The sequence below is a fragment of the Pogona vitticeps genome, chromosome 3, assembly GCF_051106095.1.
Source record: "Pogona vitticeps strain Pit_001003342236 chromosome 3, PviZW2.1, whole genome shotgun sequence".
NCBI lineage: Eukaryota > Metazoa > Chordata > Lepidosauria > Squamata > Agamidae > Pogona > Pogona vitticeps.
Genome location: NC_135785.1, coordinates 234335173 through 234911888, shown reverse-complemented (window position 1 = coordinate 234911888; position 576716 = coordinate 234335173). Strand labels below are relative to the sequence as shown.

Genomic DNA, 576716 nt, shown 5'->3' with positions numbered 1-576716 from the left:
GGTATTAGAGATGGGACCATTCAGGGGCTTTCATTATGGGCATTCAGGACTCATGAAAAGTGAACAATTCTTACCCTGCTCTCCTTGCTTCCTTTACTGTTGTGTGTGGATGCTTTTGGTGCATGGCCAAAAGCTTTAAATATAGGATGACTACATTTATTCCAGCTATGTGACAAAGTGTGTGTGTGTGTGTGTGTGTGTGTGTGTGTGTGTGTGTGTGTGTGTGTGTGTGTGTGTGTGTGTGTGTGTGTGTGTGTGTGTGTTGTTTTATTTTGTTTTGTTTTTAATTGCAAGGAAAGGCACCCTTGGCTGCAGAAAAAGAATGGTCCAGCAGTTACTAAACAGTGCCTGGGGTAGTAGCACACAGCCTAGAACCCTCGGGGGTCCCAAGTGCAAAGCTGATATGCATCTCTTTGCTCCAGCCATGGGAAAGGATGGCTCTGGTTTGCAACACTAGATGGCAGAGGTGGGATCCTTTTCTGCTCTGAGCGCTGTCCTATAAGGCAGTGCTTGTTTAAGTACAGTCGCATTTAGTTGGAGCTGCAGGAGACAGAGAGGGAGAGGGAGATTTTGTCAGGCAGAGACGATCATCCTAGCTGCCCCCCCTTCTCTTCCTCCCAATTATCTGAAGGCGACAGTGTGAGCTTATTCAGGAATCTGGCCATCTGAGGTCAGCTTCTTTCTTGCCGTGGATTGTCAAAGCCTGCGGAAGAGTGACGGGAGAGACTGAAAGGAGCAAAGAAGGAGCACATCTTTAAAAGAAAATAAAAGAGAGAGTGAGCACAAGGGAGAAGAGGAGGCTGATCGACTAAGGCAGAAACATGAGGACCTACTGGCTGCACAGCATCTGGGTGCTGGGATTCTTCTTGGCTCTCTTCTCCTTGCAAGGTAAGCGAGAATTTCTGGCTCCTTCCTTGCTTTGGTGTGTAGATGATGGACAGAGACCGAGACCAAGATGTGCTGTCCTCGTACAGAGCCCTGTCTGTTCCCTTTGGTTCTCCAACCTTGTTCTCTTTTTTTAGCAAGCAGAGTCCAGAAGAAGAGTGTTGGCTGCTACAGTTAGAGGGCACCTCATGTGCCTGACTTGCTTCTGTATGGACTTTGTGAGGGAGGGGGGGAGATGAAGAGGAGGAAGAGGATTTGCAACGGGAGGGGTCGGGTGGAGGGGCACACCTCTGTACCACCTCCAACCACATCCCGTGTCACTCAAGAAGCTGCGATATACAGGCACAGCTGTTTCTGTTATCTCTCACCTTCCAGGGCATCTTGGACATGGGAAAGGAAAGGGCTCAGGAAGCTTGTCACGACTAAGTTTTGGAACAGAGTGTGAAAGATGATTCTTAAAAATGAAAGGGGGGAGGCAGGCAAACTGCCTGGAGGACAAAATGGCTTTGGAATAGCTGGGAGATGGAGATGCTCTGGCTGTTGGTGGGAAGCAAGAAATGGGCTGCCAGCTCATGTACTTCTAATGTTGGGGATGGACATGGAAGGCTGTGTTCCAGATGGTTACAGGTTACAATTGTGCAAATGCCTGGTGCAAGCAGGGGTTTGTAGGGATGGTCCAGTGGATACAAACTCACACACAAACTCTTGCTCCCTTTCCCCCTCTCTCACACCTCTGTTTCATGCACTACCACACAATGATTTATGTGCACAAAGATTCTTACACAGACTCATGGATAGCATACTCTATGTATGCGCTGCTCTCTCTATATATATCCTGAGGCTACCTTCTCCAACATGCAAGATCCCTCCATTGCACATCTTACACACATACATCCCTCATGTGCACTTTCTCTGACTCTCCCTCCTTCCCTCCTGCTAAACACACACGCTCACTTCCTTAATAACAGTACCATTGATTGCATAGACACACAGAGAGCCTCTGCTGCGTACATACAGTATGTCTTGCTGTAAATTTGAGGTAGCTCCCCCCTCCACATAAAGCATCTCTCTCCTTAAAAAAATCTCATTGCTCTATTTCTTGAGTGCCTGGCACAGTACCCACTTTTTAATTTACTGTAACACATCCGTAAGCACATTCTTCGAACATAGCTGTCACGTTCCCCTAGCTGTCACTCTCAGGTTCCCTACACAGGCTACACTGGTAACATGTTATGACCGTGGTCCTCTCCAGAGATGGATTACAGTCTTCCTTGTATTTAGAAGAGCACATTTTTCTCAGTCACGATGCCTCGATGCCTGTCCTTCTCCTAGCAGCTTATATATTATACTTTCTCCTCAGCCTCCTCAATGTATTATGCACATGCACCTTCTTCTTTGGGGAATGTACATTTTCTCCCTGGGAATAACATGTCTACTCTCTGCTTTCCAGAAGCAGGCACCATCTTCTAATGTCCTCTTTTTTATTGTTGTTTTGTATCCCTCCTCCTCCTCCCCCTCTTTTTTTTTTTTGGCTGGGCTAGTAAACCATTATTGCCTCCAGCCAATGCTCCCACACAACTCTACTGTCAGCTGGATTTATAGTCACTTTCAACAGTAACATTCATTTGGTTTGGTGTGAGCTTCCCTCTACCTCTGGCGCAGACCCATTGAGAATAACGCACAGTGGCAAAACACAGGCTCCCGGAGCTTCCTCTCTCCTTTCACGGATGCCTATTTCCCAGCCGAAAAGCTACAGCTAGGATACAGTGCTTTCCATTGACAAGCTGCCGAGAGCTGCGATTGGAGGATCCTGGCATTTGCAATGTTCTGAACGGCTTTAACTATTTACAATGTCCCTGGCCCTTTGGCTCTTGTTTCGAACCAGGTGGAGGAGGCTTGAGGGTTGCTGTTGTTCCTCCTCCTCTTTTACTGCTCATGTGGGGGTAACAACAAGGAAATACATACCGACTGTATCTTTCTCTAGAATCTCCAAATAATTCACAATTAGATCAAAGGGGATTTATTTTGTTCATTGATTTTTAAAGTACCAGCGCCGAATTTCTGAATTATGTGTGTGTGATTTGGAGGAGTGGATCAAAGCCCATGGAAGACTGTGCTGTCATTGTAAGGTTTCAGCCAAAGTTAGCCAATGCTAAAATCCAAATGTCTTTGATTTTGTAAGATTCCTTCTCCTTTAAACACTGTGTGAACTAGGATGCCTCCTGTGCATATGCAAAATGGGGAATTTTGGGCAGCTGTCAAAAAGGAAACAAGCAAAGCATGAATGAAGGAGGTTCCTGTTAAGTCTGGAAGCGTTAGCTGTGTGCGACTCCCATTCTAGCAGTTGGTTACAGTCTCTTTTAAATGAATCTCTTACAATATGGCTGTTTCCTTTTGCCTTTCGGCATCCTTTGCCAGGGACTGTTAGGCAGTGGAGCATGCCATTTACTGTAGTTTCAAAACCCCTCTTATATACTTTTAAAGGCTAGTGTGTCTTTGGTGTAATGGGAGAAGGAGGAATGCTTAGGTTGTTTAGAGGTGGGTGACTTACCTGCCTGTTGCTTCCAGTTCCTACAGGAAAGAGAAGGGGGAGGGAAAGACCAAAGGAGAAGGAAAAACTGAGGTGGGCTTAGGTTTGTGAGTATAGCCAAGCTGTTGTTGAATGAAATGCAGACAAGAGAGAGAAGAGAGTATGGTTGGGAGCCACAAGGATGGGAGAGCAAATAAGAGAGTGCATGAGAGCAGAGTCTCAGCATGCTATTTAAATCAGTGACACGGCTTAGTCCTCTTCTGCTTGGCAAGGAGAAAGCAATGGTTGCTACGTCTCAGTCATCCTGGTAGATAGCAATCTCCCTGAGGTTGCTTGGCTATGTTTCAAGTTTCTCTTCACCTTGTCGACTGGACTGAAAAACCAGGACCTTGGACAAGGCTTCAGATTGGGTGTTATTAAATGCCTTCCTACTCACACCGAATCTCTGGTTTAAATGTATCTTCCATCCCCTTTGGGGATACATGGATTAGGCTCCAGTTCACACCCTCCAGTGTTGTCAACGTGCAACCCAAACAATAAACCTTTGCAAAGAAACTTTCTCCAGCCTCAACACTCTCTGTTTACCTTTCTTACAGAAACAAACAAGCATTGCAGCTTCCATGAATCTCATTGCCTTGTTTGGCTGGAAGTCTGGATGTTTGGCTCTTTTGGAACATGACCTCCCTAGAGATCTGCTTGCACATTCCTTGCCAGGTCCTGCTGATTTCAGCTGCTCAGTTTTTGGGCCATGAGTTGAATGTACTTTGCAAATGCCCATGTAACATGAAGATGTGGTCATTTCTTTGGAGTATTTAGGCAATATCCACAGGCATGAGAAATGTTGGGATCTCACACTTTTGTATCTTTTTTTGTGTGTGTTACATGGTATGCAGTTGTGCAAAGACTGTACCTTGCAATGGTGAAAAGTCCTTTGTTTTACAGATGATGCATGCCTGGATGGAGATGTATGAGCAGACTATAGAATATTTCATGTACACATACCACACATACTACAGAATGGACACACATAGCGGAAAACTAGACAGTGCGCCTGATTGAACAGTGGAAACAGTGTTTGCAAATTCACTGTGTATCAGATAAGAAATAAACGCAACCCGCCACTCAGTCTTTGGATACACTTTTTCTTCTTGTAGCTTTCAGGTGCTGTCTTGGCTAATGAGATCAGGGAGCTCACCTCAGGCTGGGAGACTGATGAGAGAGTGTCTCTCTTTATTGCCTTCTGTTCTCTTAAGTGATGGAGATGTTCAAAGGCCTAGGTCAAGCCAAGTTTACTTACAAGCTCTGGAGAAGGGAAAAGGCAGAATAGGCTTTAGACTTTAATCTGAAAACCCATGAGCTTTCCTGTAGAATCCAAATGGACTGGTCTTTGGCTCCAAAGCCTTCAGATTCAATATATCACCCAAACAGTCTTCAAATTCTCCAAGTCACAAAGCTCCACTTTCAATCATTTGAACAGGGTTTTTTTATGTCAGTTATGACCCTTCCATTTGTCTTGTCCAATCGCTACACATTATTCTGGGAAAGATAATGGTCTAGGTGGTTTGTCAAGGCTTGAAATCAACATTCAACGGCACTTCCTCATTTTCCAAGGGACTTGCTCAAAAGAAACATCGTAAAGCAGCCTCCCTCAACTTCCTGCCCTCTAGATGTTAACACATCAACTCCCATCATTCTTGTCATTGACCAAGCTTGCTGCAACATCTGGGGTTGGCCATTCAGAAATCTGGATGGTGTCAGGTTTTGCATGGCTTACGTTTCATACAACTAACATGGGCTCCATGTACCCCAGAAAACACAAGTTTATGAGTATTAGTGTAAACAGATCCTGAAGAAAGAGGCACGTCACAATCACTTATTGAACAATACAGAAGGATCCACAAAAAGTTTAAAAAATGTTTGGGAAAGAACTGAGGGAGGGCTTCCTTCAGGACCTCTTCCTGCCATGGCATTATGAATAAACCTACACCTGCTCTGAACATAATATTAGAGCTGAAATCCTGTTCACCAACACAGTACCCCAACTGCAATGGATGTCTCACAACATGTTGCTCCACCCATCTCTGGGTCCTATTGTCCAATAGATGTGGTAACTACCTTTCAATATGCAAGTGCCATAGGAAGCTCACCAAAGATTGCCTGATGCTCTGTCTCCTGCAATGCCTTGCAGTTGTGACCAACTACTCCCTTATCACATCAATGTCAAAGTCAATTTCCTCACTTGTCTGAGGTAAGGGTAGAGATGGGGACACCTAGATATATCAACACCAGGGTCCATCCTACTGCTATGCTAGGTGCTAAGAATGTAATGATTGCTCATAAATATTCATATTTTATGACACATCAACACAGCTGCAAGATTTTTAGCTATTTCTAAGAATGAAATTTCCAACCTTTCTTTTTCAGCACCAGCATTCACAATAAACTGTGGATTGTTGTGGTTGTTGTTTTAACATGAAACACGTTTTGAATTACAAAGCACGCATTTCACACAACATACAAACTTTTATGGGCAAAATATAAGGTCTTCTGTACAAAAGTGCTGAGATGCAAAAAATGCACAAAAACGTCCATCTTCCTTTCCAGCAGAGAGAAAACATCTGTAATGGTTTGTTCTCACCATAGCTAGCATCGCTGCATCACACTGCAGTGAGAGACAGTCTTGGAGACCTCTTACACTTTTCAAGATGCTTGGGCCAGTAGCTTGTTGACCTTTTGCTAAATGGAAAACTCCATCCAGTGTAATAATGTGAGATTGTGCCATTTTAATGAAGGAGAACACTGCCCAAGCAGGGATATCTATGAACAAACATTCACACCATTTGCAAATAGCAGCTCTTGTACAAGTGACTCCAGCATTACTGTGGTGGAAGGCCCTTCTGCTCAATAGAAACTCAAAGGAATATTTGCCGTGGAGTTTTGCTGCATTTCTGTAAAATATTCATTACCAGAAAATGGAGTCAGTGCTATGCTCTTGCGCTAGTAGCATTAGATGAGTGGTTTGCACCTTTGTATGGGACGTGGTGGCACTGTGGGCTAAACCGCAGAAGCCTGTGCTGCAGGGTCAGAAGACCAGGCAGTCGTAAGATCGAATCCACGCAACGGAGTGAGGGCCCAATGCTTGTCCCAGCTCCCGCAAACCTAGCGGTTCGAAAGCATGCAAATGCAAGTAGATCAATAGGGACCACCTTGGTGGGAAGGTAACAGCATTCTGTGTCTAAGTCGCACTGGCCATGTGACCACGGAAGATTGTCTTTGGACAAAACGCTGGCTCTATGGCTTGGAAACGGGGATGAGCACCGCCCCCTAGAGTCGAACATGACTGGACAAAAAAATTCGTCAAGGGGAACCTTTACCTTTACCTTTACCTTTACCTTTACCTTTACCTTGCACCCTTGTGATCCATCAGCCTACCCTTATGTGTTTTTAGTGTGCTTATTGCTTACCTTCATGAATAGAAAAGGGACTGGTATTATGACAAAACACTTGTGCAAATTGCAGAACCTCAATAGAAATCACTTGTTGTCTTGCGTTCTTACTGGAGGCAAGAACTCTCTCAAAGGGTTGTGGAATCCTTGACATTTTGTCCTAACCAAAACATGAGACAATGGAAATACTTTTGTTCCACTAGAAGGGTAGAGGATGATTCATGAGAAAGAACACCACTTACCCAATGAGAAGCTAGGAAAATATGGGAGGAATGTTGCTGAAGATATAGTTTCTAAAGAGAGAAATGAAGAGAAAGAGGACAGTGGTTTGATGATCAGGCAGAGAGAAGTGGCATGGTGGGTTGATGGCTAAGTTTGATGACTATGTAAGAAATCATGCTGCTCATTATGCACATAATGCAGAAGACAGTGTAGTATACATGACAAGATGAGCAAACCCAAAATGAAACCAGCAAGCCAATAAGCCCCCAACAACACACAGTTCTGTGATGAAGTCCTAGGTGTATTGACAAGACCTCAGAAAAGGAATGACTTTGAATTAATGGAGATAAAAAATGAAAATAAGCTTTTGCTTAATAGCTAATGTTCACGATCCTCTCTGCTTCTAGCAGCTATATCCTATTCATTTCACTTGACATATGGGGACCTCTCTTTTGACTGTTATAAACATGTTTGGTTTTTTTTCCTAAGACTGTCACTGTATGTAGAACACTGTTTAGTCCTTTACATCCCATCACAATGACAGCGTTTTCAGGAGTTATGCAAATGTACTGTATTTTGGAAATGGTTCTACATTGTCTTCTGTGCATGACACCAGCACTTGCACATCTAGATACACACATAGAAAACTGTGGGTCCAGTTTAAAAATTGTGTCTGCCAAGTGCAAATGTGTCATGAGAACTTTTTCTAAAGGCAATTTGTAAGAAGCTCTTTCAGGAGTATTGCATGAAAATGGAAGTGCAGAAGAAGATATCTGAGCAGTTGATATGATCATATCTGCCATTTCTGTTTTCTGAACAGCCAGCTGGAATGTACCATATGATATAGTCCTTCTTGCCTGTAATCATCCTTTTAGCATGCAAGGAGTTCAATCATTATAAATGCCACAAGAAGAACCGGAGTTACACTAGAGTTTCCTACAGAAAATGCATGTTGTGCCAACACCTCTCCATCACAGGCAGTGTACATTTGTCAGAGAACTGGCATTTGTAGGGGGGACCCCCTACGTCTTTTCCTTGGGGACACATTGTGTATGTGTGAAATATAATTTCTCAGAGAAAATGTTGTCCACGAAGCATCCACACAGAATCCTCTTTCTGGACTCTCTTCTCAAATTGTGTGCAGACGCTGAAGCAATTTAGAGCTGGGGGTATGAGCATTCGGTGTTCTTTGTTTGTAGGCTGCATAATAACAGTAATTATTATATTTTAATTTTCCTCCCTGAGAAGAGAAGTTGTTCTCCAACAGCATCCTGGGTGTAGCCTTATTGTTAGCAGAAGCATAGTTCCTTTCCCTTTTCCTGAAGTTTTTTGTGCCTCTAGAAGTGGTGGTGGCAGCAAAGGTATTGACATTCTGATCACCATTTTGCTTGGTGGTCTATGTTATTTCATCTATTTCTGAGTCTCCAGATATTTTTGCAGTTCAATTCCCCAGAAGCTCCTGGCATTATGAGCAGTGGCTCATACACCCGCCTTTCATTCTAAGGAGCCCAAAGAAATATTTTTCCTGCCCCTTGCATTGTAACTGACCCAGGGCCAACTGCTGGTCTTGGCCTTAACTTAAGACCTCAGGAGAAGTGCCATGTAAATGCAAAGTATCATAATTTTGGTCTACTGCAGTGTCCAACACCAAACATTTGCATCTGAACTGAAGCTGCTCAGGGTATGGGGAATACACTGAATGTACATGCAAAGCATCTACTGGAGAAAAGGTTTAAGATACTTTGAACCATGTACCTCCCCACTACCTACACATCTGGGCAGGCTCTTCCATTAGTAACAGGATCAAGTTAACAGGTCAACACCTGGAATGGCAAATTATGCCTAAGTGCCTCCTTTTCCTTTTACAGGAAACAAATATATATATAGGTTCTTTATGCTGTGCAGCCAGGGTAGAAGCACTCTGACAGCTGAAGTGCTCTCCTTGTTATCGTTTCATCCAGGAAGAGGGGGAGAAAACTATCAGACACCACACGACCTATCTTGTCCAGCTTTGATAATAAGGAGAATACAGTGAGGTCAGGAGAAAAACACTCAGATTAAGCAGTCTAGCCAAAACCCACTCCTTTTCAAATTGAAGGTGCAGGAAGAGCAGGGTGGCAATAGGGACTGTCAGTGTTCAAATCCTTCTTCAAAACTCACATTCTTTTTCTTGGAAAAGCCATTTAACATAGCTCTACGTGTAATCTAACTGTGTAGTCTTTCTTTAACTCTAACTCCCCTTCTTCTGCCTTGACTTTAGGTCAGTTTTTAGAATATGAGCTCCCTGGGCAAAGGAATGTGTCCTGTCACATTTCCCGTGCCATTCATATTACCATTGGGCCATTAATATGTAATAAGAACAATGCATGAAAGGTAGGGCAAAAGCAGGTATGCTCTTGAATAGAAATGGGCATGAAGCAAAAATCCCCACAAACCAGATGATTTTGTGGCTTGTTTCAGGGTGCTTTATGGAAATGTGTCTGCCCAGAACAAAATGAAACACCAAATTATTATTGGCATTCGTGATTCATACGCTGGGACTTCCAGGAGTGGCAGAATCGTCCTCATGCACGTTAGAGACACCAAACACACAATGAGACTTCAGCAGACTCTCCTCCCCATCCCCATCCATGTTTGGTGAAGATTGGATTCAGGATGCCCAAGTTATAACCCCCCAAAGCAGGTCCCCCCCAGGAAAGTGGTGTTTAGCCTACAGTATATTCTAGTGGGTCTTGTCTTCTCATGTTGTGCCCAAAGTATAACAGTTTCAGTTTCAACATTCTTGTTCTAGATGTTGTTCAGATTTGATCTATGAACCACTTGTTCTTTCTCTGGCAGTCCATGGTATTCACAAAATCCTTGTCCAATATCAGATTTCAAATGGACTTTTTTCCTGTCAGGTTTCTTCACTGACCAGTGACATTGGTACATATCGGCTAAAATCCTGTTGATTATTGTAGTAGGCCCAATAACTCAATGGGGATTTAGTGAGACAACTCTGCTGTAAGTTCCATGTATTCAAACGGACGCACCCTAACTGTGACTAACGATGCTAAAGTAAGTTACAGTTAATGTATTCTCGAAGGCTTTCACAGCCAGGATCTGATGGTTGTTGTGGTTTTTTTTGGCTGTTTGGCCATGTTCTTAAGGTTTTTCTTCCTGACATTTTGCCAGTCTCTGTAGCCAGCATCTTCAGAGGATAGGAGTCAGAACTCTGTCTGTGCTCTGTCAGGAGATGGGTGATTAAGGTGATCAGCGTATTACTGCAGTGTCTCTCATGTTTTTTTGATTCTGGTGTAAATGCTGCATGTTGTGGTTCCACTATATACCTGCAGTTGTGGCCAGGTATATATTGGAACCACAAAATGCAGCATTCACACCAGAATCAAAGAACATGAGAGACACTGCAGACTAAAACAACTGGAAAAATTGACAGTAGCTGAACATGCCCTAAAACAAGCTGGACATGAAATTCTATTTCAAAATACTGAAGGACTGGACAACACCAGCAATCATTATGTTCGACTGCACAGGGAAGCCATTGAAATCCACAAACACCAGCAGAGCTGCAACAAAAAAGAAGAAAGTTTAAATCTCAACAAAGCCTGACTCCCAGCACTGAAAAATTCAGCCTACAAAAGATCAATGAACTCTACCCAGCCACAAGGACCAGTGATCACTGCACACAAAAGACCAGTTAATGACACCCATCAATCATAGTGACAGATCATATCTCCCCCTTATCACAACAATACACCCACAACAAAAACATGCTGATCGCCATAATCACTCATCTCCTGAAAAGGACAAAATACACAACAATCCAACAAATGGTAACAGAGCACAGACAGAGTTCTGACTCCTGTCCTCTGAAGATGCTGGCCACAGAGACTGTTGAAACGTTAGGAAAAACAACCTTAAGAACATGGCTAAACAGCCCGGGAAACCCACAACAACCATAAGTTACAGTTATTTTACACAGGTACAGTAGGCTCATTTGAATCTATGGAACGTACAGAAGAGTTGTCTCACCAAATCCGTCTTGATTCAATTGGTCTGCTATACTGTGGTTTACTACACTAAGCAACAGTATTTTGGCCAGTAATTAGGAGAAAAATAGTGTAGGTGATTGGTTGCTAGGTTTTAAAAACTGTTCATGGCATATAAACAAGATGTTCCTGTGCTCTGCAAGTTGAGTAATGGCAACTGGACTTCTTATTAGATTGAAATATTTTGCTACTCATCCTAGTAGCTTCTTCAGTCTGAGGAGAGTTGGTAGAAGATCCCTGATATATCCTCCACATTGGATTAGGACCACACTCACCAGAAATACCACTATTAACAACTGTTAAAAACCCATGACAATGGGTGGAGAAGGACTGCAAAACTGAGATTTTCAGTCATCCCCTATCCTTTCTAACAAGCCTATTCAGACCAAGGGAAAATGAAACCAGTTGTGGAGGATGCATCAAGGATCTCCTATTGACTCTCCTCAGACTGAAGAAGCTACTTGGATGAGTAGCGAAGTATTACAGCCTAATAAGGAAGAAGTCCAGTTGCCATGATCCAACTTCCAGATAACCTCACCTGGATGACTGAGAATCTTCACAGATACGTTCCTGTACTGTTGCTGTTCTGCACAAAGGGTCTTCTCCTCCTGCTTTCTAGCATTAGGTCTGTCAGGATAGAACAAATGCAAATACAGATTATTTTAGATATGTATCTACTAAAATGTAAGGTGGTTGTATTGTAGCGAAGGGCAAATCTAGAGAACATAAGCTATTTTTAGTGAACTTTTAAATTTATTTTCTGTGATAAAGGATGTGTTCTCTGGATATTCTGACTAAGGAAACCAATTGGTGGGAGTATGAACATGGCCATCACAGGTTCCATCCAAGTGCAGAGATGATGACAATGAATCCAATGACCTTGGGAGGTGGTGAGCACTCCAACCCTGCAGGCATTCATTCAAGAGAAAATTGGACAATCATCTGTCAGATCTGCTTTGATTTGTATCCTTGCGTTAAGCAAGGGGTTGGACTTGATGACCTTATAAGCTCCATCAAACCCAATGGCCTTGACTAACGAGCACAAATTTGTGCACATTCAAATCTGCATTGAGATTGAAAACCTATTGTAAATTGCAAACAGACATATTATATCCCACCACCACAATCTCTATACCTAAATGCATCCTAATGAATTTGCTGGGTGAGATCTAAGAAAACCCAACACCCTACATGCAGAAAAGGTGTTTGGCAAAGCAAGGATGTGAATATTACCTTTTGGTGCCTTTTGTTTTATTTCTCTGACTGTTTATTTAAACTTTTATTGTTCTAAGTCTGTTCATTTTATCATGCTGTAAACCACCCAGAAGAGTGCATTGTGCTAATGGGGTGATATACAAAACAAACAGACAGACAAACAAACACATCTTATTCTATCCCCTTCTGTTCTCAGCATAGGACAGTGTTGATTCCCTCCTGGAGTACAAACACTGATGGAAATGCCCATTGCAGAACAAGATTTATATGGACATGAGGGATTCTTTTCAGAAGAAGCATTTGAGAGAGATGTGTTTGAAGGGGGAATGGTCTTCACTCAGCAGTGACAGACAAGAAAAAAAAGAGACTAATTTATTTATTTATTGCACTTATATAGTGTATATATCATCTAGTGGCGAACCACTATTCTGGATAGTTTACAATAAAAACTTCCACCCTCCCATCATATACAAAACAGACAAATAAAATGATAATAAAAGAACTCACCAGAGGCGACAGACGAAGAATTCAACAAATAGAATGAATATTTGCATGTACATTTGAGCTTGTACATGCTCCTTAGGGAACTCTAGAAACATAAGACACAAACTTGCAGTTATCCACAATCAAAGGTTTTTTAGCACAAAACATATACTTTAGAATCAAGGTCTACCATTTACTTAAATTTATTCCTCATATATCTGCAGTATAGAAATGACTATAACCAGCTTACAGCCTTGAAAGAAAATAATCATGCAGTAATATAACTAGTTCCAAAAGCAGAAAAAGCTATTAAGGTTAGAAAAGCTATCGGACAGCACGCACATACAGGGACACACACAAACACACACACACACACACACAGAGAGAGAGAGAGAGAGAGAGAGAGAGATATTCTTTTATAGCCTCCATTAATGCTTTAAAGTGTCAGTGCTGGGCTGCTCAAAACACTCTGCATACAAAAAAGTGGCTTTTTAACTATTAATAGCACAAAAATATTTGGATGACTTTTAAAGAAGAAGAATGCTTGCAAAGTTTTCACTGGGTTTAAAAATCCCCTCCCTCACGAACTCTACCAAAAAGTATGGGTGCCTACATTTCTGTGGCTAATATCCTGTTGGCTGCAACCACCTGAAGAGAGTGCTTAGTGTGCTGTGCGGGCAGATTGGTGTGCTCTTTTTTACGGCAACCACACAACAAGTGAACCAAATTTCCCCCAGGGAAGCTCAGTCCACACATTTCTGAGCTCTTGTCAGCAGCTTCTACTTTTTTTGGTGCAGATTCGGGCACTCTAGTTTTGTCTTTTCCCAGTGCATGAAATCACTGGGAATGGACTAAAATTGAGGCTTGCAGTTGTCAAAGCTGCCAGTGCTCCTTCCAGTTTGAATTTCTGTTATCTAAACAAATTAAACACTTCCTTTGCTCCTCTGCAAAGGGGCAGGGAAAGAGAAATTGTGTGTGTTTGTGTGCGCACGCACAATGCACACGAGCTAGACCATAACTAATGCACTGATTATATATTTTTTTCCCTTTGCCTTTGTGTGAAGTGCCAATCGAAACCGTAGCTATGGGCAATTTCTCAATTGACACTACATGCAAAGCAAAGAAAATATATGTTTAAAACTTAATCTGAGTGAGTCTCAGTGATGGTCCAGCATTTATTTTTTCTCCTTCTGTCACCCTCTTAATTTTGATACAGATATTTTTCCAGAAGACATTCAGAGTGCAGGTGAATGTGTCTAGGGGATACACACACCAGCAGCATAACAAACACCTTGCAACTTAGGAAAGCAAAGAAAGGCATGTGTTTTTTTTTCTCCTCTTTTTTTCATGGGGGATTTGCTAGGTGCAAAAGTGAGGCAGAAAAGGCAAGCATAGCTGGAAGGTAAAAGTAAAGGTTCCCCTTGACATTTAGTCCAGTCGTGTCCAACTCTATGGTGTGGTGCTCATCCCCGTTTCCAAACTGTAGAGCCAGCGTTTGTCCGTAGACAGTTTCTGTGGTCACATGGCCAGTGCGACTAGACACGGAATGCCGTGACCTTCCCACCGTGGTGGTACCTATTTATCTACTTGCTTTTGCATGCTTTTGAACTGCTAGGTTGGCAGGAGCTGGGACAAGCAAAGTGCAAATACGGACATATGTGTGGATCTTCAATTAGTGTTGAGAGTCTCTTTTATTTTTACATACACAGAGAAATCCTCTTGGAGGGGCCTCTTTTTTAGATGCACACACACACTTTACTTTTTCATCTACTTTGCACCCTCCAAGCAATCCCCACTCTTCTTCTGTATATGTGTGTGTGTGTGTGTGTGTGTATTTGTGTAGATAATACAAGGTGCAAAAGGCAGAGATCCCTTTCTTTTGTCTCCACTTTGCTTTTGTGTAAAGTTTCAATGTTTGGGGTGGTGGTGGGAGATTAGACACATACACACACTCCTCCTTGTCTTCCTCCTTCCTATTGGCCTCCTGCTCTGTCTTTCCCTCCTCTCCATCTCCAAACTCAGTATCACCAAAGAGGAGTACAAAGGGCAGATGGGTGTCTGTCTACATTTGGCTTGCAATTGGTTGCTTTTCTCTCCTTGCATCATCACAAGCAACTTGCCTCTCTTTCTCCACCTCTGCTACCTGTTCTTCCCAGACATTCTTAAACCCATTCTCCCAGACTCTGGCTTTGCACAAACTTGCCACTTTAGGATAACTGAAACAGGATGTCTATACGCTATTTGGACATGAGAATTGCACCCAATGGCATATTGCTGGCTACCCACAACCTTTACTGGACCTGTTTAGACCACACCAGGCAACACCAAAAGGGCCAGAATGGACATGCAGGTGAAATCCTCTGCCCAAGAAGCTGTTCTGCTTTGTGAAGAGGAGCAGAATAGTACCATCTGTCATATGCACACATTTAGTTAGGCATCCTTCAGTCTCGAAAGACTATGGTAATGTGCTCTGTATGAGGCACACATTTAAGCATTTGTTTACATTTTTTTTTCATTTGTCAGCAGTGCATGAAGTCATTAGACAAATAGATGGATGATTGGATCTGGATAGAGTCACACTTCCAAGTGACCCACTGAACTAATGTCAGTCAATATACTGAGATCTGAATCCACCCCATGGTGTGCAATAGTGAAGACTGTGTGCGGTTTGTTAGCTCTTGTGCTTTTGGATGGAAAAAAATATAGCATCTCTGTTATACCTTGGAAGATTGGTCCAACAGTGAGACCCCAGGTATTAATATGGGATCATGTGTGCATCCCTAAGTGAGACTCTTGCTAGAGAAGCTGTTGTTTTCCTTGTGCTTCTCTGGTCTTTCTTTTCCCTGACTTTCAAGAAAAAAAGATTCACTGAAATTGACAATTTCTTTAATAGGGTATTGGGACATTCTTTTCCATCTGCTTATTAATTTGTAGATACATGTCATATATCTGATGGAGCATCTTATCCATGAACCTCCTGCATAGTACATCCATGTTTAATTCCACAAGGTTGTGGCATATGAATAAGACATTGGTTCAACTCAGATTTCTATTTAATCTTCAGCTTCAAAGTGCATGAGAAGTTATTATCAATATTATTATTTTCATTATAATTTTGGACTACAGCTCCCTGAAAACTCCAGCCAGCGTGGCCAGAAACTGTGCTGGCTAGGGTATTGCAGGAATTGCCAGCCAGAAAAGTAACTTTCCTTATGTCTGCTTTGAAGCAGGACTGCCTAGCCTTTATTTAATTTGTAGAGCTTTGGTTTTTGTTTGCTTTCTTCCCCTCAGAGGAAATGTGAGGTGAATCCAAATGCTCCACATTTGTGACAGCTCTGGAAATGCTGGAGCGTGTTTGTGTGTTTGTGTGCTCACTCTTGTACTCTGGAAGCTGGAATTACCCTCTAGCTTGGAGAACAAGCTGCTGTTGTTTACTCCATTTGGTTGAGGGCATTTTGATTCCAGAAAGATGTAAACAAAATTAGAGGGAATTCAGAGAAGAGCAACAAAAGCAATCTAGGGGCTGGTGGGACTAATTTATAAGGAAGGCTTAGAAACGAACTCGGGTATGTAGAGCTTGGGCAAGCAACTGAGAAGATGAAATGTAATAATGATCTGTGTGCATTTGAGTGGTGTGTTTGCACTGGGGAGAGAAATGTTTGCTTAGGGTGACCTAGGAGGACATCCAAGGCATGGGGATGATTTTTTTTCAGAAAGGAAAATATTGGACTGAATGCATTACCTGCTAGCAAAGCACATTTCTAATAGTTAGAGTTTTGAGATTTATCTTACCCACTTCCTCTTTTCTACCTACCAACCTATTTTTCCTTAGGGTTGTGTGTAAGTCCCATCACTTCTGGTATTTAGAATTTAAACTGAGTAAAATCCCCAGAGAATACGCGGTGGAGAAAAAATCTGTAGAAGCCCTCTGAGAATGGTTTAGCTGTCCTATGTGCCTTGTTTTAATGTCCTTGTTAATTTTGGCACATTCAGTGAACTAGAGCTTATTTTCACACTCTGGAAACTAACCACATTCTTATCTCTTGAGTGCCCTGCTAATACTTGCCTCATTATTCCTCTGGGTGAGAGACACAGAAACAAGGCTGAGGAGACCCATGGGAATGCTTCTGCCATGCAGGAACTGAAATGAGCGTCTGCTTACTGATTCTAATATTTTCTCTCATCTACTGGAAGCTACAGATGACTTCAAGGAGGCCACCAGCATTTAAGCCTAGCTCTTGTTCCGTCTGCCCATGTGATATTAATTTTAAAATATAAAAGTAATTCATCTATATCAGTGGTTCTCAACCTTGTGTAACTCAAATGTTCTTGGACTGAAGCCTTCACCACTATCTGTACTGGCTGGGGTTTCTGGGAGTTGCAGTTCAAGAACACCTGTGTTACGCAGGGTTTTGTTGACCTTTCCACAAGGCAGAGTGATGCAGCTGCCTCAGGAGATGGATGCTAAAAGAAGTTATATGGTGCTGGAGGATAGAAGTGGGTACCACATGTGCTGCTCCACTCACACTAAGCTAGTCAACTGCCATTGAGTTCAGTGGAGGACAATGGCTGTTAAAATCCAAACCGAGTGCCAGTCTTGTCTGCTTTTTAATGTGGTGCCATATTCACGTTCGGCTGGGAAAATGGGAAATCATATTCCTTGGGAAAACAATAGTTGCCCATAGTTAACCAACCTTGGAGGATGGCTGAAAGATTTTCTGAATTTGGATTCTGAAGTCTATACTGTTCCCAGAGGTTTGGTCCCTCCAAAGTCTGAAGCCTTTGGAGGAGGGATAGTGCAAAAATGTAGTAAGTTCCAAACAAAGAGCTTTGTCCTGATGTGTAACCTAAAGCTAATGTTAGGACAGAATGGAGAAAACAAATGGTTTCTCATAGGGAAATATGTCAGATAAGGGTATGTTTTTTCTCTCTCTCTCTGTTTGATCTATATGCAGACCATGTCATTCAGAAAGCTGAATTAGATTCATATGATGGAAGAATGGAAAATGGTGGGAGAAATATCAGTAGTTTATGATATGCAGATGACACCATTTTACTGGCAGAAAGCAGCAACCACTTCAAATGACTCCTGGTAGAGTGAAAAGGAAGTGTAAAAGCACTGCAGCTGAATATTAACAAGATAAAAATCATGACTACACTAGAGCTACATAGCTTAGTGCAAAGTACTACACTTAGCAACACTTCAGCCAATAACTTACAGAATTCAAGGAAACTCACAAATATACAGCCAATATTAACTTCTGGAGTGGTATGATTCAAGACATACTCATCACAAACAAGAATGAGGAATTTTAGGGCATGTTTTTCCTCCTCATCCTGTAAAGTAAAATATTTTTTGGTGCTCACAATTTCATGTTGTGTAGAATATGCATTTGCACACAACTGTGACAGCAGATCCTTTGTTTCGTGGACTGTTTCAGATATGAAGCATTAGATGGGTTACTGGCAACTTTTTTTCAATATTCATTTTACCCTTTTGTGTTTGTTCAATGTGTTTGTGTCCACTTTTTTTTTTAAAGACAAAAGATATTAGTTTTGCAGAGGCTGCATCAGAGATATTTTCCATACATTTCATTAACCTGGATGGGGGGGCGCTCCTTGTTTTGGCCTTGCACTGGAGGAATCCTGTGAAACTTGGAAGCTCTTGGTCTAAGTGCCTTGTCTTGTTCAGACAGCCTGGATCAATGAAAATAGGAAATTTGGTGAGTGCCTGCACAGAGTGTCCATTTATAGTTCCCATCAACTGGAATTAGTTATTTGGACTGCTGGATTGAGAGATGAAATATATTGGTGGGTGAAGGAGCAATGAGTATAGAGGGGAAGGGAATAAATTGAGGATACATAAGGCATTTGCTGGAAATGAAAGGACGGCCTTGGAACCTGGTGTTATTGGGGATGTGCACTGTCTTTGGATAAATGTGCAAAACAACAACAACAATGAAGTAATTTAGTTAGATTTTGCAGTGGTAGCAGAGTGGAGCTGGCAGCTGCTGTTTACCTTTGAGGCAGAACAATGTCCCAGTGGATATTCTGTCACATGGTTGGCATTTCTGGGGTTCAAAGGGTGATGTCTGTTAATTTGAAATGAAGATGCAAGCAACGGAAACTAAAATCTAATAGTTTCTCGTGCAGAGGGAAAGATGATCAAAAGCTAAACCTGCCACTGACGCCAAAGAGGTACTTTTAGAATAATAGAATAATGAAGTTGGAAGGGGCCTATAGGCCATGAAGTCCCACCTCCTGCTCAATGCAAGAATCCAGATCAAAGGATATCTGCTAGCCGGTTGTTTCAATTTATCTTGAATGCCTCAAGTGTACCAGCTCTTGGGAGTTGGTACACTTAGGAAGTTTTTCCTGATATTCAGCTGAAATCTGGCTTCCTAAAACTTGAGCCCATTGTTGTTTGCCCTGCACTCTGGGTTGACTGAGAACAAGTGCTGCCCCTCCTCTGTATGACAGCCTTTCAAGTATTTGAAAAGTGTTATCATATCCCTCCTCAGTCTTCTTTTCTCAAGGCTAAGCATGGCAGTTCTTTCAGTCTTACCTCATAGCTCTTGGTTTCCAGCTCCCTGGTCATACTAGTTGCCCTCCTCTGAAATTCTTCCAATTTGTCAGCATCTTTCTTGAAGTGCAGTGTCCAGAGCTGGACACAGTACTCACAATGAGGTCTGGTAGGCATCCTTCAGTCTTGAGAGGCTATGGTAACGTACTCTGTATGGAGGTCTTGGAACAGTGTCTTTTGTGGCTGAGAAGGCCAATTCTAGAGTGACAATCTCTTCCACATTGAAGACAAATACAGTCCATCCCCTGTCCAGCTCCCTGGTTTTGCTTGTTTCGGGACTGCCTCTTTGCCTCGGCCTACTGTACAAGAGTCTCTTCAAATTGGGAGAGGCCATGATGAGGTCTAACCAGTGCTGAATAGAGTCAGTATCCAATTGCTAGCATGTTTTTAAAAAATCATACTTGTGGCCTTGGAGTTATGTTTTCTCCTGTATTTGACTTTAAAGAGTTTCCTGTCTTCCAGAAACATGAGATAAATATCTACACTTTCACCCATTATTTTAATATCTGTTCATAAATGGACATGTCATGTCACCTTGCCTTCAGTGAAGACTCTGTGAAAGTCCTTTCACAAAAGCTGAGGATTACACCTTTGTGCAGGAAGCTGGTACTTAAATGTTATCTAATCTGGTCATGGTAATAAAAATCTCTCTCGCTTTTCTTAATGTTTGACACCAAGACCATAACTTGACTGGGAGGATGCCTGGTCAAAATGTTCTTCTAGAAAGCACAATAGAGGTGCCCCCAGAGTCACAAATAGCAGTTGTGGGTCTGAATGCTGTTAATGGCCTGTACCTGCCTGCTGCAGCATTTTCTTGAAAATATCAGGAATGCCACATTTGGTCAGAGTTAGTTACTAAGGCTCACACTTGAAAGCCATTGACTGTGTTGAAAGTTATCTCATAGCCAGTTACTCAGTCTGTAGTAGAGGTGATGAAAGTTTGACACTCCAGGTGGTTCAGATGACAATCCCCACAGTCCTTTATCCTTGGCAATATGGGGCAGGGGTTTTGGAAGTTGAAGTCCAAAACATTTCACCTTGAGGCCCTAGATGTTCTTGGACTGCAACTTCCAGAAGCTTTCACTGCTATCTGTGCTGGCCAGGACTTCTGAGAGCTGTAGTCCAAGAACATTCGGGGACCCACAGTTGGGAGCCACTAGTCTAGAGCAGTGGTTCTTAACCTTGGGTTACTCAGGTGTTTTTGGACTGCAACTCCCAGAAGCCTTCACCACCAGCTGTGCTGGCTGGGGTTTCTGGGAGTTGCAGTTCAAAAATACGTGAGTAACCCAAGGTTAAGAACCACTGGTCTAGAGGTCCCATTAACCTGGTTGTTATGCCAAGATGTGGAGCATATCCTTCATATTTCTGCTGTTGATCATAATTCTATAGGCAGAGAGAGAGAGAGGAACACTCAGAACTTAGGCTCTCTGGAAGGAAAGTTAAGAAGAGGCAACATTTTTTAAAAAAGTAAGCAAGGGAAGAAACCATGCAAATTCGAGCACATTTGAGTTGGAGAGATTATCCAGGGGCAATAAATATGCAGTGCCAGTTTTACAGCTGCTTTTCTGGTAGAACTTCACTTTAAATTAACTGTGCCATATATGGCCAGAGTAGGCACTTGCATTCACGGTATAAAATTTTGATCATTCACATTTTAAAAATGTATCGGAATGTCTCATTTATACTCCCTCTCTGAAAATTTCATGAGTTGCACATTCCCCGGTGTCAGATGTTCAATAAACCTAAATAATGCAGCTATTTACATTCGGAAGCCTTTCTTTGCAATGCCATGGACTAAACAAATCATATATGTTTGTTGGTCTTAATCAAATGCAAAGGTTGGATGAGAAATGGGATGAACCCCAAACAAATAAATGGTTTGAGAGACGGAGTGCAGAGGACATTTTTTGCTGGGTGTCTGTCGTCCTGGCATTTGGGGAGGTGAGTTTATGCTCTTATAGGTGTTGAAGCCACTTGGCATTGCAGTAGATTCAAGTGTGCTATGGCAGAGCTCAATATAAGATTGCCAAAGGGCCCAGGAACCTTTGCTGTTCAGAAGAGAAATTCCCTTCTGTATTACAAATTGAGTGGCATTTCTCCCAAAACATTTTCTGTGACCCAGCATATAAAATGAGATTGTGTGGGATTCTGCATATGAGCTGCCTGCATTCAGGACACCAGCTACCACAAACTCATCATTTCCTATCTTCACAAACCAAAGGTGCTTTTATACTGAACGCTTTGCACTTCCCGAAACATTCTTTGCTGTGACTTCCATGACTTACCCAACTGATACCTTTTTAGAGAGGGTTTCCTCTGTTTGGATCATTTTGTTGTTTGTTCCCTCCTTCAAGTGTTCTATAAAGTGCCAGGATACCAAATGTGATGTAGTGGATAAAGTGATGGTTTAGGACCCAGGAGGATTGGGTTTGAATCCCTGCTCAGCCATGGAAACTCACTGGTGGGAGAGGACTGTAAAACCACTCCCTAAACATTTCATTTAATATCCAATCTGGTGTAGAGGATAAAGTGATGGACTAGAACCAGGAAGCCTGGATTGAATACCTGCTCAGCCATGGAAACTCGTGGGGCAGAGGTTTGGAACTGGTAAGACTACTCCTTAAACAGTTCACTACTAGAGTTGCTATAAGTCAGTTCTGACTGGATGGCACATAGCATCCAGTAATAGTCCTATCTCCAAATTTAAGACTTCTTTTGATTTCCTATTTTCCAAATTATTGTTGATTTTTTTTTTTATTTTGGTGGGAGGCATTGCATTTCTAAGGAGTTCTCCAACGGCTGGTTCTGCAAACTCTGAAAAACAGGTGACATGTTCTTTTCACCAAAACCCTGACCAAGAAAGCTTGTAACTGTTGTGTTTGTTTTGACCTGAGCCTTTCCCAAATTACTTCAAATTATGGCATTTTCCTTTCATAGCCCAGTAGTCTCAATTTGGGCCAAGGACTGGACTGATGGACAGCATGCATGACATCCACATAGGCGTAGAAAGGGTGCCACTGTAATGGGAATCAGAGCAGGGATTTGTTGGGAAGGAGCTGCCCTTGGCATTCAGAACAGAACATCTGGTGAACTGAACGAAGGAGGCAAGACTAGATTTTTTATGAGCTTCAGAAGAATCCTTGCCTACTTGGCAGGAGTTCCTGCAAAGGGACAGGCTATGTGAGCGACAAAAAGGAAAAAGACTTCACCCAGGACCTGTCTTCCAGCTGTGCACAGCTATGATAATAAAAATTAACTTCATTGTTTTTCTTTGCCATCCAGTGCCCCAGCTTAATGGTTCTGAAAACTGCTCTGTTAATTTTTTTTCCCCTTTGATGGAGCCATCTGACAGGAGATCTGGGCTCCCACTCCTTATCATTGCTAGTTTCAGACCTTCAGGCAATGTGTTGTGGCTTCCAAAGAATAGGCAGGATTGTGACAAAGTGTGTGGCAGAAGTCCCAGTTTGTCAATTCAAATGGCACTCACCTTATGGAATTGTGTGAGAGCTCTAATTGTTGGAGAGGGGAAGGAAAGCAAGTGCATGGACGTGTGCCTCTGGCTGTGAGCCCCCTTGGAGGGCAAACTTGGAAATCTGCAAGAAATCTGCTTCATTGTATATACCAGAAGAGACTGAACATTGAGTTTTTATCTGTTTTCCTTGCACCATCTCTCTTTTTCTAATGAATGCTGTCAAACACATTGACAAATTAAGACTTCACCCTGTGGTACAGACTTGAGAATGAATGAAAATGTGAAGAAAGCAGAAGGCTATTTGGAGTAGTTCCTTCTACCAAAAGAAAAACTTGCTATGTTTATTGTTGTAATCTTTGAAAGGTCATCATCAGTATAGAACACATTGTTGAAGCCATTTTACAAAATGGACAATTTGCATCAAACCACATAGAAAGCTTGGACAATCAATTTATTTATTTATTTATTTTAACCAGAAGAGATTTGTGGGGCAGTAGTATCATATTTCCTGAGATTTTAAGCTCCAAACCTGAGATGAGGGTAACTCTTGGGTGTCACAGGAGCATGCCCAGTTCCCCTCTACACGTTTGTGACATTGATGCCAGCAGTGTGGAGCAAGAAGGCCACGAGTTACAATGCTGGTTTTCCACTCCTTAACTTGCTTCCATAGCACATATTCTATTTCCCTTATCTCTTCCTCTTGCTTTTGGCTTTTTTGGTGCATTAGTGTTGTGCAAGTTGAACAGACATGCTTTACAACAGCATCCCCAGCTTTTTTTACATGAGAATATGGAGGTGAGCACCCACCTCATTCCAGACCATGAAACTATCTCCTTTCTTGTTTTCAGAATTCCTTCTCCCACCCAGAGATCAGAGAAGCATCACAGTTCCCCAAGACTTCCACTGGTCTCCTGGGAGCAAAAAAAGGGCAGTGTGAGTTCTAGTAGCACCTCCATGGGGAGAGTGTTCCACAAATAGGACTCCATAACAAAGAAGGATTTCCTCTTTGTTGTCACACTGTGATCTAGAAATATCTTGAGACTGTCCTCTCCAGTCATCTTAAGCTATAAAAAGGTCACTGTACGGAGGAGGCAATCCTGCAGATATTTATGCCTTAAGTCATTTATGGCTTAAAATATATATGCTACCAGAACCTACGAATTGGACTGAGAAGGGAATAGGCAGCCAAAACTACTTCTTTCGAATTTATACTTTGCCTAGATTTAAAAAAGGAAAAAAAGTTTAGCATCTTTTAAAAAGGAACCTTCACTCATTCTTATGACCAGTGCCAAAAGAAGTTGTACAAGCAATTTTAATGCATTAATATTTCATGAAACATTCCATCCTGCCAACCCCAGCACCCTTCTCCCTTCTTTAGGGTGATTCTTGAGGACTTCTTCCTTGGCTCATGAATGCCCCCTGGCATCCCGGCCTCTGCCACCTGGGATCACTTAAACACCACAGGGCTGCAGGAAAAACCAGTGTCTGCAATTTAAAACACAAACTCTCAGGTGGAAGCCCTCTGCACACTCACCTGGGGGCACAGTGATCAGTGCAAGGGTTACCTCTGAGGAAATGTGCTTAAGACTGGGCTTGCATGAAATGAAAGGATGCAAGTCAGTGTGGGGTTGTTTTGGAAGGAAGAAGGAAACCTAGTGATCTGGCAGCAAAAAAGGGACAGTGCAAGTTCTAGTAACACCTCCACTTTCCACTCCAGTCTCTCCAGGTGTCAAAAGAGGGATGGGGGAGTGCATTGAAGGGAAAAGTTGTTAATTAAAATAAACCAATGTTCTAAACTAAATTTTAATTGGATATTCAATATCCCCACCTTGAATATTACGATACCAAGACATTAAACCTGTACACATTATCCTGTAAGCATACGTGCTCTGCAGTAAAAGTGTCAGCCGGTCTAATGGCATAGCACTAAAATCCCTTTTCAACATGTCTTCAGTATTGTTTGGAGCTCTCACAGAGGCAGTATTTTGCAGCCACAGAAATTTTAGATACAAAAATTACTACAGGAGGAAAAGGATTCTTCAGTTAGACAGTGAATGCTGTCAAGCAGCATTTGTCCCACAGAACATTCTTTCTTGACTGGCTGATTGATTGATTGATTGATTGATTGATAGATTGATAGATTGATTGATTTTATATCCCACCTCTCTCCCAAACCTGAGGCTCATCATCCAGTCCATTTTGAACATTAGAAATAACTAGTTTCCTTGGATTTATTGGGAAGGAGAAACCAGGTGGGATACTATCAGAATACTGATGCCACCAAATGCTTCCCCTGCCCCACCAAACGATATCTGAATCCAGCAGTATGGACTCAGGCAAAAGCACTTCTATACGCCAAACATCCAAGCCATGGCCAGATTTTGGCACATACTAGAAGTATGCTGATTTGTAATTTTGCACCAAAAATCCCAGCATTCCCTGGGCAGCACAGCATCTGACTGGCTGTTGCACAAAGCACTTCTGATCAATATGTTTTATCACATCGATATGTCTAATTCTCCTTCAGTGTTTCTCTGCACAGTTTTAGAACCGGTTCCTAAACTGATTGCCAAAGCACCAAAGCTTAACTAAAGAATGAAGGTCTAGTTGTTCTAATCATGTGCCAAAAAGGAGACCCTCTCATTTTTCTGAGTATTAAAATAAGCAACATCTGATCATGTGCAAAGGTGGTAGCATCTAGCAAGTGTGTGCTGGTATAGTAAAAAAAAATGATATCACATCTTGGTTTTAGCTCTGAAAGCATTTAAAAAGTTGATGGGTGGAAGCTAGATTTTCTGTGCATACAGAAAACTTAAAGTCACTGTTTTGTTTGTGATATGCTGTCCAATCACATCCAATTAAATTGCCTCTGACAGGGTTTTCAAGGTTACTGAGATGTTTAAAGAGTAGTTTTACCATTTGCCACACTGAGTGAGTGTCCATGACTGAGAAAGGAGTCAAACCCAGATCTCTTAAGTTCTTACTCTATCCACTATATCAGTGGTTGCCAACCTTAGGCCTCCAGATGTTCTTGGACTTCAACTCCCAGAAATCCTGGCCAGCAGAGGTGGCAGTGAAGGCTTCTGGGAGTTGTAGTCCAAGCACATCTGGAGGCCCAAGATTGGGGACCACTGCACTACATTCTCACAAGACCAATCATTCTAAGCATGGGTGATATCACTTACACAAGAGTGGGCAGAACTCATGTGCCTCAGATAGCTATGCAGAAGATGGTATTTAAAAACAAGAGGTGCCAGCCTAGTATTGGCTTTCCTTCTGTTACCCTAATGAGTAGACTAGGATGACGTTAAAAGAGCAATCTGGCCCACCCCTTACGGAATCTTTGAGACATCAAGGTCTAAGTTCAGTTTCCAATTCCATTGAGTCAAGTCACTTTTGAGGATAAACCCTCTCAATCAATTCCTGAATTGTTGAGTCAATATTTATGTAAATTCTACTGAATATGTCGTTCTATGCTAGCAACTAAATTTGGGTTTAGAAATCCAGGCATCAGATCAACATTCCTGTTTTCTCTTACAGCAGCTTGATCACCCATTAAGACATCAGTATATATGAACATGTGTACTCTTTCCAAGGACATATGCCATATTTTAATGAACACTGCAGCTGTGAATCGATCTGTTGCACTCCTAAAACAAAACAGAACAAAACAAAACAAAATAAAGAACTCTTTTAGAAATTATTCTCCCATAAAGCCATTGTATGTTCATGAATCAATCAATTATGTTTCCAAAAAACTACAAGTAAAGCAAACAAGCCCACTGCCATCCACCCCTCTATTGTAGTTTTCAAATAACAGTTTTAAAAATCTGAGATTGGAAGGGTTTTTTCCCACTTCTCAGAGGATGCTGCTCATGTATCACTTAGCTCAGAGCAGGCTATCCAGTGCGGCGCTAGCTGGAAGCATATTTCTTCATCTCTAGCTAACCTTTGCTCTTGCAGAGGAAGTTGTATAATTTTATGTACTGGGCGTAAGAAGGCTGCATAATTAGGAAGCATGAATAAACCAACGACGTATCTGGTAGATGGTCTTCACTCAGTATAACTATCAGTCTAAAGGGATTTTCTTCAACAATCTTTTTTCCTGTGGTAAGTGGGCACATTGCTGTTCCTAGACAATGAATATTTAAACGATACAGGACATCTGTTTGCAAGTGAAGTGAAAGTGCTACTTAAAAGATACAGATTTATGGCATGTCACATTCGAAAATAATTTTCAGCACTGACAAGTACTGTCCTTTCTATCTGGGCCACTTCAGGTGACATTTTAACACGCTAAATGTGTTAATATATTCTAGCAAAAGGGAATGGAAAGGCCTTTCCTATTGCAGAGTCTGTCTGAATTGTAGCAGCCTGGAGAGAGCAGATTTGAAAAATATTATATCCTATTTTTACACGGATGGCATCTTATGAAGCCTTTTAACATGAGCAGGAGGGTCTTCATTTTCAATTAAATAAACCTCCAGATCCCTGCCATTTAAATGGGTTGTTGATAAATAGATTCTCTTCTTAGTCATCTCTCACTCTTACATGGTTGAGAAATGCTCTTTTGTGTAAATTATCCTGCAGCTCTTTAGTTGTGCCTTCCTTTCTTCTTCTTTTTTCTTTTTATGTATTTCAGTCAGCTGTCAATGCCATGCCTGAATAATCAAAACTATGATTTAGAGGAACTTTAGGCAGAGACAATGGGTAACAAAAGCTATCTTGAAGCTTCAGGCCTCATCCCATTTGGAGCGTATTGACTCTGTTGTTGTTTTTAAAGACACTTAAATCATTATGCAGGCCAGGGTCCAAAAATTTGTGCATTGAGTTCAGCACGCCCAAGCTTAGAGTGCCTAGAGTGTTCGCAATGAACAGATAGGAGGGGTATAAATGGAATAAACAAACAAACAAACAAACAAACAAGCTTTTTAATCTATGGGGGCTTTCCAAGAGCAGTCTGGCAGCTGCTCAAAGAAAATAGTGTCTAAAAAATCCCAGTGGATCTGCCCAAGTTCTTGGGGACACCTTGAGTAGAACTTTGAATCCAAGCCACATTGTGTCCTACCACCACCCTTCAGAATGTCAGATGTACTTGTGTTAGATTTCTCTTGAAAGTTGTTCAGCATGAATCCTGGTTTCAGTCTCTTTGTGGACATTTCCAGTGACACCACCAGTTACTGCCCAAAGGTGTCTGGGGGAGAACAACAACAAAAAAAAGCCCAAATGGTTCTAGAAATCTCCTGCTTGAAGTTCTGTTACAATTCCATACTGAATGGCATCTTTGCTATCCATGAGTCATCTGGGAAGGGGATAAGATGCATCATGTTGCATAGGGTTGTACAGTTCCTGTGCAGAATGGCCTCTTGCCTGTACCAGATTCACTAGCATCTTTCCCTAAAAGCACCCACCTGCACTACCTGTTTCCCTCAAGCTATGTTCTTCCAGGTTGCCATGCCGAGGGAGGCTAGGAGGTTATTAACCAGAAATAGGGCTCCAGTTATGGCCCCATCATTTTGGAATGAAGTCCCATTGAAGCTATGCCTGGCCTCTTCCCTTACAGCCTTTAATAGGATGCTTGAAACAAGGGTGCTTACCAATGCCTTTGAGAGCATCCTCTCTTAACATAGTATGGACTGACTATCCTGTTTGCCATTGTTTGATTTTCTGCTAATTTATTTTGATGGCTTTATTTGATTATACCTGGTGTTTGTCTCTTATTATATCAAGATTTATTTTTATTTTATATTCACTTCACTCTGAAGTTAAACCACACAGAATAGTGTTTACCACTAATGGATGTGGTATACAAGTTTAATAAATAAAATAAAATAGTAAGGGCAGTACACTGTGCAGAACTTGGCAGTTTCTTAATCAGGACAACAAACAGTTGATAATACAAAATACTGTAAATTAAGAGAAAATTGTACAGGATTTTTCACACAAAGCTGGAAAATCTTCTGATGCAATGGGAAGTCCTGCTGGGGAGCCTCAATGAGATGAGACTGAATGAAAATTTTTTGCAAGTGGTCCGTTTCCTACAAGATATCATGGCTTGGGCGGACATGCTACCAGAGAGATGAGTTGGTTTGTACATATGAGATGACAGCTGAAAAGTTAAATGGCTAGGGCTCCTTGACCCAGCGAATAAAAACAGAATGTGTTGGCAGTGCCTCAAAAAGAGATGTTCCACTACTGCCTTTACCACCTGCTCATGCTACTCCATCATGGCTGCCACTCCTCATTCCCACCACCATTCTGCTGCCCACATTGTCACAACTTCCTCACTGCTGTTCCCTCTTTCCTGATCAGAGCAGGCTCAGAATGCCTTTATTGCACATTGTTTTTTGAGAACTGCTGGTTCTTCCAAATGTATTAAGGGAGAGATGCCAAGGAAGATCTTCCAGGATATTGTGTAAAAAAAAATGGCTGGCTTTGATGACCCTCAGTTCACCTAAGAGGAAGACTAGCTGCAAGAACGCAGTACAGATAGAAGCAAGAAAAGTGGGAGAAAAATGTAGCCATGCAGGGACAGATGAAAGAAAGCCCCAAATGGGCCTAAGGCCAAAGACTGGGATTTGTATCATCATGGTTCAGATGCTGCAGCCAGGTTGGCAGGAGGCTAGAGGGAATGCATTCTGTTCTGTAGCCAAATGAGGCTAGAGCTGAGGAGCTCTGGCACCTGGTGGAACGTGCCAAACTATAGAGGGTGAACACTTATTGTGCACTTACATTGTAAGCTGATGCTGAAATTGGTACAAAAGGCAGAGGGTGACCTCATGGACATCAGAGAAAATGTAATTGTGGGTTATTGCTGCTGTTGAAAACAAACATGTCTTATTAGAAAGGGATTTGTTTTTAAAAAATGTTGGCAGTTTTTGTCCTTCTCATTTTTCATCTCTCACCCTCCCCCCCTCGTCTTTTTCCAATTTATGCTTTATCTCATAGAACATAAATATGTCATTGGTCCTTTATACAAAAGAGCACCTATTGAGCCCATGTTGGCATGATAGAGTTCTACTGATTTTAAGGGAGATTTTATTTATTTAATCTAACAATTAGAGATAGGGGTATTCGTATCCGTATACAAATATCAATATCCTCACACAGGTGGTGTTGACGAGCTTCCAGCCCCATGGGGCCAGATGGTCCACTCGCCGTTCCACCACAGACACAGACCGCATGATTCTACCAATTGATCCACAGCACACTATCTGCTTGCCACTCATTGACCTTGCAGGGGGCTATCTGGGGCCTACCTCCTGCCCCAGTGCTTCCTGGGAGGCTTAGGGTATTTTGGGAAGTGTAAATTTGCTACCCATTGAGCTATATATAGGAAACTCTCAAAGAACTACACTTCTCACAGTACCCTAAGCCTTCAAGGTATCGTTGGGGGAGGATGTAGGTCCCAGGCAGCCAACTGACCTACTTAGCTGGGCAGCTGCAGAAGGGAGGGAGAAGCCTGGAGCACGGAAGGTAGGTGCTGGACCCCATGAAGGGGGGCACAAGTGGGAAGCCTATGAAATGGAGATTTCGGTATAGCTCATCCACACAGAAAGCCTCCTTTCATTTAGAGATGGGCCTGAACTAAACAAACCACAAAAGAGTTCGCTTTTTGAAAAGAAAATTGGCATGGTTTGTTTATCATGGACACTGATGAACCATGGACTGTCATGAACTCCCCCTGTGCCAGTTTGTGCCCATCTTTAATTATAACACACAAAACAACAACAACAACAACAACAACAACAACAACAACAACAACAACAACAACAACAACAACAACATATAACAGTGTTCAAACAAAATACCCATATTGCAATGTTAAATGCCAACACTTGAAATTTTTACTTTTTGGAGAACATCTCCTGGAATCTCCCAGCCTACCCATGCCATTATGGGTTCTCGTAGTTGTCATCCAAAAGAATAACTTTTCATATCTTCCCTACAGTTCCTTAACACCAAAGTATTTCTGCATTAAAATAAAAATTTCCTGTGGCTCATCATATGGGCAAGGAAGGACACTCCGCCTCTACAGTTTGAGTGAGGTGCCATGCCTCACAGTGCCCTGTCACTGGTAAAAATATTCCTTCACATACTTGACAGCTATCCTATGAAAGAACCTGTGGTAGAGTTGCTCCTGTGTCTTGTTGGCTAACAGTGGCCAGGATACAAAGTGGTAATGTAACCAGTGCAGTCAGAGTTTAGATGTTCAGTCCCCCATTATGCCTTCCAGGAGAAAGGCCAGCCTTTGTACAGTAGTCTTGAGCAAACTTCATGGTCCCAGAGTGTCTCCATAAGGATGGAAGAGACAAACCATGTGTGGTTTGCTGGGAAGTGATTGCTATAGGTTGGAATCAACTTGGAAGTACAAAATTATTGTTGCTGATGTCATAGGTGCATGCCAGCCCTTGCCCAATAGGCTTGCAACAATTGTACAGGGAGCTTCTCTGGGGAATGGCGCCATGTTGTTAGCAGAATGGCATGCCTGCAATGTTCTGGACCCATTAGATATCAGATGATGGACTGTTAGATTGCAGCCTAAGTGTATTTAAGCATTAGTGATTTCTTTTAATTATTGCCTATGTTTGGAAAAACTTCAGTTTCCTTTGTGGAAGTTGCACTGCATATCTGCACACAACACAGAGTTACACGACGGAATCTGCTGCTGCAAGATGAAGAGGCATCTATCAATGTAAAAAAAGATTAGGGAAATTCATAGATGAAATAACTCCATGGCTATGAATTATAATGCTATATATTAATTCCAGTATGCTTCTGAATACCGATTGCTAGGAATATGAATGTGAAGTTGGTATTGTCTCACCTATAGACATCTTGTAGGTCTTTAGGTGGCTACTATGGAGGGACGTGGTGGCACTGTGGGCTAAACCGCAGAAGCCTGTGCCTCAGGGTCAGAAGACCAGCAGTCGTAAGAGCGAATCCATGCGACGGAGTGAGTTCCCATTGCTTTGTCCCAGCTCCTCGCCAACCTAGCAGTTCAAAAGCATGCAAATGTGAGTAGATAAATAGGTACCACAGTGGGAAGGTAAAAGGGTGTTCCCTAGTCACGCTGGCCACATGGCAACGGAAACTGTTTTGGACAAGCGCTGGCTCTACGGCTTGAAAATGGGATGAGCACCGCCCCCTAGAGTCGGACAAGACTGGACAAAAAATGTCAAGGGGAACCTTTACTTTTACCTATGGAGACAAAATGCTGGCATATGTCAAAGGAAAAGATGGTGCTCCTTCTCCATTCCACATACAGAAACAGAGTAGACTGACAGTTAAGCTTTGACACTGGTCATACCTTGAAAATATTATTTTTCCTTTTGGCCACACTGGATTCTGAGAGTTGAGCTCCAAAACAGTAACATTTCAAAATTTGGACTCAGGGAATTCTTATTTTTTCCTACTTTCTAGATAAGAAGATGAAACTGAAGGTGAGCAATACTGAAGGAGTGAGATGTTTAGGGGTGGAGAATGGCAATGTTGGTGGTGGCAGCACCTGCATACTGCTTGGAGCCAATCAGGGAGTGAAAGACCAGCATCAGAGCTCATGCGCCTTCTTTGTGCAGAATAGAGATGCAACATTTCCCGATATTTTGAAGCCATACAATATGGCTTGGGGGGGGGAGGTGGCTTACAATAATAAAACAAACAGCATTAAAAGTTAAACATATGATAAATTATTAAAACAATAAAAACATCTACCCCTTACATGTTCTCCCTCTGTCACATCACAAAGGCTCACTCTCTGGTATCACATTTTGATCAAGAATCTCAGGGAATAGATGTTGTTGATCTGACCACTGAAAACACTAGCAATGGGCTAGGCTCCTCCTTTATAGATGATGAAATAGGCCAGTTTTTGGGAGGTGGGGGAGAGAAAGGCTGTGTGGCATGCATATCCCTTCTCTCAAATAAAAAAAAATACTTGTTTGGACTACAACTCCCAGAAGCCTTCATTTCTGGGCAATGGCAGCTGATGGCTCCCATATTGTGAGGGCAATGAATTTGCTCTGGATTTTAATTTGAACCCTATGGGATATATTTTTATACTGTTTTGTTTTATTTTGTAAGCCGCCCCGAGTAGACATGGTCTAGAGGGGCGGGGTAAAAATCAAATAAATAAATCAAATAAATAAATCTCTCCAAGCTGGTGAAACACTCCATAGTTTTAGTACCATGGACAGCTCTGATACATTGGAGTGGATTCACTGCCCTCATGAAATCAGTCACCAGCCATGACTGAATATGGAGAGATTAAAAAATTTAATTTGACAGTCTCTTTATAGACCTTTGAGCCAGCAAAGCTCTTATGTTGGTCAGCATGGGAAAACTGAAGAAGATGTAAACACTGCATCAGTCTGTATGCTTTTTCTTCATTCATAAGGGAAAAATATTTTAGTGTTTCAGATTTAAATGTCTGCTGCTAGGCTCAAGACATTGCATTCAAATCTTCATGATATAGCCTCTATTTAAAAAAAAAAGAGTAAAAGAAATGACATTACTGCTGTTCCTAGCAATACAAAAACCTTGTCAAGGCTAACAAGAGCATGAACTCATAGTCCAACTTTCACTTTCATGAGGAAAAAAAGAGAATGTTTCCTTGAATGCTAAGAGACAAATTGACAGTGAATGCTTAATGGGGAAAAAAGCCCAACAACCCTCAGCTCTGAAAGGGCATGTATTTGTTCACTCTGTAGTGGTAGCTGAAATGCCATCAGCTATATGAGTCACTGCAATACATGCTGTCTTTGGACCAATGTGGAATAGTAGACCAAATCAATAGTATTTGTAGAATTTTGGGGTGACTATACGGTGGAGTAAAAAGCTACCAGTTGCGCATAAGGCAAAACAACACCTCCACAGGTCCTTTGTGCTCCATCCAGCCCTTTCAAGTTAATACAATTCTAACAAAGATGTGCTGTGATCAAAACTAGAGAAGAGCAAATAAAAAAGACCCAGCTGCTTGTGCTGAGTGACAGCTGAATCCACCAATAAAACCTAAGAGCTCTCTTGGTTACTCCAACCCCATACGCCTTAGGGAAGACTCAGGCTGACGGCCCCATTGTCCCCTTGCAGCCACCCCATCAGCCATTAGGTAAAAAGCTGAAGTGAAAGACTTGCAGTGCCATTGCTAGCTAGGACGCATATTCCAGAATTTTCTTTTTGCTTTCTTGCCTACCTGGATCAGTTTGCTAAGCAGTTTATAACTAGGATGGAGTACGGTATGTGTGTGGCTGTGGATGAATGCCTATGTTCTTTTTGCATCAGTTTTATTTCGGCAGGCATGTTGGGGGTCTGATGTTCGGCCTTCAGGAGAACAGCGTTTTTCCCAGAAATCTGGAAACACACAAGTGTCATCACAGACCCAAACAAAGACTGTATTGGAATGTCGCCAAGCGAGCACAAGATGAGCTGGCCAGCCATCTATGTGCATTTATTCAGACAGCGACTGGGTCACGAGGCCACTGCACATCCATAATAAAAATAAAGTGGAGGAGGGACACCCTACCAATCTCAGATTTTGGACTCTCAGGTGACAGGCATGTCTCTCGAACTTGGATATCAAGGAATGTTATGTATGCATGAGGCACTGTTGATCCAATGTGTTGTAGTAATGCATAGGAATTGGTGAGACATAGATTCACATGGCCACTTAGCCTTCCACCTCCAGTCTAAATCACTTCTTCTGAACCTCATCTCCCCCCTCAGGATTGTAATAAGAAGAGTCAAACAGGATCACACCAAAAGCCTATTTGTTTTATGTTTCTGTGCACATACTAGCCAACTAGTTACTCCCAGGAAGTCCATATGTATGACATGAGTACAACAAAACTCTTTCATGTTTCCCGGTAGGTGATAGGCAGGCGAGTGGCCATCCAGACTGGCTCCAACTCTGTAAATTGTCCAGTCTCTCTCATCCAAATTGACTGCCATGCAATCCCCTGTGGTAGTGAGTCCCACACTTTAATTGAGAGTTGTGTACAAATGCCATCTTGAAATTTTCCACATGATTTGTAGTCTCAGAAATGGCAGAATGTTCACATCACTAAATTTCTCCAAGGGGAAGAGAAATGCTCCAACAGTTTTGGAAATATGAGGTTTATCAGCAGCAGTGATTGTATCACATTTTTCCTCTCTTTTTCTCCTAAAGTGATTGTTGGTTTTCAAAACAACAGCAACCGTGTTGGCAGCCTGCTCACACTTTGCAAGTTCCGAAATCCTTTATTTTATATGTCACTCGAAGGCATTGTGGTGATGACAGCTGGGTGGCTCCAAAGAGTCGGGTAGTGTGGGGGCCCACAGGGGCACTTGCCCTGGGTGAAAACATTTTGGAAAGTGCAAAGCAGTGGCATAGTGTATGCGGGCTACAGGGGTGGTTGCCCTAGATATAAAATTCTTAGGGGTGCATGGCCCACCCCACCCTGTGCACTCCTGCAGTCACTCTTCATACTGCTCTTCCCCCTCCTGGCAGTCTGAGTCTGGGCTGCCAAGAGCAGTGAGTGTGCCACACTACTGCCAGTGCAAACCTTGAGTGGCTCTGTGGCTGCTTCATGGCACCACCCTGGGGTCTTCGCCTATCCCCCGCACCCTGCCCCACCTATCTGTTGCATCACTGAGCTGGCATGTGACCTGCACCCCACAATTACTGACTTGTCCAGGGGGCTGGCCTCCCATTGTACACCACTGGTTTCAGTGGATAAATTCTGGAGATTATTCTGTAAGCTATCCATTGCTTCTGGAATAAGAAAAAGTAAAATCTCAGAGTGTTTCCAAGCAAAATGTCTTCTCAGAAAAAAAAGTGTAGTTCAGAGACCAACCTGGCCAAGGTTCTCTTCGCCTGGCAGCCCTGCTGAATTCTTAGTGAAATTTCAGAGTTAGGGGTGTGCAGAAGACAACCTATTATGTACTTGAATAAAGGCCATGTATATTGAGACCAACCCATCTTGTACCCTTTGGGAGATGTTCAGATTCATTCTATCCCTAGGTCTGTGACATTATCTGCATTTCTGGATCTACCTTTAAAGAAAAAAAATTCCCATGAATTGGAGGAGGAAAATGACTCTGACCCAGGTGGAGCATGTAGAAACCTAGTTGTGTGGCCTATCCACTCAAAGCCCATACAGAAATCATTCTACCACAACCACATCCAGACTCCATCCTAATGCTGTAATAATACTTCAGTAAAGTTCAGTAAGCTAAGCTGAATGAAAGAGAAAAGAAAAGGAAGAATATTTCATAACGTAAAAATGCTATGTACACATACATATGTATGTGAGCGCACACCTACATGGGGGAAATACAAATAGCTGTGACTGGGGCTGGTATGTTACACAGCATCATAAATGTGGTATCTATCCACTCAAATCAGCTGTGATCTTACAATCACCCAGACATGCTTATTTAAAGAATAAATATTCCAGAATCAGGGAAAAAAAGTGCTTTCTAAGTTTTCTCGTCATCCTATAGCTCCCCAAAGTGGTGGAGTTGCTGCAAAGGAAAAAATATACCAGCCGTCCCCAGCATTTCAGAGATTGGAATGTCCAGGAGAGATTCTGACCATCAATGGGGGTTCAGCTGTCACTTTCCTTCTTTTAAATCAAACACAGGAACATCTCCTTGATCTTATGGGTGCTAGATGGAACATATCTTTTTACCCTTTGGGGCACAGCAACATTGTGGACTTGATGTGCCCCAAAGAGTAAAAAGAATATCCTTGGTCCACCCTATAATTTATTTGGAATTATGTAAATCCTTCTAATCAGTCCCTTTCTGCACATTTCCCCAAAGAGCAGTACAAATCCCAACTCAGAATACACACATTTTTAAAAAATGGACTTCTCTAAAATCCATATGTTTGCAAAATATGCACAAACATATTTTGCCAGTAGAGGATATACATTATAATGACTCTGTTATTAAACTGCATACACTGTGGAAAGAAGTATGTAGAAAAATAAGCACAGATTTCCATGCAGAAAGAAAGAAAAAAGTTTCACCATTCAAAACAGAACAAAGATGGGACAAGAATGCCAGTGCGATTCTGAGAAATGTAAGAAAAACAAAACTGGCACGATTTTCTGCTTTGGAGTTCTATGGAGCTTGATCTCGATTTCCAATATGTCATCTAAAACAACAAACAAGCCAACCACTGGGGTACAAACAGAGTCAAGATCTGTAAATAAAAATGGCCATGATTCAAATGTTACCCAGCTAAAACATTGAGTGTCTCTGATTTCTGCATTCTCTCCCATGGATGCTTTTTACTGACTAACAAAAACTCTGTGCTTTTCCCATCTCTTCCTCAAGGACAGTGGACTTGGCTTGTTTTTTATTTGCTTCCAACTTTAAATGCATTTTGTTCATAGGCTGGGTATTAGATATAGAACAGCATGGTAGCCACCTTTTAAGAATTCATCTCCCAGCAGCAAGAACAATTGTACCCAAATACTCCATGATGTCACTCCCATAGTCACAGCAAGATAAAATGGCCATAAATCAGACACTGCAGCATGAAATACTTTGTAAATGTAGAGCACTCTTTATGACCTCTTCAAACAGGGATTATTTCAGTAATGTGATTCCTATCTGACCCTTCTGAGATGAATTTTATCCCTATTCCGATGGCAACACAGGTTAAAATAATTTTTACTGTCATCTCCACACATATTACTAAGGAGTTCAGTCTCACACATTTTGTCCACAGTCCAAGAAACATTTATGCACACTTCACAGTAGACATGCGGATTCTTACAAAAAGAGTATTTTTTTTTAAAAAAAGAACAAATTGCTTTTTATAAATATACTGTATAGCTGTTCTCCAAAATGGCCATGTAGTTAAGAAGCAATGGTGTTATTTGCAATTTTCACTATAAGACTGGTCTTGCAAAGTACTCCATCTGTTTAATCAGAAATATATCTGGTATATTTGTTCAGAAATATATCAGGATCTAAGAAAACTCTTCATTTTAAAAGAAAAGTTAAGCCATTTAGGAATGTAAGAATCAAAAATCCAACAGGATGGCATCAATGATACAACAAGCCAACAAAATGCTCCTAAGCACACATTATTTTACGAAAATACAACCATATGTCTTGTATTTTAAAAAATTAAACCAAATGTTTATATAATTGGTATACATGTAGTGTATTAAAAATTATGAATATATAAATATAAGGTAACAACAGTACTGTCTTACTGTCTATACAGAGGGAAGATACATGTAATAATTGAGAAGAATGCCACAGCTTAATGTTGTAGTAGGTCCAAACATAGGAATAATTTTCTAGAGAGGAAGATGAATTTCCTACAAGTGTGCATCTATCTATCTATCTATCTATCTATCTATCTATCTATCTATCTATCTATCTATCTATCTATCTATCTATCTATCTATCTATCTATCTATCTATCTATCTATCTCCATCCATCCATCCATCCATCCATCCATCCATCCATCCATCCATCCATCCATCCATCCATTAGATTTATATACCACCCATCTAGAACATGTCTACTCTGGTCAGTTTACATATAATATAAAAAAATTAACTACGATAAAATCCAGATTAATCCAAGATGGGAAAGGAAAAAAAGAAAGAGGAGAAAAAATAATAATAAGAAGAAGGAGAAAAAAGAAAAAGAAGAAAAGGGGAGACAGTAAAGGTAATGGCTGTAGGGAAGGCCTGCCTATATAGCCATGTCTTCAAGTTAGTCTTGAAGGCCGTCAGCGAGGCAGCCAGGTGGATCTCAGCGGGTAAGTTGTTCCAAAGCCAAGGGGTCACTGCTAAGAAGGCCCGATTTCTGGTTTTTTCCCATGGGGCGTTAGGCCCCTCAGCCACCCAGCCTGACTGGAGTGGTTGATATGGGTAGAACTGAGTGGAAGAAGGCACTCTGCCAGGTATCGAGGTCCTAAACCGTTAAGGGCTTTATATGTAATGGTTAACACCTTGAAATCAATGTGGAAGTGGATAGGCAGCCAGTATAAGGCAGCCAGAGTGGGGAAAATATGGTGAAATCTTTTCACCCCTGTTAATAGCCTGGCCGCCATGTGCTGGACCATCTGAAGCTTCCACATCAGTCTCAAAGGAAGCCCCACATAGAGAGTGTTACAGTAGTCTATTCTTGAGACTACGAGCACATGGACTAGCATGGTGAGCGCCCTCATATCTAGATAGGGACCCAGGTGGGTGATCCGCTGAAGATGTAAGTGGTTCGTCTGCACCGAACCACAGATGCTACCTGGGTCTCCATGGTAAGCGCCAGGTCAAGATGGATCCCCAGAGTGCAAACCAAATTCTTTGTGGTGAGAATCATCCCCCAAAAGAGAGGGTGTTCCCCAAACCACTGACATTAGGGACCCCCACCTGCTGGACTTCCATCATGTCTGGGTTCAACCTTGGTCCATTCAACTGCATCCATTGCAGAACGGCCTGCAGGCATCACCCAAGAGACGGAATGGCATCCAATGCAGAAGGAGATGTAGAGCTGAGTGTCCTCAGCATATTGGTGACACGAAGCTCCACATCCCCGGATGACTCCCCCAAAGGTCTCATATAGATGTTAAACAGCATTGGGGAGATGATCGAACCCTGCGGGACCCCACAACTGAGAGACCATGGGGCTGATGCATTCTCCCCAAGCTGAACTTTCTGGGGATGGCCCTCCAAGAAGGACCGGAGCCAAGCGAGACCACAGCCACTAATTCCCAACTCGGAGAGCCTCCCCAGGATGATACCATGGTCGACGGTATCAAAGGTGGCTGAGATATCAAGGAGGACGAGCAAGGACATTTTGCCCCTCTCGGTGTCCCTAAATAGGTCATCCAGCAGGGCGACCAATTCAGTTTTGTGCTGTGGCACGGCCTGAAGCCCGACTGAAATGGATCCAGGGCATTGGTTTCATCCAAGAGAGCCTGAAGCTGGCCGGCCACCACCTTTTCAACTACCTTGCTGAGAAAAGAAGCATTGGCAATGGGCCTATTTTTGCCAATATTGTCTGCCACCAAGCTTGGGTTCTTTTTAATGGGTCTAATAAGCGTTTCCTTAAGGGCAAGAGGAAACATGCCCTCAAGAAGAGACCCATTTATTATTTCAGTGGCCCATTCAGTTATCACCAGCCTGGCAGCTTTGATTAGACAGGCCGGGCAAGGGTCAAAGGAGGAGGTGGTGGCTTGGCAGCGATCAAGGACCTGTCCACCTCTGTGGACGTCACAGGGTTGAAAGTGAGGAATTGTCAATGGATAAGGCTCGATCTGCTGTTTTCAAATAGGGTGCAAGATGGCCTCCACTTTTGATTTTTAAAATGCTGCAAATTGGTCACAAGAAATCTAGATGGAGGCCAATCGTTGTGGCCAATTCCAGATAGTTGCGAACTATACGGAAAAATTCCGCCTGCTCATTAGATGCTTCGCTTATCCAGACAGCGAAGTAGGCTTTCCTAGCAGCCTCTACCTTAGCAAGATAGAGGTTAGACACGACCTTGGCAGCTTTTAAGTTATTTTCCACCAGTTTCCGCCTCCAAACGCTCTCTAGCCTCTTTCTATTTCACTTCATAGCCCATAGCTGCTGGTTAAACTAAGGTGTTGGTTGGACTCTGAGGCGGAGAGGGCGTTTAGGAGTGGCATACCAGCCATTCACCAGGCTTCGACAGGAGCGTCAGCCAGGTCAATTGGAATGCCATGCATGGCATCCTGGAATCCAGTAGGATCCAGTAGCCTGCAAAGGTGGACCATGAAAATAGGTATCTGCTCCCCACCGGGAGGGAGGGCCATAGTGAGATTGCACTTTATCAGTTGATGGTCCGACCATGACAAGGAGACCAAACAAAGGTCAGTCACCATTGGGACACACTCTCTCTGTTCAGTGGAGAAAATCAGGTCCAAAGTGTGGCCACTTGTTGGGACATGTCCAAGGAAGCCATGGTTTCCAAGAACTCAAGAGCCGGACCGGTAACCTCCGCCTCCATATGGATGTTGAAATTGCTCAAGACGGTCAGTCTCAGGGACTGCAACAGAGCCGTGGAGACGTAGTTGGTTAGCTTCAGTAGGGAGGTGGCTGGATTGTGGGAAGCACGGTATACCAGCAAGATACCAATACCATCCCTGGCCCCAATCCACACATGGAGGGCCTCTAGGCCTGGCATCGCCATGGCAGAGAGCCTGACAACCTCAAGGGTGTCCTTATAAACAATGGCAACTCCTGCACCCAAACCCTCTGGTCTACCCTGGTGCTGGGCAGCATAATCAGGCGGACAGGCCAGAGACAGGGGTACACTTCCTTCTCTACCCATCCACGTCTCAGTTATGCAAACCAGATCTGCATCCTTTTACAGAATAAGAACTTGGATTAGCTGGGCTTTATTGGATACAGACCTGGCATTCAACAGCACCAAAGTTAGAGTAGAGGGGCGACTGAACTGGCTACCTCAAGCCTGGTAGGTGGTAACAGCACCAGAACAATGGACAACTTTCAGGGCTCTGTTCACCATTCTTCTGGAATGACTAAGAGCTGTACCAACGCCATATCTTCCCCTGCCCGTAATCACCTGTATGTTCTTGAAGCCCTCACTGGTAAGCAGGCCTTCCTCTCCATTCCTAGCACAAAACAGTAGCAGAGCACTCAATTAAGATAAGAGTAAGTACACAATAATTAAGAGTAAAGAATTAACATAAACAAAATAAATTTCACACTATTAATTGAATTAGAATCAATAAAAATAAGCAAGACATTAATACCATTCAAATAATTATTGCAACTTATGGTAGGGTAAGCTAGTTCATATAGTATTGTAATAAAGAGTGGCCAGATTGTTCTGACAAGTAAAATGGAGGTGGTGTAAGAACCATACACACCACCTTTAGTTTTGGGAAGGAAAGAAAGCATGTTCCACAAATTGTTGTTATGTTATACTTAGATATGGGGATCAATCAGGGTGGTTCGTGATTACCAACAAACCATGAACCACCCCCAAACTCTGTAAAAGCGAGCCTGTTCATGGTTCATTTTTCCGATTCGTACCTGGGGGGAGGGGAACCTAATGCCTCCACCTTCTCTGCCACCTACCTTCTTCCTTCCAACTCCCCTCCCTATGCTGGTCATACTGCCTCTTCCTCTTCCTCCTCTTCCTTCAGAAATGGTGGCTTCGGACACAGCTATCAAGGAAAGCGGCAGGAGGCATCCATTTTGCCAAATCAAAATTAAGGGCTGAATGGGAAAAGGTTTGGTGCTTCATTTCATTTTGGCAAAATGGCTTGCATGAACTGAACCACAAACTAAGCCATGAACTAGCCCAGTTCATGGGTTTGGGTTTTTGGTAGGTTTGTTGTTGTTGTTGCTGTTGTTGTCCATAGTTTTGTCCATTCCCATCTCTAGTTATACTACTATTCCTACCACACAGAGAGCTTCTGTTCAACAGAGTCATCAAAGTTCATAGAAGAGAGCAAGCAAATAGGTCTCTCGTGTCCTTAGCATCTGCCTTCTGCCATACAGCCTAGCTCTATTTTCTCGTAAAGAGTCAAGCTACTTGACTGCAGGATCTAAATGCCATTGTTTTGCTCTTTCATGTTACTAGAAAGTGTATCAAGTATAGATGTGCTTCTGTGCATAAACACATATATATACACTATCTATATTTCCAGTTTTGCGACCAGAGAGTTTCCACGTTCACCTAATTGTGTTAATAGCAAAGAGTATGGGAGAAAATCAGCTAAGCTAAGTGAAAGAACCTCAGAGCATAATCTTTTTAATTAGCATAGGTGTGCAAGCATGCTATCATATTTTGCCTTCCTTGGTTACTCAACACAGTGGTCTCACATACACTTGAATGAGATGTTGGCAGAGTAGCAGTACCAAACCAGGCCACAGGGAGGAGTGTCACGTTTTTGCATGCTTCCCTGAATTTAATTTTTTTAAAAGGTTTCTTTTAGGTATGCACATGCATAAGTAGATGAGACACCTTTCATGTAGGAAACACAAGAAAGAAAGAAAGAAAGAAAGAAAGAAAGAAAGAAAGAAAGAAAGAAAGAAAGAAAGAAAGAAAGAAAGAAAGAAAGAAAGAAAGAAAGAAAGAAAGAAAGAAAGAAAGAAAGAAAATCAATTTAGGACTATTTTGTTCCCTTATGTGGCAGCTTCCATTTACAGGGAATTTGCTTACTTATTTTACGTGGAAATGCACTAAAAAAGTGTGATCTCTGCCTGCAATCACATCTGACTCAATACTCTTTTAAAGGTCCTTTCCCCCTTCTCCTCATCCCTATTTCTGCCAGTTCCATGAGTACAGCATAAATTACCTCAGTGGTAGAGTTATGACTGTACCAGTTCAGACTCAAGATCTTCGAGAACAATACTGTACCAATAAAACTCTCCCTGGACTAAATCTGCATACATCAATGTGTACACGTAGATGCAGTAGTTGGAAAAGATTTTTACAATTTAAATAGAAGTACAATACACCTCATAGTTGAGAAGACTGTGGCCTATTCATCTCTTAGTACTGTCCTGGTACTAAGTGCTGATGGGCCTCTTCAGTGCCCCTGGCATACCTTTTGTAGGTGCTGTTGTTCTGGAAGGTTCCATTTTCATACCAGACAACCAAGAAAAAAAGTAGCTTCAGTGTTCTCCATTTCTAGGTTGCTTAAATTTGAAGCTGACTTATGATGAGCCACACAGGATTTCTAGATCTACATCTGTAAAGAAGTGGTTTACCAGTCCCTACTTCTTTTAGTACTCTGAGACCATGCAGTACACACAGCCTGAACACATAACTCCATCACTTTCATATGACTTTGACCCTTCTCCTGGGATGCATACTGGAAGTTTTAAATCCCAGCCTCTGGCTCTGCAGTGAGGCACTCAGCCCACTAAACTATATCAACTTATTCTGTTTCAGTTTACCACCTCATTTTCCTGGATTTGAACAAGAAGCCTTAATGACTCACTGCTAACACCACTGGGAAATCATGGTGCTTGAGGCAATAAGAATGTTCCATCAATGGCATTTTGAGCTGTGATGGGTCATTCATACACTGAAGTCTTGATGCAGCAGTCATTGAATGATGAATATGCATATGTGAACCAACTGGTCTGCAGCAGAAGCTGGTGATTATATGATTCTCCTAGAAAGTGATGTGTTAATTAACTGAGAAGCCAAGCAATACAATGCTGTTTTAAATCTCCTGGCGAGGAGGATACCTTTTTTTCTTTTTTAAAAAACTATTAAATTGCAGACTTTAAAAAAATGTCATAACATAGATGAGTGAAATTCCCATTTAAGGATGGAAAAATCTTGCTTTCTCTTGCTTTCAGGTTATGGGGGGGGGGGAGGAAGATTTCCATTCCAAACATCAAGAAATTGACAAATACTTGATTTTTTTTTTTAAAAAAAAAACTGAATTGTATAGGAGAGCATAATAGGTACACCTACTTCCATTATGTTGTGCCTGCTACCACCAAGGCATTAAAGAGGAAGATCTAGATCCATTTTTCCATCACAAACAAAATACAAAGTTACATATATGTCGACTTAACATGCTCAAAGAATCTACTATATTTGGGAGCTATAACTGGATTTAAGACAAGCAGCATTGGCACTAACATTACATGACACACTGGAATTCCAATCCATACTTAAAGAGTTAAGCCATCAGTTTTGGATTCTCCCACTTTCATTATTAAGTCTTACATTTTTCCCCATATTGAAAATCAGAACATTCTATAAGTTTGATAGCTTCCTGGGAGATGTACGGTAAACTAGAATTATCTTCAATCATTGTTTTTTTTCCTCCTAATTCTGCATTTTGTGTAGATTCCGGTATTGTTTTTAATCTCTTTATGCTGCTCTAAAGACTTTTAGAAGAGTCTACATTTCCACCAGCTACCAAAGCTAGCATTGTCTGCTATACCTCCCTATTGGCCATAAGCATCTTTGTGTTACCTGCTGTGGGTGTGAGGGTGTGGAGGATTACTGATATGTGACTCCTCTCTTTTTCTAAAATATGCACTGTTACTGAATTGATCTAAGATACCCTATATTAGATTGATATCACAATATTCATAAGAGGAGATCCCAAGTAATCTGTTAGAGTGTAGAGTGGTATGATGTGACTAGGGCATTTTCTCAAGAGAAAACCATAGCTGGATGTCTAGTTTCTATCATAAGCAAGCAGGTCCAAATCCACCAGACCAGAGCAGATGAGTAGTATCCAGATACAAATAAGATACAAATAAGTGGAAACACTATACCTTAAACCCAGGGACATACTGTATACAAAGTATATGATGCACCATTGAGTTACAGTTCTAGCAATCAGTTCATCTACGCAAGACAGAATTTAAATGTACAGATAATTCCCAGTGAAAACGTCATACACACAGATGTCAGAGGAATCGGGGGGGGGGTGTTCTGTGAATCAACCTCTCAAATGGTCAGTTCTGCGGGACAGAAAATGGTGTGGGAAGTACTCATGGGAAATAGTTTCCAAAGCCACTGCCAATAAATGAGATTGGGGTCACAGTCATAGCATTACTAATGCATTAGGATTTTAATTAGGCTGATAGCTGGTCAGACATTCAGCTTATACATTTAAATAGTGACAACAATGTAAGTTCAATTCAGACATTTTTAAAACGTGTGGTCTTCATGTGGACGAGCGAAGTTCTTTAGCCCTGCTCTATCCATTGCTGCTTTCTACATGGGGACATAACTGTCTGATGAGAGAGAGAGAGAGGGTGCTGTATCCATGCAGGCTCCCCTCATGAGACAGAATGTAAATAAATCTAGATTCCGTCTCATGTGAAGAGCCTACATGGATGGACAGCCTCTCCCTCTTCAAGTGAACATTTCCATGAGTTGAAACCTATAAGTAGTGGGACCAGCGCACTCCCCTTGTTTCATGCAGAGACCACACACTTTTAAGAATAACTGAGCAGGATATGAATCAGATCTAGAACTAGTAACTGGGCAACCCTAGATGTTGGGACAAGGAAGAGTGAGCTGCTTTCTCAAAGCTGAAAAATGCTGGCTTCATACCATGTGCTAAGGGACTGTGGACAATAGACATTAAGGATTGCAAACTAGTATAATAAAGGAATATCACCTGTGCGGCGCTTCCAGTGTTTCTGTTTTTCAACCTCAGCTGTGCTGGAAGTGCTTTTGAAGATGACTTTTTTTTGCCTCCCACATGCCCAGTGATGCTACAGACAGTCTTTTATGCAATTGATCGAACCTCCCATTAGCTTTGATTGGACCTGCGCCTGAAGTAAAGATTGCAAGACTGGGACCAATAACATTACTTAATATTTAACACGGGAATGTAGCATTGTTTATTAAGAAATAAAAGGCAAATCCAGGCCTCGGGCAGCTTGCAATCTAATTAGGCAGGGAAAGATGCTGGGGAGCCTTTTTCTTAATAGCATGGAACAAAATCTGTGTTTGTTTTCTGAGTTTCTGTCCTTTCTTTCTTGGTCAGGCTCTAAGGAGAAATAAATGCAGCAACCCTCACCCCCCATGCCTCCCTCCCTCTTTTCCAGGAAGAATAACCATCCATTCTGCTCCCAAACATCTCTCTCTGTTTAATTAGATTTGACTTTGGAAGCTTTTACAGGTAATTGCTGTTTGTGGGGAATTGCGTGGGTCAGACTCAGCTCCCGCTCCCTCCCAGGCTAGCATTTAAATAATGGCATTAATGGCTGGAAATCTATACAGGAGGCTCAGTTGTTACAAGAAGCCCGCACTGCTGAAGAAGGAGGCTGTGTTGCAGTTCTCCAGCATTTCCCTTTATCTGATTTCATTTTCCCTTAACATATGGTACTGCTCGTGACTGATTGACTCTTTAGAATAGGAATCGAAGAGAGGAGAACAACTGGAGTTTTCGCTCTTTGGAATACTGTTATTGAGTGTTAGTACTTGGTATCACTCCGGGCTTTTGTGCACACTTTAATTTGCAAAGGAACAGCACTGGCATGTGAGCAGGTGGATCTGCCTCCCAGTGTTTCAGCACTGTGGAATCCTATACAAGATTGCAAACATTCCATACCATTCTCATCTATCTCCCAGATCATTCCTCTATCTCACCCCCTCTCCCCTCCCCACAAAATTCAGTGCTCTCTGGCAGTTGAACATTCTCGGTAGACTGTTTGGCTGCCCTCAGTCTTCCCACAAAAAGAGAGATGGGGAGAGTGGAGAAAGAAATGCACACAGACAGACACACAAACACTAATTTTGGGGATATCATTCAGCACCTTGGACAGCTCTTGTAAGGCTTTGAAATGTGGAGTCACCAGGTACACACAGAGGTACATGTGTGCATATGTACTGCTGTAGTCATTGGCATTCCCAATTCCCAGACCCTTCTAAAGAGTCTCTCCTATGCATATACGGTGCTATACTGCCATACTAAGTCAGGCCATTGGTCAATTGAGTCCAGTACTGTTGACACTGACATGCAGTTGTTCTTCAGTTTCTAATTTGAAAATGTACTTACATTCCCCCACCCCATTTTAGAAGAGAGGCTATTGCCCTGTGTAAGGAGCATGTATGTCTCATTGGTAGAAAGGAGACAAAAATCCTGTCTAGTGGAGGTTCAAGATGTGGCAAAACAGTAAGCACTGTTATTCCCATATCTATATCACAGCTAACTGTGCTCTTAATCAGAATTCAGAAAGTTGCCATTGAGAAGTATGCACATACAAACATAATGGAGCTGTGCATTAACTGAAGGGTTAGGATGATGCACTATATTACAGAGCATCAGCTCATGCCTGCCCAACTCTAGCTCTTTTTAGGAATTCATATATATTCATTTTATTTTCTTCTTAAAAATAACTTCCCGCATTCTGCATCCAATGTAATTGTGATTAGTCAATATTCAGGGCAGGCAACAGTGCCTTTTGTGACCTTCCTAGGGCATGTGGACATCCAGTGGTCTGATCCAGCAAACGTAATTTTTATGCCTTTATGCCAACAGCTGGCAATAAAGCTGGGTGACGTGAAACCCTACATCAATCCATGACTAAGAAATCAGTGACTGTTATATTATATAATTATTGATGTAGCTGGAAATTGCCATGGGCAAAGCACAACTTCCTATTTGTTATGCTGTATTGTCTCTCTAGTATGTATCAGGTCTCTGTGTTCGCCTCTCATGTTCCCATCCCATGTTTATTTATACAGTTTGCCTTAAGCTTTCATATTTCTCCTGTGAGTCCAAGTTAGAAAAACAGCACTAGTTTCATTCCAGGGGGCCATAAAGAAAAATGAATTCTTGCAAATATCAGTGAAGGTCCAGACTGAATACAAAAGAATGTGAGAAAAGGTGAGCAGGGGAAAAGAGGTTGAAAGACATCACACTCTTTTAATCTTACTAGGGTCTGGGGAGACTGCCAGTCATTTAAAAGGAATCTACTATTTTTTTCCTTAAGAGATAGGTAGAAAGAGTGTAGAGCAGTTTTTCTGTTGCTGTTTGGATAACAGAGCACCCATCTGAGACTGCTTTCTTACATATGTCCTGATGTGATGACTGAAACTTGCAGACTCTTTGTGTTCGAAGAAGAAGAACAAAACATTTCATGGTGTCTACTCCCTTGTGTAGACTTCCTTTTTGAATGTTGTCATGCATATGACTTGCAAGAAATAAGATGAAGTCACATGTACCTCAGAACTGAAAATGGCTGTCTTTAATCAGAAGCAGTCTGCTGCTGACAACAACCTCTTTCCTCTTGCATAGGTAGAAACTGCCCAACAGGATTTTAGCCATTAGGCAGAAAGTCCTTTTGATGGAATTTCCATTAAGTGTATGTTACCTTTTACTATGTTGGTGAAATTAAAGGGAACATGGAGGGAGGGGGAGACAGAGAAAAAGCTATAATATTGTGGGACTTTAATCACAATCAATTCATAGATGTTTGACAAGTTTTGACAGGGAATGGGAGCTGGAACTTGCTCTTTATCTTTTTCTCCTCCCCATGTCCTTCAAATACAATTAATTTGTTTGCAGTAGGTGCATGTAGTGTCTCTAGAAAGCCTTCAGGTTTCCGGGCCAAAACAGAGCAGCAGAGCAGCTGCATATAGCTGTACTCACATCGCCATCTTGGAAACCCTAAATGGACTTTCATCAGTTGTTCTTTAAACAGCCATAATGTTTTGCATTTTTAAAAATTCTTTTTAAAAAAAACTCCTTTCCACCTTTTAGTTTTGCCAACATGTTGAGGCAAAGTAAGAAAATTCCTTCTTTGGAAGCTGTAAATTTTTTTTTTTTTACTCATGTAACCCCCTATCAGTACAATTCAGCAGCTGCCGGATGGGCGTTTTGCGCCCTGGAACGGCGTGGCTGGCTTTTGCCCCAACGTCCCCGGATGAAGCGAGAACGTTGGGGACACGTGGGCATGTTGGGAGGGGGAGTTCGGGAGTCCACCTGTCCAAGGCGGGTTTGGACATCTTTCTTGAAGACATTAAGGGGGGCCTGCTTTTTGAGCTCGGGGAGCTTGGTGGCGGGCATAAGACATAGCTACGCTAGTCTTTATGCTGTGGTGGGTAGTGCGGGAAAACAGGTGGTCTCGGTGAGTCCCGTTTGTAAGTCAACCTAGCCAACAGCGTGTCTGACCTCTCGGCTCTGCCGATTGTGCAATCACGGGGCCGGTGTGGGAAGACGCGTTGGGCCATTCCTGGATCAACAGTCATCAATTAAAGATGGCTTGAGGTCTAGGGGTGTTTGTTAGCGGCCGGCCAGGTTCTTGCTGTCTGTAAGACAGCGGGAGCATGGGGGCCAGGGGCTCGCCCAATGGCGATCTTTTGGGGTATTTTGATACCCCTGGTTTCCTGTTTCCGCACTACAGCAGGCCCCCTAACAGTTTTTAAGAATTTGAATTTTGGTTGAATTAATTAAATAAAGTGTGGCCCGTTTAAATCCAAGCTGTTGTCTCGCGTATTTATTCCGGGGCTGGGGGGGCAAAAGGATAAGGCAAGTTCAAAGATCTTGCAAAAAGGTCAGGCTTGTTCCTGAAAAGAACAGAGTAACCACATATTTCTCTGATGCCCAGTGGATTTTGGGCAGATAGCAGCCTCTGAAAAACAGGAAAATAGTGAAGGTGGCTGATGCATTTATATATTTTTAAAATTGTTGTTATCCCTACCTGCCCACCAAGAAACACATAGGGCAATGAACTGTAACTGAAGTCTAATAAAACAAATAAAATGAAAAGACAGACACTGGCTAACATCTTTTTAATTAGTGTAGTAAATTACACCAGAATAAGTCCAATCAGTGAGGATTTGAAAAGTCAATTCCTCCATAAATTCCATTGATTTTATTGATTCAAATGGGCCTATAACTATGATTTACTACATCAAGAATTTTAGTAATAGATAAAATGCAGTACATACAGTGAAAACAAGGGAAGGAAGGAAGGGCTAAACCCAGAGGTGGGATTCAGCAGGTTCTCACCTATTCTATAGAACCGCTTCCTAAATGTACTATTGGTTCTTAGAACCGTTTGTTGGCCTGAGATGAATGAAGGAGGAGGGGCCAGGTGACCAGCAATGAACGGGGGGAGGGGGGGCACAATTAGCTGCCTCCCTTCCCGCAACACACAGAGCCGTCTGAGGTGGGGTATGGGTGAGAGAGATAAAGCACTGGAAAGAGCAGAGGCATCACTGGGGGAAAGGGGGGGAGGATGAGTCCTTGATGTCACTGGAGGAAAGCCCATGGCCTTGAGGCAGAGGGTGTGTGTGATTGACAAGGCATGAGGGCAGGGCACAGAGGGAAAAAGTTTTGGGGTGAGACCGCTTCAATCAAACAAACAACCGTCCTCGTTTTACTATGATTTTTTTCAAGTTAAAGGTACCACATAAGACTGTTGCTCTGCCTAGAAACATTAAAATCCCAGAGACTATCCAATGCATGAACCAGTGACAGTCTCACTGATCCACGCAAGCAAGGTATGCAATAGAAAAGTCACTCACACCACAAAGAGATGAAACCTCCAAGCCTCATTTAGAGTAACAAAGAACTCTTCCTCCTGCCCCCAAACTGACAATTTCGGGAGACAAATGGCACACAGAGATGGCCCACTCTGTTAGAAGGAGGAAGACAGCTATCAATATTTTAACACTAGTAAGACTTACTATTCTTGAAGGCCATATATCCAGGGCCAAGAAAGGAAAACACATAAACATATCAATAGATAAGGGGAATGGAAACTCTTCTCTCCAGACATTCAGACACATCTTGACCACAGGTCAACATGGGGGGTGGGTGGGGGCCAGAGGGACTCCGAGGGGGAGGGACCATCATGAGAAGGCAGCATTCTCCAGAAAAGACATACATGAGAGCATACTAATCAAGCATTTGTTGATATTGGCTGTTGTGGGTTTTTCGAGCTCTTTGGCAGTGTTCTGGACTGATTGAAGTGGTGGAGTTGAGGTGGAGTGGCAACAGATTGAAAAGAGACCATACCTTCCAAGCCAGAAGGAAGCGGGGGGGGGGAGAAGAACTCCTCAACAGGTGTGCAAAGGCAGCCTCCAGGTAACAACAAGCAGGGCTATCAGTCATTTCAGGAGCAGAAAAGGGGAGGGAAGCAATTTTTACTGGTGAGCTATAGGGTGAAATAGGAGGTAAAGGGAAGGAGAGATGTGTCAGTTCTCTGTCAAACCTGGTCATAAGCACCCACTGTGAGGTGTGTGTTTGTGTGTGTGTGTTTGGCAGATGCCCACGATGAGGGTAACAGCAGTGGTATGCCCAAACAGATACACTTATCCAGATATCTTATTCATGTGAGAAGCAGTTGTGATGATAGGCAGTAGGGAGACCACTGTAGAAGAAACTCTCATCGGATCCCACTGTCCTGGGCATTTATTTATTTATTTATTTATTTATTTATTTATTTATTTATTTATTTATTTGCCATTCGGGCATAGAACCTGTTGTTAATTTATTTGAATCCCACCACTGGCTAAACCCAGTGAGTTAGAAACCTTTCAACCAAAACACAGCTTCTGGAAGATTCCAGAAGTGACAATTTACCATTTAAATAAATCACAGTCTCTAAGCCCCAAAACGATTTGCCCCAATACTGAAAGTGGTCTTCTGGTTCTGGTTGGTTGGTTGATTGGTTGATTTTGTGCATGGCTATGTATGTGTGTGATGTATTTGGTCTCTAGAGAATCTCAGAGAGAGAAAAATTTGGACCAGATAGGTGGGGTATAAATCAAATAAATAAATAAATCAAATAAATAAATAAATTGCTCCTGGATCCCCCCAATTGTTCATTCAAGTTGTTATAAAAAAAGCAATTGCTTAGTCCTCTTTTTGTGCCCTGAACTCTACTGGGGATGTCTTACACTAGATTTCTCACATTTCTCCCCGATCAGATTAAGATCAGAGGCATTGTATTAGACCCACTCCATTGCAGCACTTGTTAGAAGTTGGGGCACCTGACATTGAGGTGAACCTTATGGAGAATTTGGGTTTAAATCATATCCCAAATTGGGAATATTTGTTTCTCACCATCACCACCACCACCACATCCTAGTGCCATTGTTATTAAGAATCTTTAGGAAATTTCTCACTTAGATTAATGTTCTGCTTCATGCAAACTTCTATTGTTAGTTGTTAGTCAACTGTAAATCCTAGATGTTATTTGGGGTTCACACACTGAAAGCCATACAAATCTAACAGTTTTGATTTCTCCCAAATTCATTTAAATATATCTGAAGCAAGATTTAAATATATATATATTTCAATCTTGCTTCAGATGTATGATAAAATGTGCAAACATTGGTGAGTTCTTTTCATTAAATAAATAAAATCCTCAGTCATCTGCACTGGCTATATTTGGTAGGTATTCCTAGCACAGAAGGATCATGTTGAACCTGACTGCCATGTATCTGTTACTAATGAAAAACCTGTCAGGAAAAACAGATTACAATCCGAATTAGATGCCACAAACACTGTTGATTACACATGGCTTTAAGCCCAGAATTTTACAAGCTAAGCACACAAAGTTCTCTGACTGAAGGGACCAATCTTACAGTTTGCTATCTTCAGCATTCAAATCATTATCATCATCTCAGTTTCTTTCTACTGAATTTATGCAGAAATTTAGGAATTCTTAAGAAGTTTTTATACAAGTTCTGGAGCCAAACAAAATTCTTAACCACTCCTAATAAGGACTATGTTGCTTTTAAGCATGCATGCATTTCTTGAGTTTGCATAGCATTATGGGAGTTACTAAAACTCAGAAAGAATCAGGACTGAAATGAAATGATGAGCACCTAGCAAACACTCAATTTTTAAATATGCCTTGGTGTAAAAGGTGATATCATGCTATTATAGATGAGATTATACTAATTGGTTTCATGCAAAAGGTGTTTATAGATAATACTGAGAGAATGCAGATGTCATGAGAATGCATAATGAGATTATTTGGAATGTAATACTTTGAGAATACAGAATGAGCACTATAGCAGGGCAAAACTTCGAGAATCATGTACATGGTTAGTCTGAGTGATTGTACCTTGCACTTTAGTTACTCTTTCATAATCTTTGGAGAAACAGATAAGAATATGAGAATGTTAAGAAATCATTATCTGTCATCCGAGCCTTGCCTTCTGTAAATCTGAGGAGCATAGATCATGGTTGGATGCTTGAAATGTTTTCAGCATGACCAGCTCAAGGGTAATGCACAGGCATAAAGCCCCTAGACTCAATCCCTAGTAAATTCTAGATCTTAACAAGGAAGGTCTTTCAGCAAGGAAACAGCCTTCTGGATAAAAATTGACAGTTGTAACTGTAAGTCAGGGATGGGAACTTGCTGGACACCAATCTTCTTTAATTCCCAGCAGACCCAGGCAATACCCTCAGGGATTAGGAACAATTAGGGAGGTAGTCCTGATATACAGTGCAAATCACAAACATGACCTTGGGGGAGGGGGATCACAGGTCAGTGGAAGATCACCTATTTTGCAGAAAATTTATAGCTTCTGCCTTTAATTCAAGAGATCTTATCCTTTTTTCGGGTTTTGTACGGTAGTCCTACAAATCATTCTCAGACTTAAGGGTTGGCCTACAACAATGGAGAGTGGATAGATGCAACCTTGAAAGTAATATAAACTCATGAGGCTAATGTCAGAAATATACATACTGAACCCATGCTTTCCAGCTAGGACTTTGCTAGCTGGACAGAAAATTTTCACTCTATGTGGCAGCCAATCTGTAGCAACAAAGCCAAAGGAGGATTATAGAATTCAATGTAAAGATGATTTGTCTGAACCCAAAGAATTCTATTTCCCTAAAACAGGTAAATACTCAAAGTTGCCTAAATAAGCAAGTTGGCGTCTGACTATCCAGTGGTGAAGCCCTTCATATTTTCTCAGAAAAGTTTTATTTGTATATTATGCCAATGGATTCACCTAAATTGTATAGATCCTTCAAAAACATTGTTAATGAGAGCCTAAAATGTGAGGAAATGTTAATACTCTTACTGGAAAAAGCACAGACTTTCCTTTATCTACTCTGGATCTCTGCTCTCAGTCATGATTCTCATAAGAACTTAAATCTATTACTAAAAAGATAACCAGGTGATATAATATGATTTGTAGAACTGAATAGTTCCAGACTCAGGATCTGCAGGGATTAATAAAGTATTAGATAAAATAAGACAGACAGACAGACAGATTCTAACACAGTAACAGTGAATTAGATTATGAAATGCAGAAATGTAGATTACCTCTTGGTAGTTGGTGTCTACTCATGTATGTTAGTTGGAACTTCTTCAGCACACTGCTTAATATTCTCTTAGAATATGGCTCAACCCAGAATAATAGCTCAGAGAACCCATTATATGTGCAGTAAATTGAAATTTCCATCCCCAATATCTCCAGGAAGACCTGGGAAAGATTCTTGCCTGAAACCTCAAAGAATATATGCCTCTCCATACTGGCATGCTGATCTCAATGGTCTGACTTCATATAAGGACACTTCACAACATTGTTACTAGGCCATTTCTTCCAGAACAAGCAAGACTGTCTTGGACTATGTGGTCAGTCCAGAAAATGTGTTATGATACTAGCCAGTGCTTCTCTAATTGTTTGAGTCCTTAATATAATCTCAGGCTGCACTGAGATAGAATAATAGAATAACTGTTGAATTGGAGGGGAACCTCAAGGATCATCAAATTCAATGTTGTAGCAGGGCAGAAAATCCAAAGCTAAAGCATCTCTGAAAGATGGCCATCAGCCTGTGTTGAACCCTGTCTACCATAAAGATAGCACCTCCTTTGTTCTACAAATAGATTAGAATAGCAATAGATTTGAACCAGAATATGAACCAGAAGCCAGGTTTCTGGTTGGAGCAGAAGCATTCTGAGTGAGATCCTGACCTTGTTGCTGTTTTGGGGTAGGGTTTAGTTCTGTGGTTCAGTTCTTATAGAACATCAGTGGGAACATCTCTTGGTCACACAAAATGTTTATTCTACATCTGAGGATCTGTAGACCTCCACCATCACTAAGTGTTGGGAAGGGGACCTTGAAAGTCAAGGGATGATTAAACGGGCATTTGTCCTGATGTTTGGTCAACAGGTGATGGGCAATTTGCTCCTTTTCCCATCAACTGAACATTGTAATTGCCAGCATGAACTAGCCTGTCCCAAGAGTGTTCCTACTGCATCTTTCTGGGTTCCCATTGGGGCTACTGTTTTTTTTTATATATCTGGGTAGGATTGCTCTGTTTTATTTAATTTCCAGTACTGTATATGCAATTGCTGGAACCAAAACAAAGTGGAGCTTAATGTTTTAAATTTTCCCTCCTCTTTCAATTCCCAAGTATTGTTAAATGGATTAAGAACACAAGTTAGCTACTTCATGATATTGGGAAATTAAAATTGTCTGGTGCCTGAGGTGCATATGCCATGTTGATGCAAGAATCTCACTAGATGGCATATCAGACCTCTACACAGTCTTAAGCAACACTGTTTAGCCCACTCCACGTGCTCCAGTTGAGTAATGTAGCCTAGCCCTGAATCAGATATGATCTTTTATTTCAGGTTACTCCATTCTAGTTCCATTCGCCATCAACAGGCAGATAGCATTGCCTGTCTGTGCCTGATTTTCACTGAGACTGTTTTGTAGCCCCCACAAACTTTAGGGACTCCCTTTCCCCCTGCAGCCTTGGACTTAATTGTTCATTAAAAACAAGTTACTGTACTTATAGTTGATTCCTCTTTCTAATAGCTAAGGCATAAGCAAGTTATGCTTAGGAAGAGATAATGCCATTTCTCTGTCAGTGTGACTTGTACTGTTCAAGGATGTTTTATAATTAACAGTACTGCAGTCAAGCCTCTACTCATGACCTGAGTTTGATCCCAACAGGCTCAGATAGTCAGCTTAAGGTTGACTCAGCTTTCCATCCTTTCACGGTCAGTATCCAGTACCCAGCTTGCTGGGGAGCAAACAACAACAGATGTTGTTGGTTGGGCTTCACTATTCAGGTGTGTTTTGTATTGTAGGTAAATGGCCTGTAACATTCAGACTATTTTAAAGAAAACCTGCTGAAAACCTATTTTAGCTAGATTGACTAATGGTAAAGAACAAAGTTACTTTCAAAAAACTGCAACTCTAATGGCAACTATTATAGGGGCTCTTTGAATGACCGTGGCAATTTAATTAGTAAAGTACTATTCCAAACTCTGCCCCCCTCCTCCGTCAGATGTATTTGTACATGGACAAATTGGAGGGGATAATTGAGTTTGCTGGCCCCATCCACGCACAAGATCAAGGTGTCAATTTGGTTCCATAAACATGGACACTCCTGGCTGAACTTCAAAGAAGAGGGAATGATTGTGGCCTTGGACTCATAATTCTAATGATGTGGCATTCATTCACCTGCAGCAACATTTATCATCTAAGTTCTGCTACCCTGCTGTAAGGCTAGCGCCTCTTGGAGAAAACATGAAGCAGATTATGCCACTTAACTGAGGAACACGGCACTATGAAATAAACTTCCTGCCCACTATTTTGGAGAGGTGCTTCCCAGCTTGACAGAAGAACAATACAATTCCATTTTAATCCATTAATCAAAAGTGGCTGCAGTTTCCGTTTCAGCGAGAAAGGTGAAACAGTGATAAATATTGAGCAGGAAAAAAAAGTTAATTCATATACAGGCTCCTAGAGCCTTTTAATAAATAAGAACTAAAGTGCTCGCAGAGTGATGCATGTCCCTTGCCAGCTCTTAGATGCTGTTGCTGTGATATTGCCAAAACTGCACAGATTTGGGTTCTGGGATAAGGAGGTGATAATTTATACATCAAAGGAAAAGCTGATCACGTCTTCTGTTACGACAGACTTACTTATGCACTTTGCTTATCTTTTACTTTTTCTCTGAATGACTCTAGACTACTGCCCAGGACATGCTAGCCAGGTGCTGACCCATCTGAGACCCTGGCAATTATAAAGATATGGCAACAATATTAGTCCGTGTATCACTTTCTGTGTCTGTACTTTGGATTGCAGATGAAGGATTTCTGATGACTGTCTTTGCCATTTGACAGCTCTGTAATATAAACTGTATCCTGGACTTCTGTTTAAGGGCTAGTTCAAAATCAGGCACTTATGGATCCAGTCTCATTGATTCCTTCCTAGACAATGAAAGTGGTTTGCCATTTTTTCTCATTAATTGTGCAATTCACACTGCCCTAGTCAATGTACTCTCTCTTACTCACTCTCTCTGTGTGTATGTAGGACAGGTTTAGTCTGAATCTTGCCTTTCATATCAAGACTGGCTTTGGTGCAACAGAGCTCACTAATCAGCTTCCAGAAATAAAGTTTTATTATAACATGCATAAATATATCATGTGACAACATGTTGTATGAATGAGCAATCAGTATCTCAGGTGAACCTCAGTAGATTGAGCAAATCTAGGTATTTGGTCATGGAACACCTAACAACGTTTCCATGTCCAAAAGGGGATGTGAACCCAGGTTTCCTGCGTCTTAGTCCCCCACTCTGTCCACTTTGCTACACTAGTGTATAAATATATAAGACACATACTTGCATTCCTGTGTCTGTGGGAGTAGATCTTGATCCATAAAAGCTCACACTAAAATAAAACAGTTAGTCTTTAAATATACTACAATATTTAGTCTCCTTTTTTCTCCTTTTCTATTGCCTACCATGAATCACTACAGTTCTTGCATTACTCCCCTGCAGAAACCAACTTATTTCCAGGTGTGTTATTTGTATTTTCTCAGAACTTTGCCATTTGCCAGACTAGCTAACAGGGCTGTGTCAGTGCCCACTCCATGAATAGTCAACGGTTTCAAGAAAGGGAGAAAGATTAGCTGGCATAGCATGCCAGTCCTGTTACGAGTAAAAGTGGGGAAATTTTACCCACCAAAGAACAGAGCTGGAAATAAATGATTATCTTAGTTTGCCTATCTGTCAGAAGGCAGCCATGTCCAATTTGGGTATTCCAGCCAGCTTCCACAGTGTCTTCTTGTGTGACCTTGGGCTCTTCCACCTCCATCAATAAATTGGGATGGTAATACTTAGCCCTCTTTTGGAGAATGATTTGACACCTCTGGGTGGAAGGTGCTCAAAGAGTGCAAAGCATTATTATTATTGCGATGATCTATGAATGTTATTAATGGGCATGACATTTCCATTCTCCCATTTAAAAATCAGCTCACGCTATTTGACTCCCTGCAGCCACATGAACTTCTCAGAATGGCAGCAGGCACAAGTGCTTTCTTGTGTTGGTCTGAAAATACACCCCCCTCACATTTCTTTTCTTTTCTTTTATTCCTTTCCCTTCCCTAGACTGAACATAGATAAAAATAAAATGCATGGCCTTGATGTGTTGCCAGGATCCCTGAAGTCTGGGATTCAGTATTGAACAGTGGTCCATAAGACAGATGGAGTAGTTAGATGGGCGTTTTTAAAATGCGATTTCAGCCCCATATTTCAGTGTGAACTATTTTGGCTGAGGCTTCCATCCAGCCATGCCATTATCCAAGAAAGGTCATTTTAGGGGTGTGTAAATACTAGCTGCTTCTATTCAGTCTGTAATTTTTTGTCTGACAAACTGCAATCAGTTTGGCTTAAGCTGATTGGATCCAATTTGATTTGTTTCCAAATATTTTACACTATTTGTCCAAATATTGAAACCGAGTAAAATTAATGTTTCTGACCTAAGATTGTCTGTGTGTTTGAGAGAGAAACTCAGTGCCATCAACTACTGTTCAGTCTCCAGGGTCAGGCAAAGCTCCTCCCTCCCTCCCTCTTGACCATCACCAGGAACTGCAAAATTAACTTCTTGGCCAGCTTCCATGCAGCTGCACACATTTGTCTAAATGTTGGTCACCCATAAATCCTGTACAATGAAGGCTGTTGCTCTACTTTGTTTGCCTCCAAAGCACCAAAGCCAAATCTGATGCTTTGAAGAGGTCCGATTTGATCTGAGTACGTACCACTTCAGCTTTCCTTGCTTAACATCAGCCTGGTTAGGAAACAGACAAATACCCCTACTTTGTTTTGGTTTTGGAACAAATTGCAAATCTGATCCACATCCCTACTATTCCAACTCCCTCTTACATTTCCCTCCCACACCTCTCACACAACTGTCAACCAGCAATCTGTGCCCACTGAGCATGCTCAATTATTTTAATCATTTTCCTTTCTCAAGAGCTTTTCTTCTTGAAATTTTGTTTTAAAACATTTCTGTGAGACTTGCAGTTTCCTCAACTCTGCTGGTACCTACATCTTGCTCATAGATAACAGTGTTTGTTTATTTAGATAATTATAATGGTGTGCTGTGAAAGTCAATTGTGACTTATGGCAACCCTCTCCAGGCTTTTCTAGGTAGAGAATATTCAGGAGGGGTTTGCCATTCCCTTCTTCTGGGGCCTGCGTAGCTTATCCAAGACCACACAGGCTGGCTCCTCTTCCAGGTGGCACAGTGGGTGAATCAAATTCCCAACCTCTGGTTCCACAGTGAGACCCATAAGCCACTGAGCTATCCACCCAGATAAAGGCATAAATATTTACACCCAAACTCAGCTGCTTAAAATATTGCCAGTCTTGGGGGTTTTTAGATTCCACCACCACCCCAGCATGCATTAGGTGCATGTACAATTTGAGAAGGAAGGCAGTATTGTTGCTTTGACATGGACTACTCAAGAAAAACAGATAAATAATCTCTGTATCTTTCTGGAAAATCTTAAGAAGAAGAGTAAAAAATGTAGCAGGGGTTCAAGCCAGTCAATCTGAATTATAGGGAAGATCTGGAAATCTGAGGGGAATAACTGAAGGTGAGAAGGAAGAGGGAAAATAATACTTCCCCTCCCCCCTTGAGCATCAAAGGACAATTCAGAAATGTGGTAACCTCTGTGGCTAGCTTCATCTCACTATCCTCTTATGATTTAATCACACTATATACTGAAACTCCTTGGCCATTAAAACTGCATTTGCTGAGATTTCAGAATCTATGTAATGGAAACATAAACAGTTATTTATTCGTGTTGCTGATAAGCCTCAGAAACTCACCTTGTTTGCCACCCCAACCCCGGAATAAAGACACGAGACATTAGTTTGGGTTAATGCGGGCCACACTTTATTTAACTTAATAAACTCCGGTAACCTGCCTTTCGGCCAAACAGTATATATGGGGGGCCTGCTGTAGTGCGGAAAACCGTTAAAATGGGGGTATTATCATACCCCTTGATCAACAAAGGGCGAGTCCCCGGCCGCCAAGCTCCTTCGGTCGAACCACCGTCGGAGCCAGTCTAGCCGCTAATAAACACCCCCATACCTCAAGACATCTTTGACTGATGCCTGTCGGTCCAGGAGTGGCCCAGCGCATCCTCCCCCCACAGGCACCGTGATCGCACGATCCGCAATGCCGGAAGGTCAGATGCGCTGTTAGCTTATTTGATTTACCCATTGGGACACACCGAAATACCGGTTATTTCCGCACTACCCGCCACAGCATGCGTACTAGCCCGGCTATGTCGCATGCCCGCCACCAAGCCCTTGGAGCTCGCAAAGCAGGCCCCCTTTCACATCCTCTAGGAATAATTCCAAACCTGCCTCTGACAGGTGCACACCGTCACTGCGGAATAATTCGGGATTTGAAACATGGATTCGATGATGGTATATCACCGATCCGAGGCCGCCGCCGCAGACGCCTCTACGAACCACCTTATTCACGCCCCGCCGGGCCTTATTCACCACATCAGTCCTCCCTGAGCCTCGCCAGGCCAACCGAGGAGTGATATTAGACCACAGAATCCGCAGTGAAGGATACCTGCGTTTCAGCCAATTCAAGTCCCGAAGAATGTCTATTATCAGTGCCTTGCTGGCAAATCTAGGTAGGTCATTACCACCCAGATGCACCACCAGCACATCCGGTGGCGAAGGACCGAAGGCCGTCGTCCTGTTGAACTGTATCCACTGCATTCCGTGGGTTCCTTTCCACGTAATATGCGCCAAAGCGCCCAGTCCTAAATCCCTCCCACAAGAGGAGGTGGCAGCATAACGTTCTGCCCAATAAATGTAGCTATGGCCGACGATCCAAACATCCTACCGTCGTCCGATAACCATTGAACCTGTAAAACACAACCACACCCTACCTACTCGTTAGGTAGATTCCTAATGTATTTTTTGTAACTGGCTGACGACCAGCGACCGATGTTCCTAATTTCCTCAGGGCTGTAACCCAGAGCAGCTGCGGTTGAAGCCGCCCCAATCCAAAAGGAATGCGTGCCAAAACGTAGGCCTTGCACTCCCACTTTTTGTAACGCCCCATCTGTCATTCTCCAAAATTGGTACTTTGTTAAAGGCGACTTATCCACATGCCTAAGGAAGTACCCTTCGTCCTGCCCTCTCTTCTCCATATACACCCTTGCTGCACCACAGGACATATACTCACTATACTACATTGCCCCAACACCAGTCGCTTTCCTTTTCCCACCTGGTCAGTTTTGGAACGCCTAATAAACAATTCTAACCTATTATCCCCCAGCAAAACATCCCTTTGTTGCAGGGCCAGACCTAATTTATCTTCCTTACCTGTTGCTACCAACTCACTAACTCGAAGCGCACCAAAAAAATGCAATTAATGATGCAACTTGAAACAACGCCCTTTCATATTCATCCCGACACAAACTCACCCATTGCTCAGACAACTGTTGCAATAATGCCGGAGAAATGGGCGACCTGGAATCCGTCACCAAATCCTATGCCCTTAACCCGAACCTTTAACTGATGTTTAGTCATGGTGACTTAACAGTGAGTCTGAGCAATTATCCTACTTCTTAGCCCCTAGGTTCAATAAATGCCTACATGGCTGTAACGGGGCAGGAGCTCAATACCGCCATGCCCCAAGACCAACTGCTTCCCGTTGCCTATTTGATCAGCCTCGGATCATCCAATAGTGATTCTAAGTGACTATCCTGGATTCGAATGTCTTGTCTCTGTAAGGCTAATCGAGAGGTGTCTGCCTTCCTTCCTGCCACTAACTCACTGGTCCTGAGGGCACCGAAAATTGCTATTAAGATAGCTTGTCTTAAACAATTGCCATCATAAAATTATCTCTACAACTGTCCCGTTACTCACATATGTGCTCCATAAGAGGTAGGGAAGTAGGTGTTCTGATCAAAAACACCTTCCCCCACTCCTTAGGCCACCCCTACTAACCTTTTCTGTATCCTATAATCCCCTGAAATATCCCTATCCATTTATGTTTGCTTGAAAAGCCAGCACCAACAGCCTACCTTGAATGGTGCCTGGGGCTAACTTTTTCGTATGAAGGAATATCATAAATTGCTGCAAGTATTCTACTGGATCCAGCCAAACCTGCTCCAGTTCCAGCAACCTAGTAATCTGGAATCCTCTTCACGCCACTCCGCCAGACCCCCGAAGGAATTCTGACAGCTCCCTAACATCTGGGGCAAACATCCTAACTGCTTGATCTACTGGCGTGAGAGAGCCTCGGCCATTCCGTTATCTAAATCAGGTGCACGCCGGGCATACACTATTATAATAAATTGCAATGCTCGTGGAGTAAAAGTACTAACTAAAACCATCACACTCTCATAATCTGACAAGAAGTAGTATATAAAGCAGACAACCATTTGGTTGTCAAACCAAAAAATTAGACCATTTAATTTGATCACTCTTCTGCCCAGATCCAGAAGACCCTTCCTCGTTTACCTGAAAATCTGCTTCCAGGCTGATATTAAATCTGCAAAAGGAGGCAGTGTTAAAGTTCTCAGGGAAATGTATTCATACAAGATCTTCCTTCATAACTTTGTCACTCTGGTCCTCCGCATGGGCTGCTTAAGGCCCTGCAGCATTGCAGGGACGCCATAGGAAAGCACGGGCCGGTGCTACTACTGCATGTGAAGCTTAAATGCCCCGCTATCACCTGTAACTCTGTAAAAAGACGCTTTCTCCACATAGGAAATCCTAACGCTAACATTAAGATCGACCCCATTTTACCATGAAGCATCTGTGAAGTTTGCTGCAGCGTGTTGATATCAATCAAGAGGTGCATCTAAAAGTGTATAGTTTCCGGGGGATGGCATCATAACTGACATTCCCTCCAGATAGGACAGCTGATGCATTAATTAAAATTACCAGGTGCCTTGGTTACTATTCCTAAAGTGAAAACGCTCAATTATGCCAAGGGCTGCTCAGAATAAAAAGGGGGCCTAACTTCCTACACCTATTTATCAATTTTACAATAGCCTTCAAGCCAGCTATCGACCTGTTTCAATACTCTAAAGTAAGCACTGCACTCCCTCCATGTGAGTTATGTCCGTAACCAAGCTTCCAGCACTTCACTCTAATTGGGCTGGTTCCCCTTGCTTTCGCCTCCTCCTATTCCCTTGTTCTGACACTGGGAACGGGCTTTCATATAGATAAAATCTTAATGTTGCCCACCACAAGTGATGCATTCATGTTGAAAATTACCTGGCCTTCTGGGACAAAAAAAAAACCCGTGGAGTTGTATGCAAAACATGGCAGACGGGGCGAACTGCCTATCCTGCTCGAAGGTGGGGAGTTTGTGAGGAAACAATTTTTCTGTTTAGATGGCCGCTATCAAGTCTGTCTGCTGTATTGGGCTGAGCCAGGGTCATATGTTGTAACTACAAACCCGTCTGTGGCTCATCCCAACGCAGGTTGGGCTGAATGAAAATATTGAAGCAGCGCGAACGTTCTCCAAGGCTAAGCTTTCCCTAGTACTCCAGCATAAATAAATTCCCCCACCCAATGACTATAATTACCGAAAGGCAAAGCCGCTGAGGGAACGGTATTGTAGCCTGTCTTTGGCACTAACAGATATTGCCATCAACTATGGTAGTCCCTACATTGGATGTACCTGCAGCCAGAGGAGCTGCATATGGCGTACTCCATCCACAAAGTATTAGAATAAGGCCAAGCCACATTGGGTAACCCCATGGGAATGTGGAATGTGCAAGAAGAGAACCACAGGCCCCTGGCCAAGCCGGTGGGGTTGTTTGTGTACCGTGCGCAGCTGAAGATTCACCGTATGATGCAGCAGCTGTGCTGGAATCATCCAACCCATGTGATGTGCTAACACCCGCCTGATCTGTCATGTCGTACCCGACCTGTGGCCCAGCAGTTGCTCCAGACGTCTCCATGCCGAATACCCTTCCGCACCTTCTTACACTGGAGACCTTGGGAGTAGCTGAAGCTCTTTCTGATACAAGCCATTGCCTTACCTGGTATGGACCCCGTGATACTGCGGAGCTCGTCTGTCAGGGCAGCCTTCATCTGTTTCCTTTTGCACTTACTACCCTTTACCGCACTGTAACCTTGGATTCCACAAAGACCAATCTGCATCAACGTCAGGCAGTCGCTTCGGGTGGCTGCTCTGGCTCAAAAACAACAATTCTCACATTAGATCATTCGCTATTGCCTTGAACTCAGCCTTACAGTGTCTATATGGTCTCCCTGCCTGATCCAGCTTTACAATGACTCTTGGTGTCCCTAGCCGATCTATGTGGCTGGGCTCCACATTGTCCTGGGAGAGGCAAAGCGTGCTGCTTATATACCTCCCCATGGTGCCTAAGCACTCTCTACAAGTTAATTATGCAGGCTACACATTGTTCCCCCCCCCCAGCAAGCTGAGTACTCATATTATCGACCTCAAAGGATAGAAGGCTGAGTCACCTTGAGCCAGCTACCTGGGGTTAAATCCCAGGTCGTGAGCATGGTTTTGGTAGCAGTTTAACCACAGCGCCATGAGGAAACCTGTGTAGTCATTCTTTCAGCCTTTAATGCTGATATTTTCTCCTTTAATTCTTGCCACTCGGGCCAAGCCTGCCATGACCCTTGTCTTTTCAATTAGTGGCTTTCAACCATGTGTGACTACTGTTGATGCTAGGGAGGTCTTTTGACCTCCAATCACCATGCCTTAGCCTACAGCCTTCAGCCTTCAAAAGTTGCTATCAGGCATCTGCACAATTTTACTTGCTGCCTATGGACTAATTAATTGGACCAATATAAAGGACTGTGCCAATGTAAATTATTTCTGAGTTACTAGTTCCAAACCTATCAATTCTAAAGGAAATCAACCCTGAGTGTTCATTGGAAGGACAGATCCTGAAGCTGAGGCTGCAGTACTTTGGCCATCTGATGAGAAGAGAAGACTCCCTGGAAAAGACCCTGATGTTGGGAAAGTGTGATGGCAAGAGGAGAAAGGGACGACCGAGGATGAGATGGCTGGACAGTGTCTGCGAAGCAACCAATATGAATCTGACACAACTCTGGGAGGCAGTAGAAGATAGGAGGGCCTGGCGTGCTCTGGTCCATGAGGTCACAAAGAGTCGGACACGACTAAACGAGTGAAATCAATTACTTTACCACTCATTAATCAATCTTCAATTAATTTCTGCTGTTTAGACTAAAAACCTTAAATAAATTAATATGAGCAATACAAATAAATTATTTGCTGAATAAATTAATTAAATCAAGGCCTCAATGCTAATTGATCAATCTTCACTAATGTGCTTGGTGCAATACATACGTACTTTATTTAAAGTCTATTGTACAAACTGTACCTAATATAAATGTCGTATGAATTTATTTAATGACTTTTGTATATCCTATTTCCTATTTATACTTATTTTTTATATTTATCATTACTATAAATATAACACATACACACAGACACATACATGCACACACACATATATAATTTTCATTTATCATTAATATTATCATTATTATTACTTTTATAAATATTTAAATTATACATGTATTGAAATGGGTAATCGCCCCTCTGCTCTGCTAATCTAATGCCCTGAATCATTAGACTTTGATGGGGGGGAGAAGCCAACGGGTGTGCGCTATGGGAGCTGCAAGGTAAAAGCCTCTCCTGCTCAAATTGCTTCTTAAAAAAGAGGGGAAAGGGGTGGGGTGAAGAAAAGGAGACCTGACATGCTGTGGGTAAAAAAGACACCCAGCTCTGCACCGGAAACCTTTACCTCCTATTAAACACAAAAATTTCCATCTAAATAATCTTCCCTGTTCCCTTTTCCTCTTTCCTTTACACCTCCTTATTTCCTAGCTCCTAGCAATCGTCGTGTAGTTATTTCCTTTTGAACAACGACCTCACGTGCGGAAGCAGGGCTGGCGTGAAAAGAGAAAGAGAAAGCCGAGGCTTTCCCCCCTTTTGCTCAGTCACCAACTTTATAATAATCTATCATATATATGTAATAATTAAGAGAAACCCTGGGAGGGGGAGCCTATGCTCTCCTCCCTTCCTTCCAGACCAAGAAAAAGCTGCTCGCATTTGAGCGCGATGCGCGCGCGCGCGCGCGCGCGGGGGCCACCGGTTGCGAGCTGCCCTTGCTTCCTTTCACCTCCTGCTCTAAAAACAATCAACACTCCCAATCACAAATGATTGAACAGTCTACAAATGAGAAATGGATATTAGCACCCTCGGAGGGAGCCGAAGCTGCCCTCCCCTCCTGCACGAACAAGTGACGATCTCAGACGAACGACGTCCTCATTCCTTGCAATGCCCGAAAACGAAAGAGGCAACACGGGGGTGGAGCAGCCCCTTTCAAAGCCCGCTCTCCACCCCCCCTCTACCTCTCATCCCGCGATGTCTCGCCTCTCTTCCGGGGTGGGTGGCAAACCACGCCCGCCTGCTCAAAGTCCGCGGACTCAGCGGCGGGCTAACTCATTTTTACAATCATCATTTATTTGCTGTGCACTCACCGGCCTCACTTCTTAAAACAAAATGTGAGTTGGGGGTCATTTAATTTTTAAGGTTAATATGCTTAATATGGTTCTGAGAAATCACTGTGTGTATTTGTCTCTGACAAGACAAAGAATGGTCTGAAAATATACAATTGGTCTGAGCTAAAGAGAGCAAATGGTCTCTCTGGAATCAATTTTAATCTCAGAACACAGTGAGAGTTAATTCAGAGCAGAAGAAGTAGTCCTACAATTTACAGGAACCAAAGACCAAGACTTCTCCTAGTGAAAATGCTCCGAGTGACTGAGGCAGTTACAATTGCTGACAGCTAATACAGTAGCACAGGCAGACTGCTTCCAACCACCTCTCAGCTTCATTGCCTCTGTTTTTTTCATTGTTCCTCTCTATTGGTCTGAGAGAAAACCAAGCAATGCCATGGGGAAAGTAAATTCTAGTGCTGAGCAATTTTGGAAAGGGGCTTTCTCTGGGTGGCAATAAAAAGTGGCAGATGAACAGCTAGCTGCTGCTCTTAGAGAGAGGATTCTTGCCATCCAAATCTTCATTCACAGGCTCCTGTGTGAACTGCTCCAGTGACTTTCCTAAGGTTCTCCAATGAGTCCTGGAATGCCTTGATTCCTAAACCCAATTTGATCTGTGTTGCCTGACAATCCCCAGAGTACCATGTGAGGCAAAGTTTTTCTGTGCTAACAGTAAACAGAAGAAACCTCATTCGGGAACCATATCAGTGAAAAGAAAACTAAAAGTATCCTATAGCAATATTTCAGACTTCTTTTCTAATCAGTAAAAATAAATAAATATATATATATTTTTTTAAAAAACACCAGCTGATGGTACAAAAGCTACAAGACTTTTTGTCAAGTGTTGAGTAAATACCTTGAGATGACACATACACTTTGTCAGGAAAAACCAAAAAGGTGCTATTTCATTGTTTGAGGGTTGATTCATTTTAATTTTTACTGACATATGAACAAAATTCTATATATTATACAAAATTCTGTGTGGAAAACCATTAACCAGATCTAGGGAATTCCCACACATATAGACTTCAAATGCAGACCCAAGCCCATAATTTCAGTGGCATGGGGCCGTAGATCTTGCTTTGGTTAAATGTAAGTCATGAAATCTTTAAAGTGGTCATTCCCCATTGAATCTTTGACTTTCACCTGCTCCACTCCACTGACACTTCCAGTGACTGTTTATGGAAAACATCTAAGCTCTGCATGTCTGACTGTCCTCTTATCTAGATAGATCCACCTCGATATGCTTGGTCAGTTTTTATTTCTCTTTTCTCTTTCATTTGTTTAATTAAAAGTTCGATGTTACGGGGATGCACAAATGACAAGCACACCTGTAATTTGCATTATCACTGTACTAACATGCATGGGATTATTGCTGTATCTTTCCTGCAGGGAAATGCATTGTAACATGGTGTAATTACTGCTCCTGCCGCTACTGGGGTTGGGTGAAGGAATGGTCAACTTTATAGAATATTTCCAATTTAATCTCCTAAGGGGAGAAATTGTCCCAGCACCTCTCTAGGGTAAAAAAAACAAAACAGAGCTCAGTTCCTCAAATGACTCCCTTTGTTTTGAGATAATACAACAGAGTTTTCTGGCATCTTCAAGACAAGTGTTATTTGGCAGAAAGGTTTGAAGAGTGCTGTTTATTTCATCAAGCACACTGCAGGAAAGCTCACACAAAGATTAGTCCTTATAGAGCTACAGAACTCTTTGCCAGCTTTCTTGCTAACAGAGTAACTATTTCAGACTTTTGAATCTCTGGTTAAAATTCTCTTGGTACACAGTAGAAATAAAGAGAACAACAGAAGAGAATACTTCATATTCTCCAGATAGTTCATACCTTTCTCATTAACTGGCACTTACAGTCTCAAATAACAAACTGACTTCAACAGACAAAAGAGGTGGGGGAAAGAACATTTAGTGGAAAGGCAGGGCTCTCTTTGAAATGAGAGGTGGGAACAAACAGTTGGTTAGTGTTGGATAGACTGACAATCATCCCAGCCCGGAAAAGTCCCTCCCAGCCAAACAAATTAGAGGCAGCATGTGAGATTGTAAAAACTCCAAAAAATAACATGACTAACCGCTTCCAAAAGTATTTAAACTAGTGAAGCCTGTGGATATTTGTACTTTTGTTTGTTTTGTGTGTGTGTATGTTCTGAAAAATATGCTTTGTTCATGAAATGAAAAGGATTCAAATAGCTTATCAATGACTGATTGGAGATAACACCAAAAAAGCTGCAGGGTGAAGGGAAGCTGCATGTGGTCTTTGGGCCTAAGATTCCCAGTATCTGCCCTAAATTCCTGCATAAGATATAACAGCAAATGCCTTTTCATCCATCGGTAGAGACAATCAAGAGAAAAGGGTAAGTACAACAAGTGCAACCGACTGCCATTCCTTGTGCTGGAATGAATGCACCCATATCCACCTGTAGGAGGTGCAGTTGCTTGGAAGTGACAATGAGGGATGGGAATTCTTTTATTTATTTATTTTATTTATATCCTGCCTATCTGGTCGGTTAAGACCACTCTTCTTTAAAGAGACTGGAATTCTCAGCTGATCTGTATTTTTTCTTTTTCCTGTGAACATGCTGGCTAAGAAATCATCTCCCTCCCTTCTGAGATGCCGCTTGGAAGTTCTGCCAGTGCCTTTGTCCCATTGGAATCACATTTGTGTGCTTGCCATGTAAATGAACTCAATTTTACCTAGCACTAAACACTGCAGGGAATATAATTTATTGCATCTAATTCTAAAGGAAAGCAATTTAGGCCTTGAGTGGTGTCAGGCTGGTCCCTCCAATCAAGGGAATATGCAAGGAAATATTTTAAAGCCATAGAAAAGAAAAGGATAAGTAATGGCTAGTTGTTTACACCTCCCACCTCCAGCCAGTCCTTCCTCTTCTTGAGTCATACTGTTAACTCCAGCCATTAGAAGTTAAAATGAATTTTGTAATTTTCCAGAACTAGATGATGTGCATGCCTGCATATGAGTATCATAGAATTTGCCATCTTTTGCACATCAGACAGTTTATTTGTCTTTCAGTGACCAATACCTTTCCACTCAAAATGAAGCTAACTTGTTTGGAAGGCTGGAAGGAGATGATCAGGTGGTAAAGCTGGGGGACCCCAAATCTGCAACATTTTGAGTGCTGAGAATTTTGTCATTTGGCCTATCCATAGATAACCAGGAGCCAAGGACAATGACCTATTTATCCATGTTATTTATTTAAATGCCGAAGGAGGGTCAGAGGGAAAAGACGAGGAATAGGGCCTTCTCGGCAGTGGCCCCTCACCCTTGGAACAACTTGCCAATGGAGATCCGCCTGGCTCCCTCTCTCGTTGTTTTCAAGAATAGACTTAAAACCTGGCTATTTGGGCAGGCTTTCCCTCCTGCCATGTCTTAATTTCTTATACTTCACCATCTTTGACCTACAATGTATGTTTTTGGTTTTATTGTTTTTAAATTTGTAAACCTTTGGTCTAGAAATCAATCAATCAATCAATCAATCAATCAATCAATCAATCAATCAATCAATGGATGGATGGATGGATGGATGGATGAATAAATAAATAAATAAACTTATTTATTTATTTATTTATCCACTCCTGCTTGTTTTGAATTTAACTATCGTTACTAAAGGAAGAATCATCACTCTTAACCAATGGGAATAGCAGTAACTTCATCAGTAGAGTACATGCTTGACATGCAAAAAGTTCCAGATTCCAGGCAAACAAGGACAGCCGCTGGATTTGATTTGTCTTCCTGCACTGAGGAGGGGGTTGGATTCAATGGCCTTATAGGCCCCTTCCAATTTCATGATTCTATGATTCCATTAAATTGTTCCGGTCTGCACAGTCTGTGCAGATGAGCCATTCAGCACTGTCTAGATGTGTTGGATTATGTCTCCCAATGTCCGCAACCAGCATAGCCAATAGGTGTTCTAGTGGTGGTTGTAATCTAGCAAATGTGAATAGATGGGGAAGGCAATCTTGAGTGAGGATGACTAGTAATCTGACTCAGCTAAAGGCAGTTTCCTGGGTTCCTATCTTGCTAATATGCTTTGCATTTACAAGATTCCAGAATCTGTCCCCAGTTCGTTTGTTCGTTTAGTCGTTTAGTCGTGTCCGACTCTTCGTGACCCCATGGACCAGAGCATGCCAGGCCCTCCTATCTTCCACTGCCTCCCGGAGTTGTGTCAAATTCATATTGGTTGCTTCGATGACACTGTCCAGCCATCTCATCCTCGGTCGTCCCCTTCTCCTCTTGCCGTTGCACTTTGCCAACATCAAGGTTTTTTCCAAGGAGTCTTCTCTTCTCATGAGATGGCCAAAGTACTGGAGCCTCAGCTTCAGGATCTGTCCTTCCAGTGAGCACTCAGGGTTGATTTCCTTTAGAATTGATAGGTTTGTTCTCCTTGCAGTCCAGGGGATTCTCAAGAGCCTCCTCCAGCACCACAATTCAAAGGCATCAATTCTTCGGCAGTCTGCTTTCTGTCCCCAGTAGGTCTGATTAAATGAATCTTATGCAGATAGGTTTGGATAGACTTTGATTTCTGCTGTTGGAGAACTGGTGCAAATCAGAGTAGTAAACAGCACTGGGCTGAAAGTCACTCCTTTATATATGTTAGATTCATGAATTGCATATGCACCTGAAGCGCCTCATCTCTTCTTGATGCAAGGAAGGGGGATGTGTGTCCCCAAAACTTTGCTTTATACATATATAAGCTTATAGGTTATGTGTTAGTCTACATATAACTTCAAAACAGTAACAGAAATGCAAAATTAGGTACAGGTACTACTAATTTCCCAGCTTGAACTAAACCCCTAACTGGGTTGGTTATGTCTTAACAGTGGCTCTTTACAGTCCCAATTAAGCCCACTGATAGTTTGCTTTTAGCAGAACCCCATCATAGGCATTTGGTAGATTCTTCTGTTAAGTGCCTGATATACACAGCAATTATAAGATCCTTTCTCTCTGGCTACAAATTGAGTAATTCATCTGTTGTCCACTAGGCTTACATCAGCTCTCTTCCCTTATCAGAGATTGTAATCAATACCTTTGCAATCAATATCATCAAAAATTGGCTTGGGCTGCTGACACACTATGATTCATATATATATGAAAAGATCTTTTCATATATATATGAATCATAGTGTGTCAGCACTACACACACACACACACACACACACACACACACACATGCAACCAATAAAGGCTTCAAATATTGCTTTTTGAACCACCATTGAAGGCCTGAACACCACTATAAAATCACTATTCCCAAACTTTCTAAAAAGGGAGTTGGTTTTTTTAAATTAATGGAAGCATGTACTGAGATAAGTGAATCCTGGGCTTATTGACTACTAGGATGGACAAAGAGCAGCATGGGAAATAACAGTTGTAATAAGATATTCTTTCTTCCTCTATTTTTATTTTTATTTTTATTTTTATATTCACTGTAAACGGGAGATCAGAGAGTGAGAGATGTAAGGTGCTTGGAAGTTGAATGTGCATGCAGTCGATTCTAATTTATGGTGACTCTTTTTAGGGTTTACCATGTAGAGGATACTAAGAAGGGGTCTACCGTTCCTTTCTTCTGGGGGTGCTCTGAGACTGTGCAGCTTGCCCAAGACCAACACAGGCTGGACTTTCTCACAGGGGGGACAGTGAAGAAACAAACTCTCAACCTCTGACGCCACAGCCAGATGCCCATCCCACTGACCTATCCAGACAGTACAGTACATTCATTCCATCGTTGTATCATAAACTGATTAGTCCTCAAGGTACCAGATCACACTCTGTCATGTATAATTATGGAACCCTCAAATGACTGATGTGCGCTAAATAGTATTTACTGTGATTTTGAGATAGCTGCTCATTCTGCTAAGTGAACATGCATCTTGGGCTTTGGTGAATGTCCTGGCAAAAGGAAAGAAAGAAAGAACTGTTTATGAAACAGAAGGGATATAAATGTATGAATGTGTTGATTTAGGAGATGCCAGTGGCAGGCTGCCAGCTAATTCTTGATAGTTAACCACCAGCTCACCAACTCTAGACCTGAGAGAAAAGCATCAAAGGAGAAATATGCTTGTTTTCAACAACAACAACAAAAAGGGTAGGGAGGGGAGAGAGTTCTAACTAGAGAGAAGGTGGTCTGTATTTTCAGCTGTCTGGCCTTTCTGGGGCTTAGAAAGTCTTCTTTTAATTCCCTTACATTCCTGAAGCAAATAAATACATATTTACCAAGAAATTAAAGATTTAATGAAAAAGCGGTATATTTAAGCCAACGTGCGGGGAGCAGAGAGAAAGAGATGACTGAGTATTTATTATTTAAACGTTAGGCAAGCTTTACATATTTATTTATTCCTCTGTAATCCTCTCTGTGTTTTATAAATATTGCAAAAGATCCGTCAATAATATAACATGTTTTCACTAATCCAACGGAATAATTAGGAAGCGTTTAGGGTAATATTGTTCTGAGCAAATATTGCACAAATGTGCTGCAAGGCGTGATAGGAGCAGAGGGGAGCTCCTTTGCTTAGAGCTTCTCCTCACACCTATCGGCATCTATCAGTGTCTGTTAGCGCTGCCAAACAAGCAGGATCTGCCTCTTTCTCTTGTGTAGTGCCTCCTGAAGTTACAGCAACAGGTTAATTCCAAAGAGAGAAAACCATCACAATTACTGGACTATCATTGCAGTTTCCATACTACTGGTACTTTAGGATGCTCTCCCACTTGTTTGAAAGCTTCATTGTTGATGTCAGTTTCATTTTCCAGAGATGATGTGAACTTCACTATACTGGCCTACTCTCCAATCTCCTTTTGTCTGGGAAGATCCAACATCCTCTTATATCTGGCCATGCATACGCATGACTTCTTGAAAAACCTCCGTTCTTTAGCATACACAGCTGGATTTGCACATTCAAATTGTATGTCTCCCAGCACTGAAGTTTAGATCTTCTGGGAAGATCTTTCTTCCAGTCCCACCTCCTCACAAGCCCACCTGGTGGGGACCAGGCAGGTTCCCTAAGGCAAGCTTTTAGAAAGTCAGTGGCTGCATAGGAAGTAGTTTGAAATGAGGGGGTATAATCGCTTTTACCTTTTTACATGTTCTCAAATGTGTCTCTTGACTGTTTTCTATTACGTTAACATGGAATACCCTTAATTGTTCTTTAATATTGTATTTTGTAGCCATCAACATTACTCTTTGGAATATTTTGTGTTCCCTTTCTTGGGAGAAAAGTGATGAAATAACTAAATGAATGAATTTCTTCTCCCAGCAATTCATGGGAAGGAATAATAGCTTGTGCATTTGTGCTCCAAGGTTAATGGTGAGTGTGGAGAAGAAAGAGGCCATATTTTCTATCTGATTTGCTTTGGAACTGTAATAAGTCATACAAGAGTAATGTCACTGTAAATACATTCTTTGGATATGCAGAATCACATTTCTTTTGTTCTCTTCCAAAAGCTTTGATGGAAGGTTGGCTACTGCATATTTCACGTCAAACCTAAGGATGTGAAACATGAAGTTCAGATCTCTAGACTGTTTTCCTTTTCTCCAAATCTCTTTCTGGTCTCTGACTGGTTATTTTAAAGGGCAAAATCCATCTTGGCTGTGCATTTTTCATACATTGGCTGAAATCCTGTTGATTTTACTTACTTTGTGTAAGGGTGATGTCACAGCAAATTTTGAGAAATTAAAAAGTTCTGATTCTCCCACCACAAAAGTAGCAAGGCTCCCTTATAATCCTTAGGGAAGTCTTTGGAGGCCCTAAAACAGAGAGGAAATTACACAGTGCAAGCTGCACAAGATGATATCAGCCAGTGACTGCATTTTGTGTGCATTTTGGCACATTACTTAATCTCATGACAGTGTGGCTCAGTAATGTTTTTGCACCCATTTGAAATGGTCACATCTTTATATGTGCACAGTTGAAATGTACGCTTTAGATGTGTTTGCAGCTATCTATCAAACTGAGGATTCTGATGTGCAGATTACATCCTGCAGACACTCTGGGAAATGTGGGCTGAGACAAGCCTGTCAAATGCAGATTTGACTTTAGATTTAACAGTCACACATCCCTAGTCACACGCCTGGATGCTATGAATTAATTTATTCAGTTTATTTCAATATGGAGAATCTACTTTCAAGGTGTTATCCACTTCTCTCCTTCCAGAACTACATTAGATCTTTTCAGGACTGCAGAGCTAAAGGTACAGATGACAAGAATCACAGAGGACAAGAATCACAGCCCTGGCTCTAGCACTGATGTATTCAGAGCTTTGCCTACAGAAGAGACAACAGGCAGACACCTACTCAGAGCCTTTTTTATATATGATCCATTACTTCTATTTTTCCATAGAACAAGTTATGCACAGGGAATCTAGATACCTATTCAGGCATTATTTGTGCGCATAAGACAACAACATATAAAAGTTGGGGAGGGTCAGAAGTTGCAACAGCAATTTCTGTCCTTCCCTATGTTCATTTTGGAATGTCTTAAAATGTATTTCACTACTGTAGATGTAGAAAGGGATTCCCAGTGTGGCATAGTGGATAGACTGACAGATTAGGACTCAGGGGACCAGAGTTCAAATCCCCATTCTGCCATGGAAGTTCACTGGAAAGGCAAAACTGGTAAAACCACTCTCTAAATATCTCATTTACTTTGAAAGCCCTATTAGGACTGCTATAAGATGGCTCTGACTTAGAATCATAGAAAAGTGAAGTTGGAAGGGGGCCTCCTGCTTGATGCAGGAATATAATCAAAGCATATCTGCCAGGTGATTTTCTAAGTTTTTCTTGAATGCTTCCAGTGTTGGAGCACTCACCAACTCCCAAGGTAACTGGTTCCACTGTTGTACTGCTCTAACAGAAAGTTTTTCCTGCTATTCTGGCTTCCTTTAACTTGAGCCCATTGTTGTGTTTCCTGCCCTCTGGAATGATCAAGAAGAGATCAAGATGATAACCTCATAGGACTGACTGGTAGCATTATATGGCTTTTCCATAGTAGCTACACATGAAGAGGGCATAATTCCCAAAATGCAAGCACATATTTCTGCAAACATATGACTAATCCATAGTAGGAAGGCTACTGAAAGGGCAACATTGCTTTACCTATGAATGTACACGAGAAGGACTTAAATGGACATCTTGAGTTTTTAAGCTCTTGTTGGACAGCCTCTATGTCTACCCCTCTCTACTCTCTGCCTCTTTTCTCTGCTCTTTACTCTAGCCAGCATAGGTGGGTGTCCATGGTATGGCAATCCAACAGCCTCTGAAGTGCCGTCAGCTGCCCACCCTTGTCATGAATGTACATAAATTGTAGACTAAAATGTACATAGGAATTCAATTATCTGGGAGTTCTCCAAAACCACTGCAGTCTATCCAACATTATTTTCCAATTCCTATTAAGAATGTGGCACCCTGTAACACTCATGCATATCTACCTTATGAAAGTAACATAGAAGAATGGTATTTATCTTATCAAGAAACAAGGTCTGGATTTATTCTTTTCCTCCATGAAGAAATGGACGATCTGTTGTATGTTAAACATTGTGTCAATCCAGACGGAGGTCCGGGTTACCTGCTGTAAATGATCTTTATCAGCTTTGGCCATGATCAAACTATAAATAAGTGTTTTGAGCCTGAATTGGGGTGCCCAGACCATTTTAACAGGGGTGATTGAAATATTTTGTCATATTTTTATATGAGTATTCACAATCCACATTCCGCCTCCAGAACTAAATAAGACCGCAAATAGAAATTGTGGTCAGAAATCAGAAAATTTGCAGTCTTGTGTACTCATTCACATTTTAAAAATGCATTAGAAAAATACATTTTGAAATGCACATTTGCATTTGTATACACTTGAAAAAAATTGAACAAATGAGCTTTAGTCGATGCAAAATTAATATGAAAACTCATACATCAGAAAAATAAAGATGGAAATTGACATGGATTCCTCTGAATCAAAATAGGTTTCAGTAAGAAGACTGGGGAACCAGAACAACGTTTGAGAGATTCTCTCACTTATGAAAGTGGCTCAGGAGTGAAACATGGTGAAACTTTATTTTTTTTACTCTCATGGGCCACATATTGAAAATGTTGCCCACTATTGAGCATGCACTGTTTTTTGAATGAATGCATAAATATGAACTGGACCAGGGGCATTTCTGAATTTCGAAGGCAGTTGTGGAGCATCTGGCATTCACAAATCACAAGTAGAACTGGGGACTCATTTTAAAAAAGCATATGGTTATTACCTTAGAAAGTATTGTTCCTTAGGTTTCCTGCTCCAAGTATCTAAATCATTGAATTATTGTGGCTACAATACCATCAATTTCAGCTCCAGGGAACAGGAAATGTAGCAGGAGAGAGAAAGGATGGGGAGTCAAAATGTATGTGCTCATTGCTCTTTCAAATTTCCTTACTCACTCCCTTCCTTCTCAGTGACTGCCATAGTACATGGACAAATAATACAGGGAATGCTCCAGGACTGGGACAGTCAAATTCACATTATTTGCCAGAATGTACCCATCAATGTGAATCATCCCAGAGTTTCTTTTTCTCTGCTGCTGGGGCTTCTACCTTTTAACAACAAATTCATTCACATCAGTTCAGAATGGTGTGACCACGTGTCCCAGTGCAGAAAGCATTTGCCATTGCCAAAAACTGAACAGGAAGTAATTCTTAGACTAACAAATAAAGAGCAGAGTTTTAAAAATTGCTCTAGCTCTCTTTTTAAAGTGACTGTTTTAGTCCATTTTCCTTTAAATTGCTTCCTCTTCCCATTTAGTTTTCCTTTTTTTTTTCCAAATACAATGCAATTGCTGTAGGTCACCTAGGATACTAAAGAGGAGATGGGGGAAGAGCAAGAAGTCATCAGAGAAAACGAGGAGGAAATTGCTAATGAGCACTTCTTTGCAGCTTGTTAGCATAGCTTCACTGTAGCTGTTCACACCTTGCAAACTGGGATGGCTGCAGTAGAGCTACCATGACACCCTGCAGACAAAGCCAATTTCTAGTTTCTTCCTCTCGTCTTTGCTGACTCCTGTGTGATCTGATCGTCTGTAGGGAAACCCAATGCTCCAGATGTGATTTCACAGGAGATCCATGCACATTTTTTTCCTACGGTAATTATACCCTTAGAAAGCTGATGGGGACTTCCTCTTGGTGACTGGAAATAAAAGCAGGGGAGAAGAAAATGGTAAAAACTAAATCACAGCATCTAGTTCTGCAGACATCTGCTGCTCCATTTTTATCTTGCTTGCACCCTTTCATCTGTTGCCTCACCTTGCCATTTGCATTTCCCTATTCTAGGAAGAGCATCTTCATGGAGAAACATAAAAGGGACCCAGATAAGGACTGGGCTGAGGTTCACAAGGTGTGTTGGCCCTAATCTGAGTGCTCTTTGTTCAGGCATGGAGTGGGTCAGGGGACCTCTGCCCACCCATAATTGTTAGCAATTGTCATCCATTAGTAAAGATGAGAGAGGGACAAGGACACTCAGAATCTGGACTAACCTAAGGGAGGTAATGTGTCAGCTCTGGAAGATATAGAAGGATACCTTTGTGTGTTCAATACACTGGATTTTTTTTTCAGAGTGTGCTGCTGAGCCCAGATTAATAAAAATGTAGAGATAAGAATCAGAGTTTTATTAAAGTGTGCTCACACAGCATCAGCACCCAGCCACTCTCTGAGAATGTGAGCTGGAAGCTTGCCAGCCTCTCTTGCTTATTCCACTGTGCCTTCTGCTTATCATGCTTGATAAGAATGTTTCTCATGGAAACACAGAAAACACATCAGCAACCACAAGCTTCTGGAGCCCAAACCTATACTTCTATTCAGTGGTCCTCTGGAGGAACCGTGTATCATTCTCCCTCTTTAAATCCACCCACACCCACCCCTGAAAAATCACATAATGGCTTTCTGCAAATGGCAGCTACATGTGGCTTTTCCTGTTGTCAGGTCTAGGAATGTAAAAAACATTTGCTAAATTCTTCATTTCTGTGTATTTAACCTGCCTTGTCCTGGTCCCTCTATGAGGGATATTAAGTCTTTGGAAATGCCTCACCTCTAGGTGTCAATTAAACGAGTACTCTTTTTCCCCTCACAGCAATCTCCACAATTAGCACAAACTGCTTCTGCACAAAATGTTTGTCCTTTCTCTTTGAGAAGCAGACTGCACATGCATGCACACATATACAGAGGAAGCACAGAGGGACTGCATGATTGATAAAAAAAAAAAGACACACAACCCTCTCTGTTTCTTCAGATTATTAAAAGTCCATGTAATAAAGAATCACTCACTCTTACATGCCATTTGTGCATATTTTTGCTTACTTTGTATTAAAATAGTGTTTTCTCTTCTCGAAAGCACCACAAAATATCTGTGCCTTTATTAGATGGCTAAAAAGGTCAATTATTATGATGATTATTTTTGTTGGGCAAGGGCAATCACGTGTGAGCAAAAGACAAGCAAGGCCTTCCATCTCTAGGTCCATCCCGCAACCTTTCTCCAATGCCTTTGCAAACTCAGAAGTGGGTTTGAAGCAAGCCTCCTCTCATCTCAGCCACAATTCACTTACGTCTCTCTGTACAGATGGGTATAAACGGGACTCCTGTCTTTTTCTTGCACAGAGAACTACAGGGAGTTTTCCTGAGCCTGTGGGATAGAGTCATTGAGAAAGCTAGCCTGCGGAAGTCAAAGTCCCTTTGCTCTGAGCAGAGTCAAATCCACCAACTCCCTGCTTTTTCCACCTTCCCCATCCCTGCCACACATGCTTGTTTTCTCACATTTGTTTCTGACTTTTGTTCATTCATTGACTTTGACGCCCCTTTGTATTCAGTCATGTAAACATACTCCCTCTCTTTTTCTCCATCACTCCCTGCAGTTTCTCATTATTTTTATACACATAAACTCACTGTCTTCTCACTGCCTTTGTGCAACTTGTGCAAGGGCTAGCTCCCTTTCCTCCCTCACATTTATAAGGCAAAGGCTAAAATCCCCACACACACACATACAAGTGCCTTAAGGGATTTAATCAATCTGTATTCATTTGCTTTAGTATTGCCAACAGCTGGCAGTGAAGAATATTCTTTTGCCTTTGATAAACATAAACAGGGGAAAAGTTTAGCAATGGTGCAGGCTTCTCTCCACCTTGGTAACATGGAAAAAACAAAGCACTACTGGCCAAATAGTTTCTACGTAAAGCAAAGAGGCCTCAAGCTTTCTTGCTGCAGAAGTGGGAGAGGCACTGCTGCCTCATCATCTGTGCTGTTCTGTCTCCTTGACTTCAACATCACCTCCCTGTTTCCTTCATCAAATATTTTGTACTGTGACTTCCCACAGATCCTTCACCTCACCTTGTGGCAGCTGTGAGCGCAGCCACACAAAATGCCCAGCTCTGTGAAAACCAGTAGCCCTAGCTTTTTGAATTCTCCTCTCCCATCTTATCTCCCATCTTACACATTGGGCGCACAAGGGCGCAGACACATGATAGCAGTGGTCCCTTAAGGTAAAACGTGTATGGAGACAGGGAGCTGAGGTAGAGGGAGCAGGAAGGCAGGGAGGCCAAGAAGCAATAGTGACATTGCTCCCAGAAGGGTGAAAGGGAGAATTTGGCTCTCCTGGCACTCTGCTGCCTCTCTTTGTTTAAAAGGTGAGCTTTATGTGCCATGGGCAAAAACACAATACTCCTTGGAAATCACAAATGCTGCCTAGAATGTATACAGATTTTAATTAGAAGAACCAGTTATTGTACATTTCATACATACATGTAATATTTGTTTCCTCTTGCAATGAGAAATCAACCAGTTTCATTTTTCTCCCACATTCACCTTTTTTAAGTGAAGGTCATATTTAGACATTTCTATACTAATAGCATCTCATTACCATGTCCTCTTCATCTTTTATCTTTGATTATCATGAGCACCATTTCTGAAAAGAAATGGAAAACTATGTGAGTGCATGGCAGAATACACAATGTGCTGTTATTGGTCGTCATCAGTGCCATATCTAGGAAAAGGCAGTTCAGCAGGTAAACTCAAGTTTGGCCACTTAGGGATTCATAGGTCAAATGCAGCTCTTTGAATTGCATTTGGAATCGAAGTCTACAGGCCAATGAGAAGCTTTCAGAACAGTTAGAATATGTGCATCACAGCTGAGTCCCACTGAGACTCCTTTGTTTACTTCTGTATCAGATAAAGATTCCGAACTATCTTCAGAGGCAACCCTATTACAGAAATCTAACCAAAGTATGACTTTTGTTAATCACCATTCACACCATGAACTGTCCAGTTTGAAAACATTGTTCACCGACTCTTTCTTCAGAATAAAAAACTGTAGATAGAGTCAGTTTGTAAATTACCCATTATCTGTAGCAGTGTTCCCTTTGTCATGCACAGAGGTTGATAATATCACATGTTACTGGCTCTCAAAGAGTCATTGTTATCACTGGAAAGAGTGCCTCTGGAAGGCAGGGGTTCTAGCATATATAAATCCAACTAGTTTACATCTAAATCCCTCTCAAAATGTATATACTTTTAAATAAACGGATCCTTACATGGGTAGTTTACTTGGAAAGTGAGCCCTGTTTTGGCCTGAATGCAGAGGAGTCTTAAAATAGTACACTAAGGATTTTGTATGGATGGAAAAGCATTACCTGCCTTATATAATGCATTCAGTTTTGCTGTGCATCTGCACAGAGTCGTTAAATGTTCCATGCAGTGTTTTCAAGGTAGGATAGCATCACTTTTAATACATGCGATGAATCCTGTAGGGAATATGTTTTCTTCATCTGATTCCATTAATCTCTCATGGCACATGGGAAGGAGTGGAGGGGTGGGAAATTTCCAATAGTTAACTCAGCTCTGACCTCAAGTGAGGAAACCAAAGTCAGCCTGAATGAATTAATCCTAACAAGCAACATGAGAGATATAACCTGCTACAGACACAATCCATTATGTCACTTTACCCTTCCCTATAATCTTGAATTAACAAATGTATCATCTGCATTCTTGCCAGCATTCATGGCTGGACAGTTTCGTCAACCTTTTTCAGAGTCTAGGTTTAGCTGGGGGAGTGAATAGAGCTGGTAAAAGATGCATAACCTTTATTCATTCCTCTCTCCGATGAGTTCTCGCTGTCACACTGCCTATCACCCCTTTTCCAAAGAGGATTGGCTTCTCTTGTTCTCCTCTTCTGTCCACTCTCCTAAATTCATTTGTGCTGATGCCCATCTTTCCTTCTAGGCAGACAGGAGATGTGATTACATGAAATCTCATTTGTTTGGAGTGCTCTAACATTAGGGGCCTGGCTTGCTCTGGTCCAGGGGGTCACAAAGAGTCGGACATGACTTAATGAAACAACAACAACAACATTGGGGGGAAATTATTCCACAGCAATATTTGCAAATGCATTCATCAAGGAGCCCCAGCAATCTCTCACTCCTGGATGGCGACTGTGATCTTCAGGAAGGTTTGATTAAAAGGGCTTTCTAATGACCCCCTCCCTCCCCAGGCATCTCATATGCCCCCTGCTTTTCTCCACAAGGCTTTTTGGAACAGAAATATGCTGCTTCACTAGTTCCTAGATTTCTTGTCTATGCATCTTTGAGCTAGGGATGAAGGAGGAAATTTATTTAGTCCATATGTTGTCAGGAAAATGCCAGAACCCATTTCTTCTGCCTCAAAAAGTGAACAAGAACATCACTTTCCTTATGTATGTGTAATTCTCTGGAATTTGTGACACAGTCTGCAAAAAGTAAAAAAAAGCATCCAAAATACATCTTTCTTTCTTTCTTTCTTTCTTTCTTTCTTTCTTTCTTTCTTTCTTTCTTTCTTTCTTTCTTTATTTATTTATTTATTTATTTATTTATTTATTTATTTATTTATTTATTTATTTGCTTATCACGGTACCTAATTTTTTTTAAATTGCAGTCGTAGAATTATAGATTCTACATGGTCATCAAGTCCACCCCCCTGCTCAGTGCAGGAATCCAAATCAAAGCAGATCTGACAGATGATTGTCCAATTGTCTCATGAATGCCTCCAGCATTGGAGTGCTCACTAGCTCTATTGTCATATTACTATAACAGTTAAATGTTTTTCTGAACATTAAGCCTAAATCTGGCTTCCTGTAGTCCAAGCCCATTATTACGTGTCCTGCACTTTGGGATGAATGAGAACAGATCCTACCCCTCCGCTATATGACAACATTTCAAGTATTTGGAAAATGCTAACATATTCTTCCTTCAAGGACCATAAGGCTGCCTTGCCCACTTTCCTCCCAAAGTCTTGGGTATTGATTAAAAAAATAAAATAAGCAGTTACACAGCCTGGAAAAGTTACTGTTTTATTCTTCCCTCCAAGAATCCCCCATCCAGCATACCCATGTTGGCTGGAGGATTCTGAGACATACACAAATTTACTAGCCAAACGCTACCAATTAATATAAGATTGTCCAATAAACATGTGGAAATCTATGGATGAATCAATTCATACTTCAGTTTTCAGCACACACTTGATGCATTTAACTGTATGCAACTGAACAAAGTTACCTTCCCCCCTCTTATACATGTAAAGAAGTATCTAGTGTGGTCAGTCATGAATTTTCCACCTGGCTATTCTCCTTCTCATTCTACAAGGCATCTTGTATCTGATCTTGATTACCATTTGATATTTTGATACATTTCATTCCTCCCTGATTACCATTAGGTAATGAGGTGGAGGTGGATAAAATGGAAAGCAAATTATATATATATTACTTTGAAAAAGTCGATGTAATATCCTTTCTTTTACAGCTTGGTCACCTTACCTCACAGAAACTACAGTCAAAGTAATATTTCATCACAATGATGTCATTGGTACTATCTAGCACGTTCCTGTGGTGATCTAACAAGAATCCAAAAAGAGGTGCAAAATACAGAAGGACCCACCAGCTTAAAAATACAAACAAAACCAAAATAGAATATATTGTAAGAAGCAATCTGTATTGCAAGTCCTAAAAGGTTTAGGACCTCAATAAATGTTGGAACAACTCTCTCAGAAATCAGCTCCCCATTTCACGCACTTCTCTCAGTCTATGATCTACAAGTGGCTACGCTGAGAGAGGCCAAAAAGTGTATGACAAGGAATTGGGTCTTTTCAGTGGTGGCCCCTAGTTTTTGGAATGAGTTATTATTGAATGCATTTTGTTACATGGGATTTTGCTGTGCTTAGGTTTTGATGTGTAAACTGCCCAGAGTAGTGCTCATAGTAGTAAGGCAGTGTAATAAATAAACAAACAAACAAACAAACAAATAAACAAACAAATAAATAAATAAATAAATAAATAAATAAATAAATAAATATGCAAGTAAGCTGAATATTGAAAAATGAGCAATAACAGAAGCAGGAGCCTGAAAATCAAGGCCTGTTTGGTCTCACACAAAACTGAGCAACAGCTGTGAATTCCTTACTTTATAAATTGAGAATCTCCCAAGGCCTTTAGAAACAGCACATGTACAAGGATGCCTTATGGGCCCACAGAAAGACAGAATAGCAGCTCCTTCCTGTCTGTAAGGGCTCTGGTAGAACCACTGCCATTGTTCCTGTAAGTGTAATCATTTCCAGGACTATAAATCTCAGACTATCAATGAAGTTGAACTGAGGACATTGCAGGACTTGGCAACGGTATGGCTTCTAGTGAACCTGAGCTGAAACATGGTTGACCATGGCAATGTTGTCAGGACTTGTAAAACAACAGAGGTAGCTAAACTGACATCTTGTGCAGTGGTCTCCTGAAGACAGTATTAGTCCAATTGGGACCTTCCGGTAGGATTACTTACTATTCATAAACAATCTAAATACCCTATGTCCCAGAAGTGTCTTCTTTTGCTTCAGGACTGATGTATCCTTCCCCATAACCTTTCTGTTTCTCTTCCTCCCTCTCCATCACCCCCTCTTTTTTCAACCCATGTGCAGCACATCTTTCCTGTCTGGATGTGCTTATCTTTTTTTGCTTCAATGCACAAGCTATGGTTCACATCTTTGGTTTATCCTCTTCTCAACCAAAAGCATCCTTCAGCCAATGCCCTTGAGTCTCTCCTCCGCTGCTGCTGCCCTCCCTTGCAGCTTCAGAGACTCCTGATTTAGATTGCATGCACCATTTTCTGGAAGACTTAATGAAGCTGCCTTTCCATTTAGCCAGGTGGAGGTTCAGGGTTGCAGGCCAAAAGTCACACGATGGAGGAAGAAATAGACTTGAAAATCATCTGATGCCAAATCAAAAAGAAAGCAGATGATGTGACACAAAAGGACAATGGCTGCTGGGACTCTGATATTTAACCCTTCCACGGGCAAACAAATATAAGGTTAAAAGAACAAACACTTCACAGAGTTAGGCCCAAAAGATGAATTGTTTAAATAGGCTGCTATTGTGCCTGGCAAAGATGAAAACATAAAGCAATGTGCACTAGGGGCTCAGAAGGGTAAATCTTACTTCCTAGGAAATGACCATAATTGGGTTAATTGACAGACTGGGACCAAACAAACATTTAAACCAGGAAGTATTTATGCAAGAATGCCCAAGTATTATAGCTGAATCCAGCCCATGCCTGCAAAATTTGTTCCCCATTTATTTATAGCGTATATAATTTTTCAAAGCACTGCTAGCGTACTTCTATATGAAATACAAGGATCTTGCTAACATTTATAAACAGTTTCTATAAATTGTTCTTGCCCAGTTCAGCATGCTTCTAGGAAGCAAGTGGCTAGAGTTCCCACAAACCAAAGAGATTGTAGCTCATAGTAAATCAGAAAATGGATACAGAGACATCAAGAGCTAAGATTTAAAAGACACTGGACCCTTCGTACAACAACAGGCAATCACTTCAGCATGGTGACAGTGGGTGTTGAAAATGCTAAGCAAAATCTCATTTTCACACTCTTCCTTGGTGCTTCTTTAAATGGGGAGAGAATGAGTCATTTCATCATTTCATCACAATACTGAGAAGAGAAAGAAAGAGGGAGATACTGTAATACTAGATGACTGCTCAAAGCCTTAGTAACACTGAAGGGAGGCAAGTCAAGGCATTCCTGAAAAGTTAGAGGCAATCACAAGAGTTATTGGGAAGATATCTTTATATATGTATTATTTAATTTATTTATATCCTAGCTTTCCTCTCTCATCTCTGTTTTGTCTTCACAAAGTAATCTGTGAGACAGTTCAGGCTGGGAGAGAATGACTGACAAAAGGTCACCAAGTGACTTTTGTAGCTAAGTTGAGACTTCATTCAATACAGACACCTCAAATCCTAGCCCAATATACTTATGCCAAACCATAAAGGCTGCTCATATTCCATGGGAAGAACTGATTTGACTGATGAAAATAGAACAGGGCATCATTCTTCACATATACACATAAAGAGAGTTCTGTGCAGATCCTATCTAGACATTTCTGTACTGATAACATCTCATTACTATGTTCTCTTCTTCTCCCAATCATTTGATAATTAGGAGCACCATTTCTGAAATGAATGGAAAATTAAGTAATTGCATAGTAGGAGAACATTTCTACAGTCATCAGTGCATTTCATAGACTAGTGCCTGCACTCACATCCCTCTTGCCTTATCTCACATCTGAAATCTACCAGATTATGGAAACTACTCATCCTTATTAGTTTATCAGCACCATGCATCTGTCTCCAGTTGGGAATACGATGGCTCAAATAATTATTATTTTTTTGTTCTCTTACTGTTGGCCCATCCAAAGGGCATGGGGAAGGTCATAATACTTATGTGTAAGATTACATTTGCCAGGGAACATCCTCTGGGATCTTCAATTGCCCATAAAGGAAAACTTTCTGAACCTCTATGCTTAGAGAGTACACTTCAATTGTCTGAAAGCCATGTGCAACTCATCAGCTGCAACTCATGAGCTGCTCTTGGTTGACATAGTTATGGGTTACAAAAGCAACCACAGGCTCTCTGCCTTGGAAGGCACATTGTCACTCTTTGAGAACTAAAGCCTTCACTTAGGTTTCTAGATAAAATCTTGAAAAAATAAATAATGCATCAGAAAACACAGAATCATAAATGGCATATGTCCAACACTTTTAGAAGCAACTTTTAGAGAGATTTTGGACATGCAATTTAATCTATAGCAGTGGTTCTTAACCTTTGTTACTCGGATGTTTTTGAACTGCAACTCCCAGAAACCCCAGCCAGCATAGTTGGTGGTGAAGGCTTCTGGGAGTTGCAGTTCAAAACTCCTGAGTAACCCAAGGTTAAGAACCAGTGATCTATAGCACAGAGAAGCACAAGACGTTCGCTTCTTTAATACAACAGCCTTCCTTTTAAAAAGGACATTTGGCAACTCTAGGCCAAAATTTGTATTCAGGGAATAAATCAAGTATTCCAACATTGACATGAAACCATTACCTGAGAACCTGAAGAATGGCTGCCATTCAGATTAAACAATCCATGTCCAATGGTTGAATTGTGGGATATGGAACAAGGCAGCAATCTTTTTCCTTATGGCAACTCATAGTCTGAGCAAGGTGGGTGTATATCACTTGTTCCTCAGCCCACAAATTGCTCATGCTCTTGTCTCAAAGGAAACATTAAAGATTCATTCAAATCTTCTGTAAGATTATTATGTCTTCAGTACAGATGCGGGACTGGTTGTTGTTGGTACAGTAGTTTGTCCTTTTCTACCTCATACAGAGGATTTTAAAAAATAGAACCTCTGTCAACTGTCTCTGTGTGTGCTTATGCCTTTCTGTGTGCTTTCTAAAAGCCCAAGGTGTTTTCATGCTAACTTAAATGCCCGTTGATTTATTGTCTGAATGCTGTTTTTTCTGTTCTTGCGTATGTTTCTTTCCCTCAGCTATTCACCTCTGTAGGATGAGATCAGTAGCTTATGGACATTTCTTCTATGGTTTGGATGAATAGTGTGGACCTTCTGTCCCTTGTGTTATTATATGTAAGGAAGCGTTTCATCCTGAGGCACAATGAATTCTCAGAGGGGAGCTAAAATATGGGGTCTGTTAAGGAGAAAAATGATTGCCATATCTTATGTATGATTACAGTTACTCCTGAGAGGCTGCTCAATATTTTATTGTTTTTTTAAAAAGTTTAAAAGGGTAAAAACAACTGATAGCCCAAATGGGGTCATAAGCCACTCATATTGCATTATTAAAACACACACAAAGCTGAAATGTAACAGATTTTCTAAAATATAAGCACAGGTATAACCCTACCATTAGGCAAAATGAGGCACCCACTTCCATAGAGGCAACAGCACTCACCTGGATGCTCTGCCTGAGCTCTTTACTACTTAGGAGCCTTGTGGCGCAGTGGTTAAATCACTGTACTGCAGCTAAAACTGTGCTCACGACCTGGGGTTCAAATCCCAGGTAGACGGCTCAAGGTTGACTCAACCTTCTATCCTTCCGAGGTTGGTAAAATGAGTACCCAGCTCGCTGGGGGGGGGGGGGGGGCAATGTGTAGCCTGCATAATTAAATTGTAAACCGCCCAGAGAGTGCTTGAAGCGCTATGGGGGGTATATAAGCAGCATGCTTTGCTTTAGAAGCAGAGTTCTGCATCCCATATTGCACTCTGTTTCCCTTGATTTGGTCTGGTATTCTCAAATGTGATGGTAGCCTATACCTTATTGCCATTGCAGTGGAGGTTGGTGGCTATATTGTCAGAAGTGCAGTAACTCTGTCTAGGTTTTACTCTGAGTTGGCCTTTACATAACCATCAAGTACATAAAATGCAGCCTTAGATGGCTTCTTTAACATTTGAACTAAAGTCTGAAATGGGTTCACTGCCACACTGACTTTCGAATCCCCCACCTTCACTGTGCCAGTGTTGAAGGGAGTTTCTGCTGCCTGTCCAGTCAGCTTTTGTGCAAGGAATAGATGAAGAACACAAACTTGTTCTTTGCTTCAGTCAGCCACATACCTTCGTCTGGCTGTGTACACATGACTATAATGCTGAAGTAAATAGTGAAGGATTATTCAAACACAGGAATGAATACACACAATAATCTTTTAAAGAATCAACAGTGTCAGCTTTCCCTGGAATATTACCACAGTGTTGTTCTGCTTTCTTACAGAAATAGCAAGGAAAGGAATATCATGAAGACAGCACTTCTCCAGTTAAGATATCCTGATTTGCTTACTATTCTAATGTTACCAAAAAGTCATTAGGAATACTATCCCTCAGTATAGTTCCTTAGCATACAGACAACGAGTGGCTCATATCTGAAGCATTTATTTTTGAAAATCCTGGTTCCAAGTTATCAAAGCCTTAAATATAGCCTGATGCCTATCTAGCTTACTATATTAATACTTGCTATAATATAGGTGGGTTTCATACTTGTTTACATGAGAGGAAGCCTTATGGAACTCAGTGGGGTGTTCTTCTGAGTAGATATGCTTCCAGTTGCTCTGTAAATTACTGAAGCTGATGTTTGACAGGCTCTGACTGTTTGCTCACAGACAGGAAGTGCAGCAAGTCTTCAAGGCTTCAAGGTGTACATTAAATTCTGGCCGAACACGCTGATGCAAACAGCTTCCTTTTAAGGCAACATGGTACCCCAGAATGGATCATGATTCTTGTGGGCCTTAACTCTTACAGTATGTGTGCCACTGATGAGGAGGAAGAGAGACTACCTAATCTAAACTGCAGGTTTTCTCTGTGGTGAAGAGGAAAGAGTAAGAAATGCATTACTGTGTTGTTATTAGGTATAGAAACATTATTGCTTGGGATAAAATGGTTGTTTACCTCATTCTTAAAGTGCTAATCCAATAACTGGAATGAAAAATCAAAAATATGATTCAATATGAAACTACAACATGGTTGTTACAGAATTTGATGGGTCAGTGAGGTTTTGAAAGGACGATTGGACTTTAATGCTCTAAAATAAAAGAAGCACCAGTAAAATAAGTGATATCTAATATAGCAGGAACCATTTTTTTATTTCACAACAACCTTACAGCTTAGAGCAGGGGTCAGGGAACTTTTTTACCTTTTACCCCCCCCCCAAATATATATATTTATGTTGACATTCCGCCCCTTGGCTCTTGCCATCCACAGCTGACCCCTGCCCCTCCTCCGCTCGCCTGGGACCTGTGGCCACCGTCCAGGCAGCCAGTCTGGAGCTACCACACCGCTGGGAAAGCGTGTCCTTGGAGAGGGGAGGCAGGCATTGCAGGGCCGGCAGGTCCACCGGCCATGAGCTCAGGGGAGGCGGGGTGGGAAGGGGGCCTCCTTGACAGTGCACTGGGCAGGTGGGCACAGGCAGGAAGGAGAGCCCCAGCTAGGGCTCTGCCGGGCAAGGAGTCCAGCTGGCCTGGTCCACTGCCTCCCCCACACACACTTTGCAGGTGAGGATGACAGGCAAGTGCCCTGTGCAGTTCCTCGCCAGTGCTCGCTCTCCCTCCGACAGAATGCCCACCTACACACAGCATCGTTGGAAATTGCCTGGGGGTAAAATGCCTGCAGCGACCATCCCCATTACCCCCAGGATTTTCATTTTTACCTGATTTGGGGTAATTTACCCCTGTTCTCTGACCACTGGCTTAGAGGAAACACATTGCTTTTTTGTTACACTGACTACCAGTCTGTTTCATGTTTCCTGGGCTTGCCAGATTCAGGATGGAGAAGCCTTGGGAGACTGCTAAGCTTCCTTGATTCTCCAGAAAGGGAGACAACTCTCAGGGTAAGTGGTGTAAAAGGAGGAGAAAGTTTGATTGTTGTGATTAGAGGTGGGATATTCGTATTTGTCTCCCGGGGAGATGAACATGAATATCACCACCACAGGTGTTCGGGTCTTCTGGACCCACCCACCAGAACCAGCCAATACTCCTTGCCATGCGATACACACATGGCCGTCATCATTTGTGCCACACCAATTGCAGAAATAGCCCAGCTAGCACTTCTCTGCCTTCAGTGTGCTGCTGACCACTCAGCAGCTGAGCAGGGAGACTTGTCATCCTGCCTCCTTGCCAGAGTGATCAGCAGCACAGGGAGGAGCAGAAATGCCAGCTAGGCTACTTCTGTGATTGGTGCGGTGCAAACGACAATGGCTGCATGTGCTGCACCACAAGCTGTAAGTGGACCGGTTTGGTCTGGGGGATGGGTCCAAAGGGCTCAGCCACCTGTGATAGTAATATTTATATTTGTCTCTTCTGGGAGAGGAAAGCAAATATTGCATCTCTAGTTGTGAATGAGATGACTGTAAAGCCTAACTACCTGTCTCCACGCATTCCTAGCTGGCATCTGAATCCACTGATTCAGTCAGCACTGATTCCGTTGGAAGACATTTGTGGCCCATCTCTGGTTTCAGGTTTTGGCCCTGAAATCCCAAGAATACAAAGGTGGTGACCTGATAATTTTTTTTAAGTACAGTTCAGATTGTTGGTTGTGAACTGTAAAGCCCTGTATGACTTAGGTCTTTGTTATCTAAAGGATTGTATCTTTCCATATGAACTTGCCTTTGAGATCTTCAGCTGATATCTTTTTCTCAGACCCATCACCCTCATTTGGTGTGGACTCAATACGTGGTAAACTAATATATGAACAAATAAATGCCACATACATATTCTAGGGGAGGATTCTGAGTGTTGTAAATAGGACATATGGGAGGAGCTGCCAGCCGGTAGTAGATCACAAGTGTCTGTGCAGAGAGGAGAGGAAATGCTTTTTTATTTACTGCTAAAATTTGGTGAAATATGCAGAGGTAATTGCCCTTTTGAGGATGTCAAGTATCAGAAGAATAGGTTCATGGAGTTATACAAAGAAAGTCTAACAGTTTTTGGGTTTCCAGATCTGGAATAGACTTATTCACTTAGGTTTTTGTGGACAATTGTTATGAAAATGACATGCAAAATAGGGATGGCCTAGTTAAGAAACTTACTAAATTTCAGAAAGATGGATTTTGAGTTTTCAAGTAGCAGAGAAATGTTCAGTGTGTGTGAAGAACTCTGTAAAGTTTTAGAATGATAGGTGCAAAACTAGGGAGCTATAATGAATGAAGAATACTTCAAGACATGTATATATGTGCTAATTTCTGCTGAATTCGCACCAAAGTCACAGGAAGTACACTAGGACAGTGATGGATGTGGAGATCATATAGTGTCACATACTCACTTGAACTTCTGGGAACATGATGCAGACATCCAACGTTGCCTCACCTGATCAAAAGATGCCACTAAAACATTTTTAAAATTCCTACTTGGGGGAGAGAGGGAACAAGAGGGAAAAATACTGAACAGTGGATCAGTTCTAAAATATTACTTCAGAATCCCACACCCAAAGCATGGATATTGGAGAATCCTGGTAAAATTGTTCACTGTGATTTGATCCAGAGTGCTCACATTGAAACCCACACTCCCTCTTCTTCCCCCTCACCTCCAATGTCTTCCTTATGTTTTCCTTATACAGATAACATAAGGAGAAACAGAGTAAATTCTGGAGATACGTTGTTTATCTTTGTGTACATATCACTTATGGGTCTTCAAGAGTGGCCAGGTTCATATTTAGTATAGGTTGAAGGGCCCTCACTTCGATGTAGACACCTCCCAATGCTGTCCACAATCTGCCAGATTCTGTTCTGGATTTAGAATATGTACAAATCTGGATTGCTTCCATTTGCAGTATTGAGCAACAAGGAATCTCCAGGTTATTAACAAACCAACAAACCAAAAACTAAAAAACTGCCTGCTGCCTGAACCCCTGGAGGGCCATTTCTACCAGTTAGAAAAGATAACAATGGCTTAGATGGATCTGACTCTGTGACTGAAACCCAGCAGTAAGTCACAAATAAAGTAGTCCCATTAAATCAGTAGGAATGCAGTAAGTTAATACTTCTGTAAGTTCCATTGATTCAATGGGCCTACTGCAGTTTTGACATATTACCAGGTTTCAGCCAGTGTACGGAAGTTGCTATATCCTAAGCCCACCTACTTTGGAGCCAAGGTACTTAGTAAAACAGAATAAAACAAAATAGCTTGGTCTGTTTTAAAATGATCCCCTCAAAACTAGGTCACATTCTACCTCATTCCTTGCCTCTTCAACACTGACTGAACTTTGCTATCTCCCTCAGTTTTTGCTGTTTTTTTGAAAAAGTCATTACATTTCCCCCCTCAGTGACATTTACTGGTGGCACAAGAGTACTGGATCCCAAGAAGATAAAATGATGAAATGTGTTTGATGACTCACTTGTGATGGAAAGGCTAGGCATTGTGGTTTGGGAATGCACTTACCCCTCCACAAAAGTATGGCATTTAAGACACTTTGCATTTCAACAAAGGATTTCAGCTGAGTGTTCTTTAGGTGTACCACTCACAGTTGTGAGGCTTTGCAACTGTGCTCTTCCTCCTACTTGCCTCTGTCAAAAGATTAGCTGCCTCAAGAGGGATTCTGTTCGGTTACTCCTGGCCTCTTAGCTGTGACAGTTAAACCTAGAAAACAATAACCTGCTAGGTGTGCTACTGTACAGATTCTTGGAGGCTTTGTTGCAGAAAGGCAGCTGTACAATTTGTGCAAATCAGATCCATCAGAACAAGTGGAGCAGCAGGTGGACTATGATACACCAGAGGGCAGTGGTAGCTATACTTCCACATGTGTGCAATTTATAGGGCAAAAGTAGCGTACTAAAAAAACATCTAATGTTGCAGCTCAGCAGGATAGTGTCAGTCTTCCATCATAATCATGTCTTCAAGGGGGACTGAGAGGGACTGAAGACCAATAGGACTCCTCAGACAAATGCATGTGAAAATTAGAGAAGAAATTATCACAGAAACCGTATTAGTAAATCTGGATGTGTAGTAGAGATGGGCATGAAGTACAGTACTTGGTGCCCCTTTGTCATAAGTTGTCTGTGCAGCACCACAGCTGTCACACGTTCTCTTCCTTCTTCCCTCTCCTGATGACTCACCCACATGTGTACATGCGTGTGGGGTGTGGGCGGGGGGGTGCATGCATGTGTGCAGGTGTGTAGTCCATGTATACATGCAGGCAGGTGTGTGTGTGTGTGTGCGCGCGCGCGAGCGCACGTGTGGGGCAGAGTACAGGGGCCATGTGGCCGGGCGTACACACGCATGCATGCACACACACATTCTTGTTCCTTCAGCTCTCGGAAACTTTGAAAATATCCACTGTGGCCCTTACTGTGAAAAGTTTGGAGACCCTTGCTTTAAACATTAGACTAAGGAGCATTTTCCATGAGTCCATCCCATGGTCCTGCTGTAATATTTAATGGCCTGATAAGTCATTCAGCTCTAAATGTCAGCTTCACCTACAGAAGTGGTATTCCTACTACACGGAAATCACAGATTTGGACTACATTAGAAAATCTTGAAATAATAGGGATGGCTGAATCTGCCCATTTAGCTTTATCCTGTATTGAGGATTTTAAAAATCTCAAGTTCTTTCTGTTAAAGTTCCAGAAAAAAAAATGAGGAATTCTTCCAAAAACTAGCTGAACAACATGTTCAGCATTTTGCACTGACCAAATTGAAGAGATGCAACTAGCTATTCAGAGGTCCATGTTCTGCATGACTACCTTCCAGCTGCTAAAGATGGTAATCATCATTATCATGTGCTATCAATTCTGTTTTAGAAAGAGCCATTTCCAGGGTTTCCAGGTAGCGAGTGCTCAGAAGTGGGATTTCAAGGGGGACTGAGCAGCTTGCCCAAGGCCATACAGGCTGGCTCTACTTGCAAGAGCCACAATGGGGAACCAAACTCCCAGATCCCTAAACCACTGAGCTAGCTATCAGCTGGCAAAGATGAAAAGCTAGCCAATAAAAAGCCAGACTGATAGGAAAGGAGTGATCAAGGTGCTTTGTCTAGAAGGAGAAATCTGTCATTTTTGCTTTCTCACATGCACATTTGCTGGGTATCTACAGAATTTATTAAGAAATGAGAAATTTTTGGAGTAACTTTTCACAAACAAAGCAAAAGCAGTTCTGAACAATCAATAATTAATATATTGTTGAAGGCTTTCACGGCCGGGATCTGATTGTTGTGGGTTTTTCAGGCTCTTTGGCCGTGTTCTGAAGGTTGTTCTTCCTGATGTTTCATCAGTCTCTTTGGCCGGCATCTTCAGAGGACTGGAGTAGAAACTCTGTCCATGCTCTGTTGTTGTTTGTTGGATAGTTGAGTATTTATAGCTGTGGGAACAGCTTTTGTCCTTTTCAGGAGATAGGGTGATCAGCGTGTTTTTGTTTTGATAAAGGGGGAGACATTATCTGTCACTGTGATTGATGGGTGTCATTAGCTGGTCTTTTTTGTGCAATGATCCCTGGTCCTTATGGCCAAATATTCAATTCACCATGGAAAAAGAAATAGAGGGTCAACTCCCATTCTTAGATGGCATGGTCATACCCAAAACTGACTTCCTATTGGGACACAAGGTCTACAGAATACCCACCCACACAGACTGGTACCTACACAAAAACTCCAACCACCACCCACAACAGAAAAGAGGCAAAATCAAAACATTAGTAGACTGTGCAAATTGGAACTGTGAAGCTCACTTTCTCAGCACCGAACTCAACCATCTGAATTGGGCCCTACAGGCAAATGGCTATTCCAAGAATGAAATCAAAAGAGCCATCAAACCAAGAAAACAACACTAAACTGATGAAGAAAAACAGCCACCCACAAATAAAGTTTTTCTGCCATACATCAAAGGGGTCACGGACCACATGGGGAAACTTCTGAAAAAACACAACCTGCAAACAGTATTCAGACCCACCACAAAAATACAACAAATGTTACAGCCAGCAAAGGACAAAAGGGACCCCCTCACCACTGCAGAAGTATACCAGAACCACAAAACGCAGCATTCACACCAGAATCAAAGAACATGAGAGACACTGCAGACTAAAACAACCAGAAAAATCAGCAGTAGCTGAACATGCCCTAAAACAAGCTGGACATGAAATTCTATTTCAAAATACTGACGTACTGGACAACACCAGCAATCATTATGTTAGACTGCACAGGGAAGCCATTGAAATCCATAAACATTAACAGAACTTCAACAAAAAAGAAGAAGGCTTAAAACTAAACAAGGCCTGGCTTCCAATACTGAATAATACAGCCTGCAAAAGGTCAACGAATTCTACCCAGCCACAAGGACCAGGGATCATTGCACAAAAAAGACCAGATAACAACACCCATCAATCACAGTGACAGATAATCTCTCCCCCCTTATCACAACAAAACATGTTGTTCACCCTATCTCCTGAAAAGGATAAAAGCTGTTCCCACAGCTATAAATACTCAACTATCCAACAAACAGCAACAGAGCATGGACAGAGTTCCTATACCAGTCCTCTGAAGATGCTGGCCACAGAGACTGGTGAAACGTCAGGAAGAATAACCTTCAGAACATGGCCAAAGAGCCTGAAAAACCCACAAAAACAATCAATGATTAGCTGCTGCTTTGGAACCTAATGCAAATAGTACTATTTTCCCACTGGGGCAGTGGGTCTAGTCTTGTCCCTGCTGAGAAAAAAATCCTTTAATAGTCCAATGGCAATCGGATCCACTAACTACCTCTGACTCCTTCTGCTCTCACCAGAGGAAAGCTCTCTGTTCTTTGGGGAGTAGGGGAAAGGGAAAGAAGCTCCACTGGAGACCAAATCAAGCTTCTGAAGCAAAGTGCTTGTAAAAGCTCAACCCATTTTGGGCAAGGTGGGGAATCCTCAATTACAATTTTTTCCAAACATAAGGATGTGAATTCTCATTAAATTCTGAGTCAGGATAGGCTATCTCAATTTGCTGAAAAAGTCTATGAAGGATTGCTAAACCTCATATGAGTTCTTGCATCCAGCACGGGAAAGAAATAGTGGATACTTCTTTTGTTGTTGAGGTTGCCATGCTTTGTGCAAAATTTCTCTACATACATAAACAACACCTTTTAGGGATGTAAGAAGAAGGAAATGCAGTAAACTCCTATGTACTACAACTGCAGGAGCAGGCAACGCTCTTGTTAAAGTACTAAAAAAAATCAAAGAATCTGCAACTTTCGTTGGTCAAAGTCCTCTTCCTCAGGCCATGCACTGATATCCTGTGGATTGTGCAGAATAATTATATAAATGAGAGCCCCAATAATTCATGACAGTTGTGCCAACCTTGTTTCTTAGAGGTGAGTTTGGTTAAATGCAAGCTGCATAGTGAGAATATGGAGGAAGTTCATATTCTGCTCTCTAAAGAGTTTTCACATTGGCAAGAATAAGGTTTTGTTCAAAATTATTAATTCTTTGTCCAATATCTGATTTCTTCCACAAAGTCTGTGAATTGCTACAAATTAAGTTCACTGCTAACTTGTTTAAAATCTAGTGCTAGACTGGTTGTTTGCATATTTTTTAACCATTAGCTAGACGTTCTTTGTATGCTCTATATACAGTCATGGCCAAAAATACTGGCACCCTTCCAATTCTGTCAGAAAATGCAACCCTTCTCTCAGACAATTTTTCCAGTTGCAAATGTTTTGGCACTCGCATGTCCATTTCTTTGTTTTGTGTTGGAACAACACACACAAAAAAAAAAACAGAGAAGAAAAGTCAATTCTGATACAACGCCACACAGAAACCCAAAAATGCACAGGCCAAAATTATTGGCACCCTTAATTTAATATTTGGTAGCACCCCCTTTAGAAAAAATAACTGAAATAATTCACTTACTATAACCATGAATGAGTTTCTTACTCCTCTCTTCTGGAATTTTGGACCACTCTTCTTTTGCAAACTGCTCCAGGGCCTTCAGATTTGAAGGATGCTTTCTCCCAACTACTGTTTTGAGATCTCTCCACAGGTGTTCTATGGGATTCAGATCCGGACTCATTGCTGGCCATTTCAGAACTCTCCAGTGCTTTGTTTGTAACCATTTCCCAGTGCTTTTTGAAGTGTGTTTTGGGTCATTGTCCTGCTGGAAGACCCACAAACTCTGGTGGAGACGCAGCTTTCTGACACTGGCCACTATGTTGCACTCCAAAATTCTTCGGTAATCATCAGATTTCATGATACCGTTCACACAGTCAAGGCAGCCAGTGCCAGAAGCAGCAAAGCAACCCCAAAACATCTTTGAACCTCCACCATGTTTGACTGTAGGGACTGTGCTCTTTTATTTGAATGCCTCATTTCTTTTTCTGTAAACAATGTCATGATGTCCTTCACCAAAAAACTCTACTTTTGTCTCATCTGTCCACAGTATGTTCTCCCAGAAGGATTGTGGTTTTGTCACATAAGTTTTGGCATACTCCAGTCTTGCTTTTTTATGCCTTTGTGTCAGCAGTGGTGTCCTCCTGGATCTCCTTTTAATTCAGATGGCGACGGATAGTACGACCTGACACTATTGTGCCCTGTGTCTGCAGATCAGCTTAAATTTGTTGGGAAGTTAATCTGGGTTCTATATCCACCATTTGAACAACCCTTGTTGTAATTTTTCAGTAATTTTGCTCTTCCATCCACGTCCAGGGAGGTTAGCTACATTGCCATGAGCTGTAAACCTCTTGATGATATTGCACACAGTGGACACAGGAACATTAAGATCTCTGGGGATGGACTTGTAGCCTTGAGACCATTGATGTTTTTCCACAATTTTTATTGTCAAATCCACAGACAATTCTTTACACTTCATTCTTTTCTCCATGCTCAGTGTCACACACAACACAAAGGTTGAGTCAACTTTTCTCCAACTTAACTGGTTGTGTGATTACTATATTGCCCACACCTCTTACTTGCGACAGGTATGTCTAAATACAAATTAAAGGAGCATCACGTGCTTGAAAAGCAATTATTTCTTACAATTTAGACAGGGTGCCAATAATTTTGGCCAGTGTATTTTTGGGTTTCTGTGTGGAATTGTATCAGATATTACTTTTCTTCTCTGTTTTTTTGTGTTGTTCCAATGCAAACCAAAGAAATGAACATGTGCGTACCAAAAACATTTGCAACTACAACAATTTTCTGAGAGAAGGGTTGTAATTTTCTGACAGAATTGCAAGGGTGCCAATATTTTTGGTCATGACTGTATGTATGTGTAATTTGGTTTCAAAGGGAAAGCACAAAGAGTGCTGGGGACTTTGCCTTACTCTTGGTTCCAAGGAAAGGGTCTTGCGAGGATTTAAAATTTGCCATCCAAGTCTCAGCATGTGAAGAGAACCTAATTCATTATGAAAAAATGAATCTAGTGAATATACTTTCCATTCCTACTAATTTTTTTCCTCTAGGAAGGTAAGCATATGCATACAAAATGAACACAGATGGACAGACTGATTGATCATAAAGACACAATTGATCCATTCCATGCTAACAATAACACACTAATATATTTTCCTCCATAAATATTATAAATTCCAACATCCCCCAGTTTTAGAAAATGAAACTACAATACTGTACTTGAACAAGCAAGTTACTAGAGATAAAACTGTGGATTTTAATAAGCCAGATACTATATTTCCAGGATAAGCATCAAAGAATGCATACATTAGAGAAGCTGGAATTTTGTCAGCAAGCAACCTCAAAAGTACAGAAAGTAAAAAAAATATCACAAAGCAGGAAACATTAAGGAAGGAAAGTAAAAGATTATGGGGGAAAGATCTGTCATTCTCTTCCTCATACTAATTTCAGAAACTGGAATCATTCCAAAGTCTTTGATTATCAATTTAAAACAATTGCCAATAGCTGATAATCTGCTGTCTGAAAGCCAGAAATCAATGATTTCATAAAAAGGTCATCTCAACTCCCCAAAATTTTTAGAATTTGATTCCCAATGTTTAGGATTGACCTTTTGATCCACCCATATGCAGCCACAATGCTGTGAAATAAGGCAGATTTGAACAGCTAATCCCTGGCTTCACAGCCAGGTATTCCAACCCATTAAGTAATGCTACCTCCTATGTTCTCCTATGTTCAACAATGAAGTATCTGTTATATCTCTTGTAGATTCATTAATACATGCAAAATTTAATTCCTCCAAATGCACAAACTCGTTAAGGCTAAGACGAAGTTGCACCATTTCACAGGTGAAGAGAAAACTAATGTTCCTCATTCTCTATTGTTACAATAAGAGAAGAAAAGAACAATTTATCCTAAAATAGGTCTTCCCAAGCCTTCACAAAACCATTTTTCCAAAAGCAAAATTGACAACAAAATAAAAATAACATAAAATATATAACATAATGATATAAATCTACACAAAATAATCAGCTGAAGGGTAGGTGTAGAACCCATTGATTCAACAGTTCTACTCTTGTTAGAACTACTAATTGGATTCAAAATGCTGTGTGTGTATTTGCACATTTATACTAATTGGGTGAATAATATACTGTAATAATACAAGAACATCAGTTTGACCTTTATAAAGCAAGTGGACTCAAGATAGCATAGAACTGTTCCTACAACACTGCACAATCTCAATAAGAAAAGCCATAGCTTTATTGAGGTGTTATGCTTCCAGTCCCTGTGGACAGGAAAGAGCTCTCTAGAGCTGCCTTCTTTGTTTCCAGTGTTGTTGTTTTCAAGCGCATGGAAAGCAACAAGTGTGAAGAAGAGCTATTCTTCTGTCTGTGGTGGCTGTCCATGTGAGACATTGCTCTGTTTTTCCAGGGTGCCTACCCACATGGTGAACTGCATGAACGGCAGAGTCTCTCCCTCTTGAGCCCTTCACTTAGCAATGTAGGAACACTGCCCTCTGTCTATGATGACTATCAATCACAAGAAAATGCCTGAATAAGGCTCGTGTGTGAAGTAGACTTCATAGATACAATGCATACTCTGCCTGTGAGCCTAAAACATGAACTGAGAAGAGGTCGAAAGTCTCTGCAGCTATTACTAGAATGCAGACTGAAATTATATCCATCTCTTATATGTCTTCATTGACTTCAGTGATAGCACACTAAAGAATGAATTAGCCCTTCTGAATGTAGTCTTTGACCGTATGTTGTGAATTTCTCAATAGCCATTGTCAGTTCTTTGTCTGAGGGAATAACTTTGCTGCGTTCCCATCCTCCTTGCTCCTTCAATCAATACTGTTGCTTCAGAGAAGAGCCTTTCCTATGCAATGCTTTGCCCCTCAGGTCAAAGGGAAAATTTATCCTAGGGAAAAATTAGGTATTTTGCCCTTGTTGAAAGAATAATAGATATATAAAAGGAGAGAAAAAGATGACGTGGGAGTACATGGTGTAGAATGAATGCTACAGAGCATGGTGTTGAGTGAATATTTCTGCTAGAAAAATATAATCCTGTGTTGTGTTGGTTTTTGAACCTTTGACACGTGACTTCAAATGTCAGTAAAGCCATAAATCTTATGGATAGCCTTCCTATGAAGTCGTTTTCTCTCTACCTCAGTTCCTTCATTGTAAAATGTCACCAGTGACAAGATTGCTTGTGTGATGATAAATAAGTGATTCACAAAACTTGCTCGAGTGCTTTATAAGTACTTAAAGAAAACTATTTTGACAACTGTGAGGTTTCTATGTGACTTTCAAACCCCTCAACCAGTGTGCTAGTTTATAATGCATTTTAAATTATTGGATTCACAGATGCATGTGCATACACAGGCACATATACCACAGCATTAAAAAAAGATCTCTAATAAAGATGATCACAAATCAAAAAAGTGGTGATATGGCACAATTAATAATTTGTCAAGGTCAACAGATCATGAATCATGAATTTACAGGGTTTTTACATTGATTCATCTTAAATTTAAAGCTCTATAAAATGCCCCTAGGCACCTACAGACACCAGAATTGCGGAGCAGCTTTCCTTGACTCTTCTCTAAAAGTCCTGCATGTTTGGTGAAGATTGGGTTTTGGATGGCCAAATTATACACTCACAAATTGGGTCCCCCAGGAGAGTGGCCTTTAAGCAGCAGGTTTGTGGCAATGCTGGAATTTCCCTCTAGGTGCCTGGGGGGACTGTTTTATAGCCCGAATAATCAACAAATAAAAAATTCTTAAAAATTCATTGATTCACATTCATTGGGGATGTTGCTTCTGATGAATATGAATTGACAAAGTAGTGATTTTTAATGAATTTTGCCATCAGTTTTTTAATTCGTGACTATCTCTAGTCTCCACATTCTCTTCAGTGCTATAGTGAGGTCAAGTAACATGAGAAAGTTCTACATACAGACACATTTCTAAAATGAAAATGCAGAGTTCCCACTCATTTGAAACACTGCCGCACAGATTTGGGATGTAATTAAAAGCAAAAGCAAAGTGTGCTGCTTATATACCACCCCATAGCACTTCAAGCACTCTCTGGGAGGTTTACAAGTTAATTATGCAGGCTACACATTACACCCCCTGCAAGCTGGGTACTAATTTTACTGACCTTGGAAGGATAGAAGGCTGAGTCAACCTTGAGCCGGCTACCTGGGATTGAACCCCAGGTCGTGAGCAGTTTTGGCTGCAGTACAGCAGTTTAACCACTGCGCCACGAGGCTCTGTGTCAAAATCTATCAGGTTCAAATTTTGGTCTGAATTCACCAAATGTAGATCTACTGATCTTATACGTACTAGCATTCCAAAATCTGTCTTCAGTGTTTTACAGAATTTTTGTTTTAGCTCAATAAATATGGCTAAATTGTGAGCTATTTAAATGATCTAAAATCCTGATTCTGTCTTCTGAAGTATTAGCATTCCCTCTCAGCTTGATGTTGTCTGGAAATTTGATAAACATCTGCTCTACATTTTCATCATAGTCACCTATAAAGAGGTTGAACAACACCGGACCCAGGATAGAACCCTATGGCTCCCCATCTGTCACTTCTTATCAAAATGATAAGCAATCACTGGTGAGTAGCACTTTTTGACTGTAGCACACAATTAATTACAAATTCACCTAACAGAAGCTTCATCTAGTTCCTTAAAAAAAAACTTTGGCCACAAGAATATCATGGGAAACGTGTCAAAAGCCTTGCTGAAATCAAGATATTCTACATCCACCGCATTCTTCAGATTGACCAAGGTTGCAATTCTGTTTTTAAAAGGCAGAAGATTAGTCTGACATGACCAACTTTTGAGAAACCCACAATGGCTCTTTATAAATCACTGCATTCCAAATTTAATGTCTAATTATCTGTCCTAGAACTTTTCCTGGTAACATTGTCAAGGAATTCTCAAAGTACAGACATGGGCTCTGAGTTTATGCCTGGAAATTCCTTTTGCATCTTTGGATGCAGCTTATTTCAGAGACTTGAGTTCATTGAAGTATCTAGGTATTCCTTACCTTTAATTGGCTGCAAACCCCTGAATGCATTATTCATTCACCAGTTTGAGTGCTATTTTCCTTTGGGAAACAAAGAAAAGAAGACACAGTAGGTGTTGAGCAATTCTGCCTTCTCTCTGTCACCCATTAGCACTTCTCTACCATCTTCATGTAGCAGATCTATTATGTTTTTATTCTTCTTCTTGCTCCATGTGAAGTTGTTAATGTGTGTCATTTTTATAATCTCTTTAAATACTGAATTAATTTTGACCTTTAGCTTTTTGAATAGTATCCTTATAAATATCGGCTATTTGTTTGCACTCCTCCTTGATCATTTATGCCTCCTTCTATTTTATATATATGCCTTTTTGTAAGGATATAAACCTTCAATTATTTCATTCTTGCAAGAGAAAATAAAGGATTTCTACTACTATCTGTAGTAGGATGGTAGCTCAGTCGTTTAGGTATATCTGGCTGTGGAGCCTGCCATTGGGAGTTCAATTCCCAACAGTGCCTCCTTGACAGGAGCTGGAGTCAATGACCCATAGGGTTTCTTCCAACTTTGCAGTTTCAAGAAGATTATGATAGTTTTTGTATATTTTGCACGTTTTGGCACATTTTCACAAAAAAGTGTGTTTCTTTTATGCAGCATAAAACTCTTACAGTGGTGGACAATGGTCTCAATGGAATGTCTCAGTGTGTGAAGCCCCCCTCTTGTCAATGATGTGGCATTTATAAACTTTTTAAAATTTGCAGACAGGTCACAAAGTTAAGAAAACATCTCTCTTGTTAACACTTCTGCATTCAGAATGGATAATGCATTCCCAGACTGTTCTCCTTTTCTTCCCTCAGTCCATCCTCTCTTTCCTTTGTTGTCTGGAAAGACAAGAAGTGTCAGAACTGTAAGATGGGCACGTGACGTAGTGAAGAAGCAAAGTAGAGACATCATGGCTGCACTCTCTTTCACAGCACACATCCTCTTTCTGTGTATGAGAGCCAGGAGAAAGGTACTTCGTGCATGCCCAGGAGGCCATCATTATTTAACAAATGCAACACTCGGCTCTAGTATTGGACTCTGGCACAAGTAGAGGCTCTGATTAATTAGCTAAAGTTCTTAAAGAAGGCATGTCCCTATTTCTGTTAATTAAGCAGGACCCAAAGGATGGCAAAATTCTGACCTCTCCATTCTTTGTTCAAAGAGTGTCTTGCCTTTGAATGCCCTGGAGATAATACACCAAGTTGCAGGCCTCCCTTGCTCTCTAGGAGCTGTCTCATTGCATCACTGATCAATGTCTCTCTTTCCTACTCCTAAGCCAGGACATGACAGGAGTAAAGAGAATAGAAACCAGATGCAGTTTCCATAGCAACAACTAAAAAAGAGTGTGTGTGTGCAAAGGGGGGGGGGGAATAGAAGGATAGAAGAGTAAAAAGAGTACTGTGTCAAGAATTAGGTTTTTCTCCATATCAGTGAATATGCATTAAAGGGTGGCTTATCCTTTGCTAACATAGAATGTTTTCTGAAGTTGGTTCACCATGAGTTGCTTTATGAACCAATGGGGCAGAAACCAGAGATAGGAGTGGTGAAAAAAAAGTTTTTGTTTTGTTTTGTTTTTCAAACTACACAGACTTGGCAACAATAATATATCTACACTGAGGAACACAACAGACCTCATGGATTTCTTTAAATGTCTCCTGCAACTGTAAACATAGGTCTGGTAATTATCAAGGGCTTTGGAAGCCATAGCATTGGGCTTGATGGGTCACAAGGTCATCATGTCTTCTCAGATCTCAGTACTTCAGAACATGGATGACACTTCTGGATAATACATGAGAGCAAGAGAATTATTTGCATATAGGCTGGGAAACAAAATGTCCTTTCTAATAAGCGACAGCTTTTGTTCATTATGTTCATTAAACTTTTGTTCATTAAGCCATACTTAAGAGAAATCCCTCCCATTCTTCAAGACTATCATAAAGTCACTTTGAATTAGCTTTTTTCTTTGTTAAATGCATTATTTATTTAAAATCGATACACTAATCACTTAAAAAGATAGCATTTTTTAAAAGAAACAACCCATTAATCTTTTGAGCAAATAACATAGTTGGGGATTTTGTCATTTTCAACTTACTTCAGCCTCTGATATTGGATTTTTGACAGTCTAAACCAGTCATTTCTGTCTATTCTTGTATGAGTGTCGAGTGGTTAGGGCAGTATTTCACTTTAGGACTTGAGAGTCTGTTCCCTCCCCCTTCTCTTGCTAGTGTGGTGGCATCACTGCTGACATTCATAACAGATAACTGCTGCTTTCTTTCGGCTTGTGTTCTCTGGGCTGGAGGTAACCAAACTATCCCAGAAACAATGAAGGCACTCTGTACCCATACCACCCCAAGTCATCATTGTTTGTATTTCGTAATGTGCAGGAATTCCCCACCCAGACCCTAAGATCCTAAAAAACACACATATCACCATGAACTTAGTCAAGTATTGTTCCAGAATATCTCCAAAAAAGACACAGAATGGGTTAGGGTAGAGATTGAATGGGGTGGGGTTTAACAATGGGGTGGGGGTGGGGTTTAACAATTCACATTTCCAATTTAAATAGTTTGAAACCTGTAGCTAATTAAGCATGCAATAATCCTTAAAAGCCCCTTTAGGCAGCAGCAGCCTGGTCTCTCTCATTGACTAAGGTGGACAAAGTACTGAGATGACACTTTGCTGCATCAATGCTTCCCATGCATCTGCACGACTTCCCACTTGCTCTCTGTAAGGGTTAAGCAAGAGAGATTATGACGAAGCGCTCTGAAGGATGCTATAAGTCATACACTGCTCTTCACAGAACCAGTTGGACTCAAATGGCTGGGTCTGTAATGTCCTTCCTCATAGGCCGGCATTGCGGGTGAGGTGTCCTGGTAGACTGCCTGTGCCATCATGGCCTGGGACTGTAGCTTCAGATAAACACCTGAAATGATGTAGATGTACCTCTAAAATTGTTATGTATGAATATGACACCTGAACACAAACAGGTGGGAGTCATGATTGTCTGCAACTTGCAACTGACCATATACTTGGTGGCCATGTTTGACTCTATTGAAAGTTGCTTGTGTACTTATAAATAACATGTCTATAACTGTTCCCATAAATAACAAGTTGAAGTAAGTTCAAAAACCGCCAGTAGCATCCTTGCTAGTGCTCACCTTTAGAACACTCTTTGGACTGATTTAGTGTTTATTGCACCCATGTGCCGGCTATTGACAAATGCCTTTACTTGGAGGCAACTTCATACAAAGGCCAACCCTTTTGAAGACAAGTCTCTCCCAACATTAATTTTGTGTTTAATGCTGCACATAATTTTGCCATGCTACATCTGCTCTTCAAATACTAGCTAGAGGAGTTGCATTTTGGCAAGGGGCAAGAGCGATGGGTCCGCAAAGCAGCAGCTAAAGCCAAATTTAGATTTCTTTGAAATGGGAAGTCTTTCATACCTCTCTATGCAAAGCCATGGATTGCATATTTATTAGCTCTCATAAGAATAATATGATAACAGTGGTATGCATATATGTATGTATCGTGTATATGTACGTATATATGTATCCATTTGTTGCATGTTTATGCTGTTTTTCTCCCAGCGGTGGGACTCAAAGACTCAAAATCATTTTAAAAAGAGACAAGAATTAAAAGCAACATATAAACAGCAAATTTAAAAAGTATTAAAATCATAATATAAAACAAGCTAAGAAATATAAAAGCAGTTAAAACACATTAAAAAGGATTTATGGCAGTCAATGTAGAGCAAATAGCTATGTTAAAATGATTATTAAATACCAAAACCCTGTTGGAATAAAAATGTTTTCAATTGCTGCTGGAAAAAAAAAGAAAAGAGAGAGGGGGTCAGTCTAGCCTCATAGAGAAGGGCACTCTATAACCTGGGGGCAAACACCAAAAAAGTCTTCTCTTAGAATGAAGTTCCTTCATGGAATTGCTTCAATGACCCGATATCCTGATTGCCCTTTTCTGCACCTCTTCTACCTTTACAATATCAGTTTCTGAAATGTAATGGTCAGCATTCAAGTGTACTCACACCACAGATTTCTCTGAAGGCAGCAAGATATTAGCAGTCTGATGTTTGATCACTTAGCTAATGACCCTAGGCATGATATTTGCCTTTTGCCAGTGCTGTCATGCACTGGATCAACTTTTCACTAAGTCAGTTACCACAACTCACTTTCTGTTCCTATTTGGTCAATGCTCGATGCAACCTCCATCAGTCTATACTTTTAGGTCTTACGATAGATGTGCACTGTCTTTGGACAAATGTACAAAAGTGAACCGAATCACAAGTATCTGGCTGCTTCCAAGGGGTGAGGCAAAGAGCCCAGAGGTTTTAATGAGGCATACCAGCAGATCTCTTGTGTTGAATCCAGTATTCACATATTACAGTTAGAACTGGAAAAGGAAAAAGAACTCAGGAAGATTAAGAGAGAAAACTCTTTACCTGAGAAGACAACTGTGGCTACTTCCCATTTAAAGGCTCTCACTCACTCCCTTCATAGTGGCTGCTTTAAGAGGTAGATTGGGAAGCTCTCTTAGCAGATAAGAAAAAAGGGGGGAAACATAAATAAAACAGAGTACTCAGCTGTGTAGGCTGTTTGTGGTGTCCTTTCATCCTGCTTGTACCATTCATTCTATGACCTGGCCTTGCCATTTCCCCATTTGCAGGTGAATGCTGTCATGGGCCCACAGAAGGATCAAGTTGGGGAGTGTCCCAATGGCGCAAGTTGGATCAACTCTAATCCATATGTCCTTTATTCCAGCACAACCAAATCTGGAAGTTTCTTCTTGTCCTTAATTATTACCTAGTGCAACAAATCAGACATTGTGAAGAGTATACTCAGATTTACCCCTGTACAAGTTGCTACAGGAAATCATATTCATTTTAAATACAGAGAAGGTTGCCATTGTTGTCCCAACCACTGCCAGCAGGAAACTCAGTGGAAAATGGTCCAAATGCTGACTTTCTGAAGTGCAATTTATCTTTTCAGAATTTCTGTTTTCTACGATTTCCATGCATGCCTACTTATCCCATTATCTGTGTCAGAGGGAAAACAGAATTATCAGTCGTTATGATTTGTATCTCTGAAGATTTCTTTCTCTGTGCTTAACCAAATCCCCTCTTAAGCACTTCTCATTCAGCCTTGGCAGGTTAAAACATTTCTGTCTGCAATTTTATGCTGTTTCCCCAATGAGAAGACTTCTAGTTCAATCTTTTTACCTGTCTCTTGCAGAAGCTTTTCAAACTCTAGGAGATGATCAAACACAAATGTGTTACAGAAGGTGTCTTCTCAAAATGGCACTCATGCAATATTTTTTTTCCAAATTAAAAACATACTTTTTTTCAGCGATTCAGACTCAGCTTTTCACCTCATGCAGTACGAAGACTGATTTAACTGGTTTAATTAGTAGAATTAGGGCAGCTAGTATCGTCAGTGCAGGGACTGCAGGAATGAAAGGTCAAAGACTCAAGCTGAAAGCAAGCACTTCTTGAAATGGTCTGGCACACTCTACTCTCCTAGAAAAATTATCTCCTTAAAGATGGCCTAGGTTTTATGATATCTAAAGGCAAGCAGTCTGGTGCCCTTCTAGTTTGAAATACAAATCTCATCAGGTCCAGTGTTTGGATTACAAATCCCATCAGGCCCAGTAGGTTGCAAATATGACCTGGGATTATAGGGCTTCTAGTAAAAAAAATGCCCAGCAGACACTTGGTTGGTACAATAGGCTTTCGGTGTGCTCCATTTATTGTTAATGTGGTACAAGCAGAGCCACGTGCCATTTAAGCTACAGCTAGACAGCTCTACCTTATTTCGGCTAAATATCAGCCATCATCATCTTAAAATTGCAGAGCTTAAGGGACCCTATGGATGGTATGGATGAGTCCACAATTTATGGAATGTTTGTGGGTTGCATAAAATTTACACTGGGGACTCTAGGTTTATAGGTGGCTCTGGATATGTTTGGAGGGGAAAGGACGGGTTAAAAACTTGTGGAAAGAAAATTCATATGTGCACAAAATCAGTGTGGGTTAGGAACTGGATATATTCCAGCAATACATGCCAATTTATAAACATGTGGGAAAAGGTGCTTATTGGAAAAAAAATATGCCTCAAGGGTCCCCCCTCCTTTAAAAAACATAGTTTGGTTAGCAGAGCCAGAGGTTGGGAGTTTGATTCCCTACTATGCCTTCTCAACTTGAAAAGATTTAACTCAGTTATCCATAGTTTTCCTTCCAGTTCTGTAGTTTTAAGAATAATAATATTATAATAATTACTATTAAATGAATGAGAGCCAGATGTTGAGGTAGAAAAAGGAGGATGTCCACAGTTGTTGGCTTTATAGATGGCCATAGGCATACATTGAACCATATTAAAGCACATAGCAAAGTATTTATTATTGGGGATCTTCACTGCCAGCCTAACTCTCAAACTGAGGGCACATAGATCGATGCCTGTGACATCCTGAAGACACTCTGAGCCAATCTTTGTCCAATTACATGCCAACATTTGTGTGTTTTCCGACCTCTGTGGAAAAGCCTATTTCTAAAATTGGGATGAGAGAGTTACAAAATGCCATTAAAGTTATTTCTGGCCACATTTTTGCCCAACTCTGGCTCATTAACAGAAAAGAAGAGCAGGAGAGAATTTTGAAGAGGTTTGGCAATTACACCACTATGCCAACAAGTAAATAGAAGGCAAAAGGGGTGGAGAACAACAGACACCCCCCCAAAAAAAAACATCCTAAAGTGAAATCCTCAGCAATTGGTGTGGGTTGGATGAGTGTCTTGGTCTTCATTGTCGGATAATTTTGTCACTGTCTTCCTTTGGTGTGAGCTCAAGGACTGCCTTACAAGGCATTGGCAATTTAAATCTGCTTTACCCCATTTTTAATCGCACAACACCTTTTTTTATTATACCTTTTTGAATTCTGCGAATGCTGGTTGTATGTGGGGGTGATATGGTTCCACCTATGCATTTTGTGCTGTACCATGAGACCACTCCAGCAATGCACAGACATCCTCAGTTCAGACTGTGTTTAGCAAATTTCTCTGAAGACATGGCACATCCCTATTCATTACTCTATCCAGGTTGGATTTTGCAAGAAGAGACTATAAGAGATTCACTGCCCTTCTGCAGAAGAATGGAGTGGAAACTGTTGTGAACCCATAGCTTGGTACTTCTGCCTCTTCTAGGAACTGTTATTGTCCCCAACCTGCTAAAGTTGGCTCATTCCCCCATCAGTTAGCAGCTGCTTAGAAACATCCATATTAAATTACTGTGACATGCTGTATATGGAGCTGCCTGTGAGAAGCATCTGGAAGTTACAATTGGTGGAAAATGCAGTGGGGAGAGTTCTATCTGGGGCCCACTGCTGGGAGAATAGAACACTAATACTTTGTCAACAGCATTGGTTCTCAATTTGCTTCCAGGCACAGTTCAAAGTCCTGGTATTATCCTTTAAAGTCCCAAATAGCCTGAGACCAGAATATTTTAATACACATTTTAAATGCTTATTTTCTCTCAACAGAGATATTTATATGTATGCTTATGCCTCAAAATAGGTATTTAGTTGCATATTTTGTATGGGGGAAAGTTGTATTGAAATGCATATTTCCTTCCAAAATACATATTTAAATCCTTGTTTTGATGTGTTTAAGCCACCAAAAACTGCATCGTAACATTCTGAAAAATGTAAAATCCGTTGCGCAGTTGAGTTCCAATGTGCATGTTAGTCCAAGGCGTGCACATAGGAGTTCACAAAGATCAGATATCTTGGACATCTTTAGTTATGTTAAGACTCTTTTTTTTTTTCTTTTGAGGGTTTGGGAAGCAGGTTACTCTTTCATTTCCTGTATTCTATCTCAGCAAATGTTTTATTCTCTCCTGCTTAGTTCTTTTATTTTGCTCTGTTTTCCTAGTTTGTTTCCCCTGAGACCGAACTGCTTTGAGTGTTAAAAGAAAAGTGGATTATAAATATTTTTAAATTGGTAAAATAAATATAGGTTATATCACTGCCAGAGTATGGTTCACAATAATGATATTTAGCAAGGTTTTCTGTGGAGGAAAGGCACAATGCAAAGGGTCATGCAAAATGTTGACATGGTGCTGCTGTTATGCCACATAACGGAGGGCTGGTCTGCTAATGACAATTAGACTGGATACCCAGCCAATGATGCTGAATGTTCATTTCAGCTAGATATAAGCACATTTGCATGCGCTTTCTCTCGCACGTGGGTTTCTGTGTTGCTCCCACCTGCTCATCAACTCCTTTTCCTGCTTTTCCTCTGATTCCATTACCATGGCCCACTGATTCAGTCCAATCTGCTGAGCAAAGACAGCCATCCTTTTAAAGTTGGATGTAGATCTATCTAGAGCAAGTTGTTGTTGTTTTAACTTAAATACCACCCCAAAATGCTAAAGAACTCTTTGTGTGGTCTACAACATAATTATGCAAACAACAACTTTGCCCTGCCAGCAAACTAGGTACAGTACTTATTTTACTGACCTTGGAAGATTGAAGGGTGATCCTGTCAGGTTGAGCAGAGGCTTGACTTCAGAACTGCAGTTTAACCACTGCACCATGGGGTCCCTAATTATCTGGAATGCAACAAACAGGGGTCACTAGATCTGCCTTTTAATGTCTCCGATACCTTTTGCCTTTCACTTCATATCTAAAGGCCAAACTCTGCCCTTGAATACCTATTTAAAGTTCCATTGAAGTTGCAAGGTGCTTTGTGAACCTAGACAAGGACAGATTTTAACCCTGCCCCCTCTGATAGTTGTCTTTTGAAATGTCACACTCATGACCCAAGTAGGATAAAAGCTATCTAGCTGTACCTCACGCCCACCCTGGTGCTTTGTTCAGCCTCCCTTAGCTGACCTGAGAATATTTTACCTCAAGAAAAAACTGCTAAATAAATACAGCTGTGTTAAGAAAGCCTCTGCCTCACTGTTATTCTTAAGTGTTAAATCAATCAGATTAATTGAAACTCTCTCTGCACACTCCCCTGCCCCCAACATCTTTCCCGGCACCCACCAAAGGAGTCATTTTCTATTCACTTGCTTTCATGGGCCTTTCTCTCTCCTTCCCTCTCATCCCCTCCCTGTTTCTCTTCAGGCATTCTCAGAGGGCACCTAAAATTCCTTGGTTGTGTGGTTTTGAAGTGTGCAGTTTGGCAGGCCTTTGAGCCCAGGACTGAATTAAATTAACTCGAGGCACTCTGATTTTTGATTAAATTACTCCTCTCGAAGTTACCACAGAACATCCCACTTATTAATTTTTATTATTATTATTTTTATTGCATGAAAGAAAAAAAATGAAACATGAAAGTCACAGAAACGCTTCGGCTTCCGGTTGTTTGGTTTATCCAGCTAGATAATTATTTTGGTTTCTGCTCATATTCCTGAGGGCAGAAAGGTTTGTAGTACTCAGTCCTGTATGATCTTAAAGGCTCAGTTTCAGAGCTGGCAGGTGTACTTGCATGGGAAACAGAGTGCTGTACAAATCGTTCAGCTCTTATGTGACAACTTGTCAGCTAGTGATGCTATTACCTGTTAAGTCCTGCATTCATTTGATAACAGTATCAAATATTTTGTGGCTATGTAACCGAGAATCTCTGCTAGCCTTCCCTCCTCAGTTCAGTCTACCAGGTGGTAGGACACAACTCTGACAGCAACACGGGTGAGCTGTTAACATGTTAAGATGTTCCTTAACTCCTCAGTATTTTTTTAAGACAGCAGCAAAGCATTATTTTACACTTGAAAAACAGCATATAGAGTGGGTATTGTGTTCATTTGTGGATAGCAAAAAATTAGTCAGAATCCTACTGGCTATTTATACTAGCATGACTCCCACTGCTCACACTGCAATAGTGAATTGCTGCTAGTTAATGAAGTGATACTTGTATTCTTCATTGTGTGCAAGTTGGGTGACGGGGCATCCCAAGGAATACAATTCACACTTGCAACTTATATCACTGCAATTAATGATAGAGTAAATGACCAAAGAATTTTTTAAAAATAATAAAAATAAAACACTGAAGGTAATGTGAAGAGCTGTGGGGCTCTGGAAAAATATAGCAGAATTGCCCTCTATCATCCCTTGGGAACTCAAGGGTACTCTTTTTTTTCTTTTTAAAGGAAGGTATATGGTGAGCCAATGAAGGGCTCCAGAGATGCTGGAGGAGGGACAACTTCATTGCTTTGTTTCCTCTGCAAGTTGAGCATGACTGATCAACTGGATCACACCTGATGCAGAGAGACATAGGAAAATTGCCTTTCCATGCAGGAGACCACATCTTTGTGAATGGATGTGAATGCTGGGATAATCAGGACTCTCAGGATTTTTAAAGTCCTCACCATATTCATTTTTCACAGTGCACTAGCCGTTCTTTCAAGGAAGAATACACTGTCCCTGCAGTGCTTGGTTTAAAGATGCTACTGATTTAAGGAGATCTAATAAAGGAATGAAAAGGATCTCCCTCACCAGCAGCTCCATGTTACAAAATGCTGCAGCACTGCGTAGCACCCATAGCTGTGAAATGTTTGATCTGGCAATCCTAAAGTGTAGATGAAGGTTTTATGAGCAGGAATTTAAAACAGCATTATGCCTCTCTTCCCAACGGAGTGACAATAAACTCCTCGTGCCACATCACATCATCATATAATCTATGTACTGCCTGTATTACAGGCAACCTATTTTAGGCCTGTTTGCATGCAGTCTTTACACTTTTTCCCACCCATCTGGAACTAAATGTTATCTCAAGCAGGCAGTTTAATTCCACAAAGGCAAATGGAGAAAAGTGGAAGCTTAATTGGGAAAGACAAAGATCATAAAGATCATAAATAGACAACTTATAGAGTCCTAAGGTCAATAGGACTCAGTGGGGCTTCTCACACCGGAGGCTCAATCCAGGACTTGAATCGGGAACCTGATGGGCTGAGATGGCCAAAATACCATGAATTCCAATGGACAGTTGGTGCTTGGTTCTGAGACCTGTGTATGACATAGAGAAAAGAGGAATGTGAAGAACCAAACCCTGGACTTGGAAGACAGGTAAATAATATGTCCGACTGCCTGGTCAGTAAAACTGTAACTCTGGTCCACTTTACTCCAATCGCGGCCCCCATTTCTAGCAACAGGATTGTATTGCTGTTTGTTTAGTTATAACCCACCTTTTATTCCCAACAATGTCCCAGGCCAACATATTTTATAACACAATCAAAATGAGAGCTAGGAAAAAAAAGGTGCTTAATGAACTACAACTTCCAGAATACCCTAGGTAGCATAGCTGTGCTGATTGGTACATTGTGGTAATTAAAGTTGAGGCTTTTATCAAAACCAAACAATGTGAAACAGAATTGGGGGTGGGGGGGATATGAGAGCATTAAAAATAGTTAAGACCTGTGAATTATAGTGAAGCTGTACTGAAGGTCAGAAGGAATAAAAACATTGTCATTGTTCACTAGGAAATTAACCCCATCTGTAGATTTGCAAACAGATACTCACTGGGTTGATTCTCCTTGTTTTGTTGTTGGCAGTGGCCATTGTACAGTAGTTGATTCATCTCAGGCAGGGGAATGCTTCTTTTATAGCTTGCAAGAACACAACTAAGTACCTCCCAGCCCAATCTGTAGCGAATACTTGTCCTACAGATCAAAGCTGAACCACTGCAAGTTGTTTTGGAGGTGCCCTGCACTAATTTCCTCTTAGATTTGTTGACTATTCATGTTTCTGGATCACTTTTTAAAAAGAACAACCCACAGAATGAGAACAACCAAGTGCCATGACCTGGAATGGCGGGCACTACACAGTAATATCAATGTTGGGAATATAGTAGACATTTCATCAAGGGTTCAATGAGCTTACATAACAGATAGTCTTATACTGTGGGAAAAGACACCTTCAAGGCGACATTTCACATCAGGAAAGGAATAACCTTGCAGACAACTATGAATACTAAAGCAACAGTGTTTGGTAGAGAATCGTGAAATGGACATGCTGTGTAGCTGGTGATCACAGCTGGCAAACTAGCTTCTAGAAATATGCAAGACCCCAAAATGATTTTGTTTCAATGACATCCAAATGTACCAAGAACTAACAAGAAGAGATAAGATTAGTTTGACATATTTGGTTCTTCTTACTTCTGCCAACAGACTACAAGAGTAGTGGGGGACAGCATTTCTTTGTGGTTAACCAACAAGGAGAATAAAAGGAAAGAAAAAAAAAGTGGAAAAAGGGAATATAATGTAGAGTGAGCTATCCATTCATAGCCTGCACAGGAAATATAATATTGGGTGTTGTGGGTTTTTCAAGCTCTTTGGCCATGTTCTGAAGATTGTTCTTCCTGATATTTCACCAGTCTCTGTGGCCGGCATCTTCAGAGGACTGGAGTAGGAACTCTGTCCATGCAGGACAGAGTTCCTACTCCAGTCCTCTGAAGATGCCGGCCACAGAGACTGGTGAAACGTTAGGAAGAACAACCTTCAGAACACGGCCAAAGAGCCTGAAAAACCCACAACAACCATTAGATCCCGGCCGTGAAAGCCTTTGAGAATACAAAGAATTTTTTTTCATCGACATTCCCCTCCTGCAACCCTAATAGGGTAAAGCAAAAGTGTGAGCTGATTAATACTAATAAAGAGGGAAATATCAAAATGCAATGGCTAAAAGTGATACATCACACTCCCTTTGCCACACCTAAATGCAAAAGGGGTGCCTGAAGGGGAATATGGAAACTAAAGTGGCTTTGCTCAGAGTCCTCTTTAGGGTTTTGCATGCTGGACTGCAGAGGAGAACTCTGGGGCTTCTCTGGTGGTTCAGCTGCTTATCTCCTCCTAGACTCAGCACTTTCTTCTTATGCTACTGTTTTAAGCCCAAGAGTGGCAGAACGAACTTGTAGGATCTGTTGACATTGGTAGCCTGCTTCAGAGATTACTGGGGGTTTTCTGCCCATGAAAAAGGTGCAGATACCCTGATCTGACTTTCCTCCAAAGGCCACACATACACCCCATTTTTTTATGAGTAAGGGTTTCGGGCACAAGATAGTAGTTATCAGGTAGAAGCAGGATATTGGGCAGAATGTAAAAAAACAGATTTTCCAAATTCTGTAAGTACTATGTCACTTCATATATTTAAATATGTTTTTGCTCCCTTGTACTAATTCATTCATTTGTTTGTTCCTTCACTAACCTTTAGTGGCTGATACACTATTTGATTAGCATCTATCACAAAAACATTGATTATGGTTTGGATCTTCTTTTGAGAAGTGATGTGGGCTGACTTTCTAACAACTCATAGGTAGGACATGAGATGAACTAGTTGCACTTTGTGACTTAGCTTTTCATTCAGTATTACAAGCAAGCAGAATGTCCATAAATAACTGTAAAGCAGCTGAAGTGAACATATGTGCGTTTCTTTTTGTGGGTGTTTCTTTGCAAATGAATGTGCTTCTTTTCACAAGTGGCCAGACCCACTTGTTGACAAAATGAGGTCCACAAGGATTCTTGATATATATAGTTCCCTGTACTTTTGATCCTTCTGCCTTCCCTGGCTGTCAGGAACTCAGTCTGTCTGCTTCTACGATTATTCACTTCTCAAAAGCCTTGGTTTTCCCGGGCCTTTTTTAAACCTGCCAATTTTCCAGTCTTAATCTCATTTCAGCATCTGCATACTTATTGTGTTTCCCTGCCTCTAGCTTCAAAACTCCAAGACATCTCAAACTGTTTTGTAAACACCCTGGAACCAGTCTCTCCACAACTCCATCCATCATAGCCCCCCTGAGGTTGCCAGGTAGATCTGTAAGTGATAAGAATCTGAAGAGGGTACTCACCTGATCCACATGAGTCTATGCAATTGTCAGGAGGAAGCTGGCAGCAAATTGAGATGGAGTCTAAGGTGGTGGCAGTAGAGTTTGGGAGTTGGGCAGGAAGATGTAAAGGCAAGTGGTCACTGAATAACAGATTGAACTGCAAGAGTTCCAGGGGTTACAAACAGCTTCCATTCACAAGCTGTGTGATGCTGGCCTTCTGCTATAAAATGTAGGCTGGAAGTGCCTCCTGGTGGATAAATACTGAACCCAGTGTGCCCTCTGAGTAATAAACTTGGTACAGAATAAAACCTTTCCCTAGGAGGTATGTTGTGGTGAGTTGCTGCAGAGAAGTGAAAGGGGCATTTATCTCCATAGTGGCAGCGTTTGACTCTTTGTGAGCCATACAAATCTCCTTTAAAGCCATTGATCGCTGACTGTCAGTACAATTAGTGGAAGCAACAATGCAGAGTATGTTTATAAAAATGTGTGGTGTGTAGTGGTGATGGTATTGTATGGAGTGGAGGGGGAGGGAAAGATAAATTCTTCTCAGGCTCATCAAACCCTGCAAGAGATCTAAATGTGCTGGGACAAAAAAACATTTACTTCAAAGTACAAAACAGGAATTTTCTTTGCACTGGTAGCTGGGTTGTGATATTTATTGAAGGTGAACAATGGAGCTGCTGCAGTCAGTGAGTGTGTGGCCTAACCCTGGGAAGCCAATTTTTAAAGAGGTTTTTGCTCTTGGTCTTAACATGAGGCTCCTACCATGAAGGTCCCCAAATACGTGTGTATTCAGTCCATCATTCCGGTTTTGGAAAGCAAACTCAGTGCTTTATATGAGTATAAGGGATTTACATGAAGTTTAAATGTTTTACATTCAAAACTCATTGAAGTACAGTAGTGTCCCGCTAGACGATTACCTCACAAAACGGTTTATTTGCTAGATGATGAGTTTTTGTGATCGCTATAGCACTTCGCAAAATGGTGTTTCCTATGGGCGATTTTCGCTAGATGATGTTTCGGTCCGTGCTTCACAAGACTTTTTTTTTGGGGGGGGACCATTTTTCACAAGACGACAATTTTGACAGCTGAGTCTGTGACTCGCAAAATGGGTGTTTTCAGGACAGTTTTTCACAAGACAGCGATTTTGACAGCTGATCCGCGCTTCACAAAACGGTTTTCCTATGGGTGATTTTCACAAAACGATTATTCCTCATTGGAACGCATTAAATGGATTTCAATGCATTCCAGTGGGGAACTGCATTTTGCAAGGTGATGTTTTCTCAAAACAGCGATTTTTGTGGAATGAATTAACATCATATTGTGGGGCACCAATGTATGGTTGAAATATGGTTTAAGAAGCAATTGAAAAATTTTACAGAAACATTTTCTCCTGGAATGGTGTTTCATTACCAAACTAGAGACAATTAATTCAGGCAGAAATATATGACATATCTGGACTGGCTTAACCTTGATCTTCCTTTTGACATTACCTGTAAGGTTTTGGTAAGATTATACTTCCTGCTCACTGGACTGCTTTTTTGGGGGCCCTCTGGGAGGACAAATATGTATGCCTTTATATTTTTATTAGGGTTGATTATGATTGATGCGATCTGCCCTGCTGCCAGTTCATGTCTAGAGTGTCAAGAAAACCGGTTCTAAGAGATTGGATCAATCTGACAAGGTCAACCAGTGTTGCCAAAACATGAGAAGAGCAGATGCCTCCTGTTGGGATGTGTGAGGTGTTTGCTTCACCAAGTTGTTTTTCATATTTTAATTGGATCCACATGTTCTGAATAATATACCAAGCTGATATAATTTGCTACTGGAAATCCCTCTATTTTCAGAGTCGAGAATCATTTCATAAACAGAAAAAGTGTTTAATAATATGTGCATATTTGAAAAAAGGGTAAGAAACACTATAGATTTCTAAAATAAGTAGAGACACATTTTAGTCCATAGTAGCATGTGTCCACCCAAAAAAGGGATGATAAAATCAACCTTAGAGAATGCAGAACCAGAACAGGAGGTCATGTATTACAGGTATGCCCATCCTTTGCTTTATATATTTTGCAGCAGATGGACATTGAAAGTAGGCTTCATCCCAATCAGCAAGTTCTAGATTCTGTGTTTGGATCAGGAATTTTCATTGGATACATATTGGAACAACTCTTGTAGACTCCCATGTTTTGTGATCAGTCATTTTGTAATAAAGTGCAAAGTCCACTATCTTAATGATTGAGCTCAGAATCAGGCATAGTTTCTCTCTTTTGGAGAGAAAAATCATAATTGTGGCATCATAATATACCTTTCTCACACTTGATCGTATTTCGGACATTGGAGCCAAAATTATCTCTTAAATCCATTTTCTTCTATTTCACTTGAGAACTGGGCTTTGTATTTCTTTGTGTCTGTCTTCATTTTATAGTTAATGGCATATACAGAATCTGTAGCAGATCTGAGGTTCTGGTACCCAGCAATGTGACAGGTTCGCACCTGAATTTGGACTATTCAAACAGGTTGCTGGTGTTGTGTGCATCTTTCTAATGAATGGTTTGTGGTCCATTAGATCTCAGGGTGCTCATGTTTCTTTGTGTGACTATACAAGTGGGCATTTAACAACAGGAATAGTGATATGTAGCTACAGATGGTTAGAATTTGGATTAAACAAATGGCTTGGCTTGGTTGCTTGAGGCATCTGGAGCTATTTACTCTGCAGGCGCTGTTCTGTAGTGCATCTGCTCTCTGCTTGTGGCATCCTGTAGTCTTGGCTTCAGAAACTGAACTGTGTAAGGCTGATGGGAAATGTTCCTGAACTGCAGCTGGGGAATGGACACAATCACAGCTGGTAGACCACTGCAGGTCTATGATTCCCTGACACTTTGGATTTTCAAAACTTTCATCACTTTCCCTTCAACACACACAAAAATGTTCTCAAAGTGAATCAGAACCACAAACAAATATATATTTGAATGCAATAAAAAGTACAATAAAAGACTATAAAACAAAGAGTAGGAGAAAGAAAAGCCAGTTAAAATTCACAGTCAAGTAGGGCATCTCCTGATGTAACAAACAGGTCTACAACCTGTCTAAAGACCATAAGAAAGAAGATAGCTGAAAGTTGTTAGGAAAAATGTTCCAAAGCTTGGCTGTTGTAATCAAGAAGTCATTGCACCATAACTGGCCATACGGTAACAGATGGCAACAGAATGTGGAGCAAAGCTTTAGCTGACAAACTAAACGCATAGGCAAATTCTCAAATATCCCTGTCTCAAATAATTGCATTTTGTAACATCATTGGCATGAGGTAAGTGGATCTGATGCCCATTCACTGCAATCTCTCTGTGCAAAACTAGCATCCCTTCAGAAGCAAAGCATGTAGAAACAGCAACCAACGGTCATGCTGGTTGCTTAAAAAAGAGATGCAGATAACTCTTCTAATGCTACTAATAAATAAAATCTATGCAATCAAATACTAGCTATTGTCATTTTGTACAACACTCCTTATTTGAGTTTAAAGGACAGTGTGTGCAGTTTTGCTCAACAATAGTTCTTGACATTGTTTTCTTTTCTTGTTGAAAGTTGCACAAAATATCTCACCTTCACATATAGCAAGGAGAATAATTTTGGACTTCCTATCTTTGAATGAAAGTAGTAACAATCTTGGCAGGGTGTAGGATCTGGTGATCTCTGAGGCCCCTTAAAAATCTGTATCTTTGAATAGTACACATCATAGGTCACAACTGAGAGATCTCTCTAAACCAAATGGTTCTCTGTTAGTAGTAAGTATTTCATTGATGGAAGAAGATGCCAAATAAAAAATGGCTTTTGCTCCAGAGCATATGGTCCTTCTCTTGGCAGAGTGTTGGATATTTTTGGCTAAAAACCTCTAGCTGTACAACAGATAGTGTAGGGACCTACAGAACAGAATTGCCTTTAAGGTAAAACACCCTTTTAGCATTTTATCAACTGGAACATACAGTCTCAGTAACTCACTTTGAGACATTTGGTAAGAGAAAGAAAACTCACAGTTCTGAACAGATCAAAAACAGCATATTGTAGAAGAATGACTGGTTATAGGAATGGACTAGACAGATTCATAGCTACATGACTAACACAAACTGAATAATGACTGAATGAGACTGAGAAAAAAGACTCTTAGGTAAGGAGGCATGGCTCTCTTCAAAATTATAGGCAAGGAAGGAACACTTAGTTATTGCTGGATTGATTGACAGCCCAGAAAGGTCCCTCCTAGGGAAGCGTCTTAAAGGCAACATTTAAAGTTGAAAATAATTCCAACAATTTTAAAACAAGATACGTAAAACAATTAAAATCAAATAGCAAAGAATTAAAACATTCACACATTAAAAACATTAAAACCACTGCACTAAAACAGATCTAGGCCACAATCTTCAACCCCCAAAAGGCTATAATAAATAAATACATCTTGACCTGGCTCTGATATGATGCCAGTTGAGCCTTCAAAAGGAGGACATTCCTCATTGGCGGTGCTAAGGCCAAAAAAAGCCCTTTCCCATGTCTCCACATAAGGAACTGTTCTCAATGGTGGGACATGAACCTTGCAGGCAATAGAGAATTAGAGAGCTATGAATTGTCTCAGGGAGTGATGAAAGAACTACTTGTCCCCAGACATGAGGACTTGTGTATAGAAATACACTCCTCTACATTGCTCCTTTGGCATCCTGGTACCAAGTACCAATAGATGGCACTGTACTCTGCCTGGACTTTAACCATGTTACTCAGGCAAGGATAGATGTTCAAAGGACAGGGAGAGTGATGGGAGATAAATTACCTACCTTCCAGGTGATATTGTCTGGAGTCCTATGGGATATGCGGGAAGATGTTTGTTGCATTTCAGTGCCAGCCTCCTCCTTGCTTTCTTTTGGAAAGAGCACCGATGGCTTCAGCTGCTCCCCTAGATAATGCTGGGCTAATTCCATTTGTCATTTTTAGACAGCCCCTTTCTGCTTCAGCGTTCGGGCAGCTAAAAAGTTGTGATGTGCCAGGGCCCTTAAGGGGTAATGGCTGTCCCTGGGAACTCAGGGCAAGGATATGCATTCTAAGCCAGCATGAAACTAGATGACAGAAAGCACCGAAAGCTGACAAAAACAGCTGTGAGGGCTGGGAGCTGCCATTTCTGTATGCCAGGACAGACTGAGGCAACTAGTCTGCTTTCCTGACCACCCCAATCTTGTCTTTTTCCCCATCTTTCTATATCCTGATTTGTGCCCATAATATGTATTATTGATGCATTGTCTTTGGCTTATAGGAGAGGCAAGGAACATATGGTCCTCCAGAGAGCTTTATTTTTTTTCCCAACTAACAAGCCTCCAGAATCTTTCATCCATACTGGGTGGTGGCCACACTGACAGAAGAATTCTAGGAATTATCATCCAAATATATATCCTAGTTCTGATACTCTAGAGGTTTCAGACTATAGCTCCCATCATATTCTGTCAAGAATTATGCTGAATAGGACTAATGGATGGTGAAATACAATAACATCTGGAGGGCCACACATTCCCCCATCCCTAAACTAAGAAAACAACGATAATATATAGACAGTGTTTCTGAATAGGCTTAAATCACTCAGGGCAGGGATCTTCAGCCCTGGGTAACCGAGGTCTTCTTGGACTGCAGCTCCCAGAAACCCTGTCAAACACAGCTAATGATAAACGTTTCTTGGAACTGCAGTCCAAGAACACCTGGATTACCTAAAGTTGGGAGCCACTGGTGACTTAGAGGTATATCTTCAGAAGTTTGTGTTTGCTTTAATTTATCTTGTCCTTTCAATACCCTTCTGTCTTGTTCAGGTAATGCAGCCCCACCACTAATGCAGGATTGTTCCATAGGGGATGCATGATTATTTGTGTAGACATCTTGGATGATTTGGAGAACATCTCTAAACTAGATTTTTCTAATGAGAAGTAGAAACCCCTCCCTGAAGAACTTGTGATTTTGATGCCATTCTGTTCCATTCAAAACTGGTGATTTCTGACTTATGGCGGCCCTTTTCAGGGTTATCTAGGTACAAAGTACTTAGAAAGAATGTAACATTCCCTTCTTCTGGGGGTGTCTTGGGATGGTGCAGCTTGCCCAAGGACACATTGGTTGGAGAATTGAATTCTGTGGGGGATGCACAGTGGGGAATTGAACTTTGAGCCTTTAGCTACACAACCAAATACCTAGCCCACTGAGTTATCCAGCCAGCTGCCTAACATGACTACCTCTCTGATGGTATGTGTACATGTGTGTAAGAGAGAGAGAGAGAGAGAGAGAGAGAATGCGTTTTGCATATAGTGACTGTTTCTGTACCTAGCTTATCATCTGTCACTTCCGACTCAAAAAAGGAAGAAGCGTTGTGGTGAAAGAGGTACAGACTGGTGGAGACAGAAGAGGTATATATGCCAGCTGTCTTGAAAACAGCTTTGTTTGCTTCCAGTCTCAAAAACAATGTTGTTTCTCCGAAAGCTGAAGATGCCACGATACAGGCATCTTGCTCATTCTGTGTACATTCATCCCTTTTGTGCCACTGTCATTTCTGGTCGATAGGCTTTTTCAGGATTTTGAAGTGCTTTGTGAGTAGTGAATTGTGAGATGTGGGTGGACACCATAGGCAATAATGCCTTTGTCATTATCACCCTCAAGACTGAGGTTGGATGAGAAAACAGAATTGAGGGCCTGACAAGAACAGTACCTTCCTCATATCTTCTTTTCTTTCACCCCATTTCTCTATTCATCATTCCTCTCTCTCCATTTTATATTTTCCTGTTTACTTTTGCTCCCTCTTGCCTTCTCTTGCTTTCTCCTATATGCCATTTTCTAGATTGTCAGACCCTGTTGTTCTTTGTAAAATACCGGAGAAATTAAGATCAGATACTCACAAGTCAGGGCTCAGTTTTCTGCCTCCACCAATCCTAGCCCAAACCAAGTCCATTACATGGTAGCAAACTAGGAAAAACTCACTTGAAATAAACATTTTAATCAATGTTTTATTTCTCCCTTCCATTTTCCTTTTTTCTTGCGGGGGAGGGGTTGGGGTTGCGGGTAGTTGTTCTGTTCTCTTGCATCTCCAATTCTTTCATTGTGAAAAGTGTTTCTGTAGATCGGTCTAAGTCTCAGGTACATCCCTATGCCTCCCCCTGGCAGTTTTGCAGGTCCTAATGCATGGCCTATGTGGCTAGACAGCTCACTGAGTTGGAGTATCCAGACCTCAGCAGTTCAATTCCTCAGTGTGCCTCCTGGGAGAAGAGCCAGCCCTGTGTGGCTTGAGGTAAACCCCACAAAGAAGTAACTCACTTCTCAGAAAACCCTGAGAAGTGTTGCTACAAATCAGAAGTGGTCTGGTGTCATACAATTATTATTAACGAGCTGTTTTACCCCTACTGTGGTGAAAAAGGAATGCCATCATTATTTCCCCAGGAAAACAAGACATGCAGGGATGTGCATCTTCTTTCCAAAGAAAATAACACTCCTGAAAATATCATGGAAATACTGTTAGCTCTGTAGATGAGGCAAAGGACCCTCTATGTCTCATTTTTTATGAAAATTGCATTCCCAGAAGTGCTATTTTCCCTGGAGACCAGGCATATGGAGATGCGTGCTTGTTCACAAGAATAATGATATGTTTTGATAGTGGTACTTGACTGTGTGCTTTCATATAGTGAGGATTCAGTGCAGTATCCTAAAAGTGTAAACCAGATGATCATTTCAGTGTTTTCCTCTTTCCCTGCCCACAGTGTGGGCAGGTTTCCACATTCAGGAGCCATCAGGAATCACACCAGCTTCCCAAATAAGTATTAATTCTGAAAAGTCAGCTTTCAGATCTTTTTTGTAGGTTTGGGTCTTGGGGTCTGTGCACCTTATTTTATCAAAAACCCACCACTCCTGAAAGCTTCCAAACGCAGAAAAAAATACATTGTTTGGAGAATATTTTGTCAGGGACCTCTATGTACCTCCAGGGTGTACTGTGCCCACCTCTCATGCAGTATATTGAGCTGATGATGGGGAAACCATATGGCATCACTAATCTTAAACTTAAACAAGTTTTATCTCTTGTGTTTTTTGTTTTTGTTTGTTTCTTTATTTTATTTTGTTTTGTTTTGTTGTGGGGTTGGGTGTTTCAATTTCTTTCTCATGTGCCAGAAGTTTCCTAATTACTGTGATTTATCCATTTGAATATTTGATTCTTTACCATCCTGAGTGACAGGCTTTTCCTCTTCTTCTTTCTCAGAAATGATTAAGTTTACTTTGGTTACTGTGTGAGCAAAGAAACACATAAGCTTTCTATAAAACTGTGGAACAAAACATAAATAATAATTATATGACATCAAGTCAATTCTGACTTATGGTGACCTTTTCAGGGTTTCCTAGGTAGGAGTACATGGAAGTAATTTAGCATTCCATTCTCTAAAGCAGTGGTCCCCAACCTTGGGCCTCCGATGTTCTTGGACTTCAACTCCCAAAAATCCTGGCCAGCAGAGGTAGTGGTGAAGGCTTCTGGGAGTTGTAGTCCAAGAACATCTGGAGGCCCAAGGTTGGGGATCACTGCTCTAAAGGCTTTCAGGAACTGTGCAGCTTGCCCAAGGCTATGCAGACTGGCTTCAGTGGAAAACATGCTATACCTTTAGGTAACCGATTGTTGTTTCAGCATGACACAAGGTAGCAAGATGAAGCACCAGAGTCTAGACTTGCCCTGTGTAATATCCCTCATTAATCATCTAGTGAGGCCATATCTACAGAACTATAAAAATAACTGAAATTTACATCTAGAGTAATTATACTATCCCTTATCATTAGTGTAATATCGTTCAGTTATGCCTTTGTTATAGTAAAACAGGAGTTAATTGCAGTATATGTAACTAGCAGCTAGCTACTTGGAACCAGTTACTTCCATGCTATGCATGTTCCCCCCAAAGCCTGTGGTTTACACAGGGTCCTCATCACACTCAGTTATTTCTATTATGAATGTGCAATGTTCTTGATCTTACTAATCAGGCAATTTCGCCATGTGCCATCAAGTTGCACCTGATTTACAGTGATCCTAATAGAGTTGTCAAGTTATGTGAGATATTTAAAGAGTGTTTCACCAGTGGCATCCCACCAGTGAGCTTTCACAGTAAAACAGGGATTCAAACTCAGTTCTAGTATCTGCTCATCTATCCATTGCACCACGCAGGTTCACATCCAGGAGATAGACATGCTCATTATTGAACCAAATATATGTTTATGGATATTAGCTGTTACTATGCCTTATCTAAGGTCACGGCCACTGGTCCCATCACCTCCTGGCAAATAGAAAGGGAAGATATGGAGGCAGTGACAGTTTACTTTCTTGGGCTCCATGATCACTCCAGATGGTGACAGCAGCCACGAAATTCAAAGACGCCTGCTTCTTGGGAGGAAAGCGATGACAAACCTTGACAGCATCTTAAAAAGCAGATACATCACCTTGCTGACAAAGGTCCGCATAGTCAAACTATGGTTTTTCCAGTAGCGATGTATGGAAGTGAGAGCTGGACCATAAAGAAGACTGACTGCCGAAGAATTGATGCTTTTGAATTGTGGTACTGGAGGAGACTCTTGAGAGTCCCCTGGACTGCAAAGAGATCAAAGGTTGAAGGAAATCAACCCTGAGTGGTCACTGGAAGGACAGATCATGAGGCTGAGGCCCCAATATTTTGGCCATCTCATGAGAAGAGAAATCTCCCTGAAACAGACCCTGATGTTGGGAAAGTGTGAAGGCAAGAGGAGAAGGGGAGGACAGAGGACGAGATGGTTGGACAGTGTCATAGAAGCTATCGGCATGAATTTAACCCAACTCCAGGAGGCAGTGGAAGACAAGAGGGCCTGGTATGCTCTGGTCAATGGGGTCACGAAAAGTTGGACACAACTTAATGACTAAACAACAACAAAATGCCTTATCACTTTCTGGTATGTTAACTCTTACAGTTGCAATTACTCTAGTTACATCAAAATGTTAATTCTCAGGCCATGATATCACAATCAGTCTTCATAGTCCCTTTTCAGAGATCCCATCAACTATCACACTGTCTCCTCTGCAACATGAATTCCCTGTCTCTCCTTTTCATTACAGAGTTCTTTACTGTTGTCATAATTACTCTGATACAATCTGCCATTTAAAACCATTCTTCCACAATGGAATTCCACCCTGACTACTCCTATTCAGTTCTTATCCATCTACAAAGCTCCCATAATGAGAGGAATTTTGTAACCCTGTCCTATCCATTGATACCTCCATCATGCTGTGGGTGACAAGTCTAAAGAGCAAAGGCTCTACTCTCTGTAGAGACTCTCTTTTTGATCTGGGATCCTTGAAAGTCATGTTCTTACTCACATGAACAGTGTTTATGAATAGAAGTGAATCTCCACTTCATACTTGTCACACTCTCTGTGGGTGGGTGTGACGAAACTGAGGACAGAGTGAAGTGGGGTCAAAATGCTTTCCTCATTGCATGAGCTTTAGAGATGGATAAGAATGACTCAATAGCCTTTCTCTTGCTCTAAACCCCATTCCTATTTGACTCATCCTAGCTCACTCCCATTACAGCTTGTCAACAACAACTGCTGTTTTCACTTTCCCAAGTAATCATCATCCACAATGCACCCTCTACTAGCACATTCCATACCTGATAGTCATTCCTGACACACATCCCTGACCATACTTACCATAGTGCATCATCCATCTAGAGGTGGGTAGTTTTTTCTGTCCACATTATAGTCTGGAATTCTCTGCTATTCCTTCAATATTCACAGATGTCCTGGGGGTGAAACCCTTCATTTTAACTTGTGAGAGGTGGGATGATAGCCAAAGAATGGATACACATTTGAAGCAGATACTTTGAGTTTTTGCTATTAGCTGCTACTCTTTCTGCATGTCGCTGGGTGCAGTGCCTGCAAATCAGTTGATTTTATCTACAGGGGTTTGATTATACAATTGATTATATCAATAGGGGTTTGATTGTACAAAGTGTGTGTGTGTTTGTGTGTGTGTTTGTGTGTGTACACATAAACATAAAGTATGTATTGATTATACAAAGTATATTTGGTCATAGCATCAAAACACCTAATTGGGCATGTTACAAGCCCTGATTGCCTCTAACAGCTTCATAACCAGACGTTGTGCTTTGGTCTAATCAATAAATGGACTCAGCTACCAGTAGGTGTGTACTCTGAGAATGACATTGCGATTTGAAATGCCTCCCACTATCAGTCACTACCAGGGCCTCAACCCATACTACACATCATTTCGTTCACCATTCTCTGTAACTCCTGGTGAAATCCAGATCTGACATTCCTAAATATTTAAAGCTCCAGGTTGCTTCTGTCCTGACTGTGATGTCTGAAATGCATTACAAATTAAAAAGTCTCATAGCAGTTTTGAAAGGTACTCTGTGTCCATTTGGTGAGAGTTCAGAGGAATAGAGGCTATAAAAATATTTTCCCCTTTATATGATAGTTCCTTCTTTTTCAGAGCTCAAAACATACTTTTTTATTACAAGTAGTTCTTTTATCATATCATATAGTGATTGTGTGTACCTTGGCTCAACGATCTCTGACACTCTCTCCCTACATGTCAAGCTGGACAAACGCATTGGCAAAGCAGCTACCATGTCCTCTAGACTCACAAAGAGAGTATGGCTTAATACTACAGAGCCTGTGTCCTGAGCACATTCTTGTACTGCAGTGAGTCCTGGACCCTTTGTGCATGGCAGGAGAGGAAGCTGAACACATTCCATATGCATTGTTTCTGACACATTTTTTGTATCACCTAGCAGGACAAGGTTCCAAATAGAGTAGTCCTAGAATGAGCTGGAATTTTTAGCATGCATACATTACTGAAACAGTGACGTCTACGTTGTCTCAGGCATGTCGTGAGAATGACTGATGGGTGTATTCCAAAAGATCTGTATGGAGAATCAGTGCAGGGAAATCATCCCAGAGGGAGACCACAGCTGTGATTCAAGGATATCTGCAAGCGGGATCTGAAGGCCTTTGGAATTAACCTCAACAGATGGGAAACCCTGACATCTGAGTGTTCAGCCTGGAGGCAGGCAGTGCAGCATGGCCAATCCCAATTTGAAGAGACCTTTGTCCAGCAGGCTGAGGCAAAGAGGCAGTCCCAAAACCAGCAAAATCAGGAAACTGGACAGGGGACAGATTGTATTTGTCTTCAGTGTGGAAGAGATCATCACTCTTGAATTGGCCTCCTCAGCCACACTAGATGCTGTTCCAAGTCCTCTATTCAGAGCACGTTACCATAGTCTCTTAAGACTGAAGAATGCGTAATCTATCATTCCTAAAATCCCCCAGGTGAAACTGCTAGACTCTTGCAGTTGCAGTCTACAAAAGTACATTTTCTATGGCATTCAGTTTTTAACTTCCTAATTTCCACACCAAACCTTTCATGATCTATATTTTTAATGTCCCAGTTGTGATTCTGTATCTAACAATATCAGAATTGGTGAATGGCCACCATTTTGAATTTATCATATGTATCCAATTATTGTACCATTGCTAAATAATTTTTCTAATGTTTCTTAATAAAGCACACATGATTAAATCCAAGTTGAGCTTATTAGATGATCAGGCACTGGATGAGACATCAAATCACAAAGCTTCAAGACTCTTTTGACATTGCCCATAACCAATGACAAAACCTCATGCTGAGCATTTGCACCAAGCTGCTATACAACGGATGCCGCCTATGCCTTTCATCCATTGTTGAGTCAAACTGGAAGGCCTGGAGGATAGCTTAGTGATTAGAGAGTTCAGCATGTTGGGAATGAAAATGTAGGGCAAAGACTCAGTTCCCTAGTCACTAGTCAGTTCAGAGGATCAAAGCTGAGCAACTGAAATCTTTGAAAGGTGAACTGTTATCCAGGGAGCCAGAGCAAAAGATTTAGAAAAAGAGTAAGATAGCCTTTCTCAAACAGCAAGTTTGGTGGCTGGAGTTTCATCATCATCATCATTACCATCTTAAAATTGTGGAGCAGGAAGGAACCCTATGGATCATCTAGCCCCTGTCAAGGAAGCACACTGGGAAATGAAACTCCCAGCCTCTTGCTCTGCAGCCAGATGCCTAAACTACTGAACTATCCTGGATGTTGTATGAGTATATACTGGACATTGTACTCGTAGTCCATATGGAAAATAAAGGACTGGAAAGGGAAAATGACATTAGAAACTCAGGTGTGAAAAATGAGAAGAAGGAACAGGTTGTGATTAAATTATGAGTAGCGGCACATCTAGGATAATAGGAGAAAGTGAAGATGTTGAAAAGAACAAGTGAAGATGCTGAAAGGCTGGTGAGGGATATATGTATAATTGTGGAGGATGGGGTATGAAAGCTTAGAGCAGTGTCGCTTGCTCACTTGCTTGCTTACAGAATTAACAAGATTTCTGTCTGGTGGAATAACTGGAAAGGATCTGGCATTTACTGGGCCGCTAATTTCTCACTTCCCTCCACTCTGGCAAGGCATGTTTCTGTCATCCTGGTGCCATGAGATAACTTCAATGCCTGTGTGCATCCTTCTGTGGAAGGAAGACAGAGGGAGAGATAAAAGTGCATTGTTCAGACTGGAGAAAAGAGGACAGCCGAGCATCATTGCCTGGGCAAAAGAGCCCAAGACAGAATCATTGCACTGGTTTTGCTGTGCCAGACTCCATGTCTTATCAATTATGGAAGAACTGATGAATAACACTGCAGAGATGTGTAAATCAGAAGGCAAAGGTGTTCCAAGTGGAAAAGAGCTGAGAGACTGAAGGTCCTTGGGCAGCCCACCACCTGGGATCTATTGTTCTCGGTGTCCGATTTATCACAGCTGGCCTGAACAGCTGGCAGGAGCTGAAGCTGCAGGCAAAACACAAAGCAAGGGGTGTGTGGGTGGGTGTTGGTTTGTGTGTGCAAACAGAGAAAGAGACAAAGAAAAGGACTGAGGGGGAGAGACATACAAACATATACTATCCTAGTTTAGCTCTCTGTACATTTTAGTATTTAGTATTCTTAGGAGGTTTCTTGATTGCTATTTAATGAGCTGTATTTTTTTCTGAGACAGAAATCTGGCACTGAAAACAATATCAAATAAAACAGGTATTTATCTAGTTACTTTCACTCATTAGTAGAGATGGGGTATTAGTACAGTATTTGTATAAGAATACCCCTGCACAGGTGATGATGAGGGTATGCCCCCTGGGGCCAGACCGTCCTCTCACAATTCCACTACTGCCGCTGGCTCCACAATCCTTCCTATCACTCCAGAGCTTGCGATTGGCAAGCCACTCTTTGACCTGGCATGGAGGCTTGTTGTCCCGCCTCCTGCCAGGAGTGGCTCGCCAATCGCAATCCTTCCTATCACTTTGGAGCTCGCAATTGCCGAGCCACTCCTGGCAGGAGGCGGGACAAGCCTCCATGCCAGGTCGAAGAGTGGCTCACCAATCTACTCATTAGTTATCTTCATGTCCTGTATTGTGTGTTTATCATAGGCATCTGAATGGCACTGGAGGTAACAGGATGTCCAGTGGTTCCAAGCTTGGTTCACCAGATGTTCCTGGAATAAAACTCCTAGAACCCTTCACCACTAGCTGTGCTGGCCAAGATTTCTGGTAGCTGTAGTCCAAAAACATCTTGGGACCCAAGGTTGGAACCACTGTCTTAGAAGAACACCTTGCTGTTTAGTCTAATAACCCTAAACCCTCAGCACCATCACTTATAAAAAACATAAAAATAAAAATCAAGATACAGGCAAGAATAGAAAACACAGAATGAAAAAAGCTATATCACACACAGTTCCACACAACATAAGCCATACACTTCTGAAAGCCCTGCTGATCTAAGAGGTATTAGTGTTTCCATTGTTGGTTGGAGTGGATGAACAGATAGATATACAGTATAAGGGGAAAAGGCTATTCTTGAGATATTCTGATCTTTGAAGGTCAAGATCAGCACACCAAATGGACTTGTAAACGAAACTGCAATTCTTGCTCCATGAAATTGAGTTATATTAAAAGTTAGTAGAGGTTAGGGAACCCACGAGCTCAATAAGCAGTTCATGGTGTCAGACTGTTGGGAAGTACTTCAGAATGGGTGTCAGAAACAAAATGAAGGGAAAAGAGATGGGGTCTATGGGGAAAGCCGAGGGCTTTCAAAGCGCCTGCTCTTTGTTGATTGGATCAAGGGCTCCAAAGGGCGTTCAGGCTAACAGGGGTTGGTCTCTGTCATCCACACAACTGAGAGAGTGGAACTTTGAAAGCACAGATCTGGATCCCTTAAAGCCGGTAGAAAGGGAATAAGAGAGAAAGGGGGATGGAGGGGAAATTGTGCCATGAGGAGGAATAGTGTGTGTCTGGGGAAGAGTGAAAGAGAGAAGAGAGTTGGGACAGAAGGATAGAGGAAGGTTATAGAGTCATAGAATTGTAGAACTGGACTCCAAGGCTCCTCAAGTCTAACCTTCTACAAAAGTAGGAAATGAATGAGCATTTTTGTCTTTGGTTCTTCCCAGAACTGGATTCTGTTCCCCCACCCCTGTTGGCATTTGTTTACCATGGAGAAACTGTGCTCCCATCTCTACTCCATATGATGTCTGTGCCATTGCCTGATAGCCTTCTAGCTCTGCTTCATTCTCCTGCTTTTTGAATTTCAGGAGGTTTTCCCTGTGCACTGCTTTCTTGTCAGCATCAGCCCTTGTATCTGAATGTCGGACGTTAGCCATGCTTGACTGTCTTGACATCTGTGGATATGCCTAGAAGGAACTCAATATTCTTATTTTAGAACCTGCATGATTGTCAATTGATTTTTGTCAGTCTGCATGTTGTACATGACATATAAGTGGCTCCACAGATGTTTGTTTCAAGACAGAAATCTAAAGTTCTTTTTAAAGTAAGCTATAAACATTTGAGTTCTGAATGAAAACATTTATGCAGTGCTTGGAGTTTACAAATGTGTTATGTTCTTAATTGCGAGCCCAGGTAAAACATTTTTGTCTAAATATAGTGCAAGAGCTTGAAACAAACATAAATTTTGAAATGCATTCAGTATATTCATTTCTATTGACAGCTATGCAGGATGGTTTTCACACCCATAGAAAATCTTGACAGAGATTTAAATAACTCCAGATAATTTGCTGCATTCTCATTTAGAGATATTCATATGTTACATCCAGGGTGGAAATTATAATTATCTGTAGAAAAAACCCAATGGTTCCCCATATACAGTGGTGCCTCGCTTAGCGAGCGCACCGTACAACGACGAATCCGTATAGCGATCCCCTTTTTCGGGATCGCTATATGGAGCACCCAATCGCCGCACCTTGCTTTGCGACGATTGGGGCGTCCGGCGGCCATTTTGGAGCCGCCGATCAGCTGATCGGCGGCTCCAAAATGGGCGCCGGAGGACCCAAAATGGCCCCGCGCTGTGTTTTCGCGCCCTCGGCATTTTCGCGCCCTCCCCTCGCTTGCCAAGGGCGCGAAAACGCCGCGCGGGGCCATTTCGGGTTGCCCGCGGCAGTTTTGAAGCCGCAAAACAGCTGTTTTGCGGCTTAAAAACGGCCGCGGGCAACCCGAAATGGCCCCGCGCGGCGTTTTCGCGCCCTCCCCTCGCTTGCCAAGGGCGCGAAAACGCCGCGTGGGGCCATTTCGGGTCCGTTTTGAAGCCGCAAAACAGCTGTTTTGCGGCTTCAAAACGACCTGAAATGGCCCCCCGCGGCATTTTCGCGCCCTCGGCAAGCGAGGGGAGGGCGCGAAAATGGCTGCCCGGGGCCAGGAAACTTCTCTAAGTGGGAAGTTTAGGGCCGATTTGGAACACATTAAATGAAGTTTAATGCGTTCCAATGGCTTTTTACTTCCCGCTTAGCGAAGATTTCATATAGCGAAGGTTAATCCGGAACGGATTAACCTCGCTATACGGGGCACCACTGTATTCTGTAGGGATAAGTTGAATGCCCAACCCTTACTGAAAAATCTTGCATCTTACAAAAATAACTTTTTAATTTCCATGAAAATTCCATGCATATTTTGTCTAAGGAGGAACACCTAAACTGACCACAATATTGTGTTTGGAGTACCTTCTGTGATAACTCTAGTAATTTGGTCACTGCCTGCTATTATTTTTACATTGTTTACTACCATCTTGGCTCCACAAAGAGGTACTCTAAGGTAAATGCATAATAATGTCATCAGTCACAAAGAAACCATTTCCATTTCAATCAGAAATGCTAACTATTAAATTTAAATTTATTGCAATTTAACACCCCGTGAAAGACTCGGGGTGTTTTCTAATACAAAGAGGATAAGGTGCAACCTCTAGAAAGGTCCTTCAATCATCTTTCATACTTTTCGCAGAAAGAAAACTTAGACAGTCTTTTCATAGATGACCTTGGTGGTAGCTCTCTTTGACAAGGTGCCTTTAATAATAATAATAATAATAATAATAATAATAATAATAATAATAATAATAATAATAATAATAATAATAATAATAATAATAATAATAATAATAATAATAATAATTCCACATGCTAAGATTACTTCAGGAGAAACAGAAAACTGAAATGACCACCAACCACTTCAGCAACCACACATTCCATCAACAAAGGGTCCAAGGCAGATAGATATGCCTGTAAACTACACCTGAGCACAGTGGGCCTAGCAATTCCTCAACAATGCCAAGTTTGGCTTTCAGCCTGGAGTTGCATATATATGTGAGAAGAGTGATATGGGAAAATTCAGTCTCCTACTGCATGACCTCTGACATACAGTGATAATTATCCATGAGCTGAAATAAGCTCTGTGATTTTTTTAAAAAAAATCTGTTAGATAACTCTGTGGGGGAAATGGTTTTGCTTCACTTCCTAACCAACATTAGGAAGGATTTCTTGACAGTAAAATCTGTTCCACAAAAGAATGAACTACTTCAGCAGGAGGGCTTTCTTTCATTGAATGACCATCCAACAGGGACCTATGGCTGTGGATTTCTTGCATCAGCAGGGGTTGAATCAAATGATCTTTGGGGTCCCTTGAAAAACAATTATTTGATTCTTTGGTTGTTACAAATTTGGTCCTTACAAATTTGTGGATTTATTGTTTTTACATTAAAACAAACAAACAGCAACAATAGTGAAATACTCAGATTGGTTGGATTCATTTGGAATGAGTTGCAATTAGAATCAATTAAACCTATTGAGGAGTTGACTCACCAAATCCATGCTGATTCAATGGGCCAAATCTACTTGTGACTGGATTTTAGTTGGTGTGAAACTACAGAAAACTCATAGTCATAATCATCTGGTTCCCATAACTGGTTAGTCCTTGGATTTCAGTATACATCTAAGAACTTAACAAGGTATCACAGCTGATAGAGAACTGCAGTTGTCCTGTATCTCTTCCCTCTTTTCCCTCCTAATCTTTGGGTGAAAAATAATGTGAAATTTGACATCATTATGTTTTGTAGAGCCCTACTTTCATCTGACATGTTTGGCTGCTAGCAGTGGAAATGGGGCATCACAGTGAGATAATGTTGTATTAAACTTTCAGAGCCACTGCGGATGTGACAGGTAATGGCAAAGTAATATGCAAGTGAATTTGCTTCTTCTGTTTATATTTCTAGTATAACGTTGTGGAGAGAGAAATGTCTCCAGTGTGAGTATAAAGGAGCTGCAAAATTACTGAAACTACATATGCAAACAGCTGTGCATATAAACTGCTCAAGTATTATGTATCAAGAATTGCTCCATTTGTATGTATTATTTATTTATTACATTTTTATTCCACTTTTCGGGCAGGAGTTGGCCCCCCCCCAGCCACTCGCCCAACCCTGAATAGTCAAACTATATGGGTGCTAGCAGGCACTGTACAGAAGGATAAATGAGAGACAGGCCTTTTCCTCAGGCTTACGGACTAACAAATGTAAATACAAACACTCAAGGGAAATGAAGTGGAGCAAAGGTAGATGAAGGGAGAACAGTGTGGCACTGGCAGAATGAAAGAGTGGGTTGTAAATAGGCTAGTAGAATGAGGGGCTCATAATGCTACAGAGCTGGAATGGATCCCCAAGGATGATGTAATCTAACTCACTGCCAACCACATCCCACTTTCAGCTGGAGCCAGAATACTCTTCCCTGGTGATGTTGTTGCTGGGATGTAGTGGAAAACATACTTTCTTGCATGAGAATTCCCAGAGTCCCCCTCTCTGGGTTTGGTTGAGGATTCCGGAAGTCATTATCCAAGGAAATAACTTTTCAAAGCTCCCAGGGAGGTTGTGCAAACAATCTTTGGTCTCTCTGGATAGTGAGAAGGCCAGAGAGATCCCATCATTTTCTAAAGTTGCAGGAAACTGAAGGACAATATAGATTTCTTTCTAGCCAAATATATACATCAAACATTTGAACCCGTAGCTTCTCTTGTCCTGAGCAAATCTGTTTTACTCTACCAGTTATATGTCCTTACACTAATCAAAAAGGTAAAATGAATCTGTCTCATTGTTGGTCTAACTCTAAATCATATCCTTTTTTAAAAAGAGAGAGTTCTGGCTTAGAGGCATTTGACCACCATGAGAACGTTTAGTCTTACCCTACTGATTAAGTGTTGTTGCAATGTTTCCTGGACAAGGTGGTTTGGAGAGGAAATAAAAGGTCTGCAGCAGATCCATCTCTGACTCATGTCTTGGCCATGGTGATCACAAGACTGCTGTTGTGTTCTTTCTAGTCATGGATGTACGCAGAGCTGGAAACATTCCTTTGGGAACTATAGTCTGAGAATCCCCCCCAGGCAGCATGGCCAGTATCTATGCTAAGACAATTCTGAAATTTTAAGTTTAAAAGGTAACTGGGCTTGGCAATGAGTGACTTGCCAATGGCCCTCTAGCATTACTCATAGTTAAAACAGGTTCAAGACAGAATTAAGAGCTGGAGTTTCATTTAAAAACATATATGTTATGAAAACAGATCATCTCACCTGAAATGCACAGTTGAACATTTGAAGTTGTGAATGCTTGTGATCACACATCCTGTGAAACATGAACTTTGGGAGAGCTGCATGACTGCATCGTGGCATTTTAAAGTGGAAGTGTATAAACTAAAGCACAATGGAGTCACTTTTCCATTTCCTTTTGCACTAATTTGCATAAATAGTCCATTTACAATTTTATCTATTAGCCAGTCCTCAAATATACATTAGTATTTGAGAGTCTGGGGGCCTGCAGTTCCATACATTCTTTTCTCATACAGTGTGCAGAAACATGATGGGCAACCTGCACGGAAAATCAATTGCCAGAGCACGGACAGCTTAATCACTGTCACATCATCAGTCCATATTACACACAAGAACAATTACTTTGGAGAATGAAGACCTTCCAAACCTAACAGTGAAAACTACTGTATTTCCATCTAATTAGTTCTAATCTTACTGCACAACAAAATAAGAGAGTATATAAAGATTGAATAAAAGATCCAATGGTTTGAATATCATTGCTTGGAGAGAGAGAGAGAGAGAGAGAGAGAGAGAGAGAGAGAGAGAGAGAGAGAGAGAGAGAGTGTTTGGGTGGATGAGTGCTTAGTTGAAATTGGCCCAGAAGCCACTGGCAATGGTGCGGCTAAAAATATTGTAAATAAATAAAATAAATAAATAAATTGCTGTTATTGTAATTTAGATTAAATTTTTTTTAACTAAATGTTAGGAAGAGTAATTCAATAATGGAATCAACTGTCTCAACGTGTGTTGGTCTCTCCTTCACTGGTGATTTTTAAGTAGTGGTTGGATGGTCACTTGTCAGGGATGCTCTATGGTATGGATTTCCTGCATTGCCAAGAGCCTGGACTTGATGATCTTTGAGGTTCCTTCCAACTCCACAATTCTACGATACTGTGATTGAATGAATACTTTAGGAAATCCACTTATTCCGAAAAAAAGTCAAGGTTTCTAGCTGTGCAAAATGCCCTTTGAAAGGGCCTCTTATATTCAGCTTTCATGTGGTAAAGGCCGTGGGTCACTATGCTCTTTGCACTGAACAATCAAAAGATGCTGCCCATGGAACTCCTAGCATCAAAAGCTATCCTTTTGTGTATATCTTGGTCCCTGAATTCATTTCCCTCTTAGAGAGAATGTATTGAATTTTCTTGACACTTATGTTCATTGATTGTGATCTTGAACTGATGCAGCGGCTGAACTCCATATTCAGACTCACAGTCTGCCTTCTATTGAGTTCAATTGCAGAGCTGCAATCAACAGAGCACAGACTGGCATTCCGTCATGCTTGTTGTACCCAGATTTTCCTTTCTGGGTCTTATTGCATAGCTTTTGAATACAAAGCAAAGCTAAAAACAGCCAGCAGGATTACGTGCCATGATTAGGGTTGTTACCAATACTTGCTAAACTATACAGTATGTTCTCATTGATTCAGGCCGTCTTGACTTGATGAGACACCCCAGTGAGAGATTTTTAATCCTCCAAAGATTCCTTGCTTTGAGGCAAGAGTGAGCAAAGGAGTGCTGTTCCCCCCCCCTCCTGCCATGGTTTCATAACATGCACAAATTGGTCTTTGTATAAAACATGCCCTTTCCCTTAAGAAGTGAAACACAAGTGCACAGCATGAGACACTGAATATCTAAAAGGGCACCCACCACCCTCTGATATTTTAAATCCTTGCAAGTCTTATGCAACAAAGCAGCAACCATGATCATTCTGCACATGTTGTATTATTTGTATAGCTGTATTGTCTACATTGAGGTATGATTTGGGGCCATTGTTATCTAGCAGAAAAAAATTATTCTCATTCTTTTCTGGAGAATGCAAGGAGAATAATTTTGCAATTCCTCTTATTCCTTTTTTAGGGTAAGACATATGAAATACTTACATTTCTACATCATGCATATGTTGTTGATTTATACCACTTCAGACTGCAGTGGCTTTTATGTTTCAGTGCTCTTTCATGTCATGAAAAAGATCCTTAAAAATGCAAAACCTGCCAGGGTTAACTCATTGAATGGTGGACACTTGAATGTTCAGCGGATTGGTTTCCTTGCTTGTATGCACCAATAATATAGGTAATGTGACTGTGCTGTTAGCAAAGTATGCAACACTTGTCTCCCCTGGTTTTCATGTGTTGTGTCATCAGAGTATGATGGGTTCAGCAAAATAAAGTTACCAATGAACACAACAATGTTATACACATTTCCAGTGGGCACTGTGCAGTCATATTGGATTTTACTTTTGAGTAAATATGCTTAGAAGGAGGGGATTTCACAGACATATATAAGCAATTTGATCCTGTGTACAGTGACAATGAATACACATGCTTCATTTTAACTGGGGATCAGATATGTTAATACATTTTATTAGACACCTAAAGACCCTTTATTGGGAGAAAATTAGGATATAAGTGAAATGACAGAAGGACGGAATTAGTCAACACATGACTGGTATATAGGCATGCCAAAATACACCAAAACCATCAGTTGTATCAGTTCTGTTTCTTCACCACCCTTTTGAAAACTCATCTTTAAAAAATAATTCTATATCACTGTTCCAGGATAGTCCTGAAAAGCCTAATTTAAGGGTGAGCAAGCAGTGTCCCTCTGTTGGCCCTCCTGTGATCCTCAGTCTCATTTCTAAAGTGATGAGTTCAGATCTCCACAAAGCAATCTACCCTCTTTTTTTTCCTGCTGCCCACTAGGTGTAGGAGTAGAGGGAGAAAGGGATAAGTGGCAGAAACAGAAGACAAGTGTGACAAAATGAGAACAAGAGGCACAAAAGGAATAGCTCCTATGGTGTCTCTCATCCATAGCTTGCTTGAGCCCAGTCTACTGGCAGCATGTGGCCTCTGACAGATTACCTGTGATGGAGTGTGGCCCATCTTACAATTGGCAATCTCATGACTTCTAACATAAGAATTCATTCTAGGTTTATTCACAGACAGCAAGACTGTCAAATGTGGTTAACTTTAGACATTAAGGACTGGTGTGAAGGATGTGATAAGGCCACATGCAGGTAGATGCTGCTGCTGAGATTTGAATCACACTGCTTCTTGTTTTCAGAGTAGAATCAGGGAAGGGTTTTTTTTCCCCTGTTTTCTCTCTGCACAGGCTTTTCTACAGGAAATCCAGCAGGGAATCCTGTGGAATTCTTTGGAAATTTTGTTCACCTCCCTAAAAGAATGATCAAGCTGTGCAAGCTTCTCTCAATTCTTGAATGGAACAGCATCTGTCTTGCATAGGATTCATCTGGAACATGCTAAGTCTTAGAGAATTGATACTGTTTCTGCACAGAATTCACTGGAAAGGGCATTGAGGAGCATAGAATTTGTTGTTCTCCTATGATGAAATGCTTTTACGGCATTACGTTGTCAGTCTATGAGTTCTGCAGTGGTTGAAGGACGTTACCAACGGATTCCTTTGGAGGAAACAGTTTGCCCATGTGGAACTAATGCAGTTGAGGATCTAACTCACTATTTATCTGACTGCCCAATCTATAAAGATGAGAGAGTAGCTTTGTTTCAAGAGATAGGTCTCACATTTGATAGATCTGATGCGTATTTGGTAAGTTTTCTATTGGGGGATAAGGTGCCATACATTTCTGAAAAGGCAGCCATCTTTGCTTTTAGAGCAACAGTTTTAAGAAAGAAGTTTTGTAGTTAAAATAATTATGCTTTAATTGAAGATTGAACTGTTTCACATAATAATGTTGTTTTTAGATGGTTTTATTTGTATACTATATATGATATTTTATCCTATTTAAACTTTTTTGGTAATGGCTACAGCTATACACAAATAAACTTGCTTTACTTACTTACTTACTTACTTACTTACTTACTTACTTACTTACTTACTTACTTACTTACTTACTTACTTACTTACTTACTTGTTCTCCTACATAGATTGGAAGGGGGAAAATTAAGAAGAAAAATAACAGGAAGTTCTCATCTTAATGGAAATCTAGGTTATGTCACTGTTGTAGGGAAAGGTTGTCTAGAAGTATCAATATAGGTAGCAATATAATACTGCAGAGAATGACAATTTTTGTGAGTACATTTCACATCCATAGCTTGATGGTGACCAAATTACAGAAAAACAATTCTCACTAAATTTTGAGGAAAAACTTTCTGGTCATAATCACTGTACAACAGTGGAAGGAACTTCCTTGGAAAGCTGTAGACAGTTATTGGAAATTTGGGAAGCTTCAGTGGTGAATTCCCACACTGTCAAGAGATAGACTGGATTATCCTTGGGGTCATTTCCAGAGCTACATTTCTATGATTCTGTTATCTGTGGAATCAAAAAGCATGCCAAAATGTGCATCAAGACTGTTCCATTTCATTTTACTCATGGATTTAGATGGCTATATATAACCAATGTTACCTCACAAAAGCTGACACACATGAGTTTTTAAATTATATTCCTTAAATTCCAGTGTTCCAACTAACCTTCCAGCCTGTCGTGGAATGAATGACCATCACCAGAATTTTGATTGTGAAATGGCAAATGTTCTGGAATCTGGACTGACATTAATACTTTGGAGGCTCTGTTTTCCACTGATCAAATCTAGTTCAGGTCCCACAACTAAAAGAAAATATGGAGGAAAATACTGTAAAGCCTGATGCCAAGGGAGGCCTGGAAGGAAAAAAACAAGAAACTGGGCCTTCTCAGCTGTAGCTCCTCGCCTCTGGAACAACCATCCTCCAGAGATTCGTGCAGTCCCTTTGTGGGTATTTTTAAAAACCAGTTAAAAATGTGGATGTTTAAGCAGGCCTTCCCTCCAGTTAATATTTAACTTTCTCTCCTTTATTTACCTTTTATTATTTCCTTTCCATCTTGAAGAACTTGTTTATTGATGTATAATTTTAAAAATATTTGTATGTTGTTTTTATGTGTTTGGAAGCCGCCTAGAGTGGTCGCAAGACCAGATGGGCAGGAGATAAATAAAATAAATAAAGAAAGAAAGAAGCAAATGAATTTGGAATATGATTTTCATAAACATCCAAGCCTGGAAACAAAAGGTCTGAAAATCTCTGGCTTATCTACTCACACTGGTAGTAACTGATCCTGTTTGCTACAGAAAATTATGGAAATGGCAAAGACACAAACACAGAAAACATGGCTGTAGTCTATGAGAAACTGAGGGATATAACAAGTGATGCATTTATTTATTCATTTATTTATTTATTTATTTATTTAGTTAGTTAGTTAGTTAGTTAGTTAGTTAGTTAGTTAGTTAGTTAGTTAGTCAGTCAGTCAAATATTTTAAAGCCACCCTTATAGACACAAGAATGGAAAGCAATTATAGTAAAAGAGTAGCCTAATTAAGATAAGAAAGCTCCAGAACCTACCAGCAAAAGTACATTAATAATTCATAGATCATGTTCAGGAGGTAATGTTTAAAATTCATTCAACTTTTACATCTCAATATGTCTATTCTGATGTCACACATCCACACAGGCAACACAGGATATGCTGTTACTTGTAGATCTAGGTAAAATGTGTTTCAATAAAGAGCACATAGATGGGAACCCTTTTGATCACCCTTGACCCTGCTCAATGTCCCAGTCCATAATGGTATTTGCATTTCTGGCTCTCTATGAAGACCTAATTCTTGCAGACAGGAAAAAAACAAGACCAGGTCATAGGTTTAAGGATGCAGGCAGGACAGAAGGGTACCAGAAGCAGTTTGCAGGGCTCAATGCTATATTTTATCCCTCCCCACCACTTTTTCCCAGTTGCCAGGATAAAGCCCCACTCAGTTTCTCAAAGCAGTTACTGGGAAGGTAGTGAAGGACAGACTTTAAAAGGGCAATGCCATATTTAATTCCTTCATTAAAGGGCAATGTAGGGGCCCTTCCTTCTACACTGTCTGCCTTTCCTAATTGCTTCTACACTTCCTGTTTATTTGACCTGAATTTAGTGGTCCTGTGGCCACTAATTTCTTTCTCTTTCCCCCACTTCTAATCATGACAAAGTAAAGGAGAGGTTTAACTTGAGGGATCTCGAGGTGCACTTTTCTCTATTGACTCTCTATTTACCCTTTGCTCCACCCTATGATCACCATAGAAATGCAGAAATACCCATGATTCCATTTGTTTTTATACATTTCTCCATTGATAGCTGACATTTTTAGAATTCAGCATGCTCAAAAAAAATTCTCCCCCTTGAACCTCAAAGGTATTGTTTCGTTTTCCATTTTATTTTATGGTACATTGTCTACATGGATGTTGTGTGTATAATAAAAGTTATAGCTTTCTAGCTATTGTTGCAAATGAGATTCCAATTTTAAGAGCCAAGTCTTGCAACTTCGGATAATAACCCCCTCTAGTCCCGCGTTCTGTTTCCACAGTAACCCACCTTCCTGTGAGGAAGCCCAAAAGCAAGATATATGGACAATAGTACCTTCCCATCTTCCCAGCAGCTAGTGTCACAACCAAGATTAGGAGGAGCTGAGTGATTTGCTTAGTTTCCAATTCATCATAAACACACCACCTTTTCTACATTAACATTTTCTACAAGACATTTATACCTAGAAGTCCTTTTTTGCCAAAGTTTGTGATAATGCCTGTGAAATAAAAACTTTAAAAATGCACACAGAAATGGGCACCTTGGAAATAGAACATAGAAAGCACCTTTATTCAATGGACTTGTGGCTTGGGGAAAAATTGCACAGACTTGATGAAATGCAAACAACATGTTCATATTTTGAAAAATAGAGACAAATTTATAAGTGCTCACACAAGTTGGGGATAAAATCACCATATATACAGAATCTAGAGGGAGCAAATATTTAATTAGTAAAACTTTGTTGGAGTAGCCTTCAGAAAATGGAAATTGACCAATTTGCCTATTTTGGCCTACCCCATCACATTGGCACCCTTCCATTTTTTTTCTGGCCTATCTTAAAGGGGGAGATATGAGATCCTGAAAGTGTCAGCTTCTATAGATAACTCTTACTAGCAATGCATTTTAGCTTCACAGAAACAAGGGTTCTTGCTCTTTGAATAGCTCCATAAGGTCAGTAGATAAAGTTTTCATTCCTCCAATTCTGAGGGAGATGACTAGCTGCATGTGGTAGCTGGAAGAAGGCAGAACAGAAGAGGTAAGCCTATTCAGACACAATCTGCATGGCACAACCAAGAGGAGGTGGGCATACACTGGCACCTTCAGGGCTAGTTTCAGCTTTCTGGGCAGGGACATTGGAACAGAACTGAGTTGGAGTTTGAAAAATAAATTCTCCAAGCTTTCATACTGATTGATGTTGGAAACAGGCTGGCCCCATCCCACCTATCTTTCGTGACAGTACAGGTTGCTGTTGGGACAAAGATTTCTTTCTCCCTCACCCTCTTAGGTCAGAAAACATACACATAGTCTGCTGGATTGTGATTTCAGAGAGGTGAGTAAATTAGGGATTACAAGATATGTCAGTTAGAGGACTTTAGGAATAGCCACTGGAGATGGGTGTATTCATATACGAATACGAATATCCCTATCTCTAATAGTCACCATTGCCATGGTTAGTGTAGAGATGAAGGAATGAAGAAAGAAGTTTGGTGAGGGACCTTTTACCTCAGCCATTGTACTGAGGTGAAAGGAGCAGGATGGTTACATCCTGGCAACAGGTCCCTGGAATGAACTGTTTGGGCGGGGGTATGCCCATCTTACCATCTCAGAGCTTTTGATAACAAAGGGTCTCCCTGGTACTGGATCTCCCTGATTCTGGTATTCCTCCTTCAGAATATAAAAATGTGTAGATAAAAATGACTGTAACAGTTACTAATCCTGGCCAAACTGGGAAAGGGCAGCAGTGGACTTGTGAAGGATGAGTTTCTGGAAAGGTTTGGACAAGTTCTGTTTTGAGACTGGAGCCAAAAAGATTCTCTCAGAAAGCATGCCTTAAAGCTGTAAGATGATCAAAACTATGGCATCTGGTATTCCAGCCCCAAAGATAGATCTCCACCGCTTGTGCCAATTGTATTAATAAATAGTTAATGCTGTCTTTATGTAATCCAGTTCTTGGGTCATATATCTTTTATCCCTGCTCTGGGTAAAATCTGCCCCCATGTTGTACAGGTGAAGGCAGGAGCACATCTGATAGGTCTCTATATTTTTGTCCACCTCTTGAGATGTTTGTGTAGGTGGGTGGGTGGGTGGCAGGATTTCTTGGCAGATATTAGATGCTTTACTTACATGAGTAGATGCAAAGAGTGGCCCTCTGGCTGAAAAATCAAATTGTTTCTCATCTCCTGAAACACATTTGCATCATTCTAATTTCAGGATTTTGCTCAACCTCTCCCTAAATAAAATGAGACATCACTCTCTGCCCATGTCACTACTGCTCTTGGGAGCCACTCTATCCCGCCTCCTTACTATGAAGCCAGCTTTCTTTTAATCAGCATTGAAAACTGAAATGTCCTCTCGACCGGTCTTCAGCGTTGCGGACGGGGAATGATTTACAACCCAGCTACTGGAAAGCTCTTTAATCTTGTCTGTATGAACACTTAGCACCTACAAATCACCTGTTTCCCTTGATATACATCACCTGCTTCATGCTTTGGTGCCCTGGAGGTGAACACAGCAAAGGTACAACTTGTTTACATGAGAGGGTGTTTTATGGGAGTTGTCCTCCCACAATGCCAGCTTTCCTTGCCCTTCTTTTCTGTTTGCAACAACAGTTCTCTTTCAAAGCCAATGAATGGAGAGGATAGTGGGATACAGGTGAATATCATAAGCAATAACGGTGACCCTGTCATACCTTTCACACGTCTAAGGGACAGGAAGCAACAGAACCTATTCTTTCTCTCCGATTGAGGCAAGATTAAATGTGAGATTAGTACAGTGGGTACCTGAGTGAATCGGTATAGCATGGAAAATGGATAGCAAATGTTGTTTCAGGTGATCAAACACTATAGCTTTTGCAGATCTGTTCATCTCACTATGAGGTCAATAATGTTTAATAATACATAGTATTAACGATATAAATACTTTGCATGCATTCATGCATCTCAAATCTTCCTGTGTTGACAGACTAATCATCAGAAGATCAGCCAAGTGCTGTAAGATCTGTGTATATGTGTATTATAAGGTATTCTAGCCATTTGATCATTTTTAAAAAGAATGGAGTTTCACATCTAAGGAACCGGAGACATAAGATGCACAAATAGGTTCGTGTAGAGCTGGAATGTGTTTGTTCTCAAGAATAAGGTCCCAAAGTCTCCTCTTAATATTTCAGTGCTGAATAAATTCTAGGTATCCTTTGATTCTTGGTAGTGACAGACTTAGGCTGAGGTCATACCAGCAAAATGGTTTTGAGTTACTCCTCATGATTTTTAACCCCTTTTGGGGGGATTCAGAAAGTGCAAGGCCATTATTGATTCTTTTGTTCTCCTTCCATGCTATCTCCACATCAAATCCAGCCTGCTGGGAGACTGTTACTATACTTGTTCTGTGTTTCATTGCGCAGTACAACTGACATTGCAGTGAGTGTGTACTTCGAAACGAATTCATTTCTGCATCTGGCATGCGGTCCCACTTTCTTTACCCATTGTTGTTCGATTCCCTTAATTTTTTAAAAAAATTAATTTTCAATTGGGAATGTTGGCACATTGGTATACTTCTGTCAAATACAGAGCATCAGTCCCCCTACTGTCTTTTTGACTGCCACTTCACTGTGCTGTGGGTTCGCCTCCACATAGGGTAACAAAGCACAGAAATAGGAAGAAATGGCCTAGATCAGTACATGGCCAGCAAGGATGTTTTGCCAACACATCGAATTTAAATTTAAATTTAAATAAATAAAAATGCACACATTTTTAATGGAAGGAGCAGAGAAAGACACAAGAAAAGGAAGGGTATATGTCCTGCACAAGAGGTGTAAATGAATGCACCATAACTAATTCACCCCTCCCCCAAAAGTGGAATGGTTAAAAAAGTATGATCCACTGTCACAGGATATATGTCAAGTGTCCACAATGTGTGACTATGCAGGAAGCAGAAGACACAAGAAAGAAGGGGGGCATTTTTCTTGTGTGACAGCACCTCACTCTCAAGAAAAACAGTCTGTTCTATACCTGGCTAGTTCTTTTCTAATAAGGCACTCCAGGAAACAGGCAGCTAAGGACAATATGGTTTCTGAGGTAGACAGACAGCTGAGGATGGAGAGAGGAGAATATCCCCTGCCACCAATGCCAGTTAGAACTTTAAATAAATACATTAAGGACAGACATGCTCAAGAGATCTGAGGAACATTTATTCCAGTTTCTCAGTGCTGGACTTTGGGGAAATAGAATTGTGGCCAAAACTATGTACAGGAGCCACATAGGTTAGAAGAGATTCATACTCCTTGTAGGGACAATTCTCTGATGGGGGGGGGACATTGAAAAGGTGTGAAGTTAGGGATGTTTGGTGCACAAGTGTCCTTGGGGTACATGCATGCTGTAGGCTATATATTCGTATAACTCAGTTTTTGAATGAAGAGATGAATGCATTAGGTGGGGGGGGGGGAGAGAGATGCTTAAGAAGGAGAAAGGAGAGGAGAGGCAGAATAGTGGCAATCATAATGGATGCTCTGAGCAGCCTCTCCTCTTCCACCAGAAAATGAGATGGGATATGAAATGAAATGGGGCACAAATGAACCATTAGTAACTCAAGCCATCTGTCCTTGGTTTTTGCTTAAAGGGAGAAATCAGTGATGAACCAAGTGTTAAGGTAGTATAAATCTTAAATTGTTTTCTTGGTGTATAGGCAGAGCAACTAAAGCAAGAGCTACAGGCATGACTCATGCTAGGAAGATAATATAAGAAGGGAGCATCACAACTTAGAATGTACATGACTGTTTTACTTAGGGAAGAATAAGTGTTATCACCTGCTGTACATAAATGACCAAACTAGAGCATGTAGACCCAATGACAATCACAACCTGTTTTTGACACACAGTGCTCTTTGATGTCATGACCTGGCGCTATTCCATAGCTGGCATGTTCTCCCATTTAACATTTTAAAACCCCATTGCTGATATGCTGTGGCATGGCAGTGGCTTCCAAACTTTCTGTCTCCAGGAAACACTTCCTGGCTGCATCAGCCTGTCTGGCAAGGAGCCAGTGAGCATCTGCCACTAAACCTCTGAATAATGAATAGGCTTCTGGGGCATGTTCTAGGATACACACTAAGCTCTCCCAGGGAAGAGCTGAACTGCCTCGGTCACAATCACCCAATCAATAAAGAAAAGGAAACGTTACAGAAGCTGCCCTTCTTTCTAATACAGGGTCTCTTGGCTTTTGATTGGATGCTAGGAGCCACAATGCTGCCACTGTAATGAAAAATATGCTCATTTTCCACCAAGCAAGTCCCTAGACCTAGCTGGAAAGATAACAGGTTTGAGTACAACGACAAAACCTCAAACATTATAATTTTATTTATTTACAAGCAAAATTCCCCCAATCAGCATGGGTTTTGGCCATGCTGGCTAGGGAAATCTAAGCGATGGAGACCAAAAAAGTTTCCTAGTTCTGAGCAACAGTACATATTAAAGTAACTTTAACTGAAATCTTGCTCAGTCACCACATCAGATAAATGAATTGCCTGCAGGAGGATGTCAGTGACTGCAGTAAAGCAAGGTTTAATCATAGCCATGTTTATCAGATCATGTGCTCTTTGAAAAAAAAGCTGTTTTGTAGCACAAAACATAAAACATTCCTTTTTTTCTATGTGAAATCCAGTCTGCTGTACCACTAGCGCCTCATACGTATGTAGTGCTCTTGTTTCTTCATCTTTCGTGTGAATGTTCTAATCTGCATTTCTTTATGCTGTATCACAGCACCACTGGTATTGTACATGGAAAATAACTTTAATAGCTCCATCTCAGAGTATGGAAAGGTTATCTGGGCAGTGGCTATGCTCCTTTTTTTTTTAATCTGACAGAATCTATATTATTAAAATCCAGGATTAGAAATGGGTAACTTTGATGGCACTGGGAGTGAAATTTTGACCTCCAGTTCTCCACCCCTGTAGGTAGCAGAAGATGCAAACAATGAAATCTAACATCAAAACAGAAACTAACATGATTTTTTAGGGGGGGGTCTTGGGCTTGTGGGGAACCCATGGAAAAAAAACACAAGCCCTGGGGGTCTCCATAAGCAGGTAAAATTCCCATCCTTTTACCCTTCCCCCAAATTTATTTATTTATTTATTTATTTATTTATTTATTTATTTATTTATTTATTTATTTATTTATTTATTTATTTATTTGCTTGCTTGCTTGCTTGCTTGCTTGCTTACTTATTTACTTACTTACTTATTTACTTATTTGATATACTGCCCATCTAACTAGTGGTTATTCTGGCCAGTTTACAACAGTTGCAAGACATAAAAACAACATAAACAAACACATTAAATTTATTAAATAAGTTAAATAATTTTTTTCCTGGCTCCAGGTGGGTATGAGGGCTATGTGGGATCCTGGGAGCCTCGAAAATGGCCTTGAGGACTGCAGTTTGCCAAACCCAACCTACAACATCACATTCCATCAAACAAACTTGTTACCTCCTATTCTGATTCCTTTTCATTTATCATGCCTCTATTGTAATGATCATAACTGTGTGCTGTCAATTCAGTTCTGACTCATGGTGATTCCTTCCAGGGTTTTCTACTCACAGAATGCTCAGACGTAGTTTTCCATGTGTGCTCTGGCACTTGCCCATGGCTACATAGGCTGACTTTTCTCCAGGGAATGCACAAGGAGGGGGGGAAAAAGTTACCAAATTCTGGCTCTGCTGTCAGAGACCTAACTCTCTGAGCTGCCTCTTTCTATTAGGGCTCAGATTCAACCTAGGTGTGCGCACACACAGCACGGTGTCCCAAAAAACCCTATATTCAAATAGTTTGGAGGTGGGGTGCTTGTGCGTTTGTTTTACTCTTTAACTATAAATAGCCTAAATACTATGTATTAGGCAAATCACCCTCTCTCAGCCTCAGTCACTATTATCAGTCACCTTTTTCCCTGCACAGAAAGTGTGTTTTCACAGTGAAAAATATATCTGAAGTGTCAAAAAGCAACAAAGAATGTAGGGCATGGCTGTAGGAATGGGATTATCATGAGACAGTTTGAAAGATTCTCTCTTATTCATACACACACTCTCTGAAAGAGAGAGAGAGAGAGAACATACTCATATCTCCTATACAGACATATACTGTATTTATGTCATTTTAAAATAAGAACATACCAAATGTATTTGGCTTGTGGGAGGGAATGAAAGCTAAGCTGACAGTATAATGCAAGGCACTGCCCAGGCATCCTGCATTTCAAAGAGATGAATGATGGCATGTCATAATTCAGCAGGAACGATAAAATGTGATGGATTTCCTAACCTCTGTGTCTCTTCCAAACAAGCTTGTCCAGTCCCTTCTGATACATCTAGATTAAGTTGGCCTCTCTGATGCCAGCTGGCCCCGCAGCCAGAAGCGAGGGCTGAGAGCCACCAATCAATCAGCTGTCTCTGAGGTGTCCTGTCCTGTTTCACGATATCGGTTGAGGTTGGGTCAGATCTCCACAGTGCAGGCATGCTTGGATGGTCATTTGGGATTCTCCTGCTTCAAGGCGCAATAAGTGAATTCTGTGTGCTAACTGAGAAATACAGTTGAATATTCCGTAGTACAGACCAACTAGCAAAGACAGCCAAAATAGAAACTATGAGAACATAATTGTAAGTGCAAGTTTGACATTTTGACACAATGCATGTGGGACATGGAGATGGACAAGATTAGTCTATATTCAGCCTTTACCAGTTTTGTGCTGACTCAGTCTTAATTGCATTTTACCCAGTTTCTGTATCAGCCTCCATTGTTAAAGGACTGCGCATAAATATGCCTTCATTTTCATTTGCTATGTCTACCATACATATTCTGTATGCATTTTCCTTATGGGCTGGCAGGTAATATGCAGCTTTATGCTATGTGAGATACAATATCATTTAATAGCTCCACTGGTTAGGAAGGACAAAAAAAAGCTTTTTAGTTTGGTCAGAAACTAGGAATTTACGAATAAATCGTGACCTTACCTATGGCAACTTCACCTATTTTCAGCTGTATGTCTGTTCATCTGATTCCTCCATAACCCTGTGAGTTAAAAGAAAAAGGTGTACCAATCCCTCCTATATCTTTTTATACACAGGATACTCTAACATATGCATTTCACATCCCTCTTTCTTTAATACATACATTTTTGTATACAACTACTCCTATAGCTTCTCATTTATTTAGTTGACATTTCTATCCTGTCTTTCTCCTAAAACTAGAGCTCAATGCAGCTTACAATATTAAAATATTTAAAAATTCCAGCACAATTATATAAATTACATAAATTAAATCAGTTATCATATTGAAAGTGTAATTATAACCATTAAAACATCTCAATTTGAAAAATTAATTACAGTGAACAATGGAAAAACACAGCCTATATTAGGTATAGATATATCCAGCCTATATTGAGTAGTGTAGAAATATCCTTTTGGAAGAATAAATTAGGTCACTTCACTTTCAAATTCAGACTGGACTTGATTCTTCATATCCTTGATGGGAACACAGGTATATTTTTAATGTATTGTTTTCATTTCAGTTGTGCTTTTGAACTGATAGAAGCAGTGTAATTAGGATTAGTCAATCAGATTTGAGGCCAAGGCTTAATTATATGTAGGGTGGGGGTATGTGCAGTGAATCATTGTAAAGGCTAGTGAGAGTCATTAGAAACCAGATTTTGTTATGCATGTATCATGGTATTCAGTGTGAGCCCATTCTTTTTCCAGGTGTGACTGTCAATATGATAAGCATTCTTTTATCTGACAGTATGTACAATATTCTGCCATTGATGGGAATCAGTACACATTGGGTCTCCCCCTGCTCGTGGCTCTAGCATCCAGTTTTGGAGTATGGGAAACATTCCTTGTGGTGGTGGTGGGAAATATGTCATGGTTATATTAGATATAAAGCTTTAGAAAGACCACATTAAAAATGGCAGCTTCCAGAACCTTCCAGTTAGTATGGGAAGTAACATAGGACAATTATGTGGCTTATACTCAATAATAGTAACTTCAGAGAGTTTCAATGGGCAACTGGGAATATGTCAATATCCCTCTGTAGAAGTGTGCTTGAATTCAGTGAACACTCTTTAAAATCAATTAAGCCCCCTTGAAATACACGGAGTGCCACTGTCTTGTTGTAAATTTCCTTGAAAGAACCAATAAAAGCACTATATCAAATAAGAGAGAACAAAAGTATGTGTATCTAAGAGAAAGAAATGTAAAAGAGAACTATCACTTTGCCCAGTTCTGTTTTCCTATCTTGCTCTTGTTACTTTTGCTCAGGTAAGAGCCTGGAATTCTGCTTCTTACCTTGGATTCCATGGACTAGAAACATTAAGCACATGGCAGTGAAAGACCCAGTACCGAAACTGCCCATTTGGTCTTGGCTCTGAACAGATGAGTGGGGTCTCGTGCTTGGTCATGTTTATAGCCAGAGAGGCTCAAGTTGGGATAATGCTGCTCACAGAGATAGGATATGCACCCACTCAATTTCTGCCTAATCCTGTAAAATGCTTTGTTCTTCTTCCAGTGCTTGGGGCAGGGGGAAAAAACCCACATTCATTTGTTTTCTGTTTTGCTGTGAGAGCTACAGAGCATCTATCTATAGCTGGCTCATACCGTGTTCTTTTGATTCTGTTGTTAATTAAGATGTATCTCATGGCATGTCCCAAAGATTCAACAGCAGGAAGAAGCTTTCTGGTTCCCAGGAGTTAGTACATTTATATGACTGCTGTCAGCATGGCCAGAAGGACATTACATATTAAAAAAGACAGTTGAATTTAAGAAATTGTGTACATTTTACTAGTCTGGGAACCATCAGGTAGACATAGTAGAGATGGGAGAATTGCAAGCTTAGACAGGTATATAAAATTGAGTGGATTTTCCTCCCATAGGAATGCTGAGTCTTTAAACTGCAATCCCTGTACAATCCCTGTACAGTAGGATGGGTCAAATTCTGGCACTCCAGATGTTGTTAGTCTGCAGCATTCCTCACCATGTGCTATGCATGCTACCATTGATGGGAGTTGTAGTCCAATTTATATGACACTTAAGTTCCACTGAATTCAAATGATCCTGCCTCTAAATAGGGTACCATTTAGTGTGATTGGCCACAGCTGCATTCAGGTGTCTCTCTACCCCATTGGACAGAATTTTGGTCTCCCCCCCCCAAAAAAAAGTGGCAATCCCACTTACTCATTGCCTGTTTCTGACATGGCACTGATACATTAGGAATTTTCAGTTGTTTATTTGCTTGCTTATTCTTTCTATAATTATTTTGTACTGAGCACTATACACTCCATTATCTGGAGCCAGCTTCCAGTTTCTTTAGCTCATTTGCTCTCCTCCATTTCCAATAAGCATGTATGAATTGAAACTGATGCTAACATGATTGTATCCTAATATTGTCCTGTAGACTTCCCAGAACTGTTTCACTGCAGGAACTGAAAGCTGTACTGGATAGGTGTTTGGCTGACCCAGAACAGCTCTTTTTACAATTCACTCAGTTTGGACTTTCAACTATGAGCAGGAAATCACAGAGAAGGAAAACACCACATTAAAAATAGTCTTGGTGCAAGCACAAATTGCATTATTTCAAAATTGCTTCTCTCTCTCTCTCTCTCTCTCTCTCTCTCTCTCTCTCTCTCTCTCTCTCTCTCTCTCTCTGTTTGATAACACACATATGAGCAATGGTAACATGGTAGGGAAGACACAAACAACCTGAAGGAATTTGAAAACATGGCAAGTGTATATATCCAAATTGTTTAATTATAAACATTCCCATTGTTCACTGAAATTCTGGATGAACAGAATGCAGGACAGAGCACATATGAAGAATGGAATGGAGTGGTGTGGTATGGATTGGGGGAAAAACCCTTATCTCTACACAAGACACAGAGAAGCATTAACTTCTGTTTTTTGTTGAATTTCTCTTAAGTTCTTTCCTCTCTGTCATAATTCTGGCTGCAATAGAAACATGCTGATGTTCAATTGTTATACCAGAACTATCCTTCTGGGAAATATCGTGGTTGTATGGATGTTGCCTTTTCCCAACTCACAAGTCAGAATGCAATACCTTTTTCCCCCGATTGTGAAGTGCATTCTTCTGTCAACCCAGCAGCTGACCTGCTACAAAATCATTTACATGCTAGTCTCTTGGTAAGTGGCAGAATTATTACCGTCCTTCCCCTACCCAATGATTAGCATGTTCTTATTTGGACTGTAGAAGCCATTTAAAAATAGCAAATACCACTGACAACAACAATTCTCCATTTTAGACACACACACACACACACACACACACACACACACACACACACACACACACACACACACACACACACACACACACACACACACACACTGCACGTAGATCTTTTGCTTTTGACTTAAATACACATCTTTGGCAACTCTGCTCCCCGTCCCTAAAGCATTTAAGTACAAAACTACAAATCTTTCTCTTGAAAAAAATGAATTGAGATCAGGGAGGGAGAAAGGACTCTAACCCCACTACAGTACTGCTATCTCTCTGAATGGCCAGAGGATCCAGAAAGATGAGTCTGGTCCACCTTACAGACATCTCCCTTGTTGACTAATGCAGAGAGATTCAAAAGAACAGCAGGTATCATAAGAGCTAGGAAAAAAAGGAGGATTGCTGGGGGGAAATGTGGAAAGCAGAGAGAAAATGAGTTTTAACAATGAGAATCCATGAGTCTATTGTGCTGCCCAACAATCCAACAGCTATCCTGACAGGAAGCTATTGATGTCAGGGTTTGATATTGTAGGTTTCCATGATGCCATTGCAGTGTTAATGCCACCTTACTCTGCCCAAAAGTACCTGCAGGCTGCAGCACAATACTGATAATGCTGTTATCTCAGGGATGACTGAAGGTTTCATGACTATAACTTCATAGCTGCAGAGCTGAGCACAGCTAATGGTGTCATCACCATAACACTCCAGAGTAATTGGCACAGGAACCTGGTCATTACCCAACCAGCCTGCTGTTGCATTTACATTTCACTGCTGTGACAGAGCAGGCTGGACTGAAAAGGTGTGAGCAAGACAAAAAGGCTTTCAAAAGAGCCAAAGGGAGGGGCAAGGGCTGGACAGATAAATGTGGAGTAACAACCTTCATAGTTTTTAAAGGCAGGGATGAGCACCTGTCTTTTCAAGGGGCATATCAGTTTTTATTTGAGCTCTAGAAACCTGAACTAAATTTTGTTTAAACCTGATGTAATTAAGATTGGTGTCTGAGTGCCCAAGAGTTGGCAGTCTCTGATCAAGCAAATATACAAAGATGTAAAAAAGGAGGGGGGACTTGTGATCCTCCAAATGCTGTTCGAATGGAAGGTTCCCACTACTTTCACATTTAGTGGTGATGGCTCCTAGATCTGATGGGAGTTGTAGTGCAACGTCATCTGGAGGACCACAGACTGTCCATACTTGATCTAATGATTCGTTCTGGTTTCTACTTTCCTTTTCCTTCTGAGATGCTTACATGATTTCTCCATTACATCTATTCCACAAAAGAAAGAGATCTCTTTGGTCATTTGGTTAAATATATGGAGAGGCAGAGGGTTCATTTGAATGTTCTCACCAGTGATCTAGTTACTCCTTGGATATAAGACTTCTGTTCCGGTTGCAAATTGACCATGACCTGGAACTACTTTTCTCAATTACTATTCTCAAAATTCTTCTTGCAAACATAGCTGCTTGTAATGGTGGCCAGAGATTCTGGGAATAAAAGTCCACAAAGTCACTTTTCCAAGATCTGTATTGAAAAAAAGTGAAACTTGGTGCCTGTTCTAAGCTTTCTATTTTCATATGAGGCCTTTATGGAAAAAATTGGGTGCCCTCCCCCTCTCCCATAACAGCCCATTCTGTTTCATCATCATTCTATGCCAGGGAGCTATCTATTCCAGAAGGGACTAACCCATTTAGATAAAAATTGCAGCAACAAAGAGAGTGATATGGAGGATGATTGATTATTATGCTTGCAGATTCCCATTATATAACAGCTAGGCCTTCCATAAAATCCACATGGCTTTGCCAACGCACTTCAGATGTGCCCTGCAGCATCCTTTTCTGTCACAGGCTTGGATGTCTCTCTACCCTGAGCTCTGCCAAGGTATCTCTGTGGATTGCTGAGGGCAATCCTCTTCCATAGGCACCTACTGAGCAAAAGCAGAGCCCAGTGTACTGAACTCACGTGTTAATTTTTTTGATGTATAATGGAGCCATCTCTTGTTTCAAGATGTGTCCTTCTCAATAAATATAAACTCCATTGGGTTCTGGAAATGAAACTGTTCCTCATCATTCCCCACTGTGTCTAAATCCTTCGATGATAGCTGTTTTTCTTAACATAAAGTGGTAACAAATTACCATCCATTTAGGTTCTGGTTTAATGTCCAGTGGCACTGATAAGATGTAACAAGCTCATTTATCCCAAACATGTTCAGAGAGGAACATCTGCAGACTTTCCTCCATGTATTCCATCAAGCTGACTCATACTTCACAAAAGGAATCCCATAAATGAGCAAATGCAAAGGTATTCTTTATTAGCACTACCTTGTTTTCCCAAAAATAAGACGTAACCTGAAAATAAGCCCTAGTATGATTTTTCAGGATGCTCGTAATATAAGCCCTACGCCCCTCCCAAAAAAGCCCCAGTTAAGTGAAACCCTGCCCTCCACCATTGTGCAGCATTGTGCGGCAAACAGAAGATGATGACATGACCGTATTTGAATAAATGTAGATTGTTGTATATGAAAAAAAAAGAAGACATCCCCTGAAAATAAGCTGTAATGCATTTTTTGGAGCAAAAATTAATACAGTATAAGATCCCATCTTATTTTCAGGAAAACATTGTAGTAGCCATGCTTCCTTTAACACAGTGGGGAATCACAGAACTGCAGAACTGGAAAGAACACCAATAGTCATGAAGTCCAACCCTGAGTTATTGTTCAAAAATAGCTGGAGGACTAAAGGTTGCTCAAACTTGTTTTAGCATCTGCATGTGATGCAATATTTTAAAGTCAGAACTAGTAGAAATATCATGCAATGTGGCTTTGCCAAGACAGCCAATAGCAAATACATTGGAAATATCACATTGCTTCATATCTGCCAGTGAGAACTATTTTTTTCCATATTAAAAACCTACATATACTCATTGCAGTTCTTGGTGAATGCTATGGATCCCCTTGGAGTGTCTACACATATAACAGGTTGCATGGATTTTAAGCAGATTTATAAGGCCAGTATTCCTTGATCCTTCCCTGTGTTCAGCTGAGAAGAGGCTAGCAAGTGATACTTAATATCATTAAAAAGGGATTTTCAGGTGTGTTTGAACTGAAGCAAGAGGAAGAAGAAAACTGTAGGCTTGTTGTTCAGTAAGGCAGTTGTCTCCAACCTTGGGCCTCCAGATGTTCTTGGACTTCAGCTCCCAGAAATCCTGGCCAGCAGAGGTGGTGGTGAAGGCTTCTGGGAGTTGTAGTCCAAGAACATCCGGAGGCCCAAGGTTGGGGACCACTGCAGTAAGGAATGTAAATTTTACCAGCAGTGGTATAGTCCTGCCACCCCTCAGGGTTATAAGCAGCAGCACTTCTTCTGAAGCCAGGACCCTGCAAGGTCCCTTTTATGGGATCCGTGAGATCACTTCTCCCCTCCATTCTCTCCCATCAGAGGGTTGCCAGCTTTTCAAACCATTTGTCCTTCAAACCTGGCCTCTTTTTACATCTTACAGGAATGTGGCAGAAACTGGACACTGGGTGGCAGGTTCTCCTATCCCTCCCTATAGATTAATTTTTCCTCCCAAGTAATTGCAGCTAGATCATAATTTGGAGCATATGAACACAGGAAGAAAGAGGGTGTGTGTGTGTGTGTGTGTGTGTGTGTGGGTGGGTGGGTGGGTGTGTGTGGGTGTGTTTTCCAGGGAGGAACCCTGCACTACTGAATTGGTGACTATACTACTGGTTAAGAGGCAAAAAGAAAAGACAGAATTTTGATTCCTCTGATTTCTTCTCAGAAATTGCTGGTGATACTGCTTTAAAGCAGTAGCAACTGGCATCTAAGTATTTGCTTTCATTTTTGTTTGGACTCTAAACTCCAGAATTGTCTGTTCTGGGAATTCCACCTGCCAAACAACTAAATTGTGCTCACCCAGAGAAGGCTCGCTTGGGAGGCCTCATGGTTCAGGATAGGCCAAGCCTGGGCCTAATTTGTTGTAGGAAAAGGATAACTATAAAAGTGACTTACACTAACCATGCAGAAAGAATGTTATCTGTTATTAAGTTGCAATAGATATATAAGTTAATTATGACTTATTTATTATATAAATTAATAACCCTGAACAGTTTCATGTTGATGGTTTGATTTTCTTATATCAAGCCTTCAAAATGGAAGGAGAGGCTGCAGCACTTGCAAAATACATCCAAGATATTCCTGTATCTAAGATATACCAGATAATTGTTTTAAAGAATTAGTTTGTAATTTCCCCAAACTCCATATGCTTTGGATTTCAGTTTTCATGAGTGGGGCTTCAGAGTTGTTGTTCTTTAGTCATTAAGTCATGTACAACTCTTCGTGACCCCATGGACTAGAGCACGCCAGGCCATCCTCTCTTCCTCTGCCTCCCGGAATTGGGTCAAATTCATCTTGGTTGCTTCAATGACATTGTCCAACGATCTCATCCTCTGTCATCCCCTTCTCCTCTTGTCTTGACAGTTTCCCAACATCAAGGTCTTTTCCAAGGAGTCTTCTCTTCTCATGAGATGGCCAAAGTACTGTAGCCTCAGCTTCAGGATCTGTCCTTTCAGTGAGCACTCAGGGTTAATTTCCTTTAAAATGGATAGGTTTGTTCTCCTTGCCGTCCAAGGGACTCTCAAGAGTCTCCTCCAGCACCACAATTCAAAACCATCAATTCTTCGGCAGTCAGCCTTCTTTATGGTCCAGCTCTCACTTCCATACATCGCTACAGGAAAAACCATAGTTTGACTATGCGGACCTTTGTCAGCAAGGTGATGTCTCTGCTTTTTAAGATGCTGTCAAGGTTTGTCATCACTTTTCTCCCAAGAAGCAGGCATCTTTAATTTCATGGCTGCTGTGACCATCTGATCATGGAGCCCAAGAAAGTAAAATCTTTCATTGCGTCCATATCTTCCCTTTCTATTTGCCAGAAGGTGATGGGACCAGTGGCCACGATCTTAGTTTTTTTGATGTTAAGCTTCAGACCATTTCACCCTCTTTAACCCTCATTAAGAGGTTCTTTAATTCCTCCTCACTTTCTGCCATCAGAGAAGTATCATCTGCATATCTGAGGTTGTTAATATTTCTTCCGGCAATCTTAATTCTGGCTTGTGATTTATCCAGTGCTGCCTTTCGCATGATGTATTCTGCATATAAAGTAACTAAGCAGGGAGACAATATACAGTCTTGTCATACTCCTTTCCCAATGTTGAACCAATCAGTTGTTCCATATCCAGTTCTAACTGTTGCTTCCTGTCCTACATATAGATTTCTCAGGAAATAGATGAGGTGGTCAGGCACTCCCATTTTTTTAAGAACTTGCAATAGTTTGCTGTGGTTCACAGAGTCAAAGGCTTTTGCGTGGTCAATGAAGCAGAAGTAGATTTTTTCTGGAACTCTCTGGCTTTCTCCACAATCCAGCGCATGTTGGCAATTTGGCTTCTGGTTCCTCTGCCCCTTTGAAATCCAGCTTGTACTTCTGGGAGTTCTCGGTCCACATACTGCTGAAGCCTACCTTGTAGAATTTTGAACATAATCTTGGTAGCATGTGAAATGAATGCAATTGTACGGTAGTTGGAGCATTCTTTGGCACTGCCCTTTTTTGGGATTGGGATGTAGACTGATCTTTTCCAATCCTCTGGCCACTTCTGAGTTTTCCAAACTTGCTGGCATATTGAATGTAGCACCTTATCAGTGTCATATTTTAAGATTTTAAATAGTTTGACTGGAATGCCGTCACCTCCGCTGGCCTTATTGTTGACTTCACTCTCCAGGATGTCTGGCTCAATGTCAGCAACCACAGTATCTGGGCTGTCGTAGAATTAGTACTTCCTAATCCTTGCACCAACAAACATAGCACACGGCACCTTCCCAGTCTAATGAAAAATTGTGGAAGAAATTGTTGCCTTGCTTTCCAGACCTGGTGTGGTATTGCTAATGCACATGTGTCATGAAAATGTTCACACAACCTCTGGCAATTGTTTCCCATATAACTTTTTCCCCCTTTCTCAAAGCTGATTTGTATCATCACTACAGATGTTAGTGGATGGTCATAACAATTATAAATTACACTTCTCAAGACCATACATTTTCTCTTCACTTTCTTCCTATTTTCCCTCTGGAGTTTTTCCTCATTGTCCCCGAGCCAGCCCTCTACAATAATGTCTCATGCTAATCAATAAATGTTTTATTGAGAGTGACAGGCTACCGCTAAATGTACCACAGCACTAAGAGACTGAGATAATGCTAAATGCTCAAATATGTAGTTAGCCTGGTGCCTTCTCCCTGTTTTACTACCTTTCCTTGGCTCAGATTTCTTCCTTCCACCCAGAAGAGGTACACTTGATGACTGAAGCATCCTCAAGGGAAGCAACTGGGCGACAGGGAAATGACAACAGTTACCTTTTGACCCAGCAATAGAAAACCTCCAGTCCATTAGACTAACAGCTGTGTGAATGAATGCATACTCATATTTGAGTAAAAGCCAACATCTATAAAGTAAATGTGAGTATTCATTTCTTCTGATTAAAAATAAAATCAATCATTAGGGGTTTTATTGCAGTAAATGGACTCTAAAGCATTCACATTTAGGGAAGTTCTGATTACCTTTAAGTATGTTCAGGGGAACATGAAAAGGAAGCAAATGCTTAGTTAGGCTGTGTATTATGATTTTATTTTTCTGAGAGGGTTAAGCACCAGATTTGGAAAAGTCACAAATTCCTAAACAAATCAGTCTCATCGGTACTAGATCTAGATTGAAGCAGAAAGGGCAGACTTGGTTCTGGGATGAAGCAAAGTATATTTACAAATCAGCATCTATACAGAGCCCAAATCAGACTGAATGGGGCACAAATCAATTCACTGTCTCTGTTTTTTGAAAAATAAATTTTAAAAAAGTCTGGAATCTGGCAGGTTTACTCCTCTCCTTGGGGTCAACCACATCAACAGATTTGTGTACTTCAGTGCAAAAGCAAAACAAAACAAAAGTTATAGCCACTTTGGTTTTCTCTTGCAAGTCACTGGGAGGCTTACAAATTGAATCACCTGCGGCTCTGAAATTGGATCAGGTGGGTCACAGATCACTCCAGATAAAATCTAGATACAGCACAATGCACTGGTCTCCAGATTCGATCAGAGGACCCAAACATAGTTCTAATTCCTATCTACCTTGGGGTTCATCCAAGCATGCTGATACACTCTTCATTTTCTATAGGCCTCATTCTGGATCTAACTATTGGCACCTGTCCATATTTTTGGGAACAAGCTTCCAATAGCTGTATTCACATTGACTCTTAACAGACGCCCAGAGTTCCATGGATTCATGTGACTTATTGAGAGGGCAAGATAAAAGATTTGGTGTTGTATTCCAGGAAAATACAGTCTTCAGGTTACTGCATGCAAATCTGTTACAAGCACACAGTACAATCTAAAGTTTTACTATTGTTCAACCCTGGCAAAAGATCTTTGATTCCTAAGAGAAATAAAGTGATTTTAATTTATTGGATCATTTTGCTGCCATTATAAATCATTTATTACTGTGGCCATTTTACAAATCTTTCTGAAAAGAAAACCTCATAAAAGATAAATAAGACAAAATACTTAGCCCTATTAAGAACCTGCAGCTGATGCACTCGAAATCTTTCATACTGTCTCTCAGCTTTCTCTTATGCAAAAAAAGCACATTGATTTAAAACTGCAAGTACTTAAAACCACAGTTGTGCCATCTTATACGGTCTACAAAGTCAGCTGAAAAAGAATTGAGTAATTGTGTGTGTGAAATAGGATGCCGAAGTCCAAGTTATAATATGAATGTGCAAATATGTGACAGTATTCTATGAGCCTGAATTCTTACTATTTTGAGCTTGCAGTCCATATATTATCTAATAAATAATAGCCAGAGATGCCACTCTGAACAGGAAGCATTCAAACAGAAGTGTGCCTTTTCTTTAAAAAAACAGTTTCCGTGTAAGCCATGGAATTCACATTCAGCAAGTCCGAAATGCTGTGCTAGTTAAAAACAAACAAACATACAGTAATTAAAACTGCAGGCAAACCGGTAATGAAGCCAAAATATGTTCAATGTTCATTGCCGTCCCACCCCGGAATAAGGAGGTGAGATGCAGGCTAGGGCCACACTTTGTTGAAACATATCATAACATGAAAGGCAGGGGCCTGCAGTAGTGCGGAATCAGGTTTGGTGCCCAAGGTCTCACAAGGCCCCTCACAAGGCCCCTTCTACGGGCGAGTCCCATGCCCCATTGTCACTCTGTCTTCCAGACAACATGACCATGGCCAGCGTAATTGCAAGGCCTCCCCTGGGCCTGAAAGCCGCCTCTCTTTGGTGGCCCTCAGCTCGGGGAGGGCCCCAGCAGGTCTTTCCTCCTGGCACTGTAACCTCACGATCCTCAGTGCCTAGATGTCAGACATGCTAACCCCTACATTGAACTCCTGGGCACTCACCCATTCAATTTCCTTCCACACTACCTGTCATGTGACCTAAAACATTAACATACAACATAGCAAAGGTAAATTACCAGGAAATTCAAAACCAGTGTGGGATAGGCGAAAAATCCCTGTGGCCAATAGGCCAATCTAGGCAGCAGGTCAAAAATTCCTATCCAGCCCCCAATAGGACGACCAGTCAGACTCACGCTGGATGAAGGGAGGGAGGGAGGGACGAAAGCCTCAGAAAGAGGCTGAACACATGAGGAAGCGTCCTTTTATGGATGCTCCCCCACATCCCCTGAGTGAGCGAGCGCTTCTCATGTCTCGTGCTGTTTCCAGAGGAGGAAGGCAAAGGAGGTCCACAATGGTGATGCGCGCCAGCAGACCCGACATTTTTGAAAAAGGACTTGTAAAGTTAGAAATAGTTTACTTCCTAAAAGACTGATTCAGTACTTAATATGTGCTCATTTCTTTTCTCAAATCTGGTTTAGGGGGAGTAAATGCAGGGACCCCTCCTCAAATGGTTCCAGGAGTGGAATATTTGGGAAGACCCCACCCAATCACTTCATGAAACACCCCCCACACACTATTCTTTTCTTTTCCTTACCTACTCCTTCCTGCCCCAGAGGTGGCAGCAACACAATCATTTCCTTGGTTTTAAAGTATTTTCAAACATTTTTTGTTATTAGAAAAGGTACTTTCAATTGCAGGAAATGGGAAACCACTGTTACACAGCAGCAGCAGCAGAACTTGCCAGAACTGAAGCACCATCTTGAACATCTGTGTTTTCCAGACCCATCGGCCTCTCCTGCCTGCCCTGCACCTTTGACGTTAGAAGGTTCCATCCCTGGCCTCAGAGTTTTGGCCCTGTCCTTTCAGGAAATGATGCTGCTGGCCTGGCAACTCTACTCCCACCCTAAGCTGACTTTCTTTTTTTTTCCCATTGGAGGAGAAGATAGTGGCACCAAGCAACAGAGGGCAGGTGTGGTGGAAAGAAAATCAAGGATAAGAGCCTCCTTGTTCTGGACGGTGTGCAAGCCTGGCCTAAAACATTTTCCTGAGATGAAGGACAAATAGGGCCTCCTCCTCCTCCTCATGCCAGCTGGACTGACATTGAGTGTTACCTCCAAACTGACCATGGGAGAGTGTCCTCAACTTTACCTGAGGTGCTAGACTAGTTTGGGCCCCCCACGATAGACAGTGCTACATCGATAACCCTGTCCTCTGAGAGAGGAAAATGTGAGGGATAGTTGATTGCAGTCACTCTGCTTACTGGAATTCAAGCAGGAACACCCCAGTCCACTTTCTTTATGCCATGCAAGCAGTCAGACTTTGCTCCACAATTACTGTTAAAGGAAAGCTAAATCTCTTCAAAGTGAGGACAATCCTTCTTGCATGAGCAACCACTGTATCCCCTGTAGAGACAACCGATAAGAAGAACCCATTCCAAAATCTTTGTGGACATTACTTGACAATATAGTGGGCAGTTACAATGTGATGTGATTCTGGTATACAAAGCCAGATGCCGGTGTTAAGAAAAGGAACTTCACAAATCAAAAACAGAAATAAACAACCCATTTTCTCTGGCACTGAGCTGATCTTAGCCAGAGAACTGTGACTAGTCCCAGCTCTCACAATGAAAAAAACCAAAGAGTATACAGAAGGGACCACCCATGATTGCTTGTGTTCACTCTCTAGAAAAGAAAATAAAGTGAAAAGGGTCTGTTCTCGAATTAAGACTTGTTACAAAAAAGGTAAAGAATTGTTTCTTCATCACGACAATCAATGTAAGTTTCAAGATGGTAGTGCCAAACATTAAGTGTTTTAATGAGTGTATTGAGATTTTCAAAATCTCATTGTTTTTATTGTATACTTGTGTTTTTAAGGGCTGACAGACAAGGGATGAATACAGAAAAGAAAGAACTGAAGGTGACAAGAGAATAGGTTCTTGTGCCTTTACTAATTATGTAGAAGATGATTTTGGCAGACTCTCCTCAGGACAAGATGACTCTTAAAACAAAGAGGCTAGAAATTTCTTGAGTGTTTGTTCAAGCATTTTTAAAGTGCATATTTTTAAAAGTTAAACTGAACTCCTTTGCATATCTAGTCTGGTATTATAGTGCCACTGATTTCAATACAACATTTCCCTTATAAGCATTTATAGGGAGTGGGCAAATTTTCCATCCCGAAAGTTCTCCATGATCTCCTGGACAAATCTAATCTAATCTAATCTAATCTAATCTAATCTAATCTAATCTAATCTAGTCTAGTCTAGTCTAGTCTAGTCTAGTCTAGTCTAGTCTTAGAACTGCAGAGCTGAAAGGGACCCTATGACTCATTGAGTCCTCCCAATGAAGCTGGGTATGACTGAATGTCTACTTTAAAAAATTAAAAATGAAATAAGTTTTTCATGGTCAGGTCAAGATATCACACATGTAGAGACGTTTCCTAGAGAACAACCTCCAATTATTATACTTTTTTTATTGATAGGGAGAAGAGGTTCAGGTATTGAAAGAGCAAATGGAATGTCTTGCACATTGTGGTTTCACTTAAAGGTGATTTCAAAACTTAGGTAAATTGTTGGAAGCCAACAAGAAATAAATTTACAGTAGGAATGACCTTACACTATGTATTCTCAAATTATTAGGATCCTCTCTGTCATTTTCCCTTGCAATCTTAGCACTTTTGTGTCCTCAATTTGTTTGTGACTTATGGTGACATGATGAATTACTGATTTCTGAAAGGTCCTACTATGATCCTGCTCATATCTTGCAAACTAAAGGTTGAGTCTTCCTTTATTTAGCCACAGCTTTTTATTGTTTTAGTGACTTTTAGAATTGTTTGCAAACTTTTCCCCCTTTTTCTTGCAACACATTTAAGAAAATATAAAATGTTAGATCACCTTGGTTAGTCTGGGAAACAGAGAGCTGTTGGTAACAAAGAAGAGCCTTGTCTTGATCTCCTATGGGATGCCTTTACATTTAATGGGTATTTTGGTATTCCTACCTTGCAGGGTCATCATAAAGGTAAAAAGCATTCAATGTATTCGCGAAGGCTTTCACGGCCAGGATCTAATGGTTGTTGTGGGTTTTTCGGGCTTTTTGGCCATGTTCTGACAATATTCATGCTCACCACAAAAATACAACAAATGTTATGATCAGCAAAGGACAGAAGGGACCCCCTCACCACTGCAGGAGTATACCGGATACCTTGCAGTTATGGACAGGCATATATTGGAACCACAAAACGAAGCATCCATACCAGAATCAAAGAACATGAGAGACACTGCAGACTAAAGCAACCGGAAAAATCGGCAGTAGCTGAACATGCACTAAAACAAGCTGGACATGAAATTCTATTTCAAAATACTGAAATACTGGACAACACCAGCTATCATTACGTTAGACTGCACAGGGAAGCCACTGAAATCCACAAATATCAGCAGAACTTCAACAAAAAAGAAGAACGTTTGAAACTCAACAAAACTTGGCTCCCATCACTGAAAAATACAGTGTGCAAAAGGTCAACGAACTTTACCCAGCCACAAGGACCAGTGATCACTACACACAAAAGACCAGCTAATGACACCCATCAATCACAGTGACAGATACTCTCTCCTCCTTCTCACAACGATACACCCACAACAAAAACACACTGATCACCATAATCACCCATCTCCTGAAAAGGACCAAAGTTGATCTCACAGCCATAAATACTCAACTCCCAAACAAACTGCACCAGAGCACAGAGAGCTACTCCTGTCCTCTGAAGATGCCGGCCACAGAGACTGGTGAAACGTTAGGAAGAACAACGTTCAGAACACAGCCAAAGAGCCCGAAAAACCCACACCAATCAAAAATCTTTCAACCTTGTGGGGTTTTGGTAATTCCCTGAAGTCCTTAGCAGTTGGAGTGACTCAAGGTGCTGGGAGGGGTACCAGACAGAAAGGTTTTCCCCAGTCATCAGCAAATCTGGGCCCCTGGAACTTACCCACACAAGGAGAGTCTGGGCAGTGAGGCTTCTCTGACCTGACCATAATCTTGACAATCTCTTGTTTCATTTTGGATTGTCTCATCCTATATTTTTCAAAGTACAAACTATTCAGACATCCTTTACCATTTTTCTGTGCAGTACAACAACTACTGTTATTGTCTATGAAAAATCATATGCCAGTGCCACCTTATACTACTTCTCAGGCCCAATATCTGGTTTTCAATAATTTATCCATCCTCATTCCATTTGAATTATCAATTCTCATCCCGTGATACGAATGTTATTTCCTGAAAAGAATGGGTTAATCTGAGCCTGTCCATTCTACCCTGCTTGGAATCTAGGCTGGTAAAAAAGTCTGTCCTCTTGCCATGATTGCTCTCATTGTTGCTAACAATTGATTGGAAGGAACTTGAAGTGCCCTGATCTCCTGTCTTTTTAAGCAACCTAGATTGGGCAAAAATGGTCTGTTCAAACAGAAGATTGACCGCTGTAAAGCAAGGCAAATAGGAATCACTTTAGTCATATATAATCTGATAGTCCTTTTCAATATGATCTGATAGAAGACTAAGAATTTATTAAAAGCTAACAAGGTAACAAAAGGTTAATGGACAGCTAATAACCTCATGGCAACAATGTGCAAAATGGGGAGAACTGGTTAACAGCAGCTCCTACTATATACGTGGAGAATATTTAGAGCAAATTTTAAAAAGCCATCTTTCTTTGGGAAGAAGGGAGACTTTTTTTTACTGAGAAAATATATTCTGAGATCTCCTGCATCTATGACAGGTGGACAGCAGTCCACTTTCTCATCTTCTCTCCTACAAGTGTGTTCCAAATACATGGGGGAAAATTGTGAAAAATATTCTTGCATTTTAATAGAAATAGAATTGTTCTCAACATTAGTGCCTGCCTTCTTCCTTCTAATTAGAATTTGTGTTTTAAAAATTAGGTATAATGTTTTCTGACTTCAGAGAAATAACTACCAAGCTACCAAGTGGACACTGACAAGCCAGCTGTTAGACAAGTCATTCTTCTTGTGCACTTCTTCAAGGTTACTATTCCTTGGATATATAAAATGACATTTTATTAATACAGTTATCTCTGCATGTTCTTGCCAAAAAAATTATTCCCAGTCAATGCATTATTGGCAGGTGCGGAGGTAGAGAAGCGACAGAAAAGAACATTTTGTACTGTCTAGTGCAATTCCAGTTAAATTAAATAAGCCTATTTTTATAAACCCATATGCGCATTTAACAGAGGCACACATATTATAAATACATACATATTCGCTATCACTGAATTAAGGCCAAGGAGAATATATAGATGTATTTCCACTTCATAGGACACAAATCATGAAAGGCATAATTATACATAATTACTGAATTAATTCAGTGCTGTTATTCTATTCCCACCCACCCCAGAAAAAGATCCCTACATTACAGAGACTGCTTAAAGAATGGGCCTGGTGGCTGCAACTGTTATGCCTAGCAGACATGCACTTCGGCTTCCACATGTTTGGCATACATGTGCAGTGCCCACAGGGGCAAATGGTTGGGGACAGGGCTGACCTTCAGTGACAGAGGTAGGGCTAATCCATAGTAGAAGCTTATGGCTCTAATATCATGGGGACAGCAAATCCTCTCTGGGTTTTAGTCTGAATTTTATATACATGTTTTATCTCCTATAAAATGTACACTCCCAAAATAGGTTTGACATACTGGACTGCTGCTGCAAAGTTCCAGCTAAAACTTGGAACAAATTCTCACACACACACACACACACACACACACACACACACACACACACACACACACACACACACACACACACACACACACACACACACACACACACACACACACACACACACACACACACACACACACACACACACACACACACACACACACACACACTTTAAAGTTACCTCAGGTATTGCTGTGATGATCAGGGCCGGAGGACTTACTGAAAAAGAAGTGATGTGAAGAAATCATACAGCCTGCACTGTCCACATGTCCCCTTTGGATAATGTGTCAGGGGATTATCATAAATATTAATAAAGGTAACATGAGAATCATTTACTACAGTGATATCTAGAAAAACACCAACACACTTTTGTGCACAACCTTCCGACATTAAGAGATCAGACTGGGTGTGATTTCTTCACATCATTTCTTTTTCAGTAGGCCCTCCAGCCCTGATCATCACAGTAATACCTGATGAGGTAAACTAGAATCAAAACATCTATGGCTTTCCGTGAGTGGTGCTCCTAGTCTAGCCTTCACAGTATTTCACAGCAGCAAAAAACAAGGCTGATGAGAAGTCACACTTTTTCTGTAGCCAGAATCGTTCTTTCATTCCTAAGGACTACTAATTAAAATAGAAGAAACCACAGGCTCTTCCAGAACATTCTAGTAATGGTATTGGGTGGTAGGAAATGAGATTGAAGCAGCTGTGAGCTTCTGCAATCTTCAGATCTTTGACAATACTTCACACTGTGCTTCCTGCTGGGATAGTGGTACCTTTGACCTCCCCACAGTTGGCGTTCCTTCACCCTTCCTTATACGGTAGCTCTTGTAAGGTGGAAACTACACATGTCAACATCTGCCTCATAACAACATCTGAATTGTGCAGAGCCCTGAGCTCCTTGTTTTCTTTCTCAGTGAGGGAGACATGACCTTCATTATAATGATACAGTTGACATTTTCCCTATGACACTTATTGTAACATCATAGCTTCCTGTCAGCATCCGAGGGCTTATCAGGCAGCTTGTTCAAGCAATCTGGATTTTGTGATGAAACTGTCCAGGAGGCAGGAAGACAAGGCAAAGGAGCAGTATGTGTGCAGTCAGGTGGGTGCTTCTATCAGTTTAAAGAGATTGGGAAAGAAACATTTGAATTTTAACGACTTTTGTCTTTCTCCCTGGGCAGCTATCATTCTGCCTATGGCTGCCAAGTACTCTTTAGAATAAGAAACAAAAACAACAGCATCTGATAATGGTCTAGACCCAAAGACTTTGAAATTACTCTGATCTGAATTATTGTATTGACCCAAAAGCTTGTAATTGTCATACCCAAGTTGTCTGAAGTTAGCATGCAAGGACTGCTCACAAATGTTCTTGTCCTCAGTGAAAGATAATAATCTTGATGCACCCACAGACAAAGAAGGAAAAACTGTCAGTGACTGAGAGTGAAGATACCAAAGTTCTGTTCTGTCAGCAGCAGAACTGCAAAACAAAACAAAATAGTTCTTTTTGTAAAATATAAAATTTTGTGATTTTCACAAAAGCTCACATTCTCAAACAAGTTCCAAAGTACAGAAATGCATTCTAGACAAAGGGGGATATGAACCCATCACAATTTTCAGGGTTGAAAGTGGAAACATCCCAGCTTGTCAGAGTGACTTTTATTACTATTGCTGAAAAGATCAGATTCCTGAGCAGATCTAGTAAAAAGAAACAAGATATATGGTTAAAAGCTGAGAAAGAATTCAGTATAATTAGAGTTTACCTATCAGTAGTAGCTAGCCAATTTTTATATCACTCTTATTAAGTATTATATATAGAGGATGAAATCCTGCTACACAAATCTGCATATTGAATGTGAAACTGCAGCATTAGGGGAAATTGTGGCAGGGCAAAAGAGCTATTCGCAAAGCACCTTTGCATGCGTATCACGCAACAGAAGCCACATGGTTGAACGCAGAATTAAATTGTGCAATCCAGGTTGTTTGAATGGAAACCCCAGCACATTTCTACCATGGTAATTTTACATCACTCCAAAACATAGAGGATTTCAGCCATTGTTTCAATTACAGTTTCCAGACCTTTGGATTATTCCATGGTGTCAGCACAGGCCACAAAGAAGCATTTGGCTCACAAGGATTATGTTAAAATGAAAACAAAACAGTGGCCCAGAATAACAATTTAATAAGCATTTAATAAGCAGGGGTCTATATACTGTTCCCTTGTCTCCACTGAGAAATCACTCTGGACATTCTAAGAGTTGGGGAAGAGCACTTTTCTATCCCAAGAGGAAGTTAAAAATTAGAAGCCTTTCCAGCTTCCCTTCAACATAGGGAATTAATAATTGGATGGGTGCCTTCAATGGACCCAGGGGCCAATTTTCTGTCCCCAGCAACCCATGGGGGCTGTGTAGGCTGCTAAAAATGGTGAACTGTTCCCTCCCAAAAAAGAAAAGAAACCGGGAGTTGTCAGAAGTCCACGTCAGTAAAACACCTTTAGGGAGATCAGGGCCCACAAGCTGCACTTCTTTTTCTCCTAACATAAGAAAAGAGAGGCCCTAAAAATGTTTTTAAAATTTTTAAACATTGGTTGTTGTGGGGTTTTCGGGCTCTTTGGCCGTGTTCTGAATGTTGTTGTTGTTGTTGTTGTTGTTGTTGTTGTTGTTGTTGTTGTTGTTGTTGTTGTTGTTGTTGTTGTTGTTGTTGTTGTTGTTTGTTTGTTTGTTTGTTTGTTTGTTTGTTTGTTTGTTTGTTTATTTGTTTATTTGTTTATTTATTTATTTATTTATTTATTTATTTATTTATTTATTTATTTATTTATTTATTTATTTATTTATTTATTTATTTAATTTATACCCCGCCTATCTGGCCCATCTTCAGAGGACAGCAACCTGTGCTCTGGTGTGTCCTCTGAAGATGCCGGCCACAGAGACTGGCGAAACATTAGGAAGAACAACCTTCAGAACACGGCCAAAGAGCCCAAAAAACCCACAACGACCATTAGATCCTGGCCGTGCAAGCCTTCGCGAATACATTTTTAAACATTATTTGAACCAACTGGGAATATGCCTAAGCTTAGAGGAATGTTGGCTATTAGTCTTACAGAATCCTCAAAATATATGCTGTGTTTTAGTCTGCTCGGTTTCTTCACCAATAAGGCCAGAGCAGATAAACTCATAGGCCTCAGAAGGGGAAAAGAATGAACAAAGATTTTGGAATCACTGAAACATCACAAATGGTAAAATGCTAATGCAGGAGGTCTCCTGCTGCACTAAGCACTCTCCTGATTTCCAGCCATGTGACTGGCTTACTTTTGTTAGAGCTTAGAGGTCCTGGAGGAGTTGCTCTTAAAGTGACAGCAACATATGCTGGTAGACTTGTAACTGTGCTCACTTGTTAAACATAATGGGTGGAGTTTCTCCCTCAACACTGGAGTGATCAAATCAACTCCTGAAGCATGACATCTATTTTCTTTTGTTAATTATTGTTACTCCCAGGACTATGAATGTGACTGATATGAATAGCATCACAAATTGCATGGTCTTTTGAGAGAATTTATTATCATATATTTTGGTAGGTAGACTTTCAGGTTTGAGAATGCTTCCAAATACATGACGCCTGCATCTTTTCCGGCTTTTGACCCTTTGCGATACAATAGCTATCTTTTCACAACATAAAAACATTTCACGGTGGTAAATATTTGTAGTTGGTGTTAGAGCTTCTCTCTTCACTGTCCAGCTATTCAACACTCCAAATATTTTTGTCCTGGCAGGATATACTGTCTAAAGTACAGTATGTTATCTGTAGAAACAGAATAGTTTCCAATAGTGAAAGATGTTGCATAAGAGTGTAATGTATTGTATATCTCTACTCAATATAGCACAGATCACAACATATAGAATGCTGGATTACATTCAGATGAAGGAGGAGTGAACACTAGTTATAAGAAACATACAGTAATTTAATTCATATCCCACTTCTCTGTCCTGCCAAGTGAGATTTGCCCAAAGCCGTTAATGGTACAGAATTAAGCTAGCAATTAAATGGGAATAAAATTACTTCAAAATTTCTAATATTAAACAAAAATAACAGCAGGGTACAAAACAGCACCATAGAAGAGCCAAAGGGCAAGGAAAACATTTCAGTTCTTATTTATGTCTATGATGCAGAGCATGGATGCAGTATTTGCTTATTATGTTACTGCTGGGAACAAAAACATTCCAAAGCTTTATCCTTGTTAGATGAGAGTGTGAGTGTTCAAGTCCAACGGTTACAAAATGTTGATCAACCCAGTTCTATTTTACTACTGCATCAAATCTAGCATACTGACTAAGCTCCTGTGCCCATGTCTGGCCACTACTAGACCTGGGCTAACAATAAATAAACAAGCACTGTGTTCTCTCATCTCAAGACAGACATTTTAACAGCTGGAAAAGGAAATTAATTGAAATTTTAAATTCTTTTTGATCTTTCTCTAAATGATTAGCTTTTTGTAACTGGGAAAAGGAAGTGAGAATTTTATGGTACTTTTAATAAATTAAATTTGATAAGTCAATTGCATCCTTTCCATGATTATAGTGGTCTTGCTATGTAGTGTGTTACCTTCAAGCTTTTATGTAGAGATATTGTTATGTGTTGTCAATTTGCCGCCGATTATAGTTTCTCATGATCTGCACAGTTAAAGGCCTTGCTGGCTTTTTTTTAGAACACATAAATTAATTTCTTGAATTCTTTGATGTGCTCCAGTAACCAGCAGATATTTGCGATATGGTCTTTCCTGCCTCTTCTTATTCAGAATCTAGCTTGAACATCAGCTGTTTCTCATTCCATGTAAAGTAAAAGCCTTTGTTGCAACACCTTGAACATCACTTTGCTAGCATGGGAGATTAGAGCAATGATCCTATTTTTTATTTATTTAATTAATTATTTATTCATTCGTCTATTTATTTATTTATTCATTCATTTATTTATTTATTTATATCCCGCCTATCTGGTCGTTATGACCACTCTAGGTGGCTATAGTTACTGCACTCAATGGCATCTCCTTTCTTGGGGGATTGAATGTATATTGAACATTTCCAAGCATAGGCCATTGTTTTGTTTTCCATATTTATTGGCATATTCTTCTTAGGATTTTGACAAATTCAGTCTCTGTGGCATGGAATTGTTTTACTAGTATTCTGTCCCCTCCTGGTGATTTATTTCTTCCCAGTGCTTTCAGGGCAGTTTCAATTCACTTTCTAGAATTGTTGATTCTTCATCATAGGAGTTCTTTTTAAAGGAATCTGTCATCCTCTTCATCTGTATAGACCTTCAGTATACTGTTTCCACCTTTTTATTTTATTCTAGTGCTTCCCTGTTGGAAGCATTCCTAATCTAGGCTTAAATTTTCCTTTGATTTCTTGCATTTCTTGGATCTTCTGGAAGATATATCTTGTTTTTTTCTCTTTTGTGGTTCCCTTATGTTTCTTTACATTAGCCATTATAATAGCTATCTTTGTCTGTATGTGTCAGTCACTGAAAAGTTGCATTCTGGATTCAATTTATGACCCTATTTCTGTCACCTTTTACTTTTGTTGTTCACCTTTTCTTAACAATGTTGTGTTTCTTCCATAATATTTGTAGGTTCTATCTTTTTGTATTTTTTGCTAATAATACCTGCCTTCAATCCACATTTATTCGGGTTCATGAAGGGTTTAGTAATGCAAATCTGTTCTTTATGTGGTCTTAATATTCATCAGGAATGTTGTTTAACTATTTTTGGGACTAGGATTATTTCAATGCTCTTCTTCAGCTTTACTGTAATATTTTATATTAACAATTCATGATCAGTACCATAATCCAGCCCTGCTCTTATTTTGACAGAGAAGACACAACCTCTGAATCTCCTGCTTCCAATTATGTAGTGTATTTGATTTGTATTGGTTTTATATAGGGTAGAATCCTGGTATCTATCTCTTGAGGACTGGATATGTCACAGAGATACATTTAAAAAATGTTCCTCGGCACCAGCAGATGTTGAATTGCTGGTGTCGATTATCACTTTTAATGCACCTAGCCCCAGCCCACCTATGGAACTGTCCAGCCCCACACGAATCAGCTTGCTCTTTAAAATAGTGCGTGAACCTTCATCAGTATTAATTTTAATTTTTTTAAAAAACATCTATATTAGTTGCTCTAGTTTTCTGAAGGGCTTGCATCACCATTGTTGTCCAGTGGCTTAAGGACAGTACACAAGCCAAGTGTGGGAAAAGTACCGTGTTTTCCCAAGAATAAGACCGGGTCATATATTAATTTTTGCCCCCCCCCCCAATGCATTAGGACTTACTTTTGGGGGATGTTTTATAGTCCTGTCTTCTGGTTGTTGCACAATGGTGGAGGGCGGGGTTTCACTTAACTAGGGCTTATTTGGGGGGGGGGGGTAGAGCTTATATTACGAGCATCCCGAAAAATCATACTAGGGCTTATTTTCAGGGAACCAAGGTATGTGTTCTGCTAACAAGAGATCTGGAAAGAGCATCAAGGTTGGAGGAGTATGGAGGCAGGGGAGGTGTTTGTGACACTAAATGAAAGCCTTATGATAGCAGTGGGCAAAATGTGGCCCTCCAGATACTGTCGGGTCACAACTCCCTGCATTCCTACCCATTAAAGCTATACTGGCTGGAGCTGCTAGAAGTTGCCATACCTTGACCTCACTTGCCTTAGGAGGAAAACTACTAAAAATCCTTCATGATGCACCTGTTGCAGAATACTGTTTCCTACAGTGGATAAATACTTATGAGATGCCTATAAAAAGGTCATGAAGGAAATAAAATGTCCCCAGTGCTATCCTTTATCAACTAGTATTTAGGCTATAATCCAATGCATGCTTACCTGGCAACAATTCCTTAAAAAATCTCAGTAAGACTTGCTTCCAAGATGACAGTTATAAGATTGTGTTGCACGCAGCACACAGCCTGTAAATGTGGACATTACAGGCTATGTAATGTGCCACCTCATCGCAAGTGCCACTGGCAGATCTATCCATGAATTTGCTCACTTGTCTAAGGATGGCTGCTGGACAATCTCCTTGCTTCATTTCAGGTGACTTATCTTTGTTTGCTTGTTTGCTTTAAGTAAATATTTTCTCAATTCAAACTGGATTAGTTTGGATTCACTTATATTTACTTATTTTCTACTCTTTATTCACTGTTATTGTTTTGTTTATTCTCTTTTTTTCCTCTCATGGTTGTTTTGCTGTACACTGAGTGACTCTGAAGACAGGAATAAAAGGAATACAATTTATAAATACATAAACTACATGGAACTGTATACAATTATGGGAAAGCTTATATGTTAAATATTTCATCATTCTCTTTAAATGATTTCAGCTGTTGAATCACAGTGGCAGTAATGGTTGTGATGATGATGATGATGCCATGATAATCATCCAGGTTGTGTAGTAGCGAAATGATGATTAACAGAGTGGTGGGATATAGCTTGGCTAAATCGACTTGAGGCACGTTTGGTGGGCAACAGATGATTTGCTTGTGATTTGATCAGAGCTTAACAACAAGAATTTGACTTCAATGCAGGAGTCTTGGGCAATGGAGAGGAGAGCAGTGCTTGCCATCTAACAATCCTCTTATCGTTCCTGAACTTGGAACCTAAGGTGGCAGTGGGTCAGAAAACATTCTTTTCATTCCACCCCTTCCTGCTCTTTGGTGGGATTTGTTGGATAAGAAAAAGAGACTTCTGCAACTGCTCATCAGAGAGAAAGATTAAGCATTGTTATTAATTATTCTTGTATTACAGTTTCTGGCAGCCAATATTATTGCTATTCCAGCAGCGAGATTGCCAGCAGCACTTAATCAATGCCACTGCTGGTTCAGTGTTATCAGTCTGCAACCATGCGGTATATTATAAATTCGGACTACCCCATAATATTCGCCTTGCAAAAGTGGGGCATTAGTGTTTGCTAAGTGACAAGCCTGGCTTAGAATGCAATCATGTCTTTTACTGTAATATAGCAGGACTGATAGCACAGCCACACTTTGGACCACAAATAACAGCAAATTAGCCATTCAGCTGCAAATGGCCAAAGTGATTACATGAGACTTACTCCTGTAGGCTAGACATGCAAAAGTAGTCAGTGCATCCGCCTGAGCAGCACTGTGTGCTTTCCAGAGATTAACCTTCTTCACACTCCTTGTTTGCACAATTGTCACCAATATAAAAATAATCCATTTCCATACCTCCAAAAATGCTTTACCAACGCAAGGCTGCAGTATCACCTTCATTCTTCCTATTGAGAAGCTGAAAGATAAGGAGGCATATTCCCTCTACCCCATGACATAATGGATGTTTTATTTTCAGGCTGAGCCAAGCTACCCAAAGTTTTTCATGAATACTGATTTTAAACAGAAAGGAAAACGGAAAAATCATCTCCAGTTATTCATTTACTGTATATTACTCTGCTTTCTTGCTCTCTCTCACTGTCCCTCTTCGGCAATTTCACCTACCATCAATTATGTCATCAAAACACTGTGGATTTCCATTGGCACTGTGACATCATCCCTATTCAATATGATTTCTTATTGGCTGGACAAAAATAGGCCAAATTCAGAAGGCATTGCCCTTTCTCATAAGCTACTCTTATTTGCTCTTAATTACCGCATGCAGCTATGCTGTGTAACATCACATTTTCATTATTTTGCTAAATTCAAGGGATCTCAACCTTTGGCCTCTCAGTTATCTTGGAGTTCAAATACTAGAAGCCCTAATTAGCATGACTAGTTGGCAAGGGCATTGCAGGTCTAAGACTAAAACATCTGGAAGACTAGAGCTGTTGGCCACTACACTAGATGATCCAAAGAATGGTTCAAATTTTTCCCCATCAGAATCCAGGATAGGGTCACAGCTTCTTGTTGGGGACATAAGTGATTGCAGATCCTGCCTGCTGCTTTCTAATGAGTTCTGGACCTACTCTGAAAGTTAACATAGTTGTCCTGTGCAGAGAGAAGGTGCTTTGGGGGGTGTGTTGTACTTTGAGAACCCCAGCAGAAGCAGCAGGGTCACATCCTGGCATTACTACATATACTGTAGCCTTACAGCCTTCTTGTCTTTGTTTGTGAATTTGCTTGCCTTCTATCTCTTCAGTGTTCATAAGTCTTTGCTATGGGTCTTTGCTGTTAAAAAAAGGAAAAAGAAACAAAGTGGGCATCATGGATACAAGCCTGCCAAGCTGTTGATCAGACTCACTCTATTGTCTGAACAGCAGCTCATGGAACAAGACATCTAGAATGCTCAATATGTTGAGCAAATTGCAAATTATGGTAATACTCAATTTCTACAATGGTTTATCTGTAGCTGTTACTATTTGCCTTGCAGAACTGCCAACGTTTTAGGAAGGTTGCTCCCTCAGTCAAATAGGATTTAAAGGAAATCCATCTGGGCACAGTCAAGAACATGATCAGATGTTGACTACTCAATCCAGCAAAAGTTCAAGTTGGACTATGATTTATTGGCGAAGGACACATGTATCACACTGAAAATCCAGGGTCAGGCCTTCTCACTGTCACTTGACAGGATGAAGTGGCAGGTGCTAGGAAAATTCTTTGCCTCAAACTCTCCAACTGGCATCCAGAAGAGACAAGCCTGAGGCTAGAGAAACCAATTGCATGAAACATCTTCATGTGTTCAATGCAAAATTCTGTTGTCTATGGAAGAAATTATTTCTTGTTTTTGTTCAGAAACATAATCCAATAATGATATGAAGCCATTCTGTCACTTTTCCATTTTTCTGTTCATTTTCATTATTAAAGACTTCATGCATTTTATAATTTATTAAAATTCCTTGTTTCATTATTTGTTTGATTATATTTGATATGTTTCGTTATGTAATTTTTTTGGAGTACTCCTCCTTTAAAAAAAAATACTTTAACTCTTTACCTCATTTTTGCCCACTGATTATAGCAGCAATACTGGCAGACATAGTTCCAGTGAATCCTCTCGTTGTTTTCGTTTTATTTCTCCAATATTTCTCTGAGGATGTGTCACGCTTGGGCATTCTGGAAGTAAAAGGCTGCTGCCATTTTGGTGATGGCTAGCCTTTTCTCCCAATCAGTCTCTTAAAACAGCACAAAAACTGGGAAATTCTGGAAAAATAAAACAATGTTTTCCAGGACCATCTACCAAACCCAGCTCCTCTGCTTTCGATTCTGGAAAAAGATAAATATGGAATGCCCAAATTGATATAAAGATAGCAGATATGTGTGTGTCCCTTTGAACCTGTCCAGTACTTGGTTTAGAAGGAATGAAAGGAAATGAAACATATGGGTCCAATTTAGTTCATTTGTTTTAAAATCAACACATATTCCTATTAGAGAACCCCATACTTTGGTTCACAGTAAGTGTACCTGGAAGTTCCATTCTGTGTATAAGTTGGGACTGGTGTTCAACCTGTTTGGCTGGGTTTACAGTCTTCATACTAAATGTGGCTTTATACTACAGCTCCTAAATTGGCTTCTAATTCCATAACAGGAACTAAACAGCATTCCTAAATTGTGAGCCTTAGCTTTTAGATCCAGACTTAGGTTGAATTTCTGTTAAAATTATCTTTTTCTACATAGTAGACTTATAAAGATTCACAGAGGAGAGTAGCTTCAAGTTCCACGGAGTCCACCCCCTTATCATTAACTAAAATTGTCTCAGTAATTCACTGTGAGACATCTGTAGACAAAAGAATAGGAAATGTTTCTTTACTTACAGTTGCTTGAAATTACAAACTTGTGTATACTGCTTTCTCCACTGCAAACATGTTAGTAACCAACTGAACAGATATATAGCAGCGAACATCTGCCACCAACCAAAAGAGGGATGGAGCACAGCAGAGAGGTAGGGCTCTCTTTGAATTTCAAAATTTAGAAGGAACAATTGCATAGTGCTAGATAAACAATCACCCCAGCCCAGAAAAAAAGTCCCTCCCAGTCATTCAAACTACAGACCTCATGCAAGGTTGTAAATAAAACTTAAACGTAAGAAAATCTTCATCTTTGAGCAATTCCATGTATCAATCCTAGTTATAGTAGACATGAAATTGACTGCAGAATTTGAACCTTTTGTTTTGTTCATAAAGTGGTAGATAATAAAGTTGCTAAAGGCAGATAATCCGTGATTTTGTTAAGGAGGCATGCCATTAATTAATTGATGTCATTTAATATCTGTTTTCTTATTTAAGCTTGAATTAAGTTATTTGTTGTTGTTCTACATTTTGTTGACTTTTGTTTTTACCTGTGATATTAGATTCCATGGGTGTCAACACCTAGTAAATACAAAACGTATTAAATGGCAAATCAATGAAAAAAACTGGTGGCAGTATCTTTCATGTAATACAGTTGCCTACAGTCCATTTCCCTGGAATTGACACCACACTGATGAAATGTTTAAACACAAGGGCTTTGAATCTGACCAGCAATGCCCTAGTATAGCTTTTCTAGCAAATGACTTCCTACTGCTCACATACACCCTTGGGACCTGGTAGCTTTCATAAAGGGCTGACATTCCTACCTCTTGTTTCTCCCATGCTCCACCTTTTGTGCTGTTCTGTAAAAAGAAAAAGAAAAATCCCAATATGCGTCTATTTTTTAGTGGCAGTGATAATGCACCTTTTACCTGGAGTGTGTGTAATGGGATGTGACAGCACCAGAGGATGAGAAATTTCCATTATTCTATTATTTATCCCATTTCTTCAGAGGTTGGAGCAGATTATACTTTGCCACGATGCAGCCTATTTGTGTCTCCTCTGTCTCTCTGAACACAGGCTATTTTCCCTGCTTTCTATCTTCCTATATCTTACTTCCTGGTGACTAAACCATACTCATCACCGTGTGTTATCTGTACACTCTGTCATGAAAATTTTGCAAGGAAAGAGTGAGGAATGCACATCTTATTGTCCACCTTCCAGGCTCACTGTATAGCAAGGATGGGGGACCATTGGCCGTCTGGAGGTTTCAGACTAGAGCTTCCTCAATCCCACACGACTGGATTTCTGAGAGTTGAAGTCCAATAATCTGGCTAAGAGTATGAAGAATGCTCACTAAATTCTGCCTTTTCCCCTTTAGACTGTGTCAGTTTGACCATCCAACAAGGCATCTTTGAGCCCTGAAAAGTTCCTCACCTCAGGATGAAAGCAGAGCACTTTTTAAAGATCTCTGAAGGACACAGGACTATTCTGTATTCAAAGGATGTACATAGGCACATCCTTCAAGCCCGTAAACCCCATAACACACACACACACAAACACAAGAGAGAAATGACAAGAAAACAGGCTAGATCTCATTGTATATTCACAATTCCACACACCTCTTATGGCTGTTTACCAGTTTTCCCTGAAAATAAGACAGGGTCTTATATTAATTTTTGTTCCGCATTAGGGCTTATTTTCAGGGGATGTTTTATTTTGCTCTCATACAACAATCTTTTGTTAAAATACAGCCATGTCATCTTCTGCTGGTTGCTGCACAATGCTGCACAATGGTGGAGGGCAGGGTTTCACTTGACTAGGACTTATTTTGGGGATAGGGCTTATATTATGAGCTCTCTGAAAAAACATACAAGGGCTTATTTTCAGGTTAAGTCTTATTTTCAGGGAAACAGGGAATACTCCTTTTGATTCTAACTCAAGCTACCATTGAAACACCATGATTATATACTAGATATTGCACACTGCACAAAACACCACTATTTCGGGAATAATTGCCATATGTGTTCTACAGGGACTACAGGTTGGCCATCAGGAGACAGAAGAGAAGCCTTCAGTACTTTGTAGTCAAGATGCTCAAATCTATTAGAACTTCACATTGGAAATAAAGAAACAAAAATGGAATTTTGTGGCACCTTAAAACATGATTTTATTATTTGATAAACTTCTACTAGTCATATCTGATGAACTGGGAGTCTAGTCAGCGAATTCTTATACCATAATTTGCTAGTTTTTGAAGTGCCCTAGGACACAGGCCATTTAGAAGTCCAGAGCACCATTTACACACTGTGAACTTGCTTTCTTCTGTACTAGTTTGGTCTATCAAGTCTTTGCATGCACAAAACTTTACTTCTTCATCTTATACTCACGCCTTGCATGTGGATGTTTCCCTGGCCTCCCACCTGAGCAGACAGGTCTTAGAGTGCAAGATCTCACCATATGTGATATCTGGCTCAGCAAAGGAAGCTGGCGTGCTCATCTTCTGTTTACTGCAAGGAGGACATTCACAAATTCTTTCCTCCTCCTCACCTCCACCACAAAAGGCAAAATATCCCCACTGAGGTCATCTTCAAAAAGGTTATGGAATTAATTTTAGAGAAATATCCTTGCCCTCTGTGCTTACTTCCATATTAATGATCTCCTGAGTGATGGCTCTTGAAACTGGCCCCATTGCAGTTCAGAATGAAGTTAGAATATATGCTGTTTAATGAGGCAGGGATGACAGCCTCTAATATTGAAAAGTCATGTGTCCTTAGAAGAAGAGTGGGTACCAACACACACACACACACACACACACACACACACACACACACACACACACACACACACACACACACACACACACACACACACACACACACACACACACACAGAGGGATAGCTATTTTCTCAGTGAATGTCCTCTTGTGATCCAATAAACTATAAGAATGTACAATAGTACTTAAGTCTCTTATCACACTTTCAAATGAAGAGAGCATCTACTTGTGATCCTTAAAAGAATTCTGTTAAGTTAGCATTGTTATCCTCCACCTTACAGATTGGGTACACCAGAAGTCACCTCAGGAGTTCACAGTGAAGGACAGAAACCAGAGACATTCTGATTTGTCACTCAATGTCTTTAGCCACTACTTGGAACCACCCCACCCCCAAATATGTGAAATTGTGATCTAATTATTACTCCAAAAAGCTAGGTTGATAAATTTCTTTGTGCTCTGATGATGGTCTATGGGGTTAGTGAAAAATACACTTTCAAGAAATCTTCTCAAGCTCCTCGTGATTTAGGACCAGCCCTAACATCAGACAAAGTGATGTGGGCAATTGATGGAGCCAGCTCAGTAGATGCTGTGAGGGAGGGGAAAGCAGTAGGCAGGTGCTAAAGGATTGGTCTCTACGTGCTTTGTAGTTCCACACCCATGAGTCAGCCTCCTGCTCCCAAAAATATATATATGAAAGTTTTACTGGGGTAAAACAAGCTAACCAACAAACAAAAATAACAAGAAGAAAATGGGAGGGGCAAAAAGAAGGGGTTTCCAAGGACAATTTTTAACCTTTTCCAGTGGAAGCATTAGAATCTTAAGGAACACAGAAAGAAAAAAAACAGTCTCATAAGTATTCTCTCTTTTGAAATGAGGAAAAAGAATGCTATTTAAGACAAGAGACCAAATCTTGAATCAATAGAAACTAAAGTTGACTCACTATATTCCCCCTGATTCAATGGGATTACTCTAGTTGTTACTTACTCCTGCATTTCAACTATTGAGGCATAACATTAAATTGGAATGACTGCAGTGAAAGCATTCAAGGGAAAAAAAGATGAAGTGTGATCACACCTACAATCATACCTTGCAGAATTTCAGAAGCTCATAATTTCAGCAACTCAGCAGGAATCTGGTCTATTACTCCATTACAGGGGGGAAAAGGCTCCAAATGTCTGCTCATATATCCCTACAATCCAGCACAAGAAGCAGTACACATGGCAGTATAATTACTTCCCTATGGTCCTAAAATTCTGATGATAAAAGTACAGTGGTGCCTCGCTAGACGATGATAATCCGTTCCACTGAAATCGCTGTTTAGTGAAATCATTGTCTAGTGAAAAGCATTTCCCCATTGGAATGCATTGAAACCTGTTTAATGCGTTCCAATGGGGAAGAATCATTGTTGTCTAGCGAAGATCGGCCATAGGAAAGCTGCTTTGCGAACCGCTGATCAGCTGTTTAAGTCACTGTCTTGCGAAGCTTAGGTCCCGAAAACACCTGTTTTGCGAGTGCAGAGGAAGCTGTCAAAATTGTCGTCTAGCGAAAATCAGTTTGCGAAACAGGGACCAAACATTGTCCAGCGAAATTTCCCCATAGGAATCACTGTTTTGTGAATCGCTATAGCGATCGCAAAAAGTCAATGTCTAGCGAAAAAACTGTCATGCAGGGTAACTGTCTAGCGAGGCACCACTGTATTCTAACTGGTTAATTAAAATAAAGAAACAAAACCAAGACCACTTCTAGTTTAGGTGTGATCCATCATAACTGGGACATTAGGTACATGGATGTTGTACCTCAAGGCACTAAGAGCCACCCCTACCATTAGGAAAAGAGAGCTGATGTCCTTAGGCAGAAGTCTTTGGCTGATCCTGAGAGACCAACCTATTGTCAGTTGTTTACTTCAGTAGTTTTGTATGTTTACTGCCAGGAATAGGGAAAAAAAGTGTTGGTGAGATGTTCTGTGTCCTATGCCAGAGCAATGTGATTGACTTTGGGCTACTACCCAATTTAACTCAGTTACATTTGGGATAGGGAATAAGATGTCCATGCTGGATCTGTAAATGTATGGAAACCTTGTTCCTGGGTCATCTGGTTTTGCTGTGTTCCAGACATGTAGAACAGTCCTGACAGAGGACCTTGGAGAAGTTCCTTTCCCCCCCTCCTTTTCCTTTTTCTGTTTATTTCTATTTTTGAGTGCAATTCACAGACTCTCCCAGCTAGCATGGCCAGTGGACATTCTGACTGGCTGCAGGATTCTGGGAGGCCTAGTCCCAAGTAGGAACTTCACCAAGCTGGAAATGTACTCCTTATGGGATGTTTCCCTTTTACTCACAGTTTCTCCTTTAGCACAGGGCCAATTCCGTTTTGCTTGAGTACTGTTCTCTTGGCTCTGTGGTATAGCTATATTCTAAATCCACAATGCACTTTGCAAGGATTTAGTATTTTATATCCAAGAACCAACCTCTCCTTCCTGAAACACAAATAGCACTGCAAACATGGCCCCAGTTGGATACAACCCAAAGGTAAAGGTAAAGGTAAAGGTAAAGGTTCCCCTTGACAATTTTTGTTCAGTCATGTTTGACTCTAGGGGGCAGTGCTCATCTCCTTTTCCAAGCCGTAGAGCCAGCGTTTGTCTGAAGACAAGCTTCAGTGGTCACATGGCCAGTGCAACTTAGACACGGAACACTGTTACCTTCCCATTGAGGTGGTCCCTATTTATCTACTTACATTTGCATGCTTTCGAACCACTAGGTTGGCGACAGCTGGGACAAGCGACGGGCGCTCACTCTGTCACGTGGATTTGATCTTACAGATGAAGATCTGCAGACCTTACAGCACAGAGGCTTCTGCGGTTTAACCCGCAGCGCCAAACAAACAAACAAAAAGCCCATGAGTTCCATGCACAAACCATTCACTGTAGAAGGAGCCACCAACAAAAAAAATGAAGTCCCCAGAATTCTCTATAATTGAAACATGTCCAGAACCAAATCTCCAGATGACTCTATGTTTCACAGCCTTCTTCTTTGTACAAAGCCTCAGGAAGGTAGTTCTAGAGATAAAATGTTCAAGGCCTTAAGAATATTAAAAGGACTGGTACAAGTACAGACAATCTCTGTGAGGGTTTGGTCTTTCATTTTCCCTCATGCATATGTATTAATATTCTGTTATCCAAATCCAGGTGACCGGAGCAGAAGTCGTGCTCCAAGGCAAGAAGAGCTTGTTTCTTGTTCATCCTTCTCTCTTTTAAAATCAACACTTCATAGCCAGAGTTCCAGCCTAAGGATTTTCTCCACCCACTGAAGCTGAACCAGATAACCCGGGGGGGAGGGGAGTAGGGTTTCACACTGGCATGCTTTCTGAACTGAAGTATGGATATTGGGGGGAAAAAATCTGTTGGGGACCAACTTCTACAGGAGTTTTGCAGGAGAAGTTTGAAAGCAAGGTTCACCGGGGGTATAAAATCCTACTCAGGGATAGTTTTAGAAAGTTTTTGTATGTTTTGCCACAGCGTTTCCCCAGTGTATTGCTCTGCGTGAATCTTTGCAAAGGCATTTCCACAAAGCAAAACATTGCCTCAGAACTCGCACCTAGTAGCCATAGGTCACTCTCAAGCAGTGAGCGCATCCTAGCTTTCTCTTTCTTCTTTTCTTGCTGCCTTTTTGTTTCCAAAGGAGAAGGCAGCTTGATGCAGAGAAACCTGCTGGATGGTATTTTACACAACACGGCAAAGCTCAGATACAGCTTTCTGTCATCACACTTTATACTTTTCCTCTTGTTTTCCCTGATCTAAGTGGCTTAGAAAGAATGTTCACACACATTCTGGGTGGCTTATTTTTTCTCTCTCTTCCCCATCTCATAAATAGATTTTGGCACAGGAGTAAGGCACCATCAACCAGAAAGTGCTAGTCAATCAGAAAATCAAATCGCAGTTCCAGTGATTTACTGTTGATTTGTGAGTACCTAATTTTTTAATGAGCACATGCCATCCCAATGTGTGTAAATATAGATTTTTAAATCTGCTCACACAAAATACATAAGCAATTAAACTTCCAGGTTGCTAGCTGTGATGTTAATGTTAATCTACATCTGACATTAGCAATGCTTCACAGATACTTGCCGCTTTCCATTTTCCTTGGAAAGCTTTACTTCATGCTTCTGGTGCCCTTAAACTGTGTCTCTATAATATTTACCAAGCTTTTTTGTGTGCATATGGGTGGGCGGGTGTGCTGCAATGTGTGAAATTTGAAAGTAGGGTGTTAAATAAATGCCACTTTCCACCATACAACATAGCATTGCCTGGGCTTCTGAAGAACAGTGAGGACCTAGAAGTGTAAAATTCCTGAAATAATTCTCAACATGCTTATAGATCTTGTTTTCAGTACTGAAAAAAAGAACCCTTCTGAGGTGTTTTACTTATGATTTGATATCTGAAAAAGACTGCTGGCAACTTTAAAGGAATAACCCCTGCAGGTGCACTAATAGACATATTGAGTTCTTCTCTGTGGCATTGAGTGAAAGTGTCCTGCTGGCTGCAGGGCTGATGAAAGAACTGTGCTTTAAAGAAAAGAGGGTGTGATTCATTCATTGGTTATCACCACCAATGCACAGAGGGAGGGTGGGAGAATCTTTTCATAAGGTGAATAATGGTTGGAGCTGGATATTGAAGACCACTCATAACTGATAAGATTTTAAGGGCTAACCAAATACTCTCCTAAAGACTTTGTCACAGGCCAGCAGTACAGAATGATCAAGACTAGAGGGGGGCATCTTGCAGCTTGAAGTCCCAATGTGGACCTTAGTCTAACATTATGTACCCCTTGGCTTAATTTGAAGCTGGCCTGCGTGTAATTAGTTCAGATCTCTGGAAGGGTCACTTGCTCCTTTCCTGGTAGTCCACTGGATGGGGGAGAGAAGGACAGAGAGAAAGAAAAGACTGTGACAGAAAGAAAAGAAAGATGATGGTGAGGCAACACAAGAAAGGGTAATCTTGTGGGCTAGAATTTGGACCAGTACTTTCTTGGAATACTGCTCCCAGAATTCCCGAGCCACCAAGGCAACTAGGTTGCTGCCTAGAGGATTCTTGGAACTATAGAACCAAACTGTTTCCCCCCAGATTTGTGCTCATCATCTTAGATTGTGCAATGCTGCCGTGCAGTCATCAATATGAGCAGGGGGCCGGACCTGATGGCCTTCTAGGCCTGTGAGAAGGAGCAGCCCTTGTTAAGGGGAGAAGGCAGTGAGTCGTCCTCTCAGTCATCGAGACAGCATACAGTCACTTACCAGCTGTATATCTGAACGTGCAGGAATAAGAGAGTGGGGAAGGAGGTGAGGAAAAGTGCAGGGAACTAACAGCCAAGATAGATCTTCCAATTGCCGAAGGGTATCTGATGATGGGAAGAGAGGAGAGGGCAGTGATAGTGGAAGAGATAAAAGAAAGACTGGATTGGAAGATGAGGCAGAATGTGAGGGAGAGGAAAGGGAGAAGGAGACCAAGAAAGAGGAAGATAGGGTGGCTGGAGCTGGAAGACCCTTGGTATCACGAGATGGTAAAGATGAAACTCCCATTGAAGGAAATAGAAAGGTAACAGAAAAGTAAACTGATCTCTAAACTATCATACTGGAGGTTGCATGAGAGGTGGGAGCAAAGGAAAAGAAAATGAGGAGGAGTGGTTGTCCAGTTGGACGAACCCAGACCTATAGCATGGACTGTGTATGTTTACGCAAGAATGGAGTTCCTTAGAAGAGCGAAGAAGAATCAGAACTGATCGCTCAACTCAAAACACCCACTGAAGTGGAATGGGCTCATCATCCTTGTTGTGGAACTATTTGCTCCAGCCTAAGGAAATTGCCCGGCGTGCTGTGGTCTAGCGTGTTCTGGTCCATGGGGTCAGGAAGAGTCAGACACAACTAAACCACTAAACAACAACAAAGAAACTGCTGAGGAACCTGATGGATCGAGAGAGATTTGGGGCGAGCACACATTGGTGAATTCTTTTGTCCCATCAGAGTTCAAGGACAGTTGGCCTAGAAAGGCCTCAGTTGATGATCCCGTTGGACTCACAGAGGTGGTTGTTTATGATTCATCACTGTTAGTTAATAAACCATTGTTGTTGCTTCTCTTTGGGGGTAGGACAAGGGAACTGCCTTCAGTCAAACAGGAACCCAGTCACAAGGCCCCTTCCAACTCATTTATTCTGTGATTCCATCATCCTGTACATTTAGATAGAACTAACTTCCTGTTTGAAACGGAAGCTGCCCCAATGATTGCTGGAAGCTTTTGTTTCAAACAGGAAGTTAGGTCTATCCAAGGCATGAAGCCTGCCTACTGGGTCTTCTCTCCAAGTGAACACAACTTAGGTGTCTGCAAGGTCCTGCAAGGTCCCTGCATTGTGGAATTTGTGGTGCCTATGCACACTCCTAGTTCTTGCTCGGGGAAAAAGAAGATTCTGTATCCCTATTTTTGGCATATATACCTAGTTAATAAAAATTCATTAAAGAGTAACCAAAAGAAGAAAAGGTAATTTGAAAAAAGCAGTAGGCTTCCTTGAAACAATTGAAATAAAAAATAGTCCCAGAACAATGAGTTAGACCAACTGTTCTTGACCTTCCATAACTTTTGCCCTAACAATCACTCAAAAGAAATCTGGGTCTCCCAAGAAGAAAATGTTTATTTTTCTGGAAAAGATACTTATATAAATGGTATTGCATTTATTGTTTGCAGTGGCCAGAATCGTATTGGGCGTTTAAAGCAGCATGACACAAATGGCACAATTTTTGAAGCAAATTGCCTCCAGCTAAGATATTTATTTATTTATTTATTTATTGGACTTATATACCGCCCCATAGCGCTACAAGCACTCTCCGGGCGGTTTACAATTTTTAATTATACAGGCTACACATTGCCCCCCCAGCAAGCTGGGTACTCATTTTACCGACCTCGGAAGGATGGAAGGCTGAGTCAACCTTGAGCCGGCTACCTGGGATTTGAACCCCAGGTCGTGAGCACAGTTTTAGCTGCAGTACAGCGTTTTAACCACTGCGCCATGCTTATCTGCATAAGCATAATCTGTTACATGCTGAGTTGCACAATTCAGTATGCCTCTTAACTTGTGGCAGTTGGCTTCCCTGTTACACCATTTGTAAGTATGGGAATAACTTAACAGGATTTGACCAGATAGGTTTTAAGTATATAACTGCCTTAGATTATTCCTAGGACCCTTTATCCTGGGATAGATAACTCATTCACAAATTAAGAGAATAATGACATTGGAAGGGGCCTATAAGGCCATCAAGTCCAACCTCTTTCTCAGTGTAGGAAACCAAATCAAAGTATATATGGCAGATGATTGTCTAGTTTTTTTCCCTGAATGTCTCCAGTGTTGGAGCACTTGCCACCTCTGTAGGTAAAAGGTTCCATTGTGCTACTGCTCTAAGAGTTAGGAGGTTTTTCCTGATATTCAACTGAAATCTGGCTTTCTGAGATTCAAGCTCATTATGACATGTCCTGCACTCTGGAATGATCAAGAACAGATCTTGCTCATCCTCTGTATAACAATCTCTCACGTATTTGAAAAGTTCTATCATCTCTCTCCTCAGTCTTCTTTTCTCAAAGCTAAACACACCCAGCTCTTTCAGTCTTTCCTCAAAGGACCCGGTTTCCAGTCCCATGATCATTTTTATTTCCCTCCCCTGAACTTGTTCCAGTTTGTTAGCATCCTTCTGAAAATGCACTTTTGAATGCTGGACATAGTAGTTAGGATGAGGCTTAACCAGTGCCGAACAGAGGGAAACTAATAACTTCATTACCTACCTTGAGCATTTTTAATGGAAAGGTAGGTTATATTTTAAAAAAAGTAAATAACTTCAAGGGATTTGGCGACTCTATACTTCTGTTAATGCACCCTCAAATAGCATTTTTCATTTTTGAAATATGAGCCAACAGTCAGCACACTGTTGGCTCATATTTAGCTTGCGATCTGCAACAATTCTAAGGTCCTTCTCACTCATGTATTACTGAGTCAAGTATCCCCCATCTTGCAACTGTGCATGTCCCCCCCCCCCACCAGATGGGCACAGGGAGGCTTCATCCAGCAAAAGTCAGCACAAAGACAGCTGGCAGTGATGGTTGTGTGAGGGGTGAGAAATAGGGAGCACTGTTGACTGAAATGATGACAAGAAACTAAGCTCGCAGGCAGGAAGCAAGGGCAGATGGCAAGTGACTAGCACACTATTCACTGAGTTGCTGTTTTTGTTCAAAGCAATTATGGGGGCTTATGATGTAATGGGGTAGACCATTGTGATGTCACAGAGGTGGGGCAGGCAAGGTTGGTCAGGAGGTCAAAATTACTTCTGTGTCAGTTGATTATGGAAATAGGCACAAGGGGCTATAAATGTATAGAGGAAAAAGTGGAATGTTAGACAAAATCTGTTTTTTACAAAGGCCTTGATCCTTAATAAAGCATATTTTGTTTGAATTAAACATTATGAGGACAAAGGCAGACCTTCTTCTGAAGGTATGAGACATGGGTCAGCTGCTGTTAGCCATCAATAGCATTCTAGAAAGTGCTGCTAAGATAAAGAGTCTTTATTTAATATTAGGAGGGAATGTTTGTGTTATTATACACTGAGATTGAAAATCTCATTTGCTTCCAAACCCCAGGGGAAGTGAAGGAATTTGAAGGGCTCATAAAGACAAATGTAATAGGATTAATAAGAAAAGAGCCTTTTAAAAAAGGCATTGCAGAACACATTTTGTGCTAAAACTTTAAGCATTGGTGAAGGATGAAATGCCAAGACAGATCATGCTAGTGTGCATGGCTGCTGCTCTTCCCAGGAAGCTTTGACATGGTCGTTTCTTGATAGATCCTGTGAGAAAAAGGCCACAGGAGAGAGGTGGTTTTATGCTTACAGTGATCTAAAAGAAAGCTCAGTTGTCATGTAATGGCCTGTGAAATCTGCTATTGGTGTCTACCTGCCTCAGACTGAAATATTTTTGTGGCTGATTATTTTCATTTATTATTTATTTATTTGATTTTTACCCCGCCCCTCTAGACCTCAGGATTCACAAGAGGATGGTGCAGAATTTGACCCATCCAGATGCCTCTAAAAAGACCTTAAAATACTCTTTAATAGTAACTTTTGAAAACAATTAGAAAATGTTAGTTATTACACAGATACAGTACCTTTGATCCTATTCATCACATTACTTTTGAAATGTAACATTCTCACACAATTTTAGTAATGTATTACTTTCAGATTTTGGCTGTGTTGAACTGGGCTTAAGCTATTGTATTTGTTCTGAATTTCTTTCCTTATATTATTTTCTGACCTCTAGAAGACAGAAGGCAAGTTGATTATTACTTGATTTGGGAATGTCTGTCTCTGTAAGAAAACCTGAAGGTTTTTCTTTTCTTTATTTTTAAACAACTTTATTTTGCCACAATAGAGAAGTTCCTATAATGACCACATAGATGATGGAAGCCAACTGTTGTGCTGATTTTACTCATTGATAATATCATATGTTCAATGGGACACCCTTTTACTTGACAAGGTTTATTCTAGCCGTGTTATTGTTATATCTTATTTTTACTCAGTGAGTTTAAGGCAAAGTACATAATAGTTCTCTCCCCACTTCTTCTTCTTCTTGATGACACGTCACACAGACACATGCGCACACATACACTAGCTGGCCACTGTGGAATAGCGATGCAGAAATTTATCCCTATTCCACAGGGATAAATGAATTCCACCTGCATTTTCTTTCTATTCTTGTTTTATATCAGATTTGTAAGACTTCGTCTTTACTTTTTTAGCATGTCAATTCATGCTTATTTTAATGCATATTTTCTTAATGTATGTACGTTTCCCTTTTTTCTTATTGTATGTACTTTCACATTGACCTGAGCATGTTTGTGCACATTTTTCAGTATCACAAATGTGCACATTTATCTGCATGTAATTTTGAACTCAAAGTTCTGCTTTGGGAAAGCTTGCCTAAACTTGCCATAGAGCTGGCCTAGTCTATTCTAACATAAAGAAAAGACAGAATAAAAATTCGCTCTTGTTCTTTCGGTCTTTGCTTTGCAAAACAGAATCTTTCCATGCATTAAAACTAGGGCAGACGGAAGAGATCAAAATCTTCTTGCAATTCAACTCTGTTTTCCAACTTGCTTCTACTACAGTTTGATCGATGGATGAGAAAACTTTCTACAGAATGTAAACTTTCTTCCCCTATGTTGGCATGAAACTTTGGCACATGAATGCTGAGTGTCTATATTCAGCAATACAATGGACAGGTGAATGCTACAGAAACCACTTAGTACATTGGAGAGCTGGGCCTTGGGACGTTGAAATTAACCAGCTGTGAAATAGAAAAATGAAATAAGTATTTTCCCAAAGTACCTTCTTGTTCTTCTTTTTAATCTGCCACATCTTTTATTCTTTCTCTCATTCCTGCACATGCTAAAAGATAGGAAGTGTCTATCATCTAAACAATGCATCATACATTATCTGTCATTACACTGATCGTTATTTCATGCAGTGATATCTGAGTAAGTTTCTCCATCATATTTTTTCCTGTTTCTTTCTTTAGAAGGTTGCATCCCATCATTCAGATAGATGATTTTCAAGGAGATTTATAACCTCAGCACATTTATACAAAACCTAGCAAGCTTTGGTAGCTCTTAGACCAAAGAGAGGGAAGCATTTTTGGCCCAAAAGCTAAATTATACTTCAGATAATTTCTCAGGTATAGCATTCAAGTCGCAGGCAGCATGAAAAGCCTCTTGACCTTATGCAATGGGGAAAACCTGTACAAGATCTGGAAAACTTTGAAACGATGCTGTCACAGAAAAAGATGTATCCATCTAAGGGGATTTGCTAAAGCAGTGGTCCCCAACCTTGGGGCTCCAGATGTTCTTGGACTTCAATTCCCAGAAATCCTGGCCAGCAGAGGTGGTGGTGAAGGCTTCTGGGAGTTGTAGTCCAAGAACATCTGGAGGCCCAAGGTTGAGGACCACTGTGCTAAAGGACCTAACATTTTCCACCTCTGCCTTTTTTTCTGAAACCCAATAATGTTTTCCTTTAGCTCCAGAGTCTGAGCAATTGATTAATTGCCTGTAAAAACTGAGTATTTTTCCTTGTTCTGAAAAAGGAAGCAAATTCCATGCTGCTGGTCCTTCGGTAACCAATGGATGTGTCAAACCTTTCTTCACATGGTCTTCTTTCTCAGAGTCAGGAAGTACAAGAGTAGAAGCTTCTAGTCTGGCCTTTTGCATTGACCAGAGGGCCCTTTGGTCAATGCAAAAGGCCAGACTGTACATTTATTCTACTTTGCAATCTCAGGGTTGTTGTTGGTGATAATAACAATAATCACTACCATCATATTTCAAGAAACGGTTTAAAGTCTATCTTAGGTCTACGGATGTGATGTGTACTCAAAGTTTTCTCAATTTAAACAGGTATCTTGACATATTTAGACACTCCAGTTAAGGAAAGTGCTCAGCACAGTGAGATGCTATTCTTTCCTGCACAATAGCAAAAAGGACATTTTGAGAAGAAAGCTTTATTCACATTATAATTTGCAAAACAGAGATCCCTTGAGAATTTTAGGTTCCTTGACATGTATACGGCAATGCACACGTTTCTTTGGCATTGCATTCACACAGGAGAATTAGGAATACTTCTTCCATGGCTTCACCCCAAACATTGAAACATTCCAGAGGTAGTGTGATGATGATATGTTGTGGATGATTTTTTTCTTTGATTCTTCAACAGGCCTCCCTGCCATCATCTTGCATTTCCATTCTATGTGCCTCTATATAATCTCTGTCAAATTTATGCATCAAACATATAATGACAGTTCATGTCAAATTTGGAGGTGTCACTGTCCCTGGATTTGTTTTTCTTGCTTTTATCTAGGACAAATTAAACTAGAGCAGCCATGGCAGTGAAATTTTAAAAGCTGACATATTTGTTCTACATTTAAAAAATCAGAACAAAGATTTGCATCATGTGTGATACTAATCTGTCCTATTAACATGTAACAGAATCAAATTACTGTATACTCTAAGGGAAGCTTCTATAGCCTATATTTTTCATTTTTTCCTCTTCTCCAACTTGTAATATATTAAAGATACTGAAAATAAAACCTTGCTGGAATGTAACTTGTGGTTTATGTCTCTGGTGTTACACAAAATGACAACTGATGAGATGGCAGCAACTGCTGGTGCGACCAACAACAACTGCTAAGGAATTATCAGGGAATCAGGATGTTTGCAACTTCTGTTAACCTTTATGAAGTATTAGTGCAGGTAAGATTATCCGTCAAGAGTCAGGGGCTATTGAACTCAATGCTACATGTACTTGGTTTTTAAGAAGCCTCATTTGAAATTATCTTTGTCTTTAGAATGGCCTGTGAACAATAGAGAGTCTGCTATCCTTCTAGGACGAATGAGATTAAAATGATGTGAATATTGTGTTGGATCTATACTTAATTGTCCACATGCAGAATTATTCTGTCACATACAGTATGGAGCACTGTTTGTGACAATGTAAGAGCCTTGGAACAAGCAGAGCAGGAGTAGAAAACATCCTGGCAGTACTGCTATTCCACTGCTTGAGAATTTAGATTGAGGCAGACATTTATTTCAGTTCAGTTTTGACCAGCATTTATTGAGTTCATATCTCCCAGGAGAACTGAACATAGTTTGTGATCAGAGCTTGGGATTTGATTCACACTTTTAGGAACATGTGTTTAATAAACTCTGCCACCCAGAGTAGACCTTTGGTCTAGATGGGCGTGGTAGAAATCTAATAAAATATAATAAAATGAATGTATATGTTACAGCAGTGGTCCCCAACCCTGGGCCTCCAGATGTTCTTGGACTTCAACTCCCAAAAATCCTAGCCAGCAGAGGTGATGGTGAAGGCTTCTGGGAGTTGTAGTTGAAGAACATCTGGAGGCCCAAGGTTGATGATCACTGTGTTACAGAACTAAATGTACACTAATATACTTCAGACAATGTTTTGGAGTGATTTAGATGCTTAAAAGATCCACACAAAGTTCAAGCACTAAGAATAAAACCATATAGAAATTTGTAATCTGATATTCACACAATGCACTTCAGGGTGGAGACATGAGAACATTTGCAAGCTTGAATTTTGCTTATGCAAACACTCAGATTTCTATTTGTATGAAGCATAGGCAAGATCTCAAGAGGCAGGCCAGTACTGGGTCTCACACAATCTCACATGTGGAACAGCAGTACCGCCAGGATTTTTTCTACTCCTGCTCTGCTGGTTCCAAGCCATCATTATCAAAGTATTTAACTGCTCATGGGAACATTTTCCACATTTCCATCTAGAACACTGCTCTGACTTCTGACTTTTATCTCAAATGGGACTTGAGAGGAAACTATTTTTCTGAGGGTTTTTTTTTTAATGTGTCAGGACCTCAACAAAACATTGTCACCCTTCCTCCACTTCTTCTTTTCTTTACTTGGTGTTTTAGTACTTTCTTGAAACCATCAGCCCTGTCATCTTCCCTCAGTGAATTCTCATAAGGGAAAAGAAAGCTATGGCTTCCTTCAGTGCTCACCACAAAGCTGCACTTTCGATGCTGTGCCCTTTCCTGTCAGATTTCTCTGCAGTATTCCTTATGAGGTGCCGTTGCTAGGTTTAAAGGCTTCAGGCATTAAAGGTGAAACAAGCAGTTTTTGAAACAGCTAAAATATAAACTGAATGGTAAATGGAGCATGAAGTAAAGATTAAAAAGAAACAGAAATGTCACTTGATTAAAGAAATCTTGCTGAAGTAATTGCATGCACTTTGGTTGATTAATAACTCAGATTTACATAAATATGCATAAATATGAATATGCATAGAAAAAATTGTTGCATAGAAGGAAAACATACTCTTGTGCTAGTCATTAGTGAAAATCACTAATATCAATAGAGCTTTCCCTTTAGAAAGCACCCAGAATTTCAGCCTTGCAGCCTGTTTAATAATCATAATTGCAGGCCATCAAGTTGATTCCAAGTTATGGTGACCATTTCCAGAGTTTTTAACATACAGAATATTGCAGAGGTTTGATTTTTTTTTTTTGTTAAATTTCTCTAGCTGTGCAGCAAAAGTGCAGAGATTCACAGAGCAGAAGAGCTTCAAGTTCCCCAGAGTATTCTCTACAGTGGTGCCTCGCAAGACGAAAGTAATTCGTTCCGCAAGTAGAGCTGTCTTGCGCAAATTTCTTCTTGCGAAAAGCAGCTTCCCATAGGCATGCATTGCAACTCATTCCTATGGGAACCTCGCAAGACAAAAATAATTCATTCGTCTTGCGAGGCATCGGCGTTGCGAAAAACATTCATCTTGCGAAGCATGGCCATAGAAGAAGCCGTCTTGCAAGGGCACCACAAAAACCATTTGCCTTGTGGGTTTTTCGTCCCACGAGGTTTCGCCTTGCGAGGCACCACTGTTTTTTTTTTCCCATTATCCGCAAGCACTTACCATCTCAGTCACTCATGATAACACTCTCCAACTTCCAATTTAAAGAGGAAGATGACCTGGGAAGTACCAATTTTAAAAGAGGAGAAAGAGAACACTTATTTTAAATATATTGCATGATTACATTTGCAAATATTTACCAAAAATGAAAATGAAATAGTAAGTTGTTCTGTTCATTCCCAGGTTTTGTCCAAAATTATTACTGATAAGGAGCTTTGGCTATGAACATTATCATAGTTCCCTTCCCCAAAGACAATATAATGCCCAACATGGTCATAGCTGGAGTCTAAGAACTGGTAGCCCAACAAAGATAAAGAGAGCAAATAGGATATTTAAATATTTGCCAAGCAGAAGGGTCCAAAACCTTCTTCCAAATTGGAATTGTCAGCATAACCCATTTTATCAAACAGAAACATTTAGATTGTTAGAACTGTAATTTATAACCCGTCTCCCTGATTTTCTTTATATGTTTTATTGAATTACATTTTGTTTTCTTCAAATGACTGCTCTTGGGGGTTTCTCATTAGAAGAGGCTGCTGCTGTTCCGACACTTATTCTTCCAGGAGGAAACTCTGTGTTAATATATCACCACCATCATCATATAAATTGTAAAATGAAAATGTTGTGTGTGTTTCTTCCCAGGGAAGAGAGATGTTGCATTTTCAGTCCAGATAAAACTTCTGTTTGGTCACTTGACACATTTCAATCCAGGCCAAGAAGAGCTCTCGTAGGTAAAATACCGAGAGGTGGCCTATAAGACTTTTCTGTTTGACTTTGGGATTGAGCGGCAAACTCTCCAAATAAGAAAGAAATTTGTTTGCTATACCCTAACAAAATGCCAATAAATTGTTGAACTATATTGTTCAGCATCCTGTCCGCGTACTGACATTCAAGCATAAATTAGTCCTTGTTATAACCTGGGTGAAAAAAAAACTAGTATTTTTCATGTTACAAATAATTGTTAAATGCCATTATGCTTTTTTACTTTTCAGAAGAGTGTTATAAATGTAAAGTGCTCTGGGGACATTGTTCAAACACCATATGCCTGACCTTGGCAATACAACTAGTGACTGCCAGAGTAATCGTAATATATACCCAAATGTCTGCAGAAGCATCTTTCCTCGTGCACCTGTCTGTGATGTAAAAAGCAGTCTTTTCTAATACATTGAGTATGCTACATTTTAACAAGAGAGCGTGTCTTTTCAGTTGTGGTGTCCTCCTCATGACACCAGCACTGACACTGGTTTAAAACTTTTTTTCCTGTTTGCCAGAAAACAGAAACCACATTGCCCCCCTCCCAACACACACAAGTTATGTACTCTATTTACTGACCTTGGAAGGATAGAAGGCTGAGTGAACCTCAAGCCAGCTACCTGAGATTGAACTCAGGTTATGAACAGAGTTTTGGTTGCAGTACTGCAGATTAATTTGCCATGCTGCACTCAAAACGTTTTAATGAAATATAGTTTCCCAACATAATGGAGACATAATGCTGACAGAGGGAAATTCTTGCTAAGAGGATTGTGCAAATGATGAAAGCAGTGCCACAAGAGGTTGTGCAATTGCTTGTGCAACTTCCTTCCTGATGCTTTGCAGAAGAAAAACTGGATTGTACTGACTCTGGAAATGTGCAAACACTAGCTCCCTAGGTCTTTCTCTAGCACAAAGACAAAGCTGGAAAGCAGTCAGTTCAGTGACAAAAGGAGTGACAAATCCACCCGCAGCATCCTTCCCTCCCCCACCCACATTTATCATTGGCCTCCTGCACTTTTACTGACACCAAAAAGAAGTACCTGGAAAGGAGCTGTTTCCAAATATACAAAGAATAAACCCTGTGCAAACAGATGATAAACAGCCATGTATGTGCATACAGCCTTTCTTGTTGTGCTGAATATTGTTCCTTGTCCTTTTACACTGAATGATTCACAGCCCTCCGTTTGCAAGGTCATCTTCATTTGAATCTGCTGGATTGCATTTTCAAGTGACGTGAGCATTTCTCCTGGCTTTATTGCTGTGATCAAAAGAATATGCCTGGGTGGACCTTGAAAAAACACTAGCCCTGTAACATTCAAAAGTTGCCCCTGCTGGGCTAGTAACTGCCAAGGTTACTAGCCCAAAAGTAGAGGTCCCCCTCTTCTTTTTAGTTTATTTATTTATACCTTATTCTCATTAACATCACATTCAGTTGCCAAGTAAGAGTGAGAAAGCAACCGGCTCCCGCACCTTTTCTTTCTAAAGCCAGTCACATCCTATCTTTGAGTCCGTTTTTCTAGGGACAAATAACAGGAGGTGACTATTTTCGTGATGCCCCACTTTGGAGCTTTCCTGGATTATCTGATTGGCCATTGCTGAGGTGTCACCTGGCATTAACAAAATGTTAACTTCACTGGTAGCTGACTGCTGTTCACCATGAGAAAATAATGCAATTGTAGCTGTTCTTAAAGTGTTCAAAAAGAACTCAGGATTAAGCGAGAGGAGATCATGGGAAATCTGTAATCAAACTGGTCTTTCAACCCTCCGTCCAGTGGGGCAGCCCCATTTTGATTTGGAGAGTCCATCTCTGTAGATTACTCTTTAAACATACAGGGGATACAATAATGTACCTTTTCCGCTGTCACAATTGATGTAGCCCCAAATTTGTCTGAGTTCTATAGAAGACATATAGCTACTTCCAATAGTGGTTGGTTCCCTTGCGTCTTATTTTTCCTCTCTTCTCCGGTAATCTCAATCATCAGAGCACTATATGGTATCATCTGGCTGATCACAGTCAATACACATATATGAATGCAGAACAGGCAATGAAATGGAGTAGGGAAACTCAAAAATGACTGCTCTTTCAACAGTATATTTCTGTGGGTGACACTGAATTTGGAAGGGGAAGCTGTTTTCTCGTATTCAATGTTTTTTTTTTTTTTGCACCTCATGTTTTACCTATCCTGGTTACAAAAGCATCTCTAAACTTTCATAAATTCTTCAAAAACGAACTGAACCTAAATTCTCTCTCTTGTGCAGTAACTTGCTTCCAACTGGCACAACCATTTCCACTATGGAAGCGTGCCTGCTGTGTAGCTGCTAAAGATGACAGTCCTCTCAGAAAAAAAGAGGTAGTGCTCCAAACTTGCAGGATGGGACCTGCCATTAGCTATAACGAGTGGGTTGCCTCGGGAGGCGCAATGCTTTATATGGTGGCAGAGTCTCTCCATCACCCACTCACTCACCACCGTTGGGTCTCCTGCCACACATGCTGTCCTCTACTTCAACCTCTCAGGAACGCCTGTGGGGGAGGAGGAAGGATGAGGAGGGAAGGACAGGCATGGTAACGGCAGGGGTAGCAGTGGTGGCGGGTTATTTTGAATCATTGCTGGCTGCCTGGTCACATCCAGAGCCTGACTGTTTACCTAATGCCTGGCACAGACCGTAGGCCTTGCTCTGAAAGTGACAAGGTAGCCATTGGAGATTCTAAACAATCTGCCACTGTTGCTTTGCTGTTGTTGTTGCTGCCACTGTCATCTTCTTATTCCTCCCCTCCCTCTCTATGTATTCCTACGCAGTACGGTAGGCAGCTTGAGGAACAGGTGATGAGGAGGAGTGATTGCAATATGCTACTCTTCCGACCTCAGATATTGGCAGACCCTACACTAACACAACTAGCTAGGCACTGTACCTATGGCTCAGTCCACAGAAACTCAAAGCAGATTGCTGAGCATTGAGCTATCAAAGCCCTGTGCTTGGATGGACAAATCTCTCCATTTTTGCAAATTCTAATTAAAAAGAAACTCAATCGTCACCATCCCTAACTGCAGTGCATCTTCTGTAATGCTCCAGATAACTAGTGGGAACAGGAACGAACATATTTTGAAACATAGGAAATCAGGGATGTACAGTGTCTTTGGGCAAATGTGTCAGTGCAGACCAAATCAGAGTTATTTGTACAGTCTGGTATTTCATATAGGGAGGAGGAGATAGCCCTTGGTCGTCCCCGGGACAGAGTGACAGCCCATAGGGATACTTCATGTTCAGCCTGGGATTCTTGAGGTTAAAAATGGGGGAAGCAGTGTTCCATGGGGAATGATAAACTGAAACTTACAGAAGCAGCAGGAGACTGAACTTGTGCCAAAAGAGAGGAGGACTGACAGTTATAAAGCCCTCCTGGACACTGACCTTGAGGCACGAGGGAGGGTCCTTCAGAAAGGTTGCCAGGCTGGAGCAGTCACAGTCTACATTTTGTTTTTCGCTGAGGTACAAAATGAGGAATTTCCCTCAGTGTAGCATACTGAGGGAAGACTTAGCTATTTTTTTTGTCTTCTTTTTAAAAACTTAGTAACTAACTTTAGCATATGGCAGTGTACATGTGCAGATGAATGTCTACATTCTTGTGGTCAGGACAGATCTTCACTTTAAGATGTTAGGGTCTGTCTCCCTGGCACTCTTTTTTTCTCTCTCTCTCTCTCCCTCTTTTCTTCTCTTTGGCTCTTTCAGTGATGCAACTGCCAGTGTTAATCATAGCTGTGTCCTGCTCCTCTTTTTCTTGTTGGAGGTGGACAACTAATTATGTGAGAAATATATCTGACAGCATTGTGTAACACCTTTCCTACAGGCCATAGCTGTTTTCCCTTCCTGTTCATGGAAATGTGCTTTTTAATAGACACCCAAAAACATACAAATACTGCCATGGACATGGGGAAGAGTCTGGTAGCAGTAGAGTAGGACTGTCTTATCTGCTGGAACAGCATCTGTTGATTCACTTGTCCACCATCTAAAAATATTAAAAGAAAAATCCCAATACATGGTGACATTACCAGAAGTGGCCATTAGAGGAAGACATAGACCATGCTATGCATAGTATTTGTTATTAAAATAGTGTTATTCATTTTTCATCATCCACATGGGAGGCTTGGAATTGTTTCCCCGTTGATATGGGGGTCCCATTGTATATCCAAAAGGGGACAGGAAAGGCTGGGCCCTAATCTATGTGCCTTTATCTGGCCAGGGACAGGATTAGCGAGCAGAGCTCATAGCCACTGGAAATTAATAATTTTAATATTCATATTAATTAATAATTTCCAGTCTTCCCTGCTGAGAGAAACAATGAGACTGATGTTTGAAATGTTGGTAGCTACACAAGAAATAACTCTAGGGAAGAGGAAATCATAAAGCAATGGAGTGGAGAATTTGATGCGAGAATAAAGAGGGTAGTGAAATTATCAATGATTACTGGTCAGTGGGCTATATGTTATGTATCGTATGGTATGTGAACACATCCCAGCTTGGTGGCAGCAAAATTACATTGAACTAAAAACAGCTCAGGATCTACCATTGATCCCAGTAAAAAGGACTGGTGTAGATAACATCTTGAAGTGGGTAGTAACAGTGGTAATAGCTGTATTCTCCTTAACCAGAAATGAACTAGACTACATGTATTGATGTTGGGAAAGTGTGAAGGCAGGAGAAGAAGGGGAAGACAGAGGATGAGATGGTTGGACAGTGTCATCAAAGCTCCCAACATGAATCTGGCCCAACTCCGGGAGGCAGTGGAAGACAGGAGGGCCTGGCATGCTCTGGTCCATGGGGTCACGAAGAGTCGGACACGACTGAACGACTAAACAACAACAAAAAATTAGAGTTTGTTAGCAACTTGAGCTTTTTACATAGGTTCATTTATTAGTTGTTGCAGATCAACATTCATGCATCGGTTAGCTTGTAAAACAGCTGCAAAGTGGTTAAGCATACCAAAGTTAAATGCATGCCCACATGAGCCTGAAACAATTCAAGGTTTTGAAAAGGAAACAATGAAAAGCATTAACTGGGCCCCAATTTTGCAACCTGGGTTTAGTATAGAACTTGCTTCTCAGCATCCTCCATATCTATCATATTCTCCCTGTTGGGACAGATGGAGCTCAGTGATAAACCCTCCGCCCTCATTTGCACAAGGACGATCCCATGTACAGCCCTTAATACTTCCAGCAAGGACTAGGTAATACTTCTGTCTAAAAACCTGGAAAGCTAGCTACCACTCGATGTACTCAAGATTAAATGAGCTGGACCAATAGACCTGCCTGAGGACAGCTGTTCCCCATTCTTTCCTGTTGATGAATGCCACCGCTTTTCATTGTACCTTCATCTTTCCATCCTGTCATCTCTTTTTCAGTTCCCTACAATTGGCATGTGATGCAGTCACTGTTGTCTCTCCTTAGTCAATTAAGATATCATGTTTCATGGCTCTGTTATGCCCCTCCTTTCCCCTTCTCATTCAATATTACTTTTTTTTCAGCCCCATCTTGGCAACTGCACTTGCATCAAATTGCGGGATAATTTGTTTTTCTAATTTCCAAGCTTTGATCTCCCGGTAACCAGGGGGTCGGTTATTCAGGCACCCAGTGCCAGCGATCTGGGGATGCACATAGAGATTTGTGCTGTGCGAGGAAATAGTTCATTAGACTTGTATTCCATGAAGACACTTTCACTCCTTAACGCCTATGATTTTAATTAAAACCTGGAAAGGGAAGAATCCTCTGGCTGTATTAATGCTTTCATTTCCATTAGGACAGCCAAGTTTATAAACATGGGCAGAGTTTATAAATTAGACTTGGTACGAATAGTAACTGCTGAGAGCAGCACGCAGCTCGAGTGGAGCTGGTCCCATCTGCCTCTTTCTATCATTCCCTCTAGCTTTCTCTGCACTCTTTGCCCAACTGAGCCTACCTGAAGACACTCAAGGGTAATTGCTGTGCTTAGGTTCTCACTTGACATTGAATATGGAGAAACTATAGCCTAGTGGTATAACTTTTGCCTGCATGTTATTCCATGTTCATCCGGGATGTAGCCAATTAAAAATGGTACAGAGGTTAGGAAGTGCCACAGACATCTTGCAATCCTGGAGATTTCTTACTAGTCACAATGGACGGGAAAAGAGTCTGACTTCCTATAGACCCCAAGGGGATCACAAAGTGTTTTCACAGGGGTCGGGATGTGTTGTATATGTGTTGTAGCCCTTGTTAAATAATTAACAATGCTAAATAATTAACAAGGGCTACAACACGTATGAGCTGCTTTTTCCTAGAACACCTGTTCCTCCGCTATGTGAAGAGATGTGGGTCTTCCTCAACCTTTTGGAGCAGGATATTAAAGTTATTGTATATGTGAATGTATGGGGGAGAAAGAAGCCTCTATTTTCTGAGAAGGGATGACTTTACCCCATTAAAAATGCCTTTGGCGGTGTGCAGTCGCAGGTTACCTGGCTATTAAAAAAGGAAGTCATGACTCAAAAAAAGTTGGGAGTCACTGCTGTTGAATGTTCTATACAGTGGACCCTTGACTTACAGACGGCTTGACTTACAGACTTTTTGAGTTACAGACTTCTCTGGCCGCAAAATTTAGGTTTGACTTGCAGACTGAGATTTGACTTACAGACCAGAAAAAAACCAAAATGGAACAAAAACGGCCTGTTACGGGATTAATCGGTTTTCAATGCACTGTAAGTCAATGGAGACTTGGCTTACAGACTTTTTGACTTGAGAACCGCCTTCCAATACGTATTAAGTTCTCAAGTCAAGACCCCACTGTAATCTTATTCTCTTTAAGGAAGAAGTCCACATTGCTTGGAGAATGGTTTTCTAATGTCCATGTGTGTTTCACTTTGGTCTGTTCACTTGTTTATTGAAATTTATGCAGCATTGTATTTAAAACAAAGTATATCACATCACACTCAGGAATGCTTGAGACAGTAGGACATAACTCTCAGACCCATGTCTCTCCACAAAGTGGAGGGACTGGTATTCTAGGAAAAAGCAGATCACTAGGGGAAGTGAACTGTATGCTGCTATGTAGACTCCACGCTCCTGAACCACTCCTGAACTGGGGAGAGGCTGTGGTGACAGCTACCTACTTGTGGAGCAGCTCCAAGTAAAGTTACCCAATAAAATTTGAACAGAATTTGCTGCACTCTTCTGATGTAATTGCTGCAAAGTCTTATACTTTTTCTATTTATTTGCAGTTTTATTTTAAGTGTTAAATCTGATCATAAATTTCCTAGCATTGGTACGGAAGCACTTGGCTTGGGTAAGATATATTCAATGTTGTGATAGTTCTTGGTTGCCAGATAGTGAGATTTTACAGACCTGGACCAAATGTACGTGCCTGGCCAAATTCCAGAAGAGAAGAATGTAAAGCTAGCATGACTGGAATATAAATATATTGGATTTGCAGTTCCATACAAAAATATCCATTAAATTTACAGTTTCCAAGACTGCCAATGGAATGGAACCCATCTTGCCTCATAAATCCGTATATCTGTAATGTTTGCAATCCATTTCAGAGAGAGAAAATCTTCACAAAAGCATTCATACGTTTAAAAATGGTCCCAACTATACATGTATACATTTAAATAATGTGCATTAACATAAATGCAGACAACACTGTGTACTCTATAAAAATGCTGGGAAAAATGCATCCATTTCCACTTGGGGTAAGGATAGAGAATTTGGCAACAGGAATGGAATGAGAACATCAGTGGAATAATGAAAACAGAACGAAAGATTTGTAGCACCTTCACGATGAACAGGTTTATTTCAGTATGAGTTGAATGGCAATCCACTTCTTCAGGTTGTTGTTGCTTAGTTGTGCCCGACTCTTCGTGACCCCAACTTCTTCAGGTACATGGTGCTTAATTATCAGGCCACAGATTGATACAGATGGGCTGGATAGTAATAGGGTGGGGACCAAGTGGGATGAAAAAAGAGAGTGACAATTACATTAGTAATGGGCTTTTAAAATTACAATGCATCAATAATAATGAGTCAGAGTGCTGATTACCGAGATATTCTGTTATCAGTGCTCTAAAGTGAAGGGTAGGTGGTACCTCTTTTACATCTCTTAAGAAACCACAAACAAATTCCAGGGTTTTACTCCTACGACCTTCAATTGATAGATATGAACAATCAGACGGAGGCTGAGTTTTGAGAAGGAAGAGAACTTTTTAAATATGGCTTTATGAAAAGCTGTGGATGAATCCAGAATATAGAGAGAATGAATGAGTGAATGAATTGATGAATAGTAATATAAATAAAATAATGTTAAGTATTAATATGCTAATCTATATTAGCTATACTGTACTTATCATTGAAAATCATTACAGTTGGACCTTTTGAAACTTAACAAGTTAAGACTAACAGATTCTCACATCCCAAAAATAAGTTGGATTTTCCCCTTCATATGAGCAATTTCACAGAGTTCAGATTTCCCAAACGAGACTTTGGAACCTCCTCATAGATCCTTTTTAAAATAATGCTTTGGATATTCACTTGGCATGAGTACTGTACGTGAGTGTTATGTGCCATCAAGTTGATTCTGACGTACAGTGACCATAGGGTTTCCATGGTGTGCACAATATTTAAAAGATGGTTTTGCTCTTTCTACCCCCAGTGAGTTTTCTTGGCCAAGTGTGGATTTGGACAAAGGTCTTCTGAGTCTTAATCCAACACTCTAGATACTCTGCTCCACAGGCTATACTGACATTGTCTAGTGAGGCAAAGGGGGGAGGGTAGGATATTGGTCGTTCAAGCCCCCTCCCATTTTCAGCAGTTGGATATTTTTGACACAAAGTACCAAACCAAAGAAGAATAGAAATGGGAAGCACATCATCTGTCTCTGTCTCCTTGAGCAAAGCGGGGATGTTATTGAGATATCCTTCCAAGTAGCTTAAACAGGAACGTCTGGTGACAAAATGAAAACAAATGCAGGAGCCAGTGAGACGCACTGGAGGGGGGCTCCCATCTCTGTTACTGCCAGCTCTACTAGTGGGAGAGGCCTGCTGGTGCTCCCATCCCCCTTCCAAACAGCCAAGTCAGTGGGAGGCAGAGAAGGGCCTGGCATGTTGTTCTTGGTGATTTTTCAAACTCCTTTTGACATTGCTTAGCCCATTAGGGTCCATTATGTAGACTGTCTGAGAGAAGAGGGAGATGCTCTCCCTCTGTTAACTCTCAAAGGGCTCTGAGCTATATCACCACCACCAGCAAGCTGTAGTCCATTAATCACAGTTATGTGAGCACCTATCTCTCCCCCCCACACACACACTCTGCACAACATCATTTCGATTTATGTTATTTCTTGCCATCAGTATTTCAGGTTCAAGGAGAATTTATCTGTGACTTGAAAACTATATTTGAGAGTGTAATTCACAAGAGTACTGAGACAACAGTAGAACTGTGTGTGTGTGTGTGTGTGTGTGTGTACATGTATATGAATGAAAGCCTTGTACACACACACACACACAGAGCTCTCCCACTTACCTTGGAAAAGGCATTAATCTCTGCACCTTCTTTAAATTTTTAAAAGCACTTGGCTGGTTCGCTTCATTTTAAAACCACTACTATCCTGATTGATGGACATTGGGCATTAGTGTGTTAGCTTACATTAAGAACTCATGAGTTAGGAATACTGGTGAGAAAGGAAAACTAACACCCCCCCTCACCTTCCCTAGGGTGTCACAGAGCTTCTGTTCGAATCTTTTTAACCATTGATTTCCATGATGTCTGGGCTGCTATCATGCCATAAATCTCTGAGTCTGTTACCTAACAAGGGTAGCAACGTTCTCCAAGCTCAAGCTTCTAAATGAACTTCAGGCAGGGATTTGTAAAAAGCGGATTTACAGAGGAGACTTCAACAAGAAACAATCAAAAGAAAGAAAGAAAAAGCAAAAAATGAGAGGGATTGTGGCACTTTAAAGACTAACTGCTTTATTTTAATGTAAGCTTTCAGGGAACATGGTCCACTTCTTCAGACATATGAGTCAGAATGCAGGGACTTCATTCAAGACTCTAAGAGACAGTGGTGTTTGGTTGCATTTCACACCTCGTAATGATTTATGACCCTTGTTTGGTATTCAGCTCTTGGAAGTGTAAACATCCCCACATGAGAAAGAAAATTGAACAAAAGCAAAAAAAATAGTGTTGTAGAACTTTAAAGCCTAACTATAAGCAATAATATGATAACGTGTGGTAATATAGGGAATGCTAGACCTTGTTCTGAAAAGATGGCTCTGGTAGTTGTAAAGGAATATAACAGTAAATGACAGCACAATTATTACATATGGTAATGACTGAAGAACCTTGACTGATTTTTAATCCATTGATATGAGTTTCCGGCATGTATATATATTTTCTCTCAGTCATTTCCCTCTGGATTCTTATTCTGTAGTTTGGTTTCTCCAGAACAACAAATTTCATATTTTGTGAAGAGTGTTCTGATAATGTGAAGTGATTTGGGAAAGGTATTTGTGTATTGTGATTTCTTATGTCTAATTTATGTCCATTAATTATTTTGGGTAGAGATTGTCCTGTCTGTCCTATGTAGCGTGCAGAGGGCCACTGTTGGAAAAGATTAGGCAAGCACTCAAATTGATCACTGGCTCTGATTAAATCCAAGACGGCATGAAGTTATGGACTTCCCTCCCTGAACCAGGAACACCTTTATTTCGAGCCAAATAATAGGTGTGCCATGACTTGTTTGCATACTGCTGCATGGCATACCCTAGTGCACGAAGCCCCTGGAAATATACTTCTCTTTTAGAAAAAAACTTTTCTACCTTGTAAAAACACTCTCAGCTATGTTTTTTTTTTTTTTAAATAAAACAACAACATTTAACTTTCCTTTGGGAGCCTTCTCAGACATTGTAAGTTTTTTTCTCCCTTTCGCAACCAGGTACACTAAGAAATACACTCTTATCCAACCCTCCTGTTGGGCCATTAAGGGAAAGGATGTCAAAAGATTACCTGGTGACAGGATCTGCAACACAGAAAGAGGAAATGTACAATCCTTGGTGACACCAGATCCTGTTACCTCTTGGAGCTTTGATCTTCATGTTGTGTGCAAAAACAACCTAGTCAAAGGGGCTTTAAATAGTTCTCAGGGACAGATTACAAGGCTTAGCAGCCTCTACAAACCCAGGAGAGCAGGTGGTAGGGATTTAGCTTCCACAACAAGGCTTTGCAGTAACACTTTCTCCACAAGATGCCTCCTGTGGTGTCCTTGTGGAGTAAAAGCATGTCAGATGTAACCACAAGCCCAAGCCCCCTCCCTCCTTTTTAACTGTTGGGCATTCAGATATAACTAGAAATAAGTATTAAGTGCTACTTACTTGAAGTCTGAGTCAAAAGCAGAGCTGGGGAAAGTTACTCTCTTTTTTTGTGTGACTATACCTCTGCAGCCGTGGAAATGATACATATTAGTGCCACATACACATTTTGTAGTGCTTCTTCTGTTCCTCAGAGGAGATCTCATAAACGTTTCTCCTAAAGGAGATCCCAGGAAAGCAGCAGCTCCTGTTGTCCTGGGTGTGTGTAGGGGTGTGTGGGTGTGTTTTGGCCCCATTTTAGAGGCCAGAATCTTATTTAGTCATGTTATCCTGTTAAGGACCAGTGTGTGTGTGTGTGTGTGTGTGTGTGTATTTTACCTCAGAAAAAATATATATGATTTATGTTCATAAATCATAAACATGATTTTTGAGGTATGGTCCCCCCTATAATCCGTCCTGGTCCACTAGCAACCCGGACTTGATGTACCATCTCTTTCACACACACGTCATGAATTGAAGCTCATACAGTCTCTAGGGACATGAAGGGAAAATTTCTATTTCAACTCTAAAATTATGTTTTCAGGGTTTCAGGCATTGGACAAAATTCCAATGCTTAGTGTAGTGAACTGCACTACAGTAGGACCTTTGAATCAACGGCAATCTGATAAGTCAATTCCATGAATCCCGTTAGTTCAAATAGGCCAATTTTAATAGTTGTCTAGTGTCTTACTAGTAAATTCCAGTTGTAGTACACCGATTTGAATAAATGGAGCTTCTATAAGACTTGACTCACTAAATCCCCATTTATTTATTTAAAATGTTTTCACTCTGCTTTTCTCCTTAAAAGACCCAAGGAAGCTTACAACATTAAAAGGCAATATTAAAGATAACAATGAGTGTACAAATACTAAAAAGGATCAAACAAATACCACACTAAAAGACAGTAAACAAAAGCAACACCAAAAGCATTTAAAGTATGTTTCCCCCATACATCCTTGTATGTTAAGTACATCAATCCTGTTTTATAAATGTTGTTCGGTGCTTTATGATTGTGCATTTGGGTAAAAGTGATACTGCTGCATTGGCAAGGGGATGGATGGGATGACCTTTGTCTCCTTTCTAACTCTACAATTCCATAATTTGAAGAGGAGAGGAGGAGGTTCTCATCCCAGTACAGCAATAGAGGAGGACAGGCGAGCATAATAGTGCTAAATGGAGCCTCTGACAATTTCACACCCTCACCGTTTCCTCTGTGTTCCAGCTTCTAAAGTGCTCCTTGTTGTAAATCACAGCTCTTTATGCTACATTCTATGGCAGGATATGAATAATTCCCATTGAGTTGAGTAGGAATTATTGTTGCCCTTTATTTTAAGGGGAGAACAAAGACTGAAAGTGTTTCCTTACATTCATTATTTGGGGGCCTTGCCACATATTTTAAAGGCTGAAAAATCCGGTTCTACAAGGAAAGACTTTGATCTGTCTCTCTGTTTCTCCTTTCTTTCACTCACAACAAAACATCCTTATATGGTCTCCCACCACTTTCCTTTCCTTTCCTCCTCCTCCTTCAATAAACATTTTATGAAAATGACTTATTTGTCCATGTGCTTCTCATAGAACCCTGTAGACATGGGCATGTTCTGGTATATAACCCAAAGGGAACCTTTTTCTTTCTTGACAGGCGTCTGTCAAATGGCTCACTGGAAGGTAAAACTACTGCAGACAGGAAAGTGATTCCTACCTTACCTCTCTGTCACAATTTCAGTGTGCATTACTGTTACTTTTACAAGTAAGGGAGTCATTACTTTTGTGACACTGCTTGATCTCTGTGGGATTTCTGGTTCTGTAGAAAAAGTCTGGCTAACAGGAGATAAATGAAGAAAGTGCCACTGTACAAATTCACATGAAAGGAAGGAAAATATGTACAAACTGATAGCATGAACTGTACATTTCTTATAATTCTGTAATGACAGATATGGGATCCGGGTAATGATGAACCACTGAAATTCTTGCAAATGATTTCATATGTTGTTGATTGTAATCTACATCCCAAATCCTTAAAGTCTGACCCTGAGCCAGGAAAATCCTTTAACTGGGATCTGGTCCCTGAATCTGCCATGCATGAAGTATAAGATGATAATCCCTAAAGATTTATCTAAAATGTAGGATGAGTTACTAGTTGAGTTTAGCAAACAGACTTCTAACAAGTTAGTGTCAGTCATCACATGGAATTGTTATGGTCCATTTGTCTTACTGAAGTCCAGATTCCACCCATTTGGCAGTATTTATCTGAAGTGAGAAGAGGCAATTATCCATGGTGAATCACCATAATGTGTGCAAAATTGCTTGCCTTGTCAGTGTACAGTTTTTCCTATCAATTCCTATATGACTAAGGCATTGTTAAAATTGACCTTCCACAGCCCTAGATGGTAGATCATATTCTGTGGCAATCTTGAATTTAACTTCCGTGCTACCCGTGACTCTTGTCTGGGCTGATATAGCTTTGTGCCATTTGATCAACTTCCAATGAAGTTCTAACACTATGGACCATCATCACTTGAAGTTTGCAAACTGTGAACTATAGCTATCTCTATCTTAGAAGCTGTGCCTGACCCCCCCCCCCAACAGAAGCCATTAAACTTTTGGGACTTCAACATAAACATCATCAGTTGTGAGTCTGATGTGATGTTTCCACTTGCAGTGTCAGTCCCATCCCATATCCTATATAATTGGTTGTGATGATACTGATGGAGATGAGAGAAATGTAATTAGGTAGTACAAACCACATCAGTAATCTCTTTAATAATAATAATAATAATAATAATAATAATAATAATAATAATAATAATAATAATAATAATAATAATAATAATAATAATAATAATAATAATAATAATAATGTACTTCCAAGTCAATTCTGACTTATGGCAACCATTTGCAGGCTTTTTTTAAAAAAAGGTAAACAGTACTCAGAAGTGGTTTACCATTCCCTTCTTCTGAGGGCATCTTGGGGTTATGCAGCTTGCCCAAGGCTACACAGGCTGACTCTCCTCCTAGAAGGCACAGTGGGTAATTGAACTCCCAGCTCCTGGCTCAACACTTAAACCACTGAGCTAGCCAGCAGTTAATGATAAAGTTGCTTTACTGGTATGGTGAGTTATATTTTTTAACTTCTTTTCAAACGTTCCTAAAAAATAATCCTAGGAGAACATTTAAAGGCATTTTAAGAGACATCTTGAGATAATTTCTTCTGGTCTTATGGCATTTTTATTGATCCAAAATCCCCTATCCACCTCAGTAATGGAAAGTGATAGCAAAGAGTCTGAGAAAAAAATGTAGTGGCTGACATTCTGTCCTTTAGAGCAGTGGTTCTTAACCTTTGTTACTTGGATGCTTTTGAACTGCAACTCCCAGAAACCCCAGTCAGGACAGCTGGTGGTGAAGGTTTCTGGGAGTTGCAGTCCAAAACTCCTGAGTAAGCCAAGGTTAAGAACCAGTGCTTTAGAGCACTGGTTCTTAACCTTGGGTTACTCAGGAGTTTTGGACTGCAACTCCCAGAATCCTTCACCACCAATTGTGCTGGCTGAGGTTTCTGGTAGTTGCAGTTCAAAAACATCCGAGTTACAAAGGTTAAGAACCACTGCCTTAGAGTGTAAGTTACCCTAGAGAAGTCCCACTGATTCAGTGGGGATTTGGTGAGTCAGCTGGTCAGTTCCATTAATTCAAATGAGCCTACTGTAGTTGCAATTTGATCCACTAAAGTAAGTCACAACTAGAGTAGGCCCATTTAAATCAATGGAGCTTATGAAAGAGCTGACTAACCCACTGACACAGTAGCTCTACTCTATTGCAAGCTATTATACTAACAGGATTTCAGCCAATTTGTACTGTAATGAATAACATGAATGGGTCATGTTATAAACAATGCAATAGGAATAAATAACTTTTTTTTTAAAAAAAAAAACCTTTCTAGGTTGTGCTTCTTCACTATTTGTTAGTAGAAAAGTTATGTAAGAAGGTTAGCTAGTTATTTACCGAGACAGAGCAAGTGAATCCAGAAAGCTTTGTCTATTGCCAGGAATGGCTTAAAGCATCTATATATCTCCACTTGGGACTCCCCTGGGAGGGTATATATGCTATCATTACTGAATCACTCAGCTCACTGGCAAGCACGTGGAACTGTCAAGCATTTGAGTTAAATCTACTCATAACTGTTGCAAAGCCATTTTGATGCCTGTGACAGTTAGAACCTCTTATAGCTATAATCATTTATTGCAGTCTAACATTTCACTATAGCGGGAGCAGGTCCTCCTAAGTAATCCTTAAGGAAGAGCAAATTAAATTGTTAGAAGATGTTCTTCTTGGAAAGTGGTGTTAAATACTGAAACACAGGGAGGGAAACGTATCTGCTTGGCTGCATTTCACAAGTGTGCTTTAGGGTTCTAGAAATAGCCTCAGATAGATAAGCAGATATTTGCACGTGGCCTGCAACAATAACCTCTGCAGCTGTTCATTCGTAGGAGTATCATTTATACCCCTGTTCATGTGGGTTTTCCTGGAATACTGACATTCTGGGAACTGTATTCAAACTTACTTTTTCAAACTGTTCATAGATCATGTGCCACTGTGCCACAGTTGTTATGTGCCACCAAGTTGCTTCTGACTTATGGCAATTATATGAACAAGTGAACTCCAAAATTTTATATCATTATCAGTCCTGCTTTGATCTTGCAAACCCAAGGCCATGGCGTCTTTACTGAGTCTTTCCATTTCATTCTTGACCTTCTCCTTTTCCTGCCATGTTCAGCTTTTCCTACCATTACTGTGTTTCCTACCTAGTCTTCTCTTCTCATGATACGCCCAAAGTATAACAGCTTTAATGTCATCATTTTTGGTTCAAAAGAGATTTCAGCCTTGATTTGATGGTTTGTTTGGCATACCAGTTTCTGGGGAGAGAAACAGCAACATATGACGCTGGTATGCATCTGCACTGGGCATCAACCGTTGTGATTCTTATTGGAAAATCAGAATATGGAAGAGTTTGTTTTTTGGGCTACAGATCCTGAAATCCAGGGAATTTTTTGAGGTTATGTCTAAAAAGGTAATTCTTCCAATCTCTGTAGAAAATGAAACAACCAATGGTATATGGGGCATTCAGGAGAGCAAGGATATAATGTACAGATATTTATTTCTTGATCACTACCACCTTGGACAAAAATTCCAACAAATGCCAGGTTTTCCAACATGGGAACCTGAAATGAAAACCATTGATCAGAGCCATGATTTATGACTTACATAAAAGTCAAGATAATGACTCTCTAAACCAATTCTAATATGTAAAAGATGCAGAACAAGCAGCAGAGAACAGTTGTTTCACTGTTGGTACTTTCTTTGAATGTAAATTCAGAGATTTCTCTGTACTGGTGCAAAGCAGTTTCCTTGTATAAAATTGGATCAAACCTCCTTGTTGATGTTTTCTAGGCAAACTCATTTGGACTGAGCCTTCGGGCTTGTTTTGGAAATATCTGAAAATAATTTTCAGAGAGGATGCTTTTCAGCTTTCTTCAGAACCTTTCACTGATATTCATTTTTGGAGGAGCATTGTATCTGAGAGAGGCAGAAAGGCAGAGAGGTCCAGCTATGAGATGGTGAAAAGGGAGGAGAAGGACAAGCAAGGGATTGTAAACTGGAGCCAAGGAGAAATCGCAACACACATTAAGGGGAATGGACATTTTACTGGACATTTGTTTGAAAGGGCTGGCAGCATATCAAGAAAGTAATATGAAATCAGAATTTAAAATGGCTCTCATAAAAAGGACTCAAATTAATTACTCTCCACAGCCAGGAGCCTTGTGGCTAAACTGCTGTACTGCAGCCAAAACTACTCATAACTTGGGTTTAACCCTCAAGGTTCACTCAAGATTCACTCAGCCTTTCATCATTCCAAGGCTGGTAAATTGAGTACCCAGCTTGGGAGTGGGGAGTGATTTACAATGTGTAGCCAGCATAATTAAAGAGCAGTATAGAGTGGGATATAAGCTGAAGACTTTGCTTTTTTCTTTTCTTTCTCATACAATCATCTTAACTTGAAAACTCATCAAGGTAATTGAAACTCCAAAACTGTGACACTACACTATGGATACCTACTCTGCAGGAGTTCCAGCCCTCCCTCATATGAAAGACAATGGAAATACTTCTAGAAAGGGCTTTACCTGGCAGTCATTTGGAAAAACATGATATTTCTTAAACAACAATGGGTGAGATATATATCATTGTCCAATACAATTACTAAGACTGCCAGTTTTAACTGATTAATCAATGCAATTGATTAAACTTTCCTTCCCTCCCCCCCCCAAAAAAAAATTTAATTGGCAGGACTGAGAAGCAGCAAAAATGCTGGTATTTTGGACTATTAGAAAACTCACTCTTACAAACACCACAAAGATATACCCACTTTCTAAATTTTGTACCAGACTTGTTGAATGTAATCAGTGCATTAATTGGATAAGAGGCAGACAATTTATCACTTTCAGACCTTTAATAGGCTCACTTAACCATTCAGAACGTGTACGTATTCAAAACACACACAACATTTGCAAGATTCAGTGGAAGAAAATCTATCAGACATCCACAATTTCTAGAGGCACTGCTTCTCTGTTGCAGATTTGCCTCAAAACTCCTGTAGGGAACACAGATGGCCCTGTCACGCGTAGCACAAGTTGTCACTGAGGGAAACAAATAGAGGAAAAGACCCTGCTTTGGATCAAGTCTGTGTCGGCTACAGTAGGGAGACGTTGCTGTTGGATCTGGGTACCTCCATATCATATAATTCAGCTTCTTAAAAGGGATCTCCAAAGGTCCTTCTCCCAGTCGCTAGACCATTAACATATGATAATGCATTGTGGAAGGAAACAAAACAGGAAAATTACCATGTTGCTTATGAAATGACCACACTCTGACAACATTTGTGGGTTGTTGGTTTTTTGTCAGAAACATATAGTACCTTCACTTGTGAACACAGCTTGGAATGTGTACTTGCTGTGCATGCTGGCTGAGAGATTTTGGGTCTTTTTTATATATATGTGAAAACTGTCCTCCTACAACTGCTAACAGCTAAGACCTAATAATGGGTACATGCTAAGATGGCAGTTACTCATCATCAGGTAGCCTGAGTCGCATTGTTCCTGAAAGGTGGGGAGAGGAGCAAAACAGTGAAGAATTAGGAGGAAGGAGAATTGAGTTGAGGTTACTCGGGAGGTAAAGAACATTTTCTAAATATTTTATAAATGTTGATTTAGCTTGTCTTGATATCTTGATGAGGAATTTTGAAACCCCGCAAGATTCCTCACCTACAGGGAAGGAAAAAAACAGCTTTTTTTCCCTGATCAGTGTCTTCACAATTTATCTAAAGTGTCTCTGCTAAAAACTAGTGCTTTCTCCCTTTGAGAAGCATACCAAGACCTCCAGTGCCTCCAGTCCTTAACAGTCCATGCAAGAAAACAGCTGCCACCATCATTTTATACTATACATGTTATTTATGCAATTTTGCTTAATTTGCGTAAAACATCATTATTATTATTCTCATTTTCTTCTTGTATGGAAAGTGGCACAAAACACCTTCCTCCCCCAACACACACACAGTGAGGACAATGATTTTCTGCTTCTTCATCCTCATAAGCAAGAGGGAGATGAGAAAGAATTTACTACATTCCTAATGCAGAGAAATGTTCGGAGGAAGGAGCATTTAAAAAGAGGTACTATCACATGAGAGGGACATGGTGGCGCTGCTAACTTTTCACTCTAGGATTCTATTTTAGTCAATGTAGAATAATAATTCATCCATCCTGTAAGTTGATTAATGTTCCTTGTTTCTTCTTATTTGTGATGTAGATGGTTTGTTCAAAATCCATCATTTTACCCCACCCCATCCCAGTCAGTTCTGTTTAATGGCTCTTCATGACAGAGAAACATCAGTGTTATGGGTTCTTGAGAATGCAAAAGTTTTCGGTGTTTTTTGTTTGTTTGTTTTTGTTTTTCAGAGGAGAGGAAAATTAGATTTTCTGGTAAGCCATTCCTCCCTCTTCACTTTAATTATGGACCCTGCAGGTAAATACAGCAGACCTCCATACTTATAACCTAATTGATTCCGTGATGAGGGTTGTAAAATGAGCCATAGTACGTTAAATCCTCTTTTCCCAATAGGCGCAGTGTTAAAACATGTGTTCAGTTCCTGGAGAATTTTCTTGCCTCATGAATGATACTTCTGCTGTCTTCTCACTTCTTCCTCATACCTTTTCTTGCTCACTTCTCTATCCACTTACTGAAGCTTTGCTGTCTACTTCCTTTTCATCCCACTTCTTCTCAGTAGCTTGCTTTCTGGACACTCTTCAATTTCTTCCCACTTCTTCCTCACATCTCTACTCTTTTGCTTGGTCGCTGAGTGCTCCTATCCAACCTCTGGTATCTTTTTTTCTTCGCCACCCAATCCTCCTCACTCAGGTTTGCTTGCTGGGTGCTCCTCCTTTGTTTTCTCACTTCTATGCCATGCATCCATTCTCGTCCTTGTTTGATGAGTGCTCCCCTCTGACCTCTACTGTCCCTTTTCTTTCTCCCACCTGCACTCACCTGTTGTCATGTTTGGTAATGTAAATGCACCCGTTGACAGCGTTTGGCACAGTGGTCATAAGAGTGAGTTTTGGAGTAGAGATGGACACAAACCAGTGATTTGGCAGTTCAGCATTGTTCATTTACTGGCCCAACAGTACCCATCTCCTTTGGCAGGTACCCACTAAGAGGCAGCCCCTGTAGGAGGTGGGGTGAGGAAGCCAGACACTGCCTTCAAGTGGTTGCCTGCTGGAGGATGCAGGGTGCCAAACCACAGATCAGCTGTGGGGCTGCTAAATGAACTGTAATGAACTGTCAAGCTGGCAATTCATGCCTATCTCTGTTTTGGAAGTTAGGAGGAGGTGTTTGCTAATAACTGAATGGTTGTAAAGGTCAGGAATTTTAAAAACGATGGCTCTCTTAGACCCTGCTCTGGTATAATGCAAGCTTAACAGCATAGAGAGGAATGGGGAAGGGCATAAGACTCGTGGTTTGTATATAGGAGTAAGATAAAAACATAAGACATGTCTTACTCAAAGAGTTATCTGGTGTCTATTTTAGTTGGAACCAGAAACAAAAAAAAATAGCCCTCTTTGTCTCCTTGAATCTTTTGGAATTTTTAGACTTAGATCTGGTCACTTCAGAAGAATCCCATTTTGATTTGATCCAGTTTTGTTAGGGATTCATCTCTATTCATGCCCACCTCTAATCCCTATATCTTTCAGTAGGAGATCTGTCACTATTTCCTTGTGGTCCTTCCCAAGTTTTACTTCACATAGGTCATCTTTTGCAGATCCATGTAAAACATTTGGAAAAGGTGCATCTCATTGGAGTGTACCTCTTTCTTTAAAAGTCACATGCAAAGCAATCACTGCCTGTGCCTAGCAGCTGGTCATTCTCTGTACCAAACAGTGTCCACCCAAATATTAAAAGGATGCAGGAACCCTTCAGGTTCTTTAAGAGCTTGCAAAGCAACACGCCAGGGCACTGCCATGAATGGCAAAGGAAGTTGTTACCTGAGCTAGCTTTTTGTTGAGGGGAAATTTTGCCCAGAGCACTAGCTCTTTCTTAGATGTATCCTCTACACCTGAAAAATGAATGCAATGATATTTTCACTTAATCAAGTCTGCTCTCAGAGGTGTCAAGTGCAGAGAAATCACTTGTCGCTCCAACATTTCCCAGCATGCGCTTGCTGCACCAAGGAATGGAGGGCAAAGGGATTACAGAATTAAGCAGCACCAGTACAGCAACCAGAGAGCCGCCAAGATTTAGCTGTCACTTTGAAGAAAACGCTGTTTTATTTTGTGGTTTACAAAACGTGGAAGCCACCTGGCCTAGTTTTGAGATTTATGAGCTGAAAACAACAATAAAAATATTTTTAAAAACCTCTAGATCCTGGCAAGGGGTCCTTTACCAACTCTATTGACCCTTTGCATGCCTCTGTGAAGCTATCACATCCTGGTAAGTGCTGATAAATATACAGTGGGGTCTCTACTTAAGAACGTCCCTACTTAAGAACAATCCAACTTAAGAACAGCTCCATTTGCTAAATTTTGCTTCTGCTTGAGAACAGAAATCCAAGATAAGAACAGGGAAAAAAACCCTTTCCTGCTCTTTTTTTAACCTTAGGTCATCTTAGGTTAAAAAAAAATTCTCCCCCTAGTGGTAGAGTACGTATTAACCAGCTTTGCATTAGTTCCTATGGGAACTAATGCTTCAATGTACGAACGCACCTCTACATAACAAAAAACAAACAAACAAACAAAAAACACAGCCAGAATGGATTAATTGGTTTCCAGTCCATTCCTATGGGAAATTTTGCTTCAACTTAAGAACGTTTCAACTTAAGAACACCATTCCAAAACGGATTAAGTTCTTAAGTAGAGGTTCCACTGTAGTTTCTATGGATGGAAAAGAGCAGATACGGATTAAATGGTTTTCAATGCATTCCTATGGGAAATGCAGATTCAACATAAGAACTTTTCAACTTGAGAACCACCTTCCAATACGGATTAAGTTCTTAAGTAGAGACCCCACTGTACAACTGTTCTAGATGGCTTTATGACTAACTTTGTTCTTAGAGATGTTTGTCTGTACAAGTTTTTATACAATACATGGTGTCTAGAAGGGAACACAGCTAGTGTGATTCAGTTGATAGAGTGACAGACAAGGACTCAGGAGACCTGGGTTCAAATCCCTGCTTGGGCATGAAAACTCAATGATGGTGGGCAATGGCAATGATAAAGCCATTCCTTAAATATTCCACATTTCTTGAAAAGCTATTGACAGTGCATAACACACACAGAAGGGAACCGGATGCCATAGTTATGCCTTTCCTTTGATACCAGAGCAGCAGTGGAAATCATCTCAGTCCCCTGTCCTCCCCCCACCAAAAAATCTCTGTGTGGCCAAATTTTAGCAACAGCTAAATTTCAGAGTCAACCAGAAAGGCAAACTCATTTAAAGAAAGCATTTTATTTTCTTGAAGTGCTTGAAAGTGGTTTGCTGCCAAGATTTGGTGGCAGATAAAGAAAGCTCAACATATGCTTGCTTTTAGGCTTGTAGTAGTTTGATGCTGAACTGCAGTGGCAAATCGCCACATGTAGTTAAAGCAAGCAAAACACTTGCTTTAAATTGAAGTAGATGTGAGCTGCCACATGTGCCATGGAGATGAAATAGCCTGCTCATTTCCCCAGATCCACTGAAATAATTCTCCTCTCTTACGACAGAATAGCGTAAAAAATGGAATTGTAGAATCAGAAGATATCTACTTATTATCCTTTCTCGTTAGTGAGAGAAACCTATTCACTACAAGTTATAATGACTAAACTGAAACTATATTATTTTGGACATTTCATAAGAAGACAAGACTCACTGGAAAAGATAATAATGCTAGGAAAAGGGAAAAAAGTAGGAAGAAGGAAAAACCTAACGTGAGATGGATGGACTCAAGAAAAAACGCCACGGCCTTTTGTTTGAAAGTCTTCTTGAGAGCCTTTTCAAGGTGTTGCCATATGTCAGAATCAAAATACTCATATAAAATATTGTATCAATTTCCGCTTTCTTACTGGGACCATTTCAAGGCATTGGCCCCGATCCAAAAAGGTCTCGTTTGCTTAGGTCCAGGATATCTGAAAGACTCCCCTTATCCATATGAACTTGCAACTAGTAATTTTTGGCTCATCATAATCATCATCATTTTCCCATATAAACATGTCCAGGTTCAGGGATCCTTGGAGAACACCCTTCTCTTGGACACAGGGATGCAAGAAATGCCTTTCTCAACGCTTGCTGCTAGACTGTTATGTTTCCTTTCATGGGTGGCTCACCCTTTCCTTGTTGCTTTTTCACAGTCATGCAAAAACATGAGGCAGGCTTTCAGCAGTTATCACCTATGAGTGAATTTGCCATAGTTTGGGCCAATTCTGACTCCCTCTTTGTCCTTGGAAGGTCTGCTGTCTGTCAGGTGTGCCATGCAGCCATCTGCTACCAGCTCTGAGCAGCTGGCAAGGTAGCCGCTAAGTCTGGCAGGAGAGGCCTTCCAGTGGCGTGAATGACAGAATGCGCCTCTGGTTCCTTGGCAAGGCACACGATTCTTGTAGCTGGGAATTAGAGGGTTGTAAACCTGCTGGTTCAAAAGAAGATGGGATAGAACAGTGGGGGAGGGGGGAAGCCACATTCTCTGGATGAGGGAGATAACTGGCCCTGGCTCTGACTATTATACCTGAAGAAGCACCCCTGCTGGTTCCTGACAAGTAGAAGTGAAGACGACAAGCGTGATTTGCAGGCAATCATGTGTACACCTTCTGAGTGCTTCTTCTCAAGCACCTTTTATTCCTCAGCCTGCTCAGTGACATCTCTCTTGACTCTTAAGTGACCTATCATCATGCTTATGGATCATGTGACCAATCATACTTATCACCCCATTATACTTCCTCATTGCATGCGGAAGTGTAGTCATTAGTTTTACTTTTTCAAAATCCTAGCTTTTTCAAAATCCTACATTTAATTTCTGGAATATATACAAATATACAGAGGGAAAGAAAGCAAGAGAGAGAGAATTTATAAATTCACTAAACTATAACAATGCATTGTGAGGATGCTGTGAGTTTGGAGGTGTGTATTTGTTTATTTGTGCGCCAGCTTGCTGATTTCTACTACATCTCCCAGAATTTGCTTAACCAAAATGGCAGTTCTGGGAGAATCTACTCCAGATAAGTAACTTATTCAAACTATGAATAGCATGCTCATTCAAGCCATCTCGGGTCTCCTCTCTTAAATGATAAACAAAGGATAAATGTATTTTTATATTAGCTATCACCATATTAACCGTACAGTTATTAGGCACTCGTAACTGATACTGTCCCACTGAACACGCTGGAACTTATTGAGATATGCATAGGATTGTGCTGTAAGTGGCCTAGGATAGGCCATTATCTTTCAGTTTTCTGTCTAGAGTAACAGGAATGTTAGTGATACCTACATAATTTTACAGGTGCAAGGACATCAGAGGTAATATGTGAGCAGTTTTACCATGTTGCCCAATAGCTTTTCAACTAGAGATGTCACAGGTTGAATCAGAGTCCTCTGTATACAATACACACTTTCTTTTACCAAGCTATAGTCAGGTACTCAGTGGCTGTGTAAGCTCTCTGTCAATAATTACTTTGAAAATAGTAAAATGTGAGCCATTGACTCAATTCAATTATTGAAGTCCGTGGATGATGATGATGATGATGATGATGATGATGATGATGATGATAATAATAATAATAATAATAATAATAATAATAATAATAATAATAATAATAATAATAATAATAATAATAATAATAATAATAATAATAATAATAATAATAATAATAGTGTGCCAACCAGTCAATTCTGACTTATGACATTCCTTTTCATTGTTTCCTTGGTTGTGAGTAGTCAGAAGTGGTTCACCATTCCCTTCTTCTGGGGGCACCGTGGGACTGTGCAGCTCACCTAAGGCCATACAGATTGACTTTAATCCTAGGAGGCACACTGGGAATCAAACTCCCAAGTCTGAATTCAATCCATACAGATCCAAGTAGCTGGCACAGGGCTGACTCAGCCTTCCAGCCTTCTGAGGTTGGTGAAATGAATACATAGCATGCTGAGGGGCAAAGTGTTGCTTGCATAATTATGTTGTAAACTGCCCAGCGAGTGCTTTAGCACTCTGGGGTGGTGTGTAAGTCAAAGCAACAGCAACAACCACCTCTGACTTCATAGCCAGATACCTAACTCACTGAGCTATCCCCCAGTATAAGGTAAAGGTTCCCCTTGACAATTTTTGTCCAGTCATGTCCGACTCTAGGGGGCAGTGCTCATCCCCATTTCTAAGCCATAGAGCCAGTGTTTTGTCTGAAGACAATCTTCCGTGGTCACGTGGCCAGTGCGACTTAGCCACAGAACACTGTTACCTTCCCACCGAGGTGGTCCCTATTTATCTACTTGCATTTGCATGCTTTCAAACCACTAGGTTGGCGGGAGCTGGGAGAAGCGACGGGCGCTCACTCCGTCGCGTGGATTCGATCTTACGACTGTTTGGTCTTCTGACCCTGCAGCACAGGCTTCTGCGGTTTAGCCCGCAGCGCCACCACGTCCCCCAGTATAAAGCCCATTGCAAAGTCTCAGAAATTAGCTGACCAGTAGCACATAGAAGAGCTTCTCCACAAGGAGTTTCTCTCCCCACTCCTCCTGCCAACCCAGTCAAGGCCTCAGAAGGAGGGAGTGGGCTTGATATACTTCCAAAGTGATTCTTCTCTTTTTCACCAGGCTTGGTCACATTGCTCAGGACAGAGCTTCCTCTGTAGCCACTGCTCTTCTCTCCCTTTTCTGCCCTCCATTTCCCACCTTCCTGTGCATTAGATTAGGTCCCCAAGAACAAGTAGCCTATTGCTTGTAATCAGCACAACCCTGTCGTGGAGAACGCTTCTGCCTACAGGCATGCCCTTCCTTTCCTGGGCCAGATCCTGTCCCAAGTAACCTTTTATGTTCCTTCTCTTGTTCACCTTAGTGGGTTCTCTACCTTCTTCTCCCACTTCCCCCCAAATGCTCTCCAATTTTTGCACCTCCAGAAGTCCCATAACAGTTTGCCGATGGGCAGCAGCTGATGTGTATGCTTTTCCAATGGCTCAGCAGCAATGCCCTGGATTGAGGTCACCTATTTTAAACAATAACCACTAAAACCTACTAAATCAACCCCAAGATCAAAGTTCAGGGCTTTAATCTTCTGCCACCTAGTTGGGCAACTGTGGTATGCTAGATGTTTGGAGCCTTCAATTCACTTTAGCCTTTAGTTAGAGTACAGTAGTCTATGATTAGATGGGTGGGGTATAAGTATAAATAAATAAATAAATAAATAAATAAATAAATAAATAAATAAATAAATAGATAGATAGATAGATAGATAGATAGATAGATAGATAGATAGATAGATAGATAGATAGATAGATAGATAGATAGATAGATAGATAGATAGATAGATAGTTCTAGCCAGTATACTCAATCATGTTCTTGGACTAAAATGTCCAGAAGCCTTTACCACCAGTTGTGCCAGCCTGGATTTCTAAGAATTGTAGTCCAAGAACATCTGGGGATCCAAAGTTGGGAACCACTGATTTCACAGTTGCCTCTCCCTCCATTTTACAAGGTGGATATAACCACTTTGTCTTTCAGTTCTGGAAATCATGTGATCTAGCATACATTGCTTGCTAAGTTTTATTTCCCTGTGTTTTTGGTGGAAGAAAGGAGACCTGGAGTCTGCTGTAATTTATGAGGTTTGCTGGCAATACAACTGAGAGGGCATTCATACTAGGCTGTTGAACGGTGAGCAGTTGCAGCCAACTGACAAGAAGGTTACTGAATACCTTTTGCTACTAATTGTTCCATTCCTGTAAAAGGATAATAATTTATCTCTACATTATTTCTTTTGCACTAGGTAATACTTGATGCACACTTGGGGGAAGGAAAACCCAGTCCAAGTGGCATTGGTAGAACTGGTGGAGTGATACTAATGAGAGGTTGCACTATTCCTTCGGCCTGTTCAGAAACTAGAGCAGAGGGAATCATCACTTGAAGAGTTTATGAGGCCTGACGAAAACTGACTGTGCCAGGGTACAGAGGGAGGAGGCATTGGCTGGGCCAAGTCCAGTCTCCATAGTAACAGGCTGTGAGGGCTCAGGACTGGAACTACAATGTTGGAATTTGAGACGCATCAGCAAATTCTGAGTGTGAAGACCAGAACAGAAGCAGCAGGGAATGGTGGTTGAGAGAAAGTCAAGTGCTCTTACCAGATTTTATGTGGATAATTCAGAAACAGAGGGCTATCTATAGGTTGACATTCAGCTGCATAACAGGGCTGTGAATGCTTCTATCATCCTTATGAACTGCACAATTAATTTGGATGTGTGATTGACCAGAATCCTATTGCTGATTTAGGCTTATGTAAGGGAAATGGCATATGGCTTAGCAGTAAACTGCTACGCATTAATGGTGTGATACTTGCCCTCCTATGTGAACACCTAATCACATGATTGCCAAGAGTAAAACCAACCTTGCAAATGAGTAGGAGTTTGATACCAACACTTAATTTATCTTACACCAGCACAAGACAAATAGGTCAAAGCCAATGGGAAGAGGTATGGAATTACTCTTTAGATCTATTCACAATCTGGTGCAGATTAAATAATGTGGTGGAATAATCAAAGTTCTCATGATATTCTTTGATATCACAGCATCTAAGCCAGTAGCAGCTGGAGCCCAGTGGGCCAAGCCATGTATAAGGGGGAAATCAGAGAGTTCTTGCGAACAAACATGCTTAACCCATATGAATATACATAGACATACTACTTACTTTACTTCTGTGACTATTTCCTCTTGTGGAGCTCCACTTGACAAAAGGAAGGATGTCGTGGTCAGCACATATTACCACTGATTAAAGAGTTCTTTTTACAATTTCAGGGTGTGCACATTTTAATGTCATTATGTATAAGTTATGTACTCTCCAAAATAAAACATAGAGCTGTTTAATCAGTAGCAATCTGCTGCTGTAGGTGGCATCCTTGTTGTACAGGCAGAACAAAGCAACAGGATACTGGGTTACATTTCAGTCTCCTACTGTTTTGCTGGCCCAGCTCTTTTGTGGATACAGTCCCTATGCCCTGCCTTTAATGAGAAGAAAGACAAAGTAGTGATGCCTTGAAGACAGGCTTAACAGACTTAAGAGATTGATTTTAACATATGATTTCCTAGATGATAGCAGGGTTGGGTTCCTTCAGTTCCTGGAACCAAATCTAGCCCTCTTAGGTCCCATTCTGGTAATCCAGCCTGATCCCTTCCCCACAACACTATTGCTGTTAGATTTCCTGCTTTTGCCTATTTTCCCCTATTCTAATGGGATCAAATGCCTTTCCTTAGGTATAGTTAGTGGTACTAACACTGTAAAGCTAAAATATACCAAGGTGTGATTTTTAAATTCCATTTTTTTGCCTATTGTTCTTTTGTTGTTGTTTAGTCGATTAGTCATGTCCAACTCTTTGTGACCCCATGGACTAGAGCACGCCAGGCCCTCCTGTCTTCCACTGCCTCCCGGAGTTGGGTCAAAATCATGCTGGTAGCTTCAATGACACGGCCCAACCATCTCATCCTCTGTTGTCCCCTTCTCCTCTTGCCTTCACACTTTCCTAACATCAGGTTCTTTTCCAGGGAGTCTTCTCTTCTCATGAGATGGCCAAAGTATTGGAGCCTCAGCTTCAGGATCTTTCCTTGTCCTACCCCACACTAAAATGTGACCCCTGAGAATGCCCAACATTGGACTTGGCACAAAGGTTTAAAAAAAATTCTGTACATTTGGACTACAGCCTACTTCATCAAGTGCATCCGATGAAGGAGGCATTATTACATAGTATCAAAAGAATTTTTGATATTTTAGCAGCAAAAAATGAAGTATCCATCAGGATCTAAGTACCAATTCACATAATCATGTCAATTGTAACCTCCAAAGGGTATTTGAAGTCCACATCAATTGTTCACAATATTCCAAATAAAATGTTATTCCAAAATGTCTACTGGGCATAGTTTATGAGATTCTTTGTGCTTAGGCCTTTGTACATCATTATCTGCACCTTGAATAGCACCACATGACTTTGAAAAAAGAGCTGGTGACTAAAGGTTATTCTACACCTACATTCCTTTGCACAAGCTTTGAGATTGGTCAGAAACATCAGTTCACTGTCTTCGTGCTAAGCCCAGATTAGATTCAAAGGGTATGCAATGGGATATTGTCAGTGATTGCTTTATATCGCTTGAATTCCTTTCTCCTGGAGAACTTCTGAAGCCCAAGCCTTCATATCTTTCAAAAGTGATGTAAGATACTCTTATTTGGATTGGATTTTGATGTCAAGTGTTCAGGAAACATGGGGTTTTATTATTGTAATGGAGGACATTGTATTGACCACATACTTACCCACTTTTTTGAATGAGACAAGATATGAATCAGAATAAGCAAGGAAACAAGCCAGCTTTCTCATATATGGGTTCAATCATTCTTGAACATACAATAGTTTGTAATTGTGCTCTAATAATGCATCAGGTCCCTTCAACTGACTTTTTGCTCTAACCACAGGCAGGAAAGGGATTGGCAGTGTTGGAAAAATGAGATTCTAAGTATAACAGTGGAGGGATAAAAAGATTATAGAGATGTTTCACTTGTCAGTGGATTTACTCAAGATTTTCTCTTGTGATCCTGCATTGAGGTGAAGGTAGTGCTGCTGAGGTAGCATTTCTAGTATGTCTTTGTCTGGCCACGGAAGGTTAATTTTATTGTGTCTCCTAGGGATCTAGTAATTGGTGAGTGTGCTTGCTTCTAATCTCTGCATGTGCAGTGGTGCAAGACATTGAGACGCTATTCACAATCTTTTAAAGCTTCTCCATTTGTGGTTGTTTCCCCCCACCCCCTTGCTCCTATGAGAACTGTGGCTGCTATTCCCAGACTCCTCTATGCAACAAGCACACTCCAGGGAACCTTGCTCCCTCTCCCCCTTTCTTCCCTTCACAACATCATGCTCATATTTTCTGAGCGAGAAGCCACTAAAAACCACGAGGTTCGCTTCTTGACAAATGTCCCATTTTCACAGGCAGTTGAACTGAACTGCAGCTTGTGCTCTATTCAAACATGTCAATAAACATTATTGCAAAGACGTAGAAGCAATAATGGGAATGTATAAAACTCACCTTTATTGCTTTTTGCCTTGAATTTACACACTGCTTTAAGCAGCTTTTACTTCTCCTGGGAGAAAAAAAAAACCTGGAGGATTTCTGTCTTCTCCTGGAATGCTTTTAGTCTCTCAATTTGAACAAGGGTATGTCAAGCACTAACTTTTGGTATATAGCAAGCACTGGGATGCAAGACCTACGCACACACATTTCCTATTCTTTGGGGAGATATGTGGGATTTATGGCTAGTTTAAATATAAAGGCTCTCTTTCCTCCATGAAGATATTTAAGTACATAATTAGTAAATATTTGATGTATTCAATAATGCCATCTCCCACTATTGTTGTAGAATACTTTTCCTATCTATGAATGGGGTGCCCATTCTGTGTTCCTAACTTATCAGCTGCTTTTAAGAAGTTAGCCTACTTGTATTGCATTTTGTGGCCCCTGAAATTCTGTGTTTCTAACTTGTCTACCACCCATATACACAGGACAAAACATCTAGTTTTAAAGGAACACAAATCTCCTTCTCTATGCACACAAAATGCCAATTTCAAATGAAGTGGAGAAATAGATGAAGTTCCACAGATCTCAAGAAGTGTGAGAGAGGCAGTACCTCTTCAAATTTAGTATATCTAAGCTGTTTTGTTGTTGTTTAGTTGTTAAGTCATGTCCGACTCTTCGTGACCCCATGGACCAGAGCACACCAGGCCCTCCTGTCTTCCACTGCCTCCCGGAGTTGGGCCAAATTCATGTTGGTAGCTTCAGTGACACTCTCCAACCATCTTGTCCTCTGTCATCCCCTTCTCCTCTTGCCTTCACATTTCCTAACATTCCCAATGTCTTTTCCAGGGAGTCTTCTCTTCTCATGAGATGGTCAAAGTATTGGAGCCTCAGCTTCAGGATCTGTCCTTCCAGTGATCACTCAGGGTTGATTTCCTTCAAAATGAATAGGTTTGTTCTTTTTTTTTTTTTTTTTTGTTCTCTTTGTAATCCAGGGGACTCTCAAGAGTCGCCTCCAGCACCACAATTCAAATGCATCAATTCTTCAGTGGTCAGCTTTCTTTATGGTCCAGCTCTCACTTCCATACATCACTACTGGAAAAACCATAGCTTTGACCATGCAGACCTTTGTTGGCAAGGTGATGTCTCTGCTTTATGAGATGCTATCTAGGTTTGTCATCGTTTCCCTCCCAAGAGGCAGGTGTCTTTTAATTTTGTGGCTGCTGTCACCATCTGCAATGATCATGGAGCCCAAGAAAGTAAAATCTGTCACTGCCTCCATATCTTCCCCTTCTACTTGCCAGGAAGTGATGGGGCCAGTGGCCGTGATCTTAGGGTTTTTTTAATGTTGCACTTCAGACCCTTTTCTGTGCTCTCCTCTTTCACCCTCATTAAGAGGTTCTTTTATTCCTCCTCACTTTCTGCCATCAGAGTGGTATCATCTGCATATCGGAGGTTGTTGATATTTCTTCCAGCAATCTTAATTCCAGCTTGGGATTCATCTAGTCCAGCCTTTCACATGATGTATTCTGCATATAAGTTAAATGCGCAGGGAGACCGTATACAGCCTTGTTGTACTCCTTTCCCAATTTTGAACCAGTCATTTGTTCCATATCCAGTTCTAACTGCTGCTTCCTATTTCTAAGAAGGTAGATAAGGTGGTCAGGCACTCCCATTTCTTTAAGAACTTGCCATAGTTTGTTTTGGTCCACACAGTCAAAGGCTTTTGCGTAGTCAATGAAGCAGAAGTATATGTTTTTCTGGAACTCTCTGGCTTTCTCCATAATTCAGCACATATTAGCAATTTGGTCTTTAGTTCCTCTGCCCCTTCAAAATCCAGCTTGTACTTCTGGGAGTTCTTGGTCCACATACTGCTGAAGCCTACCTTGGAGGATTTTAAGCATAACCATGCTAGCGTGTGAAATGAGTGCAGTTGTATGGTAATTGGAGCATTCTTTGGCACTGCCCTTCTTTGGACTTAGGATGAAGACTGATCTTTTCCAATCCTCTGGCCACTGCTGAGTTTTCCATAGTTGCTGGCATATTGAGTGTAGCACCTTAACAGCATCATCTTTTAAGATTTTAAACAATTCAACTGGAATGCCATCACCTCCACTGGCCTTGTTCTTAGCCATACTTTCTAAGGCCCACTTGACCTTACTCTCCAAGATGTCTGGCTGAAGGTCAGCAACCACACTATCTGGGTTGTCCGGAACATCCAGATCTTTCTGGTATAATTCCTCTGTGTATTCTTGCCACCTCATCTTGATGTCTTCTGTTTCTGTGAGGTCCCTACCATTTTTGTCCTTAATCATGTCCATCTTTGCACAAAAGGTTCCTCTAATATCTCCAATTTTCTTGAACAGATCTCTGGTTTTTCCCTTTCTATTGTTTTCCTCTAATTTTTTGCACTGTTCATTTTAGAAGGCCCTCTTGTCTCTCCTTGCTATTCTTTGGAACTCTGCATTCAATTTTCTGTAACTTTCCCTATCTCCCTTGCATTTTGTTTCCCTTCTCTTCTCTGCCCTTTGTAAGGTCTCGTTGGACAGCCACTTTGCTTTCTTGCATTTCCTTTTCTTTGGGATGGTTTTTGTTGCTGTTTCCTGTACAATGTTCTCTTGATCCTTCCTTTCTGTTAATAGTTAATTCTTAATATACAAAACTGCATATTTTATATATTGCTTATTCAGGCTGATATCCTTCCCCCCCCCCATGTGTTGCAACACAGCTGCAGAAGCTGCAGCAAGTAATTGACACTGATTAACTTGGTGCCAGTTTCATGCCTGGTCACATGACTGGCAAACAACCTAAAACATGAACAGCACCTTGACAATTAGCCATCACAGGCTCCATGAGGTTAAAAAAGGAATTTTGCCCTCAAGGAAAAGGAATAATTTCCTCCAAGATATCTAAGGCACCTTAGGTGAGCATGAAATAGACTAAAAACCAAAACAAACTTCAAATGATTCACAGCAAACTTGGCAATGACAAACATCAAATGATTCACAACAAATGATTCCTGTAAGGACACGAGGCATGACTGAATGGAACATAGGAATACTGTATTTTTCCATGTATAAGACTATACTTTTTCCTAAAATTTTTAGACTAAAATTTGAGGGTTGTCTTATACATAGAAGTAAGCTGAGCAGAGAAAAAACCAGTGGAGGGGAAAGCAGGGATCAAAGCAATCCTGCAGTGCTTTGATCTCTTTCGCCCTACACTTGCTAAGCCCCACTTAGATTTCTTAATTTTAGGTTAGAAAACGGGAGTCATCTTATATATGGGGGTGTCTTATACAGAGAAAAATACGGTAACTAATGATGCATAATCCTTAATGGTTTGTGGAAGAGTAAGCTCTGAAACTGCTATCATAAAGACAACCAACTCTTCCTTGTAACTGAGTTCTGCAATCTGGCACCACTACCCAACAGACCATGCTTCATATAGCCATTTGCGATTCTCTCTCTCTCTCTCTCTCTCTCTGCATGTGTTTGTGTGTGAGAGAGAGAGGGGGGGAGAGGGAGAGGGAGAAGGAGTGCAGTATCACAAAACTGATTGCTTCAAATGGGACAAGACACTCATTAAGAGTTTCATGCCAGACTTTAACAATATAACACACACTGTTTTTAAAATTTATTCTCACAGGTGTTTCTGGGACAGTGTCTCTTTTTTCTCATTAGACATATTGCTATCTTTGGGGGGGGGAAGGCACTAGTATGGCACAGCTACCTGTTTCAAGAAAGAGGCTTTGCTGACCTTAAGTGGCTAGAAAACCCGTGATAGATTTAATCCAGTAATGAGCTTAGACAGCCAGTGTGTGTCCCGCTGCGGCACCTTGAGCTACTTGGATTTTTAGTGAGCCACTTGTGTGATGACTCATAAAGTTTATGAGCGAATAGCGCTGCCAGGTCAGATAATGATACCACAGGTGTGTGACAGTGATCTGGGAGGAATAACGGGATGGAGTCATATTAAGGCTTGAGTGGGAGCAAAGGAAAGGCAAAGTTGCTGTTAACTGGCCTCTCTCTGTAGCTAATGTGCCTGCCTCTGTGGCACTGAATGATCTATGGGACAATAGAGCCTTTCTTTGCCTCCACCCACAATGTCAGTCAGTAAATTAGATGAAATAATGAACTAGGAGGGAAGAGAAAGTAGGACTGGTACTGATCGCGCTGCAAATGTAAGACTTTGTATGCCTGTGCACGGCGCTACGTTGTGTTCGGCTGGCTTGCTGCCAGATTTCATGTGAAGTCAGTGTAGGATTTAGATGAACAAAGTAAACTCAAGTTTATTATTGCACCAAGAAAGGAAAATGCTGCCCCTCCCCCCCATTGTTGCTTCAAACATGGTTAATGTCTTCTCTTATGGAAAGAATTAATTTTGGACATTTGCGAAGTGTGGGCAAGGGTGAGGTGAAAAAGCAACTAGGAAGATGATTACTAGAGAACAATATTGTGATGTTGGGGTGGGGATTCCATGGTGAAGATACCACCACTTCCTTAGCACTGCTTGGATGGAAGGGGGAAAAGGTTTTAAATGGTCCCTTCCAATGGGAGAAAAACGGCTGGTGTCATTGTTGTCCCTTGGATGGTGTGGAGGAAGGACAGTCTGACAAAGATCCTGCAAATCTTCATCCATCCCAACAATTGTCCACTTTGTTCCATTTCTGAACATCACTAGCAGGAGGTCTGCAGCCACAGCACGTCCCGCAGATATATTCAGAGACCCTAGAAATAAAAGTGCCTTGCAGGTGCCACATCTCTGATTCATCCAGCAATGTGGAACTTAAATGTTCAGGGTTGGGACAAATTACTGATTTGGACTATAACTCCCAGGATCCCCCAACAAACACGGCCACATCATTTTGGACTACAATTCCCAGAATTTGCCAAATCCCCATGCTGGCTGAGGAATTTGAGTGAAGTCCAAAAATCTAACTCTTCTGACCTATGTTGATGCTGCTTCTTATGGCCCACATCCTTGGGTGCTTTTATTCGTCCACCTGACCCCTTGTTTTAATGTTTAGTAATAATGACAATCTTGTAACCATATTTCAAAAGGAACAACGTACAGTTAACAATAGTGGAATATTAATGAGTTCATACATTAAAGGAGAAAAAAAGTCAAGAAACATTAATGTGTTGACTTATTAGTATTCTTCATTAATACAAAAGAAGAAATAGACCTATTCATCCTTATCTGGTTCAAAGCAATATAAAATGAATTAGATAATAAACACTTAAGAGGAGAGGAGAGAATTAAGAAAAACAAATAATGTAAGCAGAAGTTGTTGAGAAAGGGCAGTTACAGTGAAGAGTGTAGCCTCCATCACTTTCTGTTTCAAAAAGTCACCTTTAACCAGAGCCACCAACTTTTAAGACAGGCTTTGCAGCTCCCCACCATCAGGAGTTTAGATACAGAGCATCAGATGATGTTGAGCAATATGTACAGTACCTTGAAAAAGCTTCCCTTGTATCCTTCATATGATAAAGGCACAAAGGCAAAGCTGGCCATATTATTTGACAATTTTACAGTCCTTCAAGAAATAAACACTGAAACTGATAGAGACCAAATATATGGATTTCTTCTCCCCTGGTTTACTGCAGAGGCCTGGCAGCTTTTGCAACAGAGGACTGGACTTCTGTTAAACAGGTCTAATTTCACGTTGATTGATTGATTGCATGCCTTTGCCACTTAATCTTAGAGGCTAGAAGTGGCGGAAAGATTTGTTTCTATTTTGCAACATTTGCTTTATTTTAAAAAGTGTCATTCTAATGCACTTCTGGTTTTGCTGTAATCACTTTAGATCCTGTGCCAGCCTAAGCATAAACAGCTCACCTGATAGCCATGCTGAATGTGCTGAAACCTGTCTTCATCCACTTGGCCAATCCTTCGTAATATAAAGGCATTTTGAACGGCTGTTCTTTTCTAGCTCCATTGCTATTGCATCAAGAAAGGCAGCTTGGACATATTTATTCCTTAATTTATACATGAATGTATATTTTACTTTTTCTGCCTCCATGACAAGGACTCACTTCTGCTTTTTAATCTCTTGCTAAGCTCTCAAACCACCAGAGATGATCCTTTATACAAAGAAGAAGCTAGCAAACCAGAAGGCAAAGAAGTGAATAAACTGATTTTCATAGCATAGAGGAAAGACAAGGTAACTTCCCCAATGCCTTTGGTACCTCTCTCAGTCTCATTTACATGGAGTGGGTGAGAAGGGACAAAGCAATTTAAAATTTAAAAAAAAAAGGAAAGCAAACCAGAAAAATTTGCCAAGTTATAGCATCTCATGCTAAGGGAAACTGATAAATCCAGCTGACTGGCCAAAGTTGTTCTGTGGTACATTTGCAAGTGCATGTGCTCATCATGACTCTCCTCCTAGCCAGCTCTCACCCATCCACTAAGGAGAGGACAAAAATGTAAGCTACTGGACCAGACCACATCAACAGATGAGGAGGAAGTATTTTGTACAGCTAATGGCTATTAATTGCCTCTTCAAAACCAAACTCAAACACTTTCCATTACAACAGGGATAGCTTGCAACAATATACAGTTCTTGGGAATATCTCTTATTCCCATAGTGACTATGAGAACTGCAGCTACATTTGGAGAGTATGAGGAACTGGAAGCGAGGTCATGTCACAGACCCTGTGATTTAGAAAATTATTTGACCCTATGAGTCCTGGCCCCACACCACCACTGGTGAACAGATGCAAAAATAGGATTCCTGTATCCTTAAGAGCAAACTCTATTCAGCATCACAATCCCATTCTTATGTGCCTATTTTTCCTGATGTAAAAGTGAAGGCCTGATGATTGTTCTGTATTATTTAATACACCCTGCCTGATTCCCAGCATCATAGGGATCCTGCAGAAAAATTGTGGCATGACTCCAGTGGTTTCAATGTTAAAAAGGCAACATTCACTGGCTAAAAAGATTTGCGGTCTGATAGGATGTTGAAGTCCAACATCTTCTGGAAGGCAGCAGTTTCCCACTCTTATCTACTGAGACCCTTCTCTTTCCAAATGTAATTAAACAACAGGAGATTTGTCAAGTGTGCTGGAAAATATGGTATTGGATCATCATCATTATCATGTGTTATCAAGTCCATTTGGACTTATGGCAGCCCCTTTCAGAATTTTCTAGGTAGAGAATATTCAGCAGTGGTTTACCATTCTGGGGGGCTGTGCAACTTGTCCATGGCACATAAGGTGGTTCTTCTGGGATGCACAGTGGGGAATTGAACTCCCAGCCTCTGGTTATGCAGCCAGAGACCTAACTCACTGAGCTATCCAACCAGGACTGGAAAGTCACTTTCATGGATATTTATTATGTAGGCAGACTAAGCGTAGATAGCTGATGGCAAGGACTGAGATTCAGCAATGAATGGACAGCATAAGGGCAGGTATCCACTGCAGGTGAACCTGCTTCTGTTTGGGGTGATGATTTGTTTTCGGTGTTTTTGCTTCAGTGCTGAGTCAACCTGAATATGAGCATCTGTTCCTAAATTATAAGGGGGATTTCTATTCTGTCTTGACATGTAATTGCAGGGCAGCTGGGTGTCTCCAGGGATGCCTGATCAGAGTTTCACCTTCCCATTAACCTTCTAAGCCTCCTCATTTTTACTTGGATTCTACCCTGAGAATTGCACAACTGTGCATTCTGCTGCTGTACACCTGGACCTCTGTTTCTACCTCCTTGCAAAGGATCTCTTGTACATTCATAACCAGTGCTTGAAAGATAAACCTGAGATAATTAGAGAGGAGTTGAGAGTGTTGGAGTCATTTCAGCCTCACAGCTTCCTTTAGTAGGCTTGGCAAGGAGGGACCTTTGAGGGCTGAGATGACTGTCAATCAATTGAGAAGTAACCAATTGTTCCTTCCTTGCCTCTGATTTCAATATAGGGCCTCACCTCTTTGTTTAATGGCTTTCCCCCTCTCTTTTAGTCTAATGGCTAAAAGTGTGTAGTGTAGAGTATTCTGGAAGAAGTCAGTGAATTTTCTGAAGCCTGTTAGCAGTAATATTTGTTCAGTATGCTGCTTAATCTATTCAACTGTAGGTAAATGGAACCTATTATTCTTTCTCAAACTCTCAATAAGTTATTGAGACTGAAAGTGCCAGCTGATGAAAGAAAAGAGGTGGTCCACTCTAGGGAGACATGAAGCTATTCTGTTGTGTAATTTCTGCATTTTTGCTGTGCAGCTAGTCGAGTTTAACCAAGTTTCAAAATTCTGCAGCAGAGTGTGTTTTATATCACAAAAACATTGGAAACACGCATAAATACATTATCAAGAATGGAGAGAACATAATAAATCACAGAAGCAGCTATAAAGCTTATTCCCCAGGAAGCCTGTGTAAAAAGCCAAAGGGGAGCTTACTGATAAAGTAGTAGCTGCCACCATCCACCCTTCCATCGATCCCACATGAAAGAAGCCCATGCATTCCAACAGATGAGAAGAATTCTGCTGTTGAGTTTGCCCCCTTCCCTGGATCTCAAAGGTATGCTAAAGAACCCCTTGCCCTGAAAAAAAAAAAAAAAAAACACACACACACACATTCAAAGCCTAGTGGCTTGCTTTCCTCTTCATTGGCAAGTCCTTTGATACATGAACTAAGCAGAAGGCAATGGAGAAGCTGGGTTATTTCTAAGAACGAACTAAATGTTACTACAACATTAAGAGTGAGACATTCATACAAAAGTTACTGAAAAGTAGAAAAATCACAGAGACGGGTTTCTGAGACAAATTTTAAAAACATGAAAACAAAGGAACACCTGCAGACAGTTCTGGATAATGAATATAACGAAACAGAATCATAGTCAAATTAACAAATCAAAAATCATAAAAAATCACTGATTCATATTCATTGGGGGTATTGATTTGTATAGATACAAATTGATGAATTAGCAGTTTTTGAATGAATTTGGTGATTTGCTTTTTTTAAATTTGTGCCCATCTCTACCTGTGAGTCAGCAGCATCACAGCCGATATAAATTACTTTTCCAGCCTGTTCCAAGTACACATGTTGCAAGCCTGTGACACATACAGTAGACTTCTGACTTGTTTCTGCTTATGGCATGGATTTGTGTTTTTTTCTGCACCTGTAAAGCACTTGTAAAGCTATACACATCATAACCCAGTCTTTCTGAGAACATGACCTCAGATGTGTTAGTTAGACAATTCCCATTATCTTCAGACTGTCATATGTCTTGATTTTAAAAGAGCAGATGGGGAGGAAGCTGTGAATGGCTGGTGGAATGAAAAAGAAGGCTGAGCAATGAATTCATTCTATACCTCAAAAGATGTTCCCTACAGAAAATTCACTCCATGTTTTTAAAAGCTGGGTCTCTTCTGCCTTCTATCTCTTACTGACATTGTTTTACTTCTTCCAAGAAACTCTCTGTTCTGGCTAATAGCAGCACTTTGAGATTTCAGGTAGGATTCGTTTCAAGCCCTACCTGGACATCGTAGGTTCTTCTTTATGCCTCCAAGCAAATACTAGCTAGGATGAACTGTCTTAGATTCTGCAATAAAAGAAGAATGGGTGCCTTCAGAGTGGCACGGCTTTATGGCTGAATAGACCACAGTGTTTCCCTTTTAATGCAAAAAAGCTTGGACTCCCACAGAAGAAATATTAAAAAGTTACGTTTCTTTCAGCTGAATGGTCCTGAAACTGGGCAGTTTTATACATGTTCTCTCTTTGGCCTTTTCAACTGCTATTACTGGTTTTAAAGTGAGTTTAACAGCTTCATATTTTTTTACTGTTGATTTTTATGTTTTGATGTGTTTACTGTTTTTTTTTTTCTGAGTTACTGTACACTGCCTGGGTGGCTTTGATGGAAAGTTGGCATTAAAAAAATACTACAAACGAGTCTGCAGAGTCACAAAATTGCCCACTTACCAATCTGGCATTCCTCTTCAGGTAGTAGGGCCTGTGGGCTAGGTCTGACTGGTAACTGAAAAATTACTTTCTTGGCTCCTAGAATCCCTTACCTAGGTTGCCATTAGTTATGTTGGCCGTTTGATTATGGAAGTTGTAGTTGAAACAAAAAAGCCACACACTCTTGTGTGGAATTTTTTTGTCTCCTGGTTTTAAAACACCATTTTGGGACTAAGTCCTGGTCATTTCCTTAATGTACAGGTTAACATGCTCTGACTCTGTTCACATAACGTGAACTTTCTGTTTTCCAAGAATAAGCTGTAATATTGAACAGGGGATATAGGCTTGGTTCTGAGTTCAGGTGCACCCTGGATTAATTTACCATATATGGTTTGAATGCCTATCTGAAGTATGAGTTCGGACTGGCTCACAATGGCAGGAGGAACTGGAAAGGAAAAAGGGAGTTCCTTATTGTTCTTTTGTAGCTGACAGATGTGTAGATGTTTATTTCTTCAGCAATTGATGGAAGAACCTACAGGAGATAGCATAAGGAAAAAAAAAAGAAGGCCGGGGGGGGATAAGAGAGTGAAAGAGAGAGAGTTTTAAAAAAAACCAGCAGATAATATGTTGCAGAAGGATTTAACGGGGTGAAAAATTGTCTCTTGCCGAACTGTCTGTGACACTAAACACTGTCTTAGAGATCTTCACTTTCTGTCCTCCGTAGAGACTGAGGAGAAGCGACAGGCAAGGCTGTGAGCCAGCAGCTGGGGAGGCTTGGAAATGACAGGGAAAGAGCCTAAGCTTTTCTCCCCTCCGTCTTCAGGAAAGATCCTTCAGCATCTCACAGAGCCATTCAGTCACTGGCAGTGTTTCCAGCCCAGGGGAGCTTCCTCTCTGCTTGCCAAACAGACCACTCAAGGTGGTAGCCCATGGACTCGGGGCTCCATTCCTAGAGCATGGCTTCTTCCTGATTCATGGTGGCTAGCATATCATTGCGCTGCGGACCCAGCTAGGATCGCTAGGATTCGGGCATCATCATCTTAGAACTGCAGCACTGGAAGGGACCCTATGGATCATCGAGTCCAGTCTCTGTCAGGGAGACACAGGAGGGAACCAAACTCTCAAGCTCTGGTTCTGAAGCCAGAGACCTAAACCACTGAGCTATTCAGCGGTTTGGTCCTGAGGTCCTGCTTTTAGAGTCCATTCTGGTGAGGGGATGAATGCGCCAGATAGGCAGCACCACTCACAGTGAGCTGTCGGGCTCCTTTAAGAGGGCTGAAAGAGCTCAGCCAGTGGAAAAGGCTAAAGCCCCTGGAAAGAGGGAGGGAAGACAGCTGGGGAAGGTGCAGCCGCTCAATGAGGCACACCTGCCAGAGGCAGTCAGGAGCCAGATTTTAAAAAGGAGTGAAGAGAGGGATTTGAGAGCCTGCTAGTGGACAGAAGGAAGAAGGAGCCAGAGTCAATGCCCTGGAGGAGCTGCCACTGCCAGATGGAGCAGGGAGAGTAGTCTGACGTCCTTCCCTCGGCTGGACAACTCTTGCCTGATGTTGTCCTGGACAGGTAAGGATCCAAGGGAAAGGGAAGGGCTGGTCAGCTGTCATTCATATCAAGGATCATATATAAACCTTTGAGGTGGGCAAAGTCTCATTCTAACTCACATCTCCCAAGATTGCAGGGATTCTGCAGGACTGCATTGAAACGGAGAAGAAAGTTCCTTTCTGTTTAGATCCTGAAGATGATCCCATAGAGTTAGTGCCGGGGAAGCCACCGCCAGCTATGACGCTCCGGAGGCTGTCTATGCCCACATTTCTCCAGGTCTCTGGCTTTGACTCTGAAATTTCAGAGACTAGAATGTTGCCACTCTGGTAGGCTTTAATATTGGAGTTCCCTGGTATGGTTATAGGACATGCTATTTAAACATCACCAGAGGCATATTTGTCTCTCTCATTATGTTGCGTAATCTAGAACTGCTGCTGTCGCTGCTGCTGGAATTAACACCCTGGCCTTTGAATGAATCACCAAATGTCTGTATTGCCCGTCTGCAAGAACAAACACACACTGTGTGAAGTTGTGAAGACTAGGTTGTGCGTGTTCTCAGTATACCACCAGCGTGCATTCATGGGAAGCTTGCAACCAAACCCCAGCTACAGTTCAGAAACAGGGGTACTGCCTCTGTTTTCTTCACCCTTGGGGAAACAGAAAGCAGAAGGTTTTTTACTCTTGTGCCTGGAGTTCTCTGGCCATGTCTGAAATGTGGCTTTTACAACAAACACTTTTTTGTTTGTTTGTGACCGTGGGGAGGAAGACTGATGGGAGCTGCTGCATGACAGCAGGATTCTGGCAAGTCCCTGAGAAAACACTCAGAAATATTAGCCATTGCGATGTCACCCCCATGCTTGACTGCTGCCGGGAAACTTTTTGAAGGTGCTTATATCCTTCTGAAATGCTCTGACATTGCTGTTTCTGAGGACGAACCAGAAATTTCCACATTCAAGGTATGAGCTCCAAAGAATATGCATTTTTTTTTAAAAAAATGAAATTTCCTGCCTTCTAGCAGTAGTGAGAAGAACAGACAAAGACGGTCCCAAGGGTATCACTATTCTATTAACAGCTCACGGACACCTGCCATATCGTTGCCCCAATAATGAAACTGTTACACTGTCAGTTATATTAATGGTGCCGTGCTATTAGCCTAAGCATTAAATTGCTATTGCAATGGCTCCACATTATCACCATAGGAGCAGTGCTGTGTGAGGTATTGCTTTTTCAGTGAGAGCGATGTGAACCTGCCACACTGGTAGCTTAACATTCAGATTTCCATACTGTTTGATTATATGTGAAGCGCATACATGTTGTTATTATTATGTGATTTGCTGTGTTCAAATGGAGTCCCACCAATTATTGATCGGAGGATTAGTACGAATTAAGGGTGAATGAATGGTAGCATTTATTTGAGGCAGCTAGTCATTCATGACAATTGTAAGTTTATAAGATATACCATTTCCAAGGATGTGTTTAGAGAGCCTGCTTAGAACAAAAAGCAAAACCGCCAATGGGTTGCAATCACTTTGAGAGAGACACAGATCTAGTGTGGTTAACATGGCCATCTTTATTGAGCTTTACTGAGACAGGAAAGGGAGTTGTTGAGACATATGACATTCAGGGCATGGTAAAAGAAGATGACCAGTCATATGAATTTTCCTTGTTTGTTGCAAAACAGCTGAGGGGACAATTTTACAGAATTTCTTGGAGGAATTCCGAGGCAGTGGCGGTAGCATAGCTTCCTTATTCCACCCACTGCTGCCTTTTCCTTGCCTTATCTTGCCTTGTCTCTCCATAGCACCAGGAGAGTCAGCACTGAACAACTGATCTCCATTTTGTAACCTCTGTCTTGCCCTTGGCCATGTAGTCTGTGGGATTCTGGGAACAGTTGTCCGAAAACTAACTTTCTTAAACCCTCGGACTGACTCTGTCTTCTTTCACCCATGTCCTGAATGTCATATGATACAGCTACCGCCCCCCCCCTCTCTCTGTTCTTTTCATACACTCCAGCACTCAACCAATATATAGAGAAGGAGCAAAAAAAGGAAAAGGCTGGCAGTAAGTCAATATATTTCAGTGTTTTATTACTATGGACCGGGAGCAGCCTTCACTTGGTTAGCTCAGCAGCAGTAGAGAATGACTCAGATGTTGGAGCAAATGATTACAGGAGAGGAGGGGGGAAATCTATGCATTAATTAGCAGGTCAGCAGTGGTTGAGTAGTTATTACTAAATTACAAGGCCTGCATCTAACAGACAGGATTGATTGGTGGAGTTTACTGGCTCTGGTGATTGTTTATTGAAGCTGTGAGTCACTGGGGATACATTCCTATTTATTTGTTGATTGATATGAGATGGGGGTGGGCAGTTACCTTGCTCTTTCCCATTTTTCTTATTCTCTCTTGATGCTTTTTTAAAATGGGGCTGTCTATCATGTAGTACTTCTTTCTAAAAGATGGCACTCTCTTTTAGGAGAAATAGTATTACTTTGGGAAACATCGATCTGATGATGACGACGATGTGGTGGTACAGCATGGACAGAAGTAAGAAGAAGAAATAATGGAAAAGAGTTCTAATACTTAATTTTTTCCCCTGTTGTTAATTTGAAAGAATCTGAACTCAAACCACTATAATATTTCCAGTTGTGTTCCGTTACAACTTGTCAACAGTTTGCACATGCAGAGTTAAAGTCCTGTGTAGGTATCTTAAACAACAAAATACTAAATATTACATCATAGCACATTTGGTCACATTTCTTCTTTTGAAAAGAGTGAAAAGAGCAGTTTTAAAAACACAAACACAAAAGCACCACCACACATTAAAATTAAACTAGTGCTTGATTGGAACACCCCACATGGTGAAATTTCACTATATCATATTCAGGATGTAATGTCAGGAGGGCTTTTTGGGGATTTCATAGTGAGAGGCTCAGAGGGAAAAATGTGAGAGCTATAATCTAAAAAAGTAACCTTTGCATATTTTGTTAGCACAGATACTGCTGAGTACCTTCCTCCACACAGAAGGCTTTTGTAAGCACCCTTCTTTTTGATGAGAGCATACAATGAAGAACAAAGTCAGTTCAGAGTGAGGGAAAAATGTTCCATCAGCAGGGTGGACAAAAGCGTTCTGTGATACATCATCTTGGCTATATTTTGAAGCAAATGAAGTAATACATATTAGTATTTGAGGAACTCCATCTTAAAAGCAATTTTGCTAATCCCCCACCCCAGTCAGACTGTTCTATTCAGAATCTAAAATTATTTAATTGTACCACTGGACTGCAAGGAGAACAAACCTATCCATTCTCAAGGAAACCAATCCTGCGTGATCACTGGAAGGACAGATCCTGAAGCTGAGGCTCCAATACTTTGGCCATCTCATGAGAAGAGAAGACCCCTGTCAAAAAGACCCTGATGTTGGGAAAGTGTGAGGGCAAGAGGAGAAGGGGGCGTCAGAGGATGAGATGGTTGGACAGTGTCATAGAAGCTACCAACATGAATTTGACCCAACTCTGGGAGGCAGTAGAAGACAGGAGGGCCTGGTGTGCTCTGGTCCATGGGGTCATGAAGAGCCGGAGACGACTTAATGACTAAACAGCAACCACTGATTTTGGGTAACAAAGAATGCAAAAAAGGTAGTAGAGGGCTGGGCACTTAGGAAGAGTGATCCAGAAGAAGGCCTCTCCTAGTGGGAGTATATTTTAAGTGGGACAGAGAAAGATTGCTCCTTTTAGTGCAGGGGACAGAGAAACTCATAATTCACCACCACCATTAGCTATTTGCTATTGATGGCATTTGGGATTGATCAGAGAGAGGTTTCCTCCCAGAAGTCTCCCATGTAGAGATGTAAAGCTGGCAACAGGAAGGGATTGAGAGAGAGAGAGAGAGAGAGAGAGAGAGAGAAGCTGGCTGATGGATATGATACTGGAGGATTCCTTTCTCTGTGCATTAGGAACTCAGCAGATTGCACTAATGTGCATAATAATCAAGCTGTCATAGACTTCGCTCCAGCTCTGCTCGGAGGCAGGCAACACTGAGAACGTTTTATCTCATTTGCAAATGACTTTTTATGCCCAGTAAAATGCTGTTTTCATATCAATTAATAATTCAGCTAATAACACAATTAAAAAATCTGCCTTTCTTTTCTGGGGGCAATCTCTAGGAGGCAAGGGAAAGATGGGGCAGCTTAAGACCGGTGGTGTGCCAAGCTGGATCAAAGGGCATGTTCATGGCTGCTGTTGTGATGGATAGGGGCTGCTCTCAACAAAATTTCAGATTTGTAGACATGCTTCAACTGGCCAAGCAACTTCCCAAGTCCATGAGGAGTCTGGCGCTGATGCTACTTTCTGTCTGTTGAAAGCACTCGTATTTTGCCAATATATCAGCAAAAGGCATAAAGAACCAGTAATATGAGAACTGGGCTCTGCCTCTCCTTTGTGCTGGATGCCAGGCTAATACCATAATCCTAAAACAAAAATCTGTAAGGAAGTTTAATAGATCCTCTTTGGTTGTTATAACAGGGATAGGGACCAGGTGCCTTGCAGATGTTGTTAGACTGCAAGTCCCATCAGCCCTAGCCAGCCTAGGCTTCTTGGGCTTCTTGGAAAAGGTGGCATAGAAGAAAAGCCAACAAAATGAATAATTAAATAAGATGTCCAAATCCAAGCCAGTGGTATTGTTCAGTGAACGCTTTCAGATATGTCTGCTATAGGGATGTGCACTATTCTCAGACAAAGAGAATAGTGCAAAAAAATGGACTGAATCTGGGGTACTTGTGTGATTGTGGGATACAGCAAAGAGCTTTGGATCACAGATAGAGATGAGCAACAGTCCATCTTTCATGAGATGATAATGATGATTTCTTTCCCTTTTTAAAATTGAACCAAAGACATCCAACAATTTGAACTGAAGAGATGAGATAGAAAAAAATGAGTTGCTTGGTGCTAGAGAGGAAAGTGAGTGACAGCTGAATCTCTCAATAAAGCCTAGGATCACTCTTGGAAGTTCCATCTGCTGAGGCATTAGGGAGGGCTCAACCTGAGGACAGTGGGCGTTATTTATCTTGTTGCAGTCTCTCCACCAGCCTTTTTTTGTATCTGTAGAGCATTTGTGAAACACTCACATTTGTCATTACAACTGGTTGGCTTTTTGGAATATTCTTTGTCCTTTTTCTTCATTCTTAGCTTAGTTGGTTTAATGAACAGTTCATGACTGAGACGAGTGTGTATGATTGTGGATGAAGGCATTCATTCCTCTTGTATGGGTATTATTTTGCTAAGTCAGAATTGGTGCACTAGGGTTGTCTTTCTTATTTATGGTAGTGCAAATCCTATTGATGGCTGGATTCTGCAGAATTTCTAGAAAAAATATTGTCTGTGGATGGGTATCAAGTCCTGACTAACATGTCCCTGAAATTAATGGCAGTGTATAGCCCCCAACCCTCTTTGGGTCATAGCCGTTTCACATTTTCGCCATTCACAGAAATGGAGCTTTTTCCATGGAGGCGTGAACCCAGACAAGGGTCGGTTTGCAGCATCACCAAAAGGGCATTGAGTGGGTTGTGCCTTTCTTTGGGCGTGGAGAGGGTCAAGAAGGTGATGCATGTATTTGATCTGGGATTTCATCATATGATGCTGACAGTTTATCCAAACACAGCTCCGCTTGAAACAGGAGAGGACAGATAGTAATTTGCAAGGTAGAGTCCAATGATTTGAAATTCTAACCTTTATTGTTTTATGCAAAATATGTTGATTAGTTCTTTCTTTTGCAGGGAACTGAGGTATGGGAGTGGGAACTGATATTCATTAGCTGCAAGCATTTTAACTTTATGTAAACTCTATGGCACTTAATTGCAAAACATACATTAATATAGAAATTAGGATAGTGTTGTTTGCAAGCATACATTTTTGGTGCAGAGTTGCAAATCTAAAAAGAAGCTGAAATTGCTGTCCTGCTCTCCAATGCCTCTGCCTAGGGTCTGCCATTTCTTGTCCGATGACTGTCCATCTTGGTAGCTGGCACTGAACATTGAGAACAAGCGCATTAGACATCTTCCTCCTGGCTCTGTCATGTCAGCCAAGCAGTGATGTTAGTGCATCTGCAATTATGGCATGATGTCCTATAAAGAATAAGATTTTCTGCAGATAGGTTTCATGATTGCCATAACAGTACAGAACTTAATATCTTTTGTGCTGGTGATTCTCGCTTCTCCACCACACATAGTAATTTTGTGTGTACATGGCAAGAACATTTGGCATTAGGACACTTGTTTCTATGCATGGATTGTTCTCCATGAGCCAGTGCCCATTCCTGGAATTCAATGTACAAGACAAAATGCACCATTTCGTGCAGGCCTCTCTTCTGTTTTGGGTTGCTGAAACTTTTTGCAACAAGATTTCCATAATATATATTGCACTTCCTAGGTCATAGAAGGAAGTGTGTGGCCTCTTTGTGTATATTGGCTCCCTCCCCCCATCTGCAGATTGAGGCCACCAATGTAGGAAACAAGGATCTACATGATTAATCTTGGTTGCAGCATCCGCCTCCTCACCCCTTAGTTCTAGTTGGAAGCCGCCTAGAGTGCTCGTTTTGAGCAGATAGGCGGGGTATAAATTAAATAAATAAAAATAAATAAATAGTTGGACATTGAGCTATGGTTGAACATTGAATCTGAGTTGGCCAAAATGCAATACAGACATATGGACTGGGCAAATTCTTCCTGATTTTATAAATTACTTTCAGAAATGTACATTTAGATTTTATTTTAAAAACAACAACAACCAAAAAGCATCCTATTCAGAAACACTTGAGAGCGAGCAAGTGAAGATTTATTGAACTGTTTTCAGACCAATTCTAGAGGGGTAAGAACTGTCATCTGTATTTCTGTCCAGCATTGATATGCTTGGGGTGTCAGGTTTCAACTCGTGAGGAGCTGAAATATACATGGCCCTGGGCTTTTTTGGCTGTTTTAAGGGGAACCTCTCTCCAGCCTCCATTTAGCAGCTGTCACTAGAAAGTGAGACCTTCTAAACCCTGCTGTTCACAGCTGGGATCATTTGTGTCTTTCCATGTGGTTAATGTTGTCATGATGTTCCTTTTTTTTCTTTCCTTTTCCTTTTTTTTTTTTTTTTTTTTTTTTTGGTAGAACAAGATGTTGATGAAAACACCTGCTCAGGCTTGCTTCTTTTTAATGAATAATCTGTACAGCATTAAATGGCACTACAAGCCAATTATAGCTGCTAAGGTAGCGGCCATGTGCTAATAGAGCCATCATATATCATAGCTGTTTCCAAATATGTTTTTTTAAAAGCTTATAATAGTAGGTTTAGTTTAAGATACATGATTGCCTTTTTTTAAAAAGTATGTCGTGAGAATATGTGTTTATTTGACAAATTTGCTAAGCCTTTTTTTTCTCTTTTCCCTTTTCTTATTTCTCTAGGTAAGTTCACACTTTGATTTGCCTGTACTTGGAGATCATGTTGCCTAGAAGCGATGTGAAGTCCCTTCATTTGTGTGATGAGTGGCATCTGAATTCCAACTCATGCTAGTCACTGCAACTGTTTGTGAGTCTTTGACAGTATGATTTATCAATCAAGTTGGGAGTGTTACCACATGTTTGGCTTGTGCAGAAAGCTGCACCTTTTAATATCTTGTTAGCATTGTGAGTTTTGTTGTGGTTCCAGAAATGCATGTAAAATATCTGTACATCTCAGCAGATTCAAGGTTTAAGGGGACGGTTCAAGGTTTTGAGTGATTGTAATCATGTTTGTGTAGCAGTATTCTCTTAAAGACAATGTTTATCTGCTGTCACTGAGGATTCTTGTATTTCTTTAGTGTGGAGAAATGGTCTGGTGAATGACCTTTTGGTTGTGGTGGCCAAGCTTGGCATGAAAGTTTGTATGATTCAGCAGAACTATTTCTAATAAAACAACCAGAGAGGGTGTACTCTATATATAGCCTAATCAGTCTGTTCCCAAGATAAGAAAACAAGTGTTTTCTAAGTTCTCCTTCAGAGGAGGTAGTTCTGTGAATGACAAGCTTCAGAAATTTGGTAAATTTTGACATTTACTGGCAATAATAGGCAAGGTGTTAAGAGACTGAGGGCAAAATGTGAAGGAATGTCAGAAAATTCTTAACATTTACTACCGTGTTTCTCCAAAAAAAAAGACAGGGCCTTATATTAATTTTTGCTCCAAAAATGCATTAGGGCTTATTTTCAGGGGATGTTTTAACTTTTTTTCATGTACAAAAATCTATGTTTATTCAGATACAATAATGTCATCTTCTTCTGGCTGCTGCACAATAGTGGACGGCGGAGTTTCACTTAACTGGGGCTTATTCTTGTGGTAGGGCTAATATTATGAGCATCCTGAAAAATCATATTTTTTTCAGGTTATTTTCAGGTTAGGGCTTATTTTCGGGGAAACAGGGTAGTAAAACTCGAAGCCTGGTGAGTACCACAGTAAATGTCAAAATATCACCCTCATTTAAAGATTATGTTCCATGCCTTGCCCTTTCATGTTAAATGAGAAATATGCCACATGGCAGGTAGTTCAGAAAATAAATATGACATTCTGAGTGGTTCTTCACAAAAATATTTAAAATGACCAGTCAAAGTCAGTATTCTTTGGGTTTTGTCATTTGCTGCACCTCAGTTGTGCTTATGGTACCTGTATAAGCCATGATAGGATAGACATTGGAAGTGATCTTGTATTCAAAGAGCAGAAGCCCAGATCTCCTCTTTTATGGTACATGAACATACTGTGCATTGACACATGGGTCTAAGGTAACTGGGGTCAACATAATGTTTGTATAAAAACTGAAATTTTAAGAGTGCCTGTGTTAATACATTGATAATTTAATTCTTCATCAGCCTGGGGGAATGGGGAAAACCATAGTTGAGAAAGAATGAAAAATCTGCAAAGGAGCTCCTGAAAAGGAAACGGCTCTCTCACAATATTAGGCATGGGGCCTATGCAGAGAGCTCTTAGACCTAAATATTATTCATTGTTGATGTAGAGCCACTGTGATACTTTACTGTGTTATGGCATTAGTATGATTTTTGCATAACTATTACTAATTTGAAATTAGGTAAGGTTCCCCCCCCCTTAGAATCAAACTTCGTACTGCCAAGGAATGCCATTCTCAGTGCACTTCACCACCACTTCATTCCCTTTCAAGTCAGTAATATAGATGCCTTAAAAATAGACCTGCGTAAACTGTTGTCTAGCTTCATGTTAGATAGCTCAGGTTGGGAGTTCGGTTCCTCACTGTGCCTCTTAGGAGGCCAGTCTGTGTAGTCGTGGGCAAGCCATGCATTGTACAAGGGCATCCCCACTTCTGGGTACTGTCTACTTAGAAAATCCTGGAAAAGGGTCCCCGTAAGTCAGAATTGACTTGATAGCACACAATTATTACTATTCGGTTCATGTTGATACTGATATGTGAAATGTACACCATGTGATTCCCACTGAGCCTATAGCTGCACATATTTTATGAGAGGAATGATCAAATTTTCAAGACTGCATGATTTGTGTTTTGACTGGAGTGGAAGATATGCAATAAAAAGGAATGGGTCATAATGTTATACAGTCATTTAGAGCTGTTGTGGTAAGGAAATACCTAATGGCTGACCTCCTACCTTTAATAGATATAATTGAATGGTTATGGGGATTTGTGTTCTGCATTAGGTTAAACTTGTGTACATTTTCAGAGTTCCTAACTGTCTTTGTCTTAGCTAGTCAAGATAAAAGTGGTAATACATTTGAACTTGGTTGGAGCATAAAAACACAAAGCTCTGTTATTTTGGAGGAATTATCAAATCCTGCTGAAACCAGAAGCTCCTTGCCGTCAGTAACTTTTCCTTCTCTTCTCTTATGGAAAAGAAAATTGCAAGAAAATTGACTGCAATGAGTTGATTCATGCATTTGACAGGAAAAAAGCCCAAAATGTAAAAATGTAAGGCAAAAAAAAGCTGTGCAATTTCAGAAATAACACAATGCTTTTCTTACTTTTTCTTTACTCTGATACTCATCCTGATTGTGAACTAAGTCTCTTTCACTTTACTACAGCTTTCTCTTAAGTAAATGAACTTAAGAAGCTGCCTCATATTGAGAAAGGGAACTAGCTTATCAAACCTGCTACTGTAACTAGCAATAGCTCTTCAAAATACAGATAGCAAGGAGACCTTAATCAGGCACAAGTTATGCTCTGTGCCTGAACTATTTGACTCTCGTGCAACGTATGTGCAAAGGACATCAGCTTCATTGATGAACAAGTGAAATTAAATGGCATTTATTAGATTCTGGATACACAAAATGCACAAGAAATATAAATACTAACTCAGGATTCCTAAGAATCCTGTTGAACATGTAGTTCAACAGGACAGAGTAGCCCTAGATCTGGAAACATCAGGGTTCCCCTCCCTCAGTAAATTTGCACATATTCTTCTCTCACACAAATTACATAATAATTTGTATATACATCTGGTTACATATTTATCCATTTACTGGTGTTTATACTTCATTACTTCCTTCCCCCACTCTCTTTGGCCCCACCCAATTCAAATTTATTACTGAAACCATAATAACTATAGCTTCTAAGGGGTGAAATAGGCATATATAGTATTACATGGACCAATCATATCTATGGGGTTCAGGAAGCCCTTTGTTGTCTGTCCTATTCATATAGTTTATAAATGGGCACCAATCCTTGACAAATGAATCAGCACACACATTTTGCCACCTGCTACATGTAACTTATTGTTAATTTTTCTTGTAATGCTGCTTATCATAATTTTAAATGCCATTCTGTAATTATGACTCCTTGCAAATCTTTCCAAACTTTAACTGTGGTTTGCTTTGCTGCTGCCAAGATCTGGCTTATTAGAGGTTTAAATAAGACTGCCTCATGTATATCAACAAAAACTGTACACAATGTAAGTTCTGGAGTTTTGGTAATAGACTGACCTGTGATTATTCTCATTTCATTAAAAAAAACTTATCCCCAAACCTCTCTGCCTTGCTACATGTCCACCAAAGGTACTGACTGAGAACCAGCAGGTATTGCCAAGAGTATCGGTACTCCTCCTTACACTTTCCATCCAACTTTAAATATTATTTCTATTAACTCCCTGCCCACATGTATGTAATGTGGGATTTCTGCCTTGGCAAAAGACTCCCAAGAGCAAGGTCTTCCAGGTGTTAACCAACTGCCAAACACCTTTGTGAAACATTCAATAATTTTGATTGCCCCCAAATGTAACTCACTCCTTAAGGCAATTGAAGTTTGTAGGTACAAAAACCTGCACTGTTATGTTCCTCTCTTGCTGCCCCACTCCCTGTTAGATTGCTTAGATATTACCCAGAGTACAACTAGAGGTTAAAATAATCTGAAAGTGTTATAATAAGTATGTTCAGTGTTGCGGGCAGTAACAGATGTTTATAGCTCAGACTGGCTAATGTCTGTCATATTCACCCCCAATTCCTATGTCACCAGACAGCTAATTCTAATTGGCTACATAGTGATTTCAGAATTATCAGGAGGAGAGGACTGATCTGATCAAAGCAGTGGCAACAAGCCAGCAGTTCAAAGATATTATTTTATTTTATTTTTTGGTGGGGGAGCACCACCATGAGAGGTTGACATTGCCTCTACTGTTATCTCAAGACATTTTGAGAGTGCAAACACTTAATAAAGCTTCTACTCCCAAACAACTGTCAGAAGGGACCAAATTTCATAAGGTGAAAGGACATGTCAAACATGTCCATTTGGATCAGTTTTCAGGGATACAGTGGGGTCTCGACTTACGAACTTAATCTGTATTGGAAGGGAGTTCTCAGGTCGAAAAGTTCTTAAGTCGAATCTGCATTTCCCATAGGAATGCATTGAAAACCATTTAATCCGTATCTGCTCTTTTAGTCCATAGAAACTAATGGGAAGCTGATATTCCTCCTTCTGCCACTAGAGGGGGATTTTTTTCTTTTTTTCCTTTTAACCTAAGATGACTTAGCTTTTAAAAAAAGGAAAAAAAGAGTTCGTAACTCGAATCTAAGTTCGTAAGTCGAGTCCATATATTCCTATGAGAGCAGTTCGTAAGTTGAAATGTTCGTATGTCGAGCCATTCGTAAGTCGAGACCCCACTGCATATTAGACGGGACTGGTATGATATCCTTATATCTACCGATCCATGTATGTAACACATGAATGTGTGAGCCATTTTGCCTTGGTGCTGTCTGTCCATTCTGCTGGTGGTTATTAACCACATGGGGAGTATTTGACCAAGTATATAGCTCTTTCCCATCCAATCAACACCCAAGTTTCATGCCTGTGACCTTCTTTCACTGTATGCATCATCAAGTTAAATTATATGATAGTCTGTGTTTTATTTTAAATGGTTAACAATAAGAATCTGTATATCTGTCAGTCTCTCTCTTTCTCAGTCTCTCTTTGTTTGTATTTCTCAGAACTCCACCAAGATTTTTATCCTATTCCAATTCAATACTAGGTTTTGGATTTTTCCCTATTTCAGCATAGACATATGTGCACATATGTGTTTTTATGTGGAGTTTTACTAATGTTCTTATATTTATGTATTTTCTCCATTCACTAATACATCTGCATGCATTTTAAAATACACACATTTTAGTAATATACTTTTAAAGATGTGCATGAATTTCTCTGCCAAAATGCATTGCAAATCTGAGACAATATGTCTCATGTTTGAGGCAAGATGTGTTTCATCCTATTGATGCTTGTGGTTTATATGAAATGGATATCTGCTTAGGGAAATACCAACCCAAGTAAATTCTTTTCAGTACCATTGACCAAGCATTATCATTGTTAATTGCTTCTGGACACCTGAATGTGCTTTTTGAGTGTTCTTAATTAATAATCTGTGTTTCGAAGCAGTTCTGAACTTCTCCTGGGTTGATATAAATTCAGTTTTAATATTCTTATGGGAGGAATGAACTCTTTGTAGTACCTAATGTGCAAATCAAACAGCAAAGATCTCACTTGATATGTGATGTTTTTAAAACAATATAGCAGCACTGCAATAAAAAAGACATAGAACTGCTACTGTATTTAGAAACTAAGCTTCATTTTACCTCTGCTTTATCTTAGCTTCTAATACCCAAATGGCATAAATTATAGTTAACACCTTATTAGAAGCACTGCACCCTTGAGGTAAAGTAAATTTTGTTTATCCAGATATGAGTTTGCCACAATCTCCTTTCTGGAAATTAGTTTGCTTTTGATTTATAATAAGTCATCAGGAAAGAAACATGGGCTTTATTTGCATGTCTGATTTCTCCAGCACATATGTTTGAAGGATCAGTATGTTTGGTGGGGAAACATTGTAAGAACAGGAAATAAGCATTTTTCTTGTGGATAAAAACAGAAACATTGTTATACATCATGTCTATGTTTGTCCAATTGTTGGATCAAGAGTAGACACACTGAATGAATGGGAGCTTGGTAAGTCAATACTTGATGTACTTTATCTTGAGTTAATGGATCTTCTTTAGCTAGGACTAAGAATTGAGTTTAAGACCATGTCTGTTCCTGAGAAGTAATTTCAAGGGCTCAATCCAATTTTACTTCCAACTAGAGCAGAACCACTTAAATCAATTTGTCGTACACTATTCTTGATTAGCAAGTCCCATTCACTTCAGTACATTCATTGCAGCTGGAAATAAAACTGGATTTAGTCTGTTGCTGTTTTAAATGGTGCTTACATATTTGCCATTGTGAACAGATTGCCAACCCTAGAGCCTGATCCTAAGCTTAGGATATATGCTTAGGATTGAAGCCCTAGAATTAGGACAGCATCCATTCCGCAGCTCTGGAGGATTCTGTTAGCTATAAATAGAGAGCACATTCCTTTGCTATTTTATGATAGCACAAGTAGAAATAGACATTGCTGTCCTGTACATGCCAAGACATAAGTCTCACTGAATGCAATAGGACTTACTCTAAGATTTGTGTGGACAGGATTATAAACACAGTCATTACCTGTTGAGCTACCTAGGTACAGAGTCCACCTTGTTGTGAAGAATTGTTGGCTCACAGCTTTCTTCCTTTTAAAAATTTATATCCAAACTTTAGAGTTGAGCAAAACATTCTGCTTAATCCCTACAATTTTGTCATGAAACAAAAAAAGAAGAAACCTTTGCCATTTCCTTTCTTTATACTTTCTTACATATGTGGAAGTTGTGCTACAAGTCAGAATAATGGTATAACAGCAGCAACAACAACATGGCTTGAAGGAAGAGGAGGACAGAAGCTTCCTGAAGTGAAATACTATGAAAATGGATCTGAAATGCCACAGAAATAGTGGATTGGAAGCAGAGAGATTGACAAACTTTCAGAATGTGGATTGAAAGTTTTGGCTTTTGGTGTTTGGAAAGTTATTTTTGATACTTAATGGTCAGGAACATGACTTCAACATGAATGGTTCAGAATATGCAGTACACAGTGCTAAATTTCAACTACAGAGATTCTGCACATCGTATCATAGGGTAGAACAGCATCAGTGTTCATTTAAGTTCAGCTAATTATTGCTGACGGACAAGCTGCCAGGGTTGCACGACTGGAGGTGTGACCATGCATGTGGCCGAGATACACCCTGGCACCTCATCAGTCTACTTCAATTAACTGCAACAAGTTCCACATACCTTGCAGGAAGACCACTAGGAGCCTGGCGATGGTGCCCGAAAGCTGTGCATGTTAGAGCAAATGCATTTCAAAGGGTCAAGAGTCAAAGATCGACCTGGGCCAGGAGCAGAGGTTTTTTTGTTAGTTAGTTCATTTGTTTGTTTAATGTAAGACAAACTTCAGTGCAAAAGATTTGCATATGAAATTTACCCTTCCAAATTAATCTCCACTTCATAGCGCATGCAGCCCTTTTTATTTTCCTTTCCTCTCTGCTTAGCCATTGCCCGCTCGTTACCCTCCCCAGAAGTCTTACGTCTTTGCCAATGAATCTGCTTTGGCTCTCCTCCTCCTGGCTTTCAGAGGCAGCTTTGTAGGCACTGTAGGGAAAAGGGAGGGGGGGGAAGAGAAGCCCTTGCCCAAATAGGATAAGAGAAGAAATTGGCATATCATTTACAGTGCCCTCCTTATCATTATCATTAGTGTTAATGCCTTCATCAGTTCCCCAGTGAAAGAAGGGCCTCTGGGGCCTTTCTGCCTCCTGACAGTGGAGACACCCGTGCGCAGATTAATATGCAGTTCTTCTTATGCTAATAGCAGCTATTTGTAACATTAATATTTTCTTTCGCAGTCAGGCAACAATACCAATAATAATAATAGTGGTTTGTGGAGAGGATTTGAGCTCTAATGTGCTTCGCGGGAATTGAAAGGGAGAAAACAAAAGCCCGTGACCTAATTTTTGTCACACAGAGCGGAGAGGCTGAAGGTGCTCGTTTTCTTGATGGCGCGTTTGTTGCTTTTGGAACCGGCTGTCTCTTATGAAAATAGGAAGGGCCTGCATAGCAAACAGGGTTGCCAGGTTGCAGTGTGCCAAGCTGAAATCTGAAGGAATTGCTACGACTCCCTGGGTCTCCACATAGGGTGACAAATCTCAAGGCAATCTGTGTCAGAGGAGGGAAACCTTTCATGTTTGTCTATAAAGTGTCTTTAAAGCCTGGGCACTCATCTCTGTTTCTTCCAGAGATTGTAATCAAAGATTATAATATGGATGTTGTACTTGCTGCTTTCTCCATGCTTTTCTCAACAACGACAACAACAATATGATCCTGGAAGTGCAGAGATGAAAGGGCCCCTTATGGATTCTCGAGTCCAGCCCCTGTCAGGAAGGCAGAGTGGGGAATTGAACTCCCACAGCCAGATTCCTAAACCACTAAGCTGGATACAGTATCTGGTGCTGCTAATGTGACAACCTTAGTACAAAGTTAAATTTCCATCACTTTTTACTGCCTGTACTCCTCTGCCTTTAACCAAAGAATCCAAAGTGCAGCAGGTTGAACTTTTCAAACAGTTATAATAAATTCCTCATTGCAAAGTTTTAAAAGGAAGAGTATTAGGGCCAATAAAAAAAAAGAAACTAGCTGTCAGCTATCTCTAGATGGCATCCAAAATATTTTAATATACAGATTTTTGACTAACCAGAAACATTACTCTTTATGATCAAAACACATTATAGGCCTCAAAGTTCATTGTTGCTTTTGCTGGGAATATGATCTTAGCCTTTCAATACAATTTCTTCCTAACATTGGTGGAAAAAGAAAAAACCTAAATCCCTCATTTATGAATGTGGGATATATTGCTTCTGTATCAATTATTCAAAACACCAGGAAATGGTCTCACATTGCTAAACAATACTGTATAGTGACCATGTTGCCAGTCAAAAAAAGGGCATCAAGTTTTATATAGCAAAGGGTAGCCTGAATGCTGACTACACCAGTGTTAGCCGTCAAGATGATTTATAGGATCCTTTCCTGTGCTTACTACCATTCACAAAGAAGCACCCGGCAAGGGAAAATTACAGAACGTGACTCTTTTCTACATCAGTTAACTACTCGCTCAAACATAAAGCAATTTTCATGGCTGATTTTTGACAAGTTTTCTAGATTAGGATCTAATGCTCAGACTTGGGCATTGCATAGAATTGGACTGGAGAATATATGTTCCTGCAGATGTTGTTGAACTGCAATGCTCATTTGTCCCAGTGAGAACTGACATCCAACACTATACTGTATTCCCATTCCTGGTATAAAATCTCCAAACATTCTTCAATGCGTGACCAAATCCTGAAGTGTGACAAGCACAGTCAAAACATCACAGTGCCTTTTGTCCCACAGGCACAGGTTTTTCTCTGCCAGGTTGTTAACATTTGCTTATTTTATGTAAGTAAATAAAAAGAAATATTTTTGCAAGATGGTAGATTGAGAACCTTTAAAAATGGTTGTAATTAGCTTCTCTGGGAGAGCATTATGATATTTAATAGGCCCCTTAGTGACAATTTTAGTAGCCTAGCCTGGTGCCTGATAAAGTATACACAGCAAATTTAATGCTGTTTTAATTAACAACTCTTAAAAGAAAATGTCAATTATGTTTCAGTAGCTTCATTTTTTACACTGATGGTAAAAAGAATGGCCCTTTTTTCCAAGAGAAGAAAGAATTGAATTACTAAAAAATGCAGGTGACAATTTCCCTTCTTTATTCCCCAGAGACTGGGCAAAATCCTGCTGTGTAAAGTTACACTGGTGCAAACTGGATCTGGTGTCAGAAACATTTAAATGAATTGAAAGCTTCCTTCTTTCCCCACTTTTCAGATCCAAAAGCTTCCTAGGGCTCTTTTTTTGTCCTAGGGGAGCCCTTGGGAGCATCAGAACCATGAGGGTGGGGTAGGGGAAAGTCATACAAGCCATAAATAGACATGGGAAGAATTTTAAAAATGAATTGTGATATTTGTAGGAAATTGCTGATTCATTGAATATTCATTGCTTCATATTCATCAATCCCAGAGACCCTGACAAATATGAAACAATGAATATTTACCTTTTTAAAATTTCTCCATTCATTGCTCCAGAACAGCAGCTTCTCTCTCTGCCTATGTTCTTGTGGAATTGGGGGTATAGGCAGAAGGGAGAGCCTAGGGCATTGGTATGGTGGTTGCCCTCTCTGCTTATGTCCCCATCAGCTGTTCCTTTGAAGCACCGGCAAAGAGAGAAGGCCAGGCTGCCAGAATGACAGTTTCCATTCCAGCAACTTAGCTTGCTCTCTCTCTTTTCAGAAGATGATGATAGTGGCTGTTTTTCCCCCCAACAGAAAACTCTTTCAAACTTTGAAAGAGACATATAGACAATGGTGCAAAAGACATATAGACAATTATTTTTAAAAAAAAAAACATTTTAAATATCTCCCTTATATCAGTCACACAGATATTTGCCTTTTGTGAGACCTTACAAGATTTCTGAGCTCCTGAAATCTGTAAAGATGGTTCTAGGTAGCCTGTGCATTTGGAATATGGAGGAATCTTGCCTCATCGTGTGCAGGCATGGCTATCTTCCTACCAGGTTCTCATGAGCTTGACCATGGAGAGAAGGTAGCAATTCTACCTTGGCCCCCCAATGGAAAAGGGTGGGGTGTCTCACTGAGTGCAGGTGAATAAGTTTGTCACTGGGATGTTTGTTATTGGTCATGACTATGAAAATCTGAATGTCTAGAGTAGGAAATGGGTAAGGTGTGACTTGCAAGCCAAATGGGTCCATTCATGGTTATCTTTCAGGGGGGCATGCCCCCAGGCACCTCACCCTAAAGAAAAGTCAGAGAAGATACCTGGACACCTTTACTGAGGCAAGTAGGACTCAGGCAGACTCACTGAACCAGAGAGGAACAGGTGGTGAAAGCAGGAGAGCAGACTAATAAGCCAGCTTGGGAAGCCAAAGGTCAGGTTTGATAGGAAGGGCTTTTGACCAATAATTTCAAACAGTGTAGTAGAGCATAATTTTTCTTTTCTTAAAAAGAGAGAGAACCAAACCAACGGACAGACTCTATGGAGGGGAAGACATTGGCTTTTCTGGGTCAAGATATGTCAGTTCCCACCGTGGGATATCCTTGGTGGAGTAGAATTATTGCAGCTATATCCCCAGACATTGTTGACATCCCATAATTTGGCCATTTGGAGTCATGGTATTTTGACTTTTTTGTTTGCATGTCCATTTTGAAAAGGTCCCTCTGTTTTTATTCTTTCTGCTTATCTTTGAAAATGTGCAATTTCCTAGGAAAAACTCTGTTATGCTCACTGACTGACTGACCTTTGCAAACTTTGAGATATCATTCATATATTCATTCACTTAACCTACTCATTTTCCCCACTATCCTTATTATTCTATTTTGTTGCGGCTTCCTTTCCTGGTGGAAAGGCACAGATTGACCTGTCAGTGGTTTATTTTCCATCAGAACAAGAGAGTGTGTACTAGATTTATGCTGCAGAAATCTTCTTCTTCTTCGTTTTTAACACATTGACACAGTGAAAAACAAAAAAGCAAAATGTGAATCAGCAGCCAGCACTATTTCCAAGGGAAAATCAGGTCAGGCCCAAGAGGCAGTAATTTTTCAGCTCTTCAAAAGCTTCCCTCCTGGGCACTGTCACAGGATACTCTCAGCCGTCAGCAGTCACAGTTTTTGATCCACCTTTGCTGACTTGACTGCTTTGCTGCAGGCTGAGGAGACTGCAAGCATGCCAACATTGTGCACTAAAGTCACTATGAGGGGTGAAAATACCTGCCTGTCCTGTCCTCCCATGCAAAAATGATGAATTATAATGTTCTTTACCAGGATGGTATGGAATTTTCTGGCACTTCTTGATACCACTCTTGCATTGGTGGGAACAATGTTTTGCACACAACACACACACATCAGTACAAAAAAAATATTTTGTGCAAAATTGTCCATTTCACAAAGTATAGCTTATTGTGCAAAATTAGGAATTTGCCCAAAACTAGGATGGCTGCTGTTGTATTTAGGAATTTGAAGAACTAGGTGAATTGCCTGCCTCTTTCTTATTAATCAGCCCATCCCTTTGTGCTAGGGAAGCATGTGGGCTTATTTTCTCTTAAAATTGAATAAAATCTCTCTAGCATACTACGAGAGATTTTACACAAATTGCAGGGACCCATGGTGGGGATAAAAAGACCTATTTGTCTCACATTTGGAGGAATCTTTCAGGGCTTTCAAATTCCTCATCAATGTGTCTTGTTTTGGGATGTTTTTACAAATATCAGAAGATACAAGAACATGGTTAGCTGCTGTAGAAAACAGAAATGCATCTTGGTTTCATAAATTATTAGTTCACCAAGGCTACCGAGTAAGTGTAATTTCTTATGAAGAGGAGCGTAGGTTTCCCAACTTGACATCTTCCCATTCTCTGAGATTTCAGGCCCAAGTGTGAGACTGTGGGCAGACCCTTGCGATGCTCAAGAGGCAGGCCCTTTGGGAAATAATGTATGTGCATAAGACAATGTGAAGTGCACAGTATGGTTTTCCTGTATCAACTTGTAAGCAAACATACAAACACATTCATATGCAACCAGCAAATTCTGGAGGCAGGTGGTAGTGGCGAAGAGATGTTCGCCCAGGCATTACAGCAAAGTGAGAATATTGTGACCCTCCAGATGTTGTTAGACTGTAACTCCCAACAACCCTGTCCAAGATAAACAAACATGAAGGATGATGGGAGATACAAACCAACAAGTTGCCCACCCTCACATTAAAGCCACCGTACAACAGGGCTGGCTCTATCACTGGGCGAGGTAAGGAAAAGGCAGCAAATTATCAGGTGCTATTTGGTGTGGTTATAGGATTGGTGCCCTCAGTGGGAATAAGTACTTCTAGGATTTTCTGTCTCATGTACCAAAATAAATTACCAGTGTTGAGGTTCTATGCACCATAATTACGATGGTTGGGAGTGCCCTGTGCTGCTGTGTCTCAGGCAGCAACATTTCTTCAGCCGTTGTGCCATACACAATAAGATCAACCTTTTTTATCACCTACCATTACTCAATCTGAGATGGTCTGTCCCACCTAGAGACTTGGGGAAGCATAACCAATCCCTGAGATTCTACCTGGCTCTCTGAGACCTGGTGACTCTATTTGTCTGATCTCCAGATCGTAAGTAAGCTGTAGTAATTAGGAATGGAAATCCTTAATTGAGGGCACCAGCATTCTCAGCCAATTCATTTATTGTTTTCTTGACTGAGAACTTCTATAAACTCCTCCAACAAAGTTCTGTCTCTGCCTTTGTCCCTCATATCCAGCGTATATGAGAACTGCCTCATGCAGAAGCTTAGCCCATAAACCTACACATTTGTTTCAGAAGCAGGTGTGTAAAATAAAAAAGGTCAATAGCACAGCTGTGGGAAAGGCCTGGAGAGAGCAGTATAGCAAGCTGTTCTGCAGTAATAAGGCAGTCAGCACCTACTGATTTTCTGACATTTTTAACACATACTTGTCTCTTGCTCACTGGCAACCAGCTACTAGTAAAAGGAACATGCTTTCCGAGGAAGCATTTTCAGTAGCTGCTAGATGCTGGTGGCTCACTCATTCACGGATGCCCTGGTGCCACCTCCCACCCTTTCCTTCAGTAACACAATCATTTTCGTCTTTCTGTCCCTTTTGATATCCAGCCCATAGACCACCTACCACCACAAGATCACAACCAGTGATACATGAACTTCCCTTTCTTTGAAACATAATAGACTATATACAGAGTAAGTAAACTATTTTTTTAATTTGCTTTCTCTACGGATAATTGTTTCATAGTGCATATTCCAGCCCAAGCTTGGAAATATGTATTAAAACGTAATTAGTTGTAGCTATACGAAAGGATTAGTAAGTTACCTTTAGAGTTACTATTTTTAAAACAGTAGCTTTTTATGTTCCTTATTTCTCAGAAGTAACACAGAGAGGTGCTTAGTTATTTAGAAGTGAAATTCTGAATGCTACCAGACATCGATCTATAGTACAAAACACAATATTTGCCCATCTGCCTCATTGTAACCTCAACATATACAACATATGACAGGACACAGGAAAAACCAGCATTTGAGCATTCTAATTCTGCCATTTTGTTCAGGACGGGTAAACAGCATGTATCACAGGTGGCCATGAAGAGCATTTTGCACCTGCAGGCATTTCCAATGTAAAAATTCCAGCACTTTTTAAAAACATTATTATGGTGAAGCATACTTTTTTTCTGCTCCACACATATGTATTTTGCCTTAGGTGATTGGAGAGGAGACTCCCAAGCTCATTAATCAAAACTAGAAATGGTCATCCAAACACTTGTTTTTCTTTGTTTCTTAGCCATTTCCAGACATTTCTGAGCCTAGTGCAGCTTGTAGCAGGTGGTGGGACTGAAAACTGTGCCCTGAGGCTCACCAAAGTTTCTTGGGAAGAGACCACATCCCTGTAAGTGTATCATACAACAATTAAGTTGGAAGGGTTAAGGCTATTGAGGCCAACCCCCTGCTCAATGCAGGAATCCAAATCAAAGCAGATATGACTGATGGTTGTCCAATTTTCTCTTTAATGCCTCCAGTTATTTTGTCCACAAAAGGAGAAGCTAGTTCTATGTATTACAAGTTAAAATTGTAATATAATTTAAATGAAATCAATTAAAACTAACTTGTTACAGTTGTAACAAGGAGGAGGAGGAGAAAGAACAGGAGGAGGCAGTATCCAGATGGCTAGCTGGTTTATCTGGATTGTGGATAGAGCAGGCTTCCCTTGTTAGAGGTTAGCTCTAGTCAGGGCTTGGTAGATGGGGGCATGCTTTTTGTGCCAAAACTGCAGTTTAGCCTTCATATCCATTCTTTTATAGGAATGGGACATGTTTAATCCCTGAACCTTCTGCAGCTACTTACCCATACTTTAGATCCTTCTTCTCTTATCCACCCCCCGCCCCCGGTGGCTGCTTCCTTTTGATCCTTTTAGATCATTTGTTCTAGAATGCTTGTTTATTTTGTAGCCGGTTGCCCACTGTGCCATCATACTTTCTTTCTTTGAAGTAGCTCAATTTTGTGATTATTTCTCTGCTTTTCCTAACTCAATCACATGTCATTTCCTGCTAAGTAACATAACCTTTCACATTTCTTACCAACTATATAAGATTTCACTCCCCTTCCAACAGACCTGTCTGCTATTCTTTGTACATACACATGGTTCTTGAACGTTCTGTAGATGTTCTCTTTCCTACTAGAGGTTAGAACACTAAAAACTATTACATAATATTGTGGCAATTCTGAATTTTCATGAAACAACATGATTTTTAATCACTTAACAAAAACAGACTCTTCGGTGCAGCATCTACAATAAATAGCCAGCTGATCTTCTCTATTTTGCCTTTCGAATGTGTTCCATGCTACCAGTGTTGTTGTCACATGCTGTCAAGTCATCTTCAACTTACAACAACCTATGAATGATCAATCTCCAAAATGTTCTGTCCTCAACAGCTCTTGCAAACACAAGGTTCCTTTAGAGAATCCATCTCATATTCGGCGTTTCTCTTTTCCTGTTGCTTTTAATCTTTCCCAGCATTATTGTCTTTCCAGGTGAATCTTGTCTTCTCTTGACATGCCCAAGTATGACAGTTTCATCATTTTTGCCTTCAGCAATAGTTCAGGCTTTATTTTCTCTGGGACCCACTAGTTCGTCTTTTTGGCCATCCAAGGTATCTGCAAAGCCCTCCTCCTGAAACCGTATTTTAAAGATTTTTTTTTCATGTCAGCTTGCTTTCCTGTTCAGTTTTCACGTTCATACATAGTGATCAGAAATATAATGGCATGGATGATCTTGATCTTGGTCTCCGGGATCACATTCTTACACTTGATATTTTTTTCCTAATTCATTGCTGCCCTTCCAAGTCTCAGTCTTTTAACCAATGTTTACACTCCTTTTTATACAGCAAAATTCCCTGACAGTAAAAACTGTTTGACAGTGGAACAGACTGCCACAGGAGGTGATGGATTCTCCTTCATTGGATGGTCTTCAACTGAGGCTGGACAGCCACCTGTCAGGGTTAATTTAGCATGAGATTTTCTCCTTCTTCGGGATGCTGGACTCGATGATCCTTGGGGTTACTTCCAGCTCTACAATTCTGTGGTTTAAACTAACATCAGAAGGAGAAAATTTGATACTACAAATCCCACATTATGTAATCATTGGCCATGCTGACTGAATTATAGGTCAAGATGTTGCATTCAGAAAAGTTCACCTCATCATATTGAGATTGAATGTTTGGGCCAAGCTTTTCGAAACCAGATTGGAGTTGTCACAGGTAGCCTACATAAAAGTAAAGGTGACATTTATTTGTCATCAGGTAAAGTACTTTTGATGAAAAACAAAGAGTTTCAATAATGGAGATGAGATTCTTCAGAGATTTCCACTCATACGTTATTTGTCACCAGTTTTCAGCTAAACTGAAGAAAGGAAAAAAAGTAAATTAATGGTCTGGTTTCTCCCTCAGGCAAAAAAAAGTCATTATAAGAGAAGGGAATTTCTGCAATACTAGACAATATTGTCAAAGATGTGTGTGCATATATGTGTGTGTATCTACCTAATTTAAACATTGGTTAAATACAAACTTAGTTATACTTGGAACAACCTATTAAAATCATTTGCTTTATTCCATTCATTTCAGCTAATATCCTAAATGCTGTTCAGGTTGAATTCTACCTACAGTAATTTACCCCTCCCCCAAATACTCACAGGCTTAAGAGACTTAAAAATACATGATATGTTTCTTCATTTCTATTTCCATCTGACTTGTGGATCTTCAGCACACGATTGCAACCATTCTTGTCTATGAAATTGAGACCTTTGAGGCCAAGAGATCTGACTAAAAGTCAGGTCACAGCAGTCGGCCTGAATGATGGTAGGAGTTTTAATTCTTCTGGCTTGCAATATTTAGGGATAATACCCATAACCCTCAGCAAACCCAGAAAGGTGGTCAGCTTTCTTCATTTATCAGTGATCAGTTTGGCTTTTCTTGTAACATGGGTACTTTGTTCTTTGGGTCATTACCAGGGTCTTGAACTTCTAATTCTGCAGTGTTATTGTTCCTCTACTTGAATAGCTCCCTCACTTTTTTTTGGTATCATGTTGCCATCTGTGTGTTTGAAGCTTTTGATGGATATAATAGCGCCTTAGTTCTTTTCAGCACTAGATTCATGGAGGAGGAAGAGGTGAAAGGAGAGTTTGCCAGAGGAAGCTGGAAGGATTCCTGCAGATCAAAACTCTCCTTGATTTAGGATTGCCAGCTGGCACTTTCAAAACAGGGCCAACCAACATTTTTGCTGCCCAGCTAGCTTGCCTAGCCTCAGGACTGGGCTGTGAACAATGTAGAAATACATATTCCTTAATTGTGATTTGTAATGAACCATGACTAATTCAAAGGTTTATTTATACAGGGTTTTTTTCTGTGAAGAAAGTGTCATGTGCATCTTGATTTTTAAGTAAAAATTTTGATAGGCTGACTTTGCTTCCTCCTTCAGACAGTTTCTTAGTATGGTTACTCATTGTTTGTAGACCACAACATCAATTCACAGCTTATGCTGAGTGGGCATAACAGATCTACCACCATATTTTCAACTTCTTATCACCAATTTTGATGTTCACTTTCCATTACCAGATTGAGTGATGAAGCTTTGAGCACCAAGTGAGGTTTATGTACATGTAAACCAGTTCTCAGAACTTAGCTGCTCATAGTATTTAGCAAATTATGTAAAAATCTTTTAATTGGCTAAAAGTTGCCCCCTGTTTGGCAGTTAGTAATGTGTAATAATAAAAGAAAATGTGTGTCTGTCTCAGCTGCAGCTCCAGTGTTAGGAAACCTAGGCAGATGAAATATGACATGGATAACAAAAGGGACTGCATGGATGTGCACCTTGGAATGACTTTGTCATTTAAATTGAACAATTAACTCTTGTTAATTTAACTTATCATTTACCTGCAATATCATCTTCAGTCACTAGGTGGCAAATCTTCTTAGTCTTCCCTACCTTCAGAGACAAAAGTCTCATTCAGAAGTTATACCCTTGAACTATGTAGAGCAGTGGTCCCCAACCTTGGGCCTCCAGATATTCTTGGACTTCAACTCCCAGAAATCCTGGCCAGCAGAGAAGGTGGTGAAGGCTTCTGGGAGTTGTAGTCTAAGAACATCTGGAGGCCCAAGGCTGGGGACCCCTGATGTAGAGCTTTAAAGACAGGAGGGCCTGGCATGCTCAGGTCCATTGGGTCACAAAGAATCGGACACGACTTAATGACTAAACAACAAATATAGAGCTTTAAAAGTGGTGGAAACAGAGGCACACATGTAAGTCATTTACCCAACAGCACTCCCAAAAGTCATCCCAACATTTCATACTGTGTTCAGTATGAAACTCTGAAGTGATAAACTGACCACACTTACTGCTCTTGTGTGATCAATAACCTTCTCTGAGTGTGCATGAGTGCATTTAGGAAAACACACATACAGGTGTCCCTTCAGATCATTGTACATAACAGGTCAGAATGAGCACATTTTCTCCATTCTGTTTTGCTCGTGTTTCCTTACCTAGGAAGAAAGTCTAATTAATTCTGATGTTGGTGTCTGTCTGTTCAGTTAGGCACAAGTTTCGGTGCACACCTTTCCCCCATTTTGCAGCTTATCAATGTGCAACAGCACATGAGCACATTGATTAAACCTTAACACAAAAAAGGTACTGGGCTGTGATTTAGCTATGCACCTACGAGCTTTTTGTGACTTTCTTTGCTGACTTGTTAACCATCTGAAGACTGGGACAAAGTGTACACATTCACTGCTCTGAACAAAGGCTGAAAATGGAAGAATGACAGATTTGTTTACACTTCATCTGTGCTCACAACCCCAAAATCTAGGAGTAAATTTAGTTGTGCATCATTTCATAAATACTTAACCCTGAGCTGGTTGATTTCAGTGGATTGGTTGGTTTTAGTTTGTTTTGGTGTAGTTCTTCTTCCTGTGTATCATGCTAACTAGCTTGTTTGCTTGTTTTCACACTTGCTTGATTTACTTAAACTAAATTACTCCTTGCAGTTTCAGAGCAGAACTTTGAACTATACATTATAGGGGCAAACATGTAATTTCTAACCTCTATGCTTGCCTCATGCTGCTGTTAATTGGTGAGTAGGAGGAATTTTCAGTTGAAAAGTAGTAGATGATGAAGGAAAACACCCATACCCATTGATTATCTCCAATTACTCTTCCCTTACCTATCTTTCCTCTATCCCCTTGTATGCTCAGTAACCAGAAGTATGGTTGACTGAAAGAAAACTTCTCTCTTTCCCTTCAGACCAGCTACAGAGAATAATCGGAAATGCTCAGAGATCACCATAACAAATGGTTGCTTAATAATTTCATAGACATTTCATTTCTTTCTTTCAAGACAGTGTGTGAGAAAGTCTTTTATATTTGTTTTCACTTTCTATAGAGCACTTTGGAGTTGGAGAGTTTTATATATTTTATATAAAATATTATACTGTATATTGACACTTGAATGAAAGCTGCTGGGAAACCACCATTACCTAGCAGAATGAAGGGGATGTTTTCAGACTGCAACTTCCGTAAACACCAACTAATGGCTATGCTGGATGGTGCTGATGAGAATTATAGGTGAAAACATCTGGAGAGCCAGAGGTTTCTTAACCCTGGCCTTGTGCAGCTGCATTATCCATACATGTAAGTATTTTCCCACATCAAGTCTCCCCACATGCTATGATCTATAGCTGCATAACACATTAATTTATGAAAACAAAATGAGCAAGAGTAATTATCTTTCAATAACCATCCTCACCTTCCACATCTGTTCTTCTGCTCCATACCAGATAAATTCCACTCAGCTTCCCAGAGACAGAGGAGTTGTTTGCATTGTGAGCAGAATCCAGTTGGTGTTGTACAAGGTTTGTGTAAGTCGCCACAGCTAAGTGCACCTAGGTGAAGAGGTGTCAGGGCATGCATCAGTTGTATGTGTAGTTAAACATCCCGTTGTGCACCTGAAATACACCTCCTCAATTAGCGGTAGTAATTTATACAAACCTTATGTGAACACCACCAGAATTCCAGCCAGTACCTCTTTGTCCAGGCCATTTTCAAATATGTCTTCTTTGTACAAGAACAGTGTACATGACTAGGGTTACCAGCTTAGCAACATCCCATTCCCTGAGATATCATGGCCAGAATAGGTGTGTGCGCGCGCATGTATGGGTCCAATAATGGGTCCAATATCAAGTTATCAAAAAGAATGAAGCTAAGGAAGGAACCGGGGAGAAAGCCAGTGGACATCTATACCGAGCTTCATCGTACAATTCAGAGCAACACATGCACATACCCAAATCGTCATGGGGACAGACAAATGAGAAATGTAGTCCAAAAAGATGGCGCCATTAATTATATCAGCAGCACTCGCTTAGACAAGTTAAAAAAAAGTAAAAAAAAAAGTTCCAGATTTTAATGTATGTGCAATTTGTATTTTGTCTCCCTTTTATTGTGAGTAGTGAATTTCTTAAAAGCCAAATTTATATTTTGGCCACCCAGCTTTTGATCCAGAGTGGAGTGCATTGTTAAGTCTCGAAAGTGCGTGTTAAAATAAATCTGTTAGTTTTAAGGGAGCCACTAGATTCTTCTTGTTCTCTTTGTTTCAGTGAAGCAGATGGGCAGGGCTATGAGTCTCAGTATTTCAAGTTTGTAGAAATAGACATTTGGCAACGGATTAAACCCGTTAAGACCAAGCTTACTGAGATGTAGTAACATACTATATTGTATATTTGCTTTGATTAGATGAACCTGAAGAACTGTTGGAGGTGGGCGATAGTCTTCATGTAGTGCTTTGGAAAATGTCCTCATACCTTGCATGATACATGGGCTGAAGATATGTTCTCACGGATTATTTTTGACAGCAGTGGGGGGAAAATAGGCCAGATCTTACCAGTGAGTCAGTAGCAGAACTAGAAATAGGACATTGATAAAGGTAAACGTAAAGGTCCACCTTGACAATGTGTCCAGTCGTATCCAACTCTAGGGTGCGGTGCTCATTTCCGTTTCCAACCCATAGAGCTAGCGTTTGTCCGAAGACAATCATCTGTGGTCACGTGGTCAGCGCAACTAGACATGGAATGCCGTCACCTTCCCACCGTGGTGGTACCAAAAATTCAAGAGCATTTCTGCATTTTTCATTCTTTTGAACTGCTAGGTTGGCGGGAGCTGGGACAAGCGACGGGGGCTCACTCTGTCACGTGGATTCGATCTTAGGACTGCAGGTCTTCTGATGCATAATATATATGTAGTGAAAACACATATTTTCATTCTCAATGAAAAAAGTGGCTTTAACACATTAAGATAACCCCACTGGGGGGGGGGGGGAGAAATGCAACTACTATTTGTTTTTTTTGTTTTGGTGGGGGGGGTGCTCAGCAAGAGCATTTGCAGAAAGGAAATGGAAAACAAATAGATTTTGGCATGGAAACCATATATTTTGCTATTAAAAAGTGGTATTTTCAGGAAAAAATACAAAATATTTCTGCTTTTCCATATAAAATACAGTGGTGCCTCACTAGACGATGATAATCCATTCCACTGAAATCACTGTTTAGCAAAATCATTGTCTAGCGAAAAGCATTTCCCCATTGGAATTCACTGAAACCTGTTTAATGCGTTCCAATGGGGAAGAATCGTCGTTGTCTAGTGAAGATTGACCATAGGAAAGCCGCTTTGCGAACCATCGATCAGCTGTTCAAATAGCTATCTTGCGAAGCTTAGGTCCCGAAAACACCCGTTTTGCGGGCATGGACGGAGCTGTCAAAATCGTTGTCTAGCGAAAATTGGCTTGCAAAGCAGGGACCAAACATTGTCCAACGAAATTCCCCCATAGGAATCACTGTTTTGCGACTCGCTACAGCGATCGCAAAAAGTCAATGTCTAGCAAAAAAAACTGTCCTGTGGGGTAACTGTCTAGCGAGGCATCACTGTATCTTATATTTTTTCTGCAAAAAGGAAAAAAAACTGATTTTACACAAAAATGCCAGAATTTGAAAGATGCACAAAAGTTCACATACTGTCATCTAGCAGGACGAAAATCTTTGAATTCTCTTTATTCCACCCAAAGAACACAATAGGCAAATAATTACTTCCCTGTCACTTAATCTGGCCCCTGTACATTAGGCACAGTTCATGTTCACTGAATCAACAACACTTAATCCTACTTAATGTCCTTTAGATTGCAACTTTTTAGAACCTACTCAGAAGTGTAGGGTTGTAGCAACATGTGCCATGTAACAATTGACATTTGAAACCAAGATACATTTTGTCCACAGACAAACAAAATGGTGGGCAACTCAACAGTCAGTGGTAATTAGAACATTTCTTTTATTCTGATTAGTCAGAAATGGGTCATGGAACCTCTTAGTACAGCTTGCTCCTACACAAGCTAGAATGAAGAGGGTGGACTATAGCAGCAAGATGGTGGGACAGCCTGAAGAAATATGTCTGTACCAGGCACATCTGGAAACAGCTGTAGACAGTGGAAATTAAAATAATAATAATGTGCCGTCAAGTCAATTGTGTCTTATTGAGACCTTTTTCAGGGTTTTCCAGATAGAGCCTTCTTAGAAGTGGTTTACCATTCCCTTCTTCAGGGGTGCCCTGGGACCATACAGCTTGCCAAGGATACACAGGCTGGCTGTACTTGTAGAAAGCACTGTTGGGTTATGAAAAACTCCCAGCCTCTGGCTCTACAGCCAGATACCTGAACTGCTTAGCTATATAAGCCATGCCCTGTCCATATCTGGCTGTGATGAAGCTCCAGTGAATTCAGGTAGACACATTCAAGATTGCAATATATGGTATCTAATATAGCAGTGCTGGTTTAGATCCACCAATGCTCTGTCATAAGATCAGTCAGATTGATTATGCTCAAGTTGTCTTGCAGCAGTGGGTGGAGAAAAATAGCATTCAGCTTTTGAAAGAGACTGGGTGGCAGATTCAACCCACGTTGTTATTTCAATACTTTTTTTTCCTAGGCCTTCAATCTTGTAATTAGATGCTGGGTTATTTTGTAAAGCTCCCTCCTTCCTCATCTCCCACCTCTTCGCTTCTGCATGCTTTTCCTACCCAGCGTGTCTTTAACTAAATTACAGTCAAATACTTCATTACAGAGACTTTCAGCCATGAGGGAAGCCTCTAGGGATTTGATTCACAGACAAATGTATTATGCACAAAGTTGATCTGATCATACGCAATTTGTGCTACTCATGCACCCCCAGGAAAATTCCTTTCATAAATGTAAATGATGTGACACTCCAAAAGAACTGAGAGCTGAAAGAAAGAGGGAGAATAAAGAACGTGTGTGTGTGTGTGTGTGTGTGTGTGTGTGTGTGTGTGTGTGTGTGTGTGTGTGTGTGTGTGTGTGTGTGTGTGTGTGTGTGTGTGTGTGTGTGTGTGTGTGTGTGTGTGTGTGTGTGTGTGTGTGTGTGTGTGTGTGTGTGTGTGTGTGTGTGTGTGTGTGTGGAATTGAAACATTATGCTTAAGAAAGCCATGGAAGATGTGGGTTGCTCCAGGTCTCCTGGGCCACAAGGCAGAGGGAAGGCTATCTAAGTTGCTAATCTTAAATTCACATCTTACCATCTTGGATTTATAGTGTACGTTTATTGGTTTAAACTGTTTTTAAACTTATAATGCCACCCAGAGTAGACCTTTGGTCTAGATAGGTGGGGTAGAAATTCAATTAAATAAATAAATAAATAGCTACACATAGCTGCTGCTCCTTCTTCCTCCTCCTCCTCCAAGTAAAGCCATAAAGTCTTTACACTGAACAGCAGACTCTTGCACAGAGCAAAGGAGTGAGCGAGAGAGTGATGCATTAAGTAGCATTTGATAAGGTTGTAATAACAGTTTCTATGGCAACAAGAGAGAAAAGGCCCTCTTTGGGCTTTATTTGTGTTTTGAGTAAGCAGGCATTAAACGGTGGAGGTTCTGCCAAATGATGGTGGGCCTCTTTCACTATTCTGCTCCACCTTTTTGCTCCAGTTTGGATTTTCCCTGAAGTGGCTGTTCACTGGGGTTGTCAGGTCAGCACCAATCCATTTCCTGAAATGTGAAGGCCAGATCTTGAGAAGCCTAGGAAAGCCCTTATAGATGACATCGGAGCAGATCCTTGTGATGTTATGGGATGGGCAGACAAGGGTTGGGGACAAGGCTAGAACTGCTTCTGGGGCCAGCTGAGCATGGAAAGTGGCACAAGGCACTTTGTTCTCTGCCTTGCTCCAAATGGTGTGCACTGTGCACTCACCAGCCCTCTCCCATCCATTAGATGTTTTGGTGCACTGACATTGTATAGTTTCAGCACACATGCACGTCCTTTATATTCAGCTAGGAAGCCCTGATGCCAACTGAAAGTGGGTACCCAGGCTGCAAAGCCACCTTACCTACAAACCATAACCATTCTTCCTTCAGGACCACTCCCCTTGAAACTTGTCTCCCCAGCTGGAGACCCAGAGAACTCAAACAACTCTCTGAGTTTTCAGGGGGCACATGGAGACCGAACAACCCTATTTCCCATTATTTCTTGGGCCTGTCTGTGGTCAGTCTGGACCATCTTTAGAAAATAAGAGACTTTGCATTCCATTCAGTGCATTTCACGAAAGTAAACCCCAGACTTCATCTACAGGGATCTCCTTTGTAAATATAATAGGCAAGAAGGGCAGGTTGGTCCCTACATTCATGAAACATTGATTTATACATTCATTGATGACTGGCCAGAAGAAGCACTGCAGCTGAAATCATTTCCCTTTGCGAATCCTAAAGAGGGACATCTATTATTTAAAGCCCTGTTAGTCCTAGAGAGGCTGTACCATCTTTTTGCACCATAGTAGCCACTGAATGAATGTAATCTAATTGAATGTTCTCATTCTGAGAATGGTGAGCCCATGTGGGGCTGTGTTGGATTTCAACTAGCCTTTTTAGGTTGCTAGCTGGTGTTCTCATCAGAGATGCATTTAGATCAATTAGCATTTTGTCCACCAATGAACAAGGGTCTAGGAAGGACAAAGAGAAACAAAGCAACAGCAACAGCAACAGAGAGCCAGTTACATGAAAAGAGAGAACAGACATAGAAGGAAGGAATCAAAATCACCGCCCCCCATCTCATGTTCAGACATCACTTGTACCTTTTTTCTTGGAAGCGTGCAGAAGTGTCTTTTTAGTCTACAACAAACTATGTTGCCTGAGAATTCTGGAAGCTGTAGTCCAAAAATAGAAATCTATCAACAAAATTTCTATGTAATACCTATTTTACAACTGTGAGTTTCCCGAATCATTCTACTTCTTTTTACTTCAAAGGAAAACATACATTACTCTTTTTGTATGAATCTTTCTTCACATGTCTAGCTATAAAACTGTGTTTGTATTTTTCTTTCTTTCTTTTTCCCTTACTGAGAACTGATGAAATGTGTGGAAAGGATTGGTGGTGGCAAAATCCCACATGCTAACATTTTTCTTCTTCTGAGTATTGCAATAAATTGATCTGGATATCTGAGAATCACATCTGAGATATGAATTACGTGTGAGAATAGGCAATTTGATGTATTGGCTGGTGATTTGATATATAGGGTTAAGTTTGGGTATTTGGTTATTTTTTGAAGAGTGTTAGTTCTACTTCCTCTTAGTATTGACATGAATTGGTTGAAACTAGCCAGGAAAGTCATTGTGGAATGATAGTAGATAATTAACACAAAAATTAGTATATTATGGGTGTGGAAGGAAAAAAGGGAAATTCAATGCTGGTAATGGTTACGACAGATATTAACAAGAAACACAAGTACGGGGTGCTCACTAGAATTTCATGGGGGGGGTGAGGATCATTCTGTGGGTTTTAGTCCAAACTTTGCAGAAGGTATCTACGGTATGAATACTTAGCTCCCAAACAGCTTCAGCACCTTGGATAGCTCTTGTAAATGCCCCAGCTTCCACTAAAATGAGTATTGTAATGTATTTAAGGATCCTAAAATTGCCCCTTCATTTCAATAACAGATATGGAACAATACAATACAGAAAAGGTCAACCAAACTGGTCAAGTTCCAGAATCAGATGAATACATTTAGAACTATTTTATAAGAAGGAGAAATAAAGCCAGAGTAGGGGAGAGATAAAAAGAAATAGGATAAGAAGATTCCCCCCCAACTTGGAGCCTAGCCTAGCCTTTCATTTCATTGAAGCTATAGATCAGCGAAATTAATGGAAGGTTTAGAGTAGACAAAGCCAAGCCCTATTTCATAAAATGAATAGTTAGACCCTGAAATTTAGTGCTACAAGATATGATAATGTCCACTGGTTTATGTTTTGGCTTGTAGAGTTTCAGTACAAAAGTTATGACATCTCCACTTGTAGAACCCATGTTAGGGATGTAAATTTTTCCTTGGTTCATCCTTGCAAATGAAGAGAAGCAACTGAAAAATTATTGTGCTTGCCTGGTGTTTGAGCTAGATAGACAGATAGAGATAGAAACACGCAAACCTCTCTCTCTGTCTCTATAGTTTGACATGTTCAACAAAATATGAGTAAGAGGACAAGTTATTCTGTGTCAATTTAGGAAAATGGTGCCCACTGCATTGTTTAACAAAAACGAACGTGTTAGTGCAAATAAAGCAAAATGCACAAAATGACAATAGCTGCTTCTTTCTTGCATGCAATGTAAGGATTGTATACAAAAAAAGCAAGGGAAAATCCCAGAAGCTGACTCCATTTTTCATCAGTTAACCACTTCCCATCCAAACACAAAGCAATTGTGAGGGCTGTTGTCTGTCAATTATGAATGGCAGTGAGCACAAGAGGGTATTCTGTAGGCCGTATTCATTGCTGCCATTGGTGTCATCAACATTCAGGCTGCCCTTTAAGCTGGCAATGTGGAGATGGTATTAGGCAGAAATAGCAGGCCATTTCCTGGCATTTTGCATCTTGCATACAGAAACACAATATCCCGCATTCATAAACCAGATGATTTCTGAATAATTGAATTTTCTGGCTTTTGAAAAAGAAAGTTTAAATATACAAACTACACACAAATTCCAGCAGAAATTTTCTTCATGTAGAGGATCCCAGAGGATGAACCCATGATGAGCTATGGTTGCTGGGAGAGGACAGAAGCAGGAACGTGAGGTATGGCTGTAATCCCTCTGTGCCAGAATATTTTGAAGGGCTGTTTTGGACTTAATGAAATGGTGAAGCAAAAGTGTGAGTAGGTACAATACGTACAATGGGGAAACATACCCTTTAACCTCTCAGGTAGATTGATGTTACGAGGCCCACTCTGCAGAATGCAGATTAGAAAGTTATGTTCCAATTTCCAAACCTTTTTCATTAGGGAGGCATGTCCCTTTACACTGGAATAACGACATGAGACAAGTATTATGGTGTAAACATGGGCCAAACTTTATTATTAAATAAACATTCTTGCCCTCTGTAAATAGGAGGTCCTGCCATAGTGCGGAACCAGGTTTAAGCACAGATGTCTCAACAGCCCCCTTAACAACAAATGGGTGAGTTCCAAGCCCCAAGTTCTCGCAGTCATGAAGAGAGCGAGAACCTGGCCAGCCCAAATTTGACCACCCCTGGACCTCAAGCCACCTTCTGCTTGTAGACTGTTGGTCCAGGTGTGGCCCCAGCGCATCTTTTCCCCCAAGCACTGTAATCGCATGATCCGCAGTGCTGGGAGGTCATATAAGTGAGATGTTACCTGTGCTTGCAGTGGGACTCACCGACACCTGTTCTATCCACACTACCTGCCTGTGTGACCGAGTATTTCCACCCCTCAAAATGCCATCGCACCTGCTCCAGTGTGGGATAGGCAAAAAAATCCCTGCATCCAAAAGCCAATCAGGATACGGGTCAAAAATTCCTATTCACCCCCGAAGGTGACCAGGTAAACTTACACTAGAAAATAGGGTGGGCAGGTGGAAGAGGATGGAGTGAGTGGAGAACTCCTTTAAATACCTCACTCATTCCCCTCCTCCCCTCCAGGGAATATCTCACAATATTCAAGATAATATCTCACCATCCCAGGGAAGGAGGCAAAGGCGATCTGCACCGACAGAGGTAAGCTTGTCAGTGAATCCAACAAAAGATGAATCAGACCAAAAGTTCTACAAACATATTGTGAGCACATATTCCAAAAGATGCCAACTTGCCTTTTGAGATTTTTTTTAAAAAAAGGAGAGGTAGGAGTTAGAAATGATTATCACTGGAAACCAAGCTCAAAAACATCCAAAGTATGTAAAAGACAGACTGAAGAAAGGCAAGGAAAAAAAATTTCATTTCTGGAAAATGGTCACAGCTGATGAAAATATCAGCCTTACGCATTGTATGTGACACTCAGTGAGTGTCATATTAGGAACTAATGCCTTGTAAATTGCAGGATGGCTATTGAAGGAGACCAGCTACTTTCCTCCCTTGTGCTAGCTGGCTAATTAGGAATTCAGAAAGTTCTTGCTTGTGTGCATGACCTACATGAAACCCCTAAAGCAGCTTAGCCACTTGCAGGATTAAGAAGAGGCAGTATGTGTCCACTGAACAAATAAGAGTATTTGTGATAGTTGGGAGGTTAATATATGTCCTCACTTTGTTTTTCTTTCTGTGGGGAGGGATTAAGAGTTTTGTTTTGTTTTTTTCTGAAGAGCAGAAGAGGAAGTTCCGTTGGTTTCAGTACATTGTTTCGGTGTGCACTGCAGTCTTATTAAGCTAAGTATGAGACACCAAGTTGCCCTGTTCAAATGCCTGTTTGTATTGGTGCACATTGACAGGATTCAAATTGCATTGCCTGGTCCTACTTTCCTCCTTGCACCTTGCTGACTGGACTTCTAACACACTGCAGATTTTATTTACACAAGTAGAGGCTTACGTATGGTCTACCTTTCCTCTTGGATAACTAATAACCATGTGATGTGATACTTAAAAACAAAACAAGCATTGAACTTTCGATCAAATATTATTATCTCTTTTTTTTTCACCCTTCAACTCCTTATCTGAACATGTGAGGAAATCGACACATGATCTATCAATGTCATGCTGTCTAAATGGAATTATATATTTTGCCTCTTTCCAGAACTAAGGTTGAAATAATTTGTGAAGTTCACAAGAAGCCGTGGAAATTGTGGTCTTCCCCTCAGCCATTTGAAATTCAGGAATATACAAGTATGGCAAAAATAAATGAGAACCTATAAGGTTCTCCTTGGAACCTTACAGACAAACTGATTCATTTCAGTGGGAGCTCTCATGAATCACAGTCCACTGCCTCAGACAGCAAAATATACAATTCCATTCTGTGTAGACTTCATTCAGATTCAACAAATGACTCTTAACGTTCTCAGGAGAGGCCTTCAGTTGGTATTTATTTTCTATGCCTGGTCTAGGAAACATCCAATTTTCAGCACACTTGCTAGGGAATAAGACCCAATGAACTCAATAGGGCTTACAGTAATTGTGATGTCACAACAGGAAGCCTATTTATTTCCCTCTAGCTGCCTATGAATTATGTGTGGCTAAAAGAGGCAGGGTATATGATCATCTGAAAGGAATGGGGATGTAGCCTGTGATATATGGGCTTCCACCTCCCTTTGAAAACATAATTGTGCAGCTTGGGTATGATCCTGGATTCATCCTTGGGCCTGGATGGCCAGGTTTTTGTGGTGGCCACAAGTGTGTTTTCACAGTTACGGTAAAATTAGTGCATCGGCTGCGCCCATTCCTGGAGAGGTCTGATCTGGCCACAGTGACACATGCCATAGTTACACCCGGCTGGATTACAGTAAACACTCTATGTGAAGATGCCTCTGGAAAATGTTCGGAAACAGACCCAAAGCATGATTACCAGATAGCTAACTGGTGCTGATCAGAGAGATCAGATAAGCCACCCCCCCTTCCTGGTTGCAGTAACTCCACTGGCTGCTAATCTGTTTCAAGGCACAATTCAAAATGCCTGGTCGAGCCGGTAAAGTTCTAAATGGTTTGGGTTCAACCTGTCTCAAGGATCACATCGCCCATTATGAGCCTGGTCAGGTATTAAGATCATCAGGAGAGGCTTTTCTCTCAGTTCCATCACTTTCACGGGTGCATTTGGTGGGGAAATGGGTGATGAACTTCTCTGTCCCTGCTCCCAGTCTTTGGATCTCCCACCCACAGGAGGCCAAGCTGGCCCCATCTTTGCTGTCCTTCTACAAGCAGACCAAGATCCTTCTCCTTAGACAAGCTTTCCCTTAGTGACTGGCTGTCTGAGTGGGGTTTTTGAATGGATCGTTGTGCCTCATTGCTTTGATTGTGGTTTTGATGTTGCTTTTGTTTACCATTTTTTTAAGTGAAGTATTTGATCCTCTTTAGTATTTGTATATTTGCCATTTTTAGCTTTAAATTTTGTCTTTTAATGATCCTTTTGAAGGAGAAAGGTAAGGGGAAATATTTAAATAAATAAATAATAAATATACAGATGGATGGCCATATATGAGCTCCTGATCAGTTTTGCACATGTTCTATTAAAATTGTTCTGTGTCCACATTCCACACTCAAGAGCAATTAAAACAAATCATCCATGCGGAAGACAGAATAAGCTTGTGTTCTGTAGCTCCAGATAATATGACCCAAAATAATCTATTCAAATTATGAGAAAGGAGATTTTACCTGATGATTAGGAATCATATCTAGATGGTAAGAGCTGTTAGATAGTGGAATGGACTGTGTCAGAGGATGGACTCGTGAACTGGAGGTTTTTAAGCAGATGTTAGATGGCCATCTATCAAAGATGCTTTAGCTGTGGATTTCCTTCATTGACAGGGGGTTAGATGTGATAATCTTTGGGATTCCTTCCAGCTTTACAGTTGTATGATGCTCCGATTCTAGGAAATCTATCTGAAATGTCATGTATAAATACATATTTATTTAACAATGTATGTTCTCAGAAAATATGCATCACAGAATTGTAAGATATGCATTTGTAAAACCATTTTGTACATTTTTGAGCCAGGAAGTGCATTTCAATTTGGCACCTGGGGGATGATTACATTCTTATCTGCACTTTAGTCTAGAAGGTGTGGTTCAAGTCCATTTCCATCCAAATACAGTGGTGCCCCGTATAGCGATGTTAATCCGTTCCAGGATTAACATCGCTATACGGAAACATCGTACAGCGAAATTAAAAAGCCCATTGAAACGCATTAAAACCTGGTTAATGCGTTCCAATTGACTAAAAACTGGCAGGGACAGGGTGGGTGGGGGATCCCGAAGGCTTCCAGGCAAAAGCCTGGAAGCCTTCAGGACCCCTCCACCCTGTCCCCGCCGCCCCGCGCTGCCTTTCCTAGCCGAGATCGGACTCCCAGGAGCCCGATCCAGGCTGGGGAAAGCAGCGAGGGGTGGCTGCCAGCTAAGGGGACAGGGAGGAGGGGGAATCCCGAAGGCTTCAGGACTCTTCCTCCCTGTCCCCGCCGCCCCGCGCTGCCTTTCCTAGCCCAGATCGGACTCCCAGGAGCCCGATCCAGGCTGGGAAAAGCAGCGAGGGGTGGCTGCCAGCGAAGGGGACAGGGTGGGGGAGGGATCCCGAAGGCTTCAGGACTCCTCCTCCCTGTCCCCGCCGCCCCGCGCTGCCTTTCCTAGCCCAGATCGGACTCCCAGGAGCCCGATCCAGGCTGGGGAAAGCAGCGAGGGGTGGCTGCCAGCGAAGGGGACAGGGAGGAGGGGGAATCCCGAAGGCTTCAGGACTCCTCCTCCCTGTCCCCGCCGCCCCGCGCTGCCTTTCCTAGCCCAGATCGGACTCCCAGGAGCCCGATCCAGGCTGGGGAAAGCAGCGAGGGGTGGCTGCCAGCGAAGGGGACAGGGTGGGGGAGGGATCCCGAAGGCTTCAGGACTCCTCCTCCCTGTCCCCGCCGCCCCGCGCTGCCTTTCCTAGCCCAGATTGGACTCCCAGGAGCCCGATCCAGCCTGGGAAAAGCAGCGAGGGGTGGCTGCCAGCGAAGGGGACAGGGTGGGGGAGGGATCCCGCAGGCTTCCAGGCAAAAGCCTGGAAACCTTCGGGACCCCTCCACCCTGTCCCTGCCGCCCCGCGCTGCCCAGCCCAGGATGCCTGACAGGCATCGGGTCTCCCCACCTTCCCCCCGCGGCTTGGATCCGGCTTGGATCCGACCCGCGGGGGCTACCCCGGGCATGGCTGGACTCTTGGGAGTCCAGCCATGGCAGGGCTAGCCCCCGCGGGTCCGATCCAAGGCGGCGGGGGGAGAGTGGGAGAGCGGGGGGATCCGGATGCCTTTCAGGCATCCCGGGCTTGTATCCCACCCGCCGCCGGTTACCCAAGGCTGGGTAACCGGCGGCGGGTGGGATACAAGCCCGGGATGCCTGACAGGCATCCCCCCGCCCTCCCCCCGCGGTGGCCTCAAAAGGACCCTTCGGAAGGGTCCTTCTAAGGCCACCGCAGGCATTTTCCCCCAGCTGAGTGGCGGGAGTGCTCCTTTGGAGGCTCCCGCCGCTCAGCTGGGGGAAAATGGTGCTTACGGGGAAAACATCGCAAAGCGATTTTTCCCCATAGGCACCTTCGTTATACGATCGCAAAAGTGATGGCAAAAATGCCATCGCTATGCGAATTCGTCGTTAAACGGGGCACTCGTTATACGAGGCACCACTGTACACAAAAATCAAAATCCACAAGCATTCCTACTAGATGATTGCACGTTCTTGCTCTTTATGTAGTTTAGGAATATATTCTGGGATTTGCTCCCCCTCCTCCTTGGATGCTGGCTCTAAGGGTCATGAAAGAAATTATAAGTTTTTTAGTTCTGTGTAAGCCTTTACAGTGTCAGCAGCTTGGGAGACGTGATTTTCATTAATACAGAAATAGCAGTGAACAAAATGTTTTGATAATTAAATCCTCCTAAATTGTGACAGCCTCAGAATCTAGTGCTGAATTTCCAGTGCTTTGAGTAATTAGTCCGAATCACTTCCCTCCTCTGCATCTCTTCCTGACATGTGTGGATATGAGTCTTGGTGGAAATTGTGAGGCGCTATGGGCTTCTTTCATGACTTCTATAAGCAGCACGTCTTTCTGAGGTCAAGATCAATTCAGCAATAGAGAAGGCCTTTCGTTTACTCTCCTCCAGCCAGTGCAATCTGCCCTTCTTTTCGCCTTCCCACAACCTTTTGCAGTGCGAAGCAAGGACAAATGTGCCTCTGTATGAAAGAGCCTGTGCATGTCACCTGATGCATACAGATAGCTTATCAACCAATTAATTCATAGGATTCCGTTGGCAAAATAATAGCAAATGGCATGCAATTGTCCCATGATAACAGGAAATAGATCAAAATAAGTGTTCCAGAAATGTTAGCCTTGCTTAATCCAAGCAAGAAAAGGAAGAGAAGGAAGACAGAGGAGTGAGGTAAGTAGCTGATGTTGGCAGGGACTGGGGGAGGGAATCCATGAGAGGCAAAAACAAACAAACAACCCACCTAAGAACTTGAATGCATGAAATGTAAGAAAATCGAGGATATGAATTTTAGTTTTTTAAAAAATACATATATAGCACTGCCCATGACATTTCAGATATTCTAATTAACATTCCAGTGCAGCCTGGCTAAATTCCGTGCCTTAGGACTGTCCCAGATGCTGCCATTTGAATCATTGCTCGTTTAGCCTGACAGACTGTAGGTTTGCTTTGCAGAGGCACTGAGTGTTCACCGTTCTACCTAGAGTCAGTGAGCCCAATTAATCATTGTGTTTGGCACAAAAAAACAGATGCTCCAGGCAGAGGCTCATTGCTTCAAGGTGATGTCCACTCATTATCATCCAGATAATATTTTGCAGGGTTAGAATTAATTCAAGGTGTGAGGAACAACTGGCACATAGCCAGTGCAGTATAGCGTGGTTAGGATCATAGAATCATCAAATTGTAGAACTATAATGCCTTGTCACAAGGAAGGCCTTGGGCAGGCAGCAAGGCTCCAGAGCTTCGCCAAAAGGAAGTTGTTGGTATTTAGACTTATATATTGACTCATCATGCCACAGCACTCACTGGGTGGTTTTGCAATATAAAAATGCAAACAATACTTTGCCCCCCCCCCCAGCAAGCTGGGTACTCATTTTACCGACCTCAGAAGGATGGAAGGCTGAGTGATCTGTGAACTGGCTGCCTGAAAATGTTTCCATGGCTCTTTCATTTAAACCTAATTCAGCATCTTACAGATTGGATAGGTAGGGATATCTGAAGGATAAGGTGATGTCATTGTTTCAGCTCTATGCAGGCAGGCTGTTGCCCTTTTCTATAGTTACACATAAATTGGTTTGTTCTTATTGTTTTTGTTGTTGTTGTTTAGTCGTGTCCGACTCTTTGTGACCCCATGGCCCAGAGCACGCCTTATTGTTAATTCTCTGAATATATACCCAGAAGATTTCTATCCCATTCAGATGGGACTCACCCTAACACAAGTAAGTACACATAGGATTGTAACTTGCAAAGCCCAACGGTCACAGAACATTATAAAAGCTGTACCCAAGCTACTTTAATTAGGTACTTGTTTCTGGGCTCAGTTTAAAATTCTGTTAGCCTTTAAAACACTGAATATCCTGGGACCAAATTATTCCGAGGTTTGTGTTTTCCTATGTATACCTGCCTGAAGAATAATGTCAGCTTCAGGGGTCAAGACCTTCATCCTCTTAATATGGATCTATGGCAAGAACCAAGGAATGGAACGTTTGTGGTGGTGGTGCTGTACATTTACCAAGACTCTTCTAGACACACCAGCCTACCTTACTTCATATTTTTAGATAGACTTTCCAAATGTATTTATTCAGGCAGTTTTTACAGAATGCTCTTTTAAGTTGTTATAGTTTGAGAACAAATCAGAAACTGAACCCCCCCCCCTCATCCCTGTTTGCTCTCAGATTCAACGAATCACAGTTCATTAAGTTTGGATGTTCTGGAGAACTATGGTTAGTTTAAAGCTGAGGGCCGATGTTTCCCATCTGTTTTTCATGGGCATAAAAACAGAACAGTGTGCTCCTGAGATTTAGTCTTATAGTTTGGGAAATCATGGCTTCCTCTCAAGTCTCAACCTGTAGTAAACCAAGAATTATTTATTAATGTGAGCCTTGAAATTATAGATTTCTCTCTTGTTTTAATATTTCACCAATGGAAAAATGAATTGACTGTGGGTTCTGAGTACTTCATTTGCAGACAGGTCTCCCCCCCTTTCCGCATTAACAACTAGAATAACTGGAGTAGCAAATCTAGCAAATATGTCTCTTGCATATTTCCTTCTGTTGCTCCCACCTACTGCCATCACTCAGGTACAGATACCACCTTTGGAGGCTGGCACAGCAATAGGTTAATAGTCACTTCTCTGTAGTCAATAGGCCACCTGGCAAAAGGTTGTTCTGTTAGAACTGGCAGTGAGCCTCAATGGATAATCCATGGGTGCATTTTGCTCTCCGAGAAGCAACATCTATTAATACCTCAGAGTGCGTATTTCCCCACACTAATTATTTATAGTGGAACACACCAGCTGATGAAATCTCAAGTGGCAGGAAAAAAATCGAACAGAAATTGCTGGGTAAGGTAGAACTGCTGAATAGTTACAGAGCGTTAGGAATTCATGTTTGTGAAACTGTATCATTTTGCTTTGATCCACTTGGAGGGAAGAGGTTAACTGAAGTGCACTTCAGAACACATCATTGCTAGCATTTCTGTGGCCCAGGATAGAATCGTGCCCTCAGAAGACGCTACACATACAAACATACACACTATTGCTTCTGGTGTGACAGTTGCGGCTTTAAAGCTGTGCTGAGCCAAAGAAGACCAGGAAGAACCCAGAAAGACACTTTACAGTGAAGAAGAGATTTAACTCAGATTTATGTTTGAAAGCTTTTCCCTTGCTGCACTGTAGCTCCTTGTTCAGCATTAAGAACAAGTGTCATTACCTATAAATCTTTCCTTGTAGTCACTTGGTTGTTGCTCTCTAATCTTGGCAGCTGCATTATGAAACAATCTCCATTATAAGTGCTTCCTCCTTGAGGCTCCTAGAGCCACTGAAATCTCAGCTGCCTCACGCCCAGCAGCTATTGGCATGGAAAAGCCATGCCAAGAGCACCTGTGGTTCCCACAGTTTTACATACTGCTGGAGAACATGTCAAACCACATGCTATTCGCAGATAGTACAGTACTTTGATTTTAAAGGAGACGTACAGTACGTCACCAACAATAGTGATGGTTGTGGACAGGCCTTTCTGGGGCACATAGAAATATTTACATTATTTGGAGGAGAGTCTGAGAAGAATATTGGAAGGAAACCACAGTTAGTATCATCATAAGCCTTCATTTTGTTTTAGAGCATTAGACCAAGGTAGATGAGTTGAAACATGAAAGATCACCTTGTAAATCTAGCCCTGACAGTTACCTGTTGTGAAAACTCTTGTTTGTTAATAGTTGAAGGAGATCATACTTACGGTAGATATTTTGTGAGAAAGCCAGAAACAATACCTTCCACATTCCCCTTGGGTCACTGAATCAGTAGCTTGGCTATTAGAAGCCTAGCTGTGCAACTGAACAATTGCAACTCTCCTCAGAAACATGTAAATTCATTTCAGAAATGTGAAGCAATACCTCCAACCACTTCATGATTCTTGAGAATTGCTATAGCCTATGGTGCCTTAAGGTAACAGCTCAGCCAGTAACCCAATAAGTACCTTATATATATTTTTTTCATCAAAGCAATTTGTTACAGACCTAGACAGGCTTCTGCTCTCCTTTCCTGCAAAGCCATGCCTGGCTAAACTTTTTCCTTCTTGAGCCTGCTTATCAGTCTGCCAAAACAGATGAACATCTCTTTCCACATTGGCTTTATCATCCAGTTGGCAAAAACTTTCATGTAGCTTCCTTCTTTCCTGTTCAGGTCAAACACAAACATATTATATAGTCTATACAGTCCGAGGCTGGAGGGTTTTTAAAAAAAACAATTCAGGTCAAAAATGGATGGATGGATGGATGGATGGATGGATGGATGGATGGATGGATGGATGGATGGATGGATGGATGGATGGATGGATGGATGGATGGATGGGCAGACAGGTAGGTAGGTAGATGGGCAGATAGGGTGATTTAGGAATCTAGAAGCACAGGTAAGGATGCAGTTAAGGCCAAGTCAGGGTCCAAGCCCTACCATTAAGCAAGCTAATTTAGAGCAATGAGTTCCAGAACCCAGATCAAAACAGCCTGGAGTCATCAAACCATAAGGCACAGCAATAATAAAATAAGGATAATTTCGCAGTAAATGATAGATAAGTAGAGATGGGCATGAATTGTCCGTTTGGCCATTAATGCTGCTTTGTTTGTCACCTCACAGCCCCGCCTTCTCCTGTGGGCACCTACTCACAGCCAACGTTTGGAAGAGGTAGGGCAGGGAAGCCAGGCTTCGGAGTAGACACCCACCAGAGGAGTCAGGGCTTTGAACTGCTGAACCTCTGTTCCAGCAATAAATGAATCAGCACACACCGCTGAACCAGTAGTTCATGCTCATCTCTATAAATACCTTAAGGTCATACATGGCAGAGGAGTTACGGCAAGAATCTGGAATATAGGCACAATCAAAGCAGGGTAGATAATGTTTCCTGCAATTCTTCCAGCTTAGATCTTAAGTGTTTTCTACCTGAGCAAGTCTAGATGCCTCCCACACCTAGCTGAAGGCCTTCCAGCATAAGACTCTGCCAGGAAGAAGACCATTAGCTCAAGGAGATACCCTTCTCCAAAGGAAGGTTCCTGTTGAAGAGTCGTCCCCACAACTGGGCTCTGCACCAGGTTTCTTCTTGTCTTACTATAACCTTCATTTGATTCCCATCTCAGAATAAGAGGAGGCCCTGTTTTATCTTCTGCCTCTAACCTGATTTGCCTGGCTTGGTAGGTGGAATGCCACCCTCTCCTTTGAAGGTTCCTTGTCTTAGGAGGAGGTTCATGCTTCTGAGTTTGAATGCTCCGGATCCTCCTCTGAAGAGAATCTTTTCACCCGCTATGTCCACCAGATCCATGATCCCTTTTGCCAGTTCCAGCTCCCCTTGCAAACACCATGCCATTGCTATGTGTTGGGGATCACTGGTTGCAGTATTTCTGTTCATTGATTCATGAGCAGTCCTAAAAGCTTGCCTGATTGCCTGACTTTGGAGTATTAAATGGTGATTTTGAGCATTCTCAGGAGTAACATTTCAAGTTCTGGAGTTGGGAAGGGTGGCAGGCTGGGGGTGTCTGAGCCTTCTGGCTGATGCTTACCTACCACCTACACTAATTTGTAAATACATTGTGGTGCTTTTGTGGTGGCTGTGATTCGCTTACATAGCAGAGAGAATTTGTAGGGATGGTGAACAGCAGGATTGCAAGGAGACCAATTTCATCCCTAGTCTACATCGGCATAATAAGATAGACCCACCTCAAAATGGAAGGTAAACCATTTCTGTTATACAAGCATAAATAACCAACTCCAAGACTACAGGATCCTAACATTCCTCCATTGAAGTCTGGATAATGATTAATCCGTCCCTGAGCAACCTATATTTCCTTTTGTGTGTCTTGGTTTCATACTTCTGTGGAAGTAATAACTTTACTGACCCACTTCATGGTTTAGGTTATTCAGGTTACTTACCTCAGAAGTTCCTGCAAAATGGTTTGAAGTCTTCAGAGAGATGAGTTAAGCCATTATTATAGCGAAAACTGAAGCCAGCCATCTTTTTTTCCCCCCTTTAACTGCATCTTAAAATCTAAAAAAAGGGATAAAGATTCTCTCTCCCCTTACCTCCTTTCTCTCCATTCTTTTATTATTTCCTCTTTACAGGAACTTCAAGGGGTTATAGTCCTTGTGTGAGCACAAGAGGAAAAAAAACTTTCTTCTATTATTTGTATTTGGCTTCCAATAGGGCCACTTCAGACTAATGGGACTTGTGCAAGGTGATAAGGCAAGAGAAAAGCTCAATTAGAGAAGGGGAATCTTTTGTTATGGGGTGAAGGGCTGAAAAGACACGCTGTGAGTTTTGATGCATTATTAGTGTCTGTGATTACCAGTAGAAGAAGAGCATAGAAGAGCAACAAAGAGGCTTGGAAGTTCAAACTGGCCACAAAAGTTTCTTCTTTTCCACTATTCAGTTATCATTATCTCTTTGTACTCTGTATATTACTAAGCATTACTAAAACCTGTACAAGATCTGAGCTGGGTGAATAGCACTGATGGGGGTTGGCTGGGGGGCAACAATGTCCCTGTTTACAGGTCCAGATTGGTCTTCCTGGCTGTGGTGACTACAAGTAGGATTCTTTGTCTGAAATCTGAACATTTTAATTTCTCACAATGCCATGGAGGAGAGCTGTTCATGGGTATTCCAATCCATTTTGGAAGCTTGTCTTGGACTATGGAATGGATTCTGATTCAGTCCAGAGTAATTTTTGCCCCACCACTCTAATTTGTGTCACAGATCTTGTGAAATTGGTAGGCCTCCTGTTAACTTGCATTTGAAAACTAAAACAGTGATACCATTTTTAAGTTTTGCACTGGTGTGCAGGAAAGTTCACCTGCCACATTCCCAACAGCTAGTCTCCAGGGTTTCCATACTGGACATCTTAATATTTTGCACTGAGAAAAAGAGTAAGCGGAATCAACTTGTAACTCGACCAATTCATTTGTATTTTGGACACCAACTGATATGTAAATTTCCTCCGTTTTTCCCTGGAACCTAATCAGGCCATTCCATTTCAATCTGGACCTCATATACATCAATCTGAAGCAAGCTGATTCAGGTTTTGTCTACACGGGATCAGTTGGAGAATGCTGAATTGGGTCTCCAACCTAGATCTACCCGAGTCACCTGTTTTAGCCAGGAAAGACGGCTGAGGGACCTAATGCCGAGAGAGGCCCGGAAAGAAAGAACAAGAAACCGGGCCTTCTCAGCAGTGGCCCCTCGACTATGGAAAACCTTACCACCGGAAATCACCCTGGCACCCTCGCTGGGTGTTTTTAAGAGTCATTTGAAGACTTGGCTCTTTAGGTAGGCCTTCCCTCCAGTCAACACCTGATTTTCTTTTCTCTTTAGTTCTCGTTTTCCTCCATCTTGAACTCTTAAATTTATTGATTTAATTAAGTGATTGTTTTACGATATACATTTTGATACCTGTAGTTATAATAATGATTTTATATGATTATATTTTATGGTGTGTTTTTTTTATAACTGTTTGTAATCAGGCCCAAGTAGACTCTGTCTAGAGGGGCGGGGTAGAAGTCAAATAAATAAATAAATAAATAAATAAATAAATAAATAAATAAATAAATAAATAAATAAATAAATAAAGAAAGAAAGAAAGAAAGAAAGAAAGAAAGAAAGAAAGAAAGAAAGAAAGAAAGAAAGAAAGAAAGAAAGAAAGAAATAGGGTTGCTTAAAGTCAGGTGGAGGTTAAAAATGCCATTTGATGTAGTCCAGTTTGGTGTTCAGAAAAAGACCTGAAACATTTTATAGATCAATTTTTCATACCCTCACAGATTATGGATATCATTGATCTTACAGAGGAGATGTTGAACTGAAGAACAGCAGAGAGATGTTCAGTTGTATTTCCATACAGCTATAGCCAGAATAAGCATTGCAGGGATACCAGAATATTAGCATTTCCTCCAATTGGCCATTGCAAGTCAAATGTCACTTCACTAGTTTTAGTTTTCAATATAGGTTCGCTTGCTGGTCAAAAACTAGGAGGTCTGATTTGTGCACATCCAAAATACTGTTGTCCTGCTCTTCACATAAGTTGCTCTCGCTTGCTGTCTCTGGTGTTACACTAAATCAGTTTGAAGCATCAGATCTGAGTTGTTCAGAGTGTATTGGGTTTCATTTCTAAGATTTTGGCCAGCTGTTTTCACAGAGTACATATAGAATAATTGGGATTTAACCATGAAGATTGCCCATTTACTTTTCTGTTATCTTGTGAGTTCTTTCTTTTAAAATCTTCATCTCTAATATCGTTTTATAAGTATGGCTGTCTGAAGGTTTGTTTCAGTGAAAATTAGAAAAATTGAGACATACAGATACTGTATGAGATTTGCAGCAAAATATCTACAGGGAATTCATAAGTAAATGTCTAGGGGGGTGCGCGCGCACACACACAGAGAGGTATAGACAGAACAAAAAATATCCTCAAAACTGAGATCTAAATCTCATTTTTTACCTTACCTATAGTCAACTCACTGAATCAAGGGAATTCATACAGTATAAGCATTGACTAAAGTCCCATTCCTTTAGTAGATCTCCTCTAAGTGTGTCTAACTATTAGATTTTGCCTTAGGGATAGGGAGAAGCCGTGTTTGAGTTCCCCATAGGCAAAGGACCCATTTTCCTTTCTTGGTTATCCACAATGTAAACATGCTAATTAACTACCAGGATAGAAAAGAAAGGATGGGGGGGAGGACTCTCAAAAGGGGGGAAATGGATCAATTGACAAATTGAAATGTCATTTCCCAGCCTGCAGCTGGATCCTGCTTCGTCTCCTTACTGTCTCTCTTTTTTAGCCTTTTGTATTTTGATTTGGTTATAAAAGCAGCGGCGTAATTGAAACTGACATCGGAATCAAACAGTGTGACCTTGTCGGGTTTGTTCCAGGACTGCAATGCAATCCACTTGGGGTGAAGGGAAATAAAAGGTACAGGGAGGGGGGGGAAATGAGTGAATGAATGATCAGAGAGGCTCCCCAGACAACCCAGCAGCTTCTGTGCAAGTGTTTGTAAAGGGCTTCTGTACTGCATGCCTATACTTTTGTGGAAAGGCCTGGCATATGCCGTGGAAGTGTATGTGTGTGTGTGCACACATGCATGCACACATGGTGAAGGAGTCTGCGTGGAAAGAGGCACAAGACAAGCTAGGGAAGGGCTGCAGACTATACCAAAGACTTCTGCATAGGAGCCAGAACATAAGGATGCTAAGGGAATGTGGCTGGCTGAAAATGCCAGTCTGGGTGATTGGTGTCAGCTTGAAGGAAATAAATGAACATGATGGGACATAAGAAAAAAGTGTGTGTGTGTGTGTGTGTGTGTGTGTGTGTGTGTGTGTGTGTGTGTGTGTGTGTGTGTGTGTGTGTGTGTGTGTGTGTGTGTGTGTGTGTGTGTGTGTGTGTGTGTGTGTGTGTGTGTGTGTGTAAAAGCCATTATCTCTATGATCTAATGGGGTGGGTGGTACCAGCACCACCTGTTTTCCTAGACCCCTAACCATTCATTTTGGCTACCCTTGGTATGGCCGGCCAGTGCAAACCCTGCCCCTATCCAGCATTGCCAATGCTTCTCAGTTCTGGATGAAAACACTGCCATTCTGTCAATGCCCTTGCCAAATTGCTCATCTTATAGAAGTGCGTCACCATGGTATGCCAGAACCCATCCTGCAGAGAACACTTGATTAAGCCAAATGTTTCATCATGTTAAGATCCTTTAGAAGGATGTGTCCTGTAAGGGACTTCAGTCATACTGTATGATTCCACTTTTGCAAATGAGGCAAAATAGTTCCAGGGCTACTTCAGCTTAAAAAAAAAGACAAGAAGTGAAGGGGAAAGTCTGTGAGAACAGGAAAAACAAACAAACAAAATCTCTTGTGTTTTAAAAATCAGATAAAAACACAGCACTAACAAAAGACTTGCTAAATGTCATGCTGGATCTTGTCCAGAAAACTAAAATGAATGGCAAGATGTTTTATGATTACACAAACAAGAAACAGACAAGAAGAGAACAAGAGAACAACACTCTAATGACGGGAAATAAGTGCCTTTAGCATGACCCCAATACAATCTGACTTGGAGCTTAAATGGACAATACATTATTTACAAGCCATGTCACACCAAACAGTGAGTGAAGGGTTAATATGTTGGCCATATAAAAGTTTGCTAGGAATACAGTCCATCAAACCTTTGCAAGTAATTTTGCCCAGTCTGCACTTCCTGTACTGTCCATGGGCTGTGCGCCTCAGAATCCATATTTTCAAGGAAGGTAATGAGTAGCTCTGTGGTTTAGGTCTCTGGCTGTGGAGTTAGAGGATGAGAGTTTGATTCCCCTCCTGTGCCTTCTTGACAGGGGGCTGGACTTGATGATCCATTGGGTCCCTTCCAGCTCTACAGTTCTAAGGCCATTGTTGTTGTAGCTGTTGTTACATCTGAAGGTTAAAAAAGTAAACCATTCATAGGAAAAAATGTGGACATTTCAAATGTGCCAAAAACTCTGCTTAAACACGGTTCATTTAAGTACCATGTACAGTTTCTAAATGGTACAGTTTCTAAATGGTACACAGACTTGTGCAATGGAGTAGGGAGGGGAGGGAGGATCCTTAAAACCGTCCACCATAATAAAATTGGCACAGAAGTTAGTCTACAGACTCTGACCTATTGGTGTTGTTGTTATTTAGTCATTAAGTCGTGTCCGACTCTTCATGACCCCATGGACAAGACCACGCCAGGCTCTCCTGTCTTACACTGCCTCCCGGAGTTGGCTCAAATTCATATTGGTAGCTTTGGTGACACTGTCCAGCCATCTCATCCTCTGTCATCCCCTTCTCCTCTTGCCTTCACCCTTTCCCAACATCAAGGTCTTTTCCATGGAGTCTTCTCTTCTCATGAGATGGCCAAAGTATTGGAGCCTCAGCTTCAGGTTCTGTCCTTCCAGTGAGCACCCAGGGTTGATTTCTTTCAGAATGGATAGGTTTGTTACCCTTGCAGTCCAGGGGACTCTCAAGAACCTCCTCAAGCACCAAAATACAAAGACATCCATTCTTTGGAGGTCAGCCTTCTTTATGGTCCAGCTCCCACTTCCATACATCGCTACTGGAAAAACTATAGCTTTGACTATGCGGACCTTTGTTGGGAAGGTGATGTCTCTACTTTTTAAGATGCTAAGTTTGTCATCACTTTCCTCCCAAGAAGCAGGCGTCTTTTAATTTTGTGGCTGCTGTCACCATTTGCAGTGATCATGGACCTCAAGAAGATAAAATCTGTCACTGCCTCCATATCACCTATTGGTGTACATATCCCTAAATGCATCTGTGGCTGGTGCAAAGTTCAGAAATCTCAATGGCTTCAATCCTGCCTCTATTTCTAAATCTGATATTTTCTTCTGGTTTCATTAGGGCATGTGGACAATATTATGACAGGAGCAAGGATGTTCCTATCATATAAAATTCAAGCGACTTTCATACATTTGGACACAGTAGTAAAACAATTTCAAGAATTCATGAACGCTACAGGTGTTGCGGTAGCACCTCCAAACTGTAGTTTTCTTCAAAACTCCTTAAAGAAAGGAATCCGAAGGGCAACTCTGAACCAGTCGAGCCTCACTGATATGTTGGATTCTCCAGTGTGCACTGAAGGAAAGAGAAATTAAATAAATAGAAGGAAATGACAAATGAGGTGCCATCCAGTGTGCGTTCATCAGTATTAAATTGTGTAGGCGAATATGCTTTTTAAAAAAAGAGAAGATGATGAAGGCTGGATTGTTGAACAAGGGAAATGTAGCACATCCTCATGCAGTTAGATTTATGTGAAGCACCAGACACTGTATCACAGGGACCATTATTGCTCAAATTGGTAGACAGTCTTGGTGTTGTATACTGGGACGTGGTGGCGCTGTGGTCTAAACCGCAGAAGCCTGTGCTGCAGGGTCAGAAGACCAGCAGTCGTAAGATCGAATCCACATGATGGAGTGAGCACCCGTCGCTTGTCCCAGCTCCCGCCAACCTAGCAGTTCGAAAGCATGCAAATGCAAGTAGATAAATAGGGACCACCTCAGTGGGAAGGTAACAGCGTTCCGTGTCTAAGTCGCACTGGCCATGTGACCACGGAAGATTGTCTTCGGACAAAACGCTGGCTCTATGGCTTGGAAACGGGGATGAGCACCACCCCCTAGAGTCGAACACGACTGGACAAAAATTGTCAAGGGGAACCTTTACCTTTGCCTTGGTGTTGTATGGCGGTGGTCCCCAACCTTGGGCCTCCAGATGTTTTTGGACTTCCACTCCCAGAAATCCTGGCCAGAAGAGGTGGTGGTGAAGGCTTCTGGGAGTTGTAGTTCAAGAACATCTGGAAGCCCAAGGTTGGGGACCACTGTTGTATGGCATCTGTAACAGGAAGAATGTGCCTCTCTTTTTATGACAGCATACCTAGCTACTGGTGCTTTCCTGGGCACTCTTCAAAAATGCTGCTTACAACCTGTATGTGTGGGTCCAGGTTAGGGAAGAGCTGTATACCAATATGATCCTACCTGAGCTCAATGGGGTATTTTATTTGCTCAGTCCTTAGAGGTATGGCCGACAGGGACATGAGAGAGGGCTATCATTGTGGTTGTGGAATTTCCTACTGAAAGTTACTGGGCATAAAGGTTGTGTTGTCCTTCAGCCAGGAGACAAAGACCTTTCCATTTTGCTGCGCTATGGGCAGTTAAGCTGGATTGCTGCAAAAGGTCCTGCCTTATGATTTGCTTTTATTGATTTCTTTAAAACTGCTCTTAGCCCTCATCCACTTGGATTAGATACTCTAGTCCTCTAGAGTCACGGCTTGTTGCGAAATCCACACAGAACTAAACCTGTAAGGTAGGCATTTTACAACATTGTCACCTGAAGCATTGTATACCAATGGTTTTCTCAGCTTTTTTTGCAAACAAAAAACAGCAGAGCCAAAATTGTTCTAAGAAGCCTATTGCTTTTTGCCATTTGAGTGCTTTTTTATGTCAGTGTAATATATTAAGATTTTTTTTTAAAGAGAGCGAGCGAGCCCCATGCTGTTTCTCAGTGAGCCATGAGGCCAAGAAGCAGAATTGATATATTCTGCTTTTCAGCAGGTTGTCCCCATCTGTGTGGCTGTGTGAGTGTGTGTGGTGATGATTACACAGACACACTAGAATTTGACATGGAGGAAACTGTACATGAACTGGGCATGAATGCCATCTAATGGACATGAAAGCTTCAGATTCTTGCTTTTAGCTTAGGATGGCAACAGCTAATGAAGCACAGCTGTAAACAACTACTAGGCCAGGTTGAACTTTTCCAGCCTACTTATCACATCTCGGAGATAAGGCAGTCAGCTGGAGTTGGGGACCTAATTGAGACTCTTCTCCTTCCCTCCTTCTTTAGCTGTAGAGACTTCTAGCTGTTTTCTTTGTCCTGGTTGATTTTGCAGGCTACACAGAGGCACTTCAAATCTGTTGCTTTGTGACTGTGCTGTGGCTTTTGTCTCAGGCTGGGATGGTTCATTAGCACCTGAGAAGGAATCATGGCATGTGGAGCATGACTGACATAGTTAGGAAATTTATGTGGCAAAACAAAGGTGTGAGTGACTGCTTTTCCTTGCTGTGCTCTGTCTTCTTCTTCATCAATTAATTACCATACTGCCTTTAACAAATATATTGTTGCATCAGACAAATGGTTCAGTTTTTTTCACCTCCCCTCAAATCTGATTTCTGGGGATTCTAAGTGGACCCAGTCTCAGGCAAGACAAGGTGGGCATTGGGTTGATGAAATGCAAAATACATAGATATAACCCTCCTGCTAATGCTTAATATATGAAAATTCCCATGGGCGTCAGAACATACTCCAGAACTCACTCAATGGGCATTTGCTTGGGGTTTGTTGGTTGGTTAGTTGGTGTTGTTTATTGGTCCAGTTGAATGAGGGTTCAGTTTGTTTGTTCTCATTCATTTTTTGTGTGTTTTGACTTGTGCTATTAATTTCAGGTGCCTTGAATTCTTTTTTTAAGAAGAAAGTTAGCAAGGGAAGTCTCATACTGAAATGACAATTGCTAGCCTATGAGAACCTTGGCCTTCAGCCCTAGAGTCCACTTTTAGGTTAACCTTTGATGATGATTTTGAATGTTTTTTTTTTCCAAAACAGTAGCCAAATCTTGTCTATTGCTGTGTCCCAACTACTACAGGGTGTGTGTGGTGGCACTGCGGGTAAAACTGCAGAAGCCTCCGTGCTGCAAAGTCAGAAGACCAGCCATCGTAAGATCGAATCCACGCGATGGAGTGAGCTCCCATCGCTTGTCCCAGCGCCTGACAACCTAGCAGTTAGAAAGCATGTAAAAATGCGAGTAGATAAATAGGTAGCACCTCGGCGGTAACAGCATTCTGTGTCTAGTCACGCTGGCCACATGACCACGGAAACTGTCTATGGACAAACGCTGGCTCTAAGGCTTGGAGACGGGGATGAGCACCCGCGCCCTAGAGTCAGACACGACTGGACTAAATGTCAAGGGGAACCTTTAGCTTTACCTAACTACTACAGAGAGTCTTGTGAAATGTTCTTCAAATGGAAATGGGTTGTAGGCTATAAAAGCTTATGGCAAATAAAACCTGTCAGTGTTTGTTGTGAAACAAGATTCTGTGTTGATTTTGCTACAACAAATTCCCATAGCGGCCCAGCTGGAAATTTCAAATACTGTCAACTTCGAAATACAGCTACATGCCAGCAGGTGGATACCTTTGTGGTTTGCATGGAGGGAGGTCGTGTGGCAGCTCTTGACAACTCCACTTTAAAAGATCAAACGGCAAGGGAAGGAAAATACTTCTGCATAAAATGTTTGAGAGACACTTCCAGAGAATATTGAGCTAGGTGGACACATAGCCTGACATGGAATAAGGCAAGCTGCTCTGTTACTAGGCCACATGTGGCTACTGCTGGAAAGTCTTTTGCTGTCCCATATTCATGCTAATAGGTTACAAAAAAGAGTAATGAAGATGTAAACATGTTCTTGTTCTGCATAAGAAGGGAGCTCAGTTAGTCAAGAAGACATGTCCTAAAGAAAACTGTCAACTGCTGTGAGAATTTTTTTTTCTACCATGAGCTAATGTTACACCATCAGGCATAATATTAGCACAAAAAATGATGGATTTTCAATGGAAAACCTTGCATTTTGTATATAAATTTTTATATTTTGCTCAGAAAACGTATTTTATGCAAAGGTCTACACTTTCTGAGGAAATCTTTTTTTGCATGAACACAAAGTTTTGAAATTTTCATTTTCACCTGCAAGAATGGACTAAGTGAAGATTTTACAATCCTTTGCAAAGGATACGTTTGCAATAATAATGAGAACTACCAAGGAATATTTGCCTTCAAAGACAGCAGAGGAAATTTTTGAGGCAAGATTATTCATTTCAGCCCAGCTTTCCATGACATCAGCATAGGTAAGCGGATAAAAACTAGAGAATTATATAATACATCCCCAGCAGGCTTCTATTGTAACAGAAAGCCTAGGCTAATGCTAAAGGAAAGGTGGGAAATCAGATTACAAGCAGACCTATGCATGACAAACATATCCAAGATGGCAGCCTCCCTTCTCCTTGCAAACTGCTGGAGACCACACTGATAAGTGTTTGCAGTTTTGCAAAATAAAAGTAGACATGAAAAGCAGCACTACTTCAGAGTTGTTCATTTGTAAAACTCCTTCAATAATAAATATGGATTAATGCACCTCTTCCCCACAACCCCCAGCCAAAGCACTGAGAGTTTGTATGCTTTTTCATAGCTACTTTATTTCACAGAATCCCCCCCCCTCCAATTCTGTGGGCTGCATGGGAGCTTTGCATCCAGTGAAGGCAAAAGAAAATCCTCATTAAATTTGATTGGGGTAGTTGAGGCTGTTCATTAAAACCTAAAGGATTTAAAAAATCTGATTAACTTTTTATTGCTGCACTGTTTGGTTACTGTTCATGTTTTGTAGCAGCCTTTGGCTTCTCTTTTAAATCTCTCACTTTTCCTCTTTCAGCATTTAGTTGTATGTTCTTCTGTGCAGAAGCTGCTGGACTATGAGCGATGTACAGAAGGTGGCAGTATAGCGTAGTTAGGCTAGCACTTAGGCCAAAGTGGGAATATTCATAACTGGTTTTGATTACTGCATTTTAGAAGAACAAGCATGAGCCAGATCACATTCGTAGGAGAGTGCAGAAGAGAAATAAATGGAGTACACACTACACAGAGACATGATGATGAAAGGGTGAAGAGTAATTGGAAATACAGTTGTGCCTCACTAGACGATGATAATCCATTCCACTGAAATCGCTGTTTAGTGAAATCATTGTCTAGCGAAAAGCATTTCCCCATTGGAATGCATTGAAACCTGTTTAATGTGTTCCAATGGGGAAGAATTGTCATTGTCTAGCGAAAGTTGAAAGAAGGGGGGCAGTGGGCTATTGTAACAGCAAAAAAGAAGGCCCTATAACTGCATTCAACCAAACACAGTTATGAAGTCCTTAGCAGGCCTTTATTTTTTTAACACAAAAGGATCTGGACTACAACACTGCTGAGTGTGTGAAGACATTTTCAGATGGGTTTTACGTGCATGCTCATGTCTCTACCACCCTTTAAGCTCTACACACATCCAGGCAAATGTTCACAGAAGATTCTAAATTTGCCTCATATAGGATTTGATTCTAGAATCTGTTTGGAATCTGCAGGCTGGGATGTAGCAATAATGGCACTGACATACACCAATTGCTTTAGATGTTTCTGCTCAAGTTCTGTTCATACAGCATGAGTTGAAACACATCTTGGCAACTGAATAGCTGAAACTACACTGTGCTTCATAAACTTCTGGGGTTTATTAATGCCTCTGAAGTGTATTTAAGGCCATGGAGTACTGTGGAAGATATACAGTGGTGCCTTGCTTAACGATTTTAATTGGTTCAAAAAAAATCATCGCTATGGGAAAACATCGCTAAGCGAAACGCTGTTTCCCATAGAAATACACTGAAACCTATTCAATGCATCTCAATGGGGAAAAAATTACAACAAATTTTAAAAGAGTCGGAACAAAGTCAAATTAGTTTAACAAAGGGTTTATTAAGTGCACTTATGATTTCAAGCATTCTAAATATTTTTAAACATATAAAAAAAAGCCGACATGATGCTGTCAAAACCATCGTTAAGCGAAACAGGGGGACCCCAACTCTCATCGCTATGTGAAGCATGGTCCCAAACATCGCTATGTGAAAATCACCCATAGGGAACATCGTTAAACGGAGCGCAAGATTGCTCTGAAAAAGCTATCGCTAAGCGAATTCGTCATTAAACGAAGCGCTCGTCAAGCGAGGCACCACTGTATTAGGTATTTCTGTCTGGGGCTAGATTGGGTGGGGTGGGGTGAAGAGAAGCAGACATCTGAAGAGATTTGGATAAGTGAAACCACATTCCTTTCTCCTCATATTCATTTGCACAACTAGGATCCTCCCTCTCTTCAGCCTTCCCTTTTCCTCTGCTCTCCCTAGTTTACCTGGCACTCCCAGATGTTGAGAATGTTGTAAAGAAGAAACTATATGAAAACACATCTTGAATGCTGGGAGTTGAAAAATTTTGTACAGAAAAGTCACGGAACATTATTTTATAATAGGTGTGTGTCTGTCTGTGTATGTGTTGTGTGTTAAAGATTCACAGATTAGCAAAACTGAGAGGGGAAAAATTATTTTTATTTACTTATATATTTATTATATTTGTATTAGCTCAAAGCACTTTTCTGAGTGGTGTATTAGAATATTCCAAAAGTATTTTCCAAGTAAATGCAAGCTATAAATTAGGTATTTCATAATCAAATCACAGGTGTTGTCAGCTTGGCAATATCAGAGCAAACAGTGAAGTTTAGGCATCTAGGAGAGAGGTGGGCTAAGTGCAGCCTGTGGGAAAATGTGTTTTCCTCACCTTCGCACCGGATTCCCAGTGTGGTGTCATGGAAAGAGTGATGGTCTAGGACTCTGGAGAACAGGGTTCAAATCCCCACTTGACCATTGAACCTCGCTGAGTGGAACTGGTAATGCCACTCCCTAAAATATCTCACTTGCCTTAAAAGCCCTATAAGGGTTGTTATAAGTTGGTTCTGACTTGATAGCAGAGCACACACATACACACACACAATCTTCTCTATGTTCTTAATGCCTCAAACACACACACCTCAAATTTTTGAATACCAGAGGCAGTAAATTGGATTGCTGAAAGCCTCTGAGGGACAGTTTCCCTGCTGAATGCAGTTTCTCCCCTGGGACCTGTTTAGACCTATTTCTGAAAACATAAATCTGCCCATTCTTGATCTAGGAACAAAGATCATTGAGGTTTTGTTGGAGTACACTTTCCATCGATCCCTCCAGACTGATCATGCTGGCTGGGGCTGGTGAAAGTTTGTCCAAGACTATTGGGTGAGCCCCATCTTCTCCAAGCCTGAATTACAATGTTATAAATGCTTTATGCCGAAAACTACTTTCTTTTACTGTAATCAACAATATTAATCAAAGAAACAGCCACAGGAAATAATGGCACTTCTAACAGTTAATGGTATCAGGGCAGAAAACATAAAACATTTCTCTGAACACTGATTTGCTTTGAGTGCTTGTGTTCTTTCAGAACTTTTATCTGAAAAATATTTGGTGCATCCAGTTTGACAAACTGCAATCTGTATTGGGAGTGTTTGCAAAAATGGGATTTAAATTTAAACTTGTGACCATTTCAGTTGCAACGTTTTCGGCAAGAACCCAATCATGCAACACAAAAGAGGGTCCCATGAATGATATATAACACAAATGTGCAATTCAAATGCACCTTTTTGAATTTCACCATCCACTCACGGTGTTGAAAATTAGGGAAAATCCATTAGGTGGAAATCCATCAAACAAATTTGAAAAACAAATACATTCCATGCCGTCTCCATCTGCTCATGGATATTACACAAGCCGAAAAACTGGCTATACCCAACAAATCAATTATTCATTGTGAATTATTCACCAGGCTCTGCTGCGAATAGTGCCAAGGACTGTTTATTTGTTTAAAAGTGAAGTGTTAAAAAAAGAAAGAAAAATTGGGAGCAGCCTTCCTATTTATCTGTTATATATTCCATGCAAGAAGTATAGGTCTATATTTCCATTATGGATGCTTTTTTGTTTTAAGTGGAGACAAAAGAGAGAGAGAGAAAGCTGGGGTAGGGAGGGAAGGAGGGAGAGGAAAAAAACATGCATGGAAGAATGGGAGGAAGAATAACATATAGGAATAAAGGGGGGTGGGTAGAGGGTAGGGGAGAGAACCATATCTGTAACCCTAAACTCTTTGGAGAGGAGGTGGTATATAAATGAAGTTAATGAAATAGGAAAATGTAGGACAATTTAAGTATTAAAAACTTTGCAAAGTGGCCATTGTTCTTCAACAGGAATACTCAGGTCCAGGTGGGGGAGGGGGAAAAGTTTTTGTTCCATCTTGCTCCCCTGCTACTTGCTGCATACATGAAGTTATGGAAAAGGTTGTCTAAAATTTGAAGGCTCTCTGCTACCTGTTTGCTGGTGCCATCCATCTTTCCTTTCTTTCTAAATATAAGGCAGACAATGTCCCTTGCTAGTAAAGGGACTAGATGAAGCAGAACAAATAGAACTTTAATCTAGAAGAGACAGAAACGTTCAGGATCACTGGGAAAGCATACTGGGGAATAGGGATTCATTCAGTATTTGATGGGGGTCACTCTCAGTTTAAAGACTTGGGTTTGCAGCTTAGGGTTTGATTGCACAGAATAATTAAATGTAGAGAATCCAGCCATGAATCTGGATGCAACGTTTTGGTGATGGCCAGGATTATGCATGCATATTATGAACAATGTGTTAACTGCACACATTCTGCATAGTGAGTAGACATGGGCACTTACCATGCCTTAGCGGGTTGTAGCAGTTTGCTGGATTGGGCCCACAGGTGTTGTGCAGGCACCTCAGATTCTGTATCTTTCCCCCCCCCGGGTGCCCCATTAGAGGCAGTACCGCAGGCTTCTCGGCCCCTCCTCCTCCTCTGAATGGGCACCCATGGAAGGAGGCAAGGTGGAGAATCTGGGGCACCCATATAACATCCATGGGCGTGATCTGAAGAACCGTGGTTAATGCCCATCTCTAATGGTGGCACATGCCTAATTTACATTCTATGAGGATCTGCCATAATGCATTCCACATGAGGCTGCCTTTGTCAAAAAGGTTTGATTGAAAGCTTTAGCTTTTCTAGAATTTTATTGCCAGACTATTGATCAAGGGTGGTTACAGGGAATATGCTATTTCCTTGTTATAATAGATTCAATGTCTACCTGTCTTCTAGGTAAAGTTCAGAATAATGGTTATAAGTAGAGATGGGGACGAATCGCCATTTTGGCAATTTGTCCTACCTTGTGATCCGTCAAAGCTGACGAATCACAAAGCACAAAGTTCCCCCCATGAACCAACGAAGCATGAACTTATTCATCGATTCATGGGGGTTTAAAAAACCCTGCTTCCTGCCACTGTCACCCCCACCCCTGCCACTGCCCCCTGCTGCACCGCTGCCACCCCCTGCCACACTGCCTACCCCTACCCCTGCTCATTGTAATCTCCACCCTTGCCGCTGTTGTCTCCAGCTGGCCTCTGCAGACATGGCCTGCAATAAGGGATGCTGGTTGCCCTTTGCAAAGATGGCAGCTTTAGCTTCATTTAGGGTAGGGAAGCTGCAGCCTCCATCTTTGCAAAAGGCAGCCTGGATTCCCTTAAGGCAGGCTAAGGGAATCCAGGATGCCTTTGCAAAGATGGCAGCCACAGTTTCCCTACCCTAAATGAAGCTGCAGCCGCCATCTTTGCAAAGGGCAGCTAGTGTCCCTTACTGCAGGCTGTGGCTGCGGAGGCCACTGCAGCAGGCAGAGATGGATGACGGTGACACCAGATGGTGGCAGCAGCTAAGGTAGGGAGAAGAAGGGGGCGGGGGATAGGCTATGGTATTGGGTGGTTGTGGTGGTGGGTGGGTGCCTATTGGCCTGCCAGTCAGCTGATTGGCCGGCATATCGGCGGAATGGGAAAGCCATAGGAAGAGAGGCAAGGCTAACCTGCCCTCTCTTCCTATGGAGGATGTATAAAAATTGAGAAATATTTGTCCTTTCATATTTGTTGGGGTCTCTGATATGTTGGGGTCCCCGATATGAAGGGATGAATATTTAAGAAATCAGCGATTTCTTATGAATATTGTGATCCTTTTTTTTAAAAAAAAATTGTCCCTATGTCTAGTTATAACACATAAAGCCATATGTAGGTTTGCATGTAAGCGGTCAATAGGGAATCTTGGGCCTAAATTGTACTCTGCAAATAGCCCACAATTAGTAGAGGGAACTCTTTAAGAGCAGGAGACTTTCACACTTTCACACCTCCCCTTGTTTGCAAATTATTTTGATTTGTTTCATGATTGATCTTTTAATGTAAACATGGACTTTCTTTCGCATACATGCTTGCTCAGTTACGAAGCCTGATGAATCATAAATCTGGAATATTAAAAGATCTATAGCTTCTAGCAAGCAGTTGTCTGCACTGTATACTTGGCTCCTGGATTCAGAAATTGGAAATTTGAAAGACCATATGCTCCCATTTAAGTCTACCTGGGTCTTTTTTTATTCAGAGGCAGCTCTTCTTTCCATAGTGCAAACACTGGAGGAACATTCTTTAGGGATGCCAGGAAAGCTTTTCCTGATAGACACTTCCAGAGTCTAGAAGTCCTTGCCAAGACAGGAAAAGCTGGTCCTCTCTCTTGTCTTTCTGCCACCAGACAAAGGCATTTTCCATGTAGACAAGCCTTTTCATTGGGTTGCCTTTGAAGAGATTTGAACTCATTAGACCAGTCATTCCCAACCTTGGGTCACCCAGGTGTTCTTGGACTGCAATTCTCAGAAGCCTTTCCTACCAGCTATGCTGGCTGGGGTTTCTGGGAGTTGCAGTCCAAGAACACCTGGATTACCCAAGGCTAAGAACAACTGGATTAGATTTTTTAAAAAATAATTTCACAGTTTCAATTCTATATTCTAAGCCCACTAGTTTCATTGTGTACACACACACACACACACAGAGAGAGAGAGAGAGAGAGAGAGAGAGAGAGAGAGGGACAAACACACACACGTTATAATGTTTCTGAAATTTTAAATTTTGCTCTGCTTTGGAGGTTTAATAAATAACTGGCAATTAAAGACATCTGTTTATACTGCTACATCCCATAGCCGACAAATTTTATTTCGGTTTTATGACTTTTAGCTGCTGTTTCTTCTTCTTCTTTGGCAGAATGAAGTGAAGCAAAATGAAACAAAACAAACAAATAAATATAGAAATAAAAATAGCAGTTTTCCAATGCAAATCACTGTGCAATGGATGGGAGTTGTGGAAGAGAACCATAGCACTCCTGGGCAATGCGCAGCATGTGTTGAAAACATTGTATTGTCAGCAGCTGGCCTCTCTTAATCAGGGCACTGTCTCCCTGGATAGCTCTCTTACTCAAACCTGCTCTACCTGGAAGGAGGGTGGCAGAACTGGAGATGAAGCAGGACGGGGATCATGTCCCTCCCCTCCTCTTGTGACAAGTGCGCATAGTATTTATTGCCTGCATAAAGTTAGTGGCCAGCCACTCATTGTCATACTTGAAGTGCTTTCTTTTTTCATTTGTATCAGGGTGTCGCACAATTTAGAATTATGGATGTACATGGAATATAGATAAAATTAAAGACAAATTAAAGTGCTAAGATAATTAGACTATTTTAACCAAAAGTGGGTCATTTTCAATAGTGTTAGCCATTTGCTAGATATTCTTTTGTATACCTCGCAAGTCATAAATTGAACATACAATACTGCTGTATTTATTGAATTTCTCCACAGTCATAGGAAATTTGTCCTTTATCCAAGTAGCCCCATTTTACTTTATTATTCTTTCATCTTCCTACTTTGTTTCCAAGTCTATTAAGTGATTTTTGAGGTGATCCAGCTAGAGTCTGATCAGGATGGAAGACACTTTTCAGCATCTATCCATTCAGCAAGGTGTGTTATTTTTGTTCTCCACAGGTTTCGCCTAGCCTCTTCTGGTTTAATATTTAGAACATGAGATGTGTGCAGAAAACCTTTCCTTGATTGTTCATTAAGATAGAAAAGGCAACCAATGAGCTATCCTGGGACACAATCACTACAGTCTACAAAACACCTGGTTCTGGGAGTCCAATGATAAAGCTCCCAGATCTGCTATATCTGTATGTATGCTGGTATAAGTTGTCACTTCAGGAGGCCATGCAGTTCTCATCCAGCAACCTGAAATTATTGCTTGAGGGCCTTCCTGAACTTCTGCTGACTACCTCATTGGTTTGTTGGTCAATCTGTCTTCCTGCCTGACCATCCCAAATGTTTTTCAATCCTCAGACCTGCTGGACAGGTACTCACTAAATGAAAACATAAAAGGTAGTACAGATGCTATCTGGCCTACTACATTTTCAAAAGAAATAAATCTTTACAAACCTGTGTTTAAAACCCAGACATGCTTGTATGTTGTCCATTGCCTTAAACAATCCTTTACTTACATGTCTTTGGTCTACTATTACATGCCAAAAGCATATTATAATGCAACATGATCAAAGAATAGCCTGTAACAGTGCTTGTCCTGAAGCAAGGAGGGGGAACCATGAGTCTAAAGCAGCTGGCAGTGTTTTGGATGCACTTAGCAGTGTGAGGGATACATTTCTGCACCATTTGGGTACCATTGCCCAGTGAGGATATTGGAAAAGTTTGTACTAACTCTAATAGGTGCTGGAATCAGGCCCAGTATACTTAGCTCCAGTTGCTGTCTTTGTTAATCTTGCCAGAGAGACCAATCTCTTCGTGATGTGGCATAATGCAAGATATGGAACTTTAGGTTGCTGTGCTCTAAATTGTACAGTGGTCAGACATCTCTAGCATAGTAATATGTTGAATTAAGTTTCCTTATTAGGGTTGCAAGGGCTGGACAGACAAAACTAAATCAAGTTTAGGCATTTTTGAGGGATGTTTGTGTGCATGCACGTGCCAAAGTGTCTACAACCACTGTCTGCCCAATTTGATTGAGTCTGATTTAACGTGGCTGGGATTTCTAAAACTGCAATTGAGTAAAAGTGAAAGATAGCCTTGATGGACTTCAGAATTTAAATGAAAAATTTATTTTTTTTGTCCACCAGCCCTAATGGAATAAATCCCAAATTCTGAACCATATAGGCATGGTTCAGACCAATTTGTAGGAAACTTGTTCAAATAGAATGAGCACATTTGGTTCGAGGATAAAGGAAAGTGAATTTTCAAATGGGTCTGTGTTCAGAGCCAAATCAAACAAAATGGGGCCCAAATCACTCCAGCCTTTCCCTCTTTTGGAGGGGGAGAGGAAGACCAGATTTAAAAGATGCCCACTTTGGAATGTTCCTGAATGTGAATGCAATCTGAGATGTTTACTCCCCTTCTTAAGATCTAGCACATCTCCAAATTTAATGTACATCCATGCATTTTAGTTTTTTTAAAAAAAATGGAAGTCAGTGGGCAATCTGCAAATCAGCTTGGATCCAGGGCAAAAAATTGCTCCAGACCAAACCTGGATGTGTTCCAAAGCTCCTAACTGGCCTCCAGATGGGATGTTGAGGTATCGGTGCACAGACCTATTTTTCACACCACTGGCTGAACTTTGTGTTTGAAGGTTGTCCAAATACGGATTTTTGAATCTTCTTACTATACTGTGGAACATACCCCAGAGTAAAAAAGCAGTGACAAAATGGAATCTCAGGCAGTGTTGGGTCATGACAGAGCAATTTTCTCTGGATCATTTGGTTGATCATTTGGTTTCTTTACCTTGAATGTTTAATTAATGAATAATTTAAATTACAAAAGCAAGCATTTGGCTATGCTAGCTACTGACTGTCAAACTTCAAGCTGAATACTGAACATCAAATATCAGATATCAGATATCAAATCCTCTTGCATATCCAATGCTGTCAGTTATCACTTGGCAGGTGTCAAATCAATTGCTATCAGCTGTCATCTATCAAATACTATCAGATATCCAACAATCATTGTCAAATAGTTTAATCATTGTATTAAAATTACCAAATATTGCAAGAAAGAAGACACAAGTGACAAGAAACATTGGTGTTAAATATGATTCTTAAGTTACCATTAAGAAACAGAAGGATTTTAAAGGTAAAATTGACAATTTAAAAAAACTCAAGACATAACTTTGAAAGGAAAAGTTATTTCTTCCATAGTAATAAGGTGCCTGGATGCAAAAGACACATGATTCCTGCATCTATTTGTTATGCAGAGGAGAAATTTCCAGAAGTAGAACGCCTGAGACGAATTTCTGTCAGCCTTGCTGTTTTTAAGGCACAAAAAAGACAGCAAGCATCATGCTAAGTTGGTTGTAGTAGGTTTTTCGGGCTGTTTGGCCATGTTCTGGAGGAAGAAAACCCTCTAGAACATGCCCAAAAAACCTACAACAACCATCAGATCCTGGCTGTGAAAGCTTTCGAGAATACTGTACAGTTTGAGATTGCTTCTTTTAAGGTTTATATCCGAACAATTTGATGTCCAACTGGTACTTTATCTACCATTAAGAAGGAGCCTGTGACTTGAAACATGGCAGTTCATTCACCTTTTTAAAAAGGCTGGGCTATTCTACACTATGCCCAATAAAGTAGCCTCTGTGAAACTAAACTGGATCTGTATCCCATAGAATGAAGCGACCAGGAAGTTTGGTTCATTTAGTTTGATCTAGTTGTGGCATGAAGAGTCGGACATGACTAAACGACTAAACAACAACAAGTTTTTTTAAAAATAAATGATCAGATTCCCATTATCAGTGTATGTGTCCATAAGGAAACTTGAAAATCACCACTCATTAACAAGGTGCTGATTGCTTTCCTGGCATACATCTGATCACACAATCAGACATGCCTCCAGGAATGCAACCAATACCTCATGAATGAGTGGCATATTTTCCACAGAGTCTAAGCAGATTCCCTTGTGCCAGCATACATTGACAATAGGACTCTCGCTAAATCTGGGGCCAAAGAAACAAAGTGCCACCAAGGACATAACTGGGAACTTCTATGGAAGATAAACCTGGACTTCACCAGGGGAAAAAGCACAAAACAAAATGAAGATAATCAATCTTGAAATACCAAAATATATGCATTTTGGATTGTACTACTTGTACTTCTGGATTGAGAGCTCCCAGAAGTACAAGCTGGATTTCGAAGGGGCAGAGGAACTAGGGACCAAATTGCTAATATCCACTGGATTATGGAGAAAGCCAGAATGTTCCAGAAAAAATCTACTTCTGCTTCATTGACTATGCAAAAGCCTTTGACTGTGTCGAACACAAGAAACTATAGCAAGTCCTTAAAGAAATGGGAGTGCCTGACCACCTTATGTATCTCCTGAGAAATCTATGTGTGGGACAGGAAGCAACAGTTAGAAACTGGATATGGAACAACTAATTGGTTCAAAATTGGGCAAGGAGTACTACAAGGCTGTATATTGTCTCCCTCCTTATTTCACTTATATGGAGAATACATCATGCGAAAGGCAGGACTGGATGAATCCCAAACTGGAATTAAGATTGCCAGAAGAAATATCAACAACCTCAGATATGCAGTTGATACCACTCTGATGGCAGATGAGGAGGAATTAAAGAACCTTTTAATGAGGGTGAAAGAAGAGAGCACTAAAAATGGTCTGAAGCTCAAGATAAAAAAAAAAACCTAAGATCATGGCCACTGGCAAATAGAAGGGGAAGATATGGAGGCAGTGGCAGATTTTACTTTCTTGGGCTCCATGAATACTGCAGATGGTGACAGCAGCCACAAAATTAAAAGACACATGCTTCTTGGGAGGAAAGTGATGACAAACCTTGTCAGCATCTTAAAAAGCAGAGACATCACCTTGCCAACAAAAGTCCAAATAGGCAAAGCTATGGTTTTTCTAGTAGTGATGTATGGAAGTGAGAGCTGGACCATAAAGAAGGCTGACTGCCAAAGAATTGATGCTTTTGAACTGTAGTGCTGGTGGAGACTCTTGAGAGTCCCGTGGACTGCACAGACAACAAACCTAACCATTTTGAAGTAAATCAACCCTGAGTGCTCACTGGAAGGACAGATCCTGAAGCTGAGGCTCCAATACTTTGGCCATCTTGTGAGAAGAGAAGATTCCCTGGAAAAGACCCTGATGTTGGGAAAGTGTGAGGGCAATGAGAAGGGGACAGCAGAGGACAAGATGGTTGAACAGTATCATTGAAACTACCAACATGAATTTGACCAAACTCCAGGAGGCAGTGGAAGACAGGGGACCTGGTGTGCTCTGATCCATGGGGTCACAAAGAGTCGGACATGACTTAATGACTAAACAACATCAATGCATTTACTGTATTCTCTTTGGCCAATATTGTTTCAGTTCTCCATATACTCTCGGGCTTCCCTCGAGGGAGTTTGAAATCTCTGGAGAGATCTCTCTTGGAATTTCACTTTCTTCGTTATATATTCTTGAAATATGGATAGAGATTTCATAATTTTTTTTACAATTCCCTTGAGAATTGCCCCCAAGTGTATGGAAGGCTAAAACACATTTCTTAAATAGAATAAAATATGCAGACATTGGCATTTTGGAGATTCATTTTCCCCCCATTTTCCCTCCTGTGGGATCTCCTGTAACACAAGCTTTGATGCTGAATGTTTGTGCCTCCCATTCTTGATTCTTTTCGTGCCTCCACATTTGATCCCTGATTTACAAAGACTAGGTTCTGTTGCCAAGATAGCATATCTGCTTGCCATTTGGAGTATTTCCATACCAGCTTCAAAACCTGTATTTTGTCTGGTAAGCTAGTACAGGACAAGTCAGTAAAGCACTGCTTCCCAAACTGTGTGTCGCAACCTCCAAGGGGGCCATAAAGCGTTTTCTGTGGGGTTGCCACAGTTATTTTAGACTGCAGTCATGGCATGGAGCAGCTGGCAGTGGAAGCAAAGGTGCTTTCTTGAGCCACAGAGGGCAACCAGGTGGGACCTTGCCATGCGTTCTTGTGCACACAGAGACTGAGCTACACCATACTACCTGTGAGGAGAGGACATGCCTGGTGGGGTCCTTTTTGTGCAAATGTGGCATTAGGGTCACTGGTTACATGGGTTTTATTTATAAAAGGGGGTCACAACTTGAAAAAAGATTTGGAAACAGTGCACCAAAGAAACATAATTGGCAGCATACAGTAGCTATTGTCCACATGCAGACAAAGGGAATAGTTCCTACCACTTGCTGAGTGTGTAAGGGATTTCCAAAAGATTTAGGTGTGTTTCTCTTTAGCAGGTTCTCATCCTAACACAGTATTTCTCAACCTTCTCTATGACTCTCAACCTGAGTCCTGATAGAAACAAAACGGTATACTGTAATTTTCATTTCTGATATGTTAGTGTATGGCAGAAGGGAGAGATTAACTGAATTACTAAAGGTCCAAAGTGACTCTGGTCACAGATAGATAATCCATGGCAGGTACAGTTGGTAGAAGATGGCAGGTCACGGTCATAAGAGAAAAGAGGACTCAAAGATAATAGATATTTGGTTATTGTTATGGGAATTATGTGTCCTAACTAGATTCCTTCTCTGTTAAACATACCCCTTGCCTAATCAAGCCTCACCATACATTTCTTAATTGGCTATTAGAGCCTTCAGAAAGAAAAGGTACCATACTGGGGCCATAAGAACATCACATTCAATCACCTATTAGAACCTATTAAGGCACACAATACTGGAAAATCAGAATCCTTCTCCTCCACGTGCTATTGTCTACTAAAGTGGGGGTGGGGGTGGGGAGTTATTGGGAAAACTATACACAAAAAGAAAAACCCATGCCAAAACCCAGTTCATGTTTCCATATTTATAAAGGCAGCTGGAAAATGCACATGGGACTGGCTGTGCAATTGATTGTGCAACCAGAAGACCATGTACTGTATGTATCAGAAATCCAGGATAACAGCTAATGCTGCTTGCACAATTGGTGTCTCAACATTGTGTAAACTATCGGGATTCTAGCCTTCATCTTTAAAAAGAAGTTTGCATTTGATAGAGTTTGTTACTGAGTGAGTGAGAATGATTCTTCCCTTTCTATTTTTGCCAGTTCACCTGCTTTGCTGCTTTACTCTGTGTCCATCTAGCTTCTCTCAGTCTCGTATCCTAGTTCCTTATTCTTTGTATACCTGAAAGTCTTCCTCCTTTGTGTTCTTACATCATACACAGGCTACTCAATCTCACTTGCTATTCCTCCTACATAGAGGAGGAAGGGCAGGTATGTCCTCTTTCCTCCTGTATAAATTTTGTCAATTAAATGTTGCATATGAAAGTAGTTCTTGTAAATTTTGTGTCCAGTTTTGTAACAAACAGTTGTGATCCAGGCCAGACCCCCACCTCTTTTCCCCTCTGCCTTTCCCACAGATGATGTAGACACTCTACTTTGCTTCAACAAAAGATCTTTATTTTCTGACACTCCGACTAGGTCAGCTTCAAACCTCAACCCCTCCTCTGAAGAAGGCAATTTTGGGGGCAATTTTTATCTTCAAATGTCAACAAAGCCTTCACAACAGGAGAAGGTGCTAACTGCAACTTTATGTACCTCCAGGTTGGCAACTGACCTGGCTTCCCAGAGCAGTCTCATTTTGGGTGTGGATGAAAGACCCATCCTATCTGGGGTTCCCATAGCCTCTGGCCCAGTGTGGGTCATAAGGTTGGAGGTACGGACTTGTCCCACAGGATTTCTCATGGGGTTTGGAACTTTAATTATTCTCATGGTTTTGTACCCCCCAGACTCTTATTTATTTATTACTTCTCTCTCTTTCATTATTTTGGCCCAAATAGGAAGGTTTGCCCCTCTTTTTCTGCAGACTCCTGAGGCACCCAGAACTCGGTCCACTCCAATCCAAGGGTCTTCTGTTTTGACCCACTCCTCTTCTAATTTATTGTTGGTCTCTCATTCCATACACCAACAAAAGATCTCTTCCTTCTCTGTCTTCAGCTGCCCTCTGCCCATTTATTCCCCCTTTTTATTCTCCTCTTTTCCCGCCCATTGGTCTCTTTCATAGAATCATAGAATTATAGAAAAGTGGAGTTGGAAGAGGCCTACAAGGCTATCAAGTCCAGCCCCCTGCTTAATGCAGGAATACAATCAAAACATATCTGCAAGGTGATTATCTAAGTTTTTTCTTGAACGCCTCTAGTGTTGGAGCACTCACCAGCTCCCGAGATAATTGGTTCCACTGTCATACTACTCTAACAGTTAGGAAGGTTGGTTGGTCTGTTCCTGGGCGTTTTTGGTCTTCTTTCTCTAAGGTTAACTTTTCCAGGGCCTTCTTCACAGTGGCTGTCTGTGCCTTGGCAGATTCTTCCAAGGTATGGGATGGCCGACCTTCAGCTCCCTGAGGCCATGTAACTTCTGGCTCAAAACAGTAAGTTGAAGCAGCATTAACTCCAATTTGTTCCCTTTTTGCTTATCCCTCTCCACCTTTGGAAATACTGGCTGACGGGCTGGCTGTATATCTGTTTGCAGAGCCAGAGGTTGTGATTTATATTCTATTGTGCATCCCTACAAGGCCAGACTGTATGGCCTTGGGAAAGCTGCACAGTTCCAAGTTGCCCCCAGAAGAAAGGAATAGCATACCACTCCTGAGTACTTTCTACCTAGAAAAGTCTGAAAAGAGTCACCATAAGACAGAACTGGCTTGATGGCACACATTTAATTATTTGAAAATACTAGTCTTGCCATTGTACAAGGTAATTCTTGGTTAAAAGCCCAACACATATTCAGTAAGTTGAGTGTAAATTTGCAATTACATAAATTATTTGCAATTATATGCTGCATAATTTTCATTTATAAGGAAGCAAATGTTATTCCAAGACAGTCTTTCTGCCTTTGGCATAGTCTTAGACCCCTATGGTAGAACTTCAAAAATATGCTGAATTAACTATGGTTGTTTTCCCCCACCATTCTCAGTGTCTGTTCCTTTTTGGTGTCAGTGAAAGAATTGAGGTTATATACAAAAGCAAATCTTCTTGTTAGTTGTCTCTTGACTTATAAAATGCCTCTTGATTGAATTTAACATTTAAATTAATATTGTGCATGAAACATTTCAGACATGTACAAAGTGGAGTTGCAAGCCATGCCATACATTATGAAGTCAGCCTTTACTTACAAGGATATAAAGCACTCCTCCAAAGTAGATTGTAACATTTTGATTACACCTATAATGAAACAAACAAGCAAAAATAAACTCTTCACATTTTCACTAATGTATGACTTCTGTGAGCTGGGGCTTGATGCCACCACATTTCATCCCTGCCTGAAAGAGATGTGTCCAGATGTGGTGTAAAAAAACTAGTGACTTTTTATATTATGCATTCCCTCACAAAAGATTGTTTCCATTGTGTAGAAGCCAAAGACACATATTTCCTGTGAATATCTAAGAACCTGAGGAGGGAAATCACTATCTGGAATGGACTTAAGAGCCTTAGTATTGATATTCTGGCAGTAGGAGGAATGTGTTTGTGTTGTATTTTGTGTTGTATGTTTGCATTACTGGAGAGAGAGAGAGAGATAATTTCTAAGGAGCTTCTAGGCAAAATGATAGATTAAAACTGTTGATTTCAACTGCATACATTTACTCACAAAAGAGGTTGTTGTGTGGCTTTAAAAGGCATCTTTTTGCACAGTCTTTATTTGATATCACTGTCATGATCACCTTAGCAATCAAAGTGCTTCAAAAGTAGTAAATAGGACACTGAAGCTGTTATTATCTGTTAAAGCATGATTGAAGTTACAATAGGCTAATAACACATACTCATTGCTGTTTTAACAGCAGCATAATGGATACAAATTCTGATTCTGACCTCATTGTTCTGTTCAAGGAGGCCACTATCATTATCACCATGAATAAAAACCTCAGACACAAGATTAAAAAGTAGAAAGGACAAAAGAGATGGAAAGTTAACATGACCAAGAAACATGAAAATACCTTTCTGGTAATTATTGGCATTAACAAAACATTAAGGAGGTCAGATAATATGAACTAGTGTGGAATCTTTTTTCTTCTTATATGGAAACCAAGTTAAACAGTTAACAGGATTGACACAGCCCTGAAATGTTAAAACAAATTTCCACCACAAAAGCCACAAATGAAATTTGGAAAATGTGGTGATTTTGCTGCTGAATAGGCCACAGAATATTCAGATCCAGCAGCAGTCACAGAATGTTTGCTATATTTTTATTTAAGTGCCATTATAGTACTCAGTTTTCAAGAATGGTTAATTCTGAGGTTTGTAATACTATCTTGCTGGAGCAGAACCTCACAGTTATAAACGTATTGGGCATGGTAGCATTCCCAATTGTGGGCATGATTTTAGAAGAATGCATTAATGCCAGAAGATACCTGGTGTGGTATAGTGCAGTGGTCCCCAACCTTGGGCCTCCAGATGTTCTTGGACTTCAACTCCCAGAAATCCTGGCCAGCAGAGATGGTGGTGAAGGATTCTGGTTGGTGTAGTCCAAGAACATCTGGAGGCCCAAGGTTGGGGACCACTGATATAATGGACAGAGGGATGGATTAAGACTCAGGATTGGATTCAAATCCCCACTCAGCCAGAGAAACTCACTCAGGGTATAGAACTGGTAAAACTACTCCTTAAATATCTCACTTATCTTCAAAGTTCTGTTATGGTCACTATAAATCACTTTCATCTTGATGACATATAATTATTAATGCCAGACAGACATACCCTCATGTAGCCACTCCATCAGTTGTTTCATGACACTATAGGGCAAAAAGAAATATCATTGATTAAATAATCTTTTTGTGTTCTCAGATATTCTTTTTCTGTGTTCTCTGACTTAACTGCCAGATAGCCTAGTGGTTTAAGTATCTGGTTGGGAGTTCACATCCTCATTGTGCCGTCCTTGATAGGGGCTGGACTCAATGAGCCGTACAGTCTCTTCCAGCTCTGCAGTTCTCAGATTTATTTTTTATTTGTTTGTTTGTTCGTGTATCCTAGATTACTGAACTTGACTATTACACTATTAGGGCTGAGTATGTGATTGCAGAAAAATTATTGTTACATGGAATCTAAATGGATAACTCCCTCCCCATTTGCGTTTTCCTCCATTTGTAAGAGTGTTTTGTTGTTGTTGTTGTTGGATTAGTTAGAGATGTCTCTCAGAGGAAATTGTGTTGTCCGAGGAAAAAAGTGTTAGAATACACATTTCCCTTAATGTCTAGTCTGGTCCAGAATTTCCCGAGAACACAACATGGTACCAGCTGGAAAAGTGCTATGTCAGAAAATGAAGTGAGCCTCAAAGGAATGTATCCTCATTAAACCCTGCTCAACAAATGAACAACAGTTGTTCATTAGTTGTGCCATATATTGTCTAGACGTTGCCTGCCTGAATCCTTCATTGTGATCTTCCTTGGACTGTGCTATTCATTAGCAGCCCAAATGTACTTATGGGAAAAAAAAGATGAAAGAATATGCCTGAAATAAGCCTATGGGACAGTTGAGAATCCAAGCCTCCTTAGTCCCAAAGCTACCTGCAGCCTTTCACCCAGAGCTTTGTGTTGCTTCAGAAAGCAACAAAATAGGCTAGCTAGTATATTCCTGCGGATAAAGCACCTGCAAAAGCTTGGAAAGTAGAAACTAAACGAGTGGAAGAAACAAGCACATCAAACCAGCACCCTGTAAAAATGATCCACTGAAGCATGGTACCGCAAGACAGGCTGTTTCCCCATCAGAAATGAATTTGAGCATTCCCAGCCTGGAAGCCTCAGCACTCACCCGATCTAATTCCTATTGTGCTGCATTCATGAAGATGTGAGTCATAGAGTTTGGGCAGATGGAAGCAAGGCCAACTGAAAAAGAGAGTTTTCCCTTCAAAGCAAAATTATCACTTGTTTGCTTTGCCTTTCACTCAGACTGAAACAAATAGATCTGTAAGAGAGGAGGGAAAAACAAACAAACCCTGGGATTAACATAACCAGAGGAACAGTTGTTGTTGTTATTGCTGCTGTACATTGGCTGTTTTTTTAATTAGATTGTCACCCATCTTGTGTATAGGCATCCTTCAGTCTCCAGAGACTATGGTAATGTGCTCTGAATAGAGGTCTTGGAGCAACGTCTGGTGTGGCTGAGAAGGCCAATTCAAGAGTGACAATCCCTTCCACACTGAAGACAAATACAATCTGTCCCCTGTCCAGCTTCCTGATTTTGCTGGATTCAGGACTGCCTGTTTGCCTCAGCCTGCTCAACAAGTGTCTCTTAAAATTGGGAGAGGCCATGCTGCACCACCTGCCTCCAGGCTGAATGCTCAGATGTCAAAGTTTCCCACCTACTGAGGTTCATTCCTAAGGCCTTCAGACCCGGCTTGCAGATATCCTTGTATCGCAGCTGTGGTCTCCCTCCGGGTGATTTCCCTGCATGAATCTTTTGGAATCCAACCATCAGCCATTCTCACAACATGCCCGAGCCAACGTAGATGTCATTTCAGTAATGTATACATGCTAAAAATTCCAGCTCATTCTAGGACTACTCTATTTAGAACTTTGTCCTGCCAGGTGATACCAAAAATGTGTTGGAGACAATGCATATAGAACGTGTTCAGCTTCCTCTCGTGCCATGCACAAAGGGTCCAGGACTCGCTGAAGTACAGGAGTGTGCTCAGGACACAGGCTCTATAGACGTGGATCTTGGTAAATGCCGTCAGCTTCTTATTAAGCCATACTCTCTTTGTAACTCTAGAGAACATGGTAGCTGCTTTGCCAATGTGTTTATCCAGCTTGACATGTAGTGAGAGAGAGGGAGAGATAGTTGAGCCAAGATACACAAAGTGATGAACAACCTCCAATTCTTGTGTGGAGATGGTAATAGAGGGAGGAGAGTCCACGCCCTGGCCCACGACTTGTGTTTTCTTCAGGTTGACTGTTAATCCAAAGTCTTGGCAGGCCTTGCTAAAACAATTTATGAGTTGTTGGAGGTCTTCAGCAGAATGGGCAACAACAGCTGCATCATCAGTGAAGAAGAAGTCCCGCGTGCATTTCAGCTGGACTTTGGTCTTCACTCTCAATCTAGAGAGATCAAAGAGCTTTCCATGTGATCTGGTCCGGAGACAGATACCTTCTGTTGAAATTCCAAAGGTGCGCTTCAGCATGACAGCAAAAAATATCCTAAACAGGGGCTGTGCAAGGACACAGCCCTGTTTCACTCTCCTTCGGATCTCAAAGGGATCTGATGTTGAGCCATCAAGTACTACATTGTCCTTCATTTCCTCATGAAAGGACCTGAAGATGTTAAGGAGTAGAGGTGGACATCCAATCGTGGGAAGTATTTTAAAAAGGCCGTCTCTGCTAACCAAATCAAAGGCCTTTGTAAGATTTATGAAGGGACATGGTGGCGCTGCGGGCTAAACCGCAGAAGCCTGTGCTGCAGGGTCAGAAGACCAAGCAGTCGTAAGATCGAATCCACGCGACGGAGTGAGCTCCCGTCGCTTGTCCCAGCTCCCGCCAACCTAGCGGTTCGAAAGCATGCAAATGTAAGTAGATAAATAGGGACTATCTCGGTGGGAAGGTAACGGCGTTCCGTGTCTAAGTCGCACTGGCCATGTGACCACGGAAGATTGTCTTCGGACAAAAACGCTGGCTCTATAGCTTGGAAATGGGGATGAGCACCGCCCCCTAGAGTCGAACATGACTGGACAAAAATTGTCAAGGGGAACCTTTACCTTTACCTTTAAGATCTATGAAGGCCACAAAGAGTGGCTGTTGTTTTTCCCTACATTTCTCCTGCAACTGTCTGAGGGAAAATACCGTGTCAGTGGTGGATCTATTAGCTCGAAATCCACACTGTGATTCTGGATAGAATCTGTCTGCAAGCAGAGATCTTGTGATCTTGTACATCACAGACAAATAGATATAGCAACTCTTTCAGCACAAGTTACATTTTACTGTCAGGTCTTATTACAAACGATGGGACTCAGGCACAACATGTTGCTCTCCACCAGGCAAAATATGTTGCCCCACTCACCGTTAGAGTCATGATTCCCTGTTAATAACTCCATGGGCTCCATGGTCAGCTCCCTGACTCATATCAGTTTTTTTTAAGAGTTACAGTAGCAGTTCCCTCTAGCTTTTCTCCCAAAGGACCCCATAGGGTCAATGTAGAGTCTCTAAGCTATTTGTCAGCTTGGGGGCCTAGTTAGTCGCACTGCAATTCCCCCCCAGAGTCCAGTTTCTGGAAGACAGGAAGAAGGCCAGAGCTTAAATCCAGGACACATATCCCTTTTAGAAAAGGCTTGCAAAAATGAGCACCAGAACTCAGTAGCTCATGTCTCCTGGTCCCTTCCCTCATTTGTCTCTCCAGAGCTGTGGCAGCATCCAGGCCAGCATAGACTTGTCCAAGCATGTGGCTAGATTCTCTGGTGCCTGGCTCCTGTCAATAAACTTGATGAGGGCAGACAGCTTCTAGCATCTTCCCACATGCCCTCTTATTCCAAGATGGGTGGTGCCTCTTGCCTTCCCAGTTCTCCTCTTTAATTCCATTTGTCCCTGTTTCTTCCAGTTGACTTTCATCAGGACTCTGCCTCTCCTGCAGCTGCAGGGACGCCCTCCAGCAGTGCACACCTGCACCCCAGTATAGCTGTTTATCATACAGCTATAAATAAACTCTGCATGAAAAATACATCAGCCACAACAAAGAATTAGTTAAACCAGATCCTTTATCTGTGACCCAAGAGTGCCACTGGGATAGGGGTTGCATGAGCCACAAGCAACCCTTCTCTAGTTATTTCTTTCTTCAGCTAGACTGAATGCAAAAACTATGGTTATTTCTTTATTTAGCCAAACTGAGTATAACAGATTAGCATAGTTATTGGTTTAGTTAACTAGGTTAAATATCACAACTGTGTTGAAACAACAAAGCATTCTGATCAATGGCTAAATGTACCTTAGAAGCTTAATCCTAGTGGGAGGGACAGTTCTGTTGTCACACAAGACTACAGTGGACAATGGGCAAAGCAATTTTCTGTGTGGTTGTACTGAACTTCAGATTCAGCATGGCATGAGCTCTGTCTATCATGAGTCACAGGTGTCCAAATTCATGCTGAGAACAAATTTTGGCTCTCAAGGCCCACCAGGAAGTATTTGTTAGTAAAGGTAAAGGTTCCCCTTAACATTTTTAGTCCAGTCGTGTCCAACTCTAGGGGGCGGTGCTCATCCCGTTTTTCATGCCATAGAGCCAGCGCTTGTCCGAAGATAGTTTCCGTTGTCACTCTGTCGTGTGGATTCGATCTTACGACTACTGGTCTTCTGACCCTGCAGCACAGGCTTCTGATTTAGCCCACAGTGCCACCACATCCCTTAGAAGTATTTGTTAGAGACAAGCTAATGTGCAACCACACTTACAGTAGTATTTCTCTCTAGGAGCACTAGAGTCTAGAGACAGGTCATGCCTCTTTGTCTTGTCTGCTCTACTACTTCTTCACCTGTAGACCCAGGCACCTCTCACTGGCCAATTCCTCTCTTCATTCTTTTGTAAGTCTTGCAGCCAGTGGTAAAGACATTACTATCTCTCCCAGACAGACTTATCGGATCATCAGCATTCCATTCTTTGAAACATCAGGGCCAAAACTTAAAATCTGTGTGTGGGTTCTTGTGGTATTACAATGACCGGACAGGCAAGAATTTGGGTTGGGAGACTGGGATTGTTTTTGGGCCAGCTAATTTTGGAAGTGTATATGAGATTAATGGGCCCAGAATTGGGTAAAATCTTTGCACCAAGTTGATATGGCATCCCAGAGCTGAAACCTGTTTTCCATGGTTGGATAGACAGCAGAACACACCCACTAGCTACAATAATTCCTATCATGCCAGCTAAGGCTGCATCCTTCATGGCCTTGCTGACATCGTAAAAGACATGTGAGACTCATCCCAAGCCTGAAGCTAATAACTATAAAAGGCTCAGCAATAGTCCATAGAGAGTTCCCCCTCCTCCCCACTTAAACCCTGCATTGCTGCCACTGAGGCTTGTGTAATAAGAAGGCTCATGAGTTGTGATCCAATTGGAGGCTCTCATTGGCTCTCTCCTCCTGCCACTCTCTTGGCATACCAGTGTTGTGCACACATATACCTTAATGGTAAGAAGCTAATGTCAGCTAGGAATGGGTGGATACACATCCTCAGGCTTTAAAGCCACATTTCTCATATGTAATAATTCTCTCCTTCCTAGACTATCAGAAACCCATAGCAACTCCTTGTAACTTCAGCCAGTGGCTTCAGAGCTAGCAACCCTAGTACCAGATAAGTAGTTGATAAACGTCTCACTGCAGGTAGTCTTTTGTTGATGCTTCCAAACACCAGATTCCATGTAGGATAGCACTGTTGACTTCTATGTATCCATGCCCTGCATGGATACACAGATATTAGATTCCTGCATTTGTGGCTTTTAATGATTTGAAAATGTCAGAATATACAAGCCAAGTGAGATCTACCATGCTGACCCTATTTTATCAATACTTAAATACATTCACTGGCTTCCTTTTCTTAAAATGCAGATTCATTTTAGATTGGCTCTAAAAGAAAATGAATTTCCCCTCTTTTCTTTGCTTTGTTTATCTCTGCAGTTTATGTTGGATGGATGGCAAGCCTTAGAGAGGGCTTACAAGTGGCAGGAAATGAGATCTCTTCCAGTTGACAGCCACCATTTTTCTTCAGAAGCCATCTGGTAACAATGCTAAAAATCATGTCAAGTCATTCCTGGGTGGCTTATAGTGGGGGAAAGCACTCAATACTGCCACTGACTCTAATAACCCAACATTTCATTCCATTTCAGTCCCCTTGAAAAAATAGCTGAAATACTTTGGGCAAAAAAATTGTGGTGAGAGGTCTTCTAAATCCTGCCTGGGACCATCATAAAAGCATCCAAATTTGTACAAACTTGCATATTTCTTTACACTTTCCATCTTGTCTGTGCCACCACCTTCTATGGACCAGGGGAGAACTAGTAGGGACATGACATCCCAGCTTTAGACCATCCATCCCCAAATACTTGCCTGCTAACCACATGACTTGTGTTTACACATGGCAAACAGCAAGAGTGGGCGATGTGACATGGGCAGCTCTTATTTGTGTACACACACACACACACACACACACACACACACACACACACACACACACACACACACACACACACACACACACACACACACACACACCAGCCTCAAATTTAGGAAGGCTGTTCTGTTTGTTTCAGATTCTAGCAGAATATAATTGCTTTGCTTATTATGCAGACAATGTTGATTGCAGCTGTCTGAACAGCTTTGTGTTTTATTTTTGGAGTTAATCTATTGTAAGCCTCCTTGGAAATCATTTGATCAAAAGGTGGGATATTAATATTTAAACTAAACTAAATACTACTAATGGATTTTTTTTTTGCAATGTGACAGATATTACAATTCCCATCAAACTATGTTGTGTCTGTGCTGTGCTGTGTGAGAAGGAAGAACTCCACCTCTTCAATTATGAGATACAGCACTAGGAGCTTCTTTGTGATTGGCGGGCAGGGGGAACTCCATTCCAAAGAATGTCTATCCCTTACCTCTGCTTAGCTTGTCAAGATTTTGCTGCAGGCGATGTGACTGCTGAGGTACATTTACCGAAAGCAGGGATAGGAGAAAGAAGAACTCTCTTTAATTTATATTGTTCTACCTTCCAATGACATTTATAAAATTCCTTTCCTTTGACAGGTTCAACTCTTATGTGCTTCTCTGTCTTCTCGTAAGCACCTCAGTGAGGAGAGAGAGGATTAGCCAATAAACCAAGTCATTTCTCAGGAAGAGTGGAGTAAGAAGGGGAAAATAAAGGAACACACATAGAATCTAAATACTGCGTGTATTCTAAAATGACAGTTACCAGCATCTGCGAAATGGAGAGAACAGTGTGTGGGTGTGTAGGTGGGTGCGCTTTGTCGCGTTCATCTTCTGCATCTTTATAGCTGGGAAGGCTTTCAAAGCAGATTTCAGTGACAGATTATATCTTCACCGGCAGAACTACTAGAATCATAAAACTACATCTTACTCACCTATATGTGCGTTTTTGGTGGTTACTAATACAATGCTCCATAATGGTTACTACCAGCGAGTGACCAGAATTTTTAAATGAGGAAGAGGAAAACAACACTGTCCCAGATAAAAAGTTACTTTTCAGGACAACACTAGGATATTCTGAATGCTGCAGTCCAAAAAGCTCCCCAGAGTTTATACATTCTTCTAACCCTTACTAGCATTTCCCTTCCTAAACTATGCCACTGAACAATCACTCTTATTTGCTTAGGGTTTGGAAAGCTGCAACTAAACTCTTAGCTAACGATTCAGATTCTTAGCTAACGATCCAGACTCTATCTGGATGAAATCTAACCTTCGCCTTATTTGTTCATATCAAACATATATTGGATAAAGCGAATGGAGTCTGCAAGTTTAGCTGATTACCTTTGTGCAGCCATAAAATTTGTGGAAAGCTGTTATTTAATCCCCTTTAAAAAGAATTTGAGTTCATACATTAGTTTTAGTGTAATGAATGTTTCAGTTACAAAAACAAGCCTCCAAATTCAGATTGTTCGAAAGGTTAAGTTTTGCCTTGCAACATTAATTTGGCTGCACACAATGCCAGATTGTCTTCATTCTGATTTGTTGCGTAAGACACACATTCACCCTTAATTGGTGTATAAATAAGCTCTGTTGCAGTGGAAGAGAAATGTCAGCTTCTAGAATATGCCTTTGATATTCTCAAATCTGGTTTTTAAGGCCTAAATTGTTCTCCCATTGCTTGCTTCAGGAAGTCATCTGGGTGGACTACAAAGCCCATACTGATGAAAGAGGAGACCAGAGCTTGTAAAAAGTCGATTTCTTGAACTACAACTCCCAAAATACCACAGCAAGCGTGACCAAAGGAAATGTCTGATGGAATGATTCTGGAAGTTATTGTCCAAAAGAATCACTCTTCTAAACTTTGGACCGGGCTTAATTGCAGCTAAGAGCAAGGAAAGAGCAAAAACCGCTGAGAAGCTCAGGTCTCCTAATTTCTGAGACCAGTGAGCAATCCAGATCTGGAAAAATTGTATAGGGCCCAGGAAGTATTGGGTCTGGCCTTCTGCACAGGATGTCACAACGAGTTTGTAATGTGTTGCTACTCCCTTAGTGTTAAGGTGCTTGAAATTTAGGAAGTGGCCCGAAGACTCGGCGGGCAGTTAGAAAATAGATTTATCAGTTTACTTATAGAGGAAGATTATTTATTATTTATTTATTTATTCTATTTATACCCCGCCTATCTGGTCATTTCGGTCATCTGGTCAAGATTCTGGAGGCTCTGAAAGCTGAAGGTGTTTTGGCCTACTCCTCATTTCTATTGCCATGTTTATGAGCCAAAACACATTACACAGGGCTGAATGTGTGGGGGCTGAATCCATTTTAAGGCCAACGGTTTGTTAAATTTTCCGTACCTAGTGATTGAAAGGCAGCTGAGCTGTAACAAACATGTGGCCTTGTTGGCTGTGGAATACAAAGCATTGTATTCTGTATAAACCTGCTCAATTGATTTCCTCATCTATTATTGATCATATTACTTTTCAAGATGGACTATAGGCTGGAGTCCTTACTTTTTATTGCTTCACACATAGCCCTTATCAGACTGTAAAGTATCCAAGTCATTTTCTATAAAACCAGAATATAACTAACAACGTGCTAGTCTTCATGATACCCAATACCTGATGTCTAAGGTAGCCACCTTACTCTGCCTAATGCATAAGGCTACCTATAGGTCGGTCCTATATAGTTTCTGTCAGCTGGATGGAAAAGCTGCCTAGCACAATCTGAAGTCACCTGTCACACAATGGATGTAGCAAATTTACATGACTAATCTTTTACAGTGTTTAGTAAAAAGGAAATGTGTTCTAAACTGAAAAGGACAAGTATTGGCCTGTCAGTTGTGTGTCCTAAAACCGATAAGATGTTGATGTTTGTCTTGATACAAACGTTTTCTCCAGAAATAATTATATGGAGAGAGAAAAAAGAAACATAATTTAACTTTTTAAAATTATATAATTAAAAGTGCATTATTTTGCCATACAGATGAAAATTTCAAAAGTTAAACATACACACATAGTGGCTTTGTTATATTTGCATGTAGAATGTTGATACATTTTATTTCTTAACGTACATTTTTTAAAATCAGTCCTTATACAGTAGTACCTCAGTTTATGAATTTAATCCATTCTCTGGGACATTACGTTATGCGAAAAATTCGTAAACTGAAATGCGGATTGCCATAGGAACAGGGGTGGTGCTATAAACCTCCAGGCACAATGCATCCTGGGGAAACTTCCTTCGTACTGCGAAAAAAAACCCCATAAACCAAGGCATTATTTTCAATGGCATTTCCCTCGTAAGGCGAAAATTACGTTAACCAAGGCGTTCATAAACTGAGGTACCACTGTATATGAATGTTATTTTCTATGCCTAAATTAGTGCAGATTTATAACTATTGGATATATTTTCCTCCTTTATTTTTTTTTAAAAATCTAATCAAATATATTACAGTGTGTCCTAAATAAGGGACTTATGACATTAGTGTGTGATCAAATAATATCTAAGCCATGGAGGTTGTCTGTAGGGATTGACTAAAGACAGGAGGCATTTTGGTCTGGCTTTCAGAATTGGCTCTACTCAATACAAATGTTTACCTAGACAAACTAGAATAAGTACTGAAGGTGATAAATGCTCCACATTTCCACATTTCCCAGCTGAAAGGTAAGTATTTCTGAAGATCCATTTCCCAAATTTGATCTGAAAGACACTTCTTCATACTTATCTCTTTTTCTTGGAGTGTTGATGCCTTTCATAAAGACCTTACCATCTGATCAAAACAGATTAACATCCCCCACTTTCAGCCGTGTTGACCTGAAAGCAGTTTAGGCCTCTTGCCTCCCCTGTCACTCACCATGGCTGCCGTCAGCAGAAATAGACCCCCATATATCAAGCCTTACCATTTTCTTTGCAAGTATGAGCTTGAGGAATGAGTAAGTCTGTGGTGTAGCAATATTGAAAAGGAGAGGGCTGTGATAGAGAGCATTGCAGTACCAGCAGAGTCAACGTGATAAATAACTTTTGCTGCCCACACCTCTCAACAAGCACCTTGCCTACAAGTCAGTCTGGAAGCATCTCTCCATAGGAGAGAAATATACCATGACAGGAAAGGCACTGGGAGAAGATAACAGATGATGCATGAAAGTGTTATGTATGAACATAAACATAAATATGATAGAATACATCTCTTAGCCTCATTCAATTTTTACCCACCTTTCTGTTTTTCCCCTTTCACATTTATTTTCATACAATGATAGAGGAAGCTTAGCAGAAGCCTGGAAACGATCAATAGGCAGCATCATCCTATGTTCATACAAAGATAGAACTGACTGCCACCAATCCTGCCCACACACGTGGATCAGGCAGTGTAATGTACAGACTTCAATGAAGACATAAAATAAAAGAGAAAGAGAACGCTGCTGGATGAGACCAGCAGTTGCATCACACATACACACACCAGTATCCAGACAGTGATATGGCTGCCTGGTCTTAGGGCTCTGGGTGAACTCTCAAGGCATTCTTATGTTCCTGTGGTTCTCCAAGTGGGAAAACACATCGGCAGCAAGCAGTGCTAGAGGAGGAGAAAGTTTGATTTTCCTCTGCAAGGCAGGCTTTGAGGCCTGGACATCCATTTCCACCATTTTCCAGGGCTCACTGGCTCAGCACAGAGTGGGTTTATAAGTGTTGTGCAAGTGCTACACTGGTACACCAAAAAAAATAAAAATAAATTCCTAGCTTGCCTAAGGCCACACCAAGCTCTTCTTGCCCAACGTATTGTGAGGAATCAAATTGCTCTAACTCATAGAACTATCTAGCCAACTCTGGCAACCATCACCTTATGGCATATTGCCTTTGAACCTAGTAGGGCATTGTGGACCCCATGGATGTCCATGGGGGCAAGGAGACGACTTGTTTTCCTTGCTATCCTAAATGCAATTAGTATTTACTGATTTATTGTAATGTACACAAACAGACACACATCTATCAACAAGATTACAGTGACTTCTCCTTTTGAGAGTTTTGCTGTCAGATTGACATTCTCTAGTACCCAGTGCATTATTCAGTACTGCATTTATTCACTGGGATTTCTCCTTTTTCAGTTTTTAAATAAATGTTTAGTGGGCTCTTTATTAATGCTTTGAAATTCCATATTCTGGGGATTTTCTTCCCACTCTTTGTTGACTTCTGAATGTTACTGAATATGATGTTAGAATCAAATTATATACTCACTGGGACAAGGAAAATGCACTGTTGTGGTGTAGTGACCTGTGGTATGCACATGAATTGGTCTCACTTATCATTATGTGGCATTGCCTTTCCTTTGGGAAAAGGTTCCTGCTAATCCCCTTGGAAGATTGATTTAGCTTTTAAAAAAAAATGGTTACCAAAATTCCTTGGACATGTTACCTGGACAGTGACCTCCAAACTTGTATTAAAATGCTGATTTGAGTGAGAACTATGTGGTAGATCTTGCATAACTGTGATCCGTGAACAGGATTGCCAGACAATGGCTAAAGCATCAACAAAGTGTTATGCTTCTTTGGGTCTCTTTTGTTGTTTAGTCATTAAGTCGTGTCCGACTCTTCGTGACCCCATGGACCAGAGCATGCCAGGCCCTCCTGTCTTCCACTGCCTCCTGGAGTTGGGTCAAATTCATGTTGGTAGCTTCGATGACACTGTCCAGCCATCTCGTCTTCTGTCATCCCCTTCTCCTTTTGCCTTCACATTTTCTCAACATCAGGGTCTTTTCCAGGGAGTCTTCTCTTCTCATGAGATGGCCAAAGAATTGGAGCCTCAGCTTCAGGATCTGTCCTTCCAGTGAGCGCTCAGGGTTGATTTCCTTCAAAACGGATAAGTTTGTTCTCTTTGCAGTCCAGGGGATTTTCAAGATCTCCAGCACCACAGTTCAAAAGCATCAATTCTTCAGCGGTCAGCCTTCTCTATTATCCAGCTCTCACTTCCATACATCACTACTGGAAAAACCATAGCTTTGACTATGCGTACTTTTGTTGGCAAGGTAATGTCTTTGCTTTTCAAGATGCTGTCTAGGTTTCTCATTGCTTTCCTCCGAAGAAGCAGGTGTCTTTTAATTTCGTGGCTGCTGTCACCATCTGCAGTGATCATCGAGCCCAAGAAAATAAAATCTGTCACTGCCTTCTTCAGGATTGCTGCCCCCTTCACGAATTGCTGCCTTGTCATGGTGAAAGGGCTTGAGTAATTCAGAGAAGTTATGGGCTATGCCGTGCAGAGACACCCAAGACGGACAGGTTATAGTGGAGACTTCTGACTAAATGTGATCCACCTGGAGCAGGAACTGGCAAGCCACTCCAGTATCTATGCCAAGAAAACCCCATGAACAGAAACAAAAAGCTTTGGTCTCTAGGTTGGGAAATCTCAGAGTGAGAGATCTGAGCTCAAATAACAACCTCCTCTCATGTCTGTTTCCACACTCAACTGGCTTACAAGAATTATTGAGCCCTCCCAGCACAGAGCATAGAGCATAAAGTGTGTCCTCTGAAGATGCCGGCCACAGAGACTGATGAAACGTTAGGAAGAACAACCTTCAGAACACGGCCAAAGAGCCTGAAAAACCCACAACAACCATTTCTTTATATCACTTAGTATGAAATAGGGCCACAAGATACAGTCATCTTGGAAGGTGTACAGTATGCCTTGTAACCACCCATGTACATATAATGTTTTCTGTGGGGGTGGCTAACTATTGCATAGGAATTGTTGCAAATGTACTTATCCTCAACAAAAAGGGGTGTCTTGACATATTAAGACACTCCAGAAAACTGTCCACTGCTGTGAGATGCTTGTTTTTGCACAAGAGTGAAAAGGCAGCATTAACAAAAAATAATGTAAAATAAAATGAAATAAAATAAAATTTAAAAATGCATTTTGTAAAGATACCAGATGTTTCAAAACACAGCTACTTTTGCACAAAAATAGTTTTGTGATTTTTTTCAGGAAAAAGTCTCAAATATGAAAACTTGGCAAAATCTTCATAATCTCATTTAATGGGGAGAAAATTTTCAAATGCTTTATTCTCATTTGTGAGAATAAAATAAGTGGAAATGTACATTCCTATTGAACACAGTAGCCTCCACTCCGGCCCTGTCCTCCAATGTCCATAGAAGCACTGACTGCACATCCACAAGTGTCAGAGGATTTGACCCATCTGTGATGGGCTATGGTGTATCATATAATGCAGAAATGGGCAATGTAGCTGGAAAATTCTGTTCCAGAAGGGCTGTTCTGTGTATTGAGAATTACATCCTCTTCATGTGCTTAGTGATGCTGTTGAACATCCTGCAAATACTAGAGGCCTCACCAGTCCTCAATTAATTCAGAAAGAAAGATGGATTAAATCTTGGACCTCCAGTGGACTTAATTAATTTGATATTTTGGACCAATTAAGGAGTAGACTCAAGTGAGTCCACCCATCACTTATTAATAACATTTTGGCAAAGTGAAGCACAGAACATGGCATTCTGGCAAACCTTCCTTCTACTTTTACTGTACAACCTTCTGCTGGTTTTTGTGATCCTAGTTCATACCTCTCTGAATCATCTGAATATAAATTCCCTCCTTGCCTGTAAAGCACATACACACACAGAAAGCAAACTGAATTAAAAATTGATGTGCTATTGTTGTTCCATTCCAATAGAAAGAATCACACCAATTACGATAGTTGGGTTGTCACTCGTGGGCCTCTGATGTCCCCTTGCATGAGTCTTCCTCTGTACCTTACCACCAGTATATACAACTTGGGTTGTATCTCCACTTTGCATTTTTAGTTCCTTTTTAATTGCAATTTGTCTTCAGTGTGGAAGGGATTGTCACTCTCGAATTGGCCTCCTCAGCCCCACTAGATGCTGTTCCAAGTCCTCTATTCACAGCACATGACCATAGTCTCTCAAGACTGAGAGATGCCTAATCTAAAATTACAACTAAAAAGCAGTTAAAATGATTACTGGGCTGGGGCACCTCCCTTATCAGGAAAGGCTGCAGCGTTCAGGGCTCTTTAGTGTAGAGGAAAGGTGCCTGAGGGGGGACATGATTAGGAGGTGTAAAATTATGCAGGAGATGGATAAAGTGGATAGAGGGAAGCTTTTTCCCCCCTCTCACGCAATAACAGAACCAAGGAACATCCACTCAAATTGAGTGTTGCAAGAGTGAGAACAGACAAAAATATATTTCTTTACCCAGCATGTTGTTCATCTGTGGAACTCCTTGCCACAAGATGTGGTGATGGCATCTGGCCTACTGTAGATGCCTTGAAAGGGGGATTGGGCAGATTCCTGGAGGAAAAGTCCATTGCAGGTTACAAGCCTGTGTGTGTGTGTGTGTGTGTAGTGTTTTTAAGTGTGGCCGGTAGCCATATTAAATTCTGGGTATGGTTTACATACCTGGCCAGTAAATAAATAAATAAATAAATAAATAAATAAATAAATAGATGATGATGATGATGATGATGATGATGATGATGATGATGATGATGATGATGATGATGATGATGATGATGGGGATACATAATTTCCAGGCTAAAAAGGAAGGTACCTCAAAATACCAGATGCAGGGGAGTAGTATCAGGAGAAAGCTATCTAGTTGTCTTGTGTGCTCCCAAAGGTCTCTGGTGGGGCCACTATGAGATACAGGAAGCTGGACTAGATGGGCCCTTGGCCTGATCCAGCAGGACACTTCTTACGTTCTTATGATATCAGAACATCCATCAAATCTCTGAGAGAATTCCTGCTTCTAGTCATGTCAGTAAAATTTGTTCCTACCTCTCTGTGCTGGAATAATTATTGCATAGCAGTGGCAGTCAGACCGCTGTGTTGCTATATTTTCCCTCTTTTTCCAGGCAAGCGGTAGTTTGAATCTTAAGCAGTCTCTTGGATAACTCATTGTAAACATTTCCCAGGCCCAGAGGGAAAAATAATTACACAACTGTCTCAATTTCTTCCCCCACTTCTGTCTGGTTCTACATGGGTGAATCTCCCTTAATTATTGAAACTGTGGCATGAGAGGAACTGCTAAATATTATAACAGACTCTTCTTTTCCTCAAGCCTAGTACCGCTGATAAGCTGGGGAGCCCATCTTGGAAAAGGGTGAGCCATTTATCCATGATGGTGAAGCAACACAAATAAACAAAACCAAACCTATCTAGGGGACACTTACTTCTTCCCTTAATCCTCAGGTAACAAGGTCATGGTGTTCTGTACAACTGCTTCATTTCCTGCATTTTTTGAAAAGGGAATGAACAGCACTGTCCGGTTAGTTAAAAACTAAGTTTTGAGCAGTAGAAATTAATTCCCAAATGGAATCCATGGCAATTTTTGATTGGCTGATTCTTTGGAAGATGGATAGACGGGTGTTGACCCTTTCAGTTTTATTATAGATGGGCCAGTCTAGAAAAGTTACTCATCTGAAAAGTTTGCCATAAGCCTTAAACTAACCAAAATCGTGATCTGGATAAAGAATAAATGAGATTTGTTTTACAATTTGGGTTTAGTCTGTGTAGGTTGAAAATTAATTACTAAATATATGGATTTAGATATGGATGGTCACCATCAGAGCCATGACCTGTAGTAACCCTGTTAGAGCAAAGTATATCTTCCCATATTTAATAAGCAGTACTCTGTGTTGTTACTCCCATGGCATGTATAATTAAAGATAGTGTCCTATTGTTGCAACAGTAATGTCAACATTGAATTTCTGTGATTTCACCTCACAATGCTGCCTGTTGTTTTAATATTTAAACCCCTGATACCACAAGGGAAACTGCACGAGAAGGACTATTGTAATTAGACTAACATAGGGTGCTCATCCTTTAAATATTGATAGGCTTCACATACTAAAAAGGTTGCTGGCAAACTTGGCAACTCATCTGGGCTCCAAGGTCCAGGTGCTTGTGATATCAGAAAAGTGGACCTTTCGAGATGTCACAAATGCAAACAGGGGCTGGAGGTGGGGAATTGTCTTGGGACATCTGACTGTGTCAATAAGTATGATAATAATCTCAATATCAAGATTGTTTGAACCAAGACTAAAGAGGAAAATATTTTCTGATGTCTAGACATGGGGAGGATATTCCCAGCAATTCCAATGGTTGGTACTCTTTCTAGTGTGCTTTCTATTTTGTTTGGCCTTGTCCACAGCATGCATTTAGACATGAGAGCTTTTCTAATGCCATAGTGAGAGTGGGGGCTTTACCCGTGTCACCCATTGTCCAATTTCCATGGCTGAATGTGGACTCAAACACAGGCCTCTTAAGACTTAGTCCACCATTCTAGCTATGGCACCATAAAGTCTCTCATATTTAAATACAGAGTCCTTTAAAATTATAAATCTGAAGTATCTATAGCAACAAAATGCAAATACCTGGAAAAAAATATAACCAACAGAATTATATGTTTACACCACTGTAACGCTGTTGGTGTGCATTTCTTTGGTTTTGCTCACATGAGAGGGATACAATAACACTTTCCTTCACCAGTTTCTTAACCTCAAGAAATTTACTGTCAGAATTTACAGAGTTTGCTGGAAGGCAGAACAGGAACCTTTCTAATAACATATTGTGTAAAACTAATAAAAGAAAACCAGCAACTGAAATCCTTTTACATAGTTATACTGGAGGAAGGGAAATTGCATCAGCTAACAGCAACTAACTGCCACTAATTAATGAGTTCCCTCCTTGGATTTCTTATTGTCTACCACTCAAATGGTTTGATGCATTGCCAGGAATTCAAAGCGAGGACTTATTATTTAACACCAATTTTCTGCTGCAATTTATGCCATTTCCCTTCAGCATAAGTAAGAGAGGATTTTGGCCACTGATGCAAACAAATATGATTTTTTTTTAAAAAAAGGAAGGAACAAAATTGAAGAAAGAAGTACCAGAGAAGTTAAGGGGTTGTGGTAAAAAAATTGTCTAATACCTAAGAACAGGGAGCTCAGCATACAAGGGCACAAGAAGGGCATCATTAAGGAAAGAATACTGCCTTTTGTGATTTCTACAAGTGTTGGCTGAAATCTTTCCTCTGTTTGATTGTAGCAGCCAAATGGTAGTTGTCTTGCACATGCGTATTGTTGTGAATGCACCTCATCTGTCCTTTGTGACTTGATACTGTAACCCATGTTCAATTAGGAGGTGTTGCAACAAATGCTCCTTTGGACAGTGTGTCAACATGCTAGCATTCCGTTTTTAACAATAGCAGCAGCAACAACAAAACTTTTTTGCTGGAATCAATCAACATGTGGGGGGCTGTTTAGGGTGACAGGTGTGCTAATTAATAACAAGATTATAAGGCATTGCCAAGCATGCATTTATGAACAGCCTTAACCCTAATACCCTCCTTCAAGCCTGATCTTGCAACCTTGAAATTTCTACTTCTTCCTGCGTGTGAAGTGGTATTCTAAAGGCAGCCATTATGAAGATGACAATATAGAAAGGCAGCAGTGGAACAATGGATAAAATTTGTTATCGAGTTTTGAATGAACAAGAAAAAAGAAAAGTTCATCCAACTCTCATTGTGACCAGATGACTTAACAACGCAACAAGATAGCTGAGGATTTTGGTGCTGGTTTGTCAGCTAAATGTCAGGTGCATGCTGATATTGTCCCCTAAATCCCCATTCCCCAACTGGAATGAGAATCAGCCCTGAGAAAAATGCTGGCAGAACTGTTTAACACATTTCATTTGTCCACTCACTAGAAGTGAGTGACATGGCATATTCAAACTCCAAGTGAGTATCAGAAGAACACATTGATTTATTGATTAAGGAGAAGACACAATTTCCCTGACAGAAGCATGCTGTCAAATGGCAGCCAGGACATGGTGCTAAAAGCCCTCCAGATTGATTACACAGCCTGGCACCTGATCCTTGACTGCTCAATTCCTGGCAGAAGATCACCTCAAGACTTACCCATATCTGCATTTAATCAGATGGAATAAAGCAGATACCTATGAATGGAAGCTACTGATCTGGTTCAGATACCACAGCCATAGATTCTCACAGGCTTTCTAAGATTTCAGACAGTAAGAAGTCCATGGAGGAAATCAAGTAAGCAAAACAGAAGAACTGAGCTGGGGAGAGCAACCTTTTTGGACTACAACACCCAGAATCCCCCAGCTAGCATGGTCAGAAAAATTCCTTGGTGAAGCTCGGCGTTAGAGCCAAACATTGGTAGAAAATGAAGCAGGTGATTACTCAAAGAGCTGTGAATTTCCTTTCCCATCCTCCCCATGTAGGTATTCCCCTCTAAGATTAAACCATTCATTTATGGATGATTATATTATTGGAGTCCACTTTGAGATAAACAGCAGGCACATAGCCTGTAATCCCCTTCCTTACCAATATTCTTCCATACTCATTATTGCATCTTAAGAGATGTTCCACAGAATGTTCTTGGTGGTTGCCTTTGATAGTGGCTGTGCTTTTATAATAAATCTGTACATTACTGACTTATCTACCAAAGAACGAAAGATGCAACAAATATAGATTTTTCTCCTCTTCAAGGAAAAAGTGTGTCTTGAAACATCAAAAGCAAAGTGTGCTGCTTATATACCACCCCATAGTGCTTCAAGCACTCTCAGGGCAGTTTACAAGCTAATTATGCAGGCTACACATTGCCCCCCCCCCAGCGATCTGGGTACTCATTTTACTGACCTCAGAAGGATAGAAGGCTGAGTCAACCTTGAGCCGTCTACCTGGGATTGAACCCCAGGCCGTGAGCACAGTTTTGGCTGCAGTACAGCAGTTTAACCACTGTGCCACGAGGCAGAATTCCTATCCAAAAAAAATGGTCAACAGTTGTGAGATTTCACTCCAGAATGAGAATGAAAAAACCAGCACATGATTTGTCAGCAGCTGCATTAGGAAAAAAAAGTACAGTATAGGTTGTTTTCTGCATTTAAAAATATGTATTTTGTACAAGAACCTTGTAGTTTACATTTAAAAGGTGGATTTTGTACAACGGGAAGAGCTTTGTGAAGGTATATAAGGTTCTTATTCAATATTCAAGGCTTTTGTGTAAAATACTGTTTTGTCTACGAAAAGTTTTCTGCAGTCTCCTCCCTCCCGCACAAAGAGCTGAAATGTTAAAAAAAAAAAAAGCTTTCTGAATCTCATCCAGTTGTAGAAAAGTTATGCAATGTTTTATTTTCTGAGGGAACAAAATAAGAGAAGACTGACATTGCTACAAGCACACACAGTAGGCACAGTTCTACTACAGTTTTAAGCTGGTCTTGTGGAAATATTTTAGCTGAAATATTGAGAAATTGTTGTTTCCTCTGGTCTCTAGATGGGCAGGCAAGTCTCATGATGAGAAAGCACTAAAGAGATGGGGGGGGTGGAAGGTGTCTTCAATGCCAGAGTGCCCACCTCCCTCTGTGCCCAGCTGGGCTCAATGTTCAGGGCAAGATTGTTTAGTGAGGAGAGGGAACTGAGGAGAGACCTAGTGGGTTCCTTCATTTAGGCTTGCCATGCTATTTGGAGCAAAGAAGAGAGCCGAGCACCACTGTCATGATTCATGATACAGTGGTGCCTCGCTTAACGGGCGCCTCGTTTAACGACGAATCCGCATACCGAAGAAGTTTTTGCGATCGCTTTTGCGATCGTATTGCGATGTTCTCTATGGGGAAAAATCGCTTTGCGATTTTTCCCCATACCTTCCCCCAGCTTACCGGCGATGGCGACTGGGGTGGGGGGAAGCCGGGAGGGAGAGCAAGCCCCAGCTGAGCTCCCTTCCCGGGATCGGGGACTGAGGTGGAGGGGAAGAAGGGAGGGAGAGCAAGCCCCGGCCGCGCTCTCCTCTGGGCATCGGGATCTGGGGGGGGGGAAGGAGGGAGGGAGAGCAAGCCCCGGCTGCTGTCCCTTCCCGGGATCGGGGACTGAGGTGGGAGGAAGCCAGGAGGGAGAGCAAGCCCCGGCTGTGCACGCCTCCCAGCATCGGCGAGTGGGGTGGGGGCAAGCCGGGAGAGAAAGCAAGCCTTGGTTGCGCTCTCTTCCCGGCATCGGCGAGGGGGGTGGGGGCAAGCCGGGAGAGATAGCAAGCCCCAGCTGTGCACGCCTCCCAGCATCGGGGACTGGGGTGGGTGGGAACTGGGTAGGGAGAAGCCAGCTGATCGGCGGTTTCAAAATGGCCATCGCTGTTTTCTGGATGGATTCCTCGCTTAAGAGGCACTGAAAATGGCTGCCCCTGTGAAGGATCTTCACTCAACGGTGAGTTTTAAGCCCATAGGAACGCATTAATCGTGTTTTAATGCGTTTCTATGGGCTTTTTAGTTCCGTTTAATGATGTTTCCGTATAGCGACGTTAATCCTGGAACGGATTAATGTCGCTATGCGGGGCACCACTGTACTTCTTTTTGAGCAAGCCATGGCAACAGTATAAACTTCCCTGTGGTAAGCATTCCACAAGGCCTAGCAGCAAAGTAGAGGCCTAAAACGAAAAGCATAGTCCTCCTCCTTTTATTCGTAGGCCTTCTGCAACATTTCCCCACAACTTTTGCTTTCCATTACACAGCTTCTTTTCAATTTTTTAAGAAACTTGTCTTTTCATATTTCTTGTTCTTAGCTCGCTGCCCATTCCCCTTTTCTTTATTCTGCATCCTTGTCGTGGTTATCCTATGCTGCTCCACAGCTTCTTTAGCTCTGAAAAACAGCTGAAAGTTTTTCTGACTCACTAGCCCTCTGTATGTTTGGATGTAGCCAGTGGGTAGATGTTCTTGACTTTCTGTCCCAGCCTGTTGTGTTGCTTTCTGTGATTTTATCATAGCCTGTTCCAATAAGTATCAAAGGCATCCTCCTAGAGAAGCTAGTGGTCTTGCTTCAAAAGAGTCCCTTGATGTTTGCAAAAAATGGTGATAGCTATGATTTGATATGTACTTAGAACCACAGTGATAAATTTCAGAAGGTGCCATTTCCTGTCAAATTAAGTTCAATTGAGCAGAAGGATAGTGGATGCTTAATGACGGCAGCTTGTTACACAGGCGGCTGATGCTAACCCGAAGCAAGGCAGCACCAAATCTCCCATCACTGCACAGAGAGTGACAGCTGCCAAATAGTAAACCAGAAGCCCCTGGGTGCCTTCTTCAGCTGGGACAGGTTGTGGTTATGACTGAATAGCTAGAAATTCAGTCTTCCATCTGCATCGCCTTTTGCTCTTAATCTACACGAACACACAAGCGCTGATTCTTTATTTCGTTACTTCTTTTGATCTTCATTGTTTTAAAGACCTGAGTGTATCATGCATGCAGCTGGGTTTTGGAACACCTATCAGATCAATATTTGAAACTTTCTCCTTTTCCCATTTTTCTATTCTTTCTGTGCCAGCTTGTGTCTGTTTCCCCCACAGTGAAACGAAAACCATTTTTTTCAGGGGTGGGTACCCAGTTCACCCCGTATGTACTTCTTGCACACCTTCTGTTGGAGTTTCATTTCCAATCTCTTATGCTGTCTGTGATCTGAGTTGCTGGGAGAGGCTTATGTGGACTGGGGTGATTGCCTATACAGCACTAACCAATCATTCCTTCCAGATTCTGAATTCCAAGAGAATCCTGCCTCACTGCTGAGATTTTCTCTTTCCCTGTCTTTCCTGGGTTGGCATTAGGGTTTTGTTTGTTTTTTTGCTTTTGATCTGTTCAGTTGGTTGCCAGTATGAGTGCAGTAAAGAAAGCAGAATATGCAAGTCTGTATTTTCAAGCAATGGTAAGTAAAGACATGATTTTAATTCTTTCTCCCACAAATGTTAAGGAGAAAGGAATGTACTATCTGGGGAACTTGTAGCTGTTTCCCCTGTTGATATCTGTACTTCTACCATGTAGCAAAAAGGAATTTTACCAGGAATTCAAAACTTTGCAACACAGTCTTCCCAATAACTGAATTGTCTTTGTGCTCTGTATTTTTGTACATTGAGAGGTGTGCATTTTTCTATGCACAAATTTCAAATCATACCTATTATCAGACACCGCTGCAGCCATCCAGTGAGATGATTTGAGAAAGCAAAGTATACCTGATCCACATCTAAACTGAGCGAGGCAAGGTCTGCATAAGAAGACCACTGGAGCAGACTAATTAATATATCTCTAGTCAGGCTCCTCTCTTGCCAGTCTGATATTATAAAAATGCAGGGCTTGGTAAAGTTGCTCCCAGAATCCCCCAAGATAGCAAGGAGTGGCAAGGCAGCTATCATCCATTCCACTGTTGGAAAAAGAAGTGTACCTTCTGACGGAATCAGCCTAGAGAAGATGAGGGTGTGTAAAGAGTCCTGTCTTATCTTCCTCCGCTCTGGAGGTAGCCACGTTTTCCATTCTGTAGGAGGTCCTTTGCTGCTCCACTTACACCCCATCACCTGTATTATTATTCATCTCTACAGATGCGTACATAAAGCTGCTGGGCTTCCTACTTCTCTAATACAAAATAATGTAAATCACTGAATAATATTCAGCAGTGCTGTTAAAAAGGAACTGCAGCAACTCTACTTAGAAAATATAATAAGCTGCTGTGAACTGGAAATAAAATGAAACAAGGATAGATGCAGATAAAAATTGGTGGATGCAGATTATCATTCCATTACTGCATGGAAGAGAAGCCAAGTTTCAGGGAAAGTTCCTGCCTGCCATTCTGCACACTTCTCTTCCTCTGATGTGCAGTTAAGTGTAGGATCTTTGTAATGTAGGAATCTACACTGGGCTGGATTTTCTGTACATTGTTCATCATTCCCTATTTATTTACATATGGCATGACTACATAGTATGGAAAACATGTATGTTTAGTTCGGCTGCATTTTTTCAAGTTGAGTTTCTGTGAGTTAAATCTCTGTAGCATCCAGACATGAAACAAGTTGCAGGATTCAGCAGGGGCAAAGACAAGGAGCTGTGGTTGCAAAGCAGGAGCTTCCTTTAACAAGGTGTTAATTGTCACTTTCCACCTTTTTCTTTTTAATTTTACTTCTCCTGAAATGCCCTAGCGATATAGTGTTCCAGCATTGCTTTTAAGCTTTTAGAAAAGAAGATAACCACACATTTTTCAGATAAGAGGTGGCTCTGTGAGCACCCTTTTGACTTCGGATCAGATGATTACACACAGCAAAAGGTGGATAAGGGTGATGTCAACTTTTAAACCAGCTGTGCTGCCGAGCAAAAAAACCCGACATTCCCCCCTTTAAAAATAGGATTCCAAAACAGGTTTGACTGTGTTGAGCTTTATGTCACATGGCTAACAAGTCTTAATTTGAATTCATCTGTGCCTAATCCATTTATACTCCATCCTGCTTATAATGAGATCAAGACAGCACATATAATTCTTCTCCCTATTTCATTTTCACAACAGCCCTGTGAGGCAGATCAGCTCAGACAGAGTAATTGCCTCAGGCTCACACCGTGAAATTCACGGTCCTGTGAGGATTTGAACTCACCACAAACGTGGTGGCGCTGCAGGTTAAATCACTGAAGCCTCTGTGCTGCAAGGTCAGAAGACCTGCAGTTGTAAGATTGAATCCACGCAATGGAGTGAGCCCCCATTGCTTGTCCCAGCTCCTGCCAACCTAGCGGTTCGAAAGCATGCAAAATGCAAAAATGCGAGTGGATAAATAGGTACCACCTCAGTGGGAAGGTAAACGGCGTTCCATGTCTAGTCATACTGGCCAAGTGACCATGGAGGATTGTTTGCGGACAAAACGCTAGCTCTATGGGTTGGAAATGGAGATGAGCACCATTGCCTAGAGTCGGACACGACTGGACAAAATTGTCAAGGGGAACCTTTACCTTTTTATCCTGAATTTTATCATAGTGTTGTGATCACTGCAGCACACTGGTGTCTCTTAGCATGGTAGAAAGGGATCTAAGGGGAACCAGCCAGAACAAGTAAGGGATTCTTCAGCTATCTTCATGCCAAGAAAATACTGAAGCACATGGGAATATGTAGCTTAGAGGGGAAGGTGATTCAAGGAGGATGCATGGCTTGCATATATTCAAATACACACCCTTGTATTGCTTTATTAAATGTTGTGTGAAATAAATAAAGTAGATACACAGAAGTGTTTCTCCTCTTATTGGGAGTAGCAGTCATTCAGTGCAATTGATGGCTTAGATTAGTTGAAAACAGGCAAAAGAAAGTACTTATCTGCATAATTTGCAATGAATTTGCAGGATTTACTGGAAAATGTGGTTTAGAAGGCTACCAGTTTAAATGGCTTTGAAATATGATTGCACACATATACAGTATATGATAGTTGGGTCTGTCAGTGGGTATTATACATGATGACTGAACAAAATAGAACATCTTGGTATACAATATGGAATTTTCTTTCGTGTCCTGCTGAAAATTGACCAGGACAAGTAGGGTAATTATAGAGTTTGAAGGGTGGCAGGTTATCATGGCAGCATATCTTTAAGGAGTGACCAAAACTTCAGACTGCTGTGTTGATTTGCAGGAGGGGTATATGCATTGCTGGGGAAGTATGATCATACTTATAGGTCATCCATTGTCTGAGTCCTGCCTGCATAGCAAAAAGACAAAAACAAAAAAACCCCATAAATCAGACAGATCTTTCTTTCAAGCCACATAAGCTTAGAACAACAATAGATATTGCTTTGACAGGTTATGATATCACTCCTGCCACGAAAAACATATTAGAAGTGACCGTGCATTCATTTGAGCAAGTAAAGTGCAGCCCCATGTCAGGCTCAGGTTCCTCCCAGTCAACCCTCTATTGCCAGCCTTCTCAGCAAAGATAGAGAGGATCACCATGTGTGCAGTGTGTGAGTACTTGCATGCCTATGTGTGTGACTGTGTAAGAAAGAATGACTATGTGTATAAATATTCAGTCTTGAAGCTGGTTCCACTTCCTGTTGCTCTCTGTGTCTTCTATCTTACCAACTGCAGTGGCATGAGCTACCACAGTGTGCAAGAGCTGAACCCCCTAAAGTTCTAGCCCTACTACTCCACTATCCAAAAGCATCTGCTTGTACTCTGTTGGAAACAGAATGCTAGATCAAGGATCCATGCCAACATTCCTTATGTGATCATAAACATTCAAAACTTATATTATCTATCTATCTATCTATCTATCTATCTATCTATCTATCTATCTATCTATCTATCTATCTATCTATCTATCTATCTATCTATCTATCTATCTATCTATCTATCTAAAAAGATTGACAGGATGTGGCATCCTGCAAAAATGTAGGGAAAGCTGGTTTGGGTTAATGATTGAAGAACAGAAGAAGAGGATGTTGGTTCAAATCCCTTCCAATTTGTGAAGCTTACAAGATGACCTTGGGAAAGCCCATGTTTCTTAACTTTCCTTACATGTTTGGCAGAATGAAGACGGGAAACTGGTACATATGATCAAAGCTTAGAAAACTTATTTTGGGAGCTGGGCGCTATATCTGAAAAAGTCACTTTTGTGAATTCCGCATAAGACCCAGACTCTTTAAGGAAAAGAGGACAAATCCAAGAGAACATGGCTTTCTATTAATATAGTGCGCCCATTATTATATAAAGTCAGACAGAAAGGAGAGAAAACACTGCTTCCTTTCATCATATATCTAGCTTGCTCTGGGAATTTTTCATTTTTACACCAATGATCTTTAGACACACAGCAGCCCAAATCACAGGCATTTGGAAATAAGTACAAGCCGTAGTTTAAGAGAATCATCAACCTGTCCCTCTGCAGATCTCTGCTGTAGTCACATCAGCACTCCTTAGCAGAACCATTGTCCCCAGAGTACAGGACTTGAGTCCACCTCAGATTTCATAGGATGATCTAGAAAGTCAAAAGATCATTTTTTAAAAAAAAGAAAGAAAGAAAAAAGCAGAAACAACTCTGCTGAAATCTGCTTAACTTTTCAAAGCAGGAACATTACACAGTTGACACAGTAAATAAGAGCAAAATGAGAGATGACCTCTCCTATCATTTGACAGCACTTATGGGCTTTGATTGTATTTAGTCAGTCATCTACTTCCTCTCCTCCTCCTCCCACACAATAACAGACAGCCTGAAGGGCTGGACTCTATGAAGTGTGAAGCTGGAGGGGGAATGAGGGTAAGTCTGAAACCAAGCGTAGAACAGGCTCTGGCTGGAGATGGATTTGGCCCCCTTCTCTGGTGTCTTACAATAGCTCTGGAGTGCCTGAGGCTCAAGCTGCATTGACTTTTCTTTAGCACAGTTGGCTGGGCAAATTCTCTCTCTAGCCAGACATGCCCTGCTCAGTTTTGCTCCAGATATAAATGGGGGAAGCAGTCAGTGATGACTCTTCTTGCCCTGTAGGAATGTGGCTTTTGAGGCAGATGCTGGTGCTACAGACAATGTCATTTGTTCCGGTCAAAAGATACCACAGAGGGAGGAGAAAAGTGAGAGATTATTGCAGAGGCACAGAACTAAGAAGGCACACGAAACACTGAGAACATATTGGAATAAGAACTGTCTGTTGGATTTAGCCAGATCATGAAACCTGAAAAAATGGACATGATTCAAACTTACTTGTGTGATATTGGGATCAAGGCAGAATGACCCAGTTGGGTTCAAAGCAAATTTACAAATGGATTAGTCTGTGAAATACAACTTGAATTGGATTTGGCACAAAGAAATTCAGCCCCTTTCTTTCTTTCTTTCTTTCTTTCTTTCTTTCTTTCTTTCTTTCTTTCTTTCTTTCTTTCTTTCTTTCTTTCTTTCTTTCTTTCTTTCTTTCTTTCTTTCTTTCTTTCTTTCTTTCTCCTCTTCAAAAGGACAAACTCCAAGGTGCCTTGTATGCAAACCCCTGAAGCTAGCTGTCTGGCAGATTTACTTCTTTCTTTAGGGTACATCATGTCTCCAAATTCATGTGCATCAGTGCAAAACCAAAAAAGAAGGGGGGGGGAGAAGAAAAGGTATAACTATTCTTTCTTCCCCTAGTCCATTGACAATATAAATTTACAAACTGATTCAGAGCCAGGCACAAATCAAATCAGATGGGGCACAAATCACTCCAGATCAAACCAGGATACATTTGGAAGCCCCGAATTAGCCTACAAATCAGATTGGGGAGCCTGTACATGGCCCTAATTGGAATATTTCTATGACATTTGATAGATAGGAAGTAGGGCTGTCACAAGGGCTAGTTCATAACCCTTAGCTACAATTAGATATAAATTGACCTTTTCCTGACACAGGTTTTGATGGATGCATAATGCTCAGCAGAAGGGAGAACTGAATCTTGTAGTTTTTCTCCAGTTCTTCTGAGCCTTAGAAGTTTTGGCTTATTCTCAGAAGGCTGAGATAGTGAATCTTTGTCCCTCCATCTGTTTTTATTTTTATTATAGGATACCCAAATATGTTGGTTAGTGTTCTATTGCTAATCCAACTAAGGGTAGACTCATTAATGAATTACTGAATGGTTAAGTCAACATTTACAAATATCCCACTGATTAAATAGGTACATTCTAATTTGACCAGGCAGTGGGACAAAAAAATACAAGACAAAAGCATATATAGCTGGATCTGTAATTAGAAAAAGCCGTGGATGTTAAATATTCATACCAGTTCCAGCCAAAACCATCCTGCCACAAATTGTTAGGAATAGAAGAAAGGACCATCCAGATCTTCAATGAACTGCTGGATAGCTCAGTGGTTTAGCTATCTGGCTGTGGAGCCAAGGGTTGGGAATTTGATTCCCCACTGTGCCTCCTTAAAAGAGACTAGACTTGATGATCCACAGGGTCCCTTCCAGCTCTGCAGTTCTAAGACTATTCCTTTCCTCATTGTCCTTCACCATTGACCTGGGGCAACATCTCAAAGGCCACTGATTTCCCAGCAACATGGCAAAGATGTAGAGAGGGCTGCTCTGACTCCTCCTGGTTTGGGAGCTTTCACTCCCATAATAATTCTGCTGGCGGGTTCTGGTTGAATTTTTGGAGGTGGTAGTCCAAGAATTCTGAGAGTCCCATCCCTACCTGTGTCACATAATCTCAAGCTGGAAAAGGCAGCCAGACAATGGTATTTGAGAAGCATAGCCCAACAGCCAAAAGGTTAGGCTGCTGGTAGGTAAACTCAAAAATAATGTCCCCTTTCACCACCAATCCAACAGGTACAACCCATTGAAACCCTGCACAAGGTGCTACAGTGTTTACCAAGTCTGCCTTGGCTCTAAAATATAGAAACAACAACTATACTGGCCTGCTTTCCAGGGCTGTTGTAATATGATGGAGGTAACAAATATTAAGTATTCTGAACACCCAAAACAAAGCAACCTGATAAAGTGCAGAAGATTTCTGATATTCCATATCATTTTCTTCAAGATCTCATAATTCCTTGATCTCATTAATTCCTTGAGTCCTGGAGTCTTTGTTCTATTTAGGTGAAACTGGATAAACTTGCTGGTTATGCAGCTAGAAGGTCTGAATTCTCCTTTGCCTTCCTCCAGTGGTTTGTAGTAATGTTGATCCAGTGACAATAGAAGGCTGATAGACTGCCTCTGTCCCTGAGAATGGATGTTACGCCTCAGAGATGAAGAAGTGGAAAAGCCAGTTAGTGAGATTGGTTCAGAAATAAAGGGGTCAGTGTTGTTGAACAGTTGAAAGTTGCACAGAGATGCATGCTATGGTTCTTTAGGCTATGATATACTCTGAAACACAGTGATCATTGTGCCTGAGCAGCAGGAGACATTTATTTGGCCAAGCGGGTTCACCTAGAGAAGAATCTCCCATTCTAACTGAGAACTGTTACCGCTGCCCCTTTCTACTTTGGTCATATTTTCCTCTCTCTCTCTCCCTCTCTCTTTGATTATTTCCTGTTTTATGTCTCTTCCCCCCCCACACACACACAGTGAAATTAATATTCCGGCAGCAATGCACAGTCTCTCTGTAGTTCAAAGTATTTAAGGCAACTAAGTGCATATACTCAGGTAATGCCATGCACAATGCAGTGATGTTAGGAAAGGAGACTAGAAGTGCTCTCTTCAGAGAAGACGATAATGGATATGAAGATGACTGATAATATAAAGCACATATACTTTATTAAGGACTAGGCAAAAATTAAAATCAAGAGAGACTATGCTTTTAACCTCAGATTTGTTACCTCACAGATGTGGTATAAGGAAAGGTAGCTGGTGATGGGAGAGATAAACTCAGGGCTGGAGAAGAAAATTCAGTCAACAGTTCTTTATACAAATGTTCTTTCAAGAATTAGCCAAAATGGTTTCAGTCTCGATCAGAAAAAGCCAAATAGAAGCTGGTCTCTGGTAATGTCACAGAGTGGTTCCACTGTTCCAAAACACTCTGCTAAATGCAGATAAATAAAGGTAAAGGTTCCCCTTGACATTTAGTCCAGTCGTGTCCGACGCTAGGGTGTGATGCTCATCCCCGTTTGCAAGCCGTAGAGCCAGCGTTTTGTCCATAGACAGTTTCCATGGTCACATGGCCAGTGCGACTACACACGGAACGCCGTTACCTTCCCACCATGGTAGTATCTATTTATCTACTCACATTTACATGCTTTTGAATTGCTAGGTTGATAGGAGCTGCGACAAGTGACGGGAGCTCACTCCGTCGCATGGATTCGATCTTATGACGGCTGGTCTTCTGACCTTGCAGCACAGAGGCTTCTGCGGTTTAACCCACAGCGCCACCACATCCCTCTGTATAGGCAGGTGGAAAAGCCTAAATCACTTTGTTAAAAGATTACCAGAATATGAATCACATCAGCAAGCAGGACTAGAGGATTCAGAATACCAAATACAACCCGAAGTTTGAATAGTAGTTACTTGGTGGCTGAGAGATCCTGCCAGTAACCATTCCAAACTCTGGAGAACCTCATGGTCTGATGAAGGGTTTGGGCTCTACCAGCTTTAACTGCAATTGTGATTCTGCATGTGGACATCACCTAAGACAAGCCCAAATGGCCACCATGTTCCTACAAAACAAATTCCAAGACTGATGAGAAATCTGGTTCTCCAGCTTCCCAGAATCTTGCCTTCTTCTTGCCTTCCTTATGGCTTGAGGAAGAAACATCTTTAATTTTTGTTTTCCAGTATGCAGCTGACAGAGACACCTGTGCTTCTGGCAATGAAAAGAGGGCAGGTTTTGAAGTGCTAATGATGATTAGATCATTTCAGCCAGCAGAAGCCAACAATGGATTTGAAATGTTAATCAGATGAAGGGTCTGACACAAAAGAGCGGCAGAATTAGAGGGGGAGGGGCCGCTGAACCAAAAACAGTAACATGCAGACCAATATAGTGAGGAAGGAAACACAAGAGAGAACCCAAAGACAGAAAGCATAAAGGAAGGCTAAGAGAGGATTTGACATAAGTATTTTCAGCTGCTCAGTCCCTTTGATCTGCAAGTGAGACAGAAGATGCCTTTCCTCCTGTACTTTGGATGGCACACTTTACTTACATTCACTTCCTGATTAGTGTCATCATTTCACTCTCTCACAAGTATGTGGGAGGAATATTCCACACAAGGATTGCTGCCATCCTCAAAACCTTTTTCTTCAAAGTTAGTTTGAATGACTTCAGTGGAACTAGTGTAGAATTAGAAAGCAATGGCCTAAATTTATTGATGGCTGCCTTCCCCTCTTCTCCTTTTTGTTGCAGCAATTTTGGAAAAACGCTACATGTTAATCCTATATTAACATTTTTGTTTGGATAATGGATATATTAAAAACCAGGCATTTGTAAACTTCTGGGACTTCCCAAACAAAGGTTACGATCAGCTGAACCCGTTTTATGCCTCTTCAGATTTTTCAACATATCAAGGCCTACAGTACTTCCAAGTATGTGGAAATATGGGTGGGGGAACTATTTGTGCGTGCCTATGAGGGTTATTGAATTGTGGTGCTGAAGGAGACTCTTGAGAGTCCCCTGGACTGCAAAGAGAACAAACCTATCAATTCTAAAGGAAATCAAACCTGAGTGCTCACTGGAAGGACAGATCCTGAAGCTGAGGCCCCAGTACTTTGACCATCTCATGAGAAGAGAAGACTCCCTGGAAAAGACCCTGATGTTGGGAAACTGTCAAGGCAAGAGGAGAAGGGGATGACAGAGGATGAGATGGTTGGACAGTGTCATTGAAGCGACCAACATGAATTTGGCCCAGCTCCGGGAGGCAGTGGAAGACAGGAGGGCCTGGCGTGCTCTGGTCCATGGGGTCACGAAGAGTCGGACACGACTAAACAACTAAACAACAACAACATGAGGGTTATGATTCCTCAATTATTTCCTCCTCAGAGATGAAACAGTGCTTTCACACACACCCCTCGCTCCGCAGCAGTCATTCTGGCAAGGAATTTCCAGACATTCACAACAGAGTTGTTGCATTAAAAAGAACTGTGTTTTGTTAAAAATCAACCTATTTTGCAAAGTTGGTAGCCCTCCACTTTATTTAAGAATATGAAGCACTAGATGGGTTGATTCTATCTTTCCTGTCACTCAGCAAATCCTGTGCTTGCTCTGTGTGAATACGTTATTTGCTTCTAAAAAAAAGAACACTAGATTGTTGGGTTCTTTTTTACACAACAGGACAAAAGGGGCTCTTTGTCTTGCTCTCAGCAGAGAAGAGGTATTGTGCAGGACTTTAAAATGCCTCACCATGGTTGCTTGTAATATCAAACCAGCCTAAAGTGATGAGAATGAACACTTTAGCAAGCATTATTTTCCTCTCTGGTGCTTACATCCCTGCTAGGCATGATCAGTTGAATGTCTCAATGTCTAGAAGCTTCATATATAGCCTAGAGAGTTCTAGGAAAAGTTCCCTTTCTGGATTTAAAGTTCCAGAATAACCACACTAGCTGGGGCACTCTTGGTGTTTCAGTTCGAAAGAGCAATGTTTCCCATCTCTGTACTGGGAGGAATTTTCTCAGTTTCATCCTGCAAACAAAACATTGTTAATCATAATGAAGTTCTGCAACACAGAGATTGTGAAGTACATTGTACATTGAACAGTAGCACAAAAATTGTTATTAATAAAGTAAACTTTCTATATTCCATTCTTAGCTTCACTTGCCTAAATTGCCATAGAATAGAATTTATTCACCATGAAGCTATCTGGGGCCTCAAGTCCCTTATAAATGCATTTAGGAGTACATCATGGAGAACGCAAGGAATTTATTCCTGCTATGATTTAACACAGTGACTGAAACTGTGCTGCTTTAATTTATGCCATGTATGGCTGATAACTTCATCAGCCACAGTGATTTTTAATTTTTTAAAAATTCATTTCCAACCACCAACAGTCCTAATACTCCTGTGGGTTCTTTTTCATCACCAGAAAACCTTTGGGGATTGTGGCCCAGGGGAGGAGATTCTTTAATTTCCAAATATCACGGCCACCAGAATGTTGTCAGCGGTAGTGATTTTGGGGATTTAATGGTATCCCCTCCCTTGTTCCCAAAAAACTTCCCCAAGACAAGACAGATTGTAAGGGAGCCTCATGACCTTGTAGCAGAGGTGGGGAGTGGAAATTTTTTATTTCAGAAAAAGTGTTGGGGCCAATGGCATCATCAGCCATACACAGGATGAGTTGGGCTACTGGATTTCGGCCACTGTTTTTCATATTTGACCATCTCTGTATCAAAGTCCCTAGGTTCTCCGCTGAGGTAAAAAAGAACTTTCCCCAAAAAAGAACCTTAATATTTTTATGGACATTCTGATAATATATTCACCATCTGTACTAACCCTGAAGCATATTAACATTGCAGTAATATTGCTCAAAGTAAACAGAAACAAAATTAATGATTCTATTAGTAGTGGAAAATTATGATAATAATGTTATTAATTGCCATGAATTCTTATGAAACCCCTGGTCCCATGTAGACAACACCAGTGGTGCACATAATGCTGCATATTTTAGCACGCAGTGCACACCAGTGATTTAACGTATATAAGCTAAAATTCAGTTGTAAATAACAAGAGTAGGCCCACTGAATCAATGTAATTTATGGAGGAATTGACTCACCAAACCTATGCTGATTCAATGAGCTTACTCTAATTGAAACGTACTACTGGATTTCAGCCAAAGAATTGGACACTAAGAGCTGTAGATATAATTCATGTTGAAAATGTCTTGGAAATGAGCCTGATGTAAATTTATTTGTAAAATTTAAACTACCTTTAGGACTTCAGTGGCATCAATAATGACATCAATATTGTAATAATTTAAGAGGCAGCAAATAAGACTACATGAACAACAGTGTACATTTTAAATGCTAGATAAATGTTTATCTATATGCTTATAAAGTTGTATGACACATTTTTAGGTCTTAGGATAACCCAACATAACACCTTTTGTATTTTGCCAGCTGGGCATTGAACTGACCATGCTCAAATTCTATTTCTAAGTTTACCCCGGAAGACTTTCCCAGCAGCATCCATAGTAATATAAAATAGAAAGGCTAAAATGCAATTCTTTACTATAAAATACACTGGAACAAAAAGTAAGAATCAAACAATTTTCATGCAAGTTCAACAGTCTCCATTTATGATGTCTATACAGGAAGACAGATTTCATCTTAACACTAGGAAAAACTTCCTGTTAGAGCTGTACGACAGTGGATCCAATTACCATGGGAAATGGTAAGCTCTCCAACACTGGAGGCATTCAAGAGAAAGTTAGATACATATACTTTAACTTGGACACCTGCACTGAGCAGGGGTTGGACTCAGTGGCCTTTTAGGCCCCTCCCAACTCCATTATTCTGTGATTCTACTAGTTGAGTCTTGTGAGGCATTTATTATACAGTACTGCCTTTTCCCCCTTTGCTTCATGCTGTTTATATAGCTTTTTCTCGATGCAAAAATGTACCCTATAAACAATATAGTATTAGCTGATCTTAACTAGGTGATGGTACCAAGTACCACTCTGTCCTTTTACTGTGTTCCAAACTACAGAGATATGTGCCAGTGTCATACACGAAACAAGATTTATGTGTGAAGTAAAAGACGTCCTAAGTACACCTCAATGAATAGCTTTAATAGGTGGCAGGGTGTGTCTTCATTGCTGCTAGTTTTAATATATTGTGTAATTTTTAATAATTTAAATGATTTATATACTTTTTAAAATATTGAATTGTTTTGTATTTTAGTTGCTGTACTATGCTTTGAGATTGTAGGATATAGGGTGTGATATAAATTTCGTAGGTAGGTAGGTAGGTAGGTAGGTAGGTAGGTAGGTAGGTAGGTAGGTAGGTAGGTAGGTAGGTAGGTAGGTAGGTAGGTAGAGCAAGCATTGGTACCCTCATGAGGGAATAACACCTGGAACATTGAATGCATGAGGCAAAACTGTCTGTCTGCTGATGTCCAGTGTTTAGTGTTCTGTGTGCTGTGTTGGAACATCCTTATCTTTGGTTGCACGTGTACAAGGTCAGACCATTCTCTTGATTGCTCTAGCATATATTTTATAGCTCTTACGTCAAGGAGCTATTAGAAACTCATTATTTTTATGCCTAGTTCACCTTAGCATGAAACTCACTCCTTTGCTTGGGTAGCACATAGTCCAATTAGTTCTTATAGCTAGCTGTACAATACAGAAACTGCTAATTCTACATCCAATTCAAAAAAAGGGATGAGATACTGAATCCTTTCTGTCCTCCCTTATCTATAACTTTGATTTTTTAAATTGATAACTTACTGAACATGTTCAGTTCACTTTTCTTATGAACAGCATGTACTGTATATGAAAAACATAAAGTAAAAAATGTCCTCATTCTTTTTCAACAGCCAAAAATGAGAAATACCTGTGACAGCTGATATAATGTGTGCCTCCTTAATGAAGGCATTTTGAAGACAGGGTGCTGCTTTCAAAAGATCTCTTGTTATAAGGCAGACACTCAGAGCAGGTCTTGGGCAGGACTGTGTTTAAGATTACAACATTAGGATTGTGGCTGTAGTTTGTATTTAAAATGGTCATGATAGAAAGGGAGAGGGAATATGTGTAGAGACAGCCTAAGCAAGGTTATTCAGGAATGAGCCCAGCTAAGTTCTTGGAGCTAATAACAGTAAGAATGAATCATTAGAAAATGGTAGGTCAAAATTAATCATGGCAACAAATTATTCGGCCTGTGTAATGTCTTATGAAAAAAGCTTGGTCTGGAACCTGCTCAAGGAAATGAAAATGCTTTGATGGACTCCACTGGGCTTTGAATAATTGGTGGATGATTTATACATAGTTTGGCACCACTTCTTTGATGGTTTGCAGGTCCCCATTTCAGCTTCATTGTGACTCAGCAAATGATTGGCTTCCTCTCATGAATGAGCAGCCATTTTGCCTCTATTAGTGCTACCAAGTTGGTCACTCCCTAAGGGCACAGCCTTGTATCTTCTCTTGCACTGGATGTTCTTAAAGTTGCTGGGAGCATACAGGGGAGTTGCAGAAACCCTTCAAGTAGAGAGATTTCTGCCAGCCTGTATTCATCACACTTCGGGGATTCCTGACACGTTCCCTTCCCAGAATCATTTTCTGCAAACAGAAGCCTTTTCTTTTTTTAACCCCGAATGTTTGCTACTATGAGGGGGAGAAGGGGGAGGTATGGATGCTGTCAAAGCAAACTTGCTGTTTACAGCTGAACAAATGAATGAATGTTCGCAAATAGTGTTTTGCAGCGCTGGTCAAGTTCTCATAATAATAATGCTTCACCATCAAGGAAAATGGAAAGTCAGCAGGTATAACTCATGTATTACATTTCCATCTCCAGTGAATAATTTTAAAAGTTTCTGATGTTGCCATAATAGTTATGATATGCTTTTAGTCCCATTAGGTGGGCAGGCACAAAGCGTCCAAGTTAGAGTTGTTTGTATGACCCTCTGATTAAAGAAAAAGCCCATGTCAGTTTAAATCTGTAATGCTGTAACAGGGTAGCATAGCTGCTTTGATTGCTAATATTTTATACCAAACCTGTAGTTTTCAGCACAGAGGTTATCTCCCCTGACATACAATTCTAGAGAAGTCTTAGAAACAGACCTGTACTGAAACCATTTATCTTGATCTGTTGACATAAAAAGCTTCAGGTGGGAAGAAATGCCTTTTTTTTTTTTTTCAAATGTGAAAGCCAGATTTCTGAATGGGGAAGCACTCATGGATAAGAGAATGAGCATTAATCGTGCCACACACAAACCTATACCCTGGGATAAGCAACAACACTTGTTCTGTGGATTCCCATGAGAGATGGCCACTGAGATATTTGAAGCAGATAGGTTACGGTTTGGAAAAAGCTTTGCCTCCAGCTACTCTCTGCCTCTTCTTGACCAAAAATGGTTCCATGCAGCCAGTTGGTACAGACCTGTCATGAACAATCAAACAGTTTGTGGCAGCATCAAGGCAGGAAAAGCTATTCCCCAAACAACATGCTGCTACAGTAATGTTGGCAAAGTGCAGGTTTAGGTACTACAAAATGCTTGGTATGTTTGCAAGACTCAGAAAAAGCAACCTAAAACCTTCATGTTATTCAAAATACTGCTGCAGGAAGTAAGCAGACAGTTGAGTTGTCCTGGCTAACAGTTATTGTCAAGGCTCACTTAACCCTCCATCTAAATGCCCATGAGACAACCTTTTCCTCATATGTTTTAGTCTTTGTCATCATTGGATGTCCTGTTTTTTGATCTGCCATTAGAAGAGATTAGGATGGTCTTAGCCAAAAACAGGGTTTTTCTCCATTGCCTTGATTTGCTGTGAAACAACCTCCTGGAAGAGGTTCTCTGGAACCAGAGATTGGGAAAATTAATTTTTGGATTATAGCTCCCAGAATTCCTAAAGCCCCTAGGCATGTGGTCTGGGAGATTCTGGGAACTGTGGAAAAAGATGTCATGGGAAAAGGAATTTTTCCAAGATCTGACCAAAACATACTTCTGACGGCCTTTCAGTGTGGATGAAGGTCTCACTTATCCTGGAGTGGTTTTGAGAACTGAGGCCAAAATAATTGAATGCTTGACGCTCATGTTTTATACATGTCTAAGCAACTTAACAATAATTGTAGTTTTAATTAACTGTGCTATTGTGATTTTAGATATTGTTGTGATTTGCTTTAAGCGCAGAATAAGGGAAAAGGTAAATATTTTAAATAATTGCATTAAGAAAATTAATTTACATTTTGGACACCAATGTAACAGGGAGCAAAATTCCCTGGGTTCTTTTAAGGAGACAGGTGGGATAAAAGTAAGTAAGTAAGTAAGTAAGTAAGTAAGTAAGTAAGTAAGTAAGTAAGTAAGTAAGTAAGTAAGTAAGTAAGTAAGTAAGTAAGTAAGTAAGTAAGTTAGTTAGTTAGTTAGTTAGTTAGTTAGTTAGTTAGTTTGCAGTAAACACTCTCTTAGGTAAAGATTCCCCTTGACATTTAGTCAGTTGTGTCCGACTCTAGGGGGTGGTGCTCATCCCCGTTTCCAAGCCGTAGAGCCAGCATTTGTCCAAAGACAGTTTCCGTTGTCACGTGGTCAGTACGACTTAGGCATGGAACGCTGTTTCCTTCTCACCAAGGTGGTACCTAATTATCTACTCGCATTTGCATACTTTCGAACTGCTAGGTTGGCGAGGAGCTGGGACAAAGCGACTGGAGCTCACTCCATCGCGTGGATTCAATCTTACGACTGCTGGTCTTCTGACCTTGCAGCACAGAGGCTACTGCAGTTTAACCCACAGTGCCACCACGTCTCTAAACACTCTCTTAGATCAGATTATTAGTCCCAGCTACAGTAGATACATTGGATCAATAGGAATTTAGTTAAGTCAGATATTCCATGTGTTTCATTGCTTCAGTGGGTTGTGACAAAGAGTTGGAATTAGACCCACATCAAGATAATAACCTTTTAAATGCAGATCATATTTCCAATTGTGGACAGGTCCAAGCTTGACAAATTCTTCTGTAATTAATGAATCACATTGCTGAAGCTGGCAGTTCATTGTTGGTTGCATGGTGAGGAAGTCGGGATTCTCCTACTTCAAAAAGAAAGCAAAATATTTGCTGGAAATTGGATCAGTCGGTTCTGATCTCTTTCTGCATCCATAAAAAACTTCACCCTTTTCCTACTGAAGTTCACATTTATCACTTTGCTTGGATAGGCATATCATCTGCTGCTGCCCCTGGATGACCTCCTTGCTTGGCACTGGGAGGCTTTCACCCACACTCACAGCATGACTTAAATGAAATAAAATGAGGCTCCAATTTCAGATTTAACAAGGATGAAAGCCCTGATTCCCAACTCTTGCTGAGTTCCCAGCTGTAGGAATTTGTCTGTTACTACTGGACTGACATTCAATCTGTATACACATATGCCATTGGCATTGCTGGATACACAGCACTCTGCTAGCTCTTGTTTCAGCACAGAGTGAACCGAGTCAGATTCGTCATGCCTGTGACTTGCAAACATTCTGTAGCTTCCTTTGGGTTTCTTTTGTTGAAATTTTCATTAATGACTGCCTTTATGTATTTATTTTTAACCTCTGTAACCTCATCAAAAGATTACAGCTGGAGAGGAACACAGAAACTTCTTGCCACCAAAGGCAACATCCTGTGAGGACACCTTCTGCAATGGCTGATACATCCACTTGGTGTTTGTTTCTGCCTCTTTCCTGTATGTGCTTGATTTAAAGGACACCAGGAACAATGAAATCGAAGTTAACATGGAAATTTTGCCTAGAGCAAAATGTAAAAAGAACTGGGGACATTTGCCTTCGAGCCAAACATCAGATGAATTTCTGAGAGAAGCTAACAAGAGCATTCATAAGGGATGTAAATCTTGACTTCGTTTGACCTTACTTGGTAAATAAGATAACACACATGCACATAAATTCTCTGTGACTCAGTGAGATTTTTTCCACTTGGTCTCAAACAGATTTTGCACATTTGCAAGTCAGTTTTTTGGGAATTTTTCACAAAATGTGTGGGTTTTTTTTTGTTTTGCTTTTTTTGCCTCATCTAGTAGATTCCAATGGTTCACAATGGCAAAAGAACCAAACCAGCCCATCCCCAGAGCAGACCAAACAGTGGGGCAAATGTCCGTGTAGCCACACCCTCAGTTTTCTTCTCTTTTCCAGCCGTTAAGAGAAAGCCCCCAATAGTTTATTAATGTAGCCATCAAGAAGAGACTGAGAGAACTTTAAAAGACCAACAGTCAGGATACTCTTTGATTCTTTTTTTAAAGAAGCAATGGAGAGATCCTTCTCTTCTCTGCATTTCCCAGCCTTTCCCTTTCACCGTGCCTTTCCTGCATATGAAATTAGTTGTACTATGGTCATATTCTAAACTTTGATAGTTTAGTCATTGACTTTTCATCAGGGAAAAATTTTTCTGACCTGACAGGTTTTCTCAATTTTTTAATTTATTTATTTTTATTTATTATTATATTTTTATCACACACCTTCTAGACAAAGTCTACTCAGGGCAGCTTACATAAAATCATTCATAAGACAATATACATATACAATTAAAACAACAATTTAAATTAACAAGGTCAAGATGGGAAGAAATAAAGAAAACTAAATAAAAAGAAAAATCAAGTATTGTTAGGTGGGAAGGCCTGCTTAAAGAGCCAGGTCTTTAATTGGCTCTTAAAAACACCCAGCGAGGGTGCCAGGCGAATTTCTGATGGGGAATTGTTCCAAAGTCGAGGGGCCACTGCCGAGAAGGCCCAATTTCTTGTTCTTTCTTTTCAGACCTCTTTCAGCATTAGGCCCCTCAGCCGTATTTCCCGGCTATGACGAGTGACTCAAGTAGATCTAGGTGGGAGAAGGCGTTCTGCTAACTATCGAGGTCCTAAACCGTTTAGTGCTTTATAAGTCATCATTAATACTTTGAAATCAATGTGAAAACGAATGGGCAGCCAATGCAGTGAAGCCAGAATGGGAGAGATATGCTGGTATTTTCTTGCTCCACTAAGTAGTCTGGCTGCCACATTCTGCACCATTTGAAGCTTCCGCATCAGCCTCAAAGGTAGCCCCACATAGAGCGCCTTGCAGTGGTCTAATCTTGACTTTACGAGCACATGGACCAGAGTGGTGAGGCTCCACCATCAAAATAGGGACACAGCTGGATGATCCGCCACATATGGTAATAGGCGGAGTGGACCACTGACGCCACCTGGGTTTCCATGGTGAGCGCCGGGTCCAGATGTACCCCCAAGCTATGAACCTCACTCTTCGTGGGGCCCCGTGAAAGAGAGGGAGTTTCCCAAGCCGCTAATGGAGGGGCCACCCACCCTCAGTACCTCCATCTTGTCCGGGTTCAGTCTTAACCCATTCTCGTGCATCCATTGCAGTACAGCCCCCAGACAGCGCTGAAGAGACAGAACGGCATCCACTGACGTAGGTAGTAACTCAATGTGTTGAGTTACCATTTTTCCTTGATGATGAAAAACAAACAAACAAAAACCACAATGGTGGCAGTACTTTGTGAGGCATATGTTTAGCTGTGTCTTTTTAATATTTCTTAGTAGCCTAGAACTATTTTGGTTGACTCCTAGGCTGGAGCATTCTGGGAAATTTAAAGACTACCTAAATCTAGCCTCATCACAAGGGAGAGGATTTCTATTGCATTTCACATTTTCTGTACAACCTATGTTTGAACCTATATGCAGGTTCAAACATATTTATGAGTAATCTGGCCTTTCTTATAAACATGCTCAACCCCATACATAAACTCAAACATGGATTGCAGAAAAAATATGACATGTCATAGACATCCTCCCCCTACTCATCACATTGTTCAGAGTGCCAGCTCAATTAAGGGGTTCAGGGCAGCTGTCCAAAAACGCCAGCCTATTGTGCCCTCCCAGCAGTAGGGTCACTTTTGATGTACTTGTTGGAATGTATCAGCCTGTTCTGACCAAATAAATACCGGTGCTTGCCCTGGATGATTCTCAGAGCTGGCTAGAACAGAAGTGAAGAAATACTACTGGGAAGCAGCACAGGTGCCTCGTTTGGAGTCAATTCAGAGGAAAACGGCACATGGCAAACATCATTTTGCATATGAAAATCTAGTTAAGCTAACGAGGTCCTTAATTGGGGCTTTTATTATCTTTTAATCTTTGCTTAAAGGAAGCGATTACAATGCTCATCTTTATGATATAGCAAGCAAATCTTTCATTTTAGAAAAGTATTTTCTTTGCCCACCATCTCGTCTCTCCCTCTCCCTCTCTGTAATAATGAGTGTGTGGGGGGGGGAGGGGGAGGTGAAATAATATGTGTGCGTTGTTTCTATTCTATTCATCAGAAAAAAGGTTTCCCTGTGCATATTAGCCTTCTGAATAGGAGCAGAAAATTCAGGGAATGGTTTTATGACAAGATAAACAGATAGAGACAGGATTGCCATAATTCTAGAACCTTCAGTCCCAGAAGTCCCCAAGAATCCCCCAAGCAGGCTTCTGGGGTTGAGGGAGGAGAAACTAGAAGGCAAAAGGAGAAATCTTTCTACTGTACCTCCATGTTCTGCTTCTGTTCACATATATTGCCAAAGAAGCAAAAGGGAGTGCCCCTCATTTGCACTGCTTCCTAGTAGCTACACCACTAGTCTCTGGGTATGGTAGTCTTGCTGTAGGGGGAGCCTCTCACTGTACTACCATCCCCTCCATAGAGCATTGAGGCAACTCCCAGGAAGTAGTGGGACTGAATGGGCATTCCCGTTTTGTCAGTCGAACCACATGAAGTGAAGTAGAGAGTGGTGGTAGAATGTCATCTCCTTTGCTTCCTGGTTTCTCCTCTTCCGGACCCTTATCTCTGCCTTGGGAATTCTAGATAACTTCTGGGAATGGAAGTCCCAGAATTAGAAAAAGGCCCTCCCTAGTTACAAGAACAACTACAGATACAAGAGATGCCTGTATCTTTCTAGATCCTTTCCTATGTGAGAATTTGTGTCAGTAAAGGAACTTCGGACAACCTTTATATTCACAGCTTCCTCTTGTTCCACCACTACTCCTGGCAACAGTTCCATCTCTAGTTCCTCTTCATCTTTTTTACATGTCCACCTTTCGGTAATTTAACATTTAAGATGTTCTGCGACAGATTGTTGAAGGCAGATTGTTCTACGCTTCGCCCAACACACACTGTCTCTGAGAATGTGTTCCAGGAAACCTTGGGGCTTCTCAGAAGCTTGTCAGGGATTCTGCTGTGAAACAAGTCAGTAAAGGAAGGCAAATTTCCTTGAAATATGGTTTTCTACTTTCTCCTATAAGGTACTGTGGAATAAATCTGCAAAGGGAATTTTAGAATATGGTCTTATTTGACTGACTGGCTGACACTTATCAGTTGATCCTCTGCAAGAAAGGATGCTGCCATGACCCCTTTAGCTGAATCTGGATACTAGTGCCCAGTGATAACTCTTTTATGGATCCTAGGGGGAAAGGAAATTGAGTCATGCTATTGAGCATTCCTTGCCCAGCTGCTGCACTTCCAGGGATCTTCTCAAGCTGTAGCATTAAATCCTGTAGATCAGAGGTCTCCAGCCTTGAGCCTCCAGATGTTCTTGGACTACAGCTCCCAGAAGCCTTCACCACCACCTCTGCTGGCCAGGATTTCTGGGAGCTGAAATCCAAGAACACCTGGAGGCCCAAGGTTGGGGACCACTGCTGTAGATAAAGGAATCTGGCAGATACATGATGGCTGGCCTCATAGGCAATACATGGTGCAAAGGCCAGTAGACTTGCATCACTGCACTGACAAGTTAAAAAATAGGCAAAGAACAATTGTGGGGTGGAGAGCATGACAGATTCTAACACCTTGTTGCGACCTATCCACTCAAAGCCAAACACTTATCCTTCTACAGTTGTGCGCGCACACTCAATTGTAATAGCTTGAACAAGAGAATAAAGTTTAATGAATTAAACTGAGAACAAAGGAAAAAATATTTTGGAATGCAAAGGCTAAGCTACACAGTGATATAATTCCTTTTTTCATGCTACAGCTACACAAAATATCTGAGGGAGCAAGCAGCAAGCAATTACATAGAAGCTGGTGGCCTGACTGTAGAAACATTCCAGCACATCGGTAGCTGAAATGTGCAGAAAAGGTCTTGAGCTTCAATAAAGGGTCAATTGTAATTCTCTCTTCTTTGGCACCCCTTCCTCGAGATATTCCACTACATTTGATAGGTTTAGAATGGACGTTCTTGGAGCAATTCTGCTGAGCCCTGGGTATGACCAACTATGTCTGACTTCACTTTACTGTCATACTGTGTCATACTGAGTATGCATGAACACCCCTGATTCAGTCAGTTTTTTCTCACCCTCTTAATGTAGTGCACATCCCTAATCCAAATCTATCTGTACCTAGTCATCAGTTCACTCCTACATTGTCTGACTTGCTTATACAGTACTTAAAAGTACAAAGCCATTTCTTTAGCAGTTTTTCTTCTCTTCTCTTAAATATAGCAGAATAAAGGTGATATACAGGAATAATGTTAACATATATCACAGGAATTGTGAATTTCTTCGTTTTTTGGGACCACTCTGGTTTCCATACAGTCATCCAAGAACTGAGATTTAGTTTTACCATCCAGTCTAAGTTCCCCTTGAGCAGTCAGAGCAATATATAATAATAAAGTCAGTCAAATGACAGTAAGGGTTTCCACAGCTAGGGAATAAGTAAAATCAGATGTGACTTGGGAAATACGCAAATGAACTCACAGATAAATGTTGTGTTCCAGAGTAGATTTGCAGCCTCAGAAAACCCTTGGGTTTTGTTTTGTTTTTTTGATTGGTTGGGGTTTTTTTGTATTGAAACAAAATTGTGGAAAATGCTTATATTAAATGTATGCTTGTATATCTTTTAGAAGAGGTAGTTGTGTTGCTCTGTGCTAGCATGTCAGGTAAAAACAAAAACAAAATAAAAAATAGCAAAACATTGTGGTACCTTAAAGACTAAGTGCTATAGTTTAATGTGAGCTTTCATGGACAAGCCATGAAAACTCAAATTGCTATAAAATATAGCAGTAAGTCTTTAAGATGCCACAAAGCTTGTGTCTTTATTTTTATTTTGTTTTGCCTGAGTTGTATATCTGTTATTTAGAGTACAGGCTAGAGGGTATGGTTGTCCTCCTGGCCTGCCGTTAGACTTTCCATTGGGAACTACTCTGTTTCCCTGAAAATAAGACCTAACCTGAAAATAAGCCCTAGTATGATTTTTCAGGATGCTCGTAATATAATTTAGGATGCCCTACCCCCAAAATAAGCCCCAGTTAAGTGAAACCCCATCCTCCACCATTGTGCAGCAACTAGAAGAAGATGACATGACTGTATTTGAATAAATGAAGATTGTTGTACATGAAAAACCTGAAGTGGCTACTTCTAGAAGTGAATGATGAAGTTCTTTCCAGACCCTCAGATTTTGTGTATAGCCAATGTGTGGAAGATAGTTGTGCTGAGCACACCGTTTCCCACCCACAATATTTATGAGCTGGTAGTCTCTGTGCGTTGATATAACTGGTTGGCCAAAGAGGATTTCTCCATTTAATGAGTTAGGTGATCCTATCCCTTTATTCTACTCTGGGACTCTACATAGATTTTAAAGGTCTGAATAACAGACAGCCAAACAATACCTAACAGATTATTTTAGTCTTCTACAGAGTTGATTTCAGCAGAATTCCAAGTGAAGCCCTTGTTGACCTCCTGAAGACCACTCACACAACAGAAAAAGCTAATCTGCAAACTATGAGAAGAGAGAAGAATCCCTGCTATGACAATTAAGATACCTTCAGCAGTTAAGGACTTCTCTCTTCCATATTACTATATGCTGCTCTTCTATATCTGTAATTTATAGTACTCTATACTAGTACTCTCTGTTACAGTCAATCTATTATAGGTGTTTTATTTGCAGAAATTTCCTACAAATTACCCAAATCATTACTACACTGATTGTGATGAAATGTGTAAACATTTAAACATATTACTCAGGATTCATGTCAGACGATTTGTTTCTCATCTAATTAATTCTAGTAGAGGACCAGGAAGAAAACTCCAATGCACAGTTGAAGATAATGATAGGGACAAGCAAGATATGTGGACTTTTCTCAGTCTATACTTTTTGACCTTGCTGCCAAAAATTTGTGTATCACTGGACAGCTATGCAGCTTTCCAATTGAACATGCACATTTGAAAAGAATGGGCAGAAGGATGAACACATTACAAATATGCTCACAAATGCCACTTTAATGCACTTCAGTGAATCTTTTTTTTTTTTTGTCTAAGAGTGTTAAAAAATTCAATTTTAGCCATCATCTAGGGCAGTGGTTCCCAACTTGGTCCCCAGATGTTCACCAATTGCTGTGCTGGCCAGGAATTTTGGGAGTTGTAGTCCAAGAACATCTGGGGGGTCAAGGTTATGAGCCATTAGTCTAGGGGATTGGTGTCCATGAAGTGGATGGGTTTCGTGTTTTTGCAGTGCCACACTTCTGGAAGTGAAGGACTTGCTAGCTTCATGCCATTGCCCAAGAGACACCCAAGTGTAGGTAAAGGTAAAGGTTCCCCTTGACATTTAGTCCAGTTGTATCTGATTCTAGGGCCTGGTTCAACATCATTTCCAAGCCATAGAGCTGGCGTTTGTCTGAAGAAAGTTTCCATGGTCACGTGGCCAGCAGGACTAGACACAGAACACCGTTACCTTCCCGCCGAGGTGGTACCTATTTATCTACTCACATTTTTACATGCTTTCAAACTGGTAGGTTGGCAGGAGCTGGGACAAGCGACGGGAGCTCACTCTGTCCCGTGGATTCGATCTTACGACTGCTGGTCTTCTGACCCTGCAGCACACAAAGGCTTCTGCAGTTTAACCCGCAGCGCCACCATGACCAATTGAAGTGTACTCACAACATTTTCCCACCATTTCGAGAGATTCCTTCTATGTGAATGGAGATGGAACTATAGAAGCAATCAGGATTATTTCAAAAGGGCACAGACAAATGTGCACATTTCTTTTTAAATACATGATAGAAAGAATACTTCATGTCATTGGAAAAAACATAGATGGAAACAGACACAGGTTGGACACTGGACTGAGAAATGGATAATATATACACAGCCATAGACTTGATGGATATATGCAACTTTACTTCATGACTTGCAGAACTCCCTTGAGGCAGAGGTCACAGAAAGTTATATTTAGCTGAATTCTGTTCTAAATGTTCAGTGAGCATCTAGTCTAGTAATCAAACTGTTACATTCCATGCATTCCAAACAGGATTTGTGAAGGTAATCAACAGTCTATTTTTCATAATGTAACATAAGCCTATAGTTGAATTTACACAAATCAGGATAAAAATACTCCCACTTATGCATCAATGTTGGATACTTGCTTTTGTTTTGTGATAACTCCTTTGATTGTGAGTTTAAAAGCAATCAGCCTTCTGTGCCACCAGTATCCAGTGAGATAAAGTTTATATTTTGCAGGCTCAGTTTGGTTCTGTGAATCAACAACCACACTTTGACTTTATTTAATTGAAAAGAGCAAATTAATTCATACTTTGTGTCATTTTGCCTTATCAATAACTAACAGTTCCTCTATATGATGAAGCTTTATTTCACTTCCATTCAATTCTCTGCAACTACTTTTTGTATAACTATTTCAATAGTGAAGTTGAGAAGCCATTTCAATTTTTTAAAAGATACACATTTATGTCCTAAACATATTTAATTAGGGAAAAATCCATTACAGTATTTCAGTGATAGATATTTTAGCAAATATGGTTAATGTTGTAAATAAGCTCTAATGCATTTTGCAGCAAAAATTAATATAAGACCCTGTCTTATTTTTGGGGAAACACGGTAGTGATGGGATTTTTAAAATTCTATGACTTCCAGTCTGAGAGGTTGTCTAGAATCCCATGGACAGATTTTTGGAAGTATGAGAGGAGAAACCAAGAGGCAAAAGAGAGGTCTTTATAATGCCATTATCTGCTTCATTCCATGCGGCTTTAACTGGGAAGAAGAGAATGCCTCCTCAGCCCCATTGCTTCCCACAAGTTACCCAGTGCTCCATGGGGAAGGTAGTTCAGTAGGAGCCTCATCCTATAGAGTCTAATGGGTGGCAAAATAACCCTTTCCATTCAGTACTGAGGTGTCTTCCAGGAAGCAGTGAAAAAAAGGGGGGTGTTATCCCATTTTCTTTCCAGCTGAACCATGTGGGGCGATGTACAATATGGAGGTAGAAAGATATCTTTTTCTTCTTCTTATGGTTTCTCTGTTAGTCCCCAGAAGTCTATCTGGAGAATTCTAGGTGACTTTTGGGACTGGATGTCCTAGAATTACAAAAAACCCATCCCCACTAACTAGAATACGCAACTGAAATCAAACTTATGTTAATGTTGACTAACAGGTCAAATATATTTTAGAGGATCTACTCTTATTGGTTTTAGTACAAAATTCCATTCCTGTGTTAGAGTTCAAAAATTTGATTTTATTGGGTGCAGAGGTGTTGCCCTAAGAATGAAAACTGCCTTTTAAAATGCGCCTCAGAGAGGTACAGTAAAAGTGAAAGAATTTTTGAAAAACCATAGCCGGGGAAAATGTTTAAAAACAGAAATTGTTTGGGTACACAAAGTAACATAAGATAACAAGGCAGTAGTAGCTCATTCAATTTCATACCGGTTTTCACAATAAAAAAAGTAAACAATAAAATGCTTATGTCACGTGAAGAGAAACAACAGAGAGAGAAAAATTGAGCGCATTTTACTTTGCCGCTTGAGTTATATTTTTCCTATAATGTAAATTAACAAAGAAATACCACATAATAGGTATGAAAATCTGTATTAAACAAATGAGAAATTATTTAAATTTTAAAAGTAAAAACATGCAAGGTAAAAAAAAAAAATTTTTTTTAGCTCTGACCATGTAGTTGACACACAGAAAAACTTTTTCTCGCCAAGTCTTAGTGAGTGAGAATAAATGGCTATGTTATTTTCATTATTATCTCTTAGCTCCTCACAGACCATCTGCGTAATAAAGCTTTTTACTTTTATAATTTTATTCTTAAGAACTTTGAACTGTTCTAAAGATGTGTTTTCAGCATTTATAGCCTATGAGCGCCTATGTTTTTATGCTTTTGTATTTTGATTCATACTTGGCTTAAATTATGTCCGTCATCTACGTTTTCAATACCTGCAGATTTTTTACCAGTTGCAAGGATGCATTTTAAACAAGACTATAGTATTTTAAGCTTACTGTTTTTACAGCTGTATGACTTTTGGATTGTAAGTATATGTGCTCATAGCTTTCCCCCCTCACAACTGTAAGACTGTCTTTGATAATTTTTGGATATGCTCCTTTTAAGTATGGAACCTAGAGGCGATGTAAATAAATAGAACTCATACAGAATTAACACGTTCTGGGGTTGTTTGGAATTGTTGCAACAATGAAGACACTTAAATTAAAATGCCTATTAGAATGAATTTGGAGATGTCAGCAATACCTTGTTATTGATTATCAATTTCACTTTGATATTAACCCTTTATTGGGATAATGTAAGCTATGACAAGTCATAGAATCTGTTCTTTTTGCCTGGAAAATCTATAAATCTTTGTGGGACTCCTGGGGGAGTCACTTATCCTAATCAGATTCTGACATCCAACTTATCAAATAGTTTGTTTCTGAAATAAGTGTTGCTTATGGATGTTACATTTAACCTTAAAAGACTTGTAGCACTGAAGTTTTCCAGCCTAAATGCTCTCCATTGCTAATATTTCCCTAGATTTACAGTCACATCAGCTCTCCAAATCCCATATGCCTCCAAATACTGACAGTGGCACTCAAATTTATCTAGTGATTATCATTCCACACTGCTATCCCTTACTGAAGTTTACATTTCTGTACAAATCTATATACCTGAGTCTATGAAGACAATTTAGGAACTTCATCTAATTCAGAAGAATCCAGTGACCTGGTTGTTTATCAGGTTCACTCCAGCCTGACTTTATTATGCAAATACTTGAAGCTTGTCACAGGCTTCTAACTGGAGTCCAACGTCTGTTTTCAACCTGTAAAACTCTACACTGATTATGTGACCATATGTAAAAACTCATCTTCTTCTGCCTATTTCTTGAGGGCTATAAGACGGCCTGCTTCAACTGTCCCTTCGTTCAGAAGATTGATGCATGGTGAACAAGAGTAGGGCTTTCTCTATGGTAGAGTCATCATCAGATAACTTATTATTCAGAATATCCACTGGGCCCCAGCTTTGTCATCTTTTAGGCACCAAGTCAAAACTCCTTCATTCTCCTAGGTTTCAATAAACTGCTTTCCATTTCCTTTGTTGCTGCTACTTTTGATGTTGGATTTTTTATTTTTTAGTTACAGTTTTTAGATTCTGACTTGGAATGTATTGTTTATTATGGTAATTGCTGTAACTTGCCTGGAAACACAAAGGAAGAGTCTAAGTAGCTCAAATATATGAACTGAAGGAAATACAAGGGAATAAGAGAGGCCTTCAATATCTGAAGCTAGACTCCCCAGGAATCCACATACTTTGATCCTTCCATGTTTCTTGATTGGTTTTGAAAGAACAGTCTCTGGATCAATTTAGGGACAAATTTAGGGACAAACCAGTTCCATTAATTCAATGGGAGTTTTATCACTGATCCCAGTATGAGGAATGCATTCTGAGGACCAGTTGACACTGAAGGCAAAATACAAATACTGTAGAACAGTAGTGCAAGTGGTACATTTAGCCTTTAACACTGTGAACATTATGTTGCATTGAACATGGAACTCCATATGCCTGTTATCTTCCAATACTTTTTTGACCAGGGAGACTCTCTGAGATCAATTTTGTGCATGCAATATATAGCATGCATCTGATAAATATTGGCTGCATTTTGTAGGAAGGGTCATATCTCAACAGTAGAATACATGTTTTGCTTTCAGAATTTCACATTTGAAAAGGGCCTGGAGGTAGTAAGACTGAGAATAACTTTTCTTGAGGTTATAGAGAAAGTAAGTCAATGAGATTTGATACTACTAGTTAGATCAGTAGTGGATGATGTGTGATTCTCTAAGTTTTATTGAATAGAATCTCCCATCAGCCCTAGCCAGAATTGATTCAATGGTAAGAGATTTTGGGTGTTATAGTTCAAAACCATCTGCCCTTGAGCTAGACAGACCAACAGTCTGATTCAGTGGCTGAAATCCTGTTGCTTACCATAGTATGCCACAACTAGAATAGGGCCATTGAATCAATTGAACTAATGGACACACCAAATCACCACTGATTCAATTGACTGACTATAGTTAATACTTCTTACACTAAGCAACAGAATTTCAGCCGCTATAAGACCGCTTTGTTTTGTTTTGTTTTACTAGGGATGTGAACATGTATAACTTTTGGTTTTGTTGGTTTTCCCCTGATTGCATGTGCATCCTTTTTTTCTAAATCCAGCTGCCCACCCAACAACAAACCTGATTCTTTCTAGGGAGCATGACCACATCTACTGTGGACTCAGTTTGTATTCCCTGGTTTGCCCTTCAGAAGACTAGGAACAGCGTTCTGCTGAAGCTCACTTTTTTTTGCACTAACCTGTTCCATTACAATTAATAAATATTACTAACTGATCAAGATGGGAAAAAAGAGAGACTTTGGCATTGTCAGCATACTGATGCCACTGAGTCCCCTAACTCCAGACACTGTCTCAGTGTGTTTGTGTGCATCTTAAACAGCAAGGAGAAACACTCATAAGTGGCACCACAGGCTGTGGCACTGAACCTGAGTGACATTTCATGACTACAGTATTGAACAAAAGTCTCCTGTTATTTATAGGTCTTCCCATTATTGGTGGGGTCTCACTGTTATTAATGGGGTCTCATCATTATTGGGGATGACGAGGACAATGATAATGATGATGTTGGTGATAGGCACACATTATCCATGAGATTATTATTTAGAACTCAAACGTGTATTTATTTCAGTGGCTTTTCAAGTGATTGTAGCTCTGGGTTAAAATTAAACAGCACCCTGCAGCTGTCTGCATCAGGGCTGAGGTCACTGTGTACTCCACATATTAACTTCTCTCTCATTAAAGTCACAGAGTTCCTCAAATTAACATGATTGAGTTTAAGCTTTTAGTCAGTCACTAATGCAGCAGCTGGTTCACATTGACCTTGATTATGAAAAATAAAAGCGGCATCCGTCTTTCAAAGTAATATTATCATCAAAGTCACACTCCTGCATTGGGCACGTTGTCACCCTTGTAGCAACACCTGCCTTCCAAGAATTTGGTCTCTTACTCTACACCCTGCTTACTTGTTAATTCACAGAATGGCAGGGCTTTGCCCCCACCCCCCAATCCAGCTGACCTTTTTAATGAAAAGCACAGCATAAAGACTGCCAAATGTTTATCATTAACCCTGGGATCAATTTAAGTGTTTATGGTGTATTGCTCCATCAATAGCTATTAGCCATAATAGTTTAAAAGGAACCTTCCAATAGAGTGAGAATATACTAAAGTATATCAGATGTTGTGGACAAACAGTGAGTTTGTGTCATTGCCTAAAAGTCCTGTTGCATTGTTATGCATGAGGAAGACAAACACTGCAGCATTCACTTGCTTCTAGCTGGCAATTAATGAGTCACTACTGGAATTATTGGTGTGTGTGTGTGTGTTCAGCAGTACTAGTGGGACTCATTCATTGCCAGTGAGAAGGAACTGGAAGTCACACCATTTGTCTTCTGCATCTCTAATCCAGATTAATTAATTAGTTCTAGCTGTTTTCATTTCCACTAACATTTAATTTTCCATTCCAGACCAAGCCACCCCCAAATATTATGAATTACAATAGGGATCACTCACAACCTTATATTTCTATTGGGAAAAATAATTACACTCTATGAAGAGTGTAGCTTAGAGAAGTCAGAATTGGGGAGATTGAGACCTCATAACTAAAGATAATTGGGGGGCTTAGACCCTGCAAGCCCACCATCCAAAGCATAACTAATCATTATTGTGGTTGCCTGGGCATTTTGTTGATTTTTTTATTCTGAAGCAAACTAAAATGAATGAATTAGCCCACACCTCCTGACCTAATGTGTGCTAGAGAACTTCTGGGAGTCATAGTCCACAAACACAAATCTACATGCCTGTAATGTGTACATCAGAAGACAAATTACCCTTGGAAGTTCAGACTTTTCTGAATACTCCAATGCAAATCTTGGGTCAACTTTGTTCAGAATATGAACTTACATATTTATAAACAAGTATTTGTGAAGACTTTTTTAAAATGTGGGTAAAATATAGGATACAATAGATTTCACAATGAATAAATGTTAACTTGAAATAATCTGATCTAGTCCCTCATCATGATGGTAGTTAGTGTGTAGAAGCAGTGTCCCACTACATTCTAATTGCTGTGGATCAACAGCTCATAGCTGAGGTTGTTGCTATTCCATAAGCATTCAAGCGATGATCAAGAGTTTCTTGGAAGCAATTGTTGTATTGTCTCTGTGGCATTTGTCATGAGCTTAGCCGAAGAAGATCTGGAATCTGAGGGGTTAATTACAGCTGAGGAAAATACTGGCAATTAGAAGCACAGGCAGCTGAATCACCACCAGATACTCCTCACCCAGTAGCCAGAGTGAGGGCTAAACTTCGGCAAAGAGTCATGACACGAAGGTCAGAGGATGGCATGAATGCTGTCTGTAGGAACGTCAGGTTGACCAGCCCTGAGTTTTAACCGGATGAAGTGTTTAGATGACTGCTGCTGCTATAAAATCTGCACCCAGAGGCTTGGAAGTAACAAGTCAACACTTGGGCTTGCATCTATGCTCCTGCTTATCCTGGATCCTGTTCTCTGGACCCTTGGCTTTGGACACTGACTATGGTTTGTGTTTTGGCTTTGGCATTTTGGTATATGCTTTGCATCTTCTGGGCTTCTGATATTGGATTGGTTTATTGGACTGTTGCCTGTTGAAACCCCCTAAGAATGTGACAGGCATTAGCCAAAAGGGAAGCATCATCCTGCATGAGGCTGATATTTGATGCAAATCAGTAAGACTTTTTTGGATGGCCAAGGGCATCTACCAACGCATTCTTTGGTAGTCTGGATTTCTCAGGGCCGCTTTCTAGTTTACTTTGATCTGCTCCACCTTCAAAGGATTTGTGCTGTCTTTTATACCACAACATGTATACCTTGCTTTATTCTAAAAGATCACTATTTATGAAACATGTTCCGTATGTTAATGAACTGCAGTAGCCAGAGTGGCAAGCAATTACGGTATGTCATTGAACAAGCTAGTCAATGTGACGGACAAACTAGCAGTGAAGATTGGACAGAACTGACCATGCCACCATCATATTTAGCTGCAATGCTAGTGCTTCTAATAAAGAGCCATGTTACACAGCAGACAACAACAATGTTCTGACTAATTACCTTTGTAGTTAAGTCTAGAGGGTGTATCCAGGCATAGGGACCTATGGGATTTGGAACCTTTGCTCTCAAACAGTTAAACTTCATCTCCTGGAGAAGCAGGAAAAGTAATGCACCATGGTCTTCAACCAATTATTCTAAGTATGACACCTTGGACTGACTCCCACAAGCTGATTAATCATCGGTTAAGGGTAAGAATGCCACATTAGTAATATTGTGCAATGTATACAGTGGTGGATATTACTGTGAAAACTATATATTCATATCCCTACTTGGACCTATGCCACCTCACGAGGTCTACCTCTCAGGGTTCTGGTGAAACTAAATGTTGTATTTCCTCTCCAGTTCAATACCATTGTTTTCTGAAGTAGCAACTTTGGTACCCTTGTCCCTGCCTTTTTGGATTGGTCACAGGGATGATCCCACACTTGCACGCATAAGATCTTGAGCAGAGTAGTTCAGTGCTACAATCTGATCCAGTGTAGATCTGTTATGATGCTATTCCAGATAATGGAGAGTGAGGGCAACTTTCATGAACTAGCCACAGGATTTTCAAATTGACCCCCCCCCAAAAAAAAAGAGAGAGAGAGAGAGAGAGAAAAGAAAGAAAAAAATGTGGAAAAAATGAGACATTGTTCATGCTGCTAAATATTTTGGGGAAAACAAGGTATTCTTGCTTACCCACAAAACAAAGAATTAAATCTTTCTTACTTCATCACATGAGACAAACAGCAAATTCCTCTGTTAGGGAAACTGCCACCATTTGATCCATCATAACACACTGCCTACTCAGAGGGTGCTACTAAGTGAATAAAAGAAGGTATACCAGCAAGGGAACTTCATATCCAAGCCTTGGAGTTAATTGGCACATTGGCTGATATGACTTCAAAAACAGATTGTATTTCCACCTCCTCCATGGAGGGACTTGTACCCCAGTTACAGTGCCATACCTTCTGTTGGTGTTGTACTGTGACAGTGTGTTTCATAGGTCAGACAAGAGATAGAAACTAATAGGTTTCAAGTAATGGTATTGCCTGCAATACATTACTTTTTGGCATAATGAGGCCACAACCTTGTTCCTTTTGCGAAATAATGTTGCTGCTGGTAAGGTCATCATTGTTCTTCATATAGTGAGTAACATGTCCTCATTACTTGAAGTCACTTGGACAATCATTCGGGGATATTTTTTTTTGCCAGTTGTTAAACTTTATTTAAAAAGATAGACATACAAATGCACTACTAATGTGTTGGTATTTAAATGAAGAATAAAATGTAATCTGTTACAGTTGTTGTGAGTTTTTTGGGCACAGGTTGCTGTCCTCTGAAGATGCTCAAGGCCACAGAGACTGGTGAAACGTTAGGAAGAGCAACCTTCAGAACATGGCCAAAGAGCCCGAAGAAACCCACAACAACCATTAGATCCCGGCCGCGAAAGCCTTTGCGCAATCTGTTACCTTACAAAGTAGCAACTAATGCAAATTCTGTGCTTTTAAAAAAACATTCCAAGCTATGTTTGCAGAGAAATACTATCTGAAAATACTTAATTTGCCCATACACATGTTTACTATGAGGCTGCACTGAGCTTATTTGGGCTTAGATTCCAACAGGTAGCACCTGGAGTATTGCATACAGTTCTGGTTGTTGCACCTCAAAAAAGGGGAACTGGAAGAGGTGCAGAAGTGAGTGACTAAAATGATGACGGGGCTGGGGCCCCTCCCTTATGAGGAAAGTGCCCGAGAAACCCACAACAACCAAAGGCTACAGTGTTTGGGGCTCTTTAGTCTAGAGGAAAGGCATCTGAGGGGGGAGGACATGATTGAGATGTATAAAATTATGCAGGGGATGGATAAAGTAGATAGAGGGAAGCTCTTTCCCCTTTCACACAATACTAGAACCAGGAGACATCCACTCGAATTGAGTGTTGGGAGAGTGAGAAAAGACGAAAGAAAATATTTCTTTACCCAGAGTGTTGCTAGTTGTGGAATCCCTTGCCACAGGATGTGGTGATGGCATCTGGCCTAGATGCCTTTAAAAGGGGATCGGACAGATTTCTGGAGGAAAAGTCCATTGAAGGTTACAAGCCATGATGGGGATGTGTAATCTCCATGCTTAAAAGGAAGGTACCTCCAGATGCAGGGGAGAGGTATCAGAAGACAGGCATCTAGTTGTCTTGTGTGCTCCCAAAGGCATCTGATGGGGCCACTGTGAGATATATGAAGTTGGACTTGATGGGCCCTTGGCCTGATCCAGCAGGGCTGTTCTTATGTTACATTCTTATTAATTTGTGACTATGTGTAATGTCCTATTAAGGCACACCTGGTATGGCAGATCCCTTCAACATTAGTTGCCCTTACACCAGCTGGGATCTGAATCATGGTCTTTCAGCCCAGGTGGCAGCTATGATTAAAGTTTTCTGTTGCTTTTACAGCTTCTTCTTATTGATGTTACTTGCTTTGGGACATATATTTTGAACTCTATTTCTCTGTATCATTGTCAAGCACACTTCTTATTTCTTGAGCACAGCTGCCTGTGCCTTCTAGAAAACCATTGGGCTTGCTAGATGGGTTCATGCAAAGAAATCAATCAGAAAGATGGACTTGAGCAATCAGCTACAGGTTATCTCAAATGCTATTATAGAATGAGATCATGACTTATATCTCCCGTCCCAAATCAATACTAGTTTTGCTTAGGAATGAGGAAGAGTTTTGATTCAATTCATTTTTTAAAAAAATAAGAGCCCATAAAAATAATGCAAAATTTCTTTGTGTTCATGATGGGGGTAAGCTGGGTGTTTCCTAAAATAAGAACCTCAAATGTGAAAAAAATAAAAATCCCGGGCCGGAATTCTGAGTTCCAAATTTCTGTCTGGATAGCTCATTGAGTTAGGTATCTTACTGTGATGCCAAATGTTGAGAGTTCGGTTTTCTACTGTGCATCCAAAAAGAGCCAGGCAGTGTGGCCTCAAGGAAGCTGCACTGTCCCAGGGCACCCCCAGAAGAAAGGATTGATAAGCCCCTTATGAGTTGTTTCTACCTAGAAAACCCTGGGAAGGTTAGCTATAAGTCATCATTTGGCAGCACATGAATATTATTAATTTATACATGCTCAGGTTTAAATCCTGCTTTATTCCTCTTAGGTCTGAGCTGAATTACACCCACATGACAGGAACATCCAGGAGAGTCTTTTTCATTGCAAGAATAGCTAGCTATACATGTACCATGGGGTCATGCAAATAGAGAAAGAATAGCACACTTCTTTGTGTCCGGAGAAGAAGTACAACCTGGGATAGGGGGGAAAAATGAAAGTTAAGATTCCAAACACTCAGAAGTGGGAAAGTGTGAAACTGGCTGACTTTAGCCCAGCATTGTGTATGATCAGCAGTAGTTTGTTTCTTGTCTTTATCAGTTCTTCATGTTTTCATTCAAAAGTCTGGGCAAAGTTGATTCTTCATGACCATATCTCTCTCACACACACACTCTAATAATTTAAAACTTATTTTCACCTAGAATGTGCACTTCCATGCACAAAAACATGTTCTTTCTGAGTTCTGAACTGAGAATTAGGCTGCAAATTTTGGAGAAATACATAGCTAGAAGGGGAAAAACGTATTCTGATCTCTGCATTGATCTAAGAAATGCAAATCAGGTTGGTTTGCTTAAAAAATGTGGACCCAGTGAAAACTTTGAGCGTCCCTAGTTAGGATTCATAGTGCGCATTTCAGAGGGACTTCTGAATGTTCTCTTATGCCTTTATCTAGCTTACAAGTCCTGCCCTTTTATCATTTCATTTCCATAGCTGTGATCATGTTTATTGGGTCACAAGCAGTATACTTTGTTTATAGGCGTTATTGCTTTCAGCTATCAGCAGTATCATCACTCTTCATGTTAGCTAGTAACTTTAGAAGCTACATTTATGTCTGAGACTGGATCAAAATATCCCCTGGATTCAAGGACTCTCAGCTCAAGTATGTGGGTATTTTTCAAGCCAGGTTCTAGCCAGAGCGATACAATAACATCTCAGAAAAAGATGTGGAGTAACAGGATAAAATTGCAAGCCTACCAGTCTTACTGTCAAGAAACAGAGGAAGAAAATGAAAAGCAAGGAGAAGGATTAACTAGGAGGCATCCATCAAAGTCCTTCTTGAGGTGAATAATTACACTCTCTGCTAATTGCATGTAGTACCCTAGCTTGGCTTTCATGAAATATGTCAGTTTTTATTGCTCTTGTTGTCAGTTTCTGGATGTCATAACTCTGCTCTCCAGCAGTCTATCATCAATAAGAGCCACAGTAGCTGAGCATCATAAAGGAGAGACAGAACCATTTTCTCACAGTTGTTCAAATAGAAGCTGTGCTGATGCTTAGCAGCCTCTTTTGTGACATGCCACAAACGTTTATTTCCAGGGCGGGACTATGCCTAGGTAGTTATTTTATAGAATGCATCTGTTTCTTTTCCTGTCCCAGTTCCACTGGGTGTAAAAATATGAAACACAATAAAATCTGATTATAGGTTTTCACTGTACTTCATTAACATGACACCACTCCAGTGCTAATCTAAATTAACGCAAACAAAATGACATCATTTCATGAAGATGGTAGTCCTTTAGTGTGACTCTACACTTGACCAGAGTTTGGTGACACAATAATCCAACACAACAATCACTGCACGTTTAGATGGTCTTCCTCCAATTGTTCTTAGAGGGTAATTCCTATCCCTCTCCTCACTGACAACACTGACTTGGCATGATGAGAATTGTCATTCACCATGATCTAGGATAGAAGTTCAAACCATCTCCCACTCTATTTCTCTTTGGATCACAGCTCCAAACCCAATGACCATGTTAGCTGGGGGCGTTTTTTTTGCAAAAGAGATGGATAAGTAAAGCCAGGCAATTCTAGTGAGTTCCAACTCTTTGGTGATCGGCCCTAAATGTTCACACCCATAGTGTCAATGGAGTCAGGTTTTTATGCAAGCAGTCATAGCACACCACCAGGGCCAGCAATAACAACATAAGACCCAGTCAAGACACACAGATTTCAGATTTCAAGGCGTACAGTATAGAGTGACATTACTAATTCTGGCCCTATGGCTGGTGGATGAGAAGTACAGAAGTGGGGATTTGATAATGAAAGCTTTGGGGGCAATCAGTAGCAAAAACAACAAATCCCAAACAAAGAAGGACGATAGGGATATAAAAGGTAAACAAACAACACTTCTTAGAACTCTTAAAAACATAATGTTCCAGGACTAGATCTGCTGCTGCATCAGAGGTGGACAAGGTGACGGCAAGAGAGAGGGCTCATCACAGACCACATCTTAAAGCAAGGTCCCTGCCCTTTCAAACAAATGGACAGAATGAAATCTTCATGCACCCTCCCAGGAAGAAAGTGGACGCTTGTTTCCCTTGGAGGACTCAACACAGCTTGCAACACAATTTTTTTTTTAAAAAAAAGAGAGAGAGATGCAGCTAAAAAGTCATAATAAATAACAGCATTAATATATTATGAAAGTGATTATGCCCTTAACACAAGCACTAGATTTAAATGATCTGCAAACCATTTAAAAGTACTAATAACACCCACCATTAAAAGTCCACCCCTTTATTCTGTCAGTGTTTGAATAAAATTGTCTTGGCAGAAGGACATCGGGGAAGATGGGCACCCTAATCTCCCTCAGAAAAGAGTTGTGTTGTCTGGGAGCAGCAACCAAGAAAGCCCTCTCTCATGTCCTTGCCTGGTGATCCCTTGGCAGTCGTGAGACAGAAAGAAAGCCCTCACTTAGCCCAGGCTACTGCTCTAAAAACCAAATAGATGGTAGTATTGTTTTCCACACAGAGAACAATGAAAGAGTATAGGATTTGCAGGGAAAGGATTATTGATTCAACATGGCTTCCCTTATATACTAGTATCTGAAGAAAATAAGTCTGGAGCATTTGAAATGACTGGCAGGTGCATGACATGAGAGCTGAAGTGCCAAAGCACGAGGGTTCAGAAAACTGTATGGAACACAGAGGGTGATCAAGTGAAAAATGAGAGATAATGGTGCTTAATGGGACTGTCTAGCCATTCTTGGCAACTCCGTCTTACATACCCACAGTACCTAATGTTGTCAGTTAATTTCTGCAATAATTTTGGTGAAGAATTTCTGTATAGAACATAATTTGAAATATGGTCACTTGGAGTAACAGTGTTAGGAATCATTTCCTACAGTAGGTAAATTTACAAAGCAATTTGTTTTAGTGGCTCGGAAGTAGTAAAATGTATACCTCACAAATGTATACATTTATATATTTATAAACATATAAATACCCACTTGTGAACATAAAGAAAAGTTGTGAACATCAAGAATGGCATGAGATAAAGTAATCTGGAATGAAGAGTTCCATTATTTTCTTTCTTTTTCTTCCACTGAGGTTTAACTTAAGAGACTACATATACACTGATGCCGGCACAGCTGTTGGTTAGACAGGAGTGTGCATGTGCATAATAAGTCTGAAACAGGGGAAGGATTGACATAAGGAAAATATAAGATGCACAGATGTCAAGAAAGGAGCAGCAGCTTAGCAATCACATTCACAACCCCCTGAAAAATTTATTTGGTGCTCCATCACATTGCCACCAGAATGCACTCAAGCACATCTTTAATGCTTGTCTTCTGGCTCGTTTGCTGCATGTTTAACCACTACCAGCTTGACTGAAACATCTACTTCACTTGGCTTGGAAGCTCCACAGTGAATAATTAAATTAGAATTGTTCTGCCATTATTACAATTGCTAGGACCTCTTCATATTTCAACAAAGAAATATGTGGTCTTCCATGAATAGTTGATGTCTTGTGTGTCAAAATTCTGAGAGCTATATCACTGTCAACTGATACGATGCATATTGGCCAAAATCCTGTGGCTTGGAAATCAGATTAAACCACAAGAGGGTGGATCTAAAGTTCTCCCCCCATGGGTAGTGAATATAATACCTGAATAGATCTGAGGTGCCTTGGGGGAGAGGAAAGGCTTCTGCTTTTGAAAGCCTCAAAACTCTATGCCTTATAAAAATGAGACCAACTGAGATAACGGCTTGAAATATGGGTTGCTTCAGTCACTTGAAATCTGCCTGGGGAAGTCTACAATTCTGATATTGCTGCTAATGACTTAGGTGGTGATGCTTGTAGCTGTGCAAACGACATTACAATAAAACTAATACCCAAGATTTTGGAAGGTACTAAGGCAGCCATAATACAGGAACATGAATGTCACATAAAAATTATTAATTAGTGAGGTCACTGAAACCCATAATTCTGCCTAAGCATACAGCCCTTGCTGAAGTATAGTGGCTACATTAAATATGTACTGTATTGTATATTGTGCTTCCCGCCCCCCCCGACAAGTCTTCTCTGGCTCAGATTTTCCTATAACACATCAATCTTTCTCGTACACCCACTTGCTTACCTGGTAGCTCCTTGTGTAGCACCTGAGAAAGGGAGGGAGATCAGCTTTCTTCACTCTTCAGCTTTCTTATCTGTACATAGTAGTTAAGAATAACATAATAGAATGATCTTGGTCTTCGTCTTCAGCAACACATCTTTAAAGATCTTTTCTAGTTCCTTCAAGGTCCCTTCCAATTCTCTTTTCCTCTGATTTCTGTCTATTCCCTCAATTTTGAAAGGTGATTGAATCAAGGTATAAAAAATCCTTAACAATTCCAATTTCTTCATTGTCAACATTAAAGTTATGTAATTCTTCTGCAGAGAGACGTTTTGTCTTAATGTTCAACTGTAATCGTGCCTTTTCACCTTTGATTATACAGTATAAAGGACATACTGAGTTTCAGAAAAAAAAATTGCATGTTCCAGCAGCCAAGATAGGTTTGCAATGTGGTCTCTAGTGCCTCCTCCTTTATTGAATCTAGCTTGAACATCTCACTCCACGTATTTCTTACTCCATATACCAGTCAACCCTCGACTTAAGAACAGTCCTAGTTATGAACATTTCGACTTACGAACTGCTTTGATAGGAAAATATTGCCTCGACTTGCAAACTTTGCTTCCAGTTATGAACGAAAAAAATGCACAAGAGGCGGGGAAAGAACAAAATTGGAACTTTCACTTAGCTGTTGGCCAGCAAAGAGGGTGCTTGTCTGCTTCCTCGCTCATTCCAGCATTTACAGAGTGGATAGAGAGACAGTCTTCAGACTGCCTGGTACTGCCTAGTACAGTGCTGTATGGAATGTATTTTTATTTTTTGGGCTTTTTTAAATTTTTGGATTTGTGATTTTTAACAATCTTTTTTTAGATTGGCTTGTCTTGGCTGAAAAGGTGCTTTTCAAGGTGTCCTGTTGTCTGAGAAGTGCTTGGTTTAAAGTGCTTGGTTCCCTCCATCCTTTGTTGCCCTCTTCCCCCCCCAAAGGTGCTTGTCTTGGCTTGTCTGAGCTGAAAAGGTGGTTTCAAGGTGTTCTGTTGTCTGAAAGTTGCTTGGTTTAAAAGGTGTTCCCTCACTCCTTTGCTGCCCCCTTTTCCCCCAAAGGTGCTTGTCTTGGCTGAAAAGGTGCTTTTCAAGGTGTTCTGTTGAAAAGGTGGCTGTTCCCTCCTTCCCTCCCTCTTTTCTTTCCTTTTTTTAAAACCTAAGTCATTTTAGGTTAAAAGGAAAAAAATCTGCCCCTAGTGGTAGGAATGGATTAACCAGCTTTGCATTAGTTCCTATGGGAACTAATGATTCGACTTACAAACCGCCCCTTAACCTAAGAACCAAAAACAGCCGGAATGGATTAATTGGTTTTCAATGCATTCCTTTCGGAAGTGCTGATTCGACTTACGAACTTTTGATTTACAAACGTCCTTCTGGAACGGATTAAGTTCATAAGTCGAGGGTTGACTGTATGATAAAAGTCTTTACTGAAAAGTGATACAAATCAGTTTACTTGCATAGAAAAGTAATGTGATGATACTCCAGCTGCTATCTTTGATATCTTCTTTCTTTGGGATTGGAGCATATATGCACAAATATGCAAAAACACATTTTAGGCTGTGGGGGAAGTACATAAGAATCTGCAGATTAGAGAAAAATGTGCACAGAGATATGTACCAATTTTTGCACAAGAGAAAAAAAATCAAAGGATGGGGTGATAAGGCAGGTGGGAATTAAGTACACTGAAATTAAATCAGAGCTTTTCATATCTGCACTTGCTCACCATGTACATAGTGGGTGTGGGGTTTTCAGAACTGCTTGTGGTGCTGCAAATGAGGTCTGTCTACATCCTAATTAATTTGCTATAAAAAAGGATCTTTGAAAGTTAAAATGCAGCATTTTCAGAAAAAGTCTGTTTTTACAATTACATGTTTTAGTAGGAAATGGTGGTTAGAGGCCTGGGGTGAGGATGGAGAGAAAGATTCCAGTTTATTCAACTCATCTAAGCAAATCTACTACACGGCAGTTCCAAAGATTAGCTGATTAAACTCTAATTTAAAGTCACCGAGATTAAAAATAGGAATGTCAAAAGGGCATACCATCAATGACTTACTTAAAATAGCATGTCACATGATCCTGAAAGATCTACAGTTTCTGTCTTTTCTTTTTAAAAAAACTATTTCAGTCTCTTGCAATTTGAGATTGCAAACTACCAGTCTCATCAAATAGGACAGGAATTTTCCTTTTTAAAGTTTTGTCCACACTCCTGTCATGCTATTGAAAACATATGGGTCCCAGAGCATTTTTGCTACACAAGTGTAGTCCTTTAAAAAAAGAAGAATCATATCTTTCAGGTTCGCAACCTGATACCATGCAGATCTCTTGGGCTAGAGATCTCATCATCTCTTACCATTAGCATTGTGAAGTGACATTTATGGGATCTGTTATCCCAAAACATGTACAGCCTACCCTGGGATATTAGATCTCTTGGGCTAGAGATCTCATCATCTCTTACCATTGGCGTTGTGAAGTGACGTTTATGGGATCTGTTATCCCAAAACATGTACAGCCTACTCTGGGATATTATGTGATATGGATAGATCTGCAGTTACGTCAACATCACTGTAATATTTGTGAGCATGATGAGAACCTATTGAGCTCTTACCATCTCAGAAGACACTGCAAGAACGTCTATATGGAAGACTAAGTCACTGCAACCAGGGAACATTGTAAGTCATTGTAGCCAGGGATGGGTGGAAAAAATCATGTGAATGACCCATGGACATCAACCTTTAGGGTTGCCAGGTCACCTATTTCACACTCCCTGATTTCTGGATGATTCAGCAAGTGTCCTAACAACTCTGGTCATCTGTTGTCTTAAAAAACAACTATTTCAGCTTGATTTAATTTTAAATTGGGTTGCTAATTCTAGAACATTTTAATGGATTTAACAAACTATTTCCAAATCATAATTTATTTAACTGTGGATATGACAGGCTCTAGTAGAGTGCAGAGGGTTAATGATCAAAGCCATATTAATCTTAGTAATCTTATTACCAGGAAAACTTTGAAATAACACTTTCCATGCTTGTACTATACCAGTGTTAATCCAGCTATGTTCTTAAATTCAGCAGAATTCAGCTTTTGGTTCATCGCATCTCAGAGGTGGGCTCTGATGAGTATTTGAAGGACAGCCAAGAACTAGAGGAACTAGAGAATTTGAAGGACAACCAAGAACTAGAAGCTACAGATCAAAACTATTAATCACAACCATAGTGCATATCAGATCTGAATGAACCAGGTCTAAGAAGAAATCCAGAAGTGAAGGAAAAACAGGAAGTATTTATGGAGAGTAGTTAAGACAAGATGAAGACCATAGACAGAGAAGGATTAGAGAGCTGTAGAAAACCTGGTTGCTCAAACAAGGTTTAATATGAATAGAAAGCCTTCTTGTAGCCCTTCTAGGTCTAGATGGATCCACCAACTAAACTTAGCAGGTAGGGGACAGATCTAGAAACTAATAAGTTATAAATAACAACATGAGTTACTTTTGGATGTAACTGGTAAATTACAAAATTACATTTCAAAAGTAATGTAATGAAAAGGAAGGAACTCACGTTAGTGCTCATTATAGGGAAAAGCCATTGGGTGGCTCCGAGCTTGGAAGGGTCTTTAAATTCTGAAAATTGCTACCACTGATAAAATCACCCTACCAGCTATGATTTTGGGTAATTCAAAACTTTTTCCCATCCTGCATCCCCCCCAACAGCTTCCCCAAAAACAAAAAGGATCCCTTTGAGAGAGAATTAGAAAATGTTAATGTTTGAAAAATTGCCCCAACTGACATCACCAGACTTGTGCAGGACTTCAGCTATGGTTGAAGCCATAGGAAAGAGCTTTGAAAAGGTAATTTTTCAAACTCAGTTGGAGGTGGAGATGAGTCTAGCCCTTGAGGAAGAAATCCCTAAGTAATGTTTGCTCCAGTGCGTATAAGCCTAAACTTGTACATACCAAAGATGAGCTAACCTGGACAGACTCCTTTTTTATCATTTGTTATGAACCTTTTTAAAGGAAAACAGGCAAGCATCCAGTGTCTATATGAATCCTCTTGGCCATAATACTCCTTATGTTTTTGCCACTCACAGACAAGTAATTTTCATAAACAATCTATAATAACAGCATGGTGGTTTTCAGATCAACAGTATGCATTTCCGTTTTATAAACACTGGCCATAATGCTGAGCAAATTTAAAAAAAAAATCTTCTCCCTGAAGAAGTATTCAAGTAAACATACATATTTCTTAAGGATTTTTCTTTCTTTGTCTTCAATGGAAATCTGGAATTGTTCCTAATAGAAATATCGGCTTGCTTTCAAAGGTACAGTAAATGTTAAGGTGCTTTTGTTCTTTTTGTGCTTGAAGGACATGCTTGATTTTGGTTCATCCTTCCAATTTAAAACAACAACACACAAATAAACAGTATCTGAACAAATTTGTCCATATTCATGAGCATAACTCCTAATATGGGAAGCTAAGGTCAATACTATTTAAAGTTGGGAGAATAGTACCTTGTGGTATTTTTCCTTACCACCCTTCTAGTTTTTTATTGTTACTCAAAAGCATTATAGTTGTTTCCCCTCTTGACCTTGTGTCAAATGAAATGAAAGGTTTTCATGTGATTATACACCTCAGCGTATTGCATAGTTACATGAAAATACTAAATAACCAAGCAGTTATTTTAAAGCAAAAACCTTAAACTAACGCCTTGTTGAGATGGAGAATAAAAATCTGAAAGGCGTTTGAGATAGCATTTTACTGCCTATTCAGACGACACAGTATAATCTGTGTCACCAAAATGAGGTGCATTTTGCCTATTGTGAGAAGTATCTGTATAGAACTGACCCTCCCAATGGAGAATTTTCACACAAATTACAGATTAATGCAGAAATGGAGCACATATGAAAGGGATAGAGATAAGAAATGGATCAAGTCATCTATCCTTAACAATTTTCAAGATTGTCCTACCCTTTCTAGATTGTTTGATATTGTTCCTATCAAAGACATTTCACAATACTTATTGTATGGTGGCAGTGGATTAATATTATTGTATATACACATTTGTATCTACGTAATGCTGTTAAGAACACAAAAATCAAAACAATAGAACTACAGAAGAACAGGTGAGTTTGGGACAGGCCTGATAGAAGCCCACTATCACATATAATAAAAAGACTCACCATACAGTGTGCAAGAGATCAAGTTCTGTCTTGCTGCACCACAAGTATAATTCTTCTGAATTATTAAATTTTCTTTAGCCCAAACTTGGAAAACATTCACTGCACCTGTTGAATTTGATTGCACTCATTCATCTCCAGCCAAATGCATTGTTGATAACAGAAGCATAATGCAATCAATACGTTCCCCTAGCAAAACACTTACAAGAAATTTGTGAGAGATTGAAAAAAATTGTTAGGATCAGAGCTTTGTTCCTCTTTTGACAGGTGACTGAGAACAAAGAATTGTTCAGACACACTAAATATAATTTCTTGAATGCAAAAAAGAGAGGCAGATATGCACTGTTCATCAGGTTAGTCCTGTGCTATTATTTGCCACTGGAGCTTCTCATGTAAGGGAGGCAACTTTGTGGTGCACGAGAAGATGACCTCTAACAATGAGTACCATTTTCTCTTTTCTAATGGCAGCCATACATAGAGCTAGAAGTGGATAGCTATGGTTTGGTGTTTGATGGGAAGAGAAGGTAATTGCTTGCAAGTGCAGGTAAGCTCTCTAAATACAGCAACAAGCTGTAGCCCTCATGTTGAATCTACAAACAAAATATGGCTCATCCCCCAGGGCACAATATCATGAAACACCTTGTACTTCGCTACTCTGAGTTCAATGTGTGTACGGTACAGCTGGGCACCAACTTAAGGGGAAAGTGTCCAAACGAAGCAGAAGGCTCATATTTGTATTTGTGGATCAGTTATCGAGCCATTCAAAAAGCCCCCAGGAACTCTTGAGTCAGGTTGTGCGCTCTTGCAAATTGCTAAGGTTTGCAAAAACTGTTTTGGAGCTTTAAAATGCTGAAATTGGGGTGGGGTCCATGCCAGTTGCAACTCAGGGGAAAATGAAACTAATGCTATAACAAAAGAAGGAAGTACCTAAGTAAAATGAGGTTGATAGCTGAAGCCCCAATTAAGGCCAGAACTATTCCTGGGAACTCCAATTATTCAGCATGTAGGAAAAGCTCACACCAACCTCACCGAACTCTACATATTCTCATTCCCCAAACCAAACAACTGTTTCTCATTTAGGTATGACTAAGGGTGGGTGCCACTTTGTTTACGAGACTGGATGTGTTCTAATCCACCCCCTTTTTAAAAGGTAGCCACATGAGAAGTAAGTGCGTGTGTGTATGTGTGAAAGAGAGAGAGAGTGAGTGAGAATGCAGGATAGATGACTGCCTTGGTGCGTGTGTGTGTGTGTGTGTGTGTGTGTGTGTGTGTGTGAGTGAGAGAGAGAGAGAGAGATTGAGAGAGAGAGAGAGAGACAGAAATAATGCAGGATAGATGATTGCCTTTGTTGTGTTGGCTTTGATTGGATAGGTGAAAATAGCACTAGAGACCGCTTCCCCCACAACTGTTTTTTATTGTATATTCTGGTCTTTATTGGCAGCATTTTCTTTTTCTTTCTCCTTGTGGGCACCTGCAAAATGTTCAGCCAGCACTCGGAAGTGGGCTAGGCTGTGGATACAGCAAGTATTTGGATGCAAATCAGATCAGACAGTACTTGGACACCCCAGGGTACAAGATTGCAGCTTAGACCAATTTCACACTGAATTGAGAAACTCATTTTAAAAGCAGGTTGATTCATTGCTTTCCATAGTAAATGCATGCATTACTTATTTTTATTTATTTTATTTCTATGCTGCTTTTCTTCCATAAAGGGACTCAAGGCGAGTCACAATAATTAAAATAGAAATGAAGCTGAAAAGACAATAAATATACAATTAAATTAAACATAGGAGGAAATAAAAACATGATTATGAAAACACTTTAAAAGCACACTTTATGGAAGGCAGAAGATAGTAAAAGGAGCAATTTGGAATTCTGACCTGGCAATATGTATAGAATGGATGTTAATATGTCATTGTTTCTCCTTTTCCCCCTTAACCTCAATCCCCTTTTCCTTTTTGTCACCCTTTGTTAAATATATATATATATATATATTTTAAAAAAAACACACTTTAAAAATCATGACACTACCTTAGATGTTTAGAGAACTTACTTCCCTTTTTAAGTGTCCAGGTACATATAATAAATTTGTGGATGATGAGGCAGTAAGGATGGGAAAAAGCTGCTTTTTTCTTGTTACACTTTTCAGTGGACATATTTGGTAGGATTCCCTGGGAGACTATTTTTCCTACCTCAGTGGTGGGAATGGTCGTACAACAGTGTAAGGCTATTCCCCCCCCCCAAAAAAATATTCAGTGGTATGTGCGAAGACATCTTATATCTATGGGTATTTTAAAGCAAAGTGGATTCTGAATGCCTGAAACAGTGCTAGATATGTACTACAGCCTGGTACTCTGTAGAGCCCTAGCAAGCTTATTATTGGAGAAGCAGCATAGAATTCTCTCTAAGACCTTTGCTAAGAGGTCCAGGGCTTAAAAGTTGTTTTATCAGCCAAACTCTCTTCCCTCCCCCCAACTTGGAACTAGAAGGAATTATTTAAAAAATAATTTCAAAAGCTCACGCGACCCATGTCTTACAGTGGAAGCTGGCTCCAGCCTTAGCCATGAGGAAAAAAACCATAATAATTGGTAATTGAATCACTTTGAGGGCTTCGCCCTTACACCTCTGCCATGTGGCACTTTAATCAGCTGTGACCAATGCTCAGCACAATGTGGCAGGCAGCGGATGTTCAGATGGCAAAGATTCCAATCCGCAATTGACTTTGAGGCTTTAGTGTTTAAAAATTTCCTGGCTGGTATGCTCATAAATCCTCCAGACTTCTCAAAAAAAGTAAATCAAATCTTCCAGTGCAGCTCTTGACAGAGGTTAGGAACCAATCTTTAAAGGGAAGAAAAATCAGAATCTTACAGTCTCTTTTCCTAATATTACAACAGGCCCAGCTCCTTATTCCTTTGCCAAATAGATAGTTAATAGAATTCTTCTCAGAGTTTCGCCACTGTAGAGTTTTCCTTTGAGCCGCATTGCATATCAAAATAACAGTATTCAAAGCTGCTAAAGTTCTCTCACCTAAACATCCCCACCACCTACCCTCACAAATAAACAGACACAGGTAGATGCCTGTATGGTTTTTGATCACTTTTTCTTCAGAATTTACCAAATAAGTAGCCCAATACCTGACATTTCAGAAATGCAGCTTGCCAAAATGGAAATTTGAATGGCCCGAGGTGGAATACCACTGTGAAATAGCCCAAATTATTTGATATCAAAGCTGCTAGACATGCAGCATATATTCCTCCTATGTATATCTCCTACATGTATGCTTACTGAACAGCATCCAATTGTTTTCGGTAGGACCTAGTCTCAGAAAAGTGAATAAGAAAGTAGGCTAAAGGGTCAATGATCCAAACTGTTTTCTTCATCTGTAACACCCATCAATGTGCACAAAATTGTACCCTATGTCAAGAGGCAGCTTTTCAGTGCACTGAATTTAGCCTTGAATAATTGGGATTAGTTTTACTACACAGATTATCCTTGCAAACTGGTAAGAGCTACAATCTTTTTCTTTGTAATCTTTGAAATCACCTTGTATTGCACTGACACCTGTGCTATCTAATAAGAATGGGAAAAATGAGATTGATGTACATTAGATGTTGAGTGCAGAAGCATTGTTGTAGGAGAAGGAACACACTTCCATAATGGAATATAATGTTTTGAATTTCCCAGCAGCTTTTTTCTGTATTTTTCAGTCTGTAGCACAATGAACACAATTTAATCAGACACTGTAGATTACTGTTTTAGGCTTTTTCCCCCCAGAATCTCCCCACCAGTATGGCCAATATAATGTGTATTGATTAGAGCACAGTACAATACAGTATCAGGAGACCTGAATTCAAATCCCTATTCTGCCATGAAACTCACTGGCTGGCCTTGGGCAGCCTAAGCCACCTCTTCCAGTTGCTATGAGAAGAGAATGGAGAGGAAGGGACTAGTGTGCACTGCTTTGAGCCCACTAGAGGAAAAGTGGGATATAAATGTAATACATAAATACATAAATACTGTCCTTCAAAAAAAAGTGACATTTCCAAGGTCTGCATTTAAGAGCCTGGGAAGTTATTGTCAGTCTTGAGAAATGTGTTATTTTGAACTATCCCAGTAGAGCCAAAGCAGTAAATCCAGGATGAGGTTATGGGTCAAACAGCAATGACAGTGTTCATATCAAGAAAGGAATAATATTGAAAGGCCACACTAAGTCCTTTCCACTTGGAAGCCACTTTACCCCATCCTGGACAGGTTTAGCAATGAGTGTTGTGTATCCCACTCACAAGTCTTGGAAGTCATCAAGTGCACATCCTCTTAGAGGAGCTTTACAATACCGAGTTTGTCATCCATCTTAGTCCTTTGTGCTCAACAGATTGCAGTTCCTGGATTTTGTCAAGTCAGAGAGGGCAGCTCTTAATTGGTCACCAAACAATCATTGCTACAAAAGCTTCTGGTGCTGTGAGATGTGCTGATACTAAAATGATCTCTGGGGAGATGAACTAAAGCAGCGGTTCCTTGAACAAGTGTAACAATGCAAGTCAATATGGTCCTCTATGTGTGCTGTAGGCAAGCTCTTCTTTTGCAGTGTGAGAAATATATGCAGGGAAAAAAAACCCACATCCAACACCCACATTACTCTTTTAAAGCAATCAGATTTTAAAGCAATCATGACCAATTTCAATATTTAAATTTTCCATTGTGATTTAAGGCATTTTGGAATGTGAGAATATTTGAAGGATGAAACAAACCTCCATTCCACAAGCCTTGGTGTTGTATTTAATTTTTTTTCCTACCCTGAGAGAAAAGAAAGACCAAGAATATATTTGCTCGCGCTTGTATTGCTTTGCATTTAAAACTAGAGCTGGGTAAAAATTACCATGTAATTGAAGCAAAACCTGTCAAAATTTCAGAAGTACTGTTGGAACTGGATGCACAAATTACATTAATTTCACCCTCCACCACCACCTCCTTCTCCCCATGTTCCCTCTGATTTTGCTTTTGCCTGAACATTTTGTTAAGTTCAAGGGACTCCATCAAAATTTAAGTAACACACGCTGGATATTTAAAATGTGGCATTTTGACAAAATATTATGGGGACAGTTTATCCTGTTCCTCTTTATTTAATGACATTTTAGAAGACTAACATTTAACTATGAGACTTTGCAGGGTACTTTTCCTTAATATGTTCTCTCCACTACTAGAGGTAGCATTTTTAAACACACACACACACACACACACACACACAGAGAGAGAGAGAGAGAGAGAGAGAGAGATTTGCCTATTTTAAAGGAAATACATAAAATAATGTATATTTTAGTGGAAAATGTGTATTTTGAGGAAAAATGCATACAAAAATGGGTCCCCTAGCTTGGAGATTTATGTTTAAGAAGAATGACTCAGCCTAACCCTGCTCAGTTATGAATTGTTTCAGCATGGCATTTGATCCTTTCTTTGTAAAAGTTCCTCTCCAAACTCTGCTTTAGGCTGAAAGGTGCTCAATTTAGATGTGAATTTCCATCCATTTACTCAGACTCAAAATCTGTAACTCTATTTTTGGGATGGTCAGATGATACTGCCTTTATGTATATGAAGTATGCATGTCTTCAGCTGTAAGTCCATTCTGTTCCATCCATTTCCTATAAATTTATAGGAAATTTATAAGATTTATAAATTAAATCCATAGGAAATGGATGGAACAGAATGAGGTGTCAGGGAACTTGCCACTCTAAAGGTAGAATGAAGACTATACTCAACATCTATGGCTCTACTTCAGGGATGGTGAGAGGATACTATCTCTAGTCCATATGCATGTCTTCAGCAGTAAGTTCATTCTGTTCCATCCATTTCCTATATATTTATATGAAATTTATAGGATGTATAAATTAAATCCATAGGAAATGGATGGAACAGAACGGCTGAAGACATGCATATGGACTAGAGACAATATCCTCTCACCATCCCTAAAGTAGAGCCATAAATGCTGATCTTCATTCAACTTTTAGAGTGGCAGGTTCCCCAACACCCCAGTCCCATTCTCGTTTCTACAAGAAGCATATGGATGTCTCTTGGAAAAGATAAACAAATTAATGTTTTACCATGCCTGTCACCGAATACCTCCACCACACTTCATAAATCATGCTTTGTCTATGACGCACACAGAAAAGGAGAGAAGGAATGAAATATTAAATTTGCCATTGATCGTGATATATACACAAAGCCGAAATCTGAAGTCTGAAAAATAATTTTCAGCTAATTAACACATGTGAATGAGATCCTTATCCAGGTGCTTAAATGTCATGTTTGGAGCAGCAAATCTGAACTTTCATATCATCTAAATATTATAATCGGCTAATCCAGCGACATGTAATTTCTTCACCTGCCAAGAAAGTACAGCCACCACCATGTCTTTGGTGCTACCTCTGTAATGTCATTTAAGCAAAACTATGTAGGCTGGACCCTATTCATGAAGGGCAGCAGGAAAGGAAGCCTGCATCTGATTCAAAATGCTGTAGCGGGCATACATGGATTACTAATTGAGGTCATCCATATTGATGTTTGGTTAACATCAGTGCAGTCATTGCATCCTTGGAAGCCTGAAGGTTAATGACATGAAATTTTCTTAAGAAGCCAGTGTTTCCAGCTTTCCTGTCTGAATATATGATTTCCTCTTGAATTGGTGGTAATTACAATAGACTTTTCAGTACTCAAATGCCACACCACCTTTAGGCTACCTAGGTTTACCCTTAAAGGAAACATTTCTTCCCACAGTTTTGTCTGTGGTTGCTGAGTTTCACTCTTATTAACCTTATGCCCCCCCCAGAAAAAAAACAGAATCTTCTGTGCCTTCTTTAGATTTAGTATCTACAAATATGTGATTGAGAATCAAAAAAATATGTAGCTAGAAGAATTTCCTTAATTCACAGCTGGGAAGTATAGGATGTATTACAGACAGGTTTCCCTCCACTCCCTCATTCAAGTGGGTAGCTTATAGATCTGGTGCTTCACACACCAGATATATAACCGTGCTGGGATAAACAGCCATACAATCTTTTCCCAAAAAATTCTTGAAATATATTCGCGAAGGCTTTCATGGCTGGGATCTAATGGTTGTTCTGAGTTTTTTGGGCTCTTTGGCCGTGTTCTGAAGGTTGTTCTTCCTGACGTTTCACCAGTCTCTGTGGCCAACATCTTCAGAGGACAGCAACCTGTTCTCTGGTGCTGTCCTCTGAAGATGCTGGCCACAGAGACTGGCGAAACGTCAGGAAGAACAACCTTCAGAACACGGCCGAAGAGCCCAAAAAACGCAGAACAACCAATTCTTGAAATGTTAGCATCCGTTAGGAAAATTACGTTATTCAAAGGACACCTCAGTCTTTCATCCAAACAAAGTACTACTATATACACCAAGAAATACTAAAAGGAAAGTGTGGAGGGAGCAATATGGGTTCTCCCAAGTCCTCTGTCATTGACTTTTTAAAGGTCTTTGGGACTATCAGGTAGGAATCTGGCAGAAATTGTTTACTTGGACTTCCCAGAGGCTTTCATCAAAGTCCATCACCAAAGGCTTTTGAGCAAGACGAGCAGTCAAGGGAGAAAAGCGTGGTTCATTAACTGGCTGAAGAAAAGAGAACAAGATAATGCAATAAGTGATTAGTTCTTACAGTGGAAGGATGTAAGCAGTGGTATCTTGAAATAATCTGTTAATAAGTAATATTAAGTGAGGGGTAACTGGCAGGGTAGTCAGATTTGCTAATTAAATCAAATTATTTAAGGTAGTTAGAAGAGAAATAGATGGTGAACAACTCCAGAAGGATATCTCCAAATTAAGGAGGTGGACAGTAAAATGGAACTTGGAGTTCATTGAACTGTAGAAGGTGATGCACACTGAGGCAAAACAAAACCACCCATCACATACACTGATGTGATGCGATCAGGGAGTGATTAACAAAAAAAAAAAAAAAAAAAAGGATAATGGTGAATAGTCTGAAGAAAAGGCTGACTTAGTATACAGCAACTATATAAAAAAAAGATAACTTCTATGTTGAGAGCACACATCATTATCATACCGTCCTAGAAATGTGTAGCTGTATCTACATTTGGAACATTGTTAAACATTTGGTTCACCGAGCTTGAAAATTAATATTGTAGAACTGGAAAATGTGTAGAAAAAGACAACCCAGGGTCCCAGGAGACTCCTCTTCTGCTGTTCCCTTATGAGGAAAAATCACAATGTTGGGTGCTGTTTTGCTTAGAAAAAAAAAGGGATTAAAGGTGAAGGGGACATGACCTTATATAAAATTGTGGAAGATGTGAAGAAAAAGAAGAGAAAATTTCTCCTAATAAACTTGGAGGTCATCCGCTGGAGAGGAATGGCGGGAGATTCAGAACACATAGATCACCTAGCACGTAGTTAGGATTCACTGTTACAAGAAACAGTAATGGCTGCCAATTGTCTCGTCAGAATAATTCATGTGGGCTGAAATGCACTTGTAGTCAGGAGGCCAACCTCTTCCTACCAATCTTAAAATTACTCCTTCCTCTTTCCCAGCCATGAACCTGGCCAACCTTCCATCCTCCTCCAGACTCCTTTTCTCACACCTGCAGCTTCTAAGAAAAAGTACTGGGAGAATCAAAGGTATCCTATCTCTGTGCCTTTTTTTAACAGCTTCCACCTTTCAATATTTTCTACTCTTTTGGAAAGCTACAGAGGACATGATTTGGCTTGAAGAAGTCAGCTGGCTGAGTTTGTGCATTCGCTGACTTCCCTTGCCTCTATAATGTGAGCATTAGATAGATCTCTTTTGTAGGTTTAGCTCAATATGGATATTAAAGGTGTTTTTAAACAATCCTCCCAGTGAATCCACTAATTCTGTAAGGCTGATTGCAGGGATGCTTTATGCTACTAGCAAGGATATCCATGAGCGGCTTTTGTTCCAGATATTTTTAGGTACAGCATCACAAACAAGGAAGAGAAGATCATGTAGATGAAAGGGGTGTGTGTGTCCAGACACATGGATCTGTATTCCAGCAATTTTATTGTGTTTCCACAATGGAGCCTATCTGTGGTATTGAAACAGAATTCTCTGTTGGGACAGAGCCAAACTAGTCCCTGCCCATAAATAAGAGGTGCCAGATGCTTCCTTTTTGTCTCTTTGCTTGTGTTGACACTGTGGATGAGATGCATTGGCCACAGGGGAGACAAATTGCCATCTCAGTTTATTTTAATTTTTAAAATAGGTTTCTGAATTTGAAAGATCTTATCTCTCTGAGTTTCAGACGGTACTTCCAATCCGGGGTTTTCCTTTGTGATCAGAAAGTGCTCTCAGTTCCCATCCCTCATTGATTGTTGTATCTTATTTGTTTAAGGTCTAAAACTGTTCCAAGTCTTATCTTCGGACCATCCCATTGCTTAGAGGGGAGGTGCCCTGTCCTGCTCAGGGTGTCAGCTGGCGTTGCATGTACCCTTACACAGAGTAATTATACAACAGGTGGATAGATTCAAAGCTCAGTCACACTGTCTATTTTGGAGCCGGCTGGTTCAGACTAAGTGGCTTGTCTGAGGGTTTATTTGGGTTGTCTAAAGAGACAGTCAAGAAACTGGCCACAGATCCGGATGTTGGCAGTTTATTGACTGGTCCTTGAGAAACCAAAGGAATTAAAAAAAAAAAAGTGACATAGCTCATCAGCAATAGTCTACCAGAATCTTAAAAGAAATTTTGCTTCCCTTGCTCCTCCACTGAGGAAGTGTCCAATTTGCTGATATCCTGAAGTGGCTTCTTTATTAAGCCATTTCACGATATAGGAAGGAAACTTAATAGCTGGGAATTCATGCTTTTGTTCTGTTATCAGTGATCACACATGCTAGAAATGGACCAAAACAGAGCAATCCTACCCACACCTAAAATAAAATAAGTCCCCCAACAGGGGATCAGAAAGGTGTGGGTAGGACCACTCTGGAGAAAGTTTTGTTTGCTCTACTGATTATGTCATGTGACTGCTGGAAAAAAAAGAGCAAACCAACCCATCCCTACAGTGACTAAACAGCGGGACAAATGCACATCTGATCAAACTTTCAGTAGCAAGCTAAGGTTTCTGGAACGTGGGGACCAATGGATATAGATTAGCTAAAGTAAATGTAACTTACTGCATGTTTAAAAACTGTAGCACTCAATGGTGAGGTACTTAGGAATTAGATATTCTTTCACTATTTCTGTCTTTAACCCAAAATTTGGAAAAATAGCTTTTCTGAATTATAACTTCCAGGATTAGCTTGGAGGTTGTGGTCCAAACAAATATTATTTCTATGTTTCCCTTTATCTTGATGATCTTGCCTGAGTCTTTGAATCTAAAGGCAAATGTCTAGATAAGGCAAATCTGAATTGTCAGTTAAGGAGAATGGGAAATTGTTTTATAAATACTGGAAATAAAGCAGAATATATTATGAATATTGAATATTTCACATAAAATATTTCATGTCTCTTCTTGGATGAATTAAAAAAGGTAAGGCAAAGATGAACGGAATGAGGCTGATCTGAATATTACTTTGGCACAGATAGGATACTGGTTTCAATTAATCTAGGATGAACTGTATCCTCCTCCTTCCCTTCCAGTCAAGATGAAGGAAATAACATCTGAATGATGTATGAGGTGGGGAGGACATAATGAAAAGTGCACCCCAGATCTGAACTTTCAGTTTGTTATAATAGGTGAATATAACATCTTCAGGAGACATGCTGATAACTGAGCCTGAAATATAGCTGCTACTGGGACAGGAGCCATCATAAATATGAAAGGAAAGGTTTAGTTCAGTGTATCAGTTCAAACGTCAGGACTGTGATGATAGAGAGATAATGCCAACTGAAGTCAATGGCAAGGTTCCCACTGGCTTTAGTAGGGTATGTTCAAGACCTAGCAGACATAAAAGAGAAAGAGGAATGAAGTAAGATAAGAAACTGCAAAGTATAGAGAACAAAGGAGTAACATGGGGCTTATTTATGCAGCAATCATCTGAGTAAGGTGATTGGGCTAAGGTTTGCCCTCAGACTTATGCTACTCCATGCAGACTGCATGTGTTGTTGTAGACCCCATTGTATTTGTATTTTTCTTTGTTGTTTACTGCTACTTAGACATTTTTCTCCATTGTTGCCCGTATGCTTACCTCTTATTAAGTTGCTCACAATATTCTCAGTGTATATATTTACTTGCATATTACAAGTCCATTGATAGTCCTTCCATACACCATATTATTTTCCTTCCGTACAATATACGCTTATATCACACAGAGGCTGAAATCCTGTTGCTTAGTAAGCCATACTACAACAGGCAAATTGAATCAGCTGGACTTGGTGAGTCAATTTCAAAAGTGCCATTGATTCAAACGGGCTTACTCTAGTTACAACTTACTACACTGAAATAGGTCACAACCAGAGTAAACCCATTTGAATCAATAGAACTTAGGGACTTGACTTAACAACTCCCTACTAATTTAGCACACCTACGCTACTCTGACTTACTTCACTTAGCAGCATGATTTTAGCCACTGTGTTGTTGTTGTTATTGTAGGTGGTTGTGCTAAGTGTCTTAAAAGTGTTTTTTTCCCCTTTTATCTCAGTGGCATAGTTGTTCTTTCTACTTGGTTGCTTCCCATGCTTTCTCTAGCATTATGGGAACTTGAGGGGCTGTGAAGGAGGAATCGTGGTTGTTTCCCAGTACTGACATGGCAAGTAAGCTTGTTGTCATAGCATCCTGTTTCTGGGATTACCAGTGTTGTATGAAAGCAGGCAGTTGTGAAATGACCTGGTAAGGCAACATAGCAACCAGCCTTTAGTGAACATCCAATTTACAAAACTCATATGATCCACATTAAGGCAGCTGGACATATTACTATTTTTGATACAGAAAGAAAGCTGTGTGGTGTAGTGGATTGACTGTTGTACTAGAACCCATGGCATCCAGGTTCAAAACTGCCATTTCTAACCAAATTTTCCCACTTACTGGTTTAGACCATTGGTTCTTAACCTTGGGTTACTCAGGAGTTTTGGACTGCAACTCCCAGAAGCCTTCACCACCAGCTGTCCTGACGGGGGTTTCTGGGAGTTGCAGTTCAAAAGCATCCGAGTAACAAAGGTTAAGAACCACTGATTTAGACCATCTTGACTCAGTGGTTATGCCTCTCACCCAGCTGAGCCCCCTCTTCCAAAGGAGAAGAGGAGGAAGAAATTAAGGAGTTCCAGCTTCTGCCATAGGAAGTTGGGTACCCTTCTGAGGAAAAGGAGAAGGAAGAGGAAGCGCCTCAGAGGCTTCATCCTGTGCCAGGGGAAGCCAGGTTGGAGGAAACATCATCAGCCTCTGGTACTCCTCAGTGCCAGAGTACTCAGAATACCGGGAAAGAAGGAAGAATGTTCTATCTGCCAAGAATGAAGGGTCTGGATTCACAGTGTGGTATAGTAGATAGAGTGACGGACTAGGACTTTGTATAAGAGGGCTCAAATCCATACCATGGAAACTCACTGGGGGAGTGGAACTGGTAAAACCACTCCTTAACTATCTTACTGACCTTAAAAAGCCTATTAGGGTCACTATAAGTTGGTTCCAACTTGACCATGCGTTCACGCGCGCACACACACAGACACAGACACAGACACAGATACAGACACACACACAGAGACAGACAGACAGACAGACAGATTCTTTTAAGAAATAAAATGCACACACATAAACAGCACACAAAGAATGGCTGATCATTTAAAACAAGAGATGCAATCAAGTTCTTTGATTATTCTGATTATTGCAGCTCTATGGAACAAAGCAGTAGCCATCATCCTTCTGCACAATTTGTGTGAAAACATTTTTGTGGAATTTGTCCAATCGAATTTTCTTTTCCCATTCTCTTCTCCTACTGAGAAAATCACAAAATATCTCACCCTCTCAGGGAAAGAGTAGAATAATTTTGAGGTCCCTCACATGGAGAGGGAGATAACTGAGAATTCCCATTGCTCATCTGTATTAGGCTAACCTGCTTTATGAGATAATTATGAAGGTGAAATGGGGAGAAGGGCCATGGGCTCAGTAGAGGAAAGTATAAGGGCAGCTGGTGACTTCAAGCTTTCAGGGACAGTGAACTCACTTCAGAGTTTAATTCAGACCTTGTATACACGAGCTATACAAGATGTTGAATCCCATACCAAAACAGCCATGCAGGATCCCTTGCCCCTTTTGAATCCATTTACCCCACTGAAGATGGAATATAAATATAAAAAAATATGTAATATAAATGAAGTATGAAAGCTGGGGAAAATACATCTATTTGTGATATAAATAAAACCTTGTATCTATTTCATTGCAGATGTTCATATGGATTACAGTTGTGCCCCGCTTGATGACGATAATCTGTTCCAAGAAAATCGCTGTTAAGCAAAGTCATCATCAAGCAAAAAAACCACACTGGAATGCATTAATGTGTTCCAATGGGGGAAATAACTCATCGTCCAGTGAAGATCCTCCATAGGGGAAGCCATTTTCGATCGCTGTCTTGTGAAAATAGGTCCAGAAAACAGCGGGGAGCCATTTTGCGAACCGTTGATCAGCTGTTTTTAATCGTCGTCTTGCGAACAATTGGTTCGCAAAACAGGACCTAATCATCGTAAAGTGAAAAAAACCAATAGGAACCATTGTTTTGCGATTGCTATAGCGATTGCAAAAAACTCATTGTCAAGCGATTTTGTCATCACGCAGGGTCGTCGTCAAGCGGGGAACCACTGTATATACATAATGTATCAGTTTCCCTATTTGGGGATCCAACATGCAAAATAATTATAACTATGCATCTTTCACATTTGGTGTGTGTGTATGTTTGAACATGAGTATCAGGGAAAAATAACATCCATAAGAAGCCTAATGACTTCTGGCCTTGAGTTCATGATAAGTCAGCACTGAATCTGCAAAGTAGTAATTTTCCAGTAATTTTCTGGCTTTGATGAATAAATCAGATGTTCATTTTGACACCAGCTCAATGCTCACAGCAGACCCAGTAACTGGCCTTATGGCATGCTCAAAAGATCACAGAAAACCACATTTAGACTTTTTCCTAACTGCGGACAGCCACCATTATTCCCATGAAAAGATTGTCCACATGGGTGCATAATGTGGATTAAATGTATTGGCATTGATTAACTTCTCTGTATTAATTAAATATAAGTCAATTAACCTACCACACAACACCTGAGAGAGTCTTTGCTTGAGGGTTAATGGGGATTCCAGTGTGGCAGGTCAGTACCTGTTCAATGGACTGTCTGTGCTATTAAATGGCTCTGTCCTGGGAGTTGTAATTCATCAAGAGAAGGGCTGGGTGGAGGAGAGGGACTATAGCTCAGCTTTATTCTATGGCTGCTTAGTTCAAACGCTGCTTGCCTTTGAGCCTCCTGAACCAGGTCTTACAGCTGCTCCTGTGTTGATTTCTCTTTTAAGTAATGGCGAAGCAATGCTCACAGGAGGAGCATTGTTGGCTCTGTCTTTCAGTGTCCAACCATGTCCATGAAATAGTGACTGAAATTCTGTTGTGCAGCTCCATGTGCATACCAGGGATGGCATTGACAGCAAATTGCCACAGGTTTTAATAGCACATCAACACTTTAAAAAGGCAATCTTGGAGTGCACGCTACTCATGCATAATGCAATTCGGTTTGTGTACACTCCACAACTTTGGCAATGTCACGAACCATTGGATTTTGTTCTCCAAAAATTATGCAAGTAGCTTTGCATTGTATTGCTCAGAAACTTGATTGCCTTTGTAAACTTGAGGGATGGGATAGTCCATGCAGAAAGGGGAACAAATGTAGTAAGCCTCTAAATGTGTAGCCAGAGGATCTAGAAAGCTTAGGCCAGTGGTGTCGAACTGTGGCCCTCCAGATGTTCTTGGACTTCAACTCCCAGAAGCCTTCACCACCACCTCTGCTGGCCAGGATTTCTGGGAGTTGAAGGCCAAGAACATCTGGAGGGCCACAGTTCGACACCACTGGCTTAGGCCAATCGGAACCTTAGAGCTGCCTTGGAGTCTTCTGCTAATCCAAGTCATTTCCACTTCCACAGTAGTCAGCTCTCTGGGGAAGTCTTTTTCCCACAAAGAAAACACAAGGCATTTCATTGTTCAGTAGAATTGTCAAACAGACTGTTTTCACAGATTGAAAGAACTTCTGCCATCAACTTCCAAATACCATCCCTTTCCTAAAGAGACTCCTGCACAGGCCTGGACGAAGCTGTATCTCACATTTAATCACACTACTTTTTAAAATAAATCATGGTTTATGGATCTAAACATAACCTCACCAGATAAGCAAGTCCCACAGCTGCGAATGATTAATATGCAGTGCCAGAGTAAGGCCCAGCAGGCCTTGATTAATAGAGATGACATCATGACGTTTAGACATTCTATTAATGCTGGGGCTAGTGACAAATGGCGATACTAGGCATGGATTCCAATGGCATTTGCATAGGAAAAGCCAGCGCTCTTAAAGTAGTGGTTTCCTGTTCCTTGCCAAACAGAAGCTGGCCAGTTGTTGACTGTCTCCAACTGTCCTCTCATTGATTTAGAGAGCCTGCGGATGGTACAGCTAAAGACATATTTTTCAAGAAATGAAGGGCTCATTTGTTATTGAAAGGCGACATTTGGTCTTGGGAAGGAAGCTTCTTAAATTCCTGGTGTCTGTTTTAGCGTCCAGCTGTGCCTGCAGGAATCAAACCCCAAAAATTCATATAAAAAGAATCAAAACCCCAAAATTCATACAAACCCTGGAATAGTGCAGAGCTTGCAGACCCCCCCCCCCTAAAATACAACCTCCAGAACCTCTCAATTCAGAATCCCTGGCTGGGGGATTTGGGGAACTGTAATTTTAAAATAGTAACCCATGCATGGTCTAATACAAGGTTGCATGAAAGCCCTCGTGTCAGATATTCTTATCGCATGGACTGCTGCATTATTAGTTTTACGAACAGGACAAGTGGCCCCCTAATGGGAGACATTTCATCCATATTTTCATGACATTCTATTTTCACATTAATCTGTAAATTAAAAAATAAACTCCTGATAAAATATGCAATTACTTGGTTGTTTGACATATGTGAACTCCTGAGAAAATCATTGGAACATGCATATATGAACTTGGGTGAATAGTTAAGAGAACAATCATATCCTCCAACTCCTTTGTTTTGTTGGATTTTTTTTCTTGTTTCTGGGGGTGGAGGGCAGTAAACACCAACTTTGGTTCTACTATTCCACATAGTCAAGTCATTTCTTCCCACTGCTTGCAATTGGGGCTGGTATGTGTGTGGGCATTTACACTAAAGAATTTCAGCAGCATGAAAAATACAACAATCTCTGTGTCTTCTCCGTCACGAACCTTCTGACTAGCCCATCATGAATGGATGTTGTGATAGATCCACATCGTTGACTCAATTCCTGCACAGGATAGCTCTGGAAGTTATGCATACATTGGTCTGAGTATTTCATATATGAATTTGCAAAGACTAAGCTTCACAGACATCCTAACTGTACAGTATGAGAAGTTTTGTCTGTGCCTTTGTGAGATAAGTGGGCTCAGAGGCCATTATCGGCTGGTATCCCATGTTTGTTGTGGGGTATTAGATGTATTGTATGAACAGAAACTAAACTTGAAATGTTATCTATAGAAACGTCCTTAGAAAGTAACAAACTTGAAAGAAACACTGGGTTTCTCTCACCCACCCCTTCTTCCAAGGCCTACACTCCATAGCAAAAGGTTGTCCACCACTTTGATAGGCCATTCCTTGAGTTCAGCTTAGAATGTTACATCCGAAAATTAAAATTAAAAGTTTGAAATTTGGAAATTCACATGTTCCTATTCATGTTTAAAAGTGTTATTGTTGGAGTACTGCTATGAAAGTATTAATTAAAACATTGGTCTTGGGTGCCACAGAGGACAATGCCATTGCACACTCCCCATCTCTCAAGAGAACTGTGCCTATAGCCCAACATGGATCCTGCAAACACAGTTGGATAGCAACATCCAGACATCTTAGTTAGAACTGCCAAAAATGTATGGCATTTCTCCAGGTTTCCAGGAATTATATTCTAAAAGTATTGGAAGCCCCAAGGGAATAATTGCTTCATAAGACCCAACTGAACACTTCCAGTTGTATTCATTTATCATAATGACTCCCTAAATGCTACTATTTTAAAAGACACCCCCCCTCCAAAAAAATGCATGGTGGTTCAGCTCATAGCCACTTTTGCATATTTTACCTGCAATTAAATACAGTAGGACTCCTATCTATGTAGGGGATCAGTTTCAAGCCCCTCCAAAGGGTGCTGAAAAACGTGGATTATAGAGTAGTGGTCACCAACCCTGGGCCTCCAGGTGTTCTTGGACTACAACTCCCAGAAGCCTTCACCACCACCTCTGCTGGCCAAGATTTCAGGGAGTTGAAGTCCAAGAACATCTGGAGGCCCAAGGTTGGGGACCACTGTTATAGAGAATGCTGTTGTAATGGTGAGTGTTATATACAGCATGGTATCTGTCTCCCTCTAGCGGCCAGTTCTGGAAATTCTAGAAATCTATTTCTAGAATTTTTATTTTCATATTTTTAATATTTTCAGACCATGGATAAGTGAATTAGCGGATATTGATCTCATGGATAAGAGGATCCTACTGTATGTTCAATCTTGGTGAAATAAAATTACATAGCTACAGATAAGATGGAAAAGTGGATGGGAAGTTCTTATTTTTTCATCTCTTGATTACGCTGCTGCTTTTTTCTGCAGCTTTCTTTTGCCTTCTTTCAACTGCTTGAGGATCCAAGGGCCTGGGGCAAAGGGCTCTCCCTTGCCCTGCTAGGTTCTGGAGTGCCAGGTTTGTCCTCGCTGGTGGACAGACATGACACCTGCAAATATTCCTGTTTGACTGAAACAAACAATTAATACTTAAAGAACATAGAACAACTAAAAAGAAAGAGGATCTGTTGGTGCAAAAAGGGCCTCTCTTTCTTACGAGAAAAGCTATGCATGACTACAATTGAACCGGTAAGCACAAAGAGTTCAAGCGCTACATTCTAAAGTGCAGGTCTCTAGTGTCCCTTCCATCACTGTCATGCTGTTGTGGAAGACAGGTCTGAGGAGTCACAACCCTAGAGAAATCAGAGCTCTGACTCCTAGGGAGAGTATTCATGGATAGGAGTCCATCTCAGCACAGCCGGATCTTTTCTCCTTTTTGTGTGTGCTTTCTCCAGATTACAGTGCCTGAGCAGGACTATTTCTTTCTCCTTCTAGTTTAAATTTAGATAGTCCGACTGCCCCCTGTTTAATCCGGAGGCTATATTGAATATATAAAGATGGTCAGTTATTTTACATTGTGGCTTTTATCACAGCCATCAAAAACACCGACACTAGATCTGGTGCCCTGTCCTTATGAACATAATTCACAACCTGGGTAAAGAAAACCCTAAACAAGGCAAAATCCATTCTGTGGATTCTCTTTCTGAGCAAAATAAAATAAAACCGAATGTGAAGGGAAGGCAAGCAAAAATTTAGGAAGATTCACTACCACCAAAAGGAAATATATTTTGTATGAAATTGTTGAAATTTCACCCAATGCCCTTTTCAAGTTTCATTAGTTCTCATAAATCCTAAAAACAATCAGTTTAGTCACTGTGAAATTCTAGTGCTTTGTTCACTGCCCCCCCTTCAGCTTTTCCGTGGAATTGTGGCCTCAAATATGCTGTTGATAAACTAAATAATACATCTAGAGATGAAGAGGGGTGAATAATGCAGTTTTCTTGCTTATGGCTTTTCCTGATCTAGAGAGAACTCTGTGAATAAAAAAATGGTGTCTGGGAGGAAACTTTTGACAGGCGCTTAAGAAATTCATTTTGTGGTTTCTCTTCACAGTTTTGAAATGAATGCACAGATATAGCCAGATGTATCTAGAACATTCTTTATACAGAATGGTACACACACATGAATATGGCATGCACACACAAAAGTGGGACTAGGAATCTTATTTCTGTTATTGCTGCATGCAGCTGGATGCATTTGCACAATTAATTCATTACTGAATTAAATAAATTACATTTTAGGCTCATCCAAAGAAAGCAAATGCATATTTTATCCTCTGTCCAGGTAAGACAAAGGTTTTAGTGCTGGGCCTGAGAAATCAAACAGACAAACAAAGCCAACTGGCTGCTCATTCGACCAATTACAAAACAAAAGTAAGGCAATTTCCCAAATATGCATTTCAGCAAATAGATTTTTGTAACCCTTAGGGGCATTCTTCCCTCACTTTTTCTCCTCCTTTTCTCCCCGCTCCCTATTTCCTCTGTCCACTCTGGGTTTACAGTGGTGCCTCGACTTACTAACTTAATTGGTTCCAGAACTCCGGTCATAACTCGAAATGGTCATAAGTCGAAGAACCATTTCCCATAGGAATGCATTGAAATGCAATTAATCCATTCCAGCTGAAGAAAAAAATTACAAAAAAACACACCAAAAACCAACAAATGCAAGACCTATTGGAAATGCAATTAATCCATTCTGGCAGAAGGGGAAGAAAAGAAAAGAAAACAAACCCTGCAAGACCCATGAGAAATGCAAAAAAAAAAAAAAAACCCCAAACAAACAAACCAACAAAAGGTTGAAAGCAAACAAACTGTGCAAGACCCATCAGAAATGCTAAAAAAACACACCCCAAAACAAAGCAGAAAGCAGACAAACCATGCAAGACCCATCGGAAATGCAAAAAAAGGAAAGCAGAAAGCAAACAAACTGTGCAATACCCATCAGAAATTGGGGGGGACTGAAACAGCAAACAAACCCCGCAAAACCCACTGGAAATGGGGGGGACCCAAAGCAAACAAATCCCGGAAATGGAGAAAAAAACACATTGCATAGAAACATAATCCCACCACCCAGCCCAAAACCGCACTGCAAAACCCACCCAGAACAGTTTTTAAAAAGCAGAAAGCAGCATCTTACCTTACCAGGCAGTCCGAAGCCTCCTCCAGTCGCACTCACTCTAACAGTGTGCCCCAGTCTAACTGGGTTTGTCTAACAGTTTGCCCCAGTCTAACTGCTGGGGCAAAAGAGCTACAAAGAAGCACCCTCGCCACCAACGGTTAGCAATTTGAATTCCCCACCTTTTTCCCCTGCCTTTTTCTGTTTGTAACTGGAAGCTCTGGTCGCAAGTCGAAGCAAAATTTTGTGGCTGGAGCTGGTCGTAAGTCGAAATGGTCGTACTCTATGTTGGGACGTTCATAAGTCGGGGCACCACTGTATATGATTAGTCAGTGCCATCTGGGTTTTTTAAGGATTATTGTTGCTGTTTTTAATGTTTCTATTTTTATTTTTGTTTTCTGTTACATGTGTGGTAACCCACCCAGATTACTGCCTCGACACTAACGGGAGTGAGATACAAATTGAGTGAATGAATTAATGAATATTCCTCTTCTACATAAGAGACCAGTACCTTGCATAGTAAGATTCTTAGTTCCAGAAGATTTAAAAAAAATCTATGGCCCCACTGCCCACGATGGTTGGGGGATTCTGGGAGTTCCGTAATAGCAACATTTCCAAATTAGGCTTGATTCCAGTGAGGAATAGTGGTTTGTCGCAGTGGTTTATCACATTTTATATACTGATTTTTTTAAAACCAATCCCAAGAGCTAAGCTAAGACTTAACTCTTAACTTTTAACTCTTAAGGCAATGTGTGCCAAGGTCATGGTCAAACTTTCGACCATCTTCTCTCCCTAAAGCAATAGCAAGGTACAGTAATTGGTTTTGATCAGACCTCAGTCCTACCCCCAAGTCTCTATTAGACAGAGAACAAACAAGTCAGATAACTCCTCTCTGCTTCTAATTTTAACTCCTTCTTCTTCCTCTCACCACATGTGGAAATAGTAAAGAGAAGGAAAGTTACAAGTGGTCTCCCTCAGTGCTCAAATCTCTGCTTCCTCCGTGTCTACCATTAAATAAAGAAATGAGTATTGCAATTTTAATGGAAGAATTGTCCCAGACAACCTGACTAGGACTGTGCCATTTCTTGCCCCCTGCTTATGGATCTGAGCAGAAGAAACAGACCACCTAGTGAAAGGAGGCATTGTTGTCAGGTGTGAAATAAACACTTGTGTTTTCCACAGATTCGTTTGTCAGAAGGGAAAGCACAGGCTAGTCTGATATGAGCCAAGGGTGGCATGAGAATGTGGGCAAGATTTAGGGTTTAGAGAGGCACCTTGAAGTTGTGCCTGGGAGAGATTCTTATGCTTTTCTTCCACTAAAAAACAAAACAAACAAAAACCAAGTTCCATAGCGGCTGCACGGCTTGTGACAATGCCCCATTTTAATGACTGCTAAAAGGAAATGAAAAAGCCTTCAGTAACATTTTCCTTCTTTCTTTTCAAATAATGTTTATGCACAGTTTCAAAGTTGTGTTTAAAGAAATTTTTACACACACACACACACACACACACACACTTTCCATCTTCCCCTTTCATTAAGATAAAACCATTACCAGACATGTGTGCATCTTTGAGATAACAAGCTCCTTGGCTGGATGGAAGGCACGTGGTGGTATTTATGCCTGAAGGCCTAGACAATCTTTTTCTTCCATATGTGCTGCTTCTTGTTGGTCTCCTGAAACAAAGAAATTTCTGCCATTTTGTTCACAGAGAAACACTTGATTCTGTCTGTGTGTTCAGATATCAGGGAGAGATGTCAGCTCATCTCAGGTCAGGTTAATCCTCAGAACACCATGCAGCATAAACCAATTCACCTTAACCTTGACGTTTATACCCTCTTCTTTAATCTCTTTTCTCACTTTGCTCTTCAAAACTGACCGGTTGCCTGTCCCATGTGTTTCCTGCTTCTGTTCCAAGCTCTTTGTCTCTTCCATCTCCAACATGTTGAAGAACCAGCCTTATTTTTAAATTCTCAGCACCGTTCACCCTGTGTGAGAGTGAGTAACAGGATCTCAAAGCCTGGGCAGACTCATATGGGAGAATATGGTCTTCTAGTCCTATAATCTGAAGTTGAATTATGGTCCTATTTTCATTCTCACCCAGAATTTGCGAATACTAACATTTTCAAGCATCCCTAGTATGCCTGTTTCTCTGTATGAATGCAGCCTGCAGTCACAACATGCCCCTGGGTGTAATTTCAAATGATGGTGGTGTTAGGATGAGATGAGCTCTGCTTTTAGGATATGGCATAGGCAGGAACTTTGTTCTGGTGTGGGATTAAGGACTATGTGAGTGTGAGGCGCAAAATTGTGAACATACATTCCTGATTATTCATAGTTGTGGAAGATATGGGAGGCTGTTAGGCTGAGGAGAGTGCTCTTTTGTTTCGGAATCAAGCTAAAACTTGTAGAAGAAAGATGGAAGATAATCTGGTATATTTCTGTACCTTGAAAGGGATATCTAGGCATTTAAATCTTTCAGGTAATTTGATATGAAGGTCTGGGAAGGATTAGCATCATTGTTTGTTAGAAGAATCAAAAGAATAGAGAAGAAAGTCAACTGATGAGGACAGGAAATGCAATGTTCTTCTCTTTGTGAGAAAAGAGATGAATCACCTGGTGTTGTGTCTTGAATTGGTGGCAAAAATGTTCTGTACAAAATAACTCATCTTTTGTATGAATTATTCAAAACAATTGGTACCATTGTGGAGACTGCCCAAAACTAGAATATCTGTTGCTTTGGTTAGGTGGAGTTTGAACCACTGGTCAGGTTTATTTTTCAGCTTTCTTAATGGTCAGACAGCCCTTCTGTGCTTGTTGTGTTTGTGTATTCTTGCTTTTGAAAAGGAAAGGGCACTAGAGACATTTTGCACAAATTACAGAAATTTTGGGAGCACCAGGAAGACTTCATTGCTTTGTTCTCGGCTGGAGGCAAGGGTTATTGTAGTGCTTTGACCTGTCTTCTCATGTTAGATAGCTTAAATCTATGAGAACAAATGATTTCGCACATATTTCCTCTCATTTTTAGCAAAGAATCCTTGAAACTATATGACTGTATAGTTTACCTGTGCTGGCCCATTGTCTCATAGTCTGACCCAGGTCTGGTTATTACTGTGACCATATGTCTGTCATATGCCCCCAACCATGTTCCACAGTCCAAAGAGCCAGAAAAAACAGTAACAATCAGATATGCTGTTTAAGAATTTTATTTTTTTTTTTAAAAAAATCAAAGATCAGCCATGAGTCAGAACAAAAACTTATTTCATTCCATTTATTAGCTCTGTAGTCCTTGTCCCCAATACTCCTAGTTTACCATATAGGACACAAAAAGCAGTCCATAAGTCCACCACACTTTGGAGATGACTTTATAGTATGTGACAAAAACAACAGCAGTCCATACTTTATGTGTTTGTGGCACCCTGGTGTTTCCGATGGCAGTCATAATGTCTGAAGTAGCCCAGATCCACTTGCTGAGTCCAGTTTCAACTAAATCTTAATACCTGAAAGTTAGCCATCAGTAATAAAAACCCCATGGAAAACTGGCTCCTGATCCTTGACAGTTCGATGAGGTGTTCATGACAATGTAATGGGATTCTGGTGAATTGTGATATTTGATACTTTTTACCAAAACAAGCTGGTCATCACAAACACTCTTTTCCAACAACACAAGAGGTGACTCTACAAATGGAAATCATCAGATGGGCAATACCAAAATCAGATTGATTATGTTCTCTGCAGCCAAAGATGGAGAAGCTCTATACAGTCAGGGGGAAAAAAGACCTGGAGCTGATTGTGGCTCTGATCATCAGCTTCTTATAGCAAAATTCAAGCTTAAACTGAAGAAAGTAGGAAAAATCACTGGGCTAGTCAGGTATAATCTAAATCAAATCCCTTAGGAATACACAGTGGAAGTGAAGAACAGATTTAAGGAACTCGATTTGGTGGACAGAGTGCCTGAAGAACTATGTACAGGAGGCAGCAACAAAAACCATCCCAAAGAAAAGGAAAAGGCCTTACAAAGAGCAGAGCAGAGAAGGGAAACAAAATGCAAGGGAGATAGGGAAAGTTGCAGAAAAGTGAATGCAGACTTCCAAAGAATAGCAAGGAGAGACTAGAAGGCCTTCTTAAATGAACAGTGCAAAGAAATAGAGAAAAATACAGTGGTGCCCCACATAGCGAGGTTAATCCATTCCGAATTAACAGTCGCTATGGGGAAACATCGCTAAACGGGACGCAAGTTGCCATTAGAATGCATTAAACTTAGTTTAATGCATTCCAATGGCTTCTGTACTCACCGTTTAGCGAAGTTTCCCCCATCCGGCAGCCATTTTCGCGCCCTCGGTAAGTGGGGGCAGGGCGCGAAAATGCGGCCATTTTGGGTCGCACAGTGCCATTTTGGAGCCACCGATCAGCTGATTTCCCAACATCGCAATGCGAAGATTGGTAAGCAAAATGCTTACCGATCTTCGCAATGCGAGTTTTGCCCATTGGGTCTGCCGGTATGCCTTCGCATTAGCGATCCCAAAAAAGGGATCACTATGCGAATTCGTCATTGTACGGTGCGCTCATTATGCGAGGCACCACTGTAATAGAAAGGGAAAAAAACAGAGATTTGTTCAAGAAAATTGGAGATATTAAAGGAACATTTTGTGCAAAGATGGACATGATAAAGGACAAAAATGGCAGGGATCTGATAGAAGCAGAAGACATCAAGAAGAGGTGGCAAGAATACACAGAGGAATTATACCAGAAAGATCTGGATGCTCTGGACAACCCAGATAGTGTGGATGCTGACCTTGAGCCATACATCCTGGAGAGTTAAGTCAAGTGGGCCTTAGAAGTGATGGCATTCCAGTGGAACTATTTAAAATCTTAAAAGATGACACTGTTAAGGTGATACACTCAGTATGCCAGCAAGTTTGAAAAACTCAAGCAGTGGCCAGAAGATTGGAAAAGATCAGTCTAATCCCAGTCCCAAAGAAGGGCAGTGCCGAAGAATGCTCCAACTACCGTACAATTGCACTCATTTCACATGCTAGCAAGGTTATGATCAAAATCCTACAAGGTAGGCTTCAGCAGTATGTGGACTGAGAACTCCTAGAAGTACAACCTGGATTTCAAAGAGGCAGAGGAACTAGAGACCAAATTGTTGACATGCACTGGATTCTGGAGGAAGCCAGAGAGTTCCAGAAAAACATCTACTTCTGCTTCATTGATTACGCAAAAGCCTTTGATTGTGTGAACCACAGTAAACTATGGCAAGTTCTTAAAGAACTGAGAGTGCCTGGCTACCTTATCTATCTCCTGAGAAATTTATGTGTGGGACAGGAAGCAACAGAACTGGATATGGAACAACTGATTGGTTCAAAATTGGGAAAGGAGTACGACAAGGCTGTATATTGTCCCCCAGATTATTTAACTTATATGCAGAATACATCATGCGAAAGGCTGGACTGGATGAATCCCAAACCAGAATTAAGATTGCCAGAAGAGATATCAACAACCTCAGATATGCAGATGATACCACTCTGATGGCAGAAAGTGAGGAGGAATTAAAGAACCTCTTAATGAGAATGAAAGAGGAGAGCACAAAAATTGGCCTGGCACTCAACATAAAAAAAAAACAAAAAACACTAAGATCATGGCCACTAGCCCCATCACCTTCTGGAGGCAGTGACAGATTTCACATTCTTGGGCTCTATGATCACTACAGATGGTGACAGTAGCCACAAAATAAAAAGACGCCTGCTTCTTGAGAGGAAAGTGATGACAAACCTCAACAGCATCTGAAAAAGCAGAGACATCTCATTGCCAACAAAGGTCCACATAGTCAAAGCTATGGTTTTTCCAGTAGTGATGTATGGAAGTGAGTGCTGGACCATAAAAAGGCTGACTGCCAAAGAATTGATGCTTTTGAACTGTGGAGCTGGAGGAGACTCTTGAGAGTCCCCTGGACTGCAAGGAGAACAAACCTATCCATTTTGAAGGAAATCAACCCTGAGTGCATTCTGGAAGGACATATCCTGGTCATCTGGTGAGAAGAGAAGACTCCCTGGAAAAGACCCTGATCTTGGCAAAGTGTGAAGGCAAGAGGAGAGGGGGATGACAGAGGACGAGATGGTTGGACAGTGTCATCGAAGCTAGCAGCATGAATTTGACCCAACTCCAGGAGGCAGTGGAAGACAGGAGGGCCTGCCGTGCTCTGGTCCATAGGGTCACAAAGAGTAGAACACGACTTAACGACTAAACAACAACAACAACCAGAATACAGCAAAGATTCTTGAAACTAGGCAAATTGATTTTGGAACTGTTTGCTAGTAGAGGATTTTGCTTGTATTTTGATTCTCCCCCTCCCTTTTTGTTCCACAGTAGATATTAACGGGTTAAAAAAAATACTCTGTCTTTAAATCCAGTTTCAGGAAAGACAGCATTGTTGTACACACATCACAAATCCAAGAAAAACAGCCCCAAACAATGTTAAAATGAGGAAAACTAGAAAAAATTTTCATGCATAGAAAGGACCACTGAGGAAAAAGTAGACTGCTACAGGCAGTGCTGGGCCCAAAGTATTCCTCTTGTAATTCCACTGAAGTCTAGAGAAGTTAAAGTTGTAGGAAGCTCACAATGCTGCCTATGTTGTGAAGGATCGTTATTCAATAAGACAGAACATTGTTGTTCTCCCTAGCCAAGTGGTCGGTTGGGAAGCTAGGAAAATATTTTGTCAAATAGAAGGAGAAGCTGAAGGAGGGGGAGAGTAACTGAGAATTAATGGAAGTAGTACCAACCAGTTCAATATGTGATTTATATTCCACATTGTTCTGTAAGGGGAAAGGAACTCATGTCTCTTGCTCCTTGTGTGATAATATTTACATTGACATAGAAGTTTCTATTTGCATTAGGAGTCTAAACACTCTTCTGCCAAGATTCAAGAGTTTCTCAAACCAGTGAGACAACACATTGATGGTTCTCTAGCCCACTTGAGAGATGTCAGTTCCAGCATGACACTCTGAGGGACAAAAATGTTATATATTTGGTTGCAGTTTTGCAATTTGTGCAGAAAATTAATTTGTACAGTACTTCTGTCTGTGAAGAAGTAGTTTTATTTTTTTTCTCTTTGTGAAGCCAAGCACACAGACAAGATAAGCTAATTGATTGCAAAGATACAAACAACCCATTCAATGATACTACTTTTACTAGTTCATGTAACAAGGCAACCCTTATTGCATTTTCTAGTACCGCCCATTTCTTTCAGGAACATCTTAAAAAATAAAGACACATTCATGAAAATGTGCAATTTTTCTCCAAGACCAGTTAGAATAAAGCCTGCCATCTCATGCTGGCTGATGTAAAAGAGAAGCATGTGTAAGTTTCTTGTTCGCTGCATGAGGACAAATCAAGTCAGGATTGGCATTCCAAATTGGCACCAACTGCTGTTTCCTTTCCAATGTCAAATGCATGGGGGGAGGGGTTGTTTTTCATTGTGGTCATGGCAGGAGAACAGGATCACCGGGACATGTTTTTGATGCTGCTTGTTTCATCTGCCAGAGTGTTATGTGCATTTTTAAAAGAATGTGTGTGTTATTTGCAGTCAAATGGTTAACGTTACACCTGATATATCTTTGCTGTGGCTCTGATGTGGATAGATCAAGGTGCAGTATGAAGTTGATGATACCTGTACTATAGAGCAGTGGTCGCCAACCTTGGGCCTCCAGATGTTCCTGGACTTCAACTCCCAGAAATCCTGGCCAGCAGAGGTGGTGGTGAAGGCTTCTGGGAGTTGTAGTCCAAGAACATCTGGAGGCCCAAGGTTGGGGACCAGTGCTATAGAGAATCGTGATGTGCTGACCAGAAATCCATATTCTTTTGAAATTGCCTTTTGGATTGTATCCTCAGTGTGAACTCAATATATTTCTTACCCACATTACAGTCTTCTGTCTGGACATATTATTGATCCCCAAGATGCCATTGTGCTTTCTGACATATACACTATCTTGGCTTTTCTTTCTCAATTCTGTCCTGCTTGGGCACTGATGTTTTGTAATGATTAACATGTAGTCACTGCAGTCATTTTCATAGTGAACCTTTGCAAATTCCAGCTGTTCCTTTGCTTTTAGACTCACTGTGGTTTCATAAGATCTCAGATAAAAAGGAACCTCAAGGTATCACAAAAGACAGACTTGCAATGAAGTTGCAGTGAAATCAATGGGAGTTTTGTTTTTGACTTCCGAAGGAAGCAGGTTGGCACTGAGAGATGAAGAGTAAAGTCAACAGGAGGTTTGCTTAATTTGTTCTCTTGAGCACACACTCCTTTTTGATGCCATTGTTACCTGACAGATGTCACTGGATGAGGAAGGCAGTTCTTGGCTTTAGGCCTGGTTACTATAATATTTATTCCTCCACACCTCCATTAATTGGGATGTTAGCAGTTTAACATGCTCAGCACCCCATGAATAGGGAATTTGAGTGCATTAACTGGGAGCTTAAAAAATGATTGACATGAAGCAACCAGGTTTGTGAGGGTCCTTTAAGATCCATAGATTTTCATGTTTTGGTTATATGACTGAGCTCAGGAGCTCCCTCCTGCAAACATATTACTCTAGTGAAACAAAGGGAGTTAAGGATTATACACCTTCTTATTAACAGCAGAGACTGAATAGAGTGGAAAACAAGATCAATAGCGAGCAAATACTTACTCATACAAGGAATGGGATGGTGGAAAACAGAAGTTAGGGAAGATTATTCTAATGTAAGAATGACCAGTAACTTCTATTATTATTATTATTATTATTATTATTATTATTATTATTATTATTATTATTATTATTATTATTATTATTATTATTATTATTATTATTATTATTATTATTATTATTATTATTATTATTATTATTATTTCTTCCTGTGGCGATCACTCTGCTTTGGCTCATGTAGTAGGCTATTTGCATATACCAATGAGAGCTGTTGGAAGGCGGAGCCAGAGAAACCAGAAGGGAGGGGTGAGTCACAGAAGAATACTGAGGAGTTAGTCAGAGGAGGACAGTTAGAGGAAGATGGTCTGGGAAAGTCTGACGTGAGAAGTCAGTCAGAGTCAGAGATGAGAGTCTGAAGTAGACGTTTGTCTGAGAGAGAGAGTGGCAGAGTTAAGAGTTAAAGAGAGTTAAGAGTTAAAGAGAGTTAAGAGTGAAACACGTTATTAAACTACTGAATACTTTTAAGTCTTTGAAAAACCTGTTTATGTGACCCGTAACCAATAAACTTGTTTTGTTCAACATTACTCGCAGCTTGGACCTCAATATTTCTAATTAAAGGTTGTTGACAGAGGTCAACTGGTGGCAGTGTAAAGGAGGATATGTGTTTTGGGCCTCAGGCTAGTGAAATAGCCTGGGGACACATAGAGGCACGTCACACTTCCTGAAAAATGGAAAGAATTTGAGGTGTTTCAAAAATTAATTGTGAGAGATGGTGAAATTAAGAGTGTCATCCCTCTGAGAACAGGACTTTTGAGTGTTTACCTTTTTAACTTGCCTTTGAATCACTGTGCACTAGCCATGAGTGTAGTCCTTAATTATGATTACAACAGTTTTTTTCTGACTCATCCCTCATTGTTAAGAGATACATAACAGCCATGTACAACGTGACCCCCTCCATATTGGAGAGTCTCCAAAGAAGACAGATATCCATTGAATGGAATGGGGGAATTGGATGAACATTTTGATCATTTTTTTACTCAATTAACTTGAAATTTAAAGCATATGAGTGCAGAAGGATGCAAATTATACACATGCATCCATCAGTATTCTAAAGCCAGAAATCCCTGTCCACGTACCAACTACAATGCAATCAATTATATGCGCAAGAGAACTCAGTGAAGACAACTCAAATTACTCAGAAATACAAAATACTTTAAACATTTATGTGCCAGTTCAGAAGCACGAGCTACTGTAGAATGTAGCTCTCTGGAGGTTTGGGCAGGGGTGGGGTGGGGTGTGGTAGGCAGCAGGATATTGAAAATGACTCTGATTCTGTACTTGCTGCCCTGAGTCACTGCAAAGCACTGGTTGCTTTAAAGGGCTGTAACAAATTTGCTTGGGCCACAATATTGGTCATGGCCACAGAAGCTCTGGTAGAATGGCCACATGCCTTACTTGTGGTATTTAGCTCTTAATAGTTTATATTTTTAATTACGTAAACCTGGACTTTTGGCTTGGAAAGAACTCTTATTCTACTCAGCTTTGATTACAATAGGAGAGTCTCATTAACAAGTGTTTTTCCTTCTTTATTCTTACATAATCTATGTCCTTGTGTTGGACAGGCCAATGAGTGGAACAGCCATATTAACTCTACATCACTGAACACTGCAGTCAGAAGGCATTACAATCAAAACCTGACCTAGATGTCTGATGTCAAACCACAGTGTCCCTGGGTTGATTTGCCTGAAGCTTGAAATAAGGGGCTTTGAGTTAAGCTTCAGACATCTGACTGGAAAAACACTGGGATTGTTCTAGTTTCAAGTCCTGGAGCAAGGTTCATTAGATCACAAGGAGCAGTTAAAGGTGGCCTGACCCAATGAACGTAGCCATATGGTAATGCACAGACATGCCTACAACCCTTGGATGATGTGTCTGATGATGTTCCAGATGAAGGAGAGGCTAATAGAGGCAAACCTACAGATGCACAGGTGTGACAAACATCAGCAATCTCTTAAGATATATATTTGATGGCTTGAAATGGTTGGCTTGATGTTGTGTTTGATAGCCCCATTGACTATCACAACCCTGAGATGTATCAGGATAAATCATTCTGACCTGAATTCATTTCAAGAAGGAATACTCGTACAGCACCAGCCTTGACTTAATGATTGTATGAATGACAATACTGCTTGCACTGCAGACAGGCAACAGTACCTATAATTTAATATGAGAAATTTACCATAAAGCAGTGAAACATTTATGGGTTTTATGTAAGCCACAGCTTCCACAGTGCAAAGCAGATCTCTGCACTACAGCTATGAATGAATCCACAAAGTGGAGGACAGGATCGAAATCTGTGCTCTGCAAGCCACATTTCCCCCCAGAATTAAACAAATAATAACTATTTCAAAAGCTGAAAAGCATAGACTTTGGATGGCAACTCCCATATCCCCAAGACAGTGTAGCCAAAGTTACTTGTGAGCTATAGTCCTGTAATTGTTTTAGGCCTAAAGATCCTGTCAGCCCCAGTCAGTATAGTCAATGATAATGTATTATGGGACCTGCAATCTATAAAGATCTAGAGCAGTGATTCCCAACCTTAGGTCCCCAGATGTTCTTGGACAAGAACTCCCAGAAGCCTCCACTAGCTGTGCTGGCCAGGATTTCTGGGAGCTGCAGTCCAAGAATACCCAGGTTACGCAAGGTTGGTAACTACTGATCTTGAGAATCACAGTTCCCCACATCTGTTCTGGATCCAGTAAAAGTCTGAAACAGTTATGCCACCAGCACCACTGCTAGAAATCCACCAAGGATTCCAGCCGAGCAATTTTATTTTTGCATAAATTTACTGACATGACTTATCAAGTATCTTTCCATTTATTTCAATACCTAGAAACTTCGAAGTCCATAGTGTTTGGTATCTATAAGGTAGATGGCACTGTACCAACAAGATAGCCACCTGGAGTTAAAATGTGGTCCTCTGGTCTCAAGGAAATAAACTACATGCTAAGTGCTTATGATTCAGAAATGTGGCTTTAGGCCACACTATACAATTCTGCTGTCATTGTGAAAAAAAGGGTCTGATCTATTTTTGGTCCCATTTGAGGGAGCAGAGAAGAATTTCCTGTTTGTTCCCTGGATGATCTCTGGGGACCTTCTCCCCCTTCCCTATCACATCTCTCCTTCTCTGTCTACTCCACCCCTCTCCCAGCCCACCGACTCCCCTAATAGCTTCCGCACCAACACACCATGGCTGAAATAACAAATGCCGCCTCGTTTCAGCATGATGAATGGAGAGTTTTAATGAAACTGGCCTAAGCCGCTCCTGGCAAGCTGCCAGCTTTTTGTTTGTTTTAAGCAGGGGTGATCCATCACCGCCCCGACTCCTCTCCATCGCAGCATCCCCAATCAATGCCTAGTGCTCGTCTTCCTCCTCCTCTGCTACCCCTTAGGCTCAGTTCCCTCCCTGGCTTCTCACTTTCCCATCACCTTTCTCAGCCTTCCAGCCCTGGTGCAACACTCACCTGCTTCCCCTTGTCCATCAGCATTGGTGGGGTTGTCAGAGACGCTGAAATGTTTGCCAATGTCAGCAGGGCTGTTCTTCCCCCATGACAAGTGACCTCATGCAAGCACACACTTCATAGCACCGCAGAATGCCTGGCGAGTATTAATTACCCCCCTCCCAGCCGCCTGCTCCATCATTAGAGTTGCCTCCGTCCCCTGGGACATGTTATACATCAATGTGTGATTCATGCCTTTTAGAAAGCAACAGAAAGAAAGAAAGAAAGAAAGAAAGAAGCCTGCTCTCTCTCTCTCTCTCTCTCTCTCTCTCTCTCTCCACCATTCTCCCCCCTCCCCACCCCTGCATGCTGGGCAAACGGGCAAATCACCACAACCCACCCACCTCTTGGAGGAAAATAATAAATACAATCACAGAGCAGGAATGACACCTTAATCAAGCAAGCTGGTAACAAACCCCAGCTCAGCACTCTGGAGGCGTTGCATGAAAAAGAGGGCATAAAAGAAGATTTATTCATTTTCTTCCTTCCCCCCACCCTTTTCTCTTCCCACCCCACACCAAGATTGTTATAAAAAACAAATGAACAAACAAAAAACCCAGTCGGATTTGAGTGGTTAGTTATGTGTGTGGTCATTTGTTTGGTTGGTGTAGGATGTAGAAAACGTAGGCTTAGACATTGTTGTAATAACCACGCTTTGGGCCCGGTCACACTGCCAAAAAACCTGGGATCTGACTTGTGTTAAAAACCATACTGAGTTTCATGTTCACACAGTGAATTTGGAAGTTCATATTTATTTTCCTCTGAGTTGATTATTTTCTTAGGAAGCGAGTTAAAATAAATGGCCACCAGAGGGCTGTTTATATTAGCAAACTGTTTCCATAACTGACTTAAGCTCGTGTGAATGTTACAGTCAGTTTTAAAAAAGAGCATATCAGTTTCTCAGTAGGAATGTAGGAAACGACTCAAAAACCCTGTGACTTGAGTCAGCTAAAATTAAAATGCTAGATATTGGGTTTGTTGTTGTTGTTGTTGTTGTTGTTTTTGAGAAATGTAGACAGGCTCTTTCTTGCAACTTACACCTCCTTATCCAATGAGTTCTGGTTTTGTTGATCTGCCTGTCCCTTACAAAAGCCAAGATGGTCAATGACTAGATCTGGAGGGTCCACAGATTCCCAGGTAACTCCACAGCTGCCGCCATTAAATATGTCTCCCAGCTTCCATGAGCCCAGGATCCCACATAAGGACACTGTCAGGGCTTTTAGCTCTACTGACAGCCTGTTAGATTCTAACCCTGGCCTGCTTTGACTGTGCAAAACCTCAGGAAATATTGGAAATGTGCCATCAGCTCTAATGTTATTCCAAACATCAAAAACTGGTCCAGAACTAGGGGTGTAAAACTGGAGGAGCAGGAGGAGGAGGAGGAGGAAGGGGCCTGACTTCCCAGAGTTTTCTAGATAGAAAGGAATCAGGTTTACCAGTCCTAACTTTTGGTGGCATCCTGGGACCATTTAACTGGCTCTTTTATTGGGAAGCACAATGGGAAATCCAGCTCCCAACTCCCAGGTGCTCTAACATACCGAGCTATCAATCCAGCTGTGTAAATCCTACTGCAAAATTTTTGCCCTGCAAAAGGAGAAGTTTGTTTTGGTCTGGTTTGGCCGAACCTTCAACAAAAGAAGAAAACAAGAATAAGAAGACTTTTAAAAATGTTTCTCAATCTCCTTTTTTGAACATAAGAAACAAAATTTAACATAATAATACTTTAACTCAAGTAACCACAAATGAAAATAATACAACTTCTGTGAAATAGCTGCTTTTTCTGTATGGATTAACGGCATGAAGAATCAGGGGTCTTACTTTTTGTTCTATGGATGCTGTGTGTGCGCGCGCACGCACGTGTGCATGTGCGTGCGCGCGCACACACATCCACTTTGTTTCTGAAAGAGACAGGATGAAAATTTTGTACAGACATCTCCTACAAGTTAAAGAGTCCTTGACAAGGAAAAATAAGACTCTCTGTCTTGCTGTTTCCTGGAGGCAGAGAATCCCATGGGGCTTGAACATTTCTCATGAAGTTTCTTTGTTGAGACAGACTAAATCAACCAGAACAAATAATTTAACAAGTAGGTTTTCTGTCCCCACCCAGAGCAGCACAAGGGCCTGGGAAGGAATGAACCCTTTCCTGCATACCCATTATCACCTGTGGGCCCATGTGAATTCCATAGGGAAAATAGGAGTTTGCAAGGAAATTTACAAACAAAAGCAGACAAGTGCTCACATCTCTCTGCCAGTGAGAGACCCACTGATGTATCTTCCTTTATATCTAGCCTAAATCTGGCTTCCTGTAGCTTGAGCCCATTATTGTGTCCTGCACTCCAGGATGGTCAGGAACAGATTATGCTGCTCTTCTTGTATGACAGTCTTTTAAGTATTTGAAGAATGTTATTATGCCTCTGCACTATGTCTCTTAGTGCAGGGAAATCGCCCCAGAGGGAGACCACAACTGTGATACAAGGATATCTGCAAGCGGGATCTGAAGGCATTAGGAATGGAACTCAACAGATGGGAAACCTTGACGTCTGAGTGTTCAGCTTGGAGGCAGGCAGTGGGTCATGGCCTCTCCCAATTTGAAGAGACACTTGTACAGCAGGCTGAGGCAAAGTGGCAGTCACAAAAGCACCAAAATCAGGGAGCTGGACAGGGGACAGATTGTATTTGTCTTCAGTGTGGAAGGGATTGTCACTTTTGAATTGGCCTTCTCAGCCACACTAGATGCTGTTCCAAGACTTCCATATAGAGCATGTTACCATATTCTCTATAGAATGAAGGATGCCTACACATTATGTCTCCCACCAGTCTTCTTTTCTCAAAGCTAAAGGTGCCCAGTTCTTTCAGTCTTTCCTCATAGGGTTTGCTTTTTGTCCCCTGATCAACTTTGTTGCCCTTCTTTGAACTTGAGTTTGTTGGCATCCTTCTTAAAGCGTGGTGTCCAGAACTGGAGACGGTACTCTAGATGATGTCTAACCAGTTCTGAATAGAGGAGGACTAGTATCTCATTGAATTTGGAGACTGCTACTTCTGTTAATGCACCCTAAAGTAGCATTTGCCTTTTTTCAGCCGCATCACCCTATTGGCTCATATTCATCTTATGATCTACAGCAACTCCGAGATCCTTCTCACTTCTAGTATTACTGTGTCAAATATCCCCATCCTGTAACTGTGCTTTTGTCTCCCCCCACCCACCCCAGTTGTAGAACTTTGGGCTTATCCCTATTAAATTTCATTTTGTTGTTTTCAGCCCAGTTCCCAAGTTTATCAAGATATTTTTGAATTTTCTTCCAATCTTCCAAGGCATCAGCTATTCCACCCAATTTCATGTCATCCATAAATTTTATAAGTATTCCCTGCACTCCCTCATCCAAGTCATTAATAAAAATGTTGAAGAGCACCATGCCCAGGAATGAGCCTTGTGGTATCCCAATGGTTGTGCCTTCACAGTTTGTGGATCGTTAAAGCTTTGAGAAGCCTGATAGAGCTGGTAACTTGGGATGCCATATTTTATGTGCTAGCATGAACATCCCATGCATGCTGAATATTTCAGAAGTCTGGAAAGAGCCCTGTCAGTGATCCTGAAAACCTCTTGTCACATACGTAGCTCAGACATAGAGTCTTTCCTACCTTATTTCAAAGGCAATTTGCTAGACTATTTAAGGGAAACTTAATATTCTGAAAATGCTATCTTTTTTTCCTTAGCAGAGGAGAGAGGCTGGGATTGTTGCATTCTTATACTGAACTAATCTTGGGGAAAGGATTGGTGGCTCTGAAACCTAATGTTGACTGATTGTGAAAAGTGTTTACAGTAACATATGTCACTGCAAGTCTCTTATACTGTAAGTAGCTGTAAAGCTTCTGTAATTATTTTCCAGAAACATGGACAGTAATTATTTAGAATGTGGAGGCTGTGGATATGTTTTTAACAAATTTCTCAAGGAAACTGATCAAGCAAGCAAAAGCCGGCCAATTAATATCCACAGAAAGCAGATGGAGTTATCCCTCTTCAAGATAATTTGAGACAGAAAAAGAGAGAACTTTTTATTAATGATCCGGATAGAAGGTTAGATGGCAAAAATGTGGTCTTGCTGGCTACTCTAGTTTCTTCCAAGCAAGAGTTTCCAAGTTGAGCTACAAACATCAGTAAGGAAGCACATCAGTAAACTTGCTTTCTTCCTCACACATCTGTTCTGTATGGGAACCGTAAGCTGGCTCATAGCACTGTGTTACAACTAGTTTCCATCTTGTATCTTACAAAAATACACATGGCTGGAGTCAAACTAATTTGGTTAATCTTTTCCATGGGGAATATAACTCTCTTGTTCCGTTGATTTGAAGAGAAACAGCATTTGCCCGTTCAGCCTGGAATAACGAGATGACACAAATAAATGGGTTACACTAGGGCCACAACTTTATTAATGAATTAACACTTGAACTTCCCTTATTTACAAGGGGGCCTGCCGTAGTGCAAAACAGGCCTGGGACCATCATCAATCTTACTTGACAGGTCCAAACCTTTCCCCCAGCAATATCCTGCACCAAAGGGGTGGGTATCCTACAGCTTAGCACCCTCTTGGCCATACGCACCAGAGACCGGCATCAAGCCTAGCCTCCGAACCCTAAGTGAACTGCATCCCCTGAGGCTCCCCTGTTTGCCTCCTCAGCTGAACCTCTTTTACTGCAATTCTGAGAGGAGGGGTGGTTTGTACCCGCTGGGTGTGTCCCCTTGAAATCCCATGATCTTACCCTGCTTTGCATTACCTGCTGCTGTGACCTTATTAACAATGATCAGCCACTATTTTAAAAACTCGAAGTGCCTAGCAAGTAAGAATGGGATGGGCGAAAAAAACAACTGCACCCTAAGGCCAATGCGGGTACAGGTCAAAAATTCCCATCCGGCCCCAAAGCGGCCAGCTACTCTCATTCTTACTTCATGGGTGGGCGGGTGGGTAGCAAGACCAAGCAGGGAATGAGGACAACACAGGCATGGACAGCCTTCTTAAAGGCTTGCTTTTAGCCCTGCCTGCTCGTCCCCAACATCGCTCCTTGCGGACGGTCAGGCAAAGAAGCCCTACCTCAGCAGCTTTGTGCCAGTCTGGAAGAGCCTTAACAGATGTATTCTCGAAGGCTTTCATGACCGGGATCTGATGGTTGTTGTGGGTTTTTCAGCCTCTTTGGCTGTGATCTGAAGGTTGTTCTTTCTGACATTTCACCAGTCTTTGTGGTCAGCATCTTCAGAGGACATGAACTGAACAACAGAGCATGGACAGAGCAATAGAGCATGAAAAGAGTTCCTACTCCAGTCCTCTGAAGATGCCGGCCACAGAGACTGGTGAAACATCAGGAAGAACAACCTTCAGAACACGGCCAAAGAACCTGAAAAAAACCCACAACAACCGTCGGCCTTAACAGACTTGGTCTGGGTTCAAGCCATAATATCCACCTCTGTTGCAGAATTTTCAGCTTTGTCCCTTTGCTACTCCAAAGCAGAATATGCTAGTGCTGTGTGGTAATGATCACCACATGCCAAACAGATGGATTTAGCTCTTAATAAATCATGCAGGATTATTACATGCTGCCAGAAACATACCCCCATTGAAAAAGTCTATTATTTGGCTGGCATTGCCCCTCCAGAAGTACAGTCACAGAATGTGAGAGATGATAGCAAGTGATGAAAGAAATATGTTACTACAGCACCAAACTAATCAACTTCATGGACACCAATTCCTTGGAAAATGACAAAAATCAAGAAAACATTTTCTGCACACATCTCGGGCTCTACATATTAAACCAGAAGAAGCTAGGCTAAACCTTTAGAGAACTAAAACAACACACCTTGCCAAATGGATGAATGTTGATAGTGTCTCCCACTAGAACAAGACCATCTGAAAGTCACTTAATAGACTTCAAAGCAAAGTAAGAAGGTCAAAGAATAATGAAGTAAAATGGGGCTACCTGGATACAGAGAAAAATAAATCTGTGACTGTGGATAAATTCAATCAATGCAGCACTTGTGCGCTTGCAATTTATGCCCCACCACATGTACAAAAGAAGATCTTGCAAATGGCTGAGATAATGCTATTGACAGAGCCTGTTTCTGGTCAAAAATAATCTAATTATCTCAGCATTTTAATTTGTTTTTAATTTAACCTGTATTTCATATACATCCATAATTTTAAATTATGCAACACTGATATAAAGTAAGAACCATTGTTAAACCTCTTTAGACAGTTATGTGCAATAATCCTGACAAAGCAGGTGAACAATGGCTCAAGAGAAAAGATTATGCTTTACCTCAGGCTCTTAATATTGCTGGGAAATAGACAAGATGTTTGATTTATCCTCTTGGATGAAAGATGTACCTTCTCTTTCTCAGTCGCCAGTTCCTACAGGTTCTGATGATGACTTGACCTGTATTCATTTCCTCTGTGACAAACCATCAGGAATATTGTCTTACAATTGGACTTCCCTATATCATCCTCCATATCTACCAATTTTATTCAGAAAATTCTATTTGCTACATTGCCGCAGAGAAACTTTGCAATCAGAGAAGAAGCACTTTCATTCCTAAATTCTGCAGTTTCTAAGACTCTTTGACTTAGCACCATGGAATATCAAATAGGACATCAAAATACATGGGATATCAAAAACTGATTAAAATAGGAATCAAAGTATATGTCTCACTCAGCTCTTTGGAAAAAGAGGTTCCTTAATAATAGGCTGTGTTAATGGAAGTTTAGTGTCCAGATGAAAGGAACTAATTGTACTGGTATATTCTGGCTTGGCCAGGCCCTGCCTGTAATCCAGTTCTGGGCATCACAATTTCAGAAGGATAAACAGAAACATGTCCCAATAAGGGCAACGGAGGGCCTTCCAAGGGGGCAGACTAGAATCTGGATTGCTGTTTGGATTACTGTTGGTTTGGTTCAATCCAAATTGCTGCATCGACACGTATCTCTACTTAGATCGATCCATCCTGCCTCTTTAAGAGTTGTCCTGCTCCTTTTTGATACATCACTAGGGGCTTCTGTTTTCTGTTTTTGTTTCTGTTTTTTGATTATTTGTTTGTTTGCTTTTTTACTATTCAGTGCACTTTTAACAATCCCATTGTGTAGCCTGTGCTGATGGTTATTTCTCACTCAAACTGAGCTGTGGGTGTTGTTATCTGAGGTGACAACTCTGTGATGCATTATATGGGTTGTTGCATTAATAGTGAAGGTGGAGAAGTCCCCCCCTCTATTATAATCTTTTAAAAATATTTCCTTAACTGACTCAGCACAGTTCTAATACTATGCTAGGACGATGCATTGTTGTTTCAATATGCTATTATTTAACCCAAAAAAAGCCATGAGAAAAGACAGGGAAAGGGGCTATGTTGACCCCATGGGCTTTGCTACCACAAGGCAGCACAAATCCCACAGAGGCCTAGCTGAAGATAAGGCAGAATGAGGGGAGTTACCTGCTTTCCATCTCCCTAACCTTCACCCCAATGTTTCCCCCTCATACTGCTGCTGTCCTTGGCTGCTGTTGCTGCCGCCTCCTTACTTGTGAGTAGAGATGCCCATGAACTGAACCACAACTCCCAAAAAACAGCAAACTTGGCTGGTTCATGGTCTGGTGACTTGGTTCAGAAATCCAATTTTGCTGAAGCAAAACAAAATGCTGAACTCCCCCCCCCCCAAGAGCTTCATTTGCTTTGGCAAACCAGGACAACCTGCTGCTCCTTCTCCCTGCTTCCAAGGGGGTGAACTAGATGACATTTGGAACCATTTCAAGTTCTACAATTCTATGATTCAGTGATTCTATGGAACTGTACAAGATGTCTGTTTGTTCTACCATGAGCTTTTCTGATCTCTAAATCAGGAGCGGCTGGTGACTCAAACTTTGAGTTTTCCAGTATACTTTTAAGGAGCTATCCAAGGTGCTGAACTTATTTTTAGGACAGTTTTCAACACCTAGGACTCAGTCCTAGGTGTGGACTCAGCTTCATGACAAAACTGGAACCATTTGCTGATTTTTTTTTCCTGCAAGATTTTGGACTGAGTCCTTGTTAAAGATACAAAAGAAAATAAATCAGTAACATGTTTTATATATTTTTATAGGAATATTTGGACTCTTTTGAAGTTTATTAGTGACTCCTAGACTAGTCAAGAATTGGGCCCAGTCTGTAGTTAGAAGAGGAATTGGTGAACAACTCTTCAAAAAACCTTTTTTTCTATAGTCATTAAATATACAGAAATTCCTCTTGCTCACTGTATATCTAAAAACAAGCAATTTCCTGAGAAGTTTCAGAATGACTGTTTGAATTTGCAACACGTACTGTAGTCAGGAGTATATGAGTATTTTGCCATCTGGTGGATGGTTGCAGCATATCAAATGTTAACTGTTTACTATCAACTGTGAAGCATCTTCAAATGAACCACCTGTTCTATAGTTGTCCATTCTTATGCAGTATACTGTGTTGACCAACCGTGTTTAGCTTACAGCAATGACAAGACAGTAAACATAAACATCACCAGAGTTTATTCATATGGGACAACTGCTGTTTTATGTATTAGAAACATGAACCAAATGACAATATGATTGTTTTCACACACCCAGAATGACATGTGTAAACCTTGAATGACTGCTGGAGCATGGGATGTGGAAACAACACTTTTGCTCTTGTGGGATGAAGAATGAAAAAAAGTTAGGATTCCATGTTATCCCTAATACCTTTTAATATCAAGATGAAACAAATGGATAAGTTTGTCTGGTGATTGTGGACTGTGATGTCACCAATATGCAAATGACAAACAGCTTTCCTCTTTCCGCCTTATACCGGTCAGGCAATTGATGATGTAAACCACTGGTTCTTAACCTTGGGTTACTCGGGAGTTTTGGACTGCAACTCCCAGAAGCCTTCACCACCAACTGTGCTGGCTGGGGTTTCTGGGAGTTGCAGTTCAAAAACATCCGAGTAACGAAGGTTAAGAACCACTGCTGTAAACCAGTGGGCAGGGTTGAAGTCTAAATAAAGGCAATAAATAATTCTTACTCAATCCAGAAGAGGCACAAATACTTGTTGTGGCTGGCTTGTCTCACTGTTTAAGGGATGTACATCTTGTTCTAGAGGAGATTGTACCAAAGGGCCAGGTATTTAATTTAGGGATTCAGCATTGTCCACAGGTGATCTTGATGGTGCTGAGTGCTTTTTATCAGACACCTCAACAGAAATAACTTTCATTCATAGGGGAGTCAGATTGCCAACTCAGTGTCCAACATGATGATATTACGCTAGTGGTTCAGAACTGGCACTGGATGCCAACTGACTTCCAGATCCAATTTAAACTACAGTACTGTTTTTATCCCTTATAACCTTAATGGCCTGGGGCTCTGATTCCCAGGAGGAGTGGCTCCTCTTGTCCTTGGTTACCTGGACTCTAAGCTCATCCTCTAAGGTCTTGTTCAGGGATCTACAACAAAACAGACACAGAAAGCAGCTTTTTCAGGGGTTTGTGGTTTCTGGAATGGCCACTCCAAGGAGGCTTACATGGCACCTATATAGTGGGGGTTTTTTTTGGCTCCAGGTGAAGTCCCTTCCCATTCTTTAAGTTATTTTAAAAAGTGGTTTTGATCATCACAATTCTTACACTTTTATCTTGTGCTGATTTTAATCTGGTTTCATAACGCTGAAAACTTTGTTGTTGCTGTTTATTTTATCTTGGTATTATATTCTGCTGTCTTTAGTTACTGTTTTCTTGTGGTATGTTATATTTTTAACAAAATGTGCAATGTCTAGAGAGCTCAGATTAGTGAGTGGTTCAAATGTGCAACAGAGAAGTAAAACAATAAATAGGAGATAGCTGTGTTTCCCCTATTTCTGTGTAGCTGAGTCCTCTTCAACCCGCTGTCCTCCACCCCAGATGTTTTGGGCTACAGCTTGCACCATTTCAGCAAATTCATGGCAACAATCCAAAATATATGGTCCACAAGGCACCAGGTTGCATAAAGCTGCTTCAACTTGTGGACAGACTGTTTGGATTCAATTTGCAGGTACTGCCAAGAATGCTTCTCAAATTTCTTTGTGTTTCAGAAGTACTTTACTATACATGATAATAGGGCTGCTGTTTAAAGCACAACACCCACCTCTCAGGAATGTTAATATCTCTCCATTTTGATTTTTTTACATTTCTCTGAAATACTCCCACTTGTACTTTTTTGTTCCGTTGTTTGGTTCATTATAGGTTGTAAGATTTTGTCAGTTTTCTGACATGGAAATTCATTGACTTTTAGTACATTTTTATTAATCTGCACATATATTTATGCATTTCCCATTGTCTGAAGATTGTTTGCCCATATTGCTTCGGTTGTGTGTTTTTCAGCTGTTTGCATTCTAAAATATGCACCTTCTTTGGCACATATTTTACTCCTCCAAACTCCCCAAAAGCTTTTGTGAGGAGGTAGCCACCAGTGCCGTTGACAGGACATCCGCCCCTGCCTGAAACCAGACTGAGAGAATGGACAGAGCAGTGGCACTGAGCTCTCAGGAAGGCTAGGCAGAGGGAAGCCAGGAGAAGCTGATAGGATGGGAGGGGGGCCTATTGGCAGCATTTAAGAAGAACAGGGTGAAAGTTCAGGATCCTACTTGGAGCCTGGGACTCTTGGTGAAGGTTTGCCCATGGAAGAGATGACCCGAGAATCTGTGGTGGAAGAGTTGCATCCAATCCTTTGCCACTACTGGAGAGCTGATTTAGGAGGTGGACAATTACCCTTGGCAAGAGCCCACCAGCAGCATCCCAGTGGCTAGGGGCCAAACCTGAGGAAAAGGGACCTCTATCACTTCAGTCCCAGAAAAAGCTCCAGCCCCATTGGCTCCATGGCTCCTGATATATCCCATGGATGTTGCTGTGCCCACTCCCACTCAACTAAGCTGCTGCTGGCACAAAACATCAGTGCAAGAGGGGGAGGAGTCTTGCTGAAGACCCAAGAGGATCTACTAGTGGTTTCCAGCCATTCTGCTAGCCCTCATTGAAAGGTGTGTAGCCTGAACTGGGATTGTTTACTGCTAAAATGTCACTGGCTCAGTGATGGACTCTATGGCCATTACAGAATTGATTCTGTCCAAGGGACTAATGCAGAAACTCCCCTGCAGTGTGGGAGGGTGTTGATGGGGAACCACTGTGGAAAGTACCTCCCCCCTCAAAAAAAAAGAGTCTCACCAGCAACCTAGAGTCAGTGAAATTATTAGCAAGAGACCCCAAGCCAACTGGTTCCCACAGGGGTGGGGACAGGGGTCTCACAGCCTTATAGCTGTAAATGTTCAACTTGCAATGTGCATTTCTTGTTATTAGAAAATCCAGGAAGTGCAAAACCAATACTTTCATCATGACTATCAAATCCAGCAATATCCCCCTCTCCCCATTCCTACCTCTTGGCCATGTGGGACCAGACACTCAGTTCTTTTATTGGTGGCTCTCTATGAAGTAACCCAGTAAAATGTAAAATATGTTATTGTCTCATAGGTGACAATGGAGAGGGGACAATTTGGCCATTAGTTGCCAAGGCCAACTCTATTTCACTCTGGCATGCTATATCACACTTGGATATTTTTTTTCACATTGCAGAGGTAATTAATGTTTTTGGGGATTGGATTGATTGCAGGATTCACTCACTAAGATGATATTCATTTAATTAATGGTTCCCAACTCCTTACTTTCTCTTTACTTTAAAAATTCGATGGTTTGACATGTTCATTCAGTTCTAAAATTCGCTCAAAGCCCAGTGTGAAGTTCAGGAACTTTATACACATGTCTGCTTTCCTAGCCCTGATTTGTTCAGTCTGATATTTAGAGAGATTGAGGCTTTGACAATTCTGCTAGGCATCAGTTACAATGCTAGCAGGCATTTTTGCATTCTTACCTCCACATTTCTGGGCGCTGCCAGTTCATTTCAATACCCTCTCTTTTGCCCATCTGCAGCATCTTTTGCATAGTTCTGACAGGATTTTCAGGTCTGGAGGCCCTGTGAATCTCCTGCTAGTTCTATCGTATTTGCTTACTATCTTTCTTGATACCTTTATCCCTAAAGTACATTCAGGAACATTGTGGGCTTCTTCAAGACTACTAATCTGTCTGATAAATTATGTTTGGTTACCCTGATTAATGTTCCCACACATTATCATCTCCATCCCCCTTAATTCAATATTTATGTGATTAGCAAACCTACAGTTTCTTGATTTCATGTCCTAGGCTGCAATAGTGATAGGACGGAATTTGAAAAAAATATATATATCATTTGAGAGATAGAAAGAATTTCGAAGTAGAGAAATCCAAATGTAGGAGACATATCATATCCTTCCATCCTGGCACAGATTTTAAATGTTTAATTTTTTAACCATCTGGCTTTGACACTCTGTGTATTAAACCATCTTAATGATCACCTCTAGTTTCCATATCTTTTTTTTTCTCAGAGGCTTTTCATCTCTAACATGTACAGTAGGAAAAACTTGATCCTCTCCATGCTAGAATTGCTGTAGTTCTGGAATATGGTTGGTACAAAAAGAAGAAAATTTTATTTGTCTTCATTACTCAATAATTTACCAACATCCTCACATATTCTGGATAGAATAGAAAGAACTTGAGGTTTCAAAAATTTGAATGTAGGAAACACTTAAGGTGGTATTTATTTATTATTTGTTTGTTCATTCATATGTTCATTCATTCATATGTTCAATCATATGCCTAAACTGGCTGGATAATTAGGTATCTGGCTGTGGAGCCAGATGTTGGGATTTGGATTCTCCACTATGCCTCCATGGAGAAGAGCCAACTTGTGTTGCCTTAAGCAAGCTGCATAGTCTCAGAGCACTCCCAGAAGATAGGAATGTGTAGAAAATCCTGAAAAAGGTTGCCATGTGTCAGAATTGACATGATGACACACAATAATAATTTTAAATATATTATCCATTTTTAAATTGCTAATTCATTTGTAGTGAGACCAATTTTTTAAACAACCTGTGAAATCCTGAACAGAAGTTTAAAATGGAAAGGAGAAAGCACAGCATTCATTCTTGGTCTCATTAGACCAAAATTGTGAAGGCTGCATCAACCCAATGTACCCCATTCATAATTCTGGTCTTAAACGTTCTGCAGAGAGAGCACTACCTTAACTGCAGTGAGCCGAATTATGCTTCTGTGATGCTGAGCTACGTCCTCTTGGGAAAACAACAGCCATCCAGGATTTTATCCATGATGAGTGATCCAACTTGGCTGTATTACAGAAATCTGGCTGGATAAAGTGAATGCCTTTGGTTCTATTTAAGGAAAAAGGTGGGCTAAAAATATTTTAAATAAAATAAATAAATACATTGTAATGATTCCTTTTTTCCTGGCCACTTGCCCAGTTCCACAATGCAGACAAGACAAAAATGGTTCTGTTCAGTTAAAAGGCAGGCAATAGTTATTATATCAACATATGCTCAGTGGTGTTACAGCTTGGGTGGACTTTAGAAATTCAGCCATGAGCCTGAGTACCCAATTTTCTGCAGTGACTGAGAATGGGTTTCCACAGCTAAAAATTAATTGCTGTATCATTTTGCCTATTCTTAGAGATGTCTGATCTGGCCACAGCCATTCTTCTTGGATTACTGTATTATGGCTCTCAATTGGTCAGACTGCTGATGACAGCCATTTTCAGGAAGTATACACCACAGCATGATCTACTGCTAGTCTGTTTGTAGGTACAATACAAATTCCTTCTTGTGACCTATGAAGCCCCATAAAATATGGGGCATGGGTTCCTGAAGGGTGCGATTGCATGTAGGCATGTCTAGGCTCTGAGCTCTTTTTCTGACAGTTTATGGAGAAGAGCTTCTTAAAAGATTTCAGTTCTGAATAAGGGCATTGAGATCTCTTGGTTCTACCCACCATCCTTTGAACAGGTGTGGAACTCCTTCCTAAGGGAGGCTCGCCTGAGCCCTTCCCTGTTGTCCTCCCTCCAATGTAGACATTTTTATTCTGGCAGGCTTTCAGCAGTGTGTTCATAAGCGAAAATGTACACAAAAGTAATTATGTCTGGAAAAAAATATATACGTTAAAGAAAATACATGTGAATTTTTGTCTGGGAAGGTGGGAAAAAAACCTTACCACCTCAAACTAATAAAAGATAGACAATAATGTGCTATTTAGAGAAACAGTGAACTCAAGAATTAGCATCAGCTAACTAACAAGCTAGATTTTGACTTAAAGAGTTGTACGCAGCAATCAGATTTCAGTCACTGGCCGCAAACGTAAAAAAGGGCAGACAAAAATAACTGGGACAAAATTTTTCCTAACAAATCTGTTTGGCTACTGAGGTACCTTTTTCTATATTGGGCCAAACAATGTCCCATGTCATTTTTTCCATTCATGCAAAGAAACAGAAATGATATATTCAGGCTGTCAGTAGACTGGCTCCATTCAGGGAAGGCTTTGGATTCTCCATGGGTTCAGAAAATATAAGATGTGTACATTAAACCCTAGCTATAAGCCTACTACTAACAGTAGAACTCTCATGAGGTCAGAATCATTCCATAGAAGTGGATAAGGTTAAATTGTCCTTCAGAATATCTCTGAAAGCAACTAAGATTCCATGCTGTGAGCTTTAGCAATTTGGGCCTTTATCTAACATTCTGTTGTCTTGTTTTCCGTCTCCCCTGCTTCCTTTCATTCGTCCGTTCATGGGTCTGCTCCCAGTTCATAACAGTATCTGTCAAATATCACACTCCCAGCTCAGAACTCTTAATAAGGAGGAGATAAAAGTCCTTCTTTATTAAATAATTGTAAAACTGTTGTTCATGGTTGTGGTGCTGTTGTTTTTGTTCCGTGCGAGACGAGCAGAGCAAAATAAAGACAGTAATTAGCCTGTTTTCTCTCTTTCGGCTCACTGAGGCATTCCAAATGCCACAAGAAGCTTCATGACATTTTTTCTTATCTTATTTGTTGCTTTCTCCTGCCTTTCTTTGAAGAATCAGGCAAAAAATCACGGTGAGCTGTTTAATAATAATAGATGTCAGAATATCATTTCTCCTTCCCCCAACCACCATTGTTTTTACCTCACACTCTACTGTATCTCTTTGTTTGCTCTTTTCATGGGCATCTCTACATTGGCTTTCTTAGAAGAAACCCAGTATTAATGAAGGATCCATGGAGTTAATTGAACAAAATTTGCTCAACTGGTTAACAGATTCCTGTGACATATCAGAAGTTCCATGACTTTAGGGTATTATCTATGCTTCGTGGCGCAATGGTTAAACCAAAACTGTGCTCACAGCCTGGAGTTCAATCCCAGGTAGTCGGCTCAAGGTTGACTCAGCCTTCTATCCTTCCGAGGGCGGTAAAATGAGTACTCAGATCACTGGGGGGGGGGGCAATGTGTAGCCTGCATAATGAACTTGTAAACTGCCCAGAGAATGCTTGAAGCACTATGGGGCGGTATATAAGCAGAACGCTTTGCTTTTATCTATCTATCTATCTATCTATCTATCTATCTATCTATCTATCTATCTATCTGTCTGTCTGTCTGTCTGTCTGTCTGTCTGTCTGTCTGTCTGTCTGTCTGTCTGTCTGTCTATCTATCTATCTATCTATCTATCTATCTATCTATCTATCTATCTATCTATCTATCTATCTATCTATCTATCTATCTATCTATGCATCTGTATCCACATCCATATCAATTAGAGCAAAAGTATGCCTTCCTTGTAAACTCTGTGGATGAAACTCAGGGTTCACTTTTCCTTCATTCTGAAAAAAGAAAAGAAAGATTGTGTCTGGACCCAATTCATTCTTTTCCCACTCCAGCTAATTCGTCACTTACTCTGCCCCATCATTGCCTCAAAGCAAACGTCATATTTTCTTTTTCTTCCCTACCATTTACCATTGGCTCTTATATTAGGGGCATTTGTCCTGCGAAATATACATGCTTGGTCGCCAAAGTTCCTGGTTCCCCACCACCCCCTGGACCACTATCTATACCAGAGGTGTCCAACCTTTCACCTTCCCTGGGCCGCCACAGAAGATGAAAATTTGGTTTGGGCCGCACATACATTTGGTTTGGGCCGCATTGGGGGGGCAGCCCTAGCCATCATCCACAGCCGCGCTCCAAGCACGTTTACCGGCAGCTGCGATCTCAGACAGCAGAGACTGCCAGCTTTGACTCTGGCGGCTTTATGGGGCCAGGAGGGGGTCCACCTATTGATGGGGACGGCGCAATGCAGTCATGCAGCCCCCCTGTCCCCTCCCCTCCCACACCTTCCTTCCCTCTCTCTCTCCCCCTCTACTGTTGTGACATGCCCTGGCCACATTCTGGCCGCAAGTGCTGGCAGTGTAACTTGAAACTTTGGAATTTCTTTAAAAATAAAAAATTGCACTGGGCCGCATTACAAGCTGACCTGGGCCGCATGCGGCCCTTGGGCTGCAGGTTGGACAAGACTGATCTATACAATGTAAGGCTTGAGTTGTTATGACAGTAAGAAACAGTGACAGGAACCTAAACGGTCTGTGGCAGAATGATCCACTGGCAAAGCATGGCTTATCTTATTTTTGATTCTTTTCAGCCAGTTACGCCTGATTCTGTGACCAGAGTGCTTGACCGCTGTCGGGCCACCACCTCCTCCTTGGACCCTTGCCCGGCCTGGCTAATCAAAGCAGCCAGGCCGAAAACAACTGAATGGGCCACAGCTATAATAAATGGGTCTTTCCTTGAGGGCAGATTCCCATCTGCCCTCAAGGAGACACTCATTAGGCCCATACGAAAGAAATCTAGTTTGGCGGCGGACGAAATTGGCAATTACAGGCCCGTCGCCAATATTTCTTTCATGAGCAAAGTGGTGGAGAGGGTGGTGGCAGACCAGCTTCAGGCACTCTTGGATGAAACAGATGCACTGGATCCATTCCAGTCGGGCTTCAGGCCGCGCCACGGGACAGAGACGGCATTGGTCGCCCTGTATGATGACCTGCTGAGGGAGGCCGACAGGGGCAAAACGTCTCTGCTGGTCCTCCTCGATATTTCGGCGGCCTTTGATACCGTCGACCACGGTATCCTCCTGGGGAGGCTCTCCGAGTTGGGAATCGGTGGCCTGGCGTTAGCCTGGCTCCGCTCCTTCTTGGAGGACCGTCCCCAGAGAGTTCAGCTTGGGGAGAATGTCTCGGCCCCGTGGAGCTCCAATTGTGGGGTTCCACAGGGGTCGATTATCTCCCCAATGCTATTTAATATCTATATGAGGCCGCTAGCGGGCGTCATCAGGAGGTGTGGAGCGATGTGTCACCAGTACGCTGACGACACTCAGCTCTACATCTCCTTTTTGCCAACTGCAGGTGATGCCGTCCTGACCCTCCAGCGCTGCCTGGAGACCATCCTGGAATGGATGCAGGAAAATGGCCTCCGGCTGAACCCGGACAAGACGGAAGTTCTGAGGGTGGGGCCCCCCGTAGTTGGTGGCCTGGTTGGCCCTCTCTCTTTTGGGGGGGCGACCTTGGCCCCAGTGAGCGGGGTCCGCAGCTTGGGCATACACTTGGACCCGACGCTCACCATGGAAACACAGGTGACGTCGGTTGTCCGCTCCGCCTATTTCCATCTTTGGCGGATTGCCCGGCTGCGGCCCTATCTCGACACGGGGGCCCTCACTACCTTAGTACATGCGCTCGTAATCTCAAGATTAGATCACTGCAACGCGCTCTACGTGGGGCTACCTTTGAGGCTGATACGGAAACTTCAGATGGTGCAGAATGCAGCAGCCAGACTCCTCACCGGAGGGAGGAAATATCACCACATCTCCCCCACCCTGGCTAGACTGCACTGGCTGCCCATTTGTTTCCGTATTGACTTCAAAGTTTTAATGCTCACTTATAAGGCCCTAAACGGTTTGGGACCTCGATACTTGGCGGAACGCCTTCACCCACCAAGTTCTACCCGAACCACCCGCGCGAGCCAGGAGGTGAGACTGAGGGGCCTGACGCCGAGGGAGGCCCGGAGAGAGAGGACAAGAAACCGGGCCTTCTCGGCGGTGGCCCCTCGCCTTTGGAACAATCTCCCTCCTGAGATTCGCGCGGCCCCTTCGCTGGGTACATTCAAAATTCAATTAAAAACATGGCTTTATGTTAAGGCCTTCCCTCCTGCCAGCACCTAATTTAATTTATATTACTTCTTCTTCTTTCTCTATCTATTATTTATGACTTATGTTTTGTTAATTGATATTTTGATATTTTGGACTTATGTTATTATAATTGTATATTTTTATGTTAGCCGCTCAGAGTGGTACTGTGTTACCAGATGAGCGGGATACAAATCAAATAAATAAATAAATAAATAAATAAATATCTGAAAACTCGAATGGTCCCAAGGAGGCCATGTTTTATACCATGGTATTTTTTGGATCATTTTCAAGGGGAGGTCAAATGTTTTCAGTTATTACATGTTTCAGGAAGTTGTGATATGGCTACTACATTGTTGAGTGGCAAATTCACATGGAGATGTCAAAGGAAGTGGGAGAGGAAGACTTTCCCCTTTCTTCTCATCACCTAAGGGGGGTTGTGTGTATTTCACAGTTCTAGCACTACCCTGTCTGTTTTCCTCCTAACCGCTGGAAAATCCCGTAAAGCATTTTACCCAGCTCTTCAGAACAAGAAGGCTTACAAAGTACCTCTTACATGATAAATGCAAACAAACAAGATACACTATATGTATTCTTGAAGGCTTTCACAGCCAGGATCTGATGGTTGTCTGGCCATGTTTCTGAGGTTTTTCTTCCTAACGTTTTGCCAGCCTCCGTGGCTGGCATCTTCAGAGGACAGGAGTCAGAACTCTGTCTGTGCTCTGGTGCAGTTTTGTGGGATAGTTGAGTATTTATAGCTGTGGGATCAGCTTTTTGTCGTTTTCAGGAGATTGTGTGATTATGGTGATCAGCATGTTTTTTTGTTGTGGGTGTTTTGTTGTGATAAGGGGGAAAGATGATCTGTGATTGTGATTAATGGGTGTCATTAGCTGGTCTTTTGTGTGCAGTGATCACTGGTCCTTGTGATTGGGTAGAGGTTGTTGACCTTTTACAGGCTGTGCACAAGAACACCTCAGGAACATGGCCAGACAGTCCAAAAAACCTACCACAACCAAGCAAGAGAGATCCTGCTAGAATACTTACAGTAAACGATGTGACATAAAAGGACCAATGGATAAGGATGGAAGAGGAGAACACTCCTCCTGTAATTCTCCACAGTGCCATGACCAGATGTTACTACAGAGCACCTAGGGGCTATCTTCTGGCCCACAAGCAGATACGGCATACAGACTCCCTACTCATCTTATCAGCCTCAGTAGACTACTGGGAAGTGGAGAACTGTTTCCCAGCTGTTGTTAGCAGATGCAAAGCAGTGATTATAAAATAATAAATAAATAAACTGGCCTCAGGTGCCTCAGGACTGGGATGTGTTTGAAGTATGGCCACCTATGCATGAACCCAGATTGTCCCTGAGGATAAGTGAAAGATGTGATAAACTAGTATTGCAAATGACTGGTTCATCACATTGGGATGTCAATGTGGCATGATTGCACCATGCTGAAAAAGGACAAGAACAACTACAAAAAGAACACCACTATACTGCAAGTCAGCTCTTATTGTCAAGATGCAATCAGAAATGTGTGCTTTTTAAAATTACTGTGGCTTCTCCATTACTTTAATACAAAATCTTCACACATTAATTAAAAGAGCCTATGAGACAACGAGGATGAGTAGGATGCAATAAAGGAACAGAGTGAGAATGAGAACATTATTTCAATGAAAACGGATTAATGGGGCTTCACATAGTGGCGCTAATGGAAGTTTTTGAAGTTAAAAAGGAAGCGGCAAGGCAGCTGAGTAAGGAATTGTGCCATCAAAGAACCACAGCTGAGCCAACATCTCCATATTAAAAGGAAATTGATTTATTGATTATAATTGGAGTTACACATGGATGAATTAGTAAGGACAGAGCCTCTACATACAGTCTCTCAGGAGGGCCACCAGTTACATTTTCTAAACTGACCACTCAAAACTGGCCATAAAGCAACTCATCTAATCATCTGCTATTAAATTTATTGTACAACAGAAGACAGATGAGAAACTAGACTAGTATGGGTGGAACAGAAAAGGCAATGAATAGGGACGTCATCTTGTTTCCCTGTAAATGAAATAAATACACTAGGAAGCATGGTCAGTCATGATCTATGTATTCTAGATCAAAACTGTTAGTTGTAGGTTTTTTTTTTAAAAAAAAATCAGAATTTCTTAATGGATGAAGAAAACTACTACAGACTATCAGATTTTTGTGCCATATTGTTCACTTTTGGGGGTTTATTCATCCAGAATACGAGCCAACATGGCTACTGGTCATGCTGATCAGTACATTCTGGGAACTGTGTCTACTTTTTCATCATTCTACTTCTGTGCTCCTCTGACTCGTAATGGTTGCTATTTGAGCCACATTAATTGCAAAGACTAAGAATTTGAACCAGAGATCTTCTGCATCTGCAACTGATTGAAAAATCAGAGTTTAATATTTCAGATCATAGTATAAGAACATAAAAGTTGCCTTATACCACTGGTCTAGGTAGTTCAGTCTAGCAGTAGCCCTCCCAGTTTCAGAGAGGAGACTCTTTCTATCAAACATAATTCTTATTAACTGCCATAAAATGTTTTTCATAGAAAGCTATCCTGTACAAGATCATATTGTGAACATTTATATACCTACCACACTAAATTCATCATTCTTGCTAACTTTGCTCTTTTCCCTCTCACTATATACCAGAACCAGGAGACATCCACTCAAATGGAGTGTTGGGAGAGTGAGAACAGACAAAATAACCAAGTGTGTTAGTCTGTGGAACTCCTTGCCACAGGATGGGATGATGGCATCTGGCCTAGATGCCTTTAAAAGAGGACTGGACAGATTTTGGGAGGAAAAGTCCATCACAGGGTACAAGCCATGATGGAGATGTATAATCTCCAGGCTTAGAAGAAAGGTACCTCCAAATGCCAGATGCAGGGGAGGGGTATCAGAAGACAAGTCTCTTGTTGTCTCGTGTGGTCCCAGAGGGATCTGGTGGGGCCACTGTGAGATAGAGGAAGCTGGTCTAGATGGGCCCTTGGCCTGATCCAGCAGGGCTCTTCTTAGGTTCTAAAAGTGCTTACCACTGAGAATGGCAAGTCTCTCATCAACAACTCTCACTGACAGTGCCAACTCTCATTCTTTGAAACACTCTCTTCAGATTCATTGCCTTCTATGTATATGGGGGTGATGAACCCATGAACAGAGGATGGTACCAGAGCATTCCCCTCTACCTGGAGCGAGGTTACCCTAATAGAGAACTTCTGAATGGGCTTGTTCAAAAATTTGTCAACTTGCCCTTTAAAACAATCTAAGGGGACAGCCACCATTCTGTGAGCAGATTCTGTAGTTTTATACTTCTTTGTCATATCCCCTTTACTTGTCTTTTTTTCTAAGCTTAAAAAAAATCCCCAAACATTGAAATACTATATTAAGACCTGAGATCTAGGAGGCATACGTTGCTATTACACTCTCACATAAAAAGGTGTGAAAAGAGAAGAGCATGACCCAAAGCTCTCCTTTATTTTACCAAAGGTGTATTCTTCCAGTTGAGAGCTTTTTCTTTAGCCTTGCTATAAGATCACATTAGTATGCCAGCAAAAAGAAAATGGCTTAAAATCGTGGCATACAGTAAGATAAAATGAGGAAAAAGATTTGATTTCATTTTCAGGACCTACACATTTTTTGAAAATATAAAAGGTAGATTCCCCCAATGCTTTATAAAGAAGAGATAAAACAAATACTTCCCATACACTCACCCATATACTTTCATCCTGGATTTACATCTGTGAAACCAGGAGAATGGTTGGCTATATCACTCAAAATGTGTGCTAATGTAGCATCTTTAATAAATGCTCCATATTGTAAACATTTATAATGATAAATCAAACACATGTGAACATATGGTATTCTCACAACCTAAAGCTTTGAAGGCAGACAATCTGAATATCAAGCAGCCTTCATTTCAGCAGAACTGGTGAAGACCAGTTTTTTTCACCACTGAAGAATTCAACTCCACTCAGATTTTACAGAAGAGCAATGATATGAGGTCTCTCTTACCCCTTTATCTCTACAATATATGCTGCCCTGGTGTCAGGCTGAGGACTTTACAAGGTGTACAATATCTAGTATGACAGAACACATCTGGACTGGTGCACTTCTGTGAGCTTCCACCACTAATGATGTCAAGGTGGTGACCAATTGCAGTGAAAAATGGACCTCTGTAGCCCCAAAGGTATTTTTTTAAATAACACCCTGCCTGTTTGTCAAGTGCAAGGAAGTGAGAAGTGGGGGGTGTGTATGTCTGTGTGTGTTTTCTTTTGGTGAGAAGGAGTAGGCACACATATAAGGTATATCTCAGTTTTCAAGTGACATAGGAACAACCGTTCTTATGGTTATTATTACAAACCCAATTCTTTATTTGAGCCACACTGTATTTATGAAGCTTAATGCTTAATTTCAGAAATGGCTTTTTCTGCTTGTGAAAGGATAGCAACGATGGAGCCAGCCTGGCCTCCTGTAGGAGGAAGTTCCAAAGTCTGGGAACAGCAACAGAGAAGGCCCTGACATATAGAAATTCAGGCACAATTAGCCATCACATGCTTAGAAGAAGCAGGTGTTAACAGAGGTGAATCCACAGAGGTATGGCATAGGAAAGCCAAGATGAAGATGAAACATTCTGAGTTTTGCTCAGTTCTGCAAAACAAGTGGCCATGTAAGAGTCTTTTTGAGATAATCCAGAATGGTTGGGGGAACGGTAACCTTTAGTATCAGAAAACTGTCCTTAGTGGTCTCGCCAGTGGATCAGGATTGTCATTGGTGATCTGATGGTAATTTTCTGATATTAAAGACCCTCCCCAATCCTGTGGCTCTCAAAGGCTTCCTTTCAGTAAAAGGGGTCCCTAGAGAATCTCAAAACTTAAATGAGAGGATAGGAAGTTTTTAATTAAATTAAATATATCAATAACCTGAGATAATTCGGCATGTGCAGCATAAATTTACACTAACATGCTTTCAACCATTGTCAAAGAGAGGCAGCTGGAGTTCAATATACTAGAGTTCAAGTCCAAAAATAATAGGAGGTATATTGTAGTGGTAAAGTCTCATAATTATGATTTTAAAAAGTTAATTAAATGCTTTTACAATCAAAACTTAACATATTAAAATAATTATCTGTGATTCCCCACCCCCAGGATTCCTGCATAATAACCCTTAGCATCTCATGTGGAGGGAGGGAGGGGTTTGCTTTAATGGGCATGTTGTACAATATACAATTTAATAACAACATGGCAAGATCATCATAAAAACTGCTAGGAATGGCTTTATTCTCATCATATCAGCATTTCTTTCTACAGTATCACTTAGTATCTAGACAAAATTGGCATTAGAGCACAAATGCATCTTTACAGTGGGTAGAATTCCATACATGAAACAACACAGTGCACTGAGTGCACATTTGCCCTTTGAGGGCTACATTGTGCAGTATTTGCCCCATGCTGGCTATGTGATAATCTTTACTGCAAATATTAAGAATAATGGAGCCAGCATAGGTGATGTAACCAGCATGCATCGATGAATAATGTCAAAGGTGGCATGTTGCTTCAGAGTTTCCTTTTCCTCTGCTAAATTTCAGAATTGTAAAGGGGAATTTTCTCAGCAGCCATCAATACTCTTGATTTCTTCTGAAAGTTCTTTTGAAAGAAGTGCAAAATCGTAGAGTGGTAGAACTGAAAAGGACCCCAAGGGCCATCTGATCTAACCTCCTGCCAATGCAGAAAATCCACATCTAAAGAGTTTCTTCATTAGATGCAAACAGATTGTGGTTATATAGAAGTAGTAATTTGTTGCTGTGTGTGCACGTTGAAGCATGGGACAGTAGTTAAACAGCAACACTGCACTCAAGACTCTGCTCATGACCTGAGTTTGGGCTTAGATAGCCAGTTCAAGGTTGACTTCGCCTTCCAGTCTTCTGAGATGGGTAAAATGTGTACCCAGTTCACGGAGTGTTGGGGCAAAGTGGTTTTTGCGTAATTATATTATATTATAACCCGCCTAGAGAGTGCTTTAGCACTATGGGGCAGTATAAAAGTTAAAACAACAGCAACATTACTATGTCAGTAGTTAAAAGTAGAAATCCTCACTTCTGTCCCCAGTTATACTTGTAGGGCATCAGTAGGTCTATAGTTTAGACCACCTCCACATTCAGTAAAAGATTCCCTACCAAATTCAACCCATACAGCTGCTCCTTAGCTTCCTTCTTTCGATAGGAGAGGCTTCTCTAGTTTATGGTGAGATTTTATCTGGACAATTATGGCTTCTTCTCTTGTACTGCTCCCCTAGCCCTGACTCCTGGCTCTCACTTATACTATCAAGAGCACACCCCTAATACAATTGGAAAGGGGGGGTAGGGGGCTTGCAAAATAACCATTGTCAGTTGGGATGACACCATATGACCAACTCTCTCCATGGCTGTGTTAGCACCCTGGCAAGTTATCAATTAGGAAATGGCCATGAAATTTCAATCACTATGAAATCAGAGCATCAGCAAGTAGTTGTGTGGAGATGTGTTGTTAGTCATTAATTGAGATGTAATACAGTATTGGTGAAATCTTCAAAGTTGAGAAAACAGCAACATTGTTTAAAACAAGGGTGGACAAAACATGGAACCCTGTGACCCAAACATGATTTCCCATGGACCTTGGACACTTACACCCTCTCCTGTGCACCCAGCATCTCATGCCCTTCCCCATTTTTTTTTTAATTTTTTGCTTTAAAGATTTGGGTCAAAAGTTCTCTGGTGTTCTCCAGGGTATGTGTGTGAGAGAGAATCCCCAAAATATGTGAGAGAGACACTCCCTAAAATAGTTTCCCCCAACATTGGGGGGGGGGGAAATAGGCCTCTAGGGGAAATGAAAGGAGGGGAGTTACTATCAGAAAAAAAAGACAAAAATGGGGTGGCAAATGAGTATGGGTGTGGTCTTCTAAGATCTAGGGCTGGGCATGTGCAGGTCGTGTAGCTCAATAAGAATGCCCAATCCTGGTTTAAATGAACCAACATCTGGATATAAACATGTTATTTTTAATGATGTATTACAACCTTCCTCTGAATAATTCTTTCAGATGTGTTGGATCATAACCAAAACAGAGATAATATATTCAAGTACACAATATTATCTGCTTCTTACAGCTTCAAAAGATTTTCTTATTTTGTGTTATGTGAAACTGAAGGCCAGTATTGCCATACCTTGATTAAAATATGTTGCAGAGTTTTGAATTTCTGGTAAAATTCCTTTTTGCTATGTAATAGAAGTACAGAGACCCACAGAGGAGAATTGCTACAAGTTCTCCACCCCTTTCTCATTAACTGGCACTTAACATCTCCATAACTCACTCTGAGACATATGTAGAAATAATTTTTTAAAAAAACTTTATTTACCATTATTTGAAATTACAGACTTCTGTACACTGCTTTCTTTACTGCACACATACTTTGCACACATACTACTGAACAGATCAACAGAAGCCAAAACAACTGCCACCAGTGGATAAAAGAGAGGGATAGAACACTCAGCAGAGAGACATGGCTTTCACTGAATTCAAAGGCTGGAAGGAACGATTGGTAAGTGCTAAACAGATAGACAATCACCCCAGCCCAGAAAAGTCCTTCTCAGTTACAGACAGTATGTGAGGTTGTAAATAAAACTCCAACAAAATATTGGTGTGCATTTAGGTGCCATCATCATAGGCATCCTTCAGTCTCGAGAGACTATGGTAACATGCTCTGAATCGAGGAGTGTCCTCTCCAGAGCATGAAGCCCGGGTAAGGTAATATGGAGGATAGGCTGTTACCCAAGCAGCAAATCCCCCCTCTCCACATTGCTGAAATAGTCCAATGGAGAGGCAAGAGCCAATACAACTGGTTCCAGCAATGTCGCAGGAGTTGGCAGAACGACACATGCTGCCTTCGGGACTCCAGCTCCGGATTTTGCCTTGAGGTTAGCTCCTGGAGCCTTTTCCATGAGTGGATATAGCCACAAGGCAGTGGAGGTTTGAAATTGGAGTTTTTCTTCTCCTAGATGGGCTGCCTTCCATGGCTGACGAGCCCCACCTACCCGGCATTTAGGTGCCAGATGCACCTAAAATGCTCTATCTTCAGATTCTGAGTTGGACCTGTGTTGGCAATCCTACAGGAGAAGGCCAACATTCTCATGAAGCATCTGCAAGTATTTTCTGAAATCCTGGCTTATTCTAGTCTTAAAGGTCATCACAGAGGACACCATTAAGAATCTTACCCCACTGTTGCACTGGATATGCAAGAGCCCTTGAGGGCACAAATTTTGGGTCGATTCATAACCTTTAGACATAACAGTACAGTTAATTTTAATTAGTTATTTCTAGGATGGAATGTATAATATAGGTAAAGAAAAAAGCCTGAAATGTCAGTGAACGTATATTCTGTCTCTGTAGATATTTATGACTGGCCAATGGCTGCTGGCCCATTAAAGGATGTGGAACACTGCCCCACATCATGCTCAGCCTACCTTTACCACCACCCATCTGCTTTCTTACCTGAGGCAGAGGGTTGTAGTCTATCTGTGTTCCCTTCTGTTTCACTTTCACCCCACATTCTTAACTATATAAGAAAGAGAAGGGAGGAGAAGAAAGATGATGGAAACACAGCAAAACACATTTCTAATTTGGGTCAAGGCATGTTGTTTCTGTTTGTCAAGTAAACTGTAGAGTAAAGAAGTAGGTTGTAGTTGAGATGGTGTCTGCCTCCCTCCTCTCTATTTGTGTGAGAGAAAGAGAATGAGAGAGAGGAAATGCATATTACAGACCGAATGTGTATTAATATCTGTTTCTGTCTTCACTCTGCCCAACACTGGCTGCTGTGTCTTCTCCCATCATCCACTATCAGCATATGCCACAACTATTGTTCATAAATACCTTGGAGTATGTTCCCTTGGATTTAGTTGAATGTACGTCACATGCATAAGTTTGTCCTGCAAAATGATTTTAATGAATGGATAAAAACCGTGCTTCTCCTTATTGCATTATTTAAAAATACATGAAAAGTGGTCGGAAACAGTTAGTTTTAAAAAGTCAAGCTCTAGAAACTGTTTGGTAATGGGACAAGCTGCCAAGACAAGCTGAGGAAATGTGAAAGCTGACAATATACAAGGCACAGATGAGGCGTACATCTGTCAGTGAAGCTTTCAGACCCACCACTGGCTGAATGATGCACCCGAGGCTTCCTTCTCACCAAATGAACCTATGATTTCTCATTGGTGGCTAATTTCCATTTTAGCTGCCTGTGAGCGAACAATCATGATCATTTCCTAATGTGTACATACACATCTGGAGTGCAAACATTTCAAATTGTAGCTGCCTGTTATTGCCAGTTCTCCTAATTCCCTTATCAATTATCTCTTTTTCCTTTTAAATGCCTTTTTTTTGGGTACTTCTTCCTCTCAGCTGTTTCACTTTCTCTTCTTTATCTACAAAATTAACAGAGCAATCCCATCAGACACAAAGTGGGGATCCAAAGGTAGATATTGCTGTTACTGCTGTTGTTACATGCCTTCAAATCACCACCAACCTATGGTGAGTTTATGAATGAGCTGTCCCCAAAATGTCCCATCATCAGACCTTGTAAACTCAATCCTGTGGCTTCATTTAGGGAGTCATTTTATTTCGTATTTGGTGTTCTTCTTTTTCTGCTGTGTTCAACCTTTTCCAGCATTATTGTCTTTTCCAGAAAAATCTTGCCTTCTTATGTCCCCTCCAGGGATAATTCAGGCTTGATTTGCTCTAGGATCTATTTGCTTGGGTTTCTGGAGTGAGTATAGGAACCCTAATTCATAGCCTTATGAGCTCTAAGCAGCAGGGGAAGTGAAGAACTTGCATTTCTATTTCTCTCTCTGGTTGTAGGGTTTCCTATTTACTTTTGCTTGTGTCTTCAGAATTCCCTTCCATTGAAATGGGAGAATTTAAATTATACTAGTGGCAAGAGTACATAGATATCCTTTTGCTTTGGGGATATGCCAGAGCTAAAGAAAGATCTGCCAGGAAACATGCCAATAATGAACTCTCCTTGTTTTATGCAGTAACACACCAGAAGACTACAAGAATGCTAGTTAAAAAAAAAAAATAAGGAGAAGAGGTCAGGCCATTTCTAGGCATGTATGAAACATTTATTCCATTAAGGGCTGCTTGTTTTATGCTTAACTTATCCTCATCTCCCAGACAGAACCCAAAAGCTGATTAAATTTCAGAAGGAAGTCTGTACATCTCCAAGCTTGCAATCTGTTTTGCAAAAATAAATACATACCTGCATACGTATGGAAAAAAAAATCAACAACATACACTTTGAGGGGGAATACTTGACTCATTAATACTGTTAGTGAGAAGAAACTTGGAATTGTTTTAGATCAATAGCTGAATATGAGCCAACAGAGTGATGTGGCTGCAAAAAAGGCAAATGCTATTTTTAGGCTGTATTAAAAGAAATATAGTCTCCAAATCCCATGAAATACTAGTTCCCCTCTATTCAGCACTGGTTAGTCCTCATCTAGAGTCCTGTGTCCAGTTCTGGACACCACACGTGAAGAAGGATGCCGACAAACTGGAGCGAGTTCACAGGAGGGCAAAAAGATTATCTGGAAACCAAGCCCTGTGAGGAAAGACTGGAATAACTGGGCATGTTTAGCCTTGAAAAAAGAAGACTGAAGAGAGACATCATAGCATTTTTCAAATACTCAATGAGGGACAGGGTATGTTCTTGATCATCCCACATTGCAGGACACGTAATAATGAGCTCAAGCTACAGGAAGCCAGATTCAGGCTAAATATCAGGAAAAACAACTGTAAGAGCAGTATGGAACCAATTGCTTCAGGAGGTGATGAGCACTCCAGTTGGAGAACTATCTGTCAAATCTGCTTTAATTTGGATTCCTACATTGAGCATGGGCTTGGACTTGATGGCTTTATAGGCACCTTCCAACTCAATGGTTGTATGATATTTCCAAAATATCATATACTTCCTAAAGTAGGCACAGCTATACTTTATTCAGTGGGGATGTTTACCCCTTCATGTTTGTTTCAATTCATGTTTCTATTTAAATGCACTACATACTTACTGAGGGACTTCCCCCTCGCCGCCTTAAAAATCCACACAGGATCATCAAGAAACAGACTTGGAGTTGGGGAAAAGAAAATATACCTACAAATAAGCTTGAAATATTTCTCCATCTCTACTCATTTTTCAGTAGGTCTGTTAGGGATATGCTAAATCAGGATTTATCTTGTAATTCTTACAACAGTGACCCTGTTAGATTGTTGTTGTTTAGTCGTTAAGTCATGTCTGACTCTTCGTGACCCCATGGACCAGAGCACGGCAGGCCCTCCTGTCTTCCACTGCCTCCCAGAGTTGGGTCAAATTCATGTTGGTAGCTTCAATGACACTGTCCATCCATCTTGTCCTCTGTCGGCCATCTCATGTTTACCAAGGTTCATAGATCTTACATTCCAGGTTCCTATGCAGTATTCTTCTTTGCAGAATCGGACTTTCCTTTCACTTCCAGGTGCGTCCTCAGCTGAGCGTCCTTTCAGCTTCGGCCCATCCACTTCATTAGCTCTGGAACTACCTGTCCTTGTCCTCCACTCTTCCTCAGTAGCATGTTGGACGCCTTCCGACCTGAAGGACTCATCTTCCAGTGTCACATCTTTTAGCCTTTTGTTTCTGTCCTTGGAGTTTTCTTGGCTGGGATACTGGAGTGGCTTGCCAGTTCCTGCCCCAGGTGGATCACATTTAGTCAGAACTCTCCACTATGAACTGTCCGTCTTGGGTGATGCTGCACGGCATGGCCCATAGTTAATTTCTACATGTTATAAAGGGTGAGCTGAGGGAAAGCCACTTGCCAAGGACCACCCAGTTAGTTTTCTGCAGAGGTGAGACTGGAACTGAGCAGACCTTTGGTCTAGATTGGCGGGATAGAAATCCAATAAATAAATAAATAAACTGGAATTATTCTGCCTTGTCTCTTTACCACTGTATCACATTGGGTCTCTAAGTGTTTGACTTTGAATAATGGTTTCAGACAGTGGAGCCCCAAAGTACCCATATTTGCAGCTGTTCTATTCTGTGTGTGGTGGAGAAACAGAACATATGATTGTAGTGTTCATTAGAACAATATACAATTAACGGCACTCAGAAACACCCAGACAATCAAGTTTAGCAGCAAAAATAATGGCGAAAATGTGTTGTCGCCATGGATGAGTTTAAAATTACATTGCCACATTAGCTACTTTGCCTCTTTAATATATCTTACTGTAAATGCTACCCATTACTGCATAGAGTAATTAAATATACGTTTGTGGTTACAAACACAGATCCAATTTTATATAAGTGTATAGAAAAATTCAATTATTCCCAGTTTATGTTCTCTTGTCCATTTAGAATGGTATTGATAGCTTTCAGATCAGCAGCATCTAAATATAAATTTTGCAGCCAAATTCTAGTTCATTAAAGAAATGGTTTAAGAGCACTTTGGAGAAAATCACACCCATTACTCAACAAAAGTAATATTTGGATTTTATTAAGGCTGTTTGAGAATAAATCATGTAGAAAATATCAAATAGTTAGGCTTATACGTAAGAGATCTAGTCAAACAAATCATCAGTCAAAGTCATAAAAGCTATGTGCTCCTAATACAATTCTGCACATATATTTCTCAAAGAAACAGCTTCTGAGATACTAAAATAATAAATTGCAGTTCAGAGGTGGATCTGTCTGCAAAGGAAAAATATATATCTCCTCTTACATGCACAGGATGCCGAGAAAATTATTAAAATACAGGCCTTCCCCAGAAGAGATATTACTGGTATCAAGTGCTAGCAGCTCAAATCTTGGGAAGCACCGAGCACTTGAAACACATACTGTACATTACAGAGAAGCTAAAAGAGGCACAGTAAAGTCTAAGAAATGGTCAGGATTTGTCTCTGCATCAGTAAAGACGAACTGGACCATTAGACAATTGAATCATCATCAAGAATGCTGCCAGCTGATAATAGTGAAGGGATGATGAGTAACATCAGGAATACAGTTACCTTGCAAGAGGAGGTGTTCACGTTATTACCTTCTCCCATTGGTGTTGACTTCTTTCGGTTCATTTTCAAACATCCATCTTAAGCTAAAAGGAAGCCTGAAAGGAAGACCTATGTCTTCAGACAGCACAATTAACAGTGAAAAGTATATCACACTGGAACAATTAAATCAGTGTTTGCACTGAAATGTTTCCATTCATAGAAAAGAGTCCATAAACCTGGGTACACTGTTACAGTAACTGCCCAATGAGACTACAGGCATTCATTGGTCTATTGCTAATAATCTGCATTCTAGAGCTGTATTTCTTGGTTCATTCCCCACACTTTAATTTGTTAATATGGGATGGAATATTTATTTCTGAAAGCATTCTGCAACAGGGATACAGTACTGTGATGTCTTATGTGTTTTGGTATAATGTGGAATCTAGTCACCAGGAAACAAAGGATGCTTACTTTCTTGGATCAAGAAAGTGATAAAAGAAATCATAAAGTGAAAGAATAAAGGTCAAGAATAATCAATAAAATAAATGGGAGGGAAGGTGCAGGAAGGAGAAGAACCTGTTTATTGGAGAACCTGGGAGACTGGCTTGGACACAGCACAATGTCATTGTTTAAAGTTGTTACATTCAAAATCAAAATAGCTATGAGAATGTTCATGTTTCAGAAGAAGAAGGAATGAATTTGGCAGCAGGAGGTTGGAACAGAGTGTTCCCAATCTTGGTCCCCAGATGTTCTTGGACTACAGCTCCTAGAAATCCTGGCTAGCCCAGCTAGTGATGATGGCTCCTGGGAGTTTTAGTTTTCGTCCAAGAACATTTGGGGCCCTAAGTTGGAAACCATCGGAGTAATTAACCTTGAAGAATCTTCCAGCTGTGCAATTCTATTATTATGCAATATGAATTAGGTCTTAGATCACAAATAAGATTGGGCAATAGAATTTCCTTGGTAGAATACTGAATGTTTTGTTTTTCTCAGAATCCTGAATCCTTTGTAATATTTTATGCAATACGCCCTTCGGATAGATATTATTTTTTAACCACTTTTGGATTGCAGGAGTAAAGTTTAGATTACCCAGATGGAAACTAGTTCTTTACATAGGGAGCTTTGAGGGTGATTTTTCTATATTCGATATTAGATGGTCTCCCGTATTTTCAATTTATCTCTGGGTTCTGTATTGAAAATTGCCTTTCCTAGACCATATATGATCCTTTATCCAGAAATTTTACTTTTTGCAGGATTAGAAAAGAACTACATTGTTGGTTAAGAATAAGTTACTATAATGCAAAATTAAGTGCAGCAAACCATGATGATAATAGTTTGTTTTCAACCATGTCTGCCGCAAATGTGTTTATTGGCTAAGTCCATTCCATCCCATTTTTGCGAGAATGTGCAGAAAAAAGCATGCCTTTCACATTATCTCTTAAGGTGCTTTTCCCCAGAAAATATGCCTTTATGTATACCTTAAAATATAAATTATTGTATGCATTTTCTCCCAACATAGTGTTTATATTTTTAAACTAAGATATATATTCTAAATATACATTGTAATGCCATGTTGATACAACAATTGTGTTGTGAAAATGAGTAAATGCGAAAACAGATGTTGGAAAAAGTCTGCATATTAGTCTATGAAGTTCAAATCAGGAGAGTAAATGAGAACCACATAGAATCTTTGGCTATCCGTATATACATAACAAATGTATGAATATATATATAAATACATAAGCAAATTGACAAACACACACCTTATATTTGATCTCTCCTTTGTTCATGTTCAGTTGGAATCCCCTTCCTCTTTGTCTTCTTCCTTGTGCTTTGTCCACTAAATGCCAGCTGTCATTGCCTGCTGGTTAATTACTATTCTGCTAACAGTGGTTAGGGAAATGCCATCACTGTCCTGCCAGGATTATGTGAAGGGGCTTTCCTGATGTTAACCACAAATTTCTCTTCACTGGCAGAGAAAAACTTTTTGCATTTTCTTTGTCACATCCAACCTGTCAGCTTCTGTTCTCCCTGCACACCCTGGCTGAAGACATCCTTTTATTTTTGTTTATTTCACGCATAGCTCCTCTGTCCACCACATGGACTGCAAATGATTTCAATCAACAGTGAATACTGTTGAACAGCCTTGCATCTTAAAATGGAGCTTCCCTACCTCTTTTCAACAGCGTGGGACTGTTCCCTTTTTTGCATTTGTTCATTCGATTGAAAGAGACCTACAGTATTCCTTTTAGCAAAAGCTTCAAAACTGGCTGTCAAAAAACCCCACAGCTTAACATTAGTTTAAAAGAATAAAATATTTTACATTCATGAAACAATGGGAAAAAAGAGAAAGAGATCCATCACAAATAAGTCATACAGTGATGAAAATTCAGGAGAATAAAATTATACTCACTTGGAATGAAAACACTAATAAGGAAGATGCAATCTGAGTAGTATTGGAAAGACTGTTAGGCAATCTGGAAGCCATTTTTCATGACTACTTCTTAAAACCAGGATTTCTGATAAATTTTAAATAGTGAGAAGGTTCACTTGGCATCATGTTGTAATTCAGGTACTGTACCTAGGTTCCAAGCTGCTTTGGTCTTTACACATCAAAAACAGCACTTTGAATTGTTTCTGGAATGTATTTGGAAGTCAGTGTTTTCAGTACTGTACTAGGGAATCATATCCCAAGCAGCCAGTAACAGTCATAACATTGCTTGTGTATTTTGAATTTGGTTATTTTCCCAACTAGATTTCAAAGTTGTCCGTGCACAACATGGTTAGGTCACATACAACAGACAACAAGTCTTAATGTTACCAAGATATGGATGATTGGCCTCATCACAGTGTAAGCATACAAGGCATGGCTGAACATTTTGTGTGCTTTATTTTTCTAATGCTATTCCAAAATTCGATACATTCTTAATAAATTTAATAGGGAAAGCTTGAGATAATTTTTTAAAAAATCAAGTATGGGAGACAGTAAAAAAATCATAAATCCAAAGGATAAGTTTTGATTTGAATTCTCAAAGGCTTTCACAGCCGGGATCTGATGGTTGTTGAGGGTTTTCCAGGCTGCTTGGCCATATTCTTAAGGTTTTTCTTCCTAACGTTTCGCCAGTCTCTGTGGCTGGCATCATCAGAGGACAGGAGTCAGAGCTCTGTAAAGTTAGTTGACCTTTTGCAAGCTGTGTTTTTCAGTGCTGGGAGCTGCCTGGTCAAGGAATTCTACCCAGCCACAAGGACCAGTGATCACTGCACACAAAAGACCAGCTAACAACACCCATTAACCACAGTGACAGATCATCTTTCCCCCTTATCACAACATTATACCCACAACAAAAAACATGCTGATCACCATAATCACACAATCTCCTGAAAAGGACAAAAAGCTGATCCCACAGCTATAAATACTCAACTATCCCACAAAACTGCACCAGAGCACAGACAGAGTTCTGACTCCTGTCCTCTGAAGATGCTGGCCACAGGGACTGGTGAAATGTTAGGAAGGAAAACCTTAAGAACACAGTCAAACAGCCCAGAAAACCCACAACAACCACAAGCTTTGATTATTTACCTCTGAAAAATCTTGACATTAACTCCTGTGAATTCATCCATGTTTATAGTTCTGATTTGCATTCCTGCCTGTTTGTTTGTTTGTTGTCTTGACTCCTCATCTTTGACAACCCAATAGTGGCAGGTATAATATGATTCTCTGCATAATGAGATATTATTTCTTCTTGAGTTTCGGCAGTGCAGATAATTAAAAAGGTGTGCACACTGGCATATAGGTCTGATATATGGATAATTGATGGCACAGTTTGGATTTTTTTTTTTAAAAGTCTGTATCTACATGTGTTTCTTTGTAGATCAAAGCATCCTTCCCCTTTAACAGCTGCCACACACTTTTCTGGCCCAGTGGTAGGGCACGCCTTTTTTTTGGCATGTTAATTGCTTAGCTTGTTTAACTGGGAGACAGCAGCCTCCAGCCTCCGTTTCCAGCTGCCATTGTGGGAACAGGGAAATGGGAGGGAGAAAATGGAACAGCATTGTCAGAGGGAAAGAGGATCAATGTAAAAATAATAATTTCACTTCCCCTGACCCTCAACGGATGATTATAAGAAATGCCTAATTGACGGTTGATCAGGCTACAAGGGATTGTTTGCTGTTTGGATAGGAAGAGCGCATCAAATGGCACATCAGTCCTTTCCCAACCTCAACAGATCCTTTGTAGCCTGATCCACCTCATACTCAAAATGTCCAGTCTGGACAGACCCTAAGATTTATTTTATTTCTTCTTTTAAGAATTTTTAAATTTTCCATACATCTGGCAGAAAGAACTTGAGACTGAAATCAAAACTGAATATGGGGAAAACAAAACTGGTAAATTAATTCACCCTATTCATCCATTTGATGGTAATTATGTTGCTTATTTTCCTTATGTTAATTTGTTCTACCTTTCTTGTTCCCATCCATTTCTTACTGGCTACTCTTACAATACTTCAGGGACAATCTTGAAGCCCTTTCTCTCTCTCTCTTTCTTAGTATAAGAAACAGATGTCATTGTCCTGTTCCCTTTTTGTGCATCTTCCAGTAGATCTGAGTGTATGCAATTTTACTTTTTGTGCCTCCTCCATATTATTACATAACAGTACATCATAGAAATCATATCTAAATATTGTTCATTCTGGTTTCCTCTTCAGAAGCAGCAGAGGCAAAGAAATCCCAGTCCTTCCACTTCATTCAGGGCTGAGCATCCAATCAGCACAATGGCACATCTTGTTTTCTTTTCATTTTGCTCATTACCCTCTCAAAGTCACTAGGAACCTTTCACTCTTTTGTGATGGCCCGTTATATCCTCTCTTCCCACACTCCATGCCAACCAGTGGATAATCATCACTCATAGAATTCATCTTTCCTCTCCTTCCTGGCCCTATGGGTGCAGTGGGGTCTGCTCTCCATAAGCCACCAGATATTTTTGCTGGTCCAGAGTCCCTATGTCCTGCTTTTCCAGCCATCCTAGAATCACAGGGTCCTCGCGGCACAGCCTTTTGATTTCATGCAATGTCTACTTTCCACTCTTTTTCCTTCCTTATTCTCCAAACTGGGCCTGATCTCGTTGCCATGGTAACTCAAGGCCTGCAAGCCAACCATGTCTTACTTAATGTACCCAGCTTCTGGAGGCCAATTTTTTTTACAACATTTTTATACAAGGTTTAGGTCTGATTCAGTCTTTTTTGCTTCAGGGGAGGAAAAGAAAAAAGAGAAGTAGAAGAAGTGAAAAAGGAATATGTTCCATATAAAAGAAAAGAAAGGGAACGATATGTAGGAAATGAGTCGGTGGTTCCAGCAACTGGCACAAAAAGAATTTCTGGATTGCTATGATACCTGCAGAGCTGTCAGTCATAAACAGCCAAGCTCAGGGAAGCTCACTCAGGGAAGAGAAAAATCTCTCAGAGATGTGAAAATCCCATTGAAATTCACACAATGAAACACACAGCCCCCACAAAGGCCACTTAAGCAGAGACAGTGAATGAACACAAGTCCCTTTAACAAGGCAGTATCGACAGGTTTGGTATTCCCTTTGAATCCTTCTGCTGTGTCTGTGGGAAAGTGGTGTTGTTGCTATCAAATAGTTGTATATGGTGATTTTTTTTTCCAAAATAAAGCGAGCTCCTCCCCATTGTTACCTCACCTTCAAAGTCTTGGCAGGCAGGCTCCTGGCTGAACACAGCTAGACTTATGGATTGATTCTGCCTCTCTATGCGCATCTCTCCCCTTCCCCTTCCCTCCATGCACCACTTTATTTACCACTAGGCAGTCTAGAAAACATTCCTAGCTAAGAAATGAAAGAATTCTCAAGACTACAGAATGAGCAGTTCTTAAAGTCTCTTTGTCAGTTTTGACAGAAGAACATATTTCTGGCTATAGTTAGTTTTCCCAATCACTCCCTTCCAATGTTCTGTCAGACAGTATGCAAGTAGAGTGATGTGCAGAGATTGGTAAAAGTACTTGCTTAGACTGTAACTCCCAGAATTCCTCAGCATATGCTGGGCAGAGAATCATTGGTGTTGTGTGGCAAGGCAGTTGCCTTCTAGCTTTGTTTGCAGAGGTCTGGATGGCTTGTTTTGGAAAGTGTCTGCTGAATTACATGGAGCCTTTGACTTATTTAAAAGTGAACCTATGCTGATTTCTGTGGATTTATCTGTGACTTTACTACACATTGCAATGCCAATCACAAGTAGTAATTATATTTATCTGTTCATCGGCTTTCTACCCTTCCTTTCCCAAAAGGATTGTACCAAGATAGATCACAAGATTTCCAAAAGATACAAATAAAAAACTGTAACTCTGAAACAATGTAAAATATTTATTTGATTTAAAATATTAATGTATTGCTTTTCTGCCAGCCAGGGTTTTTAAAACAAAACAAGAAAGAGAAAAACATTATTTAATACAGAGATTTAAGTTGTTCCTTAAAAACGGATTTAAAACATTGACTAGAATCCAACCGGAGTTGTCATAAGGTTGGTCTAACATGCCATGGTTAATTGTAGCTAATTGAGGAAATGCTAACATGCATCTCAGTTGTGCAATTAGGTGCATGACTATGCACACAACTGAGATTAACTTTTGGAGCTTGCCAATTAGTTGCAATTAGCACATCAGTTGCATAAACCTAACATGAACATGGGATTTTGGCCATTATTTAAAAATCAATTCTAAAATACTTCTAAAACCAGTTTTATAAATCAAATTTGAAAATTAAAATACAAATAAATTAATAGCAATATGTATTAATGAAAAACCCACCATTCACAAGTTAAAAGCCCCTGACTCACCAGCTGATCAAGTTACCCAGAACTCCCCCATTTTCTGCATAATGTATGGCACATGGGATAAACAATTTTCCACCGTGGCAGCATCTGTGTTGTGCAGTGGCATACAGGTGTTCATGCTTTGCAGCAGCCATTGTCCTGTTCAATTTGAGCCTGCGAAAAGCTGCAACGAAATGATACTTGAAATATCTATATTTCATCATCTCTCCTTTTTCAAGATCTAACAAGACAAGAAATATACTGTTAAGGCTGAATTGCTACCTAAAAACAATCTCACTGTTCCTTGAAAGCATCCTCCCAAGAGTATTGTTATATTTGCAGTGAGTTACCACTAACCAAGGTGTCGTATCTGCAAGTTCTGCTGAGGAAGGCATGTTCTTAAATCTGCAGAGTGCCTCGAACTCCATATATCAATGTCCCCCGGTTGTAATTTTCTTATGCAGAATTAGACACAATGCATATCCTTACCTATGTTGTGGTTCTGAAGCACATTCACCTCTTCCCTTGAACTATGAGAGGTGGAAATGAGGAAGAGCTATTTATATTCCCACCAAGACTGGATGATGATGATGATAAGCAAACATTCACAGTGTTGAGCACTTTTACTTTTGCATTAAGCTTTATAGCTTAACTGCTTAACTGTTTTATAGAATCTTTTGCAATGCATACATTGCACATTATATAGTGCTTTCTGAAAGTTTCTTTCAATTAATTATTACAAAATTCCAAGTACAATAAAGATCAGTAGAAACTAATAATACCCAATGTAGTGTAGTGCTAGAGTAGTAGACTGAGTTTTGGAAGATCCAAATCCAAGGTTCCCACTGAGCTGGGAAACTCATTAAATGATCTTGCACTTGTAATTCTAAGCTGACCAACCGTACAGGAATGTTGTTGTGAAAGCAATACAGAGAAAGGAAAGAGTCAGTTATACCACCTCAAGCTCACTGGAAGAAAGATTAGAAAATAAATAGTAATAAAAATAGTAGTGGAGATGAGGTTTAGAAAGAATAGCTTACTACAAACTAGTTCCTGGATTACAGTTCAGCCAGAGAGTTGCTATAGAACAAGATCAGGCATAACTATTTCTTTATAAGCCACAGAACTAGTACTGTTGGGGCCTTTCCCCACTGCCAGAATAACCTGGTAGAGCAAGCATATTTTTTTGGATTTGTCCTTAAGTCACATGGACTTTAGTCCAAATCCCAAACTGTGTCAGCCTGTGTGTCCTCACCCTGCAACTGTCAATGCTAACAGCACTACCCCCTTCATCTCTTGTCAGGTGGGTCTGATGGAATGGGGGACAAATGGGAAAGGGGCAAGGATTTTTTTTTCTTCCAGCAAACCTAGTACATATGTGTGCACACATAAATGCAAATGCACACATAAACAGAGAGAAAGGAAAGAGTGTGTGAGGGAGATGCAAGGGCGGTTTGCCCCTCCTGGATGCAGGAACCCCAAACCGTCCACCTAGAGAGTAACCCAGTGAGGGAGAGAGGTGCCACTCTTCCTGTTGGGCTCCAATTTCTGGAGAAACTCTAAAAATCATATGAAATCATGAAAGGAGGGTTGCATGGAAAGAGGAGATGGAAAGGGGAAGAGGGGCTGGGCTGACAGTAGTGGCAGTTGACTGAGAATAACAGAAAACAGGAAGAATTTGGAGAGGTTGAGGGCTGGGCAGAAGAGGAGGAAGGATGTAGGGCTGAAAAGGAAGGGAAGGGAGACTTGTCTTGGCTGACTGGTGGCTGTCCAAAAAACAAAGAAATGCAGAAGCAGTTCTTTAATATCCATCTCAAAATAATCAGACCTCTGGCAGGGGAGCAGAAAAACCTGCTCCTCTGGCAGAGTGGTCCACCCATGTACATGCCTTGTGTGTCCAGCAGAACACAGATTTTATTGTTAGTAGGATTTGTTAAACCACATATTTGTTTTACATCTGAACTAGAAATCTGTGTTTTAGTTTCTGTCCAGAAGCATGTGAGTCTTGAGTAAAGAATTTGTTATGGTAACAAAACATCAAATTTAAGGTGAAATTTGTATGGTTGCAGCACAGAAACTAGAAGTTGCACATGACTCTTATAGCTACTAAAGCTCCATCTTGTGACAGAGAAAGTATACTTCATATTGAGCTTGATCCAACTTGGTCAAGTTCTCCCTGTTCAGTTTTGCTCTGAAGGACCAAATCATTTAAATGTTCTATATATACAATGAGAGACTTCTCGACAATACACTTGTTTTAATTTGAAGAAGCTTTCAAAGATATGAAAGCATTTTTATCTTCTTAGAGTAAGATTTTGGTCATTCCTTTGATTTGTGTGATTGCACTTTCAATATGTTCTGCTTCCAATAAAGAGCAGATATTCTTCACCGGAATCATTTGTTGTTTGCTCTTTTAGGTTGTGTTAACAAGCTGTCAGACATTTATTTGTGTGGGTTTTTTTTAAATAGGTCTAGCACAACTGAAAACTTTGATGACTGTTGAGACTCTAGATATATTTAGATTAGGGACACCATGCTTATCTCCTGGCGTATTTTAATTTCTGAACAGAAAAATGCAACAACATTAATATTTTCAGAAAGGTGGTATCATCACTTTTATCTGTGGTGACACAGTCAGCTGTAGTGGTTAGAGGCTTGGGCTGAGATTTCAGAGATCCAGGTTATAACTTCCAGGATGAGTTAATGTCATGGATGTTGTGAGGATAAAGGGAATAAGAGAACTGTGTATGCTATTGTGATCTCATTGAAGGAAAGCTGGGGCATAAATATAACTAATAAAGGTAAATTAATACCCAATACACTAAATCTCCTGATCAACAGTTTGAAGCATGTTGTCCTCCTAACTCTAAACTTCACTTTGTAAGTCTTACCTCTTACCCACCTGTGTTAAACTACCGTTTCCCCGAAAATAAGACTTAAGCTGAAAATAAGCCCTAGTATGATTTTTCAGGATGCTCGTAATATAAGCCCTACTCCCCCCCAAAAAATTTTCCAGTTAAGTGAAACCCCGCCCTCCACCATTGTGTAGCAACCAGAAGATGACATGATTGTATTTGACTAAATGTAGATTGTTATACATGAAAAAAATAAAACATCCCCTGAAAATAAGCCCTAATGCATTTTTGGAGCAAAAATTAATATAAGGCCCTGTCTTATTTTCCAGGAAAATAAGGGGAAAAGGGGGAAACAAAGCTTAAGAAAAGTATAAAGGATGGAGGAGCAAAGAGAAAGAAGCCTTGATGAATACTTGTTTGTGAAATGGTTGTTGTGGGTTTTCCAGGTTCTTTGGCCGTGTTCTGAAGGTTGTTCTTCCTGACGTTTTGCGAACACTGTCTATGTTTTCAACTCCTATCCTCTGAAGATGCCGGCCACAGAGACTGGCAAAATGTCAGAACCCAAAAAACCCACAACAACCATTAGATCCCGGCCGTGAAAGCCTTCGCGAATGCATTGTTTGTGAAATATCCATTCACCAGAAGTAAGGTATCCCCCATATAGATAAATGAGGTGCCCTGAAGGCCACCATTGTAGAAGGAAATTAGTGTTATTTTTCAGCTTTTGGCAAAACTGAGAGGAGAGGAGAGGGAGTCACACCTGGCAGCTCCTATGACCTGTCCCCTCTGAAATGTTCACATGGTCTGCTCTTTCCTCAGTCGATTCTTTCTTCAGTTAACCCATGTTACTTCTGCAAAAAATGACAACAGCTCTCAAAACTGAAGACTTTAGCTATAGCCTGTCAGAAGCCCATCTCAGTCACTTCTGTCCATATCAACCTGTGTAATTCTTCCATCTCGAGGTCTTTTATCTATTCAGAAGATGTTTTCTTCCCCTTCTGGACATCAGGAAAAGTGTTGGGAAAAGCTGTGTTTGGAGAATTATCCTACAAACAAGCTAAATATAATAATGCAATCCCAGAACCACAGTAGTGATTATTTTGTAAAATGTTTGTTGTCAGTTTGAACATCTGACTTCCACAGATATCATAATTTAATCTTTAGTTACTCTCCCTTCTAACTGCGCAAATGTATCTGATGATACAGTGGTGCCTCGCAAGACGAACGCCCCGCCAGATGAAAAACCTGCAAGACGAAAGCGTTTTGTGATCGTGTTGGTGTCTCGCAAGACGGCTTCTTCTATGGCCGTGCTTTGCAAGACAATTTTTTCCCGCAAGACCAATACCTCGCAAGACAAAACTAATTCATTCATCTTGCGAGGTTTCCCATAGGAATGCATTGCAATGCGTTCCTATGAGAAGTTGCTTTTCGCAAGATGAAAATTTCTCAAGATGGCGTTACTCGCCTTCCCACCATGGTGGTACCTATTTATCTACTTGCTTTCAAACTGTTAGGTTGGCAGGAGGTGGGACAAGCAACGGGAGCTCACTCCATCATGTGGATTCGATCTTACGACTGCTGGTCTTCTGACCATGCAGCACAGAGGCTTCTGTGGTTTAACCCACAGCGCCACCACGTCCCACTGTCTATTAGTTTTTGTTGTTGTTTAGTCATTAAGTCATGCCTGGCTCTTCATGACCCCATGGACCAGAGCACACCAGGCCCTATTAATTTTACCATCATCCAAATCTTAGCCATTCTAGCTATGGGTGGTTTGTTGCTTTGGGTTGTATGAATGAAGTAAAATGCACTCTTAGGGGATAGAGAGTGAGACTGACATGATAATCCCAGACAGAAGGGGAAAATGTCATGCACAGATGCAGTAGAAAAATACAAATACAATATTAGAAAGCACTAGGCTGGACGCGGAATCCTGATAAATTTTGGCATAGAACTACTAGGAAATCTACTCCTCAGCATGAGTGGAAATGCTCTAGCTGAGTTAGTGTAATGGACAAGCATTGACAGAACCGCTACCCTTTCAGGCTGTCAGTATTGTTTGTCATTATTGGCAACTTTTGTTACGGGCGCAGCCTCTCTAATTGGTAGTGTTGGGAGGTCTTACTTCTCAACAGCAAGGAGTTAAATGCCGGTCATACTGGAGTGAGAGATAGGGGAAAGAAGCAACAGCACAGAAGAAGGCCAGAGTGTCTTGTCTCCAAGGTGCTTGAATGTAAATGCAGTTGGAAAACTATTCCTGGAGCCCCTAAGGTACTACAGATTTGACAGCAGCTGCTAATACAGAATAGACAAGTACTTCCAAGTCAAAGGTTGAAGCCCTTCCAAGCTCCAAAGTAACCTTTTAACCACACATTTGAAAGAGACTGTGTCTACAATGTCAATGTAATCAAACTTGGTTTGTGCAAGGTGGGGGAGAGCATTTCTTATTGTTAAACCATGAGTTATACAGATGGGATGATTTTGCAAGGAAACTAACAGACACCCCTTTTTTGTGACACACTAATACACTAATGTGGATATGGAACAACTGATTGGTTCAAAATTGGGAAAGGAGTACGACCAGGCTGTATATTGTCCCCAGCTTATTTAATTTATATGCTGAATACATCATGCGAAAGGCTGGACTGGAGGAATCCCAAACCGGAATTAAGATTGCTGGAAGAAATATCAACAACCTCTGATAAGCAAATGATACCACTCTGATGGCAGAAAGTGAGGAGGAATTAAAGAACCTTGTAATGAGGGTGAAAGAGAAGAGTGCAAAAAACAGTCTGAAACTCAACATCAAAAAAACCAAGATCATGGCCACTGGTCCCATCACCTCCTGGGAAATAGAAGGGGAAGATATGGAGGCAGTGTCAAATTTTATCTTCCTGGGCTCCATGATCACTGCAGATGGAGACAGCAGCCCTGAAATTAAAAGGCGCCTTCTTCTTGGGAGGAAAGCGATGACAAATCTGGACAGCATCTTGAAAAGCAGAGACATCACCTTGCCAACAAAAGTCCGAATAGTCAAAGCTATGGTTTTTCCTGTCGTGATGTATGGAAGTGAGAGCTGGACCATAAAGAAAGCAGACCGCCGAAGAATTGATGCCTTTGAATTGTGGTGCTGGAGGAGGCTCTTGAGAGTCCCCTGGACTGCAAGGAGAACAAACCTATCAATTCTAAAGGAAATCAACCCTGCTCACTGGAAGGATAGATCCTGAAGCTGAGGCTCCAGTACTTTGGCCATCTCATGAGAAGAGAAGACTCCTTGGAAAAGACCTTGATGTTGGGAAAGTGTGAAGGCAAACGGAGAAGGGGACGACAGAGGATGAGATGGTTGGAGAGTGTCATCAAAGCAACCAACATGAATTTGACACAACTCCAGGAGGCAGTGGAAGATAGGAGGGCCTGGCGTTCTCTGGTCCATGGGGTCATGAAGAGTTGGACACAACTAAACAATGACGAATCCACTAATATACTGTTGCAACCAATCATATGGTGTCAAGGAATTTTCAGAAATTTTCTTTCTGAAAATGGCTTGAGATCTTGGTCAATATGGCTATGCAAAAAAGATTATATTATGGAATATTCCTCCCTTAGAAGAGGAGGGGAAAAACCTACAACACCTTTATACATACTAGAAAACTACTATGTCAAAAATAAAAATTAAATACAGCCTCCTCTCCCGTTTATGCAGCACTGATGACTCATGGTCTGAGCAGGAAACAGTATCTCATCCCATCATTGGGAAGCAAGGTGTTCGCACCTCTCAGGCAATGGCCTGAACCTGATATTCAGGCATCATTTCAATGGAAAGGCATTTAAAAAATAATAATAATATTCGTCATTTGCAGTATGAACTGATACATTCCAGAATCCCACTACATTTTTCTTCATAAAGTAAACTTAAGACAGCTCTGTGTTAACTGCTTTTTGGTATAAGTATTGACTTCTTCCATTGACTTTCAGATTCTATTTGCAAACAGCTGCTCCTCATTTTTGTATTATGGATCATGCACAATAGATTACTCCCTTGCTACCTTTAAAAATATGATTGTAATATCCTTCTTTCTATCAGTGATATGCTTGTGCAGTGAATGCAACTATGGCCATTTCTGGATATGTGGTAAAAGGAAAGTTAAGTCCCATGAGCTTCCTTCTACAAATTCCAGTCAAAATATAAATTTATGACCTGCATCCTGCGGCTAGCTAAAGTCTGGTAAAATGGCCGTAAAAGATGGGACCTTTTCAGTCATGGTCCCTGCCTTTTGCAATGTTAAGGTGGACTCACCTGGTTCATAACTCATCATAGAATACTCTACTGTGAAGAAAAAGAAAAAGAAAGGGTATTCTACAGGCTTTTGGTAGACTTCTGCACAGAATTTGGCTACTCTGCTGTGTCTTTTGCTACTCCGAGGGTGTGCTTAAACTGCTGTTTTCTTTATTAGTGTCTGCCTGTTTGGTGGTTGGTTTAACCTATTTGTATTAGTTTCAGAACCGTGGAGGTTAGCATCTCCTACAGGGGTTCCATGAATCCACTCGGGATTTTAATCTGCACTTTACAGAAGTTATTCAAAATGCCAAATCTAATTTTGGGATTTATTTATTTATTTATTTATTTATTTGATTTTTACCCCACCCCTCTAGACCATGTCTACTCGGGGCAGCTTACACAATAAATCTTATTCAGCACCTCAGAAAGTTCATGTAAACTACAGATCAAAATCTAGAGGGGATGAAATAGCATTTGTGAAATCGGAATCACCAGCCTCTGCCAGCCCAGAGTGGTTGTATGTTTGTTTCCTTTGGAGAACAGTGGATATAAGTATTTTATATACACACATAAACTGAAGTATTTAGAATCAATATACGTACTAGATAAAAAGGCACTTGCCATGTGGGAATATAATCAGCTATGAATTTGAAATCTACAGAAAATACAAAGAAAGGAAATTTTGACATGATGAAGCCCCCTCTTTTGCTTATCTATTGTGTAGGCATCCTTCAGTCTCAAGAGACTATGGTAACGTGCTCTGTATGAAGGTCTTGGAACAGTGTCTTGTGTGGCAGAGAAGGCCAATTCGAGAGTGACAATCTCTTCCACATTGAAGACAAATACAATCTGTCCCCTGTCCAGCTCCCTGGTTTTGCTTGTTTCGGGACTGCCTCTTTGCCTCGGCCTGCTGTACAAGTGTCTCTTCAAATTGGGAGAGGCCATGATGCACTGCCTGCCTCCAGGCTGAACGCTCAGACGTCAAGGTTTCCCATCTGTTGAGGTCCATTCCTAAGGCCTTCAGATCCCGCTTGCAGATGTCATTGTAATGCAGCTGTGGTCTCCCTCGGGGGCGGCTTCCCTGCACTAATTCTCCATACAGGAGATCTTTTGGGATCCGACCATCAGCCATTCTCATGACATGCCCAAGCCAGCATAGACGGCGCTGTTTCAATAATGTATGCATGCTGAAAATTCCAGCTCGTTCTAGGACTACTCTATTTGGAACTTTGTCCTACCAGGTGATACCAAAAATGCGTCGGATGCAACGCATATGGAAGGTGTTCAACTTCCTCTCCTGCCATGCACAAAGGGTTCAGGACTCGCTGCAGTATAGGAGTGTGCTCAGGACACAGGCTCTATAGACCTGGATGTTGGTGTATGACGTCAACTTCTTATTAAGCCATACTCTCTTTGTGAGTCTAGAGAACATGGTAGCTGCTTTCCCAATGCATTTATCCAGCTCAATATCTAGGGAGAGAGTGTCAGAGATTGTTGAGCCAAGGTACACAAATTCATGAACAACCTCCAATTCTTGCATGGAGATAGTAATAGAGGGAGGTGAGTCCACACCCTGGCACATGACTTGTGTTTTCTTCAGGCTGATAGTTAGTCCAAAGTCTTGGCAGGCCTTGCTAAAACGATTTATGAGTTGTTGGAGGTCTTCAGCAGAGTGGGCAACAATGGCTGCATCATCAGCAAAGAGGAAATCCCACATGCATTTCAGTTGGACTTTGGTCTTTACTCTCAATCTAGAGAGATCAAAGAGCTTTCCATCTGATCTAGTCCAGAGATAGACACCTTCTGTTGCAGTGTCTGTGCTTATCTATTAAATGCAAAAGAATCATTACATTTATTCACTTGAATGATGACAGTAGACCAGGCAAAGTTCACACAAAAGGTAGAAGAGAACTGGTTTCTGAATGAACTGAATGGGGGCAGAGAGTGAGAAGGCAAGGAAAAAAAACTGTGAAAATCCTAATGTTAATGAAGTCCCAATAATGGGCAGTGAACTAGCCTTTGTATTATCCCATTTCACCTATTATTCATCTTCATGCTCTGAACATACTTAGAGGGAAGCCCTACCCCTTCCTCTCTGTTGTTGTGTTCTGTCCAGTTTCAGTTCTGAGAAACTGAATGCAACTTCAATGGAAGAGACTTTCAGCTCTACACATGAGCTAGAAGCATGGGGATGTTAAGCTGTTGTTTCTGTGTAGCGGGAACCTCCAAGGAGGAGTTTCTCCTTTTCAAATTCAGACCCAAACTGCATGGAACACAACAACAGAGGGAGGTGGTGCTGGGTGTTTGAAGCATGTTCATAGAATCAACATAGTACCTCATAGTAATCTGACTGTGGATTGCCCACCCCATGGAGGCCTGATGGACGCCAACATTGGCATCAATTTGGCGCCAAGTCAAAATATTCTTCTTTATTAGAAGCTTTCAGGGTTGAAAATCATGGCCTGTGCAGGTTTTAAAGCAACAGTTTTAACACTGCAATGTTTTAATTTTGTGTTTCAAACTGCTGAACTTTAAAATGTTTCAAACATTATATGTTTTTAAATGATTTTAGATGACACTATAACACACACACCACTGAAATCCTGTGACACAGGACACTATAAAACTTTCAAAAAATATATAAACATCTGTAATGGCTGAATAGGGTTTTGACACTTGAGATTGTTTTCATGTACAGTATATCACAAAAGTGAGTACACCCCCTCACATTTCATACATATTTTAGTATATCTTTTCATGTGACAGCACTGAAGAACTGACATGGCTACAATGTAAAGCAGTGAGTATACAGCTTGTATAACAGTGTAAATATGCTGTCCCCTCAAAATAACGCAACACAGCCATTAATGTCTAAACCACTGGCAACAAAAGTGAGTACACCCCTAAGTGACAATGTCCAAATTGGGCCCAAGTAGCTGTTTTCCCTCCCTGGTGTCATGAGACTCGTTAGTGTCACAAGTCTCAGGTGTGAAGGGGGAGCAGGTGTTACTGTCTCAGACTGGTCACTGGAAGTTCCACATGGCACCTCATGGTAATGAACTATCCGAGGATCTGAAAAAACCAGTTGTTGTTCTACATAAAGATGGCCTAGGCTATAAGAAGATTGCCAAAACCCTGAAACTGAGCTGCAGCATGGTGGCCAAGCCTATACAGTGGTTTAACAGGATAGCTTCCACTCAGAACAGACTTCACCATGGTTCACCAAAGAAGTTGAATGCGTGTGCTCAGCGTCATATCCAGAGGTTGGCTTTGGGAAATAGATGTATAAGTGCTGCCAGCATTGCTGCAGAGGTTGAAGGGGTGGGGGTGAGGGGGTCAGTCTGTCAGTGCTCAGACCATATGCCACACACTGCATCAAATTGGTCTCCAGGCCTGTCATCCCAGAAGGAAGCCTCTTCTAAAGATGATGCACAAGAAAGCCCACATATGGTTTGCTGCAGACAAGCAGAGTAAGGACATGGATTTCTGCAACCATGTCCTGTGGCCCGATGAGACCAAGATTAACTTATTTGGTTCAGATGGTGTCAAGCATGTGTGGCAGCAACCAGGTGAGGAGTACAAAGACAACTGTGTCATGCCTACAGTCAAACATGGTCTGGAGCTGCATGTATGCTGCCGGCACTGGGGCACTACAGTTTATTGAGGAAACCATGAATGACAACATGTACTGTGACATACTGAAGCAGAGCATGATCCCCTTTGGAGACTGGGCCTCAGGGCAGTATTACAACATGATAACGACCCCAAACACACTTTCAAAACGACCATTGCCTTGCTAAAGAAGCTGAGGGTAAAGATGATGGACTGGTTAAGCATGTTTCCAGAACTAAATCCTATTGAGCATCTGTAGGGCATCCTGAAACAGAAGGTGGTGGTGCACAAGGTCTCTAACATCCACCAGCTCTGTGATGTCATAATGGAGGATGTCATCTGTGATGTCATAATGAAGAGGACTCCAGTGGCAACCTATGAAGCTCTGATGAACTCTATGCCCAAGAGGGTTAAGGCAGTGCTGGAAAATAATGGTGGCCACACAAAATATTGACACTTTGTGCACATTGTGGACATTGTCACTTAGGGGTGTACTCACTTTTGTTGTCAGTGGTTTAGACATTAATGGTTGTGTGTTGCGTTATTTTGAGACAACAGCACATTTACACTGTTATGCAAGCAGTATACTCACTGCTTTACATTGTAGCCAAGTGTCATTTTTTCAGTGTTGTCACATGAAAAGATATACTAAAATATTTATGAAATATTACTTCTGTGATATACTGCAATTGTAAACTCCTGACAAGGGCTCATTTCAGCACGTATGGTTTCTCTTCTCATACTGGGGAGAGAAGCCGCATCTGTGAAAATTCTTTTCTGTATCTATTGAAGGTAAAGTTATTAGCTGTAATTTCTTCTTTAGGATAGGTCTATTTTCTTTAGGACAGGTACTAGACTGGCCATGTTTCAACACTAGAGCAGGTGTTTTTCATGGAAAGATTTCCAAGCTCAATCTCTGTATTTACAGTGAACCTGAGGAAACACCTTTATATGATGCCTTTAAGAGATTTTGCCTGGGAGGGACCTTTCTGGACCAGTGTGGATGCCAGTCAACTCAGTAGCAGCCACTTGTTTTCTCTCTATCTCAGATTCTTTTACCCACCTTTTTTTTCAAATCAGGCCAGTCAGAGTTAGCAAGGGAGTCAGAGGGAAGTGTTCTGTCACCTATGGAACCAGTCAGTCAGTAATGAAGCTAGCTAACTAGTTAAGCTTAGTGATGTTACAAGTTAATACTTCTACACAATACAATGTTTCTCTTTGTATAAGAAGAAGTGTAAGTAAACTGAAACATTTTATTTTTGCTCATTACCAGTGTCTCTGAGTGAATGCATTGAGACAATAAGTGCCAGTTGAGATAAACTAACCAAATAAGGGGTTGTCTATTGTGGGGAGACTTGAAGCCAATCTGCTCTGTAAGTCTCTGCCCACATTGTTATCTTCTGCTGCATAATTAATTAGAGGAAGTTTTAATTTTTATTTAAGCCATACTCCTTTCATTGCACACTCTGTCCCAAGAATTTGAGACTCTCTAAGACCTTCTGTTTGTCTGACAATAGTGAAGTAGATGGTCCAGTGGTGTGAATCAGGATAAGACAGCTACCTATACTGTGCTTATAACAGTGAAAGCTATCAGGGATATTTTTTAAAATAATCTGATATTTTCTGAAAGTGTGTTTTCTGTCTTAAAGGTATATTAAAAGTTTTAGTCTTCAAGAGGTAAAAGTGTTTGCCCCTCAAGACTCAAGCACTATTTCTTTTTTAAAAATGGTATGAGTTATCCAACTAGAAAGCCCTAGTATAATATCTCCCTCCATATTCTTCTACTCCCTTCCAACAAAGAAATAAGCCACTGCATCAAAGTTCTGAAATCCATCAGATTAAAATGAGAAGGTTAAATGCGATAACACTGAATGGAAGCAAAATGTCAGCTTGAATCCTCTTCATGACACAGACAAGAATTCACTTCTCAGATACAGAATTTTCCAACCTATAAGAAGCTGCTTGGCGTAGGGCTGGCATAGAGGCTTTAATTTTCAGGAGGCATGTTTTGAATTTATTCAGCCTGGGTAAGTTTCTGGAAAACATGCCTTTATTTGGAGCAGGATGATGGTGCTCATTGGACAATTTGGAAACCACATGATAATCTCAAGTTGGTTCCCAGCTGTTTGAACAAAACCATGTCTTTGGTGAGGGGGGCTATGAAAAGATCTGAAAAAATAATGAAATCAAAAACATCCACATGGTTACAGCCATGCAAACATCTTAGGTATCCTTAGGTTAGGCATCCTTCAGTCTCAAGAGACTATGGTAATGTGCTCTGTATGGAGGTCTTGGAACAGCGTCTAATGTGGCTGAGAAGGCCAATTTGAGAGTGACAATCTCTTCCACACTGCAGACAAATACAATCTGTCCCCTGTCCAGCTCCCTGATTTTGCTGGTTTCGGGGTTGACTCTTTGCCTCGGCCTGCTGGAGAAGTGTCTCTTCAAAATGGGAGAGGCCATGATGCACCACCTGCCTACAGGCTGAATGCCTGAATGAGGTCCATTCCTAAGGCCATTCCTAAAGCCTTCAGATCCCACTTGCAGATATCCTTGTATCGCAGCCGTGGTCTCCCTCTGGAGCAATTTCCCTGCACTAATTCTCCATACAGGAGATCTTTTGGAATCTGACCATCAGCCATTCTTACAACATGGCTAAATCAACATAGACGTCACTGTTTCAGTAATGAATGCATGCTAAAAATTCCAGCTCGTTCTAGGACTACTCTATTTGGAACTTTGTCCTACCAGGTGATACCAAAAATGCGACAGAGACAATGCATATGGAATGTTCCTCTCCTGCTGTGCACAAAGGGTCCAGGACTCACTGCAGTACAGAAGTGTGCTCAGAACACAGGCTCTATAGATGTGGATCTTGGTATATGCTGTCAGCTTCTTATTAAGCCATACTCTGTAAGTCTAGAGAACATGGTGGCTGCTTTGCCAGTGCATTTTACCAGCTCGACATCAAGGGAGAGGGTGTCAGAGATTGTTGTGCCAAGGTACACAAAGTCATAAACAACCTCCATTTCTTGTGTGGAGATGGTAATAGAGGGAGGTGAGCCCACGTCCTGGCCCATGACTTGTGTTTTCTTCAGGCTGATTGTTAATCCAAAGTCTTGGCAGGCCTTGCTAAAACGATTCATGAGTTTTTGGAGGTCTTCAGCAGAGTGTGCAACAACAGCTGCATCATCGGCGAAGAGGAAGTCCCACATGCATTTCAGCTGGACTTTGGTCTTTGCTCTGAATTTAGAGAGATTAAAGAGCTTTCTGTCTGATCTAGTCCAGGGATAGACACCTTCTGTTGCAGTTCCAAAAGGCGTGCTTCAGCATGACAGCAAAAAATGTCCTAAACAGGGTCAGTGCAAGGACACAGTCCTGTTTCACTCTGTTTTGGACGTCAAAGGGATCTGATGTTCAGCCATCAAATACTACACTGTCCTTCATTTCCTCATGAAAGGACCTGATGATGTTAAGAAGCCGAGGTGGACATCAAATCTTGAGAAGTATTTTAAAAAGACTGTCTCTGCTAACCAAATCAAAGGCTTTTGTGTGATCTATGAAGGCCACAAAGAGGTATCCTTATGGAATAGCCTTGTGTGTTTGTGAAGAGTGCCCATATGAACCATTTCAGAGTTCCAGAAAAAACAATAAGAATGAGGAACGATGATTCTCTCTCTCTCTGAAGATGGCAGACACATCTTATCCCTCAACAGCTATGCTTACCTGTCTGTCTGTCTGTCTGTCTGTCTGTCTGTCTGTCTGTCTGTCTGTCTGTCTGTCTGTCTGTCTGTCTGTCTGTCTGTCTGTCTGTCTGTCTGTCTACCTGCATAAATATATGGAACTTGAAGGAGTGCTTCCAATTGCAGATGTCTGGTTAAGATCCAAGTCAATGTATGTATGTATGTATGTAGGTATGTAGGTATGTAGGTAGGTAGGTAGGTAGGTAGGTAGGTAGGTAGGTAGGTACGTACGTACGTACGTACTTACGTACTTACGTATGTAGTTATTATTGCTCCATTAGTACAAAGCAGTTTTCTAGGTGGTTAAAAATCAATGATTCAACAACAAAACAATGAAAACAGTAACACAGCTATAACAAATAAACAGAACAAGTTAATAGAAACAGTGACATAGCATGAGCAAGGCCACAGGAGTGGTTGCCCTGGGTGCCAAATTATTAGAAGCCCAAAATTTCAGCCCTGCCATGAAACTACTGGGCAAGGTGCAGCTTAGCACAGTTAATCACATTAGAGTAGGCTTAGTGAATCAATGTGTATTTAGTGAGTCACATCCTCTGTAAGTTTCAGTTATTCAAATAGCCCTATTATAATTTACTATGCTAAATTAAGTCACAGTTACAGTAGGCCCCTTTACAGAAAGATGTACTCATCAAATCCCCATTGATTCAATACACTAAGCAACAGGATTTTGGCCATAGTTAAGTGAATGTGTACAGGTCTCTGTAGCAGATGCTCTGTCTCTCGGTTACCCACATCAAGCAAGAGTAAGAACTAAACAACCCAAAAGATACCCACCAGTTGTGTATAACCTAACAAATGTATTGACATTACTTCCTACAATCAAGTATCATTGTCATCAAGAATAGATTGCATGGCATATAACTTCACAGCAAGGAGGAAGGAAACCTGTGGGATGGAAAAAAGTACTGTTAAAGTAGTTGCTTAGATGTATACGATAAAACTCTAACAAGAGAGAACTCTAAGCTGGAGTCAACCTAATACAATTCTAACAAGACTCTGGAGAATGAATTATTTTTTGGTTTAAAAGATGGGAGTCCAGTTCATTATCAATTGCCTGTCCTTATAAAATTCTCTCTGAATTCTTTAATGATCGTAAGGATATCAGCATTCCTAGGTTTTATGTGCAGTCTGAAAAACAAGGTTTCCAGTACTTAAGCCTTGTAATTGCAGTATACTGGGCAAGAGAAGAAGAGTTATGCTAAAGCTTCAGCTGAGATGTGAATGAAAGGACATTCCAAAGTAGCCCTACTCCAGAGGAAGTCAAACTACATAACTTTGCAAAGTGGAAACCTTTCACATTCCACCCTGAAATGGTGTCAACTTTGTTTCCATCAACCCAGTTGCATGTGCCTAAACTTAGATTTAAGTTCAGAGCACCTGCTTTGAATGCAAAAGGTCCAAAGACATTTAGTTCCTGGAATTTCCAAGTAGAGCCTAAGACCTGGGAATTGCTCTTTCTTGTCAGATTTGACAATGTTGGGTTATGTGGAACAATGGTTGCCCTCTGCCTAAGGCAGCATCTTCTGTTCCTAAGCCTGACCGTGGAAATGTTACTGCGTAGCTGGTGGATTCTGGGAGGGCCCACAGAGCCCAGTTCTGTTTCCTTGAAATTGAGACAAAGGCAGGAATGTTACAGAATGTCAAGGAGATGGACAAAATGATGCGAGCAAGGTGACTTTTATTCGTCACTGTGAAATATGTCACACGTGTTTAATGTAGGGTGCATCTGGCTGGATATTCCTGATTGCCCTTGCTTCCCTTTGTGGAAAGCTACAAATGGGAGGGCAGTCCTATAGCAAAAGATTTTGTTTATTCGTTTTTGAGAGGCAAGGAAGTTAATTTTGAACAGAACTGAATGGCTGACTCGAAATAAATAAATAAACCAATCTATCTTTGTATTGCATTTTTGTCCTTTGGCTTGCCGAGTGGAACTGCTTCAATAAGCTCTTTTAAACATCTGCTTCTCCTTCCTTCACTTTTTTTTTTAAAAAAAATATTGCCACTTGGTTAGACAAATAAATCTGCAATTGTTTTCCAATTTATGCTTCTCATGACTCAGAATTCACAGTGTTATTTGCACCTTCCTATAGCCTGGCTTATGGCAGCCTCCTTATGATGAAAGATCTCATTATAGTTAGCACTCTGCATTCAGGAGAGGCAATCAATTCTTTTCAGAGATCTAATTTGAATCACTTGGATCCGACTAGCTTCTCCTGTCTCCTTACCTCCCATTACGAAACTTTCCCTTTTCCCCATCTCTTGATATTAGCGTATTTCAATGCAAGGCTTTGGAACTCATTCTGGTAATCGGAAACTGTAGGTTACAGGTTTTGTTGAACGCAGCAATTTCTCTCTGCTGAATCTGTTTCCTGTGCTCTTAATGGCAGCATTCAATGAACAGTGCAGAAGTCATTTCCAAGGGACATCTCTCCACTTGGACTGCGGCTATTTTAGACTTTTGTTTGCCACTCACAGTGACATTGGAGGACACAATTCCCACTCTGGCTCCCCACTCCCCTTCTCGTGCCCCCATCCCATTCATGCTAGCATCATTTTTTCCAGTGAATGAAATCTTGAGTATCATATTCACAAGCTGCAGGCAAATATGATTTGTTCAGGTGAATTAGAGAACAGCTTAAATAAGGAATAAATCTGAAATAATAACAATCTGCATGCTCATAATCCAGAAAGCAGCAACATTTGTCGGTTGTTTTATAGGGAAATAACTTGTCTGGCTCTATTCTGAGAGAAGGAACAGTTTTTTTGATGCAGTAATGCTTGTATGGGGCATGAGAAATGTGGGGAGAGGTAACATCTCAGCCTGAGCATCCAAATTTACTATATGAGGCTGGAACACTTGGTACCTGACCCTGTGATATAAAGCTAGGTTTCTAGAGTAGTATTCGGTATTAATACACCAGGTAGGAACAGGGTGCCAAGGATGTATGGAGAAGATTGTGTGATATCTCCCATTCTCAGCCAAAGGGGATTTGGCTGAGAACGGGAGAATGGTGAACTGAGAATGGTATTGTAGGGGACAGTTAAGACCAGAACCCTATCCTTATCTTCAGTAGTAGTAGTTGTTGCTTAGTCGTTAAGTCGTGTCCGACTCTTTGTGACCCCATGGACCAGAGCACGCCAGGCCCTCCTGTCTTCCACTGCTTCCCAGAGTTGGGTCAAATTCATGTTGGTAGCTTAGATGACACTGTCCAACCATCTCCTCCTCTGACATCCCCTTCTCCTCTTGCCTTCACACTTTCCCAACATCAGGGTCTTTTCCAGGGAGTCTTCTCTTCTCTTCAGATGGCCAAAATATTGGAGTCTCAGCTTTAGGATGTGTCCTTTAGGATGAGCACTCAGGGTTGATTTCCTTCAAAATGGATAGGTTTGTTCTCTTTGCAGTCCAGGGGACTCTCAAGAGCCTCCTCCAGCACCACAGTTCAAAAGCATCAATTCTTCAGCAGTCAGCCTTCTTTATGGTCCAGCTCTCACTTCCATATATCGCTTGTGGAAAAACCATATCGTATAGACTATGCGGACCTTTGTCAGCAAGGTGATGTCTCTACTTTTTGAGATGCTGTCTAGGTTTGCCATCACTTTCCTCCCAAGAAGCATGCGTCTTTTAATTTCATGGCTGCTATCACCATCTGCAGTGATCATGGAACCTAATAAAGTAAACTCTGTTACTGCCTCCATATCTTCCCCTTCTATTTGACAGGAGGTGATGGGGCCCGTGGCCATGATCTTAGTTTTTTTAATGTTGAGCTTCAGACCGTTTTTTGCACTCTCCTCTTTCACCCTCAATAAGAGTTTCTTTAATTCCTCCCCACTTTCTGCCATCAAAGTGGTATCATCTGCATATCGGAGGTTGTTGATATTTCTTCCAGCAATCTAAATTCCAGTTTGGGATTCATCCAATCCTGCCTTTCACATGATGTATTCTGCATATAAGTTAAATAAGCTGGGGGACAGTATACAGCCTTGTCGTACTCCTTTCTCAATTTTGAACCAATCTACTTCTGGGAGTTCTCAGTCCACATACTACTGAAGCCTACCTTGTAGGATTTTGAGCATAACCTTGCTAGCATGTGAAATGAGTGCAATTGTACCATAGTTGGAGCATTCTTTGGCACTGCCCTTCTTTGGGATTGGGATGTAGACTGATCTTTTCCAATCCTCTGGCCACTGCTGAGTTTTCCAAACTTGCTGGCATACTGAGTGTAGCAAGTGTAGCACCTTAACAGCATCATCTTTTAAGATTTTAAATATTTCAACTGGAATGCCATCACCTCCACTGGCCTTGTTGTTAGCCATGCTTTCTAAGGCCCACTTGACTTCACTGTCCAAGATGTCTGGCTCAAGGTCAGCAACCACACTATCTGGGTTGTCTGGGACATCCAGATCTTTCTGGTATAATTCCTCTGTGTATTCCTCCAACCTCTTCTTGATGTCTTCTGCTTCTGTGAGGTTCCTCCCATTTTTGTCCTTTATCATGTCCATCTTTGCAGAAAATGTTCCTTCAATCAATGTATCTTCAATTTTCTTAAACAATCTCTGATTTTTCCCTTTCTGTTATTTTCCTCTATGTCTTTTCAGTGCTCATTTAAGAAGGCCCTCTTGTCTGTCCTTGCTATTCTTTGGAAGTCTGCATTCAATTTTCTGTAACTTTCCCTGTCTCCCTTGCATTTTGTTTCCCTTTTGTTCTCTGCTCTTTGTAAGGCCTCGTAGAACAGCGACTTTGCTTTCTTGCATTGCTTTTTCTTTGGTATGGTTTTTGTTGCTGTCTCCTGTACAATGTTACGAGCTTCTATCCAAAGTTCTTCAGGCACTCTGTCCACCAAATCGAGTTCCTTAAATCTTCACTTCCACTGTGTATTCCTAAGGGATTTGCTTTAGATTATACCTGACTAGCCCAGTGGTTTTTCCTTGTCTCTTCAGTTTAAGCTTGAATTTTGCTATAAGAAGCTCGTGATCAGAGCCACAATCAGCTCCAGGTCTTGTTTTTGCTGACTGTATAGAGCTTCTCTGGCTGCATAATCTATCTGATTTCGGTATTGCCCATCTGGTAATGTCCATGTGTAGAATCACATCTTGTGTTGTTGAAAAAGAGTGTTTGTGATGACCAGCTTGTAGGGTTATTTAATAATATTTAATAATCCTAGAACTGCAGAGCTGGAAGGGACCCTATAGATCATCGAGTCCAGCCCCTGTCAAGGAGGCACAGTGAGGAATGAAACTCACAACCTCTGGCTCTGCAACCTGATGCCTAAGCCCCTGAGCTACCAAGAAATGAAAGGGAGCACACTAGCACAACCCCTCCACCATCACTTTGTTCTCAGGAATATCAACAGTTCTAAAGAGCTCCATATAAATAGAACCTGGGAAAATCTGAGTTTAGGCTTGTGTGGTAGAACCTGTCCTTCAGTTCACAGCTGTTACTTTTCATGTGAGCGGCACAGGTGGAGCTAATGTGCTCCCCACCTCATATGTTTAGGAACCCTTATTTCAAGTTCCTGAATAGGACTAGAGGCAGAGTTGGTAAATTATGATGGGAGGTTAGAGAGACTGTGTGTGAAAATTCCCCTGTCGTTTGAAGGAGGCCTTGTACTGAGCGGAGGTGCTTTGAGTGGGGAAGGTCTTGCATTTCACCATCAGGGAGTGGACCTTTTTGGTGGCAGCCATGACATTGTGCAACATGATGCCTTTGGTTAAATGCCAGGCTCCTTCCCTCTTGATCTTCAGGAAGTGTGTAAAATCGGAACTTTTGAAGAAGGCCTTCAGAAACATCCTTTCCCTTGCTGTTCCATGTGATTGTATTTGAATTTAGTTTGCCATTGCCTCGGGCGTTCTTTCTTTTTTCCTTCTCATTTTTATGATTTGGATACAGTGGACCCTCTACTTACGGAATTAATCCATACTGGAACGGTGGCTGCAAGTCGAAAAGTCTGTAGGTCGAATCTCCATTGACTTACAATACATTGAAAACCGATTAATCCCATAACTGGCAGTTTTTATTCTATTTTTGTTCCATTTTGGTTTTTTTTCTGGTCTGTAAGTCGATTCTCCAGCTGCAAGTCGAATCTAAATTTTGCAGCCAGAGAAGTCTGTAACTCGAAAAGTCTGTAAGTCGAGCTGTCTGTAAGTCGAGGGTCCACTGTATTTCTGTTGCTGGATGGGTACATGGGTGCTGTATCTGTTTATGTGACGTTAGCTGCCCACAGTAGTGGTTTGCCATTAGATGGGCAGGATAAAAATCAGTCAGTCGGTTGGTCAGTCAATGGAACATTATACGCTGCATCTAAATATCTATATACTGGTGATATGTGATAATATGTATTTTGTTATCATAAAATATTTCTGGCATCTATCACTTACAACTCATTCACTATCGTTTTGAACAAGTGAAAGAAAGAGAGCAAAAATTAAACTACTTTGATCTTCCTTGAGCTCATACAAAAGCTAGAGTGAGAAGCTGAGGATAAGGATGAGAAGCTTGCAGCATATCACTGTGAGTGAGAAACAGAAGGGGGGGGAAATCGTCTTTTGCATTTTTTCCCTCACAGCAAGATTTTTCAGCACAAGCGTTTTTTAAAAGAAATATTGTGGAGAATCTCATAGGATTTATCAGATGCTTCATAATGTTTTTCTAAAAGGAACCTCAAGTTACATAGATGTAACACAATTCCTGTGCAGAATGGCATATTTCCTGCACAAGATCAACTCTGAATAGCTATGAATTGCAGAAGATTTGTGAGTTTCATGCAGTTTCAACAGGGGCAGAATTTTAAAAAGGGAGAAAATGAGACTTTGGTGTATTTTTATTATTATTATTATTATTATTTTTTGTGAAAAGCCAGAAACTCTTGTTGGTATGGTGGAAGTCCCATTGAGGGATCTGAGTATGGCAGGACACAGAAAATCACAGAGAATAAGGGGGGGGGGGAGAGGAGAGCACACACCACATCCCTATGTGAGAAAATGTCCCAGTATCAGTGTGGGTACTGAGGAAAAAAAAAACCTTAAGGTGGTTTCTCAGAGTAGTGAAAAGAGCCCAGTAATCATTCTTGGAGGGGAAAGGTGATGAAGTGTAAAGGCACAAGCAACAGAGTAAGGGCAAACACCAGCATTATCTCCCCAATGATGCACAATTTTGCAGATGTGTTGATGTCCTGAAAATCCTAATTCATGCTGTGTATCTTTGCTCAGTATCAGAATGAAGGGTAACTGAACTTCATATTCAGTGCATAAGATCAAACCGTGTTTTCTGAAATGAGTAAGAACTAGTCTTAGAATTAAGAGTATGTGATTTAGAGCCTTCAGAAAATGTTCAAATCCTGGGCTAGGCTTTGCTATTGCCGTTTGAATAAAGTCTGATATTGTATCTCACTACCACCAATAGATTCTTAGGAGGCTTTGTAGTTGGTCATTAAGTCCCAAATAAATGGGACTTAAATATGCAGGGAAATTCCATCAAATAACTACAACAAAAGTCTAATGGCACTATAAAACTAAGAGTATCTATTTGCATTAGAGATGGGGACAAATATAAAAACGGATCAGGTTTTTTGACGAAAATAGCTGATTCATTAAATATTCATCCCTTCATATTTGTTGGTTCCAGAGACCCCCCACAAATACGAAGGTATGAATAAAGGTAAAGGTAAAGGTTCCCCTTGACAATTTTTGTCCAGTCGTGTTCGACTCTAGGGGGCGGTGCTCATCCCCGTTTCCAAGCCATAGAGCCAGCGTTTTGTCTGAAGACAATCTTCCGTGGTCACATGGCCAGTGCAACTTAGACACGGAATGCGGTTACCTTCCCACCATAGTGGTCCCTATTTATCTACTTGCATTTGCATGCTTTCGAACCGCTAGGTTGGCGGGAGCTGGGACAAAGCAACGGGAGCTCACTCCGTCGCGTGGATTCGATCTTATGACTGCTTGGTCTTCTGACCCTGCAGAACAGGCTTCTGCAGTTTAGCCCTCAGCGCCACCACGTACCCATTTTTATTTGTCCTTCATATTTTTTAAAAAAAAAACCAAACATTCTGCCTACCGGCCACTGATCAACTGATCGGCACGGGATAGGCAGCCGCCACCCCCACAGCCACCAAACCTCACAGCCTACCCTCCCACCCCCTTCCTCTCCCTACCTTAGCCCTCCCCTACCCCCACTGACACCCCCTTCCTATTAAAAACAAACCCCCCAACCTTTCTGCTTACCAGCTGCTGATCAGCTGATCGGTGGCCAGTAGGCAGAATGGTGGATTGTTGTGTGTGTTTTTGTAATGTTGCTGAAGATAAACTCAATGTCTCATGCATGCCATGCCTCTCAGTGCCAAAGACCTCTCATTCTGCTGGGGACAAAAATAAATCCCTCAATCCCATGGGCTTCTGTGCCATGGTAAACTCTCCTGGGGGGACCTAATTTGTGGGTGAATAAATTGGTTGTCCAATATCCAATCTTCTCCAATGTTGGCAGGCATTGTATGTATTCGCAAAGGCTTTCACGGCTGGGATCTAATGGTTGTTGTGGGTTTTTCGGGCTTCTTGGCCGTGTTCTGAAGATGGTAGGCATGTTGGGGAAAGACATAGGAAGCTCCGTTGTGATTCCAGATTCTCTAAGTACCTGGGGGGAGCTTTTCTTGGGGTGTCCTCTTTGTGACTATATAACTCAGGTGTCCATTATCCAATGTTCTCCAAACTTTCAGGATTTGTAGAAAAGCGTCTGATGAAGCTTCCCTGCATATTTGGTGTCTCTAGGTGCTTAGGGGCCAGTCTTATAGCTGTTTAAAGCAAAGATGAATCGATTCATCAAAGAACATTCGTATTCGTTGAGTCGTTAACCTTGATGAATCATAAATCAAAATGAATCACCATTTTGTCCCCATCTCCAATCTGTATCTGATGAAATGTGCTGCAGTCTACAATAGCTTGTGGCAGTAAACATCAAGGTGCCATTACATTTTTTTTCTTGCTGTTCTTTTTGCTACAGCATACTAACAAAGCTATCTCATCAAATACCTGTGTCACCATTTCAAAAATCAGTTCTGTTTTTTAAAGTAAATCTTTCAGAGTGTATAAGCAAAGTTATATTATATTTTAGCCAAACAATACTATCATAAGTTGATAGAAATCATAGAAAAGTGAGGTTGGAAGGGGCCTACAAGGCCATCAAGTCCAACCCCCTGCTCAATGCAGGAATACAATCAAAGCATATCTGTCAGGTGATTATCTAAGTTTTTCTTGAATGCCTCCAGTGTTGGAGCACTTACCAACTCCCAAGGAAACTGGCTCTGCTGTCGTACTGCTCTAACAGTTAGGAAGTTTTTCCTGATAGTCATCTGAAATCTGGCTTCCTTTAACTTGAGCCCATTGTTGCATATCCTGCACTCTGGGAAGATCAAGAACAGATCTTGCCCCTCCTCTGTATGTCAGCCTTTCAAATATTTGAAAAGTGCTATCATTTTACCCTTCATCTTCTTTTCTTAAGGCTAAACATGCCTATTTCTTTCAGCCTTTCCTTATAAGGCTTGGTTTCCAGCCCCTTGATCATCCTTGTCACCATCCTCTGATCAGTTGAGTTTATTTAAACATTTATGGAGAAAAGTAAGAAATGATTTGCCATTAGAAGTATCTATTTGTAGATGTTCCAAATGAGGGTCAGAGAACCTTATATTTTGACCAATATTTCATAGGGTGTTCTTGTAAACCCAATAGCTGTAAGATTTCCATTTCACCCTCATTTCTATTCTCTTAAAAATTAGGATCATCCATTTTCTCAGGGTCCCCCCCCCCATTAGTTTTCACTTGAATGTAAACAAAAGGGGTAATAACTACCAAGAAAAAGAGAGAGAAGTGAATAATCCTTCAAAGGGACTCCTAGCTTTGGTCTGAGTCAAAAGAAATGTGTCTTTAGAAATGAAATCACAGGGCCAATATGAGTGTTAAGCTTTAAAAAAACACAGTTTGGGAATATACTTTAGACAGGTTTATTGAAAACAGGGAAACAGATGGGAAGGTGAAAGAGATATATGTGCAAAGACTGACAGATAAGCCTATCTATTGGTCCTGCTATGCCGAGCAGCTGGTACATTAGTGCTAATGCTAGAAAAGCATAGTCATAAACCTATGCTCTCTCAGCAGCAGTCAACAACACAAGAATACAACTGGAGGAAATAAAAGTTAATTGTTCAACAGTGTAGCCGTATATGCAGCATCTCCTTTGCCACCAAACAATCAAAATGTTGCTAGCAGAGACCACCCATATACTAGCTCTGTGGTAAGTGCTGGGCTGCCTTGATAATGTCAGGAACTCAAACTCTTCTGTTCTCTTTAAGATATATATATATATATATATATATATATATATATATATATATATATATATATATATATATATATATATATATATATATATATATATATATATATATATATATATATATATATATATATATATATATATATATATATATATATATATATATATAAAGTCCAATAAATAAATAAAATATCTAAAGTCTTTGTTTTATTTTATGTTTCAAGAAAAAGCATCCAAAAATAGAAGTGACCTGATATACATCTGTATGTATATCAGATGTACATTATTATTCAGTTCTTCAGTTAATTGACCTATTTTGGACTGATACGTAGTTGGGAGCTCCAGATTCAAGACAAATGGCTTGGTTTGGTTCTGGAATGACAAGAAATTAATTTACAAATTGATTTGTGCCTATGGTGTGAATCAAATGGGATAGGATATTAATGGCTTCTACCTTTGAAAAGACAAAATTAAAAAGTGCCTACCATAACAACTCTTAGAGCTAATTGTCCGAAACACAGCAAGTTTAGCCTCCTCATCATGGTTTATCAAGTCTTCCAAGTTCATGTTTATCAGTGCAAAAAAAAAAAAAAAAGTTAAAGCCATTTTGATCTTTCAATATAAGTCAAAGGGGGGGGGGAATTATAAAATGATTTGGATCTGAGGCACAGTCAAATCAGATAGAGCACATATTACTCCAAACTACGTCAGGATACATTCCAAAGGCCCCAGCTGGCCTCTAGCTTGGGCGACCCATGCACAGCGCTAGTCTGGTCCAGCAAGGTTAGGCCTTTTTATGCTCATACAATTTTGTCTCCCAGAAATAGCATGTGCTTCCTATATCCTATATGGAAAATAATGGAGCTGCTGCTTGCTAGAGGGACACGGAGAAGAAATCATTGTGTGTGTGTGAGGAATCAGTGGTAACCCTCTGTGGAAATCAGGCCTACTATTCACAGTTCACTCTTGTCTCCAAGCTCTGCTCCAAGGTTGCCTCATCAGTAGTTGCTTTCTGATGTCATGGTCTCAAGCAGTTCCATTAGATGTTGTATGAGTACAGTAACAGAAAACACTGAAGAGTGAAGCTGAATCAAATTGGAGCCCAACCACTGCTAGTCCTAAGCATTCCTGGGTCTCCATCCTACCTTCATCTTGCCCCTCAGTTGAGACTTCTCCATTTCAACTGAGGTTGCCCTGTCCATTGTTCCCATGTTCAATTTTTCAGGATCGGAATTTCAAGAATGAATACAAATTGGCACAGCCAATGATGAAGGATTATGGGATTTTTGGTTAAAAAAAAACTACAGAGGATACAATTACCCACCCTTGCTTTAGATAATGAAGATGGCAATTCTGCAGGTTTGCTATTTCTACTGTCACTGTGGTTTTGTGACCTACCATTCTTAAGGCAGCAAGAGCAGACGAATAAGTGGATTTCATGCTGATTTGTATTCACTAGTCTGATCTTTGGCGGCCAGCTTCTACCTCCTCCTTTTCTTGTCTTTTTTCCCCACCACCAGCACCGTGTCTGCTATCTCTAAGTGAAGCTGCTGCTTACCTTCCATACCTTTTCTCACTTGCTAACTGATATATGCTGATGAGATCATTAAATTTATCAGCTCTCCCAATTCATTTGAGGTTCATTAAGGATCCACAGCATTGCTTCTTTCATCTGAAAATGGAAAAGGAAACAGCCCTAACCCCTTTTGAGAAATTAAAGTGAAATGGCTACCACTTTATTTTAAGTGCCCATTAACTAAAGCATAACTGAAACCAAGTTACAATGAGCGCCTCCGGGGGATGTACATATGAAACACACACACAAGCTGTAAATGGCGTCAGTCACAATAATCAGCCCTTGTGGAATAAACATCAAAGCAATTCATAATGTGGGGATAGTTAAGAACCTATTTTACACACAGGAGTGGAGAGACAAACTGGCCCAAGAACCCCATCGTTTTTTTAACCAAAAACTCATTTAAGTCTTATTAAAAAAACCTTTCCTCTTTTTCTGTTCAACTGGACTGGAGCTTTTAAATCATTCTTGTGTAGTTCTCCCCACTCCTTTGCTGAGTATTGTAAGGGAATAAAGACCCAATATCATTATATATATATATATATGAAAGAGGATCTAATTGATTTTTCTCTTAATTTTAATGCTTCCCACCTCCTCACTCCCCTTACAGGTTGGGTCACCGTAGCTTTCTTAATCTTTGGAGATTACTCTTGCGTGATTTGAAGAGACGTCAATTGCCTTTTAAATCCTTTCATTTCAACTCGTTTAAATATTTTGGCCCATTGCTGGAGTTAATGATGATGAATAGGATTAAGATTAAACACTTAATAAGCATAAGGAGAAAAAAATCTTTCATTTCCAGTGTACAGAATAAAACTCCTGATCCCTTGTTCTTTCCCTCTGTTTTAACGCTGCTGTGTTCTGTTTCCCTGCCACCTATCCTCCTTTGTTCTCTTTCTTTAGCTCCACCACTTCTGATCACAGGGATGTAAATAAGAATGCTGTGACTGATACCAGGAGACACTGAGTCAAGCCCTTCCAAGCAAGCAGTACATTTGTATTCTCTCTGACGATGCCTAGGAACATAAAAAGACCCACACTGGATCAGACCTGTCTAGTCCAACCTTCCGCTCACAAAAGGACCAGTAACTTCCCTCTGGGAAGCTTACCACTGGGACATGAGAGTAGTTACACCCTCTGTCTCATATTCTCCAGCAATGATACACAAAGTCCTACTGCCTGTGCCTCTGGTGGTAAAAGCCATCTTGACTTACAGTTATTGATGACTACTGTCGTTGTCATCACCACCACCACCACCACCACCACCACCACCACCATCATCATCATCATCACCATCATCATCATCATCATCATCATCATCATCATCATCATCATCATCATCATCATCATCATCATCATCATCATCATCATGTGCTGTCCAGTGAATTCTAACTTGTGACAGCTCTTTTCAGGGTTTTCTAGGCAGAGAATACTCAGCAATGGTTTACTATTCATTTCTTTGGGAGCAATCCTGGTACTGTGCAACTTGCCCAAGAGTACATAAGTTGGAGGCATGTGAGGATCAAACCCTGAGCTATGGCCTTATGCTCTGAATTTATCCCTTTTTTAAAAAAAGTCTTTCAGGTTGGTAGCCATCACTACTTCACGTGGCAGTGAAACTGCACAGATCAACTCTACATTCTCTAAAGAATTGCTTCCTTTTATATATCCTGGATATCTCACCTTTTAACTTCAAAACTGATGCTTCTGGTCATTTTCTCCCAGACTACTTTCCATATACCATGCATGATTTAATTTACTTTTGTTTTATCACAGATTTAAAGAAGTTAGTCACTAGAGACATGATGCTCTTCTATACCAAACCAGACACTGGTATCTCTGGTTTAGTTTTGTCTACACTGAGTATCAGTGTCTCTCCAGACTTTCAAGGGTTGCAATCTTTCTAGAGAGCTCAGTGAGTTGGATATCTGGCTATGGAGTTAGGGGTTGGTAGTTCAGTTGTTCACTATGCCTCCATGGAGAAAAGCCAGCCTTGATTAAGCTGCACAATCCCAGGGTGTCCCCAGAAGCAAGGAATGGTAAGCCATGCCTAATTACTGTATGCCTAGAAAACCCTGGAAAGAGTTGTCATAATTCAAAATCAACTTAACCCATGCAATTCTCAGTGCTGCCTAGAAAATGCTGGCAATTGAACCTGGGAGGTTCCATGCTGGATCACTGAGCCACAGAACCCCTTTGTTGCAGATGGAGAGGTGAGCACAGGTTATCATCCAACTTTTTACCATCAAAGTGAATGCCATGTTCTACAGAAGCAATAACTGCTTGCTGCAGTCTGCAGGTGGTGCTGTGACGAGCAACTCCCTTAGGAAATAGGTTTCCACATGGTCACGGTTCCGTAGAAATTGGGCTACAACTCCCAGAATGCCCAATTTAGCCCACTGGCCATGCTGACGGGGGATCCTGGGAGCAGGAGTTCAAGCTAATGGACTGTTGTAATCTCTGTTGTATTGCCAGTACCCTGGTAGCTCTTGGCAGTTAGAATTGAGTTTCTCCTCTTTGCATTGATTGCACTCTTTTGATTCATCTCTTTGATTGAGTTTGTTCTTGTCAAATATGAGTGATCCAATGTACAGCCTTCTGACAGTGGTGAACTGAGGGCAAAAGCAGACTTTTTAGATAGCCCATGATTAGGGTTGAAAGCATGCTAATGCTGGAGAGCTGTGATCTAAGTCAACATTTATATGTGAGAAATCAGAACATTTTGTAGTTGAGATTACAACAATTGCAAAATTAAGCAGGCTAATGTGAAAATTGAGTGAGATGTGAAAAGCTCCTGCTGTGGACCCAAATGTTTTTGCTTGCTAAGGAATTCCCTTTTCTCGTGATGCGTTATCTGAACTTTTAAACCTGAGAACCATAGAAGGATGAAGCAAAGAGTGGACGAAGACAGGAAATGATGTCTGAATGGTGCAGAAAGAGTTGCCCTAGTGAGCACTTCCTGGGAGTTCCATTCAGGCTTTAAGTTAAGACAGAAAGATCTCCAGGGCTATCATAGCATTTTTATTCTCCAAAACATTCTAAAGGAAAGAAATGAAATAAAAATGTAGAACACTTCAGATTTTAAAAATAGGATGCATTTCACTTTGCATCATTATCAAGCTCTGCCTCAGTCACTGTTCTTTCTTTGGAGGGGTGTTGAGCACCAGGCTTCTAGAATACAATAAAATAAACATCATAATTCTGGAATTGAACACTGCATTTCTGAAGGAACAATGCACTGTTGTATAAAATGTGTGCTTCATGCACATATTCAACTGCTCTCCGCTATGAAGATGCTGGTACGTGCTGCTACTCGTATGTGAGCCTTGTTGTGCACTTTGTCACATTATATATGAATTGTGTGCTATTCAAAATTGCCTTTAAACAGCAGCACTTTGCCATTAGCAGTGACTTTGTCACTTCTGCCAATGAAGAGCTGTGCAGCAGGATTTCAGCCAACATCTGTTTAGGAGGGAATACATGAAATCAATACTGTTTTTCTCACATGTACACACATATATTATTTTGCAGTTGTTACACACAAGGGCTGCCCCATGGCCTCACCAAAGCCCATCCCCTAGTCTCAGCCCTGAAGCTGTCACCATATCCTGCACACTAATCGAACAATCCTCTCCTCCAGTTCTTGTCTCCAGAGATTTGCTTCCATTACTAGGTCAGATTCCAACTGATGCCTGGACACCCTATGTAAAACACAGGGAAGAAGACAAAATTACACATATGCATAGGGCCAAAATCTTACTGAAGTATGAAGAGATTTGAATGGTTCTGAACTAAGTGGCTAATGTTGGCTCATTATTTTTGAAATCTGCCCTTTTTGGACTCTGGGTTTCTATTAGCCTCTCATACATCAAAGAAATACTGTGTGTGTTTCAAATGGGTGAAAAGCAGCAAGGTGTATAAAAGCACACATAAATCAGAGAAGCATGGAAATTGGGAAAGTAGTAGGTGAGCAGTATGTTCAGTTTTAGAGTTTTTAATTTCTTTCTTTCCCGACAGTGAGAGAATCAGCTCTGGCTTCATTTATCTCTCACTTGTTACATTGTTGTTGTTGTTTCTTTTATTTGAATTGATCAATGTTTCATGAAATGTTTTCTGTCCCATTCAAATGGCCATGTATCTCAGCAAGCTGCTGCTTACTGTGAGCCACTAAGAGCAGTCTTCTGTGGAAAATGAGCATACTGTATAGATAAAGTTTGCCCATCTCTCCTTCACTTACCTTAGTCTCCTTAATGTGGACAGACCCAGAATTAGAACACAAGGCTAATTCTTTAAATAACTAATGCATTCAAATGATAAGCCTCTCATCTGTACATCCTTCATAAGCTTCTTTTAAGCAAATCCCCAACACTTCTACGTAAGAGGGATTAGGCGTTCCCTTCAGCAAACTGCTGGCAGGTGACGCATCCCTGAGCTGGTCCCTCTTGTCATAACGGACTGCAGCATTTTATTTTCCTGGCTGCCTTTATCCCATATCATCCCAATTGGGCCTATTAAATCAGAACTAGCACCTTGGATGCCGGAAAGGTGCTCATCATCGTCACGGCACGCTGCCAGCAGGTAAAATGTCACCACTATCAGTCCCGACATCCATCACCTTAATGAGTGGCAAAAATCAATTCATAATTGACAAAAACATTTTTAATCAACGTATGAGGCATTTGAAGCCGGGCAGCAGTTCATTTTCCATCCCCATTTATATGAGGTGAAACTGGGGGCGCACGTGTAAGCACGCAAAGTTTCAGAACTGTTCTTCCAAACAAAAGCATGAAGGGGAAAATGCTTATTTACCAGTGGTGTAAGGAGAAGGAAAACTCTGATTCCAAACCTCCACTGCCTTGTGGCTATATCCACCGATGGAAAAGGCTTCAGGAGTTAACCTCGAGGCAAAATCCGGAGCTGGAGTCCCGTAGGCAGTTGTGTCGTTCTGTCAACTCCTGCGACGTCGCTGGAACCAGTTGTATTGGCTCTTGCCTTTCCATTGGACCATTTCAGCAACGTGGAGTGGGGGGGATCTGCTGGTTGGGTAACAGCCTATTCCTCCATATTATTTTACCCAGACTTCGTGCCCTGGAGAGGACACTCCAGCTTCACGTACAGCATCAAAGCACTAGACGCTCTTCCAAGTCCTCCATACAGAGCACGTTACCATAGTCTCTCGAGACTGAAGAATGCCTATGATGATGATGAACACCCACTATTGGTATTTAGGATTTTAAATATCTGTGTGTGTTTTATTTTTTAATTTGAGGAAAGCAAAGTTGAGGCACAGTATAGCTCTCCTGTAGGAAATGCAAACAGCTGCTGGTAGAAGAGATTATGTACCTGCAGAAATGAAAGAGGTTTAACATCTCATAGGTAAGCCATCAAATAAATAGCTTTTCTTACAGGACATTTTCCTCTTTTCTTAATTTTACTGTTTCCCATATTCATACTTCCCTAACCTTTTTTTTAATGAATTTCATTGAGCATTAGCTTAAATATTTGCATCTGGGATGGCACAGCCATTACAGTACGTGGAGCACGGTCTTACCTCAAGAGTCCGGCTACCCCAGCCCTACCATTTCTCCCTGTTTCCTTGCTGGAGGAAGAGGCCCTCTGTTTGCAGATCTTTGCATGTATGCAAATACTTTCCTGCCTGCCTTCTTTGCTCTGCGTGCATATGAGAGTGTGCATTTATGAACATGAGAAGGCAAGCATCATTAGAAAAGACAACAGTGTTGGAAAAGCTAAAGTAGCAGGAAAAGAGGAAGACTAAATACGGGATTGCTTGACTCTCTAAAGGAAGCCACAACCTAGAGTTTGCAAGTGCTGAGCAAGAACTGTTGAGGAAAAAGAGATTTTGGAGATCACTTTTTCATACAGCAACTTGATGGCACATCATAACAATTTATAAACACCCATTTTTGCCCAAGGCACTTCTCACAATTTGTTGCCTTCTGTCCTATAAATTGCAGTGGGCACTAGCCATTGCTGGGATGAGGTTAAAAACCAGACTTCTTTCACTTAGATGATTATTTGTTTTGTTCAGTCGTTTAGTCATGTCCGACTCTTCGTGACCCCATGGACCAGAGCACGCCAGGCCCTCCTATCTTCCACCGCCTCCCGGAGTTGTGTCAAATTCATGTTGGTTGCTTCGATGACACTGTCCAACCATCTCATCCTCGGTCGTCCCCTTCTCCTCTTGCCTTCACACTTTCCCAACATCAAAGTCTTTTCCAAGGAGTCTTCTCTTCTCATGAGATGGTCAAAGTACTGGAGCCTCAGCTTCACGATCTGTCCTTCCAATGAGCACTCGGGGCTGATTTCCTTTAGAATTGATAGGTTTGTTCTCTTTGCAGTCCAGGGAACTCTCAAGAGTCTCCTCCAGCACCACAATTCAAAGGCATCAATTCTTCAGCGGTCAGCTTTCTTTATGGTCCAGGAGTAAGCAGAAATCTGTAGCTTCAGGAGTGGGCATCTAATTTCATATATTCCTTTCCTAACTCTGTCCAGCTACAGCCTTCTCAGTTCGCAACCATACTCCAATATGGCAGAAAATGTGAATCAATTGTGATCCAAAGAAATTCTCTCCATTGTTTCCATATGACCAAATTTTGTTTCAAAGTCCTGTGACAGGAAAGGTATCATGCAACTGCTTCTTTAAGTCCTATCGGGGCTGTGAAATCCAGCTGTGCTTGGTATAGACTGAATTTTCCTGGATTTGAGCACTTCATTGTAATGAATTCTTCACATTAGAATGGTTGCTTTAAGCTATAATCTTAAGTGTACTTAGTACATGTCCAGACTGACCCTTTTGGTGAGGGCTGGTGCAGTCTAAATAGAGTAAATTAAGAGAAGAATAGGAGGGATATATTTAATGTGATCCTCATATCCAAAAGGCACAGAGAGGGGGGGGGGCAAGCTATGTGTGGCCATGAATGGGGGGGGGAGAGCAGACAGATGTCCCTCTGCCCTTTGTGCTCCTGTTTGGCTACACCAGTTTGGAGAGGTGGAAGGAAGGAGGAGTAGGCAGAGATAAAGAAGCAGGTTACACAGAGAAAGGGGTGTGTGCAATCTTCCACTGCCCTCCAGATCTGGCCAGTGGAAACAAAAGAAAAGAATCCTCCCCTTTTCACCTTGTGTTGTTCACATATACATATGCACACACATTAACACGAAGAGACAGGAATCGCTTGGAGGGCTCAAAGCTGATTAATAAGGAAAGCGGGTGTGTGCACACCTCTCCGTTTGCACTTTGCCTTCCATCCACACTAGCACTTCTTTGCACCTCTCCTTCCATACAACAGACAGGGCCCCACAAAAAAAGAGGAGGAAAAAAGAAGAAGCAACAACATATCTTTCTTTGATTTCTTACACATTCAATTTGCCAATATTCTGGCTTGTTTATTAAACACATGACGGTACTGGAAATTCAAACCGGAAGGAGCTTTGGCAGCTGAAAGGCTTGATTTTAGTTAGAGATGGGGGTATCTGTATCCGTATATTAATATGAATATCCCATCCCCATGCAGCTGGAGTTAACGAGGGTCCTTGGGACAGGACCATCCACTCACACCTCTGCCAGCAGCAGCAGCTCTGCTCATCCTTCCAATAGCTCTTCGCATCCCAGTCAGCTAGCCACTCCTGGTGGAGGGACAAGTCTCCCTGCAAGCCTGCTGAGTGGCTAGCCGAGTGGCGGTCCGGAGTGATTGGAAGGAAGAGAGGGGCTGCCGCCACTGCAGCTGGACACAGGAGTGGATGGTCTGGCCCCAAGGGCTGGACCCTCATTAACTCCAGCTGCATGGGGATATTCGTATACAAATACCCCCATCTCTAATTTACTCTGTTCCCAGCAACTGCACACACTTGGAATGGGTGGAACTAGAGCACACCAACCCACACCAAAAAAAAAACTAGAAGCCCATGACAGGTACAGATTGGGGTGACCTGGAATCAAATGGGTGCAAATCAATCCACTTGTCATGTGGACACCAGAAGAAAGGGTGGACACAGCAACATAATATATGGGAGGAGGGAACAAATGCCTGACTGGACAGACTCTTAGGTCCTGGTCACACAAGTGAAATGTTTTCTAGTTCTTCCAATACTTTCCATACCTCTGTAGTACTGAATCGAAGTTATGTGGTTTATATCCCAGGATGAATTTTCCAAGAACTTACCCATTTATTCCCTCCTATTTGAATCATTATGGCTGGCTATTATCGATACATCAATACATCAGAAACAAGTCTCCTTGGTGCATGACACAGCTTTCATCCTGTCCTGTGTACCCACAGCTATCATTTCCAGCCCCTTTTGTTGCTGCTGCAATGAAACCCCACAAGGAAGGGACGTACCCACACACAGGATGGAAACCAGAGGGAACCTTGATCGGAAAGGGGTTTCTGTTTAGGAAAGTGTCCCTCTATTGCACAGGCTGCTCCTGCAGAAATGCCTTGCACACAATGGACTTGGGGTATCCACATAGCAATAATGGCAATCACCCCCCCCCCGTGACATTGGCACACCAATGTTCCATTGTTTCATTGCACAGAAAAGAAAAAATGTATATTACTCACCAGTAATGTAATAGTGTTCTCCCCCCCCCCCCGGTGGCGTACTTTTACTAATGTATGGATATATCAGGCAATTTAAAAAAAAGTGTGTGCTGCAGTAATGGCAGCCACTTTCCCGGCTGCAATTCTGAAAAGATGCAGGGCAGGTTGTGCACACAGGCAATATAAGTAAGGAATTCTTACAGCAAAGGTACAAAACAGCACACCCCTCCTGGTGATGGGAAAATGTTCCACAGTTACACTGCTAGGTGGGAAAATGTCTCAATCTTGACTCTGCGTACTGTGACCAGGAAAAAAAATACCAACATAACTGGTGGATAACTACGTAACATTTCTTTTGTATGGCCAGGGCCTTCGTTAGGTATAAGTCACATTAAAATTGTTTAAACATAACTATTGCTTTAGGCCTTACACTGTCTCTTATACAAAGTCAGCTTAGTATGGGAAAATGGAGAGCAAAAAAGAAGTAATCTAAAAAGACAACACTTTATCCTGCCTCTGATAGGCATAGTATGTTTTTTTTTACTCATGCAATGGAGTCATGATCTATACAATTCAGGAAGACTCATTCAGTGGCTAAATTCAAACAGAAAGAAGAAGTCTCACTCAGTGGGAAGATGGCAGATCATCATCAAGTAGACAAAAGACTGCAGAATTTGCAGCCTTCAAAACATTCATTTAACTTGTCAAAGAAGACTTCAAACTGGACACCTTTGCCTTGTAAGCAGAGGAGAGAAGACCTGAATCAGCTCAATTTGAGCTGATGTTGCCCTGATATGAAACGGTGCACGTCTCTCTTAGTGACTGGTTGCTGCACAAGGGCTGTACTTGGTCTGAGTTTTGATGCCAGTACAAATTCAAACGCGTGCTTCAAACTGCATCAAGCTTGTTTCAAACTACATTACGCCACATCAATGTATATGATGTCTTCCAAGCTCGCTTTCTCTCTTTGTACCAGCTATAGCTTTGTACCAGCTGAGCTCATTTGGGGAATCAGCCAGAATCTGACTTTGATTAGAACTTATTGCTACTGTGAGAGAAGTGGAGAATCACAGGCTATAGAAAGAAGCTTTAGAGGAACTTTGCCAAAGGCGTTATATAAAAATGCAACATACAGCTTGGTATAGACGGAAGAAAGAAATGGTTATGAAACAGTGTCTAAACTGAATTACAGCTGCACAGCAGAGGAATGATGGTGTATAACAAACAGTAGGTCGAAACAATGGCCAAAAGAATTGGATGAACCACGACCAACACCCATTGAAAGCAAAAAGGGGATTGTTGGTTGACCAAGTAAGGTGTGTTTGCTGGTTGGTTTATTTAGTTTCATTTGTAGGCGGTCTTTTTTCCAACAAGGGACTCAAATCAGGCTGAATCCACTGATGTGGTCACATTTTAAATTTTCCATAAAGGGAATGAATGGGTCAAATAAATTTTTTATTACAAATATTTTTATCCCACCTTTCTCCTTAAAAAGGACCCAAGGTGCCTTGTTGTTGTTGTTGTTGTTGTTTAGTTGTTAAGTCATGTCTGACTCTTCGTGACCTCATGGACCAGAGCACACCAGGCCCTCCTGTCTTCCACTGCTTCCAGGAGTTGAGTCAAATTCATGCTGGTAGCTTCGATGACACTGTCCAACCATCTCGCCCTCTGTCGTCCCCTTCTCCTCTTATCTTCACACTTTCCCAACATCAGGGGCTTTTCCAGGGAGTCTTCTCTTCTCATGAGATGGCCAAAGTACTGGATCCAAAGTATTTAGGATCTGTGCTTCCAGTGAGGACTCAGGGTTGATTTCCTTAAAAATGGGTAGGATTGTTTTCTTTGCAGTCCAGGGGACTCTCAAGAGTCTCCTCCAGCACCACAATTCAAAAGCATAAATTCTTCAGTGGTCAGCCTTATTTATGGTCCAGCTCTCACTTCCATACATCGCTACTGGAAAAACCATAGCTTTGACTATGCAGACCTTTGTCGGCAAAGCGATACCTCTGCTTTTTAAGATGCTGTCTAGGTTTGTCATCATTTTCCTCCCAAGAAGCAGGCGTCTTTTAATTTCGTGGCTGCTGTCACCATCTGCAGTGATGATGGAGCCCAAGAAAGTAAAATCTATCACTGCCTCCATATCTCCCCCTTCTATTTGCCAGGAGGTGATGGGACCAGTGGCCAAGATCTTAGGGTTTTTTTTATGTTGAGCTTCAGACGATTTTTTGTGCTCTTCTTTTTCACCCTCATTAAGAGGTTCTGTAATTCCTCCTCACTTTCGACCATCAGAGTGGTAACATCAGCATATCTGAGATTGTTGATATTTCTTCTGGCAATCTTACTTCCAGCTTGGGATTCTTCCAGTCCTGCCTTTCGCATGATTTATTCTTCATATAATTTAAATAAGCAGGGAGACAGTATTTTCCTTTGCAGCATTGGACTTTCCTTTCACTTCCAGGCATATCCGCAGCTGAGCATCCTTTCGATTTTGGCCACTTCATTAGCTCTGGAGCTACCCGTACTCAAGACAACAGTTTAATGATAAAACAGTAAGCATACAAATATTTTAAAAGAATTTAAAAAGCATTATATTAAAAATGATAAATAAAATCAATACTAAAACATATTTAAAAACACAGAACACAACAATATATTTTTGAAAAATATCTCAGGTCACCAGTATTTAAGGAAAATCCTGCCTGAAGTTTTTTCCTGCTTGCAGAAGGACAGGAAACATGGGGGACAGCCTAGCGTCCTGTGAGAGGGAGTTCCAGAGCATGGGAGCAGCCACAGAGAAGGCCCTCTCCTATGTCCCCACCAAGGGCAATTGTGAGGGTGGTGGAATAGAGAGAAAGGCCTCACCTGATGATATTAATTGCCGTGCAGGCTCCTAGAGGGAGATGCAATCTTTTGGATAGCTTGGACTCAAGCCGTTTAGGGCTTTATAGATTAAAACCAGAATTTTGAAATGGGACCAGAAGCAGATTGCAGCCAGTGGAGCTACTGTAACAGGGGAGTTTATTTTAAACCTGAATACCATAGATTTGCTACTGAAGAAATAAACCTTACCTGTTGCAAGCATGCACTGTCCAAATACCTCATTCTCTCTAGCAGGTTTTTTTTTTAAAGTTTCTAATCCTCTTTCTGATGGTTTCGTGTTATCAGCAGCATATACTAGGGGAAAGTGCAGAGGATGATGATGCTGGAATGCCATCTGGGCACCTTGGCACAATTGCCATTATTTGCAGGGAGAAGATATGCAAGTTTTTTTTTCCCTAAGCAAGTTGCTGGCTTTGATTGGACCACTTGGCATCTTTGCATGTGATTGCAAGGGGAATGTCTGGGAAATGCATCAATGGCTGGCATCTGCTTTGGGTACCTTTTGCACCACTGCCAGTATTTGCAAGGGAAATAATGGGGGAGGTTGCAATCATACTTGGACTGCCTGATCCTATTGGCACTCCTGCCTCTCATTGAAAATGAAGCAATATGGAGACGTAGCAATGTTTGTGCCTCTTGGCACTTCATTTGGATGTTGCAAGGGAAGCTGTGGGGGAAAAGTAGATGCATCATTGCTGTCCACAATGCCAGTGTTTGCAAGGGAAAGCATCCAGAGGCTGCAATGATACCCAGCAACCATCTGGGAGCTTTGGCAGTTTTGCAGGTGTTCACAAAGTTGCCTTTTGAGAATATATCTCCCCCACACCCCCACATTGCAGCCACTGATCAAAAGCTAAAGTTTTGAGTGCAAACTTGTATGTGTTGTGTTACATAAATAGCATGTGCTTGCTTCCAAATGGCTCACATGCTTCTGGAATTTAAGCAGCACCGAAGGAACACAAAATTGCAGCCTCTCCAGGAGAATTTATGTTTCTTCTGTTATAAATTGAAATATTATTAGGTCATCCTCTCCTCTCCATGCTGCATCTGGCTTTCTCCTGACAGCATATTCTCTCGTGTTTTGTCCAGTCTAATTTTCAATCTGAAGTTACAAAGCTAACTCTCTTGATTCTGGCATTCAGTGCAGCTGCTTGCTGGAGTCTCTCTCTCTCTCTCTTTCTCTCTCTCTCTCTCTCTCTCTCTCTCTCTCTCTCTCTCTCTCTCTCTGTGTGTGTGTGTGTGTGTGTGTGTGTGTGTGTGTGTGTGTGTGTGTGTGTGTGTGTGTGTGTGTGTGTGTGTGTGTGATCATAGCAAAATTCTGTTCATACAGAATTATCCTCTCCCTTCTAGAGCTTGGTATACCATGACCCTTAACAGTTTTCTTGAAATAAGCTCAAAGATGTTGAGCAGATATATTTGCATCAATGGGAGGCTAAGGTGTATAACACAGCAGATCCTTGGGAGGTCTGAATAAGAAGGGTTGGTGTGGTTTGCCAACTGGCCCAAAGTCTGTCAGTCTTCAGGGGCAGAGGTGCTGGAATGATCACAAAGATAAGCCAAGAATTAGGACAAGTATGTAGGCTGAAGTTCAAGGAAAATGTCATCATCATCCATCTCAGAACTGCAAAGCTGGAAGAGACCCTATGAATCCTTGAGTCCAACCCCTGTCAAGGAGGCACAGTGGGGAATCGAACTCCCAACCTCTGGCTCTGCAGCCAGCTACCTAAACCACTGAGCTATACAGCAATACTAAAAGGAGAATAGCAAAGGTCTTTCACAAAGCAGCTACTATAATATAATTGTTGCAATCAGAATAAGAAAGGTTAGTGCGTAACTGAGCACACATATCAGATTTCCAGGACTCCAGTTTTATTTGTAGCAAAGAATAATTTGTAGACCTCACGGTTATCACAGCAATAATGAGAAGAGATGTTCTCACTCTTCTCATCTCCTCCCCTGGTGAATATGGTATCCTAGGAAACCATGTGAGAACTCAGAAACCATCTAGTTGTATATGCCTTTAATAGTTCCTCTATTTATGAACAGGTTTTTTTTTCGGGGGGGGGGAGAGACATAGTGAGCAACAGTTGATATGACAGACAAAATTTAGACTGCGGCTGTAATCCTGTCAAATCATCTAGGCCTGGGTACAACCTCAAAAATGACTTACTGATTTGGTCCCTTCATATCTCAGCCCGACCCCATGAGTACAGCTCATTAAGATGACCAACCAAGCCTTAGGGCTTATTCATATGATTGCCAATTTGATTTCTTATTTAATTCATGCAGAACTGTGTGTGCATAAAGACTGCATGTGCGTTCACAGCCCTAACTTTCAGCCTGTATGGTTTCCTGGAGTTCATGCAGCGGGAGCAAGGAGTCCCTAACCAGGGGGCAATAGCCATATACCCTGGACTTTGTCCTTTTGCCTTGTCTTTAGCCTGTTTTTCCATATCCTCTGGCCATCATTTTGTATGGGCGGCTGCCAAGCCAGGACCTCCCATAAACACACAGAACAGCTCTTGCCTTAATGAGTGTGGGATTCAACAGGTTCCTTCTGTTTCCATTTCTTTTCTGTTTTGGCTTTTAGCAGCTTCATATGAATGTGAATGTGCTGCAAATATGGCATATGTGGACAGGTGGCTCCTTTGGATCTCACTGGATCACACAGATACCTCTGTCCTATCCATGTGGTCAGTCAGTTGCCAGTGAACCCACGGGGGGGGGGGAACCAAATACTTCAGGCTACTTTTTGATTTTTTAAAAAAAGCCCAGCTATGAAACTGAATTAAGGCAACAGCCGGCTAGCCTAGAGTAAGCATCTGAGAAAATTATCCCACCATTTAGCCTGCTGACCAAGGAGGACCATCTGGGGTGTGGAGGTGGTGCTGGAAGAGGAGACAGAAGATAATGGATATAATTTTTAAATTATAAATTGAAGTTATCTTGTGCATCCCTTGAAGAAGTTGCACTGTTGTACTCTGTCAAAATTCCTCAGCCAGCATGCTTATGATGAAGCAAACAATCATGTGTTCACCAATCTCCTCACATTTAGCGGGAGCACAGATTCTTAAGCCATAATCAGTAGCAGGTGAAGTGGTGGTGATAATTGATTGACCAATGGATTACATTTGTACCTCACCTTTCTACCACCAGCATCTTTACCTAAGGCATATGAGGTTCAAATAACATCCATAAGGATATCCACAAACTCATGGCCTGTCTCCAGGATGCAATAATTTTTCAGTTTCCTTTTCCTTGCTATTCTCAGGATCCCATTCAGGTTCTGTAACAGATTGTGAGATATTGCTTTCTTTGCACAGAAATATGTGCCTAATTAGGTACACAGTTTTCTTAATGCGCTCATTTTCCTATATTTTCCCCATTGGCTGAAATTGGGTTTCAGCCTTACACATGGTCTTGGAGTTAGATTCAAAAAAAACAACAACTCGTTCCTGCTCTGGACGGTATCCGAGCAATATGTCCAACAATTGCTAGGCTTTCATGATGTCCTCTGAGAGGGCAGAAGAGGCACATTTTGATATCCTGTTACTTTTGAGTGGAGAAAAGGAGGGGTTCTGAATATATTGTTCCTGGAGGTGAAAGAAAAAAGTACAGGCAATTTCTTAGGATGTGCTTGGGGACCTGAGAAGAAACATTTTTGCAGCGGAACAGACTTTTGTGGGAAGCAGAAAAGCAGTCATTATCCACAAGCACAGTTCCCTGTACGTGTTGCTTGCCAAGTTGATGGCAGCCAAGCTTGGTATTGATGAAAGCTGTTGCCATTCCACAGCTTCTGGGACATGAAATGACTTTGTGGCTTTTATCCAGTTGTCAGGGTACAGGTGTCCACTTTGGAAAAACTGATCTTCATTAGCCACTTTCTTGCTGGCCGTCTGCACTCAGAAGAGGGTCTCAGACCATGGGGAAAAGACTGCAGCCCTTGCAAGAAACCTTCTTGTATTTTTACGATACCTTGGCAGCCCAGGGACAAGTAGTATGGAACCACTCCAGGATGAGATTATCAGTTATTACGGCTGGCAGATCTTCATTCAATAAAACAGAGCGGGTGGTTTGAAGTGTAAGTAACCAACTGAAGAGAATAGGAGTTTCAGGCTTATTGATGCGTATGAAAGAAGGCCTGGCACTAATATGTCTGATTTCTTACAATACATCTGAAGGAGATATGAGTATCAGGTTTGCCTCAGTGAATCAGATGAGTTTCCTATCTTGCCATATGCCTTGGCTATAATTATTCCTTGTTGGCTCTGAAAATTTGAGAGGGATTATGGAAAAGAGTTCTACTGTGAACAGAAAAAAGTCTCCTTTATTTTGTTAGTTGCTTCAATTTTTAATAAATTAGGTACTTGAAGATTAAGAGACTTTTGAGTGTAAGGCAAAAACTTGGGATTCAAAGTGCCAGAATGGCTGTGTAATTCTTATCCAGAATTGTTCCTTTTTCTAGATGGCAATTCCTAGAATCCTCCAGGCAATATTAGGGTGTGTACAGTGCTGCCCCGCTTGACGATGACCCCACTTGATGACAAAATTGCTTGACAATGAGTTTTTTGCAATCGCTATTGCGATCGCAAAAAGATGGTTCCTATGGGTTTTTTCGCTTTATGTTGATTTTTCTGGCTCTGCAAAATGGCTTCCCTTTGCGAAATGGCTGGCTTCCCTTCACAAAATGGCTGTTTTCCGGACCCCTGCTTTGGAAGACAGCGATTTTAAACAGCTGATCGGCGGTTCTCTATGGGTGATCTTTGCTGGACGATGAGGTATTTCCCCATTGGAATGCATTAACCGGTTTTCAATGCATTCCAATGGTTTTTTTTTTCACTTGACGATGATTTCGCTTAACAGTGATTTTCCTGGAACGGATAATCGTCGTCAAGCAGGGCACCACTGTATATCTCAAAACAAAAGAAAAGTGTGCTGCATTTACACTGCCATATAGCACTTAAAGCACTCTCTGGGCAGTTTATAAGTTAATTATGAAGGCTACACACACACACACACACAGAGCGAGAGAGAGCGAGAGAGAGAGCAAGCTGGGGACTCATTTTACCAACCTCGGAAGGATAAAAGACTGAGTCAATTCTGAGCCGGTTACCTGGGATTGAACCCCAGGTCATGAGCACAGTTTTGGCTGCATGAAGCTCAGTACTTCAGTCTTCTAAGAAATTTGGGGAGTCAAGTGTTGCAGAAATGAACTGTCCAAAGCTTTGATCTCTACCAACCTTCCTCCAAGAGTTCAGATTCTGAAAATGGCAAGAGCAATACCTTGTAGAAGTGATTAGGAGAGGATTTGGTGCTTCCCGCCCCCTCCCCCCCCCGGTTCTTATCTTGCATCTGACACCATGTAGGTGAAGATTTTATATAGCAATGAAATAAAGTGATGTGAGGAGGGAGATTATTCTGCCTAATTGCTGCATGTCAAACTAATGTAAAGTTACAGGAGCAAAGTCAGAAAGGAAGATGACAACCCTAGATATACCTGCCAAAATTTGCTATTTAACATAGATATAAGAGCTTCGGGAAACCTATATTTGCATCTGATAAGCCTACACAAGCATGTGTTCAACTAACAGGGAGGAACTTCCTGAGGTCTGTGTATAGTGAGGAATTTTTGAATTTTTCCATGAAGTGCTACTATGTCTCCGTGAACCAAACCATCTTGCTATTAAGCAAACTGCTCCACTTCTCACCATCCATTTCTGTGCCAAACACACACACACACACATATATCTTCATTCTGTGGTTAATGCTTGGCTCTCCTTGGTCACCATGAAGCCCAGTTGTGGACACCTATGAAATATTCTGACTTCTGGCATAAAAAAAGGAAACAAAATCATCCCCCATCCCTCTTTTCCTTTCTAAAATGCTTTTAATTATTTTTTTTCTACCATAGCCTGAAACAATATCAAAATATATGGGTAAGGTTATTTGGACCTTTCTGCCTGTTACATGAGAACCAAAGCTATGCTGTTGATTGTAGTGAATGCAATTTGCCAATGGCGTCACCATTGTCGTTTAAATCTGCCAAGTGATGGAAGCTCATATTCATATCCCTTCCACTGGGAAATTATTGCATTCTTGGCTGATGTTCAGCTAAAATGTGCTACATCACAGTTCATTCCATCCCATTGTTTCTTGCTCAGTCCTCTTATGTTACCCAAAGTAATTCAGCTTATTCCCTCACCCTAACATATGCAGAGTGCTTCCTTTAGCCTGCATAATGTAGGAGTCTTATTATCTCCTTCCCTTGCAATAAGATTATGTATATGCTGTTGCCAACTATTTTTTTTTTTTAGTTTAACATTTCACATCATTCTTGACCTCCTACTTTCTTAAACTACATCTTGGCATCATGCGCCCCCTGAGTTTTGGTTCAGTCTGGAATTCTGTGATTTCCCCACAGTTTTTTTTTTGTTTTGTTTTGTTTTGTTGTTTTTCCCACAAATGTCAGCTACATATATTTTGCTAGAGTGGGACAAGCTCACAGAAGTGTGTGTGTGTGTGTGTGTGTGTGTGTGTGTGTGTGTGTGTGTGTGTGTGTGTGTGTGTGTGTGTGTGTGTGTGTAGACGCGCGTTGGGTGTACTCACTTGTAAAGTTGTGAGACTAGTTCCAAAGAAAGGGCAGAATGGCATAGCTGGTCATAAGTGGCTCATGACAAGAGAAGTAGTAGCATTCCACCTCCTCATGAGGAGATGGTGGATATCGCCACAGTGAACCACTGGTGCAACTTAGGGCACTGGGATAGTGTGTGAGGAAATGCTAGCTACTGTATGTAAATAGAGCTGTGTCCAGAAAAGGGAGGAAGAGAATTTTCTTTTGAAAATGATGAAAGGCAATTAAAGTTAGAGCAAAAGCTCCAACTGTGGACGTTGCTGCAACAAATTGATCAGGTGTCAGTCAGACATGACCAGGCACATGGCCAGCACCTCATCGGGCTGCTGCAACAGCTGAAGTTCTCTCTGTGTAAATATTGAACAGAAACTGGTCATTGCTTTTGAAATGATGCCATATTTTGAACTTTCCTTAGATGTCAGGAGAGGGATTTTGACACCTGAACATGTCTTCAAGAGTCCTACAAAACTTTATGGACCTCTAGGGAAAAGTCAGAAGCCTATATTCATCACAGCTGACATTTATCTCAGAAAAAAATGGTTAATTCCAGAAAAACCAGAAAATCATTTGCAATCACATCAAAATTCATATGTATCAAAGTATAATTCTTTACATGGTTGCAGTAATTCCGGGCAACATCAGCTTGTCAAATTCTACAAGCTGTATTTATCTGTTGCCTTTTATGTTCTACATGCACAAAAATCCTTCAGAGTTTGAAAACATTCTTACAGTTATGAGAAAAACTGTAGCTACAAAACTTAAAAATATATGAAAACTACACTTAAGGTAAAAGCAAATACAGAATTCAATCCAAAATACAGTAGTAATGCATTTTAAGTGTAAAAAAAGAAATGATAATGTTTCAATTACATTCTAAAAATGCTTGAGCTTATAGCCTAATAAGGCACATTTAAAGATTTAGAAATACGTATCTTAAAATATCAAAGTTCTTAAAAGTAAGAATATATAAAGTAAAAAAAGCATTTTGTAGTCTTTAAGCATATTAAAAATGACACAAAATTTTTAAATAATATTCTCACACAGCCAAGTCAGTCTTGAACCAGTTTACATCTATGGAGGAAAATTCATATTGATTGTTATTGCTGGCTTTTAAAAATAAATCTACTGTGCTGCTACATGATTGTTGCTGTTTTAAAGTATGTAGCATAGGATGAAGTTGTCTTGTGATTAGTTGAATTCCTTGTGTTGAATTCCTAGTGTGTATATCTTATTGGGATTTGAAAACCAAGCTTTTACAGAGTTAAGTACTGTGTCCTGGACAGAATAATCTGTCAGTGAGTGAGTGAGTGAGTGAGTGAGTCAATCAGTCAGTCAGTTAGTTAGTTCGTTCCTTTGTTCGTTCGTTCGTTCGTTCGTTCGTTCGTTCGTTCGTTCGTTCGTTCGTTCCTTCCTTCCTTCCTTCCTTCCTTCCTTCCTTCCTTCCTTCCTTCCTTCCTTCCTTCCTTCCTTCCTTCCAAGACATCTGTGATTTGTTTTTAGTTTTTTAATTAATAAGAGAAAAATTACAAATAACAAAATTAAAACTAAAATACAAACTCAATGGTCATCGTCATCGTTTAGTCGTTTCGTGACCCCATGGACCAGAGCACGCCAGGCCCTCCTATCTTCCACTGCCTCCCGGAGTTGTGTCAAATTCATTCTGGTAGCTTCGATGATACCGTCCAACCATCTCATCCTCTGTTGTCACCTTCTCCTCTTGCCTTCACACTTTCCTAACATCAAGGTCTTTTCCAAGGAGTCTTCTCTTCTCAACTCAATGGTAACTACACACAACACACATTGAACTTTCCTCACCTGTATCACCTTCATCCTTGGGACTACATCAGTTTATACCCCTTTTCACCCCATACCTCTCCAAAAATACATTGATTCTTTTGCTGGCATATAGCCTTTCCCCTTTGATAATAAATACTCCAAGGATAAATTCCATATATCTTTGAAATCTTTAGACTTTACCATTCCTCTTCACATCTCTGAATTTTGAAGAATTCTTATTAAAAAAAGATAAGAACTGGAATTCTCCTTCATTTGTAATTCAGGCCAAAGAGCCTCCACTTACACTTTTAACACGTGGAATGTCCCAACTGTTGGATTTAGAGTTTTGTGTTGTTGTTTTCAAATACCCCAAGGCTGCCTTTAGACATCATAAAAAGCAATCAAGGGAGCAAACACAACTTTTTCTGTTTTGTTTTTGCTTTGCAGTTCATGTTTAATGAAGTAATTACAATAAAATACTTTCAAAATCCAAGATCTAATTAAAGTGAATAATAAAACCACAATTGATCCATTATTTAGATCCATGAGATGTAAACAACAACAACAAAAATAATCATGAGCAAGTCAGGACATTATAGGAAAATTGAAACACTCTTCTCATTTGGGAACTCTAAAATGAAGATTTAAAATAGCCCCAGTCAATTTATTGTTGTAAGCAATAGAGCTCAGTAATTATCTACACCTATTCAATATCTATCTATCTATCTATCTATCTATCTATCTATCTATCTATCTATCTATCTATCTATCTATCTATCTATCTATCTATCTATCTATCTATCTATCTATCTATCTATCTTCTTTAATATTTTAATAATTTACTGTTTTTAGCTTCTAACATTGTGTCTTTAATTATCAAAGTTGCCATGGATCCTTTTTAGGGGATAATGAAAGGTGGGGTAGCAATATTTTAAATGAAATAACTAAGTAAATAAAGTTTGACATCAAGGCCTTTTGCAGTTTGCATTTAGTACATAGCCTTTGATTCTTGAGGAAGTTCAGGAAGAATATTTATTTATTTTAACTGCATAAGAGATTCGTAGTTAGCTAATGAGCATGGCGCATCAAGTGGATCTTGCATTAGTGGTACTGACAAAGAATGTTAAAGTATTAACTTCTAGTTGTACCAATGTCAACAAATTGCATGTGCATGAGAAAAATATTAGCCCAAATCCTGTTAGTTATGTCTGCTCATGTGACTTAGAACCGCTGTTGAGTTGGGTTTTGCTTTTAAAAAACTGGTTCACCGTGAGGTCTCTCAATGACATACATAGAACCTTAGATGCTGATGCTGATTTGCCTGGATAACATGTTTTGTTTTGGTAGGAAAGCAAGGTAAAATACTCTTCCACCAGAGATTTTAATTTGCTTGTGAAACAATTTATTTCAATTGTTTTATAATATGTAAATCCCTCTGTCAGTTTAAATAGCATCTTTGGGTTACCAGCAAGAGGAGAGAACAATCTCCATCCACTGTGAAAACTATTCTGCTTTTGAAAGGAGCCTATTTAATTAAAGGGCATCTGAAGCTGTCCTGCTTAAGGGAACTGTCTGTCACACCATGGACCTCTTTCCTCCCTTTAGAGTTCTGGGTTTCAAGATGGTGCTCCTCCCTGCTCACCTGGGCTTTCCAGTTTCAGCTGGAACTTGGAAGCTCTCAGCCTGTGCACAGCAGGCAACAGAAAGAGCAAACATGCCAGGCTGCCAATGGACACCCACCCCATTAGCTTACTCACCTGCTTGCTTATCTGCCTGGCTGTCTCTCACACGGAGCTCCCACTCTTCACACAGGGCAAAGGTGATGCAGACTCCATAGAACGGCAGTCGAGGCAGGGTGGGAGTCATGGCCTATCACCCCAGCCATGATCCAAGTAGGGAAGTTCCAGGCCTGAAGCCAGATTGAAATGGATCTGAATAATCCACTTTATCCAGGAATCTCTGGAGCCAAGACACCACAACAGCCTCTAAGATCTTGCCTAAAAAATGAATATTTGAGACTAGCTGATAGTTATCCAATACAGTGGGGTTCAGGAAGGATTTTTTTGAAACAAAGGTCTTACTTCTGCCTCCTTAAGGTATTACACCAAGGTAAAAACACCAAGAGCAGTTCACACATGAGGTAAATATTTTTAAATAAGAGTGCTGCATATTCCAATGAACTCTGATGTATTTTTGGTGATGTAAATGAGCCCTTAATTGGCATTACTTTCAGCAATATGTAGCCAATAGTTAAGAAGCTGGCATAGGTTCTTTGATCATGGCACTATAGCCCCACAACTCATGTGTAACTAGGAAACCTAGCACTGATTTCTTAATTGGTGGCAATTCTCACTGAAATGGAGAAAAACCACTGAGTTATTCTCATGCATTTATGTAATTCTGGACATTGCAACAAAACACACACATACAAACACACAACACATTTGCAAATTCTTGCTCCTAAAATAGCAAGGAATGCTATTTCGAAATTCAGTACTCATGAATTAAAAATGGGAGATTAGTTCCGGCTAATGCTGAGTATATTTTGCTGGCTGTATACTTAGCAGTTGGTAGCACTGGTATAAATTTAGCACATGGCAGTGTTGTGTGAGAAAGTAGTTACTATATCTAATTGAAAGGTATATCACAGTTTTCTCAGGAGGGTGATGTAAAAAGTCCCTTCAGTAAAAAAGAGCCTCAAAGGCCACGACAGTGTTTAGTCTTATGTATGTGGAATATCTTTTAATTTCCCTTTTGGCTGTAAGGTTCTTCTTCGTGGCCTCTGTGAATCAGACTCTGGGTGATTTGCGCCTGTGCGGAGCCTCATCGGAAGATTCTAGAGCTTCTGCAGTAGCAATAAACACATTAGAATATGCCCACATTCGAATATCCCCACCTGTATAAGTATGTTGGCACCAAGCATCCCCTTTCAGTTTTTCTTTCAACTGCCATGTTGAGAGCCTCATAATTCTGCTTCTGTGAGTAAAAGAGAAAGAGAGCTTATTCTTGATTCTTTCCTATTATTAATCTTTTTTCTTTTAAACTTTTAGATCAAACTCTTTATCATCAGAGATTTTTCCTTTCCCCACACTTGGCCTCCGGCCGCAGCACCCCCTGCCTCCAATCATTGGTTTTTCTCCTCAATTATTTTCTCTTATTCATGACCCCTTTGGGCTTGTTTAAGCACCGTGTTGTATGTGGTAATAAGATCCCACTTTCTGACGGACACGCTAAGTGCCTTTTCTGTTTGGGAGAACATCAAATGTCCTCTTGTACCCACTGCAAAAATTTCCATTCTATTTCCAAATGGGTCACCTCTACCATTCATTTGGCTTATCAACTTGCTCAACAACCAGCCCCTAGAGTGGTTTGCCCTTACACCATCAGGGCAGTGGCAGCCTCTACAGCCTTTCCCCACGGCGTACCTCTTCTGGACGTCTGCGCCTCTGCTACTTGGGCATATCCGTCCACATTTATCCGTCATTATAGGCTCAACCTCCGGCAGAACTGTGATGTAGTATTTGGACGTGCTGTTCTGCTTCCAGGTAAGACAGCTTATTAGTCACCCAGGGTGTGATTCAGGGAGGCCATGAAGAAGAACGACAGGTTACCCACCTGTAATTGTCGTTCTTCGACTGGACCTCTGTGATTCACACATCCTGCCCATCCTCCCCTCTGTCACGCCATTGTTTGCTTACTACTAAGCGGCGGGACGTTTGGCACCAAAGTACTTATACAGGCAGGGAGGAGCATATTCTAATGTGTTTATTGCTACCGCAAAAGCTCTAGAATCTTCCAATGAGGCTCCGTGCCGGCGTGAATCACCCAGGGCGTGAATCACAGAGGTGCACTCAAAGAACTACAATTACGGGTGGGTAATCTGTCATTCTGTGCTGTCAACTCTTTGACCTCATCCCAGTGGTTATAAGTACTTGGTTTGATTGAAGTAAGATACACCTTACATAGCAATGTACTTGGGTTTAGTACTCAGTTTTGAAGCCTGTACTATATAAAGTACAGTGAGACATTCAAAATACATGAGAAGTGGTCTGTAGAAAACAATTAAGCAGAAATTAAAGTGTGGTTTCCTTCACTTTTGACTGTACTGAAATATAGTTACAATGGCCATAATTAATTTGGTGTTTCTTTAAGGTTTGAGTAACTTGCAGCAACTAATTGTACTAGCTGACAAGGTACCAATGTTGTGTGCCTAGCAATGTGCCTGACTGCATGACCAAGATGTACCCTAACACCTTCTGAATTAGCCACAATTATCAGCAGTAATTTACATAGATTTTACACAAGCACCAATTTAATTATGACTATTGGATTTTTTTCTTCTTTTAATTTGGCAGTCTTTAGCATTTGAGTTTTGGGTACATTTGAAATTTTAACAGTGTGCCACAGGCATTGTAAATGATGGCTGTTGGGGAGATGCCCATTTATACCATATTTTATGTGTTAGCAAGATACCCATACAATATACAAATTATTTCTTTGAACTCACAGTTCTCTTTTCCTCTTGCTTATCCCAATGGATCAGCTCTCCCTCCTGTTGCTTTCTCACCCCCCCCATACACACATACCTCAAACACACTCAATGATCTTTTCTCTTTTTTTATGAACCTCTCCCAGTTATATACAGTGGTGCCTCACTTGACGAGGATAATTCGTTCCATTCAAATTGCTGTTAAGCAAAATCCTCATCAAGCGAAACAAAAAAGCCCATTGAAATGCGTTGAAAACCAGTTCAGTGTGTTCCAATGGATGAAATACCTCAGCGTCCAGCGAAGATCCTCCATAGGGCAGCCATTTTCCGGTGCCTGTAATGTGAGGAATCCATCCTAAAGCACAGCGGGGAGCCATTTTGCACAGCTGGTGGCCATTTTGAAACCCAACAATCAGCTGTGTTTGATCATTGTTAAGCGAAAAATCGGTTCCTGAAGCAGGGAACTGATCATCGTAAAACGGGAAACCCCCACTGAATCATTGTTTAGCGATCGCAATAGCGATCGCAAAAAACTAATTGTCAAGTGATTTCCTCGTATACCGAGGTAATCATCAAGCGAGGGACCACTGTACACATATACACACTGCTTCTGGATAATCCCTATTTTCTTTTTCCTTTTCTCTTAAAACACATATGTGTGCACACACACACACTGTGCTATCACCCATTCACAAATGTGAATTCATGCACACCTATCAACCATTCATAAACACATCCTGCCCTCTTCTGACCCAATCCAATTTCTGTACCATCCCTTTCTTCATTATAGTCTTCTATAATCCAAACTATTACAAAAATTCCTCCACAGCCTACCAGGTGACCTTACAACTTACATGGCAGGTAGGGCTACAATAATCATTTTCTGTTTCCCCATCTCTTCTTCTGTTATTTAGAGCTTTCAGTGAGCAGCCCAGTCAGTGAATTGCAAAGTGCCCAAACTGCAGCTGCATTTTATTTGTATTTCCTAACAGCTCCTCTGTGCACCCAAAGCAGGTCCTCCCCTGGAAAGTGCACTTTAGCAGCTTGGAGGGATTAGGGAGGAGAGTCAACTGAAGGCTTTGAGTTGCTTTGAGTCTGGCATCTCTAACTCTCACAGGGGTTGTTCTACCGTTGCCAGAAGTCCCAAATTGCATGAACCACAAAACAGTTCATTTTGTCAGAGAGTTTGTGGTTTGTGAATAGCAATGAATCACAAACCATCACAAACCATCATTTCCCCAGTTGGCGCCCATGTCTACAGTGAGTACAACTAGATAGAGCTGAACCAAATTGAGCTTAAAATTCAAAATATATATCTATGGTCTGTGGTTGGACTATGCGATCATGCTAAGTAAATTTTGGACAGAATTATTTTGCTTAGAAAGGAAGTGATGTGACTTACACTGGTTTCTTGCTGGCAATTAATGAGTCTCTGCTTGATTTTTTTGGGTGCATGCCAACCCACAAGCCTGGCACAAGCTGGAAAAACCCAGGCAGGTGACTTGTTAATTAGCAGCAAGAAGTCACTGCAAGTAATGCTATTTACCTTCTGCAGGCACAACTATGCAATAGGATTTGGGCCTTTATAAGTTAGCATTCAGAGGATGCCCTCCTCTTGGTCCTATTGCCACCACAAATATGTTTGATGGAGACACAAGAGAGGACCTTCTTTGTGGCTGCTCCCATTTCATGGAATGCTCTGCCTTGGGAATTCAAGTTGGCCCCTTCCCTTTTATACTTCTGTCAACAGTTGAAAATCACTTCTTGAAGTAAGATTTTGATAGCCATAACTGGGTCTCTGAATCTTTAGCTGTTTAGCTTTGCTTTTAAAGTTTTAAATGTTTTACTCATTCAGTGCATTTTAATGGCTATTATACCTTAATAATTTTAATGTATATTTTATTGTGATTTTAATTTTATTTTTTAACATTGTGAGCTGCATTGAGTCTCCTAATTGGGAAAAAGGCAGCCTACAAATGAGACAAAGAAAGAAAGAAAGAAAGAAAGAAAGAAAGAAAGAAAGAAAGAAAGAAAGAAAGAAAGAAAGAAAGAAAGAAAGAAAGAAAGAAAGAAAGAAAGAAAGAAAGAAAGAAAGATTTTCATATGGCTTTTCTCCTTAAAAAGGACCCAAGGCCAATAAACAAACATGTGCAATGTCCTCTTTATTAAGAATTATTTTCCTACTGATAGTTGAGACTCAAAACATCTCTCAGTCCTTGTCTTTTTGCATGGACATTCACATTATCCCATGCCTCCACCTTTTGAAACACTTTTTAATCTACTAATGCCTACCTTATTGTTACATTCTATAGATTCTGAGTTGAGCTCCGTTTTGAAATTACAGTGGTACCTCGCTAGACAACGACCCCACTGTACGACAAATCAGCAGGACAGTGACTTTTTGCGATCACTATAGCGATTTGAAAAACGGTCATTCCTATGGGGAAATTCCACTGGACGTTGATTAGGTCCATGATTCGCGAACCGTTTGTTTGCAAGATGACAATTTTTCCAGCTCTGCAAAATGGCTGCCCTGTGTTTTCCAGACCCATGCTTCACAGGGCAGCCATTTTAACAGCTGAGCAGCGCTCGGAAAATGGCTTCCCCTATGGGTGATCTTCGCTGGATGATGAGGTAATTTCCCCATTGGAACGCATTAAATGGGTTTCAATGCATTACAGTGGGGAATTGTTTTTCGCATGACGATGATTTCGCTTAACATCGATTTTCCCAGAATGGATTATTGTTGTCATGCGGGGCACCACTGTACTTCCCTTTAGTCTCACTTAAAAACTGAATGATAGCAAGAACCCAGAGAGTTGTGGGTGGTCCGGTACAGTTGAGTGGGTGGGATATACCTGAAATCAAATCCTAGAACAGGTTTATCTGTCGTTGTCTTTCAGCATGCTATAGCATCTTCTTGTGCTCTGATATCCTTGGGCGATAAGCTGGTTCCTTCCCTTGTCATTGTCACTCATGAAAAGAACTGCCACTCCAGAAGACCTCTTAATAGCTCTTACTGATGTTATTAAGATGCCTTTGATGTGTTCCTCTAAACACGAAGATGCTGAAAATAGCTGATAAATCTTTAAATCTGGTTTCATGCTTAGTTGTCATTGTGATGCTAAGTTTGTTGTTGACATAGCTTGTGTATCAGCTTACAAAATTTCTGAGGATGAGAACGCTAATTATGAAGGCATTGCTGTTAACCTAAAAAGTGTTGCCATCAAAGGTATATCCAAGAACTATCTTCTTCTGTTTTGCATTATTGCTTTAAACTAATGTAGGGGGGATGCAAATCATCATGATGAGGAGGAAATGCAGAATAATACTCTTTTCCCTGAACGAAGAGAACGTGTTTTATGGTGCACAAGACTAGGTGATTCAAGAACGAGAACAGGTCTGTTTGTTTGGTGCAAATAAAGCAAAATAGCTCAACTGCAGAAAGCAACAATGCCTCCTGCTTTGCTGAATGGACATCTAAGGCTTAGAAGCATCAGGATATTTTTCTGTTTGTGTTTTAGTCATCAGCACATTGTTTTGTGTAAAAAAAGCCTGAAACTCAACATCAAAAAAACTAAGATCATGGCCACTGGTCCCATTACCTCCTGGGAAATTGAAGGGGAAGATATGGAGGCAGTGACAGATTTCACTTTCTTGGGCTCGATGATCACTGCAGATGGAGACAGCAGCCACGAAATTAAAAGACCCCTGCTTCTTGGGAGGAAAGTGATGGCAAACTTTGACAGCATCTTAAAGAGCAGAGACATCACCTTGCCAACAAAAGTCCGAATAGTCAAAGCTATGGTTTTTCCTGTTGTGACATATGGAAGTGAGAGCTGGACCATAAAGAAAGCAGACCGCCGAAGAATTGATGCCTTTGAATTGTGGTGCTGGAGGAGGCTCTTGAGAGTCCCCTGGACTGCAAGGAGAACAAACCTATCAATTCTAAAGGAAATCAACTCTGCTCACTGGAAGGATAGATCCTGAAGCTGAGGCTCCAGTACTTTGGCCATCTCATGAGAAGAGAAGACTCCTTGGAAAAGACCTTGATGTTACGAAAGTGTGACGGCAAGAGGAGAAGGGGCCGACAGAGGATGAGATGGCTGGACAGTGTCTGCAAAGCTACCAACATGAAATTGACACAACTCCGGGAGGCAGTGGAGGATAGGAGGGCCTGGCATGCTCTGCTTCATGGGGTCACGAAGAGTCGGACATGACTAAACGACAACATTGTTTTGTGCTGCCTTTGTGTGTTTGTCTGCAATGCTTTTCACAGGGCAAAGACACCAGTTTTGTACAGAGGCAAGATGCACAAATTACAGAGACCTTGAGGAGGGGAGAAATGTTTCTTGCCTTACTCTTAGCTGGGCATGAGAAATTCCTCAGCAAGTTGGGACAACATAAATCGAAGAAAAAAAGAATTTAGGGATCATTCTTTACATCCCTAGTCAGAACCCTTTAAAAGTAAAGTTTGAAATACACATTGTCACCACTTTATTCTTTTTAATTTTTTTAAAGCAACTCTTGAAGAAGTCGAGGAATTTATTTTTCTCTTTCAACACAATAGCTTTTGTATGATATTTAGCTATGATCCTCTTGGGGAGCTCTGCTGACATAGCAGGAACCATGTCAATGGGCAGTGGCAGATTGCCACTAATTAATAGGTGCTTTTTCTGTTTTGCATGCAGCTCACCTACAATAAGACAAAGCCACACACATCCTGGAATTGATCAGGGCACTATTTAATTAGCGGCAATCTGACACTGCCAGGGATGTTGTTCCTGTTATGCCAATGGAGCTCTACGGGAAGATATTGGTCAGAAACACTACAGTATAGGGAAATCAGTTCCAGACTATAACTCTGGGATGAGTATTTAAATACATTATTACCACTATTGTGATTCTACTGCTTTGATCATTCCTATTTGTTTCTTCTAACTTTACTTCACTTTTCCACTGCACCCCTGCATTCAGCAGAACGAGATCCAAATGTCTTGCAGATTTACAGATCTAAAAGCTCTTGGCAGGCTGTGAAAATTTGGCTAGCTAAAATATCACTAGCTATGCAATGGGAAAAATTCAGGGACCTACAGAACAAGTCTCCCCAGAGACCTCCCCACCCTTATTGTCTGTTCTTCTCAACTCACACTTATTGGCTCAATGACTTACTCAGAGACACTGGTGAGAGAAACAATGAAAAGTTCCATTTACTCACAGTTCTGAGTAGTTCAAAACAAACAGCATATTGTACAAAAATGACTGGTTATATGAAGAGAGCTTAACTGACCAGGTAGTTTCATCATTGACACATTACATGTCCGACAGAAAAAAAGGAGGGGCAAAAGAACTCTTGAGTAGTGTGACTCTCTTAAAAATCTGATTCAGAGAGGGAGCAATTAGTTGCTGCTGAACTGACTTACAGTCTCCCCAATCTAGAAAAGTCTGTCCCAAAGAAAAAGGCAGCATACAAAAGTTGCAATAATTCCCACGGAAGCTAACCAGCATCTGTGTCTTCAAGAGGAATCATTTATTTATTTTATTTATTTATTTGATTTTTACCCCACCCCTCTAGACCATGTCTATGGATAACTCTCGTTAAAAATCTAAATTGTGGCAAAGTTTAAAAGCATCAGATTGATTCTTGCAACTCAAATTATAAAGTTTAAAGAACAATATTTATTCTTGTGGAAGAGTGTTCTGGTGTGGATGAAGTTGGATATATTTTTCATATTTGCATATTAAAAATAATCTTCTATTCAAGTATTTGAAAATAAATGTTTACCCTAATTCTGCACAGATCTACACACATACGCACAATATATCCGACTTCAGGCAAGCCAGAAAATGCAGGTGATTCTGAGTGTATTCATGCCCAAATGGAAATATATGCACATTTAGTATCACTCATGATAATGGGAAAGAACAGAAGGAATATTGCAAGCCAGATTTTTGTGACATGATGAAAAGCATACAGATGTTTAGGATCTCAAAACAAAAATATGCTCTCTAGGTGAGACATCTAAAAATATAACACCCAAGAGAGGGTGTAACTGGGAGGGAGAACATGCTGGGTGGCTGCCAAGCCTCTCTAAAAACCAGCTTGCTTGCTTTGTTCGCTCTGTAATGCAGCTTGAGCCACTTTTTCTCTTAGCAAAACTGAACTAAAGTGTGTTTTCTTAAAACCAAATGGTGTAAAGAAAGGTGCCATGCATCAAAGGGCTATGCATATTGAAGGGACAAGGTAATAAATACATAACACAGTCTGTATAACAAAGTACAGTATATAGAACTGTATCAATGCACTTACACACACACAAACACCATTGTCGGTGGTTGTTGTTATGTGCTGTCAAGTTCTCCTGCACTGACCTACGGCAACACTCTGAGCAATCTCCAGAATGTCCTGTCCCCAACAGCCCTGCTTGGCTCTTGCAAACTCAAGCCTGTGATCCTTTAGGGCACTGGTCCTCAACCTTGGGCCTCCAGATGTTCTTGGACTTCAACTCCCAGAAATCCTGGCCAGAAGAGGTGGTGGTGAAGGCTTCTGGGAGTTGTAGTCCAAGAACATCTGGAGGCCCAAGGTTGGGGACCACTGCTTTAGGGAGTCAATACAACTTTTATATGGTCTTCCTCTTTTCCTGCTGCCTTCCACATTTCTCAGCATTGCTGTCTTCTCCAGAGAATCCTGCTTTCTCCCGATGTATCCAAAGTAGGACAAGCCTCAGTTTCAGCATTTTTGCCTCCAGAGAGAAGTAAACAAAGACTCTTTACTGGTAGCATTTCAACCCTGGTCACACCCCAACCCTTGTTACCACAAGGAGTGGATGAATCTGCCAATTTTGATTTCTCACATTTTCTCCCTCTTTTTAAAAAAACGTTAGCTCATTTTGTCCCATATCTGCATCAGTTCACAATTTTTCTATATAAAATAGCCACATGAAAATTAATTTGTATGCATTTTTATCCCTGTAGATATTTGGCTGTGCAGCCAGAGGTTGATAGTTCGATCCCTCACTGTGCCTCCTTGACAGGGGCTGGACTTGATGATCCATAGGATCCCTTCCATCTCTGCAGTTCTAAGATTATCATTATTGTTTCTCTTAATAGTCATATTTTGTATGCAATTTTGAGCAATTTATGTATTTTTGCAAGCAGTCTTCCATACAGTGTATTTTTTGCATGACTTTCACTGATGTTCCCATTTTGTGGATACATTTCAGAGTTCAGGAAATTAGAATTCAAAAGATTGTGACTATTGGAATATAATTGCATTTTGGTTCAGATGATAGAACATGAGTTACATAAGTTTTCATTTAAAAAAAAAAATCCTCATTCCTCCTTAAAATTAAAGCTAAGCCAGAGTTTCAGGAGTTTGATTCTTTGGCCCAGAATTGGGGAATAAGGGACAAAAAGCCCACACTCTACAGAACATAGCTTAAAGGTATTTTTCCTTTGGTTGTGGACTTCAAGAATCAAATCAGGAGAGCATGCTGAAATTTCCCCACTACTTACATCCTCATTTTCTCCCCAAAGTATAGAAGAGTTTTTCGAGTGGAATTCCAAGAATCCTGTAGCTACCATGGATTGATAAGCTACTGTAACTGTGGGTAGAGGGCATGGGAGTATTGGAGACAACAAATCCCACAATTCTTCATTATGTGAGTTCCCACTAATGCACACCTAAAAACACTTAAATTTGGCTCACCTGGAGAAAAGGCCTAGCTGGGAAGGCTTTGTGGCCTAGCATACATCTACCTCTGTCCTAGTTTCCTATGCAGAAAGGAAGCTGCCCAATGCTAATTATGAGTTTCCTTTCTGAACAGGAAACGGGGAAGGAATACTGTACATAGCCACTTTTTGCAACTGCAGGTTCACACTTGTGGAAAAAAGTAGCCATGACAATTGATTTGTGTTTGAGTAAGAAGTAACTGAGTGATGAAAAAATTGAGTCCGCTTCTGGGATTGTCCTTTGCTGGTGCCTCTTTGTGAACAGTAGTTGCACAAGAGGGTATCCTGAGTGTAGACCATCTTGAATACTGCCACGTATTGGTGTTCGTGCTATCAACATTCAGACTGTTCCTTTGCTATGTAAAGAATGACATCTTTTTTTCCAGCTGGCAGTGTAAGCACAATATTGTGCAGCAATATCAGGCCATTTTCCTAGCATTTTGAATTGTGGACACAGAAGAACAATATTCTGAATTCATTACATGGAGGGTTTTTGAAGAATTGGATTAAAATATGACCAGGCATCTCAGACACCATAAAATCAAATATTGCCGGCTCTAGTACTAGCTTAATGATATACAGTACAAATATTCAACATTAGAAGAAACAAGAATAGAACTAAACATTAGAAAGATGCTATTTAATTCATTTGTGAATTCCAGAATGAACCAACCTAATTTAATCTGTGCATGTTGTCTGAGCTTTACAATGCTGTTTTTCATTCAAAGAAAATTGACCCAGATGTGTGTAGAAAAACATCCTTTAGTATACATCTACAAATGTGTATGGGAAATAGAGTGTTTAGAAATGTGTATTTGGTGAGAAGACGCATCCAAAATAGGTATTTATGTATGTATTCAGTATGCATCTTCATGTGGATGAAAACAAAGTGCAGATTAATATGAAACAGTGTGGAACAGTCTTGTCATGAAGAAACACGTGATAGTGACACATATCAGAAATATGCCAATCCACATTTGTCAGCATATGGGTTTGATAAAGAGTGTGAGTGAGTGAGAAAGGCAATGTAGATGCTCTACACTCTCTCCTAAGCAGAAGTGCATGCAGCATATATACAAACATCTTCGCAGTGAGCATTAGCAGCAGCTGGGAGTGGGAAAAACTTGGGTACCAAGCATCTATGAAATAAAACCTGCTTCTCCACCAGAACCCTTTTGTCCAAGATTTAGCTCCCTACCTAGAGAGCAAGGGAAACATAGCAATTCCCAACACTTCACCTGGACTGCTAGACCTGTCCACCCAATTCCATTCCTATAAAACTGATCAGAGTTCTACAGCTTCTACAGTCAGACTGTCCTGTCCCATTTAGGCATATCTGCTACCAAGTCTGATTTCCGACTGAGTCTCGGAGTACCCTCTTCTTTACTTGCCAGGGCAGTTTCATCTACATACACTGCTTTGTGACTGCTATCTGAAAGTATGGCAGGAACAGGATTAAATTCATAACCGTATTAAATAAATCAGGTGGAATTAGCTCTCAGCAGAGAACAGCAGCTGGCTTTTGCAATGTTGTGACAGACTCCACCGATTATGCCATGCAAATAAAATCCATCTGACTTCACCAAGCTTCCAATGGGTCTTGAAAGCTTATTTAGCTTCTTCCTTTGATCTTGTCCCACACACGTTCTTTCCCAGGAAGGGAGTGGGGACTGGTTGCCTCTATCAACCCCTTTCCTTTCCAGATACAGCTGTCCCTCTGCACCAAAGCAGAAATTATTTCAGTCCTCCTGCAAACTATACATATAGGTAGGGCCTACAGAGGAAAGGCAGGGCTGAACTTTGCTTTCATTAATGGAGAAAGCTGTTGATTTAATGAAGGGCCATGCTGCCCTTTTTTTTAAATGCTTACAGCAGCAAAATGAGGCTGCAATACCAAAACCATGGGCACGCACCCTAATTACCTAGCAAGGTTAATTTGACTATGTATATGTGTGCTTGGAAGATTGATTCTGTTGGAGGCTGTTAGCTGAGGGAGGGAGACAAGTCTCACACTGGATGATGGGGAGAGGATTGACATATTAGGCGGGAAGAGCCTTTTGCTATGGTTCTGTAGGCAGGGCAAGGTTATGCTGAAATAAAATTAGAGCTTGAAGGTTATTGCCCTGCAAACAGAGACCAAAGTGGCTGTGGAAGAATGAACTTTGAGAAGAGAAAGGTCTTCCCTGTTCAGATGATAATGACAGAGTTGTTTGTTAAGCACTGTATTTTAACACAAGGTCATGGGGAGGGGGGAAATCCTGTATTTAAAGGGGATTTGTTTGTAAAAACTCTTGCTAGTAAACTGGAGGGCCCAGTGCTGCATGTTGACTTAATCATTTCCTGTAACAGCACAGGAGCATGGGAAAGTGGCTTAAACTGAGGCAGACCGTGGGGTCTTTTCAGCCCAGTATTGCCACTGACTGATTGTAGCCCTCTGCCCTCCAGAATTTAAAGGACGTTTCTGTCTCAACTCTGAAAATCTCTGGTATTTCTTAGCAGCTTCCCATCCCATTCACCAGTCCCAACCTTGCTTAGCTTTGGAAACCATGGTGTGTTCAAAGTGTGTTCAAGGTAGTTTGGTGGTATAGAGCAGTGGTCCCCAACCTTGGGCCTCCAGATGTTCTTGGAGTTCAACTCCCAGAAATCCTGGCCAGCAGAGGTGGTGGTGAAGGTTTCTGGGAGTTGTAGTCCAAGAACATCTGGAGGCCCAAGGTTGGGGACCACTGGTATAGAGGACCTCTCTGTTTTGAAGTGAAGGAATGGTTCCTAAGTGCTGAAGGAGTTCCCCAAGAGCACCAGAATGTTATGTAGCTTTAATTTAAAAGAAAAAGAAAAATTACCAAAGGGTAGACAGGTTAGTCTTCAGTCTGTTGTAGCAAAAACAGCAAAGAGGTTTGTGGAAGTTTAAACACTATCAAGACAAACCAAGCTTGTTAGTCTTCATGGTGCCATATGCTGTTTTGTTTTTTGTTTTTGTTTTTTTGCTACAAAACTACATAAAACAAAGAAGCTTAAAACACCCAAACAGTCTGGCAAGCAAACATGAAGAGCTTTGTTGCTGTTATGTACCATCAAGTCAAGTTGCAACAGTGGTAATAGTTTACCATTGCCTTCCGCATCCCATAGTAAGCTTCTGTGGCCAAGCAGGGATCCCAACCTGGCACTCCTGAATCCTAATCTGACACTCTGTTCTCTTCGGTAGGCAGACCTAAATCTTAAACAAAATTAGTAGAGTTATGCCATGGGTTCAGCCATATTTCACACAAAGGATGCTCTGAGAATTATGGGAAAGCATGATGTAGCATAGTTTCCAGGACATTCTGTCACTAGGACACTGCCACGCAGCTGAAAGAAGCCAAGCTTCTTCTTGAACCAATGTTAGCCTCCCCCTCCTCCCCACTCTTCCTCAGCTATTTCTACTTTTTTGTGTAAAGGAAAAGGGGAGGAATCTTGGTTACCTCATGTTCAAGATAAAATCAGTCCTTATCTTAAAAACCAATTGATTTTATCTTTGGGGTGGTCTACTCTCACTGTCATGAAATCCTCTCCTTCCTAAACTTTACCAACAGAGAATAAAGTAGAGACTAGATAGTCCATCAGACAAATCCATGGTTGAAAGCAGCAAGGAGACTGAAATTTAGGGTGTCCAGTTGTGGGTTGGGGCAAAATGAGTTTCTTCAAATGTACCGCAAGGATACCAATAGTACTTCAGATGTAGCATATTAATTATGCTTCTAGTTCATTTAACATTTGCTCTGCTCAGCCAAGGTGTTTTGTGTGTATGGGGATGTTGGTCAATTGACAGGAAGCTTCCTTTAGAACAGAAATTCACAACTCTGAACACTTTTTTTTTAAGATAGGGAGAAATGAAGTCTAAACCAAGCTTGCTACAAATCAGTTTTGCTTGGAGCAAAATCCAAATCCAATTTTCTGTTATCTTTGTGATAGGAGCTTGCACACAGTAAAAGGAATAAAAGATAAATGCAAGATGTGAAGCTACACTAGTTTGGTTCATGCTCTGAACACTCAGTTCTGTCATGTCGAATCCTAGGAGACCTAAAAAAAAAGGAATCAATCCCCCTCATGGACTGCTTGACAACAATAGTGGTAATAAGCTTCTCAGCATTAACAGAAGTTCCATTTACATTCATTTAAAATGAAATGATAATCTACAGTATACAGCCACTTCGATTTCTTGCATTTTTCAGGACTGAATGGGGTCACTTCTCATGCCGTTGGTTAGCATGGCATTCTTCATGGTGGCCTCCACCTTCTATGATGTGAGATGAGATTAATCAGGCCTTGATAGTATGTCATTTTTGGCACCTGGTAAAACATGGCTGTTTCGTTGGCTGAGTTCTTTGTTTGTCATGCTTTCTGTGAATATTCTTCCATTTAGATTCTTGTTTGAAATTGCTGGCTTTTAAAAAAAAAAAGGAGACTGCATTCTTGGCTTACTACATTAATACTACTTTCAAGAGAATACTCTGCTGCAGCTAGAAAACAGTTGTGTGTCACTTTTAAGATGAACAGATTTATTACAGTGTGAGCTCTTGTGGAAACACAACACATTTTGTTAGATAAAAGGAGTCACAGTCCTAAGACTTGAGATACATATACACAATCCCTATAGGCTGTGTAATGCAATGCTTTTGGTGCCAAGATCTTTAAGTAGAAGCATTTGTCACTGTTAATAAATCTTCATATAATTTACTGTCTACATCGTCACTGTCTGCAGCATCCTATCCCCAAACCTATGTGCATCTTGGCACATGAATCATGGGGTGGACAATGTTTTATATTGCTAAGTAGTATATGTAATTACTGTAAGATGTAACATTTGAAGTTCTTGTGACTCTGAATTAGCTCAAACCATGCAGTAATTTTGGGCATATAGAAACAATGGTTTTTATCTTCTGTTAGCTGCTAAAGCTGTCATAATGTATGATTTCATGTGCATTTCTTATATTGCCATTGAATGTTTATGTCTTTTACTCTACACATTTCTAATCCTTGTCCTCATACAGTCATTTGTCACAGAGTAGATTCTACATTATATACCGGTAGTTTGCTATTTTTAAAGGCTAACAGCTAGATCAGCTGTTTCTTATTGCACTTCCCTCCTCCATGCATGCATACCCAGGGTATACAGACATGAATGCAAACACACCTGCGTCTCTGAATCCCAGCCTTGGGTTGGAACGAGAGCACATGCATCTGGCAAGGGTTTAGAAACACCAGATCAAAGTTTGGTCCAAGGGAACACAAACTGTGATTCAAATACCGCATGACTGCCACAAGACTCTGAGTCCATTTAACTCGCTTTCGTTTACACCGACACATATTCCAAATTATTGCTTTAATGTAAATGAACCCCCACTTAACAGCAATAACAAAAACCCCACTGTGACACAATGAATGCAAATCAATGGTTTTCTGATGTCCTTTTGCTGTGGGGATGGTGGAGCTTCGTACAGCAAGAAAAAAGGGGCAAGATGGATTTCAGAGCAGAACATGCATTCGAACAATCAGAACAATGAAAGATGAAAAATGAGAGAAAAATGGCAAGAGCTGAATGATTAGAATTCTCAATAGTAGAATGGCAGTACAAAAAGAAATGGAACTATATGTCAAAAAAAAAAAAAGGCTAGAGTATTTGGGGCAGTGCTGGCCAGTCTGTGATAGAGTAAGACCTTGAGCTATGGTTTTATTATTATTTTTCACATGACCCTGGAGAATGCACAAATAAAATCAATTAATGGGCCTTGAAGAAGAATCACTTTAAACTGTTCAATTAAATCTGGCAATGCAGAGAACCAAAGTGAGGGGAGGTGGGTGGGGAAAACAATAAATAAGTCTTAAAAATGGACTTGTCAGAGCTGCCTGGGTGCTGACATGCACCATTACTGACAGATCGAATCTCACTTCTATTAACACTATAATCTTATAGACTCCACAGGCTGTAAAAAAGGGATTTACTTTATTCAGGTTAGGGCTAAATTCAAAAAAACCAAGATAAAACATGACCTCTCCACCCCACTCAACCTTTTTGAGTTTCATTTCCTGGCTTTTGTTTGTTTGTTTCTTTATATATTTGAAGCACCCACCTCACTCTTCATCAGAAGGACGGTATAAAATATAAGTACTAAATTTCTCCTGATATCCAATAGAATACAATAAAACAACCACCAGCAGCCATTATAAAAGACGACAACAACAAAAATCCAATTATAACTTCATTTACAAAGGTCTGTCATGTGCTACCCTTAAACACTTCGTATTTGAAGGCAGAAATCCACCAGGATATTCCATTGTTACTTTCCTTTTAAGGCCAAAAAGGGGGGGCCCTGTCCCAAAAAGTAAATGCGGAGTCTTCATCTTCCTCCTCCTATCCTTCCACAATCATGTTCTCCTAATAAGACGGAGATTAAAGATGGAGAAATTATGACGGCTTCTTCGCTTTTCCAGTAACACTCTGCCATGCTTGAAGCTTTCAGTCACTTGACAATATGAATGGAGGAAAAAAGAGAAAGAAAAGGCTACTAAAGCCCCATCATGATTTATAGCCATTCAGGAAACTAGGATGTACAAGATGTTTGAATTTTTTTCTTGTTGGATTGCCCCCACCTCTTCATAGTTTGGCTTGTCCAGTTTATCCTATGGTATCACTTCAATATAAGCTTGTTTATTTGCTTGCTTGCTTGTTTTCCTCCTATGGTGCTGCACATATAGCGTATAGTGTATGCAAAATAGGAGAGGAAAGACCAAGGAGAGGGGATTTTGCTTTGCCAACTCTACAGTTGAGGCATCATGTTTGGGTCTCTTTGGGAAAGCTTTCAACTAAAAGACACAAACAATAAGCAAAGTCACTTGTGTTTTTATCAGGGAGCTTTGATATGTAGGCTACCACCCAAGGTGAGTTATCAGGCTTTCGTTGGTTACAGATTCAGACACAGGGATCTGAATCTCACTATCATCTTAAGTATCAAACTGCTATGGGAATTCTCTATCTATGGAGTATAGATTCAGATAAAGCAAGGTAATTTCTGTTCTTCTGAATTTTGTTATCAGCCCACACTTTGTTGTTGTTTAGTCGTTAAGTCATGTCCAACTCTTTGTGACCTCATGGACGAGAGCATGCCAGGCCCTCCTGTCTTCCACTGCCTTCTGGAGTTGGGTCAAATTCATGTTGGTATATTAAGGAGTGGATGAGTTTGTGAATTTTGCTGAAATTTTTGCTTGGGCCTTCCCTTCATTGAATCACTAATAAGTAATAAACAAGATGAGAGTTTGAATTCTGCTAGAACATAAATCTTGAGAAATATATCAAGAGATATAGACCAAGAAAGAAAATATTAGGACCATAAGTCATATGTTGTGTATAACTTGTGACTGAATTGTTCTCGGAAATCACTGAAACGTACTCCTTTGAAATTGTTTACAATGTTGTAATAGAAGGAAGAATGAAGCCAAGGAGTGAAAGAAAAGAAAAACAACAAAGATAGGAAGACAATAATGGAACAGTTGTCAAAAAGTCAGAGAGAAAGAGAGAGCAAGAGGAATCTGTTGTATTATGTAAGCCTCCTTGGGTCCTTTTTGAAGGAGAAAGATGAGGTAAATATAGTTTAAATAAATAACAAATAAAAATACCACAGAGTCATTTCTGACTTGTGGTGACTATAATAGGATTTTTCAGATATGTGAGATGTTCAAGGAGGAGTTTTACCATCACCATTCCTTTCAGGGTCAAGTGGGGATCTGAATCCAGGCCTCAGTATGGCTCTGATATTCCTTCTGTTATATTGCATTCATTTTCTAAACACGAATCAACCCCCTACCTACCAAAAATGACCCCTCATTAGACCAAAAAAAAAAAAGAAAGAAGAGTTAGATGGAAAATTTGTGAATTTAATGTGATGGTGGAGGGGGCAATTACTGTAAAGAAATATGAGGGAAAGGATGTAACTAAACTAACTAGAAGCTGATGCTGGAAATAGACAATAGGGGAATGTGTGGGAAAAAATGAGTGGGAAAAGCAATCAGCCATAAGATTTACTTTAAAAAACTTTCCAAGTTTTAAAGCTCCCAGGGGGCAATGTAATAGAAAAGGGCTTTTAAGTGCTATTTCTGATTCCAACCCCCCCCCCCATTTTTTCCTTTGGGGATGTCTCAGAGGGATGATTTATTGTCTAATGTATTTAAAGTGACACAGCCAATTTTGAAAAGTTTGCTGCAGTGATGCCAGCAGCCAATTCTGCAGTATTGCAAAAGGCACCCTGTGTGTCAGTGACACTGAAAACTGTGATGTATGTAATACAGGGTTGCTGTTGTATTGCCCCAAAAATATAAAGTGAGGTGCTGTCTTTTCCTGGACAGGGTTGTTGAAAAGACGTAGTGGCTCTTGAGTTTGAACCTTTTCATGTTACCCCAGTAAGAGGTATTACTACCATCCACAACCGGGAGAATTAACTAGGGATCAGGGGAAAAGCCAATTTCCTTCACTCTGCGCTTCAATTTTTTTTGAAGGTCAAGCTAATTCCATCCTAAATATCAAATTTGCAGATTTTGGTAAATGCTTCAAAAGTGAACCAAAATGAAAATTTTACCCATCTATTCTGGGCACATTTAATATATTTCAGCTATGACTCCCAACATGGAGAACATGGTGTTGTACCTGTTTGCTTTATATATATTAAATATTCAGCAGTCTGAGAAGAAAAAGAAAGATCTGATACCACTAATTCACTGTTAATACTAAATTTAAGAACTCAAAACCCTGGGAGAAATTGACTGATTTATCTTTTTTTTTTTTTCTGCATTTGATCAGCCTCCACCTTCAAGGTCTTTTCATCCTGATGAGGAAAAATTCATGTAAAAAGAACTGAAACTAAAGTTTTCCCAACCTCAGAGTAATCTACCCACTACATCTGTTGGCCGGATGGATCCCTTTGGCTCTTCCTACTGCTAATGCCACCAATAGAACAGGAAAAAGTTATAATATTATTGCAGTAAAACACATTGTTTGACTTCAAAGAATTCAAAAAGAACACAAAACGCAGAAATTTGATTAATCTGAAGTAACTACGCTTAGTCAGGTTGGTCAAAGGATCCTGAGTTTTCAGCCAATTTGTTCCAAATCCATTTCCTTTTCACCTTTCTCCTCAAGCAGCATTACTCTAAGGGTGGAACAGAAAATGTCCTGACTCTAAATCAACAACATCCCCACCCACCCACCTGTTACATACAGCACTGATGTTACCTGTCTGTCATGGGTTTGGAGGGAAAGTTCCATCCTATGGGGAGTGGAAGGCGGGACATCAGGAGGAGGGGCTGTACTGTATATATATGTGGAGCTTGTGTGGAGAAGTTGGAGGAGAGCTGAGAGAAGAAGAAGCTGGTGTGGGAGTCTGTGTGTCAGACAGGGTACTACTGTGTGTCAGTCAGTACCAACCTGATAGGTTCAGGTGTCTGTATGGTTAGCCAGAACTGATAGGTTCAGGGTCTGTGCTTTATTTAAAGGTGTTCTGTGTGAACCAAACTGGTGTATGTATGATTGAGACTAAGCCATGTTACTGTATCTTATTCACTTGATCATTTTATTTTCCCTGTGTGTGATTTGAATAAACCTTATTCCTTTGTTTGTTGAAAATCCATTCCTGGTCTGTGTGACTCCTTACAGGGAATGGTTGGTGGCAGCTTAGTGAAACTGTGGCATGTCCTAGTAGGTCTGGGGTTGTCACATTGATTGGTGTCCAGCGTGTGGGATACGACTGGTCCAGTTGTCCAGTGGTACAGCAAAGCCTTGGCAAGTGTGCCCAGAGCAAGGGGGGTCTAGTCAGGGACAATCTGAGAGCGCGTAGGTAATCTTCTAGGCTTACCTCACGGGGAGGTAGGCTAGTGGAAGAACGTGTGACCTCAGATTGGTGGGACTAGATTAGGGAGCTCTGAGGCAACCAGTTTTGGCGGGAAAAAGCTGAGGCAAAACTGAGTGAAGTAGCAGTGATCTAGCCTGTCTGCTGAGAGGCCTAGCAGAGGGGGGTAGACTCTGGCTGGCAACAGTTGCAAGTTAGTGCTGAAAGAACAGCAGCAATCTATAGAAGGCTGGTTCTGAGGCAAAAGAGAAAAAAAAAGTGGTCGCTTTATTTTGAGGCTTGACTTTTGAAAGCAGCCTGTTCTGGGGGGGGGGGGGATTATGCCCTTGACTCGAAGCCAAATGGCAGAAATGGGTGAAGTAAGAGACCCACAGGTAGACCAAGGTTCTGAGGAGGAATTTGGCTCGGTGCAAGATGAGAGCCCAGGAGAACTGACCTCAGAACTCAGAAAAATGCTCCTAGCCCAACAGCATGAATATCGAATGAGACAATTGGAAAGGGAGGCCAGAGAAAGAGCTGAAATCAGTCAGGCAGAGGCAGATGCCAAGAAAAGGGGAATGGCCATGAAGATGAAAGAGATGGAACTGAAACACCAAATTAGAATGGTACAATTAGAATTGGATTTCCTAAATAAGTTTATTAACAATTTATCAGTTGAAGAAATGTCAAAGAAAGAAAAGTATGAGGCTCAGGTCAGACAAAGTGAGCAAGATCTTGAAAAATATAATCAGCAAAAAGACATTAAATTAAAAGAAATCAGAGATAAGACTGAAGAAAAAGTAAAAGAGATAAAAGCTAGGGCTGAGGAAGAAATTTTACAGATCAGGGCTGAGTTTGAGGCTAAGCAAAAGGAGCTGGATTTGAGAATAAAAGAGAAGAAATTGCAGCTAGAAAAGAAACCAAAAGAAGGCACACAGGTTAAGGCACAACATCAAAACCTGAATTATTCTGAAGAAAACATGAGGGAAACATGGGACCCTAAGTACTCCAAAGGGTTAGTTCAGAGCCCGCCAAAAATGGGCGGCCATTTTGTTGATAAAACTTCTGGGCAGAGCCAGTCCAGGAACCAGATTTTGGAGGGAAAACCAAAACCAGATGAGAAAGACTCCAAGTACAGCAGAAAATGTTATTTCTGTCAGGGAAAGGGCCATCTAATCTCAGGGTGTGAGAAATGGAAGCAGATAAAGGGAAATTTGCCTCATGATTTGAGTGGAACCAAGCCAAAAGCTGTGTTCTGTGTCCAGACAGAGCAAAGCTCCTTGCCACTGAGGGAGCCTGTTGCCATGGCTACTCAATCTGGAACAGTTACATCTGCTGATCAGGCTGGGGAAAATGGTCCTCTTGTGGAGGTCAAGCGCTGCTTGCTAGTGAGAACAGATTCGCAGTTGTTTGAAACCGCAGGGGTGGACGTAGGAATACTTGACCATCAGTATAGGGGGTTAAGGGATACTTGTTCCCAGGTGACCCTGTGCCATCCAGATATTATTCCTAGGGAGTATATAATCCCAAATGAGAACATAAAGGTGGCAGGGATTGAGGGACAGGTGATCTCGCTGCCAGTAGCTGAGGTACCGGTGAACTTTCAAGGCTGGAGGGGAGTTTGGCGGCTAGCGATTTCATCGACTCTGCCAGCAGCCGTGCTCGTGGGAAATGACCTGGCTGAACATGTGAAACGGGTGCTAGTGATTACACGTTCACAAGCTACCACGGGGACAGTTCAAGGGGGTATTGGAGAGCCCGAGACGGAAGCAGAGGGGAGTTCCGAAGCTGTGGTGGAAACCTTAACCACAGACAGACGGTTTGGCCAAGAGCAAAAGGCAGACGCCACTCTCCAAAAGTGTTTTGAACAGGTGACAGACGCCCAGCTAACACCTGAAACCCCAGTGAGATTTCGAGAGAAAAAGGGAATTTTATATAGGGAGACCCTGAGGAATATCTCAAAAGGGGGAGATGGGATCAGAAGTCAGCTAGTGGTACCTGAAAAGTATCGCCCCATGATCTTACAAAGGGGGCACTCTGACATGTTTGCTGCGCACTTAGGGGTGAACAAAACACAACAGAGAATCACACAGAATTTTTACTGGCCTGAAATAGGGAAGCAGATCAAGGAGTTCTGTAAACAATGTGATGTGTGTCAGAGGCAGGGGAATAACCGTGACAGGACCAAAGCGAAGCTGTGCCCTTTGCCTGTGATTGACACTCCATTCAAATGTATAGGGGTGGATATTGTGGGACCTTTGCCCAAGGCCACAAAGAGGGGGAACAGGTTCATTCTCACCATTGTGGACCATGCCACGAGGTACCCTGAAGCCATTCCCTTGACTAACATTGAAACTAACACAGTAGCAGATGCCTTGGTGGGGTATATGTCCAGGATGGGATTTGCCTCAGAAATAATCACAGATTTGGGCACATCGTTTACATCGAAGCTCATGAAACGGTTATGGCAAATCTGTGGAATTAAACACAAGGAAACCACTGCCTATCACCCTGAAAGTAATGGGTTAACGGAGAAGTTCAATGGGACTCTGATGCGCATGATTAGGGCTTACTTGGCAGAGAATCCAAACAATTGGGACCAGAAGCTGCAATCCCTTTTGTTTGCTTATCGATCAGTGCCACAAGCCAGTACCGGGTTCAGTCCGTTTGAACTTTTGTTTGGGAGAAGGGTGAAAGGGCCACTCGATTTAATCAAACAAAATTGGGAGCAGATCACCCAGGATAACCCACAAGATGTTGTGACATATATAGACTCTTTAAGGAATGACCTAAAGAGGAACCTAGAGCTAGCAGCAGAGACCCTGCAAGCTCAAAAGGTCAGAAAGAAAGCTTGGGATGACCAGGAAGGCAGGGAGAGGCACTTTAACCCAGGGGAGGAAGTGCTTTGGCCTAGGCTCTGCAAAGAGAACAAACTGCAGCTGGGTAGCCCAGAAATAAAATACTTGGGTCACATAGTAGGGGGAGGAGTGATAAAACCCCTAGAGGCCAAGATAGAAGCAGTTCGTGATTGGCCTAGACCCAACACCAAGAAAAGAGTCAAATCATTTCTTGGGTTGGTGGGCTACTACAGAAAGTTCATCCCGAGGTTTAGTGAGATTGCGGCTCCGCTGACCGATCTGACGCGGAAGAAGACTGATGACCGCATCCCGTGGACCAGCGACTGTGAGGAGGTGGTCCAGAGGTTGAAGGAGGCGCTCATCAACTATCCAGTGCTGCGTGCTCCAGACTTCGACCGGGAGTTCATCATCTACACCGATGCGTCTAACAGCGGGGTAGGAGCAGTTCTTTGCCAGGAGGATGAGAATGGTGACCAGCATCCAGTGTCCTACCTGAGTAGGAAACTCCAGAAAGGTGAGAGACATCTGGCAACCGTGGAAAAGGAGTGCCTGGCCATAGTCTACACGATCCAGAAGGCCAAGCCTTACATCTGGGGAAGACATTTTATTCTGTGCACTGACCATTCACCACTGCAATGGTTAAAGACAATGAAAACCCACAATAGTAAACTTATGAGGTGGGCTTTAAACCTGCAAGATTATGACTTTGAAGTGAAGGTGGTCAGAGGGTCAGTGAACTGTGTTGCTGACGCCTTGTCAAGAAGACCCGAAGAGTGAAGACGGCGAAAGAAACATGGACTATGTATATATTTTGGTGACCAAAGGTTAAATGTACCTGTTTATTAAACATGTTGGTTTGTATGAATAAAGGTAACTTGATGTATTGCAAATGGTATATGTTTAAATGCCTAATAGATATGGTTATCCTAGTGTAAGTATAAGTAAGTATGGTATTGTATGTTATTGTATAGCTGTTTTTGTTTGTTTTGGATCCAGGTTGTTTTTTGGAGAAAAGCACTTTAGCTTTCCCCCTACAAAACAACTTATAAAGAGGGGAGGTGTTACATACAGCACTGATGTTACCTGTCTGTCATGGGTTTGGAGGGAAAGTTCCATCTTATGGGGAGTGGAAGGCGGGACATCAGGAGGAGGGGCTGTACTGTATATATATGTGGAGCTTGTGTGGAGAAGTTGGAGGAGAGCTGAGAGAAGAAGAAGCTGGTGTGGGAGTCTGTGTGTCAGACAGGGTACTACTGTGTGTCAGTCAGTACCAACCTGATAGGTTCAGGTGTCTGTATGGTTAGCCAGAACTGATAGGTTCAGGGTCTGTGCTTTATTTAAAGGTGTTCTGTGTGAACCAAACTGGTGTATGTATGATTGAGACTAAGCCACGTTACTGTATCTTATTCACTTGATCATTTTATTTTCCCTGTGTGTGATTTGAATAAACCTTATTCCTTTGTTTGTTGAAAATCCATTCCTGGTCTGTGTGACTCCTTACAGGGAATGGTTGGTGGCAGCTTAGTGAAACTGTGGCATGTCCTAGTAGGTCTGGGGTTGTCACACCACCCACCCACCAACACCAAATTTTGCTCCCATTCTCCCTACACAGTTCATTTGGCTTTCACAAAAGCCACACGTGTACAGATGGGGAGTCTGAGCCCTTCACTGTCACTCTGCCAAGCCACATACATTTAATTATTTTAATCTCCCTCATATGTCAACCCTTTCAAACCTTTAATCAGTTTTGCTGCTCTCCACTGAATTCCCTCTGCTCTTCAGCATTTTGTTGGACATGCACGTTGCCTGGAAGGCAGCGTTCCAGTTGCCACCTTGCCAGATCCGCACAGGGGGACATCACCTTTTTGCTTCATAAATTTGCAGTCTGATGCATCTATTTATGAAGCGACAAATCACCTATCAGTCTTTCATGTCTTATTTAGAAAAGGTTCCTAGGACTTGAACTATGATGGGTTGGAGGGTGTATGATTGGCTCGTTAGAGACATGGGTGCAGGGTTGATCTTCTCCTATATATGGCAGTGTTTGGGAAATAGTATAGACCAATATAGGGGTTTTAACCTGTCAGTATTAATATAATAAGCCTATTATATGCAGAGGTTGAAAAAAGTTAATTTTTAAAATGACAGCTCTCCCAATCCACAGCCAGCATAATCACTTATGCGGGGAGGTATATCCAAAAAAGTAACTTTTCTAGGTTCTTGCTAGCCTCCCACCTATAGGATGCTATCTATCTATCATCTTCCAGCTCAGTTAGCATATGTTAGGCAAGTGAATCTTACTATCTTGCCAGTTCCTGTACACAAACTTTCTAGATGTCTTTTACATTGCTCTGTGTCAGTTTGTCATATAATGGAAGAAGTTATTCAGATGGGGAGGAGTGGGAGACGAGTGGGGAGGGTGATTGATCACAAAGCCATTCCCTGTCTTCCTCCCACCCTCACTATGTACACAGCTTGCTTGAAGCCGGTAGAGAGCCAGCTGCACTCTGTCTTTCTGAGAGCAGAGATAGGAGTCTCCTCTGACCTGCCCAGCAGCAGTCCCTGCTACTGAAATACTCTGCCTAGCCATGTGTTAATGCTAAGCACGCAGGATATTTTGCATGTTCTAAACACTGCCGGATGCTTCCTCCTATAATCAGTCTGAGCATTGCTGCTTCCCCTAATCACCCCCTGCACTTAATTGACCAATAGAGCTAGACATATGGAGGATCGAATCACAAACCCAAATCAGCAGTTGTCAAAAGAAATTAACTCAAACAGGAAGCAGCAAAACACTTGGTTTCTTTCCTTGCTCACTGATGAAAGCAATGATTATTAATATCCCCAGCTGTGCAGCAGGCAGATGCCAAGAATATTGGGGATGAGGTCTTTCCCATTTCCTTTTTTCCCTCTTACGTCTTAAAATTCTGCTTGCTTTGGATTGATCAAATCATGTAGGTGGGCCTCTAGGGCAAATTGGCCAGGAACCAAATGCTGAATTTATTGTATTCGCGAAGGCTTTATTGTTTTTCATGACTACAGATTTCCTACAGAGTAGTGGGTAATGCCCCCTTATATTTGGAGTAAAATGGATGAAAGGGGAGCCATGCCTTCTCTACAGCCCCTTACTCCCATTTTTTCTCTTACATACACAGGCCAGCATCCTGTATGATACACATTGCTTCCTGTAGATAGGGATTTAAAGAGCAAGGGCAATTCAGAGAATCCACCCACCCACAACTTCAGTGCATGTGTGAGGGCAAAGAGGCTTATGCTCACTAGTCATGTTCTGAATATTGGTAGATTCACTAAAGATGACCACTGGTGAATGCACATTCAATGCTGGCATAGCAATGCACTATTTTAATAGAAATGGTTTTGGATTAATGTGGAAGAATTCTATGCTTCTACTTCTATAGGCAGTTGCATGCCATCTTTCACCGTGTGCATGCATTATGTGCCTCAATTCTATTCTGGCTTCTAATGATTCTGATAGAGTTTCAAGGTGTGCGAGATGTTCAAGACGTGCTTAATCGTTGCCACCTCATTGAGTGAAACAAGTTTCCACTTATGAGCAGGGATTTGAACCCAGATCCCCTGAGTCCTAGTTCAATGGCCGAATTGCTGGGCCATACTGACTCACCTTTCATTAGTGGTGTGAAAATATCTCAGTTTCAAATTTATTGACATATATTTAATTTCCCCTGCCTTTCATTCCTGTTTTTGTTTCTTATCTGGTTGTAAGCCTTCATATTTCCTCCCTGAATTGAAATGTGTGCAAATTTTAATGCATTTTTCTCTAGTTCTGTGCACCTTACTTAGCCTGCACAAATTTTCACCACAGACTAAATCGTGTTTGTGTAATTTTTTTTCACAGCCGTGTTTTCACCATTCATGTTTTCAAACATGAGCACTGTTTTGAATGTACAGTACTTTATTTCTACAAAATGGCATTTAAGACTTCTAAATGTGTACATTCTTAGACAGACCTGTTTTCTTCTTGCAGTGTGAAAACATTGTTTTCATTGACTGTTGAATCCAAAGTAATTCTTTTCCACTCATACTTTTCATCCAACCAATCAACATATATGCACTGTGAGCCTGAGAACTACTTAGCAGTTAATGTCAGGAATACAGATGGGGATGAATCAAAAAGATGGTGATTCGTTTTGATCTGTTCATCAAGGTTAACGAATCAACGAATACAAATATATGAATATTCATCGACAAATCAATCAGTTGATTTGTCTGCCTTTTAAACGGCTGTAACACTGGCCCCTGATGACCTAGAGACACCAAATTTGCAGGGAGGCTTCCTTGGACGCTTTCCTACAACTCTGGATAGATTGGTGAACATTGGATCACAGACCCCAGAGTTATATAGTCACAAAGAGGACATACCCAGGAAAGCTCCCCCCAGGTACTTAGAGACCCCAGAAACACAACAGAGCTTCCTGTCTTTCCCCAACACACCTGTGAAGACTGCATATTGGAACTCTGAGTTATTCACCCTCAAATTGGGTCCTCCCAGGAGAGTTTACCACATGGCACAGAAGCCCATGGCACTGAGGGAGTTATATCTAGCCCCAGCAGAATGAGAGGTCCCTTTGGCAGAAGCATGCATGAGGCATTGAGTTTGTCTTCAGCTCAGCACGACATTACATTTGCCAGTGAAGTAGAGTTTGCCCTCAGGAGGGCTGGAGGCAAGGAGGTATTTGGCAGCACAGCAGGCTTTTTGGCTCCGTCGGGCACTGAGGAAGTTGGCAGCAGAAAAACAGGCTCTTTTGGCTTCATCGGGCACTGAGGGAAAAGGCAGCAGGAAAGCAGGCTTTTTGGGCTGCATCAGGCACTGAGGTAGTTGGCAGCAGCAAAGTACTGTGTCTTGCCCCATTGGGGCACTGAGGCAAAAGGCAGCAGAGCAGACTCTGGTCTTCTTCAGCAACGTCAGATTTGCCTGCAAAGGAAAGGTTTTTGCCGTCAGGAGGCAACTGAGGTTGTTTGCAACTTCCAACAGCATCAGCAGCACCATCCGATGAACAGGGTTGGTGCTACTAACAGTGGTTAATCCCTGAGGCTTCAGGAAACAGGTCAGCTGTGCAATTTTACCCTGGGTGATGGGGCGAAAAAGATGCTCATTTAGAAGTGGAAAGCTGGGGACTGCTTGCAACTTGGCTGCTGAGACTGCCCGGATATGATAAAGATAGCCCTCTGAGGTTGGGGGGGGGGAGGCTTAGACAGGCCGGCCCCCTTGGCACGGGTTGAAAACCAGACGGGTTCTGCCGTCTGAAGCCGGCAGGCTTTGGGTGGGGCAGAGCAGACAGATCTTTTGGAATGTAGCCCAAGTGGAAGGAGCTGCAGGATTAGGAAATTGTTCAAATGGCCAGCAACGTTGTTGACTTTTTGCCCCATCAGGCACTCAGGAAGTTCGCAGCTGGAAAGCAGGCATTTTGGCCCCATCAAGGCACTGAGGCAAAAGGCAGCCATGGGAGACTCTGGTCTTCTTCTTCTGCAACATCACATGTGCCTGCAAAGTACAGGAGGAGACATATGCATCAGCAGGAGACGCACTTTTTTTGAGTAAACAAACCTTTGAACAGCACACTAGGGCCTGCATTACCTTGGCTATCCCTATTACTCAGGACCTAGTCTTCCCCAGAGTATACTGTGACTCCAAATGAAATTACAATGGAAGAAATTAAATACATCCAACCACTGGCATGCCGGCTTGGGGTATTCTGGGGAGCTATTGTCCATAAAAGTAAGATATGCCATGGTTGCACCAAACTGCCCATTGGAAGGGCAAATGTTAAAGGTAAATTGTGGATCAAACCCATTGGAGATCTTGGGCCTTAGGCAGTGAACCTATCCCAAGCTGGCTTAGACTAAAGAGGGTTGCTTTAAAATTTAGCCTGAGATTTAGAATGGCTCTTGCATCTACACACAAGCAATGGTGGGCCTACATTTTTTGGGCCCTGAAGCTTAAATTGGTTTTTTTTGGGGGGGGGGGCTTTATAACCAGCAATGAGGTCTGGGTAACCTCTGTTATCTTCTTCAATGGGATTTTTCCATGATAGATCACCACACACTTTTAATAATAATAATAAAAGAACACTCCTTGGTATTGGGCAAGGTGCTGGAGCAGGTTGCAGCTTCTCAGCTCCAGGGATTCATGGAGGAAATGGATTATTTAGATTCATTTCAATCTTACTTTGGTTCAGGATTAGTGATCACACATGCTGGAAAGTGACCTAAAACAGTGCTGCTAACAAACAAAACAAAACAAAAAACAGTAGCTACTGCCAGAGACCTAAAAAGGTGTGGGTAGCCAGAGATAAGAGTCAAGCTGATTCATGATTGCCTGTATGCCATGTGGTCACCAGAAAATAAAGCAAACCAGCGCATTTCCAAAGCAGTCCAAGGGACGTGGTGGCGCTGCGGGCTAAACTGCAGAAGCCTGTGCTGCAGGGTCAGAAGACCAAGCAATCGTAAGATCGAATCCACGCAACGGAGTGAGCGCCCGTCGTTTGTCCCAGCTCCCACCAACCTAGTGGTTCGAAAGCATGCAAATGCGAGTAGATCAATAGGGACCACCTTGGTGGGAAGGTAACAGCATTCTGTGTCTAAGTCACACTGGGCCATGTGACCAGGGAAGATTGTCTTCAGACAAAACGCTGGCTCTATGGCTTGGAAACGGGGATGAGCACCGCCCCCTAGAGTCGAACACGACTGGACAAAAATTGTCAAGGGGAACCTTTACCTTTACCTTACCAAAACATGAGATAAAGCTCTGTCTGATCACACCCTCAGCCATTGCCAGTGCCCAAGGGTGCCAAGCAGAGCCACTGACTTTGAGGTGAGGCTTTCTGAATTGCTGAAATTGGAAACTCACTTGTTTCGAGACTCAGAACATTTTCTCCTGTTAAAAAATACCTCAACTTTGCTCATAACAGTGGCTGCTGTTTTTTAATCTACCGTGAAATATGAACATTTTTATCATAAAGTAAGCAAGTGCTTAACATTAAAAAATACAGCTCCAGGAAACTTACATATGCATATCATTGGCTTCAGTCTTATGATTTATTTTCCCCTGAAAATAAACTATTTTCCTTCTCCCAGCTCAACGTCCGATAGGTCTTTTAAAATGAAATCATTATCCCTACCTTGTAGATGGGGAATCCATACATGAAATGCAAACTCCTACTGATTCCAAGAGAGCCTGAGCTCCACTGATATCTGAAAGCCCTTCTATCAATTTATCTAACTTTGGGAGAACTGGTACTATGACTTCCACTTAAAATAAAAATACATTATTCTGTATTCCATGGAATGCTGTGACTTGTCTACATCAGACAAGGGTACTCTACAATTTGTCTACATTATGTAAATCAAGGAACCTGCCACTCTTTGTTTCATATAACTCTGTTTTTGCACAGAGAAAAAAAAAACTTATCCATGGCTGAGGAATATCATGTTTAATCTCCATATCACGTCCTTCAACAGGCTGGCCTTGTACCATATGGAGCATCAGGCAAGGAATGTCTTTGTGTCTTGTGCTCTCAAATACAGTACCTTCTTTCTGTATCAATTTCCAGACGGTAGTCAGGTTGGCCTGTAGGCCACTGCAGAAAAATGAGCGAATGGCCTTGTAGCAGCTTATAAATTCACAACTTCATGGATTGCAGTCCATGTCTTCATATGCACAGGGCCTGGGTAAATAGAGACTTACATGCACATAGGGAGTGGGAAAACATAAAATGTAATAGTAATGCAAAAAAAAAAAAAAAAAATCCAGCAGGGTGATGATGTTTACTGCGATTATTAAGGATTCTTTAAACATCTTTAGCAGGTGGGAAGTACAACTCCTAATGGTGGTCATTAGTAATTGTTCAAAGATCATTGCCGAGTAAAAAAGGTTCACCCAGGCATTGGTAAGCAGCTTAATACATCTATGGCAGAGAACACTCTTGTCTTGGAGGGTTTCTTATTGCTTTTGTAGCCAGTTTGATGACTTTGAGGCATGATTTGAACACATAATTTATCTTTGTCATAAAAGATGATTAATTTGCATGCATGAATCTGGTTGTACTCATGCACAATTAGGCATATGTTGAATGGGCACTGATATTATGAAGGTCTCGGTGGATTATTATTATTATTTATTTAAAGCCAACAGTAGCAAAACCTTGGACACATGGGGCCTGCCAGATTTCGTTTGGTTTATTTGTTTCTTTGTTTGTTTTATATCTTAAGTAGATAATTTGTACAGATGGTCTGTAACAGATGACTGCCGCCAAGCCCCACTGGTCCAGGCAGCACATGCCTTGATCAAGTCCATTTTATTCACTTACTGTGTTTTAGCTCCACTTACACAACCCACAATGATCCCAAACTGTGTAGACTGATCTCCCTCCTACACTCATATACCTGTTCCCACAATAATCCTGTGACACGTATTTTATTTGTTTGTTTGATTGATTGTTTTACATTAATACTAATGGTGAAAGGATCAAAGAAGAGTGTATGACTGGATCAGCCAAGATTCACACCAGATTTGCAGTTTAACACTGCCTTCTCTACATAGCCTCAAGCCCATGCCTCATGTTTTAAATTTCTGTATTTGTCATTTATTCTTATCCTGATTAATTCTGCTCTGAGTGCAATGTTTTGTGGGTGGGGGTTGTATAAATTGACTGAAACTAAGCCTATCAAAAAGAGGGACGTGGTGGCACTGCGGGCTAAACCGCAGAAGCCTTTGTGTGCTGCAGGGTCAGAAGACCAGCAGTCGTAAGATCGAATCCATACGACAGAGTGAGCTCCTGTTGTTTTGTCCCAGCTCCTCGCCAACCTAGCAGTTCGAAAGCACGTAAATGCGAATAGATAAATAGGGACCATGTTGGTGGGAAGGTAAACAGCATTTCGTGTGTAGCCGCGCTGGACACGTGACAACGGAAACTGTCTTCGGACAAATGCTGGCTCTACGGCTTGGAAACGGGGATGAGCACCGCCCCTAGGGTCAAACACGACTGACTAAAATGTCAAGGGGAGCCTTTACCTTTACCTAAGCCTATCAAAAGTGGAGTGATGCATGAAAACATCACTGCTAGTTTCTGCTAGCTCTCTTTAGAGATCATGAACCCTTTCTTTGCCCAGTTCATACACTGCACTTTGCAGATTTCACTGGCTGTGGCCACAGCTGTGGTTTAACTCAACTGTAAAATCCAGGTACCCCACCTACCACATTGTACCAACATGAGCAGCCTGATCCTTTTGCTGATTCTTAGTTTAAAATAGAAGCAGAGGCTGAAGATGTATATTGGGACAACATGCCACACCAAGTAATTATACAATAGCACACTAACACACTCGTTATCAATATAGTACCAGTGCTGTAAAATTGCAGGTGTTTAGGACACAGATGGTAAAAGAGACTACAGGAAAACTTAACTTTGGCTGTAGCCGTTAGATGAGACTGAATTTGTAGCTTTTCATTTGTCCCTAAATTCCATCACCACACTAAACCCAAAACCTTCATTTGGATGCTGGTTTTCAGGGGCTAAAGGTGGGTACATCCAAGCAATCTGCAATTCTAATTAAGCTTCTTCAGCTGAAAAAGGAAACATACTCTTCTTTTTATTTAGTCAAATTATTCATGGAACGGACAAAGTAATAATGTACAAAAATCAGTGTCTGCCGTTTTACAGAGAAGGAACACGTTAAGTAAAACTGAAAGAGTCTATTTAGAACTGATAAATATGATCAGGGTAAAAAAAACCCTACTTAACCAATGGAATTTATAGCAACAAGCAAGCACTGACACTCTGAATTTAGTAGAATTACATGCATGATTTTAGATTCTGAGAGTGTCCAGAAATATATATAATTTTGCATTTGGAAAATGCACAGTCTAGAAATTGGAAATACTATTGTGACTCAGTTTACTTTCCATACTTTAGGCTGCCCAACTGTTTCCCCTTTTTTGTGGTACCTCTAACATAGTCAGAAGAGGGACCTTTAGTTCCTCTGTACATAAATAATTCAATGTTTTTTGATGCAGATCTCTATAAAAAGGCATCTCCAGCATCAAATTGTGAAGGTGTGCTAGGAACAGTATCAGGAAGGAAATGTTTTTTTTAAAAAATATTTCTTTTATTAGTATTTGCAGGCTGTAGTACAAGAAGAATCTGATTTTCTGTGGTTTTGTGTTGCCAAGTTACCTCTAATGTATAATGGTCCTATGGCCCCACCTCCAAAGTGGCCTCTCCTCAACAATTTTGCTTAGCTAGGCCAGGTGCACCACAGTCAGGTATTTGCAAGGTTCTGATAAGGTAGCTAGAGCTTCCAGAATGGAACATTATGGTGTTTTTAACTCAAAGAAGTCCAGAAATGCCATCCCTGAAGCTTAATTTCTCTCTGAGGTACTGTGAGGATTGTAGCTAAGCTCAGAGATAACAGGAAAGCAAGGGAGAAGGATAACGTAGGCCATACAACTTAGAAAATTGTAGGCTTTCAATTCTGCAGTCTCTGGCTCCACTGTACCACTGTATTCGGGAGTTTCAAAGTTAGGAATGTAGTAACTTGCCTTATATAGAAGAAAAACATTGTTCTATCTACCCTATCAATAACGTGGTTGTAGAACATTTTGGAAACAGAATCTCTCTTCATTTTAATGTCCAAATTGGTAAAGATTTCCAATATGGATCCAGTAACGACTGGCAAAGCTTTCTGGGATTCCTTGTAATGGATCTAATTTGTGATGTTAAGGATTGAACCTGGGGTCTTTTGTATTCACAGGAAGCCCTCTAGCATTGGGCTATGGCTCTTTTAAGCAAAGCAAGGTGAGATAAAAATAGTGAGAAGACGGGATGATGCAGAAAGCAATAACCCACACTGAATCTCTTCAGTGCCAAGACTCAGTTGTAGATAAAATCTAGTCGATCAAAGACTGAGGGAGAAGCCTGTCACTGGGACCTATGAGTCACTTCTCCTTATTTCCTCAATGAAACCATGCCTTTGGCAGATGCTTAACTTCTATGCTAATCAGCAGAATGCAACTTCAGGCTGGGCTATCATTGCCAGCAAAATATCATTTGTATCTAGCCTGCTGGGTAATCGTCAAAATTGCAGGTTGCACAGCGAGATAATCCTGTCTTTTTATAGACTTTATATAGCAATGGTCATTACAGTGGCGTGTGAGCCTCTAAATAATATTTACATGCTGTGCTTTTCATCTGATAGCTATCAGAAAAAGGTGGGATATCCACAGTAGTATCATCCCGGCTTAACGGAAGGAGTAAAAGAGGCAGACCTTGCTTATCAGTGGGCATCAATGGCAGTTGGCGATCGGAGCCTTTCTCATGGATTTGCACTTGTGGTTTAGGTTACTCATGTTTTGGCCACTTGCTTCCCAGAACATTGAAATCTGGAATTTTACAGTTTTGAATTTCTGATAAAATTCTCTTTTGCTATGCAGTAGAACTACAGAGATCCACAAAGGAGAACAGCTTCAAGATCCCCAGAGTCCACCCCTTTTCTCATTAATTGGCACTTAAAAGTCTCAGTAACTTACTCTGAGACATTTGTAGAAGAACAAATAGAAAACACATCTTTACTTACACTTGCTTGAAGCTACAGACTTGTGTATACTGCTTTTTTTGCTGTACATATACCTAATAAATCAACAAACAGCATTGCCACCAACAGAGGAAAGAGAGAAAGGGGAAAAAAAACAGCAGAGAGGTGGTGGGGCTCTCTTTGAATTCAAAGGTTGTAAGGGATGATTGGTTAGTGCTAGATCATCCCATCACAGAAATGGGGACCCTTCTCTTGAGGATAGGACTACACAGAGGTGAAAAAGTAGAAATGGGAGCCAATGTAGGGCAGTTGCTATAGCTCTTATCAAATCAAACCTGCAGGGGGCTCTATATCCCTGTGTGTTTTTTTATCAATTAGTGTCATTCAAGTTTCATCCTCTCAAAAGATTTGATAAAGTATTTGCTTTATACCTATCAGCTATGCTTTTTTTAAAGCCATAGAATACAGTAGCCTACATAAAGCAACTTGTTTGTCATTTTCTTTCTATGAAAACAAATATATTGCATTTCTTGCCAAAGCATTTGAAAGGCAAGAATTGTTGTTATACTGCCCACATGTGCTGTCGCTATTCCTTAGCCAAGACTGACAGTTTGCTCATATAGTAGGAGTATTCCAGAACTGTCAGAGGAAAGGCAGTCTCAAATATCGAACATGAACAACAAGCTCTCTGCTTTCTTCCCTAAAACTTCTATTTATTGCCAAGAGTGATTTTTAAAAAAAAAACTTTTTTTTTTTTTTTTTTTTTTTTTTTGGCTTTCAAATGCCTTCTGGACTCAACAAAGTCTAGTCTTCTCCCCCCACGTGGGGACTGTTTGGTTCTCCAAATATCTGAATGACAGTTTCCACAAGCCTGTCATATTTGCCTTGCTACCAGAAGGTGAAGTCCTGAACAACTCATAGTCCATCATTCCCCTGCTCCTAGCGTGAACCTGCTCTCATGAAACAGATGTGCATTTTCTTGAAATGTTTACAGTTCCTGCTTCTCTCCAAAACCAGATTAGCTTACCAGAGAAAAACATACACTACATGCATGTATTACTGGGGCTGTGAGACTTCTGGATAGCTTTGAATATACATAGCTGTATGACAAATGGTAAAAACTGCAATTTCAAAGCATGTATCAATGCAGGAATGATCTCTGAAGAAGGCCCTAAGTCATTGTTACGTACAGTGGAAGTTCCTATATAATAATGCATCTTTAACTACAGAGTGATACAATAAACACATAGAATACTCTTAGAACTGAAGAGCTGGAAGGAATCATAAAGTCCAGCCCCTTTCAAGGAGGCCCAGTGGGACATCAAACTCCCAACCTTTGGCTCCCCAGCCAGATACCTAAACCACTGAACTATCCAGCAATTGTTAATGAAAGCTACTACTATTTAAGTGATAGACTGGAGTCAATTCTAAATCAGACAGGAGCTGCAGCCCCATAACGTAACTTATTGAAGCTCTGGTCTACTGCTATGAAAAGATAAGCTATTATTTTAAAGGAGGGTGGATGACCTGGTCAGATCACCATCTGGTAAAATGTAACCTCACAGAGGCTCTCCCCCCTCTCAGGGAGCAGGGACCTATTGTCATGGTCCACCCTCGAAGGCTACTGGATCCGGTTGGATTCCAGGACGCCATGAGAGGTGTTACAGCTGACCTGGCTAGCACTCCTGTCAACGCTCTGGTGGATAGCTGGTCTACTGCTGCCACCAGGGCCATAGACACGATTGCACCCAAACACACTCTCCGGCGCAGAACCCGCCTGGCGCCCTGGTTTAACCAGGAGCTTCGACCGATGAAGCGAATAAGGACAAGGCTAGAGCGTAGATGGAGGAAGAACCTGACAGATCATAACTGGATAGCTGTTAAGGTCGCAACTAACATTTACCTGGCTAAGGTAAAGGCTGCCAGTCGAGCATACTTCGCTAACCAGATAAGCGAAGTGTCCAACCAGCAGGCAGAGTTATTCCGTATAGTGCACAACCTATCCAGAACAGGTCCAGGTGATAGGCCTCCCCCTATTTTCTCACCTGACCAGTTTGCAGCCTTTTTAAAATCTAAAGTGGAGGCTATCCGCCGGGAGCTATCTCCTTTTTTAAATACAGTGAGTCGAGCAGAGATGTCCAGTGATCCGTCTTGCCCGGTAAATTTTGACTCCTTTCAGCCTGTCACGCCTGACACTGTGGACAAGGTGCTTGATCGCTGTTGAGCTACCACCTCCTCCTTTGACCCTTTCCCGGCCTGGCTAATCAAAGCAGCCAGGCTGAAAACAACAGAATGGGCCACAGCAATAATAAATGGGTCTTTCCTTGAGGGCAGGTTTCCACCTGCCCTTAAGGAGACACTCATTAGGCCCATCAGAAAGAAACCTAGTTTGGCGGCGGACAAAACTGGCAATTATAGGCCCGTCACCAATGTTTCTTTCATGAGCAAAGTGGTGGAGAGGGTGGTGGCAGACCAACTTCAGGCGCACTTGGATGAAACATGCATTGGTCGCCCTGTACAATGACCTGTTGAGGGAGGCCGACAGGGGCAAAACGTCTCCGCTGGTCCTCCTCGACATCTCGGCAGCCTTTGATACCATTGACCATGGTATCCTCCTGGGGAGGCTCTCCAAGTTGGGAATTGATGGCTCGGCGCTTGCCTGGCTCCGTTCCTTCTTGGAGGATCGGCCCCAGAGAGTACAGTTTGGGGAGAGTGTTTCAGCCCCATAGAGTTCCAATTGCAGGGTTCCACAGGGGTCGATTATCTCCCCAATGCTGTTTAACATCTAAATGAGGCCACTGGGTGGGGGCCATCAGGGAGTGTGGAGCATCATGTCATCAGTATTCGGATGACACCCAGCTCTACATCTCCTTTTCACCAACTGCAGGTGATGCTGTCCTGTCCCTTCAGCGCTGCCTGCGGACCGTACTGCAATGGATGCAGGAAAATGGGCTGAGGCTGAACCCGGACAAGACGGATGTTCTGAGAGTGGGGGCCCCTGTGGCTGGTGGCCTGGGTGACTCTCTCTCTTTTGGGGGTGGTGGCCCTGGTTGCGAAGAGCGGGGTCCGCAGCTTGGGTGTACATTTGGACCCGACGCTCACCATGGAAACACAGGTGGCGTCGGTAGTTCGTACCTCCTTTTTCCACCTTTGGCGGATAGCCCGGCTATGGCCCTACCTTGATACGGGGGTGTTCACTACCTTGGTGCATGCGCTTGTAATCTCAAGATTAGACCACTGTAATGCGCTCTACGTGGGGCTGCCTTTGAGGTTGATGTGGAAACTTCAAGTGCTGCAGAATGCAGTGGCCAGACTCCTTACTGGAGTGAGAAAGCACCACCACATTTCTCCTATTCTGGCCATGCTGCACTGGCTGCCTATTCGTTTCCGCATTGACTTCAAAGTTCTAATGCTTACCTATAAGGCCCTAAACGGTCTGGGACCTCGATGCTTGGCGGAACACCTGCTCCCACCAAGATCTACCCGGATCACCCACGTGAGTCAGGAGGTGAGGTTGAGGAGCCTGACACTGAGGGAGGCCTGGAAGGAAAAGACACGATACAGAGCCTTCTCGGTGGTGGCTCCTTGCCTCTGGAACAACCTTCCTGCGGAGATTCGCGAGGCCCCTATGCTGAGTATATTTAACACCCAACTAAAAACATGGATGCACACCCAGGCCTTCCCTCCTGTCAGCACTTAATTCTTTCTCCTTTTGCTATCTATCATTTATTATATTTTTGCACTATTTTTATTACTGATATGTCAATGGCTTTGTGCTATTTTAATGAATATATGTTTGTTGGTAGCCACCCAGAGTGGTATAATATACCAGATGGGCGGGATATAAATCAAATCAAATAAATAAAAAATAAATAAATGTGGCTTCAGAGCCTCATCCCAGGACCTCAAAAGCAGCCCTCTGATATCCCTCGTCATCGTTGTTTAGTCGTGTCCGACTCTTTGTGACCCCATGGACCAGAGCATGCCAGGCCCTCCTATCTTCCACCGCCTCCCGGAGTTGTGTCAAATTCATGTTGTTAGCTTCGATGACACTGTCCAACCATCTCATCCTCTGTCGTCCCCTTCTCCTCCTGCCTTCACACTTTCCCAACATCAAGGTCTTTTCCAAGGAGCCTTCTCTTCTCATGAGGTGGCCAAAGTATTGGAGCCTCAGCTTCAGGATCTGTCCTTCCAGTGAGCACTCAAGTTTGATTTCCTTTAGAATTGATAGGTTTGTTCTCCTTGCAGTCTCCCTAGTCCATGACAAAAATTTGGCTCAAAAAATCCTCTTTCCCCCCACTCCCCTGGGACATGCTTTAGGTGTTCCCAACTTCCATGGGCCCCTACATGCCCCCACATATGCACTACAGGGCACAAGAGAACTGTTTCAATTATAAAAAGTTGTAAGAAAAAAAATAGAGAAAATTAGAGTCCTGGACCCCCCCCCCCCAATCCAGAGAATGGACCCTGGATCTCTGGAGATAATCCATTTCTGATTTATAATCTGATCCAAAACAGAAGACACAACACCTTATGTATGATTGTAAGTCAAGGGTGGGGGAATCTGTAGTCCTTCAGAAGTCACTGGATTCCACTTCCCATCAGGCCCACCTACCATCCCCAGCAGGCAGAACTGATGGAACTTGTAATCCAATGACATCTACAAGGCCACAAGTTCTCTGCCCCTTCCACTGGCTCCAGAAACGCTTAGCCAGTTAAGCAGAATCTGTAAAGCCTCTTGCCTTGTGTAAAGATGTTTGCAGTAAGCTGACAGCTAAGCAAAACAAAACTGTGATTTATTTGCTGATACAATTCTGTGACTTGCTATGAAAGAGGTGTCTGCATTCTCCAGTGTTAATTTTCTTGGCCAAATAAATCCTTAACACTGTTTAATAACTTTGGTTGCCTGGGGAATGTTGCTCTTGTTTCTCCTTTAGCCTCATTAGCAGACTGCAGCTGTACTATTCTGCTTTCATCCGGGTAGCTTCTGCAGGGTGTCTCCTTGTTATTGTTCACATTAAAAAAAAACATATCCTTATTCACAGCTCCATTGCAATCTATCTAGTAGTCAGTCATCTAGCAGTAGCTATCAACTGTGGTGTCATTCTCTCCTGCAGCATACAGGGTTTTACAACAATGGGAACAATAAATTAAGTTACAGCTGCCTGTGGAATCTACAGTATAAATCTATAATCACTAGCCAAACAAGGCAGTGTGTATGAGTGTCTGTGTTTTCCAGGGGGGCCACTTGAAAATATTTGCCCCTGTTCATTTCCAAATGTCCTTCCAGCTAGTCACATGCAGAGGGGTTCATGCTGATGTGGTTTGGTTAGAATTAAGCGGAATAAAGTCTGGTTCTCTTCAGTTCCACAGATGTTCAATATGATCTTTTAAAAGGGCTGGTTTATAAAACCGCTGGATGTGGGGGAGCTACAGGACAACTCAGAAATCCTGTGCATTCTGTTTCTTTGTCCATAAATAGTTGTGGACATCTGTTGTCAGCATGACTCACCTGGTTTCACATGCCCCGGGCTTCATTAGGCTGGGTGAAGTTTTAAGCCATCATAAAAAGGTGGTAAATTAGCATCTTTAAAAATAAAGTATTGTTACATGGGTATTGTTACAGGCCAAGAAAAATCAGGGGTAGGCACTTAGCTAAGGGAGAGCTATGATGCATCCTAGTCCTGGGCAAACAAAACAGTAGACAGATCAGGAGGCAATGAGTGGTAGAATCTAAACCAGTGGTAGGTGGAGCCAGAACAAATGATAGGCAAAGTCATGCAGAAGACATTCTGATTCCAATTTTGTCCTAATCTCCCCCCCCCCATTGCAGCAATGATACATAAGCCTATGGGGTTACTATTCAACAAAGTCTCAAGTTATTTTGATATGACTCACCTTTTCTTTGATGCCCTCCTTAGAAAGTGAACATATGTACCAGTATAGCTGACAGTATAATCCTATCTCTGCTTTGTTCCAACCAGCAAGAAGAGATAGTCTAGCCACAAGCAGTCCCAAGTATAACCATTGATGAGTTTCATGGCAGAAACCAGCTTTCCCTTGTTTCTGATGGGTAAAAATGTTCAGCAGTAGCCTTATTATTGGGGTATACTACTAGATGTAACAGAAATATACGTAGATACCTCTCACTATCCAGGATGAAGACACTAAACTACTGCAGAAGTAGAATGGAGGAGGAAGAAATGTGACCACACTGGTGTTAGAGACAGCTTTCGACACTGGAAGTTACAGCCAAGGACAAGTAGACCCATGAGACTATTTGGGGTGAGGGGGACATGGTTGAAAGATTATACGCTTACAGTTCCAATATATCTTTGGACATGAGGCACCTCATGTGAATGGATGTGGGGCATCACATGTTACTGAGCAAAATATCTTTGACCAGGTGTGATACTGGTATCTATGTTCTGTTGTCTTCAGCAGCACCTGAAAAACTACATTCTGCTTGTGCCCAGAATGTCAAAATTTTGAAGTTGTTTCTATGGACTACAATTCCCAAGTAGCATGGCTACTAGATGTGGGAGACTGTGGGAATGAGATAGATCAAGAGAGCGCTAGATGTTTCTAAGGTCGGATGGTAGTTAAGGATAGCCATTTCTTTTTTCTTTTTCTTTTCTTTCTTTTCTTTTCTTTTTCTTTTTTTTTTTTTTTGGATTTTCAATCACCAGTAAAGTGTGATGTTTTATCTTCCTTTCCACCCCACCCCCCTTGTTATTGTTTGGTTTAAAAGAAGAAATGCTGCCTTTTTTTTCTTTGCATTATGAAACTGAGTGTTTTTAAAAAGGGGGAAGATAACTCTAAAGAGAAAATAATGCAGAGATGTGTGCGTCTACTGACAGCAGAAGAAATTTTTAGAAAGATTTGACAAGGTGGGACTGGAAGAAAAGATGTCTTACAGGCTGGTATTTTTGTCATTTTTAATCTTTCCACTTCTGATATTAATGCAGGCTCTCCTTCCCAAACCACAGCTGTGATTTACTGAAAGTGTCTGCCTGTCTAGAAAATGCTACCATCCGATGGTGATACGAAGTGCTTATCATTAGTTGGACTGTTTTCCTTTTTTCCCTAGTAATGCTGTTGTCTGGACGGTCAGAAATGGAAGCTTAATTACCACATGTTGAAGCTTGCTGTGAAATGCTGAAAATTATTATCACCTTTCTCAGCCACACTGCTAGGATGGGTATTAAAGGGAGAGAAAACATGGTTTCACCTTCTTGTATCTAACTGATGCTACTGTAGCATCAGGCATGTACCAGCATGGATGGGTGACTATATGCAGGTGCTGTCTCCTGTGGAGTATGGTACTCAGTGTGGTGTAATGGATGGAGTGGTGGACCAGGACTCTGGAGACCGGGGTTCGAATTCCCACTTGGTTATGGAAACACACTGGGGAAAGGGAACTGGTAAAATCACTCCTTAAATATATCATTTACCTTGAAAGCCACATAAGAGTAGGTATAAGTGTTTCTGATTTGACACTAAGTAACTAAATATCTCACTTACCTTGAAAGCCCTATTAAAGTTGCTGTGAGTCAGTTCCGACTTGATGGTACATAAGACATTTACCTAATGCTATTGGTTTAGGGTGGATGTTGCTAATAGATGTCCAGGCAAAGAAGGTCTGAAAAACACAGAAAATACCTGAATAATGTATTGGCCATATCCAAATGCAAGATTACTTTATTTTCCAAGCCAACTTTGGTTGTAGCATGGCCAGATTAGTTTCCAACCTTTGATGACAGAATTCAGTGCTCAATTTGCAATGGTAATCTACAAGGTCAAGTCTCAGCCCTACAGAATAATATGAACAGAGACTTTTTTAAAACTTCAATTTGTCTTTTGAGGAGCATGTCTCTGAGCAAGCACAAAATGCCTTTGCTTCCTTAATCAGGCGCTGATTGATTAAAGATCCCCCAGCAGGGAATCATGAGTAACATTCCTCACATTCTCATATATTTTTTTAAAAAATGCTTTCAGCAATAAATGCTGGATGCTACTCACTATGTAGAATTACATAGGCAAGACCAACCAGTGTTTGTCAACTGCTAGCACCCAGAGCTTTCTATTCTTAACTACTGGGTAAGATCCTGCATTCCGTTCTGCACAATTAGATGACTTTTGGGATTTACACAGATTGCAGATTGTGGTTTTGATCCAACAACAAGCCTTTAAGATGATGTTTGAAGAATGTGCATGCTATTGTTATTATTATGTGCTATTAGCTGGGCTGGTTTGGTTCATGACCCTATTCAGTGATCCAATTTTGCAGAAGTAAAGCAAAGCGTAAGTTTTTCTTTCCAGTTGCCATTTTGTTTTGCTCCTGTGGAACAGGATGGCTGGGCCACTCCCTTCCCACTGCCCTGATCACCTCTGCCTGTATAGTCCTTTCACCTGGTCCTGCCACCTCCACCTCCTCTATCTTCACCTTGGGCTGCTGGAGCCATCTTCTGAAGGAGCGACAGGCTCCTGACAGGGAAGCTGGGCCCACTGCCTCTGCTCATGTGCCCACCACTTAGCTATGATTTATGGTGATTTTATGAATAATAGCTTCCAGAATTAATATCATTAACATCCTTGCTCAGCTCTTACAAATTCAAGGCCATATATATGTCATCCTCCTCTTTTCCTGCTGCTCCAGACATTTTTTAGGCATCACTGGTTTTTCCAGCAAACCTTATCTTCTTGTGCCCAAAGTCCAATAGCTTCAGTTCCATCATGTTTGCTTGTAGAGAGAACTGTCATTTGCTTATTATTGATTGTGTGGTGGCACAAAGTTGCTGCTGAAAACCAAAAGAAAATGTCAAAGAAGAATCCTTGGTAAACTGATTTCGCAAGAGGGATTCTGCTCTGATAAGGCTTTAGTGGCTGCAGTTCTTCCTCCATCTCAAGAGCTGAAATTTGCCCAAACAATCTCTTGGCACAACTTTTAAAATTGCATACCCACTTTTGCATCTTATCTGCATATATACTATATAGGTGTGATGTAGCACCTTCAAACCAATGGGCGGTTTCTCATAGCCATGTGTGTGCGAGAAAGAGAAAAAGATTGAGAGAGAGAGAGAGAGAGAGAGAGAGAGAAAGAAAGAAAGAAAGAAAGAAAGAAAGAAAGAAAGAAAGAAAGAAAGAAAGAAAGAAAGAAAGAAAGAAAGAAAGAAAGCCAAAGCATTGTGCTGTTCAAGGCAGAGTTGCAAATGGTGACAGTGAAGAGGTGGAAGATAGAGGACAGAGTTTGGCACTAAGGGCTTTGCCTCATTTCCCAAACATTCAGCCTCATTGCAGTTCTTGCACTATACAGTGTAACTCTGCCAAATCTTGTGTGAGAGAGGCTTCATTCTGAACAAAAAGAAAAAGAAAAAGAAACATTGGAAGGGACAGAGTTCAATCACACAAAACATTCCTAAATGTCATATATTTTATATTGAGTATAATTACTTTGACATTTTTTGATATTTTATCAGGGAACAAAAGATTAATTGGTCTTCATTAGAAACAGCAGAGTCACAAAATAATACCCATTTTAAAATGGCAGTGTATGAAAAATGGAAGATCCAATTGCCTTCAGCTGGATTTGTTCCCAGCTAAGAGATGAGTTCCACTGTTTCCACAGTTTGGTGAATCAGAGGTGGGATGCAGTTGCTTTGGGAGCCTAAGCAACACCTTTTGTGTACAAGAGGGAGCTGTGACCAAGTCTCAGGAAACCCCAAGGTTTGGAGGTAGGGATGAAACCGAATTTTGTTGAATTTAACACCTCCTCCCCAAAGTAACATTTGTATATCTTCTGAGGCTCATTGTGAAAAGAAATGCACCTTGCCCAGAGACTTCACATGTTAGCAAGGCTCGGAGATGTTTTGGAGAAATAACTAACACAGGGAACTAACTGGATATGTGAGAATATGAAAAATTCATACAGCTGAAAATGTGTGCACAAATGGAATTTACTGAATTGGAAATGCATGTTAGGGACAATGTGTAAATAAATCTACACATCCGGAAAATGTGCAGAAACATATGAATTTCAATGTGGTAAGAGAAAACAAAACCTCACATTCTGATACATGACAAGGACAGAAGAAAAATGCAGATGAGTTTTGGAAAAGAGCAATTGAACCAAGAGATGTTTATATTCTTCTTTGGAGAAGCACATTTTTTAAGGAAACAAAAAACTCAGAGTGTTTGGGACTCTCTCCCCCCCCCCCCAAAAAAAATTCCCCTCACTAAGGACTTTTTTGAGTGAATGTAACAGTGGAATTGGGAAGAAGAGTCTCTGAAATGCCAAACAACTGTTGCTGCTGCGCTTCAATATTTTGGCTCAGGTCCTAGGGCTGGGCTAGAGAGTCTATCAGGCAGGACTAGCAGCCAGAAAATGCAGGACCCATACACTTCCCAGGAAGTCCTTTGCTCTTGCAGTCGTTGGAGCAGCCCTGAGGCTACTTATTCAGCTGTTTCACAACTACTCCTGCTAAGCTGTTCCTTCCTTCCTTCCTTCCTTCCTTCCTTCCTTCCTTCCTTCCTTCCTTCCTTCCTTCCTTCCTTCCTTCCTTCCTTCCTTCCTTCCTTCCTTGCAGGAAGTACTTAATGTTGGACACGACAATGTTGGACACGTTGGAGTACATTTGATTGCCCCTCCTGGAATGTCTGACAGGCTTGCTGCTGGTATTGGCAAATCAGCTCCTGGGAGCTGTGCTGTGAGTTCCTTGAAATGGGTGACCTGTCCTAGTGCTGGCGACATGGCCTGGGGTTGCCAGAGTAGTAGCAGGCATGGAGACCTCAGGTATTGGGGTGTTCAGTTATGTCTGGCTTCTGGATCACATACACGGTTAGCTTGTAGGGGGTGGGAAGGTCTCCTCTACGGCTTGTCAGTCTCTGCGCCTGTGTCCAGGCAGCTGCTAGATGCTCAGGATATGAAACATAATTTAATTTCTATCCTTCCTTTTTATCAGTTTTCAGAGATGCCCAAGGCAGTGAACAATAGAAATCAAAACACATTTAATACATTCAGACAAAACAAATGAGATAAAGCGAAACAGTTTCCTTCTCTGGTACTCTTTTTCCTGGCATACTTCCAATCTCATCCTAACCTTACAGCTTTTTCAGGGCTGTTCTCACAGGCTTTTCAGCAAATGATGACCTTCAACTTCTTCAGTCTGTTGCAAGTTGGTCAAACACATGTGCATGTTGGCACATGTTGGGCTGATATCTGAGAAAATGCATATTGGTTGTTGTGGGTTTCTCGGGTTCTTTGGCTGTGTTTTTTGTTTTTTTTTTTTGACTTATATACCGCCCCATAGCACTACAAGCACTCTCCGGGCGGTTTACAATTTTAATTATGCAGGCTACACGTTGCGCCCCCCAAGTGAGCTGGGTACTCATTTTACCGACCTCGGAAGGATGGAAGGCTGAGTCAACCTTGAGCCGGCTACCTGGGATTTGAACCCCAGGTCGTGAGCACAGTTTTAGTTGCAATACAGCGTTTTAACCACTGCCCTCAGAACATGGCCAAAGAGCCTGAAAAACCCACAACAACCATTAGATCCCGGCCATGAAAGCCTTCACGAATACAAAATGAATTGGAATTGGAAATGCATGTTAGGGACAATGTGTAAATAAATCTACACATCCGGAAAATGTGCAGAAACATATGAATTTCAATGTGGTAAGAGAAAACAAAACCTCACATTCTGATACATGACAAGGACAGAAGAAAAATGCAGATGAGTTTTGGAAAAGAGCAATTGAACCAAGAGATGTTTATATTCTTCTTTGGAGAAGCACATTTTTTAAGGAAACAAAAAACTCAGAGTGTTTGGGACTCTCTCCCCCCCCAAAAAAAAAAATTCCCCTCACTAAGGACTTTTTTGAGTGAATGTAACAGTGGAATTGGGAAGAAGAGTCTCTGAAATGCCAAACAACTGTTGCTGCTGCGCTTCAATATTTTGGCTCAGGTCCTAGGGCTGGGCTAGAGAGTCTATCAGGCAGGACTAGCAGCCAGAAAATGCAGGACCCATACACTTCCCAGGAAGTCCTTTGCTCTTGCAGTCGTTGGAGCAGCCCTGAGGCTACTTATTCAGCTGTTTCACAACTACTCCTGCTAAGCTGTTCCTTCCTTCCTTCCTTCCTTCCTTCCTTCCTTCCTTCCTTCCTTCCTTCCTTCCTTCCTTCCTTCCTTCCTTCCTTGCAGGAAGTACTTAATGTTGGACACGACAATGTTGGACACGTTGGAGTACATTTGATTGCCCCTCCTGGAATGTCTGACAGGCTTGCTGCTGGTATTGGCAAATCAGCTCCTGGGAGCTGTGCTGTGAGTTCCTTGAAATGGGTGACCTGTCCTAGTGCTGGCGACATGGCCTGGGGTTGCCAGAGTAGTAGCAGGCATGGAGACCTCAGGTATTGGGGTGTTCAGTTATGTCTGGCTTCTGGATCACATACACGGTTAGCTTGTAGGGGGTGGGAAGGTCTCCTCTACGGCTTGTCAGTCTCTGCGCCTGTGTCCAGGCAGCTGCTAGATGCTCAGGATATGAAACATAATTTAATTTCTATCCTTCCTTTTTATCAGTTTTCAGAGATGCCCAAGGCAGTGAACAATAGAAATCAAAACACATTTAATACATTCAGACAAAACAAATGAGATAAAGCGAAACAGTTTCCTTCTCTGGTACTCTTTTTCCTGGCATACTTCCAATCTCATCCTAACCTTACAGCTTTTTCAGGGCTGTTCTCACAGGCTTTTCAGCAAATGATGACCTTCAACTTCTTCAGTCTGTTGCAAGTTGGTCAAACACATGTGCATGTTGGCACATGTTGGGCTGATATCTGAGAAAATGCATATTGGTTGTTGTGGGTTTCTCGGGTTCTTTGGCTGTGTTTTTTGTTTTTTTTTTTTGACTTATATACCGCCCCATAGCACTACAAGCACTCTCCGGGCGGTTTACAATTTTAATTATGCAGGCTACACGTTGCGCCCCCCAAGTGAGCTGGGTACTCATTTTACCGACCTCGGAAGGATGGAAGGCTGAGTCAACCTTGAGCCGGCTACCTGGGATTTGAACCCCAGGTCGTGAGCACAGTTTTAGTTGCAATACAGCGTTTTAACCACTGCCCTCAGAACATGGCCAAAGAGCCTGAAAAACCCACAACAACCATTAGATCCCGGCCATGAAAGCCTTCACGAATACAAAATGCATATTATCTTGATGGACTGGACCAAAGTTCTTTTATAGCAACCAATTAGCACAAAGTCTAGCTCATTCGTATTAGCACCCCATTCCCCAACAAGTGTTTTTGGTTCAGAAAGACCCTTTGTGCCCTCTAGGGAGCATGGGGGCATTTTTGCCATGTTTGGAAGGGATCTCAGGACTACCAAGCCCAAAGATATGCACGTGCAGCACTTTTGAAATGACCTGTACTTGTTGCAGACAGTAGGCTGTTTCTCATGCTGCCCATCTTCCAATGGGACAAAAACCTGTGGCAGAATGAGGTCTCCCCTTCATCACATGCCCCCCATGGGAGATCCAGAGAGAAGGATACAAGGGGAAGTCCCATTGTATGAATGGATGTCTGCTTGCAATACATTGGATGTATCCACATAGGCTGTGACAATCCTGATGACTAAAAATCCAATTGACTTAAAAGTTCAAGAGAAACCTCTTCTGATCTGAATTTCCTGATCCTCTGCTCATCTCATTTGACAAAGACTAATTACATTATTTCTTGCATTTTCCTTTGCTCTGTTTCTTGATACCTCCATGAAGTTTCCAAAAGTTCATTCATTTTGCATCTGCTTCTTTTAACATATTACATTTTACTGAATTATATTCTTGGTCTCTGTCAGGGTTCAGTAGAAAAGGTACCAGGACCCCGTCTAGAGCAAGACCACAGGAACAAGTTAGAAACAACCTCATAGCCCAAGCAGAGACCAGCCAGTTTTGAGTCCAAACAGCGGCCACCTAGAAAAAAAAATTGAATCATGGTCAGACAGTCCAGGAGTCAAAGTCAGGAGGAATAGTACCAAGACAGCAGGGTCCAGGGATGCAAGGAGAGGCAAGGAAGGAACAGAAAGGTAAGCAGACATAGCAGGAACAACCAGGCAGGCAGGCAGGGCAGGAACCACCAGGCAAGGCAGGAACAATGAGGTTGGCAGGCCAGGTAAGGCAGGAATAACATCACAACCAGAGACCTTTATTGTTGAGGTGAAGATCTGTAGGGAATCCTACAATCTCATATAGCTGAGTCCTCAGATTCCACAGGTGGCCATCCTGAGGAGCTGGGCAAAACCTGCAGGGAAAGGACCACATCCTACAATCTCTAGAGCAGTTCTCCCCAGAGGGATGGGGCCGATCCTGCATTAACTAAGGTTGCATGGTTCCAGCATGGCACCACTCCTGACAGTCTTGTTAGCCTACTATTGCCCATTCGGTCAGTGGCTACTCTCCGAGTAAGGTCTTCTGCAGCAGAGGTGGGCTGATCTGTCATCCTGTTTCCATAATCTTTCTCCTTTTCCCACCTCCTAGTCTCTTCCACATGGATTATGAAAAGAGCAGAGGAATCCTACGTACCTGTATTTTTGTGACAGTTTTCCAAGGACATTTGCTCCTTTTGACTAAGGTGTGAAAGTTCTTGAGTGTTTCAGAAAAGTTTTTTTGGGTTTGTTTGTTTTTTTGCACTTTCCCCAAATGTGCCCATGATGTGAGATACATTTTGCTCTTTTTACACTGGAAGCTGAGAAAGGTGAATTTCTGACAGTGAATTTCATCCGTTCCTGTGTTTGATCCATGGGTGCTCTGTTCTAGCAACAAACTGAATAAATCAACCTAAAAAAAAATCAGAAAACCTGGACAGAAGGAATTTTTCTACATAGCCCTATTTTACACCACCTGTATCTGGTACGCATAACTGAAGATCAAACCTAGCACCTTCAATCTGCAAAACATGAGCCCCTTCTGCTGGGATTTGACCTCTATGCAAAGGTCACTCCTTTCTTGGGTCTTAAGATAATACCACCTTCCTACCCAACCATCTCTAAAAATCTGTAGAAAAGTTCTGAGTAATGGCTTATTTTCAATTTCAGTTGTGCAGGCAGGGGAAAAAACACACACCCTGTTCTGTGTTGCAGACGGTATATTGGTCTGAGTGCTTTGAATTTGATTACTAAAGGATATTCCCCACCCCCACTCTCTTTGTAGTTTTGAAGAGGGGTGGTGGATATTTGTGAATACTTCACCAGACGCCTACACAGCCTTGATGCCAATCTTGCCGGGTGAGCCGTAAAAAAATCAATATATCATTTGCTGTGACTGTTCCAAATGGGAGATACTTACTGAAGTTAGAAATATATTAGTGGTTTTTGAGTGTGAGCAAGGGACAGGATGGGGTGGAGGACAGGCAGCAAAAGAATGAAGCTAGGTTTCAAAACTTGTGCGTGCCACAGCATCTTATAAAGCTGATGCAGGCATTTGAGGCTATAAGCTTATACCTGAGAGTGCATCTCGCTGAAATCAATGGTATTTACTTCTGAGTAGAGATGTACAGGAATGGATACTCTGTCACCAGTGCCCATTCAGCTTTGGGATTCAGATCACAGGTTTTCATCACCATGGGATATTTATTAATTCATGCTGAAGATGGCTTCTAAGAAATTAGAATTAAACAAATCCAAACAGGAATTAAACAAATCCATACATTTTTTTAAAAAAAAAACATTAAAACATAGCAATATAAAATGATGTAGTATAGGCAACAGAATTTTAAAAAAAACAGGGTAGATAAGCTGATGCCGATCAGACATTTTAGACTACAGATTCCCTTCCCCCTGTTATGGATTACAGGAGCTGTAGTCCAAAAACTGGAGGGCACTTGATCTAGGAGCATAAAAGGAAATATAGACAATATATTAAAAGACTAGGAAAAATAAAGGGGTGGTTTGCCTTTCACAAAAATGGCATTAACATGGATGCTAGGGAAGCTTCCTTGGGGTGAACATCCAATGATTGGGTTGTCGCCACTGAATAGGTCCTTTCCCTTGTAGCCACTTGAACCGTATCCAGGGATAAGAGGCACTTGAAAAAGGGTGTTTGTTCAAGAATTTAGAGTATATTTGAGCACACCTGGAAATGAGTAGTCTTTCCAAGGTAGCCAGGAAGTGAGAAGCTTTAAAGTCAAAACCATATCATGGTATAGCACTATTGTCATTAACCAACATAGATGAGTGTCTGCTCTTTGAATTTCTGCAGTCCCCTTTTAAAGCCATCAAAAGGCAGTTGCCTTCACCATAACACACGATTGTGTATGTCATAGCAAAATATAGCAGGAAAAGAATTGCTCTGGAGGTGTTTTTACAGTAATTAATGACTGAAACATAGGAGAAGGAGGTAGCTAAATGTTACTGGTCTGTTCAAGTAATTTGACGGAAAAGGAGAAACAAGAATATAAACAGAAGAAGCAAACATAGAAAGCAGTTGTATGATTTCTACATATTAGTGGAGATATGGGAATAGATGTGTGCTGATGCAGGTTCTGAAGCTGAAACCCAGAAGGACAAATGATGAAAGGAAATGTCAGCTGTATGACTGAGACTGTGTAAGAATCACTGGGGCAGGGAGAATCTGCTGCAAAAAGCAAAATAGAAATCCCTACAGATAATTACACTGTGGTCAAAATCACGCTGCTTAGTGTACGAAGTCAAAATCAGGCTTAGTGTACTAAGTCACACCAGAGTAGGCCCATTAATTAAGTGAGGATTCGCTAACTGATTGATAAGTTCCATTGATTCAAATGGGCCCACTTCAGTTATGACATGCTATGCTAAAGTAAGTCACAAGTAGAGATGGAAATGAAGCACCAAAGTATCACTTTGTCTTGCTTCGTGGGTCATCAAACTTGATGACCCATGAACCACAAATTGCCCCCCCATGACACGAGAACAATGAATCAATTCATCATTCATTGGGTTTTGTTTTGTTTTACCTATCTTGCTATGCCCTGGGGCATTAGCAGGAGCAGGGAAAGCAGGGATCAAAGTGATTGCGCAGCCGTGGCTGCGAGATTGCTTTGATCCCTTTCCCCTTCCTTTTGCTAAGCTCCATGGGGCTTAGCAAGAAGGAGGAAAGAAGGGATCAAAGTGATCCCTCAGCAGATGTGGGATCCCTTTGATCCCTCTTTGATCTGTTTCCTTCTCTTCTTATGCCATGTGGGCATACTAAGAGGAGGAAAGGGGAACCAAGCCATCCCCAGCCCTGCGGTTGTGATTCCCTTCAGGTAGGCTTTAGCAAGCCACCCAGAGGGAAAACCCCTCTCCGCTTATGCACCCGAGGAACAACTGATCTGCAGGGGCATGAGCAGATAGGGAACAAAGGGGCGAATATAAAAGGGTTATATTTGTTTCTTTGTATTCATTGGGGTCTCTGGACCCCAAGAATATGAAGCAATGAATATCTGACAAATCAAGAATATGTATTCTTGAAGGCTTTCATGGCCATGATCTGATGGTTGTTGTGGGTTTTTTGGGCTCTTTGGCCGTGTTCTGAAGGTTGCTCTTCCTAATGTTTTGCCAGTCTCTGTGGCCGGCATCTTCATAGGAGTCAGAACTTTGCTGAGCACAGAGACCGGCGAAACATTAGGAAGAACAACCTTCAGAACATGTCCAAAGAGCCCAAAAAACCCACAACAAACATCAAATCAAGGATATTTAACAAATATCCTGATTCATTTTTATATTTGTCCCTATGTCTAGTCACAACTAAGGCAGGTCCATTTGAATCCATGGAATTTACAGAGGAGCGGATTCGGCAAATCCCTATTGATACAGTGGGCCTACTCTAGTACAAGTTACTATGCTAAACAATAGGGTTTCATCCAATATCTAAGGGAACGCTCTCATGCTAGCTTATTTAGTCATTTATATCTAGGGGTCAAAAAGAAATCCACTGAATTCACATTTATCTGTAAAAACATAAGAAGCTATCTCATGCTAAATCAAATCATTGCTCCATCTAGCCTAGTACTGGCAACTCTGACTGACAGCAGCTCTGTGGGGTTTCACATTGGAATCTTTTCTAACCCCACCTGGAGATTCGTCATATCTCTCTCTCATTTTCCCATCCAAGTGCTAACCATGCCTGCTTCTCTTTAGCTTCCTGTGATCAGATGAGACTGTTGTGTTCCAGACAGCATGGTGGACTGGAAGTCTCTTCCCCACTTTCTAAAATGGGCAGTAAGATGAAATACCTCCAGCCTTGGAAATCCATAAATTTGTGCAGTTTGTAATATGTTTCAGCAAGGAAAATATGCACAGAGATTCAGGCATACATTTGAAAAATTAACACAATTAAAGCTCTATTTGTTTGAAAAATGCACCCAAATATATTTTAATCAGTGGGGAAGATGTGTGCAAAAAAAATAAATAAATAGAAGACTGTTGTAAATGTGTGAACAAAAATATGTGTGTTTCAATGTGGGAAGCAAGAAAGGAGAAATTTTGCAATCCTCCATACGAATGGATTGGAATGAGAATGTTGATGTTATTCTGAAAAATGCAGAACAAAACCTCTGGCTTCCATATCCTTGTGGAGTCATGGTAAATTCTATGGAGCATGTTCCCATTTTTTGGGTCCAGATGTGTGGCAAAATGGTTGTCACTGAAGTAGGCAAAAGGATAGAGAAGAAGTAAGGTGGCAAAAGGACAAAAGGGATTCATTTGTGAATAACTTTGGCCATTGGTCAAACCAGCTGAATTGTGTGCTGTGAATACATGCCTCTCCTTGGCTGCCCTTTTGCTGGCATCAAGAGCTGACAGTGATACCTGTAATGTCACTCTTCCTGTGAAATGTCAGCAAAAGCAAGTTGACTCTTGTACTGATTTACTCCAGTTAAGAAATGTCAGGAAAGTGCTTCATGCTATCAAAACTCTCTTTGTAAGAAGAGCTGGACAGTGAGTCACCAAAGGCCAAGTTTACTGTTGAGGAGAGGTGGAACGGACACTGACAATTCAATCAAATGTTTCTCAGGATTCCATAAACACAGAAAGTAGAGCTCGGTCCATTTAGGCATCATCAATACTCTGTGAGAGGTTTGACACCAGTTCCACCCCTGTCCATTTCTGACCCTTACCCCCCCCCAGTCCTGTTCCTTCTTTCTTTTTCAGTGTTCCAGCCTTTCATCTTTCTTCTATATTCATGTGACATTTTCCTTCAGAATGATTATATCCTTCTCTGTCCCCAAGGATCTCACTTTCATTTCTGTGCTCTCCCACTTTGCCTCCTATTTAGCTCCCAATTCTTCTTCTCTTACCCAATCTAGAATATTTTGTAGGAGCTTAACAAGGTTATCCTTGTGTATGTTTCCAGGGGGAGTTTAAGTATTTTAAAACTGGAATAATGCATTTCCCCCCTTTTCATTTGGGGATGCAAAAAAATACATGTCGAGGGGATTAAGAAAACAAATGTATCTTCTTTTCTTCTCTAAGTCAGCTGTGGCTGTCTCTCCCTCTCTCTTTCTCACTGTTATTGCACAGTTATTGCATTAAGCCCATAAAAGAATATTTGTGGAGGTGATTGACTCAAACCTATTACTGTCACTTAAATCTTCATGTAACTTTCATGAGGTGAATACATGGATTTAGGAGGCCGGGAGATGCAAGCAATGCACGAGGGTGGGATATACAATTTTGGTGGGACTATGAGCCATTTTTTTTCCTCCACTTTCTGAGGGTTGCATAATTCCTGGAAATGGCCAACACAGTTAAAAATTGGGGTGGGATGGGTGGGATGAAAATAGGAACTGACTGGATGTCCTCTTTCTTCTGATTTTTTAATCCTTCCACCCCTGAGTTGGGAATTCAAATCTCTCTCTCTTTCTCTCTCTCTCTCTGTGCGTGTGTTTGATGCATGTGTTTGGAGGATTGGGGATGGCTTAAATGTGCTGTGTAATCAAGATGTAAAATTAGCATTTATATAGGATAAGAGATCTTGGAGTTGGGACGTAGTCCTTCTCAGTGTAGCACTCAAAATCAAAGTGTGTGGCAAAGTGACAGTGTAGGCAGCAGTTCGGAGTCCATGGGAGCAGCCAAAGATATCTATTAGACCAAGAAATGCTGTATAGCCTGGTGTCAGGATAAAGTACATAAAGGAAAGAGAGTAAAACTCTATACCTAAACAGTCAAAGGGGAGCATGGACGAAAGGCACAGGTAGGATGATGCAAGAAGCAAAATGTGGGTAAGTATTGAATTTCCTTGCAAAGATATACCTGAGCCCTCAACACCCTAACAAGTTGATGAGAATGCTTCTTTGTAAGTTGCTCAAGGGTTGGTGCCCTATTCTGTTTTTCAAAACCCATGTCTCTTCTATATGTAAAAGGGCACTTTCATGAAAAATACTGTACTTGATCTGTGATTCGCCCCCAAGGAAAATAATACTCCAGGCTGCATAAAGAAGGTGAAATGGGTGGGCAGGCAAGTGTGTATTTCACATAATATTTTTGAGGGCCTGAAACTCTTTTGTACCACCAAATATATTCATATGTATAAATCTAGCTAGCTGGCTGGATAGCTCAGTGGTTTAAGGATCTGGATGCTGAGCTAGAGGCTGGGAGTTCAATTCTCTTACTGTGCCTTCTGGGAGAAGAGCCAGCCTGAGTGGCCTTAGTCCCAGGATGCCTTCAGAAGAAAAGAATGGTAAATCACTTCTTCTCAGTACTCTCTAACTAGAAAATCCTGGAAAGGGTTGCTATCAGTCAGAATCGACTTGACCACACACTGTTGTTGTTGTCATTGTCGTCGTCATAAATCTAGCTCAGTCCTAGATTGCATAGAATCAAAGAACTGTAGAGCTAGAAGCAACTGCCAAAGATCAGCCAGGATGTTTAGGCTAACCTCAACTATGCAGTATTAAGATGCATGGATTATCTTATGCTAGGAAACTGCACCACCAGTCTAGTAACATTGACACTGCAGTCCCTCGGGCATGAACTCACCACTGATGGAATGGCATAGGCATAGCAAGTCACAGCTCTCCTTGAGCAAATTGTGGTTACTCTGAGTTGGAGAGCTGCCTTTGCTGTTCCCCATCCTGAAGCCTATTCCCACCCCCACATGCTTCTGAACTTCTGTTCCCTTTCAAGTCTAGGTTCCCCCCTTCCTTCTTTTTGCTTTTTTGTTAAGATCATTTCTCTCCCTTCATATCTTTCAAAGGAATTCTGAAGATTCTCTGTCACAGAAAGAACCTTTTATGGGTTGTGTTTGTGGCTGTTTCCTCCTTGTACAACACACAGAGCCATGCATACACAAGCTGGAAAGAATCTTGTATACCAAACAATGCTGAACCTTCTAAATATATGCCATCTCAAAAAAGCACACTTTTTGCAGAGCTCCAGATTGAAGGCTTTTTCTTTGTTATCCAGTTAAATTCTTTTCCAGGCTTGTGCTTTATTTAAGAAAGCATATAAATCTGGGAATTAAGTGCATCGGATGGTGACAGAAAAGGTTTCAAGCAGATTAACGTTAAGTGTTGAGGCACATATTTTGTCATTTTTGAGAGTTCCTGAGTGAAGAAACCAAATGTGGTGTTGTTGTTGCATTACTTTAAACGCCTTCCCTAGGTCCTGTGAACAGAAGGATTTTCTTCTCAGTTCCATTCATGTAGGAATTCTTGGCACACACCACAGTTTGTATTCGCCTCTGGAACAATCCCTCCCCCCCCCCCCGAAATTTGTCTGGCACCCTCGCAGGGTGTTTCTAAGAGCAAATTTAAGACCTGGCTCTTTAGGCAGGCCTTCCCTCCTCTCAATACCTAACTTATCTCGCCATCTTCAACTGTATTAATGTTGTTATTTTATTTTATTTTATTATTACTTGAGTGTTGTTAGCTGTCTAGAGTAGACTTCGGTCTAGATGGACGGGAAATAAACAAACTAACAACCAAAAATATTCCAACAGCAGCAGCAACAAGAACAACATCTTGCTGGTTAGTCTGTTGGACAGCCTATGGAACTTGCACCTTATGTGTGTAATAGAAATCTGAGCACTGTTCACTCAGAGTTCTCTGTGCTTGAGTAAACATGCAGCTTGGGGTAAAGAGCATTATTATTTGGCCTGTGGTATTGCCAAATTATGTCTTCTAATTGGCTTTTTATAATCTGGCATAATCTGATACTTTTACAGTCCAGATTTTCTCTGCTCTCGCAATAGAATACAAAATCTTGTTCACAGGTTGTATGGTTTTATTGGTTTCAGATGTTTGGAGGAAATGTAAATCTGTACTCACCCTTGATCATGCTATAAACTAGAGTATCCTTGAGACTCGGAAGGATTAAGTTATTTAGAGGGTCTCAAATGAGTCTATTAAAGACGCGGGTCTCCTTTAGTTGATAGACAAGGATGGAGGTAGTGGCAGAACTACCTTTCCAGGTTGGTTTAACTCTGATTTGAGCTCCTTTAGGTTTCTTATCTCTGTTGGTAATACCAGGTTTGGATGGTGGTTTGGCTCAGCTTGTAATCATGCTTGGTGAGAAAAGAACAAGATGAATCTAGGGTCTTTTCTCGTCCTGAGTTTAGGTTAGTAGCACTCCTCAAACCATCATATGCCAGTGGTGATGTATTCCTTCAATTGATCAGTCATTTTTGTTGCTGTTGTTAACTAGTAAGCTTCACAATCACAAGGGGGAAAGAAGGAATTGATTGATTGGATTGTTTGATAGATATTGAATATTCTGTTATGTGTACCAAATAACACCCACATACATAAAATCTTTACCTGATTGTAACCTTCACTTTCATTTTATGTAAGTGATAAATGGAAAGAAGAGATGTTTGGAGCTTGAAACCAAAACAGTAGATCATTGAGCCCTTTTAAAGGTATATAATTCATTTATCAATGAATTGTTGTCTAGTCGTTAAGTCGTGTCCAACTCTTCATGACCCCATGGACCAGAGCATGCCAGGCCCTCCTGTCTTCCACTGCCTCCCGGAATTGGGTCAAATTTATGTTGGTAGCTTTGATGACACTGTCCAAACATCTCGTCCTCTGTTGTCCCCTCCTCCTCTTGCCTTCACCCTTTCTCAACATCAGGAGCTTTTCCAGGGAGTCTTCTCTTCTCATGAGATGGCCAAAGTACTGAAGCCTCAGCTTCAGGATCTGTCCTTCCAGTGAGCACTCAGGGTTGATTTCCTTCAAAATGGATAGGATTGTTCTCTTTGCAGTCCCAGGGATTCTCAAAAATCTCCTCCAGCACCACAGTTCAAAAGCATCAGTTCTTCAGTGGTCAACCTCTTTATTGTCCAGCTCTCACTTTCATACATCACTACTGGAAAAACCATAGCTTTGACTATGCGGATCTTTGTCGGCAAGGTGATGTCTCTGTTTTTTAAGATGCTGTTTAGTTTTGTCATCACTTTCCTCCCAAGAAGCAGGCGTCTTTTAATTTCGTGGCTGCTGTCACCATCTGGAGTGATCATGGAGCCCAAGAATGAGAGGTACTAATTATTGACACCTATGAGAGGCAATGGTACATGAACTACAATTCCCAGTCATGCCAGCTTCAATATTGCAGGATGCTATAGTAGAGTAAAAAATAGGATTCCCTGCTTCTGAGTATGAGCATTACATATCCCTAACAGTCTTCACACCCTAAATCAATCTTTTTTTGTGGCACCACCTTCTCCTTGGAAAGTCAGCTTAGCTCAGATCGTATGGTCTCTCCACTTGCATAAAGCTGTCATGGATGTAGTTATGGATAATTTTTTTTAATATAAAAAGTTATTGTAGACTGTTCTCATGCTTGCTACTGGGAGAGAATGTGGCCAAGTACTGAGGCAAATGTTGGGATTACAGAAGGCCCCAAGTTCAGCCCCTGGTATCTCACATTCATTATTGCCATGAGCTATAAAGTGTTGACGTCTAGCACATGCTTTTTAAAAAGCTGCCATGCTGTTGCAATTGTGCTAAGCATGTATTGAAATTGAGTGCAGTTTGGGCCACCATGAACCAGGAGGCATGCAGATGAAGAATAGCATAGGTGGAGAAGAATTGTAGGAGGGCCATACAGGCACACTGCTGGAAATGATGAATTCGTGTGCCAGAGAGTTAAAAGGTTCAAACATTTCCTCTGAAGTCATTTAATAGAAGAGATACCGTACTTCAATTTCTTCCATCACTCAGGATCCAGAATGTGCTTTTTTAATGGGAAGAAAAGTAGCACATAGTGGGAGGAGGCAATGGGACAAGGCAGATGACATGCCGCCTGCATGTATTGAAGCTGGAACAATTGATCATCTGAGGAGCTTTGATGTTGTCATAGGCTCCTGTTTGTCTGTCTGTCTGGGGAAAAAAGACAACTTCTTGCAATTTGAACTCTGAACAATGAAAATCAATTTCTTAAATAGCTCTATTGTGGAGGTTCGGGAGGAGAGAAGACAAAATACACAGGCTTATTTTGCAAAATGTTGAAAAAAGAAGCTGCAATTATATACAGGTATATGAACAGCAAAAGGTGGTGTTTGGAAAGCTCTCATTCTGGAATCTATTGTGAGTGCTGTGATATGGCTCTGACAAAAACTGGACTGGGTGGATGACAGGAATTAATCTACTTGAAGAAAAATGGAACATTTCCAAGCCATCATTCAGGTAAGTTGCGTCAGACTGCTGTACCACCCTAACATTGGTGGCTTGGGATGCAGAAGATGCCTGTGCGGAACCCGAATAATTTTTGTGCTGATAATCATGTCAGGAAAATAGTAACAGAACAGGTTTCTAAATCTCACCCCATAAAGGGGACAGTGGCGGATTTCAAACATTGTATATTGAAAAGGATGCAAAGTAGGGGAGAATGTGAAATATCCCAGTACTGTGAGTAATGAAAGGCCAGTCAATTAATTCAGTTGGAAATGATGATAAGCAGTAGCTCAATGCCTTATAAATAGCTAGCCACTCCAGATATTTGAATGGACAACCATGAAAATTCAGCCGATTTTGCAGAAGCAAGGATATGAAAAATAAAAGAAAACGGGGGGAAAAAAGAAAAGAAATGGCCATGAAAAATGTTCCGCGATGAAAACTGTGACTTCATTTATTGATAAATGTCTTGAATATACAGCATTACTTTTCAGTAGGATGAAAATGTTTGTGGAAATAATTCCCGCTATTTATCAACTAGAAAAGTTAATTATCTGAATCCACCCAGAAGTGTTACTTCTGAGGCCTGTTGAAAATGTTCTTATCTATTAATTCTGCTCAGAAACCAGCATTTCTTTGGATCTTTCAAACCCTTTCATTTTAAACAGATGCCGCTTCTTTCTAATCATCAGAATTTTTATCTATAGCAGGAACTTTTAAAAGAACTGTAGCCACACTTTGAAACTACTTTCTGAAGTTCTAGCTGAATCCAGCCTTTTCCGTTTCCCTGAAATGCATGACCCATTTTCATATGGAAGAGACTCCAGACCAGAATGCTATGAAGATAAGTGTCTTGTCCTGAAAAATGGAACTTTCTCACACCTGCCTGGGTGGCTGCTGAAAGTGAACTAATACTACTTGCCTCTGACAAATTTATATGTCGTGCTCAAGTTCTTTGGACTACAGATATTCTGGATCTCTCATATTGACTTCTCAAAACATGTTGGCCAGTATCCTATTGTTAGTCCCAACCAGAGTGGATGCATTGTCTCAGTGTGATTTACATCAGTGTTGATTTGCCCTTCTGCATTGGGTTTAGTGATTCTACCCTTCATTGGGATTAGCAATAGGATACAGGTTATTAAATTGTGTATTTTCAGTCATGGTCCCATCCTGATGGACTGGGCTCCCAGAGGAAAAAAATGTCAGATCTCCTTTTCCCCCCCATCTTCCTCATCCTATAAGAGGCTGCTAAAGACTGTTTTGTTTCAAGAAGTATTGAAGGACATCATCTCCCAAATTCATTCTTACCTGTGTTTTGCTATCATTTGGGGTCTCTTCTAATTATTGTTTGTGATCATTTAGGGTTGTTTAATGTTGGTTTGTTGCAGAGTGAGTTATTGTTGTAGTACGCTGCACCAAGCCAGCAGTATATAAATACATGAAGTAAATAAATAAATGGAAAGTGGGAAGCTTAGGAAATAAGCTGAAGTATGTTGACCCAGTTCTGCAGCATAATCCAGTACATGTTTATCAGAAGCCAGGCTCAGTCTTTTCAATGAGTCAAGTTCCCAGTTTAGGTATGTGAAGAACTACAACCTTCTCCAAATGGATCACATTCTTGGTCAAAGTGTCCTATTGCTGATTGCTCCAAAGTTAAAATACAACAAATGTTATGGTCAGCAAAGGATAAAAGGGACCCCCTCACCACTGCAGGAGTATACCGGATACCTTGCAGTTGTGGACAGGCATATATTGGAACCACAAAACACAGCATTCACACCAGAATAGACACTGCAGACTAAAACAACTGGAAAAATCTGCAGTAGCTGAACATGCCCTAAAACAAGTTGGACATGAAATTCTATTTCAAAATACTGAAGTACTGGACAACACCAACCATCTGTATGTTAGACTGCACAGGGAAGCCATTGAAATCCATAAACATAAACAGAACTTCAACAAAAAGGAAGGCCTAAAATTAAACAAGGCCTGGCTCCCAATTCTGAAAAATACAACCTGCAAAAGGTCAACGAACTCTACCCAGCCACAAGGGCCAGGGATCATTGCACAAAAAAGACCAGCTAATGACACCCATCAATCACAGTGACAGATAATCTCTCCCCCCATTACAACAAAAAACATGCTGATCACCCTATCTCCTGAAAAAAGACAAGCTGTTCGCACAGCTATAAATACTCAACTATCCAACAAACAGCAACAGAGCATGGACAGAGTTCCTACTCCAATCCTCTGAACATGCTGGCCACAGAGACTGGCAAAATGTCAGGAAAAACAACCTTCAGAACACAGCCAAAGAACCCGAAAAACCCACAACAACCATTACTAAATAAGCTCTTCAATTCCATATAAGTGAGAAACTTTAGGTCTTTTAGATGTGTTTTAAACGATACTTCCAAGTATCCCAGACCATTGGCAGTGTTGAGTGGGGTTGATGGGAACTGTAGGTCAAACAATTTGAAGAGTTAAATGTTCTCTAGGTTTGATAAGCATTGCTTGCCATCCAGCAGTAATTCACAACTAGAGTAGACCTATTTAATCAATGCCAAATCTGCACTCATTCAATGGGCTTATTTCAGTTGTGACTTATTCCTGTGTTTTAGCCAGTATGTTGGACTCTTCTAATATATTTCTTTTCCATTATCAACATCTGTTTTTCTTTATTTAAAATACCTAAGATTTAGAGATGGGCACAAACAAACAAACAAAAAGGATTAAACGGAGTGATTTGTGGGTGTCCACAAATTATGAACTACCCACAAACATTGGAAAAACAAAGAGGTTCATGGTTCATTTTTCTAGTTTGTGCCTTGGGGAATTAGAATGTAATGCCCCCACCTGCCCCTTTCCACTGCCCCCATCACCTCCCTCTCTCCCTGGCCCTGTTATTTAAGGTAATAACTTTTTGTGTAATATTTATTTGTCGTTTTATGCATGTATCTGGATGCCCCCTAGAAAGACCAGATCGGCTGGATATTAATTAAATAAATATTAAATAATTAATTAAACAGCTTCTAGTCTTACTCAGGTATTCTTAAGCATAAAGATGTGAGGAGAAGGACAGTCCTAATCTTGTGGCCCCCATTGCCATATCTGTCATCTTATACGTGCGAAGAGTAATAAAATATGAAAAGGAGAGCCTCTGTTAGCCATTGCTTGAAAGCCTGATTTCATGTGATCATAAATGTGATCATGTGAGAAGCCACCTAAATACATTCAGAAACTTATTCTCCATGTGTATAGAAGCAGATCAGAATGATGCCAGAACGAGGCATTATTTGTAAACTGCCTGGAGTACAGGTGGTATAAAAATAAAATAAATTAATTAAAAAAATAAGAAAGCTTAGCATGCTACCCTTCCACCGTCCTTTAATCTACATGTTTCAGACAGCATGACCTGTACATGCATAGGGTTATCGTGACATACAGATGGTGCAATAAGTTTTTAAATAGTAATCACGTGCTGTCTAGTCAATTCTGATTTATGGCAACCTTTTCAGGGTTTTCCAGGTAGAGAAAATTCAAACGTTGTTCGCCATTCCCATTTTCCAGGGGCAGCCTGAAACTGTACATCTTGCTCAAGGCCACACAGGTTGGCTCTACTCACAGGAAGCACAATGAGGAATTAAATTCCTAACCTCTGGCTCTGCAACCAGATACCCAACCAGTTATTTTATTAAAATCAACTTGCCAATATGTTTGTAGTAAGCAGTGGTAATCATTTCACAAAGACTGCAAGAGGAAATATATTTCTATTTAAAACCTAGAAATATACTTGACTAATTGCTAAGAGAGAGAAAAATCTGAACCATAGCTTTTTCAAAGTATTTTGTTTAGAGTGGTTAAAGCATAGAATTTGAATGGGATTTGTTAGATCTGAAAGAAGAGACAAATTGGACAGTAGCATTTCAGTTCCTTAATTAGATGAGTACAACTTCATTGGTGCCAGCATCTCTCTCTCTTTTTTGTGCTTTTAACACATTTAAAAATTCCCTTTACTCAAGTGAATAGTACTCTCAATTACTCCTTGTCTTCACAGATTCAGCACTTCCCTCTCCTCCTCTCCTTCTGTGACAGAAGTTATTTGATGGAATATTCATAAGATGAGAACAAAACAAAACAAAAAAAAAAGAATCAACAGAGCTGAAAAATAATTAATCAGCAACAGTGAGATTTAGCAGTGAAATGTGTGTACAAAGTCAGAGGCAGCTTTCAGTTTTAAAAAAGATGCATTGATGTGTCTTTATTCTTGGTGTAAACTGCTATGGTGAATAGTAATAAAGGTTAAGTTTCATTCATAGAACTGTGGAACCTCCTGCCTCAAGAGATCTATTGGTGCCTCTCCCTCTTTGTCAATTTCTATGGCTTGCATTGTTATTCCAGCTGGTATTTTACTTGCCAGGCTGAAGTGTTTTAGTGATGTCTTCTTTCTTGGACCGGTTTAACCTGCTAAATTTGTCCCTATTTACTATTCAAATGTTTTTATCATGCTAAATGCGTAGGAACTATTTTTGTTCTTTGAAAAATGGAAAATAAAGAAAGCTGACAAGGGGGGGAGAGGGATTCATTTGAAATGCAGTGTTGGGGAAGAGCGTTATTGATACAAAGGGCAGCTAGAAAGACAAATAAGCCAGTTCTAGATCTAATCAAACCAAAAGTCTGGCTAGAAGTTAAAATGACTAATTTCAACATATCATAAGAAGACGAGGCTCATTGGGAAAGCCAGTGATACTGAGGACAAGAAAAAGAAGACCTAGCATTATATGGATTGTGTTTATAAAGAAAGCTGTGGCCTGTACTGTGCAAGAACTAAGTAGAACTGTTAACCCCCTCTCGTTGGCGGCCCTCAACCCAGGGAGGACCCCAGCACATCCTCCCCGCCGGCACTGTAACCACACGATCTGCAGCGCTGAGAGGTTAGATGGGTTATCACCTCCCTTATACTCCCTGGGCACTCACCGATCTTTGTTGTCTCCAGACTATCTCCCAGTGTAGCCAATAAATGAACCCCTAACATCTCAAAACAACAAACCAGTACCAGTGTGGGATAGGCGAAAAACCCAGCCAACCACAAGCCAATCAAGGTAGCCAGGAGAAATATCCTATCCAGCCCCAAAAAGGCAACCAATCAGACTCACACTAGAGAAAGGGTGGGTGGGTGAGAAGGCTCAAAAGAGGCTGTGGAGGAGGAACACAGCTATATACTGTGCTCTCAAACCCTGCCCCCAGGGTGAGATGAAAGATTCTCATCTCACCTCATCCCAGCTGGGGAGGGGGGCAAAGAAGCTCTGCTCCATTGATGCTACACATGCCAGCAGAGCAGCCATACTTAGTGCATGGCTAATTCATAGTTACTGTAACATGGCCATTGCTTTCAGAAAAGAAAGCTTTGTAGTTACACTGAAAATGGAGCTTGAAATGGGAGGGTTTGATGGGATTATGACAAAATGGTTTCACTAGTTCTTCAGCTCTGTCAAGAACCAAACTGAAAATCTTCCTAGATTCTAAATACAGTGACACTTACCTCTTATTGTTGGGGTTTTTTTTTTTTACTTCTATATCAACCTATAGTACTAGAGTATTATCTAGTGGTTTGCAAGATAATTGTGCAAACATCAACTTACTTGGGTATATGGACAAGGTAAATTGTCCATATAAATATCCAAACTTACTTAAGCTTACCTCCAAACTTGGAATGATACCTGTTTAATTCTTATTGCATGGCCTCTTCATTAAGTGCACATTATGTGGCTAGCTCACAAATGTTATCAGATTTTTAGTGATTGTCATTTTGCCTTATCAAGTTCAACCTCTGTAGTTTCAAGGTATATCTTTGGTGACTGGAAGCAGCCATGCTTCTTCTAAAGTTAAGGTCCTGATTTCTGTTTCTTATTTTATGAGTGAAACCATGTTCAGCCATAACAATAATATGACATAGTCTTTTCCCTGTATGAACCCACAGTCACATGCCGTGGGTGTGAAAGAGTTTTCTTTCTATTGCAGCTGCTTCCCAGGTTTTCATTCAGTAACTACAATAAAGCTCAGGGCATTTCTGATGATCATTTAGAACCTGGGAAGATGTATGGACAAAGTAAAAGGTTCATTTGTGGTCTCTTTCTCCCATTTCATTTACATTGATCTGGATCCTCGGTGACATTACTCGGAGTTTTCTTGAGAAGGTATTGTGCTTTTTGTTGAAATTTTAAAATTTTGACACATAGTTATCCAATAAAAAGTTAAGGCCACAAATCCAAGATGCAAAGATTTCTATCAGTTACTACTATAGTTACAGTTTTAGAGTAAATGCTCCATTAATATTAATGTAACAACAGAGGAGAAGGGGACAACAGAGGACAAGATGGATGGACAGTGTCTGCGAAGCAACCAACATGAAATTGACAGAACTCCGGGAGGCAGTGGAAGACAGGAGGGCCTGGCGTGCTCTGGTCCATGGGGTCACAAAGAGTCGAACATGACTTGACTAAACAACAAAACAACAGTATCATCTAAATTAGTAGCAGGGGCTGTTTGTTACCTGTGGTATGAAACACACATTGATCCCAACCCTGTCATTTTCACCTCCAAACCCAAAATGTAACATGCAACAAGAGGCAGAGTAACAGGTGGCACTTGAATGCCATAATATCCCTCTCCCAGTACTGAATGAATCCACACCTTTTGTAACTAGAGATGGTCACAAAATGAACCACAAAATAAACAAACCCATGAATTGGAATATATTGTGGTTCGTTTGGGGTGCTTTGGGGAAACGCACCTGCCCAGAGTGAAACAAAACGCTGAACAGTTATCAGCACTGGTAAGTCATACGCTTTGTGGTTCGTGCAATTTGGGATTTTTTGGATGCAGAAGAATGACCTCTCATTTGGGATGTATGAGTTATGGTTAAAGCGGGTTCTCTCAGGTGAGTGCTCTAGTCATCAACATGATGATTGCCTGCTAGGGATGAACTGGGAGTCATCAGCCACAGGGTGTCTGGGAAGCAATCCTACATTTTTCACATATACCCTCACCACTTCTACCCTCCAATAAAACCAGAGGCCACCAAAAGGTCACTTCCACTTCAGCTAGGACTTTTTTGAGGCATGTGAAGATAGTCATTAAATGAAGAATCCCAGTGTCTGGAAGTTTAACTCTATTGCTCAGGGCTTGCACAGACGGATTCCATACACCACATGTACCCAAATTCTCCTGAGCTTGCCCCATCGCTGGTTAAAATGTGGCCAAAATGGAGAAGAACACCTCCGGAAGATTCCCAGGAACTGGCTATAATCATCTGGTGCTCAAACGTCTCAAACATCAGATTCACATATTGAGGCCCAAGGATTTGAACAGTTATATTGCAAAAGTCTGGATTTAAATCCCTGAATATTTCATAAAGTTACTAGCATTATCTGATTTCCTGAGATTTGGAGGCCAAAACTAAAACCAGTTTGCAGGCCCTTATGATGGCACAGACAAAGACTTCAATAATAAAAGGGGTTGAAAGTAGCTGACACTGCTGTTTCACCAGTTGTCTGTGGAAGCATGATGGGCTCCAGTGCATGCTGCCTTCTTGTCTCATTTGTGGCCTTTTGGTGCCCTAATATTGTAGAACAATAGAAACAGCTTTGCACTTAGCTAGTGGTCTTTGGTGAGAGCCAAGAACTTGTGCCGATGGATGCCCAGGTTTTAAAAAATTCAAAGGTCCTTTTCCTCCAGCATCATTAATGTGAGGTTTATTAGCTTGCTCGAAGACCCAAAGAAGCATAGCGATTTCTGAAACTTTGTTATCACCCTGAAACCTGGCAGAGCTGCATCGTCTGAAGAGAGGAAGCTTTTCTCTGCTCAGCCTTTTCTCTAAACCTTGGTTCCTGACTCCCTTTCAAAGTAAAAGGACTCTCCGTCTTCCTTACCCATCCTTCTTTCAACCAATCTCCCTATTGAGCCTTTCCAGTATCCACCATCTGGCATCTAGGAGGAGGTTCTGGTTGGACCCACCTATCTGGACCTAGAAGAATGAGTTCTTCACATCCCTGCTTTGGATTAGGAAGACATAATATTTTTGTTTCTGTTTTAAAGGGAACCTTTAGACTGGCTTCTAAAAGTCAGGGCTGGTGAAGTTAAGAGGGTTCTAGATAATACAAAAAGAGGCTGCTTATTTTAGAGGTCTTGATTTTGCACACCACATATATTTCATTTAAAAGATTAATTTAATTTATTTGGGATTGCATCTATTTAGACAGCTCTAATGAAAGCAGACACATAGTAGTAGTATAGTCTGCTTTGCATAGGAAAATTTCTATATGTAAAAATGGTTTTATTTTGGTGAACATTAGTCACTTTATTCATGGAATATTACTGTTCTGACTTCTACTTGAAACATTTCAACTTTTTTAAACTAACAAAGTTTATTCACAATTTCTCTCTGTTCTTCGTGCTAAACTTAAATACAGTATCTAATTAATTGTACCTGTGAGCACCCTTGTGTCAAAATGTATGCTGAATTAGGGCTGCACACATTCATTTATTTACTTATTTACATACTTGTTTATTTATTGCCCCTCAAAACTTGATTTTAACAGTTGTACAGCAGTACAATATGGTCCTCTCCTCTCTGGGGTAAAATTTGCATATTAACCTTGGTCAGTTGAAGTGGGTGACAATTTATTTGTGGTACCATTTTGATAGAAATTTATCTACATTTTTGGTAAGTATTCTGTCCAAGAAGAAAAGAATGTGAGATTTGAAAATACTGTATGTAGGGCCAATGGCTGCTGAAACTCTTACAAGAAAATGAGGACACATCACAATGGAAGGAATGGGGGATTGGACTTTTGACAGGTCCTTGAATCTTTTACAGGCAGCCATTCATATTATAACAAGTTATAAATTTTGACACATCTCCACACCACTCATCTGGGCTCAGGTTCAGCTTTAACTATGGCAATATAATTATTTCAGACCAACTAATGTGACTTCATTTGAAATCTTCTTTCATTGTTCCTAGACAGTGTTCTATTTTTACCAGAATTCCATTATGGTTTCGTATCAGAAAGCACATTCTTGCATCCTTCAGACATCTTATTTCTAGTTTACCCTTCTGATATTTATTAATAACTTTGTCCTGGTTTGGAATACTCACATATACAATTTTTGTTTTGGCTACTATTATTAACACATTACCTTGACGCTCAATTACTCTCCAGGGGTTTATCTGTGTTTCAGCAAAATATTCTGTTTTATCTAGGAATGGGCAAATCAGTCTATTTTCAGCTAGCGTCACTTTTTCATGTGCACACCTTTAAGCCTGCTCCAATCTTTTTCTGCTTTAGTCTGTGGTCTGTTGTCATCTTCCTTTTTAAATCTGCTTGGAAATTTGCATTTAAATATGCATTTCTGAGCAATGTTTCCCTCAAATTGCAACATCAGAATGTTAGGTAAGTGCAGAAGCTGACTGATAAGTAAGTTGCAATCCGCACATTAGTCCTAGAGATGCAGATTAGGTAAATTCAGGTCAAAATATGGTATGAGCACCTTTTGTTCTGTCCTTTCAGGTACATCATGGGTGGGCAACTAATTTCTATAGGGGGGGCCACATGAAAAATCTGAACTGTGTCCGGGGGCCGAACCAACTTTACTTAAAAATGAAACAGTGATGTTATGATTGTTTTTATTTTAAACTTGTTAATATTCACAAATACTAAAGAGGTTTTTGCGGTAAGTTAAAGATAAGGAACTGGTCAACTTTAGACAAAAAGCTATAAATGGTTTTGATGTTCAAAACTGTCCATGGGCCAGACAGGAGCAGCTCGCGGGCCGTATGTGGCCCGCGGGCCGCACTTTGCCCATGTCTGAGGTACATAGTGGCTGAAATCCTGTTGCTTAGTAACTAGAGGAGACCTGTGGAATCAGTGGGAAACTAGTGAGTCAGCTCCCCTGTGAGTTTCATTGATTCAGTGGACCTACTCTAGTTGAAACTTACCACACTATACAACATGTATATTAGGCCAGATTCTTCTATGTACTTTGAGTCGGGAATATGTTATAGACTTGCCCTTCGATAAGAGAGTTCTGAAATTTCAGGAGAATAAGCAAGAGCTGGGGAATATGAGGCTTGAACACTTGTCCAGTGCTACATATACTGTGATGTGTGGTGGCAAGAATGGCCCCACCTCAAAGTGCTGGCAGACATAATGCCTCATAAAATGCCCCTTTGGAATACAAGGTAGACCTATCAGTAACTGAACTATCCTTCTCCTTCTTCCTCACACTAACATGGAATAGTATTGTTCTGTTGTTGTTCTCCGTGCTCTTTTCTAGAGCATGTGTGAAGGTTCAATTCAGTATCCAACTTCAGCTTTGGTAGCTTTATAACAAAGCCTACTTTGCCTTCAAAACCACCACAATCAGTCTGAAGTAGCCCAATGAAGCTTGGAATTTGAGATTCATCCCAGTCCAAGGCACATCCCTAGAGAAATTGAGACTATGTGCCTATTATCGCTTGTGAAATATTGCAGCGTATATTTCTGAAGGTCAGTGCACTGATTCTTGTCTCAAAGCCATGACCTCAGCGTGTGAAATTGCCCCTTTTAGCCACAGAGTATGGTCAAAACCTGTGCATATCCCCGTCTGCCATTTCTATAAATAATTCTGCCTATCCACTAATTCTATAAACCTGGTTTCAGCAAGAAACATGATATTCTTCACCCCCTTCTAGAAGAAAATGTCAGTGTTTTTGTTTGACTCAGCAGAGGGATGAAGGAAATTCTGACCTTAATTTGCAAGGAGGACAAGAAGAGGATTAGAAGAATGGAGCTCAAGGAAGACTGCTGCAGAAATGGTCCCGAGAAGTTCAGGGCATTAGAAATACCATATGTTAAGAGAAAATATAAGCTTTGAAAAGGGCAAATAAAGCACAGTTTTTGGAAAGTGTCGAGATTAACTGTCTTTAATGCATAGCTTTTGAATCACAGATAAAATGCAGACCATGGACCATCAGAGGCTTTAATAATTTCCTAGCCATGCTAGGTAATTTAGGCTGCAAAACAAAGACGTCTTCAAGCAATGGACTGGCAGCAAAATATAGTTGGTGGGCTGCCTTTGGCTTGGTGAGTCACAAGGTATCCAGGCTTTGCCATCAGGAAGTTGGTGGCTTGCATGCTCAACTATATATCAATGCTACTGAGAAATAAAAGGGAATAATCAAAGATACTGCTTTTCAATGTCTTCCTGCTGTACTGGCAAGAGCTTATGAGGGCTGCAGTCCAAGAATGTCTAGGGACCCAAGGTTGGGAAACACTGCTTGAAAAGGTCCAAATAATTTCTTGCATGCTTCCCAATCCTCTATGCAGCAGTCTTCCTTGAACATTTAAGGAAGTCATTGTAGTTTTCCACAGTTTGCATGCTCTGCACAAAAATCATTTGTACAAATGCAAAATCTTGTGCCAAGATTGACTAGAAAGATCACACTCTCCCACACTATGTGAAAATACTAGTTTTTTGTTTTGTTCTCATGTATGAGAATAGACAAGTGATAATTTACATCTCAAGTCTTGATGCCAAGACAATCTGCAATGATTCTCAAGACCGAACAAGACGCCAAGCATTCCCAGTTTGCACAAACATCTCTCCAGCATTTTTCCCTTTGTGAAGCAAAGCATGGCTGCTAAACAAAACAGGAGTAGCTGTTTTGCTTACAAAGATGCAAACAACCCATCCAGCAGCTTTACATGTAATTGTCCGTGCCTCGAGGCAGTACATATCATAGTCATAAATTTCACACATTTACAGAAGCATGTACAAATCGTCTCCCCATCTGTTGGCGAAAGGAAAACTCTCAGCATTTCCCTGTTAGCAGACAGGAGTGAACCAGGGCTAGAGTTACAACCAGATTTACAGCAAAATCCAATGGGGCATGTGTTTGTGTATGACGTGTGGAACAGCTGTTCTGCCACACAACATTCATATTATGTTTGTACAATATCAGAGTGCCTACTTTCATCTTTAGGAGAGTATGATTTATTTAAAAAGGCTGAGCCTATTCAACAAATGCCTGCAAATTGAAATGAAAGTGAAACTATCAAAGGAGGAAGGTGGTGAAAAGACAGAGGGGGAAAAATAGGCAAGTGAAAGGAGGTATAATTCACATGAGGAGAGACAGCGGGGGATAAAGTTCTAAAGGGTGGCAATAAAGAGAGCTCAAAACGATAGTGAAGGGGGAGATGGAAGGATGGGCATGAATAAAGTGATGAGAAATACTGGAAAGGAACAGAAGACCTTATGACAGCTTAGAACAGCTTGAAAAAGGTCAGGTATGCCCTCTAGACTGTGAGTTACACAAGGGGCAAAGTGGACTGTCATGGTAGATAAACAAGAGGGAGTGGGACTGAATAGAATTTACCACTTGCTTGTCATGTGGAAATGGAATGGAGGGCTATTTTCCCATCCCCAGAGGGTGGATAGAGCTGTGGAGGAGACTAACCTGCAGATTCTTCTCACATGGCAAGCAAAAGACAATTATGGCAGTTCTGTGCTTTCAAAATTTCAAAGTGATGGGATTCCCCTCTCCACCCCTTTTTAATATTTTCTATTACAATTAATTGATAGTTCAAATCCATGCCCTAGGATTCTTCACTGAAATGTAATCGTGAGGCAATGAAGATTGTTTGTTAATGAGGAGAGGGAGGATGAGGATGATGAAGATGGCAGTGATGACTGCAGTGGAAATAAATGGCAGTAGGAAAAACCTACACATACACACATTCCTACAAATCTAATGGTAAACAAGATGTGATATACAGAGTAATACAGTGTAGTGCTGTCAACATTACATGAAAAGTTGGTTGTATTAAAGATTAAACTGTACTAAACTGTAATCGTGTCAACTTGGCATCTTCCAGATATATAGTCCAGAGCCATCCTGACTGAGGATGATGTGAGTTGTAGAGTGTGTGTGTGTGTTTGTGTGTGTGTGTGTGTGTGTGTATGGGCGCGCGCGCACAGAAGCATCTGAAATACAAAAGTCAGTCTAATTTTGAATATGGAATCGAAACAGAGTAGAAATGGTGGGACTGATGAATGAATGATCTTTTCATACCACACAATTCTGAATTCCCAGTTGCTGCCTCCTGCTGACAGGTATACATGCAACTGAAAGGGGAAAAAAACCCACACACTTGCATGGTGGAGTTTATAATTTCTGTTATGTATTTTTCTCAGCAAGGGAACTGGAGGTAGGCAGCTCTGAAAGCCTGAGGAACCAACCAGTTTTGCCATATCCAGACCTTGGAAAATTGCACATTCACTCCAACCGGGCTTCTCCGTAAAAAACAAACAAACAAACAAACAAACAAACAAACAAACAAACAAACAAACAACACCACACACAAAAAAGTTGGAGGTGGAAAGTGTTCCCAAAAATTAAAATTGGCACTGTAATTCTGTATCACCCCCTTTTTTAGGTTTCAAAAGCACACACACACACCCAAAAAAAGAGAAAAAGAGAGAGAGAGAGAGAGAGAGAGAGAGAGAGAGAGGCCCTTTAAGGGCTAAAACAGCTCTGCGGTAGAGAGTTTGAATACGAAATGCAAGACACGGTTTTCCTTGGCAAGGGTGAACATTTGTTTCAATTCTCAGGAGGGGTGTTCAGAGGATCTTGTGAGGCTTGGGGCTATCCTGGTCCACCATGGAGATCCATGCAGCCCATATTCACCTTGCCCACTCCTGTTCTAAGTGTACATGTTTTATGTACTGATTTTTTGAAATGGATACATTTTTCTCCACTAGCTAAACTGAGTTTGCACACAGTTTTTTTAAAGTACATATTTTTAACGTGCATTTTTGTACTCTGACCTATTTTCTTATGTTAATTTATGAAATGACTCACTAGACAGATATTCTCCCCCTCTAGGTTTACCGTTCTGGATTTCTTCATTTTTATTCACTTTTTTTCCATTTCATTTCATTTTTATTTGTATTACTGTTCAATCCTAGATTAGTATGCTGATCTATCCAATTGCTCTTAAGCACTCTATCTTTTTGCTTGTTCATCCTGGATACAAAGTTGATAAAGATATTTAGAAATAAACATGAATATATTAATGCACTTGGTTTTCAGGGATAGGAAGCGGAAAAAGTCTGCTCAAAAACAAACTGAAAGAAATTCCTCCTTGATTTCTAGAAAACACTTTTTTCAGGAGCATTATATGGCATTCTTAATCTAGATCTATCTGGTGATAGAGGATGGCTAGCAGATATTTGTGTGTGTGTGTGTGTGTGTGTGTGTGTGTGTGTGTGTGTGTACATCCATATGTTGTGTGTGGGATATGTGTCAAACTTTACATGGAATCATAGAATCATAGAAAGGTAAAGTTGAATAGGCCTACAAGGCCATCAGGTCCACCCCCCTGCTCAATGCAGGAATACAATCAAAGCATATTGGCCAGGTGATTATCCAAGTTTTCTTGAATGCCTCCAGTGTTGGAACACTCATCAACTCTCAAGGTAACTGGCTCTACTGTCGTACTGCTCTAACAGTTAGGAAATGTTTCCTGATATTCAACCAAAATCTGGCTTCCTTTAACTTGAGCCCATTGTTGCGTGTCCCATGCTCTGGAATGATTGAGAACAGATCTTGCTCCTCCTGTATGATAGCCTAATATTTGAAAAGTACTATCAAATTACCCCTCTATCTTCTTTTCTCAAGGTTAAACATAGCCGGTTCTTTCAGCCTATCCTCATAAGGCTTGGTTTCCAGTACCCTAATCATCTTTGTCTCCTTCCTCCGAACTTGTTCGAATTTGTTAGCATACTTCTTGAAGTGTGGTATCCAGAATTGGACACAATACTCAAAGTGAAGCCTAACCGGTGCTGAATAGAGGGGGAGCCCAAGAAAGTAAAATCTGTCACTGCCTCCATATCTTCCCCTTCTATTTGCTAGGAGGTGATGGGACCAGTGGCCATGATCTTAGTTTTTTTGATGTTGAGCTTCAGACCATTTTTTGCACTCTCCTCTTTCACTCTCATTACAAGGTTCCTTAATTCCTCCTCACTTTCTGCCATCAGAGTGGTATCATCTGCATATCGGAGGTTGTTGATATTTCTTCCGGCAATCTTAATTCTGCCTTGGGATTCATCCAGTCCAGCCTTTTGCATGATGTATTCTGCATATAAGTTAAATAAGCAGGGAGACAATATACAGCCTTGTCCTACTCCTTTCCCAATTTTGAACCAATCAATTGTTCCATATCCAGAGGGGGACTAGCACCTCGCAGGATTAGGAAACAATACTTCCATTAATGCAACCTAAAACAGCATTTGCCTTTTTTGTAGCCAGCTCACACTGTTAGCTCAAATTTAGCTTGTGATTTACAACAGTTCCAAGATCCTTCTCGCTCATAGTTTTGCTGAGCCAGGTATCCCCCATCTTGATTTCCATCTCTTTCATTAATTTTAATTTAACATCATAATGATTTTTTTTTCAAATAAATCATCATCACCTGCACAGAAGCTGCAGAAAAAAGTTATAGCTCAACAGAAAGGCACCTGGCTTGCATCTTTAATGTCCCCAGTTCCATCTGTGGTATCTTCCGTTTGAAGGATAACAACTGAGGAAAATCAATAATGTGCCTGCAATTTTAGAGGGCCACTGCCAGTTGATAGCTAGGACTAAATTGATAACAGAAGCTTTATTTAGCTGGGGTTAATTTAGAGCTGTGTGGACCACAGCAAACTATGGCAAGTTCTTAAAGAAATGGGAGCACCTGGCCACCTTATCTATCTCCTGAGAAATTTATATGTGGGACAGGAAGCAACAGTTAGAACTGGATATGGAACAACTGATTGGTTCAAAATTGGGAAAGGAGTAGGACAAGGCTGTATATTGTCCCCCGGCCTATTTAACATATGCAGAATACATCATGCGGAAGGCTGGACTGGAGGAATCCCAAGCCGGAATTAAGATTGCCGGAAGAAATATCAACAACCTCAGATATTCAGATGATATTACAGTACTCTGATGGCACAAAGTGAGGAGAAATTAAAGAACCTCTTAATGAGGGTAAAAGAGGAGAGCGCAAAAAATGGTTTGAAGCTGAACATCAAAAAAACTAAGATCATGGACTCTGGTCCCATCACCTCCTAGCAAATAGAAGGGGAAGATATGGAGGCAGTGACAGATTTTACTTCCTTTGGCTCCATGATCATTGCAGATTGTGACCGCAACCACGAAATTAAAAGACACCTGTTTCTTGGGAGGAAAGCAATGACAAAACTAGACAGCATCTTAAAAAGCAGAGACATCACCTTGCCGACAAAGGTCCGCATAGTCAAAGCTATGGTTTTTCTAGTACCGATGTATGGAAGTGAGAGTTGGACCATAAAGAAGGCTAACCACTGAAGAATTGATGCTTTTCAGAGGTGGGATTCAGCAGGTTCGCACCTATTCTATAGAACCGGTTCCTAAATATACTATTGGTTCTTAGAACCGTTTGCTGGCCTGAGATGAATGAAGGAGGAGGGGCCAGGTGACCAGCTACGAGCGGGGGGAAGGGGCCACAATTAGCTGCCTCCCTTCCCGTGCCACACTGAGCCATCTGAGGTGGGGTGGGGGTGAGAGAGATAGAGCCCTGGAAAGAGCAGAAGCATCATTGGGGGGAAAGGGGGGGAGGATGACTCCTTGTGGGGGGGTGATTGACAAGGCATGAGGGCAGGACACAGAGGGAAAAAGTTTTGGAGTGAGACCGCTTCAGTCAAATACCCAACCGTCCTCGTTTTACTATGATTTTTTTCAAGTTAAATGTACCACATAAGACTGTTGCTCTGCCTAGAAACAGTTTTTTTAAAAATATCTGAGAGAATATCCAATGCATGAACCAGTGATGGTCTCACTGATCCACCCAAGCAAGGTATGCAATAGAAAAGTCACTCACACCACAAAGAGATCGAACCTCCATGCTTCATTTAGAATAACAAAGAACTTTTCCTCCTGCCCCAAAACTGACAATTTCGGGAGACAAATGGCACACATATGGCCCACTCTGTTAGAAGGAGGAAGACAGCTATCAGTATTTTAACACTAGTAAGATTTACTATTCTTGAAGGCCATATATCCAGGTCCAAGAAAGGAAAACACATAAACATATCAATAGATAAGGGGAATCGAAACTCTTCTCTCGGAAGCAGCCGCCGAGGGTGAGTGTGGGAGGTGGAGCCTGCCAGGGCTCTGAGGGAAGCCATCATCACCACCAGCACCTCCACCAACACCAACACCCCTCAAAGCGACTGGCGAGGAGAAGCAGTGGGTGCGGGGTGGAGGGGAAAGATGGAGGAGGAGGAGACCTCAGAGGAGTCAGTAACTGAAGGACCGATTGAGGTGGTGGGGTTGAGGTGGAGTGGCTACAGATTGAAAAGAGACCATACCTTCCAAGCCAGAAGAAGCGGGGGGGGGGAATAACTCCACAACAGGTGCATAAAGGCGGCCTCCAGGTAACAACAAACAAGGCTATCAGTCATTTCAGGAGCAGGAAAGGGGAGGGAAGCAATTTTTCCTGGTGAGCTATAGGGCGAAATAGGAGGTAAAGGGAAGGAGATGTGTCAGTTCTCTGTCAGACTTGGTCATAAACACCCACTGTGAAGTGTGTGTTTGTTTGTGTGTGTGTGTTTGGCGCATGCCCATGGTGAGGGTAACAGCAGCGGTATGCCCAAACAGATACACTGTTTGCGCATACCGCTGGGAGACCACTGTGGAAGAAACCCTCATCGGATCCCACTGTCCTGAGCATTTATTTATTTATTTATTTATTTATTTATTTATTTATTTATTTATTTATTTATTTATTTATTTATTTATTTATTTATTTATTTATTTATTTGTTTGTTTGTTTGTTTGTTTGTTTATTTATTTATTTATTTATTTATTTATTTATTTATTCATTCATTCATTCATTTATTTATTTATTTATTTATTTATTTATTTATTTATTTATTTATTTATTTATTTATTTATTTATTTGTCATTAGGACATAGAACCTGTTGTTAATTTATTTGAATCCCACCACTGATGCTTTTGAATTGTGGTGCTGGAGGAGAGTCTTGAGAGTCCCCTGGACTGCAAAGAGAAGAAACCTATCCATTTTGAAGGAAATCAACCCTGAGTCCTCACTGGAAGGACAGATCCTGAAGCTGAGGCTCCAATACTTTGGCCATCTCATGAGAATAGAAGACTCATTGGAAAAGATCCTGATGTTGGGAAAGAGTGAAGGTAGGAGGAGAAGGGGATGACAGAGGATGAGATGGTTGCCCAGTGTCGTTGAAGCTGCCAACATGAATTTAACCCAACTCCGGGAGGCAGTGGAAGACAGGAGGGCCTGGTGTGCTCTGGTCCATGGGGTCACGAAGAGTTGGACATGTCTTAACGACTAAGCAACAGAAATTTAGAGGTCTATTTTCCAACTTCCCCAGTAAGCAACACTTGCAAAACTTACTCCTTCAAACTCCCACTCAGCATATTGAGAGAGTTTTGGGGTATATTCTCAGTTCTTGAACTAAGGCAACGCTATGGTGGGTATTTGGAACTCTCCAAACTGTTGTGCTAATGATGAAAACTTGAGATGGGCATGAACCACCAGTCTGGTGGTTTGTGCCAGTTCGTTTTTCAGATCAACAAGTTTTTGGCAATTCCCAGCCCTGGCTCCTCTGGTGGTTCTCCACTCAGAGGCAGTGTCCTGACTTCCCTGCCCCACCTCCTCTGTGAGCTGCCTCTGAGTGGGCACCAGCCAGAGGAGGCAGGGCTGGGAAAAGCCAAACAGGTATTTGTCCAAAGGGCAAACCGGCATGTACTGCCGAACTGGTGGTTCATGCCCAATGCTAATGAAAACTAAAAGGAGGCATGAACAAAGGGCAGCTTCAGACCACCATAGCCTCTTTTGCTTCTGCCTGCTTCCCTAACTGCTATGGGTGTTTGCACTTATAATGAATGGACTTTCTTAGCTGCAGATTAGTGTGAGGAGGAATTGTTTACACTCATTTGCCAATGAAGCTGGGTACATATTGAGCTCAATAGCATTTAACACAAGATCCATGGTCTAAAACGTTTGAAAAGCACTAGTTTAGACTTCAAAGAGGCAGAAGGAAAGTCATAAATCTAGGCAAAAGTCAGGCCCCACCTTGGTCTCAGAGAGTTATTTAACCTCAAATGGCAGGTGACAAACTTTCAAGGGAAACAACACTCAGTGGGTGATAGTTTATTTATTTCTCATACTTCAAACTGTAAATTTACCTGTTTATGGAAGGGACATTTTTTCTCTCTCATTGTTCAACTGTCACTCAAAGGTGCCGTTCTATTATCGAGTTGGATGTCAAACAGTCACAGCTCTGTCAATTTGATGTCAGGTTGTTCGTGGAATGAACGGAGTTTCATTTTATTTTAATTTATTTTTTTGGCTTGAAATGGAGAGAGTGAGTGAGCTACTGTGTGTGTGTGTGTGTGTGGAGGGGAGTTAAATAAAAGCCATCCATTCACCTCCCTCTCCTTGTCAAAAATGAGCAGATGGGCACTTACTGCCATTCTGACACCCCCACATGGATGCCTGTATGCTTGAAAATATTGTCCCACATTCCTTTCTGTGTATTTCTTGTCAAATGTAGTGGTGGTGGCATCAGTCTCCACAAGGGCGCATTGCTTTCAACAGAAACATCTACACTAAATAGCCAGTGGTGGAATGCCATTCACACTGCTCTGGAACAAGCTCGCCATTTATATTGAATGCACATCCACTCATTGGCTGTTATCTCACCCCTCCCACATTAAAATCAAGGAAAAAATGTTGGGAGTATACTGCGCAAAGAAAAAAAATTACCCACTTCTTAAAATGGATGGAAAGTTTAAAGTCTAAAATGGATAGGAAAGTCTAAAGTCTAAACCCCAAGTGAAATGGAAGTCACTTCATAGGCTACAGAGTTGGCAGAACCAAGGTGAGCCTAAGAAAATGGGGCTTTTGCACTGACACAATTTTCCTTTCTGTGACTACAGAGAAAAACAGGCAACTTCATGCACCTTTCAGTGTACTCTATGCCCCTCAACAGAAGGGGCATAGAGTACACTGAAATAGATTATAAAAGTTTAGTATTAGCTGCCCAAGGAGAGGCTTTAAAAAAAAAGATTTGTTTTTTACACCAGATAATTTATTATAATATTATGTTCTGACTAGAAATGGCTACAAATTTAGCAAACAATTTACTCAATTCATTTAAAAATTCTCTAACTTATTGATTTGCATTTATACAAATCAATGCCCCTGAATAATACAAATCAATGAATTTTAGTGATTTTTATTAGTCAAATTATTTGGATATTAAAAACAGCCCCCCCCCCCAGGTACTTAGTAACACCAAATTTACAGGTAAGCTTCCTCTGACTCTTCTCGACAGTCCCTCTAGGTTTGGTGAAGATTGGGTTTCAGATGTCTGCATTATACACCCACAAAGAGAACTCCCACAGGAAAGTCCCTCTCCTAGAGACACCAGCATCACCTAGTCCTTCCA

General features: G+C 41.0%; 1 protein-coding gene and 3 long non-coding RNA genes across 5 annotated transcripts in view; 1 reads left to right on the top strand and 3 right to left on the bottom strand.

The window, feature by feature from the left end:
* Window positions 1–137805: 137805 nt before the first annotated feature.
* On the bottom strand, window positions 137806–473568 carry LOC144588030 (uncharacterized). Its single transcript, XR_013543336.1, has 2 exons — window positions 456287–473568; window positions 137806–171602 (listed from the first exon to the last, which is right to left on the bottom strand). It is a non-coding gene; the product is annotated as an uncharacterized LOC144588030 (long non-coding RNA).
* LOC110074009 (uncharacterized) lies at window positions 195730–208808 on the bottom strand. Its single transcript, XR_013543335.1, has 2 exons — window positions 208509–208808; window positions 195730–205435 (listed from the first exon to the last, which is right to left on the bottom strand). It is a non-coding gene; the product is annotated as an uncharacterized LOC110074009 (long non-coding RNA).
* Window positions 333181–355427, bottom strand: LOC140705605 (uncharacterized). The gene is made up of 2 exons (XR_012085023.2): window positions 338287–355427; window positions 333181–337118 (listed from the first exon to the last, which is right to left on the bottom strand). It is a non-coding gene; the product is annotated as an uncharacterized LOC140705605 (long non-coding RNA).
* Window positions 473569–575134: 101566 nt separating the features above from the next.
* LSAMP (limbic system associated membrane protein) overlaps window positions 575135–576716 on the top strand; it is a 1273416-nt gene continuing 1271834 nt past the window's right edge. For both annotated transcript variants that reach the window (XM_078389966.1, XM_078389965.1), the window contains exon 1: window positions 575135–576716. This exon is cut by the window's right edge and continues 24279 nt beyond it. The gene's annotated coding sequence lies outside the window, so the exon portion shown is untranslated.